We start from the raw sequence: 514440 nt of genomic DNA, 5'->3' as shown, positions 1-514440 counted from the left end.
AGTTCTTGAAATGATCTCGTACTGAAGAATTGATACTTCACAGGAGTATAAAATGCTCCAGTTTCCAATGACTATCGATGGAATGGTTATTTAAGAACTCATTTCTAATGATCGATATATTACTTGTTATCGAAAAGAGCATCGATCTGTGCCAAGTTAGAAATCATAGAAAAAAGGCTATTTTTGTGTGAGATGAGTAGGCATCGTCAGTCAGGTTGTTTCTTATAAATTTCAAAGTCTCCCCCAGCTTGGGCTATGAGTCAAATGCCTCCTCCTGCTTGGGCTGCCTCCTACCACGAAACCAGGAGCTATACCATCATTAACCGTCAAGGTGGATCCGCTCTATCAGCTCTAATTCAACACAATTTTTTGGCCTAGTCAGAGACCCTTCCTTTAGAATCTCTGCTCCTTCTCGATTGCTTATCACATCGAAATATCAGCATAAATACCGGAGTTCGTTAAGGTGCATCCTAAGACAATATGTAAGCATATGAAGCATATGCAGCGATTATCTAGTAAAAAAAAATATATATATTTTAATGCAATCAATGTTCAGATGAACTGACTTATTATCGACTCTTAATATTGAAATTCAGTATAAATAATAATAATAATAATAAGTAATTTTAGATAATATTAAATCCAAGATAATTAATCTGATTACTGATCGTATTCCGTTTTCTTTCTTTTTCTTAAGACTTGTACTATCGTATATCTGAAATGCATTTATTAATACTATTCATACATACTCGTATTACCCTCCATATTCGTGAACTTATTGCATTTAAACATGTTACTATTCTTATTTATAAATATGTATATGAACTATATAGATCATGTATCACATATCGTATCGCATCATCTCCTAGCTGATCCACCTTATCGTATTGGCAAATTGATAGGTCATATATGTTCTAAAAGCTTTTATTACGATGATTATGATGATGATTATGATTATGCTCGACGCGGGCAGCAGCTGAAGTTTCTGTTGCGCTTAATCGTAGCTCATCTGTGGCTGTTTGGATTATCTCAGCTATACACTTGGCTAATAGCTCAATTCGCATGGCAATAAAACGCAGCGCCGTTCCAGTGTACCGCTCCACGGCTCCATCTGCTGTTCCCATCATTTGGCATGCCTCCGTGACTCCTGCTGGCCTGGATTCACCACATCTGCAACGATATGCATATGCATATGGATATGGATGATGCTGATGGTCCACGGCCGAGAGAGAGAGAGTGAGAAAGAGAGAGAGAGAGCCATAAAAATAAAAGTCATTGACTCAATTTGGAAATGTCTCACACACGACGCTAGCCATGTTGATGGAACTGGAACTGATGCCAGAGTTTGGACTCGACTGGACTGGTGTGGAGTGGAGTGGCGTGGCATGGCGGGGGCGGGCTGCAGAGTGTGGAGCCAGTTTCATGGTTCGTTCGACTGCAGTCGCTTATGGTTGGTGGCTGAGGGGGCGTGCCAGCAGGCGCTTGTGATTATCCTTTCGCACGTTTGACTGCCGCTTGCTTAACAAATCATAAATATTGTTGCCGGGTCGACTGGCTGTCTGTCCGTTGGTCCGCCTGACTGCCTCACTGCCTGCCTGCCTGCCTGCCTGCCTGCTTGCTTGCCAGTCTCTCTGTCTGTCTGTCTCTCTGTCTGCCTGCTCGTCCCGGTGTGCAGCTCGTTGTGGTCAGTTATTGATGGTGGTCGCCTTCGACGCTGTGAAAAGTTTCCACCTTTTTATGGCTGGCCAAAAAAAGACTCACGGCTCGCCACAAAAGGCTTCAATCATTTAATAAGCGCTGCCTGCGCTGCGGGCGAGGTAGATCAGTCGAGGCACGACAAAGGCCGCCTTCCGCCGTATTATTAACTTATTCATAACAATAACAAAAGCCAGCGCAAAGCGAACCAGCGAAGCAAATCTCTGCTCGCTGCCCTCAGCCGGCAGAGCTTGTTAAGTCAAGAGCGCTCCGTTGAGCTCACACAAGACCACGCCCACGCGCACCCATGCACCCCGACTTACATCAGACATTGTTGACATTGTCTGTCTATGAGTTTGACTATAATCCAGGCACAAATTAAGCACATTATGCCATTAAATATGAGCTTATGTGCTACAGCTCTTCATTAGCCCGAGCAGCCAGCCGGAGGAGGGGCGCACAGGGAGCAAGGAGTCTCTATGTGTCTGTGGGTAGTTTAGTAATGCTTCACCTGCTATTATGCAACAATTGCAACTGTGTTTAACGAAGGCTCAGCAGGTGCCAAAGAAAGCTGAAGATGTTGTTCGATGTAGTGCTTAAAGTGGAGGCACTTATAATATATATATTAATAATCATTTTTACAGATTTTAATATATTCAAATCCAGTTGAACTTTTAAGGAAGGAATTTAGTTATGTCTGTATATGACTTATTATTTCATCTAAATAAATTAAAGTAATTCTAATGAATAACAAAATCAAGCCGAAGGCTTCAGTTGACAAATTCATAAACTATTCTTAATTTTATATAAATAATTTAACATTATATTAATGAATAAATGACATCATAAAAAACTCACATAATTAATTAGCTAAATTATTTAAAGTGCAATATATAATATGTGAGCAAGGCGAGCTTATTTCTATACTCATTCATGAAAGTAAAAGGAGTGTATTGGCACTCCACGACACCAGCCAATATATACTCAATTAAGTTCCGTGAATGGATATAGAAACTAGTTTGTCTATTTATATAATATAATATAATAATCCGTGTATATAGAATCCTTGTCTGTTAGGTCATAAAAACTTGCTCGATATATCTACTAGGGCTACGGCGAATATATATATATATATATATATTTTTAACTACATCTTGGAAATGCTTGTATTTCACATGCCAGAGAGTTGAAATTTTGAATAGAGTTTGAGATCAAAAGTTTGGCAAGTCGAAAGCCTTGAATATCTCCTAGATCTTCATGATTACATATAATATTTGACCTTCTCTAACGATGATCCAAACAGAAGTCTACATATACAATATTATATATCCGAGTTGGCAGATAAAGATACGTATATATATATGTATGAAGAGTAAACTGTGAGCAAGTTAAGATCTGTGGCAACAGTTAAGCTGTTGACTGGCCCATTCCGATTCCCCGTTCCCAGCTGGCAGCTGCTGTTGCATAAATGTGTGTGTGTGTGTGTGTGTGTGTTGGAGCCGCTTTATATCAGCAGATGATGGCATCTAATCACATAACGCCCATAAATCACATATTTAGCGCTTTAAATGCCTGCAATAACGATGGCCAAAGAATGTTTGTGCAAAACCTTTTGGCTAATCTCTTTTGAATATGAGCCGACGACAAGGTCAAGTCTCCGCATTTCGCATTCGGTTTATGGTCAGCTTTTATATATATATATATATATATATATATATGTATATATTTTATATTTTACGCTTTTGTTCGGGGGCAGCTTATGCAATGCGCGAGTCCAGCGAGTCATTGACATTGAAATATGGGCACAGGAAATAGTCACGAATCATCGCACATCTCTGCAGCAGTGCCAAAAGAAATGTTTGGGTTTTCTTCATTCTTTTTTTTTTTTTTTTTTTTTTTTTTTTTTTTTTTTTTTTTGGAAAATTCGATCGGGACATATTTTGGCGTCGGCGTTGACAGCGTTTCACTTTTCCCAGCGGCAAATGCTGTCGGCAAAGTATAAAACAAACCGAACTACAATACGAATCAGCCAAGAGAATTACAAGTATATATATGTATGTATATAGTTATCTATATGAGATACAGAGGAACTGCTGCCCCGTCCAACAATGTGTTAATAGAAACGTTTGGGAGATCGGGAGAGCGAAGCGGAGTGAGCGATAATTCCATGGAACTCCATAAAAATAGCTAAACGTGCAGGGGCCGCCCAGAACCAGAGCCAAATCGAGAGCCTTCTCTCTCTCTCTCTCTCTCTCTAGATATATATATATGTGTGTGTGTGTATGTGTGTGTCCCTCAGTCCGTTTCGATTTCCCAGCGGTCGCTCATTTCATTTCAATTGACCGATGCTGCATTCTTTTGCCTTCTTTTTTACACGGCAATGAAATTCACTTTCATCTTTTCAATACGTAGCCGAAGGCGACCAGCCTGTGGTGAACACCCAAACCGGGCCCCGACTCCCTAGCCACTGTCATTGCCATTTGGACAGATCCTTTAATGTCTAAATTCCTGATGTGTCATACCGCCCAAGTCTCGAACGACCTGCCGCTGTGCCGCTGTGCGGCTGTGCGGCTGTGCAGCATCCTTGATCCTGTTGCTATTGTCTAGCTCTAACTGTTTTACCCTGTCCCTGAGTGTCTCTCTCACACTCTCTCTCCCTCTGCCACTCTCTCGCTCACACTCACTCACCTGCTGGCTAGTGGATGATGTTTGTGTATGTTGGCCCTTTGTGAGCCGTGTAAATATTTTCCCAGCGTCCTGCAAACGTTTTGACAGTTTTTATTAGATCAAAATCCGGCTACAAGTGGCATGTGATAAATTGCGGCCAAAAGAAGAAGCAGAAGAAGACGCAGCAGAAACAGATGAAGATGAAGATGCCCAGCGAGACAAAGATAGCGATAGACACAGCCCACAAAAGGATCAAGTGTCGCTGGCAACATCTTCTCTCTTCTCCCTATGTTGCCGTAAATCGTGACTTTTACACACGCACATTGCGATTAGGCTCGACTGTGCCTTGTGATCTGTGAAATCGAGTCCCGCACAAGATCAAACAATTCACATACAATTGATCTCTACAATTTGAGCCATTCACAAATTGCCGAGTGCGAAAGTTAATTTTCATTTTGTTTATATTTAATTTTTTAGATATATACAATTTTAAATTGGTACTTAAATTTAATTATTTCTAAAAATGGCAAAATATATAAAAATATTAAAATGAACTAATTTGAATAATATGCAAATTTTTAGATATTTAACAAATTATATATAATAAACATGAAGCGATTTATTTTCGTATTTATTTACTCTATATTATTTTTATATGGATAGATTTCTAATATATTTATTTCATATTCAATTGATTTTTAATAATTCACTTATAGAAAAACTAAATATTTTTCATTAAAATTAATAATTATAAATAATATAATAATAATAATAATACATATAAATTTTATAAAAAGAAAGAGAATATGAAACGAGATTCTGTTTCGTTTTATTATTATTAGCAAATTTACTTAGAATACTGATGGATGAGTATATCATGATCTATGGATGTATATAGATGATATATTAATGGATTTATTGACAGTGAATACCAATTATTTATATCTAATTTATAATCTATTTATATTTTAAGCAAAACTCTTGGGACAGCATCAATTTTTGTTTAGCTAAAAGAAAAAACTTTGCAGAGATTCCCTTTTGGAATATAAAGTATATATTTATCAAATATACTTTTTCTTCAAATTATTTACTGTGTTTTATAAATTAATAATTTTATGATATTAATGGAGAAAGTGAAGATCGAGGTGTCGAGGTATCCAGCTGTTTAGATAGACTTCAATATATGTGGGAAAAATGCAATGATTTATGATATAATGACATATTTCAGAAAACGTCTTTCTTTTTAATGCTTCGATAGATGAAGCTTATGCTGAACTACGCACAGTCTGCAGCTATTCTAGTCTGGTTTGAACTTTATATTCAGATATAGAGAGCCCAATAAAGCAAACAGATTGCGCTCCCTCAATTAGTTTACCATTCCTTGCCCTGCCTTCCAGAGATCTAACCCTCGCTCCGTGCTGTGACGATGGCTCAATGCGATACTCCAGCTAGGCAAGGCAACTGAAGAGTAGTCGAAACCGTTTCGACATCGATAGATAGTTATTGGCAGATCGATAAGTCCATGGCAAAGTATACTTCTAGGCATGAGGCGTGAGCAGCCTCATCGCCTGCCCCTCGGCCTGCGAGTGGCCAGTGTGTGCTTTCCTTTCATTAGCTTTCTTATCGCTCCTCAAATGGCTCGAGCAAACGGAATCGAAAGTGCGTGCGATAAGCACGGCCGAGCGTCCAATTCACGCCTAATACGGCGGCGGGCAATATTGGCACGGAGTGAGCAACGGGCTAATAATCGTCTACATAATAAGTATTATTATTAACTATGTGTGTCATGTGGTTAATGTGGCTCGTTTTATGCGGCAATCGGTATAATCATCATCAGCAGCAGCAGCAGCAGCAGCAGCAGTCAACAAAGGGCCACGGCACAAAGTGGCAGCGGGTGGTGCCAACTGCGGCAGTTGCAGCGACGGCGGCAACAACAACAACAACAGCAGCAAGAGCAGCAGCAGTGACACCATTGTAAGCACAACAATAACAACAACAACAACAGCAACAACAAGCAGCAACCAAAAGAGGAAGTTAATCCGTTGCCATAATCGCTGCATAGCGCCACAGCATGAGGCAACTGCAACGGCAAACTCCTCCGACACTAACAACCAGCAGCAGCAGCAGCAGCAGCAGCAACGGCAGCAGCAGCAGCCGTGCCTCGAGGTCTCCAGTCTCCAGCCTCGAGTCTCGGAGCCCCCATTGAAGTGTCAGAAGAGCCATCCGCGGTGACTATGCGTATGCGCGCCCGATGATTATCTGGCCGAGACACTGCAAGTTCTACAACTGCTGCAATAAAAACTGAAAGTAAGCAAAAGTCTCTTAATGTCACAGTGCGACGAGCCGAATCCTCAATTCTCTCTGAAAAAAAAAAAAAAACTAAATAAAATAAATATATAAGATAATTAATATTTACTGGTTTAGCTACAGAAACAAAAGCGTAAATTCAAATTAGGAATACACCTAAGCTATAAACTTGAACAAATTATGAGCACCAAAATGGACTAATAGCATTTTATGTTCAAATTATTTTATTTATAAAAAATTAACATTTTGGAAATGCTTAAAATAAGTATATAGTTAAAAATACTTATTTTTTATGAATAAAATAAAATTTTTTATGAATAAATTTTTTATGAATAAAATAAAATAATTTTATTTTATTCATAAAAAATAAACATTGAAAATAAGCATTAAAATAAATAATTGAAAACCACCTATTTTTTATGAATAAAATAATTTGACTACAAAATTATATTTATAATGAAATTCACAATTAATTTAAATCGGAAATGAAGTATTATAATAAAAATTTAATTAATTTAATTTATCTAAAAGAAATGAGTTAATGTGTTTTTTTTAAACGTGGTTTTAAATTTATATTAAACTACTTCATCTCCGAATTAAATTCATTGTGAATTTCATAACACAATTATTGATAAGATTATAATTTATTTAAATACTACGTTCGGATACTACTACTACTACTACTACTACTACTACTACATCTACTACTTTCATCTACTACTTTTACATTATTACCATGCCTAAGAGCTAAAAACAGACACGTGGGAGTGCTGCAGGCGGGCATAATCTGCTGCAGAATACTCATTCACGATTAAAGCACTGCCAGCTCCATATTCCCTTTTTGCCACGCCCTAAAAATGGTGTATATACATACAGTTTTCCCGATTTGCCGCCATAGCTCTTTGATCATGATGGTCATCTCAAATATATATTCAAAATTTTGAAATCTGTAGCATGGTGCTTAGCTGAAATAGGTTTGTTTAGCTTGCCACGCCCCCTTAGAATGTGCCCTAGTGTCTTCATATCATTGAACTAATATTGTGAACTTAAATATATATTCCAAACTACAAGCATCAAAAGTGCTGCAGATATTGAGCGTTTTTGTAATCCGATTAGCCACGCCTCCAGTGAGCAACGCTCTATATATAGTAACTCACGTGCCAAGTCTTTTTCTTTTCTTCGGCTCTAGCTCGAAAAGTCCAAGAGATTCAGACTTGCTGATTTTCCACGCCTTCAATGAATGCACATTTATTCGCGATATCTTTATGAACTTGAGTTGTTACCGCAAGTACACAATCCAAGTTTAAGCTCTTTAAAACGGAAAATACATTACTTCCAGTACCACATATTTCGAGTATTTCGAATTCCAAGTGTACCAAGATTTTCGAATATTTCAAATACCATATATGTCAAATACCAAATATTTCGGATACCAACTACTTTGAAAATCAAATAAATCAAATACCAAATATATTCGAATACCAGGTATATACCAAGTACTTCGAATTAACCAGTTTTTCGAATATCTGTAATTAAATAAATAATATGCAATTATTATTTATTTAGAACATTTGGTTGTGTCAGTCAAAAATGTAAGTTGAACTGCTTATTTTCTAAATCTAAATCTAAATCTTTGGATGATATCTTACCGAAAATATAACGTCCCCAGTGGAGCAGGTTGATGACCTTAACCTTGCTCCGCTTATCCATCATTTAGTAAGTCTCTAACTTAATTTAACGATATATATATAAATATAATACGAGATATACACGAGCGTCTTATGCTTATGCAACGTAACGAATATACCCTTTAGAGAATATATGAAAAGATTATTGCTTATTTTTTATAGCTTTAGAGCATTTTGATAAAGCCTGAGGTATTTATATGCACTGTGGCACTTTAGCATTTAGCAACAATAACAACTAGCGACGGCAGCAACAACAACATCAAGTCGAAAACATTGTCATAATAAATAAACAATTACGGTTGCAATTTTTATATCTTTTACTATTTTTTATTATTTAAATGATTTTTTTTTTTTTTTCTTTACAGCAGCAGCAGCAGCAGTCGCAGTTATTGTTGTCACAGCTAGTTGAACTCACAGCCCCAAAACGTTGACCAGAGATCTGCACAGCAGTTGGCTTCGCCTGGCTTCGGCTGGCCCAGTGTAGCCAGGCATATTCCATAGCCATATTGTCGGATGGATGCAATTCTTGTGGCATTTTGTGCGCTGCGCTGCGGGGTGCAAAATATTTCGCACAACAAAAGCGCGCGGCGCGATAAGAACTCAACAATGGAGCCAAGCCAAGTCGGGCTAAGCCAGCCCGGAGAGAAGTTGTGGTCGCCGATGAAGAGCAAGAGGCAGAGGAGGTGGCAGGGGGACAGGGTAACAACAATAGCAACAGCAGTTGGCAAATCAAGTAATGCTAATCGCTGTCTAGTCTGGTCAGCCGCAGCTTGTCTAAGGCCAACTAATTGTGGGCAGCGCTGATTACTCATACGCCCCCATGTCATACAAAGCATGTACCGCGACAGCAACAGCAGCAGCAACAACAACAACAACAACAACAACGAGAACTATAACAAGATGACAAGGAGCGCAACACGCAAGAAACATGGGGACAAACAAGAGACGCCGTTGCCTGCCGGCCGTTCAAATATTTGTTAAACTTGACACCAAACAAAAGAATTTTACCGAAAGGATTTGAATGAACCAAAAAGCGAACAATGCAATGCGCGCGGCACGCAGGAATGCGCAGGTATATATATATACATATATATATATATATATATGTATATGTATCTGTATCTGTATGTGCGGCAGACGGCGACGGTGACGGCGACGGCGATGAGGCAGCAAATCAAACAACAAATCGCCAGGCAAACACCAAAAAATAAAAATAAAAATAAATAAATAAAAAACATTTTGTACCACAAAAGGGAGGGCGAGCGCGGCAAGCGGGGCGAACGCCGAGCCAGCCATAGATGATGCAGCGTTACAGTGGTACCACAGCACAGCAAATCAATGCCGTAAATATATAATGAATAATTATTCCGATTAGAATTTGGTGTTATCAATAATATTGCAAAATCTGACAGCGAAATGGTAATGTAATGTACTATTTTTAATGTAATATTTATTCTCCCTATTCATAAAAAATATTTGCACTAAAATATTAATTAATATCTCTTTTTTATTTGTATTCTAAATGTATTCTGTATACCCGGTAAATTCAATATTTATTATTTAATTTATAAATATATTTAGCTAGTAAAACCTTAAAATTAAATTAAATTTGCTTTTTATTACAATATTATGTTTCTAAATAAAAAAAAATAATAATAAAAAAAATGTTTAATTGTATTTATTATAATCTTTATTACTTAGAACTAATGCAACAACAAAATAAAAAATAAATCATTTAAAATAATTATAAAAGAAAATAAAAGAAATCAAACACATTTATGTTTATTGATACAAATTAAAAATTAAAAAAAAAAAATTATTATAATTTTAATTTTTTTGAGCCAATATTACATACAAAAACTCGATTTATATATATATATTTTTTTCATATTTTTAATTTTCATTAAATACAATTTTATTTGTGAAAGTATTGCCAAATATTTGTATATATTTTATAGTATAATATATATATTAAATATAAAACTAATAAAAATAATTTCATAAATATATTTACTTTATAATTATCTAAAATTTACATTGTGTTAATTATCTAGAATATAATATTATAATGGAGAGTCCTGGCAACAGTTTAACTTTGTCACGTTGAAGACTTTGTTTTGCAATTTACTTTCTTTCTTTTTTATTTATATATATGCAATTTTCTATTAAACATTATTACTGTAATTATTAATGATACTAAGTGCAGCTACAAGCCAATGTATAAAAAATATATATGTATATAATAACGTATTCTACTTAATATTATTATTATTTACATATGAACAACTATATTGAAAGCACTGCCAACTGTTTGCCCCTGACTTGTAATTTTGTTGCTTATGTTTGAAATAAATAAATGCAATATTCTTACTGTTGTATTCACTCAATTCATAGTTCAAAGTGCATTCAATTATATTCTTTCGATTTTATTAACTGCAACAGAGAGCAGACTTTGATCGGTTTCTCTATTTCTAATAGAAAACAGCTTAGCCAACTCGGGCTGACGACTATCTTAATTATTACTGTTCAGCACTAAAACAAGTCTTAGACACTTGTCACATGACGAAGCATCTCTCTTTTCATAAGAATCTACGAAACCACAGAACCTCTCTCTGTAATTGAGTCACAGCTCTGTTCTCTGATCCGATCAGAGTCTGACTGACGATTGACTTTACTGATTTGCCATTGTAATCTGATAATCAATTGAGTCTTACATAATAGAGGTCTATTTTGAATGAAGACGGTAGAGGTGATCGTTGTGTGCCTACTCTCATGACAAGATGAGGGAGAGGGAGAGAGGGAGAGAGACAGATGTCTGAGTATAGTCCGATGTTTTAGTATAAGAGAAAGAGCGAGAGAGAAAAAGAGAGAGACAGAAAGAGAGATGGATCAGTTCTACTACAACTAAACAGCTTATCCTTAAGTATAGTCTGAGTATAGTCCGATGTTTTAGTCTGGAAGAGAGTGAGAGAGGGGTAGATAGTGGTTTTCATCAGCTCCACTACAAGTGCATATTCTATGCCTATGTCTAATCTGATGACCCATACAATTTTAAGAGATCTAATGCATAATGCTCGACACTTTTTAAGCACTGTGCGTCGCGTAAAGGGGTTAGAGATTCGCAGCTCTCAATTCGCCCTTGCCCAGATCCAAGTGCTGACGCGCGCCGATCCTGGGCTGCTGCTGTCGGTGTTGGTACCGGGTGCCGGTTGCCGTTCGCCGTTCGCCGTTTGCCGGTGCCTAACGCAGTTATCAAAAGCGTTGAATTATGGCCGCACTGGCTGCCAGCTAAATGAGCAACACGTTGCCCCGAAAGCAAACGCTCTGCCAGCCAGGAGGCAGAGGACAGAAGTCTGCTGGCTGTTGGCCGTTCGCCGTTCGCCGTTGGCTGTAGGCTGCTGCCTCGTTTCGTGGCGCTATCGCATTTGATCTCGTTTGCTGGGACCCGCAGGCCTCAGCCGTGTCTGTCGTATGAGCTAACAATGCGCATGATATCATTCATTTCTCATTTCGGTTTCATTCATTGAGCTCCTGGCCAAGTGTCGCTGTCGCTGTCGCTGTCTCCGACGCCGTTCACATTGTCGTTGTTTCGGTCCTCTGTCTGTCTGTCTGCCTGTCTGTCTGTCTGTCCCTTCAGTCCCTACAATCTCTATGTGCTTGCTGTTCGGTGTTCACTCTAATTTCATAATAAGAAACATCTTCAGAATCACAATAAATGAAAGCAAGCAATGTCCATGTCTCTCTCCCTCTCCCTCTCCCTCTCTCTCTTTCTCTCTCCCTCACGCACTGTGTGTGTTTGTTTGTATGTTGTTTATTATTAGTTTTATTGTTGTTCTTATTGTTGGCTGGCTTGGTATGCGACTGGAATTTCGGGCATTTCCGGTTAGGCCAGTGCCAAGCTGTTATATCACATTCAGCGCCCTTATAAATATAGTTATCGGGTAGAGTTATATTAATCAAACTTTATCGATTAGAAATATAACAGCCTTAATCATTTTCTTGATGCTTTGTCATAATGGTTTTTATTTTCTCTATATATATAGAAAATAATTATAGTAATTTGTAAAGAAAACTGTTTTTTTTTTTATTATTATTATTATATAAGTTGTTATTACTAGCATTATTTATTGAAAATTAGTTTATTATATATAGCAAATAATTATATATTAATATGTAAAGAAAACTGTTTCATTCTTTTATTTCTTATTTGATTTAAATTAAAATTGATTTTCAAGCTAGACAAAATTATATATATTATTATACTATATATATATATATATATATATATATATATTATATGATACAACACTTTCTGCCTAACATTGCATTCATTCATATACAAATTTATATATTCATTTATAATATTTTATATGGTTTCATGGCTTACACGGTTTTCCACGTATTGTAATTGAAACATAGAGAATAAGCGTTTTACTTCGCGTTTTGCTGTTGGGGATGGTCGTGAATGATCTTTCACAGTCCATTTGAAGTCGTTCGTACTTGACCAGTAATACCAATGTATCTTTAACACTGTGCCATGTTATCTTTAATAAAAAGTAAATTTCTTTTGGCTCATGTTATTAATAAATTTGGCTTTGTGTTACTTCAGACCACTAGACATAGATTTCACTGCTGTGTGAATACATACATAGTTGTAAATTGTAACAAGCCACAGGCTTTTACATTAAATTAGTTTTCATCTTATATCAAATTTACTTTCCAATAAGTAAACTATATGCGCTAAACATCGGAAATGTTTTTGATCCGGGTAAAGAGGTAAGTCGATCTAGATCTAACCATTTTTCCGTCCGTCCGACTGTTCCATACGTTTGTTTGATTAAAGAATCTGCACGGGCAGGTCGAGGGCGTCTAAAAATCGATAACTATTTCTTTGTCAATGTTATCGATTAACAACCTTATAGAAACTTAGTGAATACATAATATTGAATATACTGATTGTTTTTGTCACTAATGCTTAAGTTAAAGTTACTTTAATATATATCAATTTTAATAGAATAGTATTCTGAAAGAAAATTTAGAAGTAGAACCAGCATTTGATGATAAATTGACTTTTATGCCAACTCTGCATCATCATTATGAAATGGCTGTAGCATATCTTGGGAATATGATAATTATGGAACTTCTATGTATCATAGCTACATATATATATATATAAGTAATTAGGTTTTTTAATAGAAATATGAATTGTTTATCCAAAGTGAACTATTTCTCACCTATGTTTTCAGAGGTACGTAAGGATATTTGGGATATTTGAATAGGTCAAACTGTCTGCTTAAGTCGAAAGCTTTGATTTCTCCAACAATCGGAGCAGTAGTAATAAAATTGTTAGATTTGATTTGATGAATCACACGCATAACTCAATCGATTGAGCTGCTCTGGCTGCGATCCTTTGTGACTGTCTCGGGGCTTGTCTCATAGCAGGATAATTGAATGCGGATGCTCTATGGCCCAACTGTTGGCCGTCCCTTGTCAATGCGATAAAAGCGATTTGGGCCTTTGTGCGGCGGCGTTTCGAATTACCCAATTATTATCTGTGCGGATTCATATTAATTTTATTAATCATACGCCGCATAGTCCGCAGCCATAATAAATTCCCAGTGCAGACATCACATTTAAATAAGAGCAGCGAATGCAGAGGGCAGAACGTGCGGGCAGCCGCATTATTGTCTGTTCACACGCCGACAACGACGAAGCTGAAGCCGAAGCCGAAGCTGAAGCTGAAGCTGAAGCTGTGGCTGAGGCAGAGGCTGACGGTTGATGGCCATGACAACGACACCGCCACGGATGGCAGAGCGCATCCTCAGCGTATGTCGGAGTCTCTCGTGTTGCTCAATGTGTTGAAACATGAATGAATCTTGTTCACAATTTGGCAACAACACGTTTAGCATGAAACGAAGGACGACAATGGGCCCAGCCCAGCCCAGCCAATGCCCATGCCCATGCTCCTCCATTGTGTGCCCCTAAGCCAGCACACCACAAAGCTTAGACTCTGGACTCCGGCCGATGTTGTACCGGTGGCTCTGGCTCTGGCTCTGGCTCTGGCTGTGGCTCTGGCGGCGTCGCGTACACAAATTATTAGCAGCCTCTCTTCAGTCATCGGTTGTCCGCATGTCCATTGTCTGTCGCCCGTTGCCCGTTGCCCGTTGCCCGTTGCCTGCTCCCCGCTCTCCTCTGCCCAAGGCCCGTGCGCTGGTTAGTAAAACATCATGTCGCTGCTAAGGGTACCGGGTACAGCGTCTGTGGTCCAATTTGGAGGCATCCCATGCAACGTCCCTTTGTCCGTCCCGCGCTGCCTGTGGCCACCGCGCCGCGCCGCACAACGCCTCACCGTTTGCTGCTGCCTAGAAAATTATCTGCTTATCTTGTCTTGTGCTCGCTGCGATCGGCTGCTTATTCATGTTCTTTTCGCTGCTCCTCTTTTCGGATGCCCTCGGTGCTGGGGTATCACGACTTGCAGGGGAATTATCACACAGCACACTTGTACTATCTCAATTGCAGTCAGCTGTTGTTTATGTTCTTATCTCTTAGGCAGCCAAGCAAAGCAAACTTATTAAAGTGTTTCTTTTTGATATGCGTCACAATTAAATCAGATTAATGTGTGCAAATACAAAACATCAATTCATTTCATTAATAAATGCATTTAACTAAAATTTAAAAACAACATATAATAAGAATAATAATAATAATAATAATATTAATAATAATAATACAAAATATTTTAATATAATTTATTTGCACTTTTTTTAAAATATTTAAATTGTGACAATATACAGTTATAATTTGTAATACAAAATATTTTCATTTAATTTATTTGCACTTTTTTTTAATATTTAAATTATGACAATATACAGTTATAATTTGTATATATTATAACATTAAATGTTATACTACCTTAAATATATTAATTTTCTTAACATATATTTTATAAAAAAAATCAATAAATAAACAACATATTTTATATTAAGAAATTTAAAAATAAACAATTTTACTCACTTTGAAAATTATTTGAGACATTTTAAATATAATTAGATAAACATACGCATATAAAATTAAGTATAAAATAAAATATTAAAAATGTGTTAAATATGTTTCAAAATATTACTAAAATATTTTATTTAATATTATAAACATCATAAGAACAACATATATAAACGTAAACGTAAATTACTATATTTTTATGATTTGAATAGCTTAAGTGCTTCAAAAGAGTTAATATATTAACTAATTTTCACTCTAAAATATTTCAATAAATATTTGGAATATATTTTATTTAATGTCATACACAAAAAGTATTCAAATTTATTTCTAAAAAAAATTATACTTTGTTGTTTTTAGCTAAATTTATTTATATTTTAATTTCTTGATGGAAACGCGAAATAATGCAAAATAAAAAATTTATTCTTTTTAAATTATTTTAATACTTATTTTTAATGCTTTTAAATATTTTATTTAATGTACAATTTATGCAAATAAAAACGATTAATAGAATTCAATTTTAATATATTTGCACAGACCATTTTTTTTGTTTTTTTTTTATTATATACCAAAAATTAAAATAATTTATATATATAAATAAAAAAAATAATAACAATGTAATAAAATATAATTATGAATTGAAGTTAAATGTATTATACATATATAAAAGTTGTACATTATACAAAAATTATCTATATAAATCAGTAAATAGTAAACATGAAATAAAATAAAATTATTTAATGATTTTTTTTTTTTTTTTTTTTTTTTTTTTTGGTAATAGGAATATATCTGAGCAATTTGCTTGAATGAATATGCAGGGCAACCCGAAGTCGGCTCGCTGAAAGTGAATTGTATTGCTCTTCTTTTTGTCTTGTTATTGTTGTTGTGCATTTAATTTATGTGCTTGACGTGACACTTGCTATCGCTGTGTCTTCAGGCTGGCCGTGGCTGCTGCCCGCTGCCTGCTGCCGCAGCCGCAGCCGCTGCCTGTTAGCCTGCAAAAATTCGTCAGCACATGACCATGGATGATGGCTCAGGGTGTGGAGTAGGGGGTGCGGGGTGCGGTGCTGTAGACTTGCTGGGGTATGGGAATGAGTTTGGCTGCGGGGAGAGGCTGCAGATCTGGTCATGGGCTGCCTAATATGCGACAGCCGCCGCCTGTTAACACATCGGTGAACCTCAAAATATGAAAGCCGAAACCGAAACGAGCGCGCTTGGACCAAGGGGACCCCACACCGGCCGGCCAACAGCATCGACGGCGACGTTGACGTTGGCGTCGGCGTCAGCGTGAGCCTCAGCGTCGGGCTCCTAACGAGGTGTCCAGGCGGACGACATTCGAGCCTGTGTGGTGATGACGGTGCGAGTGAGACAAGCCGAGCCGATCCGAGATGAGCCGGCGATTGAATTTCACACGTGGCTTAGTGTCCGCCCGCATTAAGTACGCTTCATTGGCTGAGCGCACTCGCACAGAGAGTGTGGGGGTGAGAGAGATAGAGAGAGAGCGAGAGCGAGAGCGAGAGAGAGGCAGAGGCAGAGGGAGAGAGAAAGTGCAGCTGAGTGAAATAGCGACAGATTTTTTTGTACATATTTTATGTGGTTTACTTTTTTTCTTAGTTTGTATTTCATTTTCATTTTTTCTGTCTCCCTCTTTGCTTAGTTTTGGCGAGTGGGCGAGCTTGAATGCAAATGCCCTGCACATCGCCATCTTGACTGGCGATGGCTGCTGATCTCGCCATCTTGGACTGTCAATTGCGACTCTGGTCTCTGGGTCTCTGGCCGCCGTCTCAGGGCTCCGGCTGTGGCTCCACTTGCATTTGCTCATGGCCATTGTTCTGAGGTGCTGCTAGCAGTGATGACATTCCACAGATTAGGCAGCGGCGAGTGTGAGGGAGAGAGAGAGAGAGAGAGAGAGAGAGAGTGGGAGAGAAAGAGAGGGAGAGCGGGCGAGAGGTAGTCAGAGTGAGAGAGGGATGGAATGAGAGCGAGTGGCGCGAGTGGGGCGACGAGGGGTGCCGGAGGTGCCCAGAGGTAGTCGCACTCGCATATGTTGCCAATGGATATGGATGGATCCAGCCAGCCGTTGGCTTGGCTGCGTTGCTGACGGTGCCATATCCTGCCAAGCTTCACGGCTGCGTATGAATGAGTTATTTCGGACTTAATCGCAGCGCTTGCATCTCGTCGCCATGCAGCAGAGAGGAGGCAAAACAAAAATACTTTTGGCCCGACTCCAGCCAAGTCCACGTTTTGTTTCAGGCCCGGCTTTGGTGTCCTCCATTTGATTGAACTGCTCAATGAAATATGCAAATCTGTTTGCTGGGCCGCCGCCGAAGCGGTCGCTTAATCAACTGCAAGCTTGCCAGCGAGTCAGACAGAGAGACGAGCGGACAGATAGACGGACGGACAGACAGCCAGCAAGACTGTCCCAGCGAACGTTTTGTGCCTCATCATCATCATCATCGTCACCAGCGTTGCGGAGAGTCGCCATCGTTGGGTTTGCATCTGAGTCCGCGCCTGCCTCTGCCTCTGCCTCCGTCTCTGCCTCTGCCTCTGGCTCTGCCTCTGTCTCAGCGCCTTCTCCTTCGCCTTCAGCGTCCGCACATTTGTGGTCTTTTGGGGCAATCTTAAATATCCTGCTGGTGGGTAAATTTTTCTCTTATGTGCTTTGCGCTTTTTGCCAGCTTTATCGGATCGGCGAGCCAAAGTCACGATTTCTACAGTAAGAAGCTGCAGTTGTTGCAGTTGTTGCTACGTTCAGTCTTCCCTTCTGCTCCTGCTCCCGCATTGCTGCTGCTGCTGCTGCTGCTGCTGCTGCTGCCACTGTGGCCAGCTCGCATATTTCTAGCAATCAAATGTCAGCTTCTCAAACTCTAGCCAACACTCTAATTAATCCATGCCACCGTCGGAGGTGTGCTAATTACATTTAATTGCAGTTGTTAACAAGCCACTTGTCAAAGTGTAATACCCGAAATCGAAATCGAAATAGAAATCGAAATCGAGAGCCGAAGCCGAAGCCGAAGCCGTAGACGTTGCCAAAAACCTGACAGCAATTGCAACTCAATCAGCGCTGAATATTTCGCAAATGCCACAAATGGCCACCAACGTCCATCAAAAGCAGTCTCAACTGTACCAAGATCAAAATTGTCCGGCTCTGAGGCCAGCTCAATTAGCAGCCGTCCAATTGTTAACGATAGCAGCTCATGCTTGATATTTGGCCAGACTCAAATGCCTTGCGAATGTTTTAACTGAATCTGTTTACATCACGAGACAACTAAATTATAATCATTATGCATATGTATATATGTATGTATATAGATAGATATATCTTTATTTGCCATCATGTATTTCGGTTCTGAACATACTGATTAGCTATATGAACTGTTCTAGCTATTAGCCTTGGAAATATTTCAACTAAGTCAACTTAATTGTAATCCCCAAACATATGTCTATATAGATATACATATATCTCTATTTACCATCACTCCATTTGGACAACACTGTATATATGTCTGATTCTGAAAATTTAAGTTATATGAACTGTTCTTTTCCTATATTATTTTCCCATATCTACATCAAAACGTAATATCCCAGCAGGAAGTGCCCGACTAGAAATTACCTCGCAGCCAGACAATAAATGTAGTTTCTTTTCATCTGTGCTTACTCAAAAAGATTATATGTAACGAAATTGGCAAGTCTAGTTCGAAAAATATTCATACAGCTTATTGATTTATAATGGAATGGAAAATGTATTCATGATTTAAAATACAGTGGTTGAGAGTATGATACAGAAGGGATGGGAAAAAAGGGGGATTACGATTATTAGCTCTAGTAATTGCAATTAAACATGTACGAAAAGATAGGCGAAAAGACAGATCGAAACGAATTGGGAAAAGATAGACATTCATAGAGACAAATACCGACGGATAGAGATATATAGAGATAGAGAGAGCTAATAGAAACTGATAGAGACGGATAAAGAGGACGACAGATGGGTAGAAGAGGATAGACAGATGATTTGGATGACGATTATGATGATATATGTATATTATGATAATATATATTCTCTTTGAGATCTTCATTGCCTTTTATCTGCCTATTGCTAAAATATCAACACTCAAATGGAATATTATATCAGGCCGAATTTTTTCAAAGGATTTCCTATAAATCTATGGAGATCACTTAAAACATTTTAAAACTATCTGAAATAAAATATTATATGCAATAGTGTTAAATTTTTGTAGCACATACATTTTAATAGACTATAACTTAATTAAATTCAAATACAATTTTATTATTTTCTATTTTAATATAAGCCAAATTTTCCATTGTCAAGGCTCCATTTCATTTTCTTTCATGAATTTTTTCTCACTTTACGGAAGACTACATTGATAATATGTTTCCAAATTTAAAATATAAAATCTTGTTGATGATATTAGTTATGCCTTTGTCCATATTAATAAGTGTTTTTTTTTTTTTTTTTTTTTTTTTTTTTTTTTTAGTATTGAAATATATGGTACACACACAACTAGTATGATATGAATGAATTAAAAATATAAACATTCAATTATTTCTTATATATATTATAAGCAATTCCATTCCCTCTAATGAAAAAATAGACATTTGTAATAAATATTACAAATAAAAAATATATATATATTTATATATGGAATAAACATTTAAGTTCATGAAGAGCTCAATATATGTAGGTGTCACTCTAATGACTAATGTGAACTCTAATAAAAATATATTCTTATTTACAAGACAAAGACCTCCTTTGCTTAAGCAATATTTTCAAATAGAATTAAAATGTGTCGCTTTAATCTCAACTTTAGTGAAAATTGGGATTGTCAAAATGTAAATTAAAACATGTAAATTAACACATAAAAGCATTAAGATTATTTCTATTATATATTGTAAACAAGAGGTAAGATTACTTTAAATTCATATAATTAAATTAAATTAAATTAGTCAACTTTAGACCCTAAAGTTTTTAGCTGATGCTGCTAACTATTTACTCTCAACTACTTGCCAGCTCGTATCTTGGGCTCATCTCAAGTCAGTTGGCAGCTAGCGCCACTTGCCGGGCACACCTCAAAGTGCGTGTGTGTGTGTGTGTTAATGTGTGTGTAATATGTTTATGCAATGCGCATCTTAAAGATACATAGCAATAGCAAACAAGCAGCCAGCCAGGCCGGCAGCAGATTGCGGCTATCGATAACGTGACTCCGACTGCAACTCCGACTGCGACTGCGACTGCGACTGCAACTGCAACAGCGACTTCGACGGTGGCTTAATATTTGCGTTTGTGGCGTTAATTATGGGTTCGCTGTTTCTTTGATTGTTTATTTGTTTGTTTTCATTCGCCGTTCGCCATTCCATTGAGGAAGGAGCCGCAGTTGCAGTTCGACTCGGTTTTGTCGTTGTACAATTGTTGTTGGTCGTGTAATTCCGGTTCGTGCAATGATAATTATATTAATTTGCCATCGAATGAGCGGCAAGTGATATCGTCGTTGTCGTTGCAAGCCAGTTAGTCAGTCTCTCAGTCAGTCACTCAGTCAAGCCGTCGCTTTGTCAATTCCTCGTACGAGTCTTGCTTATCAATTTGTATCTTGTCTGTATCTCTGCCTATATATATATATATATACATGGTTATACTGCATATATATGTATATGTGTGTGTGTGTGTGTGCGTGGCTTCTATCGACATGGCAAAGCTGTCCAAGATCTGCAGTTGCTGCTGCTGGCTGCCATTACAAAACAATTGAGATTGAGGAAAACCAAATCAACTGCCACTGCGGCTGACTCTAAACTTTAACTGCAAGTGGCCCAAACAGCTGATGTGTCTATAATTATGCCAACAGTAGCAGCAGCAGCAGCAGCAGCAGCAACAGCAACAACAACCGACAACCGACAACAGACAATCGACAGTCGAGCAACAACAACAATTGTTCATGGTATTCATTTTTGCTTGCGGAATGCAACTGAGAGCGGCTCATTGCATAAGTGAGCTGAGGAACGACAATAGCAGAGTGCCAGGATATTCGATATTCGAGAGAGACAGACAACGAGCGAGCGAGCGAGCGAGAGAGAGGGAGAGAGAGAGGGCAAGTGGGACAGCTTACAAATCCGAGGAGCTGTCATAAAGATTACTGCCCCCGGGGCTCCGTCAATGTGGGCATGAAAACGCGTGTAGTTCGATCCGATCCTATGCCATATATTATACCTGCCACCGCGCAGCATCTCTTTCACTCAATTGCCCGCCCTCACCTCGTCGCGGTCCCCGGCAACTGCCTCGCTGCGGCACACAAGACAAATGAGCACTCTATTATCGTCTCTCTGCTTTTCCGATGCTGCTTCATTTGTCTTTCGACTCAATGTGATGGAATCAAAATCGATTGGGATTGAAGTTGGAAGTGGAATTGGAATTGGAATTGGGTTGGGGTGGCCTGACTTCGTACGGCATATCATAATGAGATATAGTTAGCAACCAATATGATTCGCTTGAAGCTCTCCCTATTTGGACTTCCACTAACATCTTCGATAAGATCTATACTAATCTAGTTTTTGTTTACTTTCGCTTGTGTTCCTTTAGTTATCGCAAATTCAGAGTTTTATGCTGCATAAATTAACCATTTAGATTGTGTCTTTCATCAATCAATCCATCAAATACAGTTATCTAGAGGTGAGGTCATATTAAAACCTGACGAAGCCTCGGCTTATGTCAGAGAAAACAAAAGAGTTGATGCCTATAAATTAGGTAGCCTAAATCTTGACACTCGACTCTGAGTAAGCCACTATTTAAATCGATGGGCAAAAACGTGATGAACTGAATCTCATAAGGTAAATAAGCCGCCATTGTGATTCATCATTTAATGAACTAAGATCGTATCTAATCAAATCACTAACTTCAGGAAGATGTATGAATGTGTTAATGTGGCTATTCCAAATGAGAGAAAAGAGAATAAACTGTAAGAATAGTCAATGACAATGACAATGACAATGACAATGACAATGACAATGACAATGACAATGACAATGACAATGACAATGACAATGACAATGACAATGACAATGACAATGACAATGACAATGACAATGACAATGACAATGACAATGACAATGACAATGACAATGACAATGACAATGACAATGCGTTTGCTGATAATGATAATAATAACAACAATTTTACAGGTATAATGATAACAATTACGCTACTGCTCACACTAATAATAATGATAATAATAATGATAATCTTGGGTAGCAATAATAATAGGAGTACGCCTGATATGCATACCTGTAATTTGAATGGCTAATATTAGCTCAGCGTTGGGAGATTTGAGTTTCTTGCGCTGCTCATACTCTATCATTTATCTTTTGCTAATGCCTGGCGGCTGGCCGCGTCGCCTTGCGCACGTCCGGCAAAGCAAATCTTTTGTCTGCTCGTCGATTTGTATTTCATTGTCTCGAACGTCGCCGGCTGCGACACGAGAATCGTCGCATCATTCGCAGCTTCGACTGCTGCGGCTGCGGCTGCCGCTGCTGCTATGAGCTCGAGCGTTCGGTTTGGGGCTACATGGCGCATCCTCGTCACATGTGCAAATGGTGGTCCAATCTGTCATTCCACCTGGCTGGCTGGCCGGTTGGCTGGCTGGCTGCCTGGAGCGGGCCTGTAAGTTCCAGCCGGGTTCCAATCGGGTGGTCGTTTAGGCTGCCGCTGCTGAAGCTTCGTCGCCGATATTTATCTCGTGTGGCAGTTCAGTTTAGTATTTTCTTATTATTATTATTTATTTTTATTTTGTTCCTCTTTACGCTCGGCCGCTGTCATTCAAGCGCTCAACCTTTGTGTGAGGTGAGTTGTTCCTGGCGGCTGCGACGACTGCTCATCATCGACTCTCTACTCCACTCGTATTGCCTCCTCAAAAAACCAAATGCAGAATTATGAATCGGCATGTTTTACATGTGCGGGAGGTCTTGTAAAAAAAAAAAAAAAAAAAAAAAAAAAAAAAAAAAACTACAGCAGAGACGCTGGCAAGCACGGCAAAGGTAAATATATACGTATATGTCAGTCAAATGAAAGAGAGAGGGACTACAGCGAGCAGCAGAGGAAAAAAGAGATGCAGAAGAAGCAGATTGAATTGGAATTGTACCTGTCGCTCAATTCGAGAATCTCCGAACCTGTTGCCGTCAAATCTTGAATTAAATGTTGTGAAATTGGACACTTCAAAACAAAAACACACGAGTGAATTGGACTCGGTCTACGTGTAAGTCGTAAGAGAGAAGCGCGCGAATGGGAACAGAAATGGGAACGGGAATGGGAACGGGAATGGGAACGGGAATGGGAATGGGAATGAGACTAAGGCTGACACTGAGGATAACGACAAAAAAGGAACTATCATTCTACATAATTATCAATCTGGTTTCGGGTATGCTATGCCATGTCTTTTGTTTCTTGTCTCTTGTCTCTTGTCTCTCGTCTTTTGTTTTGTTGTTTTTATTATTTTTTATTCTTATTTCTGATGTTTTATTGCAATTACCGCGCACCGCTTTGTGTGTGTGGTCTCCGAGTGCATGTCAAAGCTGCTGGCCTCTACCGCTGACGGTGCTGCTGCTGCTGCTGCTTCATCTTCATCTTCATCTTCTTCTACTTCTACTTCAACTGCTCAATTGCTGTAGAAGATTAATGGCTACGCAATTAATCAGTGACATCAACCCGGGCGCCATCAACAATTTTTACAGCACTTGCAACGCTTCCTTCGTGCCTCCAGTGCCCGCCGTCCCTGGCGTCTCACTCGCGTCCGATCATTCCCTGTGCTTGTCTCTGTCTTGGCCATTGTTATTTGACACTTTGCTCGGGCCAATCAACACCAATGCCAAGCGAGGCGCCAATGTTCGCCATCGTCCACGTCCAGGTCGACGTCGTCGCCGTCATCGCATTACTTCCACACCAAATAGTTCAGCCTATGAAAATAATAACTGTGGGAACCACAGGCATTTGGTACCTCCGTTCGGGCCGCCGCATCGGCTCGGCTCGTTCGCTTCATTGCCGTTTTATTGGTTGAAAATAAGTTAATAACATGGACGTCGCCGGCCAAGACAAAGACTGGCATATCCTTTGCCTCTACCATTGCCACCTCTGCCTTGCCTCTACCGTTGCCTCTACCGCTGCCTCTACCTTTGCCTTTGCGCCTTTGGTAGAAACAATAACCATGCAACAATATTGCCGACTCTGAAACGAGTCGTTGCTGCTGCTGCTGCTGCTGCAGCGGAAGCCGCTTAAGGTCGCTTTCAACAGCTAAGCCAAACAGCCAAAGTATATCATCATAACCACCTACTTCCATGGCCACGCAATTGGCGGGCCCCAGCCCCGATGAGAGAGCACCAACAGCACCAACAGCACCACCAACAGCAGCAGCAGCAGCGCCAACTGCTCAACGCGCCCTCAGGCGACGCAGCACCAAATCGAAGACGCCGCCGCCGCTGATAATGATGAAGGTGTTGCTGTTGCTGTTGTTGTTGTCGTTGTTGTTGTTGCTGTTGTTGCTGTTGCTGCTTGGTGTTGCTGCTGATGACGCCGATGACGCGAATGCCCAGTCGCAAGATGCCGCAAGACTGGCCAAGCGGCCGTTCAGCTCAGCCTTTTGTCACGCTACCAACTCCAATTGGAATTTGTAAAATATATATATATATACATATATGTATATATCTAGAGATATATATACATATCTATATTTATCGGGTTTTTTTCTCATTCATTAATTTATCTATAATATGCAGCTTCAGCTGCCCAGCCGCCTGCATTGCAAGTGTAGCGCATTCACTGGGCCTGGCTGGCTGGCGCCGCACTGCGCCGCTAAATGGGATCAGTTTTGGTAACGATTTAACGAGTTGATTTCACTTCAGCGATTGCCGCCGCCGTGCCCGAACCCGAAGAACCCGAACCGGATTAGCAGTTAGCAGCGTCTCTGTCTGTGGATCTGCGCGGTGGCCATGGCCAATGTCTACACAACAAGGTGACGGCTTATAATGACGGCCGCGGCCAGAACGGACAATGAGCGAGAGCCAGAGCCAGACCGGGACCGGGATGCCGACTCTGTCTCTGGCTCTGACTTTGGCTGAGGCGTTTGTACCTCCCATGGCCAGGCCATGGCTGAATCGCGCTCCTGTTGTGGCCTTTGATGCTCATACAGCTTGCATGTGTTTTATTTTATTTCAGTTTCTGCTTCTGCTTCTTCTTCTGCATCTTCTTTTTTTTTTCTTTTTTTTTTTTTTTTTTTTGGCTGCCTTGTTGCTGTTGAACGTGGTCTGTGCCTGTGCGTCTCCTCTTTTGGGGCTTTGTCAGGGGCGTTACCCAGTGATCATCACGCGTTTGCGCTGCTTTTGTTTTCCTTCCTTTTGTTGTTGTTGTTGTTTTCTCCCTTTGCTTAATGGGTGTTATTTTGTTTTGCCGTAAATATTTTTGCAATGGGCGCTAATTAAGTTTGGCTCTGGCGATCTGCATCCTTCGCACTTTGTTATGTGTGAAACTTTTAAATTTCGCGCGTCGGCAAACATGAAAACCAAACGCACAGCGCTCACCAAATTACCGACCATTAATGGGGCAGCAGCCCCATGGCTGCCCCCTGCACCCCTCCCTCTCTCTCTCTCACTCTCTCACTGTCTGTCTCTCTCTCTTCATCCCTTTCGCCTGCAGCTTCAACTTTCGTATAACACGTATAATGTGTATAACACGTATAACACTCTAAATACGGCCAACTCCTTGACTCCGCGCTCTTCTTTACAAACAAATATTGCGACTTGTTAAATTAGCTATGCGTTGCGTATACGCCCGATGCGCCATAGGCGAACTATGAATATATCTGGCACTTGGTATTTGCTTTGCGCAAATACTCAACAAATGTTGCATGGTCAGAATGAAAAGCAGAAGAAAAAGCAATAAACACAAAATTCAAGTTCAGCTCGAAATGAATTTGATGACTCAGATCGCTCGCTCGACGCTTGAGGCTGCATTTTTTTTATTTTGTATTTTTTTTTTTTTTTTTTTAGTAGCTGTTTCAAATCGATTGGCTAATAAATTAGCATTAATATTCGGTTACTATTCGAGTGTCGTCAGAAATTGTTGAGCTCCAAGTCATGCGCTGAGCTGGCAAACAGAGCAGCGCCTCCTCCCACTGATCGAACGAGGGCAAAAGCTGATACGACTTTAGTCTAGTCAAAGTAAAACAAAAAAAAAAAAAAACTCTAATCAGACTGATTCCTTATCAATTTAATTATGTATGTAGGTGTGTGTGTGTGTCGTTTGACTAAGTCTGGCTAACCACCGGTATTTATGATATTTTCAGTTTTGCGAAATCGAAAAGCTTTTCTAGGAGCAATACTAATTATGCTCTAATTCAAGTGGATTCGGTTTGAAATGGCTGCGTGATTGATTCGCTTTCTGCTTTCGGTCATGCTTTGCATATTACTCATACGCCACGAGGCACGTCATCCAGCGCTCATTACACATTTGACTTATTAGATAATACTACAATGTTCGGCTCACAGTGCGATCGGGCCCCGGGCCGCGGGCCCCTGTCAATGGGAAATCCCAGAGAAACACAACTGCATGCCAAAGTATGAGCGAGCAGTTCCGAAAAGGTCTTTGTGAAGGCGCCGGCTCGATCAATTGCTGACCCCAAAGGTAGCAAAAACCAAAATACACACACACATTGGAAACACAAACAGTCAAGATTACCAAATGGCAACTTCACGCCCGCGCCGCTACACAATAGTTTAAAAATAGCTTGGGCCAATCATGCGAGTGCTAAATAATGGGCCATGGAGTCGCCTCAATTGGCGACGTCTCCATGAGTAAGAGCGCTCAATAATTTTTAGATTGATCATGTTTTAGGCATGGTGAAATTTAGCTTACGATTTGTGACAATAAACGTGCGCTCTCCCTCTCTCTCTCGCTCGCTCACCCAATCGCCTCTCGCTCTGTTTGCGGCGGCGCGAAAAAATTCATGAATGAACCTCCAATGTGGCGACAACAAGCACAAGTGTACATGTATATGTATGTGTGTGTGAGAGAGCAAGCTTGACTAGCCGGCGGCATGGCAGACACCGCTACGTATGAGTAATTGAGTTCTTGTGAAATTGAACGGAAATAACTGAAATTTTGTATGAGGTTCCGTGACGTCGGCATTTTTTTCCTCATTTCAAATGCTTTCTATCTCCCTCTCTCTCTCACTCGCTCTCTGGGCCGGTGTGCGTGTGACCCAAGTTTTTACAGCGATGAATAACACACGGTTTGCACCTTTCCGAGCGCACAGCACTATTCGGAAGTGATATACATCAAGCATTTGCAAAGGCTTATGCTTCCGCTGGTTCAAAGGTCCAACACTATTCGACTGAACTGATAACAGGCCCCGCCTACCTCACTGATAACGGAAATAATGTTAACAAATGTTCATATTTGGGTATTCAAAAGTTTGTTGTTCCGCCAGAAGACTCAAAATGCGCTTTGTTTATTTTGCAAAAAGAAGAAACGAGAGAGAGAGAGAGAGAGAGAGCGCGTAAAGAAAAGTAATAAGATTTATGAAAAATGAGAGAGGGAGAGAGAAATACGAAGCGCTCAAACGCTCGGCTCGGCTGCGTTTGCTAAATGCGCGAACAGCTGATCACGCTGAGAGCGCCAGCTGGCCGCACCAAATCAGCATAACAAGAAGAATTGAAGAAGAGAGTGAGAGAGCGACGCTACTGAGAGAACTACAGGCGACGTCAGGCAGCGACGCTCGTAGCGACTGCAGCAATGCGCTACAGTTGCGCAAATCAAGCGAGTTGCTTGAGCCACTTGGGCAATGCAACATGAATGTGACAATAATAATGAAACTATGTGAATAATATTCATTGTCTTATTGGCAACTGTTATTTGTTAGTTGTCTCTCACTTGGGCGTTTTCATGCCAGCTCCAGCAATTGCCAAGCGCTTGGCACTATTGATATGCCTCACTCCAGATCTGCCGCATGCAGGGCACACTCACAGTTATTCATTGTTTGTGCTCAGCTGTTCGGCCACTGTCGCTGGCGTTCGGCCGACGCTCGTCAGGCTGGAGTGTTTCTCTCTGTGTGTGTGTGCGTGTGCCTGTGTGTCTGTGTGTGTGTGTGTAAAACAGCTGTTGCGAGCGCTGCTGATATGTAGTTGTGATTGGCAAGGCCAGCGCTGTGTTAGGGGGCGGCGTCATCTAGTTAATTCAGCTATTTATTATTGCCATCTAGCAAATATTAACTCTATTTAATGCTCATTTATTGTTTCTAGTCTTTCGCTTCACGCAGACGCTACCCACAGAGGCTCGCGTAATTTGATTGTCGATTCACCCAAGCTCACTCACACTCACACTCACACATGCGCTTGCGCGCGCTCAGTGGCGGTCGCGAATCTGCACACACTCACTCACGCACACACACACACACACACACAGGCAGATACAGTTACCCACGCTTACTCACACCAACGAGCATAAATTCTTGGCCAGAGGGGGCCACCTCGTTATACTCCTCATTAGTACGTTCATAGTAACTGAAGAGTTTAGTTCGCTTGTTGCTGTTGCTGCCGTCGCTCTGCTTGTGTCGCTGCTGCCGCTGCCACTGCCGCTGCCGCTGTCTCTGCCTGAGCCTCTGCCTCAGCTGTTGCCGCTCTCTGCGCGAAAGTTGGCAAATAGAGAGCCCGAGCCAGCCCGAATCCGATCGCCGGCCACTCAATTCAAATCAAAACAGGCAGTCAAACACAGCGCGTCGACGTTTAACCAATATAATATATATCTGCAAGATACTAATTCGTAAAACATATACACAATATTTGTTGTTCATATTTTGTATAACATTTTTTTTTTTTTTTTTGCAAAACGTGAACCGCAGTTTTATCATTATTCTTTTTTTTTGGTTTGTGTTTTTTGCTTGGCTTGTTATTAAGTTATTATCGAAGTGAATTTAATCTCGCGAGTTTATTGTTTTAACAACCAATCAGAGACGCGAGCGCTCTCTCACACATTTTTGTTTTTGTTTGACTGAACTTTTGAACTATATATACGGATATATATATAAATAAATATATATATATATATATAGAAAGAGAGAGACTAGTAGAAGACGTCGCAGAGGTTTTTCCAGCGCAGCTCGCACAGGACTCATTGGAAATTTATGTGTAAATGGTGAGTATTAATTTCATTAATTTTCGAATTATGGCATTTGGTTTCCACCTCACACACACACTGACACGTTGTACGACACTTTTCCCATCAATTGCCTTATCGAACAGTCTGTGTGTTGTTGTTGTTTTAGTTGTAGTTGGCATTGTTTTTGGCTGTGCACTTTTTTTTTTTTTTTATTGTCTTTAAGCAAACCAGTGTTTCACCCACTGATAAGTAGCGCAGTTATATATATATATATATACATATATAATATATAATATATGTATATACTTTATATGTATATAGTGAAAGAGAGAGAGAGAGAGAGAGAGAGAGAGAGAAACACTTGTTCTAGAAGAATTTTATATAGTTCGGAATTTTAGCCAGACTTTTACTGCTATGTATGTATATACATATATGTATATATAAACTCTCTTGGTTGAATTGGATTTGGAACCACCTTGACCTACATGGGTGCATACTCCCTCCCTGGCTCCGGCTACTTTAGCAAATAGTACTAATGCCATTTGGTGCAATGTGCTCCAGAAGCTGATACAAACAGTGCTGGAGTAAGCCGTATTTCCTAGGAAATCGTCATGCGTTTATCAGTGCAATAATACCATAATAAACGATTTCCGGCCAGAGCGACTCTGGGATACCCTTTAGAGCATTGGACCGGACGCTGAAGGGAGGCCGCTTGGGGCATAGGTCAACAAAAAGGGATGCCTAACTTACTGACAGATTGTTGAATTAACGACTGCATATACCCTATACTAATTTGATTGGGTATGCACTTAGGGTGTGTGAATTGGAGGGGATTGTTCAAGGCAGTGTTACTTTTATATTTATATCAAATCTCAATAGTATATACCCTATATTTAGCTGAAACTAATTGCAGGGTATGCACGTAGTTGTTAGATGGATAACTTCAGCAAAAGATTGTTAAATTAACTTTTGCTTTTTGAATAACGACTGTCATATACCCTATATTTATCTGATATTGAATGTGGTACATGAGTTTAGCTGTTAATTGTATAAGAGGTGGGGGGGAGTACTTTAGAAAACGGATTTAATAACGGTGTTGCATTGCCTGTGTGTGCAGGGCATGCAGGAGAGAACTAGAGAGAATTACTTGACCAGTTGTATATACCCTATAATAGCCTGGCAATGAGTGCAGGGTGTGCACTCAGTTGCTTGAGTGATAAGAACTAGGAAGAATTACTTAAGCGGGAGTTGCTTCACTTTTGAATGTGCAACAAGCATTGCATATACCCTACAATAGCTGTCCTATTAGGGTGCGGGATGGATAACTTCAGCTAAAATTCGTCGAAGCCAATTGAATTCACTTTTCAATATCGAGTACCGAGTAACGACTGTCTATATACCCTATAGCCTATACCCCTGCAGCAGTCAGCGGTGCAGGGCATGCCAAGCTGGAGTTGAAATGTCATTTGGCATACCTGACTCAGGTGGGCAGCTCCAAGCGCTCTTTTGTTGAGCTGCGGCACTCGGCGGCGGCAGTTGCCGAAAAACAAGTTCAATTCAAATCAAACATGTGAAATTAATTTACACGTTCGGGGCGTGGCGCATAGCAATGGGCAGTGGGCGGCAGATGGAGCGGGCGGGTGCGTAGGGCGCAGAGGGGAGGGAGTGGGATGAGCTGCTTTGTTTGGCAACAGCAGCGGCAGCAACAAGTCAGAGCGTGCGCGACGATGCGTCAGCCAGCAACAACGCCGGCCTTTTCGCATGGACAAGAGAGCGAGAGCGAGAGCGAGAGAGGGAGAGAGCGTGTGTGAGTGGGAGTGCGAGTGGGAGAGGGAGAGGGAGAGGGAGAGAGCGAAAGAGAGAAACGCAAGGTTGACTTGCGACGTTGACTTCGGCCACAAAAAGCCAACTTCAGTGAATTTCACAAAAGTGCGCAAGAATCCAGCGGGGTGGGCTAAGTTCGTTGACTTTGTAGCGCAGTGTTGCCGACTGCGAGTGTGTGTGTGTGCTGCGGAGATTCGCTTATGCCTGGTGATTCAGCCAAATTAAGACTTTTATTTTAAATAATTATGTCAGCCGACGCACACACACGCACATACATACAAAATAAAAATAAATCCAACTACATTGACAACAACAACAACAGCAACAACAGTAACGGCCACGACTGAAACAAACGATAACGATAACGTCAGGCCAAGCACGTTTTGGCCCAAAGGCAAACAAAAACAACAACAACAACAACAACACTTGACTAACGGGAATCCCCTTGGCAAACAAACTGCATTGTTTTGTGTTTTGTTTGGATTTTTTTTCATTTTGGATCATTTTGACAGACGACAACTGTTGCTCAGCTTCTAGCCAGCAGCAGCAGCAGCAACAACAGCAAAACGGGGAACGCACGGAAAAGGCGAGACACGACGACGACGACGACGAGGGGGACAAGGCCGCAGCACCAGCAGCAGAGCGCCCGACCACGACGTCCTCCACAGTCCACACAGAGTCCATCCAAGTGGCGATCGCTGCTAATGCTCGCCCTGGTCATGGCTCAGCTGCAGGAGCTGCTGCGATCCGGCAGCGCCGGCTCTGGCGCTGGCCTGGCCTTGGCCCTGGCCGCACCAGCAGCCACAGCAGCGGCAGCAAGTGCTGTTGCACCACCTGCAGCAGCACCACTCATCGACAGCGCCGCCAAGCTGGCCGCCGAACGACAAACCAGACGGACGCGCCGCATGCAGAAGCGGCACGAGAGCATCAGCTTCAAGATGAGCTTCCAGCGCGAGCTGAGGAGCACCGTGCCGGACTGGAGCAATAGCTGCGGTGGCAAGTGGATAGGTCCCGATCGGTGGCCCCGTCCAGTCCCCGTCCCGCGCAGGCAGAGCTGCCTCCACCACAAACAGGTACGTCAGCCATCCCCCATCCCATTTCGTTCCATACCATTTCATTCCGTCCCATACCATTCCATTTCGTTCCATACCATTCCACTTCGTTCCATCCCATTCCATTTCGTTCTATTCCACTCAACAAGTGTCTTCCATTCCGTTCCATTCAACAAGTCTCTATCGACAACCCCAACACACTCACTCTCGTATCGATCTCATTATCTTTATGACACATTCGTATCGGATCGATCGAGTTTATGCAGTGAAAAAGTTTGCCTGCGATGCCTTATTGCTGATTTATTTATTTGAAAGAAGATTGACAAGACGAGAGTCAGCCTAGCGATAACGCTTAAGCAAGTCCAATGCATAATGCCTGAATAGGAACGGCCAAATATCTTAATAATATCAGCTACGACTGATTATCATATTTGGTCGATGATATTGTTGAACTAAAATAAGACAGAAAGTGTTGGGGGGAAACTTAATAAGTAATTACGAAGAGTCCCAAATGAAGCTATTATATAATCAATGTTAATTAATATCCCAAGTACAGCCTAATGAGAGGAACGCAAATATTAGCAGAGAAATGAGAATGGAAATGAAAGGGAGACAAATAATGAGAAGAATGAATTGGAATACATGAATATATGTAAATGTATAATATATATATATGAATATTAGATAAATGTAGCAATAGATATAAGAAATCGGTGTGAAATAACTCAAATTATATATGTATATATTTTATGAATATATAGCATATATATATTTACTTTATTATTCCCAGTTTTCTTACACCATATGCTGAAAAATTCATGTTGATCAAGCTGAAATCAATTGAGCTCTATCCATCCGTTCGTTCATTTGTCCTTATGCAAGATTGTGTCGATCTCAGAACCTATGGGAGCTAGAGACTTGAAATTGGTCGTGTAGTTCGCTTTATAGCAGGCTCCCATTGAGTTTGTTTCAAAAAATTGATAACTGTTCTCGATTTTTATATATTATATGAATTTTGGTTTGCTTATTTTCAAGTTGAGTTATCAATTGAGAAAGGCAATAAAAAAAAGCAATAAAAAATTAATTTTCTCTTTCCATTTGATAGTTTATCTCAAACTATATATATATATATATATATATATGTATATGTATATGATTTTCAGGATTGTTAGTATAAAATATATCTTAATGACCTATTTCCTCATTGTTACAGAGGCTACGCACATTGCGGAATAATACACGGCGCGAGCTGGTGCAACTGCGCGATGACAACGCACTGCGGCACCTGGAGCACTCGGTAAAGGCGCAGGACACCGGCGTCGTCCAGGCGATCGACATCTCCCAGCACAAGACGTGGAGTCTGCATAACAGCCAATACGATTTTCTGCCCAGGGTGAATGTTAGCAAGCAAGTAAGTTAACAACTTTTCATAAGCACTACATTTCATGCGTGAAGCAATCAATTTGATTAGCGAAAAGCGAACAGCGAACAGCGAACAGCGAGCAGCCAAGAGTTAAGAGCCAAGAGCCAAATGGCAAGCAACTGCTTGGCAGTGGGTCACGTGAGGTAGCATTTCACCCGTTCGTCATTGCGTAGGTGCAAAGTAAATAATATAAAGGGAAAAAAAAAGAAAAAATAAAAAATCGCCGTCACAAGCCAACGCGAGTCAGTCATATGAGTGCGGTCGAGCACTTACAGGCGAGGGCCGTTTCACAAATAGATCGTAGCAGAAATAGCAGCAATTAAGCATACGCCGAGTGTGCAGCGGCGACACGCGACATCCTCAATGTCAGCTGAAGCACGTTTCATTAGAATTCTATATAAATATGTATAGAAATGTAAGTATATATACATTTATATAAAGTATATGTGCGTGTGCGTGTGCGTGTGTGAGGCAGCTGAGTTTCATTTCGTATCTCGGCTAATTTGTTGGGAAAACAAAAAACAGAACCTCAATCGAGGCAAATCAACAAAGCCAAACAACAGAGACACGCGCCGTATATGCTATGTGGGCCCAGGCAGCTGATCGAAACGTGATCGCAAATATGCAGATTCATTTCAATGCTGAAGATTCCAAGTCGAAGCCGCAGCCGCAGCCGAATTCGAACTCGAATTCGTATGCGCATTTCCATTTGCAACCCACTCGTAAAAGCTAATGATGCGCTAAAAGCCAAATACACGTAACGAATCACGCGAATTAATAAAAACAGATATACAAGTATAAGAAAATAATACAATAAAAAAAAAAAATATATATATATATATGTATATGTAGCAAGCAAGAACTTTCCAAACAGCTGTAACCGACTGCAACATGCTCGCTCGACGGCCCAGTGAAGCCGTAGAGCAGTCAGAGGCAGAGACTGGAAAAGATTTGGGTCAAAGACATGTGAGTGGTTTTATAGATGTTATAGAAGTGTTATACATATGCCGTGAATATTTCATACGCATGTTATATAAATGTTATACATATGTTATATATGCTTGCCCTCTATGTATGTGTGCTATATCTGAACAACTTATAGACTCTTTCCGCTTCAACAGCTGATGAATGGAGCTGATAAAGACTGTGAATAATATTTGCCAGCTAGAACTTGATGGCTAATCGTATGACAGTAGCTACATTCTATACACACATATATAGGGGTGGTATATACACAGACTTATCTTACATACCGGGACAGAAATGGGAAGTAGATTACGTTGTTCATTCAGGCAAAGTGACGTTAAAAATAAAGCTTATCTGAAAAATTTAAAAGTTAAAACAAAGAAGGGCTATAAACAAGTACATATTTATATATATAGGAATATAGAAGCACATGCACATATATATATAATATTGGGTAAACATTATAAAATTGCATTTTGGAAATAACCAAAAATTTCTGCACGCGTTCCAGCTATATGTAGTTTAATTTTAGAACATTTTGTTCAGCTTTTAATTAACGTAGTCACAAAATTTCAGTTTATTTTGCTAGTTTGTTGTTGTTTTATTTTTCTTTTATGGTATATGAAAAACAACAAATTTATTAGGCATTATTTTTTAGAGCTCAGCTAATTGTGGCTGTAAGCCGAAATGTTCTTAGCCTGAACTTTGACTTGACTTTGAAGCTGGTTGAGAGAGAGCATTAGCTCATATTGAAGAGATTTTTGTCTCACACTCCGCCTCCCCCTCTCTCTTAATCACTCAATCTGTTGTTTGGCTAATTCCCAGTTGATGCTGCTGTTGTGCTCTGTTCTATACTTAGACAGCTAACATCATCTTCAAACACATCTCTGTGTATGTGTGTGTGTGCGTGTGTGTTTAATAATAATTGGCATAACAATGAGCGGCTTTCGCTGAATTTCTTATTGACGTCACTGGAGCTGCGCATAGGAAAAAACCCAAAAAAAAAAAAAAAAAAAATAGAAAAAAATAAATAAATAAATAAAAAAAATATATATATATAAAGAGAAGACAGCAAAAATTACTGGCTCATAGTGAAATCGTTAGGGTTTTAGCCAGAGTTCCGCAACTGATGCGATTTGCTAACCGATTATAATGATGTTGATTGTGAAGTACTCTAACAGTCACACACTCACACTCACTCATACGATGATTAGGTGCTGATGTTATTCTTGTAATATCGATGACGACCCAGGAAACGTGGGAGTGGAGCTCTGACAGCTAATCGTGGCTATTTATAAAATGCCCTATAGACGCACAGTGCTAGTGTTTGCCATGAGTGTGGCTTGCGCAAATCACAAATCATACAACAACAACAGCAACAACAACAGCAATTGGAGTTTGGGCGCACACTTTTCCCAAGAACTTGCAGCTCACGCGGCCTTTTGACGTCACAGAAAAGCCAACAGCCCGACATCATTTCGCACATATCTGAGTCAATGGGGCGCTGCAGGGCGCGGGTGCAAGGGCGCGCCCAGCAGAGCTGATATGTGTTTGAGCAATCTAAACGTTCGTATATATTGTAAATGAGACACTCACACACACACAGAGAGAGAGAGAGAGAGAGCGGGTCACACAGATAGAACGATAGAGCGAGAGCGACATGGAACGCTCGCGCGAGCGCGTGAATCATGCGAATGAGCGCGCCGTGGATTCCCCCAGCAGCGGCATGAATGAAACATATGACGACCGACAACAACAACAACAACGAGCAAGCGAACGAGCGAGCAAACGAACGACGACGACGACGACGATGAACGAACGGCAAACGACGCGACGCGACGTCACTAGCACGCGGACGTGAGATACGTTGCGAAACCGAAAGCACAGTTAACGAGAGAGTGAGCGAGACAGGGAGATGGGCGAACGGGGCGAATAGGCGAATTTGTTTATAGACGAATCAGTTGATTTTCACTTTCAGGCAACGTGTCGTATGATTGATTTTGATTATTAATCAGCCAGCGAGTTCAATCAACTTGCGCACACTGCACATTGCTCGGGCATGGGGCGTGGCCGAGGGCGGCTGTTAACGGTTAGCAACCGGTTCTCGGCCAGAACTAAACCGGTTGGGCCGCGAGGCTTGTGATTACACCGCCCCGTTGTGTTATCAAAACGGATATCGGTGCGATCTATGCCACCACCAGATCCACCAATCCAGGCAGCAAATAGTTACGCTTTCGAACCGGCTCCTCGCCGCTTTCCCAACGCACTCAACTAATGAAAATCTCTGTGCTTTCCGTTCGTTTACTTGCAGCTATCACTGCAGCACGCACATCACGATCTGCAGTTCTACGTGGCCGCATTCAGCTATCTGCGGCACGCCCAGCTGCACTGGGACCTGGAGAATCTACAGAAGCAGAGCGTGCTCTCGGCCGAGCTGCTGCGCCTGCGCAACAGCGCACGCCTCATGCTCTGCAACTTTGAGGAGGCCTTCAACAGCACTCGCCTCTATGCGCCCAACCACAAGACCCACAAGACCCTGAGGACGGTGAAGCGTGTGCCCATGGAGAAGAAGCTGATGAAGCTGAAGACGCCGCTGGTGGAGCTGCATCGACAGGCGGTGCTGGCCGCGAACGGCCAGCGAGCGGAGAAGCCCAGACAGCCGGATAGCCTGGATCTGCGATTCGTCAAGTACCAGTACATTCAGTACCTGAGGCACCTGACAAAGCTCCTGGCCAAGCACTCCAAGAGGGATTGCAAAGCAACGAAAGAAAACAAAAGAAACAAACAAACAAATAGACAGCGGCCGGCTAGCGGCCTCTCTACTTAAGATTTAAGATTTAGCAACCAGTTATATACGCATAGTTCCATTTCGAATTCCAACTGAACTGAGCCATCCATCCGACAAGCATCCCACTCCAACCCCACAGTTGATTTCATGAACTGAAACTCATTCTCAAAGACGGCTATGACATTCGAATCCGAATCCGAATCCGAATCCGAACCGAACCCGAATCCTAATTAGCCTAAGTATTTATTATCTATCATTATTATTTATATGCATACATATATGTATGTTCGAAATTTCTATGGATTTTTTTTTTCGGTTTTTCGTTTTTTCGTTTAGCATAAGACCTCACCGTATTATTTATTTGCAAAACATTCCTCACATATTCTAATGAAAACATTCGCTTAGCTCTAAGTCCAAAGTATTTTCAATGTTACCACGACTTTTGCCTTGTATTACGATACTGTGATAATAGCTGATAGTTGGGTTGGTCGACCCCAGCCCATCCAACATTGCATATGTAGTCTAATAACGTTAATCAAGTATCTCGCCAAACGTAATCATATATAGATTATATATACACACACACAAACAGACAGACACACACACAGATAAACACACACACGTACACACATATTATGTTTACATGTACTTACTTACTTCCTTACTCTGTTTTTCTAAAACACTGCGTGCATATTTTCCAATTTAATCATCTATAGCATATTGTACAATAAATCTTAAGTAAACCCTGAACACGTGCAAGTCTTTTATTTTGGGTATAGAAATGAATTGAATACTTGAGTATGGCTGGCAGTCATTCAACATTAATGTACAGGCAAGGGGAGGCGTGGTCAAGGTCAACAGGTGAGTCCTCATTCGAGCTCAGCCGGCTCGTTTGTCTGCCCCTTATCAAGTGTCTTGTTATCCATTTCTTAGTCGTGCTGCTCTATAAATACATACATATACATATGTGTACATACATATACAGCTAGAATAAATAATATCTAACACAGATATGAATTCAATGACAAGAATTTTTTAATCCACACTCTTAAATGCGCGGCGCGCTTTATCTAAACGTTGTAAAGCCGCAAGATTTATTCCCACAGCAACAGCATTGCGCATACGCGGCGTTAGCCCAATTGCAATCGACTTGAAAGAATGACAGACAATGTGAAATCTGGCAAAAATTTATGCCAATGTGTGGGCCTAAGAGATACCCTGTAGGGATGAAAGAATAGTAAGAAAAAATAATAATAAAAAAATAAAAATAAAATAAAAAAAAAAACAAAAAATAATAAGAATAATGAAAAAGAACAGAAAATAAGATAAAAACAATAAAATGAAATAAATAAATAGAAAACAATTTATTATATAAATATGCAAATAATAATAACAATATTAAATTTTAATAAAATAAGAGGAGCTATAATGAGTATTGAAATCGAGTATTGTTAGTAAATAATAAAATATTATTAGTAATAACAAAAATCTAAAATAATAAAAAGAACAATACTATTAACAATGAAAAAATTATATTTAAAAAATAAAAATAATATTAACAATAAAATTATTATTATATATAATTATATTTAAAGAAATAAAGAAATGTGTGTTAAGAATAAACAATATTTCATAAATAATGATAATAAATTATAATAAATAAATAAATAAATAAAATAAATAAATCTTTTAAAAAATATATATAAAATATCTATCAAACAAAAAATATTAATTATAATATTTAATTATTATTATAAATAAAATTATAATGTATTATAAAAAAAAGTATTATTCGGGATTAATAAATTATTATTAGTAATTGTTAAAATAAACAAATAATAAAAAGTACAAAAATTAATGATATAAAACGCATGTCTAATAATATGAATTAAAAATATTAAAGCAAATAAATTTAAAATATAAAAAACTATGTACAAATAAACAAAATAATACAAAATAAATGAAAATTTAAAATATGTAAATATTAAAGTATTAACCAAATACTATAAAGCGAAAAAATAATAAATGATATCAATGATATATAAATAAAAGAAATATTTAAAAGAATAATAAATGATGTAATAATATATGTATAGTTATTTAAACTAAAAAAAAAATACAAAATAAATTACAAATAAAATCAAGTAAATTAAAATAAAACAAATATAACAATAACATATTCTTTAAATAATAATAAACATAATATATAAAAACACAAAATCAATCAAATAAAATAAAACCAATACAAATCAAATAAACAATAGATAATAAAAAAAATAATATATACTGTTAAAAAAAATATTAAAAGAGTCAACTAAGTGTTAAATTAAGGAGGCAAATAAAAAAATGAACAAAAAAATCATCAAGCTACATGAGAACAATTAATATAAATTAAATATATAAATAAAATAAAATGAATGTTATTCAGAATCAACATGTAAAAACCAATACAGCCTTTAGGCCCGCATGCACAGGGTATGCATTACATACATATACACACTCATGTATGTATAAAATGCCGCAACAATTTAATTTCGAATTGTTGGAGTTTCCTTTTAATTGAAGCCAGAAGTAAATTACGCGGCATTTATAGACTTGTACAAATATTTTATGAGCCATATAATAATACCGCAGACGCATTGCGCTGATCTGTTTGTTGTTGTTGTTGTTCAGATTGTTGCTGCTATTGTTGTTGTTGTTGGGTTCCTTCTCAACCTTTTTACGACGTCAACTCAGCGACAATTTTGTTGTTGGTGTTGCTTCGGCATATTTTTGGTTACTTTTTTTTTTCTTCTTGGGCTTATCAAAGCAGAGGAATCTACGCACACCCTGGACTTGGACTCGGTTCTGGGGTCCATGGTCAAAATCTGAGGTTTTCGATGTGTTCGGGGCTTCCTTTTGTGTGTTACTAATGTCTTTCAGCTTCTCTCTCTCACTCTCACTGTGTCTGCGTGTGTGTGTGTGTGTGTGTGAGTTTGTCGCGGTTTCCACCAATTGCCCTGCGCCTCGTCCGTTTATCTCACACAATCAGCAATTGTCATTAATTTCGGACGCTGTGTACGTGCTCCGATTTGTCTCTCTTGAATTCTCAGTGACTGATTCAACAATTTAATATGCAGCAGCAGCAGCAGCAGCGGCAGCAGCAGCGGCAGCAGCAGCGGCAGCAGCGACTGCAGTCACCGGCAAGACCATGGCCAGAACAGTGCCGTGGCATGCCAAACCACGGGGCGATCATCTCAGTGCCCCTGGGACACTAAAGATGCTTATCAATTTTGATTTTATTGTGACCCCGATGCAGCCTCTTGCCGCCGTGTAGAGGAGACATGCAACTATGCGCACTCGGCGCACCATTCACCAAAAAAAAAAAAGAGAGGAAAACAACACACACACATTTATATACAGATACACATACATATATATATGTGACTGTGCCTTGTCTCCCTCCCACCTGGCACGGCCCAGGCAATTGCAGTTGCACCCGCCTATCGCCGTCTCTCTTGCGCAGCAACAACCCTTTGCCTGGCCGTAGCGCCGCGTTCTCTTTTAATGGACTTTCCAGCAAGTGCACGTAGTGCTCATCTATCTTAAGTTTTGATAGGTTTTTACGAGCGTATTTATGCGATGGCCTTTATTAAATTGAAAATTATGTCTTTCTATGAGAAATGTCTAAATTGTTGGCTCCACTCTTTGGTACTGGGTACTAGGCCCATTTCTGATACGCATACATGTGTGTGTGCGTGTGTGAGTGCGTGTGTGTGCGTCGAACATATGTGACTCTGTGTGTTCCTCAATGAACTTGCGCCCTGGGTCTGGCACAGCGACTGGAACAGATTTAATCTAAATGTTTATTTGGTCTCTTTTTTAGTTTATATTTTTTCTTATATATATATATTTTTTTTTTCAATTTTTTTTTTTTTTTTCATTTTGTTTCTTTCTGCTGTTTTTGCCGTCGGTCACGTGCAGCTTCTCATAAAACGGTGTAGTTGTATTTTTTGTTTTTTTTTCCAGTGACAATTAATTAAAAATATCTTATTTCGTTTATGTTTTGTGTGTTAGCTTGTTTTGTTATTTTTGAGTTATGTTTTCCGCTGCAGATTTATAGATAATGGCGTTACATTTATGGGCCTTAAATGCGCGACTAAGCCAGCCAAGTAATCCAAAAGGCCCAGCAAACCTCAAACCAAATGCATCCCAGCCATCGCACTCCATAGAAGCCGAGACCCCTTTCCCATCGTAAAGAAAATGCCGTAGAGTTTTTTTATTTTTTATTTCCATTTTTTTTTAGCCTGTGTATAATAAATTGCAAAACGATTTTGTTTTATGTTTGGTTTGCGATTTTTATTAATATTTTTTTCCTATTTCTATCTCTAATAATCTCACGACATCAAAGCGCTGCCTCAGCTTTTGACACTGCTCGAATGCCATGGGAATAGGTGAAGAAATCTCTCGATTCATATGCAGCCTCAGCAGTTTCCTCTTTCACAGAATCAAACTCATCTCCGCAGCTGTGAAGCAATCAAATCAAAGATTCAGCATTCAAAACACAGCTCTATTTGCGCACACTTGTCCGATCTATATAGATACACATATATATATATAAAACTGGAGCGATGTATGCGATGTCAACTGAGATCGAGCTGAGTGAGAGCGAGCACAAATGCTGACAACGTCTTAAAACTGTGACAAGGTGTTCAGCTTCAGGGCTGCAAACTAATTAACGGAATTAGAGATAGATAGATATAGATATAGATATAGATATAGATATAGATATAGATATAGATATAGATATAGATATAGATATAGATATAGATATAGATATAGATATAGATATAGATATAGATATAGATATAGATATAGATATAGATATAGATATAGATATAGATATAGATAGATGCAGATATTGCAGCTTCATTGATTTGGTCTGGTGTGAATTTTGCACGCCTTTTGGCCGGGTTTTGGGACTGGGCCACGTTAAGGGCCTTGTGCCTCTGTCTGGCTGGCGATTGGGCCGCCAGCTTGTCGCCGTGGCCCATATAAATTATGCGCCGTTAACAATGCGAATCTGTCGGGGCGTATTGGTCATTGTGTCCGGGTTTTCCGCTTAATCAGGGTAAAAGGTGGCTTCAATTGCAAAACAATAGTAAATGCTGCCCCTGCTTCTGCCCCTGCCCCTGGCTCAGTCCATTGTCCTAGCAATTTTGGCAGCAACATAAAGTGACAAAAATTATGAAAGAATTTCGAGTGGACTCAGGCGAAGATCAAAGGTGACGCGCCCACTTCAAATTCCATAACACGACAATTGTATTTAATTCAGCTGAGAATGAGAGGGAGAGGGAGAGCGAGAGCGAGAGAGAGACAGCGACAAAGAGGGCCAGCGACAGCTGTCCTGTTCGACAACTGGACAATAAAGTGATCAATACCAGAAAAATGTTTTTAATTGTCAATGAATGCGACAGGGTCAGGCCGAAGCATACCCTTGACCTTTTGCGGCAGCACAGCAAATTCTTGTTCTTCTTGTTGTTGTTGTTGTTGGTGTTTGGCTTTGTTTGTGTCAGTTAGCTGTTGTTGTGCAATTGCCGTGTGCAGCTCAAGCGCTTCAAAAGGTGAAATAAATTGCCCACCACCCAGGTGAAGAATGCCCGACCCGAGCACCTATAAATTTTCGACTTGTGCGTGTGCGTTTGAGTGCGTGAGTGTGTGCATGTGTGAGTGTGTGAGTGTGTCTCTGTGTGCGTGTGTGTGTATGACAATGCAAGGAATTGTTATAATTAATGGCCAGGTTGGCGCCAGTGTCTGGCCAACAACGACGACGACGACGACGACGACGACCCGATCGAGATGGCAACGGCTTGGCTGGCCCGACTCGGCCTGTGAACCAAATCCGAACTTTGCATCTGGGATTTGTGTATTGATATTTATGTTTTGTGTGTTTGTGTCATATTTAAGATGCGCACAGGAAATCGGTGTATGAGAATTGATGAACGTGCGCCCTCGACATCCTTTCGTGAGCCGCCTTATCACAACTTTGCATCGACCAAACAAGCCAGCCTGAGCCCGAGTCGGAGCCAGAGCCAGAGCCAGAGCCAGAGCAAACAGCAGGCCAATCGCTCAAACAAACCCATTGAAGCGATCAGTCAATGGGTCGACTGAGAGGATCTCGAGCGACTTAGCGATACAGAACGTGCCTCACAAGTGGCTGCACAAACATTGACACAATCCTTTGGCCCGGCCTCGCCTGGCGAGGGGAACGTGCGAACAACTTGACAAACAATTGCAATGCACAAATATACGAAACAGATATTTCACATTTGCATTGGGTCAATCGGAACGAGTCGAGGCGAGTCGCTGGCTGGCCTCTGGAATGTGTTGTTATCCAATGATCTTGTTAGCTTGTTAACCTGCCCCTGTCTGTCTGTCCGTCTGTCCGCCTGTCGGCCTGTCCGCCTGTCCGCTGAGCCGGACGCGAGTCCTGTGCAGTTCAATAAACTATCGCGCGCTGCTCAAGCCGCACTAGACCGACCCCTAAATGGGCATTAAGTCGCGAGTGCAAGTGCAAGTGCAAGGATGACAATTTTATATGACCATGACAGTCGCTGCAAGTCGACTCGGCAATCAGCTACGAATCTGCGTCATATGGGCTATGGCAGACTGTTAAAAAACGAGTTTCTTATATAAACTGTAATTTTATTATATCCATAATATTTCTAATTTTAAATAAACCGTTGCCTTATTTTCATAATTTAATAATTTTATTTGTTTTATTGAAAGCACTTTTAATTTTTCTTACTTTTAGTTTTATTGATTTTGATGCTTTTATCACAATTATCTCTTTTGAAATGTTACTGAACTTATTTTTTTTATTTTATTTTTTTTTTTTATTAAGAAAACCATTCAAGCTTTATGTTTATATAAATACAACATTTTATAAATAATTATTTTTTGTATTACTTTTTTTTACAATAATATATTGATAATCACAAATCAGATTTACATTTTGTAAATAATGTAATAATTATTATTATTTTCAGTTTTTTATTAATATTTTCTTTTTATATTAATTTTGCATTTCCTATATAATTTACTTATTTAGATTACTTTTGTTTTATATTAATAATATTTTATTTTCTGCATACTATTTTTACATTATACACTTCTTATTTTTCATATTTTGTTACATAAAATATGATTTTTCAAAGTAAATACTGTGATTATTTTTAAATCTTTTAATTTTTTGTATATTTTCAAGAAAGTTTATATTTATTACTTTAACTTCTGTTTTCTTTTAATATTGTCTTGATTTTTCTTTTATATTTTTTTATTTTTTTAATTATAAACAAATTATCTAATTTGAGTGTGGATCATTTAAGATATTTTTGGCTATATATAAAATATAAAGCATTCATGCATAATTTCAATTGTTTTTGGTTTAATTAATTTTCATATTTATTATTTTAATATAATAAAAAAATAAAATAATAAAAAAAAAACAAGTTAATATTTTAATAGAAAAACTGTCATCCGTGTTTCGTAACTTAATCAAATTATAAAACGAATTTTTTTCCTCATTATCTTTTTAAAAATAAATAACAAAATAAATCATATTATGAATTAAAGATGATAAATAAATAACGATTGTTTTCTTTTTTCCTATAAATAAACATATTACATGCTCTATTAGCTTGAATAAAATATTGTATTTATCAAGTAATCTCTGAGCTGAACTGCATAATGTAAGTAAATTGATGCAAATGTAAGTAAAAATTTCACAATAATTAAATTTGATTATCATATTATCATATTTTAAAAATATAGTATTATACCCATTATATTGTCATTGCTTAAGGTTGATAGGATGCTGCAATTGGCCATATGCTCGGCCGCTTTGGCCGCAATTTGGTAAACAAAAATTATGGGCAGCCACGTGAAGAGGCCAAGACCAAGTGTGGCGAGTGTGTGTCCAATGTGGACGCTGTCTGTCGGGGAAGGCACAAATAGACTAATTGCCCGCATCTAATAAGACATCGTTCTCATTCAATTAAAATATCCATATCTAGTACAATTAGACGACGACAAATGTCCACATTGCGGAGACTCATTAAACTTGCACGAATTATTGCACGCACTTTGTCATACATTTTAATTTCACTTGTTGTGCACACGAAGCCAAGCCAAGCCAAGCCAGGCCAGGCCTGGCCAGGCTAGGCCAAGCGAAGGCAAGGCAAGCCAAGCCGGCCCAACTGAAGTGAAGTGAGGTGAGGTGTAGTGAAGTCAAGCCAAGCCAAGCCAAGCCGGGCCAGAGCAAGCGAAATTAAACGAAGTCGAGCCGATACCGATGGCAATACCAATACCAATACCGAATACCAATACCAATACCGAAAGCCAAAGCCAAAGCCAAAGCCAGTCCGGACCAAGCCAAGATCAAGACCAACTGCAGCTCGCAGACGCAGACCGCAAAGTGAACGAGGCTATAACTAAATCGCTAACGCAATCGCACACACACACGCACACACACACACACACACATGCAGCAGCAGCAGCTCCAGCCAGTAGAGGCATCCAGTAGGCTAAAGATCTCTGTGGCAGCGTGCGCTCCACACACATTAGCAATTACGCTCATTACACTTAATTACAGAAAACTAGGAGTGCATGAAGATTTCCAACTGCGGACGATCGTGGAGAATCCAAGTGCTGTGGTTTCGCTCTTGGTCTTGGCCAACGTCTTGGTCAGGTTTGTTGTTGTTGCTGTTGCAGTTGCTGTGGATGTTGCTGTTGTTGTTGTTATAACAGTGCCTCGGCTGGCTTGTGTCTTTATATGCACTGGCCGCCGCGAGGATCACGAGCATGCAGAGCAAGTGAATTATTGCAGTCTCATTATGTGCGATGAGTTATGTATGGCGTATTGCTTTCGTCGTCAGGCCACAGTCTCGTCAACATCGTCATCATTGCCGTCACCGTCGCTCGCTTCGAAAGTACTCTCATGTATCTGCATTGTAACATCCAAACATATTCAGACGGTCGCTCGGTCGGTCGGGCGGTCGGGCGGATGGTCGGATGGTCGGATGGTCGGTCGGTCGGCCGAGCGGCAGCCAGACATACGAGCGTAGCCATCTGTCAGTATGCCAGTTACTGGCCAAGACTCCACAACTCCAACTCCAACTGCAACTCCACAGCTTTGACTCCAACTCCAACTCCATCGCCATCTCCATCTCCATCTCCATGCGAAACTCAGCTCGGTGCATGACTCGGTCGAAGAATGTAGTGTGATGGTCGCCTAAATCAAGCGTACTTAGCGAATGATTTACATTCCAAAAGACAGCAAACACACTGTTTTGTAGTATGTGATGTTATGCGAGCAGCAGCAGCAGCAGCAACAACAACAACTGCTATCACTAAAACAAACGAACAACACGCACACGCATGTATGTTAACTGTTGTGCGTATGCGAGTGTGTGTGTGTGTGTGTCTGTGTGCGCCACAACGCTGCGAGCATATGCTGAGTTTAAGCATATTACAGGCCCAAGACGAATCTCCAAATCACCTACAAAAAAAGCAAAAAGATATATGATATGTTCTCCATATATGTATATAGGAAATAAATATACCATTCATATATATTTCTAGATCTATATCCAACTTTGATTATAAATTATGTATATATGAATATTTATTTATATTTACAAACATTAAATATATATGTATGTATTATTATTAGCAGCCTAATTCAAGCAGCTGAAAAAGAAAATGAATAAATTATAAATAACCAGATTGAAACAGAATAAAAATTTTTATTTGAATTAAAATATAGTTTTTTGACTAATAGTAATACGGATATATACAGTAATAATATAGCAGTATATAGTAACGTAAATAACATATATATAACAAAAAATATATATACTGTTATACTGTTATATCTTTGTACTGGCGTACTTTCATACTGTTATACACTTATACTGTGATTTACATACTATTATATGCTATACCATACGATTCTATCTGTTATACTCTGCTACATTATGCAATATGATGTTATAGATTGTTATATATTTTGTGTCTGCTATACGATATACGATAGTTATACGATTATATGCCGTTAAGTAGTGTTATCTTGCTATATACATCTTATGTACTTTTATAGATTCAAATATATTGTTATATATGCTGTTATACACTATTTTAGGTTGTGATCTTTTATAAGATTTTGTAAGAAAATTATTTTTAAGATATAAATTATTAAATTAAGATGAAACATGGATGGAAAATAACTTGAAGGGTATCTCTTATTCGAATACTTCCAACCAGATAGCTCTGAATCGTTCCAACTGTACAGAAATATCACTAACAATTCATTTAATTCCTTTAGATTTTTGTTTTGATTTAGAATTTGAAGTAAATAATATTATATAATCATATATAAATTTACCTGGAGCAGAAACCGACAGCTTTGCAGATGAATATAAAATGTATATGGAATAGATATTAAGACAACATTCTTCAGATTAAGAGAGAGAGGGAGAGAGAGAAGAAAATTTACATAATATGTCTATTAATATATAATCATAATATAAATAGAAAAATCATTTACATACCGAAACATTTATTATTTATTACTCTTTAATATTTACTATTTAGTTTTTTATATAAAATATATACCACTGAGTATCAAATATGATGGGAGATGCTAAGAATTATTTTTAATAAATAATTAAATTAATATTATTGGAAATGAGAATTCAGTATTTACTTTGCAAAAGCCATAAATGTCTTATTTATATAGTTCAATGAGGTAGCCCAAAGACTAGAAATAATCTTGAGCATTTGATAGCTTAGCTATCATTGAGAGATGGAGCCAATCAATATGCCACAGCGAATGCAGTGTGGGGCAAGCGATAATAAGCAGAAAGCACTGCAAAAGATACTGCTGCAGCAGTTTCCGTCACCGCTGCCGCTGCCGCTGCTGCTGCTCCTGCTGCTGCTGCTGTTGATGCTGCTGGTGGCAGTGGCAGTGGTAGTGGTAGTGCAGCACCGTCACATCCTCGGACGCTTCGTCGCATAAATATCACCAGCAATTACTCAGTCATAAGTTTGCTGCCTGCTCGTTTGCTGTCATGACATGAGTAACTTTGCTCGACGCTCAGCGCTCACTTTATAAGGCAAGCGAAGCGCGATGCTGCCCGATCCGGGCCGAGCTCAGCCGCAGCCCAGTCTCAGAGTCTCAGAGTCGGAGACTTGGCCAGTGCAGTGGCTGGCATTGTCTGGCACTGCGATGCGCCTGCGCCAAGTGCAGAGCCTGCAAACTCCTTTAATGCCAGCCGCCGTCCGTCTCTGTAGTCTCCGCCCTCCGTTCCCTGAGCTCCCCGCTTCCTGCTCTCGATCTGACGCTCTGTGCGCCCGAGTTGTGCCGCTAGGCACAGCAGCCGACATGGAGATGTATGTCTGCAGTTTTGGGCCATGGCTGGGACTGGCTGGCTGTCTGGCTGTCTGGCTGGCCGTCCAGCCGGCCGGTGTTGGTGTTGGCTTGGCAAATTTTTACAACTTTTATAAACATCTCGTTGTGCCGGTAACTGGGCGGTAATTTGTTAAAGCTTCCTTACTTTTCAACACTCGAAACGAGCCGCAACAGCCGCTAACTTCGACGGCAACGGCAACTGAGCCGCAGAGCCCAAATAGTGAAGCATCTGCATCTCCTCTCTCTGCACACACATTTTAATTGTAGGCCACGACTGAGACTGAGGCCTTAGCTCAGCTCTTTTAGATCCTTGCGCATGCGCCATGAATTTTTTTTTTTTTTTTTTGGTTTCTTCGTTTTTTTTTTTTTTTTTTGGTTGGTTGTCCGTTTGGGTCGCTTGGCTGCTACTTTGTCTTCTGGCTCGCATGATGATAAATTTTCGTGGCCATCCATCTAAGCGCTGCGGCACCATCATGATCATCAAGAAGCCCCCGATCATCATCAGCAGCAACAGCAGCATCAGCAGCAGCATCAGCAGCGCCCTGGCTAAGTAGGTCCGCCGTCATTCATAACACACACCAACACTCACACTCCCATGGACATAAGCACTTGCTTCCTTAACACAAATCAACAGGATGACGGAGCTGACACCAGGCCGCGTCTCTTGCAGCTCTGACTCCACGACGCGACGCTGGCAGGCGCAACGAACAGTGGTTACGACGATCGATCTGATTGAGGACAATCGAAGCAATCGATCGCAATCAACTGAATGAAACTTTATGAATTAGATGAAATATGGTTTCAGTTCAGTTTTAGTGGGGCAATAATAATTCCATATAGCTGTACCCTAATGCGAATGAGTCTTGCACAAGAGGCAATTTTGTTTACGTGAAAACCGCTGTTCGTAACACTGTGCGTAACAAATCGCCGCGGGCATATGACTTCAGCCGTTGTTCTCGTCTCGTGGTTGCCAAGCCCAAGCAAGTCCCGGCCCGGTCGCGGTCTGAAGATCGTCGCCTGCTCGCTCTTGCTCTTGCTCTGCTGCTGCTGCTGCTGACTCAATGAAAATGTTAAGCATCTTTCACTAACATTAATTTTTATTTATTTATAGCTTTATTTTATTTATGTATTTGCTTTGTGGCGCAGCAGACCTGGTCCAGGCACTCCAGCTCCGCCTGACACTCACCCACTGTGCAAATCAACTGGTTATTACGTCAGCGATAAGCCCTACACCCACGTAAATTCATGCTCAGCCGTGACGTATACACAGAGCGTTAGACGAACAGTGTCGTAAAACGCACAAGCGCCCGCACTGATAAGCATAAACCGTTGCGAATATCAGTGACGTATAAGCATAAGTATAAGTATAAGTATAAGTATAAGTATAAGTATAAGTATAAGTATAAGTATAAGTATAAGTATAAGTATAAGTATAAGTATAAGTATAAGTATAAGTATAAGTATAAGTATAAGTATAAGTATAAGTATAAGTATAAGTATAAGTATAAGTATAAGTATAAGTATAAGTATAAGTATAAGTATAAGTATAAGTATAAGTATAAGTATAAGTATAAGTATAAGTATAAGAATAAGTATAAGTATAAGTATAAGTATAAGTATAAGTATAAGTATAAGTATAAGTATAAGTATAAGTATAAGTATAAGTATAAGTATAAGTATAAGTATAAGTATAAGTATAAGTATAAGTATAAGTATAAGTATAAGTATAAGTATAAGTATAAGTATAAGTATAAGTATAAGTATAAGTATAAGTATAAGTATAAGTATAAGTATAAGTATAAGAGCACTTATAAGAGTGAGTGTACATCTATCTACTTAAATCATTTAAAAAACACTTCCAACTAGAGGACTTTACGAGATTGTTTGTTATTGTTGTTGTTGCACAGCTAATAAAGAGCAACAATATTTTAACTCGCTGGTGTTGTCGTTGTTGTTGTTGTCGCCTTCGTCGTGTGTGCTGATGATTTCTCTGCTTCTTTTTGCACCGCAGAAACAAAAACAACAAAAACCAACGAAAAATTCAATGAATTGATCATAAAATTGCGAGAAACTCTGGCGTTTTTCTCCGAAAAATTAACTGTCAGTAAGCTTAAAGTTGTTGTTGCTGTTGTTGTTATTGTTATTGTTGTTGTTGCTGCTGCTGCTGTTGATGATGTTGTTGCTTATGCTGGTTAAGGGCGCCTCGCAGGCACTTCAAAAACGTGCCCAAGATATTTGTGACAGAAGAAAAAAATAAAATAAAAATGTAAGCGGAGCGAACAAAAAAAAAAATAAAATAAAACAAATGAAACAAAAATAAAACAAATAAATGCCTGAAAAACAAGCAATGATGGCCTTCAGGTCGCAACAGTCGCACACAGCCGAAACGGCTGGCAGTTATGGCCAAAACAACTCCGAGCCGTGGAAATTATCATAATAATTAAATGAGAATGTCACAAATGAGCTAGCAAACGCAGAGTATTCACTCATTACACATTAAGCGACAAGAAATGCATGATATTCGTTGAGATTGTAATTCTGTAACTTCTAATACTTGAATACACTTTCGATAGGGCAAACTTTATTATGGGTTATTCTAGCAAGAAATCGGTTTGAGTTGATCGTGAAAGGATTGAAATAGATATGACTTCAACACGAATTACACCATTGGAGCATATTATTATTGTAAAACTATCTATGGGTAAGGCAGTGGACATTGCTCAAAACCAATATACTCATTTCACTCACGTGAATGTGTATACAAGTTGGGAAATATGTGTATTGCAGGCAAACAACATTTAGCTGAGCTTAGTAACAACAATAACTGTTGAAATGCCTTCAGAATTTGCAAACCCTCACGATAACGTTTAGAGCTCAAGCATTTCCGTTACCAAAGCAAATGCCAACGGGGTGACAAGAAGCAAATTCGTTTTGCTTGCGTCACAAACATTCGGAAACTCTAAGAATCATATCAAGCCAAGTGTTACGTATGCCTTCATATTTATACCTAAATGTAGCGCCAAGCATTGATTTACTGGAAAGTTAAGGGAGTTTGATATCATTCCATGCGCCTCTGGACATTTATATGTGCTTCTATTCCGGAAACTCCATTAATTCTTTAAGCATTTTTATTTACTGCAACAACAAAAAAAGAGAATTGTTATATGTATTGCAAAAAAGTCATAATCAGTCTATGATTCTCAATCTTATCTACAACAGCCCAACATTTGGACGGTTTGCCAAAGTAAATGTCAGCTACTCCGTCAGTTGTTTTTCTGGAATCAAAGAAGGAGCAGACGAAAAGGATTTCTGGATATCTATGCTACTTCTATGAATCAGGTGGTATGCAATAACAAACTTTAATACAATTATTTCAAGACATTCAAGATCTATGAATTATTTCCTACTTACTTTACTTTTTGATAACCTCCAGAGCATATGCTATAGTTAGATTTTATATTCTTTGTATATAGAGAAATAATGATTATGATTGAATAATGAATAATGATTGACTTAAGCCATTGACTGCGCTTTATTCTAGATTTTTCTATTGACTTATATCGTGAGCACGATCTGCTGCCTGTGTTTCTATATATTTATTCATATGGACAAGAAAGAAACGTTAGAAAACCATCTGAAGACAGTGACATAAAAGAAGTCAGTGTCAACGATCTTATATATAGTCTTATAAGATGTGAGTGGGTAAATGTACCGTAGAAGAAATAGATTAGAAATAGATTTAGCATTTAGATCTCACTTATATATTAAATATAGTAGATATAATAGATATTATTTATATATAAAGTACATATATAAAAATGACCTTTCTTATATAAGAGATATAGTAGATATCTCTTATATACAAAGTACATATACATATGTATACGTGTATTGTAGATATATATGTGGATATAGTATATATAAAATACACATGTATGCATTTAGTATATTCACTATAAATGTAGATTGAGAATGATGTAGATGTAGATGTAGAGATGTAAATGTAGATTTACGTACATATATGCGGATATCTCTCGCTCAGTCCATGTATGTGTATCTATGTATATGTATAGTCAAATATACTAAATACATATGAATATTTCACTAAAGATATATATATGCATATACACAGATGTAGATTTATATATAGTGAAATAAACTAAATACATATGGATATTTCTCTCTATACATAGTTAAAAAGATGTATAGATATACATCGAATACATGCGCATATATGCATTTAGTATATTTCTCTACAATATGCAATATCATCTCTCATAACTTATTCCGAGCGCATATCCTAACCGTCGTTAGACTTGAGATACGCAGGTGAGTCCCAAAAAAAAAAATATACTAATTTGCAAATGATTAAAGCAATTGCAGTTATTTATGCCTGTGCAGCCTGTGATTCCCACGCTGCCACGCCCACCAGCAGTCGCATGTCGCTAATGAGTCGATTTTCATGCAGCAAACGACCTCAAACGATGCCAATTAGCATTGGGTTGTCGCACCGCGCATACCCTGCCAACCACCCCACGCCCACGCCCACGCCCACGCCCCTAAAAAAAAAATCCCAATAATTTCCCAGTCATTTTGATTGGCATCTAGATCACTAAGTAGTAAATCCTAAACAGCTGCTGATCGAGCAGGCATAAATCTGTATCATAAAAATCTTGCCGAGAGACTCGAACCACCGAACCACTGAGCCATTGTGGCGGTGCGCTGGCATTTCCGCAGCGCTTCAACCGCTGCGAGCTGTGACAGACTGTGGGCTGGGGCGCAGGGCAAAGAGGAGGGGAAGGAGGGGGGGGGGCGTGTACAAGCCAATTGCTTACACAAGCAAAGCATTTGAACCGTTTTTAATTTCGTTTGCTTTGTCTAAAGTCGGTTTAGTTTTTGTTTTTCGTTTTTCGTTGCTTTTCTTTTTTCTTCGTTTTGGACTTTTGGACTCTTTATGAAGATGAAGACGAAGAAGTTGTTGTTGTTGTTGTTGTTGTTGTTTCTTCATTTTTATGATGGGAAACATTTTGTCTGGAGTTGTTGTTGTTGTTGTTGTTGCTTAAATCATGTGAATGTGGCAACAACAGCACTTGGACATTTCCAGTGTTAACTTTGTTGGTGGGCAAACATCAGGCAAACACACACACGCACACGCACAGAGAGAGAGAGAGAGAGAGAGAGAGGGAGAGACAGGCTCTAGCTGAGCCCTGTGGCCGCCCCGAAGCGCGGCATCCGCGTCCAAAGCTGCGGCCCAGCCACATGGATTGGTTGTTGTTGTTGTTGTTGTTGTTGTTGCTGTTGCTGTTGAGGCTTGTTGGCGTTTTGTTTTGTTTTGTTTTGTGTTGCTTTGTTTTGCCTAATGACAAAGACTAATATTTTCTTCCTGTGACATATCTCTTTCATGCATTGAAATTGACTTGAGGTCTATTGGCAGCGCAGTTAGCATTGCCGTTGCCGTTGCCGTCGCCGTCGCCGCTCCATTTACCGGCACGACAACGTCGCATCGTAGCGTGGCAGCATTTTATGGAAATTATTTGTTGCATTGCGCTGCTAATGTGTTAAAACAATATGACCAGGCCGCCTGCACATTTGCTTTCCTTCTTTTGTGTGCCACAAATAAAATGAGGAAATATTTACACAAGCGACGGCGACGGTGACGGTAACGGCGACGGTGACGACGACGTTGCGCACCAGCTGTGCACGGCACGCCCCCGCCGCCCCTGTGTCTCGGCGCGCTCAGCTCTCGGCTCTCAGCTCAATTTGCAAGGCAACGACAAAATGTCTAAAGTGTCATGTCTAGGACCACCCAGCCAAGCCAAGACAAGTCGCAGCGAGTCGAGCTGAGTCGAGACAGGCAGCGCAGGTCGATGTGGCTCAGGTTTTGTCAATTAACTCCTACTGCGCCAGGTGTTTTTGGACCTCAGACCTCTGGCCTCAGACCTCTGGCCTCATCCTCACCTTGACTATTGACCACTGCGAATTGACCAAATTAGAATGTTTGCTTGCCGGCCTCACGCGGCGTATACGCAATGGGAGATCTTGATATGTGTGGCTGATCCAGCTCTTTGCACTTTTGCAGCACTCCTAATTATGCTGATAAGCGCTGCCAACCAGCTGCTAGATACCCTGTAAACGGCCAACAAGCCGTTGCCTGCCTTTGTTGTTGATGGGGAGCCGCACTGGGCTAAAGTCTCACAGTCTGCCACGCACTCCAGCGCATTAATCACAAATCAAATAAATACAAATAGAGCAGAGGCAGATTGCTCACACACACACACACACACATACACGGCGCAACACTTGACAATGACACAAAGCGTCAACTTTGGCGGCGACTCCGACTGCACTTGCTGCGCCCATGGATCCATAGCGGGCCTAGGCCGGGCCAAGTGCCTATGTGTGTGCGTGTGTGTGTGTTGCCAGAGATCAAAGCAAGAGTGCCTCAATAATGATAATCATCATCATCACGCTCAGCGCATCGTCTGCACAGAACTTACATACATACACACACACATACACAGTCCCAGTCCCAGCCTCAGCCCCAACCCCAATCCCAGCTCCAGCTCCAGTTCCAGTTCCAGCTGCGGATTCTGACATGCAACAATAACAATTGCTATATCACGGATCATGGAGCATAGATCGGGCATCATATTTTCATTTCATTTCATTTCATCTCATTTTTTTTCATTTTTTAATTTTTTTATTCTCATTCCATTATGTGGGACATTTAATACAATTTTCTGATTATTTGTACCCTTTCAAGGACCCTCAATCAATGAGGTGCCACCACCTGCCGCTCGCTCTCGCTCTGGCGCAGGCATTCTCACGCTCTGTGCGCATTGTTGCTGTCTCTTTCTGGCTGTGGCACAATCGAAACCAAAAGTGGCACTGTTTGCCGCTCATTGTTGTTGTTGTTGTTGTTGTTGTTGCGGCTGTTGGTTGTTCTTTTGGGCCTCGACGTCGGCACTTGGTAGAAGTATTTTGTACGCCTCGTTGAACTTGACGCATGATGATGATGATGATGATGATGCTGATGATGATGATGCTGATGCGCTTGGAGGTTGACGTTTTCGAGTTTTGGGATGCTGTTGCTCTTGTTGTTGTTGTTGTTGCTGTTGTTGTTGGTGTTGAGCAAAAGCGGCTTAGAGTCTATGCGGGATTAGCCTGGGACTGAGCGGAATGTTGTCGGCATTGCACATACGCCGCGTGCGCCATTGCGACTTTCTAACTTGCCGATGGCCACAATAGCCAGACAGACACACCCACACACACACGCACCCACACACACGCACACACGCACACATGCACATCTTCTTGTCACTGTCACAACACCAGCAGAGCCAAAGAAGAAGAAGAAGACGACGAAGAAGAAGAAGAGACAGCAGTAAGCGACAATCGGCGCACGCGTTTAAAAGGTTTGTGTATTTGCTATTGTTTGCCAGAGCCCAAGAGGAGACGAAGGGCAAAGGCAGAGCCAGAGGCAGGGGCAGGGGCAGGGGCAGGGGCAGAGCCAGTGGCAAAGGCAACGCCAGAGACGAGGGCAAGGCGAGGCCAAAGCGGAACTGATCAAAGTCATTCAAACATGAATGAAGTTCATTAAAAACTGATCAAATCTGTTGAGCGAGAACAATGCAAACAAGACAAGAGTAGAAAAGACGCTGATACAACAAACGAGTCAAAAGCAACAACAACAACAACAACAACACTCGGAGGGGAAAATTGAGGGAAAGATGCTGTGCGGATACGGTACCGTAGTACGGCACAGCTCGACTCGGCTCGATGTCGACTGCAGCCGCAGCTGCGCAATGACAATTTGTGAGCTGCGCTGCGCAGGCGAGTGTCATAGCAGGCAGCTCTCATACCAAAACACTTGCGCCATGTGTGTGGCTCGCCCTGGTGTCCTGCGACAATTGTCTCTCTCTCTCTCTCTCACACTCTCACACTCTCGCCTCTCTTTATCGCTGGCATTCAATTTGTTCAATTCAATTTCCCCTTGGCATGTCCTTTTCAATTGTTAGCTCTGCCTTACAAAATGATGACATTTCCTGATATTTGTTTTGCTCAATTGACATCAGCAGCAGCAACAAAGGACCACAGACTGCACACACACACGCGCGCATTGGCCCTAGGCAACAGCATAACGGAAGTCTTAACGGTGCTTGCTTCTTAAAAACAACTCGAAAATTCCAAAAGACAGCCAAATCATAGTTAAACTGCTTATTCAGCCGACGTCGAGCGCGAATATCTTAAATAAAGTTACAAATATATCAAATGCCAAACAATTATATTAGTTTGATTTATTATTTATATTACATTTTTTTTATATTATTCATTTGTTTATTTTTATTTATTTATTTATTTATTTATTTATTTTTTTTTTTATTATTTTTATTATTATTATTAAAAATGGAAAAAAAATAAAATAAATAAATAAAAATAACAATTAAATTTTCGTGCATACATAAATTATATATTTTATATATTCAATGAAAAATAAATAATATTTTTTATTATTAGATTCGATTATACAAAAATGTCTTCAAATTAAGAAGCTCTTTTCTTTTTATTATTAAAAATATTTATTATTTTATATTTGGGTGTTATTGTGTTAGAATTAAATTAAATTAACTTATTGTTAAAATTAAATTAACTTTTGTTATTGTAGTTATTTTATGAATACATATTAAATATAAATAATGAAAATATAAAACCGAAAAATTATATAAAAAAAACTAAAAACAAAATTTAAAATTTCAACCAATAATTGCTTTTTAAAATTTTTCGTTTTTGTATGCTTTTGAAAAGTAATTTTAGGTTTTTTTCAATTAAAATATATAACAAAATAATTATTTTTGGCACCAAAAAGACAAACAAATATTTAGTGAAAATATATTTTTGCAAACTAAAATAAATATATAGCAATTTTTTCGGTTTTATATTTTTTATTTAGTAAAAAATATTTAATATTTTATTAAATTGAAATATATATTTATAAAAAATTAAAATACTTCAATTGTGGCCAATTCATTAAAAGGAATAATAATTCGCTTCTGAAAAAAATAATAATAATAAAAAACTAAACAAATTTGCAGCCTTATCAAACCATGATCTATAGATAACGTCGTATGAAGCCATCAAGAAATTATTTGATTTGTACTTGATGGAAGCTCTGGTAAATTTCCAATAATTGATTGCAGATAATTAATTTGTAGCTGAATAAATATGAAATGGGTGAAATAAATATGATGGCTGTGATTGGGCCAGTCGCAGGGGGCGGCTGCGGTGGGTTGAGAGCTGAAGCCTTGTCATAAATCAAGGAACGATGATGCCGCTGATGGTGCAGCCAGAGCTGAGCTAGTAGAGCTGGAGAGATGCTGCGCCAGTGATTATGACGACAGGCCATAAAATGCAGCCGAGGATGAGACAGACCGCAGAGCGCGTCGTTAGTCGCGCGAGTTGTGCTGCTGCTGCTGCTGCTGCTGCTGCGGCTGCTGCTGAGGCGGAGGTGGCCGTCGCAACGCGTCGTGGCCGTGGCTTCCAGGAATACGCATTTCGAGCAGAGCCGAGAGCCGCGGCCAGAGTACGGTCCTAGACGTGGCTTAATCCACGCAGCGCACGCACTCAACGTAAAACCGAGTGCGAAAACAAAAAGTCCTATGTGCAAAATGCAAAACAATATCATCATAAAAACGCAGCGCAAGTCGCCCATAACCGAAAGCGAACCGAGAACCGAGAACCGAAAACCGAAAACCAACAAGTAAGAAAGCTCCAGTCGAGACTGCTCGACTAGGAGATACCCTGAACCCTCCAAGCTGATATTCTAATCATTCTGCACTTCTTTTATGCACACATACATACACATGCTTCCACACGCACGCATAAGCCTGCGCTCTGCTAACTGCGCAGTAAGCAGCGACTGCGCGTGGGCTGCGCTGCAGTGTGGGCAATATTATGAGAATTTATTTGTTGAATAACTTCTTTTGTAGATATACGATCTTAATGAATCTTTTAGGGTGTAATCATATGGTGAATATGTGTGTACATTCCAAAGCCCAAGTCTCTAGTACTTGAAATGCGTCTTTTACAAATTGGGGGTGAAGGGGGCGTGGTATCCAAAATCTGTAAATTACAAAATCTTTGTACCGATTAACTTTATATACAACGCAAGTTTGAAGACTCCAGGTCTAAAAATGTTCAAATTAGGCCAAAAAAACAAAATCAATTTTTCGATTATTCTCGATAAAAAAGTTATCGGACGATTTATCGAAAAAATAAAGCAAACTCGTACTGCGTATGGTACTCACGAGTACGCATGCCAAATTTCAGCTTTCTAGCTCTTGTAACTTCTGAGATCGACGCACTCATACGGACGGACGGACGGACGGACGGACGGACGGACGGACGGACGGACGGACGGACGGACGGACAGACGGACAGGGCTATATCGACTCAGCTCGTCACGCTGATCAAGAATATATATACTTTGTGGGGTCTGCGACGCCTCCTTCTGCCCGTTACATACTTTTTCACAAAACCATTATACCCTGATTTCCCATTTTCAATGGGTTCAGGGTATAAAAACCAAAAACTAAGGCAAATGCCACAGCCGATGCCAATATGCTATATGCATACACACACACATACACATATGTACATGTATATAGATTGGTATATTGGTATATTGGTGCCCGCTGGCTCGGGGTCCATGCAGCTCAAAAACCAAGTCGACGTCGTCGTCACTCGTGACCGCTATAAATCGATGAAGTCATTGTGTGTGCGGCGGCTATCCTGCCGGCTGAGGGAGCGAGTGAGAAAGAGAGAGTGTGCGTGTGTGTGTGTGTGTGTGAGTGGGTGAGGCGAGCGCCAGCAAGTGCGAGCGAGCGCGCAGATCTCACCCGGTTGCCTCGGTCGCCTTTGCCTTTTCTCATTTTTATTTTCGTACTTGGTTCGATTTTATTGCCACCTCATAAAAGTAGCATAAACATGTTAGTAGCCTGTTGCTACCGCTACTTAAGTTAGTTGCCTGCGCTCGTATACCCTATGTGGCCGGCGCGAGGCGGGTAGGCGGGTGCGCTGACTCGCCGGACGAACTGATCTCAGTGGAGCTGGCGTGGCAGCTGCCTGCAGGGTATGCGCCTGGTCGAGCATGCCCGGCGCAGTGCCGCACAAATTTGTTGCAATTGATATTGAGTGATTTGCACTCGGCCATTGCCAATGCTCTGCTGGCCTGCATTGCTATGGCTATGTCTGAGATCTATCAGATCTATTAGCTCCATGGGGATCAGGTTCAAGTTCTCTAGCTTTAGAGAGCATAGCAAAGTCGTTGTTCGGCCAGCTCAGTTGGCTTTTCTTTGCACGTCGGTTCTTCTTTTGCTTCTGACTGTTTTTTCTTCTTCTTCTTCTGCTTTTTTTTTTTTTTTTGGTGTGGTTTGGCCGTTGTTCTTGTGAAGTTTTTCCTTCAGTGTCAAAGTGTAATAAAATATTACTCATGGTAATTACAATTTTTGTGCTGCGCTGTGTTTTGCTTTTATTTTCGCTGCTGGCTCAAGTTCAATGTGCACGACAGAAGACCAAAAAAAAAAAAAACAAAAAAACAAAAAAAAAAAACAGCAGCTGAAAAAACTATTTTGAACAATTAAAAAGTGTTTTGAGGTGCTTAAAAGCCCACTACGGCAACAGCAACAACAACTGGCTACTAGGCAGGCGCGTCTGCGCCATAAACCTCACAAAAGTGCTGTTGGCGACAGTTCAACGACATGTTTATTAAGCCCCATACGCAAAAAATTTGTTAGGCCTGCCAGACGCACAAGCACACACACAGAGTGGGAGAGAGAGGGGGAGAGGGAGAGCGGGAGAGGGAGACAACGAATAAACAAGAGGCAGAGGCGACAGCCCAATCCCAGAGCCCCCCCCTCCCGACTGTTAAGCGAGAACTCGCTTCGGGATTTATGTTGCCGCACTCTATGAAATTACATAAATGACCATAAAAATGTGTGTTAATAAAAACAAGTCAAAACGAAGCAGCAGCAGCAGCAGCAGCAGCAGCTGAGCAGCAGCGGCAGCGGCAGCCGCAGCGAGCTAAGCCACATACACAAATTATATAATTAGATGCTGCGACAGCGTAGCCAAGACAAGACAAGACAAGAAGCTTCATGATTTACATTGCGGGACTGGAGCCGGAACAGCAGCCAGCTCTAATGCCAAATCTTCCCACCCGTATACACGTGTGCCCAAATTGTGATTTCGAAATGCTGTGATAAGCAGCGCTCGAGACTCATTCGAGGCGGCGACTCGGCAGACTGCGACTGGGGCATTTCCTATTGCGCCGAGAGCTTTGGCCCAGCACGAACAAATGTCGAATGGTAACTGCAAGCTACCCTAGAAAAGTTAGCATTAGAATTTTACATGCACACTGCTCGGCAAAAGTATTTGAACAACAATAAATTACGTGAACTTGCAGTCTAAATTTTAATTGGATTCATGTTGAATATTTATTATTTTTCATCTCTTTAAATAATTAACTAAAATACTTAAATGAAATATTTGAAAGTGAGAATTAGTATTACACATGCACACTGCTCGGCAAAAGTATTTGAACAACATTAAATTGCGTGAATTTTTTAGTCTACATTTTAACTGGATTCATGCTGAATTTTTCTTATTTTATCTCATTTAATAGTGTAACTAAAATACTTATATATTTAATAGTGTAAAAATGAGAATTGCGAATTACTGTTCGTCATAAATATTTGGACAGCATAAAATGCGTCAAATGTGTAATTTAATTTTTTTTTCTTTTCTTTTTTTTTTTGAATTTTTTATTTAGAATTTTTATTTATTTTTTTCTTTATCTTAATAAATATGTTACTAAAATACTTATATATTAATTCGTGTGAAAATGAGAACTATAATTTTAAACGCGCACTGCTCGGCCTAAGTATTCGGACAACAAAAAATGCCTGAATTTTATAGTCTAAGTTTTAACTGGATTTATGTAGATTCTTTTTGTATCTCTATAAATATGTAACTTAAATACTTAGCTAAAATACTTAAATACTTTAAAAATAGATTACGAATTACATTCACACTGCTCGGGAAAAATATTTGGACAACATTAAATTGAGTGAATTTTGTAGTATAAGTTTTAACTGACTTAAGGTAGAATTTTTGATATTCATTATCTCTTTAAATATGTAACATAAATACTTAATTTAATAAATAAATCTGAGTATAAGCAAGATAAAACTACATCGAGCTAAAGTCTAGGGTATTTGGCTTGACTGGCCTTGATTTGTGAACTATTTGCATATATCGGCAGCATTTTTATTAATTTATTTATTAATTTATTATTATTTTTTGAGTACGTCAATTATAGGCTAAGGCTCTCAGCATATGGGAAATATCAATAAATATGTATACCCACAACTCAGAAATATATACACACATATATATATATTTATTTAAGTTGTTTGTAAACAAAGCCAAATAGCACTCGGACTGGCTGCTGTTTATTTGATATTGTTTATTTGCCGCTGCTCGAGATTATGTCAACGCGTGCCGCAGTGCCTCAATAGCTACTTCGAAGCGATGCAATTAGGCTCGAGCTGCTGATGGATGCTCGGGCAGTATAGGCACTCGATGCGAATAAAGGGCGACTCATGTGCATATGATTGAGCCATGTTCGGGTCTTTGGCTACGGCGACGAAGAGGAGGAGAGGAGGAAAAACTTTAATTGGAGTAAACAAAAGTATAAATACTTTTCTGCTGACTTTTCACAGCATTTTCTAAATAAATAAATTCTAAAAAATAAATTTCGTGCTCGTGCCACACGAATCTCTCGCTGTCCGATTCAATTAGGCAGTTAATTTCGATTTGCAATCTATGAGAGAGCCAGAGAAACGCAGCTCTAATTGATTTGCCACTAGAGACTGAGCCAACTGAGAATGTCACACACGCAGCAGCATCTCGGTGCAACGATCTTAATTTTGCAGTGCTCGCTTCTGGGAACTAGCTGCAGGATGGCAATAAAAAAAGAAGAAGAAGAAGAAGAAGCAGCAGCAGCAGAAGAAAAAACAAAGAACAAGCAAAAGAATATAATAATAAAATTGTAAAATAAAAAAGGACAATGGCAAAAAGTTGCCAAGAACATGGCACAGACAGACAGACGGACGGACAGGCGGACGGACCGACAGTGTGAGGGCAGGGAACAATGGTTCGGGGCTGAAGAAACAAAAATGCAGTTATCTGCATTATGGCTAAAAATGCTTGCCACAAAGGCACCGAATGGTACGGGCCGAGAAATGATGGGTTATTAAATGTTGTTAATCTTTAGCCCCGGCCCCGATTCTCGACATATTCAAATTTCAATAGTAAGTAAAACAAACACTCTGCTCTCGCACAGGTAGGCAACAGTCTATCTCTCTCGCTCCCTCGCTCCCTCGCTCTCTCCCTCTCTCTGTTGCACACTTGCTGTTTGGTAGCCGCAAGCAGCAACCACCGTTATGGCCTGGCCGAGGACAATAGAGCACAAGAGTCGCTCAGCGCAACGAGAGAAAGAGAGAGAGAGAGAGAGAGAGAGAGAGAGAGAGATCCGAACCCGAGCCCGAACCCGACTCGGACCCGAGTCCGAGCTCGAGTCGGTGCCAGGCAGAACCCGAACAAGCCTCTGTCATTTGCCTTTATTGTGCACGCTGTTTAAATATTTACGAAGTTTTTACAATATTTATGACAGCTAAAAACATAACAACACCTACTTTAGGCCCAATAGACCCTTTTGGCCCAGCCAACGGGGACACTTGACACTGAGCAACGAGTGACCGTTGCTCGGCTTAGGCCCGGCCCAGCTACTGGCTTAACTAATACACGGCCAGGAAGCTGAAGATGTAGCTGTAGCTGAAACTGAGACTGGCCTGGCCTGGCCTGGCCTGCCTGTCCGTTCGATTGCAATCAATAAACGGCTTAGCCACAGCGGCAGCAGCATAATATTCAAATATTTTTGTTGCAGGTCCGGTCTATAATCCATTTGTGTGTCAACACTTGGCCCTGGTCAGCAGAACATGAGCAGCAGCAGCAGCAGCAGAGGCAGCGGCAGCAGCAGCAGCAGCGGCTGTCTAGCTAAAACTTGCCATTTGGCAGAGTTTGGCAGCTTCCGTTTTTGGCTGCGCTAATCCCCGGGCCGCAAAGGTGCCACTAAGCGCCCTAAACGGAGCTTGGCTTAATACGCGGCTCAACAAGCCAACGGCATTAAAAAGTAAATTTGCGTAAAGCCGCTCGCAACAATGCGAGGATTACGGCTCACATAGATGGCCACAATGAGCCACTGAGTGGCTGAGTGGCTGAGTGGCTGAGCAGCGACAAGTGCAGGCCAAGTGACTGACTGAGCGCTTACTTTGTGGGCTGCTTAGCCCGGCTAAACGGCGGCTCAGCACCACACACTGGCCAAAGTTCATTGAGTTAGTTGGCTCAGATCAACTAAGCTAAGCGGCCAGCCACAATGCATCGATGGCCCATTGATGCTGCCTGGTCTCCGGCCAAGGCCAGCAATCACCTGCTCTGCCCTGCGCAATCGCAGGTAGGCAGGTGGAGGCATTGGACAGTAACTGCAACTGCAACTGCAGCTCTGACTCTGACTCTGACTGCGACTCCATGCAGCTGCCTCTCCCGCCGGCTGCGCGTGCTGGGCGAGAAGTGCTAATAGTTTGACGCCGCTGCCTAAGGATCATAAAAACCTTCGCAGCACAATTGGGCAGGGGCGGGCGCTGCTCGGCAGCCATAAAGACAAACGATCCCCGGACCCCACATAAACACACACAAAAGCCGAATCGATCATAAAGCCAGCCAGAGCGAGCCAAACTCGAAGTGGATGCCAAGGAGCAAATGAATTGCTTGCACTTTTCAATCGCTCGTTATGGTATTTATATAATAATAGACTGTAAATATATATGTACACAGTTTTTGTATATAAATATATTTACTGTCTGCTCTATTTGTAGTAACGTCAAGTATTCATTGCATCAATTGACTTGATGAAAGACTTGACTTGAAAGGGCAAATTGTTCAACACGAATTGCATTCAATAATTAATTAAACATATCTCATTTCGTATACATATATATATTCTTTATAGATCTACATAATATCTGCTCCATATGCATAATTTATTGCTTTGAATTGCTTCTACTTCTGTAATTTTCAAGCAGATATTGTACTCAATAATAAATGAAATATACACTAATATAAGTATTAAATATATATAAAATATACACTAATATATATATATATAAATTATACACTAATGTCCAATTCAATAATATCAAATATAAAGATTATAAATAACAAATTTATAGAGATTAGCAATAATAAACGAATATATTAATGATCATTAATATTAATTATTAATGATTAAAGATATTAATTATTATATACATATATTAACACATACATATGAAATATATATTTTCGGCTTTTATGTTTTCAATCTCAAACGCAAATAAAATATGTAATATTATTAAAATACATAAAATTACTTTTTCATTACATTGTCAATTTTAGACTTGTTGAAATGAAACCCAAAAATATAAATTTAAAGGTCTTATAAAAAAACAGAAAATATCAAAAGTCCCCATTAAGGACCAAAATGAATATTCAATTTAATAATAAACTACATAATCGTATATAATAAAATATAACTGATATCTTTCGAGCACTTTCGATAAGTTTCCATGGGCAACATGAAATATATGTACATTGATTAAGCACATACCTATCTTATATGCTGACTGCCTCAGCTGGCAGCCTAGAACTATGTTGAAGGAATATTTTAATAGATTTCCTTTGCAATTCATTTACATCTATTTTATTCAAAAATTTAATTATAAATTATTTGCTCTAAAAATATATCAACAATGAGGAACATAAACCGTTCAATATATACTAATAGAAAGCTCAAGTCTTTAAATCATACTATTTGGCAAGGCTTCCACAAAATATTTGTACCTATTTTCTTAAATTTTTTAAAGTATTTTTTATATGAATTTATTGAAATTAAAAATTTGATATGGGCTTTCCCCTTCCATTTATGTCCTGATGCCATCGCAAATGTTTATTTTAAATGCATGTAACAGCCTGAAGTAAGTAGGCGTGGCAGAGCCCAAAAAGTATATACATTATTCTAGATCTTCCCATGCACGTCTATCGCTGAGATCTCGTCAACTACAAATGCTGGAGACTTGAAATTTGACGTGCCTAATCATGTATAGCATACACAGCACGAGTTTATTTTAAATTTTCGATAGCTCATCAGATTTTTATTATATCAATAATAATCGTGATTTGAATACTTTGAAAGCTAGAAACTTCAGATTTACTGTATAAGTATTGTTTAGGCACATAGATGTAATTTTTAGATTACCCCTTCAGCCCAACTTCCAAAAGAAGGTTTTTAAATAGTAATTTTAAATTTTTTTCTGTTTCATTCTCTTTCATTATTATAGCTGAAATTTAAAATATTAAAACATTGACTTTGTTTTTGTTTTTGTTTTTAATATTTGCATTTATTATTTGCTTTCTGTCGCAGCTTATCGTAACATGTTTTCATATGATCATAAAGAGTGTGCGTGTGTGTATGTATGTTTGAGCTTATCTATTTACAACTTTAAATACTTAAATACTAGAAAAAAAATTGGGGTCAGAAACTAACTAAGCATTATGCGACTATATCACAGTTAAACAAGACCTAGAGCTAAAAAAAAAAAAAGTGAATTGGGACCGATGCATAAAATCTACTTGAAAATTGTATAATTTAACTTACGAAACTAACTAACTAAAAAAAAATTATAGAGATTGAGAAAACAGTTAATAATACTTTCGAGCTGGTGTTGGATGTCGTATTGGTGTGTGTGTGTGTGTGTGTGTGTGCGGGGTGGGGCAGTTGCGCATATGTGACTAGAACGGCAACTGCTGAGCGGATGCTCGGCGGGGTCAGGTCAGGGAGAGGGGGGATAAGGCTAGGGGCTGGTGGAGCTGGACGACTTACGTATATGCGAACTTTACACTTAATCCGAGATAATATGTGCTAGCTGCTTCAATAAATAATAATACTTTAGAGAGAGATGGTGAGAGAGAGCGAGAGCGAGAGAGAGAGAGAGAGGGAGCAAAAGAAACTTGTTTGCAAACTCCATCAAATAATTTACTTAAACTAGGCGAGCTAAGGGTTGCATATACATAATATTATGATTATGGAGTTTTCACGTGCGCAGCACGCGGCGCAGGTGTCGCTGCTGCTGTGTAGCAGCGTTCGCTGCTGACGGTGACGTTGACGTTGACGCTGACGCTGACGCTGAAGCTGACGCGGACGTAGACGCTGACGCTGACGCTGACGTTGATGCGGATAATGTTGCTGTTGCTGTTGCAGTTGCAGTTGCTGCATGCGGCTGCTGTCGCTTGCCACGCCGCCCCCTCACGCCTCTAACCGCATCGATTATCGGCTTGGACACCTCATTGAACTCACGGCGATTGCCAGCGATGGCCGGCGCCAGCTGCTGTCGCTGTTGCTCCACTTGATGCCACTGGCGCTGCCGCTGTCGCTGAAGATGTTGCTGCTGCTGTTGCTGTTGCTGCAGCTGTTGCTGCTGCTGCCTTTTCTGCTGCTGCTGCTGCTGCTGCTGCTGGTGTTGCTGTTGGTGGTGTTGATGGTGGTGGTGGTGGTGGTGGTGCGGGCGCTGTCGTTGGCGCTGCTCCAGCGGCTTCTGCTGCTCGCGCTCCCGTTTGCTGTGGCGCCGCATCAGCTGCCACATGGTGCGCAGAAACTCATAGTAATGATGCTTCACGAATCGCATGTCCATGGCGTCGGCCTCGCCAATGGCCGCCGCTGCAGCGGCCGCTGCTGCCGTTTCGGTGGTTGTCTCCGCCGCAGCCGCAGCCGCCACCGCAGCCAGCGCCCAGGCACCGGTGCGAGTTTTGCTGCGCAGCTTCAGCCGCTTGTTCATGTCGTGGCGCGAGACGTGCTTCTGGCGTCGCTGCTTGGCGGCAGCGGCGCCGGCACGGCCCGGAGCCAGCGGCGGATAGGTGCGATTCACGGCTGTCTCCAGCTCGCAGAGCATGCTGCGCGAGCTGAGCAACAGCTTCTTCAGCTCCTTGGCCACGTTCGACTCCCGCTTCAGGTACTGCCGGTCCCAGTTGATCTGGACGCGGCGCAAATAGGCGAAGCTAGCCACATAGGTTTGCATGTTGCGGTACCAGCGCTTGAGGGCGATCTGCAAAGAGGAGCAGCAGAGAGGGGGAGCAAGAGAGAGAGAGAGAGAGGGAGACATTAGTGAGCTACTTAATAAAAAAGATATGCATAGAGATAGATATACAAAGAGAGAGAGAGAGAGAGGTAGATATACATACCGTTGAGTTTGGCTTCAGCTTGGGCAGAAATTTGTAATTGTATTTGTGCAGCGACCACATGTGCATGTCTCTGATGTCGATGCCACTGTGATCCTCGGTGCTGTTCAGCTCATGGTACTCCGTGCCGGCGGCGCGCTTCAATTGATTGAAGATCTAAGAGAGAGAGACAGAGAGAGAGAGAGAGAGAGAGAGGGGGAGAGCGAGAGAGAGGGGGAGCGGGTGAGTGAGGAGTTGGAGCTTAATCTGGAGCTGCGCTAGTTACCTGCTTGGGCCGCTGGGCGCGGTTGCGCTCTGTGGCCGAGGGTGTGTGGTAGGAGCCGCCGCAGGGATTGATCCACTCAGGAGCCGTCGTATTCTCGTTGTAGTTGCGATAATCGTACCAGCTGCTGTTCCGCTTGCGATGCCGCTTCCTTTGGCTGGAAGCGGGCACAACGGGCGCTGTGGCGAGGGCCATGTGAATGTTGACGCTGCCGGTGGCTGTGGTGTGGGTCGTGTGGGTGGTGCTGCGGCTATTGTTGCTGCCGCTGTTGTTGCTGCCACTGTTGTTGTTGTTGTTATTGTCGTTGCTGCTACTGCTGGTGGTGGTGGTGGTGGTGCTGTGACTGCTCCTGCTGCTGCTGCTGCCGGTTGTGGTGGTGGTGGTGGTGCTGCTGGTGGTGCTGGCGCCTTCGATGACAGTCAAGCCGCCGCTGGCCGTGGCCATGGCCAGTGTGGCATGCAGATGAACAAAGTGAAGCAGCAGCAGTGGCAACAGCAGATTGGACCACATATCCGCATTGTCCTGCCGCGCAATGCGCTGAAGCCGTTGCCTAATGCGGGGCGTTGTCCTTGTGGTTGCCGTTGGCGATGCCGTCTTGGTGCCTTTAACTTTGGTTGCAGCGCAATGGCAACCAACTATAGATAGATGACGATATATATTATATTATATATATATGATATTATTGGTTGTTCATAGATATGCATATATGCACTCGTATGCATATACATATAGATAGATACATATGTATATGTATATATACATACACACATACATATATCTAATAATCTATATATATATATATATATATATATATATATATATATATATGGTTAGATAGATAGTGGATCTTCTAGTTGATTTTCTCTTATATTTTTCTTTTCTTTTCTTTGATTTTATTTTTGTTAATTTTTTTTTTTTTTTTTTAGTTTTGTTCTTCTTTTTGTTGCGTTATCGATTTGTATGAATAGATATATATATATATATATATATATTCGAGAATTTGACGATTAGCCGATTTTGTTGGGAACTTTTGATCGTGTGTGTTCAATGGGCCGAAACGGAGGGAAACAGAGCTGAATTGAGGTGCCAAAGTGCAGAAGCGTTTGTAACAGTAAATGCCAGAAAGCAAAAATAATATGTATATAAATGTTTATATATACTTATGTGGATGTTCGGCAAAAGCCAAAAAGAACGAGAAAAAGGAAAAAAAAAGGAAACACACACACAATGAATATCAGGTGATTAACATGGCAGGAATTATTGTCGCCGGGTCAGAATCTATTGGAACAGGACGCTTCAATTTTAAGAAATTTCTTTTCAGTTTTTTTTTTCTTTTGCTTTTGTTGTTATTTTATTTAATTTTAATTTTGTTTTTTTTTTTTTTTTTTTTTTTTTTTTGAGGGGGTGTTGTCTGGGTTGCTCTTCGTTCAACAGTGCGGATGCAACAGCAATGCAACTTGCTTGTCTCTCAAAAATTTTGTTAAAATTTGTAACATTTTTTATTTTTTTATTTAGGTTTTTTGGGGGGTTTTTGGGTTTTTTTTGTGCGTTCAAAATGTTCCGCTTTTTCGATTTTTTAGATTTTACGAAAAACAACAACTTTGAATTTTTATAGATATAACAGTTAACTCAATTCTCTCAATTTGAACAAGACTATGATGTATGACAGATCAAAGGCTACGGAATGAACTGGAACTTCAACTGAGTTTCAACTGTTTCACATTTGCAGCAAACAAAAAATTCAACAAAAAAACGAAAAACGACGAGAACGCACAAAGTGAGGAAAAACCGTGTGGCGCATGCGCAGTTGCCCTTCTTGGCGAATCTCATTGAAAAGGAAAATTATACGAAAATCGACTTGAAGTTCAATTCAATCAATAAATACTTCAAATATATATGAGCATTTCAATTAAATTAATTATAGATGTATTAAAAATAGTAATAAAACAAAACTAATACACACACCGCATTATAGTCCGAAAAAAAAACAGGAACACAAAGTTCGCCGGGCTAAATTGTTATTAACAATTTGCAGTTAGATCCAGTTGTTGTTTCTTTTTTTTAAATGTTTTTGTTGTTGTTTTTTAAATACACGAAATGCACTTGAAGAAAAAAGTTGATAGTTTGGTGAGACTGCAGAACACTTCTCGCGGACACTACTGTTCACGTCCAGGCACAAAACCGAACTGAACCAAAAGTTGCGCTAAATTCGACCAGCTTTCTTTGTTGAGCAGCAGCAGCAGCACAGGCAGCAGCGGCAGCGGCAGCGGCAGAGGCAGCAGCGGCTGCGGCTGCGACCAGACACCAGAGACTCGATAACCGAAACCGAAGCGACCGACGCGACGTCAGTCAGAGACAGAGCCAAAAGACCATGTGAAAAACGAACGGTACGTAAAAGAAAACTGAAGACTGAAGACCCGGGCCAGGCCGGGTCGAGAGTCGGGTCGGGCCTCTGACTCTGCGGCTCTCTATGTATGCCTGTGTGTGGTTGTGTGTGCGTGAGCTGCGCTGCCTGCCAGTCCCAGTCCATTTCCATTTGTCTGCCTGCCTGTCAGGCCTGATCGAGTGTTGTCTGGACCTGCCCCGCTCTTCGTTACCAATGACTGTGCCTGTGCACATACCTGATATACATCCTCTACACGCACGCACACACGCACAGACTCACACAGGCACACACACACACACAGCTCTTGGACCGTACACCAAGAGAAGGCAGACCAACCAGCTAGTCGAGCATTTTTAAGCCGGTCCCTGTTCGGTCACTCGTCTCTCTCGCTCCCTCCCTCTCTTTCTCTGTGTGCGTGTGTGTGTCGCCATCGCTGTGTCGGTAGGCAACAGGCTCACTTGCGGCTTATCCAATGAGAAGATTTCACTCAAAGCGCACTCATAGAAATCAATCTACCTGACCGTACGCCTGCCCCAAGGCAACAGCTACCTCTCACTCACTCGCTCTCCCTCTCTCTCACTCTCACTCTCTCTCTCTCTGTCTTACTCCCTGTAATGCTGCTCACTCTCTTGAACTTTCTTTCTCCTTCTAGAAGACATGGCTCTATCTCTTCACGACCTTGGCTTGCCAAGTTAGCCAAGCCCTGACAGGGCCAAAAGCCAATTTACCTGTCTATAGGCCACTGGAGCCTGGACGCCCCAAAGTATGCTCACTCTTCTCAGTCTTGCCATAATATTATGCATGCCTCAGGGTACTTCCTTTTCTTCTAGTAAACTCATCAAATTGGGAGGTCCAGTGGTATTGAAGTATATAAATATCATTTGTAATTGAAGATCTGCAAAAAAATTAGAATTTCAATTGAAATCAGAATTTCAATCAATATACATATATACATAACCTTGCATGCTTGATCCTTGGGTTAGTTAATCTTTGTATGGGTCCAGTTATCCGTAATTAACGATCATATACAAAATTTTTATTGAAGATCTGCAGAAAAATCTTCAGTTTTAATTATGAAATACTATGCATAAGTCCTTGATCCTTCCTTAGGTTCATTTAAACCCGAAGGAATTGAATATTATTTAAGAACGAAAATGATATAAAAATGAAATAATATATATATTTCATATATTGATTAAGAGATTTATATATATACATATAAGTACATATATATATTTATATGTATTTTTTAGAACATCGTTTTATATTGTTTTTAAGTATTTTATAATGTTATATTAAATTTATTATTTAATTATTATTATTGGTTTTCTATAAAAATAAATCATTTATCTAATATGCCAACATTATAAAATACTTGAAAACTATATTAAATTATCATATTAACAAAGTACATACAAATACATATGTATTATTATATAAACCAATTATTTGTGTTGAAAATTTTAAATCTATTAAAAATTTGCTTTTACACTTTAAATATCTGTACATTATTTTGGAATGAATGTTCAAATATTTAAAACTTTTTTGGAAATAATATACAAATATTTAAACATTTTTAAATTAATTTATAAAATTCTATAGAATTAATATAACAGTATTTGGATAGGTATAGAAATATTGCATAATGCTTATACAAATATTTCAAAATTTTTTAAATTTTATAAATAATTCTTTAAATTATAAATTTGTCTTAAACTATTTTATAATGAATATGAATATTAATACATTTTTTAATTATATTTGGAAATACTTTTAAATTTTGAAAGAATGTATATAAATACATACTTTAAAATATTTAAATCTATTTTAGAGTTAATTTACAAATATTTAAAATGGGTAAAATTATTTTAGACAAAATACACAAATATTAAAAATATTATTTTAAAAAATTATAATTAATATATATAAATATTTGAATATATTTTATATTATGCTGGAATTAATTCGTTTAATTAGAATTGATAAAGCAATATTGAAAAAAGAAAAAAAAAAAAAATGTTTGTGCCTGTATTGACATTACTAACAGTTCTATTAATTTATTATTATTAATCTGTACTAAATATGTTATATACTCACCTTTATAGATGTATACATTTATAGTATTGATCGATAAATATATATTATTTACAGTCAAAGTATATAGGAATTAGAAAATATGCAGATGGGCAGATAGAGAATATAGATGTATATACAGATAGATTTATGCAGATAATCTTTATTCTCTATCTAGAGAATATAGATATATATACAGATAGATTTATACAGATAATCTTCATTCTCTATCTACCCATCTACATATTTTTATCCCATATAATTCTATCTACCTATCTATCTATCGATCGATGCTTTATGCTATCTATCTATATATAAATCTAGATCTTATAAGCCATCTATAGATTTATCTACTCGTCTTCATATTTCACTATTATACACATATGCTTTATGTTTATATCTCAATATATCTCTACTATATGCTATAACATTTGAACAGTAAATACAATAAGTTCACTCAGTTTGCTTGTAAGAGTCTAGCACTTTGCAGAGTACCGTTAAGAGTTAAGATTGAAGACACGTGCTTGGCTGCAATAGAGACGAGATTCGTTTGCTTGAAGTCGCGATACCGCCTCGCGGCGTTGTACTCAACTCACCTTGGCCTCATTCTCACGAATCAACTGTTTTTAGCGCACTGATGACATCGAGACATCGATTTGCATATTTATATAGACTATAGACGGATCTGAGCAGCTGACCAGTTGGTCCCAGGCTCAGCTGCAGTTGGCGGCAGGTCAATCGCTCAATCGGTCGCATCGATTGGGTAAATGATGTTTGTTGTTACCTAAAGCGACTGCCCCATGCTCGGCCTTTATAAGGGACGGGCGTTACCTGGCCTCGATTGCTGGGCGGTCGCCTAATCAAAACTGACCTGACTCGAGGTATGAGGTATGAGCCATACTCCATCTCTATTCCATCCAGGCCGGCTCTCACACACAGTTGTTTGTGTTTGTTTGCCTGTCTGCGAAGTGGGACAATTGACGAGCTAATTAAATTTAGTTGCAGCATTGTATTGTTTCTTTGACTTTGTTACAAAATTATGGCCACATTGTTTGGCCGAACAGCTGTACGGGCCATGGCCGCCGGCCGCCGGCAGTCGGCAGTCGGCATAGAGAGTCCTGCGTCTAACCGTAAGTGCAATTGTTGACTGGGCCGCGCAGCAGCAGCAGCAGCAGGAAGCAGCCGTGTCTCGCAGCGGGGTCACTCGCCTTGATTTTCGCCGCGCGCCACACCGAACGACGGCACGGCCCAGGACTCGACTCGACTCGACTCGACACGCACACATCCACGCACAGGCAGCATCCTTTGTATGCCATCCCATGGGATGTGCATCCACATACACCCACACACACACACACACACACACCCACACACACACACGCATACATATATCTCTATCTAGCTATCTATATCTTGCGCTTGTATCTTGTAGCTGTATCTGACCAATTCGCACCAAACAACTTCATCTACATGGACAACAAACACGATTATTGCATTGATGAGCTCCTGCTGCTGCTGTCTGCATACACAGAGTGCGCAGGCGCGGCAGGACGCCTCGTCGAAAGGATCCGACCAACGGCTGCTGCCACCGGCACATAGTCCGTGTCCCATGCCCATGCCAATGCCCATTCCCATTCCCATTTCTATTCCCATTGCTATTCCCACTCCCATTCGCATTCTCTTTTGCCGTGCTGACCTCGCTCACACTGTGTTTTAGTTGCGATTCGTTCTGGACAACAAAATATTTTGCTACAAAATTGAGTTGTTCTGTGCGGTCCCCGGATCCGCTGTCATGCTGTAATTTTTTTTACCGGCCGTATCAAATCGAAAGGATACGCTTAAATTGCCGCAGACAACGCCAAAGGCGGCCGAACACCTTCGCCGACCTCGCACACACACACACACACACACACTCACTGAATGGCTAGCCGAGCAGTCAAATTGAACTGAATTGATCGACTTGCAGATACCCTGTAAGAGTGAACTAGCTAAATGTTTGCTTTTTAAGCATGGGCAACGTAGCTATATATATGTATATATATACATATATAAATATATATATTGATCGATTTTTATATACCATACAAGTGTGTCTAAATCTAGTATATATATTTAATATATTAGTACTTTTTAAATTTATTAATTATGTTTGGATATAGTTTCTAATATATATTAATATATTATATTTATTTTTAAAATATTTATTTTTTATTCTTTTTCATATAAATACTTAAAAAAAAGCATACATATATTTCATTACATAAAATAATAACTAATATATTTTATTATATAAAATATTTTGTTTTTTCATAAGTAAATAATAAATAAATAAAAATAAATAAATAATAAAAATATAAATATTTTAATATATTAAATAATTAACATTTCTTGCATATTATATTAAATATATTTATTATATTTTAGCCTAGTAAAATATTTGTAGGTAATCGAATCGATTATATTATTATTTTCATATATGAAAAGTATTTTTAGCACAATTTTCAATTTATTTTATATGCTTAAAAAATTTCTAGGTTCTTAAAAAACAAAAAGTAATAATTATATAACCTATATATATTTCTTATACCAATTTTATTTGTATTCACTTATATAAATTTAAATAATTACACGAAACCATTTCAGCTAAACCTGTAAATGTGCTCAACATTTTGTTATCTTACCTGTTGCTATTGTCACACATATATACCCACTTGCCTGCTTGCGGCTAGGGTATAATCATTACACGCCGCTTAGCTCCTGTCCCACACAGAGACCTGGCCAAATCGGCAACCGTAACCAAAACCGAACCCGAACGCAACCCCTGAGCCCGTGTCTGTTCTCTCTCTCTCTCTCTCTCTCCCTGTATGCCTAACTGTTGCTCGTTCACACTCGCTCTCGCTCGAGCCTGTTGTTGTTTTGTGGGTGTGCAACTTGTGTGCCGAGGTGTGAGTTTTTAGAGGCTAGTGCTGTTTTGATTATGCGTAAAATCGTTTCACTTTATCATGATTTTTACTGCCAATTCTCACATTGAGGCCATGTCTCAGGTGTCCTACTGTACAGGCGGCACTGGATTGCAACGGTTGGTTAGCTAATTCGTTTGTTTGCCTACTCTGCCCGTTTGTTTAGCCAAATTAGCGTTGCAATTGGCATTGGCTTTGCCCACATTACAAATCATTACAAATACTTGAATGAGCCTCGAATTGCAGCATCATTGAAGGGCTGATCAATCGGTCTGCAAAATCTCGAGCTGTTTCCGATTTGCCACGCCCCTAATTAGGTATTAGTGCTGAGCAAATCAACATAGGCTGTCAATAGCAGCTAAGGCGTTAAATTAGGAGTTTCAAGCTCTAATACTGAAACAGATACAGTTTTATCCGATTTGTCACGCCCCCACGTCGACACATCACTCGGACATATGGGCGGACAGTAAGATGGACATTGCACAAAACCAAGATACTCACTTCATTTTCGTGAATAAGTATAAATAGTATTGTAATAATTTAATTAATTACTTATACAAAAATAAATACTTAATTTATATATGTTGTATATTATATTAATTTAAATACATATATTTTGTAAAATATTCAAATGAATACAAATTATAAATAATAAGAATTATAATGAACTTCAAATTAAATATGTATAAACAGTTTTTTTTTTTCTTGGTTTCACATTTGTGATTAATATATGTATATATGCATATATTATTTATATACACATGTACATATATATTTCTCCAAAATTTCCATGCACATTAATCGAATCAGGTAATTAACACAAATTAAACTTTATCTTACTACAGATTATATGCACATAAATATACATATACATATGTATACACACAATAAATATATATTTGCAGCTGTTTGGGTAATTCCAACAAATTCGAAAAATCAAACTGGGAATTTTAGTGGTAGAGCGCTGAAGTTGGCTGCAGAGCGATGCGGTATAACAGTGCATAAACTGGAAAATCCATTACACTCGGATAAGCGATAAAAATATATAAGCTAATGCTAAAATTGGCCCCAGTAAAATTCCCAGATTAATTCTAATTATTAAACTTGACTCAGATCCCACGCAAACTGAGATTGCATTTGGGGCCAGAAGCCAGCTACGTGTTTGTCTGTCTGCGTGTGTGTGTGTGAGGAAGGCAGAGAGAACGCCAGAGAGAGAGCGAGAGAAAGCGAAAGGGCACTGCGCGCGTGTGTGTGTGAGCGTGCACAGCTGTATTAGTGCCAGCCGCAGCGCTGATTGGTGCGCCTGTTGCGCTCAATTGCGATGCGAACGGCAGACAACGGACCAATGGCAGAGCAGACAACGCGCTCAGACAGCCGCTCTTCGTGAGCGCTGAGAGAGCGACCATGATTAGTGTGTGAGTGTGAGTGAGTGGAAGAGCGCAAAGAACCTGCTTGGGTTTCGCTCACGCTTTGTGCTCGCTCACCTGTTGCTTCGTTGCTGTCGTTGCTATCGCTGCTGCTGCTGCAGCGGCTAGCGTCGCTGTCGCTGTCGCTGCTAATGCGGGTGTCGCGAATTCATTCATAAAACGCTGCTCTGCCGGCATTAGCGTCGCTGCCGCCGTTGCTGACTCAATGGGCACGCGCTTGGGTAAACAGTTAGCTCTAATTAGCTCTCCGACTCGCCAGTGTGTGGGCAGTGCGCGAGGGGGTTGGGCAACGATGACGTCGATGCTGACGCTTTTGCTGTCGCTGCCGTTATCGCTGAAGTGTGTGGCGTGTTGGCAATGCCACGTGCAGCGTCCAACCGCACATCGATCCGATTACCGATTAACGCGATACAGGATGCTCACAGTCCAGGCTCAGGCTCAGGCTCAGGCTGAGGCCAGTGCGAAGCCACCGAAGTGTGACCAGCACACAACGGTAAATCAATGACAGTCGGCGCCAATGGCGCCGGCGCTAACACAACTCCATACATGTACAGTTGTATGCAACTGTGTATGTGTCTGTGTGAGCACTTTTGGGGCGTTCGCACCTCACTTTACACTCTCGTACCCAACTACGAGTGTTAGCTTTTTAATGGATCACTGACTCACCTGCCAGCACAATTTTGGGGTTTTCACACGGAATACGCAAACGCACATAAATAACTCTGGTTCTATAAATATATAAATATTCGTTTCTGTGTATGTGTGTGTGTGTGTGGCTGTATCTATCAGTGGAAAATGCTTGGGATCTGTTACACATCGATCGCGTTTTGTGGGTGGGTCAAGGCAACAATTGTTGGATTGCCGCAAAAATCGAAATGCCGGCAAGCAAATGGCAATGCCAGCATGATTGACTAGCAGATGCCCTGTAAACTGGACAGAGTCACATATATTCATTTATATGTATATACACATAAACATCTTTACATATGTATATGTATACAGCCAACGATACACGCACACACAGATTTACACATAAGACACATCAAAAATTTAGTGGAAAATTTTATTTTATTTTTTCTATTTTATTCACACACTCCTATTTGATATTTTCAATAATAAATTCCTACTGAATGGAATTGCAAATATTTCTAATATGAAAGAAAAAGCAGAGTGTGCAATATTTATTTGCAGTTCATGAAACTAACGAATGTCAATCGATACTAAGCAATTAGAATGAGTTATCGAATAAAAAAAACAATAAAAATATGTGCAGCATTTTTTGCTCATTGAGAAACAAACAAACCAAGTATATAAATGTATATAAGTATATATGTAAATATATATACAGCTACGCCGTCCAAACTAAGAATATACATACATGTATATCAGTATATATACACACTATGGGCATTGTCGATCTTGAATTTCATACAATTTAAAAAAAAAATATATATATATAAAAAAAAAACAAAAAAAAAAGTTGCGCACTCCGCACACCCGTTGCTCTGGCTCCTTCGTAAGTAGTCGCACAGTTAAGCAACAACAACAAGTACAACAATTGAGCTACGGCCAAATACCATAAACGGAAATGCCAAGCGAATATCGTACGATGGAGGGAAAGTCGGCAATTTTTGAGCTGCTACTAATCAAAGTCAGTTATATATGTATATATAAAATTGTATGTCTATTCATATAAATCTATATAATGCACATTTATAATACAAAAATATTATAATATAATTATAATATATATATTATATAATCTTCTTCATGTTTCAATGATAGATCTGTGGATATGTATAAACTTTTTAGAATATATATACTATATCTGGCTATATCTAAGATTTCACTGAATGTGCAATTGATTTGTTTTTAGCCCATTTTCAATTCATTTCATTATATATATGTGTATATAAATTAATATAGTTTTATATAATATATAGCTATAACATATATATGATGCTACGACATACCAGATATACATACAATATATTTATGATTTTTGTGATATTATATAATTTCCTTCATTCGAGTATTTACTGCACCGTCATTTTCCCATATTCACCCAGAAATTTCTGCAGTTTTCATTTCTGTTCATTTGATTTGCAAATAGTATTTATTAGTTCATAATACTTATGGGACTTACAACTCATAAAGGGGGAAGAAGTATAATAAATGAAAAATATGAATATATATAAATAGAAATATAAATAATATGAATAGTAATAAAAAAAAAAATGGGCGAATTTTTGATTTGCAAACTATATTAAATAATAATAAATAAGGGCATGTTAAATATATTAGCTACTACACGCTATTAGTAAACATAGATGGCATTCAAGATCAAATATAATATATAACATATAACATATAATGTATATATATGTATACATAGGTGCTACGTATGTGCCTGATTTGTGGCTTATAGCAATTGCATTATAGATCGCTGATTCGATGTTTAGTTTAAGTTAGTTTTCATTTCTTTTTCTTCCGTCCTCTTCCTTTTTTTTTTTTTTTTGGCATTATCTTGTACAGTTCCTTGTGTGAGTGGGGGGGGGGGGGGGGGTCACCTGTTGGCTGGTGGCATGTGGCACGTAGCTGTGCTCACTCCGCCGCTTCCGCCGCTTCCTCCGCCTCCACCGCCTCCTGCTGGCGCAGCATCAAGCTATACTTAATCTCCAGCACATGGAGCAGCTTGACAAACTCATTGACAATGCCATACATGCGACATGGATGGTTATGGAAGGGATCGGGAATGTGGCCTTCGCCTTCGGCCGTGCAGCTGAGTAGGGCCTCGACGTTGGCAATGTTGTGCTCGACCTTCTCCTCAATGAACACAAAGTAGTTGTTGCGCCATTTGGCATCGATGGCTTTGGTCTCATTGGCCAGAACCCGGCGTATTTTGACTAGCGAATGGTATATGTCCAGCACATCCTCCTCCAATGACTTGTTCTCTTCGCTCTGGCCGTTGTACTGGCTGTTATTCACCGCCTTCTTGAGCGGATACTCCAGGTGCAAGCTGTGCAAGCGATAGCGTTGCGCCAGCTCCTCCTCGGTCTCCTTGAACTAAAATCGAGAGCAGAGCAAACGAATTGGTTGGCGATTAGCAACTAGCAACCTAATCCCAGATGGTGTCCATCAAATGCACCAGCTACTCACACAGGCAGTCATGAGATCAATGGTAGAGGCCCGCGTGCCAATGACCACATCGCGCGCATACCTCAAATTGATCGCATTGTAGTTGGCCATGTTCATTGTGCAGTTGAGCTTCTTCTTATATCTCAGAGAGTGCTCGTCGGGCTTGTGCTCCTGCCCCGCTGATCGCAGGTGCACGTGGTGGCGGTGTGGCAGTATCAGGTGGCGGCCAAGCGCGCGTCGCGGCAGTGCACTGCTATAGCTGGCACACAGTATCAGTAGCAAGAGGACTCCAAAATAGCTGCCACAAGCTGCAATGAAATAGAAAGAAAACATTTTAGAGTTGGCTTCAAATAGAGCTCAAATATTTGGTATTATCTAATTTAATATAAATCACTATTTAAATCTTCAGCTGAAAGTTTCAAGTCTTAAGGAACACGCTTTACATATAAATATAATTTATATTAAATTCAGCATTTTTATATTTGATTTTCATATTAAAAACAGATATGAAAAGAAAAAGAAAAAATCGGCAAGGAACGTAGCACAGTATTAGCCATTATTTACGGCGACTGTGACGTCATATAAATATGCACTCACTGTCATATCACAAGCAAGCACACAGGCACACGCACGGTCGCACAAGCACACACAAACACACACACATACAGCGAATGGAATATCAGTCAGATTAGACGTTGACGGTGAATCATTGAAAGATGCAGATGCAACAATTGGTGCAGCAATTCCGCGGAGGACAGAAGGACAACAGACGGGGAGTCGTGGTACGCGAACTTACAGAGGAGACTGTAGGACTGTTGGGCGCAAAGTCGTGGGCAGACAAATGCAGTTGCTGTCGCTGCTGCTGTTGTTGTTGTTGTTGTTGTTGTTGTTGCATTTGGCCCCTGTAAGCGTTCGCTTTGGGGCTCTGGGCGAGAGGGCTGCAGCGAGCTCTGCTCAGTTTTGGCCAACATTTGATTATTACGGCGCGTCACAAAGCCGCCGCACTTGCTTAACATTGTTGTGGACATTTGCATTGTTGTCGTTGTTGTTGCTTTGGGCACGAGCACTGAAATTCGCGGAAGTCCTTGGACAAAACAAAAAAAAAGAAGAAGAAAAACAAGCAAGCTGCAGCAGCGGCACTGTGTGACGATTGGCGAGGCGTTAAAGCGTTTTCTGTTACAATTGCCGTTGAGTCGAACGGTCCCGGCACAAGTTAACTCTTCAAGATCTCTTACTTATTTAATTTTTCCTACGGCGCGCAGCATATAAATAACGTGCAAAAGCCCGAACGTGCGGCGCGACGCAAAGCTCCACCACACGAGCAGCAAGCATCTTGGGCAACAACAGCAACAATAGGGCCCCCTCGGATGGAGCGGCACGACTGCGACAAGTGATGACGACAATTTTTCGAATTTTAATTATCAGCCAATCATATGTAAGCAAAGCGACCACACTTACACACACACACACACACACACACATAACGGGGAGAGAAGCATACTAACGAGCGCAGACATGCGACCAGCTTAAATCACGACGAAGTCTGCCGAGAGGCCGTTGCTCGTGTGTGGGCACACACACACACGCAGTCACCCACACCGAGGCATACATAGGCGCAGTGCGCCAAGCACACAGCCAGAGCGAGAGCGAGTGAGCATCTGTCTGTGGGAGTTGTGCAGCTGTGTGTGAGTGTGCGAAAGCGAGTGCGAGTGCGAATGCTAATGCGAATGCGAATGTGCGTGCGTGAATGTGAGTGCGAATGTAAATGTGAGTAAGAAAGCGCACGGCGTCGTCGCAGACTAAACGTCGCGCTATACGATTGTGGCTAGTCAGTCGGCCACGCGTGCTTTGAAAAACAGCGATTCACACACACACACACATACAGCGCCACACACTCTAGGCGGGCAGATGACGATTGAATAAGAGAGCGACAATAAACATGTGTATTTGACACATCGTCTGAGCTGCCTGCTTAACTTTAGCTTTGTTGACCATCTCCTCTCAGCGCTCCGCCCTCCGCCCTCCGCCCACCACGCATCACACTCAGCTCTGCTGGATCTATTTATGGCACGCGACACCACAGCTTGAGCGTGTAAAGTTCAATCTGAGGCAACCGTTGTCGACGTAGTCGCTAGCAGCGTGACTCAACAGCAACAGAGCCGCAATGTTGTTGTTGTTGTTGTTGTTGTTGATGTTGTTGGCGTTCTTCTTCTGCTGCTGCTTCTTCTTCTTCATGTTGTTTAGTTTCTTCCTTTTGCTTTGAGAGCGATTTAATTTATGCACACAATTCATGCCCAAAAACGGAAGTAACAATACTTTTGCTGTCTCCTTCTGCTAAATGTTGTTGTTTGTTGTTGTTGCTTGTTGTTGTTACTTGTTGTTGTTACTTGTTGTTGTTACTTGCTGCTTTGTGGCAGCCACTTCGCTGCACTTCCGCACTTCCGATTAGTACATTGTCTAACTTCTGTTGCCATGTCTCTCTCAACATTCGCACTCACACTCTCCCTCTCGCTCTCGCTCTCGTCCCCCGCTTTCTTCTGTTTCATTCTTTTCACAGTGCAACAGTAATCCACTCTCAATTCCTTACTAAAAACTGATCTATATGATCTAGTATTTATATTATATATGGTACTTTTTATATAGACTCATATTGAACAGTTATAAAGATTAATTGAACAGTATTTCACACACACACACATACACAAGCACTGTTATTGGCATATACGTACACAGGGATATGTACGCTATTCGAATTGCACAGATTTTCATTTTGGACTCAAGCATTTAATGAATGTTTGGCAGTTTTTGATTATGAATACACTCGTTGTTAGCATTTCACGTTTGCAATTAGCTGCAAGCCGCTGCTGCCGCTGCTGCCGCTACTGCCGCTGCTGCTGCTATGGCATTTCCGATCCGCGTGGCCTTACGGTGCGTGCGCACTGAACACCAAACAAGAATTGGCAAATTAGCAAACGTAAATAATGAGGCATGCACAGTGGGCATAATAAACAATGTGAGAAGACGAAGAACATGAGGAAGAAGAAGACAATAAATCAATGAAAACAGAAAAGCAGAGAATGAGAATCAAAGTCTCAGAGTCTCAGAGAGTGAGTGAGTGGGCTAGCGAGAGAGAGAGAGAGAGAGAGAGGAGCAAGCAGCTTTAGACTAGCATTAGAGTTCGCTGGCGACCTGACTCAAGTTAATTTCACTTAAATCGACTCTTCTATGAAATGCAACTTCATATTACTCATACGCACCGACGGAGTGTCAACTATTGCTCTAGCCACAGCACTAGCGAGATATATGCAAGCACATACATTTGCATTTGAACTGCAGCTGGCATCAAATCACACAACTTGCAAAACTGTATCATTTGTGGCGTTCGCATGTCATAAATATATATGTATGTATGTGTGTATATCTTATCTCATACATATATACATATATAAATATAAATATATATGTGCACATATAGCTGTATATGAAATAATTTGTTCGCTTTATAATTGCAGCTTGAGCCGCCAGTGTTGCTCAGCTAAGTTATATATAGATATTATTCAAAGAAAACATTAAATATTATCTTGGCTATGATTTCCCTATACAAAGGTGTATACACTATGACAAACTAGTTATTGCCCGAATCAATTTTCAGCCCGTCAATCTGGAGTAATGGATGTGGTATTCCAAATCACAAATATTCACGATTGGGGTGTTTGATAGAGACAGCTTTGTCATCATGGAATCTCTAGTCTCTATGATCCCCAAGCAATGTTCCACTAATGAAATCAAAGCATCGATATTTATCGATAATTGGCAAATCTTAAGCAATCCAGAGACTTTAAATTACGGCAGATGTCTGTTATATAATAAATATAATATATATTTAAAAAATTGGAATTTACGCATTATAGTTATGAATTTATATTATATAAATCATTTTTGATTAATATGTGAATAAGGTCAACAGAAGTGGGCATACGTCATAAAGCTTTACTTTATATAACATATATGATAAATAGATTATTTGGTACATATGTATATCATATATAGCATATACATGTATTGCACACATGGTATATATAGCTAATAATATAGCTTTAGTATATTTATAGTAGATGATATAGTCAGAGTTCGACTTTATCCAAGTTCAGGGACACTTTATGATATGTAACATGTAAGAAAGCTCTAGTCGAGACTGCTCGACTACGAGATCCCCTGCATGCATTTGCTGAAGCACAAGTCTCTAGTAATTGAAATACGTCTTTTACAAATATGTGAGCGAGGGGGTGGATATAGGGGTGGGGGCAAAAATCGAAATTGTATAAACATCATATAAGCATACATTTAAAATTTGGAGACTTTAGCTTCAAAGATGTAGGAGATATAATTTTATAACTGATTTTCGATAAGGTTTTTATCGATAAAGAACGAACGGGTTGAGTTATCGATTTTTAGCAATAAACTTGATATTCACGCTGACGTCTCTAACTCTTATATCTTCTGCAATCGACGCGTTCATACATACGGACAGACAGACGGACAGGGCCAAATCGACTCAGCTCGTCGCCTTGAGTCTATTACATTCTGCCTGTTACATACATTTCAACAAAACCATTATACCCTGATTTCCCATTTTCAATGGGTTCATGGTATAAAAATCTACAGCAAGTCTCATATGCCTTTGCCTCCAATAGGGACAGACAGAAAGACGCAAACCCCATATGCCCTTGCAAATATTCACTAAGTAAGTGCATTAGAACATAGGAAGGGGATAGTCGATGGATGAATTTACCGACCTCTGTCGTTAAGCCAAGAATTATCTAAGCATTCATTGAGTGGCCGGGCATTGAATGTGCTGGACTCATTTACTCAATTGTCGCGCCAACTATCGGCAGTCTTATATCGGACTGATACCATATAATCTTCCATAGTCGAAATTATGGACTCATTGATTTGTTTGTCGAGTTCGGTTGACTCAAAATGTGAATGGAAAATACAAAATTTCGGGTGTTTTCTTCAGAAGTTTTATCTTTTTATTTTGCGGATATGACGTGCTCGTCTATTATGCTACTTAACTGTATTTGCCGATACCCATATACCTGCGGTCCCGCTCACCTAGCCAGTGGCATCCATGAGAGTGCAGAAAATGTGGATGCTAATTTTCGCACTTTTGTAGTGAATACACGGCATATTCATCAGTCTGTCTCGCTCTATAGTTTTATCCCATATGGATAATATATTTAGATGTACAATGAATCCATCAAGAAATCGCCAGATGACGCCCCAAGCTTATTAGGCCTGTTGATTTTCTATGCAAACAATATATGCATCCACATCCGCAACCGCAACCGCATCCGCATCCGCATCCGTATCCGCAGAGCTACGCTGCGCTGCGCAGCACTGTGAATCGAATGGAATGAATAGTAAGGGCAGTGCACACTCATAGCTGAATTGAACTGCACTGAAAATGGCGATATCTATTGGCGTTCGCATAAGTCTGAATGAATTATGAATTGTATAAATCATCTCGATTACTCATAATTATCGCAACTATGGCTTGGAACTGCATCTTATGAACTTGTTTATTGAGCACTTGCACTTGCGATAGATGATCCCGAGATAATGCAATTTTCGGTTCCAGCCTGTTCAGTTGCAGCTCAGACGCAACAACAGGCCAAACATTTGCACAGTGACCGAGGCATTCCAATATCAGAGTATCGTATATATAAATCGATATATGTATGCGCATATAGACATATCGATCTTTACCTTATCAGTTATTCTGCTGGTTTATCAAGTCATTATTGGTAGAGCGCACTTCAGCTGATCGATTGACCAGCAATGTTTAAAAAGATTATGCCAAGAGTGCAAATCATTTGGCTCTTTATCTGAAGCACTTTCTATATAGACAGCATGTACTCTGTTTGCCTTGCAACGCAGCTGTCGCACTCAGCCGGATTACATTCATACATATATCTTCCGCTTTGGCCAGAGCCTTGCCTTATAGACCCTGTACAGAGGCAATGGGTTCTACTTTGAGCAGATGAAATATACTGTCGTCTTTCAATTTCAAATTAAGAGCCACCAGCACAGTTTCAGTATTACCTAAGTGAACTTCAAGGAACGATAAGAATCCATAGTTATGAAAAGACAACTCTAAATAGTTCAAATATACTATATACATAAATATAACATATGGTTTAGTCTAATATATACGTAGTACATGTATTTTATGTATATCATTATTTTCTTATATTATTATTTTATATATTATTAGTAATTATATTATTATTTATTTTATTTAAGTATTTATTTTTATACCCTGAACCCATTGAAAATGGGAAATCAGGGTACAATAGTTTTGTGAAATAGTATGTAACGCGCAGAAGGAATCATCGCAGACCGCACAACGAATATATATTCTTGATCAGGGCGACGAGCTGTGTCGATTTAGCCCTGTCCGTCCGTCCGTCTGTCCGTATGTTTGAACGCGTCGATCTCAGAAGATATAAGAGCTAGGGACTTCAAATTTTTTCCCTAGGTCCGTTTATAGCACGCACATATCGAGTTTTGTTTTAAGTATCGATAACTATTGCCTTTAATTTTTTATCCATTAAAATCGTTATCGAAAACCAGTAAAAAATTTATATCCCCTACATCTTTAAATCCTGAGTCTCCAAAGTTTTTATGTAACTTATATGCATTTTATACAATTTCGGTTTGTGTCAAAATTTACGCCCCCCCCCCCCCCCCCCCACCCCCCCCCCCCCCCCCCCCCCCCCCCCCCCTTCTCCAACTTTAATTCACACCCTCACCCTCACATTTGTAAAAGACTTGTGCTTTGGCAAATACATGGATATCTATGTTATCTTCATAGTCTGAAAGAGTTATAAAGATAGTCTATCCACAAGAAAATTTATTAAACAATTAATTTCTCATAGTAAGCCCACACTGCAGCCAATGCGTGTTTATGCGTGTATGTGTGCAGATGCGAATAATTATTGAAATATCAATTGCTCGACGGGTTCAGGGCATCTCGTTGTCGGGCAGTCTCGACTATAGCTTTCTTACTTGCTTATTTTGTGATTTCATTAATTGTTGTTTTAATTTTATTTTCTATATATTTAAATTGTTGTTTCATTATGCCAATTTTAATGCACACATACATACACATGCATCCAGACGCACGTATGACAACGCGCTCTGCTAACGGCGCAGTAAGCAGCGACTGCGCTGCAATGTGGGCAATATTTTACGAATTTATTTGTTTAATAATTTAATTTCTAGACGTACAATCTTAATGAACAATCTCAGAACGTAATATTAATGTTCAAATGTATTTACATATATATATACATATACGTATTAGAGGTCTGCATGAATGTATTCATTTCCAAAACCATAGTACTGTACAGTAGTAAAATGTGCTCAAAAATACTGTACTCATATGGTATAAATAAATATACATTTATTTTTAAGATAACCTTTTTAAGATAACCTTTAAGATAACTCTCGTATCACTACATTACATACAGAGATACATACAAATATGAAAATAAAAATTAATTAGTTATAATATTCCATATTTTTATTTGAATCAATTAATTGCAAAATTACCGCTATGAATCATTATCTCTAGAAAAAAAAAAAAAACAAGTAAGAAAACTCTAGTCGAGAGTGCTCGACTAGATACTACCCTGAACCCAACAAATAAAAATGCTCATTTAGTATGGCTGAAATTTCAATTTCGATGTATTTAAAAATATAAATAAAATACCAAACTCATTTAATAAAATATAAAAATATTTTGAAATAATTAAAAAAAAATTAACATCAGCTGCATCGACCGGGATTCGAACCGCGACTCCTCGGTCGAGCGTCATGCTGCTAACACACTAGGCCACCTCACTCCTGCTAGTGGCGCTGGCAAAACTCAAATAGATTCACTGCTGCAGCGCCATCTACCAAAACTAAATGAAACTAACTGCTGATGTGATTCTAAGAATCTGCTAGAATAACCAAACTATTAAAAACGCACATAAAGTATAGTTAAAATTTCAATTTCGGTGTATTTAAAAATATAAATTAAATAGAAAACGTATTTATGAAAATATAAAAATATTTTGAAACAATTAAAAAAAAAAAACATCAGTGTTGCACCGATCGGGATTCGAACCGCGACTTCTTGATCGAGCGTCATGCACCTAACACACCAGGCCACCCCACTCCTGCTGGTGGCGCTGGCAAAACTCAAATAGATTCACTGCTGCAGCGCCATCTACCAAAACTAAACGAAACTAACAGCTGATGTGATGTATTTGTTGTAGCTGCTGCACGTGCGTTTGTTAATTGGCCAAATATTTGATTATTTTTTTATTAATTTTTGACTGAACGGAATTTAATGAAACTTTCAGCATATGATCTACATATTATATTGAATATTTGAGAAATTTGAAAAAAGAAAAATCATTCACAATTAGCTATAGAGGCACCTGATTTGAACTTGAATGTTTTTACTCGATAAAAACATAACGGGATGATTTATCGAATTTTAAAAGCAAACTCGACGTCCGCGCTGTATATACGGTCATTTAAAAAAAAAATTCAAGTCTCTAGCTCTTATATCTTCGGAAATCGACGCGTTCAAACATACGGACAGACGGACAGACGGACAGACGGACGGACGGACAGACGGACAGACGGACAGACAGACAGACGGACAGGGCTAAATCGACTCAGCTCGTCGCCCTGATCAAGAATATATATACTTTGTGGGGTCTGCCACGCCTCCTTCTGCCTGTTACATACATTTCAACAAAACCATTATACCCTGATTTCCCATTTTCAATGGGTTCAGGGTATAAAAAAAATCAAATAAAAACGGCAGCAATCGATTGCAGAATACATAATAATCTGTAGAGCAACTCAGCTGTATAGCAAGTAAATCAATGTTTTGAAGAGAATGCTCGACTGGAGAATACCCTGAATTGATACCCAGATCAAGTCAGTTGCTACACTTGGATATCAAGTAGCTTGAAAACTGATGAATAAATATTGAAATTTTCCTCGTTATTCATGCCCCACCCGCATCATTTAAAATACATTTAGTCATAGGTTCCCTATACAAGATTATGTATAGCCCAAATTGTAAGTCTCCAGCTACCTACATATGTGCTTGGGTCTTTTTCTTTGCTTATTTTATTTTATTTATTTATTTGCAATCTGTTTTTATAACAATAAGCAAATTGTTTAAAATACTATACTAACTAACCGAATAGTTTAAGCTCCAGTGAGATTAATCCATATATTTACATACATATATACATATTTACAGAACACCTATTTTATTTAAAGTCTATTTGGGAGATCCAGGACATGAAATCTTTTTAGGCGTCGTGGACTGTCATTTAAGTTCTCTAGAAGTCCCAGTGCTAAGGCGTTGCCGTGACCATGTAACCTTTTTATACCCTGAACCCATTGAAAATGGGAAATCAGGGTATAATTGTCGATAACTTTTTCATCGAGAATAATCGAAAAATTGATTTTATGTATGTCCACAAAAGAAATTATTCAACAAATAAATTCTCATAATATTGCCCACACTGCAGCGCAGCCCAAGCGCAGTCGCTGCTAACTGCGCAGTCAGCAGAGCGCGTGATTGGTGCGTGTGGATGCGTGTGTATGCATGTGTGCATAAAAGAAGTACAGAATGAGTAGAATATCGCTTAGAGGGTTCAGGGTATCTCCTAGTCGAGCAGTCTCGACTAGAGCCTTCTTACTTGTTATATATCTTTTTGTGCCCGCCTTCACTTCGTCTTTGACAAGAGGAAGCTTAAGGTCTTTGTGGATATCATAATTGGTCATATACCAACGAGGATAGACTGGTATCGCTGCAATATTTCTATGTTTGAGTTGCTTGCTGTACCCCATAGCTGCTGTTCCCCATAACTGGCTGCAGGACAGTCTTATATAACCGTATTTTATTTTCAAGGCTTTGCCGAGATCGCGAATGGCAAATAGTAAGCAGATTACTAACTACTTAGTTATCAGCGCTAGACACTGTGTCAATGACTGTGTGTGGAGCAGTCAACGGGCTGACGTGCGATGTGTTTGTATGTGTTAGTGTGTATATGTATATGTGGATGCTGACGATGACGTTCCATTGGCAATTCTCGATAGTCACCTTGGAGGGGGGGAGAGCGGGTGCTGCGCTGAGGAGCAACGCTGGGCCGGAGTTGAGGAAAGCGTTTGCTAAACGCTCCGTTGCTTTTTAGCACGGCCCCAAATCTAAGCAGCTGGCGGATGCTCACAGAGTTGCCCAAATCATGCCACGAAAATAACAATAATCAAATAACGCCAATTGAATTCGCCGGCAGGTGGAAATACCCCAAAGCGTTTCCAGCGCCGCGCGCTCGCCTGACTCGCCCAGCGCGACGAACTGACCACAGACAAGCCCGCGCGGCAAGCGCTGCTGACTGGCAGCTGACGGCTGTCGGTCGACAGGTGAGCAGCAGGTGAATTACCGACAGAGCGTCCGGGCGACAAGCGCAAAGCTCAATATTTGCATAGGTATTTAGTTGTTATACTCTCGACTTGTTGTACAATGACAAGCAACATTGATAGATGCTAGATGATGGCATTAGACGAAATCAGAAAGGTTGCTCAGCTATTCAACTCCAACTTGAGCTCAAACTTAGATTTAAACCTAAGCTCAAACTTGAGCTTAAACCTTAACTTTAATTTAATCTTGAGCTCAAACTTAGACTTAAACTCAAATTTAAATTTTAAGTAGAGCTTAAATTTAAACTTCAGCTTAAAATTAAAAAGTACCTTAAGCTTAAACTTAAACTTAAACTTAGCTTAAGCTTAAACTTAAAATCAAACATTAACTTCAGCTGAAACTTAAACTTAAACTTAAACTGGAACTTAATCTTACACTTAAACTTAATCTTACGTAAGCTTTAACTTGAGATTAAGCTTTAACATAAAATTAAGCTTCAACGTAAGCCAAAACTTAAACCTAACATTGCACTGAAACTTAAACTAAAATCTGAAGCTTCAACTTAAGCTTAAATTTCAACTTAAGCCAGATCTCAAGCTTCAATCTCTTTCAGCTTCTTCCAGTCTTACACTCAGCTCACCCTTCTCTCCCTTTCAGCATTTGTGCTAGTTCGATTTTCCCACTGAGTTTGGCGTGACAAATCGGAGCCGGATGACAAGGCAATTATATAGTGATGTGATCTACATCTACTAATATATATATATATATTTATATAAGTATATATCGGCTCTAAAGCCAGCAACTAGTGAATCAGACGTCATGAATCATAGTGCAACAGCGGGAACCAGATCAAGTCAAGTTCTTATTCAATGGGTATATCACGGCTGTGCCTATCCTTGATATGAGCCAAGCCGAGAAAAATATTTGATTTTATGAACAACATGCTAATGGCGCACATAATGGGTATTACGAGGGGTATTCTATAACGTAGGCAGTGCTCCGGACTCGCTCGGCCGACAGACTCTTCGTCATCATATATATATACATATATATATATATATATTTGATGTATATATGTATGTACTTTCATTCACACAACCAACTGACACACTCAACTGTTTGCCAATGGCATTAGGAACGGGGTCTTGGGAAGTACATGCTCTGCCGCCTATGACGTTGCAAAAATCCGCCCGCGTCGAGCATAGTCGAGCCCATCTTTGCTGTATGAAGACAGCTTTTATTTTTGGAACTACACCGAGATCTGTCGGGCAGCCATGGGGAATCCGAGCTGTTTACATGCAGAGCCGAAAACGAGTCAAACAGTGACAGAGCGAAAGATGGAGCGAGAAAGAGAGATAGAGAGAAAGCGAGAGAGAGGAAAGAGTATTTAACGCCAATTGTTTGTAGATTTTGAATCTGACTTTTTTCCATTTCATATTTGAATTTTGTTCGATTTTTCTTTTCTTTTCTGTTTTTTTTTTTTTTTTTTTTTTTAGAGTTTAGTCATGACGCATTAATATTATTCACGTATGTAATACGAACTTATTGTGGCATATTACGTATACGCTATGCTGTACAGGAAAACAAATGTAAGTCGACTTACCCTTAGACTAGGCAGTCCAAATATTTCAGTCGCCGTTCAATTCTGAAAATGAAAAGCAAGTAGATAAATATTGAATTAGTCAATTAGCCAAAGACATTAGCATTTAATACAACTGTTAATTCAGCTAGTTCAGCTATAGCTGTGACGTCAAATTCATTCATAGTTTGCAACACGGCAAATATTCCGCTAGCTTTAGCTGTTTACAAAATTTGTAAGAATTAATAGAAATCCCAACTAAATAGATTGTCGCACATTAGATACCCTAGAAATACTCGTGATGGCTTGGATTTGTGAAATACTTAAAGATAGGAATTACCCCAAATGGGCTGATATCTGGAAGCACTTTACTGAAAATTGAGTTCGATTTAATGGAAAAATATTTTTTATAGACTCTAGTATTTAGACTTTCCATTTGTGTTTTGCGTCAACGTAATCCAAGTTACACAGTCGACGTCGATAGGTCGTAAAACGAGCAAATGGATTATTTTTAAGCAGCTGTCGTCAACTATCTTACAAAGTGTATTTTATTGATTTAAATATAGAATGCACTTCTAGAGTGCGAGCAAAATTTACATATTGGATATATTAAACATTATTATGAAAACGGAAAACTATTGATATTGATAGCTTCCAATAAGGTTCTGGCTTTTGTAAAAAATAAACTTAGAGAACCACAAGCTCGTCACTATCTTCACTGCCTCTTACAGATTACAAATATTTCCATACAAAAAATTGTATAACAATTTCAGGAATTTATTTGATAGCTGAATACGCATATCAAAATTTATTGCTAATATTCACAAATTAAAATTATATATACAAAACAAATATATAAGTCTAATTGAAACACCACAATTTTATATATAAATTATATACACATCATATTTATATGCATTATAAACATTATCACTTAACAGTGTAAATATGTTTATCAAAAGATGCAGAGCTTTTATTTCCTCAGTTAGTATCATGTGTCATACGTCTTCCGGTGCATGCATATCAGTTACCTTAAAATAGGTTCTCATAGCAGCTTAAGTGGCACTGTTCCTAACTATAAATGCATATAAGTTGATACAGTAATCTGTGCTATTAAGTAACAGCAAGGCTTCTGTCGTATGCTAAGCGTATTTAAAATATATTAATTTGGCAATTTGAATATTTTGCAAAAATTCCCTACATAATTTATATCATACTCAATATTTACGAGTTTTGTTTATCATTATTTAATTCACTGATTTATCCCACTTTTATTTCCCGGTTAATTCATTGATTGTGTGGCCGTGCAAAATATATTGCATACATTTAGGCAGCGGCTAATATCATTCGAAGAGCTTTTTGGTGTGTGTCTCGGCTAAAATTGTATATTCATTTATCGCTTGAACAAATTAAAGATTATAACCGCATATGCATAAAATACTATTCAACGGAACAATTGTTAATAAAAACGGTTAGCTAAATTTAATTATTAGAGTAAGCGTATTTCAGCTTATCAAATAAATCCAATGGATTTCATAGTTGATTTTTTTTTTTTTTTTTTTTTTTGTATATTTATTTTAAGCGCTGAATCTGTACAATGCAAGTTTAGCAAGTTTAGTCACCAGGGAGGGGGGGGGGGGGGTGATATGGATTCTATTAATGTGGCAGGGGATAGAGGAAGAGGAAAATGGCCCCAGCCATCACTCACGTGCACCTTTCCGGGGAACCGCTGGACCTTTGCTTCCTCTCGTCGGGGATCCTCTCGTCTTTCTCTCGCTAGCTGCCCCTCCTTGCTCCCACAAATACGCCGCCGGCCTTGATTTTGTGTTTATTAATCTTTATTGTGCTGCGCTCTTCGCTTACGTTTTCAATTCAAATCTTTTCTCACTTCACTCTGTAACAATCCTCTTAAATTTTCAACTTAAGCTAACGTTCATATCCGCTCCTCTCGGCGGCCACTTATTAATTTGCACTTAAACTAAACTTTAGAACACTCCCGCTCTTCTCGGCGGTCATTACTTAACTACCCAGACTATCGCCTCTGACCCACGCTCAAAGCGCTCGGCGTCGGCAGCGCAACTCTCCACCGCGAACTCTCCACGCAGGGTTGCGCCGCCGATCGCCGATAATTTAATTTAATTTGAATTCAACTTGTGCCTAAACAATCTTAATTTTACCAGCTTTTAACGTTGCTATCTATAACTTAATGGTAATGCTTATTCTAACTTTACTAAGTAACTTCTATTCTAACTTAACGCTACCAACCCCTATTCCGGCTCCTGTGGCCGCCACCGTGATGTTGTAGGTGGCATCAGCAGACGATACCTTGAATCGTGTGCGGCGATGCCGCCGGCTACAGGCGTCAACCTCCCTCCTTAGCAGATCGACCACCTCCTTCGTCAGCATTGTACCTGTCGGGCGTACTGTCCACATCCACGGGATGAGGGGGAGCATGTCTCGCTCCGTCACATCCTCGTCGCCCGACCAAGACGACCTATCCGTCGGCCAACTTTCGAGGACAGCGTCTAGCTCCCTCCTGGGGTCCGCTACGCCCCCGCGGGAAGCCTCTAGCCTCCGCCTCCGCCTCTCGGGTCGCAATTCGGCGAAACTCATCCGTCGTCTCCGGTGGGCGGGCTCGACGTAGCGCGATGCTCTAGTGGTTGCCGGGAGATTGTGTCGCCACCACATCCAATATCCCTCGGCGGTAAAGATGTCGATACCTCTGTGGCTGTAGTGATTCGATGTCCGGCACGAACCGCGTATACCACGACGGCATCCCTGAGCATTGCCGCGACTCCCTGAAGAAACTCCGCTTCTTCCGACTCAGCTTGAGGCTGACTTCTCTCAGCCTGCGGAAGACCTCGCTCAGATCTGCTACATGTTGCTCTTCCGTGGCACCAATCAACACAATGTCATCCAACGCGCTCTGGAATGCTGCGCCTACAGAAAGTAGCCCGAACGGCGTCACCGGCCGCTGTGATCGCCTTCCTCTTGGCACTGTGGACGTTGTGCACTCCCTGTTGTCCGCCGCCATTGGGATCCGCCAGTGTTTGCTGTCTAGATCCGTGGTGGGCATGAATCCGCGGATTGTGATTAATCCGCGGAACGGGGTAGGCCTCGGGGATCGAATGTGCATTGAGCTGCCGGTACTCCACGCACATGCGCCAATCTCCGGTCCTCTTCTTTACTAAGACGATGAGCGCTCTGTGCGGACTCCGCGATGGCTCGATAGCCCCAACTCGAATCAACTCGTCAATCATTCTCCTCATAGCTGGATTCTTGGGATAACACCTTCGCTTGAGAGGCTTTTCATCCCGCATCCTTATGATAAACTGGACACTCCTGCCAGTCCCTCAAAAAGCGCCGTCTCCGCTTCTAGGAACTCCTTAAACTCCTCCTCCAGGTGCTCCGGCCAACCGGCGTCGTTCGGGGAAGACTCTGCATTTTTCTTCCTCCTCCTCTTCCGCTGCTCGTGCGTCCCGCGCCGCTGGACTACCCCTTCCTTCCGCATCGTTGGCATGACGGTGTTGGTCCCTGGCATTCCCGTGCAGTATGGCCTGCTCGCCACACCGATAACACGCTCGTCGGGATCCTACTCCTGCGTCTGCCTCCTGAGTCATCATCTGGTGGACAGCCTCTCCAGTCGCTGCCACTGGAGTTGCCGCGCGTTCCGTCACCTGCCCTCTGAGCGCGGAAGGGGTTGTTAGGTCGACTCTCGACGGGACGGCCTTCGCTCCCCCTAAAGCCGCCTCCCTTCCATGTCCTCTCTTTTGTCTTTGAACATTCTCGTACTCCGCCGCCATCTGTGTAAGCTGCGTCAGTGTGGCGAAGTCGTGACGCCTTACGTACAGTTGATAGTCCGGGGCTACGTTTTCGTACGCTCGGTACAGCTCCTGCGCCGTGCTTTACTTCGCCTGGCGCATCAACAGCCTGAGCTCTATCAGGTAGTCCTTGAAACTTTCCCCCTCTCGCTGGTGACGCGCCCTTATTTGGTCTTCCAGACGTTCAAAGTACTGCGGGGCAGGAAAAAATTCATAAATTCTTTTCTGAAATCAGTCCACGACGACCAGAACCATTTCGCCGCTTTATCCACGAATACCTCGCTCATCGCTCGTGGCATCCGATCCAGCTCGATGCCGTAGGTAATCGCTCGCTCCTCCACGATCTCCACGAATCCTAACGGGTCTGTTCGGCCGTCGAATCTCATACCACATTTTCTCACTTGCTCGGCGACCTCACAAGGCGGGCGTCTCTCTGGCGGCCAGCCGACCAGCCTTTGGAGTCGTTGACAGTCTCAGTTCCAGAGGCTTACGCAGGTCTGGCTCCGATTTCTGATAGGCGCGGCTGCCTATGCTTGGCGCGGGTCCCCCCAGAACGAATTCGGACCCCTTCGAGTAACGCTTCTCAATCTCGGCCAATCTCGCCTTGGCCTCCGCCGAATAGATGTTACTTTGTGTGAACGCAGAGAGTCTCTTTCTCAGATCCTCTACTCGTCCCTCGCCGTCCAGCCCAAACTCTCGAGCTATTGTGATTAGCTCCTCCTTGCACCGCTGGTAGATCCAGCCGACGTTCAATCCTAGGATATGATATTCGGTGTCCTCCATTTTGAGTGTCCCGGTGATCTCTTTATTCCCATCCGCTTAATTTAGACTTATTCTATTACAGCTTACTCTATTCTTTTGCTCATTCTAACTTTATTCGTTTCTCTATTTTCGTTCGTTCGTCCCTTTTTTTTAACAATTATTTTATTCCTTTTCCTTTTGCATTTACTTTATTTTTCTTTTATTTTCTCTCCTTTCTTTTTTTTCCCTTTTCTCTTCTTGTCTTATCTTATACAATTTTATTTCCTTTTATCGTCTTAGCCTATTTTATTTCACTTCCTTTTGCCTTCTTAGCCTACTCTTTATTCGCTTACTCTAGTGTTATTCTACCTTCCTTTGTCTCCTCTTAATCTATTTCGCTTTATTTTACTTTTCTTCCCTTCTTTTCCTTGTTTTATTTATTTTATTTTTTTATTTACTCATCATTTTTTTCCTATTAACTTATCCTAGTTCTGATCGTTAAAAAAAAAAAAAAGAAAAAAGTAAAAATAACAAGTAAGAAAGCTCTAGTCGAGACTGCTCGACTACGAGATCCCCTGAACCCTTGGAGCAATAGATATTTCAATAATTATTCGCGTCTTTCAGCTTACACAAGAAACACGCACACACACACACACAGGCATACATATACACACACGCATACAGACACACATACACACACACACACACACGCATACATACACAAACGCATACACACACACATACACAAACACATACACACACACATACACAAACACATACACACACAAGCACCCACGCATAAACACGCATGGGCTGCAGTGTGCGCTTACTATGAGAACTTAATTGTTTAATAACTTTTTTTATGGACGTACGATCTTCATGAAACTTTCAGATTATGATTATAACATGGATATGCATATAATTGCCAAAGCACAAGTCTCTAGTATTTGAAATACGCTTTTTACAAAAGTGAGGGTGAGGGGGTGAATTTAAGGGTGGGGGGTAAATTTTAACAAAAACCGAAATTGTATAAATTGCATATAAGCATACATTAAAAATTTGGAGACTCTAGCAATAAAGGTGTAGAAGATATAATTTTATAACTGGTTTTCGATAAGGTTTTTTATCGATAAAAAAAGATCGGGATGAGTTATCGAATTTTAATGATAAACTTGATATGCGCGCTGTAATTACGGACATTTTAAAAAAAATTTGAAGTCTCTAGCTCTTATATCTTCTGAAATCGACGCGTTCATACATACGGACAGACGGACAGACAGACGGACAGGGCCAAATCAACTCAGCTCGTCACCCTGATCAAGAATATATATACTTTGTGGGGTCTGCCACGCCTCCTTCTCCCTGTTACATACATTTCAACAAAACCATTATACCCTGATTTCCCATTGAAAATGGGTTCAGGGTATAAAAATATTACATGTTAAAATGGAACGTAAATAAATAAAATGGTTAAAAAAGAAGAAAAATAAAAATAAAAAAAGAGGAAGAAAAGAGAAACAATATGAGTGAATAATGCAAAAGTTCTATATATATACATACATGAAAATGCCTACATCAAAAAAGCAATATATATACATATACATACAAAGTGAAACGCGGTTCGATACAGCGAACATAATGAACGTGTTGTGATGCTCGAATAAACTTGTGCACTCCAAACTTTTCGGTCGAACCAATATTGGACGACATACGACTCGTTGCACAGACATGCAAATACCTCACATATACTAACATATACGAACCAAACCAATATAATGCAATACAATCGGAGTTCGAACACGTTTTAAAAAACTGATTCCAAATACTAGAAGCAGGGCAAAGATTAGTACTAGTCTGACGGACATTAGAGAAACTCGGACAGTTGCTAGGACTGAAAACATTACACCTATGACTTCTACCTCTAGCTCTCCCCCACCTAACCAAATGATGGCTAGTCAAGCCGATATAATGAATACTCTAAAAATTCCAGATGCTATCCGTTTTCTGCCATCTTATGATGGAAACCCCAAAACACTTAGCGAATTTATAACCAACGTTGAAGAAATCCTTCTGCTCATTAGAGGTACCGATCAAACACCTTATGGTCAAATACTCCTTAGAGCCATTAGGAATAAAATTGAGGGAAAGGCCAACGAAGCAATTATAGAAGGGGCTAGCCTCAACTGGGACGAAATCAAGGAGGCACTCTTACTGTATTACGCATTGTATGAATTACATAACCTATTACAAAATCCGCTCCCAATTCAAACACTCTACTGTAGTATGTCCACTTTATCAAATGTTCACTGTACTCAGTAACATATATATTTACATATGCAAAGAATGTCACAAATACATTGTTACAATTAAACAGCAATATTCATACATAACTCGCAGTCACAACATAAGAGGTAATATGATCACTCTCAAGTGCATGTGCCTTAACAGAGTACTAACTCCGCTGAGTCGGCATATTTTACATGCGCGACTGTTTCGTAAACAAGTGGACACATTACCCCCTCTCCGTCTGCGACTCTCGCTAGACCCTTAAGCTAATACATAAACACTTATACCTAAGCATATATGTATATGTACGAAGTCGCTCCGCTGCTGGCGTAACCGGCAGCACAGCTATGCGGCTCTAGCTATAAGAATATAATATATATTCTGTAAATGATTTATTAAAAGAAGTCTAAAAAGGCACAGACGTGCCACTGAAAATAAATGTTTTATAAAATAACAAATGAAATCGACTATTTAATATCCAACAACAATTCATACCAACAAACTCTCAACTTGTGTTCAATAAGATTCAACATCAATAAGATTCAACATTCAACAGGTATTAAAGGTCCTTTAGTCACAGCAGTCAGGGCTATGAAACCTACAAATCTTCGAGAAGCTTTAGAGTGGGCTTGGAAGGAACGTGAAATCTATTTTACCCAAAATACACAGAAAAGACAAATACAGAACCGCAGAATCGAAGACTCTAATCCCAGTACTTCTAGACAAAGTTACCAAGACTACAACAATCGAAACAAACAATCTGACAAACGACGGAAATGAATACAAAAAGAAAAATCGTAATTACCGGGCTATAATGCCAAAAGGGATATTAAGAACGCCAACAAAGATAAATACCCTCACGAACCAGAAAGAAAAGGCCTTTTGCACAACGTGCGAACAGAATCTCAATTACATAATTATATTGAGCAGCCAAATTTTCAGGCAAAAGCCTTCAACAGCAATCAGGATACTTAATAAACAGAAACTTAGGATCACCACTCCCATATATCGAACTAGCATTTATACCCCACCAACCCCTAAAGTTTCTTATCGATATGGGAGCAACCTCCTCCTTTATCAACCCAAAATTAATTAAACACACAAATACAATACGACTGCAAAAGCCTGTGTATATTAAGACAGCATTAAAAACACACACATTACACACCAAGAATTTTCATTGAATTTTCCGATCCTACTCCATACTCACTGCTATTGTTTGCTTTTCACGACTATTTCGATGGTCTCATTGGAATTGACATTCTTCAACAACTTGAAGCGGTTGTCAATATTCACCCACTATAGAGCAAGAATCCAAAAAGATAATACCAATCCATGTAGATCTGAAAGAGGGCAGTTTCTACTTCGAACCTACTTCAATATCAAAAGACCTATTCATATCAGGCGGGCTTTATTCCGCAAAGAATAATATCAGCCTGATGGAAATAAATAACATTTCTAATCAAGAGCAAAAGTTCTGTCTAGAATCTCATCTGAAAACATCCAAGTACGAACAATTAAACTTCCTCGAAGTACATACAATAGTTGAGACCAAAAATAGAGACTTCCAACCCAATATCCAAACAGACCACCTAAATAACGAAGAACTTCAAGAGCTCAAAAAACTTTGCTTACAATTTCCAAACCTTTTTCATACTGAAGGCAAATCCCTAACCTTTACAAGCTTAGTTAAGCACAAAATCAGGACAACTGATCAGATTCCAATTCACTCAAATCCATTCCGTTATAGTCCGAAAGAAAAAAAAAAGAATTAAATGCCCAAATTCAACAACTTCTCGATCAAAATATAATCCGACATAGTTATTCACCTTGGAGCTCTCCGACATTTCTCGTAGCTAAAAAGAAAGATAAGTCTAACCTCGAAAAATGGAGATTGGTTATCGATTAGCGAAAGCTAAATGAGAAAACTATCAAAGATAAATACCCGATGCCCAACATTAACATCTTAGATAGAATAGGCATGGCAAAATACTTCACAGCCTTAGATCTAGCCAGCGGATACCATCAAATCGAGATGCATCCAAAAGACATGGACAAGACAGCTTTCCCCACAACAGATGGACATTACGAATTTCTTAGAATGCCTTTCGGCCTAACTAATGTGCCCGCCACTTTCCAACGATAAAGGATAATATCCTAACCGATTTAAATAAAAAATGTTGCTTAATATATCTAGATGATATAATCATATTTTCATCCTCACTCCAAGAACACATGCTGCACTTACATACAGTCTTTATCAGATTAAACGACGCAAACTTAAAACTGCAGCCTAATAAGTCCGATTTCCTAAGAAAAGAGATAGAATACTTAGGTCACATAATAACAGAAAAAGGGATTAAACCAAACCCCAAAAAGATTGAAGCGATAAAAGCTTTCCCAATCCCAAAAACTAGGAAACAAATAAAATTTTTTCTAGGCTTGTTGGGCTATTATCGTAAGTTTATTAAAGATTTTGCCAATTTTACGAAACCATTAACCCCACAATTAAAAGGAAAATCTTCTGTAAAACTCAGTAACGAATTTATCAATGCTTTAGAAATATGCAAAACACTCCTCTGCAATGACCCAATACTACAATATACAGACTTTAACAAACCATTCACCCTCACTACTGACGAGAGTAATGTAGCAATTGGTGCCGTGCTATCACAAGGCTTCAACAATACTGAAAAACCAATCTCTTTTGCTAATAGAACCTTAACGGATACTGAACTAAACTATTCCACAGTAAAAAAAGAAATGTTAGCAATTATATGGGCAGCGAAACACTTTCGACCATACTTATATGGCCAAAAATTCAAAATAGTTACAGATCACAGACCATTAACATGGCTGATGAACTTTAAAGAACCGAACTCCAAATTAGTTAGGTGGAAATTACAGTTATTAGAATACGATTACGAAAAAGAATATAAAAAAGGTTCAGAAAACGTAGTAGCATTACGACAGAAATAAATACAAATGAAGTACTTAATATACGAGCAGAACATATACAAAAAACTGACAAACCAAGTAACGAGTATAATATACAGATAGTTTTTCAGAAGGACAAAAAATCACAATTAGTTTCAACGGCCCCTTTTAAGAACAAATTTAGAAGAATTATTTCAGAAACCATTTTCGTAAAAGAGAAAGTAGCTGAAGCGCTTGCAAAAATTCTCAAGCCACACAAAACTTATGCGATTTTAGTATCAGACGATATCTTTAAAGTTATCGAAGAGGCCTCATCAGAATATTTCCTACCTACTAAATTATATCAAATAATAAGATGTACAATCATACTAGAAGACATAACAGAAGCTAGTAGACTAGAAACTGAAATCAAAGAATACCATAAGAATAGTAATCACAGAGGAATCGATGAAACGGTAGCCCACCTAAAAAGAAAATTTTACTCACCACAACTAAGAGCAATAACAACAAAAATCATTAACAGTTGTGACATCTGCCAAACCCTAAAATATGACCGCCATCCGCAAAAACTAAAATACCAAGAAACTGAACTGGTCAGAGTTTTCGGGAAGAATCCTTAAAGACTTCTGTACCCAATATTCTATCGAACTCCACATTACTTCATTTCAACAATCCTCAAGCAAGTTCACATTCAGAAGAGGGCAATTTGATGGGCACAAAGTTGGGCTCCACATCGTGGTTGATCTGCGACAATTGTGGTGGCAGCAGCAGTGGTGGCACCGGCACTACTACCATAATACATCCGCACCACATCAGCATGTGACACAGGAGACACAGCACATCATTAACAACAACAATAGCATCTATAAGTATAGAAGCCTGTGCGAAGACCAGCACCGGCCACGCCCAGCGCGTAAAGCTGGGCCCTGGGACCGACAGTGCTACAAAGAGCACGCAACTTAGTATTAAATTAGAGTTAATTATATTAAAGTTAACACCATCCAGTGCGCAGCACTGCCTCTCTTCCCCTACCCTCAACCTCTCAAACCTAATACCACCGCGCCTACGCTTTAATTACCCACTTGACAATCGCAACACAGTTGCGATTACGCTGACGCTTGAAGCGGCGAGTCGACACCGGAAGCCAATGCGCAACTTCAGCGGTGCCTATTGGAAACCGCTTATGCTGCCAAGAGTTCAACGGCTAAGAACCGCTGATGCCGTTGTTGCTCCGCTATGACGCCAGCTGGAATAGGACGCTGACGTTGCATACGCCGCTGCTCCGCTTCTGCGGCTCTGCGACTGCGACTGCGACGAGCTCACCAGGCCTGGAAGAAGAACTGGGGAGCTGGCCACTGGCCAACAAAAACGGCAGTTCCAGACGACACGCGGAGTTATCAAGATCATTCTATCTCTAATCAAGAAAGACTAACGAATACTTTATTAATAAACTTATAACGTTTGATTAAAACCCTTGGGGTTCTCATTTACTTGATCATGTCCATCACAACCAGCATCCTTTAGTAAGTATTCCAAGATACGTGGTTGTCGCCCATGCGAGCAACTCAAACGAACCCAGGAATGTGAGTGTCCTTCATGAGAACGACAACACATTACTTAACTGGCGCCCGAGCAGGGACCACTTCGATTGTGTGATGTGTCATAAAACAATGTAATTAGTGCCACAATTCTCTGAATGAAATTAAATTAAAAAGTGAAAATTAAAAAGTGGAAAATTTTTATTTCTCATTGTGCCACTGTTATGCAGTTAAAATACAAGACAAATCAAATAAAATCAAAATTTTTTCTTCGTAATTGCAGCAAAAGAGTGATGGAAAAAAAGAAAAAAACGCAAAAACACGAAACAAAAACAAAATATCAAGTAATGAAATGTGATAGTGTCATTCGTTTTTTTTTCTTTTTCGCTGCCCTCTTTTGCGCTAGCGCTGCATGCAAGTAAATAATTGCAGCAAAAAAGAATAAAAAAAAAACAAAAACAAGAAGAGCTGCATAACAACAAGTGTAATATGACGCAATGAAGTGAAGAATTTTTTTCCACTTATATAAAGTAAATTCAAATGTTAAAATAATTAAGAGAATTTGTGAGTGCTGTCGTTATAAAAAATGAAAGAGGCTGTGATAAATGTGTATGCATTCTCTATACTAAGAGATGCGTGGGTTCGATTCTCTTCGCGGCCTGATATGAAAAAATAAAAAAAAAAATCGAAAAGCCGGCGGCAAATATTTAGTGGGCAGTGCACTTATAATGTGTGATGTCGGGGTTCGACTCCCTGTCGTGCGGTGACATTCGAGCTGAATTATTAAAAAAATGTTTTTTTTTTCTAAATGAAATAGTGCAGTTGAGATGGTCATGGCTAAAAAATATTAGTGGGCATTGTATATTCAATGTCGGGGTTCGACTCCCCGCCATTCGATCACCAAACTGATAAAAACGACACATCTTGCGATCGATAGGCAGCTTCGACCTGCAAGTGGCATTTGTAGTAATAAGAGATAACCACTGTGGCAGCTGCGAACTGCAAGTGGCATTTTAATAAAAAAACATAAGGGAAACAAAGCAACAAAAACAAAGTGCTGTGAGTGCAATTGTGTTTCATGTGAATAAAAGTGTGTGGTGATGTGCTGTGTGCCGTTGGAAAGGCCTTGCAATAAGAAAAATGAAATTAAAAAGAGACATTGCGTTTGGCTGCCCAACGGTTCGTGGAATCGTCCTTACCCCAGTAGGCTGTAACAGGCTAAAAAGGATAATAAGGGCCTCCCGTTAAGTGCAAACTCACCCCACTTTGACGCGCGCACAGTGCAACCCACACTTGTGCACGAATAAAGTTTTTGTCTAAAAGTGTATGACACTAAAAAATACCCTATAAGTAAAAAAAATAAAAATACTACGAAAAAGTAAATAAATAAAGTTAAAGAAAATAATAATAAAAAAAAAAAAAAAAAATTTCTGTTTTTTTTTTTCTTCTTTTCAATTGCAACCTTATTTTGGTATTTCACTAATCGAACTTTATATCTTCAACAGATCTGAGAATATATACACAAGCAGACACACGCACATTTAAGAATTAAGACCACAACAACACTGGGTAAGTGACGCACTGTCTCCTCTTGGCTAAAAACAAAAAAAAGAACAAGATAAAAAAATAAAAAAAAGAAAACAGATAAAGCAAATTAGTATTTTCGCATCATATTGTTGTATCCTTGTTGTCTTGATCTTCATTCGAAAAAAGTAATAATGTCCGTGTCCGAAAGGGAATTGTCCGAAATGAGGGAGTCTCTAGGTAGATTCGAAGCAGCTTTATCGTTGCTCACGAATCAGAACGCCGCGCAGAGGGAGGAATTGAATGAAGCTTTGGCTAAAATCAACTCCTTGGAGGGTGACCTTGCCAGGGAACGCGAATCCCGCAACCCCACGGTGGAGGAGCCGCGGCCTTTAGCTCGTCCTCGCAACATCTTTGACCTAGCGGAATGTAATAAGATTCCGGAATGTGTGAAGGATTTACAAACCTTCGAATTTTATGACGAACGCCTCTCTAGCGTACCATATATAGAGTATGGTACGTGTGACGGGGCTAAGCTGCAGTTTCTAATAGACACTGGAGCCAACAAGAACTTTATTTGCCCCAGAGTAGCCACCGGTTGCACCGACTTGTCAAAACCATTTCTGGTGCACTCCGCGGGTGGCAGTATCACCGTTAGGCAACACCTGACAGGTTCCTTTTTCAGTTCAATAGGTAATAGTACTCCCCTTACTTTTTATGTACTTCCGGGTTTGCAGTCGTTTGACGGGATTATAGGCGACGACAGCCTTAGAGAGTTAAACGCAGTCATAGATAGGAAGCAGGATCTTCTCACGATAGATCCGGGGGTGAAGATTCCGCTGTTTGCCAAGAGATCGCGATCCGTGAATGTCTTATTAGATGGCATACACTCAGACGAAATACGAAAGGCACTCGATCTTCTACTAGAAGAATTCGCGGATGTATTTCGGCCTCTCACTCCAGGACGCACGGTCCAGACAGCAGTCAGAGCGGAAATACGTACCACGACTCAGGAGCCTATTTATTCCAAGATTTACCCATACCCAGCACATATGAGGGAGGAAGTAGAGAAGCAAATTAAAGAGTTGGAGAAGGAAGGAATAATCCGACCATCTACGTCAACTTTAGCCAGTCTTGGCACGGCAAAGTATTTCGCGACACTTGACCTGACTTCAGGATTTCATCAGGTGCTAATGAAAGAAACCGATATGCAGAAGACGGCATTCTCGACTCTAAATGGCAAATATGAGTTTACTCGATTGCCTTTCGGCCTGCGGAATGCCCCCGCCATATTTCAGCGCATGATCGACGATGTGCTCAGGCCATTTATTGGTAAAATATGCTACGTTTATGTAGACGATATAATCGTCTTCAGCGATAGCTATGAAAGTCACTGGGAACACTTGCGACAGATTTTCAAAACACTTCGCGAAGTGGAATTGAAAGTTAACCTCGAGAAGACACATTTCTTGTCTACTCAAGTGGAGTTCTTAGGTTACATTGTCACCTCCGACGGTATAAGACCGGATGCCAAGAAAGTTGAAGCTATTCAGAAATTGGCGCCGCCGTCTAACGTCAAAGAACTAAAGAGTTTCCTTGGTATGACTTCCTACTATAGGAAGTTTATTCAAGATTACGCAAAGATCGCAAAGCCCCTAACCAACCTGACAAGAGGCGAAGGCGCAGGAGTCAAAGCCTCACAATCAAAGAGGGTTCCCATCGAACTTGACGAGTCATGTTTGAAGGCCTTTGAAGAGTTAAAAATTCTACTCTCATCTTCAGAGGTTTTAGCTTTCCCTGATTTTCATAAACCGTTCCATCTGACTACTGACGCGTCCAGGTATGCATTGGGTGCAGTCTTGTCTCAAGTCAAAGATGGGAAAGACAGGCCAATAGCGTACATTTCTAGGTCACTAAATAAAACCGAAGAAAACTACGCCGCCAACGAGAAAGAGATGCTGGCAATTATATGGGCTTTAGATAACCTACGTTCGTACCTCTATGGAGCCGGTTCTATTAAAATATTCACAGATCATCAGCCCCTTACATACTCTCTCGGGAGTAGGAACTATAATGCTAAATTGAAAAGGTGGAAGGCAAGAATCGAGGAGTACAATTGCGAGTTACTTTATAAACCCGGGAAGTCTAACGTAGTGGCGGACGCACTTTCTCGCCTCCCACTTCAGCTAAACGCACTAGATACAGATTCCATAGCTACAGTGCATAGCGCACTCCAGGACGCGACAGACCTCGTACCTCGTGTAGAAGCTCCTATTAACGTCTTTAGAAATCAAATAATCTTCGACTCCGATGCGAGTACTTATTCTCTTGAAACGCCATTTCCCGGCTATACTAGACATATTATTCCTCTGAATGATGACGCGAGACGATCTTTGAGAGAGATACTGAAAGAGCGTCTACGTCCGACAGTCATTAATGGAGTAAAGATTCCTGACGATCATTTACAGTCTTTTCAAGAATGTTACCAAGAGACATTTTCCCTTTTTAAAATTAGAATAGCGCAAAGGCTCGTCAAAGACATCGTTGACGAAAATGAAATTATGCTGGCTATAGAGCGGGAGCATTCCCGAGCTCATAGGAATGCGAGAGAGGTCAGACTGCAATTATTAGACAGCTGTCACTTTATGAAAATGGCTAGTCGTATTAGAGCCTTCACGGCCACTTGCCAGATTTGCAAGTATCAAAAGTATGACCGACACCCAAGCAAGCCATTCCTGCAGCCTACGCCTATACCGACTCGTCCATGCGAAATATTGCACGTAGACATCTTCATGTTAGAAGGGAAGAAATATCTTAGTTGCTTGGATAAGTTTTCCAAGTTTGCTAAGCTTTTCCCTCTAGAGTCGAAATCGGCGCTACATTTGCGTGAAGAACTGGTTAAGGTCCTACATTACTTCTCGGTACCAAAGATGATGGTGTCCGACAATGAGCGGGGTCTGCTATGCCCTACAGTCCTGAATTTCCTCAAAATCTTGGGCATCCAAGTCTACTACGCACCTTCACAAAAAAGTGAGGTTAACGGTCAAGTAGAAAGATTTCATTCCACATTCCTGGAGATCTATTGTTGCCTTAAGCAAGAATACCCAACCTGTACGATCAGTGAACTTGCTGATATTTCGGTCGATAGATATAATAACTCAATTCACTCTGTCACTCAGAGGAAACCTACTGACGTTTTTTTCAATCGAGCCGCTACTATGGACCTACAGAAACTTGTAGAAATAAAGCATAGGGAGTATGAGGATATCCGGGGTTCGCTACAACATAAGCAAGAGATATCTAATAGCAACAAGAACAAGAATAGGTCCACACCAGTTCAGTACCAGCCTGGACAAGAGATATTTGTAAGAAACAATCAGATAAAAAGCAAGGATAAAAATCGTTTTAACAAGGAGGTAGTCGAACAAGATAACAGGGTTACGATAAAGACGCGAACGGGTAAATTTTTTCACAAGTCCCACGTGAAAAAGTGAGGACTCTTATAAAAGTAACGTATTCTTCTGTTCTTATGCCAAGTGGAGGACACTGTGTCCTTATCAAACACTCACACCCACACGGTTCATATACGCATGCTTGCCTTTTTCCAAATAAAAGCTATATTGTTTGATTGTCAATTTCATTTAGATTTAAACAAAATTGTTAGCATTAAGCGAAAACTTTTATTGTACTACTAACTTCGTATTACTAACACAATATTCAACATTCGCATCTCATTACTATCATTACTAACTTCAACTCGAGCGATTCGAATGTTTAAATACGACGGCCCACTGGTGACGCTAAAACAAGGCAGCGGGTGGAGAGTTGATGGGTATTTCAACTTGATCCACATGGTAAATTTAGAGGAGATAGAAGCTGCTATAGAAGCAACAAGGAATGAAGCGCGGGAATTGAACGCGGGACAGATCCGAGTCCTAGCGTTCCACCATATGGAGCAGGCACAACAGATGCTCTCGAAGCTATCGAGAGTGAGGAAAACCCGGTCAATTGACTGGCTTGGATCGGCGTGGAAATGGATTGCAGGATCGCCGGACGCTTCAGACTGGAACGCTATCCTCAACGTGCGGGATAGTCTCGTGGAAAACAACAATCAACAATATAAAATCAACGACAAGCTCTTCGAGACATCACGGAAATCCCTGGAGGCGCTCAATACAATGATTGAGAGGGTCAACACAATTGACAACAACGATCAGGCTGCCATGATTGTTTTACATAAGGCCATGTTGCTGGAGAGTCAAGTGGGTGAGCTGAGCAGAGCTTGCCAGTTTGCGAAGGCGGGCCTAGTAAACAGTAATTTACTAGACGAGGCTGAGATACGAGCGCTACTCAAGGAAATGGACTCTTTGCCGTATCAGAGTGCCGTGGAAGCCACGGAGTTCGCGAAGCCTATCATCGTAACAAATGGCACCGCATTACTTTATGTATTGGCGCTGCCAAAGGTGGCCGCTAAGGAGTACCAGATGTTGGTCATCCGGCCAACGATCCGCGCTAACAGGCACATCGACGTTAACTTCGGAAAGTTGCTGGTGGCCCCGGACGAGACGTTCGCTATAACCAAAGACTGCCTTACAATAGGCAACACCAGCGTTTGTGCGGAGGAGCACCTGACGCCGTTGAGCGAAACGGACTGTATCCCTAGAATATTGAAGGGAGGAAACGCCGAGTGCCATTACGTGACATCCAGTCGACGCGTGGTGGAGCTACTGGAAGACGGAACCCTGTTCTTTACAAACTACAATGGAACTATATACACAGAGGGACAGAGCTACAGCCTCAATGGGACATACCTTATACAGTTCGCGAACGAGACGGTAACTGCGGGCAACAAAACTTTCAGAAGCCATTCGCACACGCGCCTGATAGCCATGCCCACCGTGGTCACGAATCTGACAAGTTTGGGCTACCACCTCAACCTGGAGCTGATACACGGGTTAAGCACAAAGAACTTGAATCTACTCCAAACAATGCGAAGAAGGTTAACAATATCTTCTACTACGGAAATCGTTACGATTTTTGTAGTGATATTTGCTATCTTCATATTTTGGAGGAAGGTCACTCATCAGCAAGCATCTCCAGAAACCGACAAAGACGTGGAATCCAATGCTACTCAAACGGAGGACATCACTGCAACCGATCATAAAGACGTTTAATCTGCGGGACGCAGATATTTAAGGGGGGAGAAGTTAACACCATCCAGTGCGCAGCACTGCCTCTCTTCCCCTACCCTCAACCTCTCAAACCTAATACCACCGCGCCTACGCTTTAATTACCCACTTGACAACTATTTATGCTGACATCTAAGCGGCTGCGCCACTTCGACCCAGCTATTGCAACACAGTTGCGATTACGCTGACGCTTGAAGCGGCGAGTCGACACCGGAAGCCAATGCGCAACTTCAGCGGTGCCTATTGGAAACCGCTTATGCTGCCAAGAGTTCAACGGCTAAGAACCGCTGATGCCGTTGTTGCTCCGCTATGACGCCAGCTGGAATAGGACGCTGACGTTGCATACGCCGCTGCTCCGCTTCTGCGGCTCTGCGACTGCGACTGCGACGAGCTCACCAGGCCTGGAAGAAGAACTGGGGAGCTGGCCACTGGCCAACAAAAACGGCAGTTCCAGACGACACGCGGAGTTATCAAGATCATTCTATCTCTAATCAAGAAAGACTAACGAATACTTTATTAATAAACTTATAACGTTTGATTAAAACCCTTGGGGTTCTCATTTACTTGATCATGTCCATCACAACCAGCATCCTTTAGTAAGTATTCCAAGATACGTGGTTGTCGCCCATGCGAGCAACTCAAACGAACCCAGGAATGTGAGTGTCCTTCATGAGAACGACAACACATTACTTAACTGGCGCCCGAGCAGGGACCACTTCGATTGTGTGATGTGTCATAAAACAATGTAATTAGTGCCACAATTCTCTGAATGAAATTAAATTAAAAAGTGAAAATTAAAAAGTGGAAAATTTTTATTTCTCATTGTGCCACTGTTATGCAGTTAAAATACAAGACAAATCAAATAAAATCAAAATTTTTTCTTCGTAATTGCAGCAAAAGAGTGATGGAAAAAAAGAAAAAAACGCAAAAACACGAAACAAAAACAAAATATCAAGTAATGAAATGTGATAGTGTCATTCGTTTTTTTTTCTTTTTCGCTGCCCTCTTTTGCGCTAGCGCTGCATGCAAGTAAATAATTGCAGCAAAAAAGAATAAAAAAAAAACAAAAACAAGAAGAGCTGCATAACAACAAGTGTAATATGACGCAATGAAGTGAAGAATTTTTTTCCACTTATATAAAGTAAATTCAAATGTTAAAATAATTAAGAGAATTTGTGAGTGCTGTCGTTATAAAAAATGAAAGAGGCTGTGATAAATGTGTATGCATTCTCTATACTAAGAGATGCGTGGGTTCGATTCTCTTCGCGGCCTGATATGAAAAAATAAAAAAAAAAATCGAAAAGCCGGCGGCAAATATTTAGTGGGCAGTGCACTTATAATGTGTGATGTCGGGGTTCGACTCCCTGTCGTGCGGTGACATTCGAGCTGAATTATTAAAAAAATGTTTTTTTTTTCTAAATGAAATAGTGCAGTTGAGATGGTCATGGCTAAAAAATATTAGTGGGCATTGTATATTCAATGTCGGGGTTCGACTCCCCGCCATTCGATCACCAAACTGATAAAAACGACACATCTTGCGATCGATAGGCAGCTTCGACCTGCAAGTGGCATTTGTAGTAATAAGAGATAACCACTGTGGCAGCTGCGAACTGCAAGTGGCATTTTAATAAAAAAACATAAGGGAAACAAAGCAACAAAAACAAAGTGCTGTGAGTGCAATTGTGTTTCATGTGAATAAAAGTGTGTGGTGATGTGCTGTGTGCCGTTGGAAAGGCCTTGCAATAAGAAAAATGAAATTAAAAAGAGACATTGCGTTTGGCTGCCCAACGGTTCGTGGAATCGTCCTTACCCCAGTAGGCTGTAACAGGCTAAAAAGGATAATAAGGGCCTCCCGTTAAGTGCAAACTCACCCCACTTTGACGCGCGCACAATGCAACCCACACTTGTGCACGAATAAAGTTTTTGTCTAAAAGTGTATGACACTAAAAAATACCCTATAAGTAAAAAAATAAAAATACTGCGAAAAAGTAAATAAATAAAGTTGAAGAAAATAATATAATAATATAATAATAAAAAAAAAAAAAAAAAAAAAAAAAAAAAAATTCTGTTTTTTTTCTTCTTTTCAATTGCAACCTTATTTTGGTATTTCACTAATCGAACTTTATATCTTCAACAGATCTGAGAATATATACACAAGCAGACACACGCACATTTAAGAATTAAGACCACAACAACACTGGGTAAGTGACGCACTGTCTCCTCTTGGCTAAAAACAAAAAAAAAGAACAAGATAAAAAAATAAAAAAAAGAAAACAGATAAAGCAAATTAGTATTTTCGCATCATATTGTTGTATCCTTGTTGTCTTGATCTTCATTCGAAAAAAGTAATAATGTCCGTGTCCGAAAGGGAATTGTCCGAAATGAGAGAGTCTCTAGGTAGATTCGAAGCAGCTTTATCGTTGCTCACGAATCAGAACGCCGCGCAGAGGGAGGAATTGAATGAAGCTTTGGCTAAAATCAACTCCTTGGAGGGTGACCTTGCCAGGGAACGCGAATCCCGCAACCCCACGGTTGAGGAGCCGCGGCCTTTAGCTCGTCCTCGCAACATCTTTGACCTAGCGGAATGTAATAAGATTCCGGAATGTGTGAAGGATTTACAAACCTTCGAAGGAGGCATATCTGAGTTCGAGTCTTGGGCCAACAGGATCGATAGTATCCTCGCGGATTACGAGTTGATAAGGGACAAACCTCAGTATAGGGCTATAATAACCTACATTAGGCAGAAGGTGAGAGGCCCAGCAGATAAAGCTCTTACTTCTTACGGAGTACAGGACGATGACTGGCCAGAGATGAAGCGCGTACTAGCACTGCACTATGCAGATAAACGCGATCTGAGCACGCTAGAGTTTCAATTGAGCAAGATGTTCCAGGGTACCATGAGTGTAGAAGATTTCTTTAACAAGGTGAACGGCCACTTCTCTTTGATAATGGGCAAGTTGAGAAATGGCCCATACACGAGTGAAGTTTCATCCGCTTTAACGGATATTTACAGAAAGAAAGCTCTAGATGCCTTCATAGGTGGGTTGAATGGCGACCTGCCTAGATTCCTGATGGTCCACAGGCCAAAAGATCTACCGGAGGCTTATTCATTGTGCAACGAATTGCAAAATGTTTGTATGAGAGCTGGGCCAGCATTTACATCAAGGAATGTTTTCCCCGGTCATCCTAGACCGGCGGGCCCGACACCAAACAGTCCAACTTTTCGTCATCCTCGCCCTTTCCTGAATTCAGGTAATGCTGGTTACGTAATGCAACAGCATGGTTACACGAACAATAATACCCCTCCTCGACCACCGTTCACTCCGAGATACGGAGTGCAACCAACGAGACCTGCGTTGAAAATGGAATCTAACCAGTCAGGGCACTCCCAGAGGTCGAATGTGGCTGCGTCGGGCAGCGTCAAGAGAGCTCCCAGCGGTAACGCCAACCCGTTTAGGAAATCTCAACGACTTTACCACTTGGAAGCCCCCACTGATGTCCCTTGTTCATCTAATGATGAAGACACTACACAAGCTAATGGTGGACCAACCTATGAGGTGCCAGACCAATCAGCTGAAGCTAGTCTGCCCGGACACTCATCACAAGAGGATGAGTCGGATCAGACTGGTGAGCAATTGGCACAGCTAGACGAAGGGCAAGTAAATTTTATGACGAACGCCTCTCTAGCGTACCATATATAGAGTATGGTACGTGTGACGGGGCTAAGCTGCAGTTTCTAATAGACACTGGAGCCAACAAGAACTTTATTTGCCCCAGAGTAGCCACCAGTTGCACCGACTTGTCAAAACCATTTCTGGTGCACTCCGCGGGTGGCAGTATCACCGTTAAGCAACACCTGACAGGTTCCTTTTTCAGTTCAATAGGTAATAGTACTCCCCTTACTTTTTATGTACTTCCGGGTTTGCAGTCGTTTGACGGGATTATAGGCGACGACAGCCTTAGAGAGTTAAACGCAGTCATAGATAGAAAGCAGGATCTTCTCACGATAGATCCGGGGGTGAAGATTCCGCTGTTTGCCAAGAGATCGCGATCCGTGAATGTCTTATTAGATGGCATACACTCAGACGAAATACGAAAGGCACTCGATCTTCTACTAGAAGAATTCGCGGATGTATTTCGGCCTCTCACTCCAGGACGCACGGTCCAGACAGCAGTCAGAGCGGAAATACGTACCACGACTCAGGAGCCTATTTATTCCAAGATTTACCCATACCCAGCACATATGAGGGAGGAAGTAGAGAAGCAAATTAAAGAGTTGCAGAAGGAAGGAATAATCCGACCATCTAAGAGCCCTTACAATTCTCCAATTTGGGTAGTTCCCAAGAAGCCTAAACCTAACGGAGAGAAACAGTATCGCATGGTGGTTGATTTCAAACGCCTTAATGCGGTAACCATACCTAACACGTATCCCATACCTGACATTACGTCAACTTTAGCCAGTCTTGGCACGGCAAAGCATTTCACGACACTTGACCTGACTTCAGGATTTCATCAGGTGCTAATGAAAGAAACCGATATGCAGAAGACGGCATTCTCGACTCTAAATGGCAAATATGAGTTTACTCGATTGCCTTTCGGCCTGCGGAATGCCCCCGCCATATTTCAGCGCGATAGCTATGAAAGCGATAGCTATGAAAGTCACTGGAAACACTTGCGACAGATTTTCAAAACACTTCGTGAAGTGGAATTGAAAGTTAACCTCGAGAAGACACATTTCTTGTCTACTCAAGTGGAGTTCTTAGGTTACATTGTCACCTCCGACGGTATAAGGCCGGATGCCAAGAAAGTTGAAGCTATTCAGAAATTGGCGCCGCCGTCTAACGTCAAAGAACTAAAGAGTTTCCTTGGTATGACTTCCTACTATAGGAAGTTTATTCAAGATTACGCAAAGATCGCAAAGCCCCTAACCAACCTGACAAGAGGCGAAGGCGCAGGAGTCAAAGCCTCACAATCAAAGAGGGTTCCCATCGAACTTGACGAGTCATGTTTGAAGGCCTTTGAAGAGTTAAAAATTCTACTCTCATCTTCAGAGGTTTTAGCTTTCCCTGATTTTCATAAACCGTTCCATCTGACTACTGACGCGTCCAGGTATGCATTGGGTGCAGTCTTGTCTCAAGTCAAAGATGGGAAAGACAGGCCAATAGCGTACATTTCTAGGTCACTAAATAAAACCGAAGAAAACTACGCCGCCAACGAGAAAGAGATGCTGGCAATTATATGGGCTTTAGATAACCTACGTTCGTACCTCTATGGAGCCGGTTCTATTAAAATATTCACAGATCATCAGCCCCTTACATACTCTCTCGGGAGTAGGAACTATAATGCTAAATTGAAAAGGTGGAAGGCAAGAATCGAGGAGTACAATTGCGAGTTACTTTATAAACCCGGGAAGTCTAACGTAGTGGCGGACGCACTTTCTCGCCTCCCACTTCAGCTAAACGCACTAGATACAGATTCCATAGCTACAGTGCATAGCGCACTCCAGGACGCGACAGACCTCGTACCTCGTGTAGAAGCTCCTATTAACGTCTTTAGAAATCAAATAATCTTCGACTCCGATGCGAGTACTTATTCTCTTGAAACGCCATTTCCCAGCTATACTAGACATATTATTCCTCTGAATGATGACGCGAGACGATCTTTGAGAGAGATACTGAAAGAGCGTCTACGTCCGACAGTCATTAATGGAGTAAAGATTCCTGACGATCATTTACAGTCTTTTCAAGAATGTTACCAAGAGACATTTTCCCTTTTTAAAATTAGAATAGCGCAAAGGCTCGTCAAAGACATCGTTGACGAAAATGAAATTATGCTGGCTATAGAGCGGGAGCATTCCCGAGCTCATAGGAATGCGAGAGAGGTCAGACTGCAATTATTAGACAGCTGTTACTTTATGAAAATGGCTAGTCGTATTAGAGCCTTCACGGCCACTTGCCAGATTTGCAAGTATCAAAAGTATGACCGACACCCAAGCAAGCCATTCCTGCAGCCTACGCCTATACCGACTCGTCCATGCGAAATATTGCACATAGACATCTTCATGTTAGAAGGGAAGAAATATCTTAGTTGCTTGAATAAGTTTTCCAAGTTTGCTAAGCTTTTCCCTCTAGAATCGAAATCGGCGCTACATTTGCGTGAAGAACTGGTTAAGGTCCTACATTACTTCTCGGTACCAAAGATGATGGTGTCCGACAATGAGCGGGGTCTGCTATGCCCTACAGTCCTGAATTTCCTCAAAATCTTGGGCATCCAAGTCTACTACGCACCTTCACAAAAAAGTGAGGTTAACGGTCAAGTAGAAAGATTTCATTCCACATTCCTGGAGACCTATCGTTGCCTTAAGCAAGAATACCCAACCTGTACGATCAGTGAACTTGCTGATATTTCGGTCGATAGATATAATAACTCAATTCACTCTGTCACTCAGAGGAAACCTACTGACTTTTTTTTAATCGAGCCGCTACTATGGACCTACAGAAACTTGTAGAAATAAAGCATAGGGAGTATGAGGATATCCGGGGTTTGCTACAACATAAGCAAGAGATATCTAATAGCAACAAGAACAAGAATAGGTTCACACCAGTTCAGTACCAGCCTGGACAAGAGATATTTGTAAGAAACAATCAGATAAAAAGCAAGGATAAAAATCGTTTTAACAAGGAGGTAGTCGAACAAGATAACAGGGTTACGGTAAAGACGCGAACGGGTAAATTTTTTCACAAGTCCCACGTGAAAAGGTGAGGACTCTTATAAAAGTAACGTATTCTTCTGTTCTTATGCCAAGTGGAGGACACTGTGTCCTTATCAAACACTCACACCCACACGGTTCATATACGCATGCTTGCCTTTTTCCAAATAAAAGCTATATTGTTTGATTGTCAATTTCATTTAGATTTAAACAAAATTGTTAGCATTAAGCGAAAACTTTTATTGTACTACTAACTTCGTATTACTAACACAATATTCAACATTAGCATCTCATTGCTATCATTACTAACTTCAACTCGAGCGATTCGTATGTTTAAATACGACGGCCCACTGGTGACGCTAAAACAAGGCAGCGGGTGGAGAGTTGATGGGTATTTCAACTTGATCCACATGGTAAATTTAGAGGAGATAGAAGCTGCTATAGAAGCAACAAGGAATGAAGCGCGGGAACTGAACGCGGGACAGATCCGAGTCCTAGCGTTCCACCATATGGAGCAGGCACAACAGATGCTCTCGAAGCTATCGAGAGTGAGGAAAACCCGGTCAATTGACTGGCTTGGATCGGCGTGGAAATGGATTGCAGGATCGCCGGACGCTTCAGACTGGAACGCTATCCTCAACGTGCGGGATAGTCTCGTGGAAAACAACAATCAACAATATAAAATCAACGTCAAGCTCTTCGAGACATCACGGAAATCCCTGGAGGCGCTCAATACAATGATTGAGAGGGTCAACACAATTGACAACAACGATCAGGCTGCCATGATTGTTATACCCTGAACCCATTGAAAATGGGAAATCAGGGTATAATGGTTTTGTGAAAAAGTATGTAACGGGCAGAAGGAGGCGTGGCAGCCCCCACAAAGTATATATATTCTTGATCAGCGCGACGATCTGAGTCGATATAGCCCTGTCCGTCTGTCCGTCCGTCCGTATGAGTGCGTCGATCTCAGAAGTTACAAGAGCTAGAGAGCTTAAATTTGGCATGCATACTCGTGAGTACCATACGCAGTACGAGTTTGCTTTATTTTTTCGATAAATCGTCCGATAACTTTTTTATCGAGAATAATCGAAAAATTGATTTTGTTTTTTTTGGCCTAATTTGAACATTTTTAGACCTGGAGTCTTCAAATTTGCGTTGTATATAAAGTTAATCGGTACAAAGATTTTGTAATTTACAGATTTTGGATACCACGCCCCCCTCACCCCCAATTTGTAAAAGACGCATTTCAAGTACTAGAGACTTGGGCTTTGGAATGTACACACATATTTACCATATGATTACGCCCTAAAAGTTTCATTAAGATCGTATGTCTACAAAAGAAGTTATTCAACAAATAAATTCTCATAATATTGCCCACATTGCAGCGCAGCCCAAGCGCAGTCGCTGCTTACTGCGCAGTTAGCAGAGCGCAGGCTTATGCGTGCGTGTGGATGCATCTGTATGTATGTGTGCATAAAAGAAGTGCAGAATGATTAGAATATCAGCTTAGAGGGTTCAGGGTATCTCCTAGTCGAGCAGTCTCGACTGGAGCTTTCTTACTTGTTTTACATAAGGCCATGTTGCTGGAGAGTCAAGTGGGTGAGCTGAGCAGAGCTTGCCAGTTTGCGAAGGCGGGCCTAGTAAACAGTAATTTACTAGACGAGGCTGAGATACGAGCGCTACTCAAGGAAATGGACTCTTTGCCGTATCAGAGTGCCGTGGAAGCCACGGAGTTCGCGAAGCCTATCATCGTAACAAATGGCACCGCATTACTTTATGTATTGGCGCTGCCAAAGGTGGCCGCTAAGGAGTACCAGATGTTGGTCATCCGGCCAACGATCCGCGCTAACAGGCACATCGACGTTAACTTCGGAAAGTTGCTGGTGGCCCCGGACGAGACGTTCGCTATAACCAAAGACTGCCTTACAATAGGCAACACCAGCGTTTGTGCGGAGGAGCACCTGACGCCGTTGAGCGAAACGGACTGTATCCCTAGAATATTGAAGGGAGGAAACGCCGAGTGCCATTACGTGACATCCAGTCGACGCGTGGTGGAGCTACTGGAAGACGGAACCCTGTTCTTTACAAACTACAATGGAACTATATACACAGAGGGACAGAGCTACAGCCTCAATGGGACATACCTTATACAGTTCGCGAACGAGACGGTAACTGCGGACAACAAAACTTTCAGAAGCCATTCGCACACGCGCCTGATAGCCATGCCCACCGTGGTCACGAATCTGACAAGTTTGGGCTACCACCTCAACCTGGAGCTGATACACGGGTTAAGCACAAAGAACTTGAATCTACTCCAAACAATGCGAAGAAGGTTAACAATATCTTCTGCTACGGAAATCGTTACGATTTTTGTAGTGATATTTGCTATCTTCATATTTTGGAGGAAGGTCACTCATCAGCAAGCATCTCCAGAAACCGACAAAGACGTGGAATCCAATGCTACTCAAACGGAGGACATCACTGCAACCGATCATAAAGACGTTTAATCTGCGGGACGCAGATATTTAAGGGGGGAGGAGTTAACACCATCCAGTGCGCAGCACTGCCTCTCTTCCCCTACCCTCAACCTCTCAAACCAAATACCACCGCGCCTACGCTTTAATTACCCACTTGACAACTATTTATGCTGACATCTAAGCGGCTGCGCCACTTCGACCCAGCTATTGCAACACAGTTGCGATTACGCTGACGCTTGAAGCGGCGAGTCGACACCGGAAGCCAATGCGCAACTTCAGCGGTGCCTATTGGAAACCGCTTATGCTGCCAAGAGTTCAACGGCTAAGAACCGCTGATGCCGTTGTTGCTCCGCTATGACGCCAGCTGGAATAGGACGCTGACGTTCGCTGACGTTCTGCGGCTCTGCGACTGCGACTGCGACGAGCTCACCAGGCCTGGAAGAAGAACTGGGGAGCTGGCCACTGGCCAACAAAAACGGCAGTTCCAGACGACACGCGGAGTTATCAAGATCATTCTATCTCTAATCAAGAAAGACTAACGAATACTTTATTAATAAACTTATAACGTTTGATTAAAACCCTTGGGGTTCTCATTTACTTGATCATGTCCATCACAACCAGCATCCTTTAGTAAGTATTCCAAGATACGTGGTTGTCGCCCATGCGAGCAACTCAAACGAACCCAGGAATGTGAGTGTCCTTCATGAGAACGACAACACATTACTTAACATATATATAAGATGAATTATATATTTTTAAATAATATGAAAAATGAAAAGAAAAACTAGGCGCAGTGGAGTCTTACATAGGATAAAAAAACGTAAGGCCGAACTGCATAGGCTACTGTACGGACCCCAACAACTAAGTTGGGATACGTCAGTAAAATTACAGGCGGAGTTCGAATTTCTCGACTCCGAAGAAAAAAAAAAATTAAACAAAACAAATCTGCCAGCTCAGAAAAGATTAACGTTAGCAGAAATATTGAAAAACTGGCAGATAAAGTAGAGGTTGTCGAGCCACAACCCAAGAAACAGTTGCCCGTACTAAAAAGGAGGGGTCCAGCAGACTGCGAGGGCCCTCTTTTTAGTCCTTATTGCGTCTATTCATGCACAAAGGTGCGTAAATGACACAGTTGTTATTCAATGCATTTTATTACATGGCGACCGTGACAAGTGTCACCTTCGTGCCTGTTTAATACATTGTGTTAAAAACCAAAAAGACTAAAATAAGTGTGTTCTGCCCGTTGGTACTGGTACCGCAACAAAGAAGTAAGAGGCCAAGTCTGAAGATAACGCCAATCCCACAAAAAATAATTTGCGATCAAGAGCAATTCCTCAAGCAATTCCCCAGTCGAGAGATTACACTCAACACTAACTGAAATTTATCGTATAATCATAAATAAAAAGAAAGAACTAAAACTAAAGTGCGACCACGATGAGATTCTAACAGAAGCCTTCATCACGTATAATAACGCTATACATTCAGCGACTAAATATACGCCTTACGAAGTGTTTCAAGGTAGAACTCATCCATTCAACAAAAACAATAAAAACAATTAAGTCACTCTTATAAACTTAGGAAATGCTAAACTTGTCATAACACATAAGTACACATAAGTAAATATAAAAAAATTTGAAATATCTTTAGATGAACTTACCGAATCACATCTTTCAAATGAAATTGTCAATTCTATTCAGACTAAACTAAGCCAGGTAAAATAAAAATAAAATAAAAAAATTTCGTCTCTAACACCTAAGAATATAACCAGAAGAGGACTAATAAATGGTCTTGGCAATGTAATAAAAGTAGTCACAGGCAACATGGATGCCGACGACGAAAAATGAATAAACAACAAATTCAATGAATTGTCAAAAAATGAAAACAACATAATAAATAACATTAACAAACAAATTATTGTCAATAAAGAAATAGAATCTAGGTTTAAAAATATCTCCGAACATATTAATAAGGAACAAGACATAATTAATAATTTTATCAAAAACTATAGAAATAACATATTCAAAACAATAAGTGACGAACATAATGAAATCCATCTACTTCAATTTACAGAAAGAATTAACGTAAATATAGATATTCTGTATAATTAGTAATATTGTAGAAAGCGTACTGTTACCCAAACTAAATATAATACCCAAATTCATTTTAAACGAAAAAGAAATGGAAATAATTTATAACATTATTAAAGAACAACAAATTGAAATCGAATCAGATGAACACATTTATAGATTGTTAAATTTAGAAACCGAAATCAAAGACACAATTGTAAACTTTAAGATTAAGATACCAATTTTTGAAAAACACAACTATACACTATTACACAACTTACCGGACTATCAATGCCTAGAAGGCATACTATACAATCAAACTTCTACATGCAACGTCAGGGACATCGGCAACACTGAGGTCATCCAAGAGGTAGAGCCAAACCATATCCTAATCCTCAACACAAAAATACCACAATAATCCCATCATGCGATAAATCAAGAAGCATCACGGGATCGGCCATGGTCACATTTACGAACTGCTCTGTTAACATTAATGGTTTAACATATGACAATTCGGAAATCATCTACAAAGATGACATCACTTACAGAACATTGAAATCAACAACACAATAGAAGAAATAGGTCTTCAAAAGCTACATTTCCGAGCCCTAACAACACAGGAACAGATAGTCAACAACAAAGAGGCAAACATCAATAATCTAACAATAAAATACATCTTACTGTCTACACTCATAATTATCACTGCTGCCTGTTGGATTTGTAAACCAAAGAGTACCGTGTTCATCCCAAATGAAATATCTCCACTGGAATTGCCTACCTTACCTTCGTTCTGGCCATCGCTTCACACTAGGGGGGGAGGACTTACCATCTCTGCTCCCCTCGAGATGTCACCCCCGAAGCTGCCCCGCCTTTTAGCTGAGTCGGCACTTGGCTATCGTGTGGGCGATGGCGGCCAGCAATTCCGCTCCAGTTAGAAGTCAACAACTTTACATTGTGTCTACAATGTAAAGACTTCACATAGCAATAGTCCGAGTTGCAACATCAAAATTCGATGCGTCGGCATTCTGCCGACGAACAAGCTGACTTGGGTTAGAGATATGTATGAGCATTTTATTTTGTACAGTAATTCTCTGTCTTGATCTGAAGATAACAGAAAGAAGATTATTAAAATAAATTAAGCTCGTTGAACAGCCAACTTGGCGATATTGTTATTATTCAACTCTGATTAACTAATTCCGGAGGATCCAGCTACATCCTTGTCATCAAACCAGCACCCTGGAACTGGTAACTCGCGCCAATATATTAATTCTACTTGCGCTTCGACACGGTCATCCTGACCTCAACACGGCCTCGTGGAACTCTTACAGAAAAGCTTTACTCAATAAATCAATTTATTCAAAAATTATCAACCATATTTCATTCCCGTTTCTTCTCAAAAATTTGTTTATAACAACTATTTTCCATTCGTTCCATTATTTTCAATCTTATCTTCAGGCTTTAGTTTCATTCTTGAACTAACATAATTCATCTTATTTAACTTAATTCATCTTACTTTATCATTCTTTACAGTCTCATAGTTCCAACTGATCTACATCAAATTATCTTATGTGTCAGACGCCATCTGTAGTATGTTGCATGTCGTATAAGCATATATAGCATATGCTCACAGTATTGTAGTGTATACAATATATCAATGCGGACATATGCCCAACATAAGTAAGAGTATCATGCTCACAACATAGCAACACTTTGTTGCCTCTTTTATTTTATAACAGCTATACATAAGTGCCGTAATATGATCGGTCACTTATGTATAAACCGGCCTACAGCGTGGGATCTGCAACGTAAGCATTATTACGTTCTCGTCCACGCCATAGCTTAATCGCTAAAATGTATATGCCTTCTGCATGTACATACAAACATATGTACACACACATACGGCATGCTATAACTCCCATTCTGCCGCTGGCTTTAGCGACAGAATTCTTTATGTACACTTTATGTATTTTAGGCTAAGACATTTATTGAATAAAATACGGAGAGCATTCGCTGTCCAGAACTCAAACCAAAGAATACATGACTTTCAATTGAAAACGTTGTTTACACATTATCAAAACATTTGATCTTTATTTGTGTACTATGACAAATTCTTTTCACTTTTCTTATCAGCCCTTCAAGAATACTGTCTCTTTCAACCGTTCTACATTCACTCATTTCATTTCTGTCTTGATCAACCATTTCAACTTCAATCAATTCATTACTGTCGCTTTCAATAATTTCTCTTTCATTCAACACATTACTGTCTCTCTCAACAGTTTCTCAATACATTACTGTCTCTTTCAACAGCTTCTCTTTCTCTCTCTCGGGTATAGTGTCTGATATCTACCAATGTATCTTCCATGTTAGGTTCTACTACTCTCCACTTCTCTTTACTGACGTCTTTTTCAACGCCTTCAATTTCACATCTCCTTCAAATTAAAATACAAATAAAATAAAAAAAACTCATTCACATCAACATTTAAATCCAGGCAATTTTACAACAAAATATTCTTAATCTTATTTAAAAAATTGCAACTTGTTCACAATATGAACTATATCAGAATCTTTGTGCTGTTCAGCCATAAGATAATCACAAATGCATGAGAGATTTCTGTAAACATGACCCATTCTTCTACCCTCTCTGTACTGTAAATCAAATGAAAACATCTATAAATAAGCACACCATCTTTGTAAGATGTGTTACGTTTAATTCTTAATTACTATCAGTAAAAACGACAATATTTCTATATGTATATATATATATATATATATATATATATATATATATATATATATATATAATGAAAATGCTGTATAGCAGCACCCACAGTAATTGTATTTGGTAAAATGACACCAAGGACACCAAAATGAAACTCGACAAATATGTAAATGATTTTTTTTTTTTTTTCATGGGCTTTAACGAAAGATTTTAAATATTTTTGCATATTATATATTCCAGTATTACCACTGGCTTTAAACATAAAAAATGAACTACCTATGTTAGGTTCTTAGCTTAGCTTCTTAGCTTATCTCTCATCAATGAACATTCTGGAATCTCCTGGAATCTCATTCTCCGCATTCAAACATCTTCCCATTACATACGGCCCATCAGCAAATCGCATCTCAAATAAAAGCTGATGCAATTTTCACATTTTAATGAAATAACACTTGCGAAATGCCTCACACACACACACACAGCACGGAGTGCACGCGCCGACATATGCATGCTCTTATGCTCGCATATACACACCCACTGTCGCATATATATGGACACCTACGCTCGCATAAATACCCTCGCTTATACCTGTGCATATATATATATATATATATATATATATATATACTCGCACCTTAATATTATATATACCTACTCTCGTATATAGTATATGGACACCTACGATCGCACGATTATATACACTATGTTCATTTAAACCCTTCTCTCTCCTGTGTGTTAATCCAGCGATATGCATATACTTGCACTTACTTACATCTGCATACGTACATATATACGCTGCTTGGCTGCGGGGGGGCGACTCAGTCCCAGGGTACTGTCAAGAAAGTTTATTTGAAAATGGGTCACCATGGTGGGGGGATAATGATTCTGTGAATGTGGCAGGGGATAGGGGAAGAGGAAAATGGCCCCAGCCATCACTCACGTGCACCTTTCCGGGGAACCGCTGGACCTTTGCTTCCTCTCGTCGGGGATCCTCTCGTCTCTCTCTCGCTTGCTGCCCCTTCTTGCTCCCACAAATACGCCGCCGGCCTTGATTTTGTGTTTATTAATCTTTATTGTGCTGCGCTCTTCGCTTACGTTTTCAATTCAAATCTTTTCTCACTTCACTCTGTAACAATCCTCTTAAATTTTCAACTTAAGCTAACGTTCATATCCGCTCCTCTCGGCGGCCACTTATTAATTTGCACTTAAACTAAACTTTAGAACACTTCCGCTCTTCTCGGCGGTCATTACTTAACTCCCCAGACTATCGCCTCTGACCTAGGGCTGCAAATCTATCGATGGCTGTTACCGATCTATCGATGGAATTTGAATAGTCCGATGGATCGATGGCTTTTTTGCACCATCGATATATTTGTTCTCTTTGCGACATTTCACTGCAAGATTGCAATATGGACAAATTTTTGAATCCGTCAAGTAAGTAATAATAAAAAGCAATGCAAAGTAATTTTTTTGTTAATAATTATTAAATATTAAAGATAAGAGAGAAGCGACCAATGAGCCGAGCATGCCTGGTGCCGATGAGGCGAAAAAGCGAAAGAAGACATCGGAGGTATGGACACATTTTGACAAGTGCCAAAACAAAATCTTCGCCAAGTGCCGCCTTTGCGGCAAAGAATATAAAACAAGTGGCAATACTTCCAATTTGCTGGAGCATTTAAAACGTGCTCATCCAGTTAGATCAAATGAGTCATCTAATTTAAATAAAATAGATCAATTTGTAAAATGCCATGACAAATATACAATGTCATCATCAAAAAAAATTAATATATGTTTAAGATAATGAATTTATTGTTTTTGTTATTGTTTTATACTAAGAATTATGTTTGAAAAAATGAATTAAATACAATATTGTTTAAAAAAAAACACAAAAACAAACACTTTTGATAATTCAAAACATAAATTTCGAATTATTTAAATGTAAATAATATAAAAATTTGAATAGTTAAGTACTCAAATTTCATGAAATGTTCCCTTTCAGCTTTTTAAATTTTCGATGGAACCATCGATATATTCGATAGTTTTTTCCATCGATGGAGAAAATATCGAGTGGAGCCACCATCGATGGATTTGCAGCCCTACTCTGACCCACGCTCAAAGCGCTCGGCGTCGGCAGCGCAACTCTCCACCGCGAACTCACCACGCAGGGTTGCGCCGCCGATCGCCGATAACTCGCGCTTTGGGCGGCCCTTTTAAATAAATATTTTGAATTCAAATTTGCGTTTTATATAAAATTTGCGTTTTATACAAAAGAAATGATTTAACAAATAAATTCTCATAATATTGCCCACACTGCAGCGCAGCCCAAGCGCAGTCGGCAGAGCGCCTGTTTATACATGCGTGTTTATGCATTTATATATTTTCACCATATGGTTACGCTCTGAAAGTTTCATAAAGATTGTACGTCTAGAGAAATTAAATTATTCAACAAATAAATTCTTATAATGTTGCCCACACTGCAGCGCAGCCCAAGCGCAGTCGCTGCTTACTGCGCAGTTAGCAGAGCGCGTTCTAATACGTGCGTATGTTGTGTGCCGAAAAGAAGTGCAGAGTGATTATAATATCAGATTAAAGGGTTCAGGGTATCTTCTAGTCGAGCAGTCTCGACTAGAGTTTTCTTTCTTGTTTATTTTTTATTTCATTTCATCGCGCTTTTCAGCTGCTGCCGCTGATGAATTTATTGACGGCTTTTAACTAATTGTGCGTAGATATGTATATGAATATATACATACATATATATTATATATGAAAAAAATATATATCTCTCCACATTCATACATACATATGTACATATGTATATCTGTTCTTCTATTAATGCAAATACTTTGAATATTTATTAGTTAAATATTTGCACAATTCTGTTTATTTCACAATAATCGTATACCTGTTACTTGGTCAATTTCATTAGGGCCATAATTGTTCCATTCTATACTCTAATATCTGTTTCAAGTCACTCACACAGCAATGTCTCATTCGGAGACAGAGATACCAACACGCTGCCATACAGACAATTTAATTGTGTGTTTGTGATAGAGCTTGATGTGTTTTTGTCACGCAGCTCATTTGCTTTAAAGCCTGCAGCTAAAAGTTGTTTTTTTTTTCCCCCGTTCATTATACCCTGAACCCATTGAAAATGGGAAATCAGGGTATATTTCTTTTGTGACAAAGTATGTAACGGGCAGAAGGAGGCGTGGCAGACCCCATAGAGTATATATATTCTTGATCAGCACGACGAGCTGAGTCGATATAGCCCTGTCCGTCTGTCCGTCCGTTCGTCCGTATGAGTGCGTCGATCTCAGAAGTTATAAGAGCTAGAGAGCTGAAATTTGGCATGCATACTCGTGAGTACCATGCGCAGTACAAGAGTATCATATTTTTTCGATAACTCATTCGATAATTTTTTTATCGAGAATAATCGAAAAATTGATTTTATGCATGTCCACAAAAGAAATTATTCAACAAATAAATTCTCATAATATTGCCCACACTGCAGCGCAGCCCAAGCGCAGTCGCTGCTAACTGCGCAGTCAGCAGAGTGCGTGATTATTGGTGCGTGTGGATGCGTTCAGGGTATCTCCTAGTCGAGCAGTCTCGACTAGAGCCTTCTTACCTGTTTTTTGTTTTGTTTGTTCGTGTTTTTTTCGGAATGTGAGAAAAAGCTCGAGAGTCAAAAAGCTTGAGTGACTAACACTGAATGGATGGGCATATTCTGTGTTTTAGTTCAATGATTTTTGAACAGCGCACAGAGACTTTGGGGTACGCTTTCTAGCGTTGAAGAGGTGCGAAAAGAGGTGATGAGAGATATAGATTAATGCGTATATCAGCGACAGTTGGCGGCTTGTTCTGAGAAATGTGCATATAATCTCTGAGTAGATAAAATTGCTCCTCAGCTATATTATATTTGCCTAAGATAAATCTGTTTCTAGGCAGAGTTAACGCTAGGTAAATGCGGCGCAGAGCGCTCTTTATAAGACATTTTCATGTAATGGATATGCGAGTCTCTAATTGCATTTTCCAAGTCTTGCCGTGAGCCCAGAGCTCATGTGAATGACAGTGGAGTAGAGCACATAGAGTATTACTTACAATAATCTTTCATTCTTTTGGCTGCCTCAATTATTGTGGAATGCTCTAATCAATTGTCTTTGGGCTGAACATGTGCTTGCTCAGCTTTCGCTCAGAGAGAGAGAGAGAATGCTGGGTACGTGGGCATGGGCGAGGGTGAGGGCGGGGGCGGGGGCGGCTGCGTGTGCCGGCGACAACTCACCTTATGCTGGCAGCTGTTTTAAATACAACACAATCGATCGAGAGATCGCATCACACAATACACCAGATAAGAAAATATATGTGTAGGTAAAGAAAATTACGACGGGTAAATTACGTTTATATATTTCTGTTTAGTTATGGCAAGTGCACTGCCTTATCGATTAGATTAATTTTTTGAATAAAAAATAACACAGTGAAAAAATTAAACACTACAAAAAAAAGTCACGCTAGTCTTGGATGTGGGCAACCGACCGTGTCAAGCGTTTGAACAGAACTGAAACGCTGCCTCCCAGATACTACTCGGAAGGGTCAGAGCGCGACCAAACGCAAAGCAACAACAACAACAACACCCATTCAACTACAGCCGGAATGCAGCGCATATCTATAATACCGGGAATAAACAATACAATTGAAACAACCTATAAAATTTTACATAAATACATATATATATATTTAAAAAAAATATATATATGAAATGCACAAGGCTCTCAAATTTCTTAGAATCGGGCCGTGGTTCGATTCCGATGAACAGCTATAAACAAATAAATAGTTGCCCATAAATAATATCAGCCGTACGGCGTGACTTTGAGGTCACTTTTGCATGTGCGTGTTTGTGTCCATGCTAAAAGCTTGCGGACTGTGTCTCGACTAAGCTTTGCACTCTCTGCTAGTAAGAGCTGACTGTAAAGCTTCACCGCACTAGCAAAGTCACGCCGGAAAAGCTCCACAAATTGCAGTTCATCGAGTATTACGCTCATTCGAGAAACAAGTGTTGATATCCTGTCATCAAGCTGATTTGCAAAGAAAAACTTCACTCTGTCTGTCATCGCCAACATTTAATTAAACTTTAAAAGTTTCAGTCAAAGTAGAAATCTTTGAGCAGAAAACGAACGACTACCAGATACCCACACTAGAAAACTTGAAGAAGAAGCCAACTTAAGAATAGAGCATAAATTATTGATAAATGTACCAGTCGAGCGAAGTAACATTTGCATCGATTCCAAGTCAAATTGTTATTATTTTTTTATTTTTTATTTTTTGTAAGACTTTTATTGAAATAATTTGGATTTTATTTCAACAAGAAACTTTAAAATCTAAAAATAATAAAATTGTCAAAGATGTGGTTTAAGCTCTACAGAATGTAATACTCTCCAATATAAAAGCAGTCAAAAAAAAAAATAAATAAATAAAAAAATAAAAATAAATAAAAATAAAAACAAATAAAAAGAGTTCTTTAAGAAATTTCATTATTTATTTAGCAACTTTTCTCTCGAACTCAAGTTAGTAGAACTTTTTATAGTGATTTTGATTCATTTAGTTCAGGAAAATCAATCGTAGTAAAAGCTATAAATTTGTTTTTCAAATTCCAGCTATCAAATATCATCAGTTCTAACGATTCCCAACTAGTTAAACCCAATTTGTACAGTCTGCTCTGAGTCATCAGCCAATATTCTTATCGACTGCATTGGTTACATACTGATTCGTCGTTCCCCTGCTGTACTCTAAGTATTTTGAGAATGCCTCAATCTCATGTCTCGATTCCGAGTTGTGGAAGACTTGACTCAATATCGCTATCATTCCGGCAATCGTTACAGCATCGAGCATTTCTAGAGCATTGGAATTTGTAGGGACTGGAAAAGTTTTGCAAATATCTATGGAATTGTTTTCAAGCTTTTCGTCAGCATCAAATTTATTTCAAAATAATCGACAAAACGCCTCGTTTCGTTGAAATGCTTCTCGTATTGCATTCTTCATTTTGTATGCTTTACAGATTTCGCACTTCTATCTATGGTAGTTTTAAGAATCGATGAATTTGAATCATGTGTGTGTGTGTTGGAACTTGATGCAATTGAAAGCAACAGTTGGCAACATCTGTCGCTGCTCATTGAAATAGCCGTTCGCATTTCTGTTTTTGCCCGCTGGTGTGTTGATTTAACCCCAACCGCAGCCCCCTGCGCCCACTCGAGCTGCAAGCAAGCGATTTGCATGCCGACATCGCATATCAAGGCAGCTGCAGTAGGCGCGCCTCGCATTGCATCAGCATAGATCAATACAGATAGCCAATTCAATTTGTCTCTGTATCTCTCTCTCTCTCACTCTCTCTCTCTTTCTGTCTTTGTCCTCACAGCGCTCAGCTGCTAAATGCTACCCGCAATCAAATCAAATCAAATGCCTCTGCTCCCTCTGCCCCTTTGCAGACTGTCGATTGCCGAATTTGCGTTCGCTTATGTCGAATCAAGTTTGATTTATGACCTTTTGTTGGCCGCTGCAACAGATGTTCGCCGTTTCAGCCAGTTGATGGGACTTTTCGTTCGCTGCCTGAAACCACCTCGTTCAATTATTCATAAGTCAGGCTCAACGATTCGGTTGGAGCAAGGACTTTGGCTTATTGGAGTACCACAAGCTAGTCACTCGTATGCAACGGTTCGATAAGATACAGCGCATTTATTCCCTATAGAGAAGGTCTTGTGGTATTTAAGAATAAACAAATAAGCTAATAAATAGGCAAGTAAATTAATATAAATAAATAAATAAGTAAAGTACTACGATATTCCTTGAGCTAATCGAAGAACTGATACTCCAATAATTCTTAGATTATTTTCTGCATGCAGAGGAACCAACACACACGCACATATTTGCATGCACACACATATCTGAGCTCTCTAGCTCTAACAGAGCTCTTAATATGTTTGAAAAGCGCTGTAAAATGATCGATAATAATCGACGATTTATCGAAAATATTTTCAATACTACATACGGTATACCCAAATACAAATGCCAGACGGATAGATAAACTGACAGACGAGCGGACGGACGAATGGACATCCTGTTATACTACTTTATGTGGGCTGTACAAAAGTTTTCACAAAGCCCAAGATTACCCATTTTCCATTTTCCATATAAAAAATAAATTAAATAAAAATCAATAATCGGAATAAAGTTTTTTATGTCAGCTTATCAGATTACTTGGCATATAATTAAAAGTGCATAAATGTAAATTAAAATTAAATTCCCTATTTAAGTTCTGATAACATCAGCAGGACTGTAGTTCGACTTCTGATTAAAGCATTTCAATTATTAAATTAAATGATTTTTTTCAAGAGCAGCTCGCTCAGCTTACATAAGATCGCTTACAGCAGCTGAGCTGGATTGAAGGCATTGTTAAATTGAAACGCAAAGCTATCAGTTTTTGCTCATCAGCGTCGGATCGGAGGAAGATTGCCGTAAGCTACAGTCCACTCCAAGTCTGTAATACTCTGTAATACTCTCAGGATGACTTACCCTTGTCCATACCCACATCCACACCCACCATCCCCCCGCTCACTTCACAGCCATTCCACATTCCGTTCGAAATAAAACACATTGTTTACACATAACTATTTATTGGTATATAAGAGTAGATGTATATATGTATGTAAATATTTATTTGCATATGGGCATGTATGCATATGTATGTGTGTAACAGCTCTGGCAGGAAGCCACAAGTACACACACACGCACACACACACACACAAACAGATGCATATGGTTATATTTCCGGTACATAGTAGCCTATGTATGTATGTATATGTGAGCATTTGCATGCGTACATCATTTTTTTGGGAAGCTGACATACATACATACATATGTATGTGTATGTAGGTACATAGAAGGTATAAGTACGTGTATACAATCTATTTAAAGGTTTGTATATATATGTCGATATATATATACTTATATAATATAGATAGCTGTAGCATTATATATTGTTTTCTTTTTTATTGGTTTTATCCATTATGTGTCATCATATGATTGTTACATTCAGTTGCATTTTGGAATTGGTTTTTTTTTACATTTACATTTTTTTTTTTTTTTTTTTTTTTTTTTTTTTTGTTATCGAAATTTGTTTTCGATTAGAATGTGTATACAAACATGTTGCATATCTTTCATACTCCCTTTTCGCTACTTCTTTCTTTCTTTCTCCTCTTCTCTCTCTAATTACGCATCTTATGCGTAATTTATATAAGTTTGATATATAAACGCTCAACTCTCTTTCTCTTTGTCTCTCTCGCTCTCTCTCTCTCTCTGTCTCGTCCACATCATCAACGTTATTTACATAGGTATATAAACATTTGATAGCAACTACATATATATTTATATGTATTTTGTATGTATACATGTATGCATGTATTTATACAAGTTTTCTTTTGTTTTTTTTTTTTTTTTTTTTTTTTTTTTTTTTCTTTCTTAACCATGCGTAGTTTTTTATCTGTTTATACTTCCCCCGGCTGTTCAAAAAAAATTTGTTTTTCAAAAATGTAAACTTCACTTGACTCGACTCGACTTCACACTATGCATATATTTATGTATATTGCATGTCTTTGTGCTGCTTCTTCATAGTGTTTTGTCTCACTTCCTCATTGTCTTCACAATGCGTCCAAAAGTATGCTACACAAATTGAATTTTTTTTTGCTTGCTCAAAAAAAATATATATATTTATCTCATATATATGTATGTATATACATTTTTGTATATAATGCTCAACTCCGCCGAGAGAATATCATTTCTCATTCATTTTAATTTCATGCTTTTATGTTTGTGCTGTTAGCAGTTATGATTTTCTTTTTTTTTTTTTTTTTCTTGGATTTGGTTGGGCTCTCAGTTAACACTACTAAAGTACATTTAGTCGGTGGTAACCGCTTGCTTGATGTAGTCTTAGGCTTAGTCTTAATCAATAATATTAACAACAATCAAACAACAACAATTAGATGCGAGTAGAGCAAAAAGAATTGAAAGTTAATCAATTGCATCTCACACGGCGGGTCAAGAAAATTGAAAAGCAAGGAAATCATTTGCCCCGGCCGTTTGTTAGCCAAGTTAAAACTGGTATGCCAGATGTGTAGAGCTGTTTGCAAACAGTTCAGGGTTTCGTTATGAATTCATGTCAGCTGAGACCTTAGGATATTGAAATCGATAATTATCGATAGCCGCCCAACAAAAATGTTTAACAATAGCTGAATATATATTGTTGTAGAAGTTACGGATTACAGGGTATCTGTTTGTCGAGCATTTCTTTCTATAATTGTTTTTACTTTTCTTGATTTCTTTACTATTTATTTTTGCTGCTGGCCCTTAATCTATTGTGACTTACTGGCACAACGTTTACTTATTGCCAAGCACAGTTGTACAATTAAATGAATAGAATCGAATGTCTATATGCTATACATATATATGTATACATGCATATTTGTATTTGTCTACACACATGTGCATATATGCCTGTAAAATATGATGTGTATCAAAATAAATTAGAGCAAGAATTTCGTTTTATTTTCGGAAATGAGCGAACATCGAGTTATATAAAATTTTGTTATTATTTTTGCGCGCATTTTAAGTATTTTTATAAATATATATTTATTATATTTATGTATATTATTTTTAATTTTTGTTGTTTTTTGTTTTTTTTTTTTTTTTTTGTATATATAATTGTAGCTGGATTTTCTTTTATTATCATTGGATAGTTTTGAGTGTTGCAAGCTTAGAGTCTTTGTTAAACAACTTTTGCGCACATTGATTGAGTTTCGTGGTGGGCAAAATGGAAAACACATTTTTTTGAGTATTTGTTGTTGTTGGTATTTTTTTTGTTTTTTTTTTTTTTTTTTAATTTTCATGTTTAAAATACAGTATACTACTATCAAAAATAGAACAAAGAGAATTTTAATTTTAGTTTTGTTGTTGTTGTTTACAAATTTGTTTAACATATTTCGTGTGTGTATATATGTATATGTATGTCTGTGTGTGTGTGTGTGGGTTTGCAATACTTTTGTTGTTTGGTTTATAATATTTGTTTGTTTTTATTTCCCATATATGTATATTCAATTGATTTGCTGTATGACTTCTGTCAGCTGTTGCTGTTGCGAAAGTAGAAAGAGACAGCAACAGCTGCAACAACGAGAACAATGACAACAACAGTTGCAACACGAGCAAAAAATGGACATGTAAAAACTAGAACAACATTTATTCGACTTCAATATATTACATATGTATATACATATATACATATATATTTATCTATATGTATATGTATTCACTTTCATATATATCTATATATTTTTTTTATTGAGACCAATAACGATCGCATTGACTTGTAAATAGTTGAAATACCATTGAAATGTATTCGCAATCATATATATATCTATATACATATATATCACGTATATACGTATATCTATATATATATGCACGTATGTATGTATATTCTACAGTCTAACTTTTATATATATACATATATATAGTATATTTAGCATTGAAAGTGAAAGTTAACTTTGGGTTGACGCACAGATTTCAAGTATTTGTGAAACATACATTGGAAATCGATATACGTTAATTGGGCACATTGAGAGTTATGTATATAGATACGTACATATATAGTATACATACATATATGTATGTAGTACTTAGGTACATATGCCTATGAATATGTATTGTAAAAATATGTAGGTTTATGTTTGCCTTTGCCAGTGTTGAGCAGCGCATTCATAGTGTGTACTGTGTACTATGTTCAGTGTTGTGGAATTGCCGTTTAGCAATTTAACTTTGTTAATTGATACAGCCAGCACACACATGCATGTGCATGTAGGCATGTGGCATATGCATACACATATTGTGAACTTAGAAGTATGATTGAAGCATACTTGATTGATTGCTGCCAATTTGGCAAATTGCCAATTTTCCCACCTCGTTACCTCTTAAAGCTCTCAAAAATTTACCAACATTCCAAACTTTTCGCACAATTCAATTAGTAAAGTTCTATTTTTGTGTTTGTATTTTATTTTTATTTTTTTTACTTCAATTAAACTCAAATTGATTTGAGTCTACACACAGAGAAGTTGAGGAGAATTTAACTTCATTTAGCATACATACATATACATATAAATATATGTTGTATTCGTATATATAATTTTAACATCAATATATAACATTTTTTTTCTTCAGTTTTATCTTTATATATATTTATTTTATTTTTTTTTTTTTTTTTTTTTTTTTTTTGTATTTTTCTGATAAGCTCAAATTGCACGTATTTACATTGCAATCCACTTGCTGATTGCAATCCTTTTTCTGAGTGCTTCTTAAGCAGTCGTCTATTATTATTCATATTCAGGTATATGTATTTATTATGGAACCATTAGACCGTCTCCTAATTGCCGCCTGCACTGAGCTATACGGGGCGTCAAAAAAAAAAAAAATTGTTCTCGAAATTCCTTTGAAATTCTGCTGCACGATTAGAACATTTATAAACATTTATGGAATATTTCTGTTTAATTAAACATTTTAAGTTCGCTCTGCTCTTTCTTTTTTTTTTATTTTTATTATTATTGTTTTTCATATGTATTCGTTTCCATTCACAACATATATACTATTTGCTGTATGAATATATGTATATGGGTTATCTTCTGCATATAATATGTTTAGTCTGATATGGGCTAATATAGTTAATATTTGTACATTTTAGGATTAAAAGCAATTAAAACGTTTTGCTCTGCATTTCTCTTGATTCAAAAAAAATATTAGTATATATATATATATATATATGTAGATATATAGTAAGTTGACACATTCATATTGGCTGAGATTTTCACATTAAAAAAAATAGTTTTTTTTTACATTTTGTTTTGGATTTCCTTTGCTTTTCTTTTAACATTGTTTGGGTTTTCTTTTAGTTATTTGATTCAGGTGACGATTAAAAGTGTAAATACGCTTTTTATGTAAATATATATGTTTATATATATATGGGTGTATATATTTCTATTAGAATATGTATGCTTCAATGTCCGTCTCTTGGGGTAAATTTGTCATTCGGCCTGCCTCGCCCACGGTTTCTCCCTGCCCAGCGTTAATCACAAAACTCACCTGCACTGTTGCCATTAAAAAATGTATCTCTGCTATTGCTATTTACTACTACGTGTGCCACGTCACTCTGGTCACTCAGATCACCTATACGATTTACCGTTATTGTTTCAAATTGTACCTTTTGTTCCGGCTGTTAGTAACTTATCCTGCGTTTCGTTTCGATTGATTTGTATGAAAAATGCAAAATGATTTCGTTTCATTGTGTTTGTCTTGTTGTTCATGCTCGAGATGCAAGTAGCTATCCTGCATGGGAGATACGAAAAGCGAAGAGCAATAGATAAAGGGAAAGAGATCTAGGTGTATATGTACTATGTAAAGAGCTGTCCATATTCGTCTGACCCAGCCAGCCTTAAATATTTGTACAGAGATGCCGGATCGGTCACAAGCCTCATCGATTAGAGAGGGCCCAAAAAATATCATGGGTCAGTCGAATATGGACAGCCTATCCATCTATCTATCTTCAGCTCACCTTACATTCCTCTAGTTCCCATTGCGTGTAGCTTTGCTGGCCGTTTACTTGCGTCTCGGAGGCCCGATCTATTTGACAAACAGATCCTTGAGCGTGGCGCACAGCGAAGCATCGCACGTGTCCTTCGAGTCGTCCTCGTCGCCCTTGCTGAACCAGTTGAGCGTTGAGCGCATTGCACGTCCAGCCTGCGACTGGGCCGAGCTGGCGGCCGATGGCCGGCCACGTCTCCCAGCCCCAGAGCCACTGGAGCTGCTGCCACTGGCGCCGGAGTCCTTGGGCACAGCACCGCGGCTGCTGCCACTGGCCGCCGCTGAGCGACTGGCCGATGAGGTCGAAGCGCCGGCTGGATTCATGCCGCCGCCCATGCTGGCATTGGAGCTCTTGCGCAGAAAGCCCTCGATGGCCGTGCCCAGGATGGTGGCATCGACAATGTTCGCCTTGGTGGCGTCGGTCCAGCTCTTCTTCTGCTTGCTGCGCGGCTTTAGCTTCGGCTTGCCGGAGTCGCCGCCTAGCGGATCCTTCTTCTGCAGCCGCTCGAGCATGTCCTTGGAGAGGGCCATGGCGCTGCTCTTGCTGCGCACGCTCTTCTTGCGCGGCAGCGGCGTCGTCGGACGCTTGCCAAACCAGCCGGATATGGCCGCCGAGCTGTTGTCCTGCGCCTCGCTCACCAGCTGCTTGGCATTGTTCAAGATGGACACGTCGAAGCTGTTGGAGCGCGTCGAGCGGCCAGCATTCGGATCGAGCAGCATGCTGCTCGAGGTCTGCCCACCGCTCGGGGTGGGCGTGGCGCTGGTGGTGCGTCCCCGAGCCGCCTGCTGGAACGTATTGCTCAAGAACGGGCTGGTAGCACTGTTGCCGGTGGCCCCCGACGAGCTGGACGAGCCGCCGTCCGGATCCGGCCGGTGTGCATCGGGGCCCGAATAGCTGCCAGAGCCAGTGATCGAGCTGAATATGCCAGCGATGTCCGTCCGGCTGCCCAGCAGGCCCAGGCCGCTGCCCGACTTCTTGCGTCGCGTCGACGCACGCGCCGACAGCGGCTGCGGCGACACACTCGGCGCCTGTGGATGCTCGGAGGCGCGCCGCATAATGTTGCCGCCAGCGCCTCCCGGCTGGGGGCACTCGGAGTAGCGGCGGTTCGTGTAGCGGCGGGCGGGTGCAGCGGCACCGACCTCGTCCACCGTCTGCACCTCGCACACCTTCTCGTTGCTCGACGTCCAGAGCTTCAAGCGTGCCTTGCGCGACTGCAAATAGATGTCATCCATAATGTCCAGCTGCAGATTGTGTATGCTGCCAATCGGGTCTGTCGATGGGGGTCCTGTGTTGCTCTCCCGCCGGGAGTTCAAGACGCGGCTGCTGCTGCAATAGCCCATCGAAATGCTTAACAACTCCATTGCACATTTTATATGGTAATTAATCTTGTAGATCTTATAGATCGCAATAAAAGGGGACAGCTAAAATAGAATTCCTTTCCACATGTTTAAGAATCCTTCTAGACTTAGTGCACAGAAACGAGCCAATTGAAGAGCTTTTACTGATCTATGTCAACGGTGGAGGAATCAATGGACCAGGTGTAATACCATTGAGTTTACTTCAGTATATGAAAGGACCCCTCCAGGTAGAGCAAATGCACATTTCAATAATCAATCGAAATGGGCAACGACTCGAATGCAAATCGAATCGCTTTATAGAGATCCAAGTCAAGGCCAGACGACTCTCATCAGAAGCACCCATGATTCTCATATTACATGTAGCTGTACCGCAATGGAGTTGTTTTAAGATCCTTTTGGGAAACTAAGTTCACAGTAAGAATTGAATTCATTTCAATTGAAGACCCAATGATGATTGCACAACTAAATTAAAGTTATTTAAAGCGCATGAACATATTCTTATAAGAAGATAAAGGGAATAGAATAATTAAGACTGGTCCATGCGCAGATAATGACAAATCGAATAGATTGCAGAGAACTATGTCAAGACAAGAGACTCCTCCATCGGAGGCAGTAATGATTAGATATTAGAATTGTACCACAATAGAGTTATTTTGTGTATGCGGAAGGATCCTTCTAGGAAACAGAATTCAATTGAATTAAGGACCTCATAATCATTGCAATACTGAAATAAACTTATTTCAACAATATGAACGTATCCTCAGATGAAGACAAATCGAATAGATTGCATAGAACAAAATCAAGACAAGAGACTCATCCATCGGAGGCATCAACGATTATGGTCTTAGAGTTATTTGTAGTATGCGAAAGGATCCTTCTAGTAAGAGACAGGTATAGTGAATTGAAGAATTGAATTGACAAATCATGAATTTACATGAAGTTATCGAATAGACAATAAAAGACTAAGTCAAGACAATAATCATGGCAATAGAGTTCAGCTAAAATATATTTCATGTCTGCAGATTAAATTCTTATTTATTCTTCGTCCAAGCAAGGGAAACCCCCATTTGAGAACAAGAAAACCTATTCGCATAATGCAGCCAAGTCACTTACCCATTGCTCGAGGGGTAGGCGGCGACAGATTCGCGGCGAGAGCGTCCAAAGAGTGTGGTGGGCACCTTCGAGATGGTGACAACTGAATGCCGGCGGCCAGATGGAGCCGGCGCCTGTGAGAGTGTGGCCAGGAATGCTGCCTCCTTGGGCGATGGGCCGGAGCCCTCGCCGCCGCGCTCGGATAGACGGCGCACCTGACTGGCGGTGATGCCCTCGGTGACCTGCTGTGAGGGCAGAGAGTGTTTGCGGGCCTCGCGCGGATCGCGCCATGGTGATAGCAAGTAGGGATTGACGGGCGAGTCGATGTCCAGGCTGGCGCGATTCGAGAATGTCTCAGAGCTCTCCGGCTCCACTTCTTCGGGCAAATTCGATTCCTCCACAACAATGAGCGGCTCCTGCTGAGCGCTGTGTGCGGCATGTGCATGTGCCTGTGCCTGGGGATGTGGATGTGGATGTGGATGTGGCAAGCCGGGTCCATGCCCGGCCCCACCACCGAAGCGCACAAATGGCGAACCACGCAAGCGTAGCGCATCTGTAACACAAAATGGAAGCAGTTAAATTGCAGATTGCTAGGTGATGCCGTCTCCCAAATGGACGTTCATTAGTGTGTCGTGTCGCCATTCTCTCTCACTCGCTCACTTACCCATTTTCACAATTGCTCAATTGCTAGCCAGTTGGGAATAAGCGCTCGTCCTGTGTGCGTGTCCTAGCTGCAAAGCGAAAGGAAACCACACATCAAATAAATATTCTATACAAATGTGTAGATGAGCTAGTGTGCGTGTGTGTTTTGTGTGTGTGCGTGTGTGTTTTGTGTGCTCTCTGCGGCAGGTTAAATAAAGCCAGCCTGTTCATTATCCATGTTGCGAGCATACTCTTCTTTCAGGATATACTAATTATGCCATGCAGGCAGAGAGAGCGCAGTCAGCTATATATTCTGAATGACTTGATATTCGAAGATCTAGTTCGTAAGCTAGACAGGTTAGCTACCGTTTTCATTTAAATTGCAAACTTAGATTAGCTAAGTGTCAAGGCTTAGTGTCAAAGGGCTTAGACCTCAACTCTAGGAAAAATAGCAAACGGAAAGCCTTGACAACAAATTCTATAACTAAACATCTGAGCTAAAATCAAAAGCTCTTCCGATCTCTAGACCATGATAACGTTTCCAATAATCGCCCGTTAGAGCGATCGGTGGGTTAGCTATTTATACTATCGATAGCTCCATCGTTACAAAAGTAAATGTTTTTTTTTTTTTTTAATTGAAAAAAAAAATCCGAAAAATATTACAGTAAATCCACTAAAAATGCTATTAACAAGTGTAAAAGTGTAAATTAAAACCCAAATAACACAAATACTTAATTTTTTAAAGCAAAAAATAAAAATAAAATTAAAAATAATAATAATAAAAATAATAATAATAATAAATAATTAATAATAATAATAATAATTTAATTTATATATATATATATATGTGAGAAAAATAGCTACAAACTAAAAAATAATAATAAAAAAAAAAAATAAAAAAAAAAAAAAAATATATATATATATATATATATATATATATATATATTTTTTTTTTTTTTTTATTATTTTTTAGTTTGTAGCTATTTTTCTTTTTTTTTTTTATTCTTTTCAACTCGAATAAGTTTGCTAGAAAAAACATTTGTTTGCACAATTCGAGAAAGAGTTTACTCATATTTATTAGTCAGTAAAAAAATTTCAAATATAAGATATAATCGTATAGTCTATAATTATATCTCCCATATCACAAGCAGATCAGTGAATTTGCAACCAATGGCAGATAATGGCAATGGCATAATTGTTCCTCGATACTATCAGTAGGGTTAAGACCTCTATTATTCACTCGCCTTTGAGAAAGTCAATATTAAACATAGGAAAAATGTATGAAAGCTCGCGAAACTCAATGCCTCAATGAAATTGTGTCAGCCGTTCTCCGGCAATGGCTGCTACATTGGGTCAACAGTAAACTAGGAGTCGGAGCAAACCTGACTCGAATTCAAGCAGATTCATTCAGTGAGCATTATTCATTGCTCACACTCAAGCAGAGCATTCCATAGTCGGTCTGAGCCGCAGCGTCGCTCCGACTTGTTACAAATTGCAAATGGCAAGAAAATCATGCATCAAAGTAATTAAAGCTTTGGCAAGGCTATACACAGATCCACATGGCCGCTGTCTTGGGAATTGACATTTCGCTATTCAGCTGGTGCTATGGCTCTCACTTGGCCTAATACAGCTGTGTGCGTGTGCGTTTGAGTGTGTGTGTCAATAGAGTTGCCATAATGAGCATAAAATTATGCGAAAGTTGAAATGAAATTTCAGCATTACTCAGAGACCGCAAGACTTTGTATTTATGTGGCTATGCATCGTGGACAACTGCCGTAACCCGGCCATTTTCATAACTCTCTGTCAGCTTAGCTGCCCAGCTGTGCTGGGCAATCCCCTGGCCAGGCAGTGGCCCCCACTGCCGGTGATTACGGCCAAGAAGTTTTGCTTTGACACAAGCTCTCAACGGCCAGAGCCGTGGCAATTTGGGCCAAGTCAGTTGGCAGCTGTAACTGGACATAGTTGAGGATACCGCAGCAGGTGTAAATATGACAACGCGCTTAAATAATTATAAAGTTTTTAGTATTACGGTTAAGAAGGGAGGGAGAGGTGCAGGGGAGAGCGCGCGATACTTCACAATATTAACTTTAAGGCCAACACCAAATTAACTGCCTTTAGTATGCGATTGCGCTAAAAACAAAACTCAAGATTACGAATCAGCCAACTTCATTTGTGCGAACTTTAATTTCTATAATGAAAAGTAATCAAACAGCTGTGGGCGTGGCTGGAAAACTTTGCAGCCCATTTCAAGCAGAGTTTTCTTGAGCTAGGCATTCGGAGGAGGCAGGCACTACAGAATTTGGCATGGAATATGATTTTTATTTACTTCAAAGTGTGTGAAAATAATCAGAAACTTGAAATTAATTTCGTTCAAGTTTTGAGCTTGTACATATGTATGTATGACGGCCTGGAGACTTATAAAGTTTTGCCTCAGTTTTCATAACGCCTTGAGCTATTTAGTCAGTTAGCCAAAAACGAGTGCAAAATAATAGATTACAGAACTAATCTTGATAAATTATATAGACAAAAGTTTTTTTTTTTCAAAATGAACTTGTATTTTAAACATGTTCATTACTAAAACATATAAGAAAATAATCTTGGCAGCTCCATATCATAACATATATAAAATTGTATATATTCTTGATTAAAGTAATATACGTATGCGAGCTATCATGAAATCATTGTTTTCCATTAGCCAGGATTAATGGCATAATGAGAGACTTCATGCTAAAATTCATAATATATATACTACATACATATATCAGCAAACAAGATAATAAATACTCAGAGCAAGCACATTAACATTAAATGCTTCGCATATTCATTCCACTTTTCAGACTAAAGTCAGCAGAACTAATTCACTTACCCAATCGCAATTTCCCCGAAATACTCGCACACTTTCATAACTAACTGTTATTTTCACATTTACTCAGAAAATTAACCCACAATAGCTCACACCAAACTTCTATATGAAACATAATCCACCAAATAAACTCATGAAATGTCAACAAGTTTAAGTTAATTTTTTTTTTAGAAGAATGCACAGTTGATAAACAAAAAGGTTTATGCAATCAATTTTAAATTAAATTTATGACATATTTATATGCAAATACTATGGTTTTTAATTCATAAATTTATACACTGCGCGACATCAGGATAGCGCACTATTCATGTTCTCCGTCAATGTTGAATATTCTCTTTATATGCTGTATATGTATAGTCACAAAATTCGGGATTCTGTTTTATTGTCCTTGAAATAAAATGAAAGCTAAATTTTGTATAATTTTATGAAAATATTTTACAAATGAAAAAATAAATTCAAGTTCAATTATGATTATCTTACTAATTTCCCAACTCGTTAAAACAATTTGCTTTCCTTTTTTGAGAAAATAAATTTGGAAGATAAAAAAGAACATAACGGCATACTTTAATTTACCAATAATAATAAATAATAAAAGTTAAACTAAATTATTACTAAATAAATTTAAATCAAATTATTATATGAAATGACAAAGTTTACTTAAAAAAAATTAAATAAAATAAAATAAATAAGTAAATAAATTAATACAGTCTGACCCAAAAAAAAATTAAATAACAAAATAAAAAAAAATAATAATAATAGTTATATTATTTTTACTTTATTTATATAAAATTAATGCAACACGAATGGCTGTATTTACATCTTTTACATGACTTGCAGATGTACATTAATTATATATTATTATGTATTCATATTATATATCGAACTACATCTGACTATATGTCATCATATAATCAACTCTGTGACTAATATAGCAAATCCACTGATGGTTTTTCGTCCAGTGCAGCTGCTCCACATGAGCAAATTCTCTTGCATAAATTAGCATATTACAACTGGTTTTAATTAATGCTATCAAGCTCGAAACAACAAAATGTATTGTCATCGATATGCATATTAAAAAAAAGGGACCTTTGACAGCTTCATTCCGTCTGGGTTCATTGCAATTTAAGCTCGCATAGCATTCGCTGTCATATTTCATATCGGAATTATATCAAACTGGATTGCTTTAATTAGTGATTACTCGAGCGAATCGCTTGAGCGTTTTGTTTGACCTGCATATCTAAAGTGACAATCAGCAAAAAACAAAAAAAAAATTATAATAATAATAGAAATAAAAGGGAAAACTTTGCGCTTTGTGCTGAAGCTGAACTGAAATAGATGATTGACAAATGCTGCGAAACACGCCCACAACATTAACAAACCCTGAATTGACAAACAAGCCTGGCCACACACACACACACACACACATATATACACATACACACGGTCCCCTCAATGTAGGCATTGTTATGCTCTGCTCTATACACTTGACCAACGCTTGTATTCAAAACAACTAACGGTATTGTTGTGACTGCTGATTGACTAGCAGATACCCTGCTGTTTTGCTGTAGACCTCTATAAACCAAAGTAAGTCGATTATCTATTGCTAGTTTTCTATTTGACTTCAATTGGAATTCCAATTGGATTTCCATATCCAATTTTCATGTCAACTTGACTTTTATACTTGCTAGCATTCAAAATGTAGTTTAGCGTAAAAAAGCAGAGTTTGACCACTGCTACACTTTATTTATATTATATATGAAGTATATATTATGCATTATACCATTATAACCCAAGTGAATTTTATTCATATAGATTTTTCATTTTTTATTTTTATCTCTCATTGAATAAAAAATTTGAAAAAATTTGTGACTTTTGGTTAATTTAACTTCCTTTTCTATATGCTCTCGGCATACTCTGAGCTCCAAACTCTACTCCTATAAATCTTACCCTATACGATATGAAAATATGTAAATACTAAGCATGCCAATTAATCTAATTTTATAATCATTCTCGATTGATATTTAATAGAGACAGGCAAAAAACTAGCTAGGCATTTCAAATAAACTAGCTTTAGTATAAATAGAAATAGAAGTCAAGATCAACAAGTCTGTACTGAAGTGGAGAACCATTTTCTGATCTTGGCTCTTACAGCATACGTAAATATCAATATATCTATATACATATGTATATCCTCATGCTGATCTGCTCTGAGACGCCGCCTTTTGGCCTATCGCAAACACTTTGGCCCAACCACTATAGCCCATTGAACCATTTGGCGTTTCCTTTAGGGTATAAATATAGGGAAAAACCTTTTCTCTTTTTTTTCACATTTTTGTCTTTATTTTTTATTTATTTTATATTTTTATTGGATTGAGAGCTTAGGCTGAGTGCGGGTGTGCTGTTTTTTATTGTGGGTCCACTGAATGGCAAGCGCCAGACACATCAATTGCTTTTGACCGTCGATGTGTATGTGTGTGTGTGTGTGCGTGTCCTGTGCGGCTGTATGAGAGGCCGCTGTGAGCCTTATTAGATACACAATGTCGACAGTGTCCTTGCCGGTCTCAATGACCTCTGCGCTCTTCACTTTTCACATTTCAGCTTCTGTCGAGCTCCATTTGCATGCGTATTTATTTGACTGCGGCACAGCGCATTGTTTGATTGCCTGATTGATTGATTGACTCGCTGACCAAACGTCCGACAAACCGGAGTGAGTGATGTGAGCAATGTGAGCGATGTGACCGATGTGACCCATTGACATATTGGCATATTGACCGTTTGCCAAATTGACAGATTGACAGAGTGACATCCAGCTACTGCTCTGACAGCCACTGCTGCATGTCCCCAACACACACACACACACAGACACACACACACACACATTCCATGCCATTCCACACTGCTCTCCGAGCACTGTCACGCCCACTGCAGCCCCTGCAGCTTTATTTAATGGACTTTGCAATAAGTTTGCACACAGCAGCAACAGCAACAGCAACAGCAGCAGCAGCTGCACCCACATCACATATGCATAAATAATGAATGTGGCAAGTGCACATCATTATGTTTGTTAATACATTATCAGACTAAAAATCCTCAATCAATAGCAAACAAACAAATCGTAACGTTGCACTCCCCTATGATCGAATGCATAATGGGCTCCTCACCCGGCCTGTATTTATTGAAAAATATGAAATATTTTGCAAACAGTTTCTGAGTGTGTGTGTGTAGGGGGAACTCTGTTGAAAGAGTGGGTAATGAGACTGTTTATTATTTATAGCATTTAATATTTTATTGGCCAACTTCGTGAAATTTAATACACATTAATTTATATATGCTTTGTATCTCAATTTTGTTTTTATTTTTATATAATTTAATAGCATTTTTGAGGCTATCTAATTGCATTTGTGTTCATACTGACGAGAGTGTGATTGAAGTTGTCATAGAGTGAAAAGCTTCTGGCAGAATTTCAATTATAATTTTAAATTTATATATAGAGTGATGCTAATTCTTTGATTTGAATTTGTATCAGGCTACTCTAAATATATATCTATATGTATGTATATATGTATATCTAAAGTGTATATATAAACTGTGATTTGCTAACATTCTATTCTAACTTAAGGCTTTAAGAGCTGCGACCCCTAACGAATAACGGGAGTGCTATCTTTCACAATTTGCTTTTACTGAATGCCAATCTAGTCGTGCCTTCTTCATGAGAGAGTCACGATCCTATCCGAATAACCTCAATAGTCATCTCGCTCTGACTAAGGAATACCCGAAGCAAGTTTGAGCATTCAGCTATATTGATATCCCTCTCTCACACACGCACACGCTCAGAGGGAGCAGTAACCGAAATGAGAAACGAGTAGACATAAATTACCACCCACATCTGAATAAGCACTAAACCTCCAATAATATCAGTTTGTTTACTATTAAATTTCATAGAACTGGAATTCTTGTCAAATTTTCCACATATTTAGACGTTCATTTATGTGCTATTGCTAAGGTATTTTATTTATCTTCTCAAATGAGAATAGTTCTACATTTAATTCCATTTCTGTGGATTTAAATGAAAACTGATATTTGCTTTTCACCTGGCCATCTCATCAGCATCTCGCTGTCCGATGTCTAAATTCTGACTAACTCAACTCTATAATTAACTGGGCTAACAGGGCCAGCTGTCGATTCTGCACTACCAACACCGGATGTGCTATCTTGTATATATTTAATCTCGGACTCAAAGCTCTCTGTTATACATTTTCTGCTAAGTCGATGTAATGAGTAGATAGTAGAAATGATTTATAAATAGAGTAGTTACACGTAACTAGCAGTTGCCAACAAGCTTTAAACTTAAGACTTGCCTTCAAGAAGCCAGAGGCACTTTTTCTATATATGTATATTCAGATAGTAGAGCTTGCAATCGCAAGCTCCAGTTACTTGCTTTAAGATATATTAAAATATGTATACAATTTTCTGTTTTGTCAAGAACTCCTGGAACAATGCCGCTATATCAAGTTACATTGCTAGTCTAAAAGATAGAAATGCATATATGTAGATGCATACCTGTATGCATATTGTGTGTAGGTACAAATATTCTTACTTTAATACTACCTTCATTAATAGTATATTCTATAAATCTAAATGGTATAGCAAACTCTAAGCTCTCTATTTAAATGTCGTATATACATATGTATGTATCTATATATAACTTGCATACAACGCCGACTTGAAATGTATTTTCTGTAAATGTACATCGCAGCTTTGCAGCCAAGTTAAGCGTCTGACACATTCTCAAGCAAATGTGTTGCACAGTGTGTTAAGCACGGCGAAACAGAAATAAAAAATAAAATAAATAAAAAAGTAATAAATACATATATAAAATAAAGGTGCTGCTCATTGAATAAAATATAAGCAAACATTGGGCTCTTTTCTCGCTGCTCTTTGCCCTTTGCCCTTTACTGTTCATTGTTTACTGTTTTGCTACTCGGCGGTTGCTGCTTACTGTAAAAAGCATCCATAGTTTGCATTGATTCTGTTGAAAAGCTCAACGATTCAAAGCAGTTGCCATCAAACGAATTTCACTTGAATTAATAATGAGCAGCAAATTGAAAGGAGATGACTCATTTGACATTTACACACACACACACACACACACACAATTGTATATAATAGCCCCTATTAAGGTTTTCTGTCTATAATTGCAACAATGCGGAGATTTCGCATTGTCATTATCTGAGTTAAATGAATTCAACCTGAATCATAAATCACTTCAACTTTTCGCCTTAACTAACTAATGCGAGTCCGTTGAGTCTGAAGTGCATAATGCATATTGTATAAAGGAGATTTTCATGAACCCATTGAAAATGGAAATTCAAGAAGGCCGATGAAGATGGGGTGATAGACCCCTTAAAGCATATATATTGTATTCTAAATCAGAACGGGGAGCTGAGTAGATATAGCCATATCCATTTTTGTGTTCGCCCACTCTTTAATGCTTCCAGGCGTGCTTCCGTCTGTCCTTCAGTTCGTCCGTCTTTCAGACCGTCCCTCGTCCTATGGTCCTTTGGTCACTCCTTTCGTCCAGTCTCTCCTTTCTGTCAGTCAGTTTGTCCGTAGTTTTTTACTCCGTTATATATTATACATTTATGCCGTGCATATATATCCTGTGCACCATAAAAACATCAAATGATTTAAATATCAGCTCTTCGAAGAACTATCATACGCTTACTTCTTATCCCTGCTTTATGGCTTCGACAGTTTATTAAGGGATTTATTAACGGACATGAATATATCCGTTGTATTTATGTCGCAGTGGACCTCCTAGCTTTTTGCATGCATATTCATATGAATATAACGTATATATGTATATCTGGTTATCCGAACTATATTTGCTTTCGAAGCGAGTGCACATATAATAACTTTTCGCTTTTCATCATGAATTCAAGTGGGTTTCTTATTTTGAGGTTTAAAAAATATATGAATTTACGGTACGGTACGTGAACGTCTGTGGCTTTATGTATATTTGTACCTGACTTGCACAGTGGTATCTGTGCACAGTTTTCATTGCAAAAATGAAAGCTTTTCAAAAGCTTTAAGTGATAAATAAAAAGCAGCTCTTCAAGCTTTAAAATATAAATTAGACAGGGTCTTTCACTTCGACAGAAGGAAATGATGTTTTGACCAAGAAACATGATTACCAATATGCATGCATGTTATACAAACAAAAAAAAAATAAATAAAATAAAAAAGAATATTTTATACCTAAGTAATAAAAAATAATTTAAATATTTAAAAAAAAATAATAAACAAAATAAGAATTGTTAGTCTTTTTGCGATACAAAAATGGTAAACAAGATCATCTACACACCTGATAAAACCAAACAAAAATCGCCAGTAAATTCAATCAAGTCCCGACGATTTACAGTCTACTAAAGTTAGAAAGCCTTTAAATTTGAACTAGCTTAACTTGAACTAGCAATTAATTCGTCAAAGAGCAAAAGTCTTGGATTTTTTTAGCTATTATTAAGTATATGCTTTCAAAGGGAAATTTAATATTTTTCGCCTTTTTTTTAATTTTTTCAACTGATACAACTAATATTACCCTTTAACTTTACCACTCCTTAAATTTATAGCCCCTTTCGCTTATGAATTTTCCCACAGACTTAAACCCTTTGGTCAATTGCTTTTTAGAAAACTTTTGATTTTTCTCACAATTTACCAGCCGTGGCCCCATCGTACATCGATGGATTCGCAGGCAAAAGTCGATTTGGGCTCAGCAAATAAACATTTGAGCCCGCATTGAATTGAAATTAAAGTCGGATTTAATTGGTTTATGGTCCTCAATCCTTAGCTGCCATTTTAGCCAGCACTTGGCCGTGCCAAAATGAACAGCCATCCAGCCAGTGTCGGGCTGAGATATTTTCGCGTAGCCATGACAATTGAAATGCTGGAAAACCAAATTGGATCATCCGTATATGACTGCATTCGGATGCTTGTTACCATCGACCACAGAGTCTGGGCCAGTCAGCACGATTTCTTTTTTCTCCATTTATTCCCCCTTTTTTTGTGAGCGAAGAATTGGTGAACACAAAAAACTGTTGAAGTGTATCAGCTTTTAAGTCAACGTTTGCTTTTTTTTCATTTGTTTTCATTTGGTTTTTTTTTTTTTTCTGACCAACAACTCGTGCGGTTCTTGTGGTTGCTGCTGTTGCTGTTGCAACTGTGTTCGGTTACAGCAATTTTATCAACAATTTGGCAAACGAGCTTCGGCTTTGTTGAATTTAAAAATGACATACAGCAGTATACGTGCATGTTGTCCAAATGATATCACCTGTCACAGTTTCAGGTGCAGCTGCAGCTCCTGCTGATGTTGCTGTTGCTGTTGTCGCTGCTGGAAATTGCATTTGCATTGCTCTTCTGCGTCTCTTTGCATCTGTGAAAATATTTGTGAAATTTTCGAAAATCCTTTTGCGTGTGAGAATGATGTAACTAGCCGCTTTTGCTCCTCCTGTTGCTGTTGCTGTGGCTGTCGCTGCTGGAGCCACTAAGCTCGCCTAATTGCGGCTTGCCGCACTGCATCTGGCATGCAGCAGGCTAGAGCTGGCCTATTCACTTGAACCGTAGATTTCTATGGCAACCGCCCGATGAACTACCCAAACAGTCCTTGCTCTAAACACTCAGCATCAGTACGAATGACAGCTAAAATGGAGGCACACACACACACAGATACTCAGATACAGAGGGCGATAGAGAGAGGGGGGAAACTGGTATCGGTCTGCGGTCATTATAAAGCTGCTGTTGACGGCATCAGCCATAGCAAATGCATCTAGCGGCATTAAGATGGCCGTCGCTCTATTTCCTAATGCTTTGATACTTACAATGCAACTTTAAGCCGCTTTTAATAGTATATATATATATATATATATATATATATATATATATATATATATATATATATATATATATATATATAAATATATACATAGTATATATGGTATATATAAATATTAGTCAAATCGTTTCTCAGGCAATTTTTATTCTCATATTTGTTTAAGCCGATCAATGCAGAGAAGCAGCCATGCTGGCCTTGAGTCTTGACAACAAGCATAAAATACGTATTCCTGATCTTAAATCAGTTAAATGAAGGCCAAAGGACACGCGCCAAAAGATGGCTCATTCAATTGTTCGCTACAAAAACTTTGCTTGCGCTGCTCTGTTGTAAGTCTCACCCTAATAAAATGGCTAACAAAACTCAACAAAAAGCAACTATCAACTATTAAATGGGTTGTTAACCAACACAAAGTACTTAAGTTCGTAAAGAGAGCTTTCTCCGTCCTTGTTCTTCCTAACTTTTATATTCTTGAATATGTACACTTTTATATATACATATATATTTATAAATGATTTTTTAAAATATCAGAATTCAAAGTCAAAGTCAAAGTTAAATTAAATTAAATTAAAATTAAAATTAAAATTAAAATTAAAATTAAAATTAAAATTAAAATTAAAATTAAATTAATTAAAATTAAAATTAAAATTAAAATAAAATTAAAATTAAATTAAAATTAAAATTAAAATTAAATTAAAAATTAAAATTAAATTAAAATAAAATTAAAATTAAAATTAAAATTAAAATTAAAATTAAAATTAAAATTAAATTAAAATTAAAATTAAAATTAAAATTAAAATTAAATTAAATTAAAATTAAATTAAAATTAAAATTAAAATTAAAATTAAAATTAAAATAAATTCAAATTCAAATTCAAATTAAAGTTAAAACAAAATTAACATTAAAGTTAAAATTTAATTTTAAATTTAAATTAGAATTAAAACTCCCAAGCGCAGGCAAACCCAATTAAATTGTAGTCAACTTATAAAACGCATTGTTTATTAATGTTATTATTATTATTATAACAATGTACAACCCATAATAATAACTATGGTTGGAAACTCGCCGAAAATTCGCTTGCACAGGAATCGCTTTGACAGCTCGAAATATCTCGGAATTTAGTCAAATATATTACGTATATCTGCATTTAATGTCGTCTGAAAGTGCTGCGGAAAGGACATCATGGGCGCAGGACAATAGCGATGACAGCAGGCAGCGCGGCAGCCCGGCAGAGCTTAGGAAGCTGAGTTCGATAAACAAAGCCAAACAATGCTAAATTTTTTACAGTCCATTGCAGTTCACGGCAGACACAGCATTTCACTGAATTCTTTTCTTTTTTTTTTTTTGCTTTTTTTTAGTAGCTGAATGCCATCGTAGCACCACAAGGACCACAAGCAACCACTGCCAGCATGGCCACGGCCACGGCCACGACCACAAACACGCCCACTCCCTCGCCCATTTTTGTGCAGCAACAGTCTTCGTCACGTTTGCATTTTTTGTCAGCGCAATATTTTCTTGCATGATACAAAGCAACGACAATTTATAACTAAAAACAAAAAGCAAACAAAAAAAAAAAAGTTTTAAATAGTTGCCACTGTTTTTACCCGTGCGTGTGTGTGTGTGTGTGTGTGCGTGAGTGGGTGGCTGCGAGGGTGCAAGTGTGCGTGCTGCTTGCTCTAATACATTAGCGCGGCAAGCGGAAGCGGATATGTCACACATTTGCTGTTGTTGGCAACATTGTGCCGAGGCCTCGATGGCCGGCGGGCGCAGTGAGAGCAGCGGCAATGGCACCTCTGAAAGTTAAGGTAGAGGGAACAGTAACGTTAACGGTAACGATAACGGTAACGGTAACGGTAAAGGCAACGGCTGTGATAACGCTGGCTGCGCCAGGGCGCCAGGACGCCAGGGGCGAAGACAGCCGCTGCCAGGAAGCGAAGCGAAAATAGCAATCAAAACTTAACTGAATTGCAGCGCATTGCACAACAGAAACTAACCAAACACACCCACACACACACACGCTCACACTTACGCTTCCACCCACACACACACACAACCACACTTACACTTACACTTGCAAAGTGAGTTTGCTGTTGAACGAATTAACAAGTAAATGCATTTGGCACAGGCAGCAACAGACAGCAGCAACTGCAGGATCAGCAACAGGACAGAAAAAATAAAAAAAATAAATCGCTGGAGCACGGGAAGATGATGCAGCAGAAAAGAGCAAAAGTTATATAAAACGAAAGGGACTACCAGCAAGAGTGTTGCTATCGGGCAGCAGCGACGGCATCGCACTCGCTCAAGGTGCGAAAATAGTTGAGGCAAATCTGATAGACTTGAGGCGGTTGATGATGGAAGGACGCTAGAGTCAGAGCAAGCTGTGTAAATTTGTAGCCCATGGCAAGGGATATGGGCTCTAAGAGACACATACATATATACATATGTATATAATATCTATTAAAACAATAAAGGACTTCAAAAGTAATTCCATACACATACATATGTACTAAATGGAACATCGCGATAAATCGAACAATTTATATCCCCTTGAAAAAAATCGTTCTCGATAATTCTCGATAATTTGCATTTTTGTGTAAATCGAACATAAAAACTTGCTATTTAGTATTATATTGATTTTCCAGATATACTTCAATTAGTCAAGTCCGCAATATATATTTTACCTTGTCCCAAAATGATCACATTTCTGTTATATAACTTTAGTAATGGGCGTATTACTCAAATCTAAAGCATTTCAAAGTCTAAATATGAATTCGCATTCCAAACATCAAGCCTCTATCTCTAGAGCATTGCACAAAACCAATATACTCTGTCTACTCGCTTCATAAGCGCGCATTGAAGTCAAACTTAAGTTGCTTTATCGATTTGTAGTTTAACATATTTATTATAATTTTTATAGAGAAATGTCGGAGAAATCATAAAATCAAATCTTCACAATTTTCTTCAATTTTGAAATAAATAAATATAAATAAAGGATAAATAAGAAGCATATATAAAGGATATATAATGAGGATATATAGAAATACATATGTATATAGATAGTACTTGTACTTTTTCAGTATGTTGTTTCTATGATACAATTTGTATGGCAATTCAGTTGTGAAATCGTGAAATAGCCATTGGCGAACCTATCGAAGCAGATGCTTCATATTCCATCTGCGAAACGATAATCAAATTACCCCATTGCCATGCACGGCGCTGGCACGAGCAACTTGCAGAGTCATCAATCTGGGAGTCACGTCTATAGCCAGCAAGTCAGGCCGGGCCGGGCCGGGCCAGGCCAGGCCAGGCCAAGCCAGACAGACAGACAGACAGACAGGCAGCCAGACCGGACCAGACCACACCAGACCAGGCCAGACCAACTGCATTTGGCCAGGCAAAATTGTAGTGCTCTTAGCTGTCATGCAGTGGCTGTTCCTCTACCTCTCTATCTGTCTCTATCTATCTCTATCGCCTCCCCCTCTTGTATGTGGGAGCTGCTGACTCTGGCTTTGAATCCCTAACTGTATTTCAATCCGCACAGATCAGAACAAACAAATTCGCTGCTATTGACTTGACGTCGGCATCGACATCCACATCGACATCCACATCGACATGGCCATGGCCATCCCATTGAATCAAATTGAATTCAATTGATTTCGCATGTTGTTCATTGAATTTTCCAGATTATGGTTAAAATAAATTTTAATTTCATAGCAGCCCGTGTCGGAGCAGCTCTAAAGGCCAAAGCTAACCAGTCAGCCATCAACTGTCCGCCTTTTCACAACTGTCGCTTGACGTTGCTTTACCTTTCTTTTTACATTTACTCTGTCTTTTTTTTTTTGCTCTTCTATTATTCTCCCTTTTTTTGTTAATTAAAATGCAGCAGGTAATTAAAAATTCAAGTGCAGGTATATGCCTGCTTGTCGGCAGATTTGATATGCGTGGGCGCTGGCACCATCTGCAGCAGCACGCACCACGCTCCACGCACCACGCACCGTGCACCACGCACCACTCCTAGGCTTAATCGGCTTATATGGCAAACAATGCACCGGCTGTAGTGGAGTGTGCAGTTGATTACCCTTTGGGTTTCACGTTTGAGTACAGCTCCAGCTCCATCCCCAGCTCCCTGGCCTGGTCCGGTCCGGTCTAATGCCAATGGATGCTGTATGCGACGCTCTCGGGCATCCGAATTTGTCAAAGGGAATGAGTTTGCTTAAAGACGCATGCGATGCAAGACTATTGTATTTCAGTTTAATTAAAGTCGCATTGCCAACAATTTTTTGATCAATCGATGGCCAAGGCACGTGCGGGTGACCCTGGGGCTTCCAGTTGCAGTTGCTGCATTATTTTATTCACTCAACACACACACGCACACACAGATACATGTAGTTTGTAACAAAGAGCATGCAAGATTGAATGCCAGTGACAGACCGGATGGACCGGAGGGTGGGGCGCCAGTGACCCAAGCCACCAGCACAACACCCTCACCAGCACCACCTGCTTCGTTGCCCCGTTGCTCATGCTCTTCTGCTTGGAATCTCTAATTATACTCATTCACACAAGTGAATTGAGCATATTGGTTTTGTGCGTCCCTCTTCCGTCTGTCCGTATGAATCATTTCATATGGACGTTTGACATATAACCCAAATTATAAAGTTTCAAGATATCCTCATATGGAAAATGTATTTTTCGCTAGCTCGGAAGTAGTTGAAGTGCTATGGATTTCAAACTTAGATTAGAATAGATACAAAATCAAAAAGATATCGTGGATATATCTACGTCTATTGGGTGAGTGTATCTCCTACAATAGTTGAGCTGCAAACTCAAAATTTAACTAAATTACTGTAGATATGCTCCATCAATTTTGTACATAAACCAAAAGGGGGAGAGGCAAATTGGATAACTTTGATATGACAGCATTTGGGCCATGAATGAGTGTTCTGCAGTCGGTAACGCCCGAGCCATTGCAACGTTCCTGCTTGTTTCCTATATGAATTTTGTTATTTGATATTTTATTGCAAAATAACTTTATAATTAAATCCAAATAAGTGTGCAGTAAATAAGTCGACTTTGAGCAACCCATACGCTGAGCTAACAGAAACACCCACATAAAGACATGCTCACACACACACACACACACACACATTTATATATAGCCACGAGCAAGACATGATATCATAGAAGCAGATGCTGCAGTTACGGCTGATCCGCCCACAATGCAAATTGGGAATTGGATATTTGTTTTTAGACATACGATCCTAAGGAATTTTCCAAGTATAAATTTATATTTTCATTAAAATTCATGCATATGGCAATGTGTGTGGGGGCGAGCCAGCCCAGGCAAGGTAAAGAATAATTACACCTGACTAAAGGCTATGCAGCTCAAATAGTAATAGTGTCTCCAGGATTCAGTCGAAATGCTCGAATCAATTTGAAGCTGAGCCTCTGATGAAAGAGTAGTCTACAGTTGAATCGTAGTAGCTGTATCTAGTGCAATTTGCTTAACAAATTATTTCAGCTTGCACAGTCATTGCGAATCGCACAATATTATTACTTCTGAGTGAACAAATTCTTGAAGACGGAAAACAATACGTATTGTCTTAATGCATTTCCTAGTATTTCGATTGAAGAAGTTTCCATTTTCTTGTAAATGGCAAATGAAATGGAGAAAAGCATATCATTTGATGAGCTACACAGCATTCAAATTGAGGTCTTAAGCATGAACTTTGTTTGAGATGGAATTATATATAAGTTCACTTTATATGTATTTATTTCTTACATGTATACTAAAATAAAATATCTAAAAAATATATACATATGTATGTATTTAAATAATAAAGAATTTATGCATGTATTTGAATTACGATTACAGAGAATATGTATTGAAATCTAAAAAAGTGTAGTAAATAAAATATTAAGAAGTGCCATAAAAGCCCGGCGGAAGGCTAAGTGCCGAGAAACAGCAGGAGAACTGCTGTTGGAGCTATGCTATTAACATAATTCTGTTAATAGCTTAACCCTGGGAGAAGCAATTCCTGTTAATGGAATCCGGCATTAATAATAGCTAACTTAAATAAAAACCAAATGAATATAATAAATAAAAAAATACAATACAAAATTCATTTTTTAAATACGTAAAACAAGAAAAATAAAATAAAATAGCTCTAGAGCTATGAGTGAACTTGGCTAAAATCTTTAACAAGCTGGTTACACAAATTCGATTTGGGTTCAGATAATACAAAGCAAACAACATTTTTGCTGTTTGACACTCTTCGGCAATTTCATTGATGTTCATAAAATCTTCAACTTTAAAGAGATGCAAATACGCTTGATAACACAAAAAAATATTTATTAAAAAAAAAAAAAAAACTCATTAAAATGTGATCAGTAAATTTAATAACAAAATGTAATTTGAATATTTTTTTATTTATTTATTCATTTTTTTTTTTTTTTCATAATACTGTTTGCTTTTATGAATATGTAATTTGGCATGTGGTTATTTTTTTCGTGCACTATTACGCAAAGCCCAGCAATGCCAATTACCCAGAAATTGAAATCAAGTGCAGATATGAACTCCAATAAAATGCATAATTATGTTTAACATAAAACAATAAGGGCGAAAGAGAGAGAGAGAGAGAGAAAGAAAGGGAGATAGGGAGAGAGAGAACGAGAGTCCAATAAATAAATTAAGCGAAAAGCAAGAGCATGCAAACGTTAAATCATTCGGGAGCATAAATAAATAATCAAATGTAATGAAATATTTGTACATATTCATTAATTTTAAATAGAATAAGTTACCAATTAATTATAGTCAATACAGTATGATGAATAATTCATTCGAGTATGCTCCCCATATCGAACGGGCGAGCATTGTGCAACGGCGAAACAATTTCGTAGCAATGCTTATAATTAGCTCTAATTAATCAGAGTCTCGAAACCATCTTTGCCCATTGCCTTTTGCACCTGTGCAGCAGCAGCAGCAGCAGCAGCAGCAATAATAGAAACACCAGCACTACTAGCAGCAACACTGTAAATTTCCAAGACGAATTCCTAAATAACTAAACTTCCTTATGGCTTATGCGGCACGCAAGCCGCAGCACTTCCGCCGGCTGCGGTTGCTGCGGATGTCGTTGCTACATGCCTGCGAGGAGTCCTTCGCATCGCCGGTTAGATTTCTGACTGCTTTCATTTAATTAAAAATGTATTATATCCCCATGAGCTGGCAGCTCCAGCTCTGCTCGACTCACGACTCTCGACTCACGACTCTCGACTCACGACTCTCGACTGCCAACTGCCAACTGAATCTTTACCCATTGCGTCCTGATTGACATTTAGACATTTGGAGTGAAAGCTGCAAAAAATCAACATTATTTTGCTCTGTTTGCACTGAAGCAAGCGCAAAAGCAAAACAAATACATAATAATAGAAATTTGCTAACCCACACACTCTCGTTCAACTCCAAACCAACCCCCCCAACCCCCCCCCCCCCCTGGGCGCCCATGGCCCCATAGAACATCCTGCTTGGATGCCGAAAGGGGCAAGCGCATGTGCGAGGCAACATAATATATGTATGTAGCATACCACACACTCACACTCACACACTCATACAGACACACACACACACGCACTCATAGTTTCCTGCTTGTTTCCTCTTTTTATACAGTCTAATACCGTTCAATGTTCAATGCATTTAAAGAGATTTCACAAAATTCATTTCCAAATAGTTAAATCGTTGCTTTTTCCTCTTTGTTTGCGGACCAAAATGAATTCAATAATTTATTTTCCGTATAGTATTATGGTATACAGTTAGCATTCTCCTGCCAATACACGCGTAAATCAAGCTTAAAACTGTAATTCTATTTGTAAATTTTCCGTTTAATTTTCATTTAGTCAGACAATGATAAATACTATAGCAATGAGTCTAAAGAGTGCAAAGTCTTTTCACACATTATAATTTATCATTACGGAATGATATGTTAGTGAGTTTTTTTTATATTTTTATTTATGTATATTTTTTATAGAGCACATAAAGTGTAGTTATTATTGACCAGAATGTGGAGCTGAGCTCGTCACTCGGTCTATCCATCTGTCTGTCTAACGATTAGTTCATCCGTCCATCTGTCTATCTCATCGTCCGTATATGCGACCTCCTAGCCGTCCCTCTGTCCGTCTGACCATTCGATTATACGTCCATCGGTTCGTCCGTCCATCTGTCTCTTGGTCCATCCACTCATTCCGTCTGTGCGTCCGTTTGTCCCTCCATCCCTCCATCCGTCTGTCCATTCGTCCGTCCATCTATCAGCCCTCCTGACCGTCTCCCCGTTCGTCTATCTATTCGTTAATCCGTCCGTCAGTCCGCCCGTATAAACGTAACTATCTTGGAAATATCCAAAGATGGAGACTTGCAATTTGAAATATGTATTCCTTTATAGCAGAACGAGTTTATCATTGATTTTCTATACCTAACGCTATTATGAGTTTCCAATAAATTGCAGTAGATTCACAATTTCCTATCGTTAATGATCATTGCAACTCGTTTAGCGAAAATATTTGCATAAAATGCAAAAATGAGCTAACTGGGGTGTTACCTGGCACACAAACAGATATATCGAATATCTAAGAGCGAGATAGAAAGACGAAAATATTTATTGCAAATTTAATATTGTCAGCAAGTAAATAATTGCTCGCAAAAACTCAATAGAGCTTTTAACTGCAGGCCAAATAATTTCTCGTCTGTTTCACATTGATATGAAATATTTCATAAATTCTCTGATAATTTTGCTATCGATTTCTTCGAGTCTCTTTACTACAGACTCTCATAATCAGCGTGGACCAAAAGAAATTGAGTTCGAATCATTTTTGCCTGCGTTTGATGACCATCATTAATTTTAGGACTCTCAAATGAAAATATGCAAATAATAGACGGAAATAAATAAATTGAATATTAAAGGAGTGCTGGACCTTTAGAAATTAGCTTCGCACTTCGAATTATTCAATTTATTCGCACTTTCCCAGTCGAGCCAAATGTTTTTTCCACATTCAATCGCATGCCTCAAAGCACTTTATAAATATGCAGTCAAACTCAAAGTCGAAGATTTATGGCCAAGCGCATGCAAATAAAGTCAAGAGTAAAATGAGAATTTATATAAAACATAAAAAATAAAATTGAAAATAAAAGGAATATGAAAATCAAAATTTATTGAGATTGACCAAAGGCTTAAAGCAGCAGGAGCAGCAGCAGCCGCCGCTGATGTCCTTCTGTGTATTTGTGCAATCGCAATCGTTTTTATTAATTTTTAAAAGAATTCCAGTTTCGGCAGTGCCATTAATAAGAAATGGCAACCAGAAGCCATAAACTTTGCTCGCGCAATCATTTGTGAGCTGCCGCCCCGAACGGCTTCGGGCAAACAAGAAAAAGTTTATTTTGCACATACCGCAAATATTTTTCAAATTAATCTTTCGACGCAGCCAAAGCGAAATGCTGGTCAAAGAACACAGCCCATCGCCAAGGCAATGCCAGCCACCAGCCACCAGCCACCAGCCACCAGCCACCAAGCACCAAGCAGCACCAGGCTCCATCGGGCACCACCAACACCCACCAAATGAACAAAGTTCAAACTTGGCTCCGCCAGTAATGCACCCTAGCATGAATATCTTATGGCTCTCCACCCAGCACAATCTGCTGACCGCGGACTCAAAATATCGGAAAATATACCTACATACTTATAAGTATTGTATATGCATAGGTATGTGTGTGTAAATGTTATTTAAGATTTTGTGTATATTTTTTAAGCTGTTTATTTCGCCTGGCTTCGTTGATTCTTGGTTGAGTGATTGAACTGAAATTTATTTGAAAGTCTTCCTAAATGGTAGACATTGATTGTCCGACTGACTGAATGCCTAGTGATTGGCTCATTGACTCATTGACTCATTGAATCATTGACTCATTGACTTGTTTAATCATTGACTCATTGACTAATTTTCGCGTTAACTTATTGACTCATTGACTCAATGAATCATTGACTCATTGACTAATTTTCGCGTTAACTTATTGACTAATCGACTCATTGAATCATTGACTCATTGACTCGTTGACTCATTGACTCATTGACTCATTGACTTACTGCCTCATTGATTTATTGACTCATTGAATCATTGACCAACTGACGAATTTACTGGTGCTGCCTGATTGACTGCTTGATTGACTGACGAACTGACTCATTCGTGGACTGACTGCTAAATATAATAGTGAATTATTAGCATAGACTGACTGACAGACAGATTTATGACAGGGCTGATCGCCAGATAGACAGATTGACTGATTGATTACGCAGTCAATCAATGTGATTGATTTATTGTTTAACTGATTGATGACCGAGCTCCTGCCCGATTAGTCGACTGTTTAATTCACTAGCTTACTGACTGGCAACTTGACTGAATAATTGACAATGACTAACTGATTGGCTGATTGAAAACCTGACTAAAGGATTGATTGATTGATGAGACTATATGTTTGAGTGGCTCAATGACTGACTGACTGAAGGAGTAGCTGAATATCTGGCATTACTTGATTGATTTCTTTCCTGATTAACTGAAATATTGATATGAATGTCTAACTGATAGATTGTCTTTCGAATGACTACTTAAAGGATAGATAACTTGATCGACTGAAAGCGTAGCTGATTATTTGAGATTTATTGAACGACTAACATATTGATTTCGGAATCGAGTGAAAGATTGAATGATTGATTGACAGTCGAGTAATCTGTCTGAATAAATGAATGAGTTGTTGAGTAACTAGCGGATTGATTAACTGAATGATTGGTTAAATAACTGACTGTGACTGATTGATTGACAGCTGTTCAATCTACACCCATAAGCTATGGTATACAGAAAGATAAGACACTTCTTAAGCAGAATTTAAATTGTGATTAATTCGGTTAAATTTAACTCCAACTCAGTCTAACTGCAAATCGAGCAAGTCGCTCGAGCAAGTTGCTCGCTGGATTAATGATAGATTATGGCACTCGATACTAAGAGGCGATTAAGAATCGGTTTAGTAGCACTCATTAAAACATATTATGTTGCACTAATGCGAAACATGAGAAGAGTTGCTCATTATTTGATAAGCTAATTGTGGGGCTTAATTGCCGTTTGTTGAGCTGCACGAAATAAAACATTTGATTTCATTTCAGATAGCATACACGCCGTATGTTACCAGAATCTTAATGCACTTCTTTTTTTTTCCCTTTTCTCTTTTATTTCTCTTTTTGTTGATAATAAAGTACAGAGTCCCTTGGAGGCCAACGTCCACGAGTAGTTCCATTGATTTGCTAACCCCAGTCTGAAACACAAGTCCAATACAAAACCAATTTGTGTAGGTCAGGCTCTCCGCCATTTTCTGCCCCTCTCTCGCCACTGTCTCTCTCTCTGTCTCTGTCTCTGTGTCTGTCTTTGCACACACTTGACTGAGTAGCACTTGGCGCAGGCCAAACACACTTGAATTTCAAAATGAAACATTATGATGACAGTCGAGAGCGGGGAATAGAAACGTTGGCCAAAATTAAAATTGAGTGCGTATATTGTGGATTGCAAAATAATAATAATACTAATAAATTGCTCAACGAGCGGCAAGGCGCAGTTATATAAATATCAAATCTGTATATACATATATGTAGGACCCACACAGACGCATGTACATATATAAAATATGCAATTTAATTTATTTATTATGCTGCGCAATAAAATTCATGAACAGATTCGGCTCAATGGTTGCCCAACATGTATGTATGGGCTATGGCTCCAAATTGGGGCTTAGGGTTTCTATTTTTTTTTTTTTTTTTTTTTTTTTTTTTTTTTTTTTTTTGAAAGGTAGGGGTGGGGGTCTGCTTGGGTTGCCTGGGCCGCTGGAGCGTGCAGCTAAGCAACAAAAATTGAAAACTAAAATCGATTTCCGCTTGACAAATAACTTAAGTGGCCGTTTATATACCAGCTCACGAACTTATGGAACATACTCGTAATCGCACTCGCATCCGCACATCAGATTGGCGAAAAACTTCATGCATAACTACTATGTATGTGTGCAAGCAGTCAAAAGGATAAACAGAGAGAGAGAGAGAGAGAGAAAGGGAGAGGGAGAGCGCAAATTGAGTAGTGCAAGAGATATAGAGAGAGCGAGAGAGTGGGCAGGCTTGTGCATGGCTCTCGAATGCTTTCAAAAATATTCCACACGATTAATTTTTTGCGATCCATTAAAAAGATTTACTCAAATTGACAGAATCATCGAGTGGATGATGCCGGGCGACATCGCGACGACGCGTCGTTGTCCTCGACACGAGGATGCGCGCTGTCCTCGAACCTGGCCCTGGACGCATGAAAAATGTTATTCCCCAGGGGCGTGTCAGTATGCTGCACGCACAGGCACACACACACGCACACACACACATACACACTGGCACACACACTGAGAGAGAAGTGTCTCAATTTGCATGCGATAAGCTGACGCGAGGGACGCCCAGGGGGCAAGGCAGGCTAATGCCTGTTTGGCGCACAAATGGAGTGGGACTTGAGCTGGGAGCTGGAAACTGCGAACTGTGAGCTGTGAGCTGGGTGTGCTCCATTAAATGCATGTACATAATCATAAATTTACACTCATTATCAGATTAGCGAGCGGCATTCATCCCACCCAGCTGCAGCAGCGACAAACTGCAGAGCGGCAAATTGAATTTTTGAAATATAATTTATATGAGTTGTTGACGCCGGTGCACGGCAATCGGTCGGGCTTATAAGGTAATAGATAGTAGTAGATCAACAAGCGAAATAGCTTAGCTTGACAAGCTCCTAGTTGACTTCTGCTCAAATTCCACAAAGAAATTCCACTCGAATTACAGCAGCAAATACTTCAAGTCAACTAAACATTTAAAAAAAAAAATAATAATAATAATATATATACTAAAATCCTTGCCATTCCCTGCAGAGTATTGCTCAGTCGTTAACAGTCATGCGCTTATTTTTGCAAATTTTATTATCAGCTTAAAGTTTCGAATGTGCATTCATAATTCGAGCAGCTTATTGAGATAACAAATTCGCATTTGATGTTAAGCGAGTGGCAAAGCCTTTTGTGAGCTCAGCTTCAAATAGATTTATTGAAAAGCGAATCATTTTTTAATTGCTCTCAATTTGATAGTATTATATGTATGCTCATACAAATTCTGTGTGCATGGCTATGCAGCTGCCTTAGGAGCAGCAGCAAGACGTCATTCAGCTGCGACACAGTGACACAGTGGCAACGGCTTATGTAGCCAACGGCAACAACTGGCGATGGTGGGCGGGCCAAACGACTTCAATCTGCTTATTTTCTGCTTATCTGTGACTTGGCTTATTATTGTTTTTGCCAATTAGTGTCCTGCAGGCAGTTAACTGCAAAGTTTCGCAGCACAAAGTTGGCTAAAAAGCAAAGTTTGCTGCATTTTGTCTATCTGTGCTACTCACTCACTCGCACTCTCTCTGTTTCAACCTCTCACACTCTCTTACTCACTCCCTCATTCACACTCTGTTTGATTTGATTAGATTACAGTTATTTATGATATAAAAGTCCCTCTCTATGCTAAGACAGATTTAAGGATAATTTTGAATCTTAAGTAAATATATCATTGCTGATATAGAAAAAGAACATACATAAATACATACTTATATGTATATATGTATGCACGTATATACATATGCATTCATACATACATAATGTTATGCCCTTCCTAACAAAATGTTCATAACTGCGGCAAAGAGTATCAAAGCTGAATGGCAAAAGGCAAGCATACAGCATCTACACACAAATTATGCTACGTATACAAGTGCACACACAAGCACGCACACATACATATTGTGCACAGGCACACGCCTATAGAAATACACACACACAGACACACTCACAATGAGGCTTTTACCCTTTTCACGTTTACCACTTCACTCGCGCCGCATTTGTATAAAATGTAAATTAAGTTAATGGTAATAAAGTGTCTATTATATAAGCAGCACACACTGGCACACACACACACACACACACACACGCACGCACGCACGCACATGGACACATTCACACTTTCGGGCAGACATTTGCATTTTTGTAAATGATTGTATTAAGTGATTTCAAATTAGTGTCGAGCTGTAAAGAGTGCAACGGAGAGAGAGAGAGAGAGAGTGAGAGAGAGAGAGAGAAAGAGAGTGAGAGAGTGAAAGAGATAGCCAATGCTAGATCTGTTATCCATTGACTAACATTCGCACATTTATCAGCTATCCAAATCGCCCCCGCCACGCCTTCCGCCCACCCCTCCCTTTAGAGACTGTTGCTCCGCTGAAAGTTCCTTTTCGGCTCCTAATTATGCGCATATATCGATACAAATTTTGAACGGTAAATGCCATAACAATGTGTATGGAAATGCGCACGTAATAGAATCAGATAGCAAAGGACAAAAAAAAAAAAAACACACACACACACACACCCACACAGAAAGAGGAAAAAATGAAGCTGCCATAAGGGCTGGCTGGGTTGCTGGCAAATTGGGTTGACTACGGCTAATGGGCGAGCCGATGGCATGGCACATGGCAAAGCGCATAATTAACGTTTCATTGAACAATTTGAATATTTGAGCTTTTGATTGGCGTGGTAACTTGGCCAGATGCTACGCAAAGAATTTTATGGCCACAACAAAAAAATGGGAAACTGAACGAGAGAGAGAGAGAGAGAGAGAGAGAGAGAGAGAGAGAGAGCGAAAGAGACCGGGAGAGACTGCAAACAATAGCAACTGTAATGGGAGATTGATATGTGGAATAGAAACAGAAAATCGGGTGAAAAAAACAACAAGGCCGTACCGACTGCAGAATACACATTCGCTATCAGCTGCAAAATATTGCTTTAAATTGATTTTGCCGATTTACCACGCCCCCAATGGGGATAACTTTTGCAAAGTCAATGGAGTAGGCCAATATAAATCTATTTATAAAACTATAAGTCTGTAGGATATACGAATTTGATCAATTTTCCACACCCCCTGTCGGCGTAGACCTATTGTTCTTGGTAAAAGCCTTGGGTAACATAGAAGTAAAATTTTTTGTGCTTACGCTGCAAAATCGTCTAAATTACAGGGTTTTTGCAAAATGCGAGGTAAAAGAATTTATTTGGTAATCGGCAGAGGAGGTAATGTAACTGTAATATGGATTCGGGCTCTACTTCTAAAATTTGTAAAAAATATTCGCTTTTGGGGCTCACCACGCTCCCCATGGATATAGATATATCCGTCATATTTATTTATTTATTTCTTAAAGCTATTGACAAAAACGAGAGTCAATTTTAATTTAAAAAAGCCTATACAAAGTACACGATATAATTTCAAATAGTAACACCAACCCGATGGGGGTATTTTATTTGCCAGTCCGGCCGGCTATGCCCACGTCTCACAGCCAAATATGGTCAGTGATACTATTGAAGCTATGAAAAGAAAGTGTTAGTAAGAAACTTAAAAAAAACAAAATATTAAAATGTTGGTTATTAACAATATCTAGCATAATTAAAATAATTCTTAAAATAATAATAAAAATAAAAAAATAATAATAATAATATAAAAAAAAAAAATAAATAAATAAAAGTTAAAAAAACAATAATAAAAAAAAGAAAATAAGAAGAGATAAAGTATAGAAAAAGAAAAAGGACGGTAATAAAAGAAGTTGCAAGAAAAGTTAATAAAAAGAATAAGAAATAATAAAAAGAAAAGAGAAAGGGAAGAGCCAAAAATAGAGTATAAGAATAGAATTGAGAAATCACTAACACAACATTAGCAGCAAAAACGTATGCCAATGCTTATGCCTGGGCATTGTGAGTGATTTCCCTAAGATAAGCTGATAGTACACTTTTTATTTTAGAAGGAGAGAGCTCTAAGGAAAAAACGTGATAATATTTATTAAAATTAACACAAAGAACATGAAACGCACTGTGCAAAGAATAATCCCTAGTGCACACAGGTAAATGAAGCGGACGATAGTGTCTAGTTGCTCGGGACGGAACCAAAAAATTTAGACGACCCAACAAAGAGGACGAATCAATATCACCACTAATCAATTTATGCAGAAAAACAATTCCTAAAATTGTTCTGCGATTGGTTAGCGATGGAAGATCAATTAGCTGGAGCCTACTATGATAAGACGGTAATCGTAAATTACTGTCCCATCTAAGGTCTCTTAAGGCAAAGAGAAGAAACTGTTTTTGGACCGATTCGATACGATCCTGATACAGTTTATGTTGCGGAGACCATACGACAGAGCAATACTCTAGAATAGAACGCACAAGCGAAGTAAATAAGCGCTTGGTAATAAAAGGATCTTTAAATTCCTTAGACCAACGTTTAATAAAGCCAAGCACACTTTTGGCTTCATTAATGATGGTAGAAATATGAAGATTAAAGTTAAGTTTACAGTCAAAGACCACACCAAGATCTTTGACTGTAAAGATGCGTCGTAAGGAAATATTGCTAATTTTATAATCAACAATTAGAGGAACGGTACGACTGAAGGTCATTGTCATACACTTTGAGCAATTTAGGTCAAGCTGGTTTGCCACACACCAAAGTTGAAATGCATTTAGGTCATCTTGAAGGTGAAGATGTCCATTTGCCCTGGAGTATGGAAGGCAATATCATTTTAATCTATGGTAGTAGGTACGGTAGGACAAGAATACATTCCAAATATCTAGTCTCTAGCACTGTAAATATCTTTTCAGCATGATATAAATAGCAATTCTTAATTTGCCACGTCCTAGCGGGCGTACCCGGAAAATGTTCTAATTTCATCAAACAAACACACCCTCTATTAATACATACTTAAGCAAGGGCTGCAGATGGACAACGGACGGACAGCCAGAGGGACTTTGTCCAAAACCAATATACTCACTTCACTTCGTGAATGAACAGAAAAAAAGTGCAGAATAGCCGAGATTGTTGTGGAAAAAACTTCAAGGAATTTCCGTAGAAAAAAAAAAAAAAAATTAAATATAAAAAAAAAAAAAAAAAACAAAGTTAAGTACAAATTAATAAAAGTGAAAGTGAAACGGAAGGGAAGAAGCAGAGGAAACAAAATACGGAGAACGGAAAAAGCAAGTCGACCACATACAAAAAGGTAACGTGAAAGTAATCCGAACGGGTCCGCTGTGGGCGGGTTTGCTCAAATTTGGCACAAAGGCAGAGCACACTGTCAATGTTAATTACAGTTAATTACATCCCCCTCGTCGACCATTTGAGTATTTTTCATTTCAGTTTCTCTTTTTGTTTATTTTTTTTTTCCTTGTTCTGTTTTATGTGAGAATTCAAAGAGTGTGAAGAGAAGCGACAAATCATCATGAGTTATTGCCAAGGAAGCGAATGCTCCCAAGAAGAGTTGACCCACAGCATTTGGAGCATTATCCCGGGCTAAGCCAGCACGTGTTGGAGGCCGATGCCTAATGGCTGACGCAGGGGTGCGGTTGAGAGCGAGGGGTGGGCACATTATAAACAACTCGGATGTTGCATAGCAGCAACAATTCGTGCATTTACATAAATAACTCAAATCCAGTCCCAGCCAGCTGCCTCTGCAGCCCCGTCCGGCCCCTGTGCACTCTGTGGCCCCGGGCCCCGGGCCCCGGGTCCGTACATAAATCAAGCCATGAGATGCGCCGTTGAGGCACAGCATCTCAGCGGGGCGAGCATCTAGAAAGCCAAATTGACATTGGCCGGCGGCGACAAATTCAGTTGGCAGCGCATCAGCCGAAATGGCCAACTGCTAGAGCAGAGCGCTCGCTGGACTCTTAGATAGGCAGGCCCAAGTTTTGGGGTCCGACATAAACACGACCATTACATGTGAAAGCCCCGAGCTTAGCTGTCATCAGGCCATCAATAAAGCACAGAGCTACGCTGGCTAAACAAAAGGCAAGCCACACCGAGCACTCACTGTCTACCATTTAGCCATTAAAAAGAGCGCTGGTTAAATAACTGCAGCCGCCCCCGCAGCCGCACCGGTCCCCTCTTGTTGATGGTATCATCCAAAAAATCGCATAATTAACAGAACATGGTGGAGTCATTAAATGGGCATTAAGTGCGCCGGAAGAGCGGACTGAGGCTTATGGTGCGGGTGCTATACGCTGTGCCGCAGCTGATAAGCTCTGTGTTGGACGAGCAAAGCCAAAGCCCAACAACAACAACAACAACACTCACACTAGATGCTTTAAGCCTTTGAAACGAGCTGAGGCGACGACAAATTGTCATGACCTGAACTTGAAATTAGACCTGGACTGGGACTGAGATTTATATGTGCATGTGTGCGTGTGTGTGTGCGTGTGTGCGTGTGTGCTGAAAGGCTGAAAGCAAAGCAGCCATAATTTAACTTGTTAATCCAAAACAGCTGCAGCAGCAGCTGCTGCAAAGTATGCTGCACTCTTTTGCACTTGAATGCGACATGAAAATGCAATAAAAACCATTGCTGGCCAGCGCGTCGGCCTTGATCTTGATATCAATTTGATGCTAGCTACTCTTGGCATTGCCAGCGATTTAGCATTGGCATAACAGAAAAACAAAAACAAGAATGAACAAAAAGAGGAAAGAAAAAACAACAGAAAAGAAAATACGTTTGCAGCAGCCTTGACCCAATTGCAGAATGAAGCACGCAGCATGCAGCACGCAGCACGTATGGACTGGCAACAGAAAGCAGAAAGGAGCAGGAAAAAACACGTGCAAAGCGCGACGGGCGTGGCCGACTGCATAATACTCATTCACGGTCAAAGAGCTGCCAGCTGCAAGATATTGAAAAACGTTGATATGCCACGCCCCGAAGCGGTATATGAATATACATTATGTATAATTGATTTCAAGTCAACGGAGTAGACATCAGCTTAATTTAATTGAATAAATAAATAAATATTATCAAAAAAAAAATAATAATAAAAAATAAAATAAGCTGAAATAAATAATAACAATAATAATAACAATAAATAATTAGCAATATGAAAACATAAAATTAAAAAATTAGAAAATAAATAAGTAACACAAATAAAAAAATGTTTAAAAAATATAAACAAAATAGTTTATAAATAAATAATATAAAATAAAAAAAAATATATATAAAAAAATGATAATAAAAAATAATAATAAAAAAATAAATAAATAAAAATGAATCAAAATCAAAAATTTTTTTTAATAAAAAAATTATATAAAGAAATAAAAAAAAAAAAATAATTAAATAAATTAGTGAGCGCAATAATATTGCCATATTACCTTTAATTATCAACGCGATAAAAAAAACAATATACTCGGTTTCGCCCTCATGAATGAGTATAGAAAAAAAAAACAACTCTCAATCAAATACGCAGCTGAGCTGGAATACCGAGAAACATGAGGGAATGAATGAGAGAGAGAGGACAGAGAGAAAGTGAGAAGCGAGATGCGAGAGATGGGGCAGATCCAGCGGTAATTTCATTGACTGACTGTTAGCCCATTTGGCATGTGGCTTGCATTACGCATTCATATTTCGCGCTTGCTTTCAGCTGAAAGCTAAATAGCTGACTGCCAGCTAGCCAGCCAGCCAGCCAGCCAGGCAGCCAGCTAGCCAGGCACTCAATCAGTCAGTCAATCACTCAGTCAGTCACTCACTCAGTCATCGCCTATTCGCCCACTCCTGCCCGCCCTCAGCTTGGCTTTTAAAGTAATTGCGAAAATCAGTTCGGCAGTTATCAATAAGTCAAGAGGCTGCATAATGGCCTCTGCTTGCGTTACGGGTATTCATTTTCACAGGCTTTGAAATAAAAGCGTCCTTTGACAAGGGCTTAAGGTGGGATACATGCAGCGCGGCAGACGAGCAGCTGTTCTGATTGGAGCTTTGCACTGCAAGGCCAATCAGCAGATTTTAAATTGCAAAGCGAGAAAAAATAACACAAGATGAAATCAGTTAAAGTGAAAGCCAACTATAATTTTTAAAATTTCTAGTGCATCGTCATTTACGATGTCGATTTCGCGCTGTGGCGAAAAGCGCGCGAAATCGTTTTCGGGAAGTGATTTGGTGGTGTGTACATTCCGGCCCTAAGCACGCTCCGATTACAAGACACGGTACGGGCGTTGCTTGTTTACACGGCTCATAAGCACGCCCGCCCACACACGCACACGTACGCTCACTTGAGCCTGAGTCACACTCACTTGTCAGCGGCAAGAGGCAAACAAACTCCAGCTCTGTGGCCCTCAGCCCCTCCGAAAACCCAGGACACGTAATTACAACTGCCATCCTGGTCGTCGTCGTCGTAGCGTCAACTGCGAATCTTCTCAACTATCTCAGCATGTGTGGCCTCTGTGGCTGCGGCTGTGGCTGTGGCTGTATAATATAACTAGGGGCCAAAATAGTCAAATCATTTGCCCTCTCTATAGAGTATCTCCCTCTAACTTCCTCTATACATCTCGCTCCCTCTCTCTCCCCTTCTCTATCCCTGTTTGATTTGTCTTCTATATATAGGCAAATGTTTATTTTCTTTTTCAATTTTCGATGAATTTGTGGGCGGAGAGGAAGAAGAAGCTGTGAGTGCATCTCAAGTTGTTTCTGCGAAAACTGAAGAGCTCCCATCTAAACAATCAAATTAAGAACTAAAATAGTTCTGCACATTATAATTTTTCTGGAATTTTCCTGAAATAAAAATCCAAGTGCTCATTAGGGCATCGGTTTAGCCAATGTTTCTGACATCATCTCAAGTTGTAATTTGAGAGCAGTTGACATTTTGATTGTCTTTTCGTCAATGAAAATTGCTATTAAAGCGGCTCTATTATAATGTCTCTAACAAGCGGCAGAAAGCGTGGGGCAGCCCCATCCAGCAGCAGATGCCGAACTGTAGTGCAACATGTATGGTTTATAAATATGTATATGTAAATAATCTTTTTTTTACAAATAATGTAGTAATTTTTTCGTTTTTATAAAATCGATACAAAAACCTGTATCGGGCTTTACTTAATGAAGCATTTGTCTTAAAAGGCTAAAAATAAACTCCATATGCAACACAGATAATAAGTTGCTCCAAATTAATGAAAACTTTGGTTGAGTATTGTTATCTTTTTTCCAAATAATCGATAACTTTGGCCGTTTTATTAAATCGATATGAAAAACATGCATTGAGCTTCACATAATTAAGCCTATGTCTTAGCTTTTCAAATCTATAAAAAAAAAAATAAAATAAAAAACTTGATATGCAAAACACAGATAAAAAGTTTTACCAAGTAAATAAATACTTGAATTATTTTTGTATTGAGTGTTGATATAATTATTTGAAATCGATAACTTTTGTCGTTTTTATAGCATTGAAAAAATATCGTATATGAAGATTCAATTACCATAGCTATCAAATGCTATAGTCAACAATTTTATATTTAAAAAAATCTCTAACAGAAAATAACAGAAGAGAAGCTTTTCCAATTTAAAAATAACTTTGGCTAACAAAGCGAACAAAAATTATATTGAATATTAATTATTATTATATATTAATACACTCAACCTCTACCCGCAAGATAGCGCACTGCTCAGCGACTGAAAAACAGGTGAGAGAATGAGAGCTACTACCTAGTTAATTGCAGATTACTGTAGGGCTTTCAGTTGTATTGAAAACATGTTGCCGAAGCGAGATTGGGTTTCCTAAGCAAAAGTTTCCTGACTAGGAAGTGCCCTTACTCCTGTGCTGAGCTGCAATTTCAATTATTCTGCTCATTTTTTTGCTACAGTCATGACAATCAATACATGTACAGTTGCTTGCACACACACACACACACATATCCACACAGTAAGGTAATTTAATTATTGAAAAACTCTTCCTCCTTGATGGACTTTCCTAATCAAATTATTTATTTAGAGCCTGGTAATGACATTCAGATGTATGTGTGTGTGTGTGTGTGTGAGCCAAAGCACAAGTCTTTAGTTTTTTTTTTTTTTGTTTTTTTTCTTTTTTTATAGGTTTTTTGCGAGCTGTTCAAAGAGTAGATAACTAAAATTCGAAACATACAAACATCTGTGTATTCGTTCCAGAAACCTTCACAGATATTTGAATGTGATTTTTGGTTTTGTGGTATAGTCAAACTAGGCTCACAAAATAAAGTCAGTCTATCGATTTTTATCGATAATACTATAAATATAATAAGCATAATGTAATATATATTAAAAATATACAAAATGGAGCTATAGTTTAGTAGATTGCTTTGATCGACTCAACTTCTCCTCGTGATCCAGAACTAATACATATCACTGAGTCGGCCACGCCTCTTTCTACCTGTTGCATACATTTTGACAAATCCATTATACGCTGATATCTAATATTCAGGGAGTTAAGAGTATGAAACCAGAACTCAAGCACAATATAAGTTGCTTCAGTTTTATAAACATGTTTATAAACATATTATACATACATTTATGTATATATTTTATATCATAATATACATAAATGCTTTTAACTCACAGGGACCACAATATTAGACACTTAAAAGTACCAAAACATTTACCATTTGGCTAACAATATCCATCGATTTGTGGATTGAGTGGATGAGAGTGCATCACAAACAATTCTCAATTCTCAATTGATTAAAATATCCGCAAAGAGCCGAGGAAAAGTTGTAATAGGAAAAATAAATAAGAATATAAGCGCCGGACCGAGCGGAACACTAGCTATTATATTTTGTAATAAAAAGTTTTTTAATGCTCGCACTTATGGCACACACTCTTGTACGGCTCTCAATGCGAGTGGCGAGCATAAATCGATAGCTGGATATAAAGTGTTCATGGGGCTGAGCTGGATGAACAAAATAACTAAATTTAAAGCGCAGTCAATGCGCTGTGCGTATTATGGAGCCGGGTATATTGGTTTTGTGTTACAGGCTTTTTTTTTATTTATTACAAATTGGAGTTGGCTTCAATTGAAAACTAATTTACATATAAGGCAATGTCTTGGGAGAAATTTGAAAAGCTGAATCTTATAAATTATCAATGTGAAGTGTTACTTCTTTCATTAGTGAAATAATTTGTTCTCTTGAAGCCATTAACACATTCTCTCTCTTAAAAATTTAAGGGATACCATATGCAGAGCTAAGCGACTTAAATTTTTGCAATGTGATGTGAAAATACTTTTGTGCAGCATTGTAAGTAAGAAATGTGTAATATATTCAATTTTTCAGTCTATCAGTATGTGTAATATATACAAGTGTTAGCTTTTGATCTGATATTATTATTTTTTTTTTTTTTTTCGGAACTATAAAGTTTATTTATAGGTTAGCATACCGCTACGTTTTTGGCAACTTAATCTAAACACTTTATATATTTAAAGTTGAATATGGTTCACATATCTCACATATATCTCAAGATTTATTGAAAAACTGCAAAAATTCCTTTAGGCAGTTACAGGAAGTTAACTAATGCCAGACCACGCCTCGCTCTTCACACAGATAGTCAATTACATTGATCTATTTCTAATATTTCACTTCACCCATTATCATATTGATTATCCATTTATGAAATTTATTTCATCTTGATATATGTATAAATCAGCTCAAGTTCGATTCAGATTGAGATGAATAGCTAAAGATCTCTATCTTATATCTTCTTATATAACTTCATAATGACAGTGCTTAGAGTCATAGAGCAGTAACTGATTAAAGAAATATTTAACTAGAGTTATATCAACATAAAGAAATACCTAAACCGTTAGCCATTAATCTTGCCGTACGGAGTATTTAAAAGTCGGTATTGCCGATAGTAAACTGTTATTTCTTGGTTTTATTTGAAGGTTATAATGCTTAGACATATTAAAGGAATGTACATATATAAATATATATGTATGTTTGTTTGTGTATGTATAAGTGTGCGTGTGTATAACTCCTACACCCACTGTAAAGTGTGTGTGGTGTTATTTTAATGTTTGCTCAGCCAACAGCTCAATTTTAATATGTTTACTTGAGAGTTTGTATTGCCGTGTGCTCGTATATCAGCTAACAGGTGTTTTCCATGTGCTACCACACATCACACACACACGCACACACACACGCACACATATATGAATATGCATTTGAAATAATATTGGCATTGGCTAAACTTGAGTCGTAGCGACTGACTCGCATTAGGAGCTGGCCTCACAGCACCTCAACTTCTATTGTTCAGCTGCAGCAAGAGAGACAGAGAGAGAGAGAGAGAGAGAGAGAGAGAGAGATAGGGAGAGAGTGAAGGGTCGCTTATTGATATTGCAATTTAGCTGACATAAATTCCGACTCAAGCGCCCAGAAAAACCAGCCACAGCAACAGGGGCCAGTGCTCATTGCCAAGTGGCACTTAGAGTAGGCGCCCAAGCAAAGCAACGACAACGGGGCGAAACGACCAAATAACCAACAGGTCGTATACGCAATACGGCGAGTCCTCAATGCGAATCGGCGTTTGCTTTTGTGCTCTTAGCTCTGTGGCTATGGCCGTGTTTATCTTGTGTGTGTATTTTGTTGATTTTACCGATTTCGCTCGCTCTATCTCTCTCTCTCTCTCTCTCTCATCCGCTTTCAACTGGTGGTGGTGCCTGGTGGCGCTGATGGTGCTGGTGGTGCTGGTGGTGCTGCGGCTGCGGCTGCCGTTGCTGTGGGCAACTTTTTGGCTTTGTTAACTTTTTACTTGATGGGCATGGAAAATTGTATTTTACATTATTGCAAAGGCAGCCAGCTCAAGCTGAAAATAAAAGTTAATTTTCGCTTGTCGCTCTAAGCCAATTAGTGTGGTAGTTCCCAACCGGCCGCACCCAGCCTTTTGGCCTCCTTTTTAGCACATTTGCTGTGTCTGGTTGGTCATCAAGTCGCCTTAACGAAGCCAGCGAACCAGCAAATAACAAAAACAACTAATTGAGTAAATAAAGTTGCCTAAACTTGATTTTTCTTTAGCTGACTCTGTTGCCTGTTGCCTGTTGCCTGTTGCCTGATTTTTGTGACTGACCTTGTCGCGGCTGCCCGCAGATGGGCGAGGGGACGGCGCGCAACCTTTTTACTGCCTCAGCTATCTTTATCAAACTTGCACTAACTTTCGCTCACGCTCTCTCCCTCTCTACCTCTCTCTCTCTCTCTCTCTCTCTCTCTCTCTCTCTCTCTCTCTCTCTCTCTATCTCCCTATCGTTCGGCAATGTTCCCTTTCAATTCCTCGCACACCCTCACCCTGTTGGCTATTTTTAAACTTATTTTATTGATCCCTAAAAATAATTGCAAAACCAAAAAAAAAAAACGCGAATCTGTTGAAATTTTTATCAGAAATTGTTGTAGTTTGACGAGCGACGCTGTTGCCCACAACGCCAGGCCCAACTTTAGCCCCCCGATCATCATCATAATCATCATCATAATCATCGTCATTATCACCATCATCATTGCAGACAGACTTCATAATGAAAGAACCGCATGGCAAGGCTGCCCAACTAACACAGGGCCCCAAGCCAACCCAGCAGAGAAAAGCATCTTAACCCAAAGGCTGCCCAAACCCTTACACTCTAAAGCACACCCCGAAACAAACTGGCTTTGGGCTGATTTAGTTTGGCGCCGCGCATCGAGCGAACGGGGCCAACTCTGAAAAATATTTGCCTTTGCCCTGCTTAACTTTGCTTATAAATTTTGATGATTGTAAGCGCTATGGCGCGCGCAACGAGAAATCACAAAAAGCAGCTTTCGAGTAGAGCACAGAGAGAGAAAGACAGAGAGAGAGAGACAGAGAGTGTGAGTGTATATGTATGTGTATATACACAACAATTGAATGGAAGCAAATCCGCCAAATTGGCTAAGCAGAAAGTGAAAATATAACATCTGAAAAAGAAAAGCTGAGAAAGAAAGCGAGCAAAAAAAAAAAAAAGAAACAAAAAAAATTCGAAAAGAGTTCATATAAAACGAATTTGGTTAATGAACGAGTAATTTGCTGACACAACAACAAAATGAAATTATCCTTTAATATGGCATGGGCAAATGCCCGATTTCAGAAAATCCAAGGGAGCCCAAACAAAAAATTGAAAATAACATAAATAAATAAATCAAGTTCAAAGAAAGTTGAAGAAACCCGCAAACTACGAAGCCAACTTGACTTAATTAGTTAATAATTGTTGCTAGCCAAAGTTCAGCAACAAAATCTACAAATTCAACAAAATGAACAAACACTGGTATTAAGCAATTAAAAAACTTTGCAAGCCAAGCCTCCAATGGCCACCGACTAAACAATACTCTACAGCCAATTAGGTAAGCCATCCACGAATCAAAAATCAATGGAATCAATAATTATTACTAAAAACATAAACGAAAAAAAAATCTAGTAAATTAAATTTTTTATTTAACAATAAAATACAAATAATTTCTAATTGATGAGAATTAATTCATAATTCATAAAGTTATTAATTATGTAAATTATTGCATTTGTATAATTATTGATTTTCAAATATATGTGTATATACATAGCATATATTTTTAATCAGTCTATAATTTATTAATTTATTTATTCTAAACATAAATTTCTTAGCTTTATTTTAAATTTTAAAAAATTTTTCATGTACATAAAATTTATTTTAAAGCTTTTAAAATTTTTTAAATTATTATGTTCATAAAAACAAAATAAAAATAACAAAACTTAAGTTTGGTAGTTGGAAAAAAAAATTTTTTTTTAATTATTTTTCTTTTTTTTTATTTAACTGTATATATTAATAAATAACAAATTAGTTCATTAATTTAATTATTTTGATTAATTAATTTAATTCTCGTAGCAATAATTTATTATTAAAATAAAAAAAAATACTCTAAGGTATACAAAAATGGTATGTATTTTATATTTTATATACATAAGAATTAAAACTAAAATGTATATAAAAAATAGTTGAGTAAAACCTACCATTGCTCTTATTTGATAATCAGGAAATATATGTATTTGCTTAAATATAAACATTTTATATAATTTTTGTATAAAATATAAATACCTATTTATTATCAATGATATACATAAATTGTTTTTCAGTTAATGTACAAATTTTTTTAAAAATGATTTTCAGTTAGGAAAAAATATATTTTTTACTCAGTGTTCAATAATTGAAAAAAGTGTTGAGCACGAGTACAAAATATTTGTTCCATACTAAAAATCATTTGATAAAATTGCACACTTATTAAAAATCTATTTATATAATTGATAATAAATATATATTTATAACTTGTGCAAAAAGTAATACAATTAATAAATAATTTTTTATAATATATCTAACAGAAAAAAACCCATGACATTTGAGTGAGTGTTTAATAATGGGTGACAATTAGTTAAATGTTGTGAAACAAATCAAATATAATTTATAATAAATAATAAGGAAAACTCATATATAAATATATATTTAGAATTTATACAATAAGTAATACAATTAATAAACAATTTTATATAATAATATATTAAAAGCAAATCAAATATATTTTATAATACGTAAATAATAAAGAAAACTAATATAGTCAATTAAATTTACAATTAACTGTGTACATATATACCTTGGCTGACTATAGCTTTCTTTAAATGCTATATATCTTCTATCCATTTACCGTCTCTGCTACAATTCATTTCGGTTCCAGCTTAATAAACTCTTTATGGGCCCAGCACATTTGGACAACATGTGATTCACAAACTGTTTGTATAACACTTGCAAAGTCTTTAGCTGATACGCATTGTTCATATACCATTGACCTGCATTGTATTTGACTATATACATATATACATATATATATATATATATATATATATATATATATATATATAGGTATGTGTGTGTGTATGCAAAGTTTTGCAAGAACGTCAAAGTCGTCCTCGCAACGTGGAATGTTACTTAAGTTGAAACACAGCTGGGCGCTGGGGCAGTGATAATGGGCTACACCAAAAACGCCCCCCAACACATGAGCACACACACACACCCACACACACACACAGACACACACATACATCACTGCTAACCCGCACACCCTGTCTTGTATTACACTTGCGTTTTCTTACAATTTTCAGCTCGTCGCTTGTGTATTGCTTACACACTCAGTTAAGTTAAGTTTGTGTATCTGTTACGCCATGGCGCTCAGTGGCGCAACTTCTATTGGTATTGCTCCCCATTGTATGTATATATACATATATATGTATATATATATTTGTGTGTGTGTGTATTTTCTTTTACTTTCGTTTTTGGTAAGGGGCCCGCTAAAGTTGCGCTCTAGCATTGCCAGAGTTATTTCTCAAATTGTTGCCACAGCAGCAGCAAACACAACGAGGCGATAGCATAGACGTCAGTTGGACAACTAGGCAGACATTCGGGCAGAATTTCTTTCTTTCTATTTGTTGTATTTTTATATATTTTCTTCATCTTTTTTTGTTCTCTTTGTTGAGCTCTGTTCTAGCTGCCTTGTTATAAAAAAAGAAAGCAGAAGTAGAAGAAGAAGATAAAGAGGAAAGAAAGCAAGCGACATTTTGGAATGTTACCCTGCAGCCCAGCCTACCTTGAACACCTCTGTCCTGCTGCTGCTCCTGCCCACCCCGCCTCTCCGCCGCTCCCCCACTCCCTGGCATTGACTGAAACTGTAAGCAACTGAGCCGCACACAAAGCGACACGCAAAATGCGCAACAGGCAGGCAGGCAGGCAGGCAGGAACACAACTGAGACACATGCAGGGAAAACAAAAAAAAAAAGAAAGGAAAGGAAAGGAGAGTCACACAGCAGCGCAACAGAGACGTAGCTACTGATACGCAAAGGGAGCGAGGGAGCGTGAGTGGGTGAGTGAGTCAGTGGAGACCTCAGGCAACTGTGACCATATAAAGCCATTGCCGTTACCCACAAATTTGTTTCATTCCCATCATCGTCACCATCGCAGCTTGTTGCTTTGCCAACTTTTTGTATATATTTTCGCCATTGCCACATCTTCTGCTCTTTGAGCCTGGCCAAATGGGCGGGTGGCGATGGGGCGATACGGCGGTGGACGGGGGACGGTGTCGGTAGCTGTTACAACAACATTTTGCCGTGTCACAGTTAAAGCAAAGGCACAGCCAAGAAATGTTGTCGCTTTAAACGCGTGCAAAAATTAACCGCAAATGGGACAGAGAAGGGCAGAGGGGGCGTGGCGGAGTAGGGGAGTACGCGAGACTGAGAGGGTAAAGCACTCGATATCTCGAACTGCAATTGACAGCTGCTATATATACCGAATTATATTTGTTGCTCGCTTTTTTTCTTATACTTAGAGAGAGAGAGAGAGAGAGAGAGAGAGAGAGAGAGCGGTTGGTAGTGACTGGGCGAGTGGGGGGGAGAGGGGAGACAAAGCGAGTTACTAAAATTATTCGATTGTTATATAATCCGCAAATTTGACAGCGAACAATTCGTGTTAAATTGTGCGAGCAGCATTGAATTGAATTAACCACATGACCATGCTCAAATCGATAATGCTCGGTGCCGTTAGTCCTGCCGTTAGTCCTGCCGTATCCTGCCGCCTTAGCCAGTGCAAAAAGTCCGTGTTGGATTTGAAAATAAATTTAGCTGTAACAAAACCACTTAAATTTGACATTTGGCCAAGTGTTTGGCACCACGCCTCCGACACCCCTCCCCCTCCTCCGATCGCACCTCCTGAAATTATTCCATTTAATATTTGTGCTAAGCTAAAGAGCTTTTCGCTTGCTAAATGTCATCGAAGGATGCCAACTGAGAAAGAGAGAGAGAGAGAGGGGAAGGCGTATGCTGGATATCATTGAAGCACTCTTCCGCAGGACATTCTACATTTAAATGAGCTATAGTCTCTGCCATATATATATATAGGTATATATCGAATAGATATTGTCTCAGCCCAATTCCCTTTGCTCGCACGCCAATTTTAAATAATTTATCAGCATGCATGCCAGGCACGGCTAAACAACAGACAATTTCAACTTGATGGCAACTTTTGACCTTCGCATATTGTTGGCCAAGGCTGCCGCTGCCGCTGCTGCTGCTGCTGCTGCTGCTGCTGCTGCTGTTGGCAACTTTGGCCCAGAGCCGTGGATGGCTCAGGCTTACTGCTCTCGCCTAACCTCAGAGCTGCAGCCACAAGCCAACTTTTCGCCAACCGAACAACGTCCGCCAGCCCTCTAGCCGGGTCCGGGACCGGGTCCGGGTCCGGACTGTTCGGCTGTCAAATAGCTGTCAAATTTGAGCTTAATTTAAACGCCTGGCTTACAGCGAAAGTCAGGCGCAGCGCAATTTCTTTAGTTGGCTTTGGCGCGCGTTTTATGCGGCGTATACGCAATGTGCAAATAAAACCAAGCAGCATATCTGCCATGCCATTAATTGGTTTTAAGCATGTGATGAAACTGATGCCGCATGCACCATCAACGCATGCGAAACTGTGCTTCATTAGGCCGCGCCTCAAATCGAAGCGACCCAAAAGCTCCAAAGGCGCCACCAAACAGCGGCCAGCTAATGCGCCAGATGGCCAGCTATGCGCCAGCTACCCCAGCTTGGCTTTATTAGCATTTATGAATGTGTCTCTGTATGTGTGTGAGTGAGTGTGACAACAGCGTGCGGAATTTTCTCTAAGTGCACGACGGCGTCGCGACGTCTGCAAGCAAAGCACAAGAAAAGAAAACAAAATGGAAAAGAAAAGACGCAACAAGTCGACAACTACATTGCCAATAATGGCGTATCCAGGCTTCCAGCTGTGTGTGTGTGTGTGTGTGTGTGTATACACACCTACAGACACCTCTATACATGCACAATTGTATATATATATATATATGTACATATATATATATCTGTATGTATGCCATAGGGACTGCGGCGCCTCTTTAACGCCTTAGCTTAGCAAATTGTGCAAGAAATTCCATCTATTAATGCAAAGTCCGTGTAACCACTGAAGGACTTGGCTCTGAATTTAGTAGCTGCTCGTAAATGCATAGTAGACCTTCAGATACTTGAATGCGATAAAACTAATAGTGCGACTAGTAAGCTCATTTAAATTATAGTCCGGCTCCAGATGAAACTGCTGAGTTTTGAATTACCTTCAGCAGGTGGCTTACATGCACAGATACATATTATATATATCTATATCTACACCCACACATGCACATATGTAAACACAGACTGTATTCAATAATTGAATTGATTTTTCCTTAACGCATACCCAAAAAAAAAAAAAAAATTTAAATTGTTCTGCATTGAACGAAGGCTGTGGCCAGCCATGAGCCGACCTCTTCATTTCAATATTTATCGACCTGCTGGCAAACATTTTCTTTTATATATCATATTTCAATTAAATATATATATACATATATATATTCATAATTCAATTTCATTTCCACATATTGCACCAATTTATCTACAATTTCTGCAAGTGAAATAATTGTGAAACCAATTTGGGAATTAAACACATTAATTTAACAAGTTTAAAGACTTTCCATGTCCTATGTCCTCTTCCTTATCTGATTCATTTATCCATTTGAGCAATTGCTTCCTTAGATATCTGATAAGCTTTAAAGACCTAGAGATCCATTAGGACTTCGGAGAATGGATAGGTACCATTGGATAGCGTTGGGTTCTAAGCAATTGAATATAGATGGTATAGATCATAGCTATGGAGATAAGTTATTTTTAGATAAATAGCAAAGCTGATTTGTGAGAATATTTATACCCTGAATCCATTGGAAATAAGAAATCAAGTATAATAGATTTCTGCAAATGTATAAAGCAGGCAGAAGGAGGCGTGGCAAAGCCTTTGAAGTATATATGTATATATTTATATACGCCTGATCAGGATGACGAGTTAAGTGGATCTAGCTCAATCCTTCCCTCCACATGAGCGTAGAGGCTTGAGATTTCTCATTAATTTTAATGGAGTTGATCACAGTTCTTCGATAACACATCCCATTTCTTGTTATCGGTAGTAATCGATAAATTATTGTATTTAATGTAAGCTACAGATTTCCGATAAGTAAATAAAATAAAATATTCATTAATATATAAACATAATTAAAGTCCAGCACAAATATCGTAACTAACACTCCAACTAAATTCAAATCAATTGAAGTTGCTCAACTTTTCCATGATTTATAAAATCCGAACGCAACTTCAAAGTTTTCTGTACTAAATCCTGACGGATCGTGACGTTAGCAACAAACTTTTCTGTAGTAAATCAGACCCGTCAAAGTTAGTCCGTGCTAGTGCATAAGTTCTTGAGAACTTAAGACTATTCCTAATGAATGCCACACAAACCCCTTCAGTGGAAATGAAACGCAATATAGCAAAATATTTGCTTTAATCGAAAAATTTCAATTACCAATTCAAAGAAATAAATCACTCTGCTAAATCTAATATATTTTTTTTTTATTAATATTTCCGATTGAGGTATTTGTCATTATTTAGCCGGGTAATCGAAATGAAATTGAAATTATAATATCCGCCGATAGCACCAGTAGCATTTGTTACCTTTGTCCAGTTGGCGAACGAATGAAAATTGAATTGAGTTTTCTTTGAATTTATTTCGAGCAAATAGATCGACTATTATTATGTGCACGTGCCGCTGATGATGAACTCGATAATGAGAAAAGTCGCTGCGTTCGTTATCGATAAATATAATTAATTAATTTCTTAATTTTCACTCAAGTTTTAATTGCATAAAACATAAACCAGATTCGCTGCTGCCACGCCCACAATTCACTCCATATTATTTTGTTTTCTGTTGCTGCTTCTGTTCGCGTCTTGGCTTTTTGTTTATTGCCTGGCATTGGGCGAGACAAGGCATTGGGTGCCAAAACAAATAATTGCATTGTGTTTGTATTTGTCTATTAGGGCTGCCAGCCACGCCCCAGCAACTGTGCTCCTTACGTGCAATTCCGGCGAGTTAATAGTCCGCAACAACAATAACAAGACCGACAGCTTAATAAATCGCCCGTAATTTAGCAAATTCCCAGCGCCAGCCAGAGACAAATCGAATGGGGAAAGCCAATGAGCGGACTCACCGTACCACAAAACCCCAACAATCCTCTGTTCCCTCTACTCTCTCTCTCTGCTCTCTCTCTCTCTCTCTCTGTTTCTTTTTGTCTCCCACTCTGTACCCACACGACTCGAATTGCCCCTTTAGCGCAGTTACTGCTCAGCCGAGTGAGTGTGCTCGCTTAAGTTTAATATGAGCTTATTGGCTTAAGGGCAGCAGCGGCTAAGCGCCACGCAAACGGAATTAAAGCAACAACAACAGCAACAGCAACAAAACAACAAGTAATAATAACAATAAAATAAATAACAAAGCAGCCGCCGCAGAAGCAAACTGAGTTCGCAACTCTCGCCTCGTTACATTTCAATTCAGAAAATATTTAAATGAAAAAAAAAAATTAAAAACAAAAAATCTGAATTAAGTGGAAAAAATTGAGTGAAAAGCTTTAACATTAAAAAAATATATGGCATCATTCTAAAACAAAAATCCAAATGATTTTTATATGAAAAAAATTAGTATAATGAAAAAATAATAAAAATAAAATTTAAAATAAAAAAATAATAATAATTAAATAAATAATTAAACTAATTAACGGAAATTAATATACAAAAAAATTATATAAAAATTATTTAAAAAATATAATGAATCAAATATTTCAAAATGATGTATATTAAATTATTTAACTGAAAATTCCAACAAATAAATTAAAATAATTTATACAAATGAATTGAAATAAAAGTAATTAAACAATAAAAATATTAATAAAGAATTAATTAACTTATATGAAGTACAAAAAACATAAATTCAATAACAAATGAAATATAAACAACACATTTCCCATTTACACAGAGATGCCAGATCCGTGCTCCGGTTTGCCACGCCCCCAACTGGTATGCATATTATTTCTGTGCAACTGATTAGAAGGCAGAAGGTAGCAGTTAGATCGCATAGCTGAGAAAATGTGATTTCTGTTATTTGGCATGAAAATAAAATCGAAATTGAGACCGACAGGTGTGAGCTGGAATATGTGGATGCAACGTATTAACTCTATTGTAAAGCAGCAAAGATGCATGCAAAACAAGTTGCGAGAAGAATTTTTTGACAATGGCATTATTAAAGTGCAGGCCATCGATAGACACTGTCAGCTGTCGACACAGAGAGAGAGAGAGAGAGAGAGAGAGAGAGAGAGAGAGAGAGAGGGGTGTATGGAGAGATAGAAGCCCTATTGGCACACGTAGCACACGCCTCATGTGACGCTACCTAACGTAATGAGATTTTGTGTCAGCTTAGTGTTGCTGCTGGCTGTGGCCATGTCTATGACAATGGCAATGGCTGTGGCAATCGCAGTGGCGATGGCGCTGGCGTTGGCGTTGGCGATGATGCTGGCGACTGCAATCCCATGCTCCAAGATTTATGCACTTCCAATGGCCGGCTGCGAGGAGTTGCATGTTGCACTCAGTCAGGTGAGAATTAAGTGTAGTTGTTGCTGCTGCCACAAGTTGCCAGCTTGATTAAAATGCCATCCGTTGCCTGGGGGCAAGAGCTGAGGTGGGCATGAAGCAGCGCGTAAGCCGAAACGATTCGATGAGGACGACGCACCACCCAACACCCACCACCCATAACCCACAACCCATGCGATTCCATTCCATTCCACACACACGCACACACATACACAAACACACATATATAAACAGACTTAAAATTTGTGCTGCTTATGAGCTGAAAATCGAAAAGTACCGACCCAAAGAGAAAGAGCGTTGAAAAGTTGCAAAAGAACCGACATCTTATACTTATTGCTAGCCAAAGTTTAAATACAATATTTAAGCTTGAGTAATAGTTTAATAAGATAGAAGATTTTATGTGTATAAAAGGCTTGAGTGCAAAGCGAATTTCTTTTTGGATTAGCTACAATTTAAAATGGAATTTTCTAAATTGAAAATACTTCAATGAAAACAACAAAGCTTGATAGAATTAAGTAATCCGAATCTGAGTCCAGGACTGAACACAAATCTGTAGCGAAATCTGATTCAGGAACCGAATCTGAATCCCATTTACAAGCTGAATGCGTATCTGAATCCGAACCTGACTCTGAAGCTGAATCAGAGTCTTAATCTGTTGATATTATGTAGTTCGAATCCGTGTCGGAGAATATGAATCTAAGCCCAGATCTGAATGCCATTTAAAATCAGAGCGCGAGTTCAAACCTGAGTCTGGATCTACGTCGAATCTGAGTCTGAATACGAATGTGAATCTGTATCGGAGTCAAAATCAGATGGAATTGAGTAATCCGAATCTGAGTCCGAAAATGAATCTGATTCCGCATCTGTATCTTAAATGTAATCTGAATACGTGTCTAAGTCCGAAACATAATATGAATGTCAATTCGCATTTCAATCAGAAACTGAATTCGAATTCGAATCTGAATCCAAATTTTATTAAACAGCATATTTATATCCCAATAAGTTCATACGATATTCTAGGTCGTCGAGTATAAAAACCAATATACTAATGAAATGTTGTAAGGCATCTTCTTTAATTATCACAAATAAATAAATACAAAATAAATATTTGCAGAGCCTTAAACAAATTTCCATTTGCTTCAGTTAGAGCTCGAAATTGATTCGACTCAGCAACTACATCTCAAAATACTCCTTCTGCGAGAACTCAATATATGACAGAATTATTTTCAGTTTGTAGCAGACTTTGATATCAGTACTTAAAGTCTTTTTTTTTTTTAAATGCATCTTAAATTACTGACTCGTAAAAAATGAAAACATCTCTTTACTCGCATCTCATAATTCATACTCATATTTTGTACACTCGCTCAGTGTGTGCCACAGCCGCCGAGTTACCACATAGTTGCGTAAATCTATTCCCGCTGGCACATAGACAGTGCACGGCTAAAGCTCAGTGCGTGCCAATGGCGGGTGATTATGTACAACGGCGGCAGCGGCAACAGAGACCAGAAAGAACACCCAGGCAGCAGCTGCCACAGTTTACAAACTTGCAACGTCTTCATCAAACTGTAAGTCTGATGTTTTTCCGATTGTGTAAGCTGCGTCTGTCTAATGCCGTTGACCCGTTCTATACATACATATATGTTGATATACAAACATATTTATATGTATCTGTATCTGTATCTGTATCTGTATCTGTATCTGTATCTGTATCTGTATCTGTATCTGTATCTGTATCTGTATCTGTATCTGTATCTGTATCTGTATCTGTATCTGTATCTGTATCTGTATCTGTATCTGCATCTGTATCTGTATCTGTAATCTGTATCTGTATCTGTATCTGTATCTGTATCTGTAATCTGTATCTGTATCTGTATCTGTACTGTAATCTGTAATCTGTATCTGTATCTGTATCTGTATCTGTATCTGTATCTGTATCTGTAATCTGTATCTGTATCTGTATCTGTAGTCTGTATCTGTATCTGTAAAATCGTATCTGTATCTGTATCTGTATCTGTATCTGTATCTGTATCTGTATCTGTTCTGTATCTGTATCTGTATCTGTATCTGTATCTGTATCTGTATCTGTATCTGTATCTGTATACTGTATCTGTATCTGTATCTGTATCTGTATCTGTATCTGTATCTGTATCTGTATCTGTATCTGTATCTGTATCTGTATCTGTATCTGTATCTGTAATCTGTATCTGTATCTGTATCTGTATCTGTAATCTTGAATCTGTATCTGTATCTGTATCTGTATCTGTATCTGTATCGGATATCTGTATCGGTATCTGTATCTTATCTGTATCTGTATCTGTATCTGTATCTGTATCTGTATCTGTATCTGTATCTGTATCTGTATCTGTATCTATTCTGTATCTGTATCTGTATCTGTATCTGTATCTGTATCTGTATCTGTATCTGTATCTGTATCTGTATCTGTATCTGTATCTGTATCTGTATCTGTATCTGTATCTGTATCTGTATCTGTATCTGTATCTGTATCTGTATCTGTATCTGTATCTGTATCTGTATCTGTATCTGTATCTGTATCTGTATCTGTATCTGTATCTGTATCTGTATCTGTATCTGTATCTGTATCTGTATCTGTATCTGTATCTGTATCTTATCTGTATCTGTATCTGTAAATCTGGATCTGTAATCTGTATCTGTATCTGTATCTGTATCTGTATCTGTATCGGTATCTGTATCTGTATCTGTATCTGTATCTGTATCTGTATCTGTATCTGTATCTGTATCTGTATCTGTATCTGTATCTGTATCTGTATCTGTGTCTGTATCTGTATCTGTATCTGTATCTGTATCTGTATCTGTGTATCTTTATTGTTTTATTTGTATCTGTATCTCTAACTCCAATTGTATCTGTATATGTTTGTCTAACTGTAACTGCTACTGCTACTTCTACTGTTACTGTTGCATTGACGTCGATATTAATTGTCGCAGAGCGCCTGGCGCTGTTGCCTTGGCTTTAATGTCAGAGCTGTTAATTGCTACACGTTGGAATTGACTGCGCTTCGGTATCTTTAGTGCCTTCGGTGCCTTCGCTGTCTTTGGTGTCTTCGGCATCTTGCGCTGCTCGGCCTTTTGCTGCTGTCCCTGGTCGTTTCTATTAGTTTTAATTAAACACCTGAGCGTCCATCGGGCTAATTATTGTGAATGCCCGTTCGTGGCATTTCGTTTTTAATCATAGTAATTATTGTGCGCTTGTTTAATAACAATTAAATGTTGGCTTCTGCTTTCATTTTGTTTGTGCCCCCGTCCGTTGTTATATTTCTTTTTATTTTACTTTTACTTATTTTTTATTTTTATTTCTGTTATGCAGCACAATTTGGCATTTAATCAATACAATTAAAGCCTTGGATCTAGACTGCGAACATCATTAAAAGAAATGCCGAAGACAAAGAGGAAGACAACGGCAACGACAGCGGCAACGACAACGACAAAGACAAAGACAAAGACGACAATGACGATAACAAAAATAAACATTAAATAACAAAAAAACAAAAAACAAAAAAAAACAAAAAAAACAAAATAGCAGCAGCAGCAGCAACAGCGATAAAAGGCAGTCAGGCAAGAGGCGAAACTTGTTGGGCGAGTCTCTACAGCTGTCCGCCTGAGAGAGATACAAAAGCGGGATTAAAACTTTTTTCTAGCAACCAAAATTTAAGCCAACAAACGAACACACATACGCCAAAGAAAGAGACAGAGCGAGAGAAGGAGAGAGAGAGAGCAAGAGAGTGAGAGAGAGAGCGAAACACAGAGCCAAGAAGCCGGAGGAAGCGCGGCCCGAGCAGCTCAAGTATCGCACCCGAACGCGTCCCGTTATCTATGGCACACAAAAAATCGTACAGAATGCGAACGCCAAAAGGCAGAGGGAGCAAGGGGCAATAAAAAGTCGTGGAGCGGGGCGGTGAGGCAGCTGTTGAGCAGCAGCAAAGGGACCAGACAGCTGGCTGGGGCAATCAGAGAGGGGTAGCGGGCATTGGCTAGGGGGTGGTGGGGAGCAGAAGTGAAGCGTAGCAAGTTTTTACGCAAATAAACGCACGTTTTTGCACAACTTTGCGCCACTTTCATTTTATTTCGTATACCCTGAACCCACATAGTAAATGAAAATTTTGGGTATATGGTTTAGACTTGAAATCTATTTCGTGTGGTCGCGGTAGATGTGGGTAGCCGGGTCGACAGGTTCCACAGGTAACAAATTGCAATTTGAGATGCAGAGCAGGTTGCGGTCAGATTATCGGCAAGTGGTGATGGCAATCGATTTAAATCGATATCACGTGCCTCTCTTAGCGCATCCATACCAACAGTCTCAAGTGCTAATGAATTGCAGCCTGAGATGCCGGGCAAATTTCTGTTGGATTGTCAATAGCTTCGCGTGAAATTGAACTAAATCGATTAGAATTGATAAAGCTATTTAAACAGTAAATGAGTAAGCAGAAGAAGGTGATATTCTATTTAATATCGTGAACGATTTAAGAGCAAACGATTTACCACTAAGAGTTTCTTTGAATTTATCGATAATTCATTTGAAATGAATGTCTGAACGCATTCATCTGGATTTCAATTTCAATTTCAAGAACTAAAGCAAAATGTGTACGAAATCAACCGTAAATCTTGGAATTTCGTATCAAATCTAAAGCTAGGTTCAACTTTAAAACAATTATGGCTAGCAACGGGGGGCGAGTCGATTTCAACCCCACAGAACTCTTTAATCTGTGCGATTTTAAGCATGCCAAGCTCAACAAGTTTGCTATATTGATTCTCCGAATGCAGAACTTCAGTGACCTTTGTGTAGTTCGCTGTAAATAACGAAGAGATCCAACTCATTTGCATAGATACAATAGAAAATTGTGCTTTGTTGTGCTGTGAGTGAGGATAGCTGCTAGTCGAGCACTTCCTAGTACAGCACTCTCACTCTTGCTTTACTTTTTGTTGTTTTATGTTATTTCTGCCCCTTTTTGTATGCTACACTTTTTGTCTCTTTGCTGGCGCGTGTGTGTGAAACGTTTTTGTTTTCTTTTTTTTTTTTTTGCTTTTACTTTTTTTCTGTCTTTCCTGTTTGACTGTCTGTTCTTGTTGTTGTTGTTGTTGTTGTTGGGCCACCAAATTCTCAACTAATGGAAAATAGTAATTACAATATTTTCGTCCCAGCTCGCTAAAGGTTTATAAGCCCCTGACTATTTCTATTTCCGCTTTGGCAATCAAAATACAAATAGAAGCCCAAAAAGCCAAAAAAAAAAAAAACAAAAATAAATAAAGAAAAAACCCCAAAATAAGAATAGGAAAAAAGCTGAGAATTTAAAACACAAACAAACCAAAGGCAAACAAAAACAAAACAAACATTAAGCTATTATGGTTTCAAACAAGACAACAGCAACAGCAGTCTAACGGCTGGCGGTGGCAGGAGACTAGAGGCTGAGGGCGTGGCTATGGGGCGTGCAACTTGCCATTCGGGGTCTGGCCTGGTCTATTTGTGTGCGTGCTGCGTGAAAATTAATAATAAATCAAAATTAAATGTTTGCTTACTTGACACTTTGGCTTCCTTGCTTCGCACTCACACTAGCTCCCTACCTCCCTACCTCCGTCCCTCCCTACCTCTCTACTCCTGTCCCTCTTCTCTGTTTTAGCTCTCAACATTTTCGTTTTTTATTCATATTTATATTACCTTACGCTGCTTTTATTTTCTTTATTATTATTAATATGCGCTGATGCTGCTGATGCTGTCTCTGCTGCTGCTGCTGCTGCTCCTGCTCCTGCTGACATTTTGGTTGGTTATACTCTGAACCCAACCCGTCGATCTCAGAACCAATAAAATCTAGAGACTTGCATTTTTGTATGTAGGACGCTCTATAGCACACGCTGATTGAGTTTGTTTCAAAAAGCCAATGACTATTCTCGTTTTGGCCTAATCGGCCCCAAATTTACCAGTTTAACTCCGAATTTGAAAAATAAGCGCAATTCGATTAATAGAGACTTGGGATTTGCCAAATATGTTGATATGCATGTCATTCTCACATTCTGAAAAATTTGTTTACAAATGAATCGCCATAATATAGCCCGAATTGCGTGTATTTGTGTGCGTACATATGCCGATTCTTATGTGTGCAGCAAAGAAGCGTAACATGATTGGAATATCAGCTCTTCGTAGGATTCAGGATATCTCGTAGTCAAGCAGTCTCAACTAGAGCACTCTTATATTATTATATGATGCTGTTTTTCTGCCGCTCTTCTTGATTATTATTAATATGCGCTGGCACTGAGCTTCTTCTTCTTCTTTTTTGTATATTAATATTCTTGTAGTCTGCCTTGTACATTTGCTGTTTACCAGTTGCCAATTGGCCTTTGGTTCGTTGGGAAATGTTGCAAAATGTTTAACAGACAATTAATTTAATGTAGCACAAGCAGCAACTGCAACAGCAGCCACAAGCAACAGCAGCAGCAGCAGCAACAACAGCAGCAGAAACAGCAACAACAACAACAGTGAAAACGACAGCAGGAGTAAAGGCAGCTGAAGCGGCAACGCATTAAATCGTTTATAAATCACTTTCGACAACTTTTATATTCCCACGCACACACAAACACACGCCAACGGAAATACGAACAGACACACACACACACACACATACACACACGCACAGTCTCACATGTATTTTCAGTAAACTACATACGTTTTTGGGCAAGTGCAATAAAATGTCATTTATTGTGGATGCGGTCGAGCCGGAGGCAATAAGTTTCGATTTGTAACTGCGGCGCTCGCATGGACAGTAAACAATTAATTCGCGATTCCATAACCAATCTACAAATAATGCCATAAGCCTTTAAGCTTCTTCCAACAAAATGAAAGAGACAAAAAACCAAAATCAAAAACAAAAACAAATATGCAGGCTAAATTGATTTTGAGCAAAAAATTGTCACAATTTTTGGCTTTTGATTTTCTCCTCCTTTTTCCCTCTCTCTCTCTCTCTCTCGCTCTCTCTCTCTTTCTCTCACGCGGCCACTGCGCTGCTCGACAATTAGTGAAAAGTGTTCCATATTTGACTTTCGCCCAAAAAAATATGCGTCATTTTATAGTCGGCAATTTATGGATGAATTGAAGCCATTCAAAAGTGAGTGAAATTTGATTGGAAATCCATTTTTTCTTAAATTTTAATTAATTTGCCAATTTAAGACCAATCTCGGATTTCAACAAAAGTTTACACTGATTAAACTTTAATCTTAGAATGCTTAAAGTAGGAGCAGCAAAGAAGTTAAGAAGTACTACAAAAGGTAGCCAAGCCCAGCTAACTTGATGGAGCCATAAGATTTCATCAAATAGCCCAAGAGATAACGAGCTAAACCAAATGTTTTACAACTCCATGTAGCTTATTTATCCGTCTGAGGTGCAGTAAGCTCATTCAAAATTTCTATATCTGAGAATTTTACTCAACAGATAGAAGTAATATTTTTCCATAATTGCAATTTATATAAAATGTATAAAAAAAAAATAAAGCATCAAAATATAATTGTTAATTATATTTGAAGTATTTATTTTGTTTTTTTTTTTTATTATTATTATTTATTCCTTAATTTGTTAAGTACTCTTCTTTATCAATTTTTGATCATTTTAACGGTTTTACATTTGAAAAACTATTTTTATATGATTATTTATTTTTTAATGTTATTTTATTATATTTATTGTTTACTATACTTATACAGTCTTTATTACCTATATTTCTTTAACTTTGTGGTATTTTAATTTTTTTTTTTTTCAATATATTTTTTCAGCATTCAATTTAATTGTTTAGTCTTTTACTTAATGTATTTTGTCGTATTTCACATAATCTTAATTTGTAGTATTTTTGCTTTTCTTTTCTGGTATTTTTTTATTGTGGCTTTAGTATTATTAATATATCAAATTTATGTTTTTGTATTTGTATTATATTTTAAATATTTTATACATATATATTCTTTTTATATTTTTGTATTATTATACATTATCTTAATTTATTTAATTTTGTAGTTTTTGTATCGGATTTTATTTATTTTATTTTATTATGTTTTATTTATATTGTCATTTATCTCATTTGTATTCATAATTTAGTATTTTATATTATAAATTTATTTAATTTTGTTATTGTTATTAATGTATTTTTGAGAATTTTCAACAAAAATTTAAGATAGAACTTCATAATAAAAATTTGGGCTAAATAGTTCGAGGACTATCATAAAAAATCAGATATATTTGAGGGCGCTACAATAATAAAAGTTGCTATACAATACTTCATTATCATTTTTATAGTACGAGTTTTGTTCAGCCCCTAAATAGATTTCAGTTTCAGCAATTGCCCCTAAATTTCATTCAAGGTAGGCATTCTCTTCCCTTCTAATAACAGGAAGAAGTCGCCGAATGCACCATGTGGAAAATACTTCAGATGCGGAAGCAAATCGAGGCCTATATCACACAATTTTGCCATCGTTGATTATAAAATAATTAAAAATTTGTTTATGTCATGAATTTGCAGAGTTTGCTAACGTATATTACAATTTTTTAAACAATTAAAGAAACACAATATTACATTTGAAATTTAGCTAGAGAAATACAAAATATTATTAAAAAGTAAATAATATACCATTTTTGTATATATGCATATGCAGACATCATTTTGAAGGCCTGAAGAGAACCTTGGGAATTCCTGAATTCCTGAAATATTAATATTCTAAAACTCAACCTTTTGCAGCTTTTTTGCACATCCAAGCTAATTTCACATTACATAGTATATATTTTAAAATACTGCTAAATTGATCTAAAAGTTTTTCAAAACGGAAAATATAGAACTGTAAATGATATGCCTAAAGAAACCTTATAAATGAGTTTATTGTCACAGACATTGTTTACTATTTAGTACTAAATCTAGATTATCTGATAAATAACATTAAAAAAGAACCGTTATACTGCATTTAAGATCTCCCCCGCTTAAGCTTGAAGCTCGTATCAACAAGCTATGGATTGTTTTACATATTCAAAGGCAAAGCTGAATTATTTTTACCATATAGAGATAAGAAAACAAGTTTGTTTTCATTATTTCAATACATACATAAACATTAACATGCATTTCATATTTTAATTTCGACTTAAGAGCATTAAGCGCCAACTGTCAAAATTTGTTTGCAACAAAAAGACAAAACAAAAATATATTAAAAAATATATGTATATGCATAAATCTAAATATAACATTGGCGCACAAAACATGTCCTGAAATCCAATTTTTGTTTATTTTCTTTTGCCCATTTATGAATTTTGCTTTTTTGTTTCTTTTTTTTTTTTGTGTTTTATCACTTGGCATTTTGTTATGCCTTTTATGGCCTTAACGGCATAAAAAAAAGCAAAAAAAAAAACATAGATATATGTATTTTTTATATATGATTTCAACACAGCATAAAAAAATGCAATTTGAAAATGTTGCGCTCACCGTTAGAATCAATTCACTGCGAGATTAACCGTTAAACTCAAATCGCACACTTAAAAAAGTCAATTTGGCTGCAAATCTTTATTATTTATTTATGATTTTTTTCAATAAGTTTTTTTGTTTTAATTTAAAATTTATTTTAAGTTTTGTTTTTTTTTTTTTATTTTAATTTTTTTTTTTTTTTTAATTGTTTTCAAAGGATCTGGTGTGTGCGTCGAATAACTTCAACTGGTTGTCGCGAAGCTGCTCGAAGCGGGGTAACTCGCTGGATGCGTTGCACGGCAGCGCCAACTATGGATATGTGCGGCCAGCAGCGACGACGATGAGAACGAGAATGACGCGACCAAGCGATGGCCACGGCGAGACAAGCGAACCGACTCGACGGCGGATGCCGACGATGTCGACGATGCCGATGATGATGATGTCGGCGGAGCCGACGATGAGGACAAGGACGAGGACGTGTGCGTGTGCGTGTATGTGTTTGTGTATGTGTATGTGTACGAGGCCAAGCACGAGAACAGGAACAAGGGCGAGGACAAGGACGCGTCTCCAACTTAAATCGCTTCAATTTCAGTTTGATGAGACGTCCGACAGGTGGTGGGGCTGTTGCTGCTGCCATTGCTGCAGCCTCGTCGGCATGCTAGTGTTGGTGTTAAGGACATGGCCGTCGCCTGTGCGTGTGTATCTGCCAGCAGAGACGCAACAGTGCCGACTACGTCGATTCGTCTGCAGCAGCAGCAGGCAGCAACAACAAGTGGAACTTCATTTTGCCATTCGGCAAGCACACACACACACACACACACGCACACACTTGCACTTGAGCATTCGGATTTTGTGTATTCGGTTCGTACGAATTGTTTTCGTTTTCGTTTTCGGTTTCGGTTTCGGCTCGCCTTTGCCTACGCTTCGTCTTTGCCTTTAATTTGTAGCTCAGCTGTACATGAGCAAACCGAAAATGTGAAATGAGAAAAAAAAGCAAAAGTTTGCCCTAATAGCCAAAAGCTGCCGCTGGGCGGCGCCACATTGATGTACTTGCTTGCGCCTTTGCCAAAGCAGTCAAAAAGCTATACACACACGCACACGCACACACGCACACGCTTACATACTTAAGATTTGATTAAGTAAAGTTTTGGCCGCAATTGAATTGTTGTTGGATTTGCTTCTTTATTTATTTGTCAATGCAAATAAGCAGCGAGCAAGCAGAGGATGAGTACGAGAGATAGAGAGACAGAGACAAAGAGAGAGAGAGAGAGAGAGAGAGCATGATTCCGATCTCAGCGTCTCGTACAGAAATAACTCAAACCGTTTTCATTTTCACAGTTCCATTTTTAGTTCTTTTTTCAGTTGTATTCAAACATTTAGCTCGAACAGATCGTGAAATGGATTTACTCTTTCTTAGCCAGCGCATTTATCTGGGCGATGGCAGCCACGAAACGCCCCTCAACGGCGGCATCATCGTGGACACGGGCGGCATCATTCGGCGTGGTAAGTGGGCAAAGCTCAAGGCTTTTCGCGATACGCAACCTTTTGACTATTATGAATACTTATTTATAAGCTATTATATACAAATATACATTGGCAGCTGGATGTTTGTGCTGCACTTGTTGGGCTTTATACAATTTTGAGGTTTCTCTTGACATCCAAAATAAAACAGAAAGATAAAGAGATAGAGACTGAGAGAAAGAGAGAGAGAGAGAGAGAGAGAGAGCGAGCGAGTGGGTGAAAAGCAGGCAGGCAGCAGGTAAAATTGACATAGAGCGTGAAAGATAACGCGTAAGAGCAAGGGAGCGCGCAGGGAGAGGGAGCGAGCGAAAATCAAATTTGGCTAATTAAACTAGCTGCGACTGAGAAAAGGTCGACGCGAAATTCTGCTCATGTTTGCTCCAAATTAATAAATTCATAAATAATAATATATTTGCGTAGATATTAAGTAAATAATCAAGCAAATTTAAGCAGCTTGTCTGTATGTATGTATGTCAAATACATTAAGTTCCTAGTGAGAGAGTAATATACACACAAAATACAAATAAATGTATCTATTTTATTTAAATGTGTATATTTTGACATTTATTGAAAATTAGGTAACTCGGACTGCTGTCAATTAAATTTGGACTCTTATAATACAAATATTTTTATTTATTTATTTTGTCTAAAAAAAAAAAAAAAAAAAAAAAATGGGAAACTATCAAATGGAAATGAAAATGTCAGATGGAAATGTTGGAGACATATGTACATTTTGATTGAATTTATCGTAAAGGAAATTATATTTTGTAAATCAATTCCAAGTTTTCCTAAATGACTCTTTCCATATGAGAATATAGTTATCGAATGAAGGAATAACGGGATTGGAGTGGAAATGAGGTGAAACAGTGAAGTCAAGTAGAACCAAAGGTTATACAATTACGAAGAATATTTCTAAGGTCTAATAGAAACTGAAAATGTAGTATGCTACCTGAGGGATTTAAGAGGCTTAGCCAGAGAGGTTTACGATCTAGAGACTGCAAATATCGCATGTGAGCCTTAGTTTTGTAGATATCTCTTCAAGTTGTTTTGAAGTCAATGAAGAAGACATTGCGTATAACGAACTAATTGGTATTCTATCCAAACTTCTTATGTATGGATTACTTAAATTTACCACTAATATATTTACATTTTACTAGTGCTGCGCACTAAGCAGGAGGTAAACACCTATCTGTACAACACAGAATCGGAGGCTGTTTACGATTTCGGGGATCTGCTGCTGATGCCGGGCTTGATCGATACGAATGTGCACATCAATGAGCCGGGCGAGCGCACCGACTGGGAGGGATTCGCGTCGGCGACCAAGGCGGCGGCTGCCGGCGGATTCACGACCATCATAAATCGACCCACGTGAGTAGTAGCCGCCCGATGTGGCAAGCGGCTTGCTGCTGGTGCTCTCTACACCGCCCTTTCTACAGTACAACGCCCGCAGTAATGCCACGCCCCCCACAGTGAATGTGCAGACGCTGAAGGCGAAGGCGGCGACGGCACGCGGCAAGATCTATGTGGATGTCGGCTTCTGGGGCGGCCTGGTGCCGGGCAACACGGATCAGCTGGTGCCGCAGCTGGCAGCCGGTGTCGTCGGACTACAGTGCACACTCTGCCCTAGCGCACAGCCGGTGGGCGATGAGTTCGCAGCAATCAACGAAACTCAGCTAGGCGAGGCACTGCATCAGCTAAGCAAGGAGCAGGCAGCAGATGCGCTCATAGCGGTAAATAATTGGGATCAAACTCTTGGGAAAATCTTGAAAAATATCCTAAATTTGTATACATTCCATGTATGGGCTTTCCTTTAAATAATTTATGTACGAAAATTTATGACTCTAGTTCTCTGTTAAGGTGGGAGCTATGCCTATTTTATTATTATTATTTGATCTAATTATAGCGAATTACTACAATATATCTCTAGGCAACAAGAGAGTTGAGGTTAAGGAGACAGATATAGAAAGAGTTTTAGCAGTTTAATTAATTTTGTTTATTACAAATATTTTTTTGTTTTACTTTTCTATTTATTTTTCGATTATTAATTTTTTTATTCTGTATTTCATTTTATTTAATTAATTTTGTTTATGTTTTAATTACATATATTTTGTTGTTTTACTTTGCTATTTATTTTTCGGTTATTATTTTATTTTATTCTTTATTTCATTTAATTTTAATATATGGGCAATGCTAGCAGCTTACTTCTTTTCAATTTCCTTTTTTATTATAATTTTTATTTATTATTTATACTTGTATTATTTTTATATTTTTTATTTTTGAAATGTTTTGTGTTAATTTTTTATTTATTTATTTATTTATTTTTTTGAGTAGTGCAAAGTTATTGTTTTATTTTTAATATCTTGTATAATTTTATTTTTTGTTTGCTTGTTAATTTTTCATTTCAATTTTTATTTATTTTATTTTAATTTACTTATTACATAAGTATTTCTTTTATTTTTATTTTTAGTTTTAAATTTATTTTTGTATTATTTTTTTATTCAACGTGCTATATCTTTTTCTACTTATTACTATTTTTATAGTTTTTTTCCTTTATATATTTTTGCTATTATTTTTATTTTTATTTTTTTTTTTTTATTTATTTCTTTTATTTTTTATAATTTTGGTTTAATTTATATTTTTCTGTTTATTTTCAATTTTTTACCTTGAAATGAACAATGAACAAATTGACTAGCAATAACTGTTAACGCGATGTATTCAACTGCAGTGAACTTATATTTACATATTTATCTAATTCTGTTGATATTTACATCAATTTGGTCCAGGACCAGGACGTTAACATGTTTGTAGTGTGAAAAATCTTGAACCACAAACGAACGAACGGACGGACAGACGGATGGTCGTAGAGAGGAGTGGTTGGACGCACTGGTGCATTGACAGAAAGGCGGATGCATACACGAACGAACGGACGGTCAGACAGTCGGACGGATGAACAATCAGTCGGATGAGCAGACGAAGCAAGACATAAACATGACTTACCAGGACTGAGACTAGCTTGAGTTACTAGCATCCATGACTTTATTTAATCCCTCATCTACGTCTACAATTTGATGCTTGCAGTTCCACGCCGAGCTGCCAGCAACGGAGTCTCAGCAGCAGCCGGACGAGGCGTCAAGCAAATGCTATGGAAGCTTTCTTCGGTCACGGCCCGCCAGCATGGAGCTGTCGGCGGTGCAGCTGATCTGCCGCGCCGCCGCAGCGCAGCCCCAGCATCGCTATCACATCATGAATCTCAGCTGCGCCGAGGCACTGCCCGTGCTGGAGGCGTGCCGGCAGGAGTCGGGCGTGCAGCTGAGCGCCGAGACGTGTCCACACTACTTGGCGCTGGGGGCGGAGCAGGTGCCCGACTGCGGCACAGAGTTCAAGACCTGGCCGCCCATACGCGAGCGGGCCAATCAGGCGGCCCTGTGGTCGGCGCTGCGCCGGCCGGAGTCGACGCTGCAGCTCATCGCCAGCGATCACTCCTCGGCAACGCCGGGTGCCCGTTGTCTGACCTACGGCCGGGCACGCGGCAATTTCATGAACGCCTGGCCGGGCATCAGCTCGCTGCAGCTGAGCCTGCCGGTGGTGTGGACGCGTGCCCGACAGACGGAGCAGCCGCTCAGCCTGGCCGAGGTGCATCGCCTGATGTGCTGGCAGCCGGCGCAGCTGTGCGGCCTGTCCAGCTTCAAGGGGCGCATTGCCGAGGGCTACGACGCCGACTTCTGCATCTGGAATCCGGACGAGGAGTTCACCGTCTGCAGCGATCAGCTCTACGCGTCGCACAAGTCGCCCACGCCCTATGCCGGCCAGCGGCTGAGCGGTGTGGTGCATGCGACAGTGGTGCGCGGTCTGCATGTCTATCAGCAGTACGAGGGCTTCGGCCAGCCCCTGGGCAAGGTGCTGCTGCGCAAGAGCAGCTCGAAGCTGGTCAAGTTCGTGCGACTCTAAAAAAAGATTCGAATTGATTGCCTAATTAAATAAATTGTGCTCGAGATTGAGCCATCGTCATCGTAGCTAAATATGATTGTCTTTTGCCGGAGGGGGAGGGAAGGCGGATGTGGGTTACTCGGGATGTAACGGTGCACATGCTCAACTGTTTTGCTTGCTTTGCTTACGACCTGCCGCTGTTTGATGTGTCGACTCCTTTATCAGACGTGCAACAAGTTGTCGCGTGGCAACGCTAAGTAAACACACAGAGAGAGAGAGAGAGAGAGAGAGAGAGAGAGAGAGAGAGAGAGAGAGAGAGAAAGTCAGTCTCAAACACACACATGCTTGGGCACACGTAAACCTCTATTTCAACACTCCAGCTGCTGCCCAACCCACCACGCCCACGCCCACGCCCACCCAGCCGAGCTCTGGGCATGTGGATGACAGCTTAAGTTTGCTTGCCAGGCGTCAACTCAATTTTTGCTGTATGTGCCACACGACTTGTTTACTTAAGCGGATACCAGTTAGAGCGAGCTGCATACGTACACACACACACATACACACACACGCATGCACATACACATACGCAATATAATGCGTGTGGGCGTCGAGTTGGTTTTTCACATTGTTCATATTGTGGATATTTAGCTGAAGAACTAAGCGTGATGACTTTATGGCAAATATTGAAATACCAAGTACATATAAAAATACTAAACAAATATCAAATATATTTTTTATTTCATTTATAATAAATATATAATGCGTTTGAATTATATTAATATTTAAAAAGAACATAAATATAGATTACTAAATATACTAAACAAATATCAAATATATTTTTTTTTATTTCATTTCATTCATGACTAAATAAATATGTAAAGAAAATTAACTAAATTAAATTTATTAAATTAAACATATGCATTTAGAATAAATATACTTACATATATAAACATCATTAAATAGGAAAAAATAAATAATTAATTAATTAAGAAAAAAATTCAGTTTTATTTAAATGTCATAAATATAAATATAAACACCAATAAGTAAATGAGCAAATTTATTTAATTAAAGTTTGAAACGAAATCAATATGTACATACATTTTTAATTAAATAAATATGTATATAAACATCATTAAATAAATAAAGAAATCAATTAATATAATTAACTAACAAAATTTAATGCATTTAATGTCATAAATACAAATAAAGAAATAAATAAAATCAACTAACAAAATTTTATTATATTATATATTCAAATAGAATAGGTACATATATAATCATCATTAAATAAATAAATATATTTAACTTAAAAATCTGAATTTAACTAAATACTCGAATAGCATTAATATCTATAAGCTTCATTAAATAGAAAAAAATATATATTTTGTATATAATGAAAAAAAAAAATCTTTTAATGAAATATTCAAATGGAATAAATACTTGGAAACATTAAATAAATAAATAAATAAATAAATAAATAAATAATATAAAATAAATGAATACATATAATTATCTAAAATTTTTTGATTATATTAAATATTTAAATGTAAGCTTAAATGAAATAAAAAATTATTTAAATTAATAATAATATATAGCTCTGTGAAACTATTCGAAATCAACTGACTCAAGCTAAACTCAACTATTTTTAACAATAAATAAAAACAAAAATAAATACAAAATCGCGCGAATTCCACCCAATTTCTTTCAGTTTTTCACTAGTTTTTTTTTTTTTTCGCTTTTAAAATATAACATTTTCCAACTTAAGCAAACAATAGGCGGCAACTATATTTCATTAGACTGGCCAACATTTCATCAAAGCGCACCCACAGCACCCACACCCACACCCACACCCACAGCCCCCTCACCCCCTTCTCCCTCTTCTCTTCAGTCCATCCCGCTCTCTTCCGCCTGAAACCTCCATTGTTCAAGGCACAGCTTGATAATGCTCCATTGGGGGGTCAGGTATTAACTTTGGGTCCTTTGTGGATTTCTGGATGACAGACGCACGCTGCCCGTTGCCTCACCACATATACATATGTGTGTGCAGCTACCACACACATGCGTGCACCAACACACACGCGCACACACACATGATCAGAAGCACCGCATGAGCTGTGCTGCACGCAATTTATATTATAGTAAATTCATTCCTGTCTCCACGTCTACGCACACTCGGCAGGAGCTATAATCCTGCATTTGTTGTCTATATACGATTGCTGCCGTTTACGTTTTTTTATACCCTGAACCCAAATGGGACATCAGGGTATAATGGTCTTGTGTTCAGTATGTAACAGGCTGAAGGAGGCGTGGCAAACACCATTAATATATGCTTGATCAGGATGACGAGCTGAGTTGATATAGACTTGATCGTCTGTTTGTCCGTCCGTCTGTGAATGCAGCGATCTCCAAAACTACATCTGCTAGGGACTGGAAATATCAGACGTGTATTCGTATATATCATACGCAATATGAGTCTATAATTTTTTTTTAATAACTCATCCCATATCATTTTTATCGACAATAATCGAAAACATGATTTCGTTTTTTAAGTGGAACCTAAATACTATATATATATATACTATATATACTATAATATATATATATATATATATATATATATATATATATATATATATATATATATATATATATATATATATATACTATAATATTATATAACGCAGATCTTTGAAAAAACGACGATTATTGTAAGAAATATTGATTGATACTGACTGCAGAATACTCATTCATGGCTCAAAAGCTGCCAGATCCTTTTTCTGATTTGCTCACGCCACTATCGGGAAAATATAGGGTACAAGCGTGCACATATAAACAAAATTTCTAGTTTCAATAGACCCGACATGGCACAACACCAATATACTCCTTTCTTTTTCGTGAATGAATATAATAAATTCATATATGTATATACATGTATATACAACCTCTTTAGACCTTTAACGATTTCCCTTTGTGACTTCACTTATCCTCTCTGCCTGTTTGGTTCATTCTTCTCTTAGATTGTCGCAAATGCACCTGTTTTCGTTTGGAAACACACTGTTTGGTAAGCCAATGCCATACGTAAAGCTATTATCAGAGGCATTATAGCGTTAAGTATACATAGAGTAGACAAATGGAAACTGCTTCCGGCTTACATCGGCCTTTGATGTTTCGCCCGTACTTCAATACTATATAGCCGTATTGTGGCTCCAGTTTCTTGCAGCTCGTCCGTCAATATGCTCAATCAACACTACTCAAAGAGCTTGTTGCCATTTCTGTTTTACTTAGTACAAGTTGAAGTTGTCTCTCAGAGCTGAGTTTGCTATGTCTAAGGTCCATTCTAGCTTCTTAGAGTCCCGTGAGTAGTGTGCTCTGAGCTCTGGTCGTATAGCCATTATCTCTAGATTTCGCAATACGTTTACTCCTATACAAATCATATAATTGCCAAATAACTCCGTGCTCTGGAAAGCTGATTCCAAGTGCCGGAAGGTAAATCAGGCGAACCATCATTTGGGTAAGTTCTTTTTAAGCCTCTAGGAAATCTTTTTGAGTGGACAAAGGTGGTATTTCTAGGCATTTAATGTCTATTTCTGTAATCAAAGTAGATGCTGCATAAGTCTCTCCCTACAATCGATTCCTGTAGAGCTTTTCAGATTATTCAAGTCTATAGAGAGGAAAGCCTAAGCAGGTTTTCCCATTACACCGATCACAGCTCTACATCGGATAAACTGCACAGCAGGCGATCTAAGGACCAAATCGAAGATACCTTCCTAATCTGACATGAACTATGGCATCAACCGCTGTTCCAGGAGGCCATTTGAAATTCCATCAAACGGAAATGTTAACGCTGTGCTTGACACCAAGCATTACCAATGGAACCGCCGGACGGGCATCTGAACTCCCTCCCTCTTTGCGCCGCCTGAAGCTTTCTATGAATAGCTCCTACAGCAGCCGCAACCGCAGCAAGCAGTGTAGGTTCTATTAGCTGTGCCTGGAGCTGTGTCTAGCATGCACAGCAGGGGTTAAGCCGACGGCATGTGTGGGGCTCACCTTTGTCTATGTCAGCTGCCCGTTCAATGCACGCATCCCGAAATAGCCTTTCTAGCCAGCCATGCGTCTTGCATTCTAGAAACAAAGTTTTACCGCCTTGTTGACATCTGGTTGAGTAGCGCGAGGAAGCTTTTTGCCTAAGGAAAATACTTGTTCCGGGGCTGACCAGTGAAGCGCTATAGGAATACGGTTCGATAGTTATTATTATTTTCACCTTGGAGCTGAGGTTGGCAGACATGCTTTATGCACCGTCAGTCAGGTCGTCTCTCTGGCTGCTGTATCTGGTTATCTTATGGACCAAGCAACATCCTCTTCGAAGGCTGCTCTATACCTTGTAAACAGGAGCTGTCTTGCATTAAGGTGTGTGTGGGTGTGCTTTACCTAAGCATTGCCATCTAATTTCCTACTTCCGTTCCAGTTTCATATATATTCTCATATATCTTATATAGTAAGACTCTATTTGGCGCTTTCACCAGGCGACTATATAATTCACAGCGATTTCTATTTCCATTAGAGTCTGCCTCCCCGTTCACAGAAGTAACTCCGCTTTCTGGGTAGCAAGTAGCAAGGTTCAAGACTTGGATAAGTATTTTTAGGAGAAAGATAATGTCCATGATGTCGTCTGCATATCCAATAAGAATCGTTTCATCAGGCATATTCAGCTATAAAATGTCGCCGCAGCTGATATTCCACAGGTCTAGTCCCAAGATCGACCCCTGTGAACCATATCATCGATAGTTCTCCTTGTGAATTCTCAGGCTCTGAACCCGAGCTCTCTGGGGCTAAATTCTCTAGTAGCCGCTACTGCAGCTCATTATACGTATTTGACCTACAGAATGGTTACTGATAATCCCTAAAGCAATAATAATAATGATAGCAATACCTTTTATAAATAGTACAGTTTAAATAGCTTATATATTTATATGATTTCTACATACATACATATGTATATCCCTTAAACACCCGTTCATTTCGATTACGCTTCAGATACTCAACATTCAATCAGCTGGTAATGATATTATTGCCTTTTGCAACACTGCTCGACGAAGTGTACAAGCAATGTGTGGTTACTTCTGTCCTGCTCGAATCTCAATTACCTTTGACATAAGTTGTTGCCGTTACCATGTTCCGGTTGTGTTGTTCAGCTGCTGATTTCGCTCTCGGTAAGCAAGTTTGTTTGCCCACCTGCCTACGTCAGTTCATCGGACCATCGGCCCATCGGCCCATCGGATCATCGGACCATCGGACCATCGAACCATCGTTCCATCGGGCCCTGTCCGTGCGAGCTCCACCTGATGAATGTGTGGGCGGCTTGTCATTCGTGTGGCGTTGGGCACTCGGCACTGGGCAGGCTGTGCCTCGCTGTTGTGGGTGGGAAAGTGAGGGAGGGGGGAGGGGGGGAGCTGGGCGGCTCGGGATTTGGCCTGGCGCTGTGTTTCGGTGCTAGCTTTTGGTTATAAACGTATTACGTATAGCGCTTTACACGCCCCTGCGCATTTCTTATTAAATAAATGCCCCAAGCAGCTCACTTTCAAATCACATTACTGCCGCTCTGGAGCCGTAAAAAAGGGGGCGGAACGCAGGACGGAGGGATGGGGGGCAATGGCAATGGGATGGCCGGCATGGGGGGCTGACGGAGCTGGCGGCTTTTTCGTGTTGTTCGCTTACATTTTGGCAGTGCGACCGCCACTGTCAGCTGCACGCGCGACGTAACGCAATATGCGACGTATGCGTAATTTATGCAACGTTTATGGAGCATACGTCATGTAAGCCGCGCTCACACAAACGCACCGGCAAGGCAAATATCCAATGTATCTCTGTCAAGTGAGGCAGCAACGAGGCTCGGTTAGAGAAATGTTAACGTTAGAGTTGGGCACCTAGCTCTGTATACGTGTGTGTGTGTGTGTGCAAGTGTGTGATGACTGTGATTATTGTATTACGCATACGCCAAGTTGCCAAATTGAAAATGTTGCTTCGGTTTATGGGGCGTTTGCTCGCCGAGGAAACTCTCAATATGACAAACTTTGTACGACGCCACTTTCCTACCCTTATTTAGACTATACTTTAATCATGAAATGTTGTATATTTTCTTGAAATAAATCGAATAAATGGGAAGATTATAAATATTTTCATATTAGCTGTGTAAAGCTCTAAAATTATACAATATATTATTACTTTTATTTAATAAAGTTATTTATAATGTTATTTATTTATTACTATTTTTTTATTATTTATTTTATATTTATTATTTTTAATGTTATTCTATTATTTTATTTATGATTTATTTACATATAAAAAAGATTCAAATTCAACGATAAAAATATATGTACATTTTATAATAGTTCAATATATTATGTATGTATGTATGTATATATGGATGGATGGATGGATGGATGTATACCATTTGTTTATTGATATCCTTGCTACAAAAAATGTTCTTAAAAGGTTTCAACATCAACATGTAAAAAATATAATATTTGTTCTACTACTCTTGTTGGTTTTTTAAAACTTATATCATATCACTGTACTATATGTATGTAAAACTTTTTTTTTTTTTGTATTCTTATTTTTTATATTTAATTGATATCGTCGTTCAAAGGTATTTCGACTTTGATGTGAATAAAAAATTATATGTATTTTCCAATTGATTTTCGCTTCAGTAATTATCCCCACATAAAAGGACATTTCCACTTCGACGTTATGAAAAAATATGTTTTTTTCCTATTTATTCGTCAGTTTGTTTCAACTTCATGTGGGTGTGAGTCGAACGTGTTGCACCTGCCTGTGGTCAGATTTATGCCCGCCTTCAGTGTACTTTATCAAGTTTTGGCTAATTGGTTTCTGCAACGGCAGAGACCAGGTAACAGACTGGCTAAGAATAGAATGGATGCAATTGCACACCATAAACGAAACTGCTGCCTATATGTATGTGGATAGCTGCAAATTTCTTGTTACTTTATGGTTTTAATAGAACTTTTTAAACTTTTAATTAATTCGTTTTATACCATACTTGTCATTAAACTACTATGGTAGGTAATTTGACTCAGCTGCTAATCGACGGCCTGAGCGTATGCTATTCATTTTTCTGGCCAGTCAGCTGCTATTGCTCACACGCATGTGCGAGCGGGTTAAGTGCGCTCGATGTGTGTGCGAGCGAGCTAGCGAAATAACGTCACCATCGTCGCGTCTCTGCTGCGTTGTACGCCATAACAGTGCGCTAACGGCAACAACAATAATACACGGAAAAAAACAGTAACGAGAATCAGAAGAGGAAGAAGAACATCGCGTCGTCGGCGTCAATTGTGCGTGCTCTTCTTTCATTCTTATGGCATTATAGCATTATGGCATGTCTATGTCTCTCTCTCAAATGACCAACACACATACAGCAATGCGCATGTATATGCGACTTGCGTTAGGTATTTAAAAATATTTCAGGCATGTGTGTAGTAGTTGTTCTTCTACATGAGTAAGCGCACAAGCAAGGCAAGTGCGAAGAGCGCGACAGTGTGCGAATAGACAAGAGATAGAACGAGGGAATGAGAATGAGAATGAGTGAGGTAAGTGTAATGGAAGAACGCCGGCATCGACATCTACATCTACATCTACATCGACATCGACATCGACGTCAGCGTCAAGCACCGTGACTTTGACGTGACGACGATAACGTTTAACGCTCTTGTTTTCCTATTATTGTTTGTGTTGTTTTAATTGTTTCTGCTGCTGCACTTTAAGAAGCTAATGCTTAAGCAGAGCACACACAACAACAAAGCGCAAAATTACGAAACAGGCCAGGGAGCTAGCAGGCATGCATGTGAGTACGAGCATATTAGTAAAAACATACACACATACATACATACATACATAGCTATGCATGTACTATTATATGTAGAGGCAAGCGTGTTAGAAATATTCAAATCACGACTCAAAGACATCAACCTGCTGTGCATTGGAGACAACGTCTTATCTGCTTGATATACATACAGATGTATGTATGTGTGTATGTAGACGAAATAAACATAAAGTTTCTAGCATTTAGTTTTTCTATTAATTATATAATAATATTGTACATGTGTATGCATAAACACACATACAATGGGCGGCACACTATTTAAACCCGTTGCCGATTACGTGACTCACTTGAATGCAGAATTAGCTGCTGCATACTCGATGTGCTGTCTCCCTCTTTCGCACTGAATTCTTAATTTTATTGGTACTAGAACGTATCGGCTTATTATACGAACGCAAATAAATAAGTAATGATCGCAATATAAACATTTTTATGGATTTTTTGTTTTAAAATCTTGAATATCCGTATGTTAGTTTTAATCGCCCGTGCACGTTTTAAGTATTTTATTTATGAATATACATACATACATATGTATGTACATATGCACTTCTATATACTTAACTCTTTGACTTTCTAAGTATTGCTCATTTTTCGTGCGTGACTTAGCACGAATGTTGTTTAATTTTATGCACAAGCACATGCCCATCGCTAACTATTTGCTGCTGCTACCGCTGCTGGTGACGTGTGCTGCGGCGACTTCGACGTCGACGTCTGTATGAGTATATGTGTACATATACATGGACGTGGTCGTGGTCGTCGTCGTCGTCGTCGTAGCCACGTCGTGGCCGCTTAGTCAGTCATCGGTGTCAGTATTGCTTTTCAGTTCGGCTACGTAAAGCGGCGTCAGAGGCAGCAGCAGCGACGAGCAGCAGCCCCCAAAGCAACAACAATAAGAACAACAACACAATAATAGCAATCGCAATCGCAGTCGCAATAAGCAGCACCAACAACATTCAGTCAGTTGTTGGTTGCGCCGTCGTCGCGTCATCAAGCGCCGGCAGCAACAACTACAACGATACAGCTATAGCTATAGCAATAGCCAACGACAAAAGGTGACGAGTGCGGCCCATTAAAGAATAAGAAGAAGAAGAAGAAGAAGCGCGCACAAATTTAGGCGCCAAAAACATGCATACGCATACATATTTACATTCATATGTGCGTGTATGTGTGTAGTATATATGTAACAGTATTAGAAGTGCACCAACAACAACAACAACTCCCTCATTTACTAGTGTCTAAGTGTGCGTGTGTGAGAGTGACCTTTTTTTTTTATAATATTTGCGCACTTTTCATGTGTGAAATATTTGTGTAAGAAGTTAAGCAAGTAATTATAGCCGCTGTCTCGCTCGCACGCGCAATTCCAATAGGGAGAGCGCCAAACGGTTAACGAGAACAACAACAACAGCAGCAAAAGCAACAGCAACTGCACGTTGTATACATGCAAACATATGTACATATGTACATATGCATGAACATGCATACATATACATCTATATTCATATATGTATATAATTTGTACATATAATGTATTGTAATCAAATACAAATCGGCGAAACAGCAAAAATCTTGACGTAATCGCAACACAACGAAAAGAAATCAAAAACAAAAAATAAAGCGAAACAAAAACAAAAAGCGCAAAACGCGCAGCAAACTCAGCGACTAAAGCAAAAACAACAACAGCAGCAAGAGCAACGGCAACGGCAAAAGCTGTTTGTTTTCTTTTACGTTATTTATTTACTTTCGTTCCTTGCTTCTTTTTTTGTCATTGCTTTTGTTATTTATTGATGTATATTGTTGTTAAAACATCTCATTAAGCGGCTTGCAAAAATTTTTACAAATTTTGTGGCTGTTACGCGAAAATTTTAGCTTTTTCTCTTCGCTGTGGCGAATTTTGTTGTTATTAGTCAGCGGCAGCAGCAGCAGCAACAACAACAACAGCAACATTAGCGGGTAAGATATGATAAGAGGCGAGTGTGGGGGTGTGGCAACGCCACTAGACAGAAGTATACGCTTAATAGCTCTTATCGGGAGTATTAACTCATTTTCAACTACATCAAGTTCATTAAAAACTAATTAAATATTAAATTGACAAAAGGTTATTCACTTAAATAATGCAACAAAAAAGTGAATATACTAAAAAGTTATATTTATTTAAAATGTGCATTTAAATTTACGTGAACAGTGCGTCAAAAAAGTATATAAAAATCGGTCATTTTCAAAATAATAATATTTTAAATTTAAATTGAAATAAGCTTCAACAAATTATTTTTTTCTCCAGTTTTACAAAAAAAAAAAAAAAACCCTTTTTATATTATAAATTTTTCATATATATTTCTTCATACATCAAAATTATTTTTGAGTGAGAGCAGAAACCATTCCATTATATAAATTGTAAACAAGAAACGTTGAAAACAATGTACGACAAAAACAATAATAATAAAAAAATTAATAACCTGCCCCTAAAGACATAAAGGTTACAGCGTATCCAACTTGGATAGCACATATACAATATATATGAAATATATATAAATATACACATACATATATCCAATTTGGAAATAGAATAGTGCAGAAAACTGAGACCAATAATTGCTATGAACGATATGATGAGACAAGTTATAGAGAAATTAATTTCCATGGAGATTCAAAAGTCACGTTAAGTTTGTAACCCAAGGCAATGTAAATACATTCAACTATATACAGGTAGTACGTTCAATATGATATACAGACATACATACATACATAGGAATATGACACACAACATGACATAATAAAATATAGGTTAGTCATAGATATAGCAAAACTCTATCTAGCATAATGCCAGTTAAATCTAGAATGAGGTATTCTATGAAGGTGTTCCCTAAAATAGTACGCCCCTTTTAAATGCAGATAATTGACGTTTTAATATACCCGATAAGTGAGGTGTTCTAACAATTTATGACCCGCACCAAACATTAGTCATGGGCACGCGCTGGAGCCCAATCAAAGAATTATTTTAAAAGCCTACTAAATTGTCACCTTATCGTAGATCGAATATTTAACTTGATAAATTGCAGAGAAATGGAACATCCAATTTAAGATCAAACTAAGCTAGTATCTGGAGGGAGAAACTTTCGCACAATTAAGATTGAAACAGATACTATTCAAATATATATTTACATTCGACACTCAAATCCAGGGACCGTAACGATTATAACTTTTATAGGAAAAAATTAAAAAATAATTATTATTTTTTGATAAATTAAAAAAAATTATTTTTAATTATTAAAATTGATTTTTATGATAAAAATCAAAAATAATTATTACAAAACAATTTTATATAAAAATCAAATCATAAGTCTTATATTTGATTTTTATTATAAAAATCAAAAATAAGACTTATGATTTGATTTTTATTTTAAAAATTGAAAATAAAAATTGAATTGATATATCTCTTGAAGTAAAGGAGCTAGATCATATATCGGCATATATATATGATCTACGCATTATTACCTTTCAGATGATATATAATATGTATGTAAATATGTACATATATACGTACATATACATTAATTATATACTTAGACGCTTTCCCAGGGCAGGGCAGGATATTCCCCAAAGCCAATAGATTTAAACGTGGATATTATGTGCTATTGGGAGGACAAAAAGTTCACATATCCACGATTGTACCGTCTTGCCAAGATAGTTCACTCGGTGCCTGCCCCGCAGGTTTCGGTGGAAAGGGCATTTTCTGCGCTTAAGCTTGTGCTGACAGACTTAAGGTCTAACCTAAGTGCAGACTCTATAAAAAAAATAATGTTCTTAAAACTAAATAAATAGTAAACTTATACCAAGTGTTATATCTATGGGAGCAGGGAAAGGTGACAATAATACGTATATATACATATAAACATATGTACATATGTACAAACATATATACAGTGATTATGCTTTATCTGCATCTGTCTCCCCCTCACATTATCTGCTGAATAGGTACGAGCAAGTGCACAGCGCAAGTGCCCTGGGAAAGCGTCTAAGTATATAATTAATGTATATGTACGTATATATGTACATATTTACATACATATTATATATCATCTGAAAGGTAATAATGCGTAGATCATATATATATGCCGATATATGATCTAGCTCCTTTACTTCAAGAGATATATCAATTCAATTTTTATTTTCAATTTTTAAAATAAAAATCAAATCATAAGTCTTATTTTTGATTTTTATAATAAAAATCAAATATAAGACTTATGATTTGATTTTTATATAAAATTGTTTTGTAATAATTATTTTTGATTTTTATCATAAAAATCAATTTTAATAATTAAAAATAATTTTTTTATAAAAAATTACCAATAAAAGTTTATCCTTTTTTTGAACTCGCCATAAAAAAATATCCTTATGTGTGTTTTCCTCTCTCTTTTTGGGAATACTTTTGAGCCTCAATTTTTTTAAATGCGTAACACTTATTTGCGGTCCCTGCTCAAATCATTTATTTCATTCAACCGTTATTTTATCTATGTATTTACCCAAACAGCTGTTTAATAGGTCTTGTTTCTGTAAGATATTTCATTACATCATCGATCGTATCACATCGCGTTAGTAAGTTAGAGGAATTTCGCATTTGAGGCGTTTGGAATTCAAGATCGTATCGTAAATTTGTAGATTCACGTCTGTATGTATGTATGTGTGGTATTTATTATATCGCATGAATCTGTCAATATCTGAAATACTGTACACCCGGAATGCTCGCATTCCGTTATTCCCTTAGTCCCGGCTCCAATTAAGCTGCAAAGTTGAGCTGATTTTTCTATGCTTTTGCCTGCCGTTCAACGTAATACAGCGACGCTGATAACGGAAATGGGGAAGGGCTGCCGCCTCCAAAACAAAAATGATAACAAATACTCATTCGCGTATATGCACAAATATATACATACATACATATACATATACATATATATATACATTGAATGTTTATATGTACATAAGTATATGGATAGATACGCACCAGGGCTGCACGAGTGTTGGTGCGGTTCAGAGTTTAAGCTAACTCAATTAGGAGTTAGTTCGTGAACCGAGCTTAGCTTCAAATTCAAAATCCGATGATTTTCAAATTTGAATTCGATTCGCTTTGATTTATGGTTCAGTTCATGTCGATCGAATTTCAATTCGCGATTGCTTTGGCTCAAATCGGCTTGTACTCATGTTACATACGCACATACATACATATGTATGTATGTACATACTTCTTATATGCATACATACACATGTATTGGTAGATATTGGTAGCTGGTGTAGACGCAAAATGGTTGTATTATCAAATTACTGCTAGCTGATAATCCGCATAAAAGCCGTCGAGTGGGCGGTGTTGGGTGGCGACGGGCTGGCGGCAGGCATTTGTTGGCCATGTGCAACAGATTCTAACGGCAAAAAGTTTCGCCCCCAAACAATTGGTTTGTTTGACAGCGGCAACGTTTGAAGCGCTTATGTATGCATGTATGTGTGTGTATCTCCCACGCACACACACATATTCCAGCTCCCGTTTTTTTTGTCCCGTTTCGCGTTTCACATTGTACCTCCCCCTTGCCCTTTGCCCACGCGCAGTTCCAATGCCATTCCGTTGCGAGTTCCCATGGCAAGTATTAACTGTTTTCGTTTATGCTGCGATTTCTGTTGCTGTTGTTGTTGTTGTTGTCGTTGTTGTTGCTGCTGTTTCTGTTGATGCTGCTGTGCACTCATTTAGCTTTAATTAATACACACACAAATACAAAGGCATTCGCAACAAAATGCAATGCATGAGACGAGCTAAAAATATATCATGCTGACGTCACATTTTGCGTATGAACAAACGCGAAGGCATTAAGAACGAGAAAGCGGCCGCCGCCGCCGCCGCATTCGCCTTTGCGTCGCTGCCAAAGTCAAAGCCCAAAAGCAAAAGACGACTACGACGACGACGACGACGACTGATTGGAATTGATTAAAATGCAGCAGGCAAATATTGCCATTCCCGTTGGCTGTCTTTGCTGTGACTTGTGCTGTTAATGTCAAATGGAAACAGCAGCTACAGCAACAACAAGAGCAAGACAGTAGATATGCATATGCGAATGTACATATACATACACACACATATGTATGCATAAATATATGTATGAATAACAAGAAATGAAATGCCATTATTTAATGTTTCGATTTTGAACTCGCATAACCAATAATTCACGATGATGTCAATGACGTCGATGACGTTGCCAGATTTTTTTATTTATGCTTTTTCAACTTTGCGACTGTTGCGCCTTTGTTCGCTTTCGTCATTCTGCCTGCCCACCTTCCTCCAGGCCTGTGTCACCCTCTCTCACTCACTCTCTCTCTCTTTCGCTCTCGTTGCGGTGTCAATTACCTCTTTGAATGGTCGCCACAAGTATTTTTAAGTTGTGCTTACGCAGTGATGACAAGCACAACACAACTCAGCTCAACTCAAAAAAAAAAAAAAAAAAAGTACAATGATAAAACGGACCCGCGCACAGATGATTGTAACGCGGGTGGGTGGCTGGCGGCAGCAACAGGCGCAGCTTCACTTGCCTAGGCTGACAGCTTAAAGCGTCTAGTGATGTTCGCGTGACTATCGCGTTCGGCAATAAAAAGACGATTGCAAAAACCGAAAATTTTCATGAAGCAATGAGAGTGTGAGTGCACAGATTTGCTTCTTGTCGCTGCTGCTGTTTGCTATTGCAAATTAGTGTTTAGGAACGGAATTTTATTCTGAACGTACACACATACATATACATATTCTCAAACAAATCTGTATTTTGCAAAAATATTACTTCTCGATTTCTCAGTACTTGTTTCTAAGCTTGCGTGCCTCTCACGCGTCCACCTCAAAGACTTTGAACTGAATCAGCGCCTCTTCTCTCTCTCCTGCTCTCTCTTTGCCTGTCTCTCGGTCTGTCTTTCACGCGCATCAACATCAATTCAATTCCAGCTAGCATTTTAAGTGCAGTGTCACTGTGCTTTATTTTTTATACTTATATTTTTATGTGCTGTCTGTTCGCAGTTTGCTCAGTGCAACAAATACATAACATTTAATAGGAACAAAACATTTTAATCAGCTGCGATAAATAAAAAGCACGAGTTTGTCTAGTCGTGAGCTAACCTGTAGCTAGCTAGCGTCTAGCTGTCCCGTCACAAAAAAACAAAAGTGAATTGCCTGTCTTCAACACATACATACATACAGTTAAATACCTGGACAAACCGTATTACGGCATTAAAATATTTTGTTTATTTTAAATCTATGATATTTAAAATGTAGTTAATAGTCGTAAATCTATTTTGCAAAATTAAATTATGTCTTAAAAGAATACATTTATTTGTACATACACACATAGTTTGACATTTTGAAATCCCAATATCACGTCATACCATATCGTTGCAGTCATTAGCATCTATAAAATTGCTTGCTTACATTTAATTGATATTTAATTGATTTGATTCAACAAGATGCCAGTACAAGGTTTCAATATTGTTACTCATTGGCTTAAAATGTTTTCAATTAAATCTCAATAGTTATAATTATGTACAATACGTACAGTGCAAATACATATAATTACATGCAGATATACTTATACATACATACATACATATGTATGTGTATATACATATGCACTCAGTACTTAAAATTTTCTGACCAAACGGCGCCAACTTCGTTTTTGTTGTTGCCCAAAACAACAGCCGCAACGGTAAATGGCATGCACTGAGTCAGTTAGTCGGCCAGTCTCCTCATCCTCGCTCTCGCTCCCACCTTCATCTTATCCCTCTCTATCTCTCTCACACTGTCTCTCTGCAGAGTATGACTCGCACAGACAGCGCGGCGTTTTGTGGGCTGGGTCAACGAAGCGAGTGTCAGAAATTAGAGGCACAATGGAATGTGTTTGAAAGTAAAATGAGCAACGGTACAATTAGACGACATCTGTAAATGTATTATTATTTTAAATAGCAATTCTAAAATGCAATTGTTTTTAAACGTTTTCGATTTTATAGCTTTTTTGTATATATGTACTTAAATATGTGTTGGCAAGTCAAACGGTATTTTAGCGCTTTAAAACAGTCAGTTGTTTTGCAAATGTTGCAAAATCACTTTTGAGTACTTTACTTAAGTACTAAAATTAATTACCAATTTACAAGCAGCTGTTTATGGTCACCTAAGCACGTATGAAATTGATGAATAATCGTTATTTCAAATTAATTAATCGAGCGCCAGAATTGTATGTAGTTGCAGCCCTGGTGCCAGCAGTGTCGCACAACCTAACAGCTGTTTGCCGTGCTGCCAGCTGTATATTGACTTATCGCGCGCTTTTTTTATATGGTCATCGGGGTGTGGAATTATTAAATGTCTAATGTAAACAAGACGTAAATAATATACAATTATTCCTAAACTAACAATTTTTTTGGTTTGCTTTTTTGCGTTAAAACTATTTCTAAAAATATTGTGGCTTATTTTATGTGCCAACTATCTGGCAACACTCAACTGTAAAACGGGTTGCCGTCGCTGCGTGCGCATGCATATGTGTGCTTGCGAGTGCGTATTCTCTGTATATATTGGTGTATGTGTGGATAGCTTGGTTGTGTGCGTATGTGTGTGTCTTGTGCAGATGAGTTTGTGTGTGTTTGCGCCAGTACCGAGGCAGTAAAGCAGCGCGAGCGAGCGAGTGAGCAATACAAAATAATATTTTGCGCAAAAAGGGCTAAGAACCTGATCAATAAATTGTAGTTAATGTTGAATGTGAGCTAAAACGCGCGTGCTAAACTAGCGATAAACAATTTGTGTCCTTGCATCCTGCCACTGGCCCCCAGGCAGCTGACAAACAAATCACACAGCGCTGCTCTGAAAAAAAGAACGTAAGCAACGATAACAGCAGAAAAATTTTTGGTGTGCAGAGCGCGCGTGCTGCCAACTGTGTGAAAAGTGTTTTGCCTGCCGTCGCCGTCGCTGTCACCGTCCGACCCAATCAAATCCAATAACAAATCATTTCGCCTGTGCGAAGAATTTGGGAGCACCATAATCCCGCTGCCATTAGCTATGCATCAGCAGCAATCCGCTACGTAGAAGCAGCGCAAGGCAAGCGGAGCTAGCGGTCTGTTCTGCTCGTAGAGTGTGTGGCGTGCGTACAGTTGAATTTTTCAACAAGTTGCCAGCACAGCGCGCAACGCGACACAGGCACAATCACACACAGTCACAGTTACAGTTACATATATACACATGCACGCACACATATAAATATAAATATATATAAGTATATTTATATATATAGACCCACACAAACACCAGCGCGCGCAGCGAGAAGTGAAACAGAAACAGCAACAGCAAAAACAACAACAACAGCAACAAGAGGAGCAGCAACGTTTTAGTGATGTCATCAGAAAGTAAGTTTGCGTTTTTTGTTTTTGTTGTTTTCTTCATTTTGTTGTTGTTTTGTTTGCCTATAACACAACGTCGTCATGACGTCATTTCATAAAAATACACACAACAGTTGAGACAGTATGGCCGTTGCTGTTAGTGTTGTTGTTGTTGTTGTTGTTTTGTCGTTGTCATCGTCGTCGTCATTTTTGTAGCAAGCAAACAAAACAAACCAAACAACAGTTGTAAAGGCAGCAGCCGCAGCAGCAACAGCAGTGACAGTGACAGTCAACGTGTGTTGGTGTGTGTGTGTGTGTGTTATTTGTTTGTTTGTTTCTGTTTTTGTTGTTGTTGGAACGAACAATTAACAATTAGCAATTACCAATCAAGCAATATTGTAACCAAAAACCAATGAAACCAATTTTGTGCACATCTCTCTCTCTTTCTCTCCCTCTCTTGTTCTCTCTTTTTCTCCCTCTCTATTTCTCTCTTTCTATTTCTGTTTTTTTTTTTCTACGCTGTTCCTGTCTTTCTACTGCGTGTGTGTGTGTGTGCGCGCGGCCCATCTTTTTCATTGCTTTGGCAACCGACCGAACGGCCGTCCGTCCATTCGCCCAACCGTCCGCGCGCCTGCCTTCATTTGGTCCTGGATTGTGCAGTCGTCGTCCAGCATCCATCAACTTCAAACTGGCAAAATTGAAACGGAAAAGACGCCAAACTGAAGCACTTGTCGGAGAGCGTAACGGTGCTGCTGAAAATCGCTAAAATGGACAGCATCGTCGAGGAGAACGGCAACTCGGCCTCCAGCGGTAATGTGAACGACGTCAACGATGTCACATCAGCAGCGGCCGTCGCCGCCGCTGCCGCCGCCGCAGCAGCAGCAGTGGCAGCAACAGGCGGCCAACAGCAACAGCAGCAGCAGCAGCAAACACAACAAAACCAGCAAAGTACAACGAGCGGCGTTCCAGCGACGGCCAACACAAACAACGCCAGCGGCGCGGCATCCGTGCTGACAACGACCGCCAACTGCAATATCCCCTACCCGATGCAGACGCTCGTGCAGCACGGCCTGCAGGTGAGTCCCGCTCCAGTCCTGCTCCGCACCAGCCCCCTCCTCGCGCACCATGGGCCCCATGCGCAAACCATCAAGCAAAATGCACTACAGTGCGAAAAGGAGTCGGAATATATATAGAGAATATAGTGTGTATATAGGCTATACAAATGGGAGATCTATAGCATCGGAATATATAGCATATAGTGCCATATATTGCCTATATGTGAGATCGTTGGCAGAGGAATGAGAATACATATGTATAGAGTATATATCTATATATAAGACAGATTTAAATATATACATTCATATAAGTTTATAGACATAGGAGTTTTAATAGTAAATAATTACTATAATTATTATCGATTGTATTATTGATAGAATTTTGGAAGCAGTTAGTATTAGTATATATATTAGCATTATAAACTTGACAATTATTTATAATATAGTCATATATTACTTGATAATTGGCTAAAGAAACTTAAGAACTTTTATGGATTCATATTTCATATTGAATTCAATACCCCTTGAAGCTAGAGCTCCAGAGTTTTGCCCCTTCTCCACTTCAGAAGGCTGGAACATGCAACAGCGAATCACATAAGACTCGACAATCGAATCAGTTCAAGCCGAATTGTAGATGTACTTAAAAACTAGTTCATTCAATGAATCAAGAAATGCATGAAGAGCCTTTAGAATTGTTGCTATTCCAATATATATAGAATCAAAGTATCTAAAAGGGTTTTACTAATTTCTTGACTTGACAACACTTAGTAAAACGCAAGAGACGCTTGAAGCGCATGAGAATTAAGGCAAGTAGAATAGAGTAGAATGTTAAGTACCAGTGAGTTATTAAATTGGTATTAGCTATGATAGCTTAAAACGCTTCTAAAGCCTATAACACTCCAGTACTTCAAAGCGTATCATGAAACGTATATAAGTAGAAAGAAGTTTTGAACAGTGGGGCTGTTCCGACCGATAAACGCCCCGGGTTTCGGCTAGTCACACCTTTTCGTTTATATTTAGGCTTAATGCTAGGCTCCCATCAAAATTATTCATTAACTGAAGATAATTAGATCGGGCGAATAGCAACGACGCCTGGAGGCTCGAGATGGGTGTTCGCTTATAAAGTTTTATGAGTCACAAACTCGTATTTAAATGTTGCGCATTCGTAAAGGTTTTTTTTTTTTTTTTATTGTTGTTTGTCTCTTCTATCTCGCTCGCTGTTGAAAATTTGATATGGGAATCTATTTGAACTTGGCTCGAACCCGGGCCAGCTGACAATATCGATACTAATCATTTATTTAAACACACACACACGAGAGCAATTAAGTAATGGTGGCTTAACCCCAGCCGAAAGCTTGCTAATGGAATGCGCAGTGTGGCCTCTCATGCTCTGCTCCGTCATTAACTTGACTCAATTTCATCTCAATCCATGATGGCTAATTGTGTTTTCGATTCGTGCAGGTGCAATCCGTGATACAGGCGGCCAATCATTCGGGTGTCATACAGACCGCTGCCGGCACACAACAACAGCAGCAGCAGCAGCAGCAACAGCAGCAACAACAGCAACAGCAGCAGCAACAACAGCAGCAGCAACAACAACAGCAGCAGGCGCTGGTCGCCGCATCGGCGATACACAAAGGCGGCACCAGCGTCGTCTATATGACAAAGCCGGCCAACACGACGGTCATCCATACGACCACGAGCAACGCAGTGCAAGTGCGTAACAAAGTGCGTAGCAGTTGCTGAAGTAAAGCAGACATTACAACACCCACACACACACACGCACACACACACACATATGCAATTCACTCTCACACACACAGAGTCAGTCGAATGTATTAATTAGCTTTACATCATTCCTTTCAGATCCCTCCAAATTTTCAATGTAAGATCAAACCCGAACCGACTACCCAGCATCCGGAGGACAGCGACGACAGTTTATCGGACGATGACTCGCAGCATCATCGCAGCAATCTGACACGAAGGCCATCGTACAATAAGATCTTCACCGAAATCAGTGGACCCGACATGAGCGGTAATTTCTCCCACTACTTTGCGCTTGCTTCCTCAGCGAACAATTGTGCGCCACAGACTTTGTCTCGCTCTATCACTCTCCCTCTCTCTCTCTATCCCTATACCTTCCCAATTGTCCTGCTCTGTTTCTGTTCGCGCTCTTGCTGCTAAATCATTGTCCAGTGCTTGGCTTAACTTGAATTTCTTGAGCACAGCACCAGCGAAAAATCATCAGCAACCATAGTAGGACACTCTATTATATCACTCTATTATATCATTAAAACACACGCTCAGTTGGGACTATGTAGACTAGTTGAAATGAAACAGAAGACAGAAACAGAAGCATATCTAATGAAAGGAGAATGAATGACTGAATAAGTCCTGTCAAATAGATTTTTAAGAAAGGAGAACAGCTTAGTAGAGAATGCTGTTAACTGTGTAACATAGCTATAACATTACCATAACATTAGGTAAGCTCTTTAGCAGGCTTTTCAATAATATTGATTATTATTAGGCAATTGTGCGAATGTAATAGATGAGCTCATATGTCTGAAAGCTTACGTAAATTGAATACCAACATATAGCTTATATAGAATGTTATTAGGCAGCTCTAATGCCATAGTTTAAGCAAAAAGGCCAATGTAATAGGCGAGCTAATGGGTTTGGAAAGTTTCTGTTCATGTAAATCGAAATGCCATAGAGCACCAAATGTTAGATAAAACAATCTGTTCAATCTGTTCGATTTCAAAGGAATATTAAGATTGAAAAATTATTTATTTTTGTAATTTTGTAATCTCAACTTAGAAACATGTGCGCTTCAGTGTTGGTGGAAAAGAAATTAAACAAATTTAATATTGAAAAGGAAACTAAGTTCATGATATACTAAATTTAGTTAAATTATCTTTCAATTAGTTGAGGCAACTTAGACTTATGTATAAAATAGATAGTTGTAGTTCCTTCAGAATACCAAAGCACCAAATTTGTTTAATTTCTCTCACTCTTTCTTATGCTTATACAATGAAGCAGCTTAATTTGTAAAATTTATGTTAGTAAAATATCTATATATGTATATAAATATATATAGTAGTACTTTGCAAACTGACTTTAAATGGAAGCTTGGTATTTGAGATTATGCCATAAGAGATATATATATATATATATATTCCGTATAAAGTCAGTATCTTATGGCATAATCTCAAATCCCCAGATTCCGTATAAAGTCAGTTTGCAAAGTATTATCAATAGTTATGCTTTAGTTAGCTAAGACCCAACTCTATTTCCCTCTCTTTCATGTCCTCATGCTCATGTTTCATGTTCACTTCATAGTTCATTCCCTTGTATCTAATATTTTATATCCAATTTAGTTGTGCGTTTACTGTTATTGTCTATAGGCATTATCCATCCATCCATCAATCAATCTCAATCAATCACACGGCTGTTTTTGCTTCAAAGTTATTTCATAGTTAATATTATCTATCTCTTTTCCTCTCTAACTATCTCGCTCTATCTCATGCACACATTAGCTGTTGTTATTATTGTTGTTGTTGTTGTTGCTGTTGCTTCAAGCAGACGAACAACTTCTGAATTGTGTACATACATATATAAAACTGATTAGGATAACGCGCATCAAAAGTCTTAATGTTATAACTGTAAATACAAATACTAAATAATCACACACACACACACACACACATTTTGCATAATTTTTCGTTTGTTGAGTTTGAGGCGTGTCTCTAGCCTTTGTTGTTGCTGCTGCTGCTGTTGTTGTTGTTGTTGCCGTTGATTTCTTATGCTGCTCTCGCCATACACACACACACACATCACATACATTCGCTCATTCAGTTTAGGTCAAACGCACAACAAACATTCAACATTCAACAGGAAACAAACCTCAAACACTTTCATCTTCCATCTCATTTGTACTTATATAACAAACGTCGCCCGTTGCCGTCGCCGTTGCTGTTGTTCGAAACTAACAAATAATATATATATATCGCCTCTCGCTCGCTCGATCGTTCGCCCGCTCGCTCACTCGCACCCACCCCACAAAGAGCCACCCACTGACACCACCGACACCGACACTCACAATGAACAACAACAAATTCGCAAAATTGAAATTTGAAATTTGACATTCGAAACAAAGAAAAAAACAAAACAAAAATGTGATTTCTTATAATTTTTATTGTTTTTTTTTGTTTGTTTTCTTTTTTTACTGCTCGCGAAAATGCCACATTAAAAAAAACCAAAAAAAAAAAAAAAAAAAATCAAATACGATCGCATCGAAAACCAACATGACAACAACAACAACAACTACAACCAACAACAACAACCAACAACAACCCCCCCTCAACCATATCCCAAAAATAAAATTCAAAAATCGTATATCGTATGCCGAATATCGTATACCGAATATCGTCAACCTGATGATGCAGCGAGTGGAGCACTGCAAATGTCCGACAGCAACGTTCTCAGCTCTCAGCTGAGTAGCGGGGCGGGGGGCGGCGGCGGCGGCAACATAGCGGGCAGTCCACTGCTGCACATGGCGTCGGACCCGGGCTACTTTCTATCCAGTCGGATAGCATACAATACCAGTAAATGCCACAAAATGAAAAAAAAAAAAGAAAAGAAACAAACAAAATTTATAACTGAGCCAAATACTTATACTCTTCTTTCTTCTTCTTCTTCTTCTCTCTCTTCCACTCTCTGTGTCGGCACTTCTTAGATAACAGTGGCATTCCGGAGGATCAGACACGCAAGCGAGAGATTCGACTGCAAAAGAATCGAGAGGCGGCGCGCGAATGCCGGCGCAAGAAGAAGGAGTATATTAAGTGCCTGGAGAATCGTGTGGCGGTGCTAGAGAACCAAAACAAAGCGCTCATCGAGGAGCTCAAGTCGCTGAAAGAGCTTTATTGTCAGACCAAGAACGATTGAACGTGGAGCCGATGCTGGCATAGGCAGCAGCAGCAGCCGCAGCCGCAGCAGCAGCAGAAGCAGCAGCAGCAGTTGTTGCTGACAGCAGCAATAGCAACAGCAGCGGCAACAATGGCAGCAGCAACTGTTGTAGCTTTATGTCTACACTGGCCTGGCAACAACATCGACACGGAGGAGTATGCTAGTTGGCAGCAGGATGCGAACAGGAGCAAGGACACAAACTGGAGCAGGGACGATGACGACTGCAATTGGCCGCATATCATGATTAGCATACAAACTAAGCAAACACTTATGTAGTATAATTGCCGTTGTTGTTGTTGCTGTTGCTGTTGTTGTTGCCATACACACACACACACACACACACACAAATACACACAGACACACACACACATCGAGTGCTGGTCATGTGCGCTGCGCGCACTTGTTGACCAAATGTTGTGCATCAACATTTAGCAACACAACAAGCGGCAAACAGCGAACAAACACTCAACACACACACACACACACACACACACACACCTACACACACAATGTAATTATGTTTATAATTTAAATGTGTAATATTATTTTAAAGCTTATGTTTATGCTTTAGTTATATTTTATAATTAAATTATACTACACAGTAATTTATACTGTTATTATTTGTATTTTACAATTCTCTTCCCTTTTTTTTTTTTTTTTCTTCATATATGTATATAAACACATATATATACACTACTTTGTTATATATTAAGGAGAAATCTTGAATTTAGTGCATTGTGCGAGAAAACAGTAAAATTTAGAGGAAAACCCCATAAATTAAATGTGTTTAGCTAAATTTTTATGAAACAGCAATTAGCGAAATTCTTACACCAGCCCCCCTTCAAAATGTAACACAGCAAAAAAAAAAAAAAAAAAAAAAAAAACAAAAACAAAAACAAAACATAATTAAAATTAAGTTTTAAAATTTGTAATTTGTAAAAAAAAAAAAACAGAAAAAATCAAGCAGCATATATATATGTATGTATTTATGTATTTATGCACATTCTTTTAAGTTTTGTTACATAATTTTAAATATGGCCGTTTCATTCAAGTTAATAATAAAACACAAATTGTCAACTAAACGAACCCCTCCCCCATGGGCCCCCCAATTGCCCCGCCCTCTAGCATAGGCTAAGCAAATGTTTCTTTCTCTGTGCGCACGCGACAAAAACAATTTTATGTATAAATCCTTATATATATATATCTATAAATATATATATAATTTATATATTTATACAGATAAACAAAACTATGTAGTTAGCGAATATTTGTACACTATTTGTATTTTAACTGATTTTATGTTAAATGAAAGGAAGGAAGAGAAAACGAAATTAAGTGGAAATATAAAATAATTAATTGTTCTATATACGAAAAAACAAACAAATTATAATTATAATTTTTTTTTTTTTTTTTTTTTTTTTTTTTGCATGAGCAAAGGCAGCAAAATAAACAGAGAGAAAACAATCACAAAAACAGTAAACAGAAAAATCAACGAAAGCTTCAACATATTTTGTAAATGTAAAAAAATAAAGAAAATAAAAATTCAACAGAAGCAACTATGAAAATGTAAAGAAAAACAAAACACAAAAAAAAAAAAAACATATATAAATTAAAAACTCTCGTTATCTCTTGTGATCAACTCAGTTGTTGTTATGAATGATAAAAAAAAAAAAAAAACAAAATGGTAACAAAAATGCAAACAATGAAAATATTTAAAACGTTTCAGAAATTGCGGGCAGTGTACGATTCATCGTGCAATTTTTTTTTATATATAGAATGTATCCAGGAACGATAGGTCAAGATGCATAAGAAGAAGAGGAAGAATGAGATCGGAAACAATGTCAAACACAGTAAACAAACTACAAACTAAAGAAAAAAAAAAATATATATGTATATAAATACTTTATATAGTATAGATATATATCTATATATATGTATATACAAAATGTATACACAAGTCGATATATATACATACACACACATACACATAAATTATATATATATGTATACATATATATCTATCTATTTTTGATGTCAAAATCAAATGAGCAACAAAACTTTCTGAATACGAAACAGAGCAAAAAGAAAAACGAAAAAAAAAACAAATTATTAAACAAATAAACTGAAAAAAAAAAACAACAAAAAACAAAGAGGAAGAGAAAACGGCGCAACTTTTAAGCAGTTCATATGGGGCGATCGATCTAGCAACCCGGATCGAAGTTGCATAACAAATATTTTTATTGTCATTGCATAATTTTTAAGGTAGTAATTTTAATATTTATAACATAAGCGACAAAACAAAAACTGACAACCGAAAACAAATGCAAATAAATAGTGGAAGAAAACGCAGAACAAGATGAAAACAAAAACAAAAACAAACAAACAACAACAACAACAAAGTAGAAGTTACAATATTGTTATAAATATTTGTCTCAATGAGAAAACCAAAACAAAAACGAAAACAAACAAAAAAAAACAAATAAAAACAAAGAAGAAAACAAACACAAAAAAAGAAAATCAACATAAAAAAATCAATAAAAAAATAAAATTTTACTTGAGTTTCTTTTTACTCTTGGCATATCATTTTTCCCAAGTTACTCGGCTTTGTCCGTTCAAGGATCTGCAGGCTTCAGTAGTTTTTAGCATTTTACATCAGTCAAGTACCAAAAAAATTGCTAAGCAAAGGTACAAAGGTACTCTTGGTACATGGTTTGTTTTGAGAAAGTTAAAATAACCCTCAAATAATATGAAAAGGAGTTCTCGATAACAAGGAGCATAGGTAAATTATTAATGTACCCATTTTATACGGTTACATGGTATACTTAGAGTTATAAACGGGAGAGGCTCATAGAAAGAAAAGCTTTGTACCAAGAAGTGTACCGAATTTGGTAAAGAAAACATTACGACATACATACTCTATATAATCTGCAGTCTGTAGAGCCTGTTATATTCCAATTTTAATATGGCAAACAAGGGATGTCAGTGTCAGGAATCCAATCTATCCATATTGCACCAAAAATTGCACAAAGATAATTGAAGACTATAGAAGCTCCAAATCTAAATCGCTTAAGTGCACCAAAATTTATTTTTAATTAAATATAAAATTTATTATTCTTATTATTTTATTTTATTTATTTATTTTTTTTTTTTTTTTCAATTTACCCATTTCATTGTCAATTTCAGTCAGCCAATTTCAAAGATTTTTTTAGTGAAATAAAAATTTTAACAGTAAATTTTCGTATCCATAAAATAAATCCCATCTTGACAGAACAGCAGATATGCTACAACTATAAAGAGTGAGGGGAATATGCACCAAGAATTGATTTTATTTTTGAAATATATAAATTGTAAGGGGAATATGTACCAAAAATTGATTTTTTTTTTTTTTAATATAAATTGTATAGGAAATATGTATCAGGAATTTATTATATTATTTGACAACATCAAGCTAAAGTTTATTTTTATTTTTCTAGGTACATTTTCAGCAATAGGCATGATACTAATCTAGCAGACATGAGCTTGCATAGCTAAAAGAGAAATACCTAGAATTTATTATACTTACTATTTGATCACATACAACAAAAGTTTAGTTATATTTTTTAAAGGAATATTTATAGGGAAAATACATTAAGTACATGTCTAGGCTTTTTTTTTTTTTTTTTTTTTTTAAGGAAATGTGTTCCAGAAATTAAATAAAAAAAACACTGAAAAAAAATTGTATAGATTAAGGTAAATTTCGAGCATGAGATGAGACAATTTACCAAATATTTGAAAGGTTTTTAATTTAATTAGTTATTAATTAATTAATTAGTAATTGTAGTTTGATTTAATTTTACCCAGCTGTCTGGCTAGATTTGCCCAAATGTACCAAGTGTTTTAAAGCCATTGTACCTATACAGCGAGGTGCATTGAAGGTCAAAGTGCACCAAGAGCATGAGAAAACACGTTCGCATTTGCATATGTATATGTATATGTATATGTACATATATTTATATGTATGCATATATAGTATATTAAAACCTTGTAATTTACATTTATTAGAGTACAGGTGGACAGACATACAGACGTTGCACATACACATATATGTATGTATGTATATAGATATATATAATATAATAGGTGTATAAATATACGTATGATCAAAATACAAATAGCTTTTCAAGAGATTCACAGTTGTCAAAATCAGTTCGGTTATTCGGTCATCGAGAGCTGCCCTCGTACAGTCTGGGAGCTGGCAGGAGGAGCTGTGGCCCCAATGATGCATGTATGTGTATAAATATATGTCAGTATATGTGTGTGCATGTGTGTATGCATGGGTAAGTATATCGTATATGCTGTTGCAGTAATCACATGAAGCCGCTGCAGTTGCCTAAATGGAAATGAAGCATCGGGAGCGAGGAGCAGTCTCTCTTTGGGCGCAGAGGCTTAGGAGAGGAACATGTAGAGCACGAACATGCCGATGCCGACGTAGTGACTGAGGTAGCCGGCCGCCGACCAGTGGTACATGAAGGGCAGCTCGTGCTCAGAGTCCCCGAGCAGCGTATCGTTGAGCAGGACGACGCCCAGGTAGGCCAGATGGGCGATGGCGAGCAGGCTGAAGCCCAGATTGATCAGCCTCACCAGCCAGGCGGTCCAGCTGCGCCAGCCCAGGCGCCGCGGGCAATGGGCATAGCGACAGCGCTCAGCGCCCGGGCAGGGATTGGCCGTGACGCAGGCATTGCAGAGCGTGGCCAGATGGCGGCGCAGCATCGTCTCGCCCTCGGCGAATGTGGCCAGCGAGAGCAGCACCAGGTAGATGCGGAAGTCCATGCCGTGCAGCAGCGACGACACGATATACGTGCAGAACACGGCCACCATTGTGCTGTGGCGCGAGTGGGTCTGCGCCTGCGTCTGGGTCTGGGTCTGGGCATGGCCCTGAGTCTGGAGCTGCTCCTGCTTGGACGTGGCGTAGACGTAGCGCTTGAGCCACTCGTGCATGGGTATGTTCCAGCAGCGGACCAGGGCGCTCAGCGAATGCGGCCACTCGATGCGCCATGGACGCACGACGAGATCGCCGAGCAGCCCCTGGGAGGCGCCGACATCCAGTCGCTGCCCGACGGCGGCCAGCTGCGCCTGGCTGAGCAGGCTGACAAAGTAGTGGCTGGTGCGCACGCTCAGGGCGCCGGTGTACATGAGCAGCCAGTGGCTCCAGCCACCCTGGTGGGCCCCCAGCGGCTCGGCCGGAGCATTCAGCTCGCTCAGCGTGGGCGCAATGCAATTGCTGACGAGCAGCGCCACCAGGCTGAGCAGCACATTGAGCAGCATCTGGCAGAGATTGCGTCGCAGCTGGGATTTGCTGTGCAGCACCTCCAAGTAGCGGGCATAGCTCAGCCAGGGCCCCAGCGCACAGGTGGCCGGATGGAGGATGTAGCCGAAGTAGGCGACTATGTTGGGCATGTGGAGGCCGGCGGCGCCCGTCGCGGTCAGGTCGAAGGCCAGCGAGATCACCTTCATGTTGGTCACCATCTGGAGGCCGCGCAGCTGGGGCCAGTCGTCGCGCTTCTGCCAGATGGCCAGCTCGTAGATGAACTGGCTGCCGATGCTGAGCACGGCTAGGGCCACGGCGGGGCGTCGTCCCTTGCCCAGGCGCACCAGCTGGAGCAGCGCATAGCTAATGCCGGTGAGCAGTTGCAGGATTAGCATGCGCTGGCCCAGCGTGGCATAGAGGATGCCGGCGCCGCAGAGCGCATTGATGAGATGCAGCGGCGCCAGCTTCATGCTGTTCGCCTCCTGCCAGCTGGAGCTGGCGCTGGCCACGAGGCGTGCCCGTCGCGCATAGACGGCGCTCAGCAGCCGGCACAGCAGGCAGCCCAGCAGCAGCGGCACAATGTAGCCCGCCACCTGGGTGAGCGAGGGCAGGATGCAGTGCTCATAGCTGTCCAGCAGGCGGTCCATGACGCTGCCGTAGTTGTCATCGCTGTATTCATGGCCCCTCAGCTGTTCGAAGTCCTCGTGATCGATGTAGGCATTCGCATGGCCACCGCCGCCGGCCCCGAGGCCGTCCTCCTCGTCCGCGTAGTCCGCCTCGTCGTCGTAGTACTGATAATCCATATTGCACGGTCACGCTTCGCAACAGTTGTTGGGCCAAATACTTGTTGCGATATTGCAGCTGCTTGCATTGGCAACTGCGTGGCAGCCGTTTGGGTGGGTGTGTGGGCGCTGTTCTCGGTCTGTTCAAGTTAACTTTTCAAAATCGGCTTCATTTCTCGCAGCATCGAATAAATGAACCGATGTAGCGATGTTGTTCATTGCGAACCACTCGTTCCAGCAGCTTTGTCCAGTGCCAACGATAGTTTTACCGGTTCCGATTCCACTTCCCGCGCTGTGTTCTCATTGTCTTGTTCTTTTCATTCCTCGCCGGCAGTGCTGCCAGACTGTTTTGCATTTGAATTCCAATAGGAAAATCCAATTTGATTGGGATTTGAATTGGAAATAATTTCAACAAGTTTGTTGTTATATTTTCTAATGGAATGAGGTATTATATATGAATTTGTTATAAAAAAATTCGATCAAATATTACAATTTTATAAATATACACGGTCATTTACATATTTACATACTGTGTAAATAAAGTTTGTGATCAATTCTTATAAGATTTGCACATCGGTTATCTGAAACTGATAAGAAAATAAAACTACTTTTTGTTAGTCTATGTAGTGGATTTTTTATATGTTTAATTATAATTATTAATTAAAGTACAAATTTTATTGTTAAGTAAAAGAAAAGACATTCTTAATTGCATATATAAAATATATATTTTGGCGTTCCATTAATGGACATAAATTTACTTTTAAGCACATTTTAAAAAAATTTATATATTTTTTCCATTTTTAAAAGCCAAGGCCTCGGCCATTAAGACGAGTTGTATGAATATGAATATATGAATAATATATTCGAATTTATAAAACAAGCCACAAATTTCAAGGTTTCTTTTTACGATATTCTTGTCTTATTCAATGCAAATATTCTTGAATTACTGTTTTTAATAGCGGATTTTATAAATGCACACTTTGTGCACATTATTTAAATTGAGCTAAGTAATATATGTAATTCATGCTGCTGATTTATCCATCAATTTACTATGTTAAATTTTTCATGAAATAATTATTAAAGATTTTTTTTTATTACTATTATACGTTTATATTGTTATTTTTATTTTTTATTTTGTAATAAGAGTTTTTTGTTATCTTTTGCAAATTCATTTATATAAATATGAATAAAGTTGATTATATATGTATTTTATAATCATTTTCGATTTTTAACAAAATTCAAATAATGAATATATTTGCTATATGAACAGCTATTTATTTATTTATTTTTATTATCATTATAATTATTTATTTATTTCGACTTCGATTTCTACATAATCAATTTACGTCTTGAAAATTCTGCTGCTGATCCATCCAATTATGAGCAGGTTTTAGATAAGCTGCCCTCTGTGGACAGTTTGGGATCGCTTGAGGCTTTATATATGCCGATCACGACTCAAGTCGTGCCTGGTTTATGGCAATCCGAACTCGAACGTTGTTATCTCTTCGCTTTACCTGCATATCCATGACGGGCAGGGCGATTAGCTTGGCGCCAGACTGCCCACAGCTGTGGGATGTGGGCGATAGGGAAATTGAGCTTGGACTGAATCCAGAATCTATTTAGAAACAGAATGGCTTACAATGGTGTAGTTGGTGTAAGGGTAGCTAGATTGGGTAGAAACTCTATGATTGGTCACGCTTAAGTGGATGCATATACATAATATAGATAAAGAATGATACAACTGGAACCACCAGAAGTAAAACAAAGATATATTGTAGTTTTCTTATACATTCGTACTAGTTCTTTGCGTTTTGAGATATCAAAGCGTTTGCCACGCCCCCGCTTGAACCCTAGATATACCACATGGGAATTGTTTGCTTATTACGCCTACAGACATACATACATATATGTATGTTTGGGCATATGTATATTTGTGTGCGTGTATGTGTTAGCCAAGTAGCTAACATAGTTTATTCAATTAATTAGATTGCTTGTTTATATGCCTGCCAAAAGAATGATTATGCCTACCTCTGCTTCTGCTTCGTCTTTTTATTCTACTTTTAATTATGGCAATACTTAGCGATTCGTCGTAATATCAGTATATGCACACACAAACATATATACATATACTTATAGATGTATGTACGTATGTCGGATATGTTTGCATTTGTGCTGTTAATAAAGATACGATGGAATGTATTTATGTTTGTGACTATGGAGAGAGATACGATAGAAAGCGACTCTACCTACCTACATACATACATACATACATACATATATTACCCCTAGTTTCGGCACACCCAACGATAAGACTAAAATAAGGTCCGAATGTATGAGACACGAAATGTATGTGTATAACACTTTGTCTATGTGCGTATAACATATATGTATATGTATATATATATATGTATATGTATAGTACCCACGTGTATAACTCCTTCTATTTTTAGTGTGTATATATGTGTGCAGGTACAGTACTATTTGTCGTATAACTTTGAAATAGTATAACAGTTATATGTGGACATAATGCCTATATAGATATATATAATATGTGCATATGTGGTACCACTTCACATATACTATATGTTCATACACGTTCTCCATATGTATCTATGTAAGACATCTAATACATATGCACATATATCGTATAACAGTTAATATATGCATATGTACGTGCTATACCTCAAAATCGTATATATATATGTATATATTTTGTATTTTATGCATAGCACCTACATAGATGTATGTAGTATACCAATTGTGTTCATACAATATCTACATACACAACCTTTAACTATGCTTATGTTCCGATGTATGTATGTAGTATAACACCTTAAATCCAGACTAAGAGCATTTGTTTACATTTGTGCTATTCTGCGTATAGATTCTAAACCGTATAAGAGTTAATATATGCGTAAGCTGTGTACATATACATATGTATGCATGTGTACATACATGTGTATGGAATATTGTGGGTTAACAAATTTTTATATGTATGTATATGTACAATATGCTTCTATGTATTATTCGACGTATAGATTCTACAATATAAAGTATAACAGTTGATATATGCATACTTACATCATTTACATCATACATACATACATGTATGTAGGTATTTACATACATGCATATGTGTATCTTTTATATTATTAATTCCTTACACATACATATGTATATATATATATGTGTGTGTGTGTGTGTGTGTATGTAGGGGGCTCGATTGCCTCTCTGCTTGATAAGATGGAATGGGATGGGATGAGATGAGACACTTTTGTCATTTTTTGCTCTTCGACAAGTACGCACACACACACACACACACACACACCCATGCACATCTGAGAGTGCGTGTGTGCGTGTGTGTGGGAGAGTGCGTATTTATTTTTGCACTTCAACAGTTTGTTGAACTTCGTCAAGCAGCTGAGAATTCTCTCTTGCATTGCATTGGTGCAGTTGCGTGTGGCAAAAGGCGACAGGCGACAACAGCTAATTAGCCCATTGCTGACCATCGAAGCGAGAACGAAGAGGCGAACAAGAGAGCCAGAGGGAGAGACGAACACGAAAGACCCAAATCGAAACGCATGGAAAATGCTGGATTAAATGCGAGCTCTGGCTAGATGTTTCTGTGCGGTTCGATTCGAATGCTTATCGCGCGCGTATGCTCAAAATTTTAAATGTTGTCAATGTTGTTTTGAGTGTGTGTGTGTGTTGCTGTTGCTGTTGCTGCTGCTGTTGTTCTGTCCGCTGACCTTGAAAACTGATAAAAAGTAGAAAACGTAACGCACGATCCGACAACAGAAGCAGCAGGCAAACAAACAAGTCCCAAAAAAATGTATGCCGCTTAAGAAAACAAACACACACACACACACGCACACTTCTTTCATGCCTCTCATGCATACACGTGCACACACTTACATGTATGCATGTAGCCATGCATCTGTGCTTGTATCTGTAGAACAAACTCGTTTTTTATATGCGTCGTGCGTTTATTTTGTTTTGGTTTTCGTTTTTTATGTGTTTTTATTTTATTTTATTTTTTTTATACCAAATATAGTCTGAAGTCTAAAAAATAAGTTTCGTAGCAAAATCTTAGCTTAGGCATTTTGAATGTTTCAAAAATATAGATATAGATGTATGTATATGTATACAAATTACATAGTATATGTACATATGTGTGTATATGTATGACTGTATGACTGTATGGAGTGTTCCTATGATTGGCACGTGAAATAAAATGCAAAAGATACGACAAGCAGTCGGCAACACAATGTGAAATTCTTATAAACAACAAAGTCTTAGAAACAAAAACAAAAACTTGGAAGTGATCATAATCATGGTGGGGTTTGCACTCATCGCTGGCCCACTCGAGATTGTGCGCTCCATTCTCATAGCGTTGGAGCACTTGAGGTTGGAGTGATGTGCCTCGATGTGAATTGATTTGATTTGGTTGTGGTTCGGTTCTTTTTGTGTGTCTGGTGAGCGTGCTGAATGAGTGGTTGGGTGGGTGGGTGGTTGCTTGGTTGGTAGGATGGTGCTGCTGTTGTCCGTGGCATTGCCAGTGTGTGAAGAAGATATGCATGGACAAATGGCCCTCAATCCTCGTCGATGCCGCCCACATCCTTGCCAGCTGCCCTGCATTGGACACAGTAGCGATAGGACACCGGCTCCGGTGGCTTCTCAGCTGTCATGGACGAGTTGCTCTTCTGGCCGCCGCCGCCGCTACCGCCGCCGTTGCTGCTGCCAAACGGCGACGGCTTGCTGTCCACGGGACTGATGGGAAAGTGCTGCCAGTGCGGGCAAGGCATTTGCTTCGGTGGATGAATGGGGAACGGCATTGCGACTCTGCTCACACAAACACTGCACTTGCGAATTGAAAACCACAAAAAAATAGTAGTAAAAAAAAAGACACACACACACACAGACGTGCAAAAGATGCAGCGAGAATCAACGGCCGACAGCCAAAGACTTTGCTGGATGCAACTGTAAATTGCTGTGAGAGCTACTGCTGCATCGGACGCTCCGACTCGCTCGAAAACTCGCAATCAACTGTGCGGCTGCTAGAAGCGAAGCCGCGAACGTCAACGACCAAAACAAAAACACAAAGAAGTCGGCTTATGCCAGGCCGACAGCTGAATGCTCTACATTATTTATGGCACTGAGTGCGTATTAAATTGACACTTATATATGTGATTTATTCTGTCATTTTCAGTTATTATAATCATAAATATTATAAATACATATAATTCAATGTTTAATTCTTTAACAAAGAAGAAAAACATTTTTTACAGTAAAATATGTTCATATATAATATTAATATTCATATATAAAATTAATCGCTAACCTTCTGAACTTGTTGTTAAGTCTATTTTTGCCCTTATCAAAATGTATAATAATTATATACAAGAGACATAGCGTATGCTCAAGTCAGAGTTGTTCGCTTTGATTAGGGCAGAACAACAACAAAAATCAATAATCGCTGTGTCGCTGCGACCGGCAAAAAGTAACTCAGCTGGTCTGGCGGGCTCGTCTAGCCAACAAAGAAGAAGAAGAAAAAGAAGAAGCAGGAGCAGCAGGAGAATAAGCTGAAGCATTGCTCCGCACAAAGAGAACGCGCGAAGAGACACGCAGAGTTTGAGAGAGCGAGAGTAATAGAGAGAGGGAGCAACAGTTGACGCTATGCTTCTGATGCTCTATAAAGTCCAGAGCTGTCTTTGTCTGCGCTCTGCGGGTGGAATGACTTTTGAATTTAAAGTTTCTCTACACCCTTCGTTCCGTTTCGTTTCGTTTCTTTTTATTTTGCTCGTTGGGCTTTGGTGCTGGGCGGCGACTAGCGGACGGGCGCGCTTCTTATACGTTTTATGGTTATGCTTTGTTCGTCCAGCCATTTGCAGTCTTATGCTCTGCTGCGGACTTTGCCCGCTCGCATTGCATTGTAAGCTGGAACTGGCGTTCCCGTTCCGTTCCGGGTTGCACCCGCCAACTGCGGGTCTGGGTGGGAAATGTTGTTAACCTCAGAGCGCTTTGTTCGCCTTAAGCGCAAGTACTACATACACTTTTTAATAGAGCTGCTCAAGTGTTAGTCATGCCTGCAAAGGAATTGTAGCGGGTCATATACTGCCCGGTAGTAAATTACAATTCATTACAAAATCATGTGCCCATTTACACGCACAAGACTCGTAATTTAGTTCCGGTTCACTCTTGTTCAATTCATTATTGTTTGTTAGTTTATTTTTTTTTTTAAATTTTATTTTCGATTTGAACATGAATAATTACGCACAATAAACAAACAAATGTGATATTTGTTTTTTGAAGCGCTACAACTTGCTGGTAGAGCTGAGCTTGAGTGACATTGAACTTAATATGCAGAGAACTAGAAGGTTCCTATTTACAATTTGAATGAACGTACGCCGCTCCAGTAAGAAACCACAACAAATCTGAATTGAACTTGAAAGTTGAATATCAAGTATCTTATTTTATAATTTACTATATACATACATACATATCATGTACATATGTATATGATCTCTTTAGAAAATCACTTATATTAATATAGTGGCTCACAGTTGCTTTTTCAACCATCTAAACAAAAACATTGGGCATCTGTAAAATTGTTTACTAAAAGAAATATAAAATATTACTATATATTATTTATTATTAATTCCTGATAGTCTAATTTTCAAACTTATAAAATATTAATTTTTTTATTTTTGTTTAATTGTACGTTTGAGTTGATTGAGTGCTATAGAAAATTTTGAACATTATTGGAAAACGCCAGGGCTACGACTCTATGAATTGACTCTCGTAAGCCCAAACTAATATTTGTGAGGTTGTCCAGAAAATAATACTTAAAACTCGTTTGTATGTTATTCATTAGGTTTTTATTAAACTTATGGGTTAGTCCAATACAATTATGTTTAAGCATTTATAATATCCTCGTGCACTGTGTCGTCTGTCCCCAACTAGGGACAGCTTCGTTCACATATTTCGTGCTTTTTTCTCTATCCATGCATTTACAATTTAATTAGACTCGCAGTTATACATACATTTATTTTCACGTTCGATCTTAAAACTACTTTGATATAACATAAAAAAAATATGTATGTATATATCGATCTATATATATATATATATATATATTTATTTATTTATTTATGTGTGTGTGTTGTGTGTCTGTGTATGTGTACATAGCTGTCTAAAATGACTTCTCACAGCTGAAGAGCCGTTGACGAAGTGCCGAAGAATACAAAAATTTAACATTTTCGCTTTAATTTTGTGTTTTGGTGTTTATTATTAAATTTGTTAATATTAATATCATTATCCTCGACATATCCTACGCTTAGGATTATACAAAAAAAAAAAAACCTTTACATCGATAATAATTAAATTATTTTGCTTGTTGTATAATTGTATAAATATTTTGCTTAAACAATTTCCTACATTTTTCATTATTTTATTTAAATTTATTTTTTTAATTTTCAATATATAAATATATGTATGTATATTTATATATATATTCTCATATATAGATTTAAGATTCGTTTCGCTTGATGCTGATGTAAAGTAATATGCGTTACATTTATTTAAAGTAAGCTAGGTGCTATTACAATAGGTTGTATTACTTGTATTATATTTAGACTAAAGTATTTATAAACAATAACTTGACAATTGTCTGATTTGTATGCAAATCTATATCTCATCCTAATGCCTTCATTTTGTCGCTAGGGAAATATATATACAAAACAAAGTCGATCCCAGAATGTGCCACTGAATGTTTCAAGAGTTGAGAGATTCAAAATGCAAGTTCATTAATGTGATACAAATACAATAAACTAGTTTGCAATAGATCTAGTACTAGATACAGTGATATATAGATAGATAGAGAGTGCGAAAGAGAGTTGAAGTTGGGAAGATATTGAGAATCGAATCAAAGCTAAGACAGTTTTCAAAGAAATCATAATTCGAACACCTGAGTTTATATATATATATATGTATCGTCTATGTCTGTGTGAGTATATGTGTATGTGTGTGTGTGTGTGTGTATGTGTATGTGTGTGTGTGTGTGTGTCTATATATCATAAAGATTATTATTAATCTGAAGCTTTTCAAAGGGTTTTCTGTTCTCAGTTTGATTTGATTTGACTTGATCTACAGGGTGGCTACCAAATAAACAGCTACGTCGGGTCGCGTGTCTCCTCTCGCTATATACATATACATATAAATATATATATATATATGAAGTGGCATAAATATGTTACATATAGTTAAGGGTCGTCCATTGACGACGCGGCTAAGTAAGGATCCATTCATTGTTGTCATTGTGCAATCAAAATTAATCGTAATACACATTAAAAATGATTATATATATATATATATATATATATATGTATGTATGTACATATACATATATATATAAAGGTAAGCTAACTAAACTAAACAGACAAATAAAATCTAAAAAAAAAAAAAATAAAATAAAATATTCCTTCAACTATCAAAGAGAGAGTCAATTGATTTTAAAATAATAAAAAAAATTGACACGGTCAAGTGACTGCGTTAGCTGCCTTATGAGGCGTTCGAGGCGGGCAGCGTCACTGCCGCCTTGCGATAGTAAATGTTGGCGCCCTTGATGGGCAGTGGATGCGCCTCGGTGTTGAACACCCACTCGTCCAGCGGCAGCACGGAGTCGTCTGAGAACAGCAAGTACAGGTACTATGGAGGGCAGAATAGAGACCGGTTCATTAGTTGGTAATTGATTCAACTGCATTTCAATTCAATTTGCTGTCTACCTTGAGTGTTTCGGCCAGGAAGAAACTCTGCTGGACATCGTCCTTCTGCGGCTCCTGCTGGTAGACGTTGCGCAGGCCGCAGTAGCCGTGCGGTGTGCGGCAATGCTTCTCCAGGGCTTGCACCGCCTGCCAGCCCCAGTCGCGGTACTTCTGATCGTGTGTCAGACGCCAGAGCACAAAGTAGCTCTCAAAGGTCTCCGGGCGCAGTATATAGTATTTCTCCTGCGAGCGCAGCGCGCGTGCCTCGGCTGCTTCGCTGAAACTGAAGAGCAAATGGGAGGAGATTAACCAGAGATTGGCATAAGTGAGGGATTAGAGCAGCTGCTGCTGTTGACCACTAACCGGAACGCCTCGGGACCCAGCTGGGTGGGCGTACGTATATAGCTCTCGTGGCAGGTGTTGGTAATGCCCTTGCCCACCTCCATGTATTTATCAGTGTGATGGTTCTGGCGTGTAGCAGCGCCCAAAGCAAAGAGGCCGCCTGCAACAAAATAGGATTGAATAAATATATTACATATACATACATATACACACATATATATCATAGATGTGAAATCTCAATTACCTGAGAAGCAGGCCAGATGATCCATTTTATGCTCCAGTCGATCGAACTTCAGATCGGACACATACGTCAGTCCATTGGGGCTGACGCGCACCATTTTGTCAATGATCGCCAGCATGGCGTCGTCGAACATTTCGCGCGCCTCCTCGTCCGTCTGGCCGGACTGCAGCCAGGCCTTCAGCAGATACTCGTAGTAGCTGTCACCCAAGGCGCCTAGCGACATGTGCTCTGTGGGAAGGCATCAAAAGATTAAGATTAACTCCAATATTCATATATATTTCCAGTCGATCTACTTACGCTGACCCCATTTGCCTGTTTTGGGGTTGAGGAAGTTCGGATAGAGTCCCTTGGGCTTCTCAATCTCCTTGAGCACCTGGCGTATGGTCTGCACGCGCTCCCGATACAACGGATTGCCCGTGATGTCGCTCAAGTAGGCAAACTCCAGATGGAGTGTGCCAAACTCGGAGAGAATCGAGCTGCCACCGGATGCCCAGCCATAGTTCTTGGCCATGCCCGTCTTGGTGTTGACCAGGGCGTACGGTATGCCCGTGGGCGTTTGGAATGCGGGCAACAGCTTATCGGCCACATGCTGCGCCTTCTCCTTGTACATTGGATCCCCGGTGAATGCGTACAGTGTCAGCATCCCTCCCACAAAGCGTATGTTCGTCTCGAACACGGACAGCTCGGCGCTGATGTTATCCAGCGAGAAGCGGCGCTCGATCCAGTCGCGCCCCTCCTTGTACTCCTTCTGCAGGCCCATTATGTACAGCGTGTCCAGGCCATCCACAATCGTGGCGCCCAGGTCGTACGAGCCAAATATGCTGCCCGAGTGCGGACGCTGCGACAGTGGACGCAGCTCATTCTTGCCCCAAGCGTACAGCTTGTAGTTGTGCCAGGCGTGCTCCATCATCTGGAATAGAGGCAAAAGGGATATATTGATAAATGTATTTATTTTTTAATTTACATATTTTTAATTTAATTTACAATTGAATAATATATATACATACATATAAAATATAAATTTAATTAACTTTTAATTCTTAAATATTTATCAATAAATTGCTCATTTAAATGCTTCACTTCCTATATTCTCATTTTTATTTTTTTTTACTTTTTGATTAATTTTATTTGCCCAATTTACTTGTTGACATTTACTTATTTAAGTAAATTGTCATTTCATATTTTTTTATTTTTATTTTTTTAGCTTGTTTTTTTTTTTCTATTTACTTATTTTTTATATTTTGATATAATCAAAATATTCATTTATTTTTTCTTTTTTATTTCGTTTAATTTTATTTTCATTTTTATTAATTTTTATTGAGTTACATATATTTGATTTTTAAAAACTAATTTTATTTATTTAATGTATTACTTAATACTGATTTTTATTAATTATTTTATTTCTTTATTCATTTTTTTTATTATTATTGTATTTATAAATATTTACTTATTTGTATTTACCTATTTTTGGTTAGATCTTTAATTAGTTAATGATTTTTTTATATTTTTTTCCCATTTTCCGATAAACAAAAATTGGCTAATTGAATCCCTGATAATGTTATGCAAGCGAACAGTTAGATCCACTTCGTTATTCTTATCCGTTCTCACTCATGTTTATCCACGTTTTGTGTTTTGGATATATGCTACAAATTCTATGAAACAATTCACATTCATTGCAAATAGAATTTGTTCGCAGCCATCCCCCCCCCCCCACTCGTCTTGTAAATTGCTGTTCTAATGCATGGCAATGCGATGTGGAATTCCACGGTTGTGTGTGTGTGTGTGTGTGTGTGTGTGTTGTTCGCCTTATAGCAACATAAATATTCGAATGGCTTTGCTTTAATAATGCAGCTGCACTTTAAGCGAAGTGCATTAACTTGTTTCTCTTTTGTTGACTTCTATTTCAGAATGTTCTGCTAAGCAATCCAATTGGAATTGGGTATACAAAAGAATACCACACACACACACACACAGCCAAACACTCTCTCTCTTATACACACACACACACACACACGCACGCATGCCATGCACGTGTGCAACTGTGAAAAATGTTAACAAAATGGACAACGCGAAATTTCGTTTTTGGCTGTCGTTCATTTGGAGGCTAAAACCAGCGCTTCCTTTGGCCCCACCTGCCCCCCCTTTGGCAGACACTCGACAGTTGCCCAGGCCATGGGTCATGGGCCACGAGCCACGGGCCACCTGCAGTCAGCTCAGGTAACCATCTATCCCACTGCCACGCCTCCCACTGCTCGCCCCCCACCTCGGCCAATTCGCACAGGGCCAGCAGCGCAGCATAATTTGGCATTGCATACTTTTGAGCGCATTTTTTGAGAAATTAAATTACGAGCAGCAAAAAAAAAATAATAAAATAAAAATAAAAATAAAATTCGAGAATTTATGAGGCTAACAAAAAATGCTCAACGAGCAGATACTCTCTTTAGCGCATATGTGCTGCATATTTCGACGACAAATTGTGATAAATATTTATAAAAATAAATCTTCATTTGCATTTCGAGTCACACATACACACACTAACACTCTGACATATACTGCTGCTTTTTGCATGACTGCAGGGTATAAATATTAGGAAAAACAAAAAAAGCAAATGAAAAGCGCCATCGTGCACGCCTGCTGAGTTACACCGATTCAGTGTGGCCCCCACAAGTCTAGGCCAGCCCCACCCCAGCACCTTCAGCGCTCCTCTCCTTTGTGGGCCACGTTGTTGGGCTCTTTGTGTTTGCCCGTTGCGGATCTCTGGTCGGTCGGGCCGATGGTCGGATGGCCGCTTGGTTGCGGAGCTTTTTGAAGGCAATGCAAATATTAACAGTTTTCCGGTAATTAATTAAACTCGGACACGACGTTCGCACACCTCGCTGGTTAGGGGCCACGTGGAGTTCAAGGCTTGCGCGGGCTCCATTGTCAGCGAATCGTCCTGCGACTCCGGCCACGCACACACACACACAAGCACACACAGATGATGGCGCATACCTTAATAATTCTTAGCTCTGCATAGGCAACCCTTTGCCGCCTGCTTAAGGCCCCAATAAATTCACGTCTATGAAAATGCAAATGGCGCACAGTTCACACACACACACAGACACGTAAGCACACACACATTAACACACGCATAGCCAGCGCTCAGAAGGAATGGCGCAATGTCAACGCAAATTTTCCTATTAGAATTTCACACTTTGAATTTCGATTGGGATTTGCCGTAACTAAAATTCAAGTATTTTGTGCAGATTAGAGCTGCGCAGAAAGTTGGTTTGATATTGAGTTGGTTTTGGTAAGGTAAATCGATGGATGCTTTTATATATGCTCGACCATTTGCCGGCGTTAATGTCTGCAACCTTTCTATGAAGAGCATAAAATTAAATTACACTCCGCGGTCCGTATTATGATTCTGCTTAGCTCGCTCAGCCAATCGATTGGCTGATTGCAATCTAAGCATTGAGCAAGTTTTAAGTGCCCAAGCCTTTTCGCTCTTATAAATTCATAAAGAGACCTCAAATTCAATAACAACATTGCTTTAGTGCTTAAGAAAGTGTTACATATATATTAAGCATGCGAGCTCAAAGAGAAGAGCCACAGGAGAGCGATCACAGGAAAAGCAAATACAGGAAGGAAGAGCAAAAAAAAAGAGAGAGCATGGGAAAGCGATGACTGGAAGAGCGAGCACAGCATAGCGATGACTGGAAGTCAAAATTGAAATGATGCTCTTCTTACCCATTTATATATGTATGTATGAGTGGCTGTGTTCATCTTTATTTATTTATTTTCATGGTCCAAGATGAATGTCTAGCTCTCGCTAGAGAGATTCCCTTCATTTCTAGCGTGCTCATTTTATTCGTGATTATTGTCATCCATTGATGATTTGCAAATAACTATCGTTAATAAGCGATGGCTTTAAATAACTATCGTCGCATAGCACTCCCATTGCAATAGCTATCGTTGATCATTGATGGATTTGAAATAACTATCGACGACTAGCAGTAACTATCGTTGTGTACTAATGGCGCTAACTATCGATAATTATACAGCTGTAATTGCTATCGACTTGCTAAATATATGAATAATATTTAAATGACTCAAAAATATATACAAAGAAAAGAAATATTTTTGTCAAGTGCCAGTTGGTGTGTTTGATAACTGTTGGAGATTGCTTTAAAGCATATGATATATGTATGTATATGTATATATATATATTAAGGAGTCATTGAAGACAAAATCCTTGTAGACTTGCGCCAAGTGCAGTTCAGCTCAGCTCAGTTGAGTTGAGTTGAGTTTAGCTGAAATGCTTAATGAGTCGCATCTAATTTGAAGCTCGACTGGAAGTGCGTTGGCGTCGTGTTCTCGATGTTTATTTATCCAGTGCGCTTGTTCAACTAGACTTATTAACTGCCGTTAATTAAGCCAAACTTGGGCCAAAACTGAACGATTTGAGGGCAGAAGCAGAAGCAGGAGCAGAAGGGGCAGCACCAGGAGAAGCAGCAGCAGCAGGAGCAGCAGTAAATAATCAGCTTGACTAATTTGAACGGAAATTGTTTGATGGCTTTGACTGATTGATTGAATATTTTTGCACGCTGTTAGCCAAACTGAAGCACACACACACACAAACAGAGAGAGAGAGAGAGAGACATGCTATACGTTTGTGTATGCAGCTGTAGTTTCAGTTTTGTGTGTCTTCATTACGAATTAAGTTATATCCTTGAAATGTGCAAACGTCGCACGGAACGTGCTTTGCCAAATGCGTATATGTTGATGGCAGTGTTGCGTGTATATGTGTGTGTGTGCGAGTGTGTGCTAAACATCATTTCCGCAACGAGACGTGAAAACGTGCACGACCATTGCGGCGCGTCTCGTCATATGTCACACATGCCCCCTAAAATGCCGCACATAGCAGTTGCATCCTTCCGCCTGCCGCAGAGCAGCCGTTGCCCGTCCGTCCCGGGAGCGTTTGGCCAGCGATGAGTTTAGTTGTTGTTGTTGTTGCTTTTTTTTTTTTTTTTTTTTTTTTTTTTTTTTTTTTTGCTGTTTTTGGCTTTTGGCCCGATTATGCACTTGACCTGGCAAAGTCGACGCAATTGCGGCTGCGGTTGCAGATGTTAGCAAAGTTAGCGGCATGCGCCGCATGACATTCCCACTGCCACTGCCACTGCCACTCCCACTGCCACTGCCACTGCCACTGCCATTAATTTGATCAGGATTTAATTGCCACTTCTAGCGGCGACTTAAGCGAAAAGTTCAAATTGGACAGGGAGCTGCGCGGGCTGGGAGCTCCGTTGGCTTGGCTTAATTTAATGCAAATTTCAAATGCAACTTTAACAGCAACAGCAAAGTTTGCTGGCCAAAAACTTTGGCCGCTTAATGCCGCAGGGCCGCAAAACAATGCAAATGGCAGCCAACTAAATGAAAGCGAAAGGGGCGAAACGGACGAAACGGGGGAGGCGGCATAACTTTAAAATGTATTTTTTCTTTTTGTATTTCATTTTTTTTTTTTTTTGTGAAATTATGCATACACCAACACTAAAACACACACAGAGAGGGAGAGAGAGAGGGAGAGAGATAGAAAGACGAACTTCACACAAAAGTTTTTGGCTAACTCTTTGGCCAAGACTAAGGGAATATAATTTGCTTGGGGCCATAAAATAATGCGAAAGACGACGCGTCGCTTCTGTTGAATATCTGGCTGAAAAAGGAGCACACACACACACACACACGCACACACACACACGCACACATACAGAGCAACTATTTGTCTGGTTAAGTTTTGCATGCTTTCTTAGCGACGGAATATGAAGTCAAACTTAACTGTAAAAAAGCAGAGCAGCAGCATGTTTCATGTGCGTGTGTATGTGTGTGCGTCAGGCAGCAAGAAGAAAACGAGCAAACTATTAAGAAAATATGAGTTGGTATTGGTAGAGAAACAACAGCAACAAATGCGAAAGTTTTCCTAATGGAATAGAAGCTGAGCAAAAGTCTTGGACTTGCACAGAGCTAAAAAAAAAGAAAAAATTGAAATAAAACTAAAGTAAGAGCAGCTCCAGGCAGGGCAGGTGAAAGAACGTGATTGCTTTGCATCGCTGCATTTAAGAGGGCCAAAGAAAACTCTAAAGAATTCGTTCTTTTCAAATATTTACAAAACTTTGCAAAGACATTTTATATTTAAAACGATTACGACAAAGGCGAAAACAAACACACACACACACACACAAAACTAAAACAAATGGTAAATCAAGAGACCGATTAAAACAGGAGAATGTGTAACTCGTGTTTCCTTTGAAGATAAGTTTCCAAATTGAGCTAAATATAGAAAAAATCAATCGAACTAGATCAGCTTAAAGAAATAATGACGAGAAGAAAGAAATAATAATGAGCAGTTATATTTCTTAAAAAGAACTAGTGACCAGTTCAGTTCAATTAAAAATAACTAGTAAAGAATCCATGAAAGTGGCCTAATGAACAATATCAATAATTCATTAAAATATTGTATATCTAGATCCAACTGATTCAACTGAATATTTCACTTCAGCAAATGAATAAGTTCAAGTTCAAGTTATGTTCTAATGAACAGTTGATACCTGATAATGAACCTGTCGAATCTTGATAATTTGTGCCCCGTTAAATCAAAAATCGCGATAAATCGAAATGATAATTCTCGATAATTGGAATTTCAGTGTAAATCGAAAAAAAAACTAATCCTCTTGCCATTTAGATTTATCGAGACTTAACCGTAATAAAAAAAAATACTATTGAGCAGTTCCATTCATTAAAGTGAACTCATGAACAGTTCTGTTTATTAAAATGAACCAGTAAAGAGTGTAACTTTTAAAAATGTTTATTTCATCAATTAATGAACTAACTGTAATTCATTAAAATAAACTCGTGAGTTTATTCACTCAAATGAACAGATGAACAGTTCAATTCATTAAATGATCTAATGCGCAGCACAAGTTAATTAAAATGAACTAGTGAACAGTTCAATTCATTGGAAGGAACTAATGAGCAGTTCAATTGAGCATATATAATATATTTTTTCAATCGTTCAGTAGCTATATTGTTTTTTGAGCTATTTAACTGCATAGAGAATTTATGAATCGCCTCTCGTATATCAAATGAACGAAATAATAATGAATAATTGAGTTTTTGTAATAAATTGAAATAGTCTACCAAATATGTATTGAAATACAGTAGAACCCTGATAATTCAAAATGGCAAGGGGATCATTTTTTTTTCGATTTATACAGAAATTTAAATTATAACTAAATATCGAGAACGAACTTCTTTCAATGGGATAGAATTTTTGTTTCCATTTTACCGCGATTTTCGATTTAGCGGGGTACGAATTAGCGAGACTCGACTGTATATAAACTTCAAAACACATTCATAGAGACTATACTATAAAGAGCTCCTGAGATGTGAATAGTTAATTATTTAGAATAATTTAGTGTGTGTAATTCAAGATTAGTTTCCATTACTACATCAATATGTAACTCGATATATGCATGTCTGCATGTCTGTTAATGAAGTCTTAGCTCGAGATATCGTATGTCCCGTCTACCCCCTCGAATGAAGTCCTTGCTAGTTACTCCATGCTTAATCTATTCAAATTGCGTTAAGTTAGTTTGTAATGAGCTCAAATGCGCTTTCTATTAGCAGTGACGTATTCCCAATCCGGAGACAATGCCAAGCCGTATCGATGGCCGTTGCAGCCGCGCCCTGAGCGGGGCCGCCTTCATTGACAATGAAACGGGCAAGTGGTCAACAACAACGGCAACAGCAACAACAACAACAACAACAAGAGCGCAACTAAAGCGAAATGACAAAACAACAAGCAACAAAATGTCAGACTGAGCCAAAGACTGAAAGTGGGTTATTGTCAGCAGCGGCGTTAGCCTTAACGTCAATGTTTCAATGTTGTTGTTGTTGTTGTTGTTGTTGATGTCTGTTGTTTGCTGTTTGTTGTTGTTGTTGTTGCTGTTGTTGTTGTTGCTATTGGATGGGATTGCACTGATAAATACGACATTGACTGCACAGCCGTGCGAGCCGGGCTAAGCCTCTACACATTGGTTCCTCCGTCCGGCATTTGGGTTCATTTTGTTGGTTCAGTGCACAATGCGCAGCATTGACGAAAAAAAGGGCAAGTGGGGAAAATGGGGAAAGAAAACAACAAACTGATAACAATTTGTGCCCCAAACTGCAAATACAAATGAAGAATTCACCGACTGACAGCTTAAATGAATGAAATTCGATTATTAGTGCCAGCATGTGCGTAACGGTTAAGCTCCTACTCTACCCTACCCAACACACACCTTACCCTTCCGAGCTCTGATTAACCAAGTACTTTGGCTGGGCTTAGCTCTGTTTGCCATTTTAACTGGGGTCACTTATGTGCGTCCATACGTCTTGAGTGCGGGCAACAACGAAACCAAATGACGCACCTGGCTGGGCGGCAGGTGCCAAAGATGTGCCAGTATGAGTGCTGACTATGCCATTGTGTGTGCGTGTGTGTGTGTGTGTGTGTGTGTGTGTGTGTGTGGGAATGTGAAATGTGAGGCGTGCACAATGTTCGAGCATGAACCGTCATGAATCTTGCAGTCATTCGGTATTGAATAAACAAATGAATATAGTATATACATACATATATACATATGTACATATGCAGATGTAGTTTATATATATATATATATATATATATATATATATATATAGGCCAATGGTAAACCACCTGCAATTTTGGGCATCGATGCAAATAACGGTTAACCAATTTGTTTGCATTTGGCCATTGCAATTGCGTTGAAATTATCGGAAGCTGTCTTTAATGTCGTGCGATAATCATATATAATAGGAGATTTATGGATTTGAGCAGGCCTAATTATATTTAATTAGAATTGTTTATAGATTAATAATCTCATCAAGTTTTCTTTCGATTTCAATAGATTTTCTTTATATGGTAAGAGTTATTGATGATTTGGAGTTGGTTCAGTTAGGTCTATGGCTGCTATGATAGTATGGGCAGACCTATCGATGATCTCAAGCAGTTTTAAGATGAGCTCTGCCTGCCAGGTAAGATTTATCAATAATTGCACACAAGCTCAAGTTGATCTATAGATCCCTTATTTTACACTTAAGTGTGGAATCAAGCATACGATTTATGGATATATGTCGAGGAAGCCGAAGGCGGTAAGAATATTTATCGAATATTTACATGATATCGAATCTGTTCGATGCGATTCAAATGGGTTATACTCCTCTTGAGAGTAAGGGCCAGTCGCGAACCGCAGCAGGAAGCTATTTTCCGTGAGTTGGTAAAAGTATCGGCAAGCCAAATGCGGACTATAACCACATACAAAATAGATTCTCATATTAGGATAAATTTAACTGACTTTGAATTTTTGATTTTTCTTTAAAAAATCTTTACCCTAAAAAAAAAAAAAAAAAATATGCAGTTCTTCAATTAAATTTTTTTTTTTTTTTTTTTTTTTTTTTTTTTTTTAATAGAATATAAGCATGGGTCTGTCAAGGGTTTCTTCATATTCTTTCTATACAACCGCTTCAAAAAAATTATAATATATAATATATTACATTAGTAATTCAATTTGTACTCGAGTCTTTGCAGCCTGAAGCTGTGAAAATGTTGAACAATAGAAACGGTCCAGCTAATTTCCAGAATCCCATAGTTGATCATAATCAGACTCAGAGCCTCTCCAGCGAGAGCGGAATTTGTTTTTCTTTGGCAGGTTGTCCAATCAGTTTGCGACATAATAAAATGCTATAATTAATAAGACATTCAGTTATATAACACTTGATGGCATAATCAATTGGAGCGGGGGGAGCACGAGAGTTGCTAACATATTTGAAATGGTTTGTTGCGCTCATAAAAGCCAAAGGCAGAACTGCAAATAAATCTCTTTGTATATCCTGGCATTATTGTTATTGTTATTGTTGCAGGTTGCAAGTTGTTGGCTGCCAGAGGCAGGAGGCAGGGGGCAGGCAGGTTGCTTGGCTGCGACTGCGACTGCAATTGGAATTTCTTTCTTTAGCGCCTCGTTGGCCAAGGTCTCAACACGGCGCACTCGAGCCGTGAAAGCGTAAAGCAATTGACGGCCTTCCGCATCCCAGAGACCTCGCCGTGTGCCAATTGCAATCGCAATTCCAATTGCCATGGGCCAGCCAGGCCAACAAGCGTGCCCCAGCTGTTGACTGCAGCAGACTTTGCCGGCTAACGGTTAACGGTTACCGGTTGCGAGCACCCATTAGCCAAGTGAGCGTAATAAACGCCAGGACTTAGACCACAAAGAGAAGGACTGAGAGCCGAGGCGTTGCCACTGCCACTGCCACTGTCATTGCCACTGACTCAGCTGCTGGTCTTGTTATGCGTCGTGCGTGTTAGCCCAGTCAAATCGTTGACATTGACATTAACAGTAAGTATTCTTCCAGGTGTCGCTTATGGCAAGGCGAATATTTCACGTCTGCTGTTATGGCACGCACAGAGACAAAGTGAGAGAAAGAAAGAGAGAGAGAGAGAGAGAGAGAGAGAGTGAGAGAAAGGAACAAAGAGTGAGAGGACGATAGATGGAGGGAGAATGCGAGAGACAGGGAAATAGATAGATATATAAGAACAGAAAGATAACGAGGGAATGAAAGAGACAGGGAGATAAATGGAGAGAGCACAAAAAGGAGAAAGAAAGAAATATAAGAACAGAGAGAGAGAGAGAGAGAGAGAGGGAGAAAAAAATAGAGAGAGAGAGAGAGGGAAAGAGAAATGGAGAGAGAAAGCGATATAAATAGAGAGAGAGAGAAAAGAGATATACATAGATAGATAAAGAGACAAATAAATATAGAGAGACAAAGGGCGAGAGAGAGAGAGAGAGAGAGAGAGAGAGAGAGAGAGACAAAGAGAGAGAGAGTGAGAGAGAGAGAGAGGGGAATACCGAATGATAAAGAGATAATGCTACAGAGATATATGGATATGTATGCGTATGTATAGATGGAAAGCGGAAGAGTAAGTAATGAAAGTAAGTAAGTGTGAAAGGGTTAGAGAATGAAATAGATAGAGAGATATACGTGGAGATATATAGACAGAGGAAGACAAGTTTTCATACGACTCTTATACAAAATTTCATCTTTGCCGCTCTAAGTGACTTGGCTTAGGCTAAAGTTGTATTAAATTAAAATTAAATACAATATACATACATATTATGAATATGTATATTTTCCTCCTACTTTCTTTTCATTTTTCATTGCCAGTGAGTTTCTGCATTTGAACGAATACACTTTACTATGATGGTGTTTAGTTTCGTATTGATTCTTTATTCTGCTGGGCCCGGGTTTTTATACCCAGACTCATGTATAATTTTAACCATTAAATCTAGTGCTTCTATTGCTGAGTGTGTAAGGCTCAGCATTGGTCTATTACATATTCTTAACTTATCGCGTAGTTTGTAAGACTCCGCATTGGTTTATTAGCTATTATTATGCTATCGCTGAGTTTGTAATGCTCAGCGCTCGCCTCCTACGTATTCCAATCGCTAAGGGTCAGGGTCATAATTTGTGCCCAGTTTGACAGTTCACACTTGAAACATGTATCGTTCATTTTATGCTAGTTGTCGAGTGAATAGCGCGTACGTTCCCCTACTTATCATATTTTTATGTTCATGCATGTGCATGAACAGCATTCATAAATCATGTATAGGATTTTACTTATTACAAATATTGAGAAGCGCATAGAAGAAGAGGTCGGACAAGGCAAAATAGAATATCAGCTGTACTCTAACTTTTTTCATAAACTTTTTGAAGACTTTGTCTTCGTTTTCTTTTAGAAATATTTTCTATTGTAATATTTATGGAGGTAAATTGTGAATTGATGGCATTGCATTTGCGATTTCCAACAATTTGGCCTGCTTTAATTGTTATTATTATTTGATGATAGCCAGCGAAAGCCAACTGTTGTGGGTAATGGTAAATAAATCACCATGACCCACCCGGATCACCCGGACCACCCGGACAGCCACCCGGCCCACCTGGAATGGCATGCGCGTGCGGCCGTCTGTCCGTCCGTCGCATCAACAGCTGGCGCATTGCCTTGGGGTCGTGTCAGGCCCCCAAAGGTCAGACATTTGAAATTGATACGCAATTGGAGCGTAGTCGGCAGTCCGCAGTCCGCAGTCCGAACTGCTGCGGACGCCCCACGCGCCACTCACCTTGACGATTTGGGCGCGTTTCTCGTCATCAATCAAGCTGTTCGCCGCGCTGGGCGTGACCCGCGCCCCCCCGAAGGGCAGCGCTGCCAGCGGCGGCGTCTCGATAAGCTCGTCAAGAGTTTGCGTCCGCCGTGGGCCATCTCGCCCGATGACCGCCAACAGCTTGGGCTCCGCCACAGCGGAGGACATCTCGTTGCGGATTTGCTCCATGCTGCGGCCATCGCCCGACTCGATCGGCTCGCTGCTGGCGCTGGGCGTCTCATTCAGCTGCTTGGCATACACGTTCCGCGGATGATTGTTGACGTAGTTCAGCTCCTTGATGTGATTGTCATTGGCGCTGACGCTGTCGCTGGCCACCTGCTCATTGAGCCGTATGATATTCGACAGATTGATGTTGTTGATCAGCGTGACGCCCGTGATGGCCACCAGGATGATGACAAACACAATGCCGCCGATCAGCAGCAGCGGCGTCGTCTTCGATGTCTTCGGGCACATCGCTTATCGATTGCACTATTATTATTAATTTTATTATTTCTTTTATTTTTGCTAATTTTCACAGCTTTTCCTTTGGTTTTAGCGATTTCTCTTCACATTCTATTGATAAAGTTTAATAGTAAGTCACAAGCAGAGAGCTCGCGTTTGTTCTCATTCTGTCTCGCTCTCTCTCTCTTAGTCACTCACTCTCTCTCTCTCTCTCTCACACACAGTCGCACACCTCGCCTCAGCAACAGTTCAATTCGGTTGACAAATTCATTTCAAACTCTCATAGTTATGCGGTGAAAGCAACCAAATTTTATAAATGAAAGCCAAATTAATTAAAACTTTTGACGGCTGCAGCAAAGATTTGGCCAGGTCAAGGCTACGAGTATATACGGCGTGCGCAATCTAAGCTCCGCTGAAATTCGAACTATTTCCACCAGCACTTTTTACAATTTGTGAAAAACAATAATGTCTCAGCTAAAATTTCACATTTTATAACCTTACAGGTTGCAAGGTCAATTACACAGGCCAACAAGCGTTAGCTGCATTACACAAGGTTTGGACAAGGAAATTTACTTAATTATTATATGAATTTTTATAAAGTTAATAACTATTATTATTTAAAAAGTATATATTTAGAAATTTTGTTGTTTTAATATATTTGAAAAAAGTATATACAAAAAAAAAAAAAAAAAAAAAAAATAAAAATAAAATAATAATAAAATAAAAATAAATAAATAATATAAAAAAAAAATAAAAAAATAAAATAAAAAAAATTCATATATATATACAAATATATATTTAAAACAATTTTTTTGTATAAATATATTTAAACAATTTTTTTTTTATAAATATGATTTTAAAAATATATTTTTTTATTCATATACATATGTAAATATGTTAACTTTTTTAATTTAAATATATTTGTATGTCATATTAGTTTTTTTTAATATATACTATTTTTTTTATATATATATATTAATTTTTTTTTTTTTTTTTTTTATATAAAAATGACCTCAATGAAAAAAATTTAAAATTAGTTTATGGTATTACTTTAAGGCTTTTCTATTAAGTTCCGATCTTAGTATATCGAAAAATACCCTTGAATTCCCCCTGCTTTGCAGCGCAAGCCATAAAATTTACTGCTACATTACATTCGACTATTTTGTAAAGAATAGCCAATGTTTTGATCTACGCTTATTGTGAGGCGTGACAAAAGGAGATAAGCTGTATTCAACTTTTAATGTAATGAATTAATTGCCTTTGAGATTTTTGATTATTTTGCCAACAATTAGCTAAATACATATGTATAAAAATATATATCATTTATATTTTTGGAGCTGGGGCCAAAACATGGCACAGTTAAGTATAATTACATTTAAGGCAATTTTGAAATAAATATTTATTTATTTAATAACGAGTTAGACTTAATGTAAAATTAATCAATATATTCAACTGTTCAACTACCAACAAGATTCAACTGTTTTTTATCTTTCAATGAGTACGTTATTGTTATATTTTCATATCTAGTAGAATTTTTCATGTTTGCTTTTATGTCTATAAATATTAATATGAAAATTTGAAAAAAAAAAAAACCGTAACTTCAATAAAGTTTCCGCGACAAGGAAACACAATTTGTAAATTAATGAGATGGCTGCATTTACAAATATGAAGTTTCCGCTCTGTTTGCCGCTTATCAAAATTAAACAGAATTTCGTCGTATCAGAAGATACCTATGTATATACTATACATGTACATATGTACATAAGCATGACACATAAGCAAAAGCTGACTTGTCAGCTATGCCATGCCCCAATATTATCGAGTTCAGCCTAATCAAACTCACAATAAAATAAATATTATCGCCCATTGGCATTAGCAACGACTTAGCTAAGGATGAAAGCTCTTGTTGAATTTGAAGTGCTGCAAAAAAGGTGGAATATTGTATTTAAAATTGAACTGCATATACCACTTAATTAGTGTATGAATAATTTATTAATCGTTAATCGTTGCCACGTGACAGCTGGCCAACAGTGTCTGGCCATTAACGGTGAAGGACAGCGACGCGCCGTGACTGTCTAATGGTCATGTAACGGACAGCAGGTTGCCAGGGGGCTGGCCGACACGCCTCCCGCCTACCGCCTCACCGGCACTCAGCATACAGCGGACAACTAAGGACTAATATCATTTGTATATAACAGATGGAATAATAAATGGAGGGGCAGAGAGCGGGAGCGAGAGAGGGTGATGGGGAGGGAGAGTGCACGACAATTCTATTACAATTGATGGTATTTTCTATTTTCCTATTTTTTAATTATTGCTCTACATTTATTTTGCCGCTTACAATGATGATGACATTTTGCGACTGCTTCCGGCTTTGTGTGAGCACACAAATGCAATGCTATATAATGGAGTACATGCATACAAATACATATACGTATCTATATACAAGTATATTTCTATAAATGCATTCGCTCGCATCGCTGCAATTTCATTCAAATAATCAATAGCTTAGAAGACTTCGATTGACTATGCGCCTGTGTGCATCATAAATATCTATCTATATGCATATAATATATAATATATATATCTATATAGTATTTGATGCCACTTCATCATGCGCTGCAGTTGCCAATTGGCAATTTGCAATGGCAAAATAAAAATGATGGCCGACCTTGCGTATACGCAACGCTTTAATAGCGAACTACATTTTGCCATCAATTGACGATGGGCTGAACCATTCGAATTTATAGACTTTAGACAGCGTGATTCATGATCATCCATGATCATATGCATATATATGTATTATATGATTACTTAAACATAAATAAGACACAGCCTAAGCTGAGCAGGCGACAGAGCCGCAGTGAACTCGGATGCCGGCAAATGTGAATCGGCAATCGGCAATCGGCAATCGACAATCGGCAATCGCCGCCAATCGTTTTGCCTTAATTCAATTCGCATCAATTCATATAGAAAACGAACATAAATAAAAAGTGGCACGCAATTCGTGGCCAGAGTGCAGCAGGGGGAGGCGGGGTGCCATGGAGGCAGTCTGCTTGAGATATTGTCAGTTGCTGTTTGCGCAAGCAGCTGAATTTCAAAGTGAATGTGTCTGTATGTATATCAGCTATGTATGCTCTGCTCTCTCTTCATGAGTATTTTTATGTCTTCGCATTACTTTTTTTTTTTTTTTTTTTTTTTTTTTTTTTTGACTCAACTCTCGAGAGATGCGTTTAAATATAAACACTGGCCGAGTTGTTGGCTAAATGCTCAAGGACATGACTATGCGGCAATTAAAAGAAAACAAGCAAGACTAGGCCATGTACGCATCGAGTGACCGACTAATAGATGCCCTCTATCAACTCTAGGCAGGCTCGTTAGCATAAAATGATGACGCCCTGCGCTGCAGCAGGTGCTCTGCGCTGGGTATACAAAATGACAAAATAACGAAACGCAAATAAAATATAAACAAACTCACACACACCCGCACACCCGCACACACACACATCACGTGCAAGTTGCCCAGGAGGCTGCTGTGCGTCAACGGCAAGTGCTGTGGGAATGCACAAGAAACGTGTCAAGCGGGCCCATGTACTTTAAGCGACCCAAACTACCTAAGGATGCCCGACCCGGCCCGGCCCGGCCTGACACGGTACGGCTCGGCTCGGCACGGTACGGCCTCCTTTCACCCACCCCCCCCTCCTAGCATGGAGGCAAGCACCTTGGGGGCTCCTGCAAGTTATGAGTTTGCTGCTGATTAGTCTGTGTTGTGCATAGTAAAAAATGGTTGTGTATGAAATTTTATGCCACCTTGTTGAACTGTTGCGCACACACGCACACACACACACATGCACACACACGCACACGCAAGTATATATATACATATATATATATATGTATATACTTTGGTGTTAATACAATATTGTGTTGCTTTTGTTTGTTTCACTGTGTTGTACAGCTGTTTTCTTTTATTTTCTTTCTGTTCAAGACAATTATCAATTATTAAACAATCTACCACGAGATGCGCGTGTTTACATTTATTTTATATAGCGAATTTCTTATTATTGTTTCACATTTCGAGTGGTTCGTGTTGGTGTTTTGTGTTGTTGTTGCGAGCAACGCGTGGCCCTAGCTGAGCGGACAACAGGCGAGTGCGGTAAGTGGAGCCAACTGCCCAACTGAGTGAGGACGCTGGCAATGGAATTTGCGAATGAGAGGGCAGCGAAATAGCATAGAACGAAACAGCACAGAGTGAGAGCGAGAGAGCGAGGGAGAGAGAGAGAGAGAGAGAGTGAAGCAAAGCGAATTGAGCGCATCATAGAAAGCACAGAAAAGCGTGAGCGCGGAACGTTTTGGCAATAGACGAAACGCCCAAAATACACAGCAGCAGCAGCAACAAACGGGAAAGCGAAACGTTAGCCCTTGTGTCGCAACGCCATCGCATGGCGTATGGCGTATAACGTAGAATGCGGTCGGGCCGCGCTTACGATGCGTATACGAAATGAGTAAAAGCTGCGTTGGCCTTGAGAATATTGAAACGAGTGGCAAGGGGTGTGCGGCAAACGGCGAACGGCGAGCACAAAAGGATCAACAAACTGATCCGATTTGAGAGGCAGCCAGCCAGAAAGAGAGAGAGAAAGAGAGAGAGAGAGAGAGAGTTTAGTGCAGAGAGCGGTGACAAATCAGATACGTAGCGAATAAGCCGCATTTCTATATGTATGTGTGTATGTATGTATGTGTGTGTATATTAATAAGTGAAACACAATAACAACGACCACAGTGAGCGCAACTCAAGGAGCAACTTGCACTGTGCGTGTTTTTTTTTTTTTTTTTTTTTTTTTGGCTTTTTATACCCTGAACCCATTGAAAATGGGAAATCAGGGTATAATGGTTTTGTTAAAAGTATGTAACAGGCAGAAGGAGGCGTGGCAGACCCCACAAAGTATATATATTCTTGATCAGGGCGACGAGCTGAGTCGATTTGGCCCTGTCCGTCTGTCTGTCCGTCCGTCCGTCCGTCCGTCCGTCCGTCCGTCCGTCCGTCCGTCCGTCCGTCCGTCCGTATGTATGAACGCGTCGATTTCAGAAGATATAAGAGCTAGAGACTTCAAATTTTTTTTTTAAATGTCCGTAATTACAGCGCGCATATCAAGTTTATCATTAAAAACCGCTAACTCATCCCGATCTTTTTTTATCGATAAAAAACCTTATCGAAAACCAGTTATAAAATTATATCTTCTACACCCTTATTGCTAGAGTCTCCAAATTTTTAATGTATGCTTATATGCAATTTATACAATTTCGGTTTTTGTTAAAATTTACCCCCCACCCTTAAATTCACCCCCTCACCCTCACTTTTGTAAAAAGCGTATTTCAAATACTAGAGACTTGGGCTTTAGAATATACACACATATTCACCATATGATTACGCTCTAAAAGTTTCATTAAGATCGTATGTCTACAAAAGAAATTATTTAACAAATAAATTCTCATAATATTGCCCACACTGCAGCGCAGCCCAAGCGCAGTCGCTGCTTACTGCGCAGTTAGCAGAGCGCAGGCTTATGCGTGCGTGTGGATGCATGTGTATGTATGTGTGCATAAAAGAAGTGCAGAATGATTAGAATATCAGCTTGGAGGGTTCAGGGTATCTCGTAGTCGAGCAGTCTCGACTGGAGCTTTCTTACTTGTTGTTTTTGTTTTTGTTGCTCCATTTACATTTTAATTATGTCTAATTTATGGCGACCGGCAGAGGGCGACTTAAAAGGCAACGGCAAATGTGCCGTCAAGTATACGCAGCGTGTGTGTGCCTGCGAAACGCCATGTGGCCACGTTCATCAAATGAAGTGAGCCCGAGAAGTGTTTAAGGGTTATGCCCTGCAATTTTCGCAACTACCTCAAGCTCAAAGTAAACCCTTAGCCGGGCCCAACATATCCTGTTGCTAAATACTTCATATTACAGCCAATTAAAGGACTTGAGTAATTGCTGAGATTAAAACATAAAGCAGAATGTATGTGAAACATATGTATGCTCAGTTTTTAATTAAATTTTTGCGTAACAAACGAAATTTCCAAATTATCTAAATTGAAATCAGTTGATTGAAAATATTTGAATCTTTTTAGGCAATTGAAGTATGAAAAAAAAAAAAAAATTAAATAATTTGAATATCCTAAGAGAATTAAAACTATATGGTAGATGATTATTTTAATATTTTTAGATAATGAAAATGTGTGAGCGAATAAAAAATAAAGCAATTAAAAATCTTTGACATATTAGGCTGAATTAGAAACACCTTTAATATGTAATAATGTAGCATACAGAAAAATAAGTTGAGTTTCAATTAAAAATATATAAAAGTATAAATGAAAATCTTATTAATTTTATAGCTCGTAAGCAGCAATTGTATAAAATCATAGCAGAGTTTTTCAATAAAACTTATTTAATTGAAGTATTTTTTAAAAGGTCATATATTTTTATATATCTTTGCAATATAAATCAAATAAAATAAATAGTCGTATTTTTGTTTTTGCACGACATAAGAGCACGACATGCATGCACCTTAACAGCGACCAATTAAGAAACGTGTTGCCGGAATGTTAACATAAAATATTGTTGCTTTATTTTATACTCAGTGAAAGAGCTGAGCTCTGGGTATTTCGGCTGTATTTAACTGCAGCAGGCAGGCAGGTGGATGGTCGAGTCCATATATATGCATATATATTTAGAGTGAGAGAGGGAGATTTGTTCATCATACAGATGTCTGTCTCTGCCTGTGAGGCTTTTAATATACATACATATATGAGACGTATATATATATAAATTTAAAGTCTTTATTACTCAGCTTAAATTGTAAGAATTCTAATCTTCTTTGCTATGCTTGTATATGAGATGATGATAGTGAAAATATGATTGAGAATTTTAGAGCTAAGCTTATCAATTTTGTCGTATGTTGAGAAATAATACACAGACATTTTATAAGAATATTAATTTCTCTGCAATATTTTGGCTATTAAATATTGCATACAACAATTCAACTAGAAAATAATATTCTTTTACCCATTTTTGAATGTGTTACAAGTTAAACCAAAATAAGCTTGCAGAGCTCATAAAAAAAAAAAACATTTAAATAAATTAAGTAATAATAAAAAAGTTTCAGCTTTTGTTTCTTAGTGTTTCCACTCGTGTTGACAGGAAAATCATAACATTTACAAGCCGTCAGGAGCTGACTCCTAGAGCTAAAGCCCTTTCGTTCCGCCCAAAAAAAAAAAGGGAGTAGAGTAGAGAAAAGAAAAGAAAATAAGCTTACTGGCATCATTTTCATTTTCATTTTCATATTCATATTTATTCTCATTTTTAGGATTTTTATTTTTGTTTTCTTTTTGTCATTGTAGACGCTGGCATAAAGGATGCCAACAGTTGTTATTGCGGGCGTTTCGCTGCCAAAAATAAGCCTCGGCCCGTTAAGTAAGTAAGTAAGTAAGTACGAAAGATTCTTGCACTTGTCACTTGCTTTGCGCTTCGTTGCCTTTCAGCTGACAGCATGCGAAGAAGACATGACAAAGGCAAACACGGCACAAAGTAAGACAATAAACAACCATAACAATGGTAACAGCAATGGCAGCAACAACAACAACGACAACAACAACATCGACAAGAACTGTAGGCCGCTTCCCCAGATAATATGTGAATCGTTGTTGTTGCTGTTATTGTTGTTGTTGCTATATAGCCTAACATATTGCGTTGCTGTGGGGTGTGCGGTGAGCAGTCTAACCCAACACGAAACACTGTTATTTGTATGCGCGCACACACACACACACACACACACACATATATATATAAATACATTTTACTTTAGTTTTTTTTTGTTTTTTGTGCCCCTTAAATGGCTAAAAAGTCGGGTATAATCATGCCACACACAGACTTGCACACACATGCACATGCCTATATGCCAATTATCACCTTGATAAGCACCTGAACGAGTTCTCTGATCGATAAGCTGTTGTAAATTAAGGTTCAATTTGAATGGGAAAAGTTTGTGAATTTATTTTTATGATTTCGTAAACATAACTCTGAAGCAGAGTTAAATAAATTAAAAATAATCTAAGCTTGCCTATAGAACGGTATTATCTGATACCTGATTGCTCATCAACTATATCTCATCCAATTCTGTTGGCCGTTGAAAGTATTTTGAGCAATCTAGCTTGTCATAAATAGAAAAGGAATAGATAAAGATAAAGACATGTCCCTACTCTCTCTCTATCTCTCTCTCTCTCTCTCTCTCTCTCTTTACCCCCTCTGAGGACTTGAGCAAAACTTTTCATCAGTTGACTGACGGGTCGTCAAAAGCATCAAGTTTTAAATACACTAATCGGGTTGACAGCAAAGTTATCAAGTCCGCTAAAAACATGTCATCTTCGAGGCATGCTCTACACTGTGCTACAGGGTATGGGCGCAGCCTGCAGAATTTCTAAATTTGTTGCTGCTGTTGTGCTACTGATGTTTTCTTTTTTTCGCTCTCGCTCTAGAGCTGTTGTCTCAGCTTTTTAATAAAAAAGGTAACGATGACAAAAGCAACACGACAACGACAACCCTGACAACAACAAGTGTTTCTTTCACACACACACACACACAGAGAGAGAGAGAGAGAGGGAGAAGAACAGAACAAAACACTGGACTGAACGAAGGCTGAAGGCAGCGTTAGATATTTAAGGGCGTAACGCGACTAACGATAACAAAAAATGCGTAAAAAAATCAAAAAATGAGAAGAAAACAGGCCGGCGGGACTGACTGGCTGGAGGGAGGGGAGAGGGAGCGGCTGCTATAGTGAACCAGTTGCTGTAACTATGGTAAAGCCTTTTCGCATCTCTTTGCCTTTGTGCGACGCAGCCGCAAACAAAGGCGCAAAGAAATAAAAACAGTTAATTAGCTGACGACGTCAGCGATTATGAAAGGGAAATGGCAATTTGTTGCTTCTGACGCATTGCGGGACGCATTTTGATGTAAGGCAGAGGGGAGAGAAGGCTAGAGCTTGGAGTGATGGAAAAGGTAGGAGTGCAGAGGGAGGAGAGAGCAGTGAAGAGGCAGGAGAGAGAGGGAGAGGGAGAGGGAGAGGGAGAAGAATTGAAGAGCAGGAATGAGCAAGGGGAGAGAAGAAGCGAAGAAAGAGATTGTAAGGAGCAAAAAATGGGGGGCGGAGAAAGTGCGGAGGGGGCAGATCGAACGAGGGTGAAGAAAAAAAAAAGGAAGAGAGGCGGCAATAGGGAAGAGAGAAGAAACGGGTAGTGAGGAATTAAGACGAAGAAGACGAAGAGGACGGATGAAAAATGAGGGATGAAGAAGTAAGGGAACACAGAAGTGAAGAAGAAAGAGGAGGAGGAGGAGAAAGAAGAGTAGGAGAAGAAAGAAGAAAAGTTATCCTTCTTCTCTTCCTTCTTCACTTCTGGAGGAGGAGGAGAAAGGATGATGGACGAAGGGATGAGGAATGAGCAATCCGATAAGGAGGACGGCAGAAGTGGCTTAGTATAGAGGAGGAAGGAGTAATTAAGATATTGAGGGTAAATTATATGCATATCAGAATCATCCTAATATGACTGGAAGATAATAGATATAAACATATATCGCACGACAATCTCTTAAAAGTGTACTACTATTCGTTAATATATTTACTAATCAATTCATGCACATTGAAATACTCTACATACATAAATAATATTTGAAGCGTTTAGACCAAATCATTGCGGTTTGCTACTGGCAGCTATATAAAGCCATTGTGACTGGTAATTTAATAAGTAAGCTTAGTCCTGAATTAGGAATGCGTATTGAACTGTTGGACTGAAGGAAATAATAGGAAACAACATCAATTATTATAGCTGAACTAACTTGACAGGACTTCAAGTGTCAATGGAACGAAACCACAAACAAAACTTTTCAAGTGAAAACTTTGTGAAATGCATTTTCTCCTACAAGGAAAAGGCTCTTATTGATCGGACATCAGATATAAATAGACAATTGCTCAAGTGTAATATGAATTTCACATCACAAGTGAAATTGAAAAGCTATTAAATTAAATGCTTGGCCATGCATGAATATGTATTTATATAGAGCCTTTCAGTTAGGCGCTTCATAGACGTGGCGCTAATTCAATATGGTTAACGTGCCACAATGCCCATGAATATCAATAAGATAAGCTCGAGCGAGATAAGACATAGTTTAGAGCCCTGAAGCGATAAAAGTGAATTGCAATTAAATACTGTGAAACAGGGCGTGGCCGTATCGCGTGTGGTGTTTGAATGGCATTCGACGGCTCCAATGCTCCGCTGCTCCACTGTTCCACTGCTCCACTGCTCGACTGCAGTTCAATTAACTGTGCCACTGGCACTGGGGAAATGCTGTGACACGTTCTACTGCCACTGGCCACGCCCATCAATGCCAAAGTTCGCCAATAAGCAAATGAAATAATAAACTTGTGCTTTGCGCCTCTAAGCTTAACATGGCGTATACGCAATATTGCCAAGGGCAACGCAGCCAGCATATTAAGAAAGAAAAAAAAAATGAAAAGAGAAACGGCACGTGGCGGCATCTTTAAGTGATTTCTTTGGCCCGCGAATAAATTTCTACATTTTATGTAGTCACCCCACTTGACTGAAAGAACAACGCCAGCAACAGCAGCAGCAATGGCAGCAACAATGGCAGCAACAACTGCCTTGCCACGCATGTGTTGAAAGTATTTATGAATATTTAAATTTTCTACATTATGCTCCTCATTGATATCGTGCAGCACAGCAGCACAGTGGCTGCCTGCAGCATCTCGCTGTAAGCTGCGGCCAACCATAGGCAGCATCTGAACGCCATTTATCAGGCACATCAGTTGACAATTATAATGCATTTTACATTCCTTTTTTTTCTCCTGCTGTGTGCATGCAACAAAGAGCTGTAAAGCTAATGTAATATAATTTAATATAATAATAGAAAATGAATACGTAAGTATATACCAATAGAAAAAACGTAAAAAAATATAAAAAGAAAAAAAATTAATTAAAATTATATATGCACATAATTTATATATAAAAGGGAACAATATTTAAATAAAATATATACATATAATCATATAAAAACAATATATATGTATATAAATATTCAAACGGAAGTATCGGAGGCTGCTGCTTAAATATTTATAAATATTTTGTTTTATACGTTATTTAATTTTATATTTTTATTTTATTAATTTTATCGTCCAATAAATAATTAAATAAATATATATTTATTAATGAAATATATTACGAGAATATAAAAAAAAATAAATATAAATATAATATACATCACAAGACTAAAAAATTTACTTATAATAAATATAAGAATATAAATATATAAATTTTTTATAGTAATATATCAAACGATTTTCTATTTTATTCATATACATATGTATTATATAAATTATTTATTCAATTGAAAAGACAAACTGAAACAGAGATGGAGAAACTTTCTATTTGAATTGAGTTTTGTATGAATTTTCTAATGAATAAATTAAATTATATATTAATAAATACAATATTAGTAAAATTAAGTTCTAATATTAATTAAAAACCATATTTAAAATTAAAAGAAAAATTAATAAAATTAATATAATAATAATTAAAATAATATTAATAGTTTGTAATAATAAAAAAATATTAACGAAAAAAAAATGAGTAAAAATATAATATATATTATTAAAATTTAATACCACTCTGACTAGCAAAGAAATAATTTACAGTCCTTTTTGGCCCCAGGCTCCCTTTCCAAGGGTGTGACAAAAGTTAAGCTATTTTTTATGAAACTTATTTTAGTTTTGTATTAATTAATTGTTTCAAATTAGTTTTGAAAGCAAGTTAATTTTGAAAATGTACAATTAAAATCCCTGCGGACCACTGTAAAAGCCAAAAAGCTTCACTCGACGCTGTCAACTTTTCTACCAGCAGCATGCAAGGTTTTCCAAGTGTGTGTGTGTTAGCCTGTGTGTGTGTGTGTGTGTTTGTGTATGTCTTCTGCATCGCATTACACACACATTAAATTTATGGCTTGGGCGAAAAACTCTTTACAACAAAAAGCACTAAACATTATGCCCACTCCATGGTGCCAGTTGGTGTATGCTCCAATGCCACGCCCATCGCCCACCATGCGGCTGTGTGTGTGTGTTTGGTATGAGATATATAGCGAATGCAGTCTGCTGGCTATTCAGTGCTTTGGCTAAGCGAACATTGAGGCAAGTGCTTAGTCCACAAATATTTCATAAAAATCAAGCGAAATGCCAAGCGCACAGAGCGAAAGTGAATCGTTTAATGATCATTTTATGTGTCAGAGTATGGGTAGTATTGGACATTGGGTTTAGGGTCCATTGAGTAAGTCAGGCGGCCATGTAAATCAGTTAGTATGCAATAAACTCATTTAAAAGGCAGCAAAGCAAAGCAAAGCAATTGTAATACGATGCCGATACATGGAGGGGCCGGAAGGGAGGTGGAAGGGCGGTGGTGGTAGGCTAGCGAGGCGTGGCATAGTATCCACTTTATTAGCCTCATTAAACGCACAGTCCTCGAACTGTGAAAAACTTGGCCGACGAGCAGAACTCTCGAATGAAATTGTGCTCATGATTGCGATTATGGTTATGACTGCCGAGAATTATTGCCCGAGCCAGGATTCTTAACAGATGGTAGAGCCATGGCTGTGGAATGGGCGTTCGTTCGTTCATTCCGTGTGTGTGTGTGTGTGTGTGTGTGTATTGGTTAAAGTTTTTCACAAGCTTCGTTAGACGCAACCAGGGCAGCATCCAAATCTAATTACCAAGCTAGGCTGAGCCAAGGAAGTCGGTGCCCACAGCAATGGCCATGCAATTAGAGGCAGCAGCAGCAGCAGAAGCAGCAGAAGCAGCAGCAGCAGCAGCAGAAGCAGGAGCAGCAGCAGCAGAAGCAGCAGCAGCAGCAGGAGCAGCAGCAGCAACAGCAGAAGCAGGAGCAGCAGAAGCAGCAGCCATACGAAAATCATAGCACACTATTTTCAGTCAAGGTCTACTTGGATGCCCCATTCCACACCTCCCTACCACCCTCCCTTCCCCCCTACACCACACTTGCCAGCAGCTCACCCAGAGCAATCGTAGCAGAGATAAGTGACGAACGTTTCAGCGAGCCTCTGCTAATTGCCTCGCTTATTGATGCAATCCGGTGTAGCAACTGAAGCGTTCTGATTTCGCATTTCGCATTTCGCATTCGCTAATTGAAATTGCAAACCAACCAACGTATGCGATATATACATGCCAACCGTATACTATATAAGCAGATAACTACGAGCAGATTTCGCAAGCTCCATTTGCAGCTCTAAATTAACAAATTTATTTCATCTATAAGCTCAGCCAACAAGCAAAAGCATGGGCTATTGTCTAGATCATAGGAGGTTATAAAATATTATTTATTATAATAGTCGGGTGTTAAGGGCTGCTTAATATGCGTAATAATAGTATTGCTGTAGATATCAATTACAATATCTTATCATAGCTAATACTCTAGTATTCATTCAAATATGAAGCACATGCTGAATAAGCATAGCTATAGAATCTTTAACACCCTTTAAACTAAATTCTTTGCAAACTTGAAAAAGAAACTGAAAAATCGGAAACTATAAATCTGCTGAAAGAGCGGGATAAGGTAAAGCCAGAAAGCGAGAGCTAAAAGTGAAGCAAAATAGATCTGTTAAAACATTTAACAGTCAACAGTTAAAGAAACAGAATTAATATTTGTAGGCCTCTTAGAGAAAATCTCTTAGAGTGGCTTAAAAGTCGAGCCATTGCTAATGAGCTCATAAGATATTCATGAATTATCTGGCCTGGGTTTCACATCTAATTCAATGAGAGTCGAGAGTTTATATTCTGAGCGTCTATCGTTTATCGATTGAATTGCCATTCACATGTGAGTGCGACATTATTTGTGGACCCGGTCGTCGTAATTTGTGACCGGCCAGGGATCTGGCGTGCAGCTTCCGACAGCAACGGGTCCCGCATGCCATGTATGTATGTATTCACATATACACACATATACACACATGCATACACATATACTGACCCGCATTATCATTTGAATCATCATTATCATCCGCTTTATTATCATCTTTACATTTATTTATTATTGTGGCGGGATAATGTTGTTGTTGCTGCTGATGCTGTTGCTGTTGTTGTTGTTGTTGTTGTTGCGTGGCGGCGTGTAAAACCAATTTTTCATTTTGTGCCCGTCGAGCCATAAACTTTTGCGTATTATTTTTTATGCGCTGTCATAAATAAAAAAAAGCAACAACAACAACAAGATGAAAAAATAATATGTTTTGTTCTATGCAGAATCTAGTCGATGGGCGGACGCAGCCCATTAAAGCGTGCTAATATACGATTTAAAATAAATTGCCAACAGAAAATAGATTTCACGCCCAACGATTCTCTGTGCGCTCTTCCAAAGATCTGTGTCTTTAAAATGTTGACAACAGCATACGCTGCGTATACGCAATTTGCACTCTGACATTTGCACCCATATGCGCTGTATAATGTCTTTTATGCTGGCATCAAACTCAAAGTCAAACTTAATTTATGAGTCGCAGATGCGAGAGAGCATGAGAGAGAGAGAGAGGGAGATAGCAAGCGAGAATGCGAAGGGTTCTCTACCCCTCCTGCCTTTGCCTCTTTGGAATGGGCTCCTGGGTAAATTCAATAAACTTATGAAGTTACCGCGCATCAAATGCGCTCATTTTACTGACGATGAATCCTGTCAGCGTCCAATGAATCGGGGACAACGTCTTTTACACACACACAATGACGCACACATACACAATCTGCTGCTGCTGTTGCTACCTGTTGCTACCTTTTGCCAGTTGAAATCGTGTTAAGCTTTTATCTCATTAGGAGCGCTAATGCGCGTCATCAAGTTAAAAGCCAGACACTAACAATAAAAAACAATGCAAGAAAAAAAAAGGAAAAAGAAAACATTTTTTTTGTATTATTTTATTTTTTTTTTTGTGACAGAAACCACATGATAAAAAATATTATTTGTTTTCTTTTTAATTTGTTGTTTTTTTTTTTTTTTCTTTCTTTTTACTATAATTTCAGTGCACTATCAATGTTTCACAATTCACTGCACTTTTGTTGTATCAATTTTAATTGTTCTGCTATATATTTTTTTTTTGCTGGTTTGTCATTTATCTTTAGCACCTCTCGGTCTGTTGTTTATGGCTGCTGATTGTGGTTTGAATAAATCTATATTATATATTTTTTTTTAAATAACAAAGGGTATTGAAGTCGGGCGCCATCAACTGCGAAATACTCGTACACAGTGCAACAGTAGTTGAATTTGGTTTACTACAGCAGTGAGTGAACAATCTATAGTAATTTAACTGTTTCGTGTTAGGAGCTGTAGCTTTAATGTGGATTTTCCCGATCTCATATTGATATAATTATGAATCTTTATATATCAACAGAGGAGCTTATTTATGCAATTTGAAGATTCTCCCTATAGAATTTAAGAAATAGAACTGAATTTAACCCAGTTTGCCACGCCTCCAGCCGGCATTTAAATTTTAGCCTTCTTAGTTAAGGTCTAAGAAAAGGTAACTATCAAATTTTGCGCCTATTTTCCGATATTTACTCTTAAATTGAGCTGATGATGCTCTTGAAATCCATCAACTTATATGACAAACTTATTGTAATTATATATATTATAGTTGATAAGAAATTTAAAGAAGAGAGTTGTTCAAACGATCAGCACAGCACAGATAACTGTAACTCATTCAAGCTTAGAATGAATATTCAAATTTAATTAACACAATATTAAGATATTCTATCAAAGACTATACAATCTAATTAGAATAAATAAAGGCTTATTAGAATACGTTGAAATCCAATTGAATAATATATCAATCATAGTTGCCGGTTATGATATGATTGAAGATCATCAATAATACTCGTTTTCTTCTAATGAATTATTTATTAGAATACACTCATATGAATATGTAATAAGTAGGTTTTTGTTATTGATTTATGAGTTACAATTAATTTACATCAATATGAAATCCGTAACTAAAACTTTTCTATAGCAGACTTATTCCCATATTAATATGTAATATTCTAAAAACTCAAAACTCATACGCCCCATAGTCCCAGGCCCAGGTCTCTTGCTTATGCCAATCGCATTTGTGTATGTGTGTGTGTGTGTGTTCAGCGTGCATGGAGCATAAAAACTGATTTATTGTAACATCTCATGCGCTTTCCTTCCTATTTGACAACCAGCTGGCCAACGTGCGCTGGCCATGGCTAGGAGCTGGTTCAAAAATATCCTGGCATTCGGTATAAAAACAAAAGTGCTGAAAATGCCAGCCAGTGACATTTACGGCAGCGCTTGTGGCTCAAACTTTAAAATGCTTTTGTTGACATGCAGTTAACGGGCACCAGCAGCGGCAGCAGGAGCGGACGTGGAATGTGAATCTATAAAGTATATATACATATATACATACATACATATCTACATGCCTGAGTAGTGGCAGCAGCCGAGGCGCATCTAAATTTGGCCGTGGCTCGTAAGACCAAATTTGTGCCAAAGAAAGTCAATAACGCGTCAGGAAGTTATTTGCTTAAACTTGCCGTATTTGTTGTATATATACATATATATAAATATATTCTACAGGTATTGCATACATATGGAATATAAGCTAGATTGTGCTGCAATCAAAGCTCAACATGGAACTCTAAATATATACCAGTTTCTTATTGGTCTACAAGGATATCTAATAGAGGGCATGACTTCACTCACATACGTCAACTAGAGTCTATTCGATGTGAAGTCGAATGAACGAGGGAGAGGCATGAATCATATTTAGTGAGTTTGAGCTGAGACGCATTTCAGGTCCCATAACTTACGGTGTTTAAAACTGTAGTTGGCCACTATAAGATGTAAAGGACCAGCACTATGGTTAGCCATATCGATGGCTGTCGATAGTTGGCGTGAGTGCCATAATAAGTAATGGCGGAAGAAGAAGATAGAGATCGGCAGAGTTGAGTTAAGGTTTGAAGAGAAAAACGTATAGAAGTAATGTAAGCTAAATAAATTTAAGAAATAAAGCCTCCCAGACAACGGAATGAGAAAGATGTTATACATAAGCTACTTCGTATAACCACTTCGTATTTGTTCGGCTCGATCGCTTGTGGTCCGAGCAGTGTAAATGAGGCACGATAAAGGCCGTGAGCTGTAAGCGCGCTCTCTCTCTCTTTTCTCTCTTTTTCTTTATGCTCTCTCCCACCCTGTCGCATCGAAAGGATGGAAGACAGGCATAGGTAGCGAAAATATATAAAAAATTCTAAAGATTTAAAAAAGGTGGAAAAAAAAAGAAATTAATTTACCCTGATTTTCAATAGATTCAAATAGATTCAGGGTATACAAATATTTATTGGGTATTTAATACATCAGTCACTATTTTAGTTTAGCTGTACTGTCGAGTCCCGAAAGTTCAAAATGGCAAGAGGATCATTTTTTTTTTTTGTTATATTTACACTTAAACTCAAATTATGGAGAAAAAATTTTTTTCAAGAGGATAGATTTTTTTTTCGATTTATAGCGACTTTCGATTAACGGGTTATCGAGATTCGACAGTATTTCAATATTAAACAATACATATTTATATAAGAATAGTAATATTAAATCGATTGTTGCATGAAACCAGCGAATGGAGTTCCATTTTTTATATAGCTCTCCTTATCTCTCTCTCTCTCTCTCTCTCTCTCTCTCTCACTCTCTCTCTCTGCCTTTCCTATTTGTAGCATCAAACGGCGCATTACGTTGGCTTAGTCAAAGAGTCGCAAATAATTATAATGGCGGATTGAAATTGGATAAACTCTATTCGCTAATCAGTGCAAACCAGAGGGGAGAAAAACCAAAAACAAAAAGCCATAATTGAATTTAAATTATTTTTGCTCTCTCGCTCTCCTTCTCTCCCCCTCTATTGTTTCACTGCGTACAATTCGTGATGCGAGCTGAATGAAAGTTTATTTAGTTTGAAATGGCGCTCGAGCCGAGCATTTCGTATGCAGTTTGACAGCCATGCAAATGAGCTGGTGGTTGTTCGCCTGGAAAGCTATGAATATGATTTATGGCCGGGACGGTGCGGCCGCAGCTTCCCCAGATTTAAAGCCAACACAAATTTGCATATGCAATTTTCTAATGTCCTAAACGGCAATTGGTCGAGGCAAACATTAATGAATAATGCTGGGCTCATTAGGGGAGAGGCGAGGCGAGAGCGAGACGGGTCGATGAAGCCATCTGGCAGGACAGTCTGTCGGCCATATTCAATAATGGCCATATACATATGTCTTGACCAGGCAACGGCTTTATGCGAATGCCTCACACAAGGCATTTAGAGCGGCTGGCGACTCTGTTATAGCTGCTGTAATTCAATTTATTTCATTGCCATTGCCATTGCTATTGCCATTGCAGACAGCTGAATGCTGTTTCTGTTGCAATCACATTTGGCATTACAGGGAAACCATTGCCACAAATTGGCCCAAATGCCAGTTGGCCAACAGCAACAACGCAGCGCCAGAGATTACAGGTGTACAACGGACCAAAGGAGCAGCAGTGCATGTAACTTATGGCCGGCAAATGAATTGAGCTTTGCATCAGCGATTCTATCATCCGGCCTCCATGGGCATTACGCTAATCGCCCACAACAATATTCGTGATGTTTGCCAATACTATTTGTATCCATTACACGTATATTTGATTATATTACCACGGCCGGAATAGAAGGGGAAATAGCATAACAAAGCAAAAACTTGGACATTTCAAATCTTATTAATCAGCTCAAAAAATAGTGGTAGATTAATTAATTAATTTAATTGGATTAAAGAATATCCATTGTTTTCTTTGCCTTTGTCAGTTGATATAAATTTTAAAGAACTAATAAATATTATGGGAAACTTCTATAATCTTTACAGCATTCATATGTATATAAGAATATCCAGAATATCGCCGTGTGTATAAGTTTTCCCTGAAGCTAGCCCAGCTATATTGATATCATATAGCTATTGCTATTTATATCGATATCCTATATAGATATCCCAAAGCCATCGCTAGTCATATGGATATGCTATATCGATATAACTAGCGAGGTTATTTCAGGGTCTGAAGAGCTTATTAATATAACATACGACAGTAATATGACACGTTTATCCTTTTTCAGTTGGGGCACACAATATCCCTGTATAAGCTATCTTATTGTTGAAAATATGCTATATTATGTTGAAAGTAGATGCATAAAATAAAATATATAAAATAAATACATAAAATAAAATATATATTTATTGTTAGAATACTAGTTAGTTAGTTAGTTATTAATGAAGAATCATGGATATAATAATTGTGCGGAGGATTCGGGGTCCCGGATGCTCCTGCCTACTCTTACTTGTTCTTTAGATGACAAATCGAGTCGTGGGGTCAAGAAATGCGGCCCAAATTATTTTAGTAAAAATATTATAAAACAAGTAAGAAAGCTCTAGTCGAGACTGCTCGACTAGGAGATACCCTGAACCCTCTAATCTGATATTCTAATCACTATGCACTTCTCTTATGCACACATACATACAAATGCATCCACACGCACGCATAAGCCTGCGCTCTGCTAACTGCGCAGTAAGCAGCGACTGCGCTTGGGCTGCGCTGCAGTGTGGGCAATATTATGAGAATTTATTTGTCGAATAATTTCTTTTGTAAACATATGATCTTAATGAAACTTTCAGAGTGTAATCATATGGTAAATATGTGTGTACATTCCAAAGCACAAGTCTCTAGTACTTGAAATGCGTTTTTTGCAAATTGGGGGAGAAGGGGGCGTGGTATCCAAAATCTGTAAATTACAAAATCTTTGTATCTATTAACTTTATACACAACACAAATTTGAAGACTCCAGGTCTAAAAATGCTCAAGTTAGGCAAAAAAAACAAAATCAATTTTTCGATTATTCTCGATAAAAAAGTTATCGGACGATTTATCGAAAAAATAAAGCAAACTCGTACTGCGTATGGTACACACGAGTATGCATGCCAAATTTCAGCTCTCTAGCTCTTATAACTTCTGAGATCGACGCACTCATACGGACGGACGGACGGACGGACGGACGGACAGACGGACAGGGCTATATCGACTCAGCTCGTCACGCTGATCAAGAATATATATACTTTGTGGGGTCTGCCACGCCTCCTTCTGCCCGTTACATACTTTTTCACAAAACCATTATACCCTGATTTCCCATTTTCAATGGGTTCAGGGTATAAAAAAATAATGCATAATAAATAAAATTAAAATAAATAAATAAAACGGAAAATAATTAATTTATGAAATTATGAGTTCTATTATAAACGTATGTATATTTCTGCAATCCTATTGCAGCATTTGAACATTTATCTACAGATTGGCATGGCTATAAAGACTCGAGCATTGATACGCTTTATGCTTTATGAGAAACATGCTTCAACATATATACATACTTATATGATATGATATGATTCTATTCTTGAATTTCATTCCGTGAGATCACTGTACCTAGTATATACCACTTATGCAGGCAATATGTGGCCTATTTATACTGATATGAAGATTAACTCATCTTGTCGAACTCATTTCATTATCTATTCAAATATTAAGTTTGTTATCAGAGATGCGTCCAAGCGTAACACAAGCAGAGTGTGTGTATGTGTGTGTGGGTAAACTTATATTAATATGCATGTGTTTGTGTGTTGTTAATAACATCGTCAAGCCCAAATGTTTGTCGGCTAGTTTCTTGCTGTCCGTTGTCCTGTCAATCAAGTGATTGAGCACCGAGGACCAATTCCAAGGTACACACACACACACACATACACACACATGCGCACCCCCACACAGCCACTCACACACATACATATATAGATGAATAGCTCAGCTAGTTTTCATAGTGCCACTCTGCCACGGCGCTTCCTTCCGCTCATTGATTTGGCGTTTGAGCAGCCGGACGTAAGCAAAAATATTCCCATCATCGTCCTAATCCAGGCACAGCACTCGCAACGATGCTGTCAGCACAATATTATCAAAGAGACAACCGAGACAGTCGAGACGGCAGACAGCAGGAGCACTCTCTACGTGGTGGACAATCCAATCCAAGTCGACCCAGCGCTTATCGGGTCGCAGCTGACCTTCGCAGCCTAAAATTATGCAACATAAACTAAAAATTAAGCAACCGCTCAACGCAAAACAAATATTTGCTTGATAGAGCAGTTGGGCAAATGGACGAAGGGACGGTCTTTTTTTTTTGTGGAAGAGGGAGGAGAAGGGGGTGGGAGCTGTATATTGTTGGTATTTTTCATTGAGATGCGGGTGCGTGGTTGTGTGGTGCCACAATACCGAAATTTGTAGTTAAAATCATTGTTGTTGTTGTTGCTGGAGCAGACGACCACAAAACCAGACATAAACACTTCACGACCAGAACTTTTCGCGAGTTCCAGCCAGCAACAACAACCAACAGCCAACAACAACAACAATAACAACTATTTGAATTGTTGTTTGAAATGCGTAGCATTTCTTGAATGAAAACTTCAAAGTTCTCAGTTTCTCAACTGTTGTCGCTGCTGACGACTATCTCAAAAGTTTTTCAAACAAAAATCGAGCAAGAGAGAGAGAGAGAGACAGAGAAGGAGAGAGCGAGAGAGGAGCAAACGACTATATTCTAAAGAAAACCCAGCAGCTGTTCAAGTAGCTGCAATACGCCGCCTCTCAAAGCGATCAAATGAAAATGGAACTTGAACAGAGTTTTCATTGCGGCAACACGACTAGCACATACCCTGTCTTTGCATTCAGTGAGAAATCCACTTGCTAATAGTGTAGAGCTTGTAATAAACCACTAAGCAATCAGTTATAAAAGTTATTGCGGTATAAAAAGCCCAATTGATTAGCTTTCATGGGCTCGTTAAGTGTTTGCCTTTAAGAAAGTGCGAGGCAGCCTTCTGGCTTTTATAGCCATACTCATAGCCGTTTTACACATACTGTTAAGAGGCTTTGCTACATCGTTTCTATTGGTAGTTAAAAAAACATAAAATATTTGCGCTTTATCGATATGTTAATATGAGAAATTATCAAAATAGGCATGAGAAATGAACTAGATGATGTTCTAGAAGCGGATATGTCATATAAGTTCTAGTTTTATTGTATTATTATAATGACTATGATCTAAAAAAAAGTATTGCGTACGAACACTAATAATATTTCTGTAAAATTGTTATTTAAATATATCGAGCAAGATATTTAAAAAAGATTTTTAATTCTATTTTGAAATTTAAAATTATTGCAAATAATTTATTTATTTATTTATTTTTTTTTTTTTAATTTTAGCTATAATTTGTACTTTGGGGCTTAAAAATTAGATGCTGTAGAATAATTATATTTTCCTTATTTTTCTACATTAACTATATCAGCCATTGCTGGATTGTTGAACAGTTCGCTTTCTTATTTAATACTGCCCTGGTTTTATCGATATTACATTATACGATAACTAGTATCGATAATAGATCACGCTCAGAAATCAGTTGTTGCCGATAGTAATTAGTATTGCAAATTATGCTAAATAATGATAAATGGTTCCTCAACAGATAAATTTTAGACTTTTGAATCAAATTTGGAATTTTTTAGCATTAGTCCAATTTCGTATATACTTATATATTTTTTTAAATAACCGTATATTATATGAAATAATAACGATAATGTTATCAACCTTCAGTTAAACATATTAATTACAACTTTAAACCGAGTCCCTACAAAAAAAAAAAAAAAAAAAAAAAAAAAAAAAGAATCATTATTTGAAGGTATATAGACTTTCGTTGTTTAATTGAATAATTAATTAATTATATTGTTAAAATATATAAGAAAAATATGAACCATTTAATCTCATGTAAATTTCGCAAATAAAACATTTTTTGTTTTTCAAAAATATTCTTAAATTAATAATGCAACAAAATAAAGTTATCGACCTTTATATAATTAATCAAATGCTTCAAATTTCATGTTTCAGTTGAATTTTTTACAGCTTTGATTTATAAGCTTTTCAGAAGAGTCTGGAAAATGCACAAAATTCTCTAAATTTATGAAATTTGTATTGAATGTAATATGCGTGCCACAGTTCTTGTTCTTAGTGTTATATATATTTTTATCACGCCTTGGCCTTGAATCGCTGAGATTCTGGCAACACTTTAGCGGAATTCGTTGGCATGCCTCAGGTGACACGCTGAGGAATATTTTCCACAGCTCTGACTTATATAGCTCAGCACTACTATATATGACTGTACCACGTATGTTGGATCAATATTAATAAATTAATATAAATATTATAAGCATGACAGTGTTTGCTTATTTATGATTCATCTGCCACACAAAAAAATCAAAAAAAAAAAAAAAAAAAAAAAAAAAAAATAAATAAATAAATAAACATCGTCAAATCTTTGACATCTGTGACTTTCACATTTCTAACCGCCTTGATGAGGTTAACAGAGTGTAGTATATAGTTGATCAACTTGTCGGTTTTCATAGCACTTGAGCTGTTAAATCGTACCAAATGGCCTCGAAATGCGGTGCTGATGCTGCGGTTGCCACCAGATTGAGCCAAAGTGCTGACTTGCTTCTTTTTTCTTTCTGCTCTCAGTCAGTTGTTGCGTCTCGGTTTTTAGGATCTCATCACATATTTATGAAGGCGACACGCACTTTACGATGCCTACGACACACACACACACTCAAGCACATTGAAACTTTTTTTTGCGCGCGCGACTGCCACGCCCACTTGGACAATATTTGAACTGGAATGTTATAAAAATATTGTTAGAGCCTGTCGCAGCTGCTAGCCAGCGCCTCAGTGTGGGATTTAATTGAACATTCTCGCTAGGCAATCGTGAGAAGTACTTGGCGAGGCGGTGCTCAGCTGGTGCTCAAAAATTCATATCGACTTTGGTGCAGAGTTGCGGCTATTGAAAATCATATTCAGCTTTCTTGAAAATAACCTGGCGGGTGGCCAGCCGCCATTTGTTTCTTAGTTTATTTTTTCTATATTTCTTCTGACCAAATTCAAATCATGGTACGACAGCATAATCAAAAGTTTCAGTCGCAAAAAAGTTATTGTCGAGCAAAGCCCAATTGATTAGCTTTCATGGGCTCTTTAAGTGTTCGCCTTTAAGAAAGTGCTAGACAGCCTTTCGGCTTTTATGGCTAATTCATAGGCCTCGAGGAGGTTAGCCACATCGTTTCTATGCCGCACTCATTGGAACTCGAGACCATAAAACCTTTCTTTTTATCGATGGCAATTTCCCCAGTGCTAAACACGAACAGAACTCGAGCTGTCCGATTTTGCCTGGCAACAATAATTTAAGTGCAAATGCGAGTGCGAGCATTTGGGCAACGTTTACTAGGGCTGAGCGATTATCGTGTTGTCTAGCAAACGTGACACGAGCAAAAACGATTATATAGCGGAATGAGCTGACCAGTAGATTTATTGACATTTAATAAAAGTCAAGCGACTAGTTTTGCCTAGCATTATTAACTATTGAAGTATCGATAGTTATCGATAATACTTAAGGTTGATATAAGCTAATTTTATGGCTACCCTCTAGGTTATGTACTCTTACCTGGATGACTATGCCAATATATTATGGTTTATTATGCATTTTTATTTTTGATGAAGTCATCGATAACATTTACAATTGATATTAACCAGTTTAAAGCAAATTATTAAGGTTGTATAGTTTTGCATAGATGGCAATGAAAATGAGTGATGCTTAACCGTGCATAATTTGCAATTATCGATAACATTATCGATAGTGTTTAGCAGTGATATAAAACAATATATTGGTTAATTTGCAGAATATAAATTGTTGCATAGATGTATATTTCAAGATATTTATCGATAATCGATAATAATTGGCATCGATATAAGCATTTTTGAAGAATTTCAGCGTTATAGCTGAATTTTGCTAAAATGTCTGTGGTTACGAACGATGGTTAGTATATATGGTAATCGATTTCCAATCAGGTTAATGATCATATTTAGCATCGATATAGGGTAATATCAATTCTTACATTTATTATCTAAACTTATCGATTATGAATTGATATAAACCGATGTATAATTTTCTTGTCTTTACATCGACTTTTGCATTAATGTTTCAGGTAGTACACCCATATACATTAATGAAGTAATTTCGTTGAATTAACTCGTGTCATCTAGTGTTGCCCCCATCTCTAAAAGGGACATCAAGTAGCACGCTGTGCAGTTTCGACCAGCAGCTAGCAATTAGAAAGAGTCGTTAAGCAAACGACTGCTGAATGTTATTTTCCTAGCTGCTGCTGCTGCTGCTGTCTATTCGACCATCAATTGCAGCGCAATTTGTAAGTAAAAGTCAGTGGTCAAGTTTTGGGTTATCTGCTCGACTGATGCGTGCACGTTTTGTGACGAATGGGCCACTGTGCGGCAATTGAAATGAGATATTACTCTCGATTGCACATGAGTTATACCAGCTATGTATGTACATACATATATGCATGATATGCTATGGCAAACGGAGCCAAGTTAATCTATTTAGCCAGCTAATTGAACATCAGCAGCAAGTTACTCTACAACTTCAATTTATTTTATCCTTTTTCCTTTTGTTTTTTGTTTTTTTTGTCCACTTTATGTTTCTCTTTGTCAGAGATTCGTGCTGTTGTCAATCAGGCGAAAACTTCAAGATTCAACATTCCACAAGTTGGGCAAAGCGTAGCTACCGTACAGACTGTACTAAATAATTGACTGAAAGGGAGGCCACTTGATTGATAGCCAAAAGCTTTTTATGCTATCAAATAGTTAACGAAGCGTAACAGGTAAGAAATACCAAAAGAAAAACATCCTCTGCCATGGCTGATATGGTCTATATGTGCCTGCCCGTGTGCGTGTGTGTGTGAGTGTTTGCGTTAGGTTGAGTGCGCCACACACAATCACACAAAATGCAGTTGCAATCGCCTTAGCACTTCACCCAACTTGAAAGTTCTTTACCTTGGGGCATCAGAAGCAGCAGTTGCATCTTTTAAACTTTGGATGGAACAGAGCTGCTGTCGTCGCATTTGTTTTCACGCCAAATGTAGCTTTTTTTCATTTTTGCAAATTGTTAATTGTATTTTAAATTTGATGAGAATTTGTAATCAAGCATCAGACTCAGGGGCAAATTTTTGATCACTTCCTTAGGCATTAAGGATACCTAGTAGTTTTGCTAAGGTATTTGATTTTTGTTAGGTAGAGCTGCGCTCGTTGAAGTTAAATTACTCACGTACAACACATACTAATAAATGAAGTGTATTGACTTTAGAATGAATCGTTAGTAGTCAATCTAATAGCTTTTCAATGTTGAAATATTTAAAGAATTTTTGATTTTTTTGGCTAATGACTATTAGGGCTTAAGTAAGGAATTGAGTTTATTTTTTTAATAGAAAAGATTTTTGATGATAAAGAATTCAAGAAATAAAGTCGTAAGCAAATTGCTATTGAAACAATTCTGTCAATTCCTTCCTTCTTTCTCTCTCCTTTCTCGGTATAACAAATAATTATGCATGACTTTTAGATAATAATGATATTATTCTTAATTTTAGCTGATTTCCCACGAGTTTTCTATCATAGGAAACGTCTAAAAATAAGAGAATATAATGAAATAATGATGTGTTTTAGTTAAGGGATTCAAAAACATACATAAATACATATACATATATATGTACAAAATATTTCCAGCTATAGCTCAGACTTAACTTGTAGTTCTACTCAAGAATATGTTTATCTCTTTCAATAGTTGTGTTACGCTGCATAAAAGTATTCAGCTTTCGCTTTCCTCCAAAGTTCTCAGCACTGTTGATATTGTGGTCAGTGTGGACTTGATTGTCTGTGGGTAAAAATGAACATGTGTGTATAAATGTTTGTATGTGTGTGCGGTGCAAGCTGAGCAAAGACCAATTCGAATTCCCAATCGCAACAAGCTGCAGATACATTTCAAGAGTTGGAAGTTCAGCGGTCAAACATACAGCTAGGTTTTCATTTAATTGGATAAGAACTTTGAAATGTGAATGAGATGGGACAGTAAAGAGCTCGACGGCAATGGCATAAAGTGGATTTATTTCTAAAGATTGACAATGCCGCTACAATTCAGTCAATGGAATGGGAAAAAGTTGAATTCATTCAGTTTACGTTTGTAATGCAGGCAATTTGCATTGGTTGAGCGAGAGGGAAGGAGAGATAGAGGCAGTGTATGTGAGAGACGGATATATGTATAGAGAGAGAGAGAGGGAGAGAGAGAGAGGCGGATGTAGATGGGGAGAGAGAGAGGAAGAGACGGAGGGAGACAGAGAGAGAGAGAGAGGAAGAGACGGAAGGAGATAGACAGAGAGAGAGAGAGAGAGAGAAAGAGACGGAGGCATATAAAGAGAGAGAGAGAGAAAGTGACGGAGGAAAATAGAGGGAGAGAGACGGAGGGAGAGATGAATCGATCAATTGCGTTTTACAGCTGCGTTCAAAATCATTCAATGGACTTTTGAAAAAATCCAAAGCAATCCAACCCAATCAGTGATAAAAATGCGTGCAGCCGTGGCAGCCGCAACACAAGCGGAGAAATGTGTTTCTGCCATCATTCGTGGCAGCATCTGCGTGCGGCTCATCTCATCTCCGTCTCGTTTTCATTTGTGTGTGTGTGTGTGTGTGTGTGAGTGTCGGCAAACGTTCAATGTGCCATGTCCTTGTTGGCTTTCGGTATGCCTGCGCTTCAGGACATTTCTGGCTGGTGTTCTCTCTCAGCACTCAAGCCTGTTTTGTATACGCTTCATGTCATGCGGAAATTGAATAGTTTCCGGTATCGAACAATGATTACTTTTGGTTCCCAAAACGTCCGTCCACACGGCTAAGACAAGAGGCGGGCGACCGAGACGCCAGGTCGCCAGGCCAAGCCCAACACAGCCAACGTGCAACAAAATTGGTTGCTCTTGCATTTTGGCATACATTTTTGGCCCCATAAATAATGCGAGCTGCTACTGCTACTGAGGCTGTAGTTCGGATACGAAATAAGCTCGTGGCCATATGACAAATGACACTTGCTGCATTCATACTGAGCACAGCTCAGCTAGATTTCCACACTGAGCAGCCATTGAGTAAAGTCTGCAGAACGTAATCAAACTGTCTATAAAATGCTTTGTATGAGCTCAGAATTTGGTTCTATTATTATTTTATTATTGTTAATTGAAACGAGTTCAGTGCACCACCAGGGTGGTGGTTCTTTTTGCCTCACAGTGGAAAATGTATAGCTATATATTTTGTTCTTCTTCCAACATTATTTAAAAAAAAATTCAAAATATTTATGAAGCTAAAAAGCCAATTGAAAAATAAGATTTTGGCTTTCATTTATATATGGATTTTCATATTTTAATATACTATATAAGATATCAGCCATATTTAAATATAAGACAACACTATTATAACGAAGCACTCTATTCAATCGCTTCCCTGAACCTATCGAAAATGGGAGACTAGAGATAATTGGTATAATAAATGTGTATAAAATATGCAGAATGAGCCATGACAGATCCCATAAAATATATATTGTTGATCAGGGCGGTGAGCTGAAACGATTTTGCCCTATTCGTCTGTCTATTCGTTCGCGTCGATCTCAGAACCTATAAAATCCAGAGACTCTATTTTCGCTTTTTAGTTCCCTTTTAAGCACACACAGATCGAGTTAGTTTCGAAAAATCGATAACTTTTACCATTTTAGTGATATCGAAAAAAATCCTGATTGACATTAAGCTATAAAAACAATAGATCTCCCATGTTATATGTGGAATAATAAATTATTATTCCTAATGACCTTTTAGCTGCTTATTAGCAGCCCATAGCAATTCATTACGCAATACTTCAATTATTTCAATATAACATATTAGAGTACTCACAGTAAAGAGAGCAGAGAGTAGAGAGTATAGGGTATATAGCATAAAGTATCAATGGTTTTTTCTCCTGCCCAAAGCCCTAGGTAGTAACTATTGTAAATTTTTTTTTCTTGTTTGTTACCTCTTGCATTTGTCACAAAATTGCAAAAAAGTTTTTGCCATACATCAAAGGCGTGTCAAAGTCTTTAAAGGTTGGCAGGCAAAACACGATTTTTTTCGATATTTATTTTCTGTTTCCCTTGCATTTCTTTAGCATTTTGTTTATGATATTTTTTTCGGTCGGCTGTTGGGCAGAAGAATAATTCATGGCGTTGTAGAGTTATATAACGCATTAGTCGATGCCGGAAGAGAAACAACAAAAAACAAAAAGCCATGGAAAGAAAAGAAGAAAACCTTATTTGCTTTTTGCTTGCCTAGGATGACGCCTCCCCGTGACATTGGACATTCCGTGTCCTTGCCATATCCGCTTTGTGCCCAATTGAAGCTTATTATTCGAAGAGTCAACAGCACGAGTTCCAATTGCCGCTGCCAATGCCCAGCCCAATGACGAACCCAATACCATTGTCACCTACCTGCCCAACCATATTGCATTCAGTGTTCAGTGCGTTTTATCAGAAGGAAGCCTTAGCATTCCAGGCAGCCTTTATTTATGCCACATTTGCCGCATGAAAACCCACAGTTGCAACTCACCTGCAAATAGAAGAAGTAGAGAAAACGAAAATTGGGATTTAGATTGGGGTTTGACTCTCAGTTCTACTCAGTGCGGTTCAGTTCGTTCGGTGGGCGGGGTTAGCAGGCGGCGCCAAGACCAAGGCGCGTGTTTTCCATTTAAAGAGGCTGCTTTGCATTGCAATTGTTGCTATAAAATATGCGACGTCATGACGGATGCGTCTCGCTGCTGCTACCCAACTGATTGGGGCAAACAGAAAATGTCGGAAAATGGAACGGGAAATAGCTAACGGAAAATCGCTTAACACTCAACATAATAATAATAACGATGCAAAATAAAGAATTATGTTCATGTTGCGCAAGCTGATAGATTGTCTCGCCATGAATTTGTAATCATTCAATTATTATTGATTGCAGATCTGCGTTAGCTAATATCGATAGCTCGTCTGATGAATATTTTCTAGGATGACGAATTTGCAAAACCATTTTCTACGTGATTTTTTATTTTTTTTGTAATTTTGAGCATAGTGGTGCGAATTATTAAGAATTTTCATTTGAAATTAAAATAGTTCTGAGCGTTGTGTTTATTGAAATATATATTTAATAATAATATTAATATAATAATAATATAAAATATTTAAATATATTATATATATATTGTATTGTATATATATATAGAAATCTCTAGTCGAGACTGCTCGACTACGAGATCCCCTGAACCCTTGGAGCAATAGATATTTCAATAATTTTTCGCGTCTTTCAGCTTACACAAGAAACACGCACACACACACACACAGGCACGTACGCACACACAGGCACACATACACACACACGCATACAGACACACATACACACACACACACGCATACACACAAACGCATACACACACACATACACACACACATACACAAACACATACCCACACAAGCAACTTGATATGCGCGCTGTAATTACGGACATTCTAAAAAAAATTTGAAGTCTCTAGCTCTTATATCTTCTGAAATCGACGCGTTCATACATACGGACAGACGGACGGACGGACAGACGGACAGACGGACGGACGGACAGACGGACAGACAGACGGACAGGGCCAAATCAACTCAGCTCGTCGCCCTGATCAAGAATATATATACTTTGTGGGGTCTGCCACGCCTCCTTCTCCCTGTTACATACATTTCAACAAAACCATTATACCCTGATTTCCCATTGAAAATGGGTTCAGGGTATAAAAAGTTATTAAATATTTTTTGTATTGACAAATATTATTATTACTCATTTAAATTTTGCTCTGCTATTTACGCTGATATTTTCGAGCGTAAAATTCATGTGGCAAATATTCAGTTTTAAATAGAAAAATAATTTGATTGCTTAACGATTCTCGTCTCGATGTCAATTTGATGAAATTCATTCAAGTATAGAATTTCATTTTCAGCTGAGGCGCATTTTTGGGTCAATTACAAATTCTTGAGCGGAATGGAAATGCAAAAATCTGATGCGCTGGCCCCGCATCAATAATAATTTTAATTTAAATAACAGGATCATCGTTTAGTCAATTCTGTTCTTTCATTTTATTTTTCTGTGCTCTCCACATATAGAAGGCACGTGACGAGCCGGCGGCGGTGTGTTGAGAGCGTTAAGGAATGTTCCCAGCAAAGTTCGGTTCAGAACCCCCTTGGGGTCAAATGTGATTTTGTTTACCTAAAAGTTAAGCAATTTATTATTAAGAAACTTTTACAAGCGTCGCTACCAAAAGAACGAAAGAGAGAGATAAGCAGAGAGGGAGAGTGAGTGAGAAAAACAGCGAGAGCGAGTAGGCCGCGCCTCAATTTTAATGCGAGGCTAGTCCGAAATGTATGCCATATACTTTAATGGGATGACCTGTGTATGAAAAATGAGCATATTAAATAAAACATAACAAGAAACTCCGGCCCAACTCCGGCCGGGGCTAAAGGCCATGAATCGAAACGCTGAAGGGCTGCCAAAAGCCGGGTCGTTACGCTCACAATGTCAGCGCGCCAGAGTTTGAGTTATTAACAAAATATGAAATAACCAATAAAGTTTACAATCTCTGCATACATATATTAGACCCTGAATGATTTCGTGAAATACGGGCACAGCTGTAGTCAGATTCTAGGAACGGCCAGTGCAGAGCGCTAGACAATCTCGTTCGTAATTGTGGCTAAATTTTATTGACAAAAGAAATGGAAGAAACTTTTTCCGATCGAATTGAGTACGATATTTCCTTGGAACTGAATGGACTGTGGATTTAAATGGAGCAGTCGAGCGGCAGCGACTTAGCTATGAAACTTTTCAAGTTCTATTTTTCTTTCGATATAGAGCTTTAAAAGCTTCATAATGAGTTTAAAAAAGATTCAACTGTCTTAAGACTGTGGAAGAGAAGAAGAAAAGAGTAGAGTAGAGGCATTTCAATCTTCTAAAAATGATTGAAAATATATCATATCATTAGCCAAGAGTAGCTGAGTCAATTTTCAAGACCTAAAACTAAAAAAAAAAAAAACCGTTTTAGCCCGTGCCTAGATATATCTGCTATACATATTTTTGGTTTGGGTTGTCTATACGAAACCACATTCCAGATTTAAAACCTCTCTGTTATAATAGATATAGCATTTTCGGATTTGCTATGCCTTTAGTGGGTATATATAACTGATCTAGATACTTGATAAGATTAAAATACCAACGAGCATAGTTATCAAATTTCAAGTCTTTCATTGCCTTCCAACGGACAGCACCAAAAACCAATATACTCTCTCTGATTGCTGAATGTGTATGCAAAATAAATCGGAGCAATGCAAAGTGCGCTAAAGGGTTATTAAATGGGCTATTAAATATACATATACGGGTAATCCAAAAATTATAGATAGTTAAAATATATTATGAGAGACCCTATAAAAAAGTCTAGATCAATTTAAATAAAAGGAAAGATAAATAAGAGCATGCCAATCACAACATTCATAGATTCCTTTGGATTTCAAAACATATGCATATAATATCAAATATTATATTCCAAATCGATTTCAAAAAGAGATAAGTACTTTCATGATATATGCTAAAAGAAAAACAGAAAAAAACCTTTACATCCTACGCCAATCAATCACGTCTCCCACTTATTGAGGTCGACTGAGGGATGAGGAAACGGAAACGGCTAAAAATTGACGTTGTTCATTAATGAATAACGCATTAAATATGCATCAGTTTAATTTGTTTGTTGTTTTGCTGTTTGCATGTCTTCCGTCTCGTTTCAACACAGCAAATGCAAAAACAACAACACATAGCCATACTATATGAAAATAAAAATGCAAGTAATTAATTTCACACGGAATAAGTTTGCAAACTTAATTGGCTTAGCGTTGGCTTTTGACTGATTGCCAGCCAGATCGGACCGCGGCAGTTGGCGGTTGACGGGGGCGGTCGAGGCTGGGGAGCCGGAGGCGGGGTTGGCGGCAGTGGCGGGCCGCAGCACGGGTCGGAGCGATAAGTTTTTTTAGCATTAAACATTCAACAACATTCACTTAACGCGCGCGCCTCTCTGCCCTGTGCTCCACTTCGCTTGACTCTGTCCCACTCGGCTCTCCACTCTCCACTCTCCCCTTTCCTAACCACCCTCTTCGGCTCGACGCTCGCGCCTCGTTTTCATTCGTGCACTTAACTTTGCATTTGCAATTGCCTTCGCAGCAGTCAAAGCTTTAGCCTGAACTTTGCCATAGCTCCCCTGAGCGAGAGGGAGAGGGAGAGGTAGAGGTATAGGCAGAGGGAGATGGAAGCAATTTCGTAGCTGCAATCGGATTCGACATAAGAAGCTTTGGAAAAATGCGAGATGAGAGATTTAGTGGTCGTCCGCCCCATTAAGATGCGAATACAATGATTTCTTTTTTTTTTTTTTTTTTTTTTTTAACTATTTTTTCTCTTTCTCTTTCTCTACAGAGATTTTTGTTTTGTTGAGTATTTGTTTTCTATTTTTCCCAAGAGCCATTAAAACTATGCTAATTATTGTAATCAGCCCCAAAGAGCGGAGCGGAGAGACAGAAGCTGAGAGATGGTGAGTGACTGCTCATATATCATTCATAGAGAGTTTATTCAGTTTGGCCGTTGGCTTTGCAATTGCCGGCGCGAAGTGCGCAAAGTTTTTTGTCGTAGAACGATTGAAATCAACTGGTTCTCGCGCGGGGCAGCTGAGCTCTAGTTGAGAACTGCATACATAGCAACCGGTGATTGGCGATCGGCTCAAAGCATTTAGGCTTTATACTCGTTTACACAGAGTATATTGGTTTTGTGTCGTGTACGTCTTGCTGTCCGAGCGTTTGTCCACCTGTTCATTGGAATGCAAAGCAAAAAATTTGAAACGGTTTCATAAAGAATAAAAATAAAGATACACAATACTGTATTTTAGCCTAACCGAAAAGTTACTCGTGAAGGTTCTGAAATCTCTCCTTTATAGTTGATCCAAAAACAATTTTAGCGCCTCTTTGGGAGCGTGGTACATCAAAAATATGCTACAATTTTGATGAGCATGAAATTAACCTCTTGCCCGAAAGATGGCAGACGGTAATAGACAAAAATAGGAGGATATACGTTTTCATAATCTATTTTGCATAATAAAAAAAAATCGTGTTTAAATTTCACTAAAAACATAATCGAAATTACTTAGTGAGCGACCCAATATATGTATAATTATAGTTATGTTAAGCTTCTTTTAATGATTTGCCAAAAATGAAATGATTGAGCCCTTTAAGGGGGTGGTAAGTCGTTTATAACTTTATCTCACATAGTTTTGGGTCTGGAACCTCGAATTAGAGCATGTGAGTATTTATTAGATTCTCTATATATCGATGCGCGATCCTTACTAATGCCGATTTCTAATAATTCAACGCAGTTTTACTAGAGATTGGAAGTTAGGAATCTCGATTCAACTATTTTCGCAACATGAACGAGTATTAGGCAGTCAGTAGTAGTGCTCGATTGTCACATTCTTGCTTATTACTTACTAATGAATTGCGAATTTATTAGTATTTACTATAACTTTCAGAGCTACATTGCTTTGTAAAAGAAACAAATGCTAGAAATGCGAAAGAATGTTTTAATTATAGTAACTAGAAACTAATTAAATTTTAACTATACAAATTAAGTGAGGTCCAGCAATATTTTCAAAATTATTCACTAAATATTTCACTCAATATTAGCCATAAATATAGGGTAATATATAATATATTATAGATTCAGATCTAATCAGAGCAATAATAATCTGATAAGCTTCCGTGGAAATCACAAATGGGCATTATTAAGGACTTTTACTCAGAAATATATATAGATGTGTATGAAAAAATATATGTATACATATAATATAAATTAAAGTATTATAAATTAATCTAAATGATTTTAACTTTTATTACATTTATTTTTGCGCATATTACAAAAGAAAATATCTTAAATCGAAAGTGTATAAAAAAATGCTTATCTTATGCAGACAGAGTATGCTAGTAACGTAAGCTAGTTAGAGCTCCCATCTGTATAGATCTAGCTTGGCATCACAAATTGACAATAATCATATCTTGACTTGCAATTCAAGAATTGTTTTGGGTATCGACTATGCGTAGAATAAAAGTGCACTAACTCCTCTTATAAGATTTTAATTGTTGCTGTTGCTGTTGTTGTTGCACTATAGATGACAGACAATGCGAAATAACAATAACAATGAGTCGAACAATAAAATGTGCAAAAAAAAAAAAAAAAAAAAAAAACAAAAAAAAATTACAATCTCCAGCAATACGCAGTGAAAGCTACTAGATAATAAATCTTTCCGGAGTTGTAGGTGAGACGTGCCGGACCTTTAATTTACCTGTTTGACATGTGCGCGACGCTCGAATTGAATGCCCGCCGGATTATGATCGACAATGTCTAAGACCTGCTCTGCTGCTGCTGCTGTAGTTGTTGTTGTTGCAGCAGTTGTTGCTGCTGCTGTTGTTGTTGTTGCTGTTGTTGTTGTTGTTGTCGTAGGTGGTGTTTGCGTTGTAGCTGGCGCTGCTGCTGGCAGCGAGATGGAATCAACATTGCCCTCCATTAGCGCATCCGCCGCTTGCAGCATGTGCGGCATCGGCATTAGATTAATGGCGCCAATCGAGTTGGAGTTGCTGCTGCTGTTGCTGCTGTCAGTGTTGCTGTTGCTGTTGCTGTTGCTGTTGCTGTTGCTGCTCCGTAATCCAATTTCGATAACAATTTTATTGGGCTGCGCTGCCTGCTGATGCTGCTGCTGCTGCACGGACTGCGGCTGAGCAGTGCCCAGCAGCCGTTGCAAGTTTCTGGGATGCGTTGCCGCTGATATATAATTGAGATCGCTCTTGGATAGATGATGCTGTTGGAGCGTCGAGTACTGCTGCTCGACGAGGGCGGCGCGCGTTTGGGCCGCCTGATGGCCGCCATTGGCCGCCGCCGAGTCGCTGGCGACCTTTTCGCGCAGCTTCACGATATTCGATATGTTGATGCTGTTGGTTAGCGTGATGCCCGTGATGCAGACCAGCACGATGGTCAGCAAGACGCCGCAGATGACTAATGTGGGCATGCGAAAACATTTTCGGCTGCACATTTTGTACGCACACTTGTTGGCTCAGTTATCGGGCAGAGTTATCGTTGATCGATTGTTATCGCTGACGAGAGCGCACATATACATATATTACTACTACTACTATTTGTTGCTCAATTCAAATACAGTTAGAGTTTCTTGTTGTTGCTTTTGCAGTTTTGCATTTGCTTTAATTTTGTAGTCTTTGTCTTTTGCACTTTAGCCCCGCCGTCGCCTGTGGTCAGTCGGCTTCGGCTTCGGCTCGTCTGTGCCCTGAGTTCGGCTCTCGATTCGCTTTCGCACTCTGCCGCCCGCTGTGGTCAACGTCTGCCCCGTTGCGCTGCTGAAACTCGAATGCAACTGCAGCGGCGCAGCTGAACTCAGCGCATTGCTTTGACACCGTTGTTTGTCGCTTTCGTTCTCGCTCTCTTCGCAGCTTCAGCTTTGTCTCTCTCTCTATTTTTTGTTTTTTGTTTTGCGCTCTGCTGCGATAACTTCAGCTGCACGTTCACCTTGGCGCCGGCGCCGCCGCCGCTGCTGCTGCTGCTGACGGCAAAGCCATTGCAGCTGCGCGCTGCGCCAAGTCAACTTGCATGACGTCGCTCTGTTGTTGTTGTTGTTGTTCTATTGCGTTAGATTATATTTAGCTTGTTGATACTGTTATTGCCTTTGCAATTAGTTTGAATGAGTTTTAAGTTTGGTGTTTTTTTTTTTTTTTAATTATTATTATTTTTTTATTGCTTCTGCTGCTACAAAGGACCGTAGATAATACCAAAGAAAGACATGAGTAAGACACAAAATCCCTGAATCCACAACATATTGGAGCTGAGCCTGAAGTCGTTCGCTCGCCAAGCTCAACTCATTTGCCTATTGCAAAGCAATTGCTCTCTGTTTAACCACTAATTAAAATGTCTGCAACATGGCTGACCTCGCTTACAGTAATTCACGTTAATTCCGTTGACTTCTTAAATTCATGGCACCCCAAAATCAAGTAAGACTTCCCTAACTGGGGCTGCCCGACTTGTAGTTACCCTGCATTATTCGCTAGATTTACAAAGTCTTCAACTCCTGATTATTATTATTATTATTATTTATTTTTTTGTGCCAATATCTGGGAGGATGGCTAACAGGTATCTAAAATTCAAAATATATAAAGCCTCTATGGTCATTACAGAGATTAATATGTTTATTTAAAGTTGTCGAGCATTTACAGTAATCAAGTTATGTGAAAAAAATCATATTATCGATTTTTATCGATAGTATGAAAAAGCGGATATATAAAATTAAATAGTCATTATATATTTGAAATTTAAAATTCTTAGTTTTCTAAGCTTAAGAAATCGCAGAATTTACACTCGCAGAATTTACACTCCAGTTGTAGACCAACTAGTAGTTACCCTGTAAGTGCGTTTTACATCTGACATCTGACTCATTTCAATTGTGCAGCTCCATTAAGCTTTAAATAGTTAGCAAACTTTTTTTCACAGCTGTTTTCCATGCACTCTAATTAATCGAGCGACTCTAAACTTTTCTGGGAAAACTGAAAAGTTTTAAAGGCAATGCATATATGAAACCTATAAATTAATTTTCTACTGCACTTAAAATAATATATAATTTGTTTATAAAATTCAAGCTGACTCAATTCATGTCAAAATCCATTAGTTCTATATACCCACTGACATGCTTAGACATAGGGTATATAGATATGCAAGCTATGCTATGCTTTTGCCACTATTTAAGGGCTCTACGTCTTATTCTTTCTGCTTCAAATTAATTAAACAACGAAGACGCAGCTTCATTAATTGAAATAAATAGAAATACAAAACGAAAAAAGAAAAGACAAAAAAGGAAAAAAACAAAGCTCAAGATTGCGACACAAGCGGAACGTGAGAAAACTGGATGTGGATGGGTGCGTGTGCTGAATAAATGGGCAGAGGGCACGAGAGAGAAAGAGAGAGAGAGAGAGAGAGGTAGAGGAAGGGAGGAATGGTGGGCAGTCTCGGTGGGTCTGTGTGGTGCTGCGGGGAGCAACGTTTTTATTACTCGTCGATGTCATTTGCCCGAAAATATTTCGACTAGGCAACAGGCGTTAATATTCAATTAAGCGAATTCTTCGCTGTGTGTGAGTGTGAGTGGGTAAGTATAAGTGCGTGTGACGGAGAGAGAAAGCGAGTGTGAGTGTGTGTTGTATGAATTATACGCTCGTGCGTGTGGAAGCGTGTCAAAGCTCTCGTATGTCGCTCAATTAAATCCGCAAGTTTAACCCAAGCCACAAATAGAACAAAAAGCCACACGAATCCGAATTCAATTTCACAGCTGAGGCAGGAACCCCACGCAGGGCGCAGCGACTCTGGTGGGGGCCGAAACCGGGTCCGAGCACGTGTGCTGATCCCATGAAAATAAAACGCTCAATTCGAACAAAAGCGAGACTCAGACGAAGGCCACGGATTTGATAAGCTGCATAAAAGGGTATTACGAGAAAAAAAATCTGATTTACAGCATATATATAGAAAGAGAAGAAGTCTAATTTCTTAATTGCTTTGCGATAATTATGGGAATGGATCTAGAAGAGACTGAGGATGCCTCGAGTCTTCCTTTGCCTAATTCCAACTGTCTGAATGAGAGAACTCTATATAAATCTTTAATGCTAATGGAAGCAAACTGCAGAAGGGTCTATAAAAGGGTATTACGAGAAAATATATATAGAAGAAGTTTAATTTCTTAATTGCTTTGCGATAATTATGGGAATGGATCTAGAAGAGACTGAAAGTGTCTTGAGTTTGCCTTTGTCCAATTCCAACTGTCTGACTGAGCGTTCTATGTAGATCTCTAATGATACACGGAAACAAACTGGACCCGAATAAAAGAGTATTACGAGCAAAAGCTCATTTACAGCATAGAAGGAGTGGAAGTTCTTAATTACTTTGCGAAATTCATGGGGGGAATGGAACTAGAAGAGTTTGAAGGTGCCTTGAGTCTTCCATTTCCTAATTCCCAATTCAAGCTCTCTGAATATATGCTTTAATATCAAACGGAAGCAATCAGGAGAAATTTCCATTCACCATGCACAAGACAATGAGAGATGCCTAATGAGGGCAGAAAGACTATTGGGTTTGTTGGCAAAACAGCATCGAAATGTTCTCCTAATTCCACTCGGCACTCTTAACTATTATGAGTAAATGGCCTGCTTATAGTAGATGCTGCTGTTTGGCTGGAATAACACAACCGGGCCCAAGCACTTAAGGGCGATGCATTTATTTCATTGCATTGTTGTTCGCAGCTACACTCAAGCGAACAGTACTTAAGGTGAGCAGACTGCATACAACAATATAATGCCGGAGAATATGCATAGTTGGAGCTCTCGCATGCCAATGCACAAGATATTTTATTTGTGTGATTTTCGAGCGAGCATCTTGTCAAGTTTCGCCTCGGCTTTTGAGTAATTATTTTCAACAGCTTTTCGCTGGCGCTGCTCAAGGCGGCAGACCAGCAAACAGATTGCATTACGGACATAAATTTAACCAAAAAGCGCCCAACCAACGTGGCCCAGCCGCTGCTGACAATGGCACAGCCGGAAGTGTAGAAGAAGAATAAGTTCTGCATTTATGCAGGGACACGGCGTCTGTCTCACTGTGTGTGTGTGCGTGTGTGTGTGTACCTCTATCTCTATCTTCTGCTATCTACCTCTCACTCTCCTTCTCTCTGTGTATGCAGGCGTGTGGCAGGACGTTGGCAACTTTATTAAATTAGAGTAAGTAAATTGAAATTTTGCATAGCATAGTTTTGTGCGCAACGCTTCGTATACGTAATAAATGCATGCATGCAGCCAGCCAAATACCCAACGGACAACGTCAGGTCTTCAATTAAGTTTCATAACATATTTTACGCAATTACAAAAGAGTTAATAACATATCATCTGTTATTTAGATTTCATTTAAACTCGATACTATCCATATGCATGTGCACAAAATGTTTTCAGTTTGCACAGAAATTTCGCTTCGACTCGAGGGAATCGTATTTAATCTGTTTGTCTATTACTAGTGCAAACTAACTGTAATCCTTTCATTTCAGCATTTGATTTGTTCAATAATTTGCACTTTGCACTTTGCACTATTGTTGTTTCGTTGTTGCCAAACGAAAAATGTTTTGTTTCCATTCACACACACAAAGGATAATCAGAAACAAAAGCTGGAGATATGGCCACCATTTGGCATTTGGCATAGGCAAACACAACAGAGAGCGAAGCTTAGCTGTTGTTGGCCGACTGTCAACAGCGCTGACATATCACATGCACGTTAGATTATTATTAATTATTTAATAATTAGCTATCTGATGTCTTTTTCATTGGCGGTACCAAAGCAAACAAATCATCTACAACATCGTCAACGTCAACAGCGACGTTGACGGCAACGCGAGACGCACAAATGTTGCTAATAAATATTTATAAATCCTGTCTGCAAGTAAATATCATCAATTATATGGAACTGGCACTAATCATCAAATATATCAAATAACAGTGTTCTGGCCGATATGCAAGAGTTTCTTTAGTCGATCTGCCATAGCCATAAGGAGGAAGTAAGAAGTAAAAGCCCAATATACTCATATTTCACTTTTGAGAATAGTCATATTTATATTTATATTTATATTTATATTTATATTTATATTTATATTTATTTATATATATTTATATTTATATTTATATTTATATTTATATTTATATTTATATTTAGATTTATCTTTATATTTTATTTTTATATTATATTTATATTTCTCTTTATATTTATATTTATCTTTACTTCTTTAATTTATCTTTATATTTATATTTCTATTATATTTCTCTTTATCTTTATATTTTATATTTATATCTTTCTCTTTCTATTTATATTTATCTTTATTTTATCTTTCTCTTTATATTTATCTTTATCTTTCTATTTCTATTTATATTTTTATCTTTATCATATTCTATTCTATTTATCTTTCTCTTTCTATTTATATTTATACTTATATTTATATTTCTATTTATCTTTATTTTTGTTTGTATTTCAATGGAAACAGACTTTAAAATAGTTAAACTGCTGCCAAATTAGATCAATTATATTCGGCATTATGTAAGTGTTTTATATTTTCGTGGGAATTCATGATTATAAATTAATTTAATTAAAAAGCTATAAATACATATGCAACACTTTTATATTTGCAGTGAGAGAATAAAACTGATTAAAAATTTCCTAGAATTTGTCGATTATGCTTTATGCTATATATATATATATATATATATATATATATATATATATATATATATATGTAATTAATTGTATATATATATATATAAGTAAGTAACAAATTGGACTTATCAGACTTTTAGGGAATAATACGATTATACTTCAATTAGGCACATTAAATTTAATCAATATATTTATTTAATTAATTAATTTATATATACATATAAAGTCCCTTTTTTCATTATTGGAAAACTTCAAATTTGTTGGACTATTTGTTGAATTATTTCCCAAGGGATGAACATGATAATATAATATGAACATATATTCAAATTTTAGCATTTTGTTCATCTTAAAGAGCAAAGAGAGAATCTGTCATTATCCTTGCCGTGCATTGCGCGTATTGACAGTAATCTGATGCCTCATTATAATTACTGTTGAATGAGATGCACAGCTCTTAAGAAGCTGCGCTAGCAGCCTCACGTAACGTCTCAGAGAAATGGGCCCAAAGGGTTTCAAGCAGCTCTACTAATTAGAGACGCATTCCAAGTAGTATGAATGCGTCGAGTTCAGTTGGCTTTTAGAGAAATTGAAACCGCAGATAGAGACGCACTCTCGGATTCTAAATGTGTTCAGAGACAGACGGCTGCAAATAGCCAAGGACATGTCGTGAGCGTGCAACCTTGGATGTAAATCAGCGTACCAAAAAAGAAGAAAAATGAAAGAGACAAAAAAAAAAAAAAAATAGGGGAAACATCTGCTAAACAGAAGCCAGTGAGCTGCGCTAAGCCTAAATGGAATTGTGCTGCAGCAGCAGTGGCAGCAGCGACAAACGTGGCCAAAATGAAATGAACCTGCCAACGAATTTTCATGGACAAAAAAGTGCCAAATGACACAAGAAACAACAACGACAGGATAAAAAAAAAAAAACGTAAGCCAAAGGAAAAGGAAAACAAGCAGGCAATGCAAACTGAATAAACCGGAATTGCAACAAGAAGACAAAAACGGCCAAAAAGTTGGCCTAACAGCAAAATACACCTTAGTCTGCACATTTCCAGTGATTAATATTGATAAAAAACGAAGTTTTTGAGAGGTGAAATATGCAGAGCTATTACTAGCTGACTTAGGAGGAGTGTTTGTGTTGGCAAAAAATACCCTGTAATCAAGTATGTAGCAATACAAGTTATACAGGTATTCTAAATTTGATTCCTTATAATAATCATATATCATATATATATATCATATATCCTATATAAGACAGCAAGGGAGCAACAGCAGACAGTCATGTACAGGCAAACAGCAGGAGAGCAGGAGAGCCAGAGAGCAGACAGCATGAGCAGAGAGCAGATATCATATTCATATTCATATATCATATATCATATATCATATTCATATATCATATATCATATATCATATTCATATATCATATATCATTATCATATATCATATATCATATATCATATATCATATATCATATAATATATATAATATATAATATATAATATATCATATATCATATATCATATATCATATTCATATATCATATATCATATATCATATATCATATATCATATATCATATATCATATATCATATATAATATATAATATATCATATATCATATATCATATATCATATATCATATATCATATTCATATATCATATATCATATATCATATATCATATATCATATATCAGATATCATATTCTATATCATATTCATATATCATATATCATATATCATATATCATATATCATATATCATATATCATATATCATATGCATATATCATATATCATATATCATATATCATATATAATACATCATGTATCATACATCATACATCATACATCATACATCATACATCATACATCATACATCATATATCATATATCATATATCATATATCATATATCATTTATCATATATCATATATCATATATCATATATCATATATCATATATCATATATCATATATCATATATCATATATCATATATAATATATCATATATCATATACCATATATCATATATCATATATCATATATCATATATCATATATCATATATCATATATCATATATCATATATCATATATCATATATCATATATCATATATCATATATCATATATCATATATAATATAATCATATATCATATATCATATATCATATATCATATATCATATATCATATATCATATATCATATATCATATATCATATATCATATATCATATATCATATATCATATATCATATATCATATATCATATATCATATATCATATATCATATATCATATATCATATATCATATATCATATATCATATATCATATATCATATATCATATATCATATATCATATATCATATATCATATATCACATATCATATATCATATATAACATCATCACATTACAATGGATACCCTGTAAAATGGTAAATGCCATAAATTGTATGCATTGCTGCATTTAGCTGGCTTGCATTGCGTATACGTAATATTGGCAGTTGGCATGTAAATGTACGGCAGCAAAACAAAGGACATTTAATACGACAGGGTGCAGTTAGGCAGCCAACAGTCAAGAGCTAACAGCTAACAGCCCGCTGTCAGTCTGTATTCTATTGCAGCGCATTAAATTATTAAAACAGCACCACAGCCGAGTTCGAGACAATAAAAGAACAGCAGGAGCACTAAAAGCAGCAGGAGCAGCAACTGCAAGTCAGTTAGTTCTGTGCATGTCCACTACTGTCTCTGGCAGCACACATCGTCCTTCTGTCTGTCATGTGACCTGCTTTCAATTGTCCTGCTGTGCTGCTCCTTTAACTGCTGCTGCTGCTGCTGCTGCTGACCATTTGAGCTGTTGTTAAGCAGCAGCAAACACGATACTCGCCTTCAATCCAATTCGGTTTGCAGTCACCAGCTCAATGCCAGTGCCAATGCAGCTGCAGCCGAGCAATCCTTTGGCCAACAAAAGATCTGCCTGCTAGTAAAATCAATACCAAACCCAAAGAAACCTATCAAATATAAAATGTCGCCGAAACGAAACACTCGCAGGAGCCTAATTAATTACAGTCAATGCCGAAAGCTCAATGATAATAGCAGCTAACAGCATTGAAATACTGAAAAAAAAAAATACTAGATAATTTTTGTTGTGGATTTTATGCCACAATTTTAAAGAAATCGAATTTCTCTAATTTCTAATTTCCCTTATTCAGTTGAACAAGCTAGTTCCTTTTACTTCCACTTAAATATAAAATTCTAACATTTTCGCTTTTCGCACTTTACAAAAATATAATAATCGTGTATTCTATATATAAGTTCAATCAGATTAGACTATGTCATGAACTACTCATATTGATGTCTTCGTTCTTGAACTGAACTCTAGAGTTAAATGATCAATGCATAAGTTCTTTTACAACTGAGGTAGACTAGTTCAGTTCATGAACTACTCATTCTGATACAACTGTCGATCCCTCACACTTGGTTCCAGACCAGCAGAGCTCAAGTAAACTACTGAGCTAGAGAGTTTAGTTCTTGAGCAAGTGCATAAGTTCCCTAGTTCATTTAAATTTTATGTCAGCTTTAATGAACTGTCAAGCTTTTTGAATAGGATTATAACACTAACGAACTAATCTGAACAATGCCGAAATTTGTATATACTACCAGAGACAGAAAACTTAACTTAAAGCAAAAGATAGGCAGACTTGAGATATCATAAAAGAGCAGTTCATTTTGGAAAACAATAGCTAGATATATATAACAATAAATGTATATACATATATGGATGTTTTGAGCTATAGAAAATATAGGAAATTTGTAAAGCGTATTTAAAAAAAATACTAAAAAATTATTTGCTTTGACTGTGGCTTGCATTTCAAGTGGATGTCTGAGTCGCAGCTCATGGGCAAAGTGCCAGACATGTCTGACAAGACTCTGTGTACATGTGTGTACATACATATGTACATATCATGTACATATACACATATATTTCAGCCTATGTGCCTGTGTCTCACAGTCGCATTTGCATTTGCATTTTTGCCTCCTGTTGACTGCCATCGCACGCTGCGTGCTGCAGTTACAGCCATTTTTACTTTTTTTTTCGTTTTCTTCTTCTTCTCTTTTTCTGCTCTGTGCAACAGCGACATAGTGCCGAACAGAAGAACATTTTGCCGGACATATTCGACGTGCAACATGCAAATTGAATATTAAATCAAAGAGTTGCCATAAATTATGTTTGCTGAATTTGCAGTTTTTAATTTGCAAAGAAAGATCAGAGTTTGCCAAGTCTGGCTGCGGCACAGTTAAAACATGTGAAAGCCATTCGCAAACACACATGTGTATATATATATATGTATAGAGCGACAGAGAGAGAGGAATTCACAGGTAATCACAAACTCGTTCTGTTTGCCAAAAGTGATAAAAAGATACGAGAATAGATTGAAATTGATTCAGACAGAAATGCAGCGTGGACAGCTGAACGGCCGAGTGATAAGCATATAGCTTTTATTTAAGTAGATAACAGAAAGTTTTTAAATTTCCTAAACAATGTCAGAACTATATATGTATATAGGCAGAAAAGTCAACTTATTTTATTGATCAATTTTTTATTTTTTTTTTTAGTTATTTTTTTCTTTTTTATTTATTTATTTTTTTTTAATTATTTTTATACTCATTCACGAAAGTGAATCAGTATATTGGTTTTGTGCAATGTCCGTCTTGCTGTCCGTCCGTCTGTCCGTCTGTCCGTCCGTCCGTCTGTCCGTCTGTCCGTATGAACGCAATCTATTTCGGCGCTATTGAAGCTAGAGACTTGAAATTTGGAACACATACTCGTGTATATCTCCGATTTATAAAGTGTTAAAATTTTCCCGATCCGCCCACTAGGGGCGTGGCAAATCGGAAAATGCATTTTCCGATATACCAGAAATCATGTTTGCTGAAGAGCTAGAAAGCTGAAACTTGGTATGTAGGTCCGCGTTGACCACCCAAGATCACGAGCTATGGCGGATATATCTACGCCCATTGGGGGCGTGGCAAATCGGATAAAACTGTATCTCCTAAAGTTGTAAACCTAGAATGCTGAAATTTTGCACGTCAGCTAATGGTATGATTCTATAAAGTCTGAAGATAAATTATAAGTCTACGCCCGTTGGGGGTGTGGCAAATCGGACCTGAAGATATAGTGATTTTTTAAATTCTCCTATATTTTGGACACTATTGATGGCAGAGACCTCAAATTTTGTATATATACTCGGACTGATCACCCAAGACCAAAAAGTTTTGTCGGATATATGTCCGCCCACAGGGGGCGTGGCAAACCGCAAAAGTTTATATCTCCTAAAGTATAATAGCTAGAAGCTTCAAATTTGGATAGTTGAGTTACTGGTAGCCTCCTCTATCGATTCCCCAAAAATAATTTTTACGCCTCTTTAGGGGCGTGGCATATCGAAAAATACCCTGTAATTTTCACATTTTTGTAGGGTAAGCATTCAAACTTTGCAGTTAGGGTAACGTTATCTCTTTCTAAAAACTGACCAAAAATGAGGTGTCTACGCCCAGTTGGGGCGTGGCAAATCGGAAAAACCTGTATATTCTACAGTATTAGAACGAAACTTAACTACTAAATTGTTGATGGGATGTGAATGAGTATTCCGCAGTCGGTAACGCCCGACTGCAACGTTCTTACTTGTTATTTTAAAGTTTTATTAATTTTTATTTTTTTTATTTTTATTTTTTTGAATTGGTATAATTAAACAATTTCATTTTTTGGTAATATTTTATTATTATCGTTATTTTTTTTTTTTTCATTTCATTTTCATCTATCAATTTTGATACATATATTTACGAATCTATCAAAAATTACAAATAATAAAAAAAATATATTAATTAAACAAATTAATTAAATTAAAAGCACAAATTTTTGTTGCTCTACAATAAAATCGAAACGAATTACAGTCTATAGAAATAAAATTGAAAAGTAAATTTTAAAAAATCACTAAACGATGCCTACTTAAATATCGATATAGTTTTTCATTTAAATTATTTGTCCCACATTGAATTACATTATCGAGTTTTTCAAATGGATTCCTAGCTCTTTCGAGAATATACTCCAATACGTATGTTTATCAGAGATAATGTGGGTAAAATATTTTCACAAATTAGTCCAGTAGCTCTGACATACAAGAAAAACATTTACAGCCGAGTTACATGAGCATAGTAGTTCAACAAAGCATCAAATCAGTTCAATTGTTTATTTTGCATGTAATAAATACATGTTATATATTGCCTCAATTGTTTGCTCCTGACTTCTGCCAAAATTCCAGTTAATTGTATATTCAATTTGTGCCTTCAATTAAGTTCCACTTCATTTGACACTATATATATATATACATATATGTATATACATTTCGTATATTTGCAAAATATCCAATACATTGCATAGCCTGTCCCTCTGTCTATCTATCTCCCTCCCTCTCCAGTTTTGCCATCCCGAATATGGTAAAAGGATTTTCTGGTTTCGAATTGGCAGCAGACAGGCATCAGTTGCCATTTGCCGTTCGGGCTGATGGCAAAAGACAGCTCCATTCAGCAGCAGCTGCAGCAGCAGCAGCAGCAGATACCACAAAATGGAATACAAAATATAGCTGGGCAATTAAAATGCAACGAAATACGAATATGCGCCAATAAAAATACAAATAAAAATGCTAACGACAAAAAAATTGGCCAAAAAGTCAGCAGCGAATTATTTTCACGATTTGTTCCACGCTGCAGTTGTTTGGCGCGCCAAAAATAAATAAATAAACTGCATGACGTATGGCAAAAAACAACAACTTTTGCCAAAAAAAAAAAAAAAGAAGAGGCGCTCTCTGACCATTAGATATTCTAAGCTCTGCTAAGAGCTGCTATTCCAATTATTCCATATGTTCATAGTAAACAATGCATGCACATACACACACACACACACTCACACACAGTCATTCACACACACACACACACGCTCTGCTCACTGCGCAACGACTGCGCCTTGGATTCCTTCCATATAGGCTTTATTATAGGCATTTAATTGTTGAATAACTCTTCTGCTAGATAGACTTGCAAATTCAAACTTTCAGAGCAAACTGCATTGCCATTTAGATGTGTGCTGTGTGTGTTTGCTAAATCACATGTCTTTAGTGTTTGATATAGGATGGTAGAGAGGAGGAATTCCAAGCCCAAAATATACTAAATAGTATATAGAAACTATAAATTTGCTAGTCTTCTAAGTCTGCTGCATCTGTTGTGAAATAAATTGAGTTTTCATTAAAACGTTCAAAATGTGAAAGGAATTCAATTCCACGTGGAAGGCGAAGGCAAAAATCATTGTTGGTGTCAAATCATCTTTGATCCATAAATGAAATAGTTTTATCTGACACTAATGCTCTTCAATCATAACTGCTTTCGAGTGTATTAACATAAGTTTAGGAAAACTGTCAAATCCAGCTGCATTTACTGCGAATGAATGCAATGGACGACGTAGAAGACATTTTCTTGAACTGCAAAAGGTGATCAGAAGACAGAACCCACTTGGCAGAACCTGACGATGAAGTCAAAGTAAAGACAGCAGAAATGTGCAGCAGCATAGATGCTTGGAAAAAAGTCTGTGACTTCGTTGAAAAGGTTCTAGGCGTAAATACGACCTGGATGCAGGAGCCCACATGGCACTACTCAAGGCTCTACCATGAGAAAATGGATAGTTTCTGATTTCAAGGTGGGAGACAGTTCTTGAAAACGAGTTTTTTAATCGGTAAGCAGTAATGCAGTTCGACACACTAACCAGAAAAAGACGACCGACGGACGGTGCACACAGCAACTTTACTTTATAATTATCATCATTGATAACGGTCCATTTGACTAGAGAACAAATCACAAATAAATATGCATATAAATTAATTAAATTTCAATTTTAAGAGCTTTTCTTCTGAATTTTCAACTCATAACTAATTTATAGAAAAAGCTTCTGTACCTTCCCATTAAATTCAGTAAATCACAACATAAACAGCCAAAGTAGACAATCGTATTAGGAAATTATTTGTATAAGATAAGAAAGGAAACTAAAATTAGGTAATTAACATAGATACGGAGAATATTACATAATGATTAACATAAAATCAATTTGTCTATATATGAATAACAGATAAATCTACTTCTACTATATCTATCAGAACTAACTATTGTATATATGTATTACAGCTAAATCAACTACTAAATCTATCAGAACGAAAAAACAAACTCAACCTCGATTGTTGGCGAATTTTCTCTGTGAAAACTTTGTAAAAAAGAAATCCATCGTGACTTTTTTCTCCACTCAGTAGCAGCTACTTTATTATATGACAGCAAAGGAGATTCAGCAAAAAACGGTGCCGTGTGGTTAAGATCAGCGTTGTGCCTTCATGTTTTTATACAAATTGCACTTTTTGCCTGGTTTTGCTTTATGGCTAAAAGCATTTTATGTGTGTGTGTGTGTGTGTGTGTGTGCTTTTTGCTTTTATTGCATACTTTGAAGCGGAGCAGACAAGAATTATGACACGTTGACAAAACGGCGTTGAGAGCGCAATGAATTATTAATAAATGAGCGCAAGCCAAGTGGCACTGTCGCGCCATTGCCACCACAGTTGACAGTCGCTATCACTGAAACTGGCCTAGATAGCAGCTAATAGTCGCCACAATTGCCAAAGTCAATCAAATGCAAAAGGATTGCCAACCAAACATCACATGAAAACCCAAACAACGAATAACAAGTTAAAACTTTGCAATCGGGTGTTATCGACTGCAGAATACTCATTCAGTGCACAAATACAGCCTGCTGCATTTACCGATTTGCCACGCCCATAATTAGTATATATGTATATATTATTTCAATTGATTTGATTTGTTTTGATTTGATTGATTGATTGTGGTTTGTAATCAAAAATTCAACTCTCTAGCATTAATAGAGCTCAAGATATACAAGGATTTGTATAAATGACTATATATAGTCAAGTTCAATTTGTCAGGCCCATTGTGAATATATATATATTAATTGTATATGATATAGCCGAATACATCAATTTTTGCTCAAGCTTTATAGGATCGTAACAGAAATTTACGTGCCAAATTTGGGCATTTTAACAATTTGTGCTTAGATATATCTGCCATATTTTTTGGAGCTTGTATTGTCAATTTGGCATTGCATTCCAAATTTCTGAGCTATCGAAAAATGTATTAACCGATTTGCCACGCCTCTAGTGGGCAGCTTGTGAAAATTTGTCCACATGATAAATCAAGGGTAAAATTTAGGAAATGCTTTGCATTCATATGGACAGATGGACGGGAAGACGAACCGAGCACATATCCAAATATACTCTTTTCACTTTCGTGAATGAGTATTGCAAAACAAGACCCAGCAACAACAAAAGCCACGACAAACTACAATAAATGTAAATTTGTCTTGACATCAAATCAGACGTGTCAAACAGAGTCGCCAAGTACAGAAACAAGTGTCCGGAAGCAGCAGCAGCAACCAAAGACAAAGCCTCTGGTTCTGGCTCCATCCGAGCTGATGAATGATTTTTATGCCGTGTTTTTATACCCTTGTTTTCGTTGCTTTCTTCCTTTTTCTTTATTTTGTACTCGTTTTTTCTTGTTTTTTTTTGTTTTTTGTTTTTTTTTTTTTTTTGCAGTCAGGTCAACGACAGTCAGCAGCCGACATATGTGTGTGCATACACACAAACACACACATACACGTACATATATCTAAATGGGTTGTCTTCAAAATTCCAGCGAAAGCAATTTAAAATAAAAATGTATAAATTTACAAGTAAGAAAAACGAAAGCCATTTGTATACGCAGGCTTATGGATTGATAGAGAGAGAGAGGAGAGAGGAAGAGAGAGGGTGGTTGACGAGCAGAGAGCGGGTTTGGGAGAACACTCCTGCAGCAAGGCTTACACATTCGGGTAGACCGCTTGGTAGACCAAATTTATTTGGCCTTGCTCAAAAGTAAACGTAATCTTACGGAAAGCCATGTATTTCGTTTCCGTATGCTGGTTTGGCTGCAGCTGCAGGCGCAGGTGCTGGCACAGGTGTAGGTATACAAAAGACCATCCTAAAAATATACGAAACAATCAGTGGGGCTCACAGTTAGATTAACTGCGACGATAAAGCGCATAACTGATTGGAGTTTTAATAATAAGCTAAAGGCTAAACACACGCTAAAAAAGCCAAAGCCAAAAGCGTAGCAAACAGAAATGTCGCATCTTCTTAGTTGAGTTGAAGTCACGTCCATACTTTGATTTTATGTATCTAATATAATTTATTTTTATTTATTCCGTTCTTTAATTTATTTATTCATTTTGTTCAATTATTGATGTATATATTTATTATTTTATTATTATGTATTTCTTTATGTGCCTATCGATGTATTTATTTATTTAGTATGCATTAATTTATTTGTTTTCTTTTTTTAATATTTATCTATTCATTTCATTTAATTTCTTTATTTCTATATTTTATATAATTCGCTTTGTTTTATTTTAATTTATATTATTATTTTGTTTTATTTTATTTTCAGTTTAGTGATTTATTTATTTTCGTTTTTTAATTTGTAAATATGTATTTATGTAAAAACTAAGAATTGATCATTTTTATGCATTTTTTTATTATTATTTTGCTTATTAATAAATTGCTTGCTTTTTAAATTTATTTTTTTTTTTTATAGATATAAATATATTTTATTTAATTTTTAATTTTATATCAATCTGTTCATTTTATTTTGATTAAAGAGCTTTTAATTTCTTTATTTTTCTTGAATTTATTTATTTTTTTTTATTATTATTTTTTTTTTTTTTCATTTAATTAATTAATTTTTTTATTTTTATTTATTTATTTATTTTTTTTTAATTTTTCTTTTACTTTTATTTATTTATTTTTTTTCATTTTATGAATTATTTCTTTATTTATTTATTTAAAAAAATTTTTTTTTACTTTCAAAATTGCATTAGTATAATCAGCATTGCACGAGATTGATGGCATGCCATTCAAACCGCCCTCGTTTTGCAATGTTGTTGATGGCGGTACGCTGACTGCTCGCCGCTGCTGTTGATGCTGCAGCTGCTGATAGCGCACGTAGAGATACTAAGCAGACGCGCCGTGCATTTGTTGCATGCCGACGCCAGCCATCAAGTGGACAGAAAAAAAGAAAAATGAATGAAAAAAAACACAACAACAATAACAACAGCAGCAGCAGTAGCAGAGCCATCGGCTTAGCCTGGCTTACTTTCAGCGCTTAAGTGCACTTGAGTTGGCTGTAAACACACACGCGCCTCTAAGCGCGAGGTGGGCATATAAAATTACACTCGCTGCTGCTTGTTGTGGGCGTAACCACGGTGAGGGCGGCGCATGGAATTGGCAGACATGATACGCTTCGTGTTTTTTTTTTTTTTTTTTCGTTTTGCCTAGGCCCAACAGGATGAGAGCAGAGATGTATGTGCATGTGTGTGTGTGTGTGTGTGTGTGTGTGTGTGTTCAGGCCCGTAAGGCTGTTTGTTTCAGCTTTTCAACTTTGGCTCTACGCTGAGCTTTGCTTTTTAGCTTCAAATTCAGCATCAGCCTCAACTTTAGCTGCTGCTGCACGGGCCATCTGTACTTATTATTATGTATTTATTATGTTGCTCAAGTGAAATATAACGCATTATGCGTTACTTTTTTACAGCTTTTACTGTGTGTGTGTGTGTGTGTGTGTGTGCGAGTGCGTTTGTGTTATGTATGCTCTGTCTGTCTGTGTGTGCGAGTGCGTGTGTGTGTAAGGGGGTTTATTTGTATCTATTAAAATGCATATACAAGAGTTGTCTATTGCAAAGATTTTTTTACTTCTTACTTTTATTATTTTGTATGCCCCTTAAAATATGGTTAACGATGGGTGTACAAAAGCTGGACGAATAGGAGGGCAATGCATAGGCAGAGAGGGAGAAGAAGAAGGGAAATGTGTAGAAGAGAGATTAGCGAGGAGAGTGAGAGAGAGAGAAAGAGGCAGAAGGGATAGAGTAAAATATAAAACAGATAGGAATGAGAATAGATATATGGATGGGACAGAGAGAGTGAAAGGGAGAGAGTCAAGTGAGTGAGTGAGAGAGGGATATAGAGAGAGAGATAGAGAGAGAGAGAGAGAGAGAGTGAGAGAGGAGATAGATTGAAAATAGAGAAAGATCGAAGGAGAGTCAGTAAGAGAGGGGGATAGGAAAAGAGACAAAGATATAGGGAGAGACATTGAAAAGCGAGAGACAGAGTGCGAATAGAAAGAGCAAGAGAGAGGGAGAGAGATAGAGCAAATAGAGCGAAAGTTATAGGAAATCCAGAGATTGAGAAGACAGGAGAAGAAAGAAAGAGAATGTCGTTAATATGGGGAGAGTGAGTATGACAGTGAGAGAGTGAGAGAGAGCAAGAGAGAGAGGTTGAAAGAAGACGAAAGAGTGATATTCAATAAACACAAAGATAGATAATGAGAGAGAAAAGCGAACGAGAGATCGAGGGTGATAGACGTTGAGCCAAAAGGAGATCGAGAGAAAGTGACCGACTACAAGAGTGAAAGACATGTGTTGAGTGATCAGGATGAAGGAGAGATATAATAATGTTTTACGTGAGAAAAAGATGGCAAAATCTATTATCCCTAATTTCAGGTGCATATGAATCGTTCCTGCAATACTCTACTCCTAGAGAGCAAGCAAAATAAAACAAAATTCAGAACAGTCGATGCCAAAGTGTTCTAAATATACATAATGTGTTGGTAAATATCTGAATTCCTGAATTCAAAACACTCTGCAATCGCGCGAATAATTCACACAGCAATTATTGAATATTTAAGAGGGAGGGGGGGGGGGGGGGGGGGGGGGGAATTCATTACAAATAGTTAGTAAATGCATTTTATATGCAGCAAAAAAAAAGATGTGCAAAAGGGAAAATATAATGTGCGCTAGGAGTTTTCTCATTTCACATAAATATATACATACAAACATACATATATATTTATATGTAACATATATGTGTATATATATTTAGACACACATTTATATACATATTTAAGCTTGAAACAAAATTTGTGTGAACAATTTTTCTGGCATGCTGTGCGCGAATTTGAATTTTGTTGATAGCTCGCTTTGTGTCCCCCGAGGGCGTGGCAGTGCAGAGGCTGGAAGTTGGATTTTTATTTTTATTTTTCATTTTTCTTTTTGCAAATGTTGCCATGATTTCTTCAACAGCCAACGATTTTATTTATTTACTTATGCGTGTAAGATTTTCATTTTTTGTATTTATTTTTATTTATTTATTTTATTTTTTTTTCTTATTTCATTTCTCTTTTATTTATTTTTATTTATGGCTTTGAGTTAGGCACTCGACCTGCGTTGCAATAATGACTTTTTGATGGTCCTTTCTGTGGGCAAAGACACGTTTTACATTTATGGAAACCGCAAAAGCAACGGCAAATGGAAAATAGAGCAGTTTTTAATTCTAATCGATACTCGAGCTGAATATTGAACAATATTTGTAGTTTCTTGTGTGAATTTTTGATTGAACAAAGGGAAAATGTGCAGCAGGCAGTTCAAGGACTTTAAGTTATGTGAGCATTGCAGTGGAAATTCAGAAATGGAAAATGGTGGGAAATTTGAAAAGGAACAACAAAACTAAATTACAATTGAAAACAAATGCTGATTACTGAGGATCACTTTAATAATGTCAAAATTAATAGAGAAATTAAAATAGTTTCAGTAGCTTTTTCATAGTGATCCAAGCATATTTAGGAGGAATAAAGATATTCTTTATGGAATTTGCCACGCCTGTGTCTGCTTTTTATATACACTATAAAAAAAACTATTATAACCTGATATCACAATTGGCAATTGATCCAGAGTATTAAAAGTGTGCAGTTTAGGACTAGATGAGAAGATCGTATTGTTTCTATATATATTATTTCATATATAGTAGAAGTAATCTAAGAATATGTCCTATATCCTTTGCTATATTATTTTATTTCATATATAGTAGAAGTAATCTAAGAATATGTCCTATATCCTTTGCTCAAACATGAACATTTTATTGGGAACATATAGGAAGAGCATTTACTGGCTGGGCATATAGGCGGCATGCAGCATCTCCAACTTCAAATCGAACAAGTAGGGAGGCTTGTGCTCTAAATTTATTTTATATGTATTTTAAATAAAACGTTTCGCTCTTAGGAGCTCAATCATACGAGTCCAGCATAGATCGCAGTAGTAGAGATCTGAGTAAGCCCAATTAGTATTCAGGTACTCAGAGATAAAGAGCAGTTCAGCATTTGCGACCAGCATAGATCGATTGATACAACTGAGTGCAGCATGATGATCATTGTTCTCAAATAGCAAATAGTGAACTCAACGCTCTTAATCATTCTTAAATTTTGTATTCTCTTTTCATTATTAGATATATGTAGATATATGTTATTGAGTTGCATTTATTTATCAATATAACAATCTGCGGCGTTTCCAATTTCTACTTCAATCATTTGCTTTGCCCAGGCTCTTCAAAAAATTCTGTGGAATATAGTCGAAATAGGGAATAAATAAGTCTAGCTTAGGAAGTTATCTACTGGCTTAGAAACTCGCCTACTTTGTTAAACATTTTGCTACAACAATGCCACGGCTATAGCTTTTAAAGAAATACATACATTATAATATGATTTAAAACATTTACAACAAAAATGTACAATCTTTTGGCTGCTCAGATCGCACTGCTGATCTGTTGATCTAAACTTACATAAATTATTTCACTTTTATAATCTAATACATTTTACTATTTTGATTTGAATAACTACATTTGTTCTTCATGAAATGCAATCAGCATCCCATATATAGACATCTTCTATAAGTCCAGCAGAAACTCTTAGCTTATGCCACATAGTTAATTATATAAAAACATGTTGGTAGATTGTCGCATTTCTTTGTTGCATTTCCTGGCTTGGGGTTTGTTTTTCTTTCATTCACTCATTGGAATGTAAACACCGTGCATAAACAACAAACAAACAAGAAAAAAAAGATGGAAAAAAGGCACCACCAACAACATAAGTTAGAGAGAGAGAGCAACTTGGAAACGGATGCACAGACTGGCCAAAATGGCGTCATTAACACATTGCACATCCGTTTCCGACCGCAGCTGCAGCCATGGCAAACGGCACGCCCGGCCACACAATTAATACCAGTTAAACAATGAAGAGCGCGTTTTGCCACCCGCCGAGTCCGGACCGTAACAGAATGCACATTAACGCATTGTTATTGTTTATTTACGCGCTTTTGGCCGGCCGTCGACGCGTCGAGTGGCGCGGCATTAAGATGACGGCCAAAGAGCCAGAGCCAGAGCCTAAGCCTGACGGTCGACTCAATGTAAACGAACGCGTTACCACCGCAAATGTCCGTGCAGGGATTTCCTGTATTCCTCTAATGTTGTCTATTTCAATTTGTTGTTATTTTCTTTTTTTTTTCGATTTTTTTTCTTTTTTGGCTTTTGTTTTGTTTTAGCTACAGACACTCTTTCAGGTTCAGGTGTCGAGCAGGAAGCTGGCGCTGCTGCTGCTGCTGCATGCAGCCTTGAGCACAATACAAAACGCAACAACGACGACGGCGACTGCGACTGCGACGAGGCCGACTAGTGATGGCGGTATATAGAGCCCGATTGACATCGAGTCGCGCGCGTACGAATGTTGCGTGGAGTTGACGCTTTCAGTGCAGACGAGACATTAAACGCGCCAGAGCAAAACATCAACACAAGAAGCCAGCGAAGCAAACAGACGGACCGGCCAGACGGCCATACGGCCAAACGGCGCCATTGGGGCCAACGCTGGACGCCCAACAGCGACAGCCGAACGACGCGCGATGCCGACCCGAGTGCCGTTCGTTAATAAACGAATCGAGTCGAGAGGCGAGTCGTAACGAGTTGTTCGATGTCGAATGGGAAACGAGCTAAGCATTCAGGCAGCACAACAAATACTCTATATATACATATATATATATATGACATATATGAGAATTATTATTTAAATATACTCAATCATACAAATCAATAAAATATATATTTAATTTAATTTTAAATAATAATAATAAATAATAAATAATATCTGTGAATTATTTTTTTACTAAATATACAGAAATACAAATTAGTAAAAATATAAATTATTAGCTGACCTCTGTTAAAAAAAAAAAAAAAAAAAAAAGAAAAAAAAATTATAAATCTCAATAAAAGAAAATAATAAATAATAATTTAAATAAAAAATTTATTCCTGAAAATGATGAATTATATTATATATTAATGACGCAGGTGTATAAATTAAATTAAAATTATATAGTTAAGAATTCTATACATGAAATATATATGTATGTAATATACAGAATAAATAATATTCAAAATCAATGTATATTAAATATGCAGAAATATAACAAAAATATTAAAATATTTATATCTGATAATTATTAACTAATTAAAGTATACAATTTTAATGATACAACAATGGAATTATATATTAAGCTGATTTAGATACAAATATAATTGCACTAAGCAATTCGATCACAGTATTTGTATGGCTCACATATTAATTCCATTTATTTACATATATATATATATGCTATGCATTCAACCTTTTCACATAGCTAATGTACCCTGCAAAGTTAACCCTGAGCTTTTGCCCCAACCACGAAATTAAGTTGGCAGCGCAAGAGTTTTGGCGCCAAATAAAAAATGCTGGCCAAAGCTACGACGACGACAGCGTAAGCTTTCCACTGAAGCTCGGCGAAGCAACGTTGCGCACGTTGCAGCGGAACAGTTTGGCAAATGGAACAACCAAGTGTTTCACGTTCCAGCAGAGCAGAAGCCCCTTGGCTCAGTCGCCTGGTCGCCGCACGCGAGAGCAGTCGACGTCGACGCACGAGACGGAGAAGCTGTTGCTGTGTGCGTGACACGACGATAGCATGTCTGCGATGTTAGCACAAGCAAAAGGTCAGATGCCATGCGGCAAATGGCGTGGGTGACGAAGGGGGGCAGAGGCAGCTGGGGATTATTTAAAATATAAATTAGCGCGATTTAAGTTTAATCTGCGCATATAACAAATTGGGAACGTTGAGAGTTTGCGAAGTCAACTATTAATTGCGATCATTTGAGGCTGCTCTTCTGCTCTTTTCTTCTATTGGTTCCCTTTTCCGTCCAGAAACTAGTTTAAACGAATTTATAATTAAATTTGCATTTATAAAATTTTTTTTGGCTCTAGGCATCTGAGTATTATTTGCAATTTAAATTAGCGTGAATTAAGTTTAATCTACGCCGATAATTGGAATTGGAAATGTTGACTGGCTGCGATCAATACAGACACAGTTATAATTTGGTATGCAGAGACGGACGAGACTTGGATCGGCGCTCTCATTAAGAATATATGTACTTTATGGAGTCTGTAACGCCTCATTCTGTTTGCTCCATTTATTTTCACAAAATAATATAAATAATTATAACCTGATTTCCCATTGTCAATGGGTTCGGGGTATAAAGTTTTTTATACATTAGAGATTAGAATTAATAAACAATTAAAGCTGCTAGCTGCTAAATATACGTACATTTGGAACTTGAATGAATGGATTTATAATTGAAATTGAATTTGAAGGAAAAAATTAATTAAAAATATAATATAATAATATTATAGAATTTGTATATCATTTTTTATAAATTAAAATTTTTTTTATAAATTTAAATTACATTAAAAATGATAATTAAGTTCAATTTTTTTTTTTATTTTATTTTATTTATTTTTTTTTTTTTGTTGCTTGGAATTTGTGTTTTATCTATTTATAACACACTTTCTTTCACTCTGTTCTGATCTCTTCCATCCACCCGAGAAATATACGTGTATCACATTATTGAAATGCATTTCTACTGCCAATTTGTAGACCAATCTCTAGATTGTGACGCGCTCCAATTAGGCGATTCCCGGCTACAATTTAGATATTTCGACTCTACCAAAATAGACTCTGAGCATACAATGTAATTGTTTGTGGGGCGAGTGGTTCGATGATGCCCGCTGCTGTTTATTGACACAAATCGTTAAGCAACACCGAACAGTGGTTGTCGTTGTTGTTGTTGTTGTCGTTCTTGTTGTTATTGTTGTTGTTTTAGCTTTTATTTATATTTTTCTTCTGCCTTTTTTTTTGTGGCTGTTCTGTTTTGTTTGTATTTATCTGCATGCATGGCACGACGAAAAAACACACACACACAGTCACACACAAATACAAATTGCTGAAATTGTTGTTGCGCACCATTTGTGAAAGCCAAGCCCGCGCGCACTTGGCCAATTAAATGTCACCAACAAGTCCAAAAACAGACAGCAATTCTTAACAGTTGATGAGTGGATGGCTAAATGTGTGTGTGTGTGCGTGTGTGTAAATGTACGCAATGACTAAATTAACTGCGACGTGCCCAAAGAATTAGGCCGTGGGTTCGCAAGTTCACAGTTATTAAAACCGTAATAACTAGTAAGAGTGCTCTAGGCGGCAATGTCCGACTCGCAGACATCCTAAGCTACAGGTTAAAAATAAAACTGAAAAAAAAAACTTGCTTCGCTTCACTCTAAATGCTGCTAATTTAAATTCTTGAGCTTAATGAAATGAATTCCAGGTGTAAATTGTAAAGAATTCGTCATTTGACAGCTTTCTATTTAGACCAAAGAACATGCATATCAGAAGTATATAAACTCTGTCTATATTTGGTTCTTAAAGCCTGCAAATCAAAGCAGTCAACTCAACCCAACTCTGTTGAACTTGATCAAAAATATAGAGTATGTGTTAAGTCGTGTCTGCCTTCCTTAGGCAACAGCATTATAACCAGTTTTAGCCATTTATGCACAGAAGATACGATATAAAAACGTTTAACAATTAATCAAAATCAAATGACCTCTACAAATACCATTTGAGTTCATATTTGAATGCTTTTATTTATTTATAAATGTGGCTTATATATGTATGTACATATTTTTAATATATACATAGATACATTGAAAACATTTTACTTTCATTGTACCGCAAGAATTTGAATCACTTTTTAATGGGCAGTCACGTACATTTTCTGCACAAGTAGGCCTGTCAAGGCTCGTTAAACTGGTGATGCGATGTTATAATGCACGAGTTATGGCTATACTATTATTATTATGATTGTACTACATAACAGTTTGTTGGTTTTACATAAAGAATCGTTTGGTTCACTGATCTGCTGTGTGGAGCCTGCAATTAGCACGGTTATAAAGGGAGATAGATAGATAGATGTAGAAAAGGAGAGAGAGAGAAAGAAAGAGAGAGAGAGGGAAAGAGAGAGAGAGAGAGAGAGGGAAAGAGAGAGAGAGAAAGAAAGTGAAATAGGAGATACATGTATATATATAGAGATAGAGAGGCATAGAAAGAGAGAGAGAGACAGAAAGACAGATAAGACAAGAGATACATATATAAAAAGAGAGCGAGATATTGAGAGAAGCGATAAGGGACACATACATATGTGTATAAAGAAGGAGAGAGAGAGAGAGAGAAGTGATAACAGATACATATGTAAAAAGGAAGAGAGTAAGAGAGAGAGAGAGAGAGAGAGAGAGACAGAGAGAGAGAGACAGAGAGAGAGAGAGAGAGAGAGACAGAGAGAGAGAGAGAGAGAGAAAGCGAGAGAGAAACGAGCAGAGGAGAGACAAGTGACAGAGAAAGAGAAACGAGTAGAGAAGAGAGAAATGAGTGATGTATTACTTGGCTTGGAGATTAATCGAGTTTCCTACAAAACGATGCTCAATAAATACATTAAATACATAAAAAAAAAAATGTCAATGTAATTCGTATAAAAATGCTAAAAATTGTAAACATTTTAAATGCTTTCCCATAAACATATGTGAACCCAATATAATGTATATATCATCGCTGATCATTTATGTACAACTCTTAATATATAAAACTAGATCAAGTTGTCACTAAAGATAACAGAAAACTTCTTAAATAAAATACACAAAGTAAAAAATACATATGAATAAAAAATAAAGCTAATAAAAAATGTTGAATAGCATAGAAAATTTAAAGATTAAATTTCAGAAACTATAGAAATTTATAAGGGATCGCATATGCATATCTTATATACAGATATACATTTATAAATTAAATATAATTTTCTATTTATATTAATATTTATGATATGTATTTTTGTTTCCAACTAACTGAAACTCAATTACTGAATAATGGCAATATGAAAATTGATGCCGTTGTATTATATTAATTTTCTTATTAGTTTGCCCAATTGTTTACCTGCCATAACAGTAAAACTTTAACAGAAATGTGTGAGAAATATAAATAATTATTCACGTGCTAAAAATCAATTCGCGGATCGTGACCAACTGTCGAGAGCAACTGGTTCTGGTTTAGCTCGAATATGTCTTGCCCACATTTTCATGAGAACGACAAATAGTGCTAATTGTATAGTTTTATCGGCCATATGGAGATGGGAGAAACCTGATACATAGAGAGCGAGAAAGAGGGAGAGCGCGAGCGAGAGCGAACTGTCAATGTGTGAAAGTTCTCAAAGCGAGACCATTAAAAATCAATTAGAGATATCTTTAAAAAAATAAAATAAAATAAAAAATAAAAATAAATAAAATTAAAATGAAAAACTATACCAAACTCAATTAATTTTAGGCCATTTTCACTGCAAGCTAGATATAACAAGCCAGAATGTTGCATTCGAGCGTTACCGACTGCAGAATACTCATTCACATCCCCTAAATTCCGTCATATCTGATTGATTTTGGACTGTAAATTATATGAATTTCAAGGCCTGAAACCATTAGAAATATGAAATCATCAATAACTATTCCCGTTTATTTCTCGTACACTTTTAGAGCTGAACTCCAAATTTTCTATATATAAAATGAAAGAATATCTATATAAAATGAATTAAAACTGAATGAATTTGTCCGATGATAATTTAGCAAAATTAAATAATAAATTGATTTCATTTTAGCTACGATCTGATCGAGTACGTCTAATCGAGTAGTGCAGTGGCCTTGAGGGTAAAGGCGCTGCAAGGATAGCGCAGGCTCTAATCTAGCCAATATTCCATTCATGTCAATTCTTTCTATGAATAAGCGATTTTATTGGAACGATGCGAGCTTAAATGTTTGTTTTCCTAGTCGAGCATTTGTTTAAGTATTTATTGTATAAACATACAAATGCTTATATGTGTATGTGTGAATAAAAAATTTCAAATATGCCAGCGAGTTTTATGCAATTGCAAATGCTTATTGCAGGTAATTCCAAGAATCTCAATTACGCTTGAATCGTCTTTGGTTTCGTGTTAGTTATTGTTTAAGAGTGCGATGCAGAGACGGTGCACATCACACGTGCTCGAATCCCGCCGATGTTGAGTGTTTTTTATCTCTTTTAATTTTGGCAAACATTGCTATTAGAAGTGCGACTACGAATCTTGCTGAAAATTGATTTTTACTCAAAGATTTTTATCTCTATAATTTAATTTATATTTTTCATGTTTTTTAATGTTTCCTTCTATCTTATCAAAGTCTATTAAACTTATGTGTAGTTGACACACGCATAAGAATTTCGCAGCTGGGCGCCGTTTTCGTCACGCCCCTGGTGGACGTAGACAAAACATTTTTGCCCGGTTATTAAAAGAAGCCGCGAGCAAGGCAACTGTAAAATTAGGATGCTGAAAATATGTGCAAATTAAAGGGTATTTTTCGATGTGCCACGCCCCTAAAGGGGCATAACATATTGGATTGGATTGGATTGGATTAGATTATTTTAGGTTATCGATAGGATGAGGTTATAAGTAACTCAACTATCCTAATGTGGAACATCTAGCCGAAAAACTATAAGAGGTTTAATCTATTCCCAATTGCCAGTATAAACATGTCTTAAGTAGAATCTATATTTAATTGGGATCAACTAGGAATTGCTCTAAGCTCCAAGTTGAAGTTTGACTTCAGTTCGGAGTAAATCGCAGAGTTTGGCATCTAATAACTATATAGTCAATATAGATATTTGACTAGAATACTATTTGCCAACTAGACAGGAAACAGAAATTTCAAGTTAGGATCTAATACTACTTGGAAATCAATAATCACATTGTTGATTAAGACAACCTTTAAAGCTGTTTAACTGTAAAAACTTTATCGCAAATTAAAGAAACTCTGACTGAGAGAAAGAGAGAGAGCGAGAGAGAGAGAGAGGGTAAATGAATAAATAGCCTGGAGCAAGGCCGACAACTGGATTGACTCCGCCACGTCTATTAGAAAGCGAAAGCTGAGCAAACAACAAAAATCTTGTTACGAAAACGTTTTGATAAACGAGTCTTCATACATCGAGAGAAGCTGAAGCATCTGATAGACAGATTCATTAAGTAAACAAGTAAAAGTGCTCGACTAGAATATACCCCAAAACAGCTGCTATTCTAATCCCTATACACATATTTTCTTGTGAATAATACAAGTTTACGCACACTTAGTATATAAAGATTACTCTGAGAAATTTATTGTGGAAGAAATTTTCAAAGTTTTTGAAACGAGATTGCCCTACAGATAAGTAATATTTCATTGAATTATATTTGTATTGCTACGACTCCATCTGCCATACATTGCGACTAACCAATATACCGAGAATTCTAACTTGCAATGGGTATTAAAAGCCACAGGCAAGCAATTTTAATGAATACCTTTTTTTTACCTGTGTTGCGACAACGCTCAGTGCTGGAACATGGAGTGTGCGAACGCAAGAGCAAAACAAAGAATGGCTACAATTGTAGTAGTCCAGTAGTACCGCCTATGAAATACCCTGTAGCTGGATATAAATACTAAATTTATGCTGATTTTTACTACTTGTTAGTTAGTTGTTCCTAGAGCATATTAGGGCAATCGAAACTATTTTTTTTTTTTTTTTTTTTTTTTTAACAAAATTAAAAATTAAATACTGATCTTTTGCTGATTTTTAATAATATTTGTATTTTTGTTTAGTATAAAATTTAGAAACCTAGTTTAAATATTTATTTCCCCTTTACACAGATTGTATATCCATATGTCAAATGAAAGCTCTGCGTAGTCTATCACTCAGACAACTCCATTTATACCCTGTAAAACGTTGCCTACGTAAACGAGTCATTTTTGCTATGTTCGCGATTTTCGCATTTGGTATTCTTGTTATTGCTGCTGAATCAGTTTCTATCTTGTCTTACTTAATAGAGTTTAGCGCCTAAAATACTGGGTCAGTGGAATAACATAACAAGCAAAAAAAAATCAAAATAAAAATGGAAATAGTAAAGAACCCAAGTAGTAATAGTGGTAACAAAGAAGAAGAAACAGAGTATGAGCAACAAAGTGAAAGCATATAGAAATACAAAACGAAAAGAGAAGAGAAGAAATAGATAATGTGCCCAGAGGAAGTACGACTTGCTTGTCTTGAGTTTCCAAATGGGCTCTAGGGTACGCCCATTTCCTAAAAGCCATCGAACAGAATGACTTATTACAAATTTGTATTACACTTTTATCAGCAACTAAGAATTTCAATTGTATTCTTCTTTCACTGCCACGAATAGGTTTATGCCATGCTGACTTAAATTTCGAATGAACTCTTCCAAGAAAACCAGGAAAAGAAGCAAAAAACATGTCGCATCATCATACTAAATATGGAATCATATCAGAATATCATTACACATTTGTCGTATGCTATCATTGACTGTCGGTTTTATGTGGCTTAGTAGAAAAGTCAATTCAAGGAATTTTAGATATATATATATACACATACATATATGATATATATTGATATATTATTGAGTTATTATTTATTTTTTTTTTTTATTTATTTTATTTAGAAGTCGAATTCCTTAGTTTTTACTGAATTACGTTACTTTTTCCAATTTAGGGGAACGGGGGTAGATATTCACAAATCCATATATTCATAAAAATGATAATTCAATACAGGAAGAGTTTCCTTTTTTTGTGGCAATCAAATTTTAATTAAGAAACAAAATTAATAGTCGATATTTAACGCTGATAAGAAAATGGCATACGATTTTTCATCAAATAGTACATTATTATCGATAATAAGGAAATAGTATAAATTATCGATCAACTGATCAATGGAAATTGAATTAGTTATTGATCAAATTATCGATAAGTAAATGAGTTAACTTATAACGAAAAAAAGAAAAATAATAATATGAAATAAAGTATATAAACTTTGAAAAATCCCTAGCTCTTCTGGTTAACGAGATCATTGTGTTCAAGCCCTGCTGCTTATGGCATACAGGAATATACAGACAGCCTGAAGGACCCACCTCTCTCTCTCTCTCTCTCTCTCTCTCTCTCTGTGCCTGTTACATACACTATCACATATCCATCGCACCCAGAATTCTCATTTCGAATAAATTCAAATCAGTTCTTACATGACTAAGTGGCGCAGCACAGTACGCTTTAATCATTTCAATTAGTGAAGCCTTAGATAAAATACAAATATATTGCATGTTCATACACATGTACATATGTATGTACATATTCATTAACAGACACACATACACAGATATGTATGTGTATGTGTATATGCCACTTACAATGCAATTCGTTAAAGTGTAGCTCGATGAGCAATGTCAACTTTTGTTTGGTATTGAAAACAGTTTTACTCTCTACCTCTTCTTCTCTTCACCTACCCAGCTCACCATTCCTCTCCTTATCTTCGTCTCTCTAATGCTTGGCACGCTTCTGCACGCAAGGCCGAAGCTTAACTCTTCGCGTTTACCGCAATATGCCAGCAGCCAACGCACGCCCCTCTCTCTCACTCGCTCTCTCTCTCTCTCTCTTTGGAGGCGGCGCAGCAGCAGCAGCAGCAGTTAGCGACAAAATCTAATAAGAATTTGATCACATCAATGAGTTATCGCCGTGGCAGCATCCGTCAACATTAGCTCTGCTAGTGACGGAAGTCCACAGACGTGGAGCAGAAGAGGAAGCTTATGACACGCGAGCGCAAAAAACAAACTTTTTTTTTATAAGCGAGAGATTATAGAGAACATATAGTTATTGGTACATGTGTGTATATAGTAGTACATATATAGAGCATATAGTAAATCTTACATAAGATCTGAAGAGAGAAACGCGCTTATCAGTATGTGGGAAAAGGGGCGGGGGGCGTGCGTGCTTTACACGTTTATTAATTTACTTTTTGTAAAATTCGATCTATTTTTGTGGATATTTGAACTCACCTCTTTAATTTTCTCACGTTTCTCTCGCAGTTCGTTAGTGTCGCCCGGCAGATCCTTGGCCAAGTCCATGGGCAACTTGAGCTGCTGCTCGGTCACGAGCTGATTGTTGTTGTTGTTGGTTGTGTGGTCCGCTGCTGCGGCTGGTGCTGCTGGCAGTGAGACTCGAGGTGGCGCACGAGCCGCATCTAGCGCCGCATCCTGCTCGAGGGGCTGCTCCTGCTGGGCCGCCGGCAACGGCGCTGGCGCCTGGGCGATCGCATCACCGCCCGCCGCCTGCGGTTCGTCCAGCAGATCGCCCAGCTCGGCGCTAATCTTTTGCTGCAGTCGCTGGCGATCGCCTATGAAATGGGGATCCTCGTCGCGTGGCGCATGCGCGGCCAGCGGTGGAGCCGGTATGAAAATCTCCGGACCGGCCTTCTGGAAGTGCTTGTAGACGAGCAGAACGCGCTCGCTGCCAAAGTTATCTGGCAGCAGGAAAATTCCGCCGAAGCATAGGAAGCACAGAGTCGCCAGCACGAGTCCAATCAGACATTTCTCGCGCGAATGGAAGTTTGATTTGCGTCCAATTGGACCGATTCGATACATTTTCGTTCCTTTGTGTGAGTGCTCGTTCTCCTTGCTCTTCTTATTATTGCAGTTGCTATTGCACGAGTGTGTGTGTGCGTGTGTGTGCCCGTCGCTAGCTCTCTCAGCTGTTTCACTGCACTGATGTTATGCCGGCTTCACAACACATTCACGCACATGAAAAAAAAAAAACTGGCACGAACACACACCGACGTAAACACGGGCACAATACTTTTTCTTTTCTTTTGAATTTAATTTGAATTTGTATTTTTATTATATATATATATATTTTTTTTTAGTAATGTTGCTGCATTTTTGTTCAGTCGCTCCTTAATTTTCGTTTGTTTTCTATTACTTGGCTATTTTTGGCAAATCATATGACACGTAGCGCAGGCGGAAAACTTTTCAATACAATTTCAAAAAACAAAAATTACTAACAAATACAGAGTCGAGCGCGTCGAAACTATAAACGCAACGCTGTCGTTTTACAAAGTACGACAAACGTCAGACGCGGCGTGGCGTATGGGGCTCCTATATGAGCAAATGAAGAGAAAAGACAGAGAGAGAGTGTGTGTGTATGTGCGTGTGCGTGTGTGTGTGTGATAGCCCGAGCGTGGATGGCTGACGGCGACACACACAATTTGCAATCAGCAACAGCAATGTTAGCGGCGCTTGGTTATTACAGAATACCGTTAGCGTAAATTAACCGTACTAAGAGCACCAATGAAGCGAAGAGCTTCCCTCAGTAACGGGGCGTGTGACAAATCTTACAGCTGTCAGAATGAGTATCAGAATTGGGGTGGCTGCTGCGGCGGCCGATGCTGCTGCTTAAACTGTCTGGACAAAGACTTTGATACCGTACCCACTCTCCGACTCCTCTCTCTCACTCTGCTGTTGCCGACGCCTGCTTTGATTTTTTGCAAATACTCTTGCTGTTGTTGCTGTTGTTTTTGTGGCCGCAGTTAATGGTGCTGTGTGTCGGCAGCGCTTTCTATTTGAACAACGACACAAGAAACACAAAAAGCAGCCGCAGTTTTTTGTTATAGCCTGGCGCTATATTTTGTTGTTTACAACAAATATTAAACATACACACACAGGCACACAAACACATAGACACTAGTGAGAGAGACAAACCAATTAAATAAACACAACGCGTCTTTATCTTAAGTTACTATTTAACGTAAACTTGCACAGTATTAAATTTATTATACATTAGATCACAGTGGAAGCAGTAGCATAACACGAATGGGAGCGGTAGAGCGTTTAAAATGTTTTCATTCCTCTCACGAATATTTATTGTATTTTGTTTTATACTTGCATTTCGCATATTTTTGTTGTCATAGCGTTGCCGTATCTTTGTAGTATCATCTGGCCATAAAGGCCGTAACCAACACTGCTTCCAGTCACGATTGTCACGTTCAGTTTTTAATTTACATTTCTATCCTGCATTTCACAGTAAATCAATATATATTTAACAGACTTTAACTTTATTGTTTTATTTTTTAACATTTCTTATTTTAATTGGCACAAATGTTAATTAATTATTTATCATTTTGAAATGTTAAGCCGCGATAGCTTATCGATAGCTAATCGATAGTCATACTCTGCACTGTTCATACTCAGAATTGTTCATTTCTGTTTTAGTTTGTATTTCATCAGCAATAATGGAAAAGTGGCTGGGTGAAACGTTGTCGAAATGCCTGGATTGTGTGGTTACGAAAGAAATGATGGCGTGGGTGTAGCGGAGTGGTTACATTGAACCCATCTAATTTCGTATTTTCGAATTCCAGCACCATTTTGGCCATCAAAAATGATGAGGAGTTCGACAACTACTTTGGCAACCTATTGTGCGAAGACGTCGAGGAGCATCGCTTATTTCTGCATAACTGCCGCCACATGCTACTCAGTGGCAAACAGCCCCGTAGCAATAACAAAAAGAAATCGCCGCCCACCTTCAATTCCCCACCTGTTCAAAAAGCCAGCAGTGGCGCAGCCAAGAAACAGAACAAACATGTCAATCTGTATTCCGGCGATGGCAAAATCGTGGGCAACAGCGTGCTGCTGAAGGGCCGGCGCAGCTGCGATTGCCAGGTAACCGAGCACCAGCTGATCAACAACTGCTTAGGCTGCGGGCGCATTGTGTGCGAGCAGGAGGGCAGCGGACCGTGCCTCTACTGCGGCGAACCCGTCTACACTGCCGAGGAGGAGCAGCAGATGGCAAAGGCCGCGGCCTCAAATCGGGCGAGCACCAAGGGCCAGACGAAGGCGCAGAGAAAGCAACAGCAGCAGCAACAACAAAAAGCATCTGCCAAGTCCAATAAGGAATTGCAACAGGCGCTGGAGCAACGGGATCGTCTGCTGGAATACGATCGTAACAGCGAGAAGCGCACAACTGTCATCGATGATGAGCTGGACTACTTCCAGGAGAATTCCGTCTGGCTGACCGATGCCGAGCGCGAGAAATTCGAGCAGCTAAAGAGCGAAATGCACGAGATGAAGCACGGCAGTCGGCTCAAGCGCAAAATCAAGGTGGACTTTGCTGGCCGCAATCTGCCCGAGGAGCCACCGGTTACCACTGAGTATGAGCAGCTGGTGCTGCGCCAGCTGGCTGCGGCCAGCAAGGCTGCATCGCAGGGCCAGAGCCACGGACTAACTGGTCATTCCTCTCTGGGACTAGCGCCAAATCTCGACGTGACCAAGCCGCCCGTCTTCAAGGCCAGCAAGGAGCTCCAGAATATGCCCGCCCCGATCGTCGGTGACGGACTGGAGCGCATCTACAATCGAGTGCAGGATAAGGAGCTGCTCGAAATGCAGGACATGCGCCAATGCCTCTCCATGCATCAGCCATGGGCATCGCTACTAGTGGCCGGCATAAAAAAGTATTGGAGTTCTATATATTCATATATATTATTTGTATATATAATAATCTGATTGCCCTTTCAGGCACGAGGGTCGCGTCTGGTACAGTGAGCATCGCGGCCGCCTGTGGATCGCCTCGACGGCCAAGGAGCCGCATGCCGAGGACATAGCACAATTGGAGCAATTCTATCGCGAGCTCTACAAGGGTGGGTATTGGGCTAAGCTCGATGAGAACAGCACAAATAATGCAATTCACGTTTCTTTCAGACGAGAATATAAAGTTTCCCACACATTATCCCACCAGCAGCCTGTTGGGCTGCGTAAATGTGGAGAGCTGTTTGCCCCAGGAGGAATATCGTGAGCTCTATCCCGAGGGCGAATCCGACAGTCCCTATGTTTTCGTATGCTCCAGACCGGAGCAGTTGCCGGTGCTGTTACCAGTGCAGGGCGAGCCGAAGATCTGTAAGCAATTTAAATAACACAATTTAACCACTGTCTAATCCTCTCCTGCTTTGCAGATGAGCTACCGCTGAAGACACACAATGCCGCCTGTAAAACATTGCTGCGTGCGCGCGCTAATAAAGGCTGAGTTCACATCTCTAGAACTCGATAGTTGTAAAATTGTTTAGCTATGAGTAAAATATCGATAGTAGCAAATTTAAACGATATTTCGTATGAAAGGCATTCCCTTGCTTTATCTGCTGTTCTATAAGTAGGCTGACGCATTTATGAAATGAAAATAAAATTATATTTTGTTCCTTTGACGTAACTAGTTAAATATATTATTTACTTTAAAAACTATTTAAAATTTATTTTCAAATAAGCATTAGGTGTTTATTTATAAACAACGATAAATAACAATTGAATATGTGACCAAGTGTTTTACTTTCTAACGTATAAAATCAGATATTTATGTGAATAAGTGACAGGGTATACAAATCAGATGTAATTAAGTGATTTTAAATATATAAAATCAACGTGAAGCTAAATTTGAATAGTTTAATATAGGCACAGCCACTGTGGATTTTCATTTACCATTTTATGTACGTTACCTTATGATTTTATTTGAACCTTTCTTATATAAATATAATTTACCGAGAGGAATATCCTTTTGACTTTTTTTTATTTTTGTTTATTATTTGTAGTTCAATAGGAGGAATATCCCTAATCGGCGGTTTGTTTATGGTTGTGCAATGGTCAATGTGGATGTAGAATACTGGTTAGCTGCAAAGATAATTAACTTGGATCAAACAAATATATATATATGAATATATATGTGTATGTATTCACAGTGGAACCTGTAACTTCTCGCTGCAATGCCAGCTGCTGCGACAATTTCTGGTGGATGCAGCGCCTGGGGTGCAGGTCTCCTGCCACCAGGGACGACGCGGCGCCTTTGAGGTGACCATCGACGATCAGCTGGTGCACTCGAAGCTGGCCAGCCTGGCCTTTCCCCAGCACCAAAGCGTGCTCGCCCAGGTGCAGCGCGCTGAGCGCGGCGAGCCGCTGCAGCCAGTGCAGCAGGCGCCGATCAAGGACTGCAGCATCATGTAGAGAAGCCAAGGAACCAACGTACTAAATACCAAATAAACACATACTAGAAAATATTTTATTTTATTATCATTACAAAAAAAAAGAGGACTGCAAATAAAGTGGGCCGCCTAGCGCCTGTAGCGATAGCGCTTGAAGTGGAACCACAGCTGGAAGATGTTGTTGTGGAACTGGCAACGGAATCCCCGCTTGTAGCTGAACTCCCACTCCCGGTTGACGATCTTGAAGGCGATATCCTCGTACGGCGGCCCCGTGTGGAAGCGCAGCACCGCAAAGTCCCCATTGTCCGCACAGGGCGTGAGGAAGTATTGCGGCGTCTGCGATTTGTCCATGAGATCCGGATAGAAGATGTTGAACTTGTAGCCCTGCACAATCTTGGGCGGCGGATTGTCCATGTCGTAGTGCGTCTGATTGTATTTGTTCCACTCGAAGCCCGTGTGGACGCGATTGAAGTAGCGCGGCTTGCGGGGACGATACTTGTCGGTGGCCAGCTGAGGCACTGAGTCCAGTGTGGTCTCCACGCTGAACTCCGCCTCGTCGCCCTGCATGCCCTTGCGTGCCTCGCCGCGCATACGCAGCTCCTGCGGCGTCAGCTCCGCCACATCCGTTCCGCGCTCCGGATAAACGAAGAGCAGCCGCTGGCGCTGCACACGCTCCTCATCGTCGCTGCCCGTGTAGAGGCCGCCATCGATGTTGTCCTCATCGGCGGCGGTCAGCCGACGACCGCTGAAGTCCTCCTCGCGTATGTAGTTGGGACTGTAGTTGCCCTGTCGGTACAATTCACAGGCGCGTTCCAGCTCCCTGAGCGGATTTTCATCGTTGGGGTCTTCCTCCTCGTCGGGCGACTCTTGATCCATTTGTTGCTCCTCCCCGGCATTTGTGTCCATCTCTTGATCCGATTCCTGTTTCATCGTCGAGGGTGAATTAATCTCCACCACAGTGGGAGGATCGGGTTCGCGCTTCAGCTGCTGCAGCTTCTCACGCAGCAGCGCCTGGTGAGCGTCGCGCAGCCGGGCACGCGCCATGTGCGCCTTCAGCTGCGAGAGCAGGCTCTCCCAGTAGCTGATGTCCACGCCGTCGGCACGGCTGCTAATCTTGGCCTCGATGCGCTGGCGCATCTCCTCCAGCTGCTTGGCGTTCTTGCCCCTAAAGATATCCGCCACATCCTTGACGACGCTCTGGTGGATGCCGTCGCGCCGTTGATTGAGCGAGTTCGCCTCGTTCTGCTGGATCTTCATCTGCTTCTTGAGCTCGTCCTGGACAATGGTGACCATGTCGTTCCAGAAGTCAATGTGCTTGCCCTGCTCCAGCTCCTCGTACACCTTGATGTCCACCAGCAGATCCTCCAGCTCCTCGATGCTCAGGCCGTGCAGCAGCATGTACGGCTCGTGCATTTGCATCTCCAGGGTATCCTCCAGGTCCGTCTCTGTATTGCTGGCGGTCACATATTGGGCCAGCAGATCGATGGGTTTGGCGCGGCCATCACGGATACGAATCTCGCTGCGCAGACGCGCCTGCTCCAGATGGAACAGGTCCTCCTGGCGCTGCCATTCGCGGAACTGGACCGCCTCCTTGGCGCGCTGCTGCTGCATGGCTTCATCCTCGCGCGCCTGCCGCTCCAGTTCACGCTCCTGCCGCAGCTTCTTGACTTTCTCCAGCTCGCGACGATTCTCCAGCTGTTTTTGGAGCGACAGCACCTCCACCGTCTTGCTAGACAGATTGGACAGGCCCTCGACCTCGAGCTTCTTGCCCCAGTGGAAGGTGGAGGTCAGATTGGAGTCTCCGAAGGGATTGTCCTCATTGGAATACGTCTGGTATTCGTTGTCCCAGCCCATGCGCTGGCGGCGCCGCTGCTCCTTGGCCTGCTTCTCGCGCAGGCGACGCGCCCGCTTCTCCTCAGGCGTCTCCTTCGCCTTGATCTCCTCTTTCAGCCGCTGGCGCTCCTGCTGATCGCGCAATCGACGCTCCTCCAGCGATTGCAGCAACTTTATGGAATTCATTTCAGTGCCGCGTTTGACTGCCGGTTTGCCGCCTGCACTTTGATCTTTGTGCTTCGCTGCCGATGACAACGACGACGATGATGTGGACGTGGATGAGCTGGAGGATGAGGACGAACGTGCACGATGCTCCTTGTGATGCTTATCCCGTTTCGAGCTGCGATGTCGACTCCTGCTGCGCTTCTCCTTACGCTTGTGATGACTTTTGTCTGAGTCCCGATCTCTTTCTCGTTTCCTTTCTCGATCTCGTTCTCGTTCCTTTTCTCGACCACGCTCCAATCCACTTGTGGATCTGTCCCGACGCCGATCGCTGCTGCTTTTGTGCTTGTGCTTAGAGCTGTGCGAATCTGAGCTTTTCTTGTGCCGGCTGCGACTTCGACTGCGACTACGATGTCGCGATTTTTCCTTGGGCATGTTTGGCTGCCGAAACTTTAAACGTTTGCAAAAAATAAAAACACAACAGTGAAAACACAATGCGTATGGCTTGCGATTGTGTTTGCAGTGAGGCGAAAGCAGCTGCTTGTTATCGATAGCGCGCTGATACTTTTAGGTGTTTTCCAGCACTTATAATTGAAACTGAAAATATATTAAATTATTATTTATTGAAAAATCTATTTAAAATTATTTTAAAATTAATTTTCAAAGTAACAATAATTTATTTTTATTTTTGTTGACCATTTTATTATTCATATCATTTTTAAAATATTCACTTTGGGTAACGTATCGATGTTATTCAGTAACTCATCGATATGAATGGTATTGTGCTGCAACTTATCGATATGTACTATTTTGTTTTATGGCGATACACAGTGATCGCTTTTTTGAAATATAACTATCGAGTAACATCTCTATAATTGCCGGTTGCTGCGCTAACTCTCAAATTGCAGCCATAAATAACGCTGGAGCCGCAGTTGAGTGCGCAATAATGGTCGAGTACACAGCCGAGTTTACAGCTGAAGAGCAGGCGCTCATTGATAAAGAGTTCGCTAGACTGGGGGGTGAGTAGAGAAGGAATGGCGAAATAGTGGCACTGATAAGAAACCCATTGAATGATACGTCATGCACTTCTCATATCAGAGAGCACCTACCTTGATCATGCGGGCACAACACTCTATGCCGAGAGCCAAGTGCTGAGCGCGGCGCAGCAACTGCAGCGCGATGTTATTTGCAATCCGCACACCTGTCGCGCCACCGGCGACTATGTGGATCAGGTGCGCTACAGGTAAGGTTGTTATTGTGGCCAATTGCAGTTGATTTGTTAATACTGTTATCTTTCATAGAATTCTTGAGTTCTTCAATACGAACGCCAATGATTATCATGTTGTGTTCACGGCCAATGCAACGGCTGCACTGCGTCTGGTGGCCGAGCACTTTGATTTCGCCGGCGATGGCAACTTTCACTACTGCCAGGAGAATCACACCTCAGTGCTGGGCATGCGCCAGTTGGTCAAGGCCAAAGGCATCTATATGCTCACCAAGGACGACATTGAGCTGAATGTTCAGGATCAGCCGTCCACTCCAGCTCCAGCTCCAGCTGCAGTTGCCACGGCACAGGCCAATTCTCTGGTCACCTTTTCGGCGCAGTGCAACTTCAGCGGCTACAAGATGCCTCTGACTGTCATTGAGCAGATACAAAGGCGCGGCCTGCAGCAACTGGGCAAATGCGTCTGGAGTGCAGAGTCTCAGCCAGCAGCGAAAGACGTCGATAGCAACTATTACGTCTGCCTAGATGCGGCTGCCTTTGCCGCGAGCAGCCCGCTGGACCTGCAGCGCTTCCGTCCGGACTTCGTTTGCGTCAGCTTCTACAAGATCTTTGGCTATCCAACGGGCGTCGGCGGTTTGCTGGTGAGCCGACGCGGCGCAGAGGTGCTGCGCAAGCGATTCTATGGCGGCGGCACCATTAACTATGCCTATCCCCACACCATGGAGCATCAGCTGCGCAACGTATTCCACGAGCGCTTCGAGGACGGCACACTGCCATTCCTGTCCATCGTGGAGCTGCTGCAGGGCTTTCGCACGCTGGAGCGGCTGGTGCCGGGTCGCAGCATCGAGCGCATCTCGCGGCATGTCCATGGCCTGGCACGCTACTGTGAGCACCAGCTGAAGCAGCTAAAGCATCCCAATGGTGCGCCGCTCATCACGCTGTATAACCACGCCGGCTACGAGGATCGGGCCAAGCAGGGCGGCACCGTTGCCTTCAATGTGCGCACCGACTCTGGGGACTATGTGGGCTTCGGCGAGGTCGCCTGCATGGCGGCACTGCATCGCATCCTGCTGCGCACCGGCTGCTTCTGCAACGTGGGCGCCTGCCAGCACTTTTTGCAGCTGAATGACGAGACGATGGATGCGATCTATAAGCGCGCCGGACGCATCTGTGGCGACTACTTCGATCTGTTGGATGGACAGCCGACGGGCGCCGTGCGCGTTTCCTTCGGCTACATGACGCGCATTCAGGACGTTGATCGATTCCTCCAGATGCTGCGCAACAGCTATCTGGTGATCGCGAAGCCACAGCAGCGCTTCAGCTTCATAGAGCAGCAGGCGGAGCTGCTGCCCAAGGCGCTGCAGCAGCGGGCCCAACGTTTGCGTCCACGTCTCCTCCAGCTGGCCATTTACCCGGTGAAGTCCTGTGCTGCCTTCAAGATAGACAGCTCCACAGGCAGCTGGCCTCTGACGAAGCAGGGATTGCAGTACGATCGCGAGTGGATGATCGTCGATATGAATGGCATGGCGCTGACCCAGAAACGCTGCACGGATCTGTGCCTGATACAGCCACGCATTGTGGGTGATCAACTGGAGCTGCACTACGCGGAGACGTCCTGCAGCGTGCCACTCTCGCTGAGCGTTCAGGCTGCCAATTCGGCGCGCTGCCACAGCAAGGTCTGTCGCCAGGCCATCGAGGGCTACGACTGCGGCGATGAGGTGGCCACCTGGCTAAGCCAGAGCCTGGGGCTGGAGGGTGTGCGTCTGCTGCGGCAATCCGCACAGCGCAGCGCACCGGGCACACAGCAGCAGCAGCTGAGCTTGGTGAATCAGGCACAGTTCCTGCTGGTCAACCGGGCCTCGGTGCGCTCGCTGCAGTTCGAGGAGTCGCTGGACGAGACCGTGGATCGCTTTCGCGCCAACATCATCATCGACACGGGCACGCCCTTCGAGGAGCTGGCCTACACGCAGCTGCGCATCGGCGACATTCTCTTCCAAGTGGACGGTCCCTGCCAGCGCTGCGACATGATCTGCATCAATCAGCGCACCGGCGAACGCTCTCCAGAGACCCTCACGACCATCGCCCGCATGCAGAGCGGCAAAATGCGATTCGGGATCTACATCTCTCGCCTGCCCAGTGGAACGGACGACACACTAGAGCAGCAGCAGCAATTGACTTGTGGCGATGTCATTGTCGTTAGCTAACATATAATATATAGCATATATTTGATATATATCTAATGTAGAAACACGGCATGACATTCCACTGAAAAAATATTTGTATGCAAATCGAATTTCGATCCTACTGAAATTGTCAAGCCTTTGTCAAGCTGTATTTACTTGCCAGCATTGTGTGTAATTATAGACCACCATATATGTATGTATATATTTTTTATTGTTTATTGAAAATACAAATTAATTTCTTATGAAGATTAAAGAGTTGTAATTCGACTCTTAGCAGAGCACAATCGAAATGTTTATACATTTGTCTATTTTCCAGTCTGTCTTAAACTCAACAATGTGCATATTGACTATGAATAACTATTCATTAATCATCTGAAGGTACAGTTATCATATCAAATATTAAAGCTTGTTTTTGTTTCGTCTTTGACAAGAGAATGTTTCAACGTCTTACAATTTGCTCTTTCTCTCTCTTTCAGTCTCCCTCTCCCTCTTTCTCGCTATCCTAGAGTCCATTTGCCTTCTTTGTTATTTTCATTACTATCTTTTGCTCGCACTCTTGATATCTGGTTCCGTCAATTTGTACATGCTATTCGCTTTCTCACTCGCACTCACGTGACGTGACGTTATTTGAAAATTTCATAATTTCTAAATATATAATTTTGTTTTTTGTTAAAATAAAGAATACTTTCAAATATTGGTTTCATAATTAAAAAAAAAAAAAAATAATAATTAAATAATTTAATACTTTACAAATTAAAAAAAAAAATAAATTCTTAATAATTAAAACCTTTTTATTTTCATAAAGTATACCATATTAATAAATAAAAATAATAAAAACAGCTTCATAGTATTTTTTTATTATTAAAAACATTAAGTGCTACAATATATTCAGAAAAATAAAATTTAATATTAGTTTATGCTGTTACTTTCAGGAAAATCATTTCCTTAAAAAATTATTTCAAAATTAAAAAGTATTCACTTTAAAATAATTTTTAAAGGGAGCTTAAAGTTAAATGAAGTTTACAATTAAATTAAGTTTAGTTTCATGATTTCTAAAATTATAATTAAAATAGTTTTTAATTATTAATTTATGTAATTGAATTCATAAAATGAGAAATATCCCACAGCTTTGTTCAAATATGAAATCCTTTCAATTATTTGAAATCATCAACAAACCGTTACATTACATCTGTCGCCATTTATCGACATTCGATACTCGGTGTAATGCGACTGGCGGCTACTTCGCCTTGTGAGTGTCAATAAGTTGCCGTTAGTACACAAACGAGGCTGCTGGCAAACGGACGACAACAGCGAACAGACGAACAGAATACGGACAGACGCGCAAGCACGCGCACACACACAACCGCACGCACGCACACAGTGTGGAGGCAAAAATGGTGTGAGACAGATAGCCCAAGAAAGTATGCAATAACAACAACAACAGCAAAAGCTACAACCGAACTGTGCATAACGGGCCCGCCAGCTACATATTCGTCCGTTACCTACAACAACAAATCGAACAACAACAACGAGCGAAGAGCGCGCTAGCCAGCGGAAAAGTGAAACATCACAACAGAGTCGAGTGTGGTGATAGATGTACATACATAGAGACATATGTAAATACACAAATACATATGCACAAGCACGCAGTCTCATACAGATCCATGCGCATATGCACATATGCCAAAATGCGTAATTATTTTTGGACGACGCTTTTACAATAACAGCAACGGCAGCAATCGCAGCAGCAGCAGCAGCAGCAGCAACAACAACTATAAAAACATACATACACACATACATAGAGTAGCATGCGTGCGGATCCATGTGTGTGTTTATGTAGTATGCCTGTATGGCAGAGGAAAAGTAATAACAACTGAAATTTTTGTCAAATACGAATACAACGAATATAGATTTTTATACAATATACTTTTCCACTTTTTGTTTTGCATAATAATCGCGAGAAAATACGTATAATAAGAAATGCAAAAGTAATACACAAAAAACAATACAAATAAAAACAACAACAGCAGCTGGCATAACGGAACAGCGCCAACAAACAGAGCGAAGAAGCAGGCACGACTACAGCGCGCAGCAGACGGAAAGAGAAAGGTAACGAGTGACAGAGAGAGAGGGCGAGGCAGAGAGAGCGCGCTTGTGTGTGTGTATGAAGCAAATAACAACGAAGACGCATAAACAAAACTGAAACTGAAAATATTTGCCCAAAGAATTACGCACATACATACATACGAACAGAGAAAGAAGTGAAGAGCAAGGAAGCAACAACAACAACAACAGCAGCAGCAAGAGCAGCAGCAGGAGCAACAGACAGTAGCAGCTAACGGGAGCCTTCGCTAGCGGCAAAGCACGTACTTCGGATCCTCCAAAAATGAATATGCTACACAGCTTTAGCAGCGGTGGCGCCTCCAATGCCAACAGCGATGCCACCAGCGGTGAGTGAGAAAAAGTTTTTTTTTTTGTTCTTTCTTTTGGTTGTTTTTTCTGCTTCACGTTTTGCCATGCCGCAACCACACAAACAATAGCAGCAACAGCAACAACAACAATGACAACAAGCGAGATAGCTTTGATATTATGTATAGCAATGTGTATATGTATGTATGTGTATATGTTTATGTATGTTGTGCGTGAGTGTGCGTGAGTGCGTGCGTGCCTGTGTATGTTTATTGATGATTAGAAAGCGTCGCAGCTGAAGGTGAGAAAACGAAATGATTTTATGTTCTGCAAGACAAATGCGAAGTTTATCAGCAACTTTTCGAGCAGAGCAGAACTTTTGTAATTTGCCCGTGTCTCTCTCTCTCTCTCTTTCTCTCTCTTATTGCGTGCGTGTGTGTATGATATGTGTAGTCAGACACAAAGTTTTCATTCCGCTGATGCGGCCCTTATTAATATTGGAAAGCTTTTATGTAGCATACTTTTATGGACTTGGAAAGAAACGTCTGCAATTCCAGCAAATTGGAATAGTTGTGCGTAAATCAAACCGAGTTGTTATTCCTGTCAAAGCTTGCAACAACCATTGATAAGCACACGAAGCTGATAAGCTCATGAATTTTGCATTATTCAAACCCAGCTCAGCAATAAACATATAGATGCGAATCTTATCTAAACGTATCAGCAATTTGGACTTAATAGATCCAATTCAACTATATTGTGCATTATTTACATTATCTTCATATATTACTGATTACCGCTTATCAGACGAATGAGATATGGCGAGGAAGCACTGAATAATAAATGGAATGAATTGCTTGAGCCACGATTAAGTCGACTTATTCATTTCAAAGGCGCTGACATTTAACTGCTGTTCAAAAAAGAACAACAACAACACCTAACGGCCGTATCACCTGCTGCCACCTGCTGCCACCTGCTGCGACTTAAACGCATTCGCATATTTAAAATGCAAATAGCTAACTAATTGGCATCGATTGCTCAAGTGCAGCACGCCGTATGGACGGCCTTATCGGTTAGCCATCGCCCACGGAGTGCGCTGAGTGTGCCAATTGGCCGGCGGAGCCAATTAAATTACGCATACCTGTGAAGTGGCCTTTGGCGTCTCTTCTAGCAATGCCAACGTCAAATGCAAAAGTTCAGGGTCAGACGCGCAAATTTGCATTCATCATTTCAATGTCCTGACGTCCAGGTGTCCGGGTGTCCGGGCGTGTTGTGGCGCGCGCCTGTGAGCCTGTTGCACGCCGTACAACACGCCTGTCTGTCCGTACGTCTATTTGCAGTCCGCGAACTGACGGACTGTTGTGCTCTTGCCCTTTGCCTCGGTCGAGCTAATTGAGTAAATATCGACCTTTAATGAGTGGCTCGCGTACCGGTAACGGCAACCGCACCGGTTCCGCTTACATTCATCGATAACTAATCAAGCGACGCTTTAAGTAACCGGCTTTGCCCGTCTTTAATGTTTTGCTGAGTAAAATTGCTTCACTATTTTTTTTTTCTTAATTTATTAAAATATTAAACTGTTTAAAGACACGGAAAGCCAAGCTGAGGCCGCTTTCCCACTTTAATAGGTAATCAAGCTATATTATTCGGCTTTGTTTTGCTAATTGGTTTGGTTAATTTAACTGCGGCTAATTCGCTTTACCAATTCTTGGCTTGCCTTTTGGTTACGATAGGCTGTGACCTCTTATGTACCTTTCTCAATAGGTAATCAATTTATGTATTTATGTATTCGACTCTTTTCTAAACAATTTCCTTGAATTTAAATGTAATTTTGTTTATTTTGTTTTGTTTGTACTTGCTTTAGTTTTTTCTACTCTGGTAAGTTACAGTTATTCTTAGAGATGCAGTAAGATACCTGGAATCTCTTTGCTCTGCAGATAATCAAATGATACTTAAATCATTTGGCTTTGGTCTTCTGAAATGTTTTTCCTCGATTTGCAATGCAATTTTTACTTTAGTTAATTTTCCTTGCCTTAATTTTAATTATTTGATTTTTCTTTAAATATTAAGCATGGTACAACCTCTTACCCAGCTAATCAAGGGATAGTTAAAATATTCTTCTTAAATATTATTAGACATAGTTTATATTAAAGATATGCTAAGCTAAGCTGAGGGCTGTTATTACCTACCCTAGTAGATAAAAAAAAACATTATACCCTGATTTCCCATTGAAAATGGGTTTAGGGTATACAAATATTTTTCCCTGATATGTAATGCAATTCTTTCTAGTTCGTTTACCTTACCTTACTTTACCTATTCTTCTAAGTCTAAGACTTCCTTTTCATTAGCTAATTAAAAAATATTTTCTTCGCTGAAATATTTATTCTAGAGTTTAAATGTTACTTTGTAAAGTTTTTTTTTTCTTTTTTTTCTTTTTTTCTAGTTATCTTTGAAGTAGATAATCTAATAAGTTTTTCCTACATTTTTAATGCGATTCTCTTTAGTTCATTTACCTTGCTCTACTTCATCTACTTTACTAACACTAAGACTACCTCTTAATTAGCTAATTAAGATTTTCCCGGTTGAAATATTTTTCCTTGTGCATTTAAGGAAACATAGTTCTCTTAAAAGACCTAGACTCGTAGATAATATAAGTTTTTCCTACTTTTTTATTGCTATTCGCTCTAGTTCATTTACCTTACCTTACTTCACCTACTTTACTAAGACATAGTTGGCATTAAAGACGCGATAAGCTAGGCTGTTCCCTCTTCCCTGCACTGCCTTAATTTATTCAGCCAAACTCAAACCGCAGTCCAAGCGATGGAAGAGAAATTTGAATGCTTTTTGCTTAACCTCATGCATTTCGCCTGTCATCAAAGCCTTGGATTTCGAAATCTGGTTACCAAAGCGTAATGCTGCGAGTAAACCTGGTATTTATACCCGGCTGAGGCGGCGTAGGTGCGGTGTGTGCACCTGACCTGCTTGTGGCTTTTGTGTGTGCGCGTGTGTGTGTGTACACATATTTATATGTTTGGCTCGGTTGGGTGGCAAACATATGTTTGGGTCCAGCTTCCATTTGCAATATGGCGCGGGCAAATGAAGCGCTAGGTCGTAGCTGACGGCAAATTAAAGGCGCACAGGCAAAAGCAGGACACAAGCTCATATTTACCGTACGATTTACTCACGCATTCGCACTCGCACTCGCACTCGTCGCTGTTGCTGTCCTGCTTTCGCTCTCACTCTCGCTCTCGCCCTCACACGCGCTCCTTTTGTACTCTGCCGCTCTGCCGCTCACTCAAGGCGCTGATTCCCTATTTGTAACAGCTGTCGTCTCGCTCGCACTCATGCGCGCGCTCTGCTTGCCTGTCATCAGCTGTTTTATGTTGTTCAGGGTCAAGAGTGTGCGTCGCAGGTGTAGCTAACAGCACTCACGCACACACACACACACACACACACACACACGTGTGCCACCCGGTGTGTGCACACCCAACGCCTAGGTACACACATTGTCTAGTTTACGGCTGAGGCGAGCTTTTCTTCGTTTTGCTTTTTCATTATATTTCCTTTATTTTGTTGCCTCTCGCTTGGCAAGTCAAGGTTAGCAGTCGCAGCCCGGCTGGCGGCGCTGCCCAGGTGTCTTGTTAATTAAATTATATAATGATTAATTCAAATGGATACCGAATGGCAATGGCAATGGCAATGTCAATGGCGAACTTACTTAAGCGCTCTCTCGCACTCCCCCTCCCTCCCTCTCTCTCTTTCCCTCTCTCTTATCGCATGCGATTCAATATTAACTCTGCTGTCACCAAGCTAACACCAATTAGTCGCACGCCCCCGACTAAGCTCTAAATGTTTTGATAACTGTCAAGCCATAATACTCCTAGGGTCGTGTCCTACCTGTACCCTGCACAGTGACGTTCAACTTGATAGGTTTGCCTGAAAAGCCAAAGTCTCTATTGTTTATATTGCCATTTACTGTTATTATTCTCAAGTATTATAGTTTTGTAGAAAACGAAGCATTTTATTCATGTTTGTTTACAGTTATATATATCGAAATATCAGTGTGTATTACATTGGCATACACATAGCTCCAACAGTATTCTTGTTTAATTTCCAAATCGATTTTTTCGATAAATATCGATTACAAAAATTCCAAACTCTATTATAAAGTATATTAAAATTTTCCAGTCTCTAGCTTTGAATTAAATAGATTGTATAACATACAAAATTTGATCAATTTCAAGCTTTCAAGTTTATACTTTATATGATTATCACATGAATACGATATCAGGAAAGGAACAAATTTTGCGATTCCTCTGAATAGGTTTTGGATACTAAAACTATTTACAAAAATTGTAAAATGCAAAAATTTACGGCGAGGCAGAGCTCAAATGATTTTTCTCTTTTCGGTATTTCATCCATTTTCGTATGTTTTCCATTATTTTATATCATATCAAGTATACGCCTTGCCCTAGGCGAAAATATTGAACCCAATTTATTATTGAGGCAATTAAGGTTGCAGAGTATATAGCAGATAATTATATTGCACCTTCGTAGGCTCTCTCTAGACGAATGTTTCCGAATTTCCGAGCTCTCGATATTCCATTGGGTATTCTAAAACATTTTCTATTCTTTATCCCTTGAAGGCTAAGAGGGTATTTCATCATATATTGGTATTGCTCATATTCAAGTCGATATGAAAACTTCAGAATTTCAATACTGTCGAACTTATTCAGATGAGCGGTACTGTACCTTACCTTAGAAAATCGCAGTCTACTGCAATATAAGATACCAGTTGGCTTCTAGCTCTAGCTTTCCTTAAGCTAAAGTCGAATCGATATATCTAGGTATATATATATGTAATCCTGCATCAGCAAATGCTTCCGCCAGATGTCGGCATGTGACGGTGTCGATGCCCAAAATCCCGATTCAACCTATTTGCATTCTAATTGGAAGCGCGCGCCTTTTCGGGTTTCCCTTTCGCCTGGCATTAGCATATTCGTGAATACATCCATGAATAGTATGCATACATACATGCAGAAGAAGTAGCTGCTCGCTGATAAGCATGAGCGCTGAGCCGGTAGAGGCGGGGGCGTGGGGGGATGGGGCGAATTGACATTGATAACAGAATGATTGACAACGGTCGGACAATGCGATTGTCCGTGAGGGCTCTGGGCTCTGGGCTCTGGGCTCTGGAAAAGGTTAAGCCAGCAGGCAAAGAGTCTGATCCAAGGGCGGCCCTAGGAGCTCAAAGGGATGTTGCTGCCTTTTCCTGTTAGTTATTCTATTGCGACTTGTGGATTAGGTCCGCCGGTCGGATTCCAGGCCCATAAATTGACATCCTTTGTGTGCTTGATTTTCTCACAAATACAGAAATCGAACTGAAGGAGCGCCTGATTGCGAGCGTCAAGAAGGAGGTGAAGCAACTGATGGAGGAGGCGGTCACCAAGAAGTACGTGCACGAGGAGAGCAGCTCGGTGACATCGCTCTGCGCTGCTGTGGAGACCTGCCTCAGTCACGGCCTGAGGCGTCGGGCGCTCGGCCTGTTCAAGACGTCGTCGACAACGGCGCTGATACAGAAGATAGCCAAGATATGCCCAGAGGCGGACTACGTCAGTCGTCGGCTGCTGGAGCTGGAGCTGGCGCACGAGAGCCATGCGGTCAGCGGCAAGCGTTCGTCCTCCAGCAGCGACAGCATCATCAAGCCGAAGCTGCTCAACAAGGGCAGCTGCAGCAGCAGCTCGGTGACCACCATCAATACGGTCGTCACCTCGGTGGGCGCTAACGGTGCTGCCGCGCCGCTGGGCAAATACCTGTGGATACGCCTGGCCCTCTACGAGAAGCGCCTGGCCAAGATCATTGAGCATTTGGTGAACAACGCTCAGAGCTATTACGATCGCGAGGCGCTGGTCGCCGATCCCGATTACGGCTCCATACTCAGCTCGCTGCTGGTGGGCCCCTGCGCCCTGGAGTTCACGCGCGCCAAGACTGCCGACCACTACTGGTCCGATCCCTGCGCCGATGAGCTGGTAAGCAACAGCAGGTGCTCTAGAGAAATTGCATAGATTCTCATCAATTGATTCACACAGGTGCAGCGTCATCGCATCAGCTCGGGCAACCGGACGCCGCCCACCTGCCATCGGCCCATCATCAACTTCAAGCGCAGCCTGCACACCAGCTCGGAGGACACGAGCAGCGGCAGCTTCAAGGCCTGCTCGCCGGCGAGCGTGGCCAAGGACTATGTGGAGTCGCTGCATCAGAATTCGCGCACCACCCTGCTCTACGGCAAGAACAATGTGCTGGTGCTGCCCAAGGATGTGGCCGAGCCGATGCCCGGCTACCTTAGTCTGCACCAGAGCGTCCAGTCGCTGACCATCAAATGGACGCCGAATCAGCTGATGAACGGCTACAACGATCCCGATGTGAGCGACACGAGCTACTATTGGAGCTATGCGCTCAACATCAACGTCGATGAGATCGTCTATGTGCATTGCCATCAGAATCGTGGCGGCGACACCGGCGGCACCATTATACTCGTTGGCCAGGACGGCGTACAGCGGCCGCCCATACACTTCCCGGAGGGCGGGCACTTGCAGGCGTTCCTCAGCTGCCTGGAGACGGGTCTGCTGCCGCACGGCCAGCTCGATCCGCCGCTCTGGTCACAGCGCGGCATTGGCAAGCTCTTCCCCTGGCCCAAGAGCGTGCGCAGGCACATCCTGCCCTCGGTCATGGAGTCCTCCATGGACGAGACGCCCATCGACTATGTGTTTCGTGTGGTCAGCAAGAGTCAGCACGAGGAGTTCCGTAAGTAGATGACCTGATTGATGATGATGATTGATGATGAGATTGATGATTGATGATTGACTTTAACGTTGCAGTGGCCACACATCCCATACTGGAGGTGGGCCGTTCCAGTCCGCGGCGCAAGCATCTGGGCAGCTGCTCGACCACCGGCAGCAGCGACTGCTCCAGCAAGAGCCTCTCCATTGACCAGAGCAGCAATCCGGATCCGCCATTGATACAGGCCAGCCAAACGGCCAGCATTGAGCTGGTCTGCTCCACGATGCGTCGCCAGATCATCTCGCGCGCCTTCTACGGCTGGCTGGCCTACTGTCGCCATCTATCCACGGTGCGGACGCATCTTTCCGGTCTGGTTCACGGACGCATTACCCCCGATTGTAAGTCGAGCTGAAATGAACCCACAAAGTTTCCTAACATTTTTCCCGCTTCCAGTGGCCGCCAATGAGCAGGGACTAACCCGGGAGAAGTGGCAGGCAATGAATGTGGATGGCGTCGTCTCTGCTGACCTGGAGCTCTATCGTCTGGTCTATTTCGGTGGCGTGGAGCACGAGCTGCGCAAGGAGGTCTGGCCGTATCTGCTTGGCCACTATGCGTTCGGCTCGACGCCGGAGGAGCGACGCAAGCAGGACGAGACCTGCAAGCACTACTATGAGACCACGATGAGCGAGTGGCTGGCCGTCGAGGCGATTGTGCGGCAGCGGGAGAAGGAGAAGACGGCCCTGGCGGTGGCCAAGCTGAGCGCCGAGCAGGCACAGCTGGCCAATGCCAATGCCAATCCGCACGCCTCAAGCGATCTGCTGACCAATGGCAACGGACAGCTGGAGCTGGACAATGGCGGCGGCTTGGCCGAGGGCGAGAATGATGTGTTTGATGATAATGACTTTTCGGACATATCCGATCCGGGTGATGAGTACGACGAGCAGCCACTGAATGAAGAGCAGCCCTCGCTGGAGACTGAGCAGCCGGCGCCAGTGGCAGAGGAAAAAGAAGCCGCAGAAGAAGGAGAAGGAGTGGAAGAAGGGGAAGAGGCAGCCGAGCTGCCGGCACAGCTGAGCGGCCAGGTGGTGCTGGAGTTTCAGAACATTGATGATATGGAGCCACTGCGCTTGCATGACAACTGCTTCGGCGATTCCGAGGCCGAGGGCGATCTAGGTTTCAGTCTGGACGGCAGTGGCAATATCCTGATGCTGAGCATCAAGAGCTCACCCTCGACCAGCAGCTATGAGACGGTGGGCAACGAGTTTGCCGACCTAACGGATGCCAAGGTCCTGGACGAGGCAGAGCTGGAGCCCGAGGCGGTAGTGAATGTGGATGTGGATGAGGAAATGGCCACTGATGTGGAGACGGACCCAAATGGCCAGCTGAGCAAATTTCATAGCGCCGACGATGTGCGCCACGACGAGGAGCATCCGGCAACTTCAGTCATTATCACCGAGGCCGCCTCACTGGATGACCTGGACGCACAATGCAACGACGACGAGCCCACCGAGGAGTTTACCTCACGCAAGACCAGCCTCATGTCGCCCCTGAACGAGGACATCACCGTCGTCGCCTCGCTGGATGCGCTGCAGGAGCCAAAGTCAGCCTGCGTCTCACCGGCCAGCTCCAATGGCGGCGTCTATAGCGTTGAGCTGCTGGAGCAGTTTGGCTTGAATCTGCATCGGATCGAGAAGGATGTGCAGCGCTGCGATCGCAACTATTGGTACTTTGCCAGCGAGAATCTGGACAAGCTGCGCAATGTGATATCGACGTATGTGTGGGAGCATCTGGATGTGGGCTACATGCAGGGCATGTGCGATCTGGTCGCTCCATTGCTGGTCATCTTCGATGACGAGTCGCTCAGCTACAGCTGCTTCTGCAAGCTGATGGAGCGCATGATCGAGAACTTTCCCAGCGGCGGTGCCATGGACATGCACTTTGCCAACATGCGGTATCTATCCCCATCTATATCCATGCACTAGCGCTCTCTTTCTAACGCTCTGTCTCTCTCGCTCTCTCAGCTCACTCATTCAGATACTGGACTCGGAGATGTACGACCTAATGGACTCGAACGGGGACTATACGCACTTCTATTTCTGCTACCGCTGGTTCCTCTTGGACTTCAAGCGCGAGCTCATCTACGACGATGTCTTCGCCACCTGGGAGGTCATCTGGGCGGCCAAGCACATTGCCTCCGGGCACTTTGTGCTCTTCCTGGCGCTGGCGCTGCTCGAGACCTATCGCGACATCATTCTATCCAACAGCATGGACTTTACGGATGTCATCAAGTTCTTCAATGGTGGGCCCGAGCTATTTAAATAATTTATGTTTATTTATTGATAAATATTTTTGGTTTTCCTCTTGGAAAATTCTAGAAATGGCTGAGCGCCACAATGCCCAGTCGATTCTGCAGCTGTCGCGCAGTCTCGTCCTGCAATTGCAGACAATAATTGAGAACAAATAAGTAAAACGATTTGGAACCGGAACTGGAACGGGAACGGGAACTGGAACAGACAGTGGAATTCAAATTGGATTTGTGGCAACTGTGTGTATAATAAGTGTGTGCATGCCTGTCCGTATGCGTGAGTGTGTGTGTGCGTGTGAGTGTAGATGTGTGTCAGTGAGTGAGTATAGGAGAGTGTGATCCCCAGCAGTTGGAAACTAGCACATTGTAGGCTCAAGCAAGTTTAGTTTAGATCTCGGTTACCAGTCACACGCAATACAGATAGTATCCGTACTTCCTTGAACAGTATTGGAGAGTTACAAACATACAAACGTTATATATATATATACATATGGTATAGAGAGCACTAAAGTATCGCATACTATTGTAGGTCGAATGCAGGAGAAGGAATATACAAACGTTAGAGAGCACACAGAGAAACCAGAGAGGAGGCGCTGGCAAGGAAACTACATATATACATACATACATATATAGTTGCATGATTATGTGTGTCTAGAGACTTAAGTAACTCGAACTGTAATTGTAGCTGTAAACTGAAACGGTAGCGCTAACTGTCACAGTAGCTGTATAGAATGCACCGTTAGGACACCGAACGCTCTTGGGGCAGTTGTTAGTTAATTATCGGTTATCGTGTTTCCTTGAACGCTTATCGGCTATCGATTCTGATTTATCGTTTATCGATCGGCCATTGTTCCGCATTGAACGAGTATTGCCCATGGATCATGGACAATTCTGCAATTTACTGGCTGGGAATCGTTTTAAAATTAAAAAAAAAAAAGAAATATATATGCATAACAAAAATATTATAAAATTCATAGAAAGGAAAGAAAAAATAAAATTGATTAAGTCAAAGACAAAACGTAACGAAACTAAGCCGCAAAGAAATGTAGTGACCTGAACAAAAAAAAAAAAAAGTTAAAATATAATATAAACAATGAAAATGTTGAGAAACAAATATTAAATATTTATACATATACAATATACATAAATATATATACACGCATTATTATACATATATAGATATATATATACATATATATGGCATGCATATACTGTATACAGACACACATACAAATATATATATATATATATATATATATATATATATAGATAAATGTATATATAAACATAACTATTTAGAGAGACAGTTGCATATTTATACGTTTTATATATTCAGAAAAGGGAATATTGTTTCATATATATACAAACATATATACATCTATATATATAGATATCAATATGTACACTTACATACCACACACACACACATGAACACTTGCTGTAGTGGTGTGGAGGGTTTTTTTTTTGTGGTTGGTTGAGCGGGTTTTAGACGAAGCAGCTACTGCTTCTATTATTGTTAACGCCATGTTAAAGTTTGTCATAGATAAACACACGTACACACATATACACACACATGCATATGCATGCACACCCACACTCAGGCATTAAGTGTTTCAATTGTTTGCTGGGCAAGGCAATTGTTTAGTTATGGTGCTTACTTCAGTCATTGGCAGCGGGTATGTTAGTCAACTGGGTATGCAGGCACCAACATATACATACATGCATACATATATATATATATATAGACGATTTATAGACCAAAACTTGATATTATATAGAATGCGATACGGCTTAGATTGAACGAACAACTATTGTAGTGTATTATGAAGTGTTAGAGCAATTTGGTTTTGCTAGTTACAATAGATATACGTATGTAACTGCATGTATTATAGATATATACATATATGTATATGTATATATATACACATATATCAATATAATCCAGCTGAGCAAGGTTTTGTTTCATAATCAAAAAGGAACTCAAACGAAAAGATTCTCAGGCACTAATGGATGTCCGTTTACGGAAAATACCAAATAAAATACCATTACATATACCAAAAGCTCAATATAGTCGAAAAATTCCGTTGTATTATCAGAAACGAATTAAGGCAATCGGGAAATTCGCAACTGAAAAAAGTTTTTATTTTCATTTTTTCGTCGGCACAGGGTATACGCTAGTCGGTGCCGTACACGACTAGAGCTATTTGGTTTGACTCAAACTGATTTCATTTTCATTTCTTGCTGTGCGGGTGCACCAGAAAACTCCCTCCATTGGGCTAAAAGGTTTGTTGTTTACACACATGTAATGCGCGTATACAGATGCAATTACATTTACTATACACACACACACCCACACTCGTATATATACACGACAACAGCCATACATACTTATATATTTATAAATATATAGCCTAAAAAAGAAAAGAAAATCAGTAACTGCGAAACGCACGCTTTTTGTGTATAGAAAAAAAAAAAAAATAATAACACCCCAGAAAAACACTAAAAAATAAAAAAAAATAAAAAAAAAAATTAATGTGATTTCTTGTTGCTTCTATAAATATTGATATTTTTGTAAGCGCTAACGAAATGATACATAAATTGATACAACTATGATAAACATACATACATATATACATATACATATATTGAAATATGAAGTTCGCATTCGGGTGAGAGTTTAAGTAGAGCCTAGAACAAAAGGTGCAAATGTTTCAAAGATTTGATAAACAAAAACAAAAAAAAAAAAAAAAAAAAAAAAACTTTTGATACACATATTCGACGAATGCTAAGAAAATTTCGAGCAAGCGAGAAGAAAAGAAGCATTATTATTTGAATATTACCTGAAGTAGATATGTATGCATATATACATACATACATATACATATATAGAGCATTAACATACACACACATAAGCATATAAAACATAATATATATATACATGCATATAAGTAAGTATATATGTATACATGGATGTTATATAGCCAGGCATATATACTCAATATATATACATACATATATATGTATACCACAAGCATTGAATGAACGATTTAGCAAACGCCATTATACATAGCTGAAAGTGAATGTGAAAGTGAATTCTAAGGATATGCATTATCACAAACACTAGTACATATATATATATATATACATACACATATTAAAGAATGAAAAAAAAAAAAACAAATAAAAACTATACAAATAAATGTGAAATATGCTAAATTGATTACAACACCAAAAACAAAAAAATTTATTCATTTAAAACTTGTATTTATTATATTTAAATAAATTAATTTGTGGGTAAGTATCAAACGGAGATTAGGTCAAAAATTAAAATTAGTTTTTTTTTTACTGTAGGTATTTTTCTACCCAACTACCCAATTAATTATTATTTATTTAATTATTTATTTATTATTTTTTGAAAAGACAATTCATTCAAAACTTCAGTTAGTCTCTGGAATATAAAAAAAAAAAACATATTTATATTCAGCGTTACTTGAATCCTACTACGTTCAAATTCTTCGAGTCTTTAATTCAATTTGTATAATATATAAAAATATGTATATATTAAGAGTTAGGTGAAATTTTAACCTTTGCCTCATATCCATATATTTTTTTAAAACTCAACCTCAAAAAATGGTGTAGAAAGTTCTTTCAAGCCTTATGCAAAGTCAGATACTTTTTAAAAAATTTCACATTTGTTTTGTAAATCAAAAATAATATATACTATATACTCTATATATTTAGTAATTATTTAATTGAATTAATCGATATTATTGAAAATTTAAAACAATTTCTACACTATGTAATCTCTCATGCCTCCATACGCCAATGTTACATACAGTTCAACAGAACCAATATACCCGTCATACGCATCTGGCATTTGTTTTTGCGGTGTAAGAATGTCCCCACATGTAGAAAAATGTGTGCATAGCTTGCTGCATACTTTTTGCAACGACTGTGGCTTTGCGGTTTTCCTTTCAAGTGTTGTAAGTGCTTTGACCACAGATTTTTATTCCACTGATGGGGCACACAAATATCGGAATGCCAATGCCCGGAACACTTGCAGCAGGAAATGAGGGCTTGCCTCTCGTAAATATTGAGGCGAAGTAGGCATCAAGTGGAACGGGGATTGTCCTTTGCGGAACAGGACACACAATACTAATTTAATATGCAGCTTGATAAGTCTTTGAGTTATGTTTCGTAAAAATGATTGAGGATGGACATGTGGGCTATGTAGTACAGTAGAATCCGGTTATGGCGACTAACTTAGATATATAAATGGACGGCTTTTGGTTATAGCTTCTTTCGGGTATTATGACGTAAAATCCTTGGTCGCTATAACCGTAATTTAGAGTATCTACTAATATCACTTTTAATTTGTTTCTTATTTTCTTGCGCTTTATTTTTCTTGAATAGTTTTAACGGCAACTGAGATATTTATATTATTTCATATTTAAGGATTTTGGGGTTTTTTTTTTTTTTAATTGTGATTTCCAATCTTGATTTGCCTTAACTAACTACTTAGTTATTTACTTACTTAAATTTAATAGATAATAACAAATTTACAGAGTTAATTTCAAAATTTAATACAGTAGAAAAATTATTAAATTGAGGATGGCATAGATTATATTTTTTGTCTTATACACTTTACTTAAGATATATTTTTATAAATAAATATTTTGTATTTTGCTTTACTTTGATTGCATTTATTAATAATAAAAAATGTATTAAATTTGCTTAAAAACATTCAGAGCTAGTGACGTCGACTTGAAGCAGAGCTTCATGAGCGAAGCTGTGGTTGGCTTTGCAATTGGAGCGAATGCCGATGCTGGGCGCACAGGTGTAGGTGTAGGCAGGTGGCTATAGGCAGAGCCAACAGATTTGATGGTTGGCACACAGGAATTCGGAGTGTGCAGGTTAGGTAAGCTGGGCCCAGTGACGCCACAGCGCAACAGGAGGAGCAGCAGCAGCAGCAGCAGCAGCAGCTGGAGCAGGAGCGGCAGCAAGTGCGGAGCGGGCTGCAGTAAGCGCAGCGCGCAAACTCGCCAACGCGCAAGCCAGCAGAGCCAGCAAAGCAACGAAGCAACAGTAATAACAGATGCCGAATTTGGGGCAAACAGCGAACTAGAAGTGGGGCTGGGGCTGGAGCTGGAGCTGGGGCTGGGGCTGGGGCTGGGGCTGGGGTCAGAGCCGGGTCGTTTGTCCTGTTGCTTGTGGCGAACGCCGTTCGACGTCAGCACTGTACATATGTATATAAATGTGTGTCTGTATGTGTGTGTGTGTGTGTGTGTGTGTGTGTGTGTGTGCGTACATACAGATACATAAAATTACGGCAGACGTGCAAGCGGGACAACAAGTGTTAAAGGGCAGTTAAAAAAGCTTTTGATGCTTGGCTAAAAGGGAAAGGCAGACAGCCAGAAGGGCTGACGGCGCAGCTGAGCTCTGTGACTGCGGCCACTGGCTGACTGCCACCGCAGTAACACTAACAGCGACAGCGACAGCGACGTCGGCAGCAGCAGCAGCAGCAGCAGCAGCGGCAGCAGCAGCAACAGCGGCAATGGCAATGGCAACCCCAATAGCAACAGCTTCGTGGATTTGTGGAACGCAACGAATGCCAGCTTTCAGTTTTACTTTTGAGCTGGTCGCGTGCGGTCGTAACGCTTTTAGCTAAATGCCAATATTATAATAGCTTAAAACGAAGCACACACCGACATAAGCACGCACGCACAGACACGCACACACACACACGTAGACCGACATACGCACACACGCACACACTCATACGCTGGCATAGGAGTTGTAGTGTGTTTTTTTGTTGTGTTGTGTTGTGTTTTTTTTTTTGTTTGTTTGTTTTTTCATTTCGTTTTGTTGCTGTTGTTGCTCATAATAATACGACAGTTATATTCTGGCTGACTGCTGCTGCTAGCTGTAGGGCACTGGTTCCTGGCAATGGCAACAACGGCAACGGCAACAGCAACAGCAACAGCAACAACAACAGCAACAACAACAGCAAGCAAATCAGCGTACATTGCTCCCCAGCGGCAGCATGCCGAATTCAGTGTAAAACGCAGTCAGCCAGCAACTAGTAAATAAGCGAGCCGAGTTGGCTAAATGAAAGTGAAAGCGTTAGCAGGAGACGGCGAGCGTTATTATTGTAAACAGGACACGGTTAGCGAGAAATTGCTTATACGCAGCGTGGAGCGTAACAGAAACCGCACACACACGTACACGAACACGCACACGCACACGAGCACACACAACAAATCCGACAGATAATATAATACATAAACCAACAACAATAAAAATAAAAGAAAAAGAAACATATACACACACATACACATACACAAATTGTGTATATGTACATACATATTTTACGCGCGCGTGTGTAAAAGTTAAAAGCTTCACCGCTTTTGGGCTGGCAACATGGTGCAAACAACTGCAGGTATTAAAATGGCACACACACACACACATAAATATATACATACACATATATATATTCAGAAGGTGCATGCTTCAATTTGTTGTAGTCCAAAATATTCACAATTGGGTCAATTAATATTGCTCAAAGCGTCAGATTGCGGCAACTCTAACATGAATTTCTCTCACATTCTCTCTCTCTCTCTCTCTCTCTCTCACTCTCGCTCTTTGTTCCTGCCGCAGCCCGTTTTATGCAGCAGCAGGGACACTTCCAGCAGCAACAACACCTGCAGCTGCAGTTCACCTTCATTCCCTCATTTGCATTTTGACCAAGTTAGCAAAAGCTGAGCACAAGTTGTTGGTAATTAAAGTTCTGGCAGCTCGTCCGGCTGCTGCGTATTCCAAATGACTTCTTAAGCCCCATTTACAAACTGTAGTTTAAAATGCGAATTAGACAAGTTGAATCTACGAAGTGCCCTCAGCTGCAGCAGATGCTTTTATAGTTGCCTGCAGAAAAAATACATTATATATATAGATATATATAGATATTTAGCTAAGGCTTGTTGTATCAAGCTTTATTTCGTTCTTTACTTACATGATTTCCATAGCTATTGCTTTTGTAGTTCTGCGCTTTGCGCTCTCCTTCTTCCTCTTCTGCTTAAGCTATTCACGATCAACGCACTTAGACCAACTATCGACAGCCGCATCGTCATCGATATGGTAACGATAGCGCTGTTTCCTCCAATCTCTTATGGGCCTGCCACAGGCTCGATTCAGGTTGTCGAGTGCCTCTAGGCACAGCTCAGATTGCAGTTGAAAGCAATCATTGGGCTTTCTCCTTATCTCTGCTTTCTGTTGGTCATATCATGGAGAGGCTAACTTCAGTCTAAGGCATCACAGAGCCATCGTCGAGCTCTCTAAAATGTTACCTAGTCAGAGGTCAATTCGAGTGCAGTTGAATGCACTGCCAAGTTGCTGCGTTGAATCTCAATTTTCAGCTAGTCATAGCGACTAGAGAGTCGGGCTAAGGCCGAGCCCTAAGCCGGAGTGCGTAAAACTTTTATGAATGGGAGCTCAATGGGCAGCATAATTGAGCAAGGAATACGCGCTGGCAAATGCATGTGGGCGTTTGTTTATGTGCTCAGCTCGATGTCGTGGGCATTGTTACGAGGGCATCAGCTCTGCAGACAACACAAAAATACACAAAGTGGCGAAGAGAGAGAAGAGAGAGAAGAGAGAGAAGTAAACACTCACACTCAGACAGCAGCTGCAGAAAGTCAGATTAGCTTCGTTTACTATGAAGCTGATGCGCTCGCTACATGGAAATACTTTGGCTGAAATTGTTCATATCTGTATGTATGTGTTTGACATATTTCCTGCTCCTGCTGTTCACATCTGACGCATTCCACCAGCCGAGCGCCACAGCACAGCACAGCACAGCTGTTTGACTGCACAATGAGCCGTATAATCTACTATTACAGTGGGTCTTATCAGTTAAGCCCAGAGCATGCAACTTGGCCAAGATGGCAATATATAAAGCTGGCGATCTATGCAGCCATGCGAGTGTTATACGGAAAGCAGTTTAGTCTTGAGACTCAGGTTTCCACTTAAGTATATGTATATTGCATCATCTCAAGCTATATCGAATTGCAGTATTATCTGGGAAGAACAAATGGTAAATATTGAAGTTTTGCGGCTATTTGAATGCAGATTCTCTTTCATTTTAATTTTTAACTTTTGCAATCCAAATACAAAAGTTATAAAGTTTTCTTTCATTTTGGGCAAGGGTATTTCAAAGCTCAGCACTACAAGATTGTTCTCTGACTTCTTATACAGCATTCATTGCATAAACGAATAGCAGGGGGTATGCATTGCATCGGGGCACATTGCAAGAGAAAGTCAAGAAAAACTTGTTTTATGCCTGTCCAGAGCATGCCAAATGCACAAGGCAAAGAATTAAATGTCTTTGAGAAAAACTATATACATATATATATTATATACTTATATATAATATAAATATCTACTACTCGTATATGTTCTCATGCCTCTTTATATATTTCTATATAAATTAATGTCAGTGGCTTGAAGCCATAGGAAAGATTTTGATATAGAATAAAGTGACCAAGCAAGAGTGATACTATATTCGATAACAACAGTTCAATGGCCTTTGTTCAAGTTATCGATAACATTTAGATGCACAAATATGCAATAACATTTGCCATATCTATATACATACATATTAAACGTATGTTGAATACATTTTTATTAAATGTTATCAAAATGCAGCTGAATCCATTGCCATGGGTCTAGAAAGTATTGTACAGTCGCGATAAATCGAAAAAAATTCTATCCCCTTGAAAAAATTCATTCTCGATAATTATCGATAATTTGAGTTTCTGACCTGATCTACTTGTCATATCGAATTATCGGGACTCGACTGAAGCTGTAATATGTAAATATTATCAGCACACAGTATTGGATCTTAAATCAAAATTATAACAGATTGTTTTAAAATGTGGAAAATATGTTACATAATATTGAGACAGGACCAGAAAGCCCGAGAGCTTAGAGTTCAGCAGAATCAATTACAACTTAAACGTTTCTAGCTAAACTGAGGCAGCCATTGGCATAATTTAATATTTCATACGAAATGGCTCTAATATGGCTGTAAAATAAATAATATGAAAATTATGTGAGATGTAAGATAATCTTTATCTTTTTGCAGTTTATTTATCTATCAATATTATTTGGTCACCAAACAGATAAATCAACATTTTATGACTTTGCTATATTTCAACTATATTTTCAATTATAATCTGATTGGGGGTATTCAAAAGAGTATATGGATGGTTGGTTCTGCTCGGAATCATTCCATTTGCTCTTCTCGGATAGCTCGGGCAAAACTGTTTCACTTTGTAATAGAAATGTCAACGTTTCCATCTCGCATCGTCGTCTCAGACGGCCACAGGGCCACAGGGCCATGAGGCCATGGGGCCAAGGGGCCACACGGTCGATAGGTCCTTTCGCCTGACATTCCACACATCATCATCGTCATCATCTCTCAGTGTGCACGGTGTGTCATGCCACGCTGCTTTTGGTGTGTATTCAGGCAGGCGGGAGCGAGCCCGGCTGACAGTAACAGAGCACAAAGCTAATGTGAGGCAAATAAGCGCACGCATTGAAAGCACTGGGAATTTCGAAGGCGTTGGCACGCTTTCGACAGCCCGGCCGTAAAACATAAAGCATAGAAAGCTGCGACGCAACGGGGCCCCACTGCCAGTGACAGTGCCGTCATTCCGTGAACTCGCCGTATGTCGACTCACATGTCAGCGCCACTCGCATGCCTAAATGATGCCAGTGCTTAACTGAGAGCTCCACTGTCTGGACATCATTAATTTAGCAGCAGCAGAGCAGCAGCAGAAAAACAAAAAAGCAATTATAGTCTAAAGTGCAGAGGTATCTGGAGATAATGAAAGAGACTGGGGCTCCCACCATGTATGGATCGTTCAAGTTGAATCAGCTCGAACATTGTACACGCAGCCAACAGGAGCCGACCAGCAGGGGCGTGGTGAGAGGGCGATTCTTATTGCATTCGTGTTTTGTTTTTTATGATATATGTAATCAATATATGAAATTGAGTTAATCAATATTCTGATTTTCGAAATGCACTGATAGCATTTCATTTTTTTGTCCCTCTTTTCTGGCTTTAAATATAACAAATAAAAAACTGTTCATTTTTCGCTTAAACAAAATTAAGGCACAAAAAAAAATAAATAAAAAGCTGTTGATTTTCCAATTTAATAAAAAATACTAATAAGTAAATAAAAAAAAAAAAAAAACTGAATGTCAACAAAAAGCTGCTGATTTTTCAATTGAATCAAATTAAAAAAATAAAATAAAATACAAAAATACAAAATAAACGAATGTCAAGAAAACGCTGTTGATTATTCAATTGAATAAAATAAAAATAAATAATAGAATAAAAAAGAGGTCAACAAAATGCTGTTGATTTTCCAATTAAATAAATATGCTAATAAATAAGTAAATAAAAAATAAAGCTAAATGTCGACAAAAGCTTTCGATCGAAGAAAATAAAAAATAAATAAATAAATTAAATATTAAAACAACACAAAATATAATGAAAATTAAAAAAAAATAAAAACAGGACAACTGTTGATTTTTCAATTGCATAAAATTAAAAAGAAATCAATAAACTAAAAATTAAAACAAAACAAAATATAATAAAAATGAGAATAAGGAAAAAAAAAAAGAAGAACAAAAGGTTCACAAAACAGTTTTTTTTTTTTTTATCAAAGAAAATAAAAAATAAATACATAAACAAATAAATGTAAATGTCAAATACTAACAAAAATTTTTTGATTTTTCGATTGAGTAAAATAAAAACATATATAAATAAATTAATTAATTAAAAAAGAGGTCAACAAAAAGCTGTTGATTGTCCGCTTATATAAAAGTAAAATTAATTGAAGGTACACCAAAAAAGCTGTTAATTGGGCGATTCATTGGGTGGTTAGGTGCCACACCTCCCTCCCCCCAACCCACTCTACGCCACTGCCAAGCAGAGCTTTTGTTTGATACACACAGCATCTATATCGAAGAAAACCTACAGCAGCCGCAACATTTTCTCATTTACATGTTGATTAAGCCAGCGAAAGCTGAGCAAAAGTTGTTGGTAATTAAAGTTCGGACAGCGCCTGACTGCTGCGTATTTAAAATTCATTTTTCTCTTGCGCCTCAGAGTTGTTAAGACCACGGATCAAGCTAGAATCTGAGTGCTTTGAGTTGACTTTGGAGTGGGAAATATGAAATAGATTTGTTAGTTTGGCGAAGAAACATCATCAAAGATTCATGACTGAGACTGCGATACGGCTCAAAGCATTCATTAGCATCGGACTTTGGCGCTGCTCCTGGCTAGCCGAGGCAATAAAGCTAGCCTAGCCACCAGCCATAATCCAGAGTGCGTAAAACTTTTATGAATGAGCAGTCAATGGGCAGCATAATTGAGCAAAGAAGATGCGCTGCCAATTGCAAGTGGGCGTTTGTTTACTAGGCAATACAATACAGATACACATACACCCACACACACACACACAGATAGGCAGCCAGCTGAGCTTAGCTTAATTCAGAGTTGGTTCGCTGGCTGAGAAGCATCACAAAGAATATATTGCATATGTGCTCATGACATAATGCCTGTTTGGTTTTTCTTTCAAAAATGTGTGCGTTGAGCGTCTGTTTGCCTGTTCTGAAAGAGGGTGGGAGCGGGGCGGTAGGTAAGCCTGTAACCTGCCATCGAGAAGGGGAATGGAACTTTTAAGCTGCGTGTGCGCCTGTTGACGTTGCGGCAGTCAATCGAGACATATGACGCTTATAGAAAGCATATTTTTTTCACAGAAAATAGATATCAATAAATAATCCTAATGTGTGTGTATGCGTGTGTGTGTGTGTGTGTGTGTGCGTGCATGTTGGGGGCTTTGCCAGGGGAACCGTAAGTCTCGCATTCAGGGGCGAACATATCAAAGCAAAAATTTATAATGCTTGACTGTGGTGCGAAGAGGCATCTTCAAGCAAGCTGAAAGCTGAAAATATAAGAGCGTCGAGTTCCCAGGATGCGGAACATGAAATGCGAGCCGATGCGCAGCACAATATACAGGGAAACGAAGCATATTCATATATGTCGGTGTGTGTGTGTGCATGCATTTGAGTGTGCCAGTTTGTTGGAAATTCACAATTCTCTTTGACTTTGACCTTTGCGCTGCAGCGCAATTGTTAAACAGCAAAAGAATTGAACAAAAAAATACTCAGAGATGGACAGATAGACTGGAGCTGGAAATCTCAATCGAAATGCCATATTGCAAAGCATTCGGAGTGAAATTGAAATTGCAATTGGCCCATGCCGCGCTCACAGACAAGATAGAGATAGAGAGATAGAGATAGAGAGAGAGATAGAGATAGAGAGAGAGTGAGAGCGTCCAGTGGCAAGCAGCGGATAGAATTTCTAATTAAGCCAAGCAAACAAAGAAAAATGCAAATTGAAAATGGAAATGGAAATCAAAGTGAAATTGCAATGCAAAATATGCGTGGGCTGTAGCTCCTGCTGCTCCTGCTGCTGCTGATGCTGCTCATGATAACAATGATGAGCAGCTATTTAATTAAAGTGAGCTCAGCGAATTGCTGACATTTAACAACGACAGCTGGCAGCGCAACAAGCAACGAGGGCAACTAAATAAAACACTTGCCCCAATAAGTAGGCAACACTTTTTGGCGAAATACCAAAAGGCTTTGCCCAAATAAGTAGGCAACATTTCTTGGTGCTTCATCTGTGTAGCCTGTCTTAATGCAGTTTGTGTGTTAACTATGCAATAACTTACACATATATACAATTTATATATGTACATGTATTTTATATAAATTAATGCGTGTGGGTCGGTAATTTTCATGCGGGTTGCTTTTGCTGCTGCTGATAGCGTTGGGCAGCAAAAACTCATTTACCAAACGTACGCCATGAGCAATATCGCCGACATTAGCGATAAAAACAGCAACGACAACAACAACAGCAACAACAACAATGTCAATAACAGAAAGCAACAGATGTCCGGACCAGAGACCCGGGACTCGGGACCCGCACATAATTCCGGAGTGCGGCCTTGGTTTCACGCCTGCGCCAGTTTGTGCCTAATTAAGAGTTTATCTTAATTCTATAAAAATAGTTGTCACTTTGATAAAACACACGGGGCACACAACAAACTCAAATAAACAGATAATGTTATACAGTCGTTGCGGCTCTGTCTAACACTAAATAGATAGCCAGCTAGATACTATATTATGTGCATATATATTGTTACATTAACAAGGGAATTAAGTAACGAATTTGCGGCTGGAACTTTAGATAATAGCGGGACCTAAGGATGCTAACATTTTCTATATGAGCAAATGAATGATATGCTGCTGTGGCATATAGTACATATTCATATATACACTTATATTACTATGCATATATATGTATGTATGTATGTATTTAGTATGTATATTATTGCAGTAGGCCAATCAGAATTGGAGTTGATGGTTAACTATCAATACTTAACTATAATGTCATCAATACTTAACGAAAATAACCTAAGATTAAATAAACTCTTTGCTAATATAGAACAGAAAATTTAAGTAATAAAAAAACAAAAAAATTCGGAGTATAAAAATATTAAATAGTCATAAATAGTCATAAAATTAAATATATTTTTTCATAATATATAAAATAAATGTAAATTAAAAAGTATTGAAATAGAATTTCGGAAAGTAAAAAAAAAATTGTATTTCTGAATTCCATTTTTATACACTGAACTTGAATAAGTGATGAACTTTCATACTTCAAACTTAACTAATACATAAATATTCATTCTATTTAAATGTAAATAAGTAAAAGCTGTGGAGCTTGTTTAAAAAAATCAAGATCTATACCCCTTTTAATTAGATCGATTTCTTAATTGTTAAAAATAAGTTAAAGAATTTTATATCGTTCATCTGTAGAGCTAGAGTCGCCAAATTTAGCAAAAAGTAGACTCGTTTGTATTTTATAGAATTTTTATTATTATTATTATTATTATTATTATTATTATTATTATTATAATTATTATTATTATTATTATTATTATTATTATTATTATTATTATTATTATTATTATTTAATTTTTTTTTATTTTTTTATTTTTTTTTTGTTATTTTATTTTGTATATCAGCCCCAGATTAAAACCCTTTGCCATCATGTTTCCAAAAACAAAAAAAAAAAAGTATTTTATATATTTATATTATTAATGGAGGCTTGTGCTTTGGCACATACGCAAATTTGAATGTGATTATCGGACTCTGAAAGTTTGTTGTAGATAGACTATCTACAAGAGAATTTATTCAACAAATAAATTATCATAATATATCCCAAATTGCAGACCAATCGTAGTCAGTGCGTCAGCTGCGCAGTTGGCAGAGCGCTTGCCTATGCGTGTGTGTAGGTGCTAGCGTATGCGTATGTATAAGTATAGAATGATTGGAGTATCGTGTCTGTAAAGGAATCAGAATCTGGTCAAGCAGTCTAGAAGACTGAAGAAATGCCATCCACAGGACCTCCCCGCGAGGTTCCTATAAAAATATATCAAGTTAAATTTAATGTGATTTACGTGAAAATTGTTATTGTTTGTTGTTGATGTTTTTGTAAATAGTTATATTGTTATTGTTATGAAATTTCTGTAGTGTGTGCTGTAAATAATTTTGTTTTTATGTTCAACTTGTTAAGCTGCCAAATTGGTAGTAAAAAGCCTGTTTAAATAATATAATAATAAAATATAATAAAACAAAAAAAAAAAAAAAAAAAAAAAAAAAAAAAAAATAACAAATATAGAGAATATTTCTAATATGCATAAATAATTTTCATTTTCTTTTTTTAGTTTTAATTATTATTTATTTATTCAACTCCAAATTCAATCATTCAATCAAAATTAAAAATAATTTCTTTTATTATTGTTGTTAAAACTCAACGATAAAGGAGTAATTCTAAATTTATATTAAATTTAAAATGATATATATGAATATAAATGTATCGAGAATTGTTGTGTGTCATTTTGTTGTTGCAGATTCCAGATATTTCGCGCAATGTTTCTGACAATTTGATGTCAGCTGTCGATTATGATGAATTCGCGCAGTGAAACGCATTTGCGCTCACATCTGGCATAGACTGTGATACGGGTCATGACATTCAAGGGTCAAATCATTTGCAAAGATAGCGCGCAGCAGCCCAAAAATAAAACCCAAAGCAGCCATCGTTAGTCCCCAGTGTATATATATATGTGTGTGGAAATATATATAGAAAAAGAGAGAGAGAGAGAGAGAGAGAGAGAGAGAGAGAGTGGTAGAGGGGGGAGGGGGTGTGAAGGGGCCAGTTTTAGATGACGCGCATTTGAGTAAAAATATGCGGGTTTATTTTTAAATATTTTGGCGCGTTTCGTGTTCGGGCGGCAATTAAATTGCTCGCCCCAGGAGCTGAAATGCGGTTGAGCCATTTGAGCCATTAATTTGCCATTTTATGCCGTGGCCTAATGAATTTACGATGGCGTCGAGGTGAAATTGATATGCGCCTCGACTTTCAAATGAAATGCACAGACTTCAGGCTTAAGAACTTTGCCGTTGAGCACTCGCCGCTTCTCAATTTAAGAACTTTTGCCTTCGGCTCTGACTCTGCCATATACACATATAACACATACGCCCCGTCCACCAGTCACTCACCCCTCCCCCCTCCCCACTCCCCACTCACTGCCATGGCCCATGGGGATCACTGGATGCTGGCCGTGGCCTTGCTCTTTGCGAAACGCACTTAATTTTCCTTCATCCCAGAGCCATGTGCTGCGGCACGCTCCATTTGGCGCCGTGCAAATGTCATCATAAAAAGTGAAAAGCAACAGAGAAATAATTGAGCTGTGCACATGACATTCAGCTGCCCGGCAATTAACTATGTGTTATTTACATTCATTCCAGGCGCAAACAGCGGCCGGATAAACAAATAAAAAGCGAGCGCAATAAATGAAAATAAAGTAAAAATAATGACGAACGCTAGATCCCTTCATGTGACGAATATTAAATACTCTGCTGCAGGGAGAGCAGCTTGAGAGAGAAGCGATGAGGAAACGTATTGTATTTGGCGAGGAAGGGAGTATATGTAGGTTATTTGTGTCAGGGGAGTTTCATATAAGAGATTTATTAAGAGATTTCTGGAAGATATTAAGAAATGTTTAGAAGATTTTTGAAAGCAGCTAAGTTTTTACTATCAAAATTTAGCTTTTCTCTAGCTTGATTATTCCTCTAGGTCTACGAGATGTGTTCAAAGATAATTTAGAATTTTCGGCTATTATTATATATATATATTATATTATAAAATATTTATTCCAACTTAGTTGTCTCTCTAGATCTAGTGGTTTCTCCCAGATCTCAAACTCAAATATTGCATTTTGAATTTCATTTCATTTGTATGGCCTGGTCTATTCTAACTTAGTTATTTCTTCTAGAGCTGCGCAAGGATAATTTAGAATTTTCGTTTATTTCAAATATTCGTTTAAAAATTTTTCACTTTTTATGGCATTGTTTATTCTAACATAGTTGTTTCCCGAGATCTAGTTGTTCCTTCGATATATTCGATTGTAAATTTTCCATTTTTTATGGCTTTGCCTTTTCCAACTATTTCGACAATTTGGATCGCTCAATTAAATTGTTGATGGCTGTTTCGCTTTGACGTGCTTTGACTCGCCTTTGATCCTTGTCTATATCGAAAAGATTAAGGCAAAGAGTGCGTATCGAGTTTCTTTGGCCCAAAGGAAAACACTAATGATGCTACGGCCACCGTTCGCCCTAGACCCAATCCCCTGTGGCTTTGTCTTGTGTCCAGCACTATAGATTGGCCATGAAAGCAGGACGCAGCGCATTGAAGCAGGAGCCGAGCGTGATGAGCAGAATAAATTCTTTAAAGTACTGCCAGAGCGTGGGCACAACTTTATTGGATGAGTGAAAGCAGCAATCAATGCTGCACTCACTTGAAAGAGCTAAAGCAATTGAGACTGAATGCAGATTTATGAGCGTTTTTTTTTCCTCCCGAGAGACGCAAAACGTCGATTCAATAATTTGTTTTCATTTAAGGCAATCGCTTCTTAAATGCTGCTTCTTAATTTGTATAATATTTATAGTATATTCATAAGTAGTCCGATAGTTACAAAATTTAAGAAGAGTTTGGTTATCTTGGGAAGACCTTCTTTGCATTCAAATTTCTTCTTCTTCTTTACTCTTTTGAAACTGTGGCACTACAAAAGAATTCCTATAAGCTTTACTTGAATTAAGAATATCTATTTCTTCCTCTAAGATGTGAGAATATTTTATAGCCTTAAGCAAAGGACATTTTTCCAGAAAAGTCGACTTTTGTTATCGTGATGGGCCGATAGAGCTATATATACATATATATACATATATATATATATATATATATATATATATATATATATATAGAGAGAGAGAGAGAGAGTCACTATTTGCCAAAATAAAAAGCGTTTATTTGGCATTTATTTAGCACTTAAATCGAAGATCGTGATAAATCAAAAAAAATTGTATCAATTTAAAAATAATTCGTTCTCGATAATTTTCGATAACTTGAATTTGTGTGTAAATAAAAAAATTTCGGGACTCGACTGTAATTACCAAATATCTAGGAGGTTTGTACACTACAAAAGCAGACTATTCTGGAGAAATGTTCATATGCATATATTTAATTAATTCCTGTTTAGATGAAGTTGCCTATAAGGTGGCAGGACATTCAGCAATAAATGTGTACTTCATAAAAAAAATTTAATTAATAAAAAACACAAAATATGATACTATTATAGATGAAAAAGCTATAAAGTCAAAAAAAAAAAAAAAAAAAAAAAAAAAAATATATATATATACATATATATACATGGAGATACTCAAAAACATTGTTATATAAATTAATATACATATATTTTTATATATCTTACTAAAGTTATTAAAAAATCGTCGTTTTTCAGTGGAAGATATTTTTGATAAGGTCCATTGCTATATATAGCAAATATGTGCTTTGAACAATAATACTAAATGGGTTTTTAAGGCATGGGCTAAGAGAGTAACGGACTGAACGAGAAGTTAAAAAGAAGAAGTTAGACTTTAAAACTGTGAAAATATTTCGCAAAGAGGCTGACAGCTTATAGAATGAGCGTATATAAATATATGAAAGCTGTATATACAATATATATATGTACATATATATATAAGCACATCCATCATCTATGTCAGCTAAAAGTCTTACTCGTAGCATCGCATATTCTGCGACTTATTTATAGGGCCCTCGTGTTATGTGAGGGCAAAGCAAATACGAGCGCTGCTAAGTGTAGCACAAGTTGAACTTTGCACTCGTGTTTACATTTCTCCAGCATTTTATGTGAATGTGTGCGAGTGTGCGTGTGTGTGTGTGATGTCTTCCTTTTAATAGAAATGAGTTTATTAAAAGTTTGTACGATGAAGTCGTCAGCTTGTCAGTTTGAGTTCCCGTTGCCGCTGACCGCTGTAAATAACACTTAAATACTAATTAAGTGAAATGGAAAAGTGTTGCAAATGCGGATGGTGCAACAAAAGAGCGGCAATTACGTTGCCCCAGTACAAACGGCTAACCACCTTGGCGACGAAGCTCACACTCTCGCTCTCTCTCTCTTTCTCTCTCTGCGGCAGTCCATTCCACTCCTGTCCCTGCCCTGCCCTGCCCTGCCGCCCCCTGCTCGTCACTTCTTTAATGGCGTATGACGCCAGCCAGTTAGCGGCATGCTGTACGCGTGGCAGCCGTGTACGCATTTCATTTCAGCATGTGGCCCATGTTGGGGCCATGCTGGCCATGTTGGCCATGCTGGCCATGTTGGGGCCATGCTGGTCCGCCTGTCTGCCTGGCTGCCAGACAGCGTATTGTCGCCAGACCGACACACATACTAAAAGCCGCAGCGCCCAGCTGTGTCTGCTGGCCCCCGCCCACAGATTGGCGACGGAACAGCTGTGACCCGGCACACGTTCGGCCCAGACATGGCTTTAATGCCGTTGCACCACGTCTTGTGTAAGAATCCGTTGGCAAATGTATGCAACGATTTAATCAGAGACTCGAAACGCAACTGCCATGCGCTTACCGCATGCCACATGCCACATGCCACATTTATGTCGCCTGCGATCCTTGCTTAACCACTGGGCGGTTTCATTTAACATTTGCGCCGCGAGCATAATTCATTAAGCGCAGCATTTACTGTTTGCAACGAGCAAGGAAAACATTTGGCATGTTTCATGTGCGCGTTATTTACCGTTCGCCTTTTACCTTTACATGCGGCATCAGGCCTGACAGCTACCAGCGTTTGGTTGCGGGTATTAAAATAATTGAAATGTGTTTTATGACGTCTGTGTGACCAAATTTAATAATTATGTAAAGAAGAAGAAGAAGAATCTAAAGATATATAACTAAATTATAAAATTTTATTTTTTTTGTTTTTGCTATATTTTGAATACGGATTCAAATTTAAAATTCAGTAAGCTGAAGTATATTTAAATTTAAGTCCATTTTAAATATTTATAAGTTTTGTAATATTACAAAAATATATTTTATTTATTATTTTAAAAAAGCATAAATTAATTTATTATTCGAACTAAATTTACATTGTTTTTTTGTTCTTTTTTTTAAATATTAATATTAAATATTACTATTTTTTATTTGATTTTTTTATTTTATTATTATTGTTATAATTATTATTATTATTATTTATATAAAAATATTAATTTACTTTAACTAATTTAATTTAATATACTGATATATTATATATTAAATATTATTATTTTTTCTTTTTATTTTCTTTTTTTATATAAAAATAATAGTATTTATTGAAAAAAAAAAAAAAAAACGGAGAATCACAAGAAAATTTATTTTATTTATTATTTTCAAATAAGATAAATTTATTTTTTATTGGAACGAAATTAACATTCTTTTTTATAAAAATTTTTATTATTAAATATTATTATTTTTATATAAAGAAAAAAATTAATATATTAATATTTTTCATATAAAAAAAAATATAAAAGAAAAAATAATAATATTGTATTGAAGAGGAAACGGAAACGGATAGGAAAAATTTAGATATCATGGAAAACGCAAACATTTCTTTTTTAATATAACTCAATTAAAAATATTAAATTAAAATATTTTATTTTTTGTATAATAAATGAATTTTTTTTATAATAAATCATAGAAAACGCAGAAATTGTGTTGATTTTACTTTTCTTATATAAATAATAATTTATTTCTTTTTAATTCCTTATATTAAATTTTGTAATATTCAAAATACAACAACAAATTTGTTGTTTAAATAAAATAATAAAAAAAATAATAAAATTAAAAGAGAAAAATCAAATGAAAAAATGTTAATTTCATTAAAATTGTATAGATGTTAGATAATCTAATATGGATGTGACAGACATTTCTGATTTTGATACACAATTTGAAATGTCAAATCCCTCAAACAAACCTGCTTAAATAGGGTTCCTGGCATCCGCATCGCCGTGCGGCGAACTCTGCTAATTAGAGAAAACTTTTCAAATTCAAGGGAATTTGAAAATATTTTCGCTGTCACATTTGTAAATTTTGGTTTTTGTTTTTTCGTGCAACTAATAAACTTTGGCCTTTGCGGAATCCAACTGCAAACACAATAACTTTGAGTAACTTTGGACAGATTGCTTTGACATTTGCAGTTGGTAGTTTGGGTTGGCGTGGGCGTGGCGTGGTGGCTCAGGCTCAGTGGTGTGGGGCGAAAATGGAAAGCAATTAATGAAAATTAAATTATACGTAGCCGGAAGTCATCATGAATTTTGAGTGCAAATGCCATTAGCATTTGCCGGGCATTGGATGGATGCCATCCAGGAACGGCCGTGGCATGGCATGGCGAGGCGCTGGTAAGGTGTGGCCATAGTCTGCCCAGAGGCTGGGCGCACGGGTCGTCAGTATTAATTTAACGTTGGGTGTTTTGGGTGACGTCCAGGGACAGAGCCAGAGCCAGAGCCAGCGCCAGCGCCAGCGCCAGAGCCGTCGACACATGTTGAACATATTGAGTTTCAAAGCGACATTGGACAAGTGGGAGGGAGGTTGGTGGATATGTGCGCTTGGGCGTGTGGCTAGAGGCGTCATGGCTGTGATTTCGCTTTAAGGCCCCACGGGGTTTACTTTTATGAGATTCGCGTGGCTGGCACAGTTGGTCGTCGAACGTTAATGTTGACTCTTTTGTCCTGCTGGCATTCACAGATGGCATGGACTTCAAGGAGCGGCTCATTGCGAGCGTCAAGAAGGAGGTCAAACAGCTCATGGAGGAGGCGGTCACCAAGAAGTACGTGCACGAGGACAGCAGCTCGGTGACATCGCTCTGCGCCGCTGTGGAGGCCTGCCTCAGCCAGGGTCTGCGCCGTCGGGCGCTCGGCCTGTTCAAGACGTCGTCGACGACGGCGCTGCTCCACAAGATCGCCAAAACCTGCGCCGAGGCGGAGCACATTAGCAAGCTGGTCCAGGAGATCGAGGCCAGCGATCCCAACAAGCGTTCGTCCTCCAGCAGCGACAGCTTCAATCGACCGCCCATGCTCAAGAAGAGCAGCAGCAACTCCATGTCGACCAGCAATGCCACCACATCAACGGCATCCGGCTCCACGTCGGCCTCGGTGACGACATCGGTCTCGGTCAGCGCCAGCACCAGCATGTCTCTGGTCACCATGAAGTGAGTAACAGTAGCAATACTCTCTCTCTCTCTCTCTCTGTCTATATCTATCTGTCTCTCACTCTTCCTTCCTCTCTCGCTCTCTATATCTATCTGTCTCTCACTCTCCCCTCCTCTCTCTCTGTATCTATGTGTCTGTCTCTCTCTGTGTCTCGCACTTTTGCTTCCTCTCTCTCTCTCTCTCTCTCTCTGTATCTCTCCGTCTCCTTTCCTCCCTCTTCCTCACACTCCATCTATCTAAGAGTATTATTTTTATACCCTGACCCCATTGATCGCGGCCAATTAGCGCAAAATGTTTGGACAGATCCCATATATATAAAAATATTCTCTATCATAACGACGAGCTGAGTTTATTTAACTCTGTTCTGCCTGTCCATATGTCTGACGATTTCAGAATCTATAAGAGCTTGACACTTACATATGTATGCGCTCTATAGATAGCTAAAGTTTTCAAGTTTTGCATTGCGATTTATGTGTGAATTATACAATTTCGATTTTTGTTTATATTTAGGTTACTAGCTCCAAATTGAGCAAATTTACCAAATTGAAGTTCAATTGTGAATATAGCCCATATGTGAATGAGCTTGTATGTTATCAAAATTGACAGTTAGTTAATGGAATATATAGTTTATTTGCTGAAAGTGTCATTAAAATCTAGTAAGTAATACAGAAGTTATTAAGTAAAACGTTTAACCAATTAGCAAGCAGGGTTCGACCTCGTTAGCTTTAATAATCGCAAATCTGTATATATATATATATATATATATATATATATATATATATATATATATATATATATATATATATATATATATATATATATATATATATATATATATATTAAAAAACCCATATATATATATATTAAAAAACCCAGATCAATGGCTTTTCAAGGTATCTGCTAGTCGGGCAATCCGACTAGAGTTTGCTCACCTGCTTCTGCTTGCAGATATCTCTGGATACGCTTGGCCCTGTACGAGAAGCGCCTGACCAAGATCATCGAGTATCTGGTGAGCAATGCCCAGAGCTATTACGATCGTGATGCGCTGGTCGCTGATCCGGACTACGGCTCCATACTCAGCTCGCTGCTGGTGGGTCCGTGTGCCCTGGACTTTACGCGTGCCAAAACGGCGGATCACTACTGGACCGATCCGCATGCCGATGAGCTGGTAGGCCACTATAGCTCCACTCTGAATCTTCTGATACTATATTCATTTATGTCAATACCTTTTCAGTTGCAACGCCATCGGATCAGCTGTCGCCGCTCCTCGTCCACCTGTTCGCGTCCGGCGATTATCAACTTCAAGCGGAGCTTGAACACCAGCTCGGATGATGCCAGCAGCTGCTCGTTCAAGTCGATCGCCTCGGCCACCGTGGCCAAGGACTATGTGGAGTCACTGCATCAGAATGCCAAGGCCACGCTGCTCTACGGCAAGAACAACGTGCACGTACAGCCGAAGGATGTGCCGGAGCTGATGCCGGGCTACCTGAGCCTGCATCAGCACATCCAAACGCTGACCATCAAATGGACGCCGAATCAGCTGATGAACGGCTACAACGACGCCGAGGAGGAGGACATCGACAAGGAGATCTACTGGGCCTACGCCCTCAACATCAATGTGGACGAGATCGTCTATGTGCACTGTCATCAGAGCCGTGGCGAGGACAGCGGCGGCACCGTCATCCTGGTCGGCCAGGACGGCGTACAGCGGCCGCCCATACACTTCCCGGAGGGCGGGCACATGCAGCAGTTCCTCTCGTGCCTGGAGACGGGTCTGCTGCCGCACGGCCAGCTCGATCCGCCGCTCTGGTCGCAGCGCGGCATTGGCAAAATGTTTCTATGGCCCAAGAGCATGCGGCGTCGCATCCTGCCATCGGTCATGGAGTCGGTGGACGAGACGCCCATTGATTATGTCTTTCGCATAGTCAGCAAGAGTCGCCACGAAGAGTTCGGTAGGTCCAAGGCTCAAGTTCCTCCCGTTTGCTTCCTCCTTACATCTCTCATTCCTTGCACTTGCTGCAGCTGCTACGCACTCCATCCTGGACTTTGTGCGCAGCACGCCGAGGCGCGCCCAATTGAGCAGCTGCTCCACGACCGGCAGCAGCGACTGCTCCAACAAGAGCCTGTCCATCGATCAGTACCCGATGGAGTCGCCCCTGTTACAGCAGCACAATCAGAACGCCAGCATCGAGATGGTCTGCTCCACGATGCGTCGCCAGATCATCTCGCGCGCCTTCTACGGCTGGCTGGCCTACTGTCGCCATCTATCCACGGTGCGGACGCATCTATCGGGTCTGGTTCACGGACGGATCACCCCAGAGAGTGAGTTAGACCCAAAGGATTTCAAATTGTTTCTCTCTCTATCTACCTTTCTCTCTCTACCTCTCTCACTCTCTCTCTCCGAAAGTGAAAGCCGACGAGGAGGGTCTCACCAAGGAGCGCTGGGAGCTGCTCAATGCGGATGGCATGCTGCAGGACTCCACCGAGTTCTATCGCCTGATCTACTTTGGGGGCGTCAAGCCGGAGCTGCGCAAGGAGGTCTGGCCGTACCTGCTCGGCCATTATGCCTTTGGCACCACCGCAGAGGAACGCCGCAAGCAGGACGAGACCTGCAAGCACTACTATGAGACCACGATGAGCGAGTGGCTGGCCGTGGACGCCATTGTGCAGCAGCGCGAGAAGGAGAAGACGGCCAGGGCCGTGGCCAAGCTCAGCTCGGGCAGCAACAGCGGCAATGAGCGCACTGTGCGTGCCGCCGACCTGGATGCGGGCGGGGAGCTGGAGAACGAGGTGTTTGAGGACATTTCGGATATATCCGATCCGGGCGATCTGGAGTTTGACGACGAGCAGCGGCAGCAGCAGCAGCAGCTGCAGCAGGAGTCGGCCAGCGTCAGTGCGGCGCTCCTCAGCGTCAAGCCCATACCACGAGCCATGAAGACCAGCACCGATTCGGGCCATGTGGACGAGGGCCTCGACGATCTCGACGAAGAGGACGAGCAGGAGCAGGAGGAGCAGCAGCAGCAGGACGACATCAAGAAGAAACAGCCCGAGGGCAATGAATCAGCGGTGACAGCCGACAAAGCAGTTGCAGCCAAGTCCATAGCGGACAAGGAGCCCAGCCGCTCCACCTCAACGACATCGTCGTATGAGACCGTTGGCGGTGCTCCACAGCCGGGCGAGACGCGCAGCGTGCTCAGTCCCGAGTTCCTCAGCGCCGACGATCTGCAGGCACAGCTGCCCGACGACGAGGAGGCCGTGAGGCCACAGCAGGCCGCCGCTGTCATCATCACAAATGCTTCCGTGGACATTGGCAGCTGCGAGCGCAGCCCCAAGGCCGGTAGCCAGATGCCGGCGCTAAGCGAGCAACTGGAGGCAGCTGGAAGCACTGCGCCCAATCTGGATGCACTGCAGGAGCCAAAGTCAGCCTGCGCCTCGCCAGCCAGCTCCAATGGTGGCGTCTACAGCGTAAGTTACCTCACTCATGCTCATATTCCATCACATTCAATTCAATCTCTGCCCGCGCAGAGCGAGTTGCTGGAGCAGTTTGGCTTGAATCTGCATCGGATCGAGAAGGATGTGCAGCGCTGCGATCGCAACTATTGGTACTTTGCCAGCGAGAATCTGGACAAGCTGCGCAATGTGATATCGACGTATGTGTGGGAGCATCTGGATGTGGGCTACATGCAGGGCATGTGCGATCTGGTCGCTCCATTGCTGGTCATCTTCGATGACGAGTCGCTCAGCTACAGCTGCTTCTGCAAGCTGATGGAGCGCATGATCGAGAACTTTCCCAGCGGCGGTGCCATGGACATGCACTTTGCCAACATGCGGTATCTATCCCCATCTATATCCATGCACTAGCGCTCTTTTTCTAACGCTCTGTCTGTCTCACTCTCTCTCTCTCTCTCTCTCTCTCTCTCTCTCTCTCTCTCTCTCTCTCTCTCTCAGCTCACTCATTCAGATACTGGACTCGGAGATGTACGACCTAATGGACTCGAACGGGGACTATACGCACTTCTATTTCTGCTACCGCTGGTTCCTCTTGGACTTCAAGCGCGAGCTCATCTACGACGATGTCTTCGCCACCTGGGAGGTCATCTGGGCGGCCAAGCACATTGCCTCCGGGCACTTTGTGCTCTTCCTGGCGCTGGCGCTGCTCGAGACCTATCGCGACATCATTCTATCCAACAGCATGGACTTTACGGATGTCATCAAGTTCTTCAATGGTAAAATTCAGATTTGATTACAGTATTATTTGATTACAGAATAAGTATACTTATATATTAAATTCATTTCAGAAATGGCCGAGCGTCACAATGCCCAGGCGGTGCTGCAGTTGGCCCGGAGTCTGGTTCTACAGCTTCAGATGATTATTGAGAACAAATAGATCCGCAATTGCTCGATAAATAGCCAACAAAATATCTAAATATATGTATGAATCTATGTATATATATGTTATATATATTTACATAGTAGTTGTAGCAGCTTAATCTATGAATGTTTTTGCCAAACCCTCAGATTCTCCCACAAGGTACCAAGGTGCCCCCCTTAGATTTAACCCCAAGAAACTTTGACTCTAACTGTAAACTGTAAACTGTAACTGTGACTGTTAATATATATAGATATATATAATACCTATATACATATATTTGATGTAAATGTCTGGTATTGCTATACCCATATCTCCGTCAAATCAAGAAAGGGGCCGAAAATGTTAAGACTTTGAGTAACTCTGATCTGAACTGTATCAAAAGAAATCAGCATTTCAAATTGAATATCGTAAATAATGTTAGAGAATGGCAAACAGAAAGAATTACTAAAAAAAAAAAAATAATTAATATTTAGATATAAAAACTATAACAAAACAAGTAAGAAAACTCTAGTCGAGAGTGCTCGACTAGATACTACCCTGAACCCAACAAATAAAAATGCTCATTTAGTATGGCTGAAATTTCAATTTCGATGTATTTAAAAATATAAATAAAATACCAAACTCATTTAATAAAATATAAAAATATTTTGAAATAATTAAAAAAAAATTAACATCAGTTGCATCGACCGGGATTCGAACCGCGACTCCTCGGTCGAGCGTCATGCTGCTAACACACTAGGCCACCTCACTCCTGCTAGTGGCGCTGGCAAAACTCAAATAGATTTACTGCTGCAGCGCCATCTACCAAAACTAAATGAAACTAACTGCTGATGTGATTCTAAGAATCTGCTAGAATAACCAAACTATTAAAAACGCACATAAAGTATAGTTAAAATTTCAATTTCGGTGTATTTAAAAATATAAATTAAATAGAAAACGTATTTATGAAAATATAAAAATATTTTGAAACAATTAAAAAAAAAAAAACACCAGTGTTGCACCGATCGGGATTCGAACCGCGACTTCTTGATCGAGCGTCATGCACCTAACACACTAGGCCACCCCACCCCTGCTGGTGGTGCTGGCAAAACTCAAATAGATTCACTGCTGCAGCGCCATCTACCAAAACTAAACGAAACTAACAGCTGATGTGATTCAACGAATGTTTTTGTTGTAGCTGCTGCACGTGCGTTTGTTAATTGGCCAAATATTTGATTATGTTTTATTAATTTTTGACTGAACGGAATTTAATGAAACTTTCAGCATATGATCTACATATTATATTGAATATTTGAGAAATTTGAAAAAAGAAAAATCATTCACAATTAGCTATAGAGGCACCTGATTTGAACTTGAATGTTTTTACTCGATAAAAACATAACGGGATGATTTATCGAATTTTAAAAGCAAACTCGACGTCCGCGCTGTATATACGGTCATTTTAAAAAAAAATTCAAGTCTCTAGCTCTTATATCTTCGGAAATCGACGCGTTCAAACATACGGACAGACGGACAGACGGACAGACGGACAGACGGACGGACGGACAGACGGACAGACGGACAGACGGACAGACAGACAGACGGACAGGGCTAAATCGACTCAGCTCGTCGCCCTGATCAAGAATATATATACTTTGTGGGGTCTGCCACGCCTCCTTCTGCCTGTTACATACATTTCAACAAAACCATTATACCCTGATTTCCCATTTTCAATGGGTTCAGGGTATAAAAAAAAAAAATAATAAAAAATATGAATTTTTTTTTCAAATCCAACTTGAAACCATCTCTAAAATCAACAATTATTCAATGAATGTAGTGAATTAGAGTGCAATTAACTTAAAACAAATATCAAAATTATATAGAAAACAATGATAAAAATATATTATGGAATATATTACAAAATAAAATAATTAATATAATATAATTCTATATATAAATATAACACACTATATGTGTACAAATGTATATGTCTGTATGTAAAGAAAACAAACTGTAATTCAATAAATATTTACATATATATCTGTACACCAACCTGAACTTCCCAACAAAAGACGAGAATTAAAAAAAAAATGAACATGATTACAATCATTTAATAGTAAGTTGAAAACTTTTAAAAGCTCTATATGTATACCCGTCTCGATATCGAAATCAGTTAATGATACCGTAAATGTGCTTGCTGAAAACTTAAAAGAAATCCAAATCCAAATCAAAATCAAAATCGAGTCAACTAAATATCATCAATAGTTGACCTATCTAAGTTTAACTTTTTGCGGTATCGTTTCGTCGTTTTAAACATTTCGATTGACCAGCTCACCTATATATACATATATATATATACCTATTGCTAAGTCTGTACAATGTACTATTTGTTGGATATGTATTTCGAAACTTTCTTTCCAAAATAAAAAAGTGTACATCAAATTCGAAATGTTTTTCTGGATGTTCCTGCAAGAATTCTCGACTTTTGAATTTACAATGTGGGTGATTATTGTTATTTAACACTTTTATTTATATTTATTTTATGATATCTAACTATATACTTTGAGTGTCATCTACGAGCTAGAAGGAGATAGTTTGCAACAAAGCAAATAGATGTGAGGGAGATAGCGAAGCAAGGATCCATTCTTTGAAATTTATAAGCTTTTCAAATTGAGAGGTAAAACTAATTAGACATACAAATTGCCTAATCAGCTACATATACATTCTGTATACGTACATATAAGAGACTACACGCTTATATACATATATCTATAGCCTTATCTATATCAATCGCTTATAATAACTTTGCTATTTAGAGCAAATTTATTGTACTTACTATACGAACACGGATACTTCACACAAAGTAGAGCAAAGCAATGCAAAAGATAATAGAAAAGGGTTATAGCCTGATAAAAACTGCACGACTTTTATATACCCTTTAGTTGAATGACTATTCATAAAGCCTAAACTCAGCTCTCATTGGAACAGCTGTTATTAGGCATACTTTGACAATAATTCTCTTATTCCAACTATGTGAATTAATTTACATATATAGTTATAAATAGTCTATATAATCTAGGTAGGGCAATGACAAAAATCTCAGAGTTTTATCTTTAGCTCTTTTATAATATCAATTTGCTTAACTATTTAAGCTTAGCTTAACCAATTAAGCTTAGCTTTACCCAAATTAATGGAGTCCATAATCAAACTTTAGGTTTTTTAATCATTGTGAAGAGCAATAAAATATAAAATTTTAACACCCGGTGTCTGATTTCCAATGGGTTCACTGTAAAAAAAAAAGTTGGGATGTGTTTAATCAGTGTTTATATATTTACATATACCAGGTTATCCAGCAACTGAATGAGTTCAGCTATAATAATCTCTATATGCACATTCATTTAATCAACTGCATGCAGTCAATGATAAATAGAAATGTGCTATTTATAGGGTTGTCCGTCCGTAATTGTTTACGCCGTTATCTTGGCTATATTCTATTTGTCAGATTCAATGAATTCTCTTTCTCTCCCCTCCCCCCCCTCTTTCTCTCTTTCGCTCTCTCATTCTCGCTCTCTCTTTCTCCACATATAAAGAAAAGGTGTGCAACTGCAAACGATTCAAAGCGTATTCAATCTCAGCTCGTGCATAACATGTCGTCGCACCTGGCCAGCTTAGTGGGTCTCTGCGATGGACAGGATGCGCCCAATCTGTTCAACATAATAAGCAACAGCTTCAGAAGTAAGTGTATTCATAGCATCAACTGTCTATGGAAATTGCAATTGATATTAAATAAATTTAAATTGAAAAAAAAAAAAAAAAGATCCAAGAATTCTTTTAAATTGGAATTTCAGCCTTTAGCTGAGTAAAACGACTGAGCATTCGCAGTTCTATTTCAACTAGTTAAAAGCTTTTTGAAATTTTGTTGTTATGCACAAAAGCAATCAGCTCTGATAAAAAAAATTATATTTATTCACACATATATGGCGTAACAGTATTTATCTGTGGAACTAACTTCTTATAGGCGCATACTAACTACCTAGGGGATTTTAAAGCTAAATACAAGCTGATGCGCTACATATTTAGCCTTGACTGTTAGTAAAAGTGCCGTGAAAAATATATAGAAAAAACAAAAAAAAAAAAAAAAAAAAAATAAATACAAATACATAAATTTCATACATTTAGGTAGATAAGAATATAATTAAGAACAATGAAAGGTTATAGAAAAAATTAATTTGAGTACCCATTTGGAATCAGTTTGGTTAATTTTTACAGTTGAGAGCAAAGCTTTGAATCTTTCAATTTATTTTTAATATAAACAAATTTAGACGTAAATTTTCATAGAGACATAAAATAGAAATAAATACAAATTTGTTCAAATTATGTTATTAAAAAAACATATTCCTGTCTCAACATATTTCAAAATTATTATTTTTTTTTTTTATTTATTTATTTATTTTTTTTGTGTATTTACCTTTACAACAACTTTTAAATTTCTTAACTGGTAAAGTGAAATGCTAGATAAAATTCCAAATTCGTTGCGCTCATATTCTGCAGCTAATATGCACGTAAATTAATCTTGCAACAGAGTATACAAAATAAAAGAATAAGTTTCACTATCACTAAAAAAATGACAAGCAAACGAATATTTATCTAGCCGCACTTTGCATCGTAACGGCGTTACTTGAAAGCTTCGCGCTGAGCGCTCTCAGAGCTTTGGGCACAAGAAAGCTTTCGCTCGCGCGCTCTCGGCAGTGGTTCAGTAACGCGATGCGATTGTCGCCAGCTGGTTGAGTCTCAGTGGCCGCTCACTCGGGGCTAATCTGTTGTATTGTTGTTGTTGGATCCGACTGATCGAAGGTGCGTAGCGTGAAAAGTGATCTTTGAACCGGTTGAGGCCAAAGGTGGGGAGTGCTCAAGAGAAATGATTAAGTTTAGTTAGATTCAGTTCAGTTGGCTGCTTTATGCAACTCACATCCATTGTCACTTTATATGCACACTTGCAGTTGTACAGCGGCAGAGCACGAAGCTGAAGAGTCAAACGATGTCTTCGCTCAAGTTCTATTACGATCTGATGTCGCAGCCGTCGCGGGCACTGTTCATCATATTCCGTTTGAGTGGAATGCAGTTCGAGGACTGTGTTGTAGCGCTGCGTAATGGTAGGTCTATATACATATATATAACTATATCTCTCTGTGAATATATATGCGTATATCTTCATTTCAGGCGAACATCTGACAGATGAGTTCAAGCTGAATATAAATCGTTTTCAGCGTGTGCCCTGCATTAACGATAATGGCTATAAGCTAGCGGAAAGCGTGGCCATACTGCGTTACCTCAGTGCCAAGGGCGAGATCCCGGAGATACTCTACCCCAAGTATTTCGCGAAGCAGGCTCGCGTCGATGAGTTCCTTGAGTGGCAGCATACGACGCTGCGCGTCACCTGTGCCATGTACTTTCGCACCATCTGGCTGGATCCGCTGCTGACGGGTCGCTCGCCCAAGGAGGACAAAATCGAGAAGCTGCGCATGCACATGGAGCGCAATCTGGACATCATCGAGCAGGTCTGGCTGGCCAAGAGCGAGTTCCTAACCGGATCTACGCTCACGGTTGCCGACATCTTTGCCGCCTGTGAAATCGAGCAAACGCGTAAGTCGATTTGCATTGCTTGACAAGATTAGACACTCTCATGCCACCTTTGCCCCACCCCTCAATAGGCATGGCCGACTACGATGTGCGCATCAAGTTCCCCAAGATACGCGCCTGGCTGAAGCGGGTCCGACACAGCTGCAATCCGCATTACGATGCAGCCCACGCGTTCGTCTACAAAATTTCGGGCACTGGACCACAGGCCAAACTCTGAAGCATTACCAAACATCAAACCTTGTAATTAGCTCTTGTCAACATTAGTTAGAGTTATGTTTGTATTTAAGTTTAGCTAGTAAATCTTAAGTATTGTCAAATTATTAAATTTTTTAAATAAAATAATATATGTTATATCACTTATCCGTTGTTGAAGAAAGGTTTCCCAAGCGCCTTCAAATGTGAATACAAACTTCTTTATATTCACAGTTTTGTTGTTGGGTTTGAAGTATTTTTAAATATTTGTAAAATACTTTCAAATAATTCTTTAATATTCAAATTTAATTTTTTTTATATGAAAATATTTTAAGTTTATTTTCAAATATAGTTAAGATGTTTAAAATTGGTATATATTATATATTTCCTTTAAGTATATAATAAACTTTTTTAAATAGTTAAAAAAAATATATTTGTATATACTTGTTGAATATTTTCAAATATCTTTCAATGTATTCAAATATTTTTCAATAATTTGCAGAAGAAGATCATAGTGCTTTACAAAAGTATAATCTTTACTCATCTCAAGAATTGCACTGATACTTTGCACCAAACAAGTTTAGGAATTTCAAATCAATCCAACATTTTGCCAGAATTTTTAGTTCAAAATAATCAAAAAATTCAAGCAAGATTCAGAGTCATATGATATGAAAATATATCGAATTAAGTCAAGTCGATATCACTTGCCTTGATTGGCTGACTTATTCAGTTAACCCGACTGAAAATGATTCAAAAACCATGGAAGTTATTCGCTTTATAAGTACTCTTATGATGTTTGTTTTATTGTGTCGTCATTGTTGCTTTTATAAGTTCACATTTATTTAAAAAAAAATACAATTTTAAAAATAACTACCTAAAACTAATAAAAATATTAATAATATATAATATAATATAATATAATATAATAATATATATAGCAACGTTACGCGCTTGGATTTCTAACATTTTGCAACAATTTTTTCTTTCAGTTTTTTCGATAACAAAATATAGTATGTATAAATAAAGTAGGATTACAAAAAAAAATGTATATTTATATATATGAATTTAATAAACATGTGAAATGAAAAAAAAAAAAAATCAGAATAATCAAATTAAATCAAGTAAAGCAAAAATAAATTGTAATATATACAAAAAAAAAAAAAAAAAAAAAAAAAAAAAAGGAAAAACTATACAATATGGATATAATTATACATATATATCTGCATACATAAATATATACACATGTGTGCATGTGTGCGTGTGTGTGTGTTTGTGTGTATATATAAAACTACATACAACTCTAGACTATTTACTTAATGATTATATTTGCATGTATATTTTATCTTGTAGAATTCAACTTAAAATACAAAAAAATAATAATAGTAATAATACATATACATTTATTTGTATATATTATATTTTATATAGGTATATTAGGTATGCATGTGTGTGTTGATTATTATGGATACATTTATGCTCTCTTCGTCCTCTTATAACTCTCTCACATTCATTCATTGCCCTGCTATACTTATTGCTGAATTGTTTAAATATTAGATATACATACATACATATATGACATTTGTAATTTGTTTGCCAGAGGGGTTTTTCAGTTGATCGCATTGTCTATACTATTTAGCTGATGTGCGCACCTGCTCTTTGTCGCCTGTCGGTAACTGAGGGGCCTGAGCTCCACGTCGAGCAGGCAGCTGCATTGGGCCCAGCTCGGCCAGGTCCACGCGATGTTGGACTTAGCTAACGCCTCACATTTTACAAAACATGGTCGACTCCTAAACTAATGACACGCGAGCACCCAACGCACATATATACACATGCATGTATATGTTCGTATAGACATATGTGCTTTTTGCCAAATTCCCAATCGAGCACCGAGCACTGTGGGCAGCGTTCCCTAAATCATGTCACTTACAAATTTTCAAAGCAAAGCAATTAAGGCACCTAAAAGTGTTTCCATCTACGCACTAGAATCTATCCATAGGTGTATGAACAGGTACAGGTACATAACTACATACATAACAGTCGAAATACATTGCAAATCATACAAAGCAGCTGCCTGCCCACAAGATGTTGCCATATCTCCCCCTCCCCCTCTCTCACTCACGTTAACTCATGCCAGCTTTATTGCTGTCTCCCTCTAAGTTATAGACAGGCGACATTGTTTGATTAAGTTTAAACATGTATATATAAATAGATATATGTATGTATGCACTGTTTTTGTTTTCCTTCCATATATGGCTATCGAACATAGATTGTAAAAGTCTGATTGTGTAAGTTTCGGTGTGTCTGTGTGTGTGTGTGTGAGTGATTATTTTTACAAATACATGTTTCTCTGTATGTGTGTGTGTGTGAGTGTATGCGTTAAGCATATTCCGTACTATTGTATACGTTTTACAAAATAGTTGTATATATATTTATGTCTCCCTCTAGGCGATGCGCTGTCTCTACAATTATAACTTTTGCTCTTCCATTGTTCCCTCGGTGTGTTTGTGTGCGCTTGTGGGGCTTGTTGGGGGATTTGTGTGTGTGTGTGTGTTTTTTTTTCTGCATCTTATCTTTGTTTCGTTTTTTAAATTTTTGTTATATTTTTTAGAGCTTGTATTTACTTAAGCCATGTTTTGAAATACTTTCCCCGTGTGTTTTATATATTTCGTTTTTAATACTAATCCTTTCCAATATACATGTATATATATATATATGTAAATCAATATATTCCCTCACACATTCGAGTTGTACGTTTGTTGCATTTCCCTTAGCTGCAAGCGACATGAATTACCAAATTAATTATTGAATATTCTTGAGCTCTATTTCATTGCGCCACTCACCTGCTCCAACGGCTGCATTTAGAAGCGCGCTCTGTTGATGTTCTTGATGCGTATGCCCACCTCCAGCACTTGGTCGGCGCCAGCAACGCCTCCACCGCCACCGCCACCACCACCACCACCACCAGCACCGCTGCTGCTGTGGCTGGCCGAGCTGCTGTTGCTGCATGGACTGCCGACGCCGCCGCCGCCGCTGGCGTTGCTGTTGCTGTTGCCGTTGCTGCCGTCGCTCAATGGCGAATTGTTGTTGTTGTTGTTGCTGCCGTTGTTGTTGCTAGAACTGGCGCCAGAGACGGGCAGCGCGACACTGGCCTCCGTGACGCCACTCACACTGGCGCTGGCACTCGCACTGGTCGCTGTGGCGCCCAGCCTGCGCAGCACTGTGGTGGTGGTTGTTGTTGTGGTTGTCGTTTCGGCCGCAGCACCGCCATTGGCGCCGGCTGCGGCGCTGACCAACTTGAGCAGCTGCTGCTTGTGATGGCGATTGTGATGATTGTAGTTGATGGCCGTCAGATCGTGCCGTGAGGCACCGCCGCAGCCAGCACCGCCGCTACAGGCGCCACCTGCACCGCCACCGCCGCCGCCAACACCGTTATTGGCCGCATAGTCGTGCGGTCCGCCCACCGTGTGACGCCGCTTGATTGAGCGATTCTGTTTGTTTTGTATCTGCCGCTTCTTGGTCAGATTCATGTCAGTCTTTTCATCCTTGGTCAGCGCGCCAGCGGCATGGGCCCACGACGACGACGACGATGTCGGCGAGCAGCAGGCGGCGGCCGCCGCAGCAGCCGCCGTGCTGGAGTTGCTGCTGCTCATGTGTCGGGTCGAGTAGTTGCGACAGTTGAAGCTGGCGCTGCGAAAGAGTCGATGATCGCGTCGCTTTTTATTGTAGCGCTCGAGAAAAAACGATGGCGAGGGAGCGGCCATGAGCAGCTTCTCCTTGGGGTCACTGGTGGTGGAGCCCTCCGAGTCGTCCTCGGAGCCGGCGCCACCAGCGCCGCCCCGTTGCTCGTAGGCCAGCGAGCTGCTGAACCGCAAGTTCTTGCTGCCGTACGAGTTGCGTTGCACCGCGCTGCCCGCGCTGCCCGCGTTGCCCGTCTGCGAGCTGGGCGTGCCAGCCAGCGGTGTGGAGGCGCTGCTTGAGCCAGTGCCGGCGGTGGGCGTGGCGGCGCCACTAGCCGGCGCCGTTGAGCTGCCCTGATGGATGGGCGCCGTGGCCGAGTGCTGCAGCTTGTGCGCCGCCTTCAGCAGGCTGGCCGGCAGCGGCGCCACCGTCGGCTTCAGCATCAGCTGCAGATGCTTCTCGTCCTTGGCCTCGCCCAGCGTGTTGGTGGCCGTGCAGGAGCGGCTCAGCAGCAGCGAGTGCGGCGCGTCCAGGGCGCAGAAGTTGTGGAACAGTCGCTCCGGCGACTCGTCCGCATACGGAATGTTCTCGGAGTGCAAGTGCAGCGGCTGGCCGAGCGTGTGTCGTCGATTTTTTGGAAACTCCGGCGAGCCGTTCTCATCATTCGACTCCGAGCCACTGCGCAGATTGCGCAACTTGCTGTCCAGCGTGTCCGTGATGGTGGTCAGCGACATCGAGCCTGGCCAAGGAGTGGAAATAATTACTATACTGCATCCTTGGGGAATGCTTTCCACAGAGCCTGCACTTACCCGTATCGCTCAGCCGGCTGCTGGAATCGTCGTCGGTGAGCTGTATGGATATGTCCACGCTGCTGCGCTGCTGCTGGTCGTGCTTGCCTATGCTGCTGGCCGAGTCCACGCTGGCCAGATCCTTCTCGTCGAGGCTGGCCTTGCGTGTCTGGCCGCTGCGCGAACTGGAGCTGGAGAGGAAGCCGCCGGTGCTGCGCTTCTTGGTGCTCGCTGCCGCCGCCTTCGACGAGCTCGACGACGACGTGAAGGCGGACGAGCCCATCGCCGAGCTGAGCAGCTTGCTGGTGGTGCTGGTCTTGCTGCTGTGCAGCGTGGAGCTGCTGCTGGTGCTGGTGGTGCTGCTCGCTGATACCTTGGCGTAGTCCAGCGACTGAAAGTGAACAGCGGGCAGGATTAGGCCAAAATCGCAAATGCTTTGCACAGCCTTGCGCTGCATTCGTCTTTGGTTGGTGGTGCGGATGGTGGTTGTGGTGGTGGTGTTGGTGGTGGTATTGGTTTTGGTTTTGGTGGTGTTTGTGGTGGTATTGGTGGTGCAGTGGATATTGTGCTGAGCTTGGCTACTGCCGCTTACCAGAACACTCTCGCCCGAGTACGTGTCCGAGCTGACGGCGCTGCGCTTGCCGTGGGTTCGCCTACGCAGCTGCGGAATGAAACGTGAGGAGCGCGTCTCGCGCTCAGTGATGCGCTCAATCTTGGACAGGTTGTGCAGCAGCATGCTCGTTTGGTCCTCCTGCGTCTGCTGTGGCTGTGCAGGGCTCGGCGCGGCCGCACCGCCGCTCAGCTCCGCCAAGTCCGGCAGGCTGCCGCCCTCAAAGAAAAACTCGTACTGCAAAAGAGAGAGAAAGCAGGTAAATTGATTTCCATTGATTACAGCTGCAGCAGCATCTCAGCTCACCTGCGTGACAAGCAGCTCGACAATGCGACACTGATGCTTCATGTCCTTGACAGCCGTCTCCAGGGTGTCGTTCGGTGTCCGTATAATGGATGGGCCAAAGATAATGGCCAGATTCTTCGGTTCCATGCGATTCACCTCGCAGTTGTCGCTGACGCGGCAAAGGTGCCGGATCAGATGCTTCATTGTCTCGTACGGATGGCGGGGCAACAGCTCCACAATATCCTTGAGCAGCATTATCCGCTCCATGCCCGTCTTCTTGTCCGCCTCAATGAAGTTGATGTAGAAACTGGCGGGCATCAGTGCATCTGGCAGGCTGCGTATGAACAGCTTCAGCAAGCTGCTAACCACATTGACATCCTCCCACCGGACGTCGGTGGCGCAGCTCTCGAACTGAAAGTCCTTAGTGTTAACCAGCTCGGACAGCTCGGAGATGGCCGCCTTGTTGCCCGGTATGCGATAGATGCCCACCACGCCCAGACCTTTGGTTTCCACAATGTTGGTGCACACCTCCACCAGATGCGGCACGTATGCATTATTCTTGGACATGGGACAGGCGCGCAGGGGCAGCCCAATGGAGCCGCCCGTCTTGTTGGCACAGCCCGAGGGTGAGGCCAGGTCGGCATGGGATACGCCGCCGCCACTGCCGCCTCCTCGTCGGAAGAGCAAGTCCTTCCAGTTCTTCGACTTGGGCGAGCCCAAATCCTTCTCTGGTACATTCTTGTGCGAGGAGGGCTTGCGCAGCTTCATCACCGGCGAGATGGCGTCATTGGTGACGGCAGCTGCCGCTATTGTCGCCGCCACAGGTCCCTCCATCAGGGCCCCGCTCGAGTGTGAGCTCAACGGCGAGCTGTCCGCGGCGCCGGCCACGTCGTCCAGATAGCTGGACGTGGCTGCTGTTTTCTGTGGCTCCGCCAGCTGTTTGCCCGCCGGCTGCTCCTATACGAAACATAAGCGTGTAATGATTAATGGAAATTCCAGGAAATTTGTGAATCTGCTGCATTGCTTACAATATCATCATAGTTCAGACTATCCTTCCACTGCAGCAGGCCAAAGAGACGCTTCATCTCGTTGCTGTTTTTGGTCTTGAAGAGAATTTCGGTGTAGGGACCGCAGGAGGGAGCCGTTGACGCCGGTGTTTGCGGCTCAGCGGCGCTGCTGCTGCCCGACGACGTCAGCTTATCGTGCGCATCATCCAAATTGAGCTCGTTGCCCAATGTGGCCAGGTGGGCGCCGGTGGCGCTCGGCTTGGACTGCATGCGTATCAAGAACTTCTTTTTGTCCAACGACTCGTCAAAGAATTTAAAATTTCTAATATCAAGCTCTATCACCTGCCGGACAATGAGAGATTAATTAGAATTAGCATCGCACCAGACCAGGAAACATCCGAATCTCGACTCACATTATGCTCCGACTTGGTATGGCGACCAGAGTAAATGCGCAGAATGTCGCCCTTGATCTCCAGTTTCACCTGACGCCATGATCGATACTCCGACATGCGCTGCAAGAAGAAGACACGATGGCTTTAGTACTGCCTACCCTTCAAGGACTCATTTGAGCGTTGCATACCTTGCCATTGATGCAGGAGGACTTGATCTCGATCTCCGTTTCGAAGGCTTCCAGCTCGTTGGGCACGTACTTGCCGTTCAGCTCGGCATCGATGTGGATGCTGTGCAAAGCGTAAGGATTAGCTAGGCGATGTGACTCATTGGCGACTCGCGAAGGACTCACCTGCTGCGCATGTCGCTGCTGATCGAGGCCCGACGATTGCCATGGTGCGTACTCAGGCGCACGTCCTCCAGGCCGTTGGGTGTCTCAATGAACTCGTGCCCGGCGCCGGTGGTGCCGATCACATCGTATGTCGGGTCTGGATGCTCCTCCACCAGGGCCTTCGTCTTGTGTGGCTCCACGACGGACGCCGCTGCGGCTGCCGCGGCTGCTGCCGCAACAACAGCTGCCGCCGTGCTACCAGCACCGCCAGCACCGCCAGCAGCTCCGCTGTCCGCTGCCGGCTCAGCATGGTATTCCGCCTCGTTGTTGGTGGCACGCAGATACGAGATTCGGCGCACCGGCTTGCCCTCGTCAAATGAGCTGGACGAGAGCGGCTTGTACCGCCGCACCACATTCGCCGACACTGTGGCCGCGTCCACAATGGCCGCGGCTGCAAGCATAAAATTGAACCTCATTGAAACCAAATTGCCAAATTCAAAACCACTGAAAATTTCATTCACTATATTTATGAATTTTGATTAACATTTAAAGCTTTAACCAGAAGGATATAAGGACGTCAAAATAATAAAAAAAAAAAAAAAAAAAAAAAAAAAAAAATATTCAATAAAGTCAATCGGGAGTAAAGCAATGTTAGCTTCTGAAGTGGAGATTGACAAATGAAAGCACTTGATTCGGGAAGCCACTAGCTGAGCTGGGTAATCGAGTCCGCCAACTGCTACTGGAAATTTTTGTTGTTTCTTTCTGTGAACATCTAACATGGAGTGATACCTGGGGAATATTGTGTAGCAGTTGGGCTGAAAAGTTCGTAAGCTAATATAGACAAAAATGTGTTTCGATGAAACTCAATCTTATTATTTAATAGAGTTTGAATTCGGAGACTTTATATATGTATAATACCCAGAGACGTGGAAAATCAGGGACTACTGGATGTGCTAACTAGTGTGTAACATGCCACTGAAGGCGTGGCAGAGCCCAAAATATACTACACATATTCTTGATCAGGTCAAGCAGGAGCTTAGTCCATGTAGCTAACTCTGAGCCTACAGGAGGAGCTGAGAAATATATAGGTTAAACTTATTGCAATTAATCGATAGCTATCTACATTTTGGCATTTATCGATTAAATCGATATCGAAATAGAGTTATTAAATTATAGCTCGTATATCTTAGGAGCGCGAGTCTTCAAGCTTTCGAACTCATTTTGCGTGTATTTTGTCCAATTTTGTATACCCTGAACCCATTGAAAATGGGAAATCAGGGTATAATGGTTTTGTGATAAGTATGTAACAGGCAGAAGGAATTATCGCAGACCCCATAAAGTTTTTATATTCTTGATCAGGACGACGAGCTGAGTCGATATAGCCCTGTCCGTCTGTCCGTCCGTCCGTCCGTATGAGCAAAAGGATCTCAGAAGTTACAAGAGCTAGAGAGCTGAAATTTGGCATGCACACTCGTGTATACCAAAAGCCTTACAAGTTTATCGTATTTTTCGATAACTCATCCGATAACTTTTTTATCGAGAATGATCGAAAAATCGGCATTGTTTTTTAGCCTAATTTGAGCACTTTTAGACCGGAGACTTCAAATTTGCGTTGTATATAAAGTTAATGGATACAAAGATTTTGTAATTTACAGATTTTGGACACCACGCCCCCTTCGCCCGCAATTTGTAAAAAACGTATTTCAAGTACTAGAGACTTGTGCTTTGGAATGTACACATATATTCACCATATGATTACACTCTGAAAGTTTCATTAAGATCGTATGTCTACAAAAGATTGTTCAACAAATAAATTCTGATAATATTGCCCATACTGCAGCGCAGCCCAAGCGCAGTTAGCAGAGCGCGTGCTTATAAGTGCATGTGTATGTATGTGTGCATAAAAGAAGTCCAAAATGATTAGAATATCAGTTTGGAGGGTTCAGGGTATCTCCTAGTCGAGCAGTATCGACTGGAGCCTTCTTACTTGTTTAGTTCTGTTATATTTCGGATGTTAGCTCTACATTTCACCAAATTCTTTAAATTTTGCTGCAATTGCAATTATTGTAGCCAATATTTGGAATTTTACTTATGCAAGTGCAAACAGGCAGTCAAATGAGTATTCTAAGAATCCCAATTGCCATTGAATTGTGTTTGAATTATAAGCTGCTGCTTTGCCAGATGGCGCTTTGGATTCACGGTGTTGGTAGAGGCGATGGGTTAAAGCCTAGCGATGTTCGTTTGTCCAGGTTCGTAAGTTTGTATATGGATACGCGAGATGAATCTAGTCCATAAGAGTATATGAGTTAAAAAAACACAGAACGAATGTAGTTCAAGGTGTCTCGTAATTGGAGGTCCAATCGAACTATTTAATTTGTTTTTAACCTAAATATGCTTGAGTTTATCTAAGTTGATTTTCTGTGCGATATTCTCTTTATTCTCTCTCCCCTTCTCTCTTAGGGATTGAGAAGATGAAAAATGCATGCAATTTGAACTTAGCCTTAATTTTGCGATACGATGCATTGCATTGTTGAATAATGTAATATATAATACATAATACAGTCGAGATTCGATAATTTGTGCACCGCTAAATCAAAACTAGCGATAAACCGAAAATTCTATCTCCTTGAAAAATATCGTTCTTAAAAATCCTCGATTTTGAATTTCTGTGTACATTATTATCGGGACTTGCCTGTATATAACTATTATATTATTTTTAGATATTTCATTTCGACTCTCTTGAAGATAGTTTAAAGTGAAAGCTTGGAGTATTAGCTGGATAGATAAATAATTGATTGGAAAACAATTCAATTCTACTGCTGAATTTTTCCAGATCGAAGATCAAACTTGAATCATTACCAAATCCCAAATTTCTCCCAAGTAGCTCCCATGTCATTATGATTCTCATGAGAGAGAAGCCAGCCATTTCACACTTACCGCTGCTCTCAGCAATGTCCGCCAAGGTGGCAACCGTATGCGAGGAACTACTGCTGGGCTGCTGGTGCTCCGGAACACTGCTGAACTCTGCAAACAGTCGAGCAATTTATTAGTTTCCTTTCTTTTCAGATCAGTTCAGATCAGGGTCACTTACTGCTTGGCGTGGACTCGAAGGTGGCGTTCGCTACCGTCGCCTTGTGCAGCTCCATGCGGCTGGTGTTCTGGCCATCGACGGCGCTGGTGCCGACAGAGCTGCTGCTCTGCTGGAACTTGGCCTGCATCTGGTGCAGCGGATGCTGTTGCAGTGACTCGTATAGGACGCTTTGCTTTTTGGCTAACGCAACGGAGGCGGCGCTGCTCGATTCGGAGGCGCCACTGGCGTTGGTATTGATTGACAGCGGCTTAAATGGATCAAATCCCTTCGACATGTGCGTGACCAGTTTGCGTTCGAATCTAAAAATGAAAAACAAACAAAAAATCACAATTAGCAGAGGTTGAATATTCGATTGAGCCAGATCTTGACTGCCCACCAGGAGCTGCATCCAGCCAGCCACAGCTACTTACACCTTGTTGGTCACGCCCGTCTCTTGCAGCGTCTCAAAGTAGTCTAACTCATTGCCGTACCTGGCATTGTTGTTCGCAACGCTAACAGCCACCTGTCGTGGCTGCGCCGGCATTGCACCCAAGGACCGAGGCGCCAGCTTGCTGCTCGTGTAGCTATTGTACATGTCGTAGCCGAGCACAACTTGCTGCTGCTGCTGTTGCTGCTGGAGGTGGTGATGGAGGTGATGCTGCTGCTGCTGTTGTTGTTGCTGTTGCTGTTTGTGCAGCACTTGGTGGCGCACGCGCGGTGCAACGTTGCCGCCTCCTCCTGGTGGCGTCTGCGAGGGAAAAAAGTGCTGCGCCGCTTGTTGCTTTTGCGGCAGTGACTGCGCTGCGTTGCCGTTGGATGTGGAGGAGGCGCTGCCTGAGGCGGACGACGAGGCAGACATCACACCTGAGGGTAACGGCGATTTCAGAAACTCCTCTTTCTGTTTGATGGATTCGCGCAGTCGGATCATTAGGTCGCTGTTATCGCTGCTGCCGCTGCCGCTGCCGCTACCACTGCCACTGCCACTGCCGCTGCCGCTGCCACTGGCAACATTCACGGCGTACAGTGCTTGGCTGAGGGCTGCTGCCGATTTGGGCTGGCGCTGGGTGGGCGTGGTCGGTGTTGTGCTTGCTAATACTGTTAGATTTGGCGGTTGATTGGCACTTTAAGTAGAAGAGAAAGGCAAATCAATTAGTTAAGGACTTACAATTAACTAAAGGTCAAATGCTTGAAAAAAATAAAAATAAAATAAATCGACATTGAATCAGTTGCAAAATTGAAATTAAGATGCAATGTTGAAAATAAATATTTGATTGGAATTATATTTAAATAACTCTAATCTTTAGTTAAATGCAGGTATTTGATACCGAAATGTATATTATTATGATCTATAATTAGTTGAATTTATATTATATTTGTTTTATGTTTTATATATTTATTTTTTATTTTTTTTTTATTTTTATATTACAATGAAATTATATTTTGCTTGATTTTTAAACAAAATATAGATTTTAAGTACATTTTTTATAATTTTATAAAAAAAAATTAATTGATTTGTATATGCGTATTTTAATTTGATTTATTTTTTTTTTCGTTTTATTTTATTTTTAATTTTATTAACTTTTAATTTATTTTTATTTTATTTTTTAAGACATTTTTATTTTTATTTTTTTTTAATTTAATTAAATTAATTTTTTTTGCGTTTTATCATTTTTTTTTTTTTGTTTACTTTTTTATGACATTTATTTATTTTGTTAACAAATATACCAATTATGTATAGTTTATTAACTGGAGTTTTTTGTTTTCTGGTTTTATTTCATGTAAAATTAATTTCATTTGATTTCTATTGCTTTGTTTTGTACATATATGTAATTTATTATATAATTGAATTTTCATTTTATAAATAATGTTTACATTATATTTTATTTGACTTACAAAAATACTATTTATATTAATGATTTTATTTTATTTGATTTTTTATAATTTTTTGGATTTTATTATATGTAATTTTATTAAATGTATTTTTCTTCATTTGATTTACATTATATTGCTTGTTTGTTTGATTAACTGCTAAACGAAAAACAATATTTGAATACATAATATTAGCTTGTTTTTATGCAGTTGCAATAATAATTGAAAGTTTACGCTGTTTTTTGATTTATTATAACATCAATTGTCAGTCATACTGAAAGCTAGAGCCCGCGTTATCCAAGATATATATTGAAGTGCAGATACATATATGAATGTACATACATATATACATATATGTACATGTAAATATATCTTTATTTCAAACAGCTCAAATATGTGGCAATAGCGACTGCCTGATTGCCATACGAAATAAGGTCGCACTGGAGAGCTGAGAAATGTTTTTTTGGCGCGTGCCGTTAGCGTCGCTGTCGTCGTTGCCGTCGCCGTCGCCGTCGACGTCAAAGGCAATGTCAGCGCGAACGTCAACGCTTCAGTATCCGATTGGACGCTGTCAGCTGTTTGGGTACGCTGGTCACGACGACGATAACAACATAGCCGTTGCCAAATACGAGTAAGCTGCGCAATTTGCGTAAACAGCAGCAGAGTCGCGCCCCCTCGCCGTCGCCCCCGCGGACGCCATGCGGTCCGCACAGCGCTGGCTGTGATGACGATTTGGATTATGAATGTGTTTTGCAATTCATTTTTGTTTGTTTATTAAGCGAATGTATTTGCTTAAGAATTTCATGCAAGCATCCAGACTGCAACGGATCACAGATGGAGATCTTGCCGGGCCACAGGTGCCAAAAGCGAAAAGGGAAACAATTGTGTGATGGCTATGAAATGGCATAGAGGCACAGCCATGAGCAGGAGCAGAAGCAGGAGCAGGAGCAGGAGCAGCAGCAGGAGCAGCAGCAGGAGCAGGAGCAGGAGCAGGAGCCATTGACCATTGTACCATTGAGCTCTGTTTTGTGAGGCGCCTAGCCATGCAGGCAAAGGCTAATGGCTGGCTGCCTCTTGCCTGCCTGTCAGGTTGCCTAATGGCCATGGCCGTGACATAACCAACTAACTGCAAGTTGTAGTTGTGTGTGTGTGTGTGTGTGTGTGTGCGATCTATATATGCACTCAAGACTTGATTCAATTAGATTGCGGCTGCTGCGTCGAGCAACTCTGATATAACTCAATTTGCCTGGCATAACGCGCTTCGCTCCTGCTGCAGGCCAGCAGGACAACGGCGCTTGCTGCTCACACATAACGGCTTCCTGCTGGAGCAGCACCGCGCCACAGCAGCGCGACCATATCCATTTCAGCCGAGAGCGCAGCAGCCAATGCAAATATTTTCCTCCAGCTACTTTTCTCGCTTCTGTTCAAGCGAATGCAGGAAGCGAGTGCCCATGATGGAGGAGCACGGCGGGCATGGAACTCTTCTAGTGCTTCCTTTGTTATGAGCTACAAAGCTGAGCAACGTAAATGGATACGCTTGCATGATGCGAGGGGGGGGGGGGGGGGGGACGGAGAGGGTGGCGTACAACAGGTGCAGCTGGTAATTAAGTGCCATGCCTCTGCCTCTGGCACTGCCTCACCCCCCACCGCCGCGTCGTTTCCCCTTTGTCACTCTGCCTTAATGGAAAAAATCAAGCAACTCCTGATTGACCTTTGAGTGGCAGCATAAATTGATTTATGGACGTCAGCAGCAATCAGATACTTTGACCTTGCCAACTTTACGGCTGTGGGCGCTTAGCGCGGAAAATCGAAATTAATGCTACGCTCCCAGTTGCCTAATTAAAGTTTTCCCCCACCTTGCAATCGTATCCAGGCGATTCTTTCGACTCGAAGCCGAGCGCAAACTAACAATATTTTTTTCTTTTTTTGCAGCCAAGGCAACAATTCTTAAAAACAAATTAATTAAGCTAAATGAAAATAGTGTGAGCGTATATAAATAGCACCGTTTACTAAATACAGTGAAAAGAATTCAATCCTGTTATCGCTGCAGCTACACAGCTCCAGCTACACAGCTACAGCTCAATTGTATTTCTTATATTACAATAGATGTATTTCTTTGCAATTCCCCTTGCATTCCTTTGCATTCCAATTTAATCAGAGAGTGGAATTCAGCTTATGCTTAGTATACTATTACTACATATTGCTTCCATTTGCATGAATACAGCTGTATATTGAATTGTGCACTACACTTTTCATGAATACGAATATGCAGCTGTGTTCAGCTAAATAGCAGTGCGATATGTGTTCAGGTATGAAGAAATGCTAAATCGGTAAATGCGATTAGCATGAAATCTGTATTTTCCAAGCTTCTCATGAAATTTCACTTGATGCGTTCTTTCAATTTCAATATTACAGTCGAGTCTCGGCAATTTGGATTTCCTTAAATTGAAAATCCCCATATATCGAAAAAATGCAATCCCCTTGAAAAAACTCTTCTCGATAGTTCTCGACCAATTGAATTTCTGTGTAAATCGAAATTCGAATTATCGAGACTCGACTGTATCTACAATAATAGAGAGCGAATCACAAAAACAGAATCCAGCAACTTTTCAAACTGCATGAAAGTAGATGATATATGAAGCTTTCGTAGTCTTGTATAACGCAAAGATATATTTTCAAGTTATCAAATTTGGATGCTTTCAAAATGCACTGCAATAATTAATAATTTAACAACTTTTCTTTTTTATAGGATTTCTGGGCAGTTCTTAAGAGTTATTGATCCACAAAAAAAAAAAAAAAAAAAAAAAAATTGATAACGATATTTATCGATTTCATGAAAGGAAAGGATCTCTTTTTTTTTTGTTTTTTTTTTGTATTTTAATGAAGTGTGAAACGTGAGTTTCATAATTTTACAACGCATTTAGTATAATTAGCTAAGAACCAAAGGCCTTACTTAGGATATCTATGATTCTAGTCTAGTTCATACTAGTCCAGGGCTAGATGGACTCGACTCATATTAAAAAGTATATATATTATTTGCAGTTTCTGGCTGCAGCACAAATACCACAAATTTCCATTGTGTTCAGTTGATAAAAACTTGAAGTCATTAGCATTAAATGTTTATAAACAAAAGCTGCCTTTGAATAAATCTACTTTCTACATAAATATTTCTCATATTGCTATAAATTGAAAGTGAAATATTGAAATTGGCTTTCATAAAAAATTGGGGCTAAATATACACCCATATATTTGTATTGAGTATGTGTGTGTATGTGGATGTATAAGTAAGCCATATCAACACGAGCGCCCAAAACAATGCTCTTATGTGACTGCACAACAACAACAACAACAACAACAACAACAACAACAAACAAGCCCAAGTGACCATGGATAATGACAAGTGGAAATCCGTTTCCATGACCATGAGAATAAGCAAACTGACAGTTGGCAGGAAAGGAGACAGAGTGTGAAAGAGAACGGGAGAAAGAAAGAGAGAGAGAGAGTGAGTGAGAGAAATTGCAAATATGCAAATGTTGCAAACAATTTTAAGCTATATTGTACTTGATGTCTATTTGGGGCATAGGGGGTCTATAGGGCCCTATATAGTACACATCTAATATCCAAGTATTGTTATCTTCACATAAGCTCTGTACACAAGGCTACTAAAATAAATAGATCCATTAACACAAGTGATTCGAAACGCTGCGAATCGCGATTCTATTGTGCTGATTTCTCGTACTTTGCTATTATTGTTGTTGTTGTTGTTGTTGCTTATCAGCAAAGAGTGAGCCAAACACAAATGAGCTGTATCTATCAGGCATAGATACATGCACACATACACATACATACATACATATTAAAAAAGTATGTGTATGTATGTATGTGTGTGTGTGTGTGGAATTTCGCGCTTTATTGTCTGCTTGTTGTGTATGCACTAACTGTTCATTGTTGCTGTTCATGTTGTTGTTGCTGTTGTTGTTGTTGTTGTTGCTGCTGCTGTTGTTATTATTGCCGGCTATTGTCTGATTTGCGTATTGGCAACTCTTTTGCCTGTTTGCAATTAACAAGTCATAAATAAAAATGTTGACATATTTGATAAGCCACAAAACTAAAGGCTGAAACCTGTCAACAGTTCATCGTGTGACACGACGCTTCACGCCCCCGCACCCACACCCGCCTGCCTCTCACTCACACGGCCGCCCACCGCCTAACATACGCAGCTCTTTTATGCTAGTTCCCTCTCACTCCCACCCACCTCATCTATCCCTTTCTGTTCCACCCAGCGCTCTGCCCTATGCTCGATTCGCATTGCATTTATTGTTGGCATTTGGTATCGATTTCGCTGCTGGCGGCGACGGCGCCCTGCGGTGTCGATAGCGGCAATGGCGACACCCATTGGCGTCGACGTCGACGCCGACGCCGACGCTGGCAGCGCTGCCATTCGTGTCATTGTTTGGGCAACGCGCACGCAACGGAAACGAAACACAAAACGCAAAATCGCATTCAAAAGAAACGAGAAGAAGGAAAAAAACGCACACACACACACACACATAATTTTTTGAGCAACAATAAAGCGCGAGAAAAGAAAAAGAACAAGAAAAAAAAATAGCATAAAACAAACAAATAACTACTAAGAAATTGAGACAAACGCGCATTGTTGTTGCTCATGTTGTCGTTGTTGTTGTTGTTGCTGTTAAAACAACATTTACTTAAGCGTAGCTGTTGCTTTAGTTAGTTAAGTTGATGTTGCCGCTGTTGTTGTTGTTGTTGTTGTTGTTGTTGCGCTCATCATTAATTGAAAATACTTCAACTTTATGATCCAATATAGATTTCAAGGCCTTTGCAAAACACGAAACAAAAAATAAAATAAAAAGGAAAACTTTCCAACAGCGGCCCCACCCACCGCAGCCACCTCACCCATCTCAGCCGCCACAGTTCCCGTCACATTTCTATGTTATATGACAGCTTGTTTTGCGTTATCAAAGGCAATTATAATTAGTACACGATTACTAATGATAAGCGACTTTCGAACTTGCAATATCAATTTGAATTCCCACACACGCACAAGCACGCACACACACGCACGCACACACACTCGCGAGAACTCACTTTAAGATCTCATAAAATTTATTATGATGCGAAATCTACGCGCTCCACTCGCCATCAGCAACTAAACTAAAATACAACCCAAAGTCCATGCGACTAAACTGAAATACAAAAAAAAAAAAAAAAAAAAAAAAAGCGAAAAAAAAAATCCAAGCGACGAAAAAAAAAATTCACTTTGTATGCATATATGAAATTCATATTAAGCTCGCGACAGCAGCAGCCGCAGTCGCAGCAGCAGCAGCAGCAGCAGTGGCAGAGGCAGAGACAGAGACAGAGGCAGCAGCGAGACACAGGCTGGGCTAATTGAAAAGAGCCCCCAGCTATTGAGTGGGCAACCGTCGAACAACCTACCGTCAAGCCACCGACGACCCAACGACCCACCCAACCACTGAACGGCCACAGAACTGAACGCTCTTTCTTTTATTTTATAAGCAATTGTGCCACGCGCATAGCGCAAAAATATTTCATTGTACGCACACACACAAACACAGTGTAAATGGATGCGCTGCAATGGGAGACACAAGCACACACACACACACACACACACATATATGTATAGCCAAAAGAGTATACAACTAGTTGGATTTGTTGACGAACACGAAACTAGCAAATTCGATTAGGGACTAAAATCAAAGATAGAAACAGGAGCCGGGCTATTTGTATGGCTGGAGAGAAGGGTTGGGGGTGTGGGGTGGGGGCACTCATCGATATCCGTGGTATCACCCATCTGGCTGGCCAGATACATATGTGCTTGGCCCACTCGAAAACGTAACTCCAGACAGAGACTGTGCGTTGTTTCTGGCCCTCAGTGTAATTGTCAGCCAAAGTTCGTCAGAAATTTGACCAGGCACAGTGGTGCGAAAGCAATAATACCTGCCTGAATTTGCGCACACTTGAAGAGGCTTTAAGATTGGTTAGAGTTAATGAAGAGTTATGCATATTATTGGATCAGTTGAGAGGGGCCTTTACACATCTCTATTGAAGTGCCTTTTATCAGCTTGATCTAATATATTGATAGAGAATATTATTTGTAGTAGTATTTAACTGAATTGGGTTAAGTCAGGAAAACTTTTAAAAATATATAATATAGTATATACAAAATTACACAAATTTTTAATTGAAAAAAAAAAAAAAAAATGGCTGTAGTGTACCACTGTGCCTGTGCCTATGTAAGTATGTGAGTATGTAATATGGTGTGTCTATTTCTTGTTCGCCTTGAACACTGTAGTCATCCATCAAACATGTTGCTGAAATTTCGGTACACGCAAAACAAAGCTCGCAAGGATGTAAGGTCAAGTGGTATTTACACAAGGATATATATATATATGTATGTAAGTATGAAGGCCGTTATATCTTCAGTTTTTACATATGCTAAACTTTTTTAGTATATATAACTATATATGTATAACAATCCATAACTAAGCCTACATTGACTTACTATAATATAATATAATATTATATATAATCAATTTTAGCTAGGATCTCATATATCATATACCCCTTATAAATGTGATCATTGTGTAACTAAGTAATCTACAAAGAGTATTTAAACTTCAATGTGCTAAGGCAAAACTTTCTTTCTTGCTTTCATAATACTCATTCGCTCTCTCTCTCTCTCTCTTTCTCTCTCCTTCTCTCTGCTTTAATCTCTTCATGTATTTGTAGCTTTGTAGTTGATCACGGACTTGCGATCAGCATGAGAGTGAACGCATAATACAATTACAGGCCGTCCATTGGCTCAAGTAGCCCAATAATTTACATATGTCTCTGTATGTATGAGCAGTTGTATGCGCAAGAGCGAGCACGATCGTCTTGATCATCATCACCATCAGCATCAGCACCATCATCTTCTCCATCTTCATCTCCTTTCCCATGGCGATCATTATCATGCAAGTCGCCAGTCTTAATCTCAAAACTCATCTTCAGCTGCCATCCAGTGCAGCTGAATCTCAATTTGAGTCTCGCTGTCGCTATAGGTGGCAGTGCAGCGCTGCATGTGGGCGTGGCCGTGGCAGCAGGAGGAGGCTAACAGCACTGCTGGGCTTGGGGTGGGTGGAGTGGAGGTTGGGTGTGCGAGTGTTGGGCGAATGAATTGAATTGTCATTCGCAGTGATTGAAATGTTTTTCTTCTTTTCATTCACTCTCTCTCTCTCTCTCTCTATCTTTCTCCCCCTCACTCTCTCTCTCTCTTTCACTGTGTGTGCATTTGAGTTGCACAAAATTCAATTAAATTTGTCATAATCATTTAACAATGGAGCGCTAACAAATATTCGCATGCATTCGCTTCAGTTGTTGTCGAACACTCACACACCTATGTTTGCGAATATTTATACAGATAAATGTGCATATGTGTATGTATGTGTATGTACACATGCACATTTGTTTATTTTTTGCATTGATGATTTTGCATATACGATTTAGCTGTTGCTTTGCCTCAATGCTTCTTGCATTAGTCACTCTCACACACGCGTCTCCCATGCTTGGGGAACAGACTCAAGTAGCAGGAAGGCTTCAAACTGGATCGAACATGTGGAAATATGTATATATAGCTCGCTTTAGATAACATTTAACTAACATAAATGGATTTCGAATACAAGACATTTGGAAAGAGATTCAAAGTTCAATTTATACGACGAAGCATCGATGACAAATAGAAAATTTTTTCAAAATTTTTTGAAATATTTTTATGTAGGGAATATCATGAATTTATAAAGGATTTATATGACACATAAATAATATAAAATATGTATTTCATATTAACTTTATCATATCATTTTCTGACGAGAGAGTTTATACCCAATGTTACTGAAAAATTCGATTGTATATAAACTACATTAATGTATTGAATCCAAGTCTATTCATTTCCATTAGAGTAGGACTCAAAGCCCCTAATCACGATTGCTCTACAGAGAACGCGCCTAACTTGTATAAATTTTTGTTTTTATATAATATATATTTCATTATGTAAGAATATATATTACACAGCCTCAAGCCGACTTTATCTGAAAAACTTGACCTTGACTGGGGCTCTGTAGATGCGAGTTCAGCTGGGAGCTCAGCTGATTCTTGGTTAGCAACTGATTGCTCGCTCCATCGTATTTCTAGTTTTACAAACACAAATTCCAACAGTTTCAGCATTCATTCAAGAAAATCCCATCGAAATGGGAGCTAATTTAATTTTGATAGCATTCAGTCACCATTCAGAAATCAGACAAGAATCGAGTTCATTTAGAAAGTCAAGTCGAGCAGCTAGCTGACATTCGAAATGTGTATTTCAGTGGGTGGTACGCCGCGACCGTCTCTCCAGCCACTTATCTCAGCTCGAAAGCTTTTCGCAACAAGTTGCCAGCACGTAATTAGAAATGATAAATGGTCATAATAATAAAGAAAACGAAAAGAATTCAAATCAAATTCGACACGTGCCAAACCGTCAACATGGAAGCATTGAGTTAGCTGAAAGCGCAGATTTACATTTCTATTCATATGGAGTAATCGGTTCTAATGTGAATAATACAGAAACTATCTCTATATACCTTAAATTTCATTGCCAAAGTTTACTTTGATTGTTCAGACTGAAATTCATTATAAACATGATTTACTATCAAAACATTTTGTTTGCCAACTTGAATTGCTTGGGAAAAAAAAACAACTTTCATTGATCTGCATTCACACAATCAAGATTCATATATAATAATATATTAGAGCCACCATCTCAGCAAACTCACACTCAAATTGTATTCCAAAAAACTGAATCAGTAATAATTTCGTTTGCTACTTTCTAAAAAATCAAATAAAAAACACAATTACTCTGCATTAGAGCCGCGATCATATCTCTCCCTCTCTCTCTTTCTCTCTCTAGAGGATTGTCTGCCCTATTCACAAAAAAAGAGTGAAAACAGGAAGTTCGCCCAGTAGCCAATGTCCAAATGTCCAATGCCATTTTTATGCATGTGTTTATTATTGTTGAACTGCATTCGTCGTCATTGCTAAATCAAGACGCAGTCAAAAAGTCAACACAGCACAAAATATGATGGGAAAACATCTGAGAAGAAGAAAATATGAAATGAAAACAAAACAAAACATTATCGGATCAATTGATTCTGATGCCTGTCGAGGTAGCATCATTAAGGCATTCATTCGCCCAAATGCAAACAAAAGTGTGAGCAAAATTAATTAGCTGAGTTAGCTCCAAGATTAAATGAGCATTCTATAAGATGCCTATATAAATATTTGGATGTATATGTGCATATATAATATTGTATATATAATATATGATTTTAATTTCAATTAAGTCGTTGACTATGGAAATAATATGTTAAACATATTTTGTGGACATAGTTTTCTAATCTAGCTGGGGTTTTTATATCCATATGAAAGTGAGCATAGCATCTATCAATATTTTGAAGATAATCTATCATATTTATGCAATAACAAACACTCTTCTATTTCGAAATATATTTGTAACCCTCTGATTTAGTCTTTTCTGCTATAGCTCGTTTAGTGTCAATAAATGCCCTGAAGAAATAATATATGAAATCTTCTTAACCAAAAATCCCATGCAAAAATAGCCTTAAGTATTTCCCAGCCTTTGCTAATATTATTCCTTAAATCTATAAAATGAATTCATTGATTCTGATATAAATATCACAAGCAAACTCTCTGTGTCAAAAGCATTGAAACAATGTCGAAAGCCGTATAGCATATATATGTATGTATATATTTTTCCGATTCAGTTGAACACGCTTAATTTTGAATGATTTCTACTTTCAACATGTATTACAATAATCGCTGACAGCAAAGCTGATGGTGTCAAATTGTGTGGATATATTGGAGCTCACTATATTATATCATGTCTATACATTGTGTATAAGCAATAGAAATATATTTTGTACTGCGTACATTTAATACGACTATTGTGCTTAATTATGACTGCACAAATAAAACAATGAAGCAAGCGAGAATGTTGCAAACGAGCACAACCAACTGCATAATGCCTAGACTTGGATAATAAAACAAGTAAGAAGGCTCCAGTCGAGACTGCTCGACTAGGAGATACCATGAACCCTCCAAGCTGATATTCTAATCATTCTGCACTTCTTTTATGCACACATACATACACATGCATCCACACGCACGCATAAGCCTGCGCTCTGCTAACTGCGCAGTAAGCAGCGACTGCGCTTGGGCTGCAGTGTGGGCAATATTATGAGAATTTATTTGTTGAATAATTTCTTTTGTAGACATACGATCTTAATAAAACTTTTAGGGCGTAATCATATGGTGAATATGTGTGTACATCTCAAAGCCTAAGTCTGTAGTACTTGAAATGCGTCTTTTACAAATTGGGGGTGAAGGGGGCGTGGTATCCAAAATCTGTAAATTACAAAATCTTTGTACCGATTAACTTTATATACAACGCAAATTTGAAGACTCCAGGTCTAAAAATGTTCAAATTAGGCCAAAAAAACAAAATCAATTTTTCGATTATTCTCGATAAAAAAGTTATCTGACGATTTATCGAACAAATAAAGCAAACTCGTACTGCGTATGGTACTCACGAGTATGCATGCCAAATTTCAGCTCTCTAGCTCTTGTAACTTCTGAGATCGACGCACTCATACGGACGGACGGACGGACGGACGGACAGACGGACAGGGCTATATCGACTCAGCTCGTCACGCTGATTAAGAATATATATACTTTGTGGGGTCTGCCACGCCTCCTTCTGCCCGTTACATACTTTTTCACAAAACCATTATACCCTGATTTCCCATTTTCAATGGGTTCAGGGTATAAAAAAAAAACTAAAGAAGGGGATATACTATATATATATATATGCCATACATGCATACATCTGCAGATGATCTACATATATGCCTAAAAGGTAATAGATATTATATATGCATCTCTATATCTATTTTATATAAATTAATATGCACATAAATCTATACATCAACAATCTTTATATATTTATACATACATATATCTATATAACTACTATACCTACATATATACCTCATCTCATCTACTATATCTATATATATGCACACATCTATATATTTTATATACCCATATACCTACTATCTATGCATCTATATATCTATTTCATATGAAATTAATTTTTTTTTTATTTATCAAAAAAAAGAATAATTATTTTTTAATTTTTTGCTATAAAAATTATAATCGTTACGGTCCCTGATATGAATCCTTATTTCTATTTCATATAAATTAATATGCACATAAATCTGTACATTTGTAAACTTTGTATATCATATATCTATCCATTCATATACATATCTATGTAACTACTATACCTACATATATACCTCATCTTATCTACGTATCTATGTATCAATTTTGTAATATTTAGCTCATCGCGGCTTCCCACGCACATTACACCGAACCAATATACTCTCTTTGCACATCTTGAACAATGCGAAAAAAAAGCTTAGCAATAAATGGGGTAAAAATTAAATATGATGATGAAATCACCGTGTGGTAGTCACAGACGACGTCCACATTTATCTGCTGTGTGGTGTTCTACAATTTTTATGGTCAGTCCGTCTGTCTGTCTGGCTGTGTGCGTCGGTCAAAGTATCGACGCATCATCATCACCATCATCACCATCATCATCATCACCATCACCATAATTATCATAGATGCTTGTACACATATCGTTATAACATGTGCAAATGTTTGTAAATTAATGACTGCAAAAATTCTGGACAACAACAAAATGCGAACAACTTGCCCAGGGGAAATGGGACGATGAGTGTAAATTTGGCAAACATCGCCAACAGTTTGCAATTGCTTTTAATTATTATTGCTGAGCTTAGCTCAAGTTACATTTAGAGCAATTGCTATTATAATTTGTATATGGCAAATTTCGAGTATCGCATTATTGAATTGTCAACTATTTGTCTGACACTGAAATTTTCGTTTTATTTTTAATGAAAGTGAAATAATGTACAATATGCATTCACACACACACACACACACACACACACACACACACGCACGCACAGCGTCACCTGTGTGTATTGGAGGTAAAGGTAGGTAGTCTGTTGATGTCACCATAAATCAAATGCCACACAGTGTGATCAAGTTCATTGGAACCGCGACGGCGCCAAAGGCTGTTGGCCAGTAAACTGTCAATTTGTTTTGCTGAATGAGTTTGCTTATACATGTATGTATATGTATGCGTCTATGTGCACGCGAGAGTGTGCGTGTGTGTTTGTGTGAGCGAGTGTGCAAGTGCGAATTAATATTTATGAAACATCCGACGTATGTACGTCTATTAGCATTGGCAGGCGCGGCAGTGGTACGCAAGTATGCAAATTATGATAGAAAAAAAAAAAACAAAAAAAAAAAAAAAAACACTTAAATAACTATTTAGATAGAGATAAAGATGTAATTTGCTGAAATTTGTTTATTTATTTTGCCAACATAAAACCCACATGCCAGAGCTCTGTAATATATGCATATATTTGATTTATTTATTTTTATTTTCATTTAAGTCGATTTAAATTTTACAAAACTTTTAATCATTTTAATTTATATCCATTTCAATTTAAGATATTTTATAAATTTTTTCATATTATTATTTGTATTTGTATTTGTATTTTTTTTTTTTTTTTTTTTTTCAATTAATAAAATAAAATTGTTTGTACATATTTTTTTTTGTATTTTGATCTTCATTTATTTTATTTTATATTTATTTATCTTTTATTCATATATTTATTTAATTTTTTAATTATAATTTTCATATACATATTTATTTATTTAGTTTTTATTTTTTATTTATTTATTTATTTTCCGTTTATTTTTATTTTCATTATTTTTGTTATTTGTTTTTAATTTTATATATTTTTCATATTGTGAAAATTTTATACATTTATTTATTTTATTTATTATAACTTTTAAATAGTGTTTTCTTTTCTTCTCTCTCTTTAAAAATATTTATCGTATATCTTTATCGGAATATTGCGTCATTATCTACCGATTTCAGCGAAATATATATTTTATTAAATTTCTGCAAATTTGCTCACACGATTTTTTATTATTTTAGATTTTCGTGAAAAACGCAGTGCCAAGGCAAATCTCTCTACATCGCCTATATAGGCATTTTACGTCATTATCGACTCTTTTGATTTTAGTGGGAGAGCAAATTCATTTCATTTTCTGCTGATTTCCTCACACGGTGACTTTGACAAATTTTGTGAAATTCTCATTATCAAAATTTTCGTCGTTATCCCACGGAAAGCATGTAAAATCCGAAATACCACTTACTTATTTGTACGACGCAAAGATAGAATAATCGTGAATATGCTGTTACCAAGTAATGTGACCAAGACTTGGCTCAAGCTGCGCAGTTGTATGATGGCCGTATACAACGATCGCTTGGGCTGGAGCTGCATCAAGAGCTACGGCCTCTTCATCCTGGCGCTGCGGTACGCTAAGAATCTCAGTGTTTTGCATGCTACGAAATGCGGTTTGTATATCACATGTTTGTGTGTGTGTGTGTGTGTGTGTGTAAGTTTCACATGTTTGATTTCAGAAGTATTCTGAGGACAGAGAGAGCCGGCATTTGCGTACCACTGTGCCAGTTGGCAACGACCGCTGGCCTGTCTAATTGCACTAAACACTGTCATTTTTGCTGCTTTGGCGAAAGAGAAACGCCAGTGGGCAGAGCGTCGCCACAACCTGCCGACTGGCGTCTGATAAGATTAACAGCCGTTTCTGCCATTGCTCGGTATCCCACCCCAAGCTCCAATACCCCAGCTCCTCGCTCACACATGCTGTACCGAGGGGGATTGCCCCCCTGCCTCCCCCTCCACACACACACACACACATCAAGTGCCCGGTTTTTGGCTTTGGGAACACGCTGACGTCAATGGCCCAGGTGAGTTGAAATAGTTTACACTTACCGCATAAAGCTGCTCGACAGCAGCTGCTGATGATGATGTTGCTGTTGATGGTGGTATAGCTGCTGTTGCTGCTGCTGCTGATGCTGATGCTGACGCATGCCATGGGCCATGTCACCAAAGTCGATGCTGCTGCTGCCGCCTGCAAGCGCCGGATGACGTTGCGGATGCTGCTGCTGCTGCTGCTGTTGCTGGTGATGATGATGCTGATGCTGATGCTGATGATGATGGCTACTATTGTTGGTGGGCAGCCCACTGCCGCTGGCATTGCTGGTGATGCTGCCGGAGCGACTGCCGCCGTGCAGCGGTGTCGCTGGCGAAACAGAGGATGCTGTCGAGGATGTATTGGCGGCAACAGCGGGATATGAGATCAACTGTTGCTGTGGAAATGTTGACTTGATGCCGGCGGCACCGCCGGCATTTGCCAGCAGCACCGGCGAATGTGTTGTGTGGCCAGCGCCCATCGATGGCTGTGGCGCCTGTGCGGACATCGTTAGGCGGTTCGATTCCGGCGTGTGGGCAATGCTCGTGTAGTGCTGCAGAGACGACATGCAAACGGAACGGATAACGAATTAGAGGGCTACACTAGTTACGATGCGATATTTCTTTCGATCACAATATGATTTCATTTACTAAACTTTACACATTTCTTTTGCCTTTGCTTCAGCTTAGCTTCTTTTTATTTGCTTTTTTTTGTTTTTGTTTTTTTTTTTTTTTTTTTTTTTGGCGCACTCACCATTTGCAGCACATCACACTCCTTGGGCACAACGTGCAGCGTTAGCACCGATGGCGTCTGCTTGATCATCGACACAATTGTGCTGTAGGCAATGCCAGCGATCGGCGTGTTGTTCACCATTAGCACCCGGTCGCCCGTTTGTAGATTGGCGTGGTGAGCCGGTCCGTTCGCGTGCACCTCTTTGATGAAAATGGTCTCCATCGCTTTCACTTGGTATGGCGGCAGCGACGTTGGTGACGTTGGCTCCAAGCCGACGACACCGCCGCTGCTGCCGCCAACGTTGCCGCCGCCGCCGACTGCGTTTGTCGCTTCCTACACAAAACGTAAAAAGCAAAAACAAAATAACATACAAAAACGTGAAAACAACAACAACAACAACAAAATAATATATATATTTATATATATGTATATAAAAAAGCAAGGTTACTCCAGTCCACTATGAACGGCTAGCAGATACGCTTTATAAGCTTCTATAGCAAATATTTTAGATACATATTTCAGTTATATATTTAAATATAAGAATTCCATAAGTCTATCATTTCGATATATTTAATTCATATTTGTTTGCCATATAGAATTAATTTTATAATAAATTAAATATAAATTTAATATTGTAAAATACGATGAAATATATTTTTAATTAAATATCATATAAATTTTATATTTTAATATATATAAATATATATATAAAGAATTTTCTATTTTTTTAATCAACTTTATTTAGGCAAAAACAATATACCCCATTTGATGCACTTTTACTGTTTACAGGGTATAGTTAATGGCAAATAGGAGAGCGGCTCAGAGAGCCAAAAGAGCAGAGGAAAGAGAGCGCAATGAACGCGCTTCGTATACAATGCAAAAAATATCATATAAACTATATATATAAGGAGTGGGAGCACAAGAGAGGCTGTGAGCAAATGGCAACTGGAAGCTGATCATTTCGGAGATACCCTATGCTATCGAAAAGGATTTCATTGAAATATATGCTTTATAGAAAGTAAATGAATTAGATTTAAAGTTTTAAAAACTGGAAAAAGCTTTGCATTACATTAAACAAGTAAAAATTAAAATGAACTAAAATATAAAATTCTTTGAAATAGTATGTTAATATTTTTGTAATTTGTTTAAATTATATATTTTTGTATATTTTTATATGCATTTTCTTATTTATTTGAAGTTTAGGAATAATATGCAATCAAAACAAACTTTTTATAAGTATAAAAAAAAATAAAAATACAAAATCCTAATCAAGCAATCGGAAATTGGACTTTCTTTTATCAGCATTTAATGCACATGATATTTAATTAAATTGAATTCATTTTAAGTACTATAAATTCTTTTTTTTTGCATTGCAAATATCTCTAAAAATGTAGAAAATTTTGCTGCCTGTTGGCGCTGCCGTTGCCGTTGCAAGCTCTTTGACGCATGTGGCATACTTCAGACAGTTTTGGCAAAGAGCAAAAAGAAAGCAGCGATTGCCATTTGAATAGGCGGCGCGTGCTTTGCGCTCACGTAACGGCGGCGACTGCGCAAATGTGACTGGCGCAGCTGCGACGCGGCGCAGAGCAGAGCAGAGCCGAAGTGAAGTGAAGTGAGCATTGCCAGACCGCGAAAAGCAAAAGTGGCAAGGCACAATTGATGACTAATTGAAGATGGATGCAGGCAGACTCTGGCACACCAGGCTCTCGCTCTCAACTGGCTGAGTTGACCATGCCCATGCCATGCCACTGCCACTGCCACTGCCCTGCCCCCTGCTATCCCCACCCATCCCCATCGCAGCCCAGCTGGATTGCCTTGCGACGCTTACCTGTGGCCAGCTGGCGGCATCATCTTCCGGTGGATAGGCAATAAAGTGACGCAGCGTAAAACCGAAGCCCTGATTCTGACGCCTTCGTATGACAACCAGCTTGGGCTGTATCGATGACGCGGCTATCGCTGCATTGTTCGCTGCCGCTGCCGCAGCGGCTGCTGTGCTGGGCGTCGCTGCTGCCGCTGCTGCTGCTGCGGCTGTTGCATTCGAGTTTTGTAACATTTTCGGTTAAAGCTGCAAAGTTGTTTTTATTTTTTATTTTCTTTTTTGCGCCTCTCTTGCTGCTGCCGGCTGGGGCTGCTCTTTATCAGGAGGAGTTGCTACAGAGCTGAAGGTGTTGTTGCTGCTGCGGCTGGCTTGTGTCGCTTGTTGGCCAACCTGCTACTGGTTGGCGGCTTCGCTAGCTACGTGCTGCACCTTCATTTGCTGCTAAATACGTTCAGCTCAGCAGCGAGCCACAGAGTGGACAACTTGCTGTTTTCTGTGGCTCTGAGGCGTCAGGACGCCCATTGTAATGCCTGACAAGCGCATGGCAATTGAGTTGTAACGTTCCTATTGCATCGATTCGATTATGGCTGCGACCTAAAAGAATAAGAATACAATTTGCATATTATTAACCAATTCACAAAGTTCATTATCCATTAAAAGCATTTACGATTTATCAGATGTATGTAAGATCAGCAAATGGTTTCTTGATAATCTTGCACAAATCTTAGTGAAACCCATGAGAATTGCATAGAAAGGCGCTGACATTATCAGTTACATAATATAATTAATTAATTATTTATAAACATAAAATTAATTGATAATGAATAATTTATAATTCATTATTGTTATTCATAAAAGGTATAAACGATCCCTCAAATATACAGATATACTAAATCAATAAATTGTTCGTCTACATTATAAATTATTAATCTGGTAATATATGTAATTCATTAACGTGATATACGATTATAAAATTATATAAAATCAGAAAATGTTTGTTAACATTCTTTGATAAATTTTAATTGAAGCCATGAGAATCGCATGGAAAGACGTTTACATTATTAATTATTAATCATCTAATAAAATTCATTTATAGGATACATCTAACATTCTTTGACAAATCTTAGTTGAGATCTTAGCTAAGATAAGCCACATAATATTATGTATATTCTATTTTACATATTATATACAGAATTTACAAATATAAGTAGTCAATTCTTTCAGTGCTCGCACCTATGAGAAGTGCATAGAAAGACGCTTTTAGGAGATGACATCATTAGCCAAAAGAAGTTCTTCACGCAACCATTTCTTGGAGCACACAGATGTGTGTGACACGACATCAGGTCAAAGAGAGCTTCAGACACTTTATTATGTTCTTTGTACACATTTTTCGCTTTTAATTGTGTGTGGGCAAACGTTGTAATATTTCCCATTTAAGATTTCTTTACAGTTAAGCAAAAGTCCGAAGTTTTAACTGGCTAACTGGCAGAGCAAAGGGTATTAACCCGCAGTTTTGGTTTAATTTTTGGTCTTAAGCAGTTGAGCATCTCCCGGTGGTTGTATTGTTTTGTTGTTGTTGCCTCGTCTCTTTATTATCACACAAGTTCAGGCCCGGCCTGGTCGTCGAGACTCGGACACATAATACTATGTAACTCTATGGCCCTCGATGTACAGTTAGTTAAGTGCTTTTTACAATAAAAAGCCCCAAAAGCTTTAAGGCTTTAATTACAATGGTCATCATAAAAATAAATAAACAACAAAATAAAAACAAAAGAAATTCGAGTCAGAACAGCGCAGTCGGGTGTAACCGACTGCATAATGCGCTGGCCACAATCTAGATGAACAGTTATGCAGATCATTTGATGGACGGCTCAAATACAGTAAACACCCATCAATGGACGACTTTGTATGGTTATGCAAGGGACATGCTGTTCACAGAGAAAGCGACATATGACAACTTTTGTCTCCACATAAATGTTATTTACACACATTTTAGCCAGCCTCCCCGTGGGCGTGTCACGCTGTCTCTCTAATGTATTCGCGCTTAGCTAACCCGCAAATAAATCATAACTGTGTGTGCGAGTCATTGACCGTTCAAACGGCGCTCGAAGTTGAAAAGTGTAACACGCCTAGTCGCACCTTTCCACCTGCACAGGTGAAAGAGACACAGTAATTGCAATTAACATAGCGTAGGTATTTGTGACTTGAACTTTGCAATAATTGAAAAGTTATCCAGAAACTGACAAGCGAATGCTGAGCAGGTGTACGATTCGACTGGGAGATACCCTGAAACCTTTGAAGAAAAAATGCATTGAAAAGGAATGGTATCCGACTAAAACTAGATTAGACTAGATATACTAAAAAAAATAGACCTATACAGGTAAAAAAAAACTAAGATTTGCTATAGATTTTAAGCGTTTTCCTGGAAATTATACGATGATATGGCATACCTACGATATACAGTCCATTTGGGTTATAGATTATTTACATAGGAGTTTATATATCGACATCTAAATGCATGTCAAGAGCTACATATTGATATAGATTTTAATCAGTTTCATGGAAATAGACTAAAGTTAAAAAACATATCTATATATAGGTATATACCTATAGAGTATATGCATGAGTCCATGTGAAACAAGTCAAAAAGAACGAATGTTTGTTATCGATTTTAATCGATTTTCTCAAAATAATCCAAAGTTTTCGATGCTCTATAGCAAACTCAAGCTGTGACTCAGACTTCTACATAACTGTAGAATAGCATATCATATCATATATGTGAGCATAGTTCGATATAGATTTCAATAGATTCTTGCAAATGAAGATTGGAGTATCATAGAAGTACGTGTCCTTAAAGATATCGCGACAATATGTTAGTTACGTTTGGTTAGATAACATAAGACTTAGTTCAGATTCAAGTTAACCCAAATTACGTCTACCCTGTCATGGGTATATTTATGATACTTTGGATGGTTTATGACTCGCAGTATATCTGAAATTGTCACAAATAATTTGTGAATGACTCAAAGTTCGTGTTGCTACAATGAGAAATGCAAAAAAAAAAACATGTATTTATAATCTTTTTTCATGTTTTTTTGTGAAAGATTTTTTTTTTTATTTTTATTTATTTATTTATTTTTTTTTTTTTTGTGACCGATCAACGCCCCTCCATTTATTGCTGTCGTGTTGATTACTTTGTGCTTTATCAAATTGCGATACAATTTAACAACAATAGCGACAACAACAGCAACAATGCCAACAGCAACAACAATGACAGCTTGTGAATTAAAACACGTGTAATTACCAGCGAACGACAACTAAAAACTCGCTCAGTTACGCTCGGCTATAATTGTCCCATTGTCACTGTAAAATTGCGTCAAACTTTACACACAATACTCCTCCCGTGTTACAGGCAACCGGTTATAGAGCTCAAAGCAGCTGAAGTGTGTCAAACGATTGACTTACATACGGCTTACACACACACACACATACATAACTATATACAGATATTCATATATAACTATATTGTACATGGATCTATTTATCTTATCAATACGAACTACTATTTGTCGATTGATATGCAGTTCGAACTGAAAATGGTTATTGACGATAATTTAAATCGATAACAATCGATTAGTGATTACACCAGGGCTGATAAATTACAATTGTAAAATATTGCAATTTGTCAAATGGATGAATAAAAAGTGAATTCATATTTGATAATATATATTCATATACATTGGCATTATATGTCTCTATATAAATAATAAATACATATTGAAAAATTATTACAAATTTACACATGCATTCCCATTGATTTGCCTTTATTCGCTTGATAGGAACTCGCTCGCTTGATGTCTTTTATGTCAATCGACTCGGTATTCAATGGGTAAATAAACAAAACGAAGGCAACGCCGCATGCCAGCTTTATTTACTACACGTAGATATTCTTCTTATTTGTTCTGTTCTGTGCTGTGTATTCTCTGCTCTATACTTGTGATAACAATTAAATTGATTGTTTTAATCGAACCAGCGTGGAGACCCACTGAGAGGGAGAGGGAGACAGATAGAGAGAGAGAGAGTGCGCGAACATACGGCAGGGAGCGTCGCATCATCAACGAATTCACATCAATCACAGCGTCAAAGGGGGCGGCGGCGGCAATCAGTCAAGAGAATGAGAAGCCCTCAGGTCAAATGGACAAGCATCGGCAATGGTAATAATATTAAATATACGTATTATCCGATTAACGCACGAAATATTCACTGATGAGCATAGAGGCGGAGGAGGTATAGGCGCCACGCCCTCAAATAGCTGCAGTTAACTGTTCGATGGAGTCTTTGCTTTAATCAGCTTTACTTTCAATTTGTATGCTGAATTTCTTTTTCTGGACTTGATTTGAGGTTGTCTAAGAGTTGATGTAATTCACATCTAAATTCTATGATCAACAGACAATCTAAGTCTCAACTGTGAGGGACAGACGATAAGCAAATCCTTGACAAACGTTGATTAACTTTAATCTCGACATTAATTTATGGCATATCACTTCGCTTTGGAATATTTACAACAGTCCCTATCATATCATGATTGCGATTACATGTCGTTTATATACGCAGACAGACGCACATACATACAGAGAGGAGTTGAGAGAGAGTGAAAGAGAGAGAAAGAACGATAGACAACAGAGAGAGTGAAAGAGAGAGAGAGAGACAAAGAGAAAGAACGATAGACAACGGACACAGTGGGCGATATATAGGGAGAGAAAGGCAGAAATAGAAAGAGAGAGTGTGAGAGAGAGAGAAACAGAGAGAGGGTGAAATAAAGAAAAAGTAAGAGAGAGTGTGAGAGAGAGAGAGAGAGGGAGAAAGAGAGAGTGAAATAAAGAAAGAGAGAGAGAGAGTGAAATAAAGAAAGAGTAAGAGTGAGTGAAATAAATAAAGAGTAAGAGAGAGAGAAAGGGAGAGTGAAATAAAGAAAGAGCAAAAGAGAGAGAAAGAGAGAGTGAAATAAAGAAAGAGTAAGAGAGAGTGTGAGAGAGAGAGAGAGAGAAAGAGAGAGTGAAATAAAGAAAGAGAGAGAGAGAGAGTGAAATAAAGAAAGAGTAAGAGAGAGTGAAATAAATAAAGAGTAAGAGAGAGAGAAAGGGAGAGTGAAATAAAGAATGAGTAAGAGAGAGGCATAAAGAGAATTGTTATAACATCATGATTTCAACGTAAATCAGGAAAAAGAATAAAAAAAATTTTTTTTTTTAAATAATTTTATTTTTTTTTTTTTTATATTAAAAACAAAAAGTTAATTTAATTTTTATTTTATTATATTTTTGCTTTAGGTCTCTTTAGATCTATGCAACCTAATCATAAATATTATATAGACTAAAGCCATATTTGATTAAATATTAATAATTGAGCAGCACTCGCACCTGGGCAAGGAATGTGCTATGATATCGCGCAGCTTTCAGAGTGCTAAACTGTTTCACTCGCTCGCTGATGCTACAAGTTCAAATAGATCGAAATTGCCATTGCCGCCTTGGCACATGGTAAATTAAACACACATTATTGAAATGCTCGTACGCACATCAAAGCACATTTGCCGACCTGAACACGAGTCTGCGCTATTTATCGACAACTCAAGCATTCGATCGGTCAGTACTCAGTCCGTTTGCAATGTACATAATATATATATATATATATATGTATAATATATATAATTATACATATATATATATATATATATATATATATGTATGTATATAGGCTGCCGCATTGCCAGGAGTGGCATGGCCCACTGGGGGCTGCACTGGGCTGGGATTGTTTGGCGTGTGCTTGGGGCATGGGCATGGGCCCGTGTGCCATTCAACTTGTTGCCAAGTGAGATACGCAAAGATACAGATACACTTAGATACTCAGAGACTTGGGGGCACAGATACGGCGAGGCAATGTACGCTCTGCGACTCTCGACTTCCATGCGGTTCACATTTTCAATTTGTTTCGTTGTTACGTTTATTTTCGAATTGTTTATTTAATGTTCTCGTGTTCGCGCGTTTTTGTTTTCTCTCTCTCTCTCTCTCTCTCTTTCTGTGTTCCTGCTTCTCTACACAGGAGCGCGAATGTGTGTGTGTGTGTGTGTGTGTGTGTGTTGGGTGCGTGCTGTGGCAAGGGCTGGTTGTGTGGCAGCACATTTTGCCAAGCGAAGCCACAATATTTAAATTTTGGTCCAGCCCAAAAAACTGATAATCAAATTTCGTAACAATTGACGGCAAATCAATAAGTCAAGTGCACAAATTTGAGTCGCACGAATGGCCATAGAACAGTGCGAGGCAGATCAATGGAGCCACAGATGCTTTCACCTCATTTAACGACCTTTTGCTGCTGACGCCACAGCGGCAGAGGGCATGGTTGTCTATGTGAGTGTGTGTAGCTGTGTGCGTGTGTGAAATTGCAAGTGCTATATCTGTCTATATCTGACTATATATACATATCGACTATTATATCATCAGCAGCATCAAATGGTTTTGACATTTACCGCCAAAACAAGCGCAAAATAAATAACGAATAAGAAACGAAGAAAGAGCTGTATATATATAGAAAGAGAGAGAGAGAGAAGAGAGAGATAGAGAGAAAGACCTAGAGTAATCACTCGCGCACTTGTACATATTATAGATAATACTTGAAGTATGTTTATAGCTGAATATGCAACTCGAACAAGATTAAATAACTAAATGAATTTCTTTAAGATAATTTAGATAATTATTATTAATTCAACAATAAGCATATTCGTTCATAAAAAGTTTACTGTCTAGTCGCATCCATCATTGCTAAGCAACCCGGTTGATCAACATCTCTTAAGGGTATCAAGAGCGTGAGCAGCAAATGAAACGAATTGCCTGATAGACAAGCGCCAAGGAAGCAATTAGAAATTTTGCGATTATTTTCGGCTTTTTTGTTTGTAAATTTTTGTATTTCTATTTCACTTTTATCTCTGTGTATGTATGTGTGTGTGTATGTCAATTTGAGATATTTATAAAAACGTATTCCATAAACAAATAAACACTGGCCACAATACAATCAAAACTTTTTGCAGCCAAAGAATGGAAGGCATTATCAATATCGGAATATATGATCTATATATCTATATATCTATATGCATGCATAGCTGACAAATGATTTTGCGGTCTCTTTTTATCAGCCCTGAGATGAATATTGGGTGTAAGCACAACTCGAAATTTTGAATTGGCCCAAACTACAGTTATAATGTCCATAAACTTGCATTAATCAAAATTTCTGTAAATACATCTTCCATTTTGTGTGTGTGTGTGTGTGTGTGTGTTTCTGTGTTGTTTTAAGCTATTTACAAAATGCATATAGAGCTTTCACATGGTCTAATGGTTTCAAAGTTTTATTCGAAAAACTTTATGAACATTTCGACTTAATAACAAAGTTCACAAAGAATTGCATATAAAACCTATAAAGTGATGTTTAGATATATGCATATATATAGATATATAGCATTGCTACAACAAATACTTCTACACTTTACCCCTTGCTGAAATATATGCAGCGAATGGGTATATTATGGGAAAGCATATGCGAGATGGTAAACTGTTTATCTATATTTGAAATGTCTTATAACGTTGATTATATATAAAGTCGATAGTTATCTTATAGATATATTGAAAATTGTATCAATATATATGTCAAGCATATAGATTTATTGACCTATAAAGCATGGAAATCCGTTTCTAGGGTATCAGCTAGCTGCTAGCTCTCACCTGACCATGACCAGGGCATGAATTGTGCACGAAACCAAACGCAAAATAAACAATGTGTTTTATAAGCAAACAGTAAACAGTTAAAAGAGAAAAACATATTCTACGCACGGTGCGCGAGCGATATATATAAAAAAAAAATGTGCTTCAACTGAGCATGAACGACTAGCATATACCCTAACTTTAAAGGTATTGCTTGCTATCGCAATAATATGTTAAATATCGATCGATCTATATAGCTGCAAGAATGGATTTTGCATGAATTCATTTAGTTAGTTATGAATATTTGTATATTTTGGTCAAATCCACATAACAAATTCTTTACTTAAATAATTTAAAAATAAACAATTTAAAATTTATGATTTCTTCGTTCCCAAAGCGTCCACAAAAACCCATATACCCCGCATACTGCGCATTGGTTTTTGAGTGCGCTCAAGGTATAATTAGAAATCAATGGGCGGAGACCCGAGTGCAGGCGGTTTGGGAGCATTGCGGACCTCGATTTGCTGCTTGAGCGTGCCGCAGCAGTATCAAGGCCCTGGAACGACCCCAGTGCAAGTTCGAAGCGCGCGAGCGAACTGTAATTGATGTTACAGCAACTGCACAATATTCACAAATAATAATAATAATATGATTGCCCAAAAGACCTGCCCCAAAACTATGCAAAAAACAGAAAAATAAATTTAAAAAAAAAACCTTTCAGTTTTTGCCAAAGCATTTAAATTGCAATTATTCCAGGCCTTTGGCCAATTTAGAATAGAAACAACAGCAACAACAAATACAAAACTGAAGTCGTGTCCACAACTTTGTTGTTTGTTGTTTCTATTTGCTATGGTTGTTGTTGTTGTTTCTGTAATTGTTGTTGTGCCCATTGACATGATTTCGAGTTCAATTGAAGTGAACTGCGAAAATGGCGAGAAACAAATGCCATACGCAAATACAAATACAACAAAAACAAAATATTCTTTAATAGGCAAAAACGAACTTAAGCAAAAAAGAAAAAAAAACTAGAAAGAACAGCTATCGTCGAGTCATCAAAAACTATATGACCTCGTTGACATAGGGCCTGAGAGATATTTTCTATAAGCTGAAAGAGCAAGCGATTTCTATTATAGCAAACATTAGATATAGTAATAGAATTTTAGCATAGCAAAGCTCTTATCTTTCTTATACGATATCTGACATAGCAGCTCGATATCGATTGGTAAGTATCGTATTTTTTTTTACTTTTGATTAAAATATTACAGCCATAATCTCAAATAATTTAGGTTTCATTTCAAGTTAACCAAAGAAAAGGGATGTACAACTAAGGGATAAAACATACCGTTTGATAGACGATGCTGATTGTATACCATATATACCCTTAAGGTCAAAAAATCTATTAAAATCTATTAAAATCTATTCTATCAATTCATAAAAGAATATCATTATATTCTATTTCGTTATAGAAAATTATCTTGATCTACAAGAATATCTTTACATTCTATTTAATTAATCTCAACATTCGAGCATTTGTTATTGAAGATCTGCTATATCTTTGTTAATAATAGAACCCCTATATCTTTTATTCCACAACATATATCATTTCATTTCATTACGCTTGATATTATTACTAATCAACTGAAAGCATTCAAGCATTACGTAGCTATTATCTAAGATTAACTGTGTTCTGCATTTGAGAGAATTGAAACTCCCTTGAATATCTTAAGATATGGCACATAATTGGGATAATGCGTTTCCATCATTATATTAATACCTTAGGGCTGCTAGAGTGATATGGCTTGATTAATAGTTAATAAATGGGATTAAAAGCGTTGTTCACTTGGGAATCAAACGGGTTTGATATATCTGCTCTGTAAGCGTTTGATTAATGTTGGCCAAGTTACGAGGGTGAAATCTTGCTGCGGGGGTTGTTGCAGTGCTCCAGCTCCAACTCCAGCTCAAGTTCCAGTTCCAGCGGGCAGTTAATCACAACTGCAAGCGGCGATTCGTTGGCCAATAAAATTGTCAAATCATTTTGCTTAACGCATTAAAGCAAGATATCGAAAAATGCCCGAATGCAATCGAGAGTCGGAGACCGTGGAAGGGTCTGTCTCGAGTGTTAACGGTACGTTGTTGCATAATACAAATCTGCATCTAACACACAGGCAATGGGATACACATACACATACAGTATATATGTGTGTATAGGCGTGTATGCTGCATATGTATGTATATTTAATTTCATAATGAAGACTCTGAGTACATACGAGTGCTCACACCAATTGAATTTGCTAACAACCCCCTAGGCAGGGGCCCAACGTGCACAGGGGGTGGTGGGGCAGTGGGGTGGCGAGCCAACAAAGCTCAACTATCCATGGGCAACTCCAGGCCGACCAGGATTGCATCCACTTTAAAATTTATTTATGAATGAAAGCCCAGCTGCTTAAAAGGGTGGGTCAACTTGTGTTGGCCTGCTGGCTGGTGGTTCGGTGGCTCAGTGGTTCGGTGGGAGTCTTGGGGAGGCGGCCACGCTGTGGTTGAGTGCCGCACATTTAAGGGTGGCTTAAAGTAGCGCGCTTAGGCCTGCATTCGCGTTGGTGGTTGCTGGCTGGGTGGGTGGTTGGGTGGTTGGGCGCAATGTGGTATCCAAATCCCCCCGGCTTACGTTCTACGCCTATGCAAAGTACATTAATAATGAGTGTTAAAATGCAATCGAGACGTATTTGACGAGGGGCGGCAGGGCGACAGGGGGGAATAAGCAACAAGGGTTGCATTGGGCAAATGCATTAAATATCAGTGGGTTGGTGGTTGGGACTCAGATCCTGCTGGGAACGAGCGCTGGCCAAAAACAGTTAACAGATAAGCTTTCAGACTAGAAAACTGGCTTGAACAGAGCTACTGGGCAACAGCTGGGCCAGCTGTCTCTCTCTCTCTCTCGCTCTCCCTCTCCCTCTCTTTCTCTCTGGGTACAGTTGACGCGTCTGCATGGCCCGCGGGCATTGATAAATTGGATACAAGCAAAAGCGAGCTCTTTATAACTCTCTGTCTCTTCAGCACACACACACACGCAGTCTCTCTCTCTCTCTCTTTCTCTTTCCCTGTCTGTCTCTGTTTTATTGTTTGTCTCGCTCTCTTGTGCAACGCGTCGAGGCCACATTCGGTTCAATGCAATTTGCAATTGCAGCGCGCTAAGCCCCAAGAGAGCAGAGCAGCACACGGCCACACGATACACAATGATGCATAAGCAGCAGCCAACAACAGCAACAACAACAACAAGAAGCAGCAGAAGAAGCAGACAAACGACAATAATGATGACGACGATGATGAAGAAGAAGCAGCAGAAGCTTCTGCTGCTGCTGCAATTGTATTTAGCAACTTTGGCAATGGGGGCGAGCGAGAGACACAGCTCTGGCTGCACCGGGAGCCAGCTCCAGCTACGGAGTAAGCAGTTCAAGGACCAGGTAACCAGGCAGAGAGGCCACAAAACAGGCCAGCTCAAGCAGAGGCCGTAAACCGGCTGCGAGCGAACAGTTGAGACAGTGAGCATATTGTGAGGACGCAGGCGCATCAATACACACACACACACACACACACACACACACGAGCAATACATATTTCATAAAGACGTAAAAAAGCGTTGCAGATGCTGCAACTGCAACTGCAACAACAGGCAACAGACAACAGGCAATAGACAACAGACAACAACAACAACAACAGCTTCAAGTTCAGCTTTGAATCAAGCATCCCAGTTGCAGTTGCAGTTGCAGTCTGTCCCGTTGATTGCATCCTCTGGCAACAAATAACACTTTCTTGTTATTGTTGATGTTGCTGTTGTCGCTGTTGTTGCTGTTGTTGTTCCTGCTGCTGCTGCTGTTAACTGGCAGAAGTTGTTACATTGTCAGACAACGGAAATTGCACACATAAAATGTCAAGTCACAGTCAAAGCCAGACTCGATTCGCATCGCATCGCATCGCATCACATCTCTCGATCTCGAATCGACTCCAATCGCATCGATAGCCGGGAACACACTTAACGCCAAGTCATTTGGAGCTGGGGGAAACCTTTAAAAGCGTGCAGCGTGTGCGATTCGAATGCAATTGGCAAATGCTTTTATCTATTGATTCGTTACAAGTAATTTCCTGTGCAGAGTTAACTTAAGTAGGAATCAAAGTGCTTGAGACCAGACGATGATGATGGGGATGATAATGATGATGTTGCTAGCTCAGATTAACTGAGATGGCCCAAGCAGCGATATTATGCTGATTGCGTATGGTCAAAAGGGATATTCGATAGGGTATTCAGATATGCAGCGAGAGGGAGAGAGAGACAGAGATGGAGATGGAAATAGAGAGAGCGAAAGAAACTAAGAGAGAGAGAGAGAGAGAGAGAAAGAGAAAGTGAGATTAAACTGGTTCTAAATAGTCAAGAGAGACATTTGCAAGTCCAATGATTTGCTTTGATATACCCTGTAATGTATTCAAAGAGTAAATGAGGTATTTTAATGGCTAAAGAGACAATTGCGAATAGAATGGGATTTTCTATATGAATATGTAGGAGAGATAGGGAAAGAGAGAGAGAGAGAGAGAGAGAGAGAGAGAGAGAGAGAGAGAGAGAGAGAGAGAGAAAACAAGAAAAATAGATACAAAGTATTAATAAGGATTTATACAAGTCTAATCGGATTTTCTATATTAAAATTTCTACACACCCAATGCGAATGGGGAAAGAGAAAGAGAGATAGATAAATATAACAATATATCACATTTGAATAGTAACTAGAATATTATGTATTGATTCAAAGTGTTCAAAGGGAATATTTACAAGTTAAACAAATTCCGTATAGCTCTCTATATCATAGTCATTGAGTAATTTCTCCCTAGAGACTATAGCTGCTATAGCTTGATCTGACCTAAATGGAGCCAAAATATTTGCTTACAATTTGCTTCAGCGTAAATATGAAATTGTAAGTCCCGAATTAAAGCCGTTTCGGTTGATATCTATATGTAGATTGAGTTACATTTAAGACACCAAAATTTGAAGAGCTTTTGGTAATCCGAATTGTTAGACTGCGTGTAAAATGTAGGGTTTCCCCACAAGGCCACAAGGCTCGAGTCCCTAACATCCCTACTATTCGGCTGTCTCCGTTTCATTTTCCTTTCCGTTTCATTGTTGGTTTTCCTGCTCCCTTTTGACACTTTACTTTCGACAATATCGATCGGTGCGGAGGCAACATTTTCAGACTTGTGTTGAATGTGCTGCTTCTTGCTAGTTGATGTGGTTCTCGTGCTTGTACTCTTTGTTGTTGTTGTTGTTGTCAGCGTCAGCGTCAGCGACAGCGACAGTAACCACAGTTAACAGTAGCAACTGTTATTGTTGTGGTTATTATTGCTGTTGCTGTTGCTGTTGCTGTCGTGTTCTCAAGTGTTGTCCTCCAACGCATTTACGTTTTGTTGTCATCTATGCACACCTTACACCACCACACCCCACCCCACCCAACCACCAGTGCCCCAAGAGCTCTCCTTGTAACTGTATTTGATAATTTCATGTATTCGCCTGCAGTTACTGCTCGGATTTTGATGGGCCTCGTAATACTCTCGCTTACTGCTTTATCATTTAGTCATAACTCTTGTAATTTGAATGCTATGAATGCGATTATAGTCAGAGTCTTTGGTTTATCATTTTAATCAAATCAATTTACATAGATTAATCATAACTATCATAATAATCCATAAATTAGTTCAACAATTTAGTTAAAAATGAATTGATATACCAAAATACCTTTGTATGGGCATTATCATTTAGTTATAGCTCTAAATATTTGACATAAATATGAAGTCTTTACTTTTAAAGATTAATCAAATAAAAATCATATATCAATGTGGGCCTAATTTGATATCTATATGATATCGGCTGCTAGGAAATATTTCCATATTAGATATATTGTATATATAAATATATGTATATATAGGCTCATACATACATACATATACATGCATATTTGTAAATCTAATGAACGCACTCGCTATCCACTTGTGTTCATGCCACACAGCACGTGTCTGGCAGCACCGTTAGACCCATCTAACCCACCAACTGATGGCTCGACCCTGGACTCTCGTTGGCTGACGCTCCCACAGACAATTGTCAGATAATCACAACGCTCGAGTTGATAATAGCGACGTTGATGAGTTGAAACAAGGTAAGAGGAAGACAGAGAACGAACCACGGAGCAAGGGAGAGGGAGAGAGTGCGAATGGGTGTGGGTGTGGGCGTGGTAGAGAGCGCACAAGTATGCAAAGGGTTATGAGGTCGGTTTTATGTTGCGCTCCCGTTCCCGCTGCATTTCCTTTTGGACTCTTCCGGCCTAGCGTGAAACGTAATCACGTTGACAAAGCCTCGGCATGACTTGACTTGACTTGACTTGATTCAGCGCCCGGATACCTGTGCACATTGTCCGCCCAGGTCTCGGATTGCAGGTCTCAGATTGTGTCCGCACACGCACACACTCACACACAAACACACCTCGTTTCCTCCAATCCTCCTATCCTGTCCAAGCTCATGCTCTCTACTTCTTCTTCTTCTTCTTCCATACACACATGCAATTTCTGCTTTGTTTGACCAGCTAGGCAGATAAGGCAGCTGATTACGCTGGAGTATCCCATTTGTGTGTATTGGGCCGCGTTTATCACTGGACACCCTTGCCCAACCACAGGAAGCTGTCCAGAGCCCAGCTCTTATGCAACGATTCCATCTGCAAACAGGTTTCACTGCGACACTTTCCAGCAAATCCCCCCCGTATAAACAAATTACTGCAGTAATTATTCACAATGTTTGACTCTAAATAAAATGCAGTTAAAGGTATTTGCCTAATCAAGTTGTTTTAATTCGAATTAATAATGTAGTAAATATAAATTATTCTTCTTCACGATAAAAGAATTAGGGAATGATGATCACATATTTTGTTTGTGCTGGAAATGATTACTATTGGAAATATTTACTATTTCTATACTAGTAATAGTGGTAGTATTACCACTATAGTCCATTTGTATAAATATTTAATAATATAACAAAAAATTATTATTATTATTTTCTATTGAAATCTTTTTTTTTTATTTATTTATTTTTTTTTTTTTTTTGTAAAAAATAATTTTAAAATCCCTTTCTTTTTCCTTATTTACAAGTTTAAGGGGTACTTGTTCAAAAGGTTTTTTTTCATTGCTGATATTCTTTTTGCTGTGTTTTCTTTCGATAAGGTAAATTTCTAATGAAATGACGAACTTTGGTTGACTAGACGCTTCAACGGAACTGAAGCAAGTGCAAGACATGACAAGTGCTTGAAAAAAAGCAATCGACCTAGTCAATAGAACAGACTCAAACTCACACACACACACACACATTCATGCGCAAGCGGAGACAACTGACGATCACCGGAAATGTGTCAAGAACACCAGCAACAGACAAAAAGAAGTATAGGTATCTTAGAGGGCAATGCCTGACTAGCAGATACTCTGACTAAAGTTGCTTATTGAAATATTTTAGCTATTTTTATAGTTTAATATGCCTAAAGTAAGCCCATATAATATACATATACTATAGCTAGTATACCATTATAGGTAATATACATGAGTGAAATGCCCAGCTAAGGAATACCCTTACTTCTGCAAAGTACAGGAGAACTATGCACTGACCAAACAATATTATATAAAAGTCTCACTTCAGACTGGAGTGGCTGACTGACAGATATCCCGATTTCCACACCGAATTAATATTTTAAAATATTCTAGCTTGCCATAGCGAGCCAGTGAAAAAGCGGAAGTGCCCAACTGGAAGATAGCTTAACGCCTAGCTGAGCTGCTGCCTATATACTCGTATATCAATTGAAATATAGAGAAAGCATGACATGAATATCACAAACTATTGCGCGCCATGACAAACCTAATTTCATTGTGCAAAAAAAAAAAAATAAATAAATAAATAAATAATATACAATATATTTCTATTTCTATTTTTTTGTTATTATTATAATTTTGTTTTTCGCATTATATCGGTATTTTTATCGTAGCCTAAGCCCAGTTGTGTTTGTAATTTGCTGTGCGCTCATGGGGCATAGAGTGCATGTGAGGTTATGTCATCATACCTTTATCGTGCTCTTCAGTCGTGCAACAACAAGCAAACGGCGTGAATGCCAACAGAAATAGAAATAGCAACAACAACAGCAACAGCAACAGCAATAGGAACAACAATAGCTGTTACAAATAGTTAGCTCTAGTATTTAAATTGTAGAACGTCGTAAATTTCACGCTCTTCAGAGACAGTTGACAAATGGCCAACAAGTGCAACTGCAACAACAACAACAACAACGAAGGCAAGAGATATGTGAGTAATAACTGGACTGGCAATCAGTGCCAATAGCAGCCGCCAGAGGGCGACCTGCTGCCAGAAGCTGAATCGAGGATATTGGTAGAGTATCTTGGTGTTATTTTTTGTATGATGTGATAAATTATTTCTTATTTTTTATTTAAATACATCATGATGGAATATATAAATTATTTTGTAATATATATTAATCTAATATTGAAAATTCTTTTAGTATTATTTATGTAAATGATAATAATTAATACCCGTATATTATTTATTAGTCATTATATTTATTTATTTGAGTATATATTTAATAATTTCATTCATTAAAAATTAATTAATAATTTAATGTTTTTATCAATTTACTTTATCATAGTTCAGAATCTTCTACAACTCTAATACAATATTTATATATTATATTATGATGTATTATTTATGAAATTTTATTTTTATTTATTTATTTTTTTTTTTTTATTTTTATTTACTCTGGTTATGATCAACTTCCTTTTTATTTATTTGTATTTTATCTATCTTGACTTCTACAATATAGATAAGAATAAATGAAATTTGAATGAAATCAACATTGCCATAGTAGATAAAGTAAAAAACGCTGCCTTTTAAAAATATATTCATATGTATTAATATACACACATATAGATTTATCAATATATATAGTAAACGTATTAGCATAGTAAAACTCAATTATATATTACATAGCATAGAATTACAATTATTATCACATGAGGTCGAATGTAGTTGGCCAATGCTTAATAATAACGGCCAACAACTGTTAGACAGACAGCCAGGCAGCAACAGCAGCAACAACAACAACAACAACAACAATTGCAGGCAAATCACGATTGTAAGAAATCACCTTGTTGTTGTTATTTGCATTGTTGCTTTTGTTGTTATTTGAATTCGGCCAACACGCAAGAAGAAACAAAAACAAGCCAAAGTGAACAATTTGAACAATTTGTGCGGCCAATAGATACCCTATAATAAGTTTGCTAAAACCAAAGTAAACATCTGGCCCATAGATATCCTATGCAAAGCAAGGCTGAAAACTAGCTCAAGGAAAAGCATTTAATTCTTGGAATTACTGGACTTACTGTGCTCTTAAACGTCTAACCGTCAGAGTTAAGGTTAATCGTATATACTCACTAAATTCTTTGAGTGTAAATAGGAATTCCTGTATAGAGAAATATTTACTTCCACGTTATGCAGATAGTCAGAAACTTCAGATGTTTATATACTGATTATATATATATATATATATATATATATATATATATATATATATATATTTTTTTTTTTTTTTTTTTTTTGTAAATCTTCACACTTTTGGCATACCCATTTCACACGTACAACTAATACAGGGTATTAGAAATGAAAATAAAAATCAACAGCTACAAAATTATATTAACAATTACATAAAGCCTTGAAGCACAGCTAATACAGATGCATACACACACATATATATATATCCATATACATATATATAAATACAGTTTGGATTAACGGAGCCTGGGAACTAAACTGTCTTCGTCTTCAGCAACAACAAAGCCAGCCGAAGACCAAGTGGATGAACGGACAATCGAACGAGCTTGCCTAGTTGCTTGATTAACCTTCCTTCTTGTTTTGTTTTGTTTTGTGTTTTCTTTTTCTTTTTGACTTTAACAATATTTGTTGTCTTTGTTGTTTTTGTAGCGCGAGTTCAAGGCGCTTTGCATAGGAAATGAATATGCTGGCAATTACTGCAGCCAATTCGACCACCGACAACAATAACAATAACAACAACAACAATAACAAATTGTGTGCACATGAAAGGGACACTGACTTACCCCAGTTGAACTTTGGAGAATGAAATATGCACAGATATCGGCACTCTTTTATTCACATAACACCTATATATACGAAATGTACTATATATGTATATACATATTTATTTATTTATTTATACATATATGTGTATGCATATAAGTAGTACTACTGCTATTGGGTTCTTTTGGGTTATTCGTTGTATCTTTTTAATTCGTCTTGGTTTACATTTCGTATTCCTAATTACGAGATGAGTATGCAAAAGCATGAAAAGAGAAGGGACGTTTCCAGGCCATTGTTATTTATGACTTGAAGCAGAGAGTTCGTGAGTTCTGTGAGTCATGGCTCATAAGCATTCATTAAATATACATATATCAGTGGATTAAGTACTATAATTGTGCTACAAATATATACAAAAATATTTAAATTAATGATAGTTAACTAGATGTAGGATTTTTCAATTCATTTGAGTCGCATGGTAGCCTTTTATGCGAGAGAGGGAGACAGTTGTACTTAAGTATATATAAAGAGAGTCAGCAGCGAGCACCAGAGAAGAGAGAGAGAGAGAGAGAGAGAGAGTGTGTGTGTGCAGAAGGTCGCAAAAGCAAATTTGCATATGCCCTTGCTAACAGGAATTGTGAGCCGATCGCAAGAGCGAGGAAAAAAGCTTTAAATGCCGCTGAGGAACAAAATGGGAAAAAAGCAGGAAGACAACTTTCGCTGTTCATGTACAAATGTGTGTATGTGTGTGTTTATGTATGTGGAGATGTGTGTACGTATAAGACACCATCAAATACAACAACAACAACAGTAGCAGCAACACCAACAACACCAACAAGAATAATGTTGAACGTAACTTCAAATGCAACAAAACGGGAATGGGAATGGGAATGGGAGAAACAAGTGAAGTGGAGTACATGAAAACGTTTTTGTTTCTTTGGATTGTTTATGTTAACATCGAGACGAGAATACATTTAAATAGTGTACAAATAAACAAACGATCAACATAGTTTCAAAAAACACAGACCAACAAATAAAACATAGCCTGTGCGACTAGCAGATACCCTGTAAGCAATAAGACAGGGGATGTTTACTTGCATTTTTGATTTTTTTGAAATACCCTAGAAAAAAACAGTAAAATGCAGCTAACTGTATCAAGATTAAGTACTAAACAAAATCTTAGCAATGGAAATTCTCTCACACACACATGTGCAAAGAAGGAGAGTGAGACAGAGAGAGAGAGAGAGAGAGAGAGAGTTGCAGAGTAATATTTGGTAGCGCTTCCTCTTCCTCACGCATAAAAAATACACGCACACATCCTAAACAAAAGAAGAGAGAATGTGGACGAGATGGAGATGATGATGATGATGATGATAATAATGATGATGAGGCTGAGACTCTCTTTGCTCCTTCTTCTTCTTGTGCTTTGGTAACTGTATATTTCACTTGAACTTGTTCATTTTCAATGAAAACACATAAGAAACCGATTCAAAAGCAACAGAAATTAAAAGAGAACAAAAAATTGAATAAAACAAACCAAAAAATTAAGCGAGTTTTATGTGCGTCTTCTCGATATGCAAACTTTGCAAAAGTTTGACATTTCGTTTTTTTTTTTTTCACCGTTGCACCATTTGTTGTTGTTTCTGTTTGTTGTTGTTATTGCCGCGGTGACACTGGCGTCGGCATCAATGGCTGCGGCGACGACGACGACGACGATGAAGGCGGCCGCACGAGCATTAATTGGCGGCGTCGCCTCCAACACTTTGGCAAAATCGTGGGGAAATGCTGCTTCTTCTGCTGCTGTTGTTATTGCTAGCTACTGCTGTTTCTTCTAACCACCACCCCCCCTCACGACCGCACAATTTTTTCTTTTCATATATTTAGACGCACTTTTTTTACTCGCCTTTTTTCTCTTTTTTGCTACAAAAGCAAATTTCACACACGCACACTTTCGATTCGGATTCACGCGGGCCACAGGCAGCACACTTGTTGTAATTGAGGCATTCGATTTTTGTTATCACCAATGTGTGTATACTTTAGCACAGTTAACTTATTTGTTTGCATTTGCAGTGTGTAATACGAGCGTAAAAAAAAAATAACAAATTATGGTTTTTCTTCTTGTCCGAAATTGCATCCGCTTGGTGAGCGAGCGCTTGAACGTATGAGTTAGGGATGGATAAACATATCGATATGCTGAGTAAGTCGATGCCCGAAATTGCGATAGACATGTTACATTAAAACGATATGTTCTGTACTTCGATTAATTTAGGGATGAGTGCATGATTATTTAAACTGATATTAATCGGCAATATATTTGGAAATTGAATTTGTTTGCCAATTTAATTGGATACAAATATCGTGAGCACGAATATATTTTAATCTTATAAAAGCATTCCTGAATACAACAATTTAAACTAATGTAACAATACTTTTTACCTGTTTATTACAATTGTATTTAAATGTTTTTAATACCTACTATTATTAATAAGCAGAGTAGAAAATATCGATAGCAACGATATTCGGAGCTCCCAACCACTAGCCAGACAGCGACAAACGAAGTGGCCAAATACGAAAAAAATGCGAAATATTTGTTAAAAAAGAGCACTGAAAAGGCCAATTGCAGCTTAAAGTGATTATAGAAGTGCAATTTCCTTGTTCCAGTTGCCAATGTTATTGTTACGGTCAACGGCAAGCCTTGCAGTTAGCCGTTAGGAAGATGTGCGCAGCGATTCATTGTTGGTTGACATAAGCGAAGGCAGGCTGCAAAACAGATCCAAAAACAATAGCTAACAGTCTCAATTGCAACACAGACTTGCAGCAGCATCAGCAGCCAGCCTCTGGAGCAGCATTATTGAATAGCAATAGCAACGAAGTGCGCTAGCAGCAGCAGCAGGTGATGGCCGCCTCGTCGCCAGATGCACTGCAAACTATCACTGTGGACTTCAGAGAAATTGATCTACGCGAGGTGTGTGTTATTCCAAAGCCTTCATAACATTTAATAACCAATCTGATCATTCCTTCCTTACCCATAGAAAGTCGGCCATGGATCGTACGGTGTCGTGTGCAAGGCCATCTGGCGCAATCAGTTGGTTGCCGTCAAGGAGTTCTTTGCCAGTGCCGAACAGAAGGACATCGAGAAGGAGGTCAAACAGCTGTCGCGAGTCAAGCATCCGAACATCATTGCGCTGCACGGCATCTGCTTGGCCCAGCAGGCGACATACTTGATTATGGAGTATGCCGAGGGCGGATCTCTGCACAATTTCTTGCACGGCAAAGTGAAACCTGCCTATAGTCTGGCCCATGCCATGAGCTGGGCACGCCAGTGTGCAGAGGTAAGCGGCATCACATTACCATCCATCCTAGAATGTGAAACAAGTAGTAAAATGTGTCTTATTTTTGTACAGGGTGTCGCATACCTGCATCAAATGACTCCCAAGCCGCTCATACATCGTGATCTGAAGCCTCTTAACCTGCTGCTGACCAACAAGGGGCGCAATTTGAAGATTTGCGACTTTGGCACCGTGGCGGACAAGTCCACCATGATGACAAACAATCGCGGCAGCGCTGCCTGGATGGCACCTGAGGTGAGCTGGACTCGAATGCGCTGCGGTGTTTCAACTGCAGCACTTGCAACTTCCTTGCTTTCTTTCCATGAACAAGGGTTTCCTTAAGCATAGGCAGATTACTTAAGAGTAATACTATACAGTAGAATACGGTTATAACGATTATAATTCTGTCTCGGTAGCCGAATGCTCTTCGCAATAACCGTACGGCGTAGGACGCTATAATCGGAGTCGTTCTAACTGGATTCTACTGTATTTTATAATAGTTTAGAGATCAGATTTTAAGGATACAAACTTATGATAGTCAGTTAAAATATTTTATGAGTTTGCGCAGACTGTTTGATAATAGGAGATACCAAAAAGCCAGCTAAACATTAATGCATGAGTTCATAAATCTTTTCACTTCACTCTCGATAAGTCTATCTTGGATTTGGGCGAAAAGCAATTTATATCTTATGTTTTAACTAATAGAAGACTATCCTAGCCATGACAGAATTTGTTAAATTTACGGACGGAATTTTGGACGACTTTAAATTTATATTTTAAAATAGTTTAATCAGATTTTACAGCATTGTAAAAATTGTTTCAGACCATTTTAATTATCTAGCCTAAAGCTCATATAACTCTGAAAGAGTTCACACATCATATATCAATTCATTCTCAATAAATATAAATAGGCAAATATTTGTTAATGAATTCAAAATTAGAAATATTACTTTTTAATTCATTAAAAAATGATATTCATATTTTCATATTTTCTTTAATGCTTTAATTTATTTAAAATATTGTTAGGGATTGTGTGGAGAGATCTTACTTTACATAAAATATATTTGTATTTTTTTAATTATTTATTAATAAATGTGTGGGATAGTCTCTTATTTGGCAAAGTGAAAATATAAATTTGATATATAAAGACTGTTTCCAAATAAAAGACATCCCACACATTGCCTGAGGTAAAGCCTAAACCTAACTGTTTCTATTGCCCTTATCCCAAAGGTATTTGAGGGCTCGAGCTATACGGAGAAGTGCGACATCTTTAGCTGGGCAATTGTGCTGTGGGAGATGCTGTCGCGGAAACAGCCCTTTAAGGATATTGACAATGCCTACACCATACAGTGGAAGATCTACAAGGGTAAGAGACTCTAAACTCTGATAAATTCGAATGCGTTCGTTATAGTGCATTTTGACTGTTGCAGGCGAGCGACCACCTCTGCTGGACAATTGCCCCAAGAACATTGAGCAACTCATGACAGCATGCTGGAAGACAAAACCCGAGGATCGGCCGTCAATGACCTACATTGTGGGCGTAATGAATGAGATTATCAAAGACTATGTTGGTGCCGATAAGCCGTTAGAGTATGCGTTTGTCAACCAACAGGTGAGTCGGAATCAGCACTTACCCAAGGCGACAGCTGACTCAAATTTGACGATTGCAGATTGTGACCAAAGAGAGCGACGGAACGGTGGCCGCTCAATACGATGGCCAAAGCTATAGCTCCAGTTATATGAGTCTGGCGTCCACACAGCTAACGCCCACCAATGCGCACGGCACTGCGACTGAGAACGAAACGGGTCTGGGCACTGGCTCCAGTAACAACGAATATACCTCATCTGAAATCACGCCCACCAACTCGGGCCAACTTGACAATAATGGACTGTTCCATATGAGCAGCAGCAATCGCTGGGATGCCATACCCGAGGAGGACAGCAGCGAGAGCCAAAACGATAGCTTCAATCTGACCTCATCTGCCGAGGCCTCAAAGCGCTTGGAGACCATACGCAATGGCATGATACAGATGGCCAGCAGGCCAATGGAGCAACTTACGCTGGACGTTGAAGCGGTACGTCAAACGATATATACAAAATCGAGTGGAATACATATATATGCATATGCATTTGATATATTTATTTATAAATTGCTTAACTTGCAGAATGGTTTTGACTTGCATCGCAGCGAGAGCAGCCGCAGCAGTTTGCATGGTGAGTTCCTGAATGCAACTATTGTCATCGATGTCGTTGTCGTTGTCGTTGTCGCTGTCGTTGTGGCTGTCGTCTGATTGTCTGTGCGAGTGAATCACACGCACATTAGCACGCTCTTTTGGATGAGCACGATTGCGGCATGTAAATTTGTTGTAGTTGTTGCAAATAGCTCGGCGAATTGTTAGCTTGCATTCTGTTGAGTTTCGCCTGCTATGTGGCAGCTGTTGGGGTCGCTAGTATGACGCATCATCAGCAACAACAACAACAACAACAACAGCAACGACAACAATAACAATATTGCCAACACTTAATCGTATGTAAACAATGTGTTCACTATCTCGCTTTAACCCCAATGTTTTCGTATTTTAATCGCTCGATTTTTGCTTAATTAGTCGTTGCGTTGTTTTTATTATGCAAAAACATTTTAAAGCATTTTGCAATTGCCAATGTCTCAGGCGGCCAACTTTATAAATATGCGATGCGCTCATACAGCAACAACAACAACAACAACGACAACAGCAGCAGCCGAATTTCAATTGCAAATGCAATGCTGCGCTCGGCTATTAAATACCCGCACCAAAGTGCACGAAATAGAGCAGCTAAAAGTTCAATTAATCATTTTATTTTTTAAATATAATATTTAGTTGAAATTAAGAAGACTAGAAGATGATATAAATATTTTTAACAATTTTATCAGTATGATATATCATTTAGATAATTTTAAATCATTTCAAATATGATTAGCAATTTAAAAGTACTTCTAGCTAGGGCATGTCTTGGTCAGAAACCTTCGATACGATTACATACCATTATACCAACCTGTATATTATTTACTTTATATTATATATTAGTTGTATATCATTTAGTATATACTAAATTCTATACGCATATATACATATATTCATATACTCTACCCGGCTTCGCCCGGCGCTCGTTCGTCTGAAAATTGACATTTCTATACCATTTGCAAGCATCGTTAAATGCACATGAATCACGTTCCAAGTATAATTTTACATGGGATTCTTATAGAAAAGAAGAGTTTAAAGTATGTGTTAAATTGACTGACTATGAAACACCTGGCATATAGCGGACTACTTTCTTTTTGTAAATACTTTTGAGATCTTCTATATATATGCATATATAATACATGTATATAACAGTATTAACATTTACAGTTTAATCGAGTGGAAAGTTAGGTTTATTATATTCTTATGACTTCTTCATTTTTTAAATCTGTTGATCTTAAATATGTCCCCCCATTATCTTTACTTTGCATCTTCAATTAAGAGTGGAAAATGAAAATTTAAATTTTTCATTTTCTTTATACATTCGTTTAATTTTTCTAAATTTTCCCTCAATTTCTTCAATCAGAATATTTTCATGTCAGAATAAGAATAACAAAATAAACATCCCTGGGAAAAGGGATAAAGAAAACATGTATGAAGGGTATCTACCAGTCAGACACTGCCTGCTATAGTACCTGTTCTCTCTTAATAGCTATAATCCCCTTGCAGCAAGGGCATCCCCCAGTCAGGCACTGCCTACTAGAGCACTTATCTCTGTTAATCTTAATAGCGTAAAATGTACAATGTCTATGAATTCACTTGACCTCTGAGCAAAAGTCTTTATGTGCAAATTAATTAAGATTAATTAATTTATTAATTTGATATTTCGTTCATTTATTTATTCATACATCTCAAGAATATCTCATCATTATATTTATGTTGATTGTACTCAAGATCCAACAGTAAATATGATTATTAGAGAGAGATCAGTGAGGATATCTCCCAGTCAGACAGCGCCTATTGCAGCATCTTTACCAGCCTGGGTATCTTCCAGTCTGGCACCGCCTAGCGCACACTGTTCCTCGCTTTCCATCTTAATAGCTCTAGATCTTTGAGCAACAATGTTTATTATCATAATTCACTTTGGCTCTTCGCAACATTCATTCATTGATCGCCAATTCAATACGCCCCATTGCAAATAGAGTATATATTTTAGTCATTGCTGCACATTTTGCACAATTATTGTATTGTGTGGATGTGGATGTGTATGTGGATGTGGATTGGCTAGCTAGGCAGCCTGGCTGACTGGCTGGCTAGATGGCTAGCTGGCTGGCTGGCAATTTCGGCCAGATTTATTGCCCTGACAAGCACCGTCACCACAGTCGCCTCCTTCGCTAGCAAACTAGCAACAAAATGGGAATTATAAGAAAAACAACTGATGGTTGCGGCATGCCAAAATAACGCACACACACACACGCATACAAAGAGAGAGAGAGAGAGAGACGTGACGCGCGGCTGACAGTCGGACAGCCGCAGAGAAGCCTGCCCCACTGCCCCAGCCACTGTGGTGTTGGCCAACTCGCGGCAGTCAACCATATTGACCAATGAGTCATCACTTTTATTTCGAGTCTATATACATGGGTATATAGTGCAGATATAGACTCATAGATATATGCGCGTGCGTGTGTGTGTGCGCATCAATAAATGCTAGAAGAGCGAGCGAGAGCAAAATAAAACATTTTCATTTGAATGGGCACGGGGACGATATCATCACGAGCCAGCGATCGCTGAAGATGAATCTTTTCGTTCTTTGGGGTGGACCGTGCTTTCATAGTGCACATCCTCAAAGATCTGTTGCTCTCTCACATTCTCTCACTCCCCCTCTCTCCCTCTCTCTCCCTCTCCCTTATCGCCGCGGAGATTTCCCAACCACATGCCAGTCGCATTATTCACCCGTGAGTGTTCGGCACAAATGCCCATCTGCTCGATATGGCAATGTTTAGGTGTAAGCAGGAGGAGCCGATACCGATGATACATGCAAAGCTGTTTTTTTTTCTATTCTATTCTATCTGTTCTTTAGAATAGCATATAGTGCTAGTGGCCTCCCCCCAGATGCTAGACTCTCCTGGCAAATGTCTCTCTATATATGTGTGTGCGTGTGTGTGTGTGTGTGCTCATCTCAGCGAATTTCGCCAGCTGCTGCCGCTGGCTCTGGCTCGGCGTTTGTCGAGCAGCATCGAGCGAATTGTGTGGCCCGTGGTGTGCTCAGTCTACGTTTGGGCACCGTGCGGTCTTGAGTGGGCCGCAATGTTACTGCAAGTCCGTGCAGCGTGCAACGTTCCAAAGATCGTCGATCGTCGTTGGCAACGCCGGGCGTTTTGACTAAATACGCCGCATAAATCATACGCCCCGTGGGCCCGATGTGAGGCGGGGGAGCACAGCCAAAACAAATATTATGAAAATCTGTGAAATTACTAAGAAAAGCGCAAAGAAACAACAACAAACAACAATATACGTAGCTAGCAGATAGAGTGGGAGAGGGCGAGTTGGAGGGGAAGAGACAGAGAGAGAGAGAGCGCGACAGAGCGAGAGCGTCGGAAAAATTCGCTTGAAAATGTTTTGCTTGATGCTGATGTGTCTGTGGTTTTTACTCTGATTTTTTTTATCCGAATTTTCCAATTTTCCCAAGAAAAACAAGCAGTGAAAACATACGTCATCACAGACCCAAACACATGAGAGAGTGTAGTAGAAAGTGATAGAGAGATAGAGAGAGAGAGAGCGGGAGAGAGAGAGTGGGAGGGCGGACAGGATTTGTTACACACTCTGGAAATAATTTTTGTGTGCGCTCTCTGTCATCCGTGGAAATAAGTTTGTGTAATACAAAACTCTTCAATTGCACCCAAAGCAAAGCAACGAAAATGCCCAAGTCGCCCATATAGAAGAGCTCTGGGCAACGACATTATCGAATTTTGAATCTAGTCCAGACAGACTTGCATCGACCAACATGTGCGATACGCGCGCCTTGATTACCACCAAGCAGACGAACGATCTGCACAGTTGCTGGATCATTTATAGTATGTGAAAACAAATGAGACTCTCGCTCTATATATATATGTATACCATACACATATGTGTATATATATTTACTTGATTCACATTCAAATTCTATGTAAATTTGTCCATTTTGTTCAATATTTTGCAGCCAAAAGCGATGGCCGGGAGCGCTTGACAGTGACGGACACAAAGCCCGTTATCATGACCAGCAGCAATAGCGGCGGCAACAACCCCACAGACCTCACAAACAATAACAATAATAATCATAATAATCATAATTGCCACAACAATAGCTCTAATAACAATGAAATCTACTCATCCAATGGACTGCTCAGCCACGCAGCCAATGACAGCGTCGATGCGATTGTCGATGGGAATGCCGTTGCCGTTGCTGATGTGGATGCGGATGCGGATGCGGATGTCGATGGAGATGGGGATGGGGATGCTGGCTGTGGCTGCACGGAGCAGTCGTTGGCCGAGATTCTCGATCCCGAGCTGCAGCCAGAGCCGCCCATACCGAACAATGCCGAGTCGCAGGCGATCTATCGCGATCATCGCCACATGGCCAAGGAGTATCTGCGCGTCGACACGAACCTCTACTATGCGCAGGACTTCAAGGACAAGCTCATCCTGCAAATGGACCCCATCGAGCGGGAGCAGAAACAGGAGATATTACGCAAAATGAAAGACAGGGTAAGCCAAGTGAAGCAAGCATTCATTGCCATTGCCATTGCCATTGCCATTGCCATTGCTCCGGGCCTTTCTCTAATCGAATTCCCTCTCTGCTTACAGGAGGGCCTGCAAAGCCTCTACAACAACCTGCAGCAACAGCGGGAGAAGCTGCCTGGCAACCGACTCGCGCCCACTCATCCGCGTCAGCCCCCGCCAGTCGTCAGCAGCAACCTCAGTCTGGAGCTGCCCGGTGGCTATGCCGCCGGCGATGCCGTGGACAACGATGGCTGGGTCTTCATAGCGCCGCATCACAACGCATAGCTTTCGCGTGGATTCTGTGCGGTGGCTGTCCAGCTTAACCAATCGCTGTGTACTTCCAACTGTATTTGTTTTACATTTAAAGCGTACATTTTAAACTGTAGTTGTAACTCGTAACTGTAATTGTAACCGTGCTTAAGTTTAGTCTGTTTACGTTCTCTTTTGTGTTAGATCTGATCTGTCTATATATATATATGTTTATATATGTTTTATAGATGCCTAAGTGTCTAAGTGTCTTTAAGCCATGTTTCGTGTTTCTAGTAACCTAAGATTTTATTGCTACGCGTATAAAATTGTATATAGATATGTATGTATATGTATTTACTGTGACAGTCAGTGTAGTCTTGTGCATGTATGACGACCATATTTATACAGTAGAATCCGTACCGGAAGACGCTATAACCGCATTAGTTTGCGCATATAAGTTTGTCTGGGAACCAGAATTATCGTACGAACGCTATAAACGGAGTCGTTATAGCCGGATTCCACTCTATTATTATAAACACATTTGCTCACCTCAGCTGTATCCAAGTATTTCATTTAACTTATGTCCATCATCAAGTCCATTCAAGTCCATTCAACTCAAGGTCACAACGAAATTTGTTTTTACTTTTTAAGCAATAGTCAGAGTAGCTGCAAAATATTCGGCAAATTGTAACTGTTCCTAAGTGTCTAATTTATGGAAGTGTCTAAAAAATACATGTCTGTCGCGCTCTTATGAACTAAACCAATTCGATTGTTTTATTGTTAGCTACTATAATTGTAATATATAATAATAATATAAGTTATTTGTCAGACAATCTATCCATTACAGATAACTTCAGGTTGGCTTTAGTTTTTACACAAAGTGTATTTTATTTTTTTATAAATCGTTTTCTAAATATTTTTCTAATAGTTAATTATTCGAACGTTGACCTGCTATTAACAAATTTTTTAGTGGCCTTTGTTGGCACATTTCATCTCTGTACAGCTCAAAAGCGGAAGCGGCGATTTAAGGGTTTTCTATCTCTTTCGATTTCTATATCTATCTCTCGCACTCTCTCTCTCTCGTTTTATATATACATATATATATGTTTAGATATATATATATATATATATGCAAATGTACATAGATATACGTTATATGTATATATCACTAATATATATATATATATATATATATATATATATGTATATATGTGTGTGTGTGTGTGTGGGTGGATATGCACTGGCATATTATGCTATAAGTTGTCGCGTAAATTCGTCAGGGGAGGCGCGCTGTGGGATGCGTCGCTAGGAGACACAGCTGGGCACGTACATGGTCACGCATGTGGATTCCCAGACATCGTTTGGGGTATCCCAGGAGTCCTTGTGATGCCACCATTTGCCAGTGTCCACATCGTAGGCCATTGTCTCCGAGCTGGCACGGTCTATGGACTCGGTCGAGTCCAGGCCACCCACAAAGATGATGGTGCGACGCATTGTGGTGACGCCCGAGTAGAATTTGGGTGCGGGTATTTTGGTCTCCACACTCCATGAATTGGTTGGGATGTCGTATGCGTAGATGTGCTCCACCAGCACTCGGGACTCGCGCATGGTCTCGTGCCAGCCGCCGCACGCATAGATGCGATTGTCGATGGCCACCAGGACGTGGTCGCAGCAGGGCGTGGGCATGGGGGCCAGCTCCTGCCAGCACTCGGTCTTCGTATCGAAGCACCAGGTGCTGGCCAGTATGGTGGCCAGGTGTATGCCACCTGTGAGCAGAGAGAAGGCAGTTAGCATACTGAGGGATTCGCCACAGCTTGACTCTTACCAGATATGTAGAGCTTCTCGCCCACCACGACGCCGGCGTGCTGGCTGCGATTCTCCTGGAGGCTGGGCATATAGGTCCAGGTGTTAGTGACGATGTCGTAGCGCTCCACATTGGACATGCGACGCAGTGCGTCCTCCGAGCTGTCCTCGTACTCCACGCTCCCGCCGACTGCATACAAATACTGCTTGCCCACAGCGTTGAGCGAGAAACGGCAGCGGTCCAGCTGAATGGGAGCTATGGTCACCCAGGAGTCGCGCAGCGGACAGTAGCGGAAGCCAAACGGATGGATGTACTCCTTCAGGCAGACGTCATAGGCGCCGCCCACTATGAAGAGCTCGTTGTTGAGCACGGCTGTGCCGAAATTACCTGTTGGGTGATGGATAATGAGAGACAATCGAAACAGACGAAGCTGATCCCGATGGGGATGACTTGATTGCTGCTCACATTGATCAATGTGCGGTATGGCGGTCAACTCGTACCACTTCATTTTGCTTGTGGAGAAGCACATAATCTCATTGGTGAGGCCCTTCCACTCGAAGCCGCCGATTTTGAGCAGACTCAGCTCCATGCCGCGCATATTTGTCGGACCCTGGCCTAGTCTCAGGCACAGATCGAGCGAGGCGTTGATGGTCTCCTGGCTGATGCTGGTCTCCTGCACCTTGGCCAGATACTCCTCGACCAGCGAGTGGTTCTGATAGCGCAGCGTCTTCATTTCCTCAGTGCTGATGAACTCCCATTTGATGAGGCGCAACAGTTCGACCAGTGCCTCCTCTTTCAGCTGCAGCTCGCAGCCGTAGCTGCACAGCAGACGCACCAGCTCCAGTTCGGGTATATCGATCGGATAGTTGCAGGAGAGTATATAGTGGAGCTGCTCCAGTTTCATTTCCTTGAAATCGCTGGTGGTCGCAAACTCCTTCAAGTGGGCGCAGATGTAGCGATAGGCGCGCTCGGCCAGCGCGAATTGGCCATAGATCTCAGCCATGCTGGCGATGGCCAGACAATTGTCCATGCTAATCTTTTGCTCCATGAAGACGGTGCAGCGATCGATGACCTCCTTCACCTGGACATGGGTGGCCGCGGCGAGCGTCTCCTCCACATTGTCCACGTTCAGCTCCAGCAGTGATGTGTATATATAGACTATGATGCGGCTCATCGCCCGAGCCGAGACGCCATACAGTGTGACCTCCTCCTTGCGCGACTCAATCATGGCACAGTCCGCGAACATGGCGCAGAAGTAATCGCTGCTGGCCGCCAGCACGACGCGATGAGCCTGCACGGACATAGAGAGATCAATGTATATCTAAGCTAACATGATTTGTGGCACGCACCTTGAAGCGGTGCCCCTCGACGATGAGCGTGACATCTGTGAGCTTGCCCTGGGAGCGCAGCCGGTTCAGGCCGCGCAACAGGCTCTTCTCGGCCTGCGAAACGGATGTGGACATCGTGAGCCTCGCTTATCAGCAGCAACGGGACGAGCGTTCCACTGGTTCCCCCGGACCTGGGCCCAAGCTCAATGTGATGACGATGACGATGATGATGGTGGTGGTGATGACAGTGATGGCGCCTCAATGCAACAGCATGCTCCAGTGCGAAGTGGGCAGCGACTCTCGATTGGGTTAGGGCGCACCAGTGCACACACACACATATATGGGAGGCAAGGTATGTCGAAGAGAAGAGAAACCAAAAGTAATCCAAAAAAAAAGACTAAACTAAACTAATGGAGTCTCCTGCAGCTGTGGGCGAGGGCGAGGGCGACGGCAAGCGGATTTCGATTCGCGGTTGAACTTTATGTTTACAGTAAATAAATCGACCAGCTGTTGCCTTATGTGCATGCGCAACATACACGCATATATATATGTATATATATATATATATATATGTATGGCTAATATGTGTGCACGTATGTGTGTATGTATGTATGTATATACTCCACTTGGTAAAATAATGAAGATTATTTTCCGTGGAATTTCGATCTTGCGCCCCTCACAGTCCACTGGGCCTTTTATTGTTGTTATTGTTGAATGTGAATATGAATTTGTAAAAGTAAATATTTAATATTGAGTGCTTGTTTTTGTATTTGTAGTTTGAGAACTGTTGCAACTGTCGTTTACATCAAATATTGCCTCGAGTCTCTTTTTCTTTTTGTATAGAAAGTGTGCGCTTGTTTATAGCTCTGACAGTGTGCGTCTGTTTCTGCATGTGTGTGTGTGTGTGTGTGTGTGTCAGTGTCAGTTGGCGTATATCGTTGTATATCAATAGTTTTAAGGTGTTGGATAACGCGCCGCCGCTGCGGCGAATCGTAAACAGCTGAACAGCGCTGCATTGCGGCATTTACCAACACACGCCTCTTGATTGCCACCACTAACCAGAGAACACATAGACCGGACAAGTAGTGTAAAGCGTTTTGCACACTTTTTTTCGGGAGTTATCTCCCAGACACTTCGTATTTGCTCGGCTCCTCACTTTTTGGGTTCGGGCTACGAAAAAATACGAAAGCACAATCATTTCGCTTCATGCGCTCGACCGAGATGGTCGACTGTTGAACAAAAGATCCCTCTGCGCTGAATGTTTCCCTTGCTCTCTCTCTCTCACGATGCTCTCTGCTCTCTCAAATATGTATATGTATGTATGCATGTGAGCCTCACATTGTGAGCACAAGCAGCAGCTCACGAAAATTGAAATTTCTTCGCTGCGAGAACCCATGCCTTCCCTTCTGTGTGAAGAGTATACCGAACTTTTCAAACCGTTTGTCATGCGTTTTCCTTATTATTTGTGGGAAGGGTATGAAAGCGTTGGTGCGCATAATGAAAATTTTTTCGCGACGAGCATGCACACACACTTACAGTATGCTACATGTACTATGAGCATTTGTATGCCTGTGTGTGAAGCTCTGGCTGCCTGTAGCAATTTTGAAGCCCAGCATTTGCATTTGTCGATCTTGTGAAGTGCTCACATACATATGTATGTATGTATGCATGTATATACATTTGATTGTGTGTACGCATGGGAGGCGCTGCTCACAATTATGGGATATAACTTGTAGAAGCACTTGTATGCCTGTGTGCCTTTACATGTGCGTGTGTGTATGCATGGGAGATGAATATTGGCGTGTGCCTCCCTCAACTTAGATGGTGTGAACGATTTTGGGTTTTATTTGAAGAGGCGCGCTTACATTTAAGTAGCTGATTTTATTTCAATGATCGTGGGCTTGCCTATCAGAATGATTTTTTCTTTTAATGTAGTACTTGATTAATCCCAGTGGGCGCTTACATTTAAGTAGCTGACTAACTAAAGTAACAAGTTCACTTCCCATTACGTATTTTTTAATTGCATGATTTTTATGACATCCAACAGATGCACCCTTTAAAATGTGTCCATTTGGCCACTATATGTATGTATGTACATACATATGCTTCTTATTAAAAAGATAAATTTCACTTGATTAATTCCAATTTGCCCACTGGGATTAATCAAGTACTACATTAAAAGAAAAAATCATTCTGATAGGCAAGCCCACGATCATTGAAATAAAATCAGCTACTTAAATGTAAGCGCGCCTCTTCAAATAAAACCCAAAATCGTTCACACCATCTAAGTTGAGGGAGGCACACGCCAATATTCATCTCCCATGCATACACACACGCACATGTAAAGGCACACAGGCATACAAGTGCTTCTACAAGTTATATCCCATAATTGTGAGCAGCGCCTCCCATGCGTACACACAATCAAATGTATATACATGCATACATACATACATATGTATGTGAGCACTTCACAAGATCGACAAATGCAAATGCTGGGCTTCAAAATTGCTACAGGCAGCCAGAGCTTCACACACAGGCATACAAATGCTCATAGTACATGTAGCATACTGTAAGTGTGTGTGCATGCTCGTCGCGAAAAAATTTTCATTATGCGCACCAACGCTTTCATACCCTTCCCACAAATAATAAGGAAAACGCATGACAAACGGTTTGAAAAGTTCGGTATACTCTTCACACAGAAGGGAAGGCATGGGTTCTCGCAGCGAAGAAATTTCAATTTTCGTGAGCTGCTGCTTGTGCTCACAATGTGAGGCTCACATGCATACATACATATACATATTTGAGAGAGCAGAGAGCATCGTGAGAGAGAGAGAGCAAGGGAAACATTCAGCGCAGAGGGATCTTTTGTTCAACAGTCGACCATCTCGGTCGAGCGCATGAAGCGAAATGATTGTGCTTTCGTATTTTTTCGTAGCCCGAACCCAAAAAGTGAGGAGCCGAGCAAATACGAAGTGTCTGGGAGATAACTCCCGAAAAAAAGTGTGCAAAACGCTTTACACTACTTGTCCGGTCTATGTGTTCTCTGGTTAGTGGTTATACCTTTTTTTTTCAAAGATATTGCGCTATATCTTAAATTTATATAGCACAAGCCGGTGACGTAATATTGAAATTATAATTTAAACTCTATTCTAAATAAATCTACATCTATTTCATTCCATGGAACAGTGTAAAATCCTTATGATAATTATTTGCATTATCTGTTTATTATATAATTATTAATTAATACTATAATTATTATTAATAATATCATGACTATTATTATTTTTATTATTATTAATAATATTATTACTACTATTATTTTTTATTATTATTAATTATTATTATTATTATTATTATAACATTTTTTTTATTTATTATTTTTATTCATATTTGAAGAGCTGCAAGATCTGTGCCATTTGAATTTAACTGCAAATTTTAAAAATATGCCAATGAAATGCCATCCACATTTGTTCACCAGATGGCGCATTAGCTTACACCACTAACCGTAGTGCTTATACTAAGTAAGCTTAGTGAAAAGCTCCAATTATTTATAAGCTTCCATCCATGGCGAAGCCGTCTTCGCTGTCTTCGCAGCTTTTTCTTGCTTTGAACGTTCACACAGCTCTCTTTGCGAAACTTACGCCAGGTGGCGTTTGGTCGTATTACAGCATGCATTGCTTTTAAGCTCACTCAGTTTTTGTATATTCGTAGCGAACAACTTTTCAAAATAAATATTGAATTCTTCAAATCTTTTGCGCGTAGCGAAATAAAAGGAATATAAATAGATATTTAAGTAAAGTAAGAAGATTTTAATATTTTACACACATATATACATTTTTTGGTTCTTTTTTTGGTCATTTTTTGTTTCAATTCGCTAAAAATTATATCAAGTTAAAATTCAACTAAAATTCGTGAAAAAAACATAAGAAAAATACAGATCTTGTGATTTGGCTACTTTTAGCTGAATATATTAAATATGTTAAATATTAACGGTTAGATTCGATTTTCGATTGGTTAGGTCTTTCTGTTATTGGTTTTCATGTTGTACACGACATATCGATTTCTGTATCGGATAGTTCAAATTAAGCTGTGATCAAAGTAGGCTACGTCTTTTTAGTTTTAATGTATATCTCTGATTGGCTTGAAAGTACACGTCAATTGTGTCTAAATTCCTATATATTACATTTCGAACAAAGTTTGTCGCAATTTCGTGCTATTCAATTGACCCGAAACACAGCGCAGGGTCACAGCACTTGACAAAGACTCGTGGTCGGGACTCGAGGAGCCATCGGAGGGTGACATCGCCGCCTTTATCGAGGAGGAGCTGAATGCTTGTGGACACAGCAGCAGTTACACTCTACTTATTGAAAAGGTAACAAACCGTAAGTACGATGACAGCAAGATGCGCTTCAACATGGGCATCAGTGGTGGCCACTGGCATTATCAATGAGCCGCTGCGTTTGCCGTGCGCTATACGCCCACCGGGACCGCCTCCAAAGATGCTAATGCGACAGCCGAACTCAAAGGGCAAGGGCAGGGCAATGGCATTGGGCAAATCAGCCATGGCGCCTACACTAGCATCCATTGCTGCAAGATCATCAAGACCCGCAACAAAACCTTCAGCTGCACCCTTTTCAGCATCATCCGCACGCTCAGCTGCAACCGCACCTGCGGGTGCACGCTTCAACAGACGTCCGACCGCCGCGGCACCAAATCCCAGAATGACGGCTCCAAAAATGTCGCAGAAGGCCGCATCAGCAGCCATGTCAGCAGGAAAAGCTATGCCCAATTCGAAACAGGCAACGGGCAGCAGCTCAGCACTACAATTCCGGTCAGCTGGACCAGGAGGACAAGGAGGACAAGGAGGACCAAGAGGACCAAGAGGATCAAGAGGACATGGAGGATCAGGAGGACCAAAAGGACTAGCAGGTTCAAACGGGCCACTCAGATCAGTCGCACCAGCCAGAGCAGCCGGAGCGGCAGGACCGGCAAAATCATCAGGACCGGCAAGATCATCGGGACCGGCAAGACAGTTTGGACGGTCTGGACCGTCAGGACCGGCAAGACCTTCAGGATCTTCAGGACCTTCAGGACCGGCAAGATCGACAAGACCGGCAGGATCGGCAAGACCGGCAGTACCAGCAGTACCGGCAGTACCGTCAGGACTGGCAAAACCATCAGGACCGGCGGTACCATCAGGAACCGCAAGACCATCAGGACCACCAGGACCGGCAACACCGCCAAAGCCGGCAGCACCGTCAGGACTGGCAGGATCGACAGGATCGCCAGCAGCGCCAGGACTGGCAAAACCAGCAGGACCGTCAGGACCGGTAGCACCGGTAGCACCGTCAGGACCGGCAGTACCGGCAGTACCGGCAGGATCGGCAGTACCGGCAGGATCGGCAGGACCAACAGGTCAAATAGGGCCAGTCGCGCCAGTCAGCTCAGAAGCATCTACAGAGACCGTCGGGTCAGAAGGACCAACAGGGCCAGTCGAGCCAGCCGCACCAGCCGCATCAGCCGCACCAGCCGCTCCAGCCGCACCAGCCGGACCAGCAGGCGCAACAGAACCAGCAGAACCAACATTAAGAACTGCCTATTGCCAGCCGAACCGCGTGGCAGCTCCGGATACGAACGCGGACGCGAACACGGACACGGACACGAACACGGGCACGTGCACGGCCACTCAAGAGTTTCGACGTGCGTTTCGCAATATGTGGCCGCGTCTGCCGGCACCGAATTCCGACCATCGCCATCACAGCCGCTCGTCAAGCCAGAGCGGAAGCTTTCGGCGACGTCATCATCACGAATTGCGCGCGCGTGCGAGCTGTCCGTATGGCCAGGGGCCGGTGCATCCACACGGCAGCAGGCCCATGATGAAGCCCATGATCAATCTGGGTCAGCACGAGAAGCACATGATACCCAACTATTATACACCCATGCACTTTGAACAGCAAATGGGCCAGCAATCGCAAGGACGTGGCCACTGGGAGCACCATCAGTACCACTATAGGCCCTCAATGCCGGACATACCCGAGGAGCCGCTGCTAATGCCGTCTCATGCCTATGAATTTCCCGATCCATTGTTTGATGATGAGACACTTGGTGCCTGTGACTCACCACGATCTCGCGTCCGTTGTCAGGTGATATACTCCAATTCTCTCTACGAGCTGGCTGAATGGCAGCCTGTGTGCGAGTCCCGTCAGGTGTGGGAGCCGCTGGATCTCAATCATCGCTATCTATCCGATCCGAGTAATCCCTTACGTAAGTATCAGAGTAACTGAGAAATCTCCACTCAACTGTTTATCGTTCACTTGCAGCGCCAGCTCCACCTGGCTTCGAGCACATCGCCACAGGTAAACGCACGTTGTCCAGCCGCTCGCGCCATCTGCTGGGCGAGGAGATAACATATGAGTTAGATACAGGCTATGAGACGCCCGTACCCATGGAGATGCCAGAGCGCGAGCTGCGCGAGCAACAGCATTTCATAGGTAAGCTCGGGAACAGAATTCATTCTTATATCAATCTCTCTCACTATATATAAATATATATATTTTGATAGCTAATCACGATACCCATTTGGCAAGTTGTCTGGCCCAGCTGCGTGTGACCAATGGTGCAACCGGTGACGGTTACTATGTGCGCCCGGTGCTTAAGCTGGTTCCCAAGGCAGTCAAGGTGGTGGAGCCACCCAAATACCAGCCCGTATTTCAACCCAATGTCTCGTATTGGGATCTATTGGGCCGCAATCAAGACAAAGCAAAGAATGAACTAATAATTAACAATGAGCCGATCCAAGGCGATCAACCACACAACTACAATTCGATGCCACCAATGAGCAACGATCAGGACGTCTATGCGGACCAACTGCTCTACAAGGCTGATTCATCATCCTACGACAATGTCGGCCAAATGGTCAATCCGGAACGTATACAGTTTGGCACCGTCACAGCTGAAATGTCCGGCTCGATGGACGACTACACATTGATTAATCAGATCTAAGATGTTCTTATTCGGGGTAACTCTCCATAAGTATGCTCGAGAGACTTTCAATCAACAAAATTCTTTAGAAAGGCCCAATTTCGAGCCTTTTCTTTTTTTTTTTTCTGTTATTTTTGCCTTTTGCAGAACGATTCTTAAGAATCGCCAGGAGCTGCGGAAGAATTGAAATTAATCTTAGTTTACCAAAATGTTAATGATGTTTGAATGAATAATGAATAAATCCCTGTTAATTTTTTTGGTAAATGCTAACTAACTGTATTTTCTTTTTTTTTTTTTCAATCGGTTACCCGAAACCTGAATTTTATTGATGCCTGATTGGTGTTCCTATTGAGATGAAGCACCTATCGTAACTGGTCTACTGAACTACTGAACAGCTAGACAACCGTTAGAAATTCGATGTGGTGGAAGATGTAAAGTATAACAGAATTTCGATAGAACAATTATAGCAGAAATGATGCTGGTCAATCGACTTGCGCCAGTAGATACAGAATTTCAGGCGAAAAGACGAGTCTGTGGGCCCAAGGATCTGCGGCTGCAGACCAGGACCTCTTAATGCCAAAAATGGTAAATTAACTGCTGATGGGGAAAATATCTTCTATCTAATGCAGTGGCTGAAGAGAAAGCAGAGTGAGAGATATATTTATTCTCTGCTTAAGCTTACCTTCGAATGGAGCGACATAAGAAGGGAAAAGGTCTGGTTCATTCAGCTGCAAAACCTCTTCTACTGCGAAAGGTGACAAGAAGATAGTACGGAACTGTCAGATGTCATATGGATCATATGATGTCATATGTAGCGACAAAAATGATGGGAAAAGAAAATGAGGTCTAACCGAAAAAGACTTATATTTGAAAAACGGTGGAATACTAAAGACATATGTACCAGTTAGAGCAGATAAAAAGGGCTCCATTTTGAAGGCTAATGGGGCATCGTTCGATTCCAAGTGTTAATTAGGAGAAAGTTCCCTAATCGATAAGCAGCAAATGCCATTCGACACATAAATTTTCACATTTCCTGATTTCCTGATGGTATTTAGCATAACTCTTGATAATAGCTCCCTCAAGGAAATTTTCTATTTCAGTGTTGTCATCTAGATTAATCAGCATATGCGTGTTTGCATGTTTGTGTGTATGCATACACATATTTAGAAGTTAGTTCGAATACTTGTCAAGACATGTGAGCTTTGGGTTGGGGGACATGTTCTTTGTTGACTGGAAATTCTCTTTTTCTTTAGCTGAAAGCTTTGGCATTAATTTCAATGTGCAATTAAAATAAAAGCTTGCAACATATTTGCAGGAAGCGTGAGCAAAAAGGGTGAGAGACAGACACAGAGAGAGAAAGACAAAGAGAGAGAGAGAGAGAGAGACATATCTATACATACTATATGTGTGTATGTAGTATACAGTAGATATGTATGCGTGCTTAAAGTCGCTCGAAATGCGTTTTTATTTAATTACACGCAGAGCAGAAGCATTCATTTAAAGATAGCGAGAGTGAGAAAGAGAGAGTGAGAGAGAGAGAGAGAGAGACAGCGAACACAAAGGACATTTGTAGCATACATATATGAAATGAAATAAATTAAAATAAGTGTCGAAGCAAAAGCAGCAAAAAGGATTAAAGGACTAGCTGTAGGACAGCAGCAAGGCATATGTGGAGTTCACATGATACGCATAAGATTACTACACACACACACACACACACACACACTCGCAGACACACAGTTGTCCTGGCTCTCTAATGTGTATGCATTTGTAAAGTTCGAGTATCCTTTTTTTTTTTATTTTTAATTTTTGTTGTTGCCTTGTTTTTTTTTCTTGCTGTTCTGTTTTTTGTTTTTGCCAAGGCAACTCGAAGACAGAGCAAAAACAAAGTTAAGTTGAGTGCGGGCTAACTGGGCGTTCGTTGTGGGCGGGACTGGACAGCCGGAGCGAAAGACCGTGTGCGCTCGTGTCTCTCGGCTCGGGTCGGAGCAAAGACAAATTCATGTTGCATTTGTAGCTTAAGGATATTATTGTAGCATCCTTTGTGTCCAAAGCTTTTTGTTTTACTTTTTGCATACTTTATGCTCGCCTTTTTGTTGTTGCCGTTCTTGTTGCTGCTGTTGTTGCTGTTGTTGTTGTCTTGTTTCAAAGTCTTTCACAAAAAAACGAACGAAAAAAGGCAACCAGAGCGAGACAGAGCAATTGAGGAGAAGGACGAGCGCAGCGAACAGAAGCGAACACTAAAAAATCATGCAAGAAATACGAAAGTGCTGCTGATTTGGTTTCTCTGTGTCGAACTGCAAATACTCTACAGAGATATGTGAAATGAAATATTTTATTGCAACTGAACTCTAATATAAACTAATTTGTTTATGCCATACGAAACTTTGTTGCTAGACAAATCTATAGAATAAATGCAAAAATTAAGATTTATATTCAGTAAATAGAACTATGAATACTATATAGAATTGTGAGTCATGATTATATAGTATAGCATAAATTATATATGGACTTATCTCTTACATATATGTAAATAATTGAATTAATAAATATTAATAAATAATAATTTTATTTTTTTTTTACGTATCTACATTATTTTTTTTATGCTTCAGATTCATGGGAAAGATATACATGGTTAGCAAATATATATATATATAAAAAAGTCCAGTTTTCTTAGAACACAAGTAATGCTGGTTTCGCTTGATGCTTTATTGTAGGGTATTCAGTTAGAGTATTCTATGAGCCAAAGGATCAACCATACACACACACACACACACACACACATGAGACAAATATATGCATAATGCATGTGGGCATGTAAATGCAAAATAAAATTGCGTTGCCCAAGTGTGGCCGGCTGGCATCCTGCCATTCTGGCGTATCCTGCGCGCTTTGTATCCATCAGCGAATGGAGCTGAGGCTTTTGAGAAATGTGCGAGCTTTAGATTTATTTCTAGTTAAGCACAACAACAACAGCAACAACAACAGCAACAACAACAAAGAGAAACAGAAGCAGAATAAAACAAAAAGGAAGCCAACTGCCAGCTCCTGCCCAGCCAGCAGAAAGAACTTTATTTTAATTTTAACTGCGGGCGCTTGTAATGCAAAGTAGTAAACCTCTCCAGAGCTCTCCCTCGCCCTTCCCAAAGAAAATACAAAATACAAAAATAAAATCAAAAGGGCTATGCACCGAAAAGTTTTACGAATGCCCCAACTGGTCTGTCACGCAGCCCTAAAACTTTGGTTGCCATTTGGTTCGCCATCGCCGTTGCCGTCGCCTTATGACGCAGGTGCTGACGTTCGATTGGCAGCAGCATTGTGGGCATTGTCCTGTAACGCGCACTGTTGTGCTATGTGCCGAGTCCGGCTCGTTAATGGGCTTGCCGCACTTTACAAATTGGCTCAATTGCAAGTTTATGCAATGCCGCGCGCCGGACAGGGGCGTGGTGGAGCGGGGCGGGGCGGTAGCCACCCTCTCCAATTGTTCAGTTTGCTATTGTTGCTAAAACTAATGCCGCCATATGTGACCAGGACGACGACGGCGACGACGGCGACGGCTCGTTATCCTTTCTGATTGCGTCGGCATGGCGTTTTCATTTTATTTCTATTTCTATTTCGTTTTCGTTTACGTTCTTTTTTTTTTCGTTTTGCCATTGTTATGGGTATCATGGAAAAAATTGTATTACACCTCAATAACAACACCAGGACATGACAATAAGTGAGTCCTTTTGAGCGCGTTATTGGTATAGCTCTCCCGCATGCCCAGCCCCAGCCCCGGCCGGTCTCTGTTGCTAAGTATGTGTGACAAGTGATGCGTGTTTTGTTGCGGGCAGCGTCCGTCGCTGGCTCCTTAAGTGCTGTTATTCGTTTTCGCATATGATGTCCCTTTTTTTTTTTTGAACGACGAAACAGGACGGCACTGACTCCCGGATCCATGGCACGTAGGCCGGCCATTCCACGTGGCGCCCACGCACGACGCGCTCAGCTCATTTTTTTTCATGCTTAATTGAATGGGTCAGTCATGGACATGCCAATGGAGCTATGTTCTGTGAGCTGTCCAGACTCCTGTCCGCCACTGTCGCATTGTCCTTGCCCGCATGGCTGCCGGCAGCGTCGGCCCGGAAATGTTCAATTCAATTTTTTCGCCTCTTCTTTCGTCCCGTATGTGTGTGTGTGTGTGTGTGTTTGCAATGTCTTTCGAACCACTGTGAGAGCGTCGTGCGGTTATAACATATCGAGCACGTTTTCCCTCTGCTCCCACCACATCGTTTTCAACTGTTTTTTTCCCACTTTTTTTTTTTTTTTTTGACTGCTTGGTCATTATTTACGTTATCGTTATCTGGTGCCCTGTTCACTCACTTAGTCACTTATTATTGTCCTTATCCTTAACCTTATACCTATGCTTGCTGTCGTCATTGGCTGCCCTTAGCTGTATCACATGCTTGTGTGTGCGTGTGTGGCCATTAAGGCAAATACGGTTTTTAACTATGCACTGCACGCAGTGCACGAGTCAACAAAGTTTTTACTTTTCAACTACAGTTTTCTTTCATTTTCTTCTTTATGATTTATTAGAGCAGTTTTCTTTTTAATTTGTATTATTTATTATTGCTTGAAAGTGTCAATAGACAATTCACGTCAAAAACTATGCTTTGAATTGATTAAGCTTAAATATGTAGTCAATGATAAATAAACAGACTATTTAAGGTTCTTAAGAGACTTGATTTGAGTTGGTGAAGATTTAAACTATATCTATTCTTTTTTATGTGTATTCTATATAAGAATATTTAGGTTTGCTGTAGCAAAAAAGATGAGAGAAGAATAGATACATAAAGATACATATAGATATATAGATACATAGATAAATAGATACATAGATACATAGATACTCAGATACATAGATACATAGATACATAGATACATAGATACATAGATACATAGATACATACATATAGATGAATAGATAGATAGATAGATAGATACATAGATACATAGATACATAGATACATATAGATTCATACATACATACACATAGATACCTGGATACACATAGATACATCAGTATACCTATTCAATCAAAACTAATTAATAGATATTTCAGAGTAATATTCCGAATTAGTCGACACTTCATTTGCCCATTAGTTTGCCAGATAAAAGTAAAAAAACAACATCTTTATATTTGTAACAAGGGCTGGTTTCGTAACTATTCACGGCAACAGTTCAACCCTCTCGATAAACTGCATTGAAAATTGTAAATTGTAAATTTTATGGGCTTCTCTATAATTCAATCAGTTCCAAGGATATCAATTGCATGCCGATTTAACTGTTGTTTGGCTTGTAAATCTTTATTGAAATCAAAACATAGACTTCAAATATTGCTCTTCTTTTTTTTCAAAAATTTTAACTTGTCTCGATTGAGATTCCCGCGACAGATGTTAAAGGCCTTTGCTGATGTAAATAAGATTGTTGTAATGCCCTGCAAATTGATGATAGAGGGTATGCTGGACTTTTCGTGAATGAAGTGTTACAATGGTATAAGAATGAACTTCATATATGATATCAGTTGAGCTATTGATACCAGCCTAAATTATGAAAAAAAAAAAAACAAAACAAAACAAAAATTAATCTAGAACATATACAGATAAAAAGTTTTAGATCAAGTTTTAAGAATTTTGTTAGACTGCGTGGTATCCACAAGTCGAGCTCTTCCCACTTATGCATATTTTCGGCTTTGTTTTTTGTTTCTGTATTTATTTGAGCCACCCTCACGTGCCAGTCATAAGCCTTGAGGAAGAGGCCAAACGTTAAACGTCAGCGATTACACACATGGGAGCTGTAAACCGCGTTTTATGATTTGTTTTCATTGATCAAAGGCAATTTTGCTTCTTCGGTTTTTTATTTTTTATACGAAGTCATACAGAGGATTTTGCGAAATATCTGCGAGCAACCCTCATAAGTAGTTTCGCATCGTGACTGCGTCGAGACTTCACTGTTGTCATTGGGCTTACGAGTCGCGTCTGATCCATTAAACGGTTCTGTCCCATTTTTATACTGATGCGACCAAATTGATTATAATTTTTTACAAGCCCCCCAAGCATGCAATATGTGCTATCTGAAAATACATATATTATAGTTGGATATAATTATAATATATCTGGGAGGAGGGTTTTTATATCTATACTTATTATTTATATATATATCTATGTGCTATAGATATACTACATATACTAGCTATGACGATATAATTCATATCTGTCTCTATAACTACCCCTATAACTACATATGTATATCTATATCTATATTTTTCTATCCCTACATCTCTTTATATATATATATATCTATACCTCTATATCTGTATATATGTATAACTGTATATCCATATATCTTCATATCTATAAAGCTTCAAATCTTTATATCTCTATGTTTATATATCTATATAGATCTGTGACCATATATCTCAATGTCTATATATCTATATCTATATATCTCTATGTATCTTTATTTCTATATCTCTATATCCCTATATCCCTATATCCCTATATCTCTATATCTCTATATCTCTATATCTCTATCTCTCTCTATCTGTCTCTATCTCTATCTCTCTCTATCTCTATATCTCCATATCCCTATATCTCTATATCCCTCTATCTCTATATCCCTATATCGCTATATCTCTCTCTATCTCTATCTCTCTCTATCTCTATCTCTCTCTATCCCTATATCCCTATATCTCTATATCTGTATCTCTCTCTATCTCTACATATCTATATCTCTATCTCTCTATATCCCTATATCTCTATATCTATATCTCTCTCTATCTCCACATCTCTATATGTATTATATCTCTATATACATACACCTCTACATCTTCAAATCTACATAAATATATTTTTAGCCCACTGCTTCACGTCTTTTCCGACGAGCCCAATCACGGCACATGCTTGCTCGAGTATTTTCTTGCACTTGAAGCGGGCTGACAAGGGTATTTGACACAAATTCGCGTAGTTTTTCAGTTTTGACACATGTCACTCAAAACACACTTGTACACACGCTCACTCTCACACACACACACACACGCACATACATATGTAAACGCACACGCATAGTCGGTTGGTAGGTGTTATTGTTGAGTCTCTCTAACAAATGACTTGGCCCCGGCGTTTATTATTATCCCAACGGGCTTAAGGCCTCACCTCCTGTCATACACACACACACACACAAACACACGCGTATACGTATGCAGAGATGCCAGCTAATAAATAATAAACGCTTCTCATACAACCTGTACAAACGAGGCTTTCCAGCAAATGCGAACACCCGACCACATCCCAGACTCACGGCCCACTCACTCACTCACTCACACTTGGAGACTTGCCTTGTAGGCAACCCTTTTGCGCTCAGTGCAAGTGTGTGAGCGTGTGTGAGTGTGTGTGCTGAAGCCGCCGTCGTTGGCTACGCTGCGCGACTCTGAGGTTGAGGTTGACAAATGTGTCAGAATGCAAATCCGCAACAATTAAAAGAAAAATCAACACACAAAAGCTGCCAGAAGAGCCATCAACAGCCGACAGCTTTTGTCGCTTGTCATCGCAGTTCTGCCCATTAATGTTCATACATATACATGTATATCTATGTGTGTGTGAGTGCCCCACCTGCTACTGCCTTTGCGTTAACAGCGCGACGAGTCGTTTACTTTTTACTGCCTCTTAAATTATTTGCACAAAATCTCAACGGCAAGGATTCTTTCTGCTTTTGTTTCTGCCTTGAGTGCAACACCAGTCAACAATTTGTAGTTGCTGTTGTTGGTGTTGTTGTTGTTGCTCTTCTAGTTGCTGTTGTTGTTGCCATTGTTGTTGCTGTTGCTGTTGTTGTTGTTTTTCTGATCATAATTGTTCTCGCCCATAGCCCTGGCCATTCTTTTTGGGGTGTTTCTTCGCGGTTGTCACGCGACCCATCTAAAGGAAATAACAAAAAAAAAAAAAAAAAAAAACAACACTCATTTCACTCCCACTCGAGCCGCCTTTCATTTGTTTGTTTGGTTCTTCGTATTTGGGTTATGTTTTAATTGGCCCACCTCGAGACGTTTGTAACGAGGCCCACACTTTGGCCTGTGGTACACCAGTTTCCCACTTATCAATTGCTCTTTCTCTCTCTCTTCCTCACCTCCCCTCCCTCTCGCTTTCTCACTTTGCTCTTAATGATAAATACACAAATTTACAGAAATTCAAGCAGCATTTGCTGGGCTTTTTGTAGAATTTAATGTTATGGAAATTTAATATTTTGTTTTGTATTCAAATTCATATTGTATATGGTATATATAGCACAGTATACATAGTTTACTTGTATGCTATTCTGTTATATGATACTACTTTAGTGGTTTCAGCATTTTCAATCATAATTGATATTCGATTTTATCGGGTGACATTGGATCGATGGATTGAAACAATAATTATATATCTTAGCATTCGTTAATTTTATGATTTTACTCCACGATAATTACAATTGCAGTGAAATCTTAAAAATCAGTTCAGTCAAATAATGAAAGTAAACTTAAATAAAAACAAAAAATAATAATAAATTTTTAAAATATATTTTTTGTCTGCTCAGACTCAAATTAATATTTCATTCTCTCCTTTGCTTTCTCATTTTATCTTCAAACATTTTGAGGTCATTTTTAGACATGTGTACTCAATAATTTATGTACACAGAATTCCCATGTTGAATGCGAACTTCCCTAGAAGCTTGGAATTAGGGGTATGACTAAGAATTTCTACTTTTTATTGGGAGCAACAGCTGCTCTTATTTAGTCCTGTTCGTTCATCTAGGATCCTTTGAAAGTACACGCAGATCCTTTTAACACTTTTTTCACAGCATTTGTATATAATATTCATTTCCAATTTCATAGAAATGAGCTTAGAGCTAAGATTTCACAGTTAAAGAGTCATTTTTCTTATTAATCTTCCCATTTTGCCCAGGATTTTGTTTTGCTTTTTCTTTGTTCTTTTAGAACAATACAATTTCTAAAACATTGTTGTATGTGAAAAGAATTATGTATATGTTAAATATAAATTAGTAAATAAATATAATAATAATATATGAACGATGCATATATGGAAAGAAATACATTGAATTAAATGTAATTTAATTTACGAATGAGGACAATAATATAATATAGTCTTTAGATTGAAAATATTTAAGTCAACTTTTGAATTTTTATTGTTAATTAAAATTTTGTTTTTAATTTGTTAATTTTAAGTATTTTTGCTGTAATTAAAAATTAAAAAGTTCATATAAAAAATGCATATATGTACGCATGTTAAAGAATTTATTAATTTAAGAATTGCAAAAAATACAGATTAATATTAATTAATAATTAATATTATTTAAATGTTTGCGGCTAATAAAAGTTTTTATATGTACAACTAATAAGATTTATTCATATTGATTAATAAATTATGTTCGTATTTGATTTTTAATTTTCGGTTTTATTTTGTACTCATTTTAAATATTTTTATTATTCAATTAATTTTTAAAATTCACTTTATTCATTTATTTTTATTTTTTTTATTTATTTATTAAGTTTTTATTTTTATAGTTATAGTAGCACTCAAACTCAAAAAGATGAATCAAATTAAATCAATTTGAAATGACAGAAGCTACAAAAATGAAATAAAACATAAATTGAAAATGTTTTCATATTAAATATTTTTAAAACGTAATCCAAAAATGTAAAAAATATGAATAATAAAATAATTGTAAATCAAAATTATTTTCAGAATAAATTTTGATGGAGCTTCGTTCACATTGTCTCGGCATTATTATTATTATTTTTTTTTAATGTTTCTTATATTTTACTTTTGAGATCCTTGCATTGGCTTTACACCTATTCGAAACTGCCTCAAGATGATGCCACCATTTTCGAATGCTTCAGCTGCTGGTCGGAGCTATGCGCCGGGTAATTGGGCGACGGCGCTCATTGGCCTGTGCGCAGCGCCGTTTGGTTGGCTAACGGGTCGGCTCTGGCAGCGTTTGGATTAGCATTTTGATATAGTAATCGACCGCAGCGTATAATAATTCTTGTGGTTTCATTATGCCAACCGCACACCCTTCGACATGTTTGCTGCGCAACCGCCGACTGACAATATATACAACCACCATTGACACCGGCACCACTGCCACCACCACCGACACTAGCCCCCCCCCCTCCCCACCCCTGCAGCTTAGCGTTCGCGTCTTGTTGCTACATGTAGTAACCGCAAAATGTAGGAGGGTTGAACGGTTAATATGCCGACACGTCCCAAGAAAACTCCGCCCTGATGACAAAAAAAAAAAAAAAAGAAAAACACGAAAAATTCTCAGCGAATCCACCTACTTTTGAGTATGTGAGTGTGCGTGTGCGTGTGCGTGTACGTGTGTGTGAGAGGACGTCTTATGCTCATGTGGTTAGGCATTGCAATTTTTCACTCAAGTCGTCCAATTCGGCACCGAACAACCATTGGAGCACCTAGTTTCAGCTCCAGCAATAACAACAGCAGGAGCAGAACAACAACAAAAAAAATTGCCTCGTCTTTGGCCGCAAATGGCAGCCGCAAGATTTTTACCGCTCCACCACTAGTTGTGGCACTCACTCTAACCCGCCCACACTTGTGCGCCATCTCGCTCTGGCACGCCAGCCATCTCACTCCGATTGGCTTCCCGTCTCACTTGCCCGGTCTGGCCGGGTCTGGTCTGGCTGGCTGACTGGCTATGCACATTCTCTGGTTAGCTAGAGGCTCGCCGCAAAGCCGCGCGCCGGTTTCAGTTTTTGGCCAACATCTCGGACTTGTAATTCTGAGGTTGAGCGTCGACTGAGCGGAGTTCAGGGAGTCGATAGCGCCTTATTTACCACGCTGCGCGTTGAGATTCTTTTTTCTTTCATTTTCTTTTTTCTCTTTGATTTGTTGCTTCTTCTTCTCTCCTTTGAGTCGAAAGCGCCGAAAGACGTCGCAGCGCAATTCCAAGACGTCTTTTGGGGGTTGCTAGCGCCAAAGAGAAACAACAGCAACAACAACAACAACAACAACAACAACAACAACAGCAGTCTGAGAAAGAAAGAAAAATAACGATGCCATAAGCGCTGCATAGAAAAATGAGTCAAGCTGCAGGACGCAGCTTCCAGCTGCGAGATTCGACTCAATTTTTTTTTGTTGTTGCTCGCCTTGCTCTCGCTCTCCCAGCACTCAGCCCAATGGCTTCCAGCCGCTGTCCCGGCTGGTCTCTAAGCAGCCAGCGAAGGTGTTGCGAGCGCCAAAATTGAGCGCTTTTTTTAAGGAGTTGTTTTTTTTTTTTGTTCTTTTTATTTTTGTACTTCCAGCATCAGCAGGAGCTGGGTGGGCCGGAGACGAGGTCGTTGAGGCTGTGTCGTTGGGGTACCAACTTGAAGACATCGTTGCGGCCTTTCTGCTTGTGGTGTAGTTGACGTTTTTGGTTTCGGTTTCGGTTTTTGGCGTGGCTTACGGTTCGTCAGTGGCGCTGCCGCAGACGCAGCCGCCCGATGTTACCGCTGCTGCTGCCGCTGCTGCTGCTGTCGACGTCGACGTTGACGCTGACGGCAACGGCAATGGCAGCGACAGGCATTGCGATGTTGTTGCCAGCTGGCTGCGCTGCAGTCGCTGTTGGCGTCGCTGCTGGGACACCACAAGCAAAAACCACTGCTACTGGTTCTCGTGGTAAATGTTAAGCCAAGAAAAAGAATTATATACCCAACGCGGTTGCTTGAAAAACGCAAAAAGAGGCGGCACTCGCACTCCAAAAGGCGGTAGCATCCAGCATCCAGCATCGAAGCATCTCTGCTGCTGCTGCTGCTGCTGGTGCTGCTACTGCGGCTGCTACTGCGGCTGCTGTTGCTGTTGCTTCGTCCCGTTCTCGTTGTCGCCTTTTGCGGCCCGGCCCCACCTCGCACGCTCCTGCGTCCTTGGCCGCCGTCGTGATTATGATGACGCGCCGCTGACTTCGCTGTCGGCGTCGCCAACCGCTCATAGTGGTCGCGTTCATGGTTACCGCAAAAAAATAGTTTAATATCTCCGTGTCGTTTGATTCGATCGCCAGCCAGCCAAAGAGAGCCGAGCCGTTCTCCAAGTGCCACAAAAGCCGCACCAAAACTCAAGCTCAATTTACAGTCGGTTTATTAATCAGTTGTACGCGCGTGTGTCAGTGTGTGTGTGTGTGTGTATTAGTGTGTGTGCATATTAATGTGCGTGTGTGCGTGTGTACTCATCAAATTGTTATATATCGAATATCATTCAAATATATATAAATATTAAATTCCACGTTCATTTTTTTATTGTGCCCAATTGTGATATAGTTGAAGTCAGATTCTCCTTTTTTTTTCATCATGTAAAATAAACAAAAAATAAATTTAAATAAAAAAAATTGTTTAGGCTACTTGAAGGATTCAAAACTGAAATACGCCCTATTGGAATATACGCTTAGTGCTAGAAGAAATGTAAGCCAAATAAATATAATTTATCTTAAGTGAATGAAACAGTTGAAATCGATCTGAAGTGATCAAATGATTTGATCCCAAATGCATGCTGTCCATAAAGTAAAAGACCTTGGGCTAAGCTCAATCAATCAGGCAGCAGCTCATGTTTTAAGTGCCCAAAATATCTCTGAGATCGATTTTTCTTGTAACTCTTGTATGAGGAGAAGGGAGTAAATGGGATTTGTGCAATGTCCGTCCGTCAGTTCATATATATGGTATGATCTATGGTATCAGGTTTTCCTGATAAATTCAATAGGTTTGGTATGAAATTTGGGGACTATATATTTGTATACCTACGCTTATAGGAGGCGTGGCATTCGGATAGATCATCCGTATAATCTTAACATCGCAATTACCTTCAAAATTTTGGATACTTAGCTTCCGAAATATGACAGTTACAACGCTATAGACCCCTAAGAATTCGAAAAAGAATTCGCTATTTTCTAAGCTCACAAAAAATTGTATATAATTATTCATGCCTCTGAAGTTCTTTGGAAAAACATTTATTTTCCAGCTTTACACTTAGTATTATCAAAAATCATATATCCGCGCCTTTTGAGGGCGTGACAAATCGGAAAATACTATTGCCGTTATCATAGAAGCTCCGTTACTTAAAATGCTACAACAATCTGGAGCATTTACTTGCGTTGATCCTAAAAAGTTAGAAGATATAGGTTTATCTTGTTTGCCAATCGCCTTAAAAAATATACTTTGATTGTGAATGTATATTACTTGGTGAAAATTCTCTGACTAACTTTTTGGGGATTATGACGTTACGTAATTGTAATTTGTAATTTATAATTTGTTATATCTTGGATCCCGAATCTGGCAGCTCTGTTACTGTAGATCCCAGAGAACTGGGTCCAGACGCATTGGAGCAAAGGTATATTAATACATCTTGAGTGGCGTAGCGAATCGGCTAAGTATAAAAATATCTGGCAATATTTCATTCCAGCATTTGGAATATAAATGAGAATTCTGCAGTTCGTAGACTACGTTTTTTTATTTGAGGTAAAAATTGTCGATTAGAGTCCTGCTCTAATCTTTGGGCAACCTAATCTATGCGGAAATTATATAATGTAAATTTTTACGGTCGTGATAGACTACCGTTAATTAATGAATTCGTTACTATATTGATATCTTGAGGGCGGTGTATTAGCTGATTTCATGGCTCTGATAATAGCTGAGATCATAGCTCCAAGCAACCTTATGAGGACTGCCCCAACAAGCTGCCATTTCCACTTCCATTTCCATTTCCATTTGCATTTTGTGCATCCACGCATTTTCCCTCTTTTTGGCCTTCAGTCTGCTGTCTGCTTTCTGCTGTCCGTTGTCCGTTGTCTGCTCTCTGTTGTCTGTGCTGTTGTTGCTGCTGCTCTGGCCGGTGCCTTTGGCTCGTGTGCCGCCTCTGTGGCCACATATGTCGCCGCATAGTCACTGGACGAGCTCATTTGTTGTCCAGCTGCGACCGTTGTGTATGCAAAAATTCAAACGGAAGTTGTAAAAAACGAGTACATATACTACCTACAGATTGTGCACACACATGCAGACGCACACGCACTCTGCCTGTGTCTGTGTCTGTGTCTGTGTGCGTGTACATAAACAGCAACAAAAATAGTTGTTGCATGGCAATTGCAAAAACAAAACGCAATGCGCGGCACGCGTTTCTTTTATATGCAGCTCCAAAAAGTATGTGTGAGTGTGTGTGTGTATGTGTGATTGCACATTGTTGATTTTTTTTTTTTTTTGTTTTTTTTGGTGGCCAAACACAAACGGACAACAGCTGGCGCTTTATTATTATCATTTTTATTTATATACAATTTTTTTTATTTCTGCTTCCATTTCAGGTTTTTTTTTTTTTTTTTTTTTTTTTTTTGATGTCCTGGGGATTCCATTAGCACATATTGCAGCTGTAGGCCGCCATCCATCTTAGTTGAGTAGGCCCTCGGCTGGGCTCTCGCCCGGTCGGGACAGCAGTTGGCCGCAGGCTACGTATTGGCCATGATTTTTAATATTTAATTGAGTTGCGCTCGATGGCGGCGGCTTAAATGCAAATTGTGCGCAAAGGTGCGTGGTCGCACGGTCGTCCACAAGCAGAGCTGCAGCAGTAGGCAACACCAACATATTTGCTCTACACACAAATCAAAATGTGACAAGTTTCACAAAAAATCTGTTGCATACTTTTGCGGGCGAACGTTTGTGCAAAAAGAAAGTGAGTTGGAAAGCGAGAGACGGCGAGTGAGTGTGCGTCAATGATCTAGCAATATGTGAAGAATTAAAAAGTCTTGATCTATGTATTTGTGAACAGAGAGCGAGAGAGAGTGAGTGACAAGGAGAGAGCGAGAGTGGAATTTGTAGAGATTGGAAGATGGAGAGTGAGTGTGTGCCACAGATCTTTCAATTTGTGTAGAATGAACCCTTTTCTAAGTGAAGATTGTGAAGTAAAGAGAGAGAGAGAAAGAGAGTGAAAGAGAGAGAAGAGTGAGTGACAAGCAGAGAGAAAAACTGGAACTTGTAAAGAGTGGAAGATGCAGAGTGAGTGTGTGCCACAGATCTTGGAATTTGTGAAAAATTAAACCGTGTCTCAGTGAAGACTGACAGAGAGAGAGAGAGAGAAAGAGAGAGAGAGAGACAAAGAGAGAGAGAGAGAGAGAAAGAGAGAGAGAGAGAAAGAGAGAGAGAGAGAAAGAGATTGAGAGTGAGTAGAGAGAGAGAGTGTGTGTCCTTAAACACGGAATTCGCAAAGAGTGAGAGGCGGAGAGTGAAAGTGTATCACAGATTTGTTGAGAATACAACTGAGTCAAATTGATCTATGTATTTGTGCAGATTGACAGAGAGAGAGAGAGAGAGAGAGAGAGAGAGAGAGAGAAAGAGAGAGAGAGAGAGAAAGAAAGAGAGAGAGAAAGAGAGAGAGAGAGAAAGAAAGAGAGAGAGAAAGAGAGAGAGAAAGAAAGACTTATTAGAAATGAGTTGAAGATGGAGAGTAAGTAAGTGTGTGTCATTGATCTAGGAATTTGAGGAGAATGAATGAATGATCTGTGTATCTTTGTGAAGATTTACGGACAGATAGAGGTCTCCCTATTTAAAAATGGAATTAGCAAACAGTGGGAGATGGAGAGTATTTGCTTTGTTTTTTTTTTTTTTTTTTTTTTTTTTTTAATCTTTAGTCATTAGGAAGCACCAGAGCATCTTTTTGCTCTATTAGAGTATTCGGTTGATTTAGTAATTTGTGAAGGCTGTGAGACTGATCTATGTATTTGTGAAGATTGTGAGAGATTCTAAGACTCAGACTGAGACAGTCTCATTGATCTTGTATTTTTTGAAGATTTTGAAAAAGAGAGCGTGACTAAGCATCGGAGATCTGAAGATTGCAACGAATTTGAGAGTCTCTTTGCAGTGGGAGCTTGAGATTGAGTAAGAGTCCCATAAAATAAAGATATGGGACGATTGAGGCAGAGGCGCATTGAGCTGGACATTTTTTAAGATGGAGCCGGAGAGTGCTGTCCCCTGACTAATGTATTTGTGAAGACCAAGAAGTGAAGTAAAGAATTCGTAAAGAATAAGACTGAGCAAGGCTTATGGTAAAATGATTTTGTGAATATTGCGTAGAAGAGTTTCCCTGATCGACAAATTTGAAGTCTCTTTATAGATTGAAGACTGTTAAGAAGACTCTATGAACTAGCTTTTTTCAGGACTCTGGGAAGAATGAGTTAAATAAGGAATTTATAAAGTTTGAGACGAAGGCAGAGTGTCACTGATCTACGTTTTTGGGATAATTGAAAAAAGGCTTGTTGAGCTACAATTTTATTAAAAAGAGGAGGAGAAGATATTGAATTTAACGACTTGCTACATTCGGCATTTTTGAAAACTGAGAATAAGAAGGAGACATTTGAGATTGGGAATGAATCTTATGGAATAAGCAATTATTAAAGTTTGAGAATGAATCAAAGTTACTTTGGATTAGGCAGACCCTAAGACAGAGTCTCTTTGTCTATGGACAGAGAGTGCCTTAAAGCTCATTTAAGACTCAACTTAACAAGATCATTTAAATTACTGTAAAATGTATAATTCATTTCAATTTAATGTCCATTCCCCCTCCAAACACATTGCAGATGATCAAGTGCGCGACTCTATGAAGTAGCTGGAAAAGAAATCGAATCGAGGCAATTAGTAAACATCAATCAAGGACATAGGCTCTTGGTGTTATAAGCAATAATGCACATTTCAGCCGAGGTCAGTTCGACCACTTCAAATCAAACGCATCAGCATCAGCATCAGCAGCAGCAACAACAACAACAGCAGCCAACACAGCAACAGCAACATCCGGCGGCAGCGACAACAACAATAACAACAACGGCCAGCACAACGAAGCGTCGCAATGCAGAGACCAATAACAATAACAACAACAACAACAGCAGCAGCAACAACAACAACAATAGCAAAAGCAACAATAACAATAACAACAACAGCAAGACAGTGGACACAAGTCCGTACCTGACGCCCGAGAATCTGATCGAGCGCACTGTCGACGTCCTGCTAGCCGAGCATCCAGGCGAGCTGGTCAAGACGGGCTCACCCCACATAGTGAGTATGACGAAGAAGAGGAAGAGCTCGGGGCAGAAGAAGAAACTCTTAATCTTATGCACTTATAATACTCCTGTTATCCCCATCCCCCTCCAGGTGTGCACCACACTGCCCACGCACTGGCGCTCGAACAAAACGCTGCCGATCGCCTTCAAGGTGCTGGCCCTGGGCGAGGTCATGGACGGCACCATTGTCACCATACGCGCCGGCAACGACGAGAACTTCTGCGGCGAGCTGCGCAACTGCACCGCCGTCATGAAGAACCAGGTGGCCAAGTTCAATGATCTGCGCTTCGTGGGACGCAGCGGCAGGGGTGAGCGAGAATCCCAATAAATTTGATACCCATTGCATCCTTTGAAAATGGGAAATCAGTGTATAATGGTTTTTAAACTTGATTTGATTGGGAGAGTTGGCAGAAAATGTGGGTTAAGAAGGGCAACCTGTACAGCACCTTTAGCAAACATTTATTGCGGGTTTTTGGAAAAATATTTTATAAACTGAGGGCAAGCGAAAGTAAGGCAAGTCTGAAGAAACTCTTAATTTTTTTTTTTTTTTTTTTTTTTTTTTTTGTATTCCATTAGCGCACAGATTATTTTGTTATGTAATACTAATTTTGGTAATATTTAGATGCCACATTTAAATCTTAAATATATTTATACAGTCGAGTCTCGATGATTTGTGCCCCGCAGAATCGAAAAGAATTCTATCCATTTTAATGAAATTCGTTCTCAATAATTCTCAATAATTTTAATTTGTGTGTAAATTGATAAAAAACTGATTCCTTTGAAATTTCGAATTATCGTGATTTTACTGTATATATTTCATTTTCAATTTCTCAATTCTCAAAGATGTGATTCATCTTTTAAAGATCGGCTGCAATTCTAGCTTAATACAAAAAAAAAAAAAAAAAAAAAAAAAAAAAAATTGAATAAAGAAAAATATAAATAAATAAACAAAAAAAAAATATTATTAATATTAATATTATTAATAAAAGAAAAAAATAAAAAAGAAAAATTTTTATAAATAAATAAAAAGTATTTGCATATATTTATATTTAAGCTATGAATATATAAGCACCCACGCCAACTATCGAAGGCCTCAGCGCCAGCGATATGGCTAAATATCGAAAAATGTATATCTATTTATAGTTAGCTTCAATACGGTTCCTTGTAATATATTAAAGGTTACTACATCAAGTCCCTGATTAAAATTTGTAGGGCTCCTCCAAACGAGCCTATATCGATTTTGTTTAGGAACTCTATTTTTGTATATAAATCGTATATATATTAGTATATTCGTAATTATTTCTTGACTCATCTTCAAATTATTTTTATATTATTTATTTATTAATTTTATTAATTTTTTTTTCAAAATTTAGAATTTCAAGTTTCTACAGTACATATGTACATATGTATTCCGCACACTGAAATTAGAATACATAGTTGAAAATTTTTGTATACTACTTAGGTGAGACCTTTTTATATTGGTTTATCAAGCTACATTTTCTGAAAACTAAATAAAATATATTGTTTGGAAATCGATATTTATCGATTGGCGATTTAGGTGTTACGCACACTACTTTTCATATACGAGCAAGTGTAGACATACATTTGTATATGATAATCTTATATAATAATAGTAATAATGCTAATACTAAATATATACCTTACCTAGATCAACATAAACACAAGTAGATCGGTGCAATAGCTCTCTCTTTATCTAACTATCTTAGATGTAAATACTCTATCTCACTCTCTCAGCCATCTCAGCTGAACAAAGTCCCAGACTTAACTTTCCTGCATCCGATCTAATTATTTTGTATGCCAACTCTCATAACCGAAACCAGAAAAGTTTTTGTTTTTTTTATTTTTCTTTTTAATTTTGTTATTTTTTCAAAGTTTGTAAAGTTTGCGCTGATTGTCCGATTGTTTGTGGAGAAAGCACCTGCTAAGTAGCGCTCATTAGTGGAAATACGAAAGGCCATAAAGTTCCAGAGAAGAAGTTCTTGGCTCTTAACTGCCGCCGCTGGCGTTTGCCGTTGCTCTCAGATAATCCCATTCAGCGTATCATTTGGCTTGATTGTCTGCTTCCTGTCGACGCCCCAGGATACTTGTAGCATATTGCCATCGGAATATGTATTCGCTATTCATATCGCCACACGCCACGCACCACCGCATAGATCAAAAGCGGCGGGCAAACTTTTTGGCTTGGCTTCCGTTCATATTGCGCTGGGGGCCGTCGCTGGGGGTCGCGGGCCTTCTTCAGTCTCAAATCTTGGGCTGGCGTCTGTCTGGATCCGAGCTCCTGGTTTTCTCTTCTGCGACTTCTTTCGACTGCGTCAACAAATAAGATAAGTAGTCTGTAGTTAATTTTTATATGTCTATTCAGGGGGCGCCGCCTTGACAGTTGTCAATTTTCTTCGCATATTTTCTGTTCCTGGTGTGCGTGTGTGTGTGTGTGTGTGTGTATTTTTTCGCGTTTCTTTTTTGGTGGCGTTATTGCTGTTCATTTCGTCAATTTATCACGAAAGCAATTTAAAAATCAAATCGAGGGTGACAGACGACATACTGTGATAGAATTTTTTCCTCGCCAATGATTTGGCCGTAGCCCTTGGCCCTTGGCCCATAGCCCTAAGCTCTCAGCCCTGGGCCACGGTCGAACCAAATTAAATCAGCGTAACTGTTTATTCAAATCCCCAAACATGGGCTAACAACGGCGACAGCAACTTTTACTTTTCCTTCAACATTTTCTTTGCTTTTCTTTTCTGGTTTTTTTTTTTTGTTCGCCTCCTTTGGTTATTTTCTTGCAGTCTTTATCATTTCGTCAAGTTATTTTTCTTTTTTACTTGCCGTTGTTGTTGTTGTTGTTGCTGTTGTTGTTGCTGTTGTTGTAGAGGGCGTAATTTTCTAGATCCCGGCATGTTTAAGTGCGCGCTTTGCCGCGGCATTTGACAATTTGCTCATTAAGTTTGTCTGACCCCAACCTGTCGCCAGACGTCGACGTTTGGGCCTGAGGGCCATGGCCAGGCTTTGCCTTTTGGCCTTTTTTTTTTTCTTTTTTTTTTACTACTGGCACGGCGTATGAGAGTTTTCAGCTCTCTCTCCCTCTTTCTGTGTCTCTCGTTCTCTCGTTCCGTCACCCTCGTCAGCTTCGACAGATTCTTGTTGGCATTTTTAAACGTTTCAAGTGGCAAATAATTCCTTGGGATTTACTTGCAAATCTTTTTTTAAACATTTGATTATGGGACCCGGTTACAGTTACGCTTCGATCGCCGCTCGCCCAAGCTCATTTCTTACTAATTACCAGAAAAAAAAAGTAAAAGAAGAAATTGAAAGCAGCGGCAAATGTTATACAAATGGATTTACATTATCTGGCAATGCTATTGGTCCTTCTTTTTTTTATGTTTTTTTGTTTTTGGGACTCATTTCATGAATTTTAATGCGCTACAAAAGGATTACGTGGGTCAACTCCACAGAGCTCACTCCGGGCTTCATGTTTGTAAATATTTGCTTAATTTCAATTAGCAAACAAATGCAAATCCCTTGTACTAGAAAAAGTGATGCGTGCAATTGCTGTTGCTGTTGTTGTTAATGTCATTGTTGTTGTTGTTGTTGTTGCTGTTGTTGTCTGCTCAGCGTATTGTTGCTACAGCTAATGCCACTTGCAGTTGTCAAGGCTTCAGCTACGAAATGCCTTTTCCCACCTCCATCTGGTCAGCTACGAATTATGTTTGTGCAGCATTTGCTTCGCTGGATATTCAAGCGCTTATCGAGGGCTGCTAATGAAGTAACCGACAAACGAGTGCAGCTCTGTCAATTGAATGTAACGAAGCGGCTGTAAGGCAGCAGTGAGTGAGCAGATTGTCTGCCTAAGTAGAGTAGTCGCTCCTGGAGAGCTATAACTAGTTGAGAATTCCAAGGCACCAGCTCTGTGAAAGTGAGCCGAAGGTCTATATTTTATATTGAAAATGTCTCGCATATATGAATTTTTTTCTATGAAAAATCATTTTGATTTAGGGTTTTTTCCATGAAAACAAATCAAGCTCTAAACGTACAGAAAGCTTTGAAATGCGAGCAGTCACTTGCTCAGACATTTTCATTAGGTATTCAAGTTATTTACAGAGTCTAGCTTCATGCATGACTTACCTGAGCTAAGGCAGACATCAAATAATTTTATGGCGAAAAATTCCAAAATAAGTCCAAAATTATCGATTAACGAATTGAATAAGAAAAATGCACGCAGACATACATATTATGGCAATATAAACCTATATAGGCCAACTTTTGCAACAGCCTTCGGTATTGTTCTACAAAATCTCCGAGCAAAATATACCAATGGACAACTAGACTCGAGACTGATGTAGTAGTTCATATCGATTGTAGATGATATCGATTTATCTATATATAAACTAACTTTTGAAACTGCCCTCGCTGTATTTATACACAATCTCCAAGCTACATATATATAAATCAATAAACAAATCAAATGGAAACTCATATATGTAGTAGGGAATATCGATACTAGGGCATATCGATAATAGGGGATATCTATATATGTATATGCGAACTTTTGAAACTGCCCTCGCTGATCTGCTAACTACCAGCACAACAAACAAAAAGAATCAATGCATTTAATAATATAAAGGCAAATGATATGATATGTTATCATGTTATATATTATATATCTATAGGTAAATTTTTGAAATAGCCCTCGCCGTGTCACATTGAACAGTCTTTAAGCTATCAGCTCAATAAATAAACTTTAAATTAATCATAATATATTATAAAGCAATCTATACCTATAAATATATTGTACAAGCAATATATAGAAGAGGAAAACTTTGCGAACCGCCCTCGCTGCAGCACTAGCATCGTTTTGGGCTTGAGGTTGGGCGTGGAGCAGTCAGTGGCAGGAGTCGGGAGTTGCTTTTGCATTTTTGTCCACTCGTAATTTTAATGATGTGTTCTATGCTGCGTATGCGTAATGTGGGCGCAATTAGATAAAATGGTGGCGCATCGACTGTTGCAACAGCAACAGCAACAGCAACAGCTGCCATTGCAGCTGCAGCTGCAGTTGCAGTTGCAGTTGCAGCAGTTGCATTCAAGCGGAAACTGAATAATCCACACACATGGGAAATGCATTTGGCCGTTGTCTACTAATGAATTAAAATCTTCTGGACGGCAGCACGGCAGCGGGGTAGGCGGGCACATGTAATTATTGTTGCTATGTGTATGCATGTAAATGAGATGTGCGCTGCATGTTGCACATGGCTGTGTAAGCACATTGAAGTGCATTACTAAAGTGCATTAGCAGCAGCAGCAGCAGCAGCTGCAGCAGCTGAAGTTGAAGCATAAGCAACTGTAGCTTAGTTTCTTCCTCCTGCCTCTCCTCCTGCTGCTGAATTTGCAATAATATGTTAATTAACTGGAGTTTGGCGCTCGCTCCGATTATGGCCTGCTTATCGTTCAGTTGATTCTGACGCCTTGCCACTTGAGCTATGAGCTCTCACTCTCTCACTCTGCGCCTCACTCTGGTCCGAGTACAGTTGTGTGGCTGGGCCAATGCGGCCGCTTCATGGCCATGATAATGTCTCCACGCCTCAGCTGCAATTCATTAGTTAAGTGCGTTTCAGACCAATGCACCCGAAGCCAAATATTTGGTCTTCATACTTAATTAAGTTAGCAAGTGCTCAGCATTCACAGCGCATTCACAGTCGAACGGTAAATACTAATCGAGATTATTAATGTTGGTAGTTAAGGAGCTCGATTTAAAAAAAAAATTTTTTTTTTATTGTATATACATATATATTGTAATATTGAGAATAATCATGGATAATAATATATTGATATAGGCTATGTTTGTACAGCATGCAATGAAATTTGGACGCGTGAGGATATTATTGCTAATTTCCGTCAAATACTTTATACCAAAAACTTTCAACTCTTCTTCTTCCATCAGACAAAAGATATTGAATAAAATCCGTTTTTTCATATTACTAAAAAGCTTTTCAAAGCTTTTCTGAAACTAATGTATCTCAATATACCTTTTTTCAAGTTAGATTAATTGTATAGGAATTGGAGGAGTGTATAGTACTATTTCATTGTGATCTTTAACGATTATTTACGAATTTTATTTTGTGTTTACATAAATAAAATAAAAATTCTCGTATTTGATCTATAAATAAAATAATATTAGATTCTTTTACTTTAAATATTACTATTGAACAATTTTCAAATTTTTGTATTAAAAACAATTGTTGAATTTTACTTATAAATAAATAATATTTGATTTTTTTTTAACAATAAACATTTTTACAATGTTTGTTATTATAAAAAATGTTGTATTTTATTTATAACAAATAATATTACATTTTTTTATTATGTTTACAATTACCAATTTTATAATTTTTTTTAATTACAAAAATTGTTGTAATACATTTATAAATAAAATAGTATTAAAATGTTTGTTATCAATAATTAGCAACTTTGGTAATTAAATAATTTTTTTTTAACTTTTTTTTTTTTAATATTAACAATTTACATTTGGTAAATTTATATATTTTTTATTTAACATATTGAATTTTTGTTTATTAATAATTTATATTTTATTTATTCAATGATTTATTTTTATGTTTTAAAAAAAAATTTGATCCAACATGATAAGATATTATATAATTTGGGAAGAAATATCGAAGCATTGAAAATAATATCCAAGAGATTCTTTGAGGATTTTGCTGGCCACATGAATAGAATTTGGGTTGTAGCATCGCATAAGAGCTTCGTAAAAAATTGATTTGACTCCAAAAAATATAAGATATATTTACGTACATAAAATGAAAGTGTATCGAAGAATGCATTTCAAATATTTTAAGATAGTCGATGAAGTAAAAAGTATTAACTGAAAGTAAAATAGTTTAGATTTGGTTAGATTTTCGAGAACTACGTTTACATTTTCCTTTAATTTGACTGAATCAGTATTTGTGTGTCTTGTGAGTCATGTGGGACTAATTAGATGCGCATAAGATTGATTAGGGCTCACCTAGAGCTGAGATGATGTATATACATATATAATATATACATTATGGAAGTGCGTATATCCGGAGTGCTTGAATTATTGAAGTGGGATGCCTATTTAAGACATTTGTTTGACCTCCGCAATGGTATGCCAAGTCTCGGGGCTTTGAGGAAATGCGCCGGCAGCGGCTCTAAGCTGCAGAGTAAACAATATGTTGGCATATACTTATTTTTGGGGCGTATTCCGCTACGTTGGCTTTTCTCAGCCATCTTCCAGCTGCCATCTTAAAGCTTCCGGCATCCATTAAACTTCATTAAAAATTAAATATGCGCCACAGTGTTGGCAGCGCTGGCAGCTGCCATCTGGCAGCGGGCAACGGGCAGCGGGTAACGGGCAACGACGGGTAACTGTTAACTGGGAACTGCCTGACGTATATTTTTTTTTTTTTTTGTTTCTGTTCTTTTTGTATTTTGTTTGTTGGCTTCTTTGTGTAGCAAATGCTGTTTTTGGGCGCTGCGCTGGGCGTGGCTGGTTGATCTGCTCTTGATCCTAAGCGACAGCCGCCCACTCACTGCCTGTTGCCCAGGCTGGTGGCTGTGGAACCCTTTTAGCATAGCACACACACATCAATTTGCTGCCTGGAAATGCTTAAGACTTTTAATGAGATGAGGGCGAAATTTCATTATTAAGTTGCCTGGGGACTGGCACGGCGTCAGCCCAAGATGCCTTGGCTAACCCCATCTACCCACCTGCCGCGCGCTCTCTCCTTCTCTCCCTCTCTCTCTCTCTCTCTCTGTCACTCTACCCAGCTGCCACCCCTCCTTTCTCTCTCCCCCTCTCTCTCGGCCGCCCTCTGCTTGACTGGGTGTGGTTGCGAACGGTAACCTCGTTAAGCTTAATTAATAGCAGCAATGTGATAAACACCCGGCCAAAATGGTTGCACTGAGGCCGACGTCGCCATTTTGTTCGCCCGGCGACTGGCAAAGTTTTGCCAGGTGTCAGCTACAGTGAGAGAGTTGAAAACTGGCATCTAGCCGTCAACTGGGGCACACTTTATTTTCGCTTCTTCTTCTCCCAGTTGTTGTTGTTTTTTGTTTCTCTAATGAGCCAACGTCGACGTCGCCTTGGGTCGCCTCAAGTCGCGTCGCGTCGCTGCTGGCGCTGACATTTGACAGATTTGCAACGCAGCCGCTTAGCTTAGCTTACATAATGCCAAAACAGTTTTCTTCTGGCATTAGACGGGCTGAAGTTGGGCGATTTCCATGAAGACATACATATACATATATATGTATTTGTATATGTATATGTATACAAAGTGACACAGAGCACTTTAATAAACTCGAGCGAAGAGCTTCAAAGTTGCATTTTCGACTGTTTAGGGCAAGCGCCAAATGAATTCAGCTGCAATCGCTAAATATAGTTGATAAATATTTCTGATAAATAAATATTCTGGTTTTAATTAATGATTATACATTACAGTATGTGTATATATATATTTGCTCATTATTTTATTATTATCCATTACTTATTTTATATTTATATATTTGCATTTCTTCAATTAATATATATATTAAAAAAAATGATTTTTTTACTATTGATTCTTTTCTTATTTTTTTATTTATCTTCAATATTTTTATTTAGTTTTTTTTTTTTATAACTTACTATATATATTTTTTAAATATAATTTTTATTAACTTTAAAAAAAAAAAAAAATGTATATATATATTCATATTTAATATATTTTTTTTTTTGGAATATTATTTTTAAAAATTTATTTGTATAGAGCTTCTTCTTTTTCTAGCCCTTTTGATTTTTTTTTGTTTTTTTTTTTTTTCAAATTCCATCCAATACATTTCTTGCCACTTAAAGCTATAAATAACGGCTTTTTAACTGTTATTTATGCCATGAAACATTCATTATTGAATAACTTCCGGTTTTCATGACCCGATGCAAGAAAACTTTTTAAAGATTGCATGAAGCCAACGAGCTGTAAAAATTGCTCGCACTCAATATTCCTCTATTGTGTTGTTGCAGTAAGTTAAAAGAACGCGAGGGAATATTATTTCGAGAATACCGTGTATATTAGACATATCGAAACCCAAGTAAAACAAAATCGAAATCAATTCTTTACTTATAGAATACCATCTGGCAGAGTCCTGAGGAGCACGCGTGTTATCGATAATAATCGATATATTAAAGAAGATAATATCTTCCGGATACATACCGACATTATGTCTACTTCTCAGGCTTCAATAAGCTCCTATGTATACTATCTGCCAACTTTTACTATCAATCGGCGAAATATGTCGATAATTATCGATTTTGATAAGACTTAAGAGCTGTGATGACTCTGGCATGTTATACAACTACATTTTTTTTGTGCTGGTCAACTGCATTGTTTTGGCACTGGATCTGGTAGAGCTGCATTTCAATGGGCTATGGTCTTTAATTAAAATACCTCTTGGTCAGGGTATTAAAGCGTCATTGGTGGTTTATTAAAATTCAGGTCTGCTTGTTTGTTTCCTCATAATATTTGTTTGCGGACCATTGGTGACTGAGAGAGATTGTTTGTTTCTGTGTGTGTGTGTGTGTGTGTGTGTGTGTGGGCACATTTGGTCGGTTGGCTGTGTTGGCTGTGTTGCCTTACATTCCTTGTCGCTTTAGCATTTTGGCTAGCAGAGGCAGGCGAGTCAAAGGCGGCGAGCTCGCTGCAAATATTTGCTGAGGGACAAGTATGCGCAATTAAAATTTGATTTAATACAAAAGTACATATACACACGCGCGCAAGCACACACACACACACACGCACACTCAAACAGTGAGCAATACACACACAAGTTTGTTTGTTTGATTGTTTGTTTGTTTGCATGTTTGCAGTTGGCATACAGTATCCAATTTCCGAAATTACTTGCGCATCATCAGTTGAAAATTCCTTGAGTATCGAATGGAATTTAATTGAAGTCACGATTTCCACAAATTTAAGCAATTTACAAGCACGCACACACATAGACGCTGCCATAACACACACACACACACACACGCACACTCACACATGAGCTTAACATAAATAAATCAGATAACACATTAACACTTCTTTCTGGAGATGTGCCCCAGCCCCGAGCCCAGTCCACCGGCTCGTATAAGTATATATTTGGGTTCTTCGTCTCCGTTTGATGTTGACGAATCCTGTGTCGTCCTTCGTCCTTCGTCGCTCAGTTTGATGTTGAATTTTTAATTTTCATTAACATTTGCAGCCTTGAGTCAGCCCTTATGCCACGCCAGGCCCATATATGCCTGTGCATGTGGCAGCTGAGCGGAGCAGGAGCAGGAGCAGGAGAAGGGAGTGGGGGGCGGCTAGCGTCTGTTGTGCCACGTCTTGTTGCTATTTTGGGTGTTGCTGATGCTGAGCCTGGTGGTGGTGGTGCTGGTGTTGCTGTTGGTGTTGGTGTTGGTGTCAATGGTGGTGCTGCCCATGCTCGGTGGTGGCAGCTAGTGTCCTTCGCCTACACTCACAATTAGTATTTGCAATGGGCTTAATTGATATTTGTATAATGAAATGTGTCATAGGCTTTTCTTGCCTGCCCGCATCGGGTCACAGGTGGCGAGGCATCCAGCAGAGAGAGAGAGAGAGAGAGAGAGCAAGAGTGAGAGAGAGTGAAAGAGAGCACAAGAGCAGCACAGCTGCTTTTGACAGTCTTCCAGCTGGAAGACAATTAAATGGCTTAGCTCAAATCATTTGATGAAACCGGAATAGCGATTCATTGATGAGAGCATAGAATTTGATGTGCAGATTCTTCACTTCACAATAAGAAATAAATTAAATTAAAATAAAATGAAATAAATTTACTTTTCAAGATCAAAGCAATTAGCTTACATCCAGTGTTCGTCCTCGTTCGTCCCTTCCTCTATCCGTCTGTATAACGTCTGTCTCTTGAAGCTGGAGATTTCGAATTTGTAGTATTTAATTGTCAGTTCTCTCATCTTATCATCAACGTAGCAGATTGGCAAGTCGGGATATGCTCTATCAGCTAGAGACTTGATATTTGGAATATATGCTTATATATGTATGTATACGCATATGCAGTCGAGTCTCCATAATTCGTACTTCGCTAAATCGCGATAAATTGAAAAAAAAAATCTATCCCCTTGAAAGAAATTCGTTCTAGATAATTTTAATTTCTGTGTAAATCAAAACAAAAAAAAAAAAAAAAAAAAAAGAAACTGATCTCCCTGCCATTTGGGAATCTACTCTATTTAAATATATATATTTATAGTTAAAAATAATATATATTATCTTACCAAGCTGTGCAGCCTCCTCTTTGCCATTTATCCTAAAATTTGTTGTATGATTTTGAGCAGAGAGAATTGCAATTATAATTATTATAATTTAATGCCGTTATCCAGATGCTTTCGCAACAACTTCGTTACACTCCCTATTGCTGGCGCTTATCGTGTGAAATGTTAACAAATTGCTTTGTAGGCCCTTCTGTTGGCCATGTTGTGTGACCCTCTGGCTGAGAGACATAAAAGACAAAGCCGCAATCAATGCGTCTGGCCCAGAGGCCGGCCAAAGGGAAGCAAACAAGAAATAAATTTGTTGTATTATTTTGTTGAAGCTGTCGCTACATTTTATTGTTTGTCGTCTGTTTAAAATGCGATAAATTAAATTAAATAGCGAGAGATGCCGGAACAGGGGCCGAGATCAAGACCGGGACGATGGCCAGGTCCTGCTTTTTGGGAGTCACTTGGCTGCGGGCGCTTTTATTTAGCTACTTACAGATTATGTGACATTTATTGTTCACGCTTAAATCTTGAAAATTGCAATTTAGCGGCCTTTGGCTGCTGCTCCCCGTTGGTCATTTTCAAGCTCTGTGAATCTACATTTTGGGCACTGTCTGGGGCTGGGGCTGGGGCTGGGGCTGGCGCTGGGGTTGGGCCTGAGGGCTGTTGGACCTGATGGGCGATTGCTTATCAGTCAGGCAGCATCAGGGCCAGCGCTGCCGTCGGCCAAGGACATTGTTTGCCATTGGCAAAGCTAAGACGGAATTATGTCCTTGGCAGCGTCTGCTTTGTTACTTTTTGCCTTTGCCTTTGCTTTCGCCATTGCCATGGCCATCGTCTTTGGGCTTATCGTGAAAGTCGCATTGCTTCTTTCTTGTGCCGCCGCACAAATGTCTCGAGTTTCCGTTTTAATAAACGTCGATTCCGGCTTCCTGTTTGCTGGCATCGCATTCTCGCCATATCAACTCGTATATTTAGCGAGAAAACCCACCACCAGCAGTAGCAGCAGCAGCAGCAGCAGCAACAGCAGGAGCAGCAGCTCTGCCAGCCGACTGATTCAGGCCAAAGTAATTGCTGGTAGCATCGTGTCGCGTCTGCTGCGTCTTCATTTATTGCCAATATAATATTTGACTTTGCTGGAAATTTAATTTCCTTTTTGGCTGCTGCTGCTCTTGCTCCTGCTGCTGCTGCTGCTCCTGCTGCTCCTTCTGCTGTTGCTGCATTTCGTCTGTGGTGGCATTTGGGCAATTTGCGCGTTCACATCATTGGCAGCAACAGTCGACAACAACAACAACAACAACAACAGCAGCAGTAAAAGTCAACGTCACTGACACTGCCCTTGGGCCATGTATTACAAATCGGGTTAAACGGCTGCCAAAGAACAAAACGGATGTCAGCATAACAAAAACAACAACAACAACACTGGAGGCAAAAAAAAAGCAGCAAGTGTCGCGCTAAAAAGGGTTAAAATTTATGATTATTAAACCATGCCCTGAACCCCAGCATCCAGCCTCCGCCCCACCGCCAACCGCCTCCTCCATCACCGCCCTCACATTAGTGAAAGCCAACGGCAAAGCGGCGACAAATGCCAAAAGCTGAAAACAACAAATGTATCATGAGCACAAGCCAAACAGCAAAAGAACAGTCGGCTACCCTTTTGTCGAACGGTAAATACCCTAGGTCTATGGCTAGAAGCAAAAGCTGTCTTTGAGCAAAAGCTAGCTGCTAAGACAGAAGATGACAGAAAATATATTCATAAATATATAGTAAATATTAAGCTTTGCTCACTGCCCAAATGGTCTATATATATGTATTTATTTCGAATATTAAAAAAAAAATATTTTACACGTTTTAAGCTAAATAAAAAGCAATTTCGCAAAGGAATTTATGAGCATTTCGAGTAGGTTAGACTTCGAGTGCCCTAAATTGCATAATGTTAAGTTAGTTTACATTTATAGCAAACATAGGAATTGCATACATGAAAGTTGTTTCCAAGAAATGTAAATAAATAAATTGTATACAAATATTTGGTTTTATATTTATATTTCTTGAATAATTAGCTGCTTTATGCTTGGCTCTCCCAATATGAAGAGGCCCGACTATAAAGTGGGTTACCAACGCATATGATACCTATAGCTATGTATGTAAAGTTGGAGAAATAATGTTCAAATTTGTTTCACAGCTAACGAATAAGATATACATATAATAAACACAAAATATTAGTCTCAAGGAAAAATAAATAAAATTATTAAAAAATTTATTAATAAATTAAATTTATTAATAAATTGTATTATATTAAATATAATTACGAAGTGAATCAAGGTAGACAATTAAATTATTAAAAAACTAATTCATTAATAATTATTATTACGGAGTGAGTAATAATATTTTATTGATGCAAAACTCAAGCCAAAAGACTTTATTATTATATTGGCTATTTTTAATTTTGAATTTAAAATAAATAAATTTATGTTAACTTGAGCAACACACAGGATAAACAATATTTCTGGGTTAATTTATAACTAGATATGCAGATTTTTGCTCTGTGTCGATCTATGATCTATGGTATATATCTATGATCTATGATATATACATTATAATTTCATTATAATTTAATTATAATTATAAATGCATTATCAATCAATTAATTTGTCAATTGCCCGCATCAAAATGTATATACCCACTTGGACATAAACGCAAATAGGGAAAACGGTTAGTGGAAATCGAAAAACTCTAAGCTGGCAGTTATAAAGCGTGTGGCGCTCGGGTAGCTTGGGCTGGGCTGCCCTGGCCTGGGCTGGACTGGGCTGGGCTGGGGCGCCAGAAGTGAAGACAGAAAGAAAGTGCAGCGTTTTCGTTGGCAAAACGTATAAAATAAACATATGAATATTTATGCCAGACAGAGAGGAAGCTGGGGCGGGGTATGGACAGAGCCCGGAGAGCTGGTGGGAGAGAATGAGGCACAAGAATAAGAAACAGTGAAAAGTCTCGAATTTTCGTTTAGAGCGTGTTGTTTTAAAGCTACTTGAAATGCAATTTGTGAAGGAAGTGCAGAAAAATGTTCTGAGAGGGGATGAGGTAGACAGAGAGAGAAACAGCGAAAGAGAGTGAGAGGGGTAGATAGAAATATATGTATATAGATAGGGCAAGAAAGAGACACAGGAGAGAGAGAAAGCAAAATAAATGTGTAGAGGAAAGAGATATGTGCAAGAGATAAAAGAGTGAGAGGGAGAGAGAGATGGAGAGAATGAGAAAAGAGGGAAACCAGCAGCGAGAAAAATAATGAGAGCTGGAGAGGAGGAGAGAGATAGAGAAAATGAGTGTTAAATGTGAAAAGAGATATATAGGGAAAGGGAAAATGATAGGGATAAAGACAGCAAAACAGAAAGAAGAAAGAGAAAAAGTGAAGACATGCAAGGCAGAGAGAGAGAGAGAGAGAAAGAGATTGATAGAGAGAGAGAGAGAGAGAGGGAGAGAAAAGGAAGAGAATGAGATTTATATATACAGAAATAGTGAGTAATATAAAGACACAGAGAGAATTTTAAGTCATAGAGGGAGACACAGAGGGAGGCCAAGGACAGTAAAAAGCACTGGCATGTTCAAAAAATATGTTTATGCCTGAAATTGTTGGCATATAAATCGGATTACACAACCCGAATGGGATTTTTATTTGCAATTAGTTGTTCAAGTCTTTTCAGTTAGCAAATAAAATAAGCAAACGAAATCTAAAGAATTCTACTGCTCGAGATTGCCGGCAAATTCCAAATATTTGAGGTCAAGAGTGTCTCCCCATAATGAGCCCGCCTTGGTCGAAAATAAAAGCAAACTCAGGTCCGGCTGCAGCTTGAAATCTGCTGAGAGGCGATTTAATGCACAGGTCGTATTAAGTCTTTGTTAATCTGCAGAGATTCTCGCAAAGTTCTGCCCCCCGCCCTGCCACGCCCTGTCCCACTCTCTCTCTCTCTCTCTCTCTTGCTGCTTGCTGGCAGTTCCATTAAACGTTCCATGGGCATTAGGCAAAGTGTTAAAATTATGATCTGTTAAGTGTCTAAATACGCACACAGAGCCAAGATGTGCGACTGCTTAATAGATGATGCTGGTGCTCGTTGCTCTGTGTGTGTGTGTGTAGTGGGGTGGCTGGGGTGGTGGGGTAGTTGGGGCTGGTTTCGTTTGTGCCAACGTCGGAGGGTTGTCCACTCATTCATTGAATGCCGCCGTTGGAGTGTGTATTTAAAATGTCATTTTGTTGTCAACCTCAGACTTCTTGTCTTATGTCAAATTATAATTATGGCGCCATGCTACTAACGACATTAACACAACAGCAGCAGGAGCAGGAGCCGCAGCAGCAGCAGCAGGAGCCGTAGCAGCAGCAGCAGGAGCAGGAGCAGCCGTTTGGGGGCTGCTGGGTTGTGTGACGACAGTGCCATTAAATTGCCTATGCGCAGTGTGCGAACCCTCTTGGCACTGACTATGGCAATGGCTCTGGGCTTTGCTTCTGGCTTCATTATCAGCATCGAAAGTTAAAATGCAGACGAGCCAGCGGCAAACGTAACATTTTCTATTACACTTGGCAAAATTGTAACGTTAAACGTTTGAAAAACTTTGTTTTAAAATCACTTAGCGTCTGCTTCACACACACACACACACACACACACATATACACGCGCGAGCACACACACACATGCATAGTTGAAAAGGGTGCAGAGCTTTTCTCGTCGCTGTCGCCTTTTGCAAAGTGGTGATAATTTTTGCTTTGTTGCGAAAATTACAGCATTTTAACCCGGCTTCTGGCTGCCTGTCAGCCAGCAGCCAGCATCCTGTTACGTCCCAGCTCCCTGCTCTCCACTCGTCCCACTCCTGCTCCTCATCCTCATTTTCTTGCTCATTCTTTGCTGTGCTCTCCTTTGGTTTGCAACGGACGCGACTTGTGTCGACTTTTAATGGTTTTCATCTTATTAGCAGGAAAGTTCTTTGCCGCCGTTGCCGTTGCCGTTGCCTTTTGTTGCCACGCCCACGCCCACGCCCACACCCACACCCACGTCAGTGGGACAGTGCACAAAATGGCTAACAGCAACAGATTTATTTGCAATATTTGCTCATTTGGCAAAACGCCGTCGACGCAACATTCAAGTCTTTTGTCTTAGCCACTTTGTGCCCCATCGGCCTGTCGTCTCGCCTGGCGTCTGTTGGCTGTTGGCTGTTGGCTGTTGGGTGTTGGGTGTTGGGCTCTCCTTTAGCTTACCACTTCGTTAGTTTGTTGACGCTTGCTGTAGCTGCTGCCACGCCCCCTCGCCAAAAACCAACTACCCATGGCCGCTGCTCGCTTGTTGCTCGCTCGCTCGCCTACGACTTGGCCTGGCTGTGTGGGGCGCATAATTAAAAAAGTTTCATTTCATTTTGTTGGTTTTCTTGGTTCGTTTCGTCTGTTTATGTTCATTTGTTTTCTTGTGTAGGTTTCTTGGGTTTTCTTCTTGACTGCCGCATGCCTTATACCATTTGTCGCCTCCCGCCTCCCGCCTCCTGCCAGCCGCCTGCCCCCTGCCTTCTGCCACAAGCAGGCAATATATTTGTTGGCCGACCCTCGCTGGATCTTGGGTGGCTCCACTCTTCTTGTTGTTGCCGCCCCTGCCCTAATGATTGCCGCCCTCCAGCATTTTTTGCATGCTTCGTTTAATTTAATATTAATCTAAGAACTTTGTTTGCTCTTCGCGTGTTATTCGTGTCCTTCTGCAGCAAAAGCTTGCAAATGAGTTACGGTCGGGCCATGTTTCCAATGGGCAAGCAAAACATCATTCGCATCATCAGCGAGAGTCACTCTCCCATTTGGTTAACTAAGTCAAGTTTCGCTCATGAGTGTGTGTGTGTGTGTGTGTGTTATAGCTGATTATCGAATATGCCAATAATGTTTCTTAGCAAACACTTGAATTATACATACATATGTATGTGTGTATGTCTCTATACATCAGTCTGTAGATAAAAGATTTCGCTTACTCTATGAGCTTGGAAAACTATTTTAGTTCAATGCACGTTTTAATTTTTGTTTATAATATATTTAAAGAAACGAGTTCTTTATATGATTTACTGTATATATTTTTATCTATTGTAAATATTGATGTTCCTTTTGTATGTATAATTTATTTTTTTTTTCATATAATTAAAATAAAGAAACCCAATTTATAACAAATTTTTATGTAAATAATTCTATTTAAAAAGATTTTTATTGTGTTGTTGTGTTTATTTAATTTTTCTTATAATTAAAATAAAGAAAAACAAATATCATAATTGATTTATATTTGCAAATTTTCTAATATTTTCATTCCAAAATAAAAAATTGTAGATTTTTTTTATTGATTAATATCTCGGAACGATTATTTTAAAATGATTTTACTTTGCCTTTTTTAATTTTTTTTTTTTTTTTTTTTTCATTTTAATTTCATTAATTCTTTTTGTATTCATTTTACACACTTATTCTATTTTTTTCATTCGAAAATAAAAAGTAGATTTCTTTTATTGATTGATTGATTCGGAAACAAATATTTTCCAATGATTTTACTTTGTTATATTTTATTTTTAAAAATTTATTTAAATTATTTTTTTTTATTAATTTTACACACTTATACTGTATATACTGTATACTTTAAAAAAGTTATATATTCTTATTAAAAAATTTTAATTTCCTAATACAATTTTGACTTCTATGTAGCAGTATGTCTAGAATTTTTAAGAATTGTTCAAATTTTGTTTAGTTTTCTTATTTCGGTGCTCAAAACATAAAATCCTAATATTGTTAAGGTATACCTTTAAAAATTATATGTATTTTTCTATTATGAAATTCTATATTTTAAAGATTTCCCTATATTTTCATAAATTATCTCATAAAAAAACAATATACTAACTAAACTATATACATTTAGTACTTAATTGATATGATTACATATTTTGTCTCTTCGATATTGTGTCGTATACCTAGTATTTCTAAAAGTATTTTAACAGAGAATTTCTATAATTTCGTCTCAAAAGTCGCACTCAATTAGCCCAGCCGAGCTGAGATGAGATTGTGTGTTCGTTCGGACAAGGTTAAACGCTTCAGCTTCAGCTAAATATTCATATTTGCTGATTAACTCATGCGTTTGGCATTCAAAGTGTTTGCGCCACGCATTTCGTATTTGCGCCCCTTTTTCGAATGGAAGCTAAGGAGTGGAGTGGAGTGGAGTGGAGTGAGCGATGTCAGCGATTGCGCTGGGAAATGGCATTTTCATTCTTGTTCACAATTCGAAAGTTCATGCCTTATGAATATTTCAAATATTTCAAGTTTTTGGTCTGGGCGTGGGCGTGGGCGTGGGAGGGCATGGGCGGGGGTGTGTGCGACAGCCCAGTGGGGTCCATTGACGTGCTGGCTGTTATGGCAACTCTGGCATGCGCAACCACTATATAGGGTTGCCATGCCAAAGTTACTTAATATTGCAGTTCACTGTCTGACCAATGCATTTGCTAACAATCAGACAAAGACACACATACACACACACACACCCAGCCACACCTGCGAACGTTGCCTGGTTAATCAATCAGTTCAATCATTCAATCATGTATTGTCTGCGCGGCTGCCGTGTTTAGTTAATGATGACTTGGCCAATTCAGTGCGGGCTAATTGAGCGTGAGGCATGCTGCACATGCCACATGCACTTCAGTTCACAAGTGCATGCGATATAATTGGACAACAACAGGCAGAGCCTGTGAAATGGGTTGGATAGACTTCGATTTCGATTTCGATTTCGATTTGCTTTAAATCTTGTTTTATACCCAAATCACATACTCAATCCCTCCCATCCTCTCTCTCTCACTCTCTCTCTCTCTCTCTCTCTTCAAGGTAAGAGCTTTACGCTGACAATTGTCATCTCAACGAATCCGATACAGATCGCCACCTATACGAAGGCCATCAAGGTAACGGTAGATGGGCCACGTGAGCCACGCTCGAAGGTGCGCCATCAGGGCTTTCATCCGTTCGCATTTGGACCACAGCGTTTTGGCCCGGATCCACTTATGGCCGGATTACCCTTTAAGTTGCCAGGTATGTAAGCCGCTTCCCTCCTTCCCTCAGTCACCCCTCAGTGCCCCCAGGCGCCACGCTGCTCGTTAGGCCAGGTATTGATGTCGTTACGCACGATAAGCCCTAATCATTTGTTTATAGAAACATGTCTATTCTAAGGGTTAAACAGCAGCGAGGGGCGCATTAGCTTCATCTACTCCATCTGGCCAGAGGCAACGGAGACTTTTTTATTAAAAGCGGATCAGATTACTTTATTACGAAACTCAGCTGATGACAGGCAATTAGATATGCCTAGCTGTAAATTTGGCTATTATCCAAGTCAAATGCCAATAAATGGATTAAGGGATTGATAAATAAGTAGAAGATTTACATTGCATGAAATGGAAATCGATTACCCTATAGAAAGTATTTAAGAGTTGGCTGCATCAACATTCACTTGGATTCTATTTAGATGCCACTAGAAGAGAGAAGTCTGATTAAGTGTGCTCAGAAAGAAGCAGACTATAATATCAGACCTACAAGTGATTTAGTACTTAATGAAAGGGGAGTAGATTTCTATATGGAAGGTGTATAAATATAGACTTGGACTCTTGCTTGAGTTTACGAGCTTAGACAGTCTTTGTTTCTTTAGCAGGGACCGCAAATAAGAGTTACGCATTTAAAAAAATTTAGGGTCAAAAGAACTCCCAAGAAGAAAGAGAAAAACACACAAGGATTTCTTATATGGCGAATTAAAAAAAAAGATAAACTTTTATTTGTAATTTTTGATTAAAAAAAATATATTTAATTATTAAAATTGATTTTTATGATAAAGATTAAAAATAATGATTACAGAACAATTTTTATATAAAAATCAAATTATAACTCTTACTTTTGATTTTTATAATAAAATCAATATCATAAAAATCAATTTTAATAATTAAATATATTTTTTTTTTAATTTATCAAAAATTAATAATTATTCTTTAATTTTTTCCTATAAAAATTATAATCGTTACGATCCCTGCTCTTTAAAAATGATCAGACTTATAAGAGGTGGTGATTTAGTAACTTATGAAAGGAAAATAGATTTCTGTATAAAATTTGTATAAATTACTTATCTTGCTTTATTCCAGGAGATACTCTTAGACTCCTAGGAAGGAATCATTCTATATTATAAGACTGAAAAGTCGTGTGTTAAGGGAGTACTGTATGAAAGCGGAATTGCTCTGGGGATGTATATAGACTCTAGACTATAGTGTAGACATATATTCAGACGAATGGTAAATACATATATCTCTCTAAAGTACAAGAGTATGTAGTGTTAAGAGAAAAGAGTTAGAAATCTTGATTGAAGCAGAACCATATTCAACTTTTCTGCAGGGCTCTCGAGTCGGGTTTACAATTCGACAAGTAGGTGTATGTGTGCTAAAAATGTGATATTGGATTTTCTATAGTCTTACAGCCAGAAAGTTTGGATTCATATTTGTAAATTTAACGACTAGATTACATTTTACATTCTCAATTAATATGCCAAAAATTAGCAATTAAAAATAAAATAAATAAATAAATAGGAAATTCGAAAAATGTAAACGTTTTGAAAATTTTTAAAGTTTTGAAAATTTTAAAAATTACAAAATTAAAAAAAAAATAATTTTGAAATTTTGGAGCTCTAAACTGGAGCAGTTAAGTTATTGGAGCGACCTTCAGGACTTCTGAGTCCTGTTCCCAAGCTATTAATGAGTATTATGCAGTCGGTGGCGCCCTACTGCCTACTACAAAGGCTTTACTTGTTCCTATGTTCCTATCAATATAATTATGAGATGCATTGCTCTACTTGACACGCTAACTGCATTGACATGAATTTATGATGTCTTGAAAGCAACCAGAAGACATTCATCTATGACGATTGAAACTATAGAGTGCCAACATTCACACTAACTCTACCACCTAATCTCGCTACAAATACTCTACCTTTTTGGGACTTCAGGTTTTTTTAAGTCATAACCAGTTTTCGCTGGCACTCGTCGTCTTAGAGCTGTAGCTGCGTGCTGGATGGCAGCTATCATTAACAGTCGAAGGACATTAGCATACGGACGATGACAAATGCGTGCTCAGGCAGGCGCCGGGCCCTGGCGACAGGCGTGCTAACAGATTCGCGCTGCCTTTTTGTTAAACCCCAATGCATCTGTTTGCCCTATTTATGCGCCCATAATGCACACACACACACACAGACACACACGCGCGCGCGCATACATAGGGAGAGAATAGAGGCGACAATTATATAACAAAACAACAGCTTGAAAAATCCATTAAAATGATTTTAATCCTTTAACGAGTCACAAAACGGCAGCGGCAGCGGCAGCGGCATCAACTTCGACTCGCACAATTCGAAGATGAGCAGCAACCCCCGAGCCATCAGCCGGAGTCACCTCCCCGCAGGCAACCCTTAGCAATCAGTGCGCGCCCTCGGTTCGACAGCAGCAGCAGCATCAGGCGCAGACTTAAATTATTTTAAAGCGCGCGGCGCGACTGTTGCAACAATAAACACGCGATATAACCAGACTGCGAACAAGGATAACGACGGCACGGCAAGGACAATGCCGAAGACTGTGAAAAGTCGCTGCTGTCGCCGTCGGCATCGGCATCGGCATCGACTTAGACAGCGACAGCGACAGCGACATCGAAATCGTCGCCTGGTAAACAAATCCCGTTTGATACGCTTTGATTTTATTAAAATTTAACAATTTCACTATGAAATTTATGAGGCGACAAGTGGGTGAATGCCTCGCTAGGTGGTGCAACCACCACAGCCATCACCACTGCCACTGCCACCGCCGCCCCCGCTGCCCTCGCCCAGGCCGCTGGCACCATTCATTTGTCTGTTGCCCGCATTCTGCTGTCTGCTGTCTGTTGTCTCTCTGCTTCTATCACTTTCCCTTTTGCCTCGGCTTCTTATAAACTAAGCCAATTGAAATCTTGACTTTCAACATTTCCAATATGAAGTTTTCGACAAAATTTTTCCAGCTACACAAACGTAAATTTCTATTTGCTTTACCAATTGCATTTCACAGGATCTTCCATAGTTTGTTTATGCATTTGTTAATTGCCTTTGGTTTGTGCAGTGTGAAGAGCAATATGATTTATAATCGAAATAACGTCGCATAAACAGCATTAAGTTTGCTTGAATCTGCTCAAAGGTTTTTAATTTGATAAAGCAGAATCAGATGGCAGAAATTCTCAATAACTTAAATTGCATTAAACATCATGAATTTAGTCTGAGAGTAGGAATCTTATTCTCATTTAGTTCATTTATTAAGCTGCTCCATAATTTGACGTAGGCCATAGCAAACCGATTCCTTAAAAAAAAGTGAAATGAATTGAAATTTAATTGAAGCGATTCTTTTCTTTTTATGGTTTTTAATATTCATATACATATACGTATATTTAAATAAATAAAAAAATTCAACCTTATAGTTTGTATATATAAATGAAATCAATACAAGAACAAAATTGCCTAAATAAGAAAATTTATAGTTTTATAATTTATTGAAATAAAGTATAACCATGCATATAATTTCAAATTTTGAAATATTCATAAATATATAAATATTTAATATACATAAATATTTAAAAATTAATAAATAATTCTAAATAAAATAGAATTAACAGTTCTAAAAATTAATAAATTTTTATAAAATAATATATCATATATTTTTAAGAATATTGATATTCAATAACTTTATTATTCAAAAAAAAAAAAAAAAAAAAAAAAAAAAAAAAAATTATTATATTGTATATAAAAAAAAATAAATATACATACATATATATAACCTTCGGAAATCGGCTAACTGCAAATGAGTCGTAATTTCCTATTTTTTTTTTTTTTTTTTTTTTTTTATGAATTCAGGGTATAAGCACTAAGCGAAGACAATCAAAATGGGTTTTGCCTAGATACATGTTCTTAAAGGCTCTTAAATTCAATTTAAAAAATTTTTAACTGAAGTTTTTGTATTTATTTATTTATTTATTTATTTTATTTTTTTTTTTTAAATATTTATTCAACACATTCTAAATATTTTACTCATATAATTTTTAATTTCCAATCTCACTATTCCTTGTTTTCTAAACAAGCTCACATATTTCTGATATTTATTTAATGTACTTGATTCTATTTTTGCAACTAAAATACAAATATAAGAAAATCAATAGCATATGAGATACATATTTATTTTTCTGTCTTTGCTTAGGATTTGCTTATTGTTTTTTAGTTTCTAAATGAGTTTAGTTTTGTTGAGGAATGTTCCGATACAAGCTGGAGCAGATCATTTTTTATTTCATTTTATTTTATTTATTTTATTTTTATTTTTTGAAAACTTTGACGCCCCAAAAGTTTTTTGCTCTTGCGAACCGAAACTGCAAAGTGACACAGCAGCAAAAAAGTGTCTCAAAATTACATTAAAAACTAAAAGGCTCTAGCCATGAGTGTGTGTGTGTGTGTGTGTGTGTGTGTGTGTGTAGTTTTGGCATACACAAAATGTAGTTGACACTGGAGTGCTGCGTGTCACAGAAAGTTTGCCAAATGATTAAAAGGACTCGACGCTGGTGCCTGCTGCCAGGAAAATAGTTGAGCTGGCTGGGAAAAAGCGAAGCCAAGTGCTTTTCTTGATGGAACGGAATAAATATTAAATGGCGTCGTAAGCAGGGCACATTAGTGCCACGCCTCTAGCCATACAACCTCCTCCCCCCCCCTTCCCCCTCCACCCTCAGACCCCGCCCCAGGCAGTTTGGTGCTGCCGGAGTGCAAGGTGCCCGCCCGGGGGCCACGAGTCACGAGTCACGAGTGTGTGGAAAGTGGAAAATTTGTAACTTCCGCAACGGATATCCTGTTTCATACACGCGCGGCCTCTCCTGCGTGTGTGCGTGCCAGTGTGTGTGTGTGTGTGTGTGTGTGTACTCCGGCAAGCCTTTTGAAGTTGCCTTCATCAGCTACAGCAGCAGAAGCAACTAAAAAAGTTTCGCGTTCGCGTTTTTAGTGAAAATTATATTAAAATTTTGTGCTTGATGTAATTTATGTCATAAAACCCATCTGAGAGTAGACACACATGTGTGCATAATTACACATAGACGCTGTGCATGTGTGTGCGTGTGTGTGTGTGTCCGTATGCGGGTGCTAATGGTTTAAATTAATTTTCAGCTTGAAATCATTTTCAGCGCATTGTCTTGAGCTTCGCAATAACAAGCTAGCTGCTCATATCATATATAGCTACCATATGTATATATACAGTATATATATATTTATATATATTTAAAATTTCGGGCAAACGTATTTATTTAAAACCCTTTTGCCGTCAGCCGCTTTGTGCTGTTTGCCTTGCAGGACCTTGCACGAGGCCGCACGTCAAAGGCAGTGCAAAAGGCAAAGGCAAAGATCAAAGTGCGCACCACGCACATCATCATTACACACACACACACACACACACACACGCTCCAGTCTATTTTTTACTTATTTATATATTCACGTGGAGCCTTAGGCCTATGCTTAAAGCTAGAGCTGTGCATTTTTTATAAACTGTTTTGCCCTATTCATATCTAAATATATATAAATAAATATATATATAAATATACATATATTTTTTAAAATAAAATCTTTTCTTGAAATCCTTATACAAGAGTTTCAAAGTGAATTAAAAGGTGCATTAATGTTTTTGAGTATTAAATTATGGACGCTTTTATTTAAAATAAGCATAGTTTAAAATTTGTTTAAATATAATTTTTTTATATCCCATATTTCTATTATATACTATCTTCATTTATATTTGCTGTTCTATTCTATTTTCAATTTTATTTCAATTTTTTAAAATATTCATATCTATTATTTTTTAAATTTCTATTTAATTTCTTTTCTAAATGCCTACAAATTCTTTTGTTCATTGTCCACTTAAATAGATTTATATTTCTATTTATAAAATTTCATTTTAAAATATATTTGACCCAACATGAAAATATACATTGGCTGTGTTTCATTGAATTTGAAATTGACTTGAAATATTCAAAGTCCAAAATTTATTTTTAAATACATTCCTATTCTGCCTTGTCTAAGGAAGCGCGATAAAGACTTCCGTAGATAGATCAAAGATCTCAGTATTAGATGACTTAAATAAGAGTTAGGGACAAAAAATAAATAAATTACATAAATTACTCAAGCATAAGCCCAAGAGAAGAACTTTTTCATCACAAACTCTAAAATGCCTCTAAGCGCAAAGAAGTTCCAATAAACTTGGCCAAATGTGAAGTCTATCATATGCCAAGTATATGATTAAATAATGATATAGAGTCTATTTAATACATGCAAATGCCTGCAAGGGTATTCAGTGTTTGCCCTGCCGACTGTGTATCAATGCTTTGCTTCTTTCTGCTCTTCTTCTTTTTGTTCGTTCGCTGCCTTTTTGGATGCTTCGAGTAATACATATAGAATCGCATGAGGCTGCAGATGTAGGCAAAGGGTTAAGCATTATGTCTTTAAACAACTTGATAAACTCGCTCGCTTGGGCCCGGCGCCCTTGTTGTTGTGCAAAAATGAAATGATTTAGTGCAAATAATCAAACATGCAGACAGACAGACAAATTTGCACAGTCATCGTGAGGCTGGCAGCTCCGTGGGGAAGGCCTACAGCTCAATTTGGCTGGCAAAAAGGAAATTTTAAAGTCATCGTCCTTGCTTGTCCGTGGCCCTGACTGTGAGGGCTGTGGGCCTTCACGGTGTTTGTGTGTGTCTGTGTGTGTGCGTGTGTGTCGTTGCCCCCCAAGGACATATTACAGCATTGATTCAATTTCATGTCAATTTACGTGTCAATGCGACACTAATACGCCAAGGGTCGTGGCTATTGCGGAAAGCAGCCGAATGCCCCGTGACCCCGTGAGTCCTGACCCCGCTGCTTGACATGTGGCACGGCTCGACGCGACACTCCGCACTCGACACGGCCGCCGATGGGTGGGCGGGCGGCGTCGGGTGGCCAAGGTGTGCATTTAAAATTATTTATAACATTTGCGAAAATATGTTTGCCAAATGCCGACAACTTCGTAGTTGCCGCCGCTTTGCAATTTCTTTTTGCCGCGCCCCAAAAAGTATGCTACGTTTTTTCATTCCTTCTCTTTTTTTATTTTTTTTTTGGTAATAACTTGCGGCCTGTTACGCACATGGCCGATGCGTGTGCGTGTGCGTGTGTGTGTGGGTGGGTGAATTGGAATGTGTGTTACGTCAACCCTGGCAATTCCCCAACCACCAGCACCACTCGCATGTGTTGACAACACTTGTGTAACGGTAAATTTGTGCGTATTGTGCGTGCGGAGGAGGCGGCGTCAGAGTGGGAGTAGGAATGGCAGTGGCAGTGGGAGTAGGAGCAGGGTTCGTGGCCGGGGTGCTGGACGGGGGTGGCAAAACACGCTTCGACTTGGCTTTGGGTTTGCCAATTGAAACTGGGGTCTTTTTAAGCTCGTGTCATGCCTTACAAAATATCAGCAAATTTGCCAAAACAATTTGCAAAGCTACGGCAAATACGTACGTGTAAATACTGATATGACAGCCACTTGACAACAGCAACTGGCTCAGCGATTGATCGGGACCCACTCACAGCTCACCTGTGGCGGTGCTTAAATTGAATCGGACTACGTCTGCCTGCTGCCATCTGCCTTCTGCCTTCTGCCTTCCGGCTTCTGGCTTCTGTCTTCTGTCTAGCAGCCACAGCTGGTTCAATGTCTTTATTAAGTGAAACGATTTTACAAATTGCCAGCATCAGCTATGGATGCCAAAGCAGGATGAGAGAAAATATCGATAGCCAGCGAGAGGAAAGCGAAAGCAGATAATCATTTTAAGTCAGCTTTGTATGCTGAATAACTGTTTGTATAATTAGAAATATAGGAATATAAAGAGAAATATAAATATAAATAAAAATAGAAATCCTGATTATGCTAGGCGGAGATATGCTAGTATGAAAACGATATATAAATACATACTATAGTCAATATAATAGATAAATCTCTATTATTTTCTAATTATTTTTGTGATTTAAAATTATATTAAAATAAATATTAAAATTAAAAAAGAAATAAATAAATAAATAAATAAAAAAAAAATATATATATATATATTTATATAAAATAATAATAGTAACAAAATGATGTTAAATAAATAATTTAATTAAATATAAACGTATTTATTTATTTTAAATAATAATGATACTCAAATTAATTAATTTTTGTGTATTTATTTATTTATTTATTTTTTATTTCTCTATTATTTATATAATTATTTTTTGCCGAAGCGAACAAAAGCGTCATTTTAATGGTATTAATAATGGTATTAAAAAAATAATAGTACTTTTTTTTATTTAATTATTTATAATAATATAGGAATATAATTATAAACAGCGTACACTTTTTAATCAATAATCTAAACATATAATATGACTCTTGCAAACAATTTCAGTATTCGAATAAACTAAGAAGAATAACACTAAATATAATAAAAAAATATACAATTTATAATATTTTTTTATATTTTTTTTTATTTGAAATTATTAATTTAATGATTCTATATATTAAATATAATTAATTTTATTTATTTACAAGCCGAAGTCCTCAGATATATATTTTATAGATGTGCTTTAAAATAATGGAAACTCTACGTCTAAATAAATAAATAAAATAATAGAATATATGATTAACTATCATATTCTGAATAGAACTAATAGACTCAACGAGATTAGTTTTTAGCATTGTTTCGCTTCTTCACATATTTCTGCTAATTCCATTAAAATGAAAAGAATCTAAAAATTAAATCAATTCGAAGGATAAAGCTAAAAATATGATTTATATGGCAACCATAGGTCACTTTTAAAAATACCATTGACAACTTGAAGTCTCCAGAGTTAGACGGGCATTCGTATTATGGGCTATGGGTCTCTGGCAAATTATACTTAAGTGAAGTCTGTCCAATGCAGAGTCAGTACAACAGGCACTACTACTTGGAATATGAATATTAAATATATAGCTGATTTTACTAATTTACAAAACGAAACTGAAGTCTTCAGCTGCTGCACAAAATCAATAGGCTTAAGCCGAGTCAGTTGATAGTTTATACTCTAGAAGCTAGACATTGCAGATGTTACCACACACACACACACACACATATACGCATACACACGTCAGGGTTTTATCATCATCATTATTATTATTGTTGTGAACTTTAAAATGTAGTAGTCTTTGCTCTTCCAGAGCCGCTCGCCTTGGCTTTTGTTTATACTTCGGGCCACTTTTGTTGATTGCCCAATAATATATATATATATTTATATATATGTATATAGAAGAGCATAAGAAAAACAAAGGCAGAATCCGAATTTAAAAAAAGGACATTTACCGCAAAGTGCGCACCAAAGTAACCAGCATTTGGAGCATTTGCTGGAGCTGGCGAGCGAGCACGCTGAAAAGTAGGCAACAGAAGCGCTCGTTGCTCGTCGCTCAATGTTGTTGGCGCTGCCGCTGCCGCTGCCGCCGCTGCTGCTGCTGCTGCTGCTGCTGCGGCTTCGCTGTCGTCGCCGTCGGCGATGGCAACAGCAACAGCTACAGCAACAACTGTTGGCGCAGGCGTCAACTCTGAGCGCAACTCAACGCGCGCTCTCGCTTTCGCACTCGCTTTCTCTCTCTGAGTGAAATTCCAGCGACTGTTGAAATTGAGTCGAGCTGCTTTTTGAGCCATGTACTTTAGTCGATTTCCCCTGATTCGCTGGATTCGCTCAATGTGCTCTGTGTGCGTGTGTGTGTGCGTGTGTGTGTGTGTGTGTGTGTGTGTGTGTGTGTGTGCCACCCACCACACATTGTGGTGAGTTAGGGGGCGACTTGCTTAGGCCACGACGACTTCTACGCGTTTTTTAGCCAAGTCGCTGGCTTGTGGTGAGAAATTGTTGCGCGCTGTTGAGCTCATTTCTTTTGCCTCTGTTTTGCTCTTGCTCTTGCTCTCTTCGGCTTCTTTTCTGCTTCTTCCTCTTTTTTTTTTTTTTCTTTTTGTTGCCTTTGGCTTGAGCGCCTTTCGTTTTCATTGCGGGCTCGTCGTGTTGATTGGATAGGGGGCGGGGGGTGGTGGGCTGGGTATTGGGGGCGTTGCGCTTCATGCGGCAAGTGCCTGGCGTCGAGTGGAAATGCCGTCGGAAAAACGTCAGCGCTGTATTGGCCGACGGCAAGTGCGCTTAACGCTAAGCACAGCTCGTTTCCAGGCAATGGAATGATGATTTAGCAGCCGCTGGAATGCCAATTGATCCATACACATACAGGCACACATACATATATACATATGTACCCTTCACAGATTACAGCTCGGTCAGTTCTATATAAAATAGATTGCAGACCTCGCACTCGTTCACACATAAGCTGCAATGAAATTTCAGACGTCTTCCCCATGCCCCCAGCTCATGCCGCAATGTGGTGCACAAGGATACAACAACAAAAAAGAAGAAAAGTGGAAAAAAAAAACCAAAAACAAAACAAAAACGAAAACAAAAAAAAAAAGCAAAAAAAAAGCGTGGGAAGTTGGACGCATGAAAGCTTTTTGTGGCGCACCAATAGCACCGCGTTATGCCCCGCTACACAGACACTGCCTCACACACACACACACACACTCATACACACATAGGCAAACATACACACAGAGAACACGCTCACTCGTGTATGGGGGCTGGGCTATGGCTGCCACCACACCGAAACCCAACAAACGTCAACAGGCTGGGCGCCCACCTAGCCCAACGGCCCAGACGAGAACGCCCGACTCCGACGAATACCGTTACGTGGCGTGCCGAAGAAAGCCCGACCCCAAACTGACACCAAGCGCGGCTAACCCTTTATCGCACATAGGGTTTCCTTACAGGACCGCATATTTAGGTTTTTGTTATGGGGTTTCACTGTCGCCATCCTTGGTATGCCTTCATGCGGTCTTTCTCACTCTCTCTATCTCTCTCTCTCTCTCTCTCTCTTTCGCTCTCTTTCTGTGCACATGTGTGAGTGTGAGAGTGTGTGTGGGGGGGGGGGGGGGGGCTTGGCCACTGCCCGCAAACACACACACACACACACACACCAACACTAACACACACTCTGACACACATTCATATAGTCTGGGTTACCAAAATCGACGTGATGTTATATTATATGGAAACACAATTTGCTCAATGTCTGCCGCCGCATCCGCCGCATCGAAGTCTTCGTCGTCGCCGTCGTCGTCGTCGTCGTCGTCGCCGTCGTCGTTGCCGTCGCTGCTTCACCGTCGGGTGCCGCTGTCAGCTTCAAATAATTCTCGAGGGCGTGGGCGTGTCTGTGTGTACCATTCTGTGTGTATGTGTGTGTGTGTGTGTGTGTGTGTATGCGTGTGCTTGTGATCGTCGCAGTTTTGTGGGCTGTTACTGCTGCCATTTTGTGTGACACAGCTGAAATCCAGCAAATATGGCCCCAACCATATGCCCCAGCTGGCGATGTACATAGCTGGCGTCATATACCTAAATAGTTTTATCTCTCTATACATACATACATATATACATACATATATAAATATCCATATATATGTATATACGTATGTATGCATGCATATTTGTGTGTATTATCGTAAAAAGGAACAGTGGGTGCACTGGGCCTGCTAATGGCATGGATACACTCACAACATTCTAATGATATACAACTAAAGTAAATACTATAATTAGTGCTAGTGCATGATGATGATGAAAATCAAGAGGCAGAAGAGATTGCCAATGGAGAATACAAATAATACCACATGGGGAATATGTTTGACATGATAGTGATAGATACAATTTTAATATGACTATTGTTATTAGGAGTGATAGAGAATTTTTAAAATAGTTGTAGTTATTACTTTTACTAGGGTTTATTAATTGAAATTTAGAAAAAATTTTTTTTGTTCCAAAATTTTTAGCTGTTTATTTTATCTATTTTTTATTTCTTTAAATATCTGTTTAGTGATATATGAATAATATATTTACATATATATTTAAAATATGCAACATTAATTGGATAAATAAAAATAAAAATATTTATATATATTTTGCTTAAAATTGTTCCCTTAACATAATATCAGATAATAATAATATTATAGAAGCAACACAAAATTTAAAATATATATCTTAGAGGTAAATTTTGAAAGCCACAATATCTGAATTTTGAAAAGAAAAGTAGTTTTTATATCATTTTTAGTATATTTTTAAAAAGCTATATATGTAAAATATATATTTGGATTCTATAAAAATTAAAATTAAAATAAATAAATAAATATTAAGCAAGGTAAAGTTGATTAACAAAAAAAAAAAAAAAAAAAAAAAAAAAAAAAAAAAAAAATCTATATAATACCAAATATCTTACAAGAAAAACAAAACATTCAATCAATCAAATATGCAGTAAAGTGAATATGATTAATAACTTATTCTTGGCCTTAAAACAATCATAAGAACAATAGTTGTTAAGTATTCTAGAAACGAAATCAATTGAAAAATTTCAAAATAAATTCGAAATTCTTTGAGGCATTCACAGCAAGCAATGTCCATAAATTGAATTAATCATAAATGTCTTCCTTGAGTGAGCTGCGACTTCAACTATTGTCAATTGCGTTGTTTGCAGTAAGAGAATGAAATATAAAATAAAAATAAAAATATGAACAGCTCAAGTTTTCAAGATCTCAGACAGCCAACAGTGCAGCAGCGGAGCAGCGGAGCAGCAGCAGCAGCAGCAGAGTTTGACCTACTTAGAGACACTTGTACTTAGCAGCGGTATCAAGTGTCATATGTGATTTTGAATCAACTTCAACTTGTTGTCTAGTTCATGAAGTAGTTGTAGCTGAAAGTATGCCAGAAGATAAGGATAAGGATAACGCAGCATGCCAATCAAGTAATGCGCCAGAGCAAATATAGCCTCAGTCTTGTTGTGTCAATGAATGTGCGTCGCGTCTTGGATGCCAGTCTCCGTCTCCTCCGTCATCTCCATCTCCGTCTTGCACTGAGATTCAGACTCAGTCTCCTCAGTCTCCGTCTCAGTCTCCGTCTTCATCTCAGTCTCGGCCTCTGTCTCCGACTGTGCGCCCAGAGTCTCATTCCTGTGCTCGGTCCTGTGCCTGTCTGACTGGTTGGTCTGGTTGGTTCGTTGGTGGGTTGTTGGTGTCACATTTTCGGTGAAATTTTGGTTGCAAACTTTGGCAAAACTTGGCCAAGTATTTGGCCTCAAGTGCGTCAGAGCGGGACAGAGGCAGCCAAACCAGAGTACGACAGAGTCGTCTGGGCGCGACTGACTGAGCGAGACGGAGAGAGCCAAAGCGATTGCAATTGAGAGCGCGCATGTGGGCGGCGTATGTGTGCGAGTGTGTGTGTATGTGTGTGCGAGTGTGTATGTGTGTTGTGGTCGGTCTTCGTCTTCGACTGTGCGAGCAGAAGCGAGAGGCGCTTAGCAAGACGAGATTTTCTCAATGTCTGCTGCCTTGACGTTTTCTTAAGTACTCGCACACACACACACACACACACGCATATGTGCACACACACATAGTCAGCAATGAGTCGACTGTGCTTTGCTTAGAGCAGCATCTTCAGTCAGCGTCGCCGTCGACCGCGTGCTATGTGCGACTGCGGCCTGGCATTTGAGCCTCTTTGGCAGCAGCCCCTCCGCCCTCTGCCCTCTGCCTTTTGCCCCCTCTCTGCTCCGCTCTGCTCTCTCCTCTATCTCGCTCTATCATCGCTCGCTGCAGCCTCCTGCTCCAAGCAACACTCTAGACCCAATGGCTTGCAGCCGGAGCAGCTTCCTTCACGAGCCCGCAAATGTGGGCTGCCACTTGATAGCGACAATGCCGTAGGAGTTGGACCATAAGGGTCGAGACGACGCGTCGCTCCGGCAGAGACACACAGAGTGACAGAGAGAGAGAGAGAGAGTGAGAGAGAGAGCAAGAGAGAGAGAGGCCGTCCAGACGGTGCAACGACATTGTCGACTGGGATAATTTTAATGAATTTATTTAGGAGTTTACCTTCAGCTCGCTTCGTTGCTTGGGCTGGCTTTAACCTGACTCTGGCTCTAACTGGGGCTGGGGTCCTCCTTCTGGCCTGCCAGATTTGCCCAGGTAGCATCCAGCGCTGCCTCCATCCGTCCGTCCCTCCGTCCGTTCGTCTTGCCGTGCTGCTCTCATTGGGCGTGCACCGTCTGCTGGCTGAGGGCGACTCAGAGATGCATTTACATAAGCAGCAATATGGCGGCTTGTTGATCAACATGTAGACCAGGGCGGCGGGCGGCGGGTGGTAGGCGGGGTGCAGGGCCGCCTCTGGTGGGCGGTAATCTTGCCCAATGTTGTTTTGCAGCGACCAAAATGTGCGGCAACGTTTTTGGTCTTGCACAGTGGGCTATATGTGGTCGGGTCGGACGGGCTACGGTTTTGGGCTTGCCATTGGACTTGGCTCTGCTCCTGGACTGCGACTTGGAGGTGAACTCATATTTTGGCTGTTCGCTTTAACTTAGTCTTGAGCCACTCAAATTTGATGGCTAAAAAATGCAACAATTTTGAAAATAGCCTAAGTTTATTTTGAATTTTTTGTTTTCTCCCGAGCTTCCCAATAATTATTGAACTTATTTTCCTTTCCGGTGACTTCGGTGCAAGAGTTGTAATATCCAAGGCTTTAGGCGCTCGTCGAAGGATTTGCTGAAAATAAGCTCGAATTAAATGAGATATAATCGTATTATCTCCAATAAAAGTTCAGCTAACAGCTCAGAATCAGCATTCCTTGATTTGCTTACATTTTTGAGATTTGCATAGAGAGGCAGTACGTAATAGTTCGATTATAACATAACTCGCATACAGACAGACGTTGGGCTTGTCATGGAATTTCAGCTAAGGGAGTTTTCTGGGTAGTCGTAATAAGAAAATCATTAATATAATTAAAATTAAAGTTAGTTAGTTGATAATTAACATAGGGCGCCATGGCCGAGCAAAAAGCTAAGAATTTGAATCGACTTTCCACACAATATATATATGATATAGTATACTATATAATGTATGATATTAATATGATTATATTTTCATTTATTTTTTTTATTTTTTATTTAATAAATACTGAAAAAATAAATACGTTGACAGAAATAAAGCTCTGAGGAGAATTACGTATTCAAATTTGTTAAAACTGATGCAACATACAAAATAATTGCGAAGAAAAATATTCCCTTATTATATATATGTATAAATATGTGTAGTTTTTATTTATATTCCCTTAATATTACATATTTTATTTGCGTGTTTTATTAGTCTGTCTCCTATCACCCTTCCGATTTTTTTTTTTTTTTTTTTTTTTTTTTTTTTTTTTTTTTAGGATCAATTTTAAATTCTTCAAAAATTATTGATCTATTAGCAGATAACTTGACTTAATTTGTTTAAATTGGCAAAATTTCTTATTAAATATTTGAGAAATTCAAACTGATGCAGAAATTATATAGTTTTTTAAGATAAGTACGTATTAAGTAGATAAGTTAATAAACGATTTTAGTTTTTCATTTCAATTGAATATTAGAAATTCAAAGGGATCTCAACTTTTTTTTTTTTTTTTTTTTTTTTTTTTTTTTTTAAATTGCAATTTTACTTAATTTGCATTCTAAATGAATTAATCGTTGTTATTTAGCGACTTGTACTAGAGTATTAGGTATTAATAGGTCTTATGTGTATATAACTACTAGATTGGCTTCTAGAGCAGACTATACTACCTCATATAAGGGATTATCTTTATATTGAGATGAGCTAGACTGATGATTTATTTCTCTTCGATCTCTGGATTCTTCTAGTCTTCTAGCGAGAATATATATGAAGACTTTAAATGACATTTCTGGTTTGTGGGGAAAGAGAGATGGATTTAAAGCAAAGTATAATATTTGTATTTCATTTTAGATTTGAATGTGTATATGTGTATTATATTTAGAGCTTATCCAACTTATCATCATTACTGAACCTATTCTAAACTTGAGTTCCACAAGGCCTAGCCAAACAGATACTTGATGTTCATATATGTACATAAGCTACGCTTAGAAGTTTACCTATCCCATCCAGCTCCTCGGCGCATCTTCTACTCGTTTAGTTTAGATTTTCATGCACTTCATCTCATCTCTTGCTCTCTGCTTTGCAGGCTTCGCTCATCACCTGGTTGGGATGCACAGTCATTTGCATGCGCCCGATTGGCGAGCTCACATGGCGCTGGGCGGACGTCCGGGCTTTCCGGCTGGCCCCTTCTTCGCGCACCACCATGGCGCCAGCTTTCCGGGCGGCGCGACCGGCGGCCTGCGCGGTCTAAGCGGTGAGTAGTCAATGCCATTCAGACTGTTCCCAGTTTAATAAGCGATCTCTCTCCGACTTCGGCTCGGCAGACAATCAGCAGCAGATGGCGACAGTGGGCGCGGCGCACAGCACCACCAGCCCGGAGGGCTCTCCGACGACCACGACGAGCGCAACGCTGAGCGCCTTCGTGCAGCCGCCGGCGTGTAATGCCAGCGCTGGGGGATCGCCGCCGCTGATGCTCAGCAGCTTGCAGCATCACGACAATAACAACAACAACAGCAGCAGCAACATCGACGCGGGCTTCGAGAGCGACAGCATCTCGGTGACGGGCTCGCCGCGCAAGAGCATTAGCTCGCTGACGCACGACGAGGAGGAGCCGGATCCGGAGGCGGGACGCAGCCGCAGTCCGACGCTGCTCAGCGCCGATGCCAGCAGCGTGGCGACGCTTGTGGAGCCAGCACCAGGAGCTGGCAGCGGCGCTCTCGACGGCACCGGCACTAGTGGCGGCGGTGGAGGTGGCGGCGCCTTCACTGCCCTCATCCAGCGCAGCAAGAATCCGAGCGAACTGTTTGGCGGCTTCGCAGCGGCGGGCGGCGGCCACTTTGCGCCCACGGCGCACAGCTTCAATCCGGCGCTGGCCGCCCAGCTCTTCCTGCAGAGCCCGCTGCTGCCGCAGTCGAGCCAGTGGCTCTACACCCAGCTCTATGGCAGCTACAGCGAGCTGCCTTGGCTACGTAGCGCGGCGGCAGCAGCCGCTGCCAGCTCCACAGCTGCTCCACAGCCGCAGCCGCAGCCGCTGCCACAGCAGCAGGAGCCATCGATGCTAGCAGCGGCGGCGGCTGGCGCAGATGCCGACGGCGTGAATCTGATCAAGCGCTGCGTCACGCTGATCACGCACAATCCGCCGGATGCGGAGAATGCCAATCCGAATGCCTCGCCGCCAGTGAGCTCCTCGCGCCGTTCGCCCTCGCCCGTGGAGACCATCGATCTGGACGATGTCAGCACCACGTCGCGATCGGCCAGCGGCTCCAGCGGCGCCGGCGGACCAATACGGACGCGCACGCCCAAGCCGACAGCGGACGTCTGGCGTCCGTACTAGCGACTGGCGGCCGCCTTGCTGGGCACCTGCCTGGCGGGACAAGGACAGAGGGAACGGGCGCTGCCGTAGCGGTAGCTGGCGCAGCGGTCATTGGATTGTGAATTTAGGTCATATCGCAGCGTGCGAGGGTTGCGCCACAAGTATTAGCAGACGAGCAGTTCATATCACAGGCACAGCATATTAAGCAGTTCTAAAAGTCTAAAGGTTCAAGTTGTCAACTTCGAGCTCAGTTTGATTTACTAGAGTTTTTATTTCGAAAGGTCTTGAAGTAGGTAAAGCTAAGCCTAGAAACGGAAATGTCCACGAGTTAAACCTATTCCATTGATTTCGCACAAGTTCAGCTTAGACTCACAACTCTTTGAACACCCCTCGCACAGTGTGTACAATTTATGTGTGTTTTTTTTTAGAGGTCTAGATTAAGCCGGATCACATATCGAATTTAAACTAATTAGCATTGCCCAAATGTAGTTGACGAACGAAGCTTTGGGTAATTATTATGGTACTATATGTAAACAAACACTGACACACACACATACACATTATACATATATATATATAGAGAGTTACCAATCTGTGTAAATTGAGAAATTGAACATATGTATTATTATGCTCTCTAAAACTATTGCAAATATTCGTTAAGTCGATAAGGAAATACAATTTTTTTTTTGCGCAAAGAAAATATATATAAAAAAAAAGAAATATTATTAAAATTAATTAAATACATATATAAATCACAAAATATTTGAAAAATAAATCTAAGCACAATTATAAAAAAATATAAATAAATATTAAAAAATAAATAAAAATTGTATATAGTTTCTTAAGTAGCGTATCAAGTTTCGTTAATAAAATTTCAATTAAAATACAAAACAAATTTGAAATAAATAAATTAATTTCAGGGAATAATCAGAGGCTTTCAGTAGCTGGCAAACGCCCAGAAAACCAGACAGCAAATAAACAGAGAAGCGTATGTGTGTGCGAGAGAGAGAGGGAGGGAGAGTGGAAGAGAGTGGGAGCGAGCTGGTCAGATAATCAGCGCCGCCAAGAAAAGCTTTTAAGAAAATTAATTCGTATTTCTTTTGCACGGTGCTCCCGCCTCACCCCCTCGCTGCTCACCCCACCAGCCCTAATTTAAGGGGTTAAAACCGGGCCGGCCGAATTTATAGCCGGGTCTTGCAAGTTGGCTCTGTGGATAGAAAGCTGGCAAATAAAAAGTTGAAATTAATGGGCAAACTTGAAAGCGAAAAACGCCAGCCGAAGCTGCTGAAAGACAGTGAGACTAACCAACCGGTAAAGGGCATCACATACATACGTACTTGGGATATGGGTGCGATACTCTCTCTCACTCTTTCTATCATCCGCCCTCGCTCTCTCTCTCTCTCACGCTTTGTCTGTGGGATCTAGGAATTTGGGCATTTGCATGCACTTTGGCCCATTCAATTCGGTTCCAGTTGCCGAATAATAAATGAGCGCTAAGCGCATATTAAATTACGCTGACAGATTTAAATAAATAACATAATTAGCCAAGCAGACCCAAAAAAAAAAGAAAGTCTAATAATCATGACAAAGCAGCTAATGCAACTGAGCCCTGGGAAATGCTACTCGAAACACTCATTCACAGTTCCCTTGAAATATAGCATGGAAAATATTCAGCTATATTTTAAAAAATGTTATCTTGTTTTAACAGAAATATTTATTAAGTATTTTAATAATAATTTTACTTCTTTTAGAATTTTATTTCTGTTAGAAAGAATTAAGACAATAATTAAGACAGCTCGATGAAACAATGATGTTTAATTCATTAAAATTTAAAAAATAATAAGAAGAATATTTTTTTTTTTAAATAATAATAGTAATAATAATAAAAATAAAAATTAAAATAAGTTATAATAATAATAATAATACAAATAAAAATAAATATAATAATAATAGTAATATTAATAATAATTATAAATAATAATAATAAAAAAAAAAATATTCTTAAGACAAAAGGTTTTTGGTGTAGGTCTGAATAATCGATGAATTGAAATAGAGTTGGTCGACAAGGATTATCATATAATATACTGAACAGAACAAAGTTTTAGATTAATTTTTTATTTTTTTAAATATATACTACATTATTCTTGGTAAATATAAATTTAAGTGTGCTCTAGTCAGGGCTGCCCGTCTATGAGATACCCCTAATTTTCCTGTTATTCCACTCAGTCTACTCTTCATCTGTCCATATATATGAAAAAATACATTCACTCATACATACACTTTACTATTAGCAATTAATTCTTAAATATTAATATAAGTATATTATTTATGTGATCTACCAGGCCTGCAGTTCTCCTTTTACAGAGGATCTTTATAACCTGATATATATGATATATTTCGCATTTCCAATGGGTTTTAATGGGATTATATATCATGAATAATAAAGTCTGGAAATCAAAATCATTATTAAGTAAAGCTTCATTATGAATTAGAAATCAATTGTCATGAGCTAATGTATCCAAATGCCTCAACTTTACTTTCATCTCATATGAGCTTAGATCTTAGATAAACATGTAATTTTCCTACATCAGGTAACTATGCAATAGCCAAGGCCAGAGTCAAAGCTAGTCCAGGTAAGCTATCAAAATTATGCCCAAAAATTGATATAAATCATATCGTAATCAGCATAAATTGTTTATAATCAATTTAAGGCGGGGGCAGCAGCTGCAGCAGCAGCAGCAACAACAACAATTTCAATCGCATATAATTGCGATAATTTGCAGAAATTAACAGCGGAAAATCATTTAATTGGTGTGCGAAAATTTGACAATTAAAGATATGCACACTTGCTCAGAGATAGGCAGAGAAACAGACAGACAGGCAGACAGACAGACAGAGAGACAGACAGCTTGACAGGCGAATCATAATAGACAGCAAACAGTGTGGCTCCAGCTGGGTAAGGGAGGACACACACAGCAGGTGGTGTGGGCGTGGCCCTCACATCAACGCAATCTATCCGCAAATTGTCGCATAACCGGAGACAATGACATTTCAATTTATTGCATGTGTGCACATGTGTATGTGCGTGTGTGTGTGTGTGTGTGTGTGTTTCTCTAATGATGGCATAATTAGCAGGCTGCTGTGATATCTGAATGCTGGAGCTGGTTCTGGTTCTGGTTCTGGTGGCCGAACGCATCGGAAGGCGCCAACTGAAGGCGTTAATAATGACCTGAAGTCAAATTGCTTACGCGTGGAGTGTCATCGAGGAATGTGAATGCAGGAGACGGCGACAGGAGGCAGAAGGCAGAAGGCAGGAGGCAGTATGTTAATTGAAAGCCCACTTATTGCAATGAGCAGCCGATATGTGTGGGTGGGTGTGTGTGTGTGTGTGTGCGTGTGCGCGTATGCGTGTGCGCGTATGCGTGTGGGTGTGTGCTTGAGTGAGCGGCATGGCTCGTGTGTGTCGCAAAGGTGCTTCAATTGATGTCGCCTGGGCCAAGGGAAGTGTTGCCAGGTAACGAAGCAGACATAAAGTTTTCTATTTAACGCTTGAGCGCCACGCGCTCAGCCCTGTATGAGCTGCGGTGTATGTCTTTCCTAGCTGCTCAAACCTCAAACTGATGCGCAGCTTTTGCTGCTCCTGCTGCTCCTGCTGCTCCTGCTGCTGCTCCTGCTGCCTTGTTGTTGGGGGCAACAGTTTATTAGGTTGTCATTATCGTTTCTTAAGATGGTTTTGCCAGTCAGCCAGCCAGCCAGCCAGCCAACTTCCTGTCATTATTGTGAGCTTGAGCTGGAACTGAATGGTCGCCAGGACGACGTCATTGCCGCTGTCCCAGCTAGCTGGCAGCCACCATTACAGCCAGCAATCCAATTCCGACAAGAAGTTGTGCGCCAGCCTTGGATGCCTCGTCATGCCAATGACCAGACGGTGTCAAAGGTGACATAAAGACGACAACGACGACGACCAATTTAAAATGAAACAACCCCAAGAAGCACACACACACACACACACACACACACACACACACACGCATACAATGCTCTTGACTGAGATCGAGTGCCCGGTGGGTAGTGGCCCAACCAGACGTGTTGATTTGCTTCCGACAGCCCTGCTTATGCGTAGGTCCAACTGGCTGTCGCTCAAACCCCATTGAACCCAATTCCAATTCCAACTCCAACTCCAACTCCAATTGCAATGCCCGCTCTGTATTACATTTTCCTTCTACCCAAGTCTGCCTTATTTTATGTTATTCATTTTTAATTTCTGCCTTTCACGTTTTTACACTTTTTGTCCCAAATGTTATGTGTGTATGTGTGTGTGTGTGCGTGTGCGTGTGAGGTCCTGGGACTGTTGCCTCATTTACTTTAGCATGTTAATTTCGTAGCCAGCCATATCTTCCCTGCTGGCGATTTGTCAGTTCCAACTCATAAGCCAAATTTAATTCTATGCCATTTGTTAATGATTTCCACACGAGACATTAAGTTCCCTGGGATATGTCCCCCGTTCGGGATGCGATGTCCTTTTCTCTCCGCCGTAGGTTGGTCCGTCATGTGTGGGCACAGTTTGAATGGCGGCAGGAAATAGTGCAGCTATTTTGATATTATGATAATAGTTAGACTTTGATTGCCTATGGGATTTGATTGTATGTATATATGTATATGAGAGTAGGTCCCTTAGGTAAATCCCATTAGCTCGTGACAATTGTCAGAAATCATCATAAACTGACGGAACGAAGAAACTTTTGCACTGGAACTATTTTGAGTCTCAAAAATAACTATTCTAAATTTCATGAGATTGGATTTGAGTTAATATATGTAAACATTTATTGTAGTTGGCCCCATATACATATAAGTTGCTCTCAGGAATTATCAAGAAGTACTGAATGCAGTTCGTCGATCTAATTGTTTATCCTGAGAATTCCAGGGGAAATTTTAACCCAAAATAAAATGTGGCCCATATACAATGTATAAATTTAAGGAAATATATTATATAAATTAAAAACAAATTTTAAAAAATATATTAAGCAATCTGACGTCTTTGGGAAAAGATATAGGGTTTCCAAATGGGTCAGTGAACTATGGACAAGCCTGCATATTTTGCACAACATTCTATAGAAGTATATATTCTACATGCCTAGAGATTAGATTAAATTAGAAACAAATGGAACTTATTTGTAGACATACATATATGAGAATATATTCCTTATGCTTGCATTCGTTATGTTTATCCTGAAGAATCTAGAGACAGCTTGAACCCAATATGTATTTTGAATGATAATCTAATATTTTAACAATTTAACATTCTGTATATGCAGAGATAATAAATAACTCTTCAAACAGAAAGTGCCATGATTAAGATATCCGAATGCTATCATTAATTCTCCTCAGGTGTCATCATTGCTATCTCCCTACAAGATACCTCCTAAATAATTTTTGTATTTCTTTTTTTTACACAATATTTTTGTACACATTGTATTTACATAATATAAATAATATTCCATATATGAAACATTTATTCTATATACTTATATCTCCTCTGATCATTCCTTATGATTAAGATTAAGTTGACATTGCAGGCGTACGAAACTTGCTGAATATTATATAATAATTGCTAAAAAATACAAAAAAAAAAAAAAAAAAATTATTTATTTTTGAACTCAATTTAAGATTCAAATACACAAAACTTGCATTCAGTTGAGATTGGACTCGATCTGCTTTCATCATATGTAATTGCTCCATTTCAGCTTCAGTTCCCATTTAGTAGTAACTGCTACATTTAGCGATCTTGATGCATTGGCAGAGTCAACGAGACACTTACATAATTGTGCTCCACCATTAAAGACTCATTTTGGCAATGAGCCCCAGCTCAGCTGCAGCTGCAGCTGCAGTTGCAGAGATGTTGCTGCGTATCTAAAATAAACAACCAGCCGGAGGCACAAACTTTGCAACGGGCAATGGGAACCACAAAACATTTTGTTGGACAGCAAACAGCCGGCAAAGGACAGCAACAACAGCAACAATAGCAACAACAACAGCAACGTCGCCTGGTTACTCCGTTGCCCGTTGTTCGTAATATGACAGGTGGCTGTGCTCTGCCCGTTCCCATTGCAGCCATCTCTGCCTGACCATGCCAAGAGTTATCCATGCCAAACACACACACACACACGCACGCACACACACAGACACGCCCACACCACTCAGCTGCAGTCGGGGCCCGCGCTTTGTCACAGGAACTGTTAATAATGTGTCGCCCGTGCGCAGGAACAAAATCAGCGTCATTGGCGCACCTACAACATGCGATGTTGCGGTCTGGGACAACTTCGTGCCATATCAGCGCGTCGCGAATAAAATGACCGAAAATAAAAGTGCAGCAGGAGCAGCAGGAGCAGCAAGCCCTAGCCGAGAATGTAGGCGGATGGCCGTACCCAAAAAACCGAGCAGCCTCATCATGAGTGACGGCGCCGCTGCGTCAGCGGCATGTAATTTTCACGGTTTTTCGCAAATACGAAAAACGAGAAAATACGTAAACGAAAACTCGATGCCAAAAACTAAACTAGAAGCAAACGCAATTAGCGGGATATGCGCACAGCAAATACTCTGCAATTTCCAGCGGATATATGAGATGCTCTCTCATAGCCATATTGAAGACTCCAATTGAAAGAGTTATCTTAAAGCTGTTCATATGGCTAGGGGAAACTAAGCACAAGCCTGGCTACATCTCAGGAATTATTGAATTATTTTATTGTATTTTTTTTTTTTTTTTTTTTTTTTTTTTTTTGGTTTTTATAAATATGTAGAACTTTATATATGTATGTATAAGTCATAATATTTATTAAATGTTGGATTTTTTAGAACAATAAGTTAGACTTGGGTCTGTGAGGTTGCAAGCTGAGAGAGCTTATGCTGAAGAGAAGGTATATGCGTGCTGGAGGGCATCGTGGAGGGGCCGGCGGAGCGAGTTTTGCGTAAAACAAAAGCACCCTCTGCGTTCTGCGTGTGACAAGCAATAGAAATTGTAGGTTTATGTGGAGCAGCAGCAGCAGGAGCAGCAGCAGCAGGAGCAGGAGCAGCAGCAGCAGGAGCAGGAGTAGAGGCTAGGGATTGGCGTTTGTATGGGTGCCAGGGCATAGCTTCTCGGTGCCTACGATGGCGCAACTAAAATTATGCAACGCCACGCCCCTTATGAGCTCCATACCAACCACCAACCCACTCACACGCACACACACACACACACTCACACACATACGCGTTCGCTCGCGCGTCCTGTGCATTATAGCGTGCAATTTTTGGCTCGCATGCTGTGAGTGTCATTTAATGAGCGCAGCTCTGCTGCTGTTGCTGTTGCTGTTGCTGCCGGACCTGGAGCCGGAGTCTGAGCCGGAGCTGGAGCTGGGCGTGCTCGCCGGCTTTACAATTTTCATAGGCATTCCATGCATTTTGGTCAGTTTGATGTGGGTACGTTTTGGGTGTCGTTACGTTTTCAACATGCGTTTTACACGCCCAGCTCCGCAACAAAACAAGAATAGGGCCAAAAACAATAGCAGAGTTTAGAAAAGCAAAAAAAAAGAAGCGAAAATGAAAATGAAAATAAAAATAGAGCTGAAGCCAGAATAAAAAAAAAAAAATGAGAAAAAAAGAAACGCAATGCAACGCAACGAGTTGACCCACCCAAAAGCTCGCTATCAACGTCAACAAATATCCCAAAACACATAGCACATGCTGCCACGCCCCGCGTCGCCCCCGCGTCTCTAACGAATTTTTGCCAAAATTCGCGCCAATGCAAACACCAACAGCACCAACGAACCCTGGATGGACGATGGACCCACGGACACGGGACACTGGACACTGGACACGGGACACTGGACACAGGACGCTGGCTGTGTCCATGGCCAAGGCCCATTGTCGTCGCTAACAATAATGAGTTCGTAATTTGATGTCGCTGCAGAAAATTGTTGAATTTGGCCATGTGCGTGCGTGTGTGTGCGTGTGTGTGTGTGTGAGCATGACAGCATTGCAAAATGTTGTTGCTACAAGGGAGTGCATGTGTGTGTGTGTGTGTGTGTGTGTGTGTATGTGTGGGAGGGAGAGGGCCAGCGGGGGACTTAGTTGAGGTACACTGGTTTGTTTGCAACGTCGCGTTTTCAAATAGCCCGCGATAGAGCGGCATGTGGCGCCGTACCATGCTTTCTATAGAAAAGTACACATATGTGATTTATCAATGTCCGAACTGCCATCATCCATCTATCCAGTCCAACATCGGGCCCCATGGCCGCCCAACGTCTCTCCATATCGTATGGCCCGCCTTTGCTGCTCCGGCCATGTGTCAGCGGCATATGTTTCACTCTTTGGCCCAAAACTATTTGGCCATATTAAGTAATGTTGTTGCGGCCCCCAATGGGGCGTAAACTGAATTATCGTGAAGCACAAAAGTCAAACGTGTATGTACATGCATACATCTGTATATGTGGGCATATTTCTTAGCTTGTAAAATCTTATGAGATGTGCTGAGATTCTGACGAGATTCAGCCGAGATTCTGCTGTTTCTGCACTCTCACAGAAATAGTAGTCACAGAATGGTATAACAGTAGTAGAACTGAAGTCAGTCTAAGATTGCGGCCTTCTTCGGCTCTATGACTCTACTTTTTCATATGCATATATGTATATATACAAAACATATATATTGCACATACTTGCAAAAAACAACAACTCTAGTTTCGGAAAAAAATCAATTAAAAAATTAAAAAAAAAAAAAAAAAAAAAACTTTCTCCTGAAAAATTACATTTATCGACATACTATTATTTCGCGGGAATGCGACGATATGTATAAAGGTCAGGCAGTGTACTCAAAGAAAGTCTCTGTTGAAAATTTTGATAATATATATACATAATACAATTTGATGAGCTTACATATACACATACATACATATAGTGATGATATATATGCTAATCTTCTCTGTATCGTTCCAATTTAAGTATACATATGTTCTGCCGAAGCAAGAACAGTCATTAATCGTTTATTTAATTATTTGATTAATCTAAAATAAGCGATTATTAACTTCAATTAAACGACGATAAATAATCGATTAATCAGTAATCTAATGATTTTATTTTTTGATTAATTTTTCTATATATTTCAATTTTATATAATTTTATATCTATTTTCTTTTATTTATTTTTTTTTTATTCATTTTTATTATTTTTTTTTTTTTAATTTTGTTTTTCTTGCAAAATTATCGATTATTTTGTATCTTATGATTAATCAATACATGCATAGATCATTATGGGCTTGGCTCTCATCGTCTTCATCTTAATTATATAAAGTAAATTTGCTGTTGAATATACTCACATATACATATACATATACATATATATAGATCGAAACACGCATAGAACATTATTAACTTGGCTCTCATCAGCTTAATTATTAATAGCTTAGCATCAGCTTAATAATAATAGAAACAAGTTCAATTTCCTCAAGGCAGCTGGAACTTTAAGCTTCGGTCCATTCTGGGTGATAAGCAATCGGCAATGTCTGCTCGCCTCTAGCAGCTTGTGGTCAGCCTTATCTACGAGCTGCAGATTTTGGCCCAACATGCAAATGTGACAAAGGTAGTCGAAGCGGGCGTGACAAAGCCCAAAAGAAAAATGGCCACAATCTTGGACACGGAAGGAAAATTAATGACTGCTGTCGTCTCACAGATTTGATTAAAAATTTACAACAGCTACGAGGCGTGGCGGGGCGGGACGGGGCAAGTCAAGTCGAGTCGAGGCGAGTCGAGGCGAGTCGAGGCGAGTCGAGTTGAGTCGAGTCGAGCGCCCAGCATGTCAGGCCGTCTTCAGCTTGCCCTGACACATTCGGTGTCAGCTTGTCGTCTGGGGTTCACTTTGGCTTAGTGGACAAAGTGTCCGCTGACGAGCTTCAAGAGTGTATTGTCCATCTATCTCTCAAACTTGTTTGTCATTCTGTGTAAAATTCTCCTACTCCATAGTGCGACATTTCACTCCCTTTAATTTTTTTTCTATTTTTTTTTTTTTTTTTTTTTTTTTTTTTTTGTCTGTCTGCAATTCTTATCGAAAACGAATGTGTAGAGAAATGGTTACGTCTATTAAGCAGTAGTTGGTCTAGACTGGAACTTGTCAATATGATACTCCTCTAGCTCTTCCAGCTGTGCAGTCAGTTTTCTTTAAGGCTCTCGTTCGATTGGAACGACTTTTGAGTCTTAGTTGAGATTGAGCAGATGATTCACTTAAGGATTTATTTCGGTAATATTTTGGTATCTACCAAATATATACGATTCATTAAATGGAATTAGTATTATTGTATAAATTTTAGTATATTTATATATTCATACATATATAAATGTATAAGTGATGTAAAATATGAAAGTATGTGAACATTATTATTCAATGTGCTTTAATAATACAATAGAGTATATGCTAATATATATTATAATAAAATATATGCTAATCTTATAATGACTATATAACGCTAAAATTAAATGCTTGAAGAACTTGTGTTTAATTTCAGTTTATATATCTTTATAGAGCCAGGTCAGAATAGATTTCTGAAATCTTATCTACATTTGCTGAACTCAAAATGTATTTTCCGAAGAGTTTATAAACAGAAGAGTTGCAGAAGAGTTTATAAACATTTATATGTATATATATATGCCGGAAATAATCGGAGCAGTCTGAGAATAATCTCTGAGCACAAATGTCTATGCAGAGAATGATTCACTTCATCAGTGTGAAGATTTGAGTTCTGTCTATACCTAAGAACCTGTACAAGCCCAGAAAATATCAATACCTGCAGACCAAAGTCAATACTGCGAGGTATGCATTAGCCTAAATGCAGCTCTAGCCATACCTTGACCAGGGCAGCTGCTAGTCGAGCACTCCCTGAACTTCAATATGTTTATTCCACCTACCAAGTACTCGGCTTACATTAGGCAGTCTCAGTGAAAGCGAGACACTGTGTGCGGGTTGATATAATCAGCCGTCTGGGCGGCCCTTCCCCAAGGGGGGCCTGGAACTGGGACTGGGTCTCAAGTAAATGCCAACTAATGGCCAAGGCGGAGGAGGTGGAGGGGGCGGACGCAGCTTGTAGCACCCAAATCAAACTCAACTTAACTAAACACGCCTTAAATGGGTATTATCTGCTGGCCAGCACATTTAATTTCAATAAGTCAAGTCGGACAGTGGGGTCGAGACTGGGGAAATGGGTTCAGGGGCGGGACGGGACGGGGCGGAGCAGGTCGGGGGCCATGGTATTTGGTATTGGTCAACTGCTGGGGGCCACCTGTGACCAATTTCGATTATGAGACTTGGCAACTTTTTTCTCTTGTTGTTTTTTGTTGTTGTCCTCGCTGGCCGCCTCAAGACAACCCCAAAGGCGTTGTTAATTTTTGTACCTCATAAAACTCAACCACCCGGGCAGCCCTCTCGGCCGGCCTGGGTACGGCGGAAGGCTAATCAGCTTCCGGATTTTTATAGCCAGCTGCCCTGGCCCTGGTCCCGGCCCAGGCCCTGGCCGGCGGGCATGTAACGGAAATCGCAAGTAGCTTAGCCTAATATGCTTTGTGTTTTGTCGTTTATTTATTTGCGCTGTTTCGCCTTCGCCTTCCTCGTCGCCTGCTTCTGCACTTCATTTCTCATTCCCCCATTTTGATTGTGTTCTGTTTGCTTTTCGCTCCGGCCTTTTTTTAATGTGCGTTTTCCGAAGACGGCGTCGATTGTTGGGTCATTTGTTTTACTTGGCCTCAAATAAATCCAAATATATAATTCATGGCGCTGAGTTCACCTCTAGGCATTGCCAGTGCAGCCACAGGAGACTAGACCTCCTTACCTGAAATTTGGCTGATTGACCAGTTGAGCGAGTCAAATTTTATGTCTATAACATAGATTGCTAATGCGATAAATAGTATAAGGAGAGAGAGAGAGAGAGAGAGAGAGAGAGAGAGAGAGAGAGAGTGAGAGTAGCCAATCAAGATAATATACCTCTCTGAGTTTTTGTTAATCTCAGAGAAAGATCCTTGAACACATGTGACTCAGGCCAATCCCTCTTCTCAGATTGGCCTTGCATGCCCGGGTTCATTTAGAAATTCAATATTGAGTAAGTAAAGCTCAGCACTTGCTGGAGAGGTATATACATGTATCTCTTATGTATTGCACTACCTTTTGTACTACTTACCTATCATAGACATACATATATACTCTATACTATAATACACAATAGAGGGCTTCGGCTATAATACTTCATAATTGTATGTTCATGCCTGAGCAGAAGTGTTTCTATTTAGCAATAGCAAAACAGCTAAGCTGTTAGGATCGTAAGCTGATAGGCATTAAATCGTATCAGTTTGCATATCTTCTTTATAGTAATGTAATTATCGATTTTATGGAATCAGATTATTCTCCGTATTATGCGGCTTGTAGTTATTCTGTGAGATGAGCATTGAGCTCAGCTCTGAACTTATCTAAAGCTGTTAGCCAAAAGATGTCATCCCCCTGCTTCCCTAGATATGGAAGCTCGTTGCCATAAAATTCATTTCATATATAGTAAATCTAATCTATATAAGTTGTATAAAATAAAAAAAATAAAAAAAATTAAATTAAATATTGTAATAAAAATATACATAAATATATAATAAAATATAAAAACAAAAATAAATAAATAAAATAAAATAAAAATATACATAAATATAAACTAAAATATAAAAACAAAAATGAATAAATAAGAAACATTAATAGAATCTCAATTGATTGCTAATAAAGGAGATTAAATATTATAATATGATAAAATTAACATGAATATATTAAATATATAATACTAGCAGAATAAATATTATAATATGATATCATAAATAAATTAAATACAAAAATATTACTAAATAAGATAATATTAGAATAAATATATAAAATACAAAAATATTATTACAAAATAATGATATACAGTGAGTAAATTTAATATTCGTTTTACATTTTTTATTTCAACTTCAATCGTCTATAAAATAAAAATAGAGCCTTTCCGATGAGGTTATATAGCAATATATTTGACATAACAAACAAGATTATACATAAACCGGAAAAAGTTGAAAAAAAAAAAAAAAAATATTAATGTTACTCACTGTATATATGAAAATCAATAGTATTATATGACTCAATTGTAACAGATATATTAATAAAATATGAATGTGTGTATTAGTTACTCATAATTTTCTCTATACTCATCGCTCGACTTTATTGGCTAATAAAAATAAATTCGAGCAGCGTTTGCTTCGCTGATTTGTGCGTTGCCTGTTGACCGCTTGATTTGATTTGAGTTATGTTTGCCGTTAGCACTGTGGCACACGGGAGAGGGGAGAGGGGAGAAGGGAGCTGCCAATGGGCAATCGCAGGCGCCAATCGCGACAGCAATTGAAGAAATTAATCAAAGCGCCAAAGTTGGGTCAGCGAAATGATTTATGTGCGAGCAAATAACTTGGGCATAAAGGTAACAAATACTTTGATAATCATAAATCACAACCGACCTCAACCCCCCGCCCCCCACACATGAGACACTGGCCAGGGCTGGGCTGCGGGCTGTGGTGGGTGGTGGGCGTGGGATGGGCACTCAAACCGCACACTGGAGCCCGTAGGCAAGACAAATGATATTAAATATGCCTGCTGAAGATGCATGACCAGAGTCGAGCGAGCCCAAGACTTCGGCGTCTAATGTGTAAAACATTTCATTTCATTTCATTTCGATGCATTCGGCGAGCGAGCCAAACAAATTGCCTATTGAATGATTAAACAGAGTGAAGCCAAAGCCGAAGCAGACATCGAAGCTGAAGCTGGGGCTGGGGCTGTGGCTGAGGCTGTGGCTGAGGCTGAGGCCATCCTAGTCCAAGGACGTGGCATCGCCTTTCATTTCGTATTCGCGTGCGTCCACCATAAATCATCGAGCCCGGGTCTCGAGCCGGCCGCTGCCTTGGCAACATATGAATTAGAAATTGTTACAAGTTGTGCCTGATAACGGGGGAAAGGGGAAAGGGGAAAGGGGCCTGTGACTGCGGCCAGTGCGGGAGTGCGCTGTCAACGGCTCTGTCTCGCAGCGAGCACGTGTTGACGTCCATGAAATTCTTACGGTAAAGGATTTCATTACATTTCGTTTCGTTTCGTTTCATTTGCCCTTTGCCGCACGGCCGAATCGCCAAGTCAACCACCAGGTCCAAATCCAAATCCAAGATGCGAGATGCGAGATGCGAGATGCGAGATGCGAGCTGCGAGATGGGAAATACGAAATCTAGATCCGAATTCAACTCCAGCATTCAACTCCCATTGGCAACCCGTCAGCACATTGCATCACGTAAAATTTGGCCAAAATGCCGTTGGCATTTGCCTATAATTCTCACAGCCACTTTGCTGCTTCGTGTCTTGTCCCTTCCTCGCCCTCCTGCTCCCTCCCTCATCCGCGCCCTGGCACCGCCTCGCTCTCGTGTTAATTTCTCGCTCTCTGTGTTTATTAGTCTGGGTTTGGCGGCTGCTTCTGCTGGCCATAAATCCTGCAACGTGTCCTGCATTCAATTTTACGTTTCCCTTTCGGTTTTCACTATATTTCATCACTTGTTGTCGCTCTTCGGTTTCTCACATTTTAGTTCCGTGACTTTAAATGCTCGCTCTCCCTTTCCCCCCACCTTCTTTCTTTACACTTTGCTTGCTCTGCTATTTCCAGAACGGCAACAGCTAAAGCTAACCCCGTTCCCTGTCTTTAGCGCCCGTGTACAACAATATTCAATTTCATAGCAATTTTCCCATTTTGCGCCCTGAGCTGCCAGCGAAATTTTATATGGGCTTTAAACAAAACTTGTGTACAGCACAGCTGATGGCATAGATTGACCGTTTAAGACAATGGATTCATTAGCCAACAACTCTATTCTTGGCTAAGTCATCTGCAAGATAACACCAAGGCAGAGAACAATTTTGTGTACATAATTGATGAATCAATCTTACATTCTCTTTCTTTTATTTTTACAATAATCTGGAATCTATAATACAAGCATTACATAGACTGATATGCCATCTGTATGCTAGATCTTTTATCAGAAAACTATCGATAAATATATGTATCTATCAAGTTATTTATATATTTCTGATATACATACATTTTTATCTATTCTATACTGTTTTAAAATTAAAATTACCAACTTTATTGCTATCGGTGCTAAATATCTATCTATATATTTTTTTAATTTAAGCACTAGTACACGCTGCTTTAAGAACTAACCTTTATGTCTACGCCCACTGGAAGCGTGGCAAATTAATAGCACCCACCTCCTTACATTTTCCCATTTTCAATAGGTTCAGGGTACAAATGCAAAATGCGAACAAGGTATTACGCAGTCGGTTGCACCCGGCTGCAACGCGCTTACTCGCTTTCTTTGGATAAAAGTCTAATAATCCAGTAATAATCGAATAATAATCTCCATATAATATCAATAATCGATAACCCAAAATATGTGAACAAATATTATATATTATTGTTTTAATTTGAGCTTTAATGACTCTTCTACGATAAAGCGATAGATATCGATTTAATTTTCCATTGACACAATTTGCCTGGATCAAAATGTATTTTAAAAATGATTTAAAATACATATATTAAATTCTATTGTATGTCGCATATCAAATGTTTTTGCTTGTCTTGCATTGTTCCATAGACATGAATATATATATATATATAAAATAAATAATTTACAATATTAGTTTTCCGATATTTAGTCTCTCATCTAATATATTTTCAATGAATATGTAAGTTGTTTTATAGAGACTATGTGACCAAATATTAAAGTATTATAGACAATATGTGTTACCGTACCAGTTCACATCAGGTTTATTAAGTCCATGGCAACAACAGAAAAAAAAAACAGCAACAAAACTTAATTTCAATTGCAGAGCCTAAAATTCCAGCAGCCAGACCAAAGAGCGGAAATGAGCTAGAAAAAGAAAATGTGAGAAGGGCAACCACGGCGAAATTTTATAACGTGACGTTGTGTTGGCTTTGCCCTTAACTGGGCTCCTAACAGTCACTCCCAACAGTCTGTCTCCTGCACCATGAGCGCCTTCGGCTATGTACAGTACTTGGCTCACACTTTGGCCGGAAGCCGTCATGAGTTGGAGTTTATAACACTACGTCAATGTTGACATTCAAAAAGATAAAAAAAAAAAAAAAAAACCAAATTAATATAATTCAAAAATCTCTAACAAATAATATTCTCTAAATGCTCATTGAGCTGTTGAGCGAATGCTAGTGTGTATAGGGTATATTTTAGTCGTGCTAGAGCATTGTTAACTGATTTTTGTTTTGTTTGCTTCTTTTGGCTTTTTTCTTTCAGCGTTTTTACCGCCAACACAAGATTTAATTAAACCAAAGACTTGATTTATGAACGAAAGGATTCGATGTCCGCACTGGGTTCGTCTGAGGAGCGGCAGGACGGGACGAGACGCGACGGGAGGGGACGAGGCACTACTGCAGCAGTTGAAAAATGCCGAGCAAATGGGGCGCACGGCTTACGGCGCTGAAAACAGATGCAGAAGTCGAAGCAGCAGCAGCAGCAGCAACAGCAACAGCGTAGCAATAGCGTTTAGAGTTCATTGTTGTTGTAATAATGATTTGGCTCGCCCAGCCGCCAGACGGGGGCAGGGGGCGGTGAGGCAAAACGTGGCATACTATATAGAACAACAGCTGAACGGGCCGTTAAAAACGTTCCCAGCGTAATACACATAAAGAATTGTTTGGCGAGGCTTGAGCCCTCCAGCTCCAGCTGGAACTCCAACTCCAACCCCAACTCCGATCCGAACTTCAACTCCAACTGTAAGCACCCAACCACTCGTCGCAATTCTGGTTCACATTGTCGCTGGCAGCATTTTCTATTGTTTTAACCCTTCTTTTTTGCTCTATATATGTATATATTTATGCTGCTGCTGCTGCTGCTCGTGTGGAAGGGTTTTCGGGTGCGGGCTAAAGGAAGTGGTATTTGTGGCATTCCATGGAATCGATTTTAACAAAAAAAAAAAAAGAATTTATTGAGAAGAAATTCAATTCAATTTGTAGCAGTTAAGAAATTGTGAATTGATACTTACGCGACTTTAAGCACAAATTTTACAGTATTCAAGAAATACTATTAGTTTAAGAAATCAAAATAAATTGCGGCTTTTCTTGAATAAGTACTAGAATTATCATGTTATTAATAGATATACCCTATATATAGATATACCCTGCAGGTGAATAGGCGCAGATCTCATTGAGAAAATTTGGAAAAATAAAAACTCTATTTTAACTTAGGCAGATACTAGTTAATATACATATAATATCTATGTATATGATATACTTGAAGTATTTAATTGTTCTACTTCCGTTCAGATATACGAGCTATTTTTTGATACAGTATATAAGGGTCCATCGTTATATGATATATAAATTATCTCATATAAGTTTGTCTGGCGACAAGAATTGTCCACGCAATAACCCTACGATTGCTAAACTAGAATGTACCGTACTATACATCTCGTCATAAGTATGCAATCTGTAGTCAAAAAAAGGTTTTAATGTTTCATATTCATATTTACATTCATATTCATATTGATATGGAAATAAAACCCTGATTGGATGTATAATTATATACATATATATAAAAGTATTATTAATAAAATAATAATAATATTAAAGGTTAATACTAAGTATGCGGTATTTCTAAGTCGAGCTATGAATTTATTACAAGCGAATTACTTGAATTTCTGTTCTACTACTAATTAGGTTTCTTGCGATAGCCACTAATAATGCATTGCAATGTAAAAGTGAATTTATATTATAAGAATGACCTAAATCTCTGTTCTACTACTATTTCCGTTTCTCTTGATAGTCATCAAGTATTATAGATCAGTTCACCATTGCTTGGCAAAATTAGTATTTCTAATAAAGGCATACTGTTTAAATGTGATCTACTACTTATTCAATGTCTAATCTAAGCATTAAAGTAATATGTATTTGTTAGTCGAGCATATTTAGCCAGCTTATTATCAACTAAATTCATGTCTGCTACTACTAATTCTTTACTATTAATTCTATATCTTATTTACATAGTCGTCGGGCATTGCCAACTGCATCATATTTTCATATGAAGTCTGTTGGTGTCTGCTGCTACTATTCTACTACTAATTCTACTACTAACTCTACTACTAATTTTTTACTATGTCTTATCTATTCATCGGGGACTGTCAACTGCATCGTAATTTCATATCAAGTGAGATGATGTCTGCTACTGCTATTCTACTACTATTCTACTACTAATTCTACTTCTAATTCTACTACTTATTGTACTACTAATTCAACTACTATTCTCCACAATTAATTCTATGCCAACTAGCTCATAATTTCACATAAAGTGAGCTGATGTCTCTACTACTATTCCAATATCTTTCGCTAGTCCTCGATGACTATCGATGGTATTAAAGGGCAGAGCTAATGCTTGTATGGGGTATGTGTTAGCTGAGCATGGCTCGGTCAGGTTCAGGCTCTTATTTCTAATCAAGTGAACTGATGTCATGCGAATTATTTTAATAATCTCTGCTCCGACGAGCGTGCACAATGGCGTCTGGCCAGCTAAGCTCTAAGCCTTGCCCGCAATGCTCAAAATCTGGTTGCACGTTGTCATGGCAGCAATGCAGTTTATTAATTTCATATTTAGTTCACTTTCCGATTGGTGTTTTATGCTCTCTCTCTAATTTTGGTATGCGTCGGTCGTCGGGTCGACTGAATGTACATATAGATGTATATTTATTCAAATATGAATGCTAATTGGGCTGGCTCGGCCCACTGGCCGACCAGCTCTATCGACTGCCCACAGCCGACCGCAAAAATGAGTGCAGCCCTGGTCAGTTGCCCAAGGCGCATACAGCAAACGGCAAACGGCAACGGCAACGCAACAAACTGGAACAGAAAAACTACAAGAAGGTCCACAAATTTCTCATAAAGTTTGTTATTTCAACCGCTGGCGGTGGAGTCTGCACTGGCAGTAAAAACTTTATAAGTATCCAGCCGGGCAACAGCAGCTACTATCCAGTCCAGCCGCTTACATCCCCGGCCACTGCCCTCTGCCCTCTGCCCTCTGCATGCTGCTCTGTTGCTCACGCTGGCTGTCAGCTCGTCCCAGCGCTTATTGTTTACCACAACCTCAGTTTTTGCTAATTTTGAGTATTGCCATCGTAAATCTTTTCATTAAGAAAACTTTGCATAAGTTTTTGCAGCTGGTTGTTGTTGCCTTCATCAGAGCACTTTACCGTAGCAGGAATCCGCACCCCCTCCCCCCTCCTCCCTCTTCCCTTCTCCTGCATCCCTCACAAATCCACACCCGCATCCGCCTCTGCGAGCCATTTCTTTTTTGCCCAGCCGCCTTTTCGTCGGCGTGTTTTCGTTATTAGTCTGATTAATTTGGCTCTTTTCATAAATTGCCAACAGTATCCTAGCCGCAGTTGCCCCAAAATCCAGCCCTCCTGCCACCCCCATCGCCGCCCCTGTCAACTGACTGCAACCCTAGACGGAGATAAGTCCGCAGAGCCAGAGAACAACTGAAGAACAACTTGGCGCTGGCCAAGCACAGCGAATTGCCAATACACTACGTTCCAGTTTGGAGTTCCTTTGGATATACGTTCTATATATGAAGCTATAGAATATACGCATACATATATAATGTAAGCTATTCCATTCACCTCTCCCTGGTCAAGCTGCTTTAGATAGTGAATGGATCCCTTTTCGCTTGTAAGTCTGTGTAAAAGCCAGCGAAACATTTTCGACTTGTCGACGTTGTTTGTTGTAGTTGTTCTTATTGTTGTTGTTGCTGGTGCTGCGTGAAGAGGCAAACTCTTCAGAGAACCACATCATACATTATCCTAATAAAGGATAATTCATTAGTATTTGAACTTTTTGGCATTTTTTGAAGTCTCTTTGGCCGACGGGGCCAAGCGCCATTTTAATTGCTGGCGCTTCCGCTTGCCACTTGCCGCCTGCCGCCTGCTGCCGCCACAGCTCCAGCAGGAGGAGGAGGAGGAGGAGGAGGAGCAGCGGCAGCAGCTTCTTCAGCTGCTTCTTCTTGGCACATTTTATTACACTGATTCGAGCTCAATTGTTGTTGTTGCTGGTTTGCATTTCGTTTTCGCCTTTTTATTATTATTATTTTTATATTCTTTTTCGTCTTCTATGTATTTTTTTTTTTTTTTTTTGTCGGCTAGCTGTTTGCTTCCATTAAAAAATTCCGCAGTGTTTCAATTTTCTGAAGCCAGGATATTTCACGAATGTTTATTAATAAAAATTTTATGAAATCAATAAAAAGCAGCGGCTATAACATGCGCGGGGCAGGGGGCAGAGGGCGGGCTGTGGGCGTTTGGTGCTTGCTGTCTCGCCTGATGAGAATGCCGAAATTCGCCGGCAGTAGCACATTGAAGCTGCTTTGGCTAGATGCTCTCGCCCCTCAATCTGGTAGTTTCATTAGTGTGGCAACCACTTGGCCTCCGCTCTCCGCTCGCCGCTCGCCGCCTCCTGCTTGCGTTGCCTGTGGCTCGCTGAAAAATGGCATCGTCGCACTTAAGCCAAAAGGTAAAGTGGAAAAGCGAAAAACTGACAAAAACTGCGGAAAGTGGAAACTGGGGAAAGTGAGCAAAGTGAGCAAAGTGCAAAGACAGCGCACAAAGAGCATGTGGTATCTTATTTTAAGCTGTCAGCTGAGGCCAACCACCCAACCACCCAAGCCACCCAAGCCACCCAACCGCCCGTCACTCATTATGCGCTGTGGCATGCGCTGCCTTAGCGTGACATATATTAGAATGGATTTTTAATGGATTTTACGCCAAACTAATGTCGCTACGTTGGCCCTGTGGCTGCCTGGCTAAGGTGAGCGAACCAAGGCGAGCCTCTGCTCTCTGCCCCGGCCTCTGCCTCTGCCTCTGCCTCTGCCTCTGTTCCAACATATTGTCCTCGGCAGCCGAGACTCAAAAGGCGATTCGTTTCAACCTGCGAAACTATTAATTCAACGTGCCAAGGCACTGCCAAGCCAAGCTGCTTATGCCTCTTATGCTAATGCCACAGAC

General features: G+C 39.2%; 22 protein-coding genes and 3 long non-coding RNA genes across 76 annotated transcripts; 15 read left to right on the top strand and 10 right to left on the bottom strand.

Moving 5' to 3' along the window:
• Positions 1-28871: 28871 nt before the first annotated feature.
• upd3 (unpaired 3) lies at positions 28872-38928 on the top strand. Its single transcript, XM_089474396.1, has 4 exons — positions 28872-29535; positions 31836-32396; positions 33589-33786; positions 37076-38928. The coding sequence occupies exons 1-4, from the start codon at positions 29533-29535 to the stop codon at positions 37589-37591; spliced, it is 1278 nt and encodes a 425-aa protein (XP_089330522.1). The 5' UTR covers positions 28872-29532; the 3' UTR covers positions 37592-38928.
• Positions 38929-66623: 27695 nt separating this feature from the next.
• Positions 66624-74084, bottom strand: upd1 (unpaired 1). Of its 8 annotated transcripts, none has more exons than XM_089474071.1 (6): positions 73133-74084; positions 71764-72082; positions 70613-70751; positions 68653-69284; positions 68391-68543; positions 66624-68254 (listed from the first exon to the last, which is right to left on the bottom strand). In XM_089474071.1, exons 3-6 carry the CDS (start codon positions 70617-70619, stop codon positions 67247-67249), a joined length of 1800 nt encoding a protein of 599 aa, XP_089330197.1. In that variant the 5' UTR covers positions 70620-70751; positions 71764-72082; positions 73133-74084; the 3' UTR covers positions 66624-67246. The 8 variants fall into 8 exon arrangements, with proteins under 8 accessions (XP_089330197.1, XP_089330193.1, XP_089330194.1 ...); XM_089474067.1 differs by having other exon boundaries at positions 70613-71930; positions 71994-72082; XM_089474068.1 differs by having other exon boundaries at positions 70613-72082; positions 73133-73636; positions 73705-74084.
• Positions 74085-79933: 5849 nt separating this feature from the next.
• LOC108618495 (uncharacterized) lies at positions 79934-129294 on the bottom strand. 6 transcript variants are annotated; one of them, XM_089475728.1, is made up of 5 exons: positions 129003-129294; positions 125493-125552; positions 92738-92779; positions 80655-80941; positions 79934-80561 (listed from the first exon to the last, which is right to left on the bottom strand). In XM_089475728.1, the coding sequence occupies exons 4-5, from the start codon at positions 80748-80750 to the stop codon at positions 80100-80102; spliced, it is 558 nt and encodes a 185-aa protein (XP_089331854.1). In that variant the 5' UTR covers positions 80751-80941; positions 92738-92779; positions 125493-125552; positions 129003-129294; the 3' UTR covers positions 79934-80099. The 6 variants fall into 6 exon arrangements, with proteins under 6 accessions (XP_089331854.1, XP_089331853.1, XP_089331850.1 ...); XM_089475727.1 differs by lacking the exons at positions 125493-125552; positions 129003-129294 and adding exons at positions 94422-96726; positions 96813-104742; XM_089475724.1 differs by lacking the exon at positions 125493-125552.
• On the top strand, positions 118799-120342 carry LOC149268009 (uncharacterized). Its single transcript, XM_089475729.1, has one exon. It carries the CDS (start codon positions 119039-119041, stop codon positions 119966-119968), a length of 930 nt encoding a protein of 309 aa, XP_089331855.1. The 5' UTR covers positions 118799-119038; the 3' UTR covers positions 119969-120342.
• A 3070-nt stretch (positions 129295-132364) lies between the features above and the next one.
• Positions 132365-195516, bottom strand: kairos. 2 transcript variants are annotated; one of them, XM_089475721.1, is made up of 5 exons: positions 195144-195516; positions 140505-140571; positions 139862-140393; positions 137361-138713; positions 132365-137134 (listed from the first exon to the last, which is right to left on the bottom strand). In XM_089475721.1, the coding sequence occupies exons 2-4, from the start codon at positions 140506-140508 to the stop codon at positions 137429-137431; spliced, it is 1821 nt and encodes a 606-aa protein (XP_089331847.1). In that variant the 5' UTR covers positions 140509-140571; positions 195144-195516; the 3' UTR covers positions 132365-137134; positions 137361-137428. The 2 variants fall into 2 exon arrangements, with proteins under 2 accessions (XP_089331847.1, XP_017872615.1); XM_018017126.2 differs by having other exon boundaries at positions 137361-138716; positions 195144-195511.
• Positions 195517-196268: 752 nt separating this feature from the next.
• LOC108620247 (uncharacterized) lies at positions 196269-200656 on the top strand. 3 transcript variants are annotated; one of them, XM_089475723.1, is made up of 5 exons: positions 196660-197501; positions 197561-197732; positions 197801-198011; positions 198094-198373; positions 199722-200656. In XM_089475723.1, the coding sequence occupies exons 3-5, from the start codon at positions 197884-197886 to the stop codon at positions 200589-200591; spliced, it is 1278 nt and encodes a 425-aa protein (XP_089331849.1). In that variant the 5' UTR covers positions 196660-197501; positions 197561-197732; positions 197801-197883; the 3' UTR covers positions 200592-200656. The 3 variants fall into 3 exon arrangements, with proteins under 3 accessions (XP_017872644.2, XP_089331849.1, XP_089331848.1); XM_018017155.2 differs by lacking the exons at positions 196660-197501; positions 197561-197732 and adding an exon at positions 196269-196625; XM_089475722.1 differs by having other exon boundaries at positions 196660-197732.
• An 8601-nt stretch (positions 200657-209257) lies between these two features.
• CrebB (Cyclic-AMP response element binding protein B) lies at positions 209258-226415 on the top strand. Of its 10 annotated transcripts, none has more exons than XM_089474283.1 (7): positions 209498-209516; positions 217758-217869; positions 218503-218918; positions 220359-220625; positions 220764-220932; positions 223343-223501; positions 223633-226415. In XM_089474283.1, exons 3-7 carry the CDS (start codon positions 218610-218612, stop codon positions 223839-223841), a joined length of 1113 nt encoding a protein of 370 aa, XP_089330409.1. In that variant the 5' UTR covers positions 209498-209516; positions 217758-217869; positions 218503-218609; the 3' UTR covers positions 223842-226415. The 10 variants fall into 10 exon arrangements, with proteins under 10 accessions (XP_017872342.1, XP_089330409.1, XP_089330412.1 ...); XM_018016852.2 differs by lacking the exon at positions 209498-209516 and adding an exon at positions 217119-217344; XM_018016853.2 differs by lacking the exon at positions 217758-217869 and having other exon boundaries at positions 209258-209516.
• Positions 226416-227824: 1409 nt separating this feature from the next.
• por (Protein-serine O-palmitoleoyltransferase por) lies at positions 227825-230342 on the bottom strand. Its single transcript, XM_018016851.2, has one exon. It carries the CDS (start codon positions 229950-229952, stop codon positions 228288-228290), a length of 1665 nt encoding a protein of 554 aa, XP_017872340.1. The 5' UTR covers positions 229953-230342; the 3' UTR covers positions 227825-228287.
• A 3554-nt stretch (positions 230343-233896) lies between these two features.
• On the bottom strand, positions 233897-235001 carry LOC108620005 (uncharacterized). The gene has a single exon (XM_018016857.2). It carries the CDS (start codon positions 234764-234766, stop codon positions 234524-234526), a length of 243 nt encoding a protein of 80 aa, XP_017872346.1. The 5' UTR covers positions 234767-235001; the 3' UTR covers positions 233897-234523.
• Positions 235002-236786: 1785 nt separating this feature from the next.
• On the bottom strand, positions 236787-320747 carry alpha-Man-Ia (alpha-Mannosidase class I a). Of its 13 annotated transcripts, none has more exons than XM_089474274.1 (7): positions 320617-320747; positions 318735-319699; positions 239574-240186; positions 239280-239504; positions 239057-239195; positions 238715-238976; positions 236787-238637 (listed from the first exon to the last, which is right to left on the bottom strand). In XM_089474274.1, exons 2-7 carry the CDS (start codon positions 319317-319319, stop codon positions 238491-238493), a joined length of 1971 nt encoding a protein of 656 aa, XP_089330400.1. In that variant the 5' UTR covers positions 319320-319699; positions 320617-320747; the 3' UTR covers positions 236787-238490. The 13 variants fall into 13 exon arrangements, with proteins under 13 accessions (XP_089330400.1, XP_089330399.1, XP_089330398.1 ...); XM_089474273.1 differs by having other exon boundaries at positions 320510-320663; XM_089474272.1 differs by lacking the exon at positions 320617-320747 and adding an exon at positions 320433-320610 and having other exon boundaries at positions 318735-319829.
• A 44-nt stretch (positions 320748-320791) lies between these two features.
• LOC108619923 (activating signal cointegrator 1) lies at positions 320792-322921 on the top strand. Its single transcript, XM_018016757.2, has 5 exons — positions 320792-321030; positions 321089-322177; positions 322242-322363; positions 322425-322619; positions 322676-322921. The coding sequence occupies exons 1-5, from the start codon at positions 320963-320965 to the stop codon at positions 322744-322746; spliced, it is 1545 nt and encodes a 514-aa protein (XP_017872246.1). The 5' UTR covers positions 320792-320962; the 3' UTR covers positions 322747-322921.
• Positions 322922-322969: 48 nt separating this feature from the next.
• On the top strand, positions 322970-323764 carry LOC108619924 (migration and invasion enhancer 1). Of its 2 annotated transcripts, none has more exons than XM_089474288.1 (3): positions 322970-323102; positions 323303-323376; positions 323450-323764. In XM_089474288.1, exons 2-3 carry the CDS (start codon positions 323351-323353, stop codon positions 323709-323711), a joined length of 288 nt encoding a protein of 95 aa, XP_089330414.1. In that variant the 5' UTR covers positions 322970-323102; positions 323303-323350; the 3' UTR covers positions 323712-323764. The 2 variants fall into 2 exon arrangements, with proteins under 2 accessions (XP_089330414.1, XP_017872247.1); XM_018016758.2 differs by having other exon boundaries at positions 322995-323200.
• Positions 323753-326236, bottom strand: cactin (cactin, spliceosome C complex subunit). Its single transcript, XM_018016756.2, has one exon. The coding sequence runs from the start codon at positions 326117-326119 to the stop codon at positions 323819-323821; it is 2301 nt and encodes a 766-aa protein (XP_017872245.1). The 5' UTR covers positions 326120-326236; the 3' UTR covers positions 323753-323818.
• Positions 326237-326488: 252 nt separating this feature from the next.
• On the top strand, positions 326489-329376 carry mal (molybdenum cofactor sulfurase). The gene is made up of 3 exons (XM_018016755.2): positions 326489-326703; positions 326783-326927; positions 326986-329376. The coding sequence occupies exons 1-3, from the start codon at positions 326631-326633 to the stop codon at positions 329111-329113; spliced, it is 2346 nt and encodes a 781-aa protein (XP_017872244.1). The 5' UTR covers positions 326489-326630; the 3' UTR covers positions 329114-329376.
• A 968-nt stretch (positions 329377-330344) lies between these two features.
• On the top strand, positions 330345-343770 carry LOC108619920 (small G protein signaling modulator 2). Its single transcript, XM_089474264.1, has 7 exons — positions 330345-331542; positions 336872-337527; positions 337588-338302; positions 338377-338676; positions 338732-340229; positions 340300-340577; positions 340654-343770. The coding sequence occupies exons 1-7, from the start codon at positions 331479-331481 to the stop codon at positions 340740-340742; spliced, it is 3600 nt and encodes a 1199-aa protein (XP_089330390.1). The 5' UTR covers positions 330345-331478; the 3' UTR covers positions 340743-343770.
• A 2425-nt stretch (positions 343771-346195) lies between these two features.
• Positions 346196-369132, top strand: tbc (trabuco). 3 transcript variants are annotated; one of them, XM_089474266.1, is made up of 9 exons: positions 346196-347022; positions 361876-362338; positions 363288-363507; positions 363574-364291; positions 364362-364661; positions 364747-365804; positions 365865-366169; positions 366288-366565; positions 366638-369132. In XM_089474266.1, the coding sequence occupies exons 1-9, from the start codon at positions 347004-347006 to the stop codon at positions 366724-366726; spliced, it is 3450 nt and encodes a 1149-aa protein (XP_089330392.1). In that variant the 5' UTR covers positions 346196-347003; the 3' UTR covers positions 366727-369132. The 3 variants fall into 3 exon arrangements, with proteins under 3 accessions (XP_089330392.1, XP_089330393.1, XP_089330391.1); XM_089474267.1 differs by lacking the exon at positions 346196-347022 and adding an exon at positions 347043-348672; XM_089474265.1 differs by lacking the exon at positions 346196-347022 and adding an exon at positions 361018-361718.
• Positions 369133-370290: 1158 nt separating this feature from the next.
• On the top strand, positions 370291-372686 carry GstT3 (Glutathione S transferase T3). 3 transcript variants are annotated; one of them, XM_089475380.1, is made up of 4 exons: positions 370291-370425; positions 371691-371843; positions 371911-372333; positions 372402-372686. In XM_089475380.1, exons 1-4 carry the CDS (start codon positions 370338-370340, stop codon positions 372545-372547), a joined length of 810 nt encoding a protein of 269 aa, XP_089331506.1. In that variant the 5' UTR covers positions 370291-370337; the 3' UTR covers positions 372548-372686. The 3 variants fall into 3 exon arrangements, with proteins under 3 accessions (XP_089331506.1, XP_017872409.1, XP_017872408.1); XM_018016920.2 differs by lacking the exon at positions 370291-370425 and adding an exon at positions 371403-371544; XM_018016919.2 differs by lacking the exon at positions 370291-370425 and adding an exon at positions 371436-371588.
• A 1475-nt stretch (positions 372687-374161) lies between these two features.
• RhoGAP19D (Rho GTPase activating protein at 19D) lies at positions 374162-421215 on the bottom strand. Of its 6 annotated transcripts, XM_089475376.1 has the most exons (16): positions 420568-421215; positions 401124-401708; positions 399317-399628; positions 398584-399116; positions 383113-383802; positions 382703-383001; positions 382549-382635; positions 379633-380062; positions 379471-379570; positions 379304-379402; positions 378912-379232; positions 377905-378840; positions 377581-377835; positions 377010-377379; positions 375363-376939; positions 374162-375293 (listed from the first exon to the last, which is right to left on the bottom strand). In XM_089475376.1, exons 2-15 carry the CDS (start codon positions 401346-401348, stop codon positions 375381-375383), a joined length of 6216 nt encoding a protein of 2071 aa, XP_089331502.1. In that variant the 5' UTR covers positions 401349-401708; positions 420568-421215; the 3' UTR covers positions 374162-375293; positions 375363-375380. The 6 variants fall into 6 exon arrangements, with proteins under 6 accessions (XP_089331502.1, XP_089331498.1, XP_089331501.1 ...); XM_089475372.1 differs by having other exon boundaries at positions 377010-377835; XM_089475375.1 differs by having other exon boundaries at positions 377010-377835; positions 420921-421215.
• On the top strand, positions 398220-399222 carry LOC108619854 (uncharacterized). Its single transcript, XR_016271237.1, has 2 exons — positions 398220-398558; positions 398643-399222. It is a non-coding gene; the product is annotated as an uncharacterized LOC108619854 (long non-coding RNA).
• On the top strand, positions 404859-415777 carry LOC149268008 (uncharacterized). 3 transcript variants are annotated; one of them, XR_016271240.1, is made up of 3 exons: positions 404859-405003; positions 405148-405328; positions 414907-415777. It is a non-coding gene; the product is annotated as an uncharacterized LOC149268008 (long non-coding RNA). The 3 variants fall into 3 exon arrangements; XR_016271238.1 differs by lacking the exon at positions 414907-415777 and adding an exon at positions 409257-409748; XR_016271239.1 differs by lacking the exon at positions 414907-415777 and adding an exon at positions 407959-408159.
• Positions 421216-421851: 636 nt separating the features above from the next.
• Tak1 (TGF-beta activated kinase 1) lies at positions 421852-430133 on the top strand. The gene is made up of 9 exons (XM_018016645.2): positions 421852-421995; positions 422063-422362; positions 422435-422614; positions 423590-423725; positions 423790-423971; positions 424030-424434; positions 424525-424573; positions 428561-429105; positions 429205-430133. The coding sequence occupies exons 1-9, from the start codon at positions 421927-421929 to the stop codon at positions 429403-429405; spliced, it is 2067 nt and encodes a 688-aa protein (XP_017872134.1). The 5' UTR covers positions 421852-421926; the 3' UTR covers positions 429406-430133.
• On the bottom strand, positions 422470-424108 carry LOC149268007 (uncharacterized). The gene is made up of 2 exons (XR_016271241.1): positions 423994-424108; positions 422470-422696 (listed from the first exon to the last, which is right to left on the bottom strand). It is a non-coding gene; the product is annotated as an uncharacterized LOC149268007 (long non-coding RNA).
• A 99-nt stretch (positions 430134-430232) lies between the features above and the next one.
• LOC108619852 (kelch-like protein 26) lies at positions 430233-433490 on the bottom strand. 2 transcript variants are annotated; one of them, XM_018016646.2, is made up of 4 exons: positions 432523-433484; positions 431639-432464; positions 431195-431560; positions 430233-431135 (listed from the first exon to the last, which is right to left on the bottom strand). In XM_018016646.2, the coding sequence occupies exons 1-4, from the start codon at positions 432634-432636 to the stop codon at positions 430675-430677; spliced, it is 1767 nt and encodes a 588-aa protein (XP_017872135.1). In that variant the 5' UTR covers positions 432637-433484; the 3' UTR covers positions 430233-430674. The 2 variants fall into 2 exon arrangements, with proteins under 2 accessions (XP_017872135.1, XP_089331505.1); XM_089475379.1 differs by having other exon boundaries at positions 431195-432464; positions 432523-433490.
• Positions 433491-436140: 2650 nt separating this feature from the next.
• LOC108619850 (uncharacterized) lies at positions 436141-439756 on the top strand. The gene is made up of 3 exons (XM_089474374.1): positions 436141-438765; positions 438822-438992; positions 439064-439756. The coding sequence occupies exons 1-3, from the start codon at positions 436893-436895 to the stop codon at positions 439501-439503; spliced, it is 2484 nt and encodes an 827-aa protein (XP_089330500.1). The 5' UTR covers positions 436141-436892; the 3' UTR covers positions 439504-439756.
• An 11051-nt stretch (positions 439757-450807) lies between these two features.
• On the top strand, positions 450808-494509 carry RunxB (RUNX family transcription factor Runt related B). Of its 3 annotated transcripts, none has more exons than XM_089474472.1 (7): positions 450808-451184; positions 451820-451960; positions 456112-456583; positions 456680-456896; positions 475746-475946; positions 492094-492261; positions 492332-494509. In XM_089474472.1, the coding sequence occupies exons 3-7, from the start codon at positions 456215-456217 to the stop codon at positions 493339-493341; spliced, it is 1965 nt and encodes a 654-aa protein (XP_089330598.1). In that variant the 5' UTR covers positions 450808-451184; positions 451820-451960; positions 456112-456214; the 3' UTR covers positions 493342-494509. The 3 variants fall into 3 exon arrangements, with proteins under 3 accessions (XP_089330598.1, XP_017872656.2, XP_089330599.1); XM_018017167.2 differs by having other exon boundaries at positions 450808-451633; XM_089474473.1 differs by lacking the exons at positions 450808-451184; positions 451820-451960 and adding an exon at positions 453671-454211.
• Positions 494510-514440: the final 19931 nt, after the last annotated feature.

This window comes from Drosophila arizonae, chromosome X, assembly GCF_054131065.1.
Source record: "Drosophila arizonae isolate 15081-1271.41 chromosome X, UAZ_ARI_1.0, whole genome shotgun sequence".
Lineage (NCBI taxonomy): Eukaryota > Metazoa > Arthropoda > Insecta > Diptera > Drosophilidae > Drosophila > Drosophila arizonae.
This window is presented reverse-complemented; position numbering and strand designations above follow the sequence as displayed.

Coding starts and splice junctions, on each gene's coding strand:
- upd3 (XM_089474396.1), top strand. Junction 32,397..33,588: donor GCTGCCTCCACCACAAACAG/GTACGTCAGCCA, acceptor TCATTGTTACAG/AGGCTACGCACATTGCGGAA. Junction 33,787..37,075: donor GGGTGAATGTTAGCAAGCAA/GTAAGTTAACAA, acceptor GTTTACTTGCAG/CTATCACTGCAGCACGCACA.
- upd1 (XM_089474071.1), bottom strand. Junction 68,544..68,652: donor GCGCCCAGCGGCCCAAGCAG/GTAACTAGCGCA, acceptor TCTCTCTCTTAG/ATCTTCAATCAATTGAAGCG. Junction 68,255..68,390: donor AGCTGAAGCCAAACTCAACG/GTATGTATATCT, acceptor TCCTCTTTGCAG/ATCGCCCTCAAGCGCTGGTA.
- LOC108618495 (XM_018014527.2), bottom strand. CDS start 81,667: ATGCAAATGTCCACAACAATGTTAAGCAAGTGCGGCGGCTTTGTGACG. Junction 80,942..81,429: donor ACAGTCCTACAGTCTCCTCT/GTAAGTTCGCGT, acceptor ATTTCATTGCAG/CTTGTGGCAGCTATTTTGGA. Junction 80,562..80,654: donor TTGATCTCATGACTGCCTGT/GTGAGTAGCTGG, acceptor TCTCGATTTTAG/TTCAAGGAGACCGAGGAGGA.
- LOC149268009 (XM_089475729.1), top strand. CDS start 119,039: ATGTTGCTGGAGAGTCAAGTGGGTGAGCTGAGCAGAGCTTGCCAGTTT.
- kairos (XM_018017126.2), bottom strand. Junction 138,717..139,861: donor GCCTACCCCTCGAGCAATGG/GTAAGTGACTTG, acceptor GGGCTATTGCAG/CAGCAGCCGCGTCTTGAACT.
- LOC108620247 (XM_018017155.2), top strand. CDS start 196,403: ATGATTCCGATCTCAGCGTCTCGTACAGAAATAACTCAAACCGTTTTC. Junction 198,012..198,093: donor ACCATCATAAATCGACCCAC/GTGAGTAGTAGC, acceptor CAACGCCCGCAG/TAATGCCACGCCCCCCACAG. Junction 198,374..199,721: donor CAGCAGATGCGCTCATAGCG/GTAAATAATTGG, acceptor TGATGCTTGCAG/TTCCACGCCGAGCTGCCAGC.
- CrebB (XM_018016853.2), top strand. CDS start 218,610: ATGGACAGCATCGTCGAGGAGAACGGCAACTCGGCCTCCAGCGGTAAT. Junction 220,626..220,763: donor CAGTGCAAGTGCGTAACAAA/GTGCGTAGCAGT, acceptor CATTCCTTTCAG/ATCCCTCCAAATTTTCAATG. Junction 223,502..223,632: donor TCGGATAGCATACAATACCA/GTAAATGCCACA, acceptor GGCACTTCTTAG/ATAACAGTGGCATTCCGGAG.
- por (XM_018016851.2), bottom strand. CDS start 229,952: ATGGATTATCAGTACTACGACGACGAGGCGGACTACGCGGACGAGGAG.
- LOC108620005 (XM_018016857.2), bottom strand. CDS start 234,766: ATGCCGTTCCCCATTCATCCACCGAAGCAAATGCCTTGCCCGCACTGG.
- alpha-Man-Ia (XM_089474269.1), bottom strand. CDS start 288,242: ATGTGCAGCCGAAAATGTTTTCGCATGCCCACATTAGTCATCTGCGGC. Junction 239,196..239,279: donor TCATCTGGCCTGCTTCTCAG/GTAATTGAGATT, acceptor ATTTTGTTGCAG/GCGGCCTCTTTGCTTTGGGC. Junction 238,638..238,714: donor TCCTGGCCGAAACACTCAAG/GTAGACAGCAAA, acceptor TGCCCTCCATAG/TACCTGTACTTGCTGTTCTC.
- LOC108619923 (XM_018016757.2), top strand. CDS start 320,963: ATGGAAAAGTGGCTGGGTGAAACGTTGTCGAAATGCCTGGATTGTGTG. Junction 322,364..322,424: donor CTATCGCGAGCTCTACAAGG/GTGGGTATTGGG, acceptor CGTTTCTTTCAG/ACGAGAATATAAAGTTTCCC. Junction 322,620..322,675: donor GCAGGGCGAGCCGAAGATCT/GTAAGCAATTTA, acceptor CCTGCTTTGCAG/ATGAGCTACCGCTGAAGACA.
- LOC108619924 (XM_089474288.1), top strand. CDS start 323,351: ATGGTCAATGTGGATGTAGAATACTG. Junction 323,377..323,449: donor AATGTGGATGTAGAATACTG/GTTAGCTGCAAA, acceptor ATGTATTCACAG/TGGAACCTGTAACTTCTCGC.
- cactin (XM_018016756.2), bottom strand. CDS start 326,119: ATGCCCAAGGAAAAATCGCGACATCGTAGTCGCAGTCGAAGTCGCAGC.
- mal (XM_018016755.2), top strand. CDS start 326,631: ATGGTCGAGTACACAGCCGAGTTTACAGCTGAAGAGCAGGCGCTCATT. Junction 326,704..326,782: donor AGAGTTCGCTAGACTGGGGG/GTGAGTAGAGAA, acceptor TTCTCATATCAG/AGAGCACCTACCTTGATCAT. Junction 326,928..326,985: donor GTGGATCAGGTGCGCTACAG/GTAAGGTTGTTA, acceptor TATCTTTCATAG/AATTCTTGAGTTCTTCAATA.
- LOC108619920 (XM_089474264.1), top strand. CDS start 331,479: ATGAATATGCTACACAGCTTTAGCAGCGGTGGCGCCTCCAATGCCAAC. Junction 340,230..340,299: donor ATGCACTTTGCCAACATGCG/GTATCTATCCCC, acceptor TCGCTCTCTCAG/CTCACTCATTCAGATACTGG. Junction 340,578..340,653: donor TGTCATCAAGTTCTTCAATG/GTGGGCCCGAGC, acceptor GGAAAATTCTAG/AAATGGCTGAGCGCCACAAT.
- tbc (XM_089474265.1), top strand. CDS start 361,670: ATGTTGAACATATTGAGTTTCAAAGCGACATTGGACAAGTGGGAGGGA. Junction 364,292..364,361: donor GAGTCGCCACGAAGAGTTCG/GTAGGTCCAAGG, acceptor CACTTGCTGCAG/CTGCTACGCACTCCATCCTG. Junction 364,662..364,746: donor CGGACGGATCACCCCAGAGA/GTGAGTTAGACC, acceptor TCTCTCCGAAAG/TGAAAGCCGACGAGGAGGGT.
- GstT3 (XM_089475380.1), top strand. CDS start 370,338: ATGTCGTCGCACCTGGCCAGCTTAGTGGGTCTCTGCGATGGACAGGAT. Junction 370,426..371,690: donor AATAAGCAACAGCTTCAGAA/GTAAGTGTATTC, acceptor GCACACTTGCAG/TTGTACAGCGGCAGAGCACG. Junction 372,334..372,401: donor CTGTGAAATCGAGCAAACGC/GTAAGTCGATTT, acceptor ACCCCTCAATAG/GCATGGCCGACTACGATGTG.
- RhoGAP19D (XM_089475372.1), bottom strand. CDS start 401,348: ATGTTACAAAACTCGAATGCAACAGCCGCAGCAGCAGCAGCGGCAGCA. Junction 383,803..398,583: donor CTGTCGAGCAGCTTTATGCG/GTAAGTGTAAAC, acceptor TTCTACTTAAAG/TGCCAATCAACCGCCAAATC. Junction 377,836..377,904: donor TCGAGCTGCTTGTCACGCAG/GTGAGCTGAGAT, acceptor TCTCTTTTGCAG/TACGAGTTTTTCTTTGAGGG.
- Tak1 (XM_018016645.2), top strand. CDS start 421,927: ATGGCCGCCTCGTCGCCAGATGCACTGCAAACTATCACTGTGGACTTC. Junction 423,726..423,789: donor ACAGTGGAAGATCTACAAGG/GTAAGAGACTCT, acceptor TGACTGTTGCAG/GCGAGCGACCACCTCTGCTG. Junction 429,106..429,204: donor TACGCAAAATGAAAGACAGG/GTAAGCCAAGTG, acceptor CTCTGCTTACAG/GAGGGCCTGCAAAGCCTCTA.
- LOC108619852 (XM_089475379.1), bottom strand. CDS start 432,636: ATGTCCACATCCGTTTCGCAGGCCGAGAAGAGCCTGTTGCGCGGCCTG. Junction 432,465..432,522: donor TCGAGGGGCACCGCTTCAAG/GTGCGTGCCACA, acceptor ATGTCCGTGCAG/GCTCATCGCGTCGTGCTGGC. Junction 431,136..431,194: donor CGAGAAGCTCTACATATCTG/GTAAGAGTCAAG, acceptor CTCTGCTCACAG/GTGGCATACACCTGGCCACC.
- LOC108619850 (XM_089474374.1), top strand. CDS start 436,893: ATGACAGCAAGATGCGCTTCAACATGGGCATCAGTGGTGGCCACTGGC. Junction 438,766..438,821: donor CGATCCGAGTAATCCCTTAC/GTAAGTATCAGA, acceptor GTTCACTTGCAG/CGCCAGCTCCACCTGGCTTC. Junction 438,993..439,063: donor CGAGCAACAGCATTTCATAG/GTAAGCTCGGGA, acceptor ATATTTTGATAG/CTAATCACGATACCCATTTG.
- RunxB (XM_089474472.1), top strand. CDS start 456,215: ATGCACATTTCAGCCGAGGTCAGTTCGACCACTTCAAATCAAACGCAT. Junction 475,947..492,093: donor ATTACCCTTTAAGTTGCCAG/GTATGTAAGCCG, acceptor TCTGCTTTGCAG/GCTTCGCTCATCACCTGGTT. Junction 492,262..492,331: donor CGGCCTGCGCGGTCTAAGCG/GTGAGTAGTCAA, acceptor TCGGCTCGGCAG/ACAATCAGCAGCAGATGGCG.